This window comes from Xiphophorus couchianus, chromosome 20 (assembly GCF_001444195.1).
Source record: "Xiphophorus couchianus chromosome 20, X_couchianus-1.0, whole genome shotgun sequence".
NCBI classification, from domain to species: domain Eukaryota; kingdom Metazoa; phylum Chordata; class Actinopteri; order Cyprinodontiformes; family Poeciliidae; genus Xiphophorus; species Xiphophorus couchianus.
Window position 1 is genome coordinate 18,719,522 of NC_040247.1, and position 451,587 is coordinate 19,171,108.

Consider the following 451,587-nt stretch of genomic DNA (forward strand, 5'->3'; position numbering starts at 1 on the left):
AAACTAATTAATTTCTGTTCTGCAATTTTTTTAGAATTAAATAACTGCATTTTAGCTAACACCTTTTGTTTTTATATGTTTATATTTTATTTTTTCTTCTTTTTTTAGTGTTCATAAACTTGTTTTCTTCTAGTTTCCCATTCGTCCCATGGATTGTGGTGGGATGAAGTGGAAATAATAATGACAGTCATTTATTACTGTAACACCACAAATACTCATACTCAGATATTCATATTGCAGTTTTGGTTTATTTTCCATTTTGCTGTAATTAAAAATTAAATTACAGATACATAGAAAAACATTATTATTCCAACAGAAGACATCACACTCATTGTGGCTCAAACCAGAGTACACACAAGGTTACTACATAACAGGTGCTTCTCTTTCACTGCATCTTCTCACTTCTCATTGCTCTGTTGCCACCTTGTCCTCCTACTGACCTCATCTGTTCTCCAGAAGATCATAGCCCTACATTGTGCAGGGATTCTTTTTCTTCTGCTCAAAAACTATAGTGGCTACAGGATTGTGAATGAAGGTTTGATTACAATAATCCGAAATGTGACTAAGCAGAAATGTTTTCTGAAATCAGGTACTTCATTACTGACTGAAGGTGTGCTTTTGCTTGGATGTAAACACAACAGAGAACATCCATTACAGGCACAGATGTGCTCAAAATAGATTTAAACTCACATCTATCTAAATGCGTTATCTCCCTTGGTCACATGTCCTGTGCAGTCATGGTGAGTAGAAAGTAAACCGCCTTTAAATGGTTTAATGTGTTTTTAGATCCAGCTAAAAATAATGAAGTCTTACAAAGTATTTTATATGGGGGGCTCACCTTCCACAGCGGTTTTGTTGGGAACTGGGGTTTGGTCTTTGTGGGTTTTTTCTCTGTTCGCTTGCTGCTTCATCCTTCATCCACCAGATGGTGGTAGAGGCTGCACTCCTGGAGGGGCGTGCAGCTGACTGCCAGCGCACCTGTGACTCATCACCCAATCATCCTGGCGCTTAAGAGGAGCAGACTGCCAGCACCTCATCGCCTGAGTGTTTGCCAGTAATGGTACTCTGAGCCTCCCTGAGATAGCGCTCTGTGTTTTCTCGAGAAGTTACTCTTAGTAATCAACTCTTGTTGCCTCTCTCTCTCAGGTGTTTCCTCGTGACGCCGTGGAATATTCCCTGTGTAGCCCTACTTCTGGCTTTCTGGATTTTCTCCCTCCTGATGCCGTGGATCGTTACCCACTGGTTGCCCGAGTCTCATCTTCGCCTCTTCAGATTGACCATAAACCGTTCCTGGATTTCCCAGCTGGCAGTCAGACCGTTCCTCTGTTTTCCTCCACGCCTGAGCTTACCTGTCCGCCCTCCGCCGCAGCCTCCACATCATCACCCGGAACAAACTAGCCGAGCTCACTCTCTGGAACCTGAATCACCTCAAACACACCCACAAAGGAACCACGAACCCGCAGTTTCCCCTCTTCTTGGTGGAAGTAATCGTCAAGTAGGCTAAGATCAGTCTAATAACTCTCGAGGTACCCATTTCTGAAAACCACAAACTCACCATCTCCCTTTGCTGTTCTTTAGTGTGTACTCCGTGAACCTGCCCCAAGGATCAGATCCACTCAACCAATCTTTTCATTGTGTTTAAATAAACTTGATCTGATTCCTGTTCTGTATGTGGGTTAAGAAGCTGGAACCCAACATGAGGGGTTCCACAGTTGTGGCCAAATTTGATCGAAAACAGCCATCGCTTCCTTATTTAACAAATCAGCGTTTCCATGACAACTAGGTGCAACAAGGGCCAAGAACAACTGATTGTGTTGAGGTTATGCTGCTGGTTCTAAAAGCAAGTCTGCCCAGCCAATATACTCAGAGTGAGATAATTTTATTATTAATAGTTGCAGGACAAAAGGGTGAGAAATCAACACCTGTCTTTGTGTAAAGATTATGGTGTGATATTGTTTGATGAACTCAAAACAAAATGTTTTCTAAGTTTGCCCAATCAGTTGTAGCTCTTTTATGATTATACACTTGCTTTGGTTTTCTATTTTTTTCTTAAGTAAAGACTGAATCAGTTTTCTTTAGTTTTATGAAAGCTCAACGATCACGAATATCTTCAATACTGGTTATTTAAAAATATGTGTGTCAATTTCATCTTGATACAGCATGATAAAAAGTTATTCAGATGTAGAGAATTTCAAATAAATTGATAAACAGTCATTTCCTTTTTTTCTTTTTCGTTGAACTTAAATTTGCCATATTCAACCACCATACAGTCAATGTGTGGAATGTATACCACTAATGCCTGATGATGCACATTTAGCACATAACAAGCAACATACAGTATTTAGTCATGCATCATGCTGCCATCTAGTGTGCAAAGTTATCTGTAGTCATGTTAAATACCTGTATAGGGTATTTCTTCATGACCAATCTCTCAAAAACATAAATGTTTATTTTTTTAATAACTGTAAATAAATTCAGGCAATAAGAATAAAATGCTTACCCCAGTCAGAGACAATCCCCCAAAAACATTAAATTAGTTTTTAATTATGACTTGGTAACATAGCTTTCTAGCTGTGAACATTCTTGTTAGCTATGATATGTTGAATATGTTGTGTAAATTTTATTTCTCCAACTTTAGCAGAGGTCAATTTTGCTTGGCTCAGGATCTCTCAGGGTTTTTAAGACTTACTTCAATTCTCACAGTTTTTTTCCATTTCTGTGTTGTCTTTGTCTAATGAAGAGTGATCTGGAGGAATCTTTATGGTGTGTTTTAGGAAACTTGCATTTGGATTCAAAGAACTATACAACCCGTTAAAGGCCAGCTCATTTACACCTGAAAGCCCTAGAACTGACAGAGGGTGTACTTTCTTTCTACCATGACTGCATATATAGTTAACCAATAATATTCTAAAGGCAGTTTACTGTTTATTCACCTTACAACCACATAATAATGAAATAGGAGTCAAGTTTAAGACACATTGAAATTGCATTTTTCCTCATAATTCTACTATTGAAGCACATTTACATCCTTTAAACTCAAAATGTTTAACTGCGATTTCACACTATTGCACATCTCATGGTTTTAGCTTGGGTAACAACTCTATGGTTTTGTACATATATTTACACTTTGATGTTTCATTCATGCTTTTGATTAAGTTAGTTTTGGGTCATTGCTTGATAACCTTTCACATTCAGAAGTCTGACAGACTCAAAGCAGAGATGCATGAAAGCGCTGTACAAAATGCTCGTTAGTGCCTTTTTTGGAAGAGGTATTTTAATTAATTACTTGTGCACTTTGCTTTAATGAAAAAGGAAGAATCCAAGGCGTGGCTGCAAAATAATACACGGGATAATATTAATTCAATTATATTTTGCACATTATCAGCAGACATACATTGTATTTTAGAGATTTTATGGAATAGTTTTAATATTAATACAGCAGTTCTTTGATAATGTACCCTTTAATCTTTATATTAATCATTTTAATTTATCCTTAAGTGCAAACCTTGTGTTTTTTGTCTAGGTAATATGGATTGCTTTAAGTCTCTCTACATTGCCTTGCAAAAGTATTCATAGCCTCACATTTTATCACTCAACAGTCAGAAACTACAGTATATTTTATTGGACCTGTATGTGATATACCAACATAAATGATACACGGCTTTCAACATGTTTACAACTAAAAATCTGGGAAATGTTATATGAAAATGTGTTCATATAACACAAATTCATATTTGTGTTATAAATATTTGTTCTACAAAGAGTCAGTCTTTCCATCTTTCCATCTACAGTTTCCTGGCATCAGCTCAAGAAAAACACCCCCCACATTATGATGCTGCCACTACCATTGACTACACAGGGATTGGTGTTTTCAAGGTGGTGTGAAGTTTTAGTTAACCACCATAAACATAGTTTTGCATAAAGTCCCAAAAAGATTCGTTTAGGTCTCATCTGAGACAAACACATTATTCCACATATTTACTGTGTTCTCTATTATGTTGGGAGAAACACCAAACAGCATCCTTATCTAAGATCCCTGCTGGTCTAGTGGTCAGGATTCGGCGCTCTCACCGCCGCGGCCCGGGTTTGATTTCCAGTCAGGAAAAGTCCCTTTTCCTTTCACCTCCTACATTGTTTCGTGACAGACTGGCGACCTGTCCAGGATTTCACCCGAAACGTTCGCTACAGATAGGCACCAGCATCCCCCCCCCCCGATCCCACTAGGGACAAGGGTGTTAGAAAATGGGTGGATGGCATCCTTATCTATGGCATTTAGTTAGTTGACTCCTAAAGACAATTATGCACAGATTCTTTCAGAGGTAGTTCATAGAGAGGGCTGGATACAGTCACAAGTCCCACTTCTCAGCGGGGAATTGTAAAAGAAAACATTGCAACAATTGGTCTCTTTGTTCCACTATATAATTATGCATTACTTTGTGTTGCTGTGTCACCTAAGATGTACAGTAAGTTTGTGTTTTGCAAGGCACTGTAGAGAAAAGTAAAGCTTCCATTTTTCTCAGCTGTTATTTTTGATATCCATTAGACAGATACGCGCTTTCCTCAGCCTCTCTCTCCTCTTCCTTGTTACAGAATATACATAAAATATAAAGAATAACATATCATTTCACATCTAAAAATAAAGAGCTGTATTTTTTGTAAAATAATCTGCTCAGAATATTATAAGAGAATAAATATATCGTCTATCTACAGAAAGTGCACATAAATAAGTATTACTGTAGATTATTGTTTCCACCAATAATCTATCTGCGTCTCTTAAGGTGCCAATAATATAGGCTAAATTGGGGGAACATAGCTTAAATAAAGTTAATTAATAAATTTCAAATATAAATGTACTAATAATAAAAAAAACAGACATTTAGGTCAAATTGTATTATCTAAGTTTTAAATGTTTCAGGACATCCTGAAACAAATGCAACAGAAGCAGAAAGGCCTCTTTTATCTCCGTGCAGCTGGTGTTTTATCCTCTTTCAACTAAAAAACGTTGGTTTTTTTTTTTTATCTAACTTCTTACAGGAAAAAAGATGAGAACACCAAAAATGGGAAAACCAAGACAGCACTCATAAAATAAATCAAAAACTGAGTTTTGGCCAATTGAGGTCAAAACTAAGACTAAATTATTGCTCAAAATATCCTGAAGCGCATTAAAAAAAAAAAAAAATCACACACCTTTAAAAACAACAGGGGACCTGACTCCATCTAAAGTCCCTTTTTGATGCATTCATAATCTTGTCTGAGTTCAAATGAAAATAAAATAAAATACATGACAAGACATTGTGCAGAACATCCTCCAACCTACATAGTCACTATTAAAAAGGCAATAAAAGGGAAAATGAGAATTAAAAAATAAGCTGAATTGGTAGCACTGAGGTGGCTTTTTAACTTTGGCACCTTTCAGTTTCAACATTTAAAAACATTTTAAAATCTACCAATTAAATGACAACAATAAAGAAGAAAAGGACAGTGATCATAGCAGATTGAATGATCTGGCTTTGAATTGTTTTGACTGAAAACAAAGAGCAAAGTTTGTTTTAGTAGCATATTTCTACAAACGGAAGTTGGATTGAGTTATTATTGTGATTTGTTGAATGAGTTCCCAAATTTGGGAAGAATGTTTCCAATGTGGTCACATAGTGAATGAAAGCCGTGTACACTTTGAGCAGATCAATTTCAAGGTCAACCAGAGATCATCCAGTTATTTTTCTAGGGCTTAAATATGTTTCTGGCTAAGCTGTGTTTATGTAGGAGATTACCCAAATTTCTTTTCACTCATATCTGATATACATCATTTTTATAGCAACTGAAGTTATCATAGATACTTGATTTTCTGTAAAATGTGCCTGGAAAATACATGGCACTGCCCCTTTAAAAGCTGTACTGAAAGTTTCCCTTTTTAAAACGTTGATAATATAGGGATAATTTAGGTAATACTGAAGTGTATCTCTTCACGCTCTTACCTATCTTTGTTGTCTCTTAAAGCTTCAAACCAGAAAAATAGATTGATCAATCACTCAGTCAATCAATCTCTAGATATAATTTCTTAACTAATAATGTTTTATGGTCAGTTTTTTGGGGATTTTTGGCTCTTGTGTTGTAGGTTCTGGTGACATCACAAAAGGCACAAGGCAACTGACCCCAGTCTGTTTGTACTTTCCTAATTTTTTCTATTTTACTGAACGTTTCCCACCAAAATGATAGCTCATTTGGCCCTTCTGCCAGTCTTGTACCTCTTGTGATGTCATCAACCCAAGGCAAAATTATCACTTTATTTCCAAAGGGTGCTTCATAAAACATTGCATTTTGTAAAATGCAATGTTTTATGAAGTCTAAAATTTGCAGTGGAAATCTATAATTCAGCACTTTTTGCGTTTTTTATTGTTGATTTACATTTGTTGGTGCAAATAATACACTACTGTGTAGTGCCTTTAACTGTATGTATCATTCTGTCATTGCCTTGTATATCTTTTCTTTCCTGGCCTTGTCTTTTTATGTTTGTCTCACCATCATCCTCTCAGATGTATCAGGAAAATTACATTATTGGGCTGTAATGTGCTGGACGGATACAGTAATAGAATATTATGTTTTGCTACGAGTTTAAGTGTGAAAATATCAGCTTTGTGATTCTTTGTGTATATCAGTTAAATTTAGAGTATGGGGAAAAGGCTTGAATCTCTATTATATCTACAAACCTCAAACAGACACAAGTACACTTGTGTATAGCTCAGTTGACTTTCTCTGTATGTTTGTGGCTGATGCAGTTTTTTTCTGTAAGCTCTGAAGAGGCTGTTTTGGTTTGGTCAACCTGTGGCCTCCGGTGGTCCAGAACTACAGCAAGGTGACTCAGCTGAATGTCTTCACTCATCAATGAACGTGATCCCTTCAATCCTGCAGGATGAAGCACACAAACACAGAGTCAAAGCAGCACACCGGACAAGCAAGCTGACTACAATGAAACAGATCAAACAGCAAATCATCAAAAAAGCAGAAGATGACAGCGTGCAGCAAGATTATTTCCTCCAGGTAGGGATGAGGGATGAAGGAGGGCATGGTCTTGCCTTTTTAGCAGCCAAAGGACGAATGTCCTTTTGATTGGAGTTGAGGGATTTCCACACAGTGGTTTTAGACATTTCATCAGATATGTTAATATCAGAGGGATCACACCTGAGGAGCAGGAGGAGGAAAAAGGGTCAAATTGAGGAGAGGAATTAGAGGAATATACAGGATTCACCGGGGAACATGAAGACAGAGCCCCACACACCAGATAATAAAAAACACAGGCATGCAAGAAGACGGATGGGAAAGTGACAAATCTCTAATAATCCTATTAATCAAGTCCATATTCATCGTGTGTGTGCGTGTGTGTGTCTCACTTGGGATCATGTGCTTTTTGAACAATTCTGCTTCCCTCCATAGTAATCTGAACAGTAGCTGATTCATCTCTTTTCAAGCTCAGCATTTCTTGCGATTCCTGCATGATACAAAGACAGGTGCAGCCATGCATAAGAAGAATTAACTTTAGATGGTTTAAGGTGAACAAGACCCTTGAAGATTTTTTTCCCCACTTAGATTACCTCTTCCAATTTTTTGGAAGCGTCATCCAGGTTTTTCTTCTTCCACTCAGGCATTAAGTCATCGAGGTAGCTCAGCTCTCGTTTCGAGAAGCACAAGTCCAGCAGCTTCCGGATAAAAACCAGAGCCAGGACCTGCAGGAACAGGAGTAAAACAGATCCTGACTAGAGAGAAAGTGGAAGAACAAATTAAGTGTTTTTGTTCAGTGAAGATAATTACCATCATGGGGAAGATGATCGCAGCAGGGGAGGTCTTAATGACCCAGAGTAGAACCAGACAGGTGAGCTGAGTCACAGTGAACAGATGCACCTTTCTCAAAGGGACGTGTCTCAGGTAGATGAAATCTGGCTGGTGCTTTGCTGGCATACCAAAAAGTTGTAGGCGGTCAAAGAACTGAGACGAAAACAGTCAAAACACAGGTGGAGAAGGTTAAAAGTAAAAATAATCAGCAAGTGCAGGGGAAGAACACTACAGAATGATTAACAATGGTGAAATGCAGACTATATGAGAGATGTGAATCCCAACATCTGCAAGATTACACGCTGGTAATTTCCTTTTTAAAACAACTAAAACACACAAATCCTAAATTGAAAATTCAGTCACGAAAGACCCATGACATACAAAAACTGCCAAACGCCATGTATACGCAGTGCCATTCACACATCTTATTTTGTTTTATTATCACAAAAAACTTAAATCTTTTTTAAATTTAACGTGACAGACCAACACAAAGTAGCACATAATTATGAAGCGCCAGGAAAATTAAACAAGGTTTTCTACATTTTTCTGAAACGGGAGAGGCAGCATTATGCTATGGGTTGATTTTCTTCAACAGAGACCGGGAAGTTGTCAGAGTTTATGAGAAGATGGATGGAGCTAAAGATGGGATAATCTTAAGCTTGGAAGACCTGAGACTTGTTTTCAAGGTTTATCTTGCAGAAAAATAAGGACCCTAAGCACTCAACCAGAGCTACAATGTGATGGTTAAAAAAGAAACTTTTAATGAGCTAGAATAATCCAATTAAAGTCTAGATGTCGGTACAGTTGACAGTCTTTGTGAATACAGTGAAACTGAGATGACAAAATAAGAAAGAGCTAATGTGGAATGAAAAATTTAGCAAAGAATCCAGAAAGCTTTGGTTTTGGAATAATGGGATGTTTCTAACCATGGAAAATACACGACCAAAGAAAGACTGGCAGAGGAACATTTACAGGACTAATCAAGACAAACAGAGCCAGCCTCCTAAAATCCCAATGCAAGCAGTGTGCTACTTGCATAAATTAAAAGGAAATTCACAAGTGCCTCAGGCTTGGCATGAGGTTTATCAGTGGGAATCACAGTGTCTGTGACACCTCAAAGTGAGAAACAGACTGCATAATGTCAGTGGATGATGTCCAAGGGAAGAAAAACCTTCCTCAATCTGAAAATAATCATCTGACATTAAGAGATGAAACAGAGACATGTTTAAGCACAGACCATAGATATTCATAATGAAAACATTAATGTTATGCAAAAACAGTTTGGATGTGTTTATTGTATTATTATTGTATTATTTGCAAGTCCGTTTGTACCCAAATATCATTAATCTAACCCAGATTTTATTCCTTAAGTGCCTTTGAATCAAATATTGAAGAGAACTCCCAACCTAAATTTTACTGAAAATGTGCAAACTGTGCTAAAAACCGAAACCAAACCCATTCAACCTTTAATAAAAACTATTGTAATGCATCATTAAAAGCCCTTAACTGAAATGCAGATAATGATTGTGCATAAACATTTCACTTGCTGTTGTTCTTGAGAAAGCAGCAAAATAATCTGGAGTGATTGTCTTTTTAATGAATTTTCACAGCCTCCCTGACTTAAATGGCAAAACATATTAATGTGATGGCAGGGTGCAGTAGAAAAGTCAAATTAGTTGAACTGGGCAGAAAAACAACTGAACACACTTTTAGGTATGACATGTTTATAGGAAAATTGAGATGGAAATCTTCGAGTTACTTTTTGTAAGTAAGTATCATTAAACAAACTTTACTACTCTGAAGAGCAAAAAAAAGCTCTCATAGATGTGATACTCATAAAGAAATATAGTTTTACCTGAATGCCTTTTAAGGAAGATGCTCCCATGTAAAGAAAAACTCCGTACAATACAGGCATAGGAATAAACTGAAACAGGAAAAACGTTAGAGTTACACTTTATTAGACCTGTGACTTTATTAGCGCAGCAAGAAATGCCATTAAATATTTTCAGAACATAAATTGTTGATATAATAAATAACTTTGGCACATAACAGGCAAGTTTTCTAGTCAATCACAGTCAAGTCAAGTGTTGCCGCTTTTCCATCCTTCCATTTCTTTACTCATCAAACCTGAAGTGTGATTGTGACCCACCTGCAGGGCTCCAGTCATGAACACGGAGCATCCCATGAGCAGGAAGATCATCAGGCCTGTGAGCCGCTGCTCTCTGATGCCCAGGAAGCGCGGCTGCTCTCCTGGAGCTGCGCTCTCTGACTCCAGTTTCAGGCTGTTGACATGAGAGATGGACAGCACAGTGGCTGCCACGAACCAAGGCAATCCCATGATGGAGCACACAGCCAGCATCACCCCCACCATCAGCAGGTCTAAATGGTACCCACAGCCTTTCTGCAAAACAAAAAGCAGGTCAGATATGGGTTGAGAATCCAAACCTGAAGCAGTATTTTTATATTCCTCAATTTTCCTCTTGCCAGTAGTTTGTGCTCCTTGCGGTTGATGATGACAGCAGTTATCTGTTGGTCCATGAAGATGAGGATGGTGCAGAGAAGAGCGGGAATAGATGCGACCAGGGCTGTCCACCAGGGGTTGCGCCCGATTGGATTGATCAACCAACCTCGATCATCTCTGGTAGGCTGCAGAAAAAGAGCAGAGGTGCGCACGTTGATATTTGTATCGCTATTTCCCTGCAACAAGCTGTCCTTATTTAGCTCACAAATATGCGTTGAAAACTGGGAACAATGTTGGAGGTAAGGTGAATTTTGCTTACTTCTAACTTTTCTTTACTTTAACAACTTTTCATCTGCACTTACATATTGTTTAGATGAAAAGCAAAGTTTGCCTTTTGCAAATATAAAACATACATTTCTTGTGTATTTCTCTGGAATTACCTGGAATTTGCTTGGCACCTTCAGCTTTTGGGATGGCACTCCAATGGCAAAGTCGAGCAGGACCATGACAACAATCGTAAGAAACACTGCAAAGTCACTGATCATAGACCGCACCTAGGAGCGACAGATTGCTGCATTTAGACTTCTGTTACTATGAACTCAATTAAGGTTGAACGTAAACAATCTCAAACTACTTTGCCGTCCTAAAGTATTCATATCCCTTCAATCACTACACATTTTGTCGACCACAAAATGTTTTTCAGAATTTCATGTGACTGACAACATGGAGTATAATGAAAAGAAAATATGAAAAGAAAGCACAACTATTCATGATTTTCCACATTTTGTACAAATACAAATTGCAAAAACATTACATGTGTTTGTATTTGGCCCTCTTTTCTCTAATACTCCAAAATAAAATTCAGTACAACCAACTGCTTGATTTTCTACTCCGGTGTTGATTTGGTACAATTACACCTATAAATCTGTTGAGGTATACCTCTGTCGGATTCAAACATCTAGAGAACAATATTTCCATTCTACTTTGAAAAATGGCGATAAATAGTAATTTTCCAAGTCTGGGACTTGGTCTAGACTTTGACTAGGTCATTCTAACTCAGGAGTATGCTTTGATCGAAACGCTTTCATTGCATCTCTGGCTGTATGTTTAGGGTCGTTCGCCTGCTGGAAGTTAAACCTCCAGCCTAATCTCAGATATTTCTTCCGTTTATTTGCTCTATTTGCTTCCATTCATCTTCCTATCAACTTTGACGGGTCCCTGCTAAGAATAAAAAAAAAACATTCTCACACCATGATCCTGCCAACCAACATACATCAACAAGTTGGTGGGGTACCTTGGTGGGGAAATAACGACTTGTCTTAAATTGCTTGAGGAAGGCCGACATGAAGAATGTTGAAAAAAACAAGATGATGGACCAGAAGAGAACATCTGGGGTGAAGGGACCGTGGTGTCCACATGCTGTCCCAACAAAGTGTCCTTGCAGGCTCATACACTCCTGTGGGGACATAGACAGATTTCAGCCCAGACTCAAGTAAAAATCAACACGGAGAACCCTTTATCTGAGCTGATTGGGTAAAAGAATACAAAAACAAAGTAATTAAATGTTGCTGAAAATAACAAACACCTTTGTGTTGTCAAGATGAAATGCTAGAAATGTCAGCCTTACAGATGTCCTTCAGAGAAATTAACTACTAACGTGAAGGTGAGGCTTTGTTGAACGTTAGCCAAAAAAAACCAACCAAAAAACAAAAAAAAACATTCTGAAGCAAAGAAATATAAACAACAAAGGGTTTTGCTTCAGGCTCTGAACAGTGAAATCCTGGAAGGAAAGGTCTTTAAGGAAAAAACCCAGGCACCTTGTAGGCGAGCTACATATTGACTGAAAAGTTAATAACATGCCTTGGTGACAACGCGACTGTATCTTTTTCTAGGTACTTTTTAGAGGACGCACTAAGTTACTTATCTTCCCTCATTTTCTCTTCTTTGGTCACAGATTGCTGTTGGTCATCAAAGCTAATATTTATAGTTGTTCTTTGTTATTTAAAACCCAAAGCACTGGATGGAGCTCAATAGTATTGAACTAGAGTTCAACAGGACAAAGCATAGCTTATTTCTCTCTTTAAAACGCCAAACAAAATAAAGTTAAAATGTTATTTGGTCATTTCTTAACAAACAGCATATAGCTTCAAATGATAATGAACAAAAACAAATAGGTTTTCCTGTCAAGGATGCGCAATGAATGCAAAATGATTTGAAGGTAAAGTTAAGTATCTGATAAAAGACTTTGAGACTGTAAACTTGTAAAACTAACATACTTTCCTCTTTAAATGTGAATTGTTTATTAAAAACACAAACAAATAAAATAGTGGCAGGATTATGTGTGGTTTTTGTTTTATTTTGGACAATCAAAATCACAGCATGCAGGGATGAATGAATGGAAAGCATATAGATGTAATGAAATAACCTTGACAGTCAGGTTTTCCCAGGGTACAACCGAGACTGTGACGTTTCTCTCGCTCCACAGCTCTAAGGTTTTATTACTGGGATTATCAGGCTGTGAACACCTGCAGCTACACAGAGAGATGGACACAAAACAGGGAAATTAACATTTGCTGGCTGACTAAACAAATATGTTTGGGTTCCATTTAGTTTTCTTTTTGTTCCTACAAGGGTTTAGAAAAAAGATGCAAATAAGTTACAAATACACAGAGGGAAAAAATAAGAAGCCGTTTACTCACTATGCTAGTGTGAGTTTGTCCAGCTCACTCTTTGCATTGAAGGGGTACAGTTCCCCCAAGTGAAACAGTTTCTCCAAGGCCTCATAAATGAAGATGAGACAGATGAGGGCAGCGAATGCCTCCTCAGTGAACCGAGTGATGTAGCAAACCAGGGAGCTAGCATCTGTGGCCACTAATATAAAACACAGCAGTGCTGTCCACAGGCCAATGCAAGCCCGGAGAGACAAATATGACAGGTCGTAGTCCCTGAGAAGGAAAAGAGAGATAGGGGTCAGAGGAGAATGAGGAAGGCCCGATTAGTCAGCAAAGGAGTTGTTTAATTTCTGAACATACTTGCAGAATTTGAAGAGTATCTTCTCAAAAACCAGTACAGGACCTGTGCTGCCCAGAATGGTGAGAGGCTGCCCAGCGAACAGAGAGTAGGCTACTCCAGTCATCGATGCACCAAATAACGACTCTATGGCGCTCTGAAACAGGTGGTGGTATTGCATTGTGTTTGATTCGTCTTCACTCACACATAATAAGAACAAACGGCACTGTATAGTGTATAGTGTATGTATAGTGATGTAAATATGGTTTTACTCTTACAATACGTCCTTCAGTCGCTTCCCCCAGCAGTCCTCCAAAAGTGATGACAGGAGACATGCAGGCGCAGTAGAGGAAGAGGAAGGAGGCCACACACTGGAGGCTTATGCCGTCCTTGAAGTCACTCACATAGAAAGGAGCTTTCCTCTTAATGTCCAGTATGAGGCCGCCGAACAACCTGATGACAGGTTGTTCATTTAGAGAGAAAACAAGTATGTATGAGGATGGGAAATGTATTGCCACTTTTTAAAAACAAACCAAAGAAAGCAAGGTAAATAATCACCAGTGTTTTTCAAAAAGTACAGAATAGGGCACCATATGGCTCAGTAGTTGAGCAGATGCTGCATATTTATAGGTTGTAGGTTATAAGCTGTGGTCCTTGACACAGCTGCTCTGGGTTCATTTCCTGACCCCCGGTCATTTACTGCATGTCTCTGCCCTTCTCCATGTCAAACTACTGATGAATAAAGGTCACTAGTGCCACAAAATCTTTAAGAAACATTTTTTGAGGAGCTAATAGGTGACATACACGGCCCTGCGAATGTTTTACAGATTGTGGCCACACACTTCAATGTATTTCATTGGGTTTCTGTGTGATTGATCTATATGAAGTGGTGCATAATTATCAAGCAGAAGGAAAATACAAAACCTTTTAAAAAGTATCTGAAAAGTGCTTTAATCCTCTTTATGCCCTCAATATTGTCCCATCTCATTTCCTCAGAAATTTTGTTTTTGCCCATAGCAGCAACTTAAAACAAGAAGCAAAATGCTAAAAAAAAAAATACAACAAGCATTCTGTATAAAAGGTTTACACATTCAGTCAGAATCATGCAAATTGATCATAATTTGAACAGAGCAACAAGTCTCTGTAACAAACCTGACTGGTCAGCTGCTTACCTTCCTGTCCTCTGCAGCTCCGGCCCGTGGTGTTCAGCATGTTGTGGTTCTTCTTCCTGCAAGGCTGTGCCGTTGGGGACTCCGGGCATTTTCCGCTTCTCCTGCAGGTCAGAAGCAAGCAAAAAACAAGTTGCACATATTACATAAATAACATTAAGTGAATCTGATGTGGTTAAAATCCAGGGCTGAAAAGTAAGATGAGTAACTGGATTACCTGAGAGGGGACGTTCTTTGGGGGCTCTATTCGGATGGAAGGGTCCCACTCTCCTGGTGGCAGGACAGTCACCTGGTCTAGAAACTCGTCTATCCCTGCTAGCAAGTCGCTTCTGTCCTTTGCCTTGTACGCTACGTTGTGGAAGATCTGAACCAATGAGAAATTAAATAATTAAAGAAAAACGTTGCAGGAAAGATGTTCAGTTTTTCTATCATTGCTGGTTCAGAAGCTGCAATATTTTTGCAAAGGTTTTTCACACCTCTAACTTTTTCATTTTCCTTTGTAATGTACCAACACAAAGTAGTGCATTACAATGATGATGGAAGGAAAATAATAGTAATTAAAAAAAACTGGCGAAAATAATAGTAATAAAAAAAAAACTGGCATGCATTTATACGTATTTACTCGGTTTTGCTATGATACTCAAAAATATAATCTGGTGCAAAACATTTCCCTAAAAAACAAAAAGAAAAGAGAACACAAATTGTGATTACATTGCAAAAAATGCTAAAAAGTTCAATAGAGTGAATAGTTCTTCAGATCTGAAAGGTCTCTTACCTCATCCGTCATAATGGTCGCCATCGAACGTCCAATTTCGTGGTACTGCTGAGCTTTTCCATCAGGGCCCAGAAGGATAAAGAGGAATCTGATTTGGACCAGCAGATAAACCATACTTCATAAACTCTCCCTTGAAAGCTGAATTAACATAAATTTCCAGCAGGGCCTGTGGCTGTCTACCTGGTGGGGATGGGAACCTCAGTGAGTCCAGTGAGAAGAACAGCGGGGGAAAGGCGTACAAACGCAACAATGGGCCTCTCCAGGAAGTCCAGAACACCAACCAGCACATTTGAGGCCTCGGCGCCCTCTGGAATCTTCTTCATAAAGTGCAGGTCAACCTGTAGGAGGAAAAAGAGAAAACTACCAAAATGAAGCATAGATTTAAAATATCCACCTTCATGACTAGAGGTAAAAGGTGCAAACATATTTTGCAGCTAATCGCAATACTGTAATCTGTATTGAGATGAGCATGTGAATATTTTTAAATAACAAATCATATATTTTCCATTACTCATCCATATTAATGAAGTGAATGAGAAATCCTCAGCCGGTCTGTTTACCTTACTGAGGTCGACTTGACTGCTGTCCTGTCCAGCACCGTTCTTGGCTGGTTCCATCGGCAGAGGAGGCTGGGGAGACGTGGCGGACCCTAATGGATGGTAAGGTGTGGGTGTGCATGTATATGATTCACAGAAAACACAGCTGAATCAGAGAAAATATCATTCCAAGAACAAAATGTGAAAAAAATCTCTAAAAGTTAGATTTCTCTGACAGAACGTTGCCAATTTCTTCAATCCTGGAAGCAATGAAGTACTGGAGGGTTACTGCTTGAAGAGGATTCTGTGGTGCCTTTCAAAAAGTATTCATTATTGTAGACTAACACAAAGTAATCAACAACTACAACAATGAAGGGAAATTATAATTTTCAATATCAGTTACAAATAAAAGGTGAAAAGTGTTGCGTTCATTTGCATTTAGCCCCTTTTAATTCGATAGATGAAATCTAGTGTATCCATTTGGCTTCAGAAGTGACATTAGTGGTAATTACAGTCCACCAGTGTGTAAGGAAGCCATAAAACGTACCATCCAAAGGTCGCCACAAGCTGGGCAAAAAACTGCACACCTCCCTGTACTCACTTCCATCAGCACCATGCTGTGGCAACGCCTTTCTTCAGTAGGGATAATGAAACTGGCAGGATTTAATGGGATGGAGCTAAACACACAACAATCCTAGATGAAAACCTTTTAGAGAATGAAATGTAACAGTCAAAGTCCAACCCTAAACCAAGCTGAGAGTCGTGGCAAGACTTAAAAATTGTTGTCCACAAACACTCCATGCAGTGTGTGGTTGTAATGTGACGAAACGTGAAAACATTCAAGGGGTGTGAACACTTTTTCAAAATAATGTAACTTGTGTGTCTGTTGCTTTAGTCCTGCAAAATTAAAACCGCTCCCCACTGATGAGTGTGTGATGAGCCGTACCTACTACTTGAGGCTCAGACTGTTTGCGTGCTCCCTCGGTGATGGAGCGTACCATGGGAATCAGGTTTTTCTTCTTCTCGTTTTGGTGATGGTGTCTCTTCAGCAGAGCCTCACGCACCCTAACTCTGACGGTGTCATCCAGTTCGTGTGAGGCCTCCTGGTGATCCAGAACCATGTCTGCAACACAAATTTGAGACTCACACTGGGCTTGTAAGCAAAAGCAGTTAGGACTTGATTAAATAATATTTATCTAGTTTGCTAAACATGACTGCTTTAGTGTCCTTGGGCAAGGTCTGACATCATATTTTAGAGTCTGAAATCTTCACAATTAGCCCTTTAATTGTTTTCAAATCAAAAAGTTACTTTTAAAATGTCAATTTCTGACACAAAATTAGTTTTTTTAGTTGCACCCCAAGGATGAAATACACAATTTCATATGGCTGACTATCTAGAATCTGTTATGGCACTCTCTAAACAACTGCATTGGATTATGACTGTAAACAGATAATAGACTTATAATAATAAGTTTTTTTTAATAGCAGTTTGTCGAATGGATGTGTTGTCACATGGAAAAGGATGCAAAGGAGCATTTCTTCTAAAATGATCATCTATGCAGATGAAATTCTAACAAACAACTTGCAATGCTGTTACTTAACTTTAAGTAACTGTGTCAGAGGAACAGAGTTTGACAGATGATGCTCTTGGATTAACATTTTGACAGAAACATTGTCAAAACCGTATGTGGACTTATTTTGTGCTTTTAAATCTCTGTGTGCAGTTCCAGTTGGTTAGTTCTCCAATTTACAGTCCCCACAACATTTCTCCTGTCCTTTTTCTCCTTTCTTTACATCACCATAAGAAGACTGTTCCAAAAGTAAGACCACACTTCTTCCACTTTCACTGCATTTAGATATTTTTATATCTTTACACATTCCTTGATTCCAGAAATTAACATGAATTACAGTATAACCAATTATGAACGTTTAGCTCATAAACAACTGAAATGTAAAAGTTGAAAAAATATTAAATTGTACAAGAAATGTTGCAATAGTATAACTTCACCAATCTTTTTCCAATTTCTGTGTTACACCAGTGTTCTCATACATCTGGCTATCTGTCTGTGCTAAGAGCAGCCTATGTGCTGCTGAACCTGAATCAATGCTGCTGACATATGAGACAATATGGACCTGAAGAAGAACAGCTTCTGTCTGTGTCTTACTTGTCCTTTCAAGCTGACTTGTTTAGTCAGCACAAGGCTGTGCATTAGTCTGCTTCCTTTCTTTACCCACAGCCACTAAGAGATTCTCTCACACAAATTTTGTGTGCAGTAAGTGAATTTATTCTGAGCACACTTTAAGATCAGCAATAATGAGCTGACCTCAGTGATACTTTATCAGCCTCTTTAATAAGGACAATGACAATAGAGCAACACAATAACGCCTGCATGCAGTAAGGCCAGGAAGCTTTAAATGCTGCAGGGTTATGTGTATTGACTAAAACTAAAGCTAAAATTGCCTTGCCTTATGTTATGAAGAAGTCTGTTGTTTTCTTGCTCTTTGTTTCTCCATTTCAATGTGTAACTTCAAGAATTATGATGAAAAGTTAATAAAATCAACTCTTATTATCTGTTTAGAAATTAGATTAGAAAGCAAAATAAAGATAAATGCATGAATATAAAAAAAATAGTTAAAGCTTTACTTTTACCTAAGGCAAGACTATGTTTAGCATGGTGTAAAAATGCATTTAACATTTAACAAAGGTGGCTATGCAGTGTATGCAACGCATAGGGGCGCTGGACTAGAGGGGGCGCAAAAACGATGTGGGGATTTTTTTTATATATATAGTCAGCATTTTATGTACTTAACAGCTGTTTGTGTATGAAATGATCAATAACAGAGGAACAGCACTGATTAGGCGCCCCCCTCCCATACAGGCAGCTTGGGCAGCGGCTGAGGCGCGTTTTGTTTTCTTTTAAATTTGTAGTAATGCCTCGACAACAGGGAGCTAAAGATGGGGCGCAGAAAAAACTCCGGGGCCCAAAACAGAAAACGGAAGAGGGAGAAGGATAAAGATGTTGGAGAGACGAAGAAAAGCTTTTCAAAGTGGTTGAAAGACAGAAGGTAAGAAATGTCAGTGTATCAACAAGAGAGTTGTAAATATTCAGGTTAGCTTAAGCTCGCCTACAATGACAGGTGGTTGTTGTTGTCCAATACGGGACGCGATTTATTCCGTATTGCTATAATGTGTGATAGACACACACATCTCAACAATAAGTGTAATAATAATGTCCAAAACAAAACACGGGATATGTTCGCATCCAAAAATATGTAGTTGCGCCCCTGTGAGTGACAATAACATTCTTGAAGAACTCCAACTTGAAAATGCTTTTCTTAACATGACAAACTTTAAGTCACTGCCTGTGTTGGAGTGAATAAAATCTAACATGAGAAACTTTAAGGAAAAACTTATTTAAGCAAGAAAAAGTTGTGGAAAAAAATGTTACACATATACGAGCCTCTGTAGGGACCCATAACTGATAGAGTATGCCTCCTTCCTGTGCCTTAAACTCAAGGCTTATGACCTAACTGTGAAAATGATTGATTATACTCATTTGTCTCTGCAGTTCATTTCTGCTTGTACTCTGCAAGAGCCTTCTGCAGGCAGGGGGTGAGTACAGGTTGTGGGTTTGCAGGCACAGCAGAGAGAAACCAGCTAGCACTTCCAGCAGCTAGCACTGCTGAAGTGCTAGCTGGTCATTGTACAAATTAAGTTAAGCCAAAATAACAACACAAATGTCATTTGTCTTTGACAGTATTTGGACAAATAGGAACGCTAACTTTATAGTGGAATGAAAATGTTTTTCTGTCCAAATTATTTCTGATTTTGGTGTCTGGCATCTAAAGCAAGAGATTATGTAAATAGAAGAAAAAAAAATTATGTGAGAAAGACAAACCTGGAGAGAAAAAAACAAAAGGAATTGAACTTTCAAATGTTCAAAATGTAAATGTTACATGACACCCTTATTGATGTGCTAATTATGACATCGTAACATTTTTTTTTTCACCAATTAGTGTATATGCAACAAACATTACAAACTAACAAAAAGCAAAAAGAGTTATTGATCTTAGCCTCTTTTTTTTACTGTATTTGTAAAAAAACATTAATGAATGGCAAGTAGTTCATGTTTTATATGAATTCAGTTAAAATATTTAGGTACAGAGCCATTAATGTGGATCAGCTCAATTATAACCTCTATGAAGAAAAGTTAGAATATTTCCTATGGTTATGCCCAGTTTATGCAAAACTTTAATGTTAGCTATAATTTTTTTCAATCTTGAACTAAAGAGCTTGTTGAATGTATTGGTGTCCCGGTTTATATCAATAAGTCTCATTTCTACAAAAGGAAAGTTCCAGCAAAGCACATATAAATGCATGTTGTCCATTATTATAATGAAAACTGACTTTTTGCAACATCCATGATCATTTTTTATGTGTCTTCTTTTAGCATTCTGAAGTTGAGATGCTGGTTTACATGTGAAGAGGAAATTTCTCACCTGCTATCTCCTCAATGGAGTCGGCTCGCATGTCTAGCAGCACGCTGCCATTGATGATGCAGCTGCGCAGCTCAAATAAGCTGTGAAGGGAAAGTGTAGCAACGTAAGGTTTGCTCCACCGCTCTCCACCGTCCTCCACATCCTCCTCAAACTTCAGCCACCTGCAACATGAAAACAAACAGCAGATCAAGAGCTTTACCTCAATAGAGACCAGTTTAAATATTTCCATTTTAACCCTTGAATGGTGTTAATATTTTATTTAAAGTAGCACTATATAAACAAACTGGACTGAATACTGAATTGAATCTGGATTCAAGGAAGATGATGTACGAGAGAAGCTTTTGGCTGCTTTAGTTTTACTGCTACCATCAACTCCACTTTTGTTTAACAATGAAAGTACTTCTAGATCACTGCTTCTGTGTTTCTTTTTATTTGTCTGTTTGTTCTGTTAAACCCCCAGTTGGTCGTGACAGATGGCCGCTCAGAGTTAACCTGGTTCTGCCGGAGGTTTCTACCTCGTAACGATACATGCTCAGGGATTGCTGCAGAGCTGCTCATGTTCATTCAGGAGACGTAAATGCTCAGTGACTTGTAAGCCTGTCACAATAAGCAAAGAATCAATTAATCACATGATAAAGTGAATCATTTCCATTCTGATGATTAATATTTTGAAGGGAAATTTTGCTTACACACCATACTTCATTTTATTTATGTTTTTGGTTGCTTGTGGCTTTTATTTCTGGTTTATTTGTAGTTTTTTGTTGAAATATCTTCCATTTGCAGTGTTAAGTTTGTTACTAAATTAAAGTTTATAGGTGTTTGAGAGAGTGAACTTGCATTACTGAAAACAAAACAAAAATATAATCACTTATCACAATAATTACTGGGACAAGTTGTGATTTTATTTTGATGCAGTCAGCTGTGTTTCCTTAGATAATACATGTTTTACCAATTTGAATAATAAACTTTCATTGTTTTATAACGAGGCCTAAACTGTATGTAACTAACTTTGAATCTGTCTCTATTATTTTATTGATGTGTGTGACATGGATTTGTTGAATTGGTGCTATATAAGAGAAATGAAGTGATTTCAACTAATTAGTCATTTAGGGTTTTGCATCAGACCTGATTTTCTTAAACGAAAAACCAGACAACAAAACCAAAAACTCCAAAAGTAATATCTCGATGTGTAGGTGTTTGAACCTGGTTTATCATTTGTTTTGATAATTTCTTAACACTTGCCATTTTAGTTTATTCAGTTGTTTTAGTTATTTTATTCATCTGTCTTGCCCCTTTGTGCTCCAGATTGTAGTTTCTCACATTATTCTTTCCTCCCTTGTTTCTTCTCCGTTGATCTTTCTCCTTTCCTCTTGTCAGCCTGCTTCTCAGCACACCTGCTGTCCATCTCCTCTTCCCCACGTCTCTCTGATTAGCTCCTCTGGTTCCCCTGTCATTTGCCACTCATCAGTGTTTATGTAACATTTCAGTGTTGTTGTTCTCCACTGGGCCTTTCTGTTATTCTTTGTGATACCTCCATTATTTCACCGTCTTTGCTCCATGTCTTGTCTCTTCCTGCTTTTTCCTGCTGTAAATTATCCATTGTTTATGATCTATTTAAGCATTCTGCTTGAAAAATTTCTCTGCACTTGGATTCTCCTTAAAACACATAATGACTAGTAGAGCATCGAACATTTTGTCCACATTGCTAAAATTATTTGACTGGATTGTGACACATTTAGATTCAGGAGGCTTTTTCCTACGTTCAAAGTTGGCTTGTTTTTATTTTATTCTTGAAAGTTTGATCAGTGCAGACCAGATTATTACCAGCAGCAAACTGTAAGGAGAGGTTACTTTCCCTCTCCCATTTTCAATATCGTATCAGAAGATTTACACAATTATTTTAGAGGGGCTTAAAGGCTTGACATTAGCATGTAAATCTGAGATTCTGCTCCCTTTGAAAGTATAGCAGTTTTTGTGCAATTCATCTTCTCACCTTGAGCAATAAATGATTCCCTGAGCTGTATATGTAATAACCAGCTGTACATGTATAGATCTCGTTCTGCCAGCCCTGCAGTGAGACGCTTTATTACAGGCTCTGTTTTCAGCTTCTCCCAGCGGAGACTTCCTGACCTGGCTGTTTCCTTCCACTCGGCATCTTTGCCTTCCTTCACACAGATCTCATCCAGCTCGGTGAACAGCTCATGGGACACGTGCTCGGCATCCTCCTCTGTGCCCAGGATGAACTGGACCCGCTGGGACGGTGTGTCTAATGGAGTGAAAGAATATGAGTGAGGGAGGAAAGAGGGATGTAAAGGTGAAGTTTTGTTCTCAAAGAGAACACAGTCTCTTACGTATTTCATGCCTTTAGATGGCAGCACATTCACTTTCACAAAAGACTCAACATAGAAATCCAATCCTGTTCCTAATTGGGTCATTAGTGGCCTGTCAATTGTTGCCTGAAGTGTAGTGGTCATACAACCATGTGACGAAAATCAGCAGCATTGATCTCAGTGGGAGGAGCCTGTGCATACATGCATACGTGTAACTGTACGAGTCATACAAAACAGTAAAAAGGTTCGCAGATCTTTATATTGATGGAGTGTGTATGGTGGTGTGTGTTACCATGACTGCTGCCAGCTGCCTCACTGTCCTCGCTCTGTTGTGTCGTGATGCTTCCTGCCCTTTTATCTTTCTTGCGGTGGCGGGATCCGTGGGGTTTGTGGTGCCGATGGCTCTGCCTCGGCATCCGAACCCCCACAAACAGAGTCCTGTGTCCTAAAGGGAGAGGTGAAGATTTTATTAACGTTTACTAAAAGATTTTTACCTGCTAGTGTTAGGAATTCGACACGGCTTCTATAAATTGACAGGCTTGGCAAGGAGACCATCGGTCAGAGAACCAGCATACAGGCCAAAGTTAACTCTGGCTGAGGTTTAGAGGTGGGAGAAGTTGTTGACAGATGTGTGAAGCTCTCCATACATCTCACCTTTATGGGCAAATGACAAGAAGAAAGCTAATGCTAACAGAAAGCCACATGACGTTTCTTCAGTGTGGACAGGAAGTCCGGTCAGTTTTTGGGCCGTCAAACAAACGAGTTAAATACAGGGCACCTCTTAAAAAAAGAGAGATATAGGCTGCAAAAAGTTTGAGACTGACTCCATAGTTTTACCTTTGCCTATCAGATATCTCAACAGAATTAGAAAATGAAGAATACCCCTTTGGTTTTTATATTCCCTTTTATTCACATTATTGGCGTTAGTAGATGGTGTAGCTGATAATATCTGACAGTATTTCACAACTGGTGTCAAAGGAAGAGTCTTGAGATGAAGTCTTTCCCTAATGCAGCTCAAACTACAAAGTTTGTCTTTATAAGTGTGACTTTTTGGCCATTTTTACAAGTGCATGTAACATTCTATTTCCCACTGTGTTTAAATTCAACAATTCATATGCTTGTAAAAATTAAGGTGCAGATATTAGAAGATATTGGAAAACTATCTATTTCTATTTTTTCACCTTTCAAAATTCCAACAAAATAGTTTGTGGTTGCACTGTGATGACTAAAACGGCTGAATTGGACAGCATGTAATTGGATCTACAATAGACCCTTTTTATACAAGGCTAGTTATTGTGAATGAGCATCACATAAATAAAGCTAAACAGAGCTGAATGGAGCTGAACAAGAGAGAAAACGGGAAACTAAACAAGGCAAGAGGAGGATGAGTGGAATCAAGAGCTGCATGTGTGAGTCAGCTTCATTTGGACTCGCTAGATTAGAGATGTGGCTGAGTCAACAAATTAATTTATTAAGATGCAGCCAAACTGCAGCCTGTTTGTGAAATATATCTCTGCTTTTAGTTTTACATTAAGGAGTTTAGCTTAAGCACACTTGTTTAAACGAGCTCTTCACAGTTGATTTCTCCAAATGGGTGTTCAAAAACACCAAACAAAACTAAACAAAAAACCCAGCAGACCAGGTCAGGACTGGATAAAGAGAGAGAACAGATTAGAAGAACAATGTAAAACACAGTCACTCCCACATCTATGCTTTGACCTGAAGCTCCACAGAGAAAGGAGATCCATAGTCCATAATAATTTAGTCTAATATTGCTGTTCTTCTCATTTTGATATTTATGTGATATAAAACAATTTTGTGGTTATGTGCAAACATAAGCATTACTAATAAACAAATTGGGCCTGATTGGGTCGCAGGCTGAGGTGGCAGACAGTTCTGGCTCGAGTGTTTTCAGCTGAGTCCTGAGGAAACAAGGACCGGAAATCCTCCCTTCTGTTCTAAATTATGTAAAATGACACATTATCTCTGTGTTCCAGTAACACAAAGAATGAAGTGGTACTGTATTCCTCTAGAAAGTGTGGGAGGAAAAAAATGCAGTTTATAAGTTGAAATCAGAGCCACTATGCTTTTTTTTGCTTCTCTGAACAAATTAATTTGTTTTCCCAGACATGAAAATGCCTGTGTATGGTATCTTTATTTATAGAACAATCTGCCAGATGAACCACAAAGAAAAACCAATGCATACCCCCAGGAAGAGATGACCACCAGACATTTCAATGCAATTTTCCAAATGTAAATAGTTCTCACCTTCCAGCTCCTCTTTCTCATAGTGAATGTTCATCACTGAGCTGGTTCCTCCCTGGTCCACCACCACTTCCTCATCAGGCCTCTGACAGACGCACACAGAACAGAACGCATACAGCATGAAGTCAAAGTTCATATTTGTTCTTTCTGGAGCAGACAACACATTGTTTTACTGCAGAATAACATCAAATGGACATTATTATAACTTCGAAAGAGTTAAAAAGCTTTGAAAGGTGCCCTAACAGGTTGAGACTCGATGTTTTGATCCAAACTGTTCCCTTGCAGCCTGTTTAGGTTTGTTGTTCTGCTGGAAGGCGAATGTCTACTTTAGTTTAAAATTTTTGCTGGCTCTAACGTGATTTTTTCAAGAATTTCTCTGTATTTAGCTCCATACATCTTTCCATCAAGTATGACCAGCTTCATTGTCTCTACAATGCTTTGAAGAGAAGCATTGTATTAGTTTTCCACTTCACATGTTTTGCATGCAGACCAAAATGCTGAAAATGTCATTTTGCCTTCTTCCAGATGTTTGATGTCCCCGCTTGTTAAAAAAAAAAAAAAAAAAACTTTGTATGGCTTCGTTTCAATAATATCTTTCCTGTTGCGACTCGTTCAACAGGGCCATATTTGGCAGTGCATGACATGTAGTCGTCCTGTTAGCAGATCATCCCCCCCTGGACTATATGCACAGCTTGTATGCTATGTGAAACACTTTACATTTTCAAATGATGGGTCAAAAGGTGCATTTGTGAAATGTTGAAGGCATGGGATAAAGTTTCATTACCTAACTGCTTTAATCTTCTCCATAACATTATTCCTGTGTGTTTGGTCTTTACTAATGTTCTCTAACAAACCTCTGAGGCCTTTGCAGAACAGCTTCACTTATTCTGAGATTCAAACTACACTGCTCAAAAAAATAAACGGAAAACTCAAATAACACATCCTAGATCTGAATGAAAGAAATATTCTCATTGAATACTTTGTTCTGTACGAAGTTGAATGTGCTGACAACAAAATCACACAAAAATCATCAATGGAAATCAAATTTATTAACCAATGGAAGCCTGGATTTGGAGCCACACACAAAATTAAAGTGAAATAACACTACACGCTGATCCAACTTTAATGTAATGTCCTTAAAACAAGTCAAAATGAGGCTCAGTATTGTGTGTGGCCTCCACGTGCCTGTATGACCTCCCTACAATGCCTGGGCATGCTCCTGATGAGGTGGTGGATGGTCTCCTGAGGGATCTCCTCCCAGACCTGGACTAAAGCATCCGCCAACTCCTGGACAGTCTGTGGTGCAACGTGATGTTGGTGGATGGAGCGAGACATGATGTCCCAGATGTGCTCAATCGGATTCAGGTCTGGGGAACGGGCTGGCCAGTCCATAGCTTCAATGCCTTCATCTTGTAGGAACTGCTGACACACTCCAGCCACATGAGGTCTAGCATTGTCCTGCATTAGGAGGAACCCAGGGCCAACCGCACCAGCATATGGTCTCACAAGGGGTCTGAGGATCTCATCTCGGTACCTAATGGCAGTCAGGCTACCTCTGGTTAGCACATGGAGGGCTGTGCGGCCCTCCAAAGAAATGCCACCCCACACCATTACTGACCCACTGCCAAACCGGTCATGCTGAAGGATGTTGCAGACAGCAGACCGCTCTCCACGGCGTCTCCAGACTCTGTCACGTCTGTCACATGTGCTCAGTGTGAACCTGCTTTCATCTGTGAAGAGCACAAGGCGCCAGTGGCGAATTTGCCAATCCTGGTGTTCTCTGGCAAATGCCAAGCATCCTGCACGGTGTTGGGCTGTGAGCACAACCCCCATCTGTGGACGTCGGGCCCTCATACCATCCTCATGGAGTTGGTTTCTAACCGTTTGTGCAGACACATGCACATTTGTGGCCTGCTGGAGGTCATTTTGCAGGGCTCTGGCAGTGCTCCTCCTGTTCCTTCTTGCACAAAGGCGGAGGTAGCGGTCCTGCTGCTGGGTTGTTGCCCTCCTACGGCCTCCTCCACGTCTCCTGGTGTACTGGCCTGTCTCCTGGTAGCGCCTCCAGCCTCTGGACACTACGCTGACAGACACAGCAAACCTTCTTGCCACAGCTCGCATTGATGTGCCATCCTGGATGAGCTGCACTACCTGAGCCACTTGTGTGGGTTGTGGAGTCCGTCTCATGCTACCACGAGTGTGAAAGCACCACCAACATTCAAAACTGACCAAAACATCAGCCAGACAGCATAGGTACTGAGAAGTGGTCTGTGGTCCCAACTGCAGAACCACTCCTTTATTGAGTGTGTCTTGCTAATTGCCAATAATTTCCACCTGTTGTCTATTCCATTTGCACAACAGCAGGTGAAATTGATTGTCAATCAGTGTTGCTTCCTAAGTGGACAGTTTGATTTCACAGAAGTTTGATTTACTTGGAGTTATATTGTGTTGTTTAAGTGTTTCCTTTATTTTTTTGAGCAGTGTATATTTAATGTCCATCAAGTGGACATTATTATAACTTCGAAAGAGTTAAAAAGCTTTGAAAGATGCCCCGAAAGTTTGAAACTTGATGCTTTGATCCGAACTGTTCCCTTGCAGCCTGTTTAGGTTTGTTGTTCTGCTGGAAGGTCCACTTTAGTTTAAAATATTTGCTGGCTCTAATGTGATTTTTTTCACTTAATTAGATAATCTCTGAAGTCGATTTTCACAGAATTTTATTCAGAATAAAGGGGACTGAATACAAATGTTGACCGCACTTTTTAAAACAATGCATCACTTACCTTCCACTTATCAATCATGTGTTTGTGATTGTGGACGTCACTGTCCAGATGTTTCCTGACACTATTTTTTACACAAGCCTTTGAAGTAGAAGAATCATTTCCAGACAGTCTACGCTCTGTGTGTCTTGTGGATACATTTTAAAGGCCTTGCAGTAATTAATAACAAACTACAGACAAATAGATGTCATTTGTAACAACAGGACGAGTCATTTGGAAAATGGACAGGGCTCTGCTATCCAGGGTCAAACAAATCAAATTAGCAGAGCGCCACATCAGTCAGCTGGACTGCTGCAGAATGCTACTGCAGATGGTTTAACTATCTGGTGACAAGGATTTCTCAGAAACGCTGCAGTCTGTACAGGTCTTATGACAGTCATAGTAGGATGATGTTAAAACTTCATAGTGCCTGTGGAGTTGCTGTGTGATTGTGGTGACTCTGCACTGCCTTCATGTATAATGTTCAAAAGAGTTCATATTTAAAAAGCCAAATGTTTAAAATGGTTAGAGGTGTTACTAGTAGAGTTAATAGGCACAAAGAAAAACAGGAGAAAGTAGACCTACATGTTAGAAAATGTAAATACAGGCAATGTCTTTAACTGCAGCCAATAATTCAATTAATGCTTAAAAGTGTAAGCTGCTCAGTTCACTGAGAGCAAATCTTGCACTGCAGCTTCACACTCTTAAATCTCCAGAGAGGCGCTTTGCAGCTGGTCTGAGGTTTATCTTTTAAAGTAGATTCCTGTGGTCTTTGCTTTCTCCATTTTTCACACATCATGCCCTGAAATCTCACCTTTGACAACACATTTATGATGACATTTGTTCTGATGTCTCCTTAGGAAGCAAACCATTCTCACAGTTTTTCGTCTTTAACTTATCTGAATACTCATGCTCCTTGTATGAGGTTTTACTTTACAAATCAAGAAATGTGACATCCATACACATGCACTGAAATATACTGGTTGTTTACATACTTCTTTTTCTATCTCTTCTCCTTTGTTGTAACATACAGTTTTATAACCAAGGGACAAGTCAGTAATCTACATCATTCTGCACAATAATTGCTACACTGGTAAAGATACAAACTCCTTCAGATCCACATATTAATCATGCAAAGATGCCACCATGTGCTGCAGTTATTAGACACAGCTTCAGATATTTGCTCTGAATGTAAAAATGGTCAGGTTTAAGTGAAAAGTTAGTAATGCTTTTTTTTTCATTTTGAGACTGCTGGAGGACCAAAACTGATATAATAAAAAATAAAAGCATAAATATATATTTAGTTTTTCCTTGACCTTACACATGTGCTGTAAAGAAATTTATATATTTTGTTATTCCTTTCCTTTGTACATGTGCTGTCATCAAAAGATTTATATACATTTTTCTTTTCCTTACAGCTCTCAGCTCAGCAACTTTATTAGAAAATAATTTAGTATTTTTCCTCTGCAGAATGTATGTTTCAGTTAGCGGCTCTCAAACTCAGAGGTTCACTCTCAGGGTTTTCATAGTTTGGACGAAGTGGCCGCTAAGCAACACCACAACCTACACAAGTATTGTCGCTGACTGAACAAACTCAAATCCACCAAAACCTTTTTGCTCACCATTAAGATGTGATAGCTGTAAGTCAATGATTTCAATATGTTAGATTGAAATAATCAGACTTCAATCTAACAGAGCACCTCTGAGATGTGGTGGAAAAGAAAATGTATGTCATAGGTGTGCATGCATTTTTCCCATACCTGTGCTTTGCTGAATGCCCCTAGACAAGGCACTAAACTTTATGTTGCCTAGTGATTAGTGCAGGGGTGGGCAACTCCAGGCCTCGAGGGCCGGACTCCTGCAACTTTTAGATGCATCTCCACTTCAACACACCTGAGTCAAATAATGAGGTCATTAGCAGGACTCTGGAGAACCTGACTGCACTTGGGAGGTGATTCAGCTGCTGGATTCAAGTGTGTTGGACCAGGGAGACTTGCAAGAGTTGCAGGACACCGGCCCTCGAGGACCAGGATTGCCCACCCCTGGATTAGTGTATGAATATATGAATCTGTGTTTGTGATTGTGTGAGTCTAGCTGTAGGGTAAAGTGTAGAAAAATATAAAGCTTTGTCTTTTTAAAAAAAAAATATAATCAACATGAAAACATGAAAGTGATAAAGAATTTGCTTAGAAGTATATATGAATTCCCAGAAGGAACAAACAGACTTTTTAGGGTCAAGACTTTGTTTTAAGATTTTGGAAAAGTGCTGGGTAGCATCTCTATATATTACATTTTTTGTTTTTGTTTTTGAACACCACCTTCTATCACGAGGACATAATGTTTGTCAAATTTTCAAATCTAGCTTCATGGTCCCCATAGCTCCACCTAATTCGCAGGCTTGTTCCATCTGGAGCTGCTTTCGTGCTTTCTTTCTCATCCACAAAGCACCATATAAGTGCATTGGGATTTCATTTTCTTTCCATGACTGAGCACTTCATTATCCCAAGAGGTTCTGCCGTTTAAAGAATAAAGCTTCTTAATTAGAAAGGCATACTTTGGCCACAGTCTGAATTTGATTTGTGGTTTTATACAGAAGAGGAAAGTGTGGCAGCAGAAAAAGTATGTATTTCCAACTCAGCACAATGTAATAAATTTGAACAAACTCTACTTCCACGTGATATTCATGCATCAGAATAACAGGCAGCAGTTAATGCTTAGGGGAAATGGCACCACACAAACACAAACACGATTTCCCAATACATTTAAAGTCTTTTTGAAACGAGTGCACTAAAGTCTTAGTTATTTGAGTTTTCATGTCCTTGTCAAGATCTGCATTTTCTGTAATGTTTTGAATTTAGGTTTTGTCTGTTTTTAGTTATTATTGGATATTCCTCCTATAGTTTTTGGTTCATGTTTCCTTAGGCCCGGACTGCAAGGCAGGATTAGTGATTCATTGAGGTAAAACAGTGTTTGCAATAACTGCCAATGAGTCATTTGCATCATGGCGGAGGAATTTTGGTCCAGTCTAATCAGGAAAACGTCTTTATTTCAGCTCAATTTGAGGGTGTTTGAGCATGGACAACTTTCTCCTTCAATGTTTCCTGCAAGAGAGCAGGATTCATGGTTCCATCATTTATGGCATGTTGTCCAGGTTTTGAAGCAGAAAAGTAGTCCCAGACAATCACCATGTTTCACTGTCTGGATGATGCTCTTATTTTGAAATGCTGTTAGGTCTATGTATGATGAACCAGGATGCATCTTCCTGAAGTTTGTGTTGCCAGGACACAGAACATCTCCCTCAATCTGTATCCTCAACATTATACTGCAGAGACGTTTTTATGCAAATTTGAGTCTTGGAGTAATTTGGTAGGCCATCGCTTCTGGGAAGGTTTTTCATTCTTCAATGTCTTCTTCATTTGTGAATAATAAAAGTGAAAAAATAAGTTTGCTTCAAACCTCCTAATTGTGATTGGTTCTTTTAATGAGCTTTCACACTCCAGGGTCAGTAACCTCCGGAGCCCTTTAGGGGATATGGGGATTTTTTTTTTCTTTTGCGTTCCCTCGCAAAACTTTTGCCATTTTCATGTGAAGTTCCCTCCCAAACTTACACAAACAGACATAAACATGCAGTGAATAAATCATTTAAAAAAAATTTTTTTTTGCACCAAAGAGTTAATAATAAACACGTTTTTACTGAGGTTATTTAAATGTGTAAATTTTAAATCAACATTTGTGACTGTCTACAAAATAGACCAGCAAATATTGCAGTAAGCATATTGCGAGGGAATGCAAAAGAAAATTTTTCCCCATATCCCTTAAAGCTCAGCAGTAACCAGACGATGAAACCCAGCTTTGTTTTAAAAGTTAAACAGGATTTTCAACATTGAGCAGCTGTCCAACGGTTATCTATCTTGCCATATCCACTTATAGAAAAGTGCACATATTTCTTCATACTTTTCTGCTGAATCAAGTAATTTACTTTAGTCATAATGTCACTGTCTCTTTTTCTATAGTGAAGGACAAGCTGACCACCTGGGAATTAAACTTACCTTATCTAGGAGTAATCTTAAATGGCTAAGTTGTAAATTTATAAGACAAATTAAAGTAAATCGTAGCTTCATTTTCACTATTGAGCATTCAGCATCTCGGGTTCAGTGAACCATCTGCAAAGCATAGCCAGAGAGTAGGCAATGTATTTATTAGCTCACTGCATTGATTCAGAAACCACATGTTGGTAAGTCTGCCTCATGGTGTTTTATGTTGCTTTTAGATGAGTTTATGCCTTTAACCGCCATTTTACCTTGAGGTCACTTTCTTCATAGCTCAACCTTACTGAACTCACCATAATTCATTTAGAAAGGAACACATCTATCACTCAAGTGTCACAGTGTAAGAAATCTTTCATAACTGAATTGTGACCAGTCTTGCAATAATTATTTTTTGCTTACATTTTACCTACATAAACAGCAAGTTATCTTTAATTCTAGATCAGTAAAAGCATCACATTCTGATTTCGAGCAGTTTTACCAACCAGTCAAATCTGTCTGTATCTCTGAAATTGTAGTCCAGATTCTCCTTCAAAACACAATGGTGTTATCAGTATCTGGTGAACCTTGGCTCCTGCGTATTGTTTTCCAAATTAAGCTTGAGGCATCAGAATTAGAGCTTTACCAAGTTACACTGATGCTCTGCAGGAGGGAGCAGATAAAAAAGCAACTCTAAAAGCTTTCCGTCCCAGAATGGGTGGCAGCGTATCACATCTGATCAATTTGGATCAATTTGGTCTAAATAAAGGGAAGAAAGAAATGGAGGAAGAAGAAGGCTAAAACTCTGTGTAACTATTAGGTAATGGAAAAGCAAACAAGACAGTAACAAATGTAATTCCTTATGCCATTATCTAATTGTGTGGTCCATATATCCATTCATCCGTCATTGTCAAGTTGGTTTTGTACTGGCAAACTAAAAATAGTTAATAAAGGAGAGGACTTTGGTCACTTTAAAGTAAATAAGTGTGGAATTTTAAAACGATAAATAGGAGCGCTGCTGGATGTTGCATTTTTCTTTACATATTAGTTATGAGGCCCGCAGTTATACGGGTCACAGTTCAGCAACACCTTCTTAACCACATGTTCATGTAAGTGAGCGGTTTTTTTTAGCAGGTTAATGGTTCCCTGTCATTCACATCTTACTTTCCCTTGTGCCACATTAAGTATTTTAGCTAAGCTCATAATGCACTTCTAAGGTTTTGTTTGTCTCTGCTGCTGAACACATCTGTGACCCTCAAAGCATGAACACTCGCAGGGAAAATAATCTGTGTGTCGCCACCAGATTCTATCACCTGGCAACCGTCCTTTTTGTCTTCCCTCTTGTCCTTAGCTGGATATCAGCAGCAGCCTTTGGATGTGGTTTATGACTCATGCAGATTAGTGCCTCCGTGCCACAGAACTCACACAGAGCTGGATCCAAAATGGCTGCATGCCCTTGAGGTTCTGCCCTTTATGGGCATACTGGAGCCAACAGGGGCGCATACACACAGGAGACGCCTTGTTACCAGAGAAAATCATGTGATACAGGGAGGAATTGAAGACAAACTGTGATGTGGATTCAAAGAGATTAAACTTAGGAAAACTGTATTCTCAATAAAGGCATCCTGCTCCGTCTATTTTTACCAGAACATCACACGCTGATTTTAATACTTAATTATTATTTGAAGATTATGTAACTTTCATTGGTCTGAATTTAGCTAAATTAAAGGTTGCTCAACACAAACATTTGAACAATTGTAAGAAAGTCATGAAAGAAATTTGTTTTTAAAAATGCTTAAAGGTGATTGATGCTTTTCCATTTGAAGCTTTCATTCATGTTTTTCACACTTGCTGTAATTTGGAGGGTTAATCATAAACATTTCAGTATTCATACAAACATACATAACCTTTAACTTTTACCGTCTTCAGTTGCATATTCACATTTGAGTTGATTGTTTGTGGTCTAATTTACTATGCCTTGCAAAATGGTTGTTGGAAACAAAAGCTTTAATGTATTTGATTGGGATTTTTATGCAACAGTCCAACATAAAGTAGCACATAGTTTTAACGTGAAAGGAAAATGCTACATGATTTCCATGTTACTATAGAATATCTTAAATGTGTGGTGTGCAACAAAACAAAGGCCTAGTGGCTTTCAGAAGGCACCCCCGCTTCAGCGTTCTGATTAAAACAACAAAATAAAACCATGTTTTCCTTCAACTCCACAGTTATGCACTGCTTTCTGTTAAAGTGTCAATAGAAACATGGTAGCTTGTGGTTGCAACATAATTAAATGTGAGAAGGATACAGCTAACTTTTCTGTTAACCATCTTTCTTTTTGTATGATGCATCTTTGGGCCCACAACACTGACTCCTAGGATGGCTTTAGACTGTCTCATCTCAAGTCTCAGCATGTGAGAGCCAAAAATAGAGCAATGCCATCAATCACCAAGAGATTCAAGATGTACAGTGTTTTCCAGAAAAGCACAACCCCCTAAAAATATGTTGGATTCCCAGAATGGTAATGAAAAGTAAAGTTACACAAGTGTCCTATTTTTGATACTGAAAAATCTCCCATTCATGCATAAAAAACATGCATAACATTCACACAGGGATTTTGACAGAAGAACTAAAGAACTGATACACAGTAAGAAAATGAGGAGCATTTGTTACATAATTCACAAAAATTCTCCCTTGTGAGTTTATGTTTTATTGTAAAAAATATTTTCTTGTCAATTTCCTTCCTTCAGCCTCACTTCCTGGAATTTTATATTTGTTGAAAAACAATATTGCCAACAATGCAAACGGAGAGTCCGGCCGCATTAAAGTAAAACACATTCAACTGGTTGAGCAACAACAATTTGCATCCCTGTGTCCCGACTAAGTGGGGCAATCGATGTGTTGCATCAAAACGTCCTCACACTCTATACGCACCATGAGAGGAACCAAGCTGCAGACAACACTTTTACACTGAATAATTATTTATGCTATATCTATGTGCAATGTCAAACAGCAGGTAAGAAGCACTGAAATTAATATTTGCTATCCAGGTGTTGGGACATTACCTGTCTTCCCTCACATTGCAGGAATACTGATGCATGTTACCCCAACCACGTTCTCTAATAAAGAAAAAACAAAAACTTTAAAGTTCCAATTATTTTGCTATTTGAATCAAAGTCATTTTTATCTGTTATTCCACACACTTTTTCTGATACACAAGATAAGTCATGATGCAACCGCCACCGTGCTTTACAGTTTGATCAGAGATCCCTCAACAATGACAAAGTTTTTGTCATTGCTTTGCAAATCTTGACATATGCTAGAATATTTATTTCCCCTCCAAACTCAGCTACTTCACTTACTAGCATGTCTTTTTCTGTTAAGTCCAAAATTATTCATACCTACTCATACATTACTCTTACATATCAAAGTACTAAAGAAAAAAATTAATGAACTGGTCAGAACTTAATACATACCACTATTTCTAATTCACTATTGGCTCTGCTCGTTTAGTGCCTCACTAAATTATATTTTCACAATAAATATTATAAAAAATAGTACATTACATTCTTATCTACTGGTAACATAGCAAATAAAATTTGTGGCAAACCTTAAAAGAAAGCTGCATTATTAGAAATAATAAATATATGAATAATTATGTGTCACTGTTTGAACTAAGATATTCTTTAAAATGTATGTGAAAGGAATAAAATAGACAATAATCAAGAAATAGAGAGGAATTTAAAAAGTCTTGCTTCCTTTGCAGAATTAATAAGCCCTCAGATGGGCATATCTTCAAAATAATAATTCTTCTTTGGTCAAGCTGTTAAAATATTCAAATGTTCATATTTTTCAAAAAAAAAAAACAAAACAACAAATCTGTGTAATATTCCTTGAAAGGAAATCCAGTTTCTAATAAACTTTGGTTCCCTAACAAGAAGCTGCTTCATTCTGGAAAAACACAAGAATTACACGGCGGTGATCTACTTAAAGGGTAGCTGACGTAGAGATGATCCTGCAATATTTTATACTACGACCAAAGACTTTAATTTTAGTTTCATTAGAGCACAAGGCATTAATGTCTTTTGTCCCTAAGAGTATTTTCAGATGTGGATTTGTCTTTGTTTTCTTTTTGGGTAATGGATTCTTTCAGCCAATGTTGGCACAGGACTTGTTTTTACTGTAAATAATGACCCTCTCTAATCAGCTCCAGCCAGCATCTTCAAAACATCTTTTCCTTTTATTCTGGGGTTGATGCACTCACCTTTCACCAAATCACATTTATCTCTTGGACACAGAGTCTGTCTCTTTAATAAACTGCATTGTACCTGGAGATTTCTATACAGTTTACTCTTGATAATTATTGATTGAACAGATCAAGGCGTCACATTTGGGTGTCTAGAAATGTTACTCAAGGATGAATCAGACCTGTGAAGGTCTACAATTCTCTTCCTCATCTCATACAGAGTTTGATTTCTTTAAATTTTTTCATGACGTCACATTGAAGCAGTGTATGTTGCGCTTAAATGCAAGGTTTTTACCTGCACTCTATGAGGAGATTCAACCTTTTTTCTCAAACTAAACCTGTTTTAGTTCATTCAGGAAGCAGAAAGCAACATATTTGAAATGTTGCCTTAAATACAACCACAGGCTCTAATTAATTTAAATGCTGTGAACTAATTTATCAGAAGCTGAATCCAGTCCCAGGTTTTGCTATCATTGTTTGAAGATGTTACCACCTCATCTATGAATGGGGCAGAGATCATTTTTAAGGCAACAATGCAACCACCACTTCATATTGTGCCACTCTACAGTACCCAGGTTTCATCAGCTAATCTCCACCAAACGCCTCCCTATTTCCCTACTCAAAGCCAAACCAGTTACTTGCTCCATGTCTGAAGCTTTCTAAGCTGACAGCAGGAACACAGATCCTGACTCTAACAACTGGGCCTGTCACTTCCTGAATAGAGTTTGGCGTCTGAGATCCAAGACTGACACTTCGTAACATGTCCTCAGGCAGCTGCTGCCCCCTCACAGCGCTGCAGTGTTTCCAACTCACTGCTAGAGACACAAGAGACATATCTTCACTCAGAGGAGGGCTGAACGTGAATGGATGAAAATAAGAGGTAATGGTATAAGCGAAGACAGGAGAGAAGAAGGCTGGAGAAGATGGAAAGAGAAGGGTGGCTGTTTTGACTGCTTCAGCCCACGGGTAGCATGAGTCACCTCATTCTGCTCCACACATACAAGTCTGCCTCTAATTGTTTTCTTTCTACAAATATTAGCAGGATCTATGGGTGGAAAACAGCAACATTCTTCACAATTAAAACTGCTGAGTTGTTAATCAAATTATGAAAATTAAGTGTCAAAGGTGGTCAATGGTGTTTCTTAAAGGTTGTTTTTGTTCACTCAGATTCTCAGCAGATTTTTTACACAGACTGTTTGATCATCACAGCACCAAGAAGGTCAGGAAAACAAGGGAAAAAAGGAAAACTGAACTTCAGAAAAGAGTCATTGATGCTTGTCAGGACAGAAATAGTTACAAAACCATCTTTCTTATTTATAGAGCGATTCTGTACAAATGGAGGAAATTCGAGGTCATTGTTACCCTGAGTATGTGAGCTCCTATAACAAAGACTACTTCAAGATCAAGGCTTTTATTGTGGGAAGTCTGAAAGAACTCAATGTAACTTTTACATAACTGCGTCACATTGCCTAATGTTAATATTTGCAAGTTCACCAGTGGAAAGCGGAAACAATGGTGTGCATGACAAAGCCAGGGAATTTTTTTTATCATGCTCCCCAGACACATTTCTGCAGTATTTTAAGTTTGCAATGGATCACATGGACAAGGCAGGATGCTGCTTTATTAAACACTTTGTGATAAGACCAAAATAGAAAATTCTTTGGTTGAAATTTGATTTATTTTTTTTTTCATTAATTCTTAAGGGAGGGAAAACACCACATTCCAACTCAGGAACCGCATGCCATCTATTAACATCAGGCTGATGGCTTGGTCATGTTATGCTCCATCTGCTCAAGGACATATTATTATCATGGATGTATAACAGGTGGATCTGGCCTAACATGATGCCAGGCAACATTATTGGTGCTGCTGTGCATGTTAATATGTCAGATTTGTTTTTTTATCTACAGGGTAATATGTAGATAAAAGTCAGTGTCACTTCTAATTTGCCAAACTGGACTAATTTGACAAAAATTTAAAAAAATAAAAACATTATTTCATTTAAGTGACATCTCCAAAATATAAGAGACATGTGATCTTCTTGAGATTTTTAAAAACATGTCAAAGTTTCTCTGAATGAGTGTGAAATTATCCTTTCTAAAACCAAACTCCAGTCATGAGATAATATGTGCAGAGCAACAAATTGTTTCTAAAAGGCAGAATAGGGGGAATGCTGTGGTGGCGTAGGGGATAGCATGACCCACGTTTGGAGGCCTCGAGTCCTCGTCGCGGGTTCGATTCCCGGACCCGGCAATATTTGCCGCATGTCTTCCCCCTTTCCTGTCAGCCTACTTTCACTAGAGCCCACAAAAGACCCCCTGGAGGGCAGAAAAAAAGCTAAATATATATTTTTATGAACAGTATATTTTTAATATAACACTATAATGTTACCAAAATTCTAACTTTGATTGGCTGACCTGTCCCTTCTGATGTCTCCAATCTGGCAAATGAAATGATCCTATTGAACTGGGCTCTGCTCTGGACAGAAAGAACCAAAAAGCTTGAGAAGAGACTTTTCCCAAGTGAGTTATACTCAGACCTAATCGCCTTGTAAGTTTGCATCGTAGCTTTGCTACACTTGCCTAATTTTGTGTAAATGTCCTGCAGGATTTCTGCTTTGTATTTCCTTTACGTCTTGAACATGAATTCTGTTTGACTTTGTTACTTAATTGAAGAATAATCCCTTCATATTAAGCCCAGTTCTTAACCCACAAAGTTGTGCCTGTTTTGACATTTTCCCCTCGATATAAAACCTCCCTTTAATCTGTCGTTGTAGAGTAGAAAAAGTGGAAGGGAAAACCTTTTATTTTAAAGAAAACTGTTCAGGAATTGCAAGAAGCATTTAGTTTAGCCTCAATTGAATGAATGAAGTCACAACAGATGAAGTTAGTGAAGGTTTATAAAGTAGCTGTAAACTCGTATGTAATGTTAAGTCATTTTTCCTCTTTTGTTAAGCGACCAAATATTTTATTTTCTACTTTTAATGGTAAACCTTAAGCTAATTGTTTACATAAGTGTAACAAATAGCAATCATCAAATTTAAAACAATATAAAGTTGTAAATTTTCAATGCTGTAAAGCCTTATTTTTGCCTTCAGGTATGCCACATAACTACATTCTTTTAATATACGCAGGGATATACTGAATACTAATGTGTACAGCTGTACTCTCCAGAGTTCACATTCAGTCAGACTCGCTTATGGATCGCTCTAGCTAAATGGGAACTATGCCAATAAACTGATTAAAACCCAAAGTGCAGGACACATGCCAAACAACAACTGTAAATGCAGTAGAACAGAGAAATGTAACAGCAAACACACATGGTATGTTAACGGTGCACAAGATATTTACACAAGACTATTAAAAAGTCAATATTTTTGGTCTCTGATATTAAATCACTCAGCTTTTCTTGGTTTAAGTCAATTAGGATCAACAAAAACAATTATCTCAAAATTCCTCCTCACAGAACCGCTGCAACAGAGTCAAGTTTGTAAGGAGCCTTCCTCGCACACACCTTTTCAGCGCAGCCCACAAAATTCTAGTTTTGTGACCTAAGACATTTATTTTCTTGTGCTTAGTCAAATTTTCAACTAATTTAGTGGTTTGCGTCAAGTCATTGCCTGGTTAGAAGACTCGGTTTTGCTCAAGATGTCTTCAAATGTTCCTTCAATATCGCTGCATAATGCTCTTTCTTTGAAAACCTCAGCTACAGTTACACATAAATATTCCAGTATGTCAACACTTTTTAAAACATTCACCACCAACAACTGTGCCACATTTAAATTAACTTAGATTGCCATTCTTTTCATTTTGGTGCACACTTTGAACTTCAGGAAATAATCTTTTGCCACAGACAGGAAAATGCTCAGTGAAGCAGTTAAAGTGTCAACAAAACATTTTAATCTCTGTCCTCTGGCTACAATTTCTAGATGTCTGAGGGAAATTCAGAATAATAATATGCAAATAGCAATGCACATTATTGTTTGAATTTTTTTCAAATAATAATATGCAGATTGAAGTGCCACGGGAATGTCTTGCCAACATGCCGTTCAGGAAGGAGATGAGCTCTGAGTCCCAGAAACCAACAAACTCTGATGCAAATTGTCCGTATCAAACCCAGACAAAAGGAAAAAGACCTTGTGGAGATGCAAAAGTTAAATCCAGTACCAAATTGGAGACTTGAGGAAATATATCTAAAACATTTCACTTTGATGCAAGTCATAGAGTTAAAAAAGGCAACTATTTAAAATAAAGGAAACATACTGTATGTAAACGTCTGGATTATAAATGTTTTTTAAAAAATCTTTGAATTTTTTTAAAAGTTATTTCTCTGGTTATACTGGCATTTAGCAAATATAAATCATTTTGTCCTATAGCAGAAAAAGTTTAGTTTTAATTCATGTCTCATGTTTACAACCACTGTGCAATGGAGTTCACTAATGCATCTATTATTTTTTCTTTTGCCTTAACATCTTTTTTTGTGATATCCTCTGACAAAAATTGGTTTATCTGACATCTTTTTCAGGACCAGTTTGTCACCTGGGTATCTCATTGGTTATGGCTGTAATAAGTGGACATTACACCATGTTTCAGGTGAAGAGAGTTGCCGGAAATGCAGACTGCACAGTCCAGGTGTTTCAAATAGGCAGCCTTACACACATAACAATAAGGTTACATAACTTGCTTCCAGGGTGACGCTCAGAGGCTATTTCTCCCCCTGGTCTGAAAGCGGTCTATTGATATCTGAGATTCTCCAGCTCAGTTCTGGTTCTTCTCCATCTGTTTCCTGCACACAGACAGGATGTTAGTCTAACACACCATGATAACATGACTGTTGAGGTATAGCCTGCAACAAGTCCATTAAACTATTATGCAGCAGAGTGAAGTGGAAGGGGACCTAACAGGGTACTGGATGTCCCTGCTTCCCCAGTTTAAGTCTGTCTAGCTATCACTGAAAGTAGAGAGAGCTCCTTATGAAACACGGTGAAGGAATGGCGTCAAGGTCGTTTGGGGGTAAACACATCTCCCAAAAAAACAAAACAAAAAAAAACATAATAAATAAATAAAAAGCCCAAATCCTATTCTCCTTCCTCACAACACGTGACCCCAAGGGACGAGCAGTTGACTTTTATTAATGCACAGAGTGTGTGCTCAGCGGACAGCCTTCTGCTCATAATCAATAACTCTCTGCGCTCTCCCAGTAATGTGGCCATGACGTCTCCATCCAGAGGATACGCGTTAATTTATGCCTGAGCGGTGGTCTCAGCAGCTGAGGTCCGCCTGTGCAATGCAACGTGATGCGATCTCAGAACTGATACACGTGCTGGCACCTCGCAAAAACAACATCAACAATCCCCATTCTGTCATGAGCGAGACACAGTTCAACACATCGCAGTCCTCAGTAACGTGAGGAGCGTCTGTAAGTTAATGCAGAGGGGAAATAGTTAAGACAATGTGAGAACTCTCCATTTCTGAGTTTGTTTCCGCTCAGATCAGTTTCAGGTGTTGGACGATGCACCTGCTCGCTGCGCTGCACTTTATGAATCAAAATCCACTTTACCTGGTAGCACAGTAAACTCTGCGGGTCGTTCCCGGACACGCTCATGGCTCCTGAGTTCACACTGCCGGCGTTCACTGAGTGGAAAGGTGACACTTTCACTGAGTCAGACTGCCGTCCGCCGCCGTCTCACAGGACGACCAGAAGGAGCGGTCACGGGCTTTATGCGGCCGCCGCTTTTGCCACCCCGCACATGTTGACAAATGACATCTCTTTCACATGACGAGGGAAATTATTATTTTGTCTCCCTCTGTTAAGTGATGATCTCCGAGCCGCGCCTCCAGTTCCCCTCCCCTCCTGTCCTGCCTGACAGAGCAGGATGCAGACAGCATCACTGCGCCCTGAGCCAATCAGAGCGCTGAGACACTGCTGCTAACCAGTAAAGCCAATAAGTCCATACAGCAGCTTCATCGTACACAGTGTTCACTTTAAAAGCTTCAGCGTGTCCGCTGCTGGATTGCCTCCTAAACCTAATAACTTAGAAACAAAGGCATTTATGTCCATGAATCTGGAATCGGTTGTCACAAAGCCATGAGGCTTTGACCAGGTGAACTGCAGTGAGAGTTATCCAGATAAGGAGAAAACATTGAACACCATTAAGCCTTCCTAAGAGCTGCCCATTTACCAAGTCCAGAACTACATTGATGACTCATCACAGTTAAGCTCTGTGTTCATAATTTCAGGAATCTGGGATAAAAGGTTATCTATGGTAAGATCCCAAGGTCAAAACCACTTCAGATCAAAAAGAGCACGAAGGCCCTGCATACAGCCAAAAAGTCTCGGTGGTCCCAAAGACTTTTGGAAAAATATTCTGTGGACGAGGGAAAAAAACGTGACATTTTTTTGTAAGGTTTGTGTCCTGATAATATATGGAGAAATACACAACACATCACACAAAAACATTACAAAATTCAAACATGTTGGTGGTAGTGGGTTGTTCTGAGGCTGCTTTGCTGAGTCACAACCCTGATATGACCTGACACATTTGATAGAACCATGCATTTCAGAGTTATGTAGCAGAACAATGGTCCAAAGTCAACTAACAAGTTCATGTTTAAATAACAAAAAGTAAAGAGTGAAAATTTAAGTTCCAGTTGAAGTCCAAACCTGATGCAGGCTGAGATATTAGTCCAGAAATCCCTCCAATATGGCTAAATTTGTCATTATCTCCAGGTGTTTGGGTTTTGGTTTTCTTCTATGGTTGTTTTTTTTATCCTTGATTATTCATGTCAGTTTCAGCCTTGCTATTTCAGTTCATTCTTTTGTATTTGGTTTCTCAGTTTTATTCTTACATTTTTTTGTGGATCTGAATTTAATTTTCTTTAATTACTGTCAGACTTCTTTGGTTTTGTTGTTCATTTATGTTCTCTTCAGTTTCCCTCAGCCTGCATGGTTTGCCCTCTTTCACAGCTGCAACCTGTTTCCAATCAGCCACCTGCCTCTTGCTAGTAATCAAGCTCTCCACTTTCTGCAAGGTCATCCGGTTTTCCCTACTTCTCTGATCATTGTAGGGCTATAGGTTTGTAATCATGGCTGTAAAATATCAAAGTTCATGATGCACTCAAAGCTACTATAATTTGACTTAAAACCTCATACCATTTTAGAGTTAGCAGCTAACCTAGCATGTTTGTTTTTGAACGGTGGAGAGCAGCAGCTAATTGGGAAAATGAATATTAAGTCTAAAACATAACATGATATCAGCCAAAATATAATCTTGAAAAGATGCTAAACTGCTCCTTTTTATATGAATTAAAGCACTACACAGTTTTGTAGACATGTGGCACCCAGTAAAACAAACGCCTTGCTGTAGCATCATCTCATCTTGAACAGGACAATAGTCAAACATGACAACATTCCTTCAAATATATTCAAAAGCACGGCAGCTGGTGTTATTTCATTAAATTTACAGCTAAGACATATTCAATACAAGACATTTAAAGAATGTACCAACTTTACTCTAGATATGTTGTCCTTTATTTTTATTAAAGCCTTCACTGTAAATAAAGTCTTACAGAAGATACTGATTAAGGATTTACACTGACAACAAAATGGAAAGCAGTCAGCAAGATGTGAGACATAGGTAAAAGAGAATCTGATTTATCTTATTTCTTGAAGGGAAATAATCATAACTCATAAATGTATTTCAATATTTTCAAATTCCATGGAGATAAATTTATATTTAGCAGCCCAAACTGTGTTAAATCCTACCTCACAATTTCATGGGACAGATGATTTCGCCTGTCTGAACTGCTTGTTGCTCTGTGGGGGGAAATGAAGTCACAATATTCTGGCTAATTGCTCTACATGAAATGCTGTATATTTGGAAAAGGTAAAGCAATGTTAAGATGTGTGCAAGGCTAATTTCTTATGTTTCATAAATCTGCAATATATCATTTTAACCCATAAACTTAATTTTAGAAATCCTGATAAAAAAAGCTGTGTTACTATGAAAAATATTTTAATGACATCAGTTATTAAGGCGATTAGCAGTACAGCTCAAAGTAATTTTTATGTGCTATGATGTAATGAATAAAAATATTTGATAAAACCTTGATTGTAGAAGTCAACTCCAGAATTAAAATGTCTATAAAAAGAAAAAAGGGAAACAAACAAAACCCCAACAATAATACTTTTCTGCGATACCTAACTAAATATAGACGTATAGAAATTCCGAGTTCATGCAGCAAAAATATTTGCCAAACAAGTTCTTTGATCCACAACAGGAAACCAGACAGAACTCATTCTAAAGCCTCGATCGCCCCCTTGTGGCGAGACGCAACTTAGTTCAAAACAGATTTATGTGTTAAAGAAAGTGAGTATTTTGCTAATATCGACAATGACGTCACGTTTTTTGACAGAAAAAAAGATGAAATAATAACAAAACATATTTAAAACAGGAATGCCAGTCTACTGTATCCATGTATTATTTTGTATTTGAACTCAATACTTGGGTATGCTTTGCATGAATTACTGCATCAGTGCTTTGTGAAATGGAGGTGATCAGCCTCTGATTTTGCTGAGAGGTTTCTTTATTTGCGACCTTCAGGTGTTTCTCTTGGGGTTCAGGTCAGACCAGTTCTCTGGTCAATAAAGAATAGTAACACCGAGGTCAATGAACCAGCATCTGGTACCTTTGGCAGTGAGGACAGGAGCCAAGTCCTGCTCTGGAAAACAAAGTCAACATCTCCATAAAGCTTATCAGCAAAAGGAAGCTTGAAGTGCTCTAAAATTTCCTGGTAGATGGTTCTGCTGAATTTCTACATCAGAAAACATCAGGTGGACCATAATCATCCCCATAATGTTAATAAGCCATAATCATCAAACATAAATGTAATATTTAAAATATTTCATTCTGTGTGTTATGAATCACCTTTTGACCTGTATTACTGATATAAATAAACCTTTGATTATATTCTTATTAGTGGGATTCCTAAATTGATCTGGGCAGATTCCCTTTCTCTTTTTGCCTCAGTGTAATGGAAGGAAGTGTGCAATATTTCACAGGAGCCATTTACTGGTCCTTTGTTCTAAGTATTTGGATGTTGATGGTACTTTATTGACAGCTGATCAGATGCTGCTGATGATGTTTTTATAAGAATGACTTTGACATATTCTATTCTATTCTATTTTATTCTGGACATTGTAATGCCTTTAAATGCCCAGCAGATGGTAATAAAGGAAAAATAACACATTAAGGTCAATCACCAGCTACTACAGGAAGTAAATAAAATATGAAAGTTCTAATAGGTTACACCAGCATCTTTATCACTCACTGATCTGCAATAGATTTAGCACTTTTAAAATCAAAGAGTAAATGAGAACAGGCATCTTAGCCACCTTTATAAGGAATACAGACATGGAAAAAATGCACAGATCCAAGTTATGCATTGCTGGAGGTATTCAGTGTTTAAGTGGACAGGTCGACAGAAACAGGTACAACTAGGGAGGATTTCAGTCTTACAACAGGTGGATATCTTGATCATGACCCCTTAACTTTATTAAGTACTTTATTCCACCCATATTAAAAGCAACTCTTTGTAGCAGTTAAAGGTCACAGTGATCATCAAACGGATAAATATCAGTCGAAGGAAAACTAATTCGAAGGTAATGATATTTCAAGTTGCTGGGATGACCTTTGACTTCAGATGACTTAACACTTTGAGAGTTCCTACTAAATGACAGTAGAAAAAAAACACCTGGAGATGATATGTTATAAGAAGTGGATACTTTCTATCATTGTCAAATGCTTACAAGGACAAGGACTTGCTGCAAAGTCAACAACTTGATGCATTCATCTGGGCCTGTGATTATGACAAATTATAGTGTTTAATCATTTTGATTTAACTTGAGCATCTTTAATTAGATCTGAAGCCAAGTACAAAAACTAAATTGTATTGGAGCAAATGTAAAATTGCTTGTTTTGCAAAGTGGCTTAAGTTAACACTAATTTGGTTTTCCAAGTAATTAGCACCTTAGCCAAAAGTCAAGTTTTTCCAGGTGTGGCTTGTTGGGATGTATCTAATTGTTTTATTGTTATCACCCACATCTTTAATTAGTAAAAGATACACACAATAAAAACAAATATCCATGGAAAAAATACTTTATTAATACACTTATGATTTATATCAACATTTATAGACAAAATATGTACATCAAACATCTCTCTTTAGGTCCCAAAATATAAAACCTTAAGTACCTCACTTTCTATAGAAAACTAGTCTTCTGGTAAAACTTACATTCACTTCACCCCTTCCTCAGATCTTTGACTCCAGGTTTAATACATTGTACAGAGAATAAACATCTGCAGTTTATCAGCTTCTCACAAGTAAAAGGCAACAGCAAGAACAAACACCGGGTTTGACTTGAGCAGAAAACACGTTGAGTACGCAGACCAGGTCCAGCACGGTGCTACAGAATGTACACTTTCTGAGTACACAACATTGTGCACACGCTGCAATCCCTCCGGCTGCCTGAGAGAGCAGAGTGCAAGCACAGGTATCAAAAATAGAAATATACAAGAAGTCTATGAACAATAATTACAGAAATCCCTCTCAGTTCATCAACACAAAAACAAGACATGTCACTAATTTTGGCCATGTAGTGGCCTATCCCTTCATCCACTAAGGCCATCTCATTACTCATTCTATACACACTTCAGAACTTCTGGGTGTTTAAAGTCATCAATATCAAGTTGAGAAAGGGCATTTTAGTGAACAAAATGGTGAACAAAAGACATAGGCAACAAACTTTGGGTGATTAATTACCACTATTTTGGTGCAAAACGTCTTTAAAGTAAAGTACAACATGGCAATTCTTTGTCACAACAGCTACATAGAGAGATGGATAGTTGTAGGCTTTTACATTTCCACAGCAGCATCTTAAAGACTTCTTTCTTTACATTCAACCAATATGTATGTATGTGCAGGGCAGTTCGGGTTCAAACAGTACATCTGTAAATGAGGAAAACCACTGAGCTTTAAACATTCAGCCAGAGTTTTGCATTCCTCCCAGTGTGAATGGGTACTATCTGACCTCCGGATGAGGAAAGGAGAAGATGAATGATTATAGATTAGATTACAAACAGCTCAGTCATGTCGTCCACTTGTTGACAGTGGCCATTAGAAAAGGCATTGTCCCTTCGCCTGTTCCTTCATTCCTCATTCTTTGGTTTCCAGGTTGAGGGGTGGTACCTGCTTTAGTGCCTGAAGGAGAGCAGGGGAGTCCATGGGGGTCTGAGATAGGACTGGGGCAGGAGAGCCTCCTCTGGGAGACAACACAAGCGGAGGTGGTGGTCTGTCGCCAGACATGGTGGGTGAGGAGCCTCCCATGCCGGGGTAGAGCATAGGCACTGCTCCAGGATACCAGCATTTCTCCAGCATTGGTAGGTAGGCCGCAGCTAAAGGGGGGATGAGGTAGAATGGCATGCAGAGAGGATGAGGAGGGGGAGGTGGGTGGGTGGGGGACGTGCTCATGTAACTACCATAACCACTGGAGGATGATGAAATCGATGACTCTCCACTTGAGAGCACCTCATCCTCAGAAGACTCCACACGGGGTCGCTTGTGGCGCGGCTCATCGTCCTCCTGCTTGATGGCAGAGCTCTGCCTGTCTCCCAGCGGTCGCTTCTGCTGGCTGTCATGACCATAATAATCAGAGTGTCCCTGCAGTGCCCCCACTTCAGTCTTCTCCAGCTCCCCCCCATAGCCACTGTCTGTGTCTGTGTCACTTCCACTCTGCTCGCCACTCGCTGGTGCGTATGCCCGCTGGATAACTGGCACGCAGTTCCTCCCATAGCCCTCAGTGGGCTTAGGGGGCAAGGTGGTGGCCATCTCCTTGTGAGGCTGGCGCTGGTGGTAGGCCGGAACCTCTTCGGGTTGGGGGCTGTGAGGGGTGCAAGGTCTAGCCGGATTCTGCAGCACTTCAGCAGCCAGTTTGTGAAGATGGCCGATGAGATGAGTTGGAGTCAGGTCTCCATCAGCCTCATGATTGGCTAGATACTGGAGAATCTCCTTGGCACACATGTGGAAACCAGAGCGAAACATCTCCTCTGACTTCTCCTGGCTAACAGTGGGTTGCTCTGTAAAAAAATATAATTCAAGAAAACCCATGTGAGCAAATCTGCAAGAAACTGTAATTTTCGTTTAGTTGGGAATGATAAATTGTCCTAATGTCTGCACAATGCCACCTTTATACATTTGTTTGACGTATTATCTTCCGCATGTATGCAAATGTCTGTCGCTCACCGATTTGCATGCCACTCTGCAGAGAAAGGATCTTCTGCTGCTGCTGCTCCAGAAGAGAGGTGAGGGCTTTCACATGTTTGAGCGTGAGCTCTAAAACCACAGCCTTCTCCAGATGGCCCAGAGTCTGTGGAAGACACGCAAAGTCAGCACATCTTAACCGCTTATTCGAAACAGAGGCTAAGCTGCACAACTCCTGGGCATAAGGCTTCTTCTACTCTCCCACTTTCACAGCAATTCAGCCATAAGGCTGAGGAGATTCTCACGTCATTTATTGAATTTTGTTTTATAGCACATTGGCAACATGTTATAATAGGACACAGCATAATTGGGCAGCAGCCAAGTTTTGCGCGCTGCTGACGCACAGCTGTAATACCGCTGAACAACCACTAGATGGTGCATTCTACTCAACATTTGTGCATCCCATTCCCATTCTCAGTTGAAGCCACTTCAGTATGAACTTACTGTGAGTTTCAGATGTTCGGGTAATAAATCTTTCAGCTGAGCGATGCATTCGTTTATCCGATCGCGCCTTTTCTTCTCGATGAGTCTGTGGGGCAGCTTGTAGGTGTCCTACGAGAAATAAACACAGGCGTTGCGTAAATCCTTTGTGTTTGCAGGGAGTTACACCCATAGGGAGGAATCCAGGAGTTATGTCACAGCAGAAATTGGGTCAACCATTTATGGGAACTGCTGCTACTCTAATTTCTTCCTTGTAGATTACGTGCAACAAGCTCTGCGGTCGGGTCGTAACAAGTTTGCAACAAGTAATAAAGTGAATAGATATAACAGAAAAAAAAACACAAACCTTGCTCTCTTCTCCCCTTTTTATCCCTCTTCTAGGCTTATAAACATACATTTGGAAATCCATCCTAAAGAAACAAATAGAGCGTACCCGTGAGGAATCTGGGAACAATTTAAGGGTAAAGGTGTCACCGTTTAGGAAGAAGTGTAACTTACCCCTGCACGTCTGACAGATCAGGCTGGTGTTTGGAGAGAGGAGGCGGTTGCTCGCTTGGGACTCGCTCCATTCTTTGTTCGGGTCCAAATATACGTATATAAATGTATCACCAATTCAGCCACAAACAAACACGCATTTATTTACGAGCAGAGTGAAGTACGCTAAAGCGCATCAAAAATGTTTCCGAAAATGTTTTAAGAATGTGTCATATTTAGAGCAGCTCTTATTGTAAGCGCTATCTGAGGTGCGTTCAGGTTAAGTCCATGTAAATTCCACGCTGTGGTCCCGCCGCAGGAGGAAGTCCACCCTCTCCTAGTGGCGCGTCGGGAAAGTGGGGGAGTACGGAGCGACGAGTTAAATAAACTCTCTGACTCTCCACTCGGTCTGACCTACCTCTGTCACATGAGGCTCACGTGTTAAGCGGCGCTGTATCCTCGGCGGGGAGGACGGCCCACCTTTCCAGGGCGAGGCGCCTGAGTGGCCCGGGCGCTGCGGACGTCAGAGTGGGAGGCGGCGCGCCGCGGATCCCGTGTACCACCATGCTGAAGTGTATGGAAACAAGGCTGCGCAGCAAAGAGGGAAGGGCGGTGATGGCGGAGTATTCAGCGGGAGTTTTTGCGAATAGGTTACCTACCGCCAAGAAACACGTACAGCAAATAAAAGACTCTCGGCGGGGATGTTCTCTAGGATTGTTGCACAATGCATGATTGGGAAAGGTAATCAGTGGGAAAGAATCAACTGTTTGACTATTGTAGCACAATCAATGCAATAATTGCAATAACAACAATAATAAATTCTTGAAACTGCACAGCTCAAATAAGGGCGGGAGGATTCACGTGGACCAGTGCATGGACTGCTGCGTGTAATCCGTGTGGATTGTCATGAGGCGGTGCAGACTGTCACGTTGAGCTCCTCATGGCCCCAGGAGCCCGCTGACCCTGCCCATCCAGCTTATCCTGCACACGGTGGCTGCACCTGCCTGCTGCTATCCCAGGATAATAACATCCCCCCACCCAATCCGTTCCTCTAGTCGTTTATTTTTTATGTTTGAAGACCTTAGGTTTCTTACTTCAAAAATGCCTCACTTGTGTTTCCCTTCTAGGAAATATTGTGTCACATAGACCCACAAAGATCAAAATTATTCTAAATCTTTGAGGCTCCAATCATATTTAAAAAGGGCTAATTTGAATTTTCATATTGTTGTAGGTGGCAGCCACCCAAGCTGCCTCGTCTACATCTGACAATAGAATTGTTAAAAAAAATATCACAAGTCCTTGTCTGCTAATTTAGGTGTTTTTGCATCAAGGCAGCCAGATGATAGCTTTCCATGTGCAATCAATAAATTGCAATGCATAACTTTTTTTTTTAAATGCAGGAACCTGCATTTGCATACATTTTTCACATTTGTGTCAAGTTAAGATGGAAGTGGTTTCTAAAAGGCTTTACAAATCCTTGTTATGTGAGGATTTCGAGTCTCAAGGTGTTTAAAAAAATTTGCAATCAGCAGAGAATAATCCAGTTTGACCAGTCTAGAGATGGCTAAAGATCGTCATTTTTGGAAACCTGTGAAAGAGCCCTTGAGATTAGGCTTGAACTTAAATGTCATAAATTTCTGCGAATCTATCAGGTGGAAAAGACAGCAATCGAAAACTTGGTTTGGATGCAACTGACTTATCACTTATGACAAATGCAACTCATTACACTCTTAATGGTGCACAGAGCCATGAGCCAAACTAAAGTCTAATTTTCCATCAAGTTACAAGAGGTGACCATAAAATCCATGTTTTCAATCTGACACAACCAAAAGTGAAACTCCCCTCCCCACAACTTTCAAATTGCACAACTCCAAACTTTTGTTTTCTATGACACTCTCTTCTATGATTCTTGTGATCAAACATATGTATCCCCGTTTTAATGAAAATATTTATTTCCCTGTAAGACTTTCAAAAAACCCACCCCACTGTAAGAACTCACCGGACGTCCGACTGATGGTGTTGCTGGAAAAGCACCAGAGACTGAAATAGCAACAAGGCAGCCTGGGGGCTGGGGGATTTGTTCTACAAAGTTTTTTTAATAATATATAATCAAATCACATCAGTGACAACGTTCCTTAGGCTAAAACAGTAACCTGGTGAAATACCTTTAACTGTTGTAATAAGACTGAAATTGTGAATTTGAACAACTTTAATCTGATGTAAAATATCTAGTAAAAACATCTGCAGGCAATAATGTGTATACCTTCTCCTACAGTGGAATAATTTAGTCTTTAGAGAAAAAAAAATTCTATTATTATGATGTTTGGATTGATACAAATTAGATATGAACTTATCTTTCAAAACAAATAATCACTGTCGCAATCATTCAATAAGCAGAGTTAATATATGCATTAGTCCCATCTGTCTCAATGATTAAGAAACAAATTCCAAGATATCTGAACAAATTATATGTATTAAGGCACACACCATCAAGCCTGGCACTTTAATCTGGAGATTAAAATGAATGTCTTGATTTTAATTGTGCTAAACATTCAGTCTTAGATATACTATAACCTTTCTTAGAGTATATGATGCCCAACCCTCTAACAAGGTCCCCCAGAGTTTTTAGCAGTGATCCTGCTAAAAACGGTGGATTTGATTTTTCTCTTTATTCAATTAAATCATTTACTCATTTTCTTGAATGAAACGGCCACCAGTTAAGAATAAAGATGATTTTCTATAATATATTTTATATATTTAGTATAATATAGTTTATATTATACTAAACCAAAAGAAATCCATATAAAAAGCAATTAATCAACTTAAGTATATTCTTTAAATTTACATCTTCTAAAGTCTTAAAATTTCATATACTCAAAAAGTACACATCAATAAATAAGCACGCCTTCTTTACACACAAGAGTGCACTTCCTCATTTGTAGAGCAAAGCACATATAATTTACAAACTGTACTTTTCTGCAGACTTCTTGAGTCATTCCTGCCTTTAGCGGCTTGGAGAGAACCGTGGCACCTACACTGTCTACTGGTCAGCGGCTAAAATTTAACGATGCACTCAGAAGTATTAAAATAAACTGCGATGAAGCAACTTGTGGGGGAAATACCAAACCAAGCCTTAGTTTCCTTTTAGCATGACATTTAGTTTGGCATCCTCTTAATTTGTCAGGCTGATTCAGACATAGTTTTTCACAGAGTATTTTACACACTTTCTTTATTTAAATAAACTCCAAGAATGGAATGTACAATTCAGACACAAACCGTCAATTAGTAGAAAAGCTTAGTTTGGTCAAGCAGCACGCCAAGTGACCTCATATACACTCAAACACTCAAGAAGGCATTTTCATGAGGATGTTTTACAAAGTAGTTGTGTGCTACAAAAATATCAGTGCTTTTTACTAAATAGTAAAAAAAAAAAGATACATAATTCAGTGTAGACACACTAAGGTTTGTGTTTTACTATAAAGCCCCCATTAATAATCACAACATAGAGATATTTGTAAGGATTTTCACTGTCCCTCCCGGGATGTTCGTACTAGACATAATTTAAAGTAAAAGCTATGGACAGGTTTTTAAGAAGTCGAAGTAATTTTTCTTTACAAAACGTCTGAACTGCCCTACAACAAGCAAGGCCTCAGTTAGAGATAATAGGGAGTTCAAAAAGTGATAAATAATTACCTTGAAATTAAAAAGGGAAAGAAAAGACACTTAAGTTTTTATAATAAAAAAAAGCCACAGTATGGGTAAGCTATTGTGATTGTCTTGTATTCATGTTTTAAATACAAAATAAGCTCTCAATTAACTCAAGTAACTCCAAAATAATTAATCTTTGTTTACACATTGCATATTATTTAATCCTATTGCCGTCAGATGAAACCAATTATTAAATAACGTGGAGAAGCAAATCTTCAAATCAACGTATGGCCTGAGTTTGCTGGTGCAACACCAAGGATTTGATCCTCGAGAAAAGGACACTTGACGAGAAAATCTCCTTCAGCCACAATGTGACTGAACTTTGGTTTTCAGGAGGGACAAAAGGCACAAAACATTCAGGGTCCTCAAGCTCAAGTCAACATGTTCATTTCCTTGACTTACTGGTTTGACTTTGCAGATCTCCAGGCGCTTTGTGCAAACTTAACCCACACAGACACGCAGACGCCGCTGAGGGTAACAACTTTCACCTTACATAGATACAAACGTGTCTGCTGAAGAGCAATATTTTATGAGGGCCAGGTGAACCATAAAGTCAGATATCCACCTGAAACAGTTGGACACATTGCTCTGACAGGGATTGCTGAGGCACTGGTGAAAGGTGGACTCCCCTCCAGGGAAATCAGGCAGGCTGCTGGGGATTAATGTTCAGATGTGGGGGATGACCCAGAAGTCCCAGTCGTTGTTTTTGCTTCCTCTGCTCTGTCATCTGAATGGGGAAAAAAAGAAGAACAGCACAAAGGTGACATTTCAATTACAGAGACTTCTGTATTCTAGTATTATGACCTTAGCCACCTCGCATTGCTGCTGTCATACTGAGCTGTTTACACTGAGAAGGCAGCTGGTGGAAAAATTTTGTTAAACTAATAGACAGCAAAAAATTAAATGCTGGCTATTATAAAAGAGTGGTGCCTTCTTAAGATTTTGCCAGTGCACCAGTAAACGTAAATAAATGTAAATATCCCTGAGCAGGAAGTAGAAATGCATCAAAGATGGGCTTGTAACCAGAATAAAACTATTTTCATCTTATAAAAATCAAACTCAAAAATCAAATGTTTTCTGATCAGAAAAAGCACCAAGCTAAATCTGATTTGGTTGACTGACTAGTTTCATCTCTTTAAAATGAAGCTCAGTGACACAAAGATAAAGAAAAAAAGTTTTTACTGTTTACCTACAGAGATTCTCAGAAGGGAAAGACAGAAAATCCTTTAACAAGTAATGCTTTAACTATGTTCAAAATCTTCTACTGATTTTTGATATAGTTCACATCAATGTCATCAACAACCAATGGGGAGGAACAGATGTTTGTGTTTTTATATTGTAAACTGAATGTGTAGACGCAGACATTTTCTAAAAATGAAGAAAAGTGCTCATTTAAAAACAGCTAACCAGTGTAGTGGAGCTGAGAACTTGGAGTAACTATCTACAGTGTAGAATATACAAAGAGAATACTGGTTTAGTGTCAATAGTTGTGCTAACTCCGCTACACGTTAATGCTAAAGCCCATTAAGAATTTCAATTCCATGTTTGTATTTGAAAGTAATAGTAAAAGCCCATTTTACAGTGACTGCTATATTACTGGTCTTTTGCTCACTTTAAGAGTTGTTTGTTGTTTATTGGTGTGGTATTTTGGCACGTACTGCTTCCCTACAATGGTGACAGCTCTACCAAAAAGGAACCAAAAGACGGAAGACGTTTAAATCCAGGGAGGGTGAGTTACATTACGAGCGAATCTGTAGCTCGGTAGTGCAGATACCTGCTCCTTGAGCTCTGTCAGCTGTCCAGACAGGTTGATTACTAGTCTCATGGTTGACTCCAGCTTCTCCTGCAGGTTCCTGATTTCATTCTGCTCCCCCTCTGAGTCACTGCTCACCAGGGACATGGCGCGCATCCGAGGAAACCAGTCCAGGTTGTGTTCCTATGAATACCCAAGAATATGACCATTGTGTATTCATAACACCTGAACAGTAACTTCAATCATGACGTTTCCCTTGACTTTATGTAGTTTAGGGAAAAGGTTGAAATGTTAAGATCATAGTACAACCAATAAATCCTTGTAACATTTTGCTTAGATTTAATGTTAAACCACAGGCTCGTGTTTTCTTGATTTCCCAACTTCCTCTTTGGCTGCACCGGTTGGCTGGTACTGTTAAATGGTTATAACCAGCATGTTAAGATTAGAAAAGAGGAAGAGATTAGCACACTGGTGTAAACGTGCTTTTGTGTCATGAGCCAGGACATGTTCGAAAGTGTGAATCAGTAACACTAACGGATGAAAAAATGTTTTGCCTAACTGCCGTTGCCAAAAACGTGACAGAACCTGGTTATCTTTTGATTCACAACTGACAACATATGTGACTTAAGAAACTCCCTAGTTCCACAGAAAAACTTTGAAATAACTTAAAAAAAAATCCTTACAAAGTTAACCAAGCATATGTTTCTTAAGAAAAGATATGACACAATCAACCGTTCCCTTGCATCCTTTCAAGTAATTCAACCAGCAAATAATTTCCCAAAGTGCCTATGTAAGACAGTAAGTGCAGCACGTTTCCAACAAATGAGCTTCCACCGTCTGCCAACGAGGCACGGGTATTTCTGGGTGATTTCTTTTACCTTGATCATTTCTGCCACGTAGCTCTCGGGCCCTGTGTATTCTGTGGAATCTTTCACTTTTACCAACACTATGAAGTACAGGTAGTGCCACATGTTGTGCTCCTCTTTGATGTGCTCTTCAAACGTCACTGTCTTGTTGTCAAACTTGTCACGCTCCAAACCTGCAGCGCAGAAGGTGCAGTGTTGGCAGTTGTGTGTGGTTTAGAAATACAAAAAGAGAAACAAACAAAATTAACTGCTGCTGATGGCTTCTTATTCATTACTTTTCATTTTACAGAGTCAAAATTAACTTTGTGCCTCACATTTAATGAGGCACAAAGAAATATTTACTGAAAATGAAATACAGATGTTTGAATTTATCAGGCCTGAACAGTGGTGGTATTGGTAACACTGCTGGCTTGCAGAAAGAAGATCCTGGGGTCTTTCAGCATGGAGTTTGCATGTTCTTTCTGTGCCTGTTTAGGTTTTATGTAGGTACTTTGGCTCTCTCCGATGGGTTAATTGATCTCTCTGAATTGCCTTTGCTGTGAGTGTGTACAAGCTTGTTTGTTTATCCTGTGTGTCTCTGTGTTTCCTTGCAATGGACCGGCGACCTCTCCAAGGTGAACCTGCCTCTCTCCCCATGATAGCTGGAGATAGGCACCAGCTTCACCATGACCCTTCAAGGATAAACAGGTATAAATGACGGATGGCTGACTTATCAGTGAAAATTATGCAATTTGTAGTAAACTGTGGCCAAGTCTGTACGGTTTGGGTGCGAACAAGCTCGATTGTTTTAAGCATGTTTTTAGTGTTAGCATCTACGACCCCAGAGTGTTTCTCCATTGAGACTAGGACAGTCTGGGAGCAAGGCCATCTGGTGCAGAGCTTGTTGTTCTTTTCATGATTACAATTGTTGTTTATGACCCAAATCATATCACATTTAGTGTGAAATGACAAGCCTGGGACTGTATAGTGTGTATTTAGTGTGTGTTTGAGTAATGAATTGCTATTCAGAGACGCAACAAGAAATCAACAAAAATAAAATAAGTTTTAGATAATTCTACATTAACCATTGACTACAAAAAATTAAATCCTTTTCCAGCTTTTGCCAGGTTTTCAGAAACAATGACAACAAAATAGTTATTGTGTGGCAAAAGGCACAAAACCTGTACATTTTAATAAAATGCTATGTCCTTGCACTCAGTAGTTTTTTAAAAAATATCTAGAATGTGACATCATTAATAATTATTATCAATTGGTTAATGTAGTGTTACTATGCAGGAGTGTTGTAAAAGACTAATCCCAGTGCAACTTCATTTAAACACAGAGCGCCACAAAAAAACCCAAGAAAAAACCCCCCACAAGTTAGACTTAGTCAAGAGTTAAGTCCTTTTCAGTCCCAATGGAATCTGGTTCTGGTCGGAATAAAATAAAGGACAACCAGATTCATTGTGACTTGAGGATTACAATGTATATCACTTGTCACATATCTATAAATGCAATCAATAACCTATAGGACAACTACTGTATCTATCCATCTTATCAATCAATCAATCAATCAATCAATCAATCTATCTATCTATCTATCTATCTATCTATCTATCTATCTATCTATCTATCTATCTATCTATCTATCTATCTATCTATCTATCTATCTATCTATCTATCTAAAGACTATACCTTGCACTATTAACATGAGTTCAATAGAGGCTGTTTTTTTGAAGTTGGATGGGTTTTACATTGTGTTTGAGCTGGAAATTGTCAGTCAGATATGGCAAGCCTGCTTGCAACCAATGGTCTATCAATGGTTTTTTTAGTAGTAGAGCAAGTTTATTATCTTGGAGCGTTAGCTTCTCTATAGGGAATACCAGTGTAATTTGATAGAAAATAATAGTGACTTGTTTTTTTTTAAGCTGTCCAGGTGTGTTGCCTTTCAGCTTTCCTTAAAATATTGGCAATATCTCATTTCATCTTTTTCTCATGAACCCAATACTGTCTACCGTCTTGTCTTATGAGCGACACATGTCGTTATACTCCCATTAAAGTATGAAGAAGTACGTCCTCTGGCTGATTACACTTTTTGTTTAGCCAAGTCATGCCTGGATACGTTTACAGCAAGTAATTAAGTAATCAGGTCTTCTTCCAGGGTGAGGGAACATCACAAATTCCTCTCTCAAGGAGAAGACAGAAGGAGGACAAGTCAGGCTTTTCACTTCTGTGCTTCATTCCTTTTGCCTTGAAACTCAAACCTTGGAATGATATAAGACTTTTATAACCTTGCTCCAGTTGCATGTTGGCAAACCAGTTAGATTAGCTAATTGTTGTACACAGGGATCAAGCTAGCCTCCACTTGTAAGACAAGACAATCACGATATATTTTGCTAGATATTACATGTTTGGTAATATATATCGGTCAGAGATTTGTGTGGGACTGATACAAGTTGGAAAAGTCAGTGCATGGAATTTAATTAAAATTGCAGCTAAAACCATGTTTTACATGCTGAACTGCTATGTTGAGTTGTCAAAATCATTTTTATTGTGGGCCACATCAAGATCATGAATGTTCTCAAAGGGCCAGCTGGCAGAATGTATTGATAAAACTACTGATTAACAAACTGTTAAAATATTATAGCGTTCTTTGCATTTAATGAGTACTTCTTAAAAGGGCAGAATTCAAACACATTGTGCCCTTTTACAGCAAAATCAAGCAACTATGTTACCGTCAGTTGTTATAAAATGTTGTCACTCAAAAGAAATTTGACTTCATAATTTGCCCCTGTCTCTTTAAGAGGCTCTTTCAGATACCCCACTTCCATGATGTCATCACAAATATTCATCTCAAATAATAATAATATATATATTTTAACACTGATTTAACTCTAGAGTCTAGTAGGCACATTATGTGCTATACAAATAAAATTAGATTTTGATTTGACTTGAGTTTTATACACGTCGTTTAGAGAATGTGTTCAGTATCTTGTTTAAAAAAAGCAGGGATAACTTTTCATGAAACTAAACAATGAAACAGTGTTAAAAAAACACCAATCCTCAAATTGCAATGTTTAAAAAACCTCAAAAGAAAGTGAAAATTGGTATGAGCAAGGATTGGTGAATCTCTAATCATGAGGAAAACAACAACATATAAAGGTAAATAAGACATGTCTTAATTGAAAGCTGAGATACCAACATTATAATAATTAAGCCAACAAAGTAATTCTCATAATTAGGAGAATTGTAGGATGGTGTGACACTTAGCAATTCATAACTTGGATCTCCTGCATCAAGAAACTAGTCCTGTTTCCTAACTGTTTCCATGGAAGATGGAAGTGAGCTAGATCTGTTGCACGAAGACAAGACAAATTCATCTACAGGTAAAAATCTGATCTGTGTGTGCAGGATGTACATGGAGTAATTCAATCATTCGCCACAAACCCCATGAGATCTACAAACTGAATAGAACACACTGAGAGACAGAATGGCTTATAAAACCAAGCCGGAGGACGTCAGGCGACTTAATTCCTGCGGAGATCAGCTCCTAATCTCTGCATCTCCTGTTCTCTTGTGGTCCTTCTGGAAACCATAGAGACAGCAGCTCCCCCCGTGGCCTGGCCTTATTTAACGTGACTGACTCACAGCCGATGGCTGGCTGGCTGACATAATACTGTTCTCCTTCCATATGCTTACCACTTGTTCTGACTGCCATATGCATGCTCACACAAACGCTCCCATACTGCATGTACTCCTGTGCTCACACTTGCTAGGGTTTGGATGCACACGCTGTTTGACATGTACTCCTTGGAAACATGTTTTGATCATATCAGGACATGCAGATGAAAACTGTTTAAAGCAGAAAGGCAGTTTGGCTAATCAGTGGAGATGTGCAAAAACATATGGTAGGGGAATCAAGAGTGTGCATGTGATTGAATGTGTAGGAGAGAATGTGTGTGCGTGTGAGACAGACATGAATTATGGAGGCGAGCAGAGTGGTGGCAGGAAGCTCTCATGACTCAGCCTTCGTTGGAACGACAGCATAGTGAAAAAGAGGGAGGAGGAGATGAGGGGGACTTCAGCAAGCTACATAGACCTCTACAGACCTACTTACCAGAAACCACCAATACAACCTGGAATCTGGTGCTCTAGCTTGGAAATTTGGGAATGAAAGGAGTAAAGTAGAAAGCCCTTCAAACAACAGAGAGTAGCCGTATCACTCAGACATGAGTCTGCACTTGAAAGTTACCGATGATGCTACATGTGCACAAGTGTATTTCAAAGCCTGAAATATAATGGAAATTTCAATCTACTGCAGTAAATATATTTAAAGTGGTTTTAACTTGTAGGTAATAAAGCCTAATTGCAGTTTCTCTAAAAATTAGAAGGCATAAGATGAATGAAATATTTTTTTTACTTCTAAAATGTTATGTGATGATGACTCTTGACATATTGGCTGCCCAATAGGAAGTTATTGATGACTTCTATAAGAAGGTAAAGGCACAAAAAATCATTGTTTCAGAGCTGCATCCAAATATTTAACTGGAAAGCTGAGAGAGAGGAAAAACGGGGGTAGAAGAAAAGAGCACACAAATGTTCATGAGCTACAACTGTAGCATTCCTTTTGAAGTTGCAATATTGTTAGAAGCTCCTTATCTTGGTCAAGGAAAAAAAAACTGAACTATTGTTCAGTAGTCCAAAAGCCAAAATAGAAATATAATTTCAAAATTAGAGTCAGAGTCTCTCCAGAGTCTGGCACAAAACCCAGATTTCAGGTTTGCTGTGAGGTTTCCACAGTTAGTGATGGTTTGGGGGAACTAGGTCAACTCCTGGTGTTTTCTGAAGTTCAAAGTCAGCAGATCCATCTAAAGCACATAGTACTTCATGTTTTCTTTTGCTAACCAACTATTAAGATGTTGGTTTTATTTTTAGCAGGACTTGGCATCTTCTCACACAGGCAAAAGTGCCAGAAGCTGGTCTATTAACCATGGTGTTACTGTGCTTGATTGGCCAATAAATTAAGCTATTTCTCTGAGGACCCAAACTCCTGAGAGAAACTGTGGAACATTGTCATAAAAACAATTTGAGACTCAGCATTTGGCCCTGTGTCTTAGCCCTTTAAATATATGAGCTATGATGAGAATGCACCCAAAAGAAAAAATCCTAAATAATTATTTTCAAACAGCAGCAATGAAGATGTAATTTAAAAAACTGCTTGTGTCATACTTTTAAATTAGTTTCCTAAAAGCTAATTCTGTATCCGGCTATTTCACTACTAATGGTAAACAGTACATGGTAGTTCATAATCGGTAACCGAGGATAAAGTGTGCTTACATGAAGCCAATCCCGAAATACAAGTTGTGAAAGACAAGGGGAGTGAGTGTTGCTATAAGCTATCTGCAGACAATTTTTTTTTAAATATAACATTTTATTAGGAAATCACACCAGTTTGTGAAAAAAGGCACAATACTGCAAATTTCCTCTAAAGCCAGTAAATGCCAAGATATAGAAGAACTCCTCCAGACTTCGACACACCTGGTAAAGATGTGCGAAGCATAAGCTACCTTTAAAAAGTGGAAAAATCCAACCAATAGATTTATTCAATTGGGATTTTGCCAATAATTTAGTCCATTCTGACCCACTACAAAAATCCGAACACACTCACCACAGATGAAGCAGGTAGTCTTCAAAACTTCTTCTTTCTTCTGTTTTTCACTTCTCAAGTCGGCAAAGGTGTCGATGATGACACCAAAGATGAGGTTGAGGACGATGATGATGACCATGAAGAAGAAGAGCAGGTCGTAAATCACTCTGGCTGCAAACAGTGGCTCCTAAGTGGAATAAAGAAAATAAGGGTGCAGTGTGTATATCGGTACAACATAAAACAGATATAAAAAGAAAATGAACTGACGTGGTTTCAGTGAAGAAAGTAGACCTGTTTTACAGATTCACATGTGGAGATGATTATTTGAGTTAAAAACGAGTTTAAGCTTGGTTGTCATGGATAGAAATGGGGCAACAGGTGGTAACAGAGGCTAACGTAATAGAAACACCAGAGAGTTAACATGATGCAGCCCCTCTTATGTGAACCTTATGTGTTCAGTCTTGGATACATAGGTCAAATTCAGACACTCATTTTAAATGGAGATGTGGAAACGTTTTTTTTTCTTTTTTTTTTTGACACCTGTGGTACAGACTTCTAAAGAAAAATCCTAAATTTGACATAAAGTATTTTTTTTATTTCTGTAGCATGAAAAGTTACCTCTTTACTTTTAGTGCATTTAATTTTTGGGGAAATATCCTATAAATACGTAAAATATTAACCAAATTACCAGTGGCAGGCTAATTGGTACACCTGCTCTTAATACATTGTACAACAGAGCATCACTTGGCTTTCTTTTGTAACATTTAAAAAGATTAAAGTACACAGACAGAGGGATCTTTCACCACTCCCCTTTGTACAGAATCTACATCATTGAGTCCTCTTATGATTTATTTTCTTCAGCTCACCACACCGGGTTTTCATAAGGTTTACATCTGAGGACTGAGACGGCTTATTTTTTGTCTGATGGACCTTTTCTGTATTGATTTGATCCTATGTTTTGGATCATTACTCATTACCAATTCCCAAACCCACATGAGCACAAATTCAGTACCTGTGATAACATCTCCAGAACATCTTTGGAACCCAGCGAATAAAGTTTCTTAATAGCGACCCATTTTTGTGTGGTGAGCTTTTCTTTTTCTACCAAAGAAAAGATTGTAGTTATAGTCCCAGAAGCATTTAGCAAACAATCCTCACTAACAAAAATATTAGCAAGGGAGGAACAGAAAATGTTTTTTTTTCTTGACATGGTGGCGGAAAATAGCTTTAATGGGGACATGCTAATCCCCCAGATGCCACTCTGATGCATTGAAGAGACATTTAGTTTTTTTGAGTCTTCATCACATTATCCGGTGAGTTGGCAAGATAAATATGGGTCCTCATTCAGGTCAGTAGCTAAAACAAATGGCCTTTTTTGTCATGTTGTGCTTATAGTCCAATGTACCAAAAAGTTATGACTAATTAGAAACTCTGATAAACTTAAAATAAGAGAAAAAAGTCCTTCAGAAGAATATTTCTAAGCAACTAAAAGGGACACCAACATGTTTTCCCCCACTGAAAATGTAGTTAAAAGGTGATTTTTCCCACATTTTCAGTAAGAATTGCTGCTGTAGTGCAAGATTATTTTATTTTACTTCTTCAACACATCTTTACCAGAGTGCCAACAAATTTGCATCCGCTTTTATTAAATGCTCACCAATAAATTTCCCTACCGTCCAGAACAAGAGTACTGACCAACTGTGCCTTTCTTCAAAAGTCTCAGCCGACATTTCACATTTCTGATGTGAGTAACAGTGTGTTGCAAAAAGGGTGAGGGAGCAAGTCACATCCTCTTTTTGACGTCATTTGTGGTTCAAGTTGAATTCAGTGGAAATCTATTTTAAAGTTTCATTCCCTAACACAAGCCAGAGGCAGCGCAGCTGTTGGGAAACATTGCGAAAGCTCCACGCTTTTGAAATAAAAACAAGCTCGGTTCACAATGAGCTCAGAGCCAACTCACATGACTTGCGCTGCAGCAGCAGCAGCAGAAACAACACCCTCCCAGGACACACACACACGCACACACGCATGTCTGGAACCAATTCAGATTGGAATTTACCTCCTTAGAAGGTTTGCGGAGAACATCTCCCACACCCCCTCCGCTCCTCAAGCCATGACTCAGCACCGTAACTATACACATGAGCAGAGAATCGCACGTCCGCTCCATGTCGTTTTCATCCTCACCGTCGATCCCAAACTCTGAGGAAGAAAAAAGAGCCGAGATATTTTAGTCAATTGGAAAAAGTTTTACAAGAACTGCAAAAACAAAGCAATCGCAGCATAGGTACAACATTGCTCTAGATTTTTATTTTATGAACTGGTGTAACTGGACAATCAGGAAGTTAAGGACTTTGTGTAACATAAAAAAGCCATGCACAAAAGACTGCATATAATCCTCACTAATTTCACTTAATCAACACATTATTATTTTTTACATGCACCAAACATGCACTCCTGTTGTTTTTATGACCAAATGTAGCTTTAATGGTGATATTTTAAGGAAAACAAGATCAAGCAAATATTATCTTTATTCAAAAACAGTCCATAAATCATCACCTTGGTTGTGATAATAGGGCATAGTCTGGGCATGAGTCAGTAGCACAAGACTAATGGTAGGATCACTTGTGATTAAAAAGCCATAAACATAGGTACAGCATGTTTGCTATTATTGCAACCATATTGATTACTACAGTTACAATAAGATATTTTTATTTTGATTTAAGTCAAAATTAGTACGTCAAAATGATTTTTAAATGAACCATGTCTTTGATAGAAACTGTTCTCGGCTCAATTTTCATGACTCGATACATGTATAAAAGAAAACTGTTCCTTGTTGTTTTGCAACTGAAGTATTGCATAAACATCTAGTCAGTCCTGAAAACTGCAGTGGTCAAACGTCTTTTAAAGATGCCTCAATAACAAGTAGTCACAGATCAATACATAGCCTAACATAATTCCCAAAAGTATTTGAAAAGATAGTTTTTCACCACATCTACTTACATTTTTGATTTAAAGAATATTTTCAATGTAGCATGCTGAATTACTGAGACTCCATTTGCAAAGGTTTTAGATGGAATACAGCTTAACTATGATCCATCAAAAACTTTTACCTGGGATTTAGTGGATCTCAGGGTTGAATCTGACACAGTTTCGTTTGGCATAATGATTCATAAACAGGAAAAGGTCTGGTGTTGTCCTAAGCAGCTCCAGATCTTATTTCAAAGTCTTGGAATAATTTGTGTTATTTGGAAAGATAATATCAGGATTACCTCAAGACTCTGTGCTCGGGACACTTTTATTCAACATCTACATAATCAACATACAACTTTATATTTTTGTGTCACAACTTGAAAATAGTCCATTACAATTGGTTAGTGTGTCCATAATGTTAATGAGATGATGGGTCAGAATTTCCAGCAGCTTAGCATCAGACAGAAATGTTTTTGTTACCAAGAATGCAAAGTTAGAAACAAAAAAATCCCCTAAACTGTATGACGGTTAAAAGAGCACATTATGCAAACAGTACTATGTGTCATTATAGAGTGAGACCTCAAATTTAAACTTTATTTTAAGGCTGTGAAGTGCTTTATGGACCAATAAAAATCTAACATAAGCAGTGAGTTGAGGACTGGTAAAATGTGATCCATTTTTCTGGTGTTGGCCAGAACTTTGACAGCAGCATTTGGGACGAGTTGTAGCTGGTAGATTTTTTAAGGGACCTGTACGGACACCCTTACCTCATCCATAGTATTTCTGTGACCTGTTTTAATGGAAGTGCTTTACTCTGGCTATATTTAGGGTGGTAGTCAGATGATTTTTAAACAGACTTTATATACATTTTTAAGTTTCTGGTCAGGTTTGAATCATGTAACTCCACAAGTCTTTAGAGACTCTGTGTCCCCAGGACCAAAACTAAACACAAGGAGGTTGACTTTAGTTTCTATGCTATTCAGCTTAGGAACAAACTCCTTCAAAAACAGCTTTGCAGAAACTGTGGGCTCCTTTAAATCAAGTCTGAACACATCATCGCTTACAACAGTTTTCTTATAGTCAGCAAAGGCTACTTAGTAATTTTTTTTCTATCATATCTAAGCTATTTATTTGTCAAATTTGCATTTTAATGTCTCTTTTTTATGGAGCATCAATTTTCAATCTTGTTCTTTTGATAAATTTTGTATTATAATGTAATTGTGTTTTTTCTGTCCCATATCTCCCCCAAGAAAAGCATATTGAATTAACTTGTGTATAAATGGTGCTAACAAATAAGTTAATCTTTTTACACACAACCATAACATAGAATAGACACACCAACTAACATTAGCACTACTTTTCAATTGAGCTAAATGTAATTACTTCCTACGGGTTATGAGAATACGTTCACAGTATCTATGAATATGTGATGCACCAATTAAAACTGCACTTCATAGAAAGCCTTTAGATGGGTTGGTTCCTCACAACTCTTGTTTTTTCACAACCAGAACAATTTCCAAGCTGCATAACTTGTCTTTTTTGTGAGTGAAAAGTGGAGTAGCCTTTCTTCAGCCAGCGTACAGGCAGTGTGCAGCAACACAATGTATGTACGGCATCACAACGATTTATATGGAAATGGAAATCTTTCCATGTAAATTTATATTCAAATGGAAAGAAGTTTCTCTGATGTCTTATTAAAGGCACTTTAAATAGCAATGGTTAACTTTTTAAGGTAGACCTTGATAGCAGGAAGTGGCCTACACCTAAAATAGAAATGAATTCCCACTTTAAGTTGAAGGTGTAATCTACTGATTTACAAGATTCCCTGACTTTGTTGCATAACCCCACATTCCTCATCAGTCGTGTTTACATGCTTTGGCTCCAAGTGTGACGCCTGTTAGTCAAAGCAACAATGTTTTTGTTTTGGTGGAATGTGAAATCTGAATCAAAACAGTATATCGGCCATCTTAACATTAGAAAAGGAGGGCAGTTTAATGCTCCTAAAACAAGACTCGTTGAAATTACATGTTTCTATGCCCAGTTTCAAGGATGTGGGTTCAAAACTTTTTCTTGGCTTTAGGGAACATTTTCTGTCTTCTATGTAGGTAAAATATAGAAACATTACAGCTGTGGGCTAGTTCGTAGATAGTAGTTGTCACAATTTTTTTTGCAATAATTTTAGACCTCATAAACTTTGCTGCAAGTCTTCTTTTCAGTCTTAAGGTCACCGAACAGCCAGACTGATGGAAGGTTTTAGGGAATTTACTGTTTTTCTCTGGGATGCAACAGTTAATTAATGTCACATGCAGGTCGACGAGGTCGCATGTGAACTCTTTGGATCAAATTCCAGTTATGCGACACTCATGAGTCACAGGCAGGTAGGTGTGCCTTGGTGCCAAAATGAAAAACATAGGAAAACCAAACACATAAAAAAAATATCTCACAATATTATTTTTCTTTCTGTGGTCTGATAAGTCACTTCTCTGGTATCTTCCTCTTAACACATGCCGATTTTACAAGCAACTACCCCTTTCTTTATAAAATTATTCAACAGCCCATTTAGAAAACACGGAACATGAAACCAAACCCGAACCAAACCCTTGTAAGTGCTCAAATGAAAACCAACTTTTCACCCTGAAAATTTCAACTCAGGGAATAGAGGTAGTTTACTTCAAAAACTGACATGAAAACCATAATTTATAGGCTTCTTGACTACCCTCAAACATTCAGAATTAGGTCTAATTTAGAACAGTATATCCTTAAACCAGCACTGACTAATAAAAACTCTTCAAACAGACAGAATATGATGCATCACATTATTAAATACCTTCCTGCTGAGCACTGTTGCTGCAGTTCTCATTAAGGCCTCCTTGACACAGTCCTGTGTTCAGGAACTCCCCAGTGAGACTGGCTCCACTTTCTATAAAATAAAAGCATAACAACGCACAGATTATACTGACATCTAAAACAACAAGGGCAACTGTGACAAATGGACTGCATTGTCTCCTTACTTTGGGTTGCATTGGCAATACGGTCCACCTCTAAGATGAAGTCATCTTTGAAGAAGATGTAGCCGACGATGGAGAACAGGTAGACCAGGATGAGAGCAAGCACAGCCGTCAAAACAATGGAGCGTCCGTTTCGGGTCACGCTCTTGATCACATTCAGCAGGGTCTCTTCTCTGTATACCAGGTCAAACAGCTGCAGAAAAATAGCATGGATTACAAAGCAACAGAATTAAGAATCTGTAAAATGAAGAAAATTATAAGTTCTGAGAAAAAAATGCTTTGGTTTTTCTTCGTAAATTTAGCTTCCCTTCTTAGGACACACAAAACGCTCTGGTCAGTATGAATCTTATGGCTTGACAAAATTTTTTATGATATATGTTCTTCTTGATGTTTGGCAATTTATGGTAACAATGGAAATTTTACAGGCAGGTTGAGTGGTGAACCTGCAGTCAGCTAATTGTCCAATTATCTAATTGAATGATGTAAAATCAACTTTTTTTTTTTTTAGCTTTATAGCATGTCATAATGTTATTCCCTCATCAAAAGCATATCTAAAGTGTTGCTTTGATGTTTTCATACATTTGAGAAATCCTTGAATCACCCTAACCCTAATCACCTGTGGTAGTGGGTGCCTTAGCACTTTCTCTGACAAAGCACCACCTATTTCCACAAAGCTCCTCCTTGGAGCTGCAGGCTCCAAGCTCAGCTTCCGCCTTACAGAGCAACTCCCTCACTCAGCTCCTCTAGAGTAGCAGCAGCGGTGATTAGCAAACACCTGGTGAAACTGCACATCTGCTGACCCTGCCATATGAACTACTTATCAGCTCAACGCTTCTAAGAACGGTTGTAAACGGCATCATGGAGTACCATTGTTGTGATGGCATACTTAAGGCAAGCCTCTTAACGAGACAGAAGCCAATTTTAAGGTGACAAATTGCAAAGTAAAAATTCTTTCAAGTTATGTTTGATATATACAGCATTTTTAAACAACAGAATGTAACAACGTTACTTTACTGCGCTATAAAATGCCACTATGTGCCTGAAAAATACATAATCCCGCCTTTTTAGCAGAAATGCTGATTGTAGTTTTCAAACAATCGTAGTTTATAGAAGTGATGAGTCTGGCTCCATTAGTTTCCAGATAACTGTCCTCGTTTTTCGTAAAATGTTTCCAAAATGTAGCAGACCAAATTCAACCAGCTTAGCAGCAGTGCACAAGATTAGGTTGGGTAGGCGCTATTTTCTACTCTAGGCTCCAAACAGATAAAACTCTCAATCCATCTTATACTTCCTCTGGCATCTCATTACTTGAGGTTTTTAAAGCATAACTTTTAGAAAACCTGTGTATACATCGGTACTGATAACTAGCCCTTGCCTGCTGTGAATTTTAAAAACACTGGCATTATCAATCTGAAAGGTTATATAACCAATTTAGAGCTCTTACACCTTGAAAACTACAGCAGTAACATTAAAAAACTTCCAAATAAAACATCCCTCCATTCCAGAGCAACTGTGCCTATTTTTAGAGACAATAGGTGAGAGGCACATTATACTCTGTACTGTTGAGGATAAATAATCTGTGTTTTCCTCTCTGTCTTTTAGTTATTTGCATGTTCGTATATGCATAGGTGCATTCACATAGATCACATGCACGCAAAGCTAAAGCTAAAGGGAATGACATGTTAGGAAACACTCTCAAAGCTAAGGTTAAAGGAAATGACACACTAGGGAAAGCCCTCTTTAGGGCGTAGCTTAGACAGAGGCTAAAGAAGGGAATAACAAACTGTTGTTTGATGCCATTTTGCTCTGCTAACCCATAAGGATAGCATGAACAATGGACCAGTTATATTTTGCTATTCATAAATAAAATTAATGAATTCCAACTCACTGACTCTTCTTCAACCTCATACATTATGAACCTATCATGGAGAAAGGATAATTCTCCACAGTACAGATTGTTGGCATATCAAAAAGACACACAGGACAAACATGCATGCACTCACATCCAACAGCAATTTATAATGACAAATTATTCTAACCTGCATGTCTTTGAAGTATGTATGAAGAGAATGTGCAAACTCAGCAGAAAAGCCATTAAAAAGTTCATATTTTGAGGCAAAAATGCAAACAATGGCACAGATAAACTAACTTTTTGGTTTGGACCAAATTAGCCAAAACTAAAAGGCTTTAATTTCCATTTCAAAATTAATTTTACCAATCGATTTAACCCAAAGTCATTTGCTTTTAAAAAGGAGAATGTGTACATGCCTATGAAAGTTGATGGATTTATATCCTGCAACAAACATCCTACGATATACTGATCTGTCTTACCAGCAGGCTGTAGAAAAAGACATGACCAAACACTCCCAGGCAGCAGATGATGAGGTAGAGGAGATGATAGAGGAACTCGAAGTCCATCACCATGGCTTTGTATCCTCGTGTGAAAGTCCCTCGGTTTCCAACAAAGCTTACCAGGAAGATAATTTTATTACAAACCTACAACAAAAAAGATAATGTTTTGTTATTGTTAATGCCAATGAGGGATGATAAATCATTAGTACGTACTTCTAATTGGCATCCTATTACTGGGTGCTCTACCGTAGGAAAAACGTGCTGACATCAGTGATGGTGAATTTTGAGCCTAATGAGGGCACACTATTAGATTTATTACATTTAAGAAGCTCAGTTATCTGTGTAGATTAAGGGATTGACAAAAACCCGGTTAATACATCTTGAAAGGGTCCTGCTTGAGAAACCTCACTTCTTAGTTATATATCTTTATATAATTTAACCCACTTTCTTTCTAGGTGATGTGGTGGTGTGTGTGGGAGGGTTGGGTTTTTACATACTGGAAAATTAGGATTTTGATCAAAAATAAAAGGAAGATCTTAACAAATATGTAAATGCTTAAGTTTGGGTATAAATCTTTGGGTCTAATACAAGAGTTTTGAATTTGTAAGAGAGAAAATTATAAACAAACAGCAAAATAAGGGAGAAATCTGACCACCTGCATATAAACTAGATTTCAGAGTTACCAGGTTACTGCAGCACATGGCAACATCTCTGGTTTCTTGTTTGACCCGCTTTTTTTGATCTCATAACCTGCATTTGTTTGTACTGTACATGTCAACAAAGGGACGCAAAAGAAAGTCAATTATTATTATTATTTTTTTATTTTAGAGTATTAGGTGCTTTTAGGAGCATTTAAAAAAACAAGTACTAGCAAAGCTGTAATGTAATTTCTGAGGTCCAGCTTTGCATCTTACACCAGGCGACACAGCACTGGCAGGAGGAGCTGGAAGGGCAGGAGGGGCAATGAGAGGGGCATGTGTGGTTCTGGCCTGCCAAAAGACCGTTAGCATGGGAGGTGAAAGAAGAAGTGGAACTAGCTGGGAGGAGGTTTCTCAGTACTTGAAAGTGCATACACTGGTGACTTCAATTCCATTTCTCTGGGGAAAATTAATTTTAAACCACACAGACATTTTCTCACAGAAAGCATAAAGATGAAGAATTTTAAATAGTTTCGATCAACAGTATTCAGTCATGCACAGAGTTCTGTGAAACCAGCCAAGAAAATGGCCGTGCACAAAAACTGACAGATGGGACATAGAGAGTGTTAACCAAAGAATCAGCTAAGAACCAGAATCAGCTCTGGCCACTTTGGATGAGCTGCAGAGAACCACAGCTGAATCTGTCAGTAGAACCAATATTGGTTGTCTACTGTATACATCTTCTTTGGTGGAAGAACAGCAAGAAGAAAGCCATTACTGAACAACTTCAGTTTCCCCAAGCCATGTAGGGAACAAAGCAATCATGTGCAAGAATGATCTTTGAACAAACAGAACCTTTTAAGATGCATTTAAGACTATGTATTGAGGAAAGAAAACTTTCCATATTACTCTGAAAACTCCATCTCATGATGAAACACAGCATCATGTTTTAGGGATGTTTTTCTTCATAAGGGTCAAGGAAGATGGTCAAGGTTAATTGGAAGATTGGTCAACTAAATATAGAAGGTTCACCTCTCAATAGAAAAATGACTGTAGGTATGCAGTCAGTGTCACTATGGACTGGGTGTGTTTGAATGGCCCAGTCAAACTGCAGAGCAAAATCCCACTGAGAATCTGTGGTGAGACTGGGAAGCTGCTGTTTATGGATGCAAGTCATCCAGTGAGCCCGAGCTTTTTCAAAAAGAAGGATGGGGAAAACATATCTACGTGAAAATAGCAGGCAAAGCAAAGACATACTCAAAAAGTGATTCCACAAGGTATTTACTCAGCACTCCAAACTTTTAAGATAATCTTTGTAAAAAGTCTGAAAACCATGTATAGCGTCACACTTACCCACTAATTTTGGTTGCTCTATCACATGAAATCTCAATAAATTATGTTGATGTTTGTGGTCCTTGCATGACAACATTATGAAACAACAAAGGATATGACTACTTTTGCATAGCTTATTGCTTATCCCACTAAGCAATTTTCCTCAAATGGAGTAATCAGTTACAGAAAAAATTGCTTAAGAACTAAAATGTATTTTTTCCCTTTTTGTGTCTAAATAGCAACACAAATCTACAAAAGATTACAATTAAAAAGCATCCAAATATAAACAGAAGTCAGTAGACTAAACACCACCACCAGGTTTTAAGTCCACTCACATTGAAAGCACCCAACAGGAAGAGCGTAGGCTCCAGGCCCACAGAGAAGATGAGACGGAGGATTGTGACAGCAACCAGGGCTAAGATACCCAGTGGCTTCGGCATGAGCAAAACAAGGACCAGTGCTGCAAAGAATCCCATCCACAGCAGAGCAGACAGATGAGGCTCCAGGATTCCTGCAGAACACACACACACACGCACCCCCCCACACCGACACACACACACACACACACGTAAGGCAATTAACTGGGAAATGGCCAGACAGAACTCAATCATATCTACCACAGCCTCCACAATAAAATGTGATTTTAAAGAATCTAGCAAACAACCCCTATATTTTACCTGCACTCATCATCAGGCTGAACGTTGATAATAATTATTTTCATTGTAGAGTGAGCGTTCAACAACTTTTTCGGGTTACAAGTTATGAGATTATGGCTTTATAAATGTTCACACACTCTCAAATATATACAAATATCACTAATATTTAGTTAAATTCCCATCAACAGGTTGCATAGTTCTTTATTTATTTTATTCATTTGCAGTTTAAAATGAACATGTCATAAGCGAAAGTCTTGAATAAAAAGTAATAGTTTGAAGAGAAAAAAATCGTATATTTTATAGTTGATGCCTCTTCCTGGCAAAATCTGTGAACCTCCTTTAAATCTCATTTCCAGCTATAAACCAAGGTTGCAGGCAAAGTGTATAAAGTTTTAAAAGGGTTGAGGTCGAGGCCTTTCCAGAGTATTAATGCTGGTCTATTTTATCCATTTCAAAGTCAGCTTAGATACATCTGGGTTTATTTTATTGTTTGAACACCCAGTTGAGTCCAAGTTTAAACCTTCTAGCAACCAGAATCTGGAGGTTGTCCTCTTTTTTTCTCCATCTACTAGGTGGAACATAGCAGTACTAGCAGCAGCCACACTCAACACGATACTGCTACCACTATGTTTATAAGTTGGTATAAGAAAGCCTTATTTTGAAATCTCCAAGCATTCATGTCTTTGGGAGTCAAACATCTTCAGCTTTTAATGAGTCGCTTTTGAAGCAAGGGTTTCGTTCTTGGTAGGTCGCCTGGAAGTCCAGGTTGTGGACAGTGAAGTCTGTTTTCCACCATCTTTCAGTTCTGACAGTCTTGAACTTTGGTGGTTTCTGGATTGTTTCTATATCCAAGCCATTTTTCTTTCATCTGGGCCTTATTGTCTTGGTAACAAATGATTTCATGTTTGACACAATTCAAGCCAAGACAAAGGGCTAATTAATTAATTAGGTGTTCCAAAACCATATCAGAACTTCATGCACTATCCCTGGAAGTTGTGTCCATACCTGGACACCAACAAATTTAAATGAGCTGCTATAACAAAGTGGTGTGAAATATCCAGGGAGAATTATAGCAGAAGCTTGTTGAAAGCCACAAAATATGCCAAATATTACTGTGTTTAGTGAGTGTGCATGTACAATATATTTTTGAGTCTACATGTATAATTTTGATTATTTCCAATGTGTGCACCAAAATCTTGATTGTTTTTTTTTAAATTGCTTAAGTTCTTCACTGTTTTAGTCCAATTAAGGCCTAGAAGTAATTTGACATTATTACCCAGAAACTGAGTTTTAGTTCAGTACCTTAAACCTCTCCTGCATTAGAAAGTATTTGATTTCAAAATGCGCAAGTTACATAACACCAAAAGGTGTATGACACAGTTTTGTTGGGACTGAGTGTGTACGTGTTCACACAAATCTTTAGAGGGTGCCAAAACGATCCTCCCTCTGATCCTGAACTAAATCCAGGATTAGAGCTTGAAACATGGCTTTCATTTGGCAATGTGCCCATCAAGCTAAAATTTTCTACCAGGTTTAATTTGCGTAAAAGCCGAGGCAACACTTTAGCATATCCTAAAAGATTACTCTACTGCATGCTTGGTCACAATCGAGATTAAAACCAGAAACAAGCAAAGAAGGAGAAAACTTCAAGGAGAATGAGACAGACAGGGAGCGAGAGACTGCTGCGGTTATTTATTTTTTTCCTTCTCTTGCCCCCTCTGTTTCATTCCGTCCTTCCCCGTCTCTGGTTTTCTCTCCTTTCCAATCCCAGTGGAGATCACATGACAGGTGCCACTTACATAACAGCCTCTAAAAATACCTCAGCTGAAAGATTCATGAGGAATGAGCGGGGAGCAGCACGCAGCTCCTGTGATGTCGGAGACAGAAAGAGGCACGCTTACGTGCGCTCTCAAACTCCCTTACGACTGCGTGCAAATATCTGCAGGACAACTGCAGAGCTGCACAGTTCGAAAGCTCGCGTGTGCTAAGAGTGTGGCATGCTAAGCAAACTTGCTCATCAAAAGCTGGTTAGTCATGCGTGCAGGCTGAACACATTGACCTAGATCTCTTGCTCTTATAACCTCCATTCTAAAGCCCTAAGTAATGGGGGAATGCGAGACCACAGAGTGCATGTTTTTTCCAAGTCTGTGAGAGCAAAAGAGTAGACCCGGGTCAGAAGCCATAATAAGTGCCTGTTTCAGCAGGTCAAAGGTATGCAGGAGTCTCACGTGATGTCACGCACACAGACCAAGCTCCAGAGGGCATAGAGACACAGTCGGGCATGATTCGTGTTGCATAACAATTATTTTTGTGTGTGGAAACAGACAAGACCTCATGGCTGCCTAGTTTTTATTTCAGAATGTAGCACTTTTTGTTTTCAACCATGTTATTCACAAATACAAAAACAGTTGTACTCCATGCATTTTTTTCAACTTAGTTGTTGTAACATAGTTACAACAACCAAGTTATTCATTTATTGTACTGGAGTTTTTATGATAGAGGTCTCTAATGTTTCAGCTACAATGATATCAACCTAAAGGTTCTTCTGAGTCGCTGCTTAGACCAACTTTTGTGGTTTTCTAGATTAAAAACATAAAACCTTTTCTTCAGGTTTGTCCTACTAAAAGGTAGGTATGCATTCGTTTCATGCTTTTTGATCTGAATGTTATCTTTTCATATGATCAAAATAACTTTTAGACTATTCTCAACAATGACAATAGTGGGTTACTCTTTTTGTTTTCGAAAATGAATTCGGCCACGTTTAATGAAGGGGTTTCTGGATTTTCCTGTTTATGGCACTATTTATGATGAAATTAAAATGAAAACAAATGGATAAGTTAACAAAAGATGATAACATTGTGTTCGACCTTAAATTGAACTCTTTTTCCTTTTTTATTTTTTTAAATTTTGAAACCATGATTCATTTCCTTTCTGGTTAAAAATTACCCATTACTTTGAGTTTGTCTTAGAGATAAATTTCCAGTTAACGTTTGAAGATCAGAGTTGAAAGGTGACAAAATAGGAAAACAAATTTCAAACAGTACAGATAATTTTGCAGGACATTAGTCATTTACCAATTTAATTTTTGTCCCAACTGACAATTTAAAAAGGTTTACACACTACAGAAATTTTACTTGGAGATATTAATGTGGTCAAAGATATATACATGATGAATAACTTTTAAGATCATCATATATCTGACCTGTATGAAAACCTTGAGCTGCTTTAGATTCTGTTTATAGTAAACACAGCAGCGGTGCCATGTTTATTGTTGTTTCCATAGCACTGGAGGGCAAATATGACAGGAAGCAATGAAAGCTGCGGGTGTGTCTTAAAACAGGATAGTCTCACTCCTAATCCTGATCAGGTGATTAGATGTCAGTAGATCTGAATGTGGTGAAGAAAAGAGATCAGTAGGTCACTGCTGAAAAACAGCCCTTTAAAAGCCGGTTTTTGTGGGTGGAAACAATGCATGGTTTAAAAAGGTATTGACGTAAGAAAACTTTGTTGCAGTTTCTGATTGAATTAGTTGACTTTACTGCTGGTGCTGATTTCTTAAAAAAGGGTATGAAGCAGCAATGCTACAATCACTAACTTTAATGTCTTTTATTAGGATTTTATGTGAAAGTCCATCTGTAAAGTGTGCACTGCATACAGAGGGGCAATTGTTTTAAGATACATCTTGATCAGCTTTGCACATCCACTGTCAGACTGAAAATAATCCACATTCTTTTTTTGGAAAGGAGGCATCATGAACATCAACTTTCAAGTTTTGTCACATTCTGAAACAGACTGAGGCCTTGACTTTAACTAGGACACTTTGACAAATGTTTATTTTCCTTTGAGATTGTTGTATTTAGCTTCCAATTAGCCCCAACTAACCTTTCTAACAATTGTGAAGAGAAACATCGCAACAGCACGAATCTATTATTTGGTGTTCAGAATGCTATGCAGAATGTGTTTTCTGCCTCTAATAGTGTTGTAAATGTAGTGCAAAACGTTCTGTTCTGGTATCACCTGATCAGTGAACCTTCCTCCGCATGCTTGCTCGGTCCCCTAAGTGGCTTGAGGCGAAGCACAAACAGAACTTATAACGGCTTTCTTTCAACAATGGCGTTCATTTTGCAACTCTTCTATAAAGGTTAGAGTTCAGTTAGTCTAGGTCTCATTTAGACAAAACACCCTCTCCCACATCTTTGACGTGTCCTCTTTGTGTGCTCTGTATGGCTGTTTCATCACAGTATTAGCCTTTTTCTGAACCTGGTTACTACAGAAGTCTGATTGCAATATCAAAAACAAAGAAAAAAGGAACTCAAGACTGAAAGTATGACCTCATCAAGACCTAGGTGTCTCCACTTCTCTTTTCGCTGCTTCTTAATTTATGTAAATATATTTGAAATTAAATATTTCACAGTTACACCTGCTTAAAAACCTCCTGATGGTTAGATGAGATTGACTGACCTCCATGTACCCCCTCCAGGGGGTAGAAGAAGCAGACCAGCAGATTCATGAGCAAGGCCAGTTTAAAGGAGATGTTGCTCCACACTGACATGTTTCTGGAGCACCAGTATAGCACTGGCTCAGCTGGGGAGGAGAGGAAATACAGTCAGTCAAATTGAATTTAATTTTTAGTTTATTTAGATGCCAAAAAAAATCCATATGTACTGCTTTTCATAATTAATAATATACTTTAATGATTTAGAGATGGAATATAAGTGAATTAAGTTTGGACATCTGAACAGGAGAAAACTAAGAAAATGTGAGAAAATAAACAAGAAATTTAAGCAACTTTGAACTCAGGTATAAAGGTCAAGTTAAGGAGCAGGTTCTTGGAATCCTGTCTTTCTTGACCTTTCTCCTCCAACCTACAGCCTGACTTTTCAGACTTTGTGAACTTGGCTTTTATAGGAAAAGAGAAACAGATGCAGGGACTTTTCAACATCTATCCCCTTCTCTGAGTGAAAGACTAAATAAAGTTTGTGCGTGGGCACGGGAGTCTTGTATGTGGATTAGACTTGTCACAGGGAGTGGGTGTGGGTCGGGGTGTGTGTGTGTGTGCACACGATCACGCACACTCTCACTTGTGATTCATAAGGTTACTGTACAAAACGCTTCACGGCTCAAATGAGTTTGGAAAGCCCCTGTCTGCTTTTACATAGCGGAAACATGCACTTGTACCACGACGATATAAAGGAGGGCAACAGTTGTCCCTGCACATTGGTGCCTCTGCACAGCTGTCCACTTATCCTGCCCAGACTTGCATTCTGTCATCTATTAGTTCAGAAATAATGCACACATGCAGCAATTCACCAGTATATAGTCACCTGACAAAATTAGGACACTCCAATAAACCCTTAGTAAATGTTCACATATGGATGTCTAATCCAAAATTTTGGAAATCTGTAAAAAAATATATTTTAATTGCACTTAAAAACCAAGAATTAAATACTGTATCAGTCAGTAAACTAAAGATAAAATGTATTTCCTGGGATTTGACTATATTTCAGTGCTTTGTCAGCCAGTGTTTGGTGGATTTTCTGGTAGGTTATTGGTCACAGTCATGTTGCAAAGGCAATTCCTTCCTTAGGTTTTTTTTGTTGTTTTTTTTTCACATTTTCTTCAAGCACCCTCTGATCCATGCTAGAGTTCATGGTGGATTATATGATAATGAGCTGACCTGGTCCCGTTGCAGCCAAGCATCCACCAACCATGACCCTTCTACTTTTTTGTACAATTCACATAAAATTATTTTACTTGAGTGATGTAATTAGGAAATACCAAACATTTAATTTTAGACTCATCTGTACCAAGAACATTGCTCCAGAACTCCTGGTCTTTGTCTACTAGATCTACAGCGAACCTTAGTTTGGCCTTCATGCTTTCTTAGACAGGAAAGCTGTTCTACTTTGACTTTCCATAAAAGTTAGATGTGTTTTGTGATTGAAAAAGCGCTTCCTGTTATAACTCTTTAGGGTTTTTGATCTTGTGGGTTTCTTTCAGGAAAGAAAAAAGTTAAAATGTGTTCAAAAAAAGTTTGATCCCATTAGTACTACTGCGAGATACTTCTTTTATACTCCTACTTTTACATTATTTTCTTCAAGATTTTCGAAATATATTGTTGGATATTCTTCACCCTACCTCTCAGCTTCTTCTGCCAGTTCATCTCATTAAAAAGGTCTTCTGCTCGCAAGAAGAAGTCATTAATCTTGCTGCCTTGCTCGTCTCTCTCAGTTGTGTAGTAGACCCGCAGCTTCGACTCTGAGGTCAGGAACTCACAGATGTTGGGTACGGGGAACACTATCTCCTCCATGGTGCGATCCTGACGCACAATCTAAAACATAGAGGCTCAAACAGTCACTCAGAGGGACTCCAATCCCTGTGCAATATTTAGCTTTAGGGTTGAGTGTGTCTGACCTCTATCTGAGCAGTATGCTTGGCGTAAAACTCTAAGGCCTCGTCTCCATCTCCGCTGCCACCTCCCGGTTTTAACATCATGGAAAGTTCTTTATTATGGCGTGCCAACTGCAAAGTAGCCAACAAGAGCAATTTTTTTCACGAAAGCAGCAGAAAGAAGCATCTATGTTTTCTCATATGTCATATGAAAGCCAAAAACATCATGATTTAATTAAGATTTTGCAAATATAAACATCCAACCTGGTGAGCCAGAATATAAATGTTATGTCCAACGTTTCGAGGTGAAGCAGCATCATGTTCCTCTTCATCTCTAACATCCTCTTCCTCCTTAATGTCCACAAACTCTACCTCACCCTGAAGATAGGCCTTCTTTATCACCTCCACCTGCGAAGACACATATTAATGTAGTTGGAAAACGATTCACAACCTTTACATGTTTTGGCAAATTATAACCCCAAATTTAATATTTTCCTTCCAATTTACATCTAGGCACTAGTTTGTGTCGGTCCATCACACAAAAACCCAACAAATCATTGAAGTTTGAGGCTGTAACATGAACAAATACGCAGTTAAAGCAGAAGAAACAAGTTGAGTTTCTCACCAGCTCTTTCGGCTTCATGTTGTACAGGATCCTTTCTGCGTTCTCACTGTCATGTCGGCTCTCCATGATGGCGAGCAGCAACTTGGAGGCGTTGTTCTGGGAGGAGAGTTAAAGAGATGCTTAGTGAGAAAATGCACAAAGGTATAGAAGCACTCTCACAAGAGTAGAAATAATCAATAATAGCAATAACAAAGCAACAAAACTTTAGATTTGGGTTTTTAGTAAACTTCCAGCCTCACCTTGAGCTCTAACACTAGATCCATCCGTTTCTTTCCAAGCGGGTTGATGTCATTCAGAATCAGTGCAATAATGATGTCAATACCATTGGATTCATGAGTTGCAATACAATTCTGGAGGAATTAAAGACATAACATAAATAAATGTGGTATAGTGGGCTAGTGCAGTGAGTGGTTTTTTTGCATTTCCTGTACCTGGTTTTCATGACAGGGGCCTTGGCAGTACTCCGTCAGGCTCTCCAGCGTTTGGTTGATGAGGGCAACGTTGTCCTCGTTGATGTACAGTCCCAACAGGCCGAGGCCTCCGGTGGTGCTTCCACAGATGCAGTCCAAGAACTGCAAGGTCTCACAGACCAGGTTGTAGTTGTTCTTTTTGTTTTGATTACGAAGGAAGTTCTAGCAGAACACAGAAATTATGTAGGGATAATGATTAAAGTCAGAAAGTTGGAGTGGGAAATCCGGACTAATAACTATTTAGATTAAAAGCTAGTTTAAGAATAAGACAATGAATGAACTGTTCAGATTAATAATTATCTTACTAACAACATAACTTTAAATGTAAAAGGTATGGGTCTGATACAGGTACGTAGGAACACCAAGGTATTTAGACTTATGCTATTATGATACTTTCTGGTATAGAGCATAATAGTCTGACTCTTTCTGTTGCTGTACACAAATAAATGCTGAATTTGTGGTAATACACTGATACAAATTGATTTTTTACTCATTGTTGTCATATCAACTCATGCTGGAATGTCAATACAAAAACAATTACATCTGCAAAAACATGAATGAAGATAGTATGAGGTCAAATGTGCTTCTTTAACATAATCTTGCACCGATCATCAGGTATGTTATTAATAGATTTACTGTCATAAACAGAAGTAACTTTAGTTTATCATAAGGCTTGAGATAAATAAATAAAAGTTAAACCCACAAAGACAAGGAGAGAATCTGTTTTTTCAACACATGCATGAATTACTGCTGGGTTTTATTTATGCTCCAAATGCCTTACTTTATTTTTTCAGAACATATTGAAAGACGAAAGATAAGAAATTAAATAAAGATTTTCAGTGTTTAGATCTATACAAATACAGTAGAAGAGTATACCTGACATTTAACTGAAGCAATTGTTGTGATAAAACCCATAAAACCCATAAATGATATATCGTCAGACATTAAAACCATATACTGAAACCTATCTGATACGCTGTGTGTCCCACCTGCAGGTCACGGTTGTGGTTCTCACAAAGTAGCTGCAGGAAGCGAAGAATCGGCTGCATGATAACGACCACAAAGCTCATCTTTTCCTCCTGGTTCTTGGCCCCAGCGCTGGGCAGCCCGTCTGTTGAGGAACAGTGGTCCTCTGGGTCAGCTTCCCGCCGGTAAGAGTTGAACGCCTTCTTGGTGGCAGATGAGGCCTCTATCAACTGCTCTTTCACATCTTCTGTCATCGACACAGTTGAATCTCGGGCTGCAGCAAAGTTGTGAAACAAAAAGTCATCATTTAGGTAACTATCAATTTACAAGGTATGATATCTGACCTGAAAAATGAATTACTGTTTTCTGCTTTTAATTTTATATCAGACCTTTTTTGCGAACTGGGGCATCTCTGTCCTGGTTGTCTTCATCTCTTCTCTTGTTTCCTAAATCGCTCGTGTTTACCGTCACAGTCGCTTTGATTTCCTGCTGAGCCGACTTCATACGGTCGTAGAAAACCCGAAAGAACTTCTCTGAGTTCTTGTCATCAGTCAGACGGCAAAAGAAAGAGCGCTGGATACAAGGAAAAATATTGGAAAATTTTATGAAATAGGAAAATGTCATCATGTTTTAAAACCAGAAACCCCAGAAATTCTCCTGACATGAAACAAAGTTGAATCACAACAGAAAATCGGAACTGAGCACCAAGACCTGCTGTTTGAACATAGCTTACTTTGCTGTACTGTAGTTCTGATCTCAACATGACAGAACACCTTTTGAAAGTTTTAAAGCTGAGTAGGGCTTCCCATCCAACATCAGTGTCTAACCTCACAAATGCACTGGAAAAATGGCCAAAACCCCCATCAACATAAACACACTCCTAAAGCTTGTGGCAGCTACAGCTGCAAAAGGATGAGCCAACAACACACGCTAAAGTTCATTTGTGGGGGGAATTTAAATGAATGTATACTTTTGACAATATACTGTGTGCGCCAACTTTGGACTTAGAAATTAGCATCCCATCAAGATTGATAAGTTTGAACACATCTTAACAGGACCAACCTAATATATTTGTGGGTTTCAAACATGTTATCATGTAAAAGCTCTACAAAATGCATCAGCTACTGTATTGCCACAGTAAGTCGGCACAAACGGTTTCACTTTCTGTCTAAGAAATCTTAGAAATAAAAGTTTTAAAGCACCTACAGCATTGTCCTAGTAGAGATAAGGCAAGAAATTTAATTAACACAAATATTGCACTTTCGATATCAGTGAGAGCATGTTTTTATAATCAACACTTCTGGTCTGACCATTCAAGAGTCAAAACCAGTATCACTTGATATGAGAAAATAGGTCTTATCAGGGCCTTCGGAAAATGTTATACAACGGCCATGAAGGAGGTCCAAGATATGAGCGGGTTTAACGCCATGGTTACGGCTGTAGAATGGGGTCACAGAGAATTAGAGCACTTTCAAGCTTGCCAGGGACGATGTATACAGCGTGTCCCAGTCCACAAGGCTGTTGTTTTGATTATGTAAGAGCTGTTACTGCTGCAGTATATGGAAAGGTTTTTTACCAGCCAAAGCAGCCTTGCCACACTTACAGGGTGAAAAAAATTACATAGGACAAGCGGGAGGGAGAAATCTGGCCTACTTACACAGATCGAATGGCAGAGATGGTGTGTGGGGAAAGCGAACGAGGAAGAAAAACTGACTATAAATGAAAAAAAAGGGATGATTAAGTGAGGGGAAATGAGAGCAAGAGATAGGGAGGGACAGAATGTTATCAGGCAGTATTTAGGCCACTTCTCAAATTTTGTTACATAACCTTCTGTCTTTCCAGGTTAGACGTAAGGCTGGACAACAAAAGAAAGACACAAATTATAGTCATCAGGTTTCCATTTCTCCTTCTCCAACAAAATACTTCCCGTGCCTTTGAAATTAAAAAGGGCTGTATCGCTACAAGGCTACAAAAAAACAAGCGAGTCTAATCAGCTTTTTGACCAAAGTACCTTGAGGAAGAAAAATGATAATCAGAACTCGCACTTCAAAAGGAGACCTGCAGCTCTGTGCCCCACCCTGGCCATCCACCACTGAGCTGCAGACCTCCTGCACGTACACACTCTGCCAAGTCTCACAGACAAGGAGATGGGCAGCGTGGGGAGAGCGAGAGAAACTGAAAGCCAAGACAAGGCCATCGAGCAATAAACATGATAGACGGGAATGCAGAGACGGGATTAGCTGCACCACTGACAGTCCAGCCAGAGTTTACAAGTCCAAGCACGCCTGTGGAGGGTATGAACATGAAGGAGGTGGGGGCTAGTTATTGTCATGCATGCTCATATAACTCTGTAGCAGGGGCTGAACAACGAGGCACGGCGCGATTAACATACATAGACCCGACCACAGGAAACACAGAGAACCACTCATCCTTAAGCATTACATAACTAACACAAACAAAAATCCTTGTACAGTTCAAGCACAAACAGGCTGGAGATTGCACACACCAGTACGCCCACTGACTTTTGCACTTGCAAAAAAAATTAAAAAAATGGGTCAGCTGTCTCTGGCAATCAGCGCATGTCAGTTTTGAAAAGGACACACCCACAATCGCACACATGCCCTAAAGTTCAGTCTTCTCTATCGGCCATTTTTATTCTTATGTAATCAAACTGGTTTTCCACACTATGTTTAATCAAAGCAGAATGGCTCCTCTGTAGGAAATGCCAGATATCACAGATATCCAAAACAGTGTGAGAATACAGCAGCATGCCAGAAGGGCCTTCTCAGCTCTGTTAGACGATCATGTTCCACTTTGGTAAAGGCTTGTTAGTTTCATTCCCCTTTAAAGAAGCGAAATGTGCTGGTCATAATAACATTTTCATATTCACCTGCAGCCCAGAAGCCCCAAATGCAGTGCTTTGTCAAAACTCAGTTTCTAAGAACTACACTGTAGTGCGTCACCGAAACAAAGACAATGCCACAGCAAAGGCTAACAAAAAAAAAACAAAGCGACCTAACTTTCATTTTTTGATTTCTTCAGAAATGCTTTTGACAATGAATCAGAAGTGAGAACCTTAAACTTTCATATCAAACCACGCTGCTGCCTCTGTAGTTTTGACGTTTGCCCTGAGAAGCTCATCAACAAAATCCGTGCCACTGCTTTCAGAACGGCCTTCTGTGTGTTTTGGTAGGACGGAAAAAAAAGGAGAGGACGAAAGCGTAGAGAGATGAGGTGGACAGAGAAGAGGGCTATGCATCTCAGGGGCCCCCTTGTAGTGTTGGGTAAACACAGAGCCTGTCTGTAACTATGAGACGGAGAGGAGCGGGGCCAGGAGGGGGCGGACAGTGCTGAAAAACAAGGTCATAGCGCTTTCCCTTCTCTCCTTCCGTTCCGCCACTTGGCATCAACAAAAGGATGTTATGTAACTGCTATTTATACTTGCGCTCCTCTTTTCCTCTCACCCTCCCTCTCACGTCAGCCAGCGCCACATGTAGACCAAACGGAGCTGCTGCTTAGCTCTGCTTTACCCCCCGGACGACTTTTTCCTCCTTTTTTCTCTCATCTCGTTATTCCTCCCACAAACTATCCGAGTCTGTTAGGATTTTCAATTTTAAATCAACAGGGTTCTTTCCCCCCTCCATTCACAACACCTCAGCAGGGAAAGAGAGCAGCGTGGCGTGTAGTTAGACAGCAGATGGCGGATGAGTGGAATGTCACAAGTCACCATGTCACAACAGAATTTACACTTGCGTTTGATTTGTCATAGCTCTTTGCAGCAAAGCTGACTGGAGACAGAGATGGAGAGGAGAAGAAGCTTTGTGTATGAGGAGTAGGATAGGGACTTTGGAAAAAAGCTACCACTTAAAAGTAAATAAATTAGAATTCAATAGAATTTTTTAGCATCAGATTTTTTTTTGTTTTGAACCTAAAACACCACAGAGACTTTATGTAGAGCAAAATGTTTTTGGTCTGTTACTTTTGAATAAATGCCCACTGTAAATTTCATACCAGCAAAAAAAAATCCAAAATGTTCTTTCATGACTAACTTCACTACTCTGACTGTATATTCTGGTATTTTAGCTTTTCCAGTTTTGCCATGTTAAAAAATATGTTTTTATTTGTTTTTCCACATGTAATTAAAAAAACTATGTATTTGGCCATTGAGATGCAATAATTGTGCAAAATCTGGAAAGTATGGTTTGCATTTTATTTATCCCCCTTGCTCCAATCAATACTTTGTAGAACCCGTTTATGTTTTGACATATGTCTCTACTACTGTTGTACATTTAGACTATCGGTGCCCAAGACCAGTACCTTCATCTTTTATATGCATCCCTGATTCAGCACATCTGAATCAAATGGGTAAATTCCCTCATTAGCAATCAATCAGCTCTGCAGAGGTCTGGTAATGACACATTTATGAGATTTAGATGTGTTGAGAAGTGAGCACGTTTGAGCAGCTCTCCAGGACTGGACTTGGACACCACGGTCTAGACATTAAATTTTTTTACCTATTATGTAGTTATGCTACAGATTCTCTGTAATATTTACGCTGAATTTTGACTGGACCATTCTAACATACAAATATGCTTTGATCTAAGCCATGCTAATGTTTCTCTGGCTTGTGTTCAAGATCATTGTCCAGCTGAGAGGTGAACCTCCAATCTGTTCACAGGTGTTTGCAGCCTCTAACAGATTTTCTTGCAGGATTTCCTGGTTGTTAGCTTCTTGCATCTTTAGCATCAACTCGAACCAGCTTCCTTTTCTTTGGTGAAGCAAAGCATCCCCAACCATGTGTTTGTGTGGGAATAGAGTTCATGGGGTGTTGTATAGTGTTATTTACAACATGTAATGTTTTGCTTGTTATAAGACACGTGATAAAGTTCCTTCTTCCACATGTTTGCAGTGTCCCTTACATAACTGGAAACAAGCTGCAAATTGGATCTTTTCTCTTGCCATCTTGTAAAATGCTCAGACTTGTGGAGCGTATAGCTTATGGCTGACCTGTCAGCTGTGGATCTCAGCACCTCCTTTAACAATAGCTTAGGTCTCTTGGGCTGCTTTTCCAATTAATGCTCCCCCCCCCCCAACCAGCCAGTCAGCTGACAAGTGCAGCCATATTTTATAACTTAATCCTGTTTCAAAAACCTCCACAAATGTATTGCTGACATGTCTATTGGTGCTTCGTGATGCTGTCTATTCACTAATGTTCTTCAACAAACCTCTGAGGCATTCAAAGAACAGATACATTTGTACAGAAATGTAATTACATAAAGGCAGTCTTTATTCGCTCTATTAGGTTGGCTGGATTTCAGTAAAAGGAGAATAAATATAAATGCATGCCACACTTTCCAGATTTAAAACTTTCCAAATTTTTGAAAACTTTGCATAATTTTCCAAACACTCATTATGGATTACTTTGTATATTGCAATGAAACAATATTGAATTTTATACTTGTAATATGGAAAATGTGAAAAGGTTCATAAAGACTAAACCTATTTCAAGGCCTTCAAACTTACACTGTTGGCAGCATAAAATGTGCATATTATTCTTCCTCAGGAAGAGTAGTCATTTTCTTCTGCATCTTTTATTGCAACAAACATTTAAAATTTTACAGTATTCCCATTTCTTCATCTGGAATTTACTGGATGTCTTTGTTCTTCCAAATCCTACCGCTGATTGTTTGGAAATTGATAATATTTTCAAACTAATATTTTTGTCAGAAATGCACATCTTTTATTTCTGTTTTGCACGAAAGTTCTATTATAATGTTAAAAATCATATTAATATCAGACGTTGTATTCTTGAACACTCTCAAGACATTCTGGTTCAGTCCTAAAGTTACTAAAATAATCCATTAAGTTTCTTACTGACACACTGAAGCGTAGCTTGAAATATGCAATATTTTCCATCCAGTGTTCCTCGTTTGCTTTGTGCTTGGAAGTATCTATTATTTATTGCAAGTGGGCATTTATGCATTAGTCTTGCAGGTCTGATACAGCATGAGAGACATATAAGTTTGAAGAACTGAATGCTGGAGATTTACAGTACATAGTTTGGCTATTTGTGTTCACTAAGTAGGGCAAGAGTAAATAGTTAACATTGTTATGTGAAATCGAGATATGCGACACCCAGCAGGTGTTCGGGAAGTAACAATGGATGATGACAGTGTAAAAGAAAAATCTAAGCTTGAGGTGATCTATGACTTATCATGGACTTAGCTTCCAGTCACTGCTGGAAACATTTAGGATATTATTCAGTAACTTAAAGCAGACAAATGTTTCCACATTGTAGTATATTTCTATCTCAGCAGGATACATTTTCACATTTTTTCCCGGGAAAACACGAGTTGGGAAGATCTCCAGTTTTTCCTCAATCTCCTCTATGTGTTTCCTCACCTCTCCGCCCTCTCTCCCCACTGCCCCAGTTCCGGAGGCCCGGCATGACCCAGTTTGGGCGGCAGGAGAACCTAAGGGAGCGAGGCAGGAATGTTTTGAAGGCTGAGACATTCCTCATTGTTCATTCACACTGCCTTATGTAACACAGACTGATCACGTGATGCTGCTCTGCAGCAGTCGTGGGAAGCCGATGCATTATCTCCGCCTTAGTGGCTTCCTCGCTCTAATCTGATTATGCAAGCCCCAGCTTACACAACAGCACGCGGACTGACCGACAAAAATGAACAGAAAAAGAGATAAACTGATTAAAAAAAAGGAGAAAAACAGAGACAACAAAGACCTGCAAAGAGAAGGTCTGAAGGGCTCCGGTTAAATCCAAGAGGGGGAAATGTTTAACGTAGTTTCACAGCCTGATTTTTGTGATTATCGACAGACTGGGAAAATTATTAACAGATGACCCGGTTTTTTGTCAACATAAAGTAGAGGAGTGGAGGGTGGGAATGTATATATGCACGACTGCAATGGCATACTGACACACATGTAGTGCATTCTTTCCATTTTAGGCAAATAAAAAATTACAAAACTCTTCACTACTGACTGATGTTAAATACTCAGGCATTATTTAATAGTAAACACCATCCACAAAAAATGTAAACTCAAATGATGGAGTCTGGACTTGTGTGTCTGACCTGGATAGTTGTGTTTCCTCCTTCCAGCAATGCAATGGCCAAGAGAATGCTTTCTTGGAAGACTCTATCACTGGTAGTGTTCATGATTAGATCAATAACAAGATCAGAAGCTCCTTCTTTGTCCAGATGACACTGAACCTCTGACAGAGTCATCTCCCCCCGACTGAGGCCGCCTGGACCCCCTAAAGCTGCAAGACCAAGACAAAGCAACACGTAAATCCTAGGCTGTCATTGGATGCTCCTTTTAATAATATAATTGTTATAATTTAATGAATTATAACATATATATATATATATAAAGTTATCTTTTATTACAGCAACATAATCATACACGGAACATTTTATATCAGAACCCTTTCCTCTAGATTTCCTAAGAAAGTGGTTAAAATACCACAAGCATTTGGAAAAAAAAAAACAACAACAACAACATTGGGTGGACTTGACCAGAAAACTGAAATTGGTTAATTATTAAGTCTTTTAAAAGGATAATGATTCAGAACATGTGTTCAAATAAACAAAATGGTTTTGCCTCCAAGAACGAGAACACATAAAAATATTGCATTAATTCATCACAAAGAATCAAATGTAGTAAATCCAAGTTAGTCTATTAAGTTTATTAAGTTGTCAAGTTAACTAATGTAAATTAAGTTTATCAAACTTCATTCACTTGTGACAGATTAATATTTTTTTAAGTTTGGGCTCCATTCACTTTTTTCAGTGTATACTCCAACACTGTTGGATGAAAGAACTAAGCACTGTCATATTGTGAGAGATTATGCATAAAGAAAATTAACTTATTTCTAATATCGACCTGTGTGTTTGAACATAACTGCGCTTGCACAGTAAATGGACATGAAATCTTTCAGTATACCTAGAGGAACAATTATACCATTGTCTTGAATCTAATTCATGAATGTAGATTTTTAAGAAAAAAAAAAAGGTATTTTATTTTAAATAAATAAAAATGTACAATTTAGGATCTCGCCCCAAACAGCTCCAATTTACAGCTGTGTAAGTCACTGCACATTTCTCCCCCCGCGTGGGGCCCCAACTTCAGGCTGCATATTGAATTCCTTTCCTGGCTCTTGTTTCTGCAACAGGTGCACAGACTGTTTCCACAAGAAGCACCAGCCTGTCTCTTAGCAACAAAAAGAAGTTAATCATGGATGGGAGAGGGCATGCTTTCTGTGGTCTGTTTGGTGTGCATGGGCAAGATGGGAAACTAGGATCCAGTATGATTGTGTTTCTAAACTCAGTCAAATGCTGCTCATTATAACTGCTTCATTAGAGCAAGTTAGACAATGTGAATTAATTATATGCCAGTCACAAATCATTCATTAATTTAATTCTAAATTCATGAAAATCACAGGCTCAGAGCAACTGTAGGTTGATAAAAACCTTATATAATTACAAATATTAAAAATCAACCAATGACTCAAACAGCCATTGTGCATTGCTTCAGTATTTTGACTCCAGATAGTAACACATTGACCTCTTTATCATGTATTGATAAGAATGTTGTGCTCTGTGTGCTCAAAGGGCAGCTCGTAGCACAACCACAGGTCTGATAACCACCTCAGGGCCAGACAGATACAGCCACATTCTTGTGTTTCATCTCTTGTAAGAAAAAAAAAAAAGCAAATGGTTCACAGAGGCTCTGCCATCTGATATCATCATTTTGGGCAGCAAGATGCCCTTTATTTTTTTCCAAAGGCGTATTGCTTCACATCAGTGTTGGGTCAGTTAGAAATGTTGCTACCAGTGTTCTCACGACCTTTTTGTTGCAAGCCGGGGGAAAAAAAAGGCACAGCAAAAAGATTTTACAATAAATGTTTACGTTCAAGGCTGAAAATGATCAAAACAGTCACCTGATTGACTCCTTCCCGGTCCTACCGGACTGAGGGGGCCATTGCCAAATGACGTCAGGCTGTCCCTCCGCCCACTGCTCCGATGAAAGTTTCCATAGTAACGGCTCACCAGAATCTGTCTGAGCGCCTCGCCCTAAAAGTGGGAAAGAAAGGGCAGGATGTAATGGTGTGACGTCAGCGACTGGGGAGAGAAGGGAGATTATATAACACGAGTAAGATATTCTGAAAAAAAAAATCTTGGAGAAAATCTCAGACTGCCAACACGTTGGTAGCTTCCGAGACAGACAGGTCAAGGTTGTCCTTGGTGTTTGCACACAAGTGCCCCTGGACATACTTTTGGGTTTTACCAATATAACAACACAAGAATCAACAAGTCCAACTCTTTTTAATTCAAGCACCAAGGAGCCTTTTCACCTTCCAACAATCATAACCAAACCCTGTAACAGAGTTTCCTCCAAGAGTGATTGTAAATACTTAAAACTGCCCCCCCCCAAAAATCTGTCATAATTCAACATGAAGTTTACGTAATGTGTCTCCCATGCAACTGTTGTTTGTTACTGCAACAGTGACCCCATGCAATGACAATGGGAGGTCCTGGTTTTCACTCAGGCAGACCCGAGGGCAGCCCTCCTACACCGTGACTCATCCGCTGTCGAGCAGTCGGCGGCACGACTCTGCCGTTGCCATAGCAACCGCAGCCCATCGTTACCTGAAAGACCTCCCATGGGATAAAGTGAAGGAAATGAAAGAGTCTGTGATTTGTGTGTTTGTGTGCGATTATGTGCATATTATTGTGAGCTGTGGGTGGTCCTTGAAAGACGGCAGCGAAATTATATAAACTCTGCTGCCGGCGTCATGCTCTGGGGGTCACGATTACTTTTGTAGGTGGTGTGAAGAACTCATCTTTTATTGGCAGTAGGCTATTCAGAAGCATGTACGTGCAAAATATTTATTTCCTGATAAGGTTTTAAATGATTTTCTACACTCTAAAGTCCTCAAGTGTGACTTTCCAACACGGACGTAAAGTTAATCTCAAAAGTGTACACACCCCTACAAAAAGGCCAGAATTATATGATGTAAATGGAGAGATTATGATGTACCATTTATAGACTATTCCCATCTTTAATTCAAAATTTGTCTTGTGTGACTTCACTGATTAAGAGGCATTTTGTTAAGAATATAAAACAAATATAAAAAGCTACAGTAACCTGGTTACATAATTGTGCAGGCTGTTTAACTAATAACATATTGAAGACCCCAGTCTTGAGATCACACCTGTTGTTAATTTCAGTGAAAATTAACAAACAAGACATAAAGTAGCACTTTGTCAGTAGAATTTTCCTAACATTTGCATTCTTTAGCTAAAGGCATAAGTGTATTTCAGAAAACATTTCCTTCATAAACCAGCAACAATAGGCGTTTCTTAGCTTCCTCTTGTATCTTATCACTCACAAGTAGAGATGCTGTGCAGCTGTGAGTCTTCAAAAATAAAGCCAGTTGTGTGGGATGACAGGAGCTTTGGTGACTCATCATTGACGCAGTCCATGTTGGACGACTCTCCATACCACAAACAATATTTATGGACGATTCAAGGTAGTGATTGATTTGAAATGCTTCAAAATTCAACTATGCACCTCCTTCTCTTTGGTAATTATTTCTGAGTCTTGTTTTTGCTTCCAAATTGTACGCCAGCTGGCAGCACAATCCATACGACATCCTTACATCACTGCCTTCCAGCAGGGGGCTGAAGTCAGCCCCCCTCTGTTACAGCCCTGACATCACAAGCAAGGGTAGTTACAGACTCGCATAAAATGTCTTGTATTGGCTTCACTGGTTGAGGGAGTGATGCAATGTTTTACCGTTTGTGTATGGATGTAAAAGTGTAAACAATTCTCAAAACAATGTGTGACAAACTCTGCATATTGACATTAAGTAAAAAGTGCTTTTTACAGAGTATTAGTTTAGATGTTTTCAAAATCATGGACATCATAACACCCTTTTAATCCTTTTTATTATTAACCTAACATATTTGGGGGGTTTTTTCATTAATGGTGAACTAAGTTTGTAAATAATTTGTCACTCACTTGTTTTTTTACATCACAGAAACCTGGCCATAAACACAGATGTGTAAACTTTTGAGATCCAAAACCTCAAATTGATGAACCAAACGCACAATGACTCAAGGATTATCACCAACTGAACAAGAGGATGTTGGTACTTCGGTACAGTGTCATTTCTGAAAATTTTAAAGGCCAAACAACTGTGTCATAAAACTGGAGTGAAAGAGGCACCAACTTGTCAATGTGCTTCACTTTCAAAAGTGGGAACAAAACAATTTTAAATGATGAAGACAATTTTAGTCAGTAAATAATCTTGACATCAAAATCATGAAATTTTATTTGCAATGTCCCTGTCTAAGAGTGTAGTAAACTGATAATATAGATTTCACAGCTAATTTACTGTTTCACATGAATGTAATTAAAGTGATACTACTAAGATAAATGTAATACTTTTAAACTTTCATGTGTTTACCAAGAAGGGCAAATATGAGTCTCTATTCGTCTCTATTAAAGATGTTAGTTAAGCTGCCATGCTGGTGTAAGTACCTACCCTTCTCTGGTCTGCCAACAGTTTCGGAGACACGTTCTGATCCAGCTTCTGTATGCATTGAGTGGTTCAAGCATTGTAACACAAATACAGAGTTAATATTCATGCAGCACAGACACAACATTTCTCAGATTAATTACTACACAGTGCATCTACCAGCTGTCACAAGTGGCCATGCAAAGATCTGTACGCACTGCCATGCTTTTACAGCTAGGCCAGAAACCAGGGAACAGCAAACATTCACAACTATGAAAGGTGAGGTATTTATTGGATGCCATATGCCCAATTAAATTATTTAATAAGGAAATAGTTAACCATATGTGTAGCTTGTTGAAATTAAGCCTCAGCTTTGACCTAACATGGCAGTACGCACAGAATTAAATATATAAATGTAGGATCACAGGTTAACATGCTGAAAACAAAATATGAAGATGAAATGTGGAATATGTGAAGATGAAAATAGGATAGGGTGAACTGTCAATGGGAAAAAGTTAGTCCCAACTCCAAAACAAATACTAACAGAGACAGTTGACACAGAATCATGCACACTTGGACAAACTCCTCATTTCCACCATTTGACCTCACATGCATGCTTGTAGATTCTTCGAAGAGAACAATAATGAAAGCATTCAAAGAACATACAGACTCCACACAGAAGGTTAACCAGGAAAAACAAGTCCTTAGATCTTGGCTTTCATAAATTTTTGTGCTGTCCTGTAAAGTATGTTCCCTAAAGGGAAAAGCAGTTTACCGCCATTTTGTCTTCCTCTCTGGTTTCACATTCAAGGAACCTGCGTTCTTCTTCTTAAAAAATTAACTCTTGTCATTAGCAAACATTTATCTGCCTGTCAGATTTTTGGATATATCTATTTTCTTTATTACACACCCAATATCCCACTTATCAGCTAAGTATAATAATTCATTTTAAACTCATGAAAGAAATAGTATGGATGTTTAGTTGGTAATTTTCATCACAAAGCTCCTAAGTTATAGTACCAATCAATGGAAAACAAGAATATGTCATTATCATTAAAAGATAATTCAATGACAAAATTTACTATTGTACAAATGCATTTTTTGGAGAGTATTTTGTTTTTAACTTAATTAATTTTGTCTTATATTAGCTAATTTAGCTTTTCTTATATTAATTAGTTACCTTAGTCTATATTTGCCACATTCGCTTATTTTTTACACTTTATCTTATCTTTTAAAATGCAACTTTTTTAGATTTATATGATTAATCCTCCCATTTAGGAGCATCTCATCTATTTTTTAAGTATCTTATTTTGCTTGAGGTAATCTATCTTAATTTACATTAGTTTACGTTTTGCTTATTTTTGCTCATTAAGCTCACAAAATTTGATCTAATTGATATTATCTAATTTATATAATGACAGCATTAAGACTAAATGCTTAATTAAGGCTTAGTGAAAAATTCACATCTTAAAAGTTTAAAAACTATAACTTCATAATTTAATTGTTCATCACAAATAAAACAACATTATTGTTTTCAACTTTGAGTTTGCTTGTACCGACATACTGAAGCTACACAATTTAGCTAATCCAAGAGACCTACTATATTTAAGGCTATAGAATTTATAATTAATGACAACAAAACAGATTATCAAAGCATCCAGCAGCTCAATTATTTTTTGAAGACATTCAGAGTAATCATTTTAATTTACAGATTATGTCCTGGGTGAAACTGCTACTTTGTCAAAGTTAGCATTGTTTTCTTGTCTTTTCTGTCTTCAGTGTTTTTACCACTCATTACAAAGGCAGGAAAGGAAATCAGTCATTTTACCAAAATGCCAAATTCATTTTTTACAATTCAAGAACAAAGCATTGACTGAGCAGAAACTGAAATCACACAGCAACTGTTAGTTAAGGTCATACATGAGTAATCAGAAAGTTGAGAAGTTTTGGTATGAGCCACGTTCCAGGGAGCGTGCACAAACATCACATTTCAGAAGCATCAAATTTAGAGAATTTAGAGTTTTCCCATTTTCATTTTCCTCACTGGCTCACCTGAAGACCGGTAACTTAGATTAAATATCATTTTAGCATATCCATATACGTGTAAATTTATTGTACACCCACATGAAACTTGTAAAAGATGCTGCTTCTCATGCATTGTTATGTAAAAGGCCGCATTAGGGGAGGCTACAAAGTTGAGGGCAGAGGCAATGGGTGATGGGGTTAGAGTTACATAATCACGTCAAAAGAAACCAGGCCACAAAACCAATGACACAGAGCTGCTTACAGGGACCATCTGTCACCAAAACACAGGATTATCACTGATGAAATGCAAAAAAAGGGAGCAGAAGAGTCACAGAAGCCCAGTGTCCATGCTCTGACTAGATGGTGTCAGGGCCGCAATGTTTTGTAGGTTTTAGTGTTTATACCAAAGAGTCTTTGCACTGATAATTTCACTACACTCAGAACAGAAATGCAACCAAAAAGAAAGTGCAAGTATAAAAAACACAACTGCAGTCAATATGTTAAGATGTGATAAGAGAGTCAAACTCAGCTGCTAAGTTGATCCAAAATCTCAAGTAATTCTAGCTACTCTTTCATTGGACATGTCCTAGCTTGACATTTGGTTACATTAATAAATATTATCCTCTAAAATGTCTCAGAATCTTAAAGCATAGTGTCAGGACCGGTAATTTCGTTCTGTATACACCCTGTGCATGCAAAATGACAATAAAGTCAGTCTAAGTCTAAGTCTAAGTCTAAGGACTGCCTTCACAATCCTTTCAACATTGCAGTTTGCATGTAGTACAGTGGTGAACTGCAAAAGCCGCCGTAAACATAAAACCACAAAGTTAGAAACTCTTCGAATTAATTAGTTTATAAACATTTGAAATGATAATCTGAACAGCTATAATGCGGTATCTACTCTAGTCATGTATGTTTCTACGCTACAAGTGTTGTTAAAACATTTGGCTGAACTGTTTTTGGCTATGTGAGAAGCCCAGAGAAAAAGAAGATATATAGATATACATATGTTTTTATTCACAATAATTAGGCTTTTGGTTTTAAATAAAGTATTGTTTTGTGGTACTACAATTATTCAAGTAAGATCCTCAAAAATGGAACTTGCCATTACGCTGGTGAATTAGATGAAATTACAACCAGAAGAAAACTCAGACAGCACAGTAATTGAACACTAGACAAAAGACAGACAATTGTGCTTGCAAAAACATTTGTTCACAAAGCCAACTAACATTTATTCACTTCCACTAAAGTTCAAAATAATAAAACTTAAACCTCAAAAACATCCTGTTTTTTAGAGTTTATGTAACCATAACTGTTTTCAGAGTTGGTGCAATGTGATGTGATGCTTTTTAAAAATAGGTAGTAGTTACAAGGTGGATTTTGTTGGCTTGTCTGTGTGGGTGGGGGAGCTAACGCAGACAGAGACAGAGCAAGAAAATGACAGTGAAGCAGGTGTAGAAGACATTGAGGGAAAACACAGATCATGCTCACATTAGGGCTTTTGAAGATATAAAATGCAAATGACGGCAATTTAGTGCATTTGAATTATACACTATTATATTAATTTTGCTGACCATCAGTGTTTCATACAGTCTGACAATAAAATCAAACAAAGATTTCTGTATTTTAGGTCAGTTAGGATTTCCAAAAATATTTTACTTGTTAAATGGAAGAATAACTACGGCAATATCTTTTAATTTTTTTTAATTTGTAAATGTTCACAAATTGCAGTAATACCTGTAAAAGTTGCCTTTAAACTGAATGACTTGGGTAAAACATTTTGGGTTTTCTTCCATAAGCTTCCAACAATAGTTTGCTAGAATATTGGCGAATTCCAACTGGAGTAACTGAGTCAGGGCTCCTACAGGACTGACATCAGGGTTTTTGTAATGGACACCCCCAAACACACTTTTGTAAAAAATTTGGTTGTATGGTTATGGTCATTGTCCATTTGGAAGACCCATCTGTGACCACTCTTTAACTTCCTGACTGATTTCTTTAGATGTTGCTTCAATATCTTCTTGCTATTTTATGCAGTGCACCACTCCCTCCAGTAGCAAAGCACCCACAAAACATGATGCTATCACACTTGTACTTTGCAGTTGGGATGGTGTTCTCAGACCTGCAAGCTTTCCCCTCTTTCCTACAAATGTAACAATGGTCTTTATGGCAAAATGCAACAATTTTAGTTTAATCTGACCGAAAGAAGAATAATTTTGTCCTTTAGTTCATCTGCGAGCTGAATCAGGCTTTTTATGTTGCTTTTTGAGAAATGGCTGAGTGGTCTTTTAGCCCATCATCATTATCATTATCATCTGGTGTTTGCTAGATCTTTCCCAAATTGTTTGAAGTTGCAGTAATCTTTTTATAAACCCCTGAATTTACAGAAAGTAACAAAAACTCCTGTTATTTTAGCATTTAGCAAATAAAAACATTTGGTAATCCTGTGAATTTCTAAGTATCTGGTTTCAATTATAGTTCACAACCTACTAGAGTTTTCTATCTATAAACTAACCCACAGTATTTGACAAAAGCTTATCTAAAAAAATACAGGCTTGTATTAAATTAATCAAATTAAGACTCTACACATGTCCCATGTGAACAATGGCTAAATGAGACGTTGTACTGATGAAGAAAGTCAAACTTACACACAAATAACTGAAGCCCACAGGTCAGCTTTCAGCTATTATTGCTCAAATAACACAAAGTTCGCACAAAAAAGTTTAAAAACTAATCAGTGAGCACCAGCTCTTTTTGAATCCATAAGTTTATTATTACGTCCTAAAGGAACAAGTTCAACATAACCAGAGCTTTAACACGAAGACACAGAGGCCCATAGTTCAGCAGCAAGATAAGGAGCTGATGCACCATAATTTCTTACCAATCTATGGACACTATCTCAGTGTGACCACATCAAACTATAGAGCAACATGTGGATCAGGGTCGATATAAGCAGCTAATCAACCCCGGGCTTGACCACAAACACCACAGAGCAACCTCTCACAGCTCCCACATCCGCTGCAGGTAGTGAATTTTACTGAACTGGAATCTCCCCACGGCAAACCCCTGAGCAGTCTCACACCTCTCAGTTCCACTCTAGAGGAAACAAATGCGCGCACGTACACAAAAGCACGAAGAGGCCCTTCCACTTTGTTTCTTCTGAAAGTGCAAAAATAAACATATCTCTGCATCTCTGCAGCGTGAGACTGAGTCATCTTTAAAGCGGAGATCAATGACGCAAAGAACTGGGGTTTACCACTCTTTTGCTTGTTTCATGCACATAAAAACAACGGCTAAATTAAAAGACTGCGGTCTCTCATTTTCATTTCAGTTGACCTACTTTGTCAAACCAGAGTTGTAAAATTTTTTTTGTCCTGACCAGAGAGGCTGTGGCCCAGCTGCAAGCGTGCACGAGGGTAAATTTACTGGCTGGAAGAATATAAAAAAATACAAATAAAGCCAATACTGAACAACGCAATGCATGAAATGGATCAGAAATAGTTGCTGTTAACATAAAAGGCTTGCACAATTATTTTGGGAGCAACGAAGCCATGTGAGGAGGACATCTTGAGAGGAAGAATGAGTCCTCCATGTATCCTGAGTCCTTCTGGTTCTTGCGTAACTCAGAGAACAGCAAGTTTAACTGCTAATCGCTTCCCTGACATTTAACAAAGGTGTGGGACACAGAAAAACAAGGTCAAAAATACATGTACAGTATGAGGTAGAAAACAATGACTGGATCATTTGTCTCCATGCAGGGCCTAAATACAGTGCCTCCCAGAAGTATTTACACCCCTTCTTTTCCACATTGTTATGTTACAAAGACAGATGGGATGTTACAACTATAACGTTTAATCTGTTTTTTGGATTTTATATGATCAAACAACACAAAGTAATGTGTAATTGTGAAGTGCCAAAAATGACAGAAGTGTGGTATGCATTTGTAATCAACTCCATATTAGTCTGATACCCAAAAATAAAATACATTACAACCAACTGAACTCCACTTGAACTGCTCTGTGATGGTATTAGAGGTTTGTTAGAGAGCATTCAGGCAAGGATAAAGTTGTGGAAGCAGTTATGGTTTAACACAATATCCCAATGTTTGAACCTCTCAGCGGACACTGTTCAATCAGTCCCCCAAAGAGGGAAACGCAACCCTGCTGCTGTTTACTGAAGCCGACAGGCCTGGTAACTCAGTATTAATCAAACACGTAAAAGTACTCTGAAGCATCTGTAGAGATCGACAGTTCAGGTCGAACTTTGAGTCATGCACTCCTCAAATCTAACTTTTACAAAGAGGATCATGAAAAACAGTTGTTGAAAGGAAAGCCAAATGAAAAATCATGCCGTAGGGCATGATGCTGCCACTACCCTTAGAGTTTTCCACATGATCTCAGAGAAGCCAGTCAGAGTTGATAAAAAGGTGTATGACGAATTTGAGATGAACAACATATTTTGCAGTTCAAGACAAAAGAAAAGCATGCAAACACTCCACACACCTAAAAGATCAGCAGGGGAGACAAAAGCTAAGTATGCATTTTCATGTCACACCCACAGAAACATTCACAGCCAACTTAATTAGGTTTACACAAAGTAGGTGTTGTTGAAACGGCATGAAGAAGGGTGTGAATGGAAGCGGAGTAGTATTTCAGGTAGTTCGAAAACTGTGTCAGAGAGATGTATTGGGGGCAAAAGGGCAAAACAGAATAAGGGGGGGTTTAGCTTATTGAGAGGAGAAGTGTTATCTTACCCCACATTAAGTTTTTATCTAAGGACAATGAGTGCAACGCTTGACAGGAAAGACTCCTGCAAACACTTCTCTATCCCACCCCTAACTCTGCCTTTATACACACAGGTGTGCACACACTTGCATACATACAACAAGTGGGTAAACAGCTCCTCCACACTTTTATTGTCAATTACTGTTGAAGGTCGCACATCAGCGGCGGGGCTGAGTTCCAGGAAAAAAAAAAAGCCTGGTTCTTATGTAACCTCAGCCCAGAGTTGGCAGACACCCAGGAATCGTGCAGCTTGCAGGAAAGGGAAACTAGGACACAGCCTCAATGACTGCAACAGTCCCTCACATTCATTAGTTTCAGGCATACATATGTGCACATTCACAGTGCCCCCTGCTGGCCTCGTAAGTGGATGAAGAGGAAACGCCACACACACAGATGGGATGTTGGAAAACCGCCTTTTCAGAGGATAAAAATGGGATATGGTTTCTGTGGCTTTACTTTTTTTCCTGTTGTTTCTGCAGGAACAGGCATCAGGTTATGTGATGACATTCAAATGCAAATTGTAAAAAATGCAAAAGTATTCACAATCCTTGGATTTTTCCACATTTAAGTAGGATTTTATCATGTGTGCAAAATTGTGCATAGATAGAAAGCGGAAGAAAGCTGAAGAAAAAAGAAAACGTTTTCTATGAATAAAATCTCAGTGTGCAAAGGGCTTTTGTATTCGACCCAGGAGGGATAGTGTCAGAGAACAACGTGAATAAAAAGCTCCTTCTGTTCTGAAGAAAAGAAAAAGGAGAAGTGTCGCAGGGCGGAAGACAGTTTTTTCAGAAGATAAGTTAAAACCCGTCAATGTGAAAACAGTGAACAGACACAAATGCACCTCTGCCACCTGGCCCAGCTAAACAGAGCTCCACCTGAATGTTTGTAATAACCCAGCTTTACTGAGCAACACACATATCAGCCACAACACACACCTACCACCTCCTCAGTTAGTCAGCACACAGTTTTTTTTTGGTAAAGGCTGCAGCAGGTGTCAATACCAGAGCTGCTCTGCCCCATATTTGCTACCATCTGTGCCCAGAGAACCCCCACTAACAACAGTGCAGCTACAGAACAGCTGAAGATGTTGCACAGACACAACAGACAGAGGCTCAGGGAAACGGGGGCAGGAATTAAAGAAAGAGTGACAACCTTAGGCATTTCCATCTCATCATCAAAGGCCCTGAGCTGAAAGAGAGCAGAAGGTTTAAAGAGTTATATAACAATGCAGGAAGGAGGAAGTTTGCACTGAGGGCAATAATACAGCATGGAGTGCTTGTTAGATGAGCTAAGGGTTGCTGTAAAGATCCAGAAGCTCGCAGAGATTTGGGGGTTTTCTAGGTGGATATTAACAAAAAGAAGTCACTTCTTTTCATAATATTAACTGCTTAAGAGAAATGTGATGCAATATGTTTGTGTTTCTTAATCCTAAGCATTCATAATTCAATTGTATGTAGGTATCACGCCATATTTTGCTGCTTCTGTGCAAAGCCCCGTGGGAAGAAATTATCTCTTTTATGTGAGTCTGCAGCATTAAGAGACCTTGAGCCTAAGAAATAAACTTAAAGTTGGAAGAAAAACAAATCATCATTTATTATCACCATAAAGTGTGAAAACTTAAAAAATTATTTCAACAATAAAAACTGACATTGTCTTCCAATATTAAAGCCTCAAACAGGATGACCACACCTTGAAAAATACACAACACTTAAAGCTGTATAATATTATATTTATGATTATGCCTGATCAGTGTATTAAGTCGTTTGCTTTGACTGTCTGTCAAAGCAAACAAGCCTTCAGTTATCTCATTCAGCATCCTGTCAGTTCCTTCTCCTGACATGATGAGGGGGGAAAGCAGACATTGAGAATTAAAACAATTTATGGGCCATTTAGTGTAATATGAACACAAAATAATCAAACTGATGTGTTTTGTTAGCTTTATGGCAGCAAATAATTTGCATTGCAAAAAACTGATCATGTTACCAACTTCTGATATGAAGTTTGTCAAACCCGTTCAGCTAAGTTTCTGTCATGATAATCACACCTTGACAGTAACTGTGTTGAAGCACAAGCAATGAAATATGCAGGATATCGGCTCTTGATATCCTGGAGCTGGACAACCTTGACTCATGATCTGCACCCGTGAGAGTCATGCCACAGTAAACCTGCAGAGATATTTGTGGATCCAGTGCTTGTCAGACACAGTTGTTGTGATGGAAAATAGGGAAGCAAATAAATGCAAGGTGAGTGGTCATAATTTGGAGAGGCCCATCAGTGTATAAATAATCTAAAGCAGATGGTGAGTAATAAGGTTTATGATTGCAAACCATTTTACTTCAGAGAAGAGCGTGTTACCTTCTCTCCATAACCTCGGTCCTTTGTCATCATCTCTCTTAGCGTTTGCAGAACTTTGATGCACAGTTTCTCTTCATTTTCTTCCAACAGTTGTTTGGTATGCTTGATCAGCCTGCTCACGCACACATGCGCGCACACACACACATCAGATATAAAGTCTCAGTAGCACTTTACAACTTAAGCTATAAATCACATAACTCACTGCATTGCTTACTTGCATATAAACCCTCCGCTCTCACACTTCTTGCGTGAGTCGGTGTTCTCAGGGAAGAGCAGCTCGGGCCGATGCAGCACATCCACCAGGACGGACAGCTCAGCCTGGACCAGTGGACGCAGGCGGTCCTCAAGAGCTGATACAATGTCCTACAAAAGAGACAAGCACATGTGCTTAATGTCTGTCCTTAACTGGTATGAGTTAAATTCAAACATCCCCAGATGTTACCTGCAGCCTCTCAATAATGTTCCTGTAGTCCCTCGACACGGTCACCACCGATTCTCTGCGAGCTGACAGGTGCGAGTTGCGAACAGAGAGCCTCCAGCTAATGGCGGTTCTCTGCACGATGTTGTTGGATCTCACAAACAGGTTGTTCACCTGGTTGTCCAGGTCCACTGGGATGGCTATGGCTCTGCTTTTGGCTGGTCGGTACAGAGAGAAATGCATTTTATATTTGCTACCAGCTGTGTATTCAAATAATTTAAAGTAAGTCTCGAAAAAGAGAGAAAATCTCACCAACATCAGAGAGCACCTTAATACAGGCTTCAACAGAGCCCTTCTGGCCTGAGCCCAACCAGTAGCAATGGTAGACCCTGAAGATTGCCTGCAGCAGCTGCACAAAGACAGGCTGTCTGGTCTGAAAGGAAAACACCAGAGAATACAAAAAGACCTCAGTGTCTTCATGTCATTTTCAATGAGCTTGTCTGGAACAAATAGATCCCCATCAACATAAAAGTCTCCCACGTTTCCTCGCATACAGTGGTTCCCAAACGCTTCAACTTCTGGAGTAATTGCAACACAAACAGCCAAGAGATGTGCCAATACACTGCTTTTTAACCAGAGTCAGTGATTTTATAAAGATAATTACATGAACACAATAACATTTTTAAAACAGAAACGTAGATTTGAAAGGTGTTTATTACCTGTCTAAGTGTTATTTTCAAAAGATACATTTAATCTGATAAAAAAACACATTCTAATTTAGTGAATATGACTAGTATTTGTATTTTTTTATCAGGAAAAAAGACATTTATGCATAAGACAGTTCAAACAAATCGAACCCTAAAGTAGAGCTTTATTGTGCTTAATAAAGAAAGCTGTAGCAGGTGGGCAGAGCTTTACAAAACTGGTGATTGGAAATTATCTACAAAATCTCTGATTGGTGCTGCTATTACTTTTTTCAAAAGAAATCTGAGTTAATTTTCAAATAATTTCTTGAGATCCTCTCCAAGTTTGGGAACCACTGCTTCCTTTCACCAACAGTGTTTTAATATCCAACTCCCCTTTTCAAAAGTCAATAAGCAAGAGTGAGAGACGCTATGGTTAGATCAGCATGCTGAAACAGTTTGAAGTACATTTATTTTCCTGGACACACATGAATCCCACAGCAGACACTTACTCATATTTCACCCAGTGACAATAAAGCTGTATTGTACTTCACAAAACCAATTATTAACAAGGAAAATATATATATATATTTTTGCATCCCACAAAAAAGTTTTGCACCTTTTGTTATTTCCCTGCTAAAGAAATTTACTATACCTGCAAATTTTTCCTCAGACGTTTATCCTGTAGCAAAGGTAAACAATTCATGAAAAAAATCAAACAAAAAAATAAACTAAGGCAAAAAAAAAAAAGATTAAGGTTCTGTGGACACAAAAGGCATCCCACAGACTGGAGGGCCAATTTATTAAAATATGATATGAAAGTAAAAAAACGACAACAATGACAGCAGAAAAAGTTTTCAAACAATTTAATCAGTGAAAGACCTTGGAACCGGGTGCAACTTGCCACCATTCACTCTGAGTCTAAAGTGTAAGTTAGGCAGTCATGAGCAAATCAAAAAGGTGCTTTGGCCTGACTTTTTTCAATAGCAATATCAAGATTACTCAACCAGATTTCTTATTGAGTTTGGAACACACTGCATTTGGAGAACTAAATGAACATATATTTGTAAAGCAGAGTATTGCAGCATAATTTTTTTAATCAATAATCAATTACAATGTTTTAGTGATAGTTTCATAAACTAAAATACAAATTTGATTAGCCTTCCTCTGATCCATGTATGGTAACCCGAGGTTACGACTCTAAATGGCTTGCTAAGAAATTAAATCTAAAGCAAAGTATATGGTACCTTAATCATCTTGAATTTATGCTCTTAAATACTTAATTTATTTTAATATTTTCTCTGCAATGTGACTGAAGCATTTTCTGAACAAATGTGGTGTTGGAGAAGCCAATGCAACATGATTACCTGCAGGCTTGTACTCTGGTCAGAGAAAGGAGAACTGAAGAAAGTAGTTACGATGCTCATAACCGTCTCAGTCACGTAGCGCTCCAGAACGTTGTCTGCATGCTTACGATCGCTTGTGTTGTTGCACACCTGAACAACCATTTCAATGTTTAAGTGACGCATAATTTCATTCTTATTTTCCACAAAAAGAAGGCATAATGCTCCTTACGCTGCAAATGTCAACCAGAAAGTTGTCAAAGAGCTTCCACATGTGGTTGGAGGTGTAGATCTCCTTCATTTCCACCTCAGTGTCCACATAGCAGTGGTTCAGAAAGTTGATGTATGCAATCTTGATCTGAGGGATTACAGCAAGGAAACAAAATTAGTGACAAAACATGTTTCTAAATACATAACAAATGCAACTTGCTTCTCCTGTCACCTCAGGGATGCAGTCGTCATGGGTTACGACCCGCACTATGTCGTCCAGCGGTAACAGGGAGTTGCACTTTATCTCAGTGTAGACGTTCTTGCCCTCAGTGCAGACGGCCAACAGCTCCACCAGGTGTATGTGGTACCTGAGCGGGCTGTTCTCATCCATCCGATCTCGCTCCGACCGCATCATGTTGACCAAAGTCTGGAAGGAGGCCCGATCGTTGTAGAAGACCAGAACATCTTCTCCTGCATTCACTAGCTGTATGAGAAACATAGCATAATGCCAAAGAAGAACAGTGATATAGAGAACTTTGCAAATGTATTCCTGTCTGTTTATTTCCACATTTTCTCATGTTACTTAATGTGACAGGCCAACACAGATTAGTGAATCACTCAAGTGTTAAAATAATTTGTAGTTTTCAAAATGGGGTTTGCATTTCTATTGATATTCCCCGTTGGGTCAATATTACTTTGCAGAAACAATAGCTGCAAGTCGTTTAGGGCATATGACTACAACCCTTGCCCATTTAGAAACTTTTTTGCTAGAAATAAATATTGCCCATTCTGCTTTGCAAAATTGTGCAAACTCAATCAGACTGAATGGAGAGCATCAGTCTTAGAGTGTTTGTATATTTAAGTTTGACTTAACAGAGTCATTGTAACAAATGTTTAGGGTTGTTGCAATGCTGGAAAATGTACTCTGGAGTTTTGGGCAGTTCCTAACAAGTTTTGTCTTGGCATTGTCCTGATTGCAGCTTCATTAACCCTCTGAACAGCTTCACTATTTCTGGTGAAAACAATGCATCGTTTTTACCATGGAGATGATTTGTAAGCAGCTCTATACTGACATTAAATTTCATAAAGATGGACCCAATATGCATGGTGTTAGTCTCTCACAAAAACATTAAAATAAATACATAAACACAGGTTGTGTTTGTCACATGACAAAATGGGAACAAATTCAGAGAGCGAGTATTTTATAAGTTACATTTGGAAACAGGCACAACCTCTGCCATGACGATATCCTGACACTTTTTGATGAACTTGTTCTCCGCCTTGACGATCGTCTGTAAGAATTTGAGGTATTGCACGTTGCGGCCGTGCGTTTCAATACAGTGGACGAAGTGCTGGACCACGCGATCGTTGATCTCGCTACACAGCTGGAAGTTGTTCATGAAGATATGCTGCATAGTGATGGCTTCTAAGATCTGAATGACAGGAAGCACAAAGGACCAGTGAGTCATAATCTAAGGTTTATATCACTGCTGTGGGTTTGAGGCCAGGTGAGAAAGGACAGCTGACCCCTGGATTGAGGAAAAGATTGATGTGTTTATGGAGCAGGGCCTGGTTCTGCTGGTTTCCTGCACAGAAGTTCTGCAGAAACTGATGGGCTAGTTTCATGTTGTCCTGCATGCGTACATCTTCTCCCTGAAAGATAAAATAACCAAGTTATGATCACTTTTAGTCACACATACAATCAATAAATATGTAATTTGAAACCGTTTTTACCTTTTCATAAGGAATCTGCAGCAGCTCCAGAACCACAGCATGAGCCCCCATGTTTCTTAGCAGCCTCTGCTGCTGTTTTCGGCTCTTTCTACCCGACAGACCTTCTTGGATGCACAATCTGCTGAGACGAAGCAGGACCTGTGGGGGAAGCATGATGTAGAAGGAAAACACCAACAATATTAAACATGTGGAAAAAAAATATTTCATTTATTATGCAAAATCTTTCATTTTGGCAATAATTTTTATCACCTCTTTTATCACTCTGTAGTTTTTGCTGCTGGCACTTTCTGCCTTCCTTGGTTTGTCTGTGGCCGCTGCGTCCTGCAGAAGCCAGCATTGGGTGTTAAGGAACATGACCTTACAGTGGCTGTGTTTACCCTCAGTTTGCATGATGTAAAACAAAGCACACCTTTTGAGGTTCTGGTTCAGCTGGCATCCCCTCTCCTCCATCCAAGCCCTCATCTGGTCCCTGCCTCTTGTACACCCACAGCTCAGATTTCTCAACTATAGATCGCAGCTTGTCCAGATCTTCCTTTATCTGCTTATAATTGTCCACATCTTGGCTGGTGACTAGTAACTGCACCTGTTATCAAAGTTATGGGGATATAGAGATCATTGCAGAATCCACTAGAGGGAAATAATTATATAGAATCCAACAAGTAGTTGCTGTAGAAGTAATGTGTGTTTACTGGAGGTATAAAGGCTTTATTTTTCCAGGAAGTAAATTATCTTTATTTTATATATTCTAATGTTTTCAAAATGTGATAGTAGCTGATTCGCTTACTTTAAGAGTCCTAAAAATAAGTATTAAACTTAAAGTGTTTTTCATTTTTTCATGTTACAAATAGAAATCTAAATATCTTTTAAGGGGTTTCAATTGACTAACACAAAGTAGTGCAGTAGTGTGCAGTGGAAATAATACGTGGCTGTTATTTATTTTTAAAAAAATTTTATATAAAAAGAAATTGAATAAATATGGCGTGGGTTTGTTTTCCCTCCGTAAGTCAATTATCTGTAGGATCACCTTTGGTTTTGCTCTTTTGCGATATGTCTCTGTGCATGTTCTCTGTAGAATGGGCCAAGATCGGTCAGAATGGATCAGCCCGCCATATGAACATGACCCCTATTCCAAATTGAATCCATGACCAGTCTTGATCTAAATCATTTGATTGTAGCTGTGACTCTATATTTAGGATTGTTGTCCAGCTGGAAGGTAAACCTCCACCCCAGTATCAAGTCTTCTTAAGCTTCTAAAAGGTTTTATCCCAGGATGTTCCTGTTTTTAGCTCCATTCATCTTTAATATCAAATCTCCAAAATGTCTTTTTCCTTGCAGGAGAAAAGCATTTCACCAGCAACACCCTACTATTGTTTTTGTCAAATATAAATAAATTTGACATTGATATGTTTAGCAGCACGGGTTACCTGTTTGAATGCCTGTAGAACCTCCTGCCTCTGGCTGAAATGCCTGAAGAGCAGGTGCAGGGCTCTGGACACCAGCGGAGGATACTCATGCATGGTTAAGTGGAGCAAGACCCTTAAGAAGGTTCGACCGCCGTGATCGTCCAAGTCGAGAGGTGTATTCTCCTCACTGAACACACAGAAAAACCATGCTTTCATAGAAATACATCTCATTTAACTTTATGTTCTGAGTATAGTCTAACTTTACCTTCCACCAAAGATCGCCTCCGCCTGCTCCTCTATGTTTTCAAAATCCAAAGCGCCTGGATTTTAGGAAAATGCTCAAAATCAGTTTCTAGTGGACCCAACTTTGGTGTATAATGCATCTAAGGATAAACCTAACCTGGGATATTATTTGGCCCTTCTACTGATCCACTTATAGATAACTCGTTCTGGGAAGTACTCTCATCAAACTCCCTTTTAAAGATCGACAGAAGACAGGAGATCCTGTAGTCCAGGCGGACATTCAGGATAAACTGCAGGAGTAAAGATGAAATACAATCCAGAAATACTGACCATGAGACATTCAGATTTCATTTCCTAAACAATGTGTATTTCACCTGCAGGATCTCTATAATCTTGAGCTTAGTGTCCATGACCAATATGTCCTGTTTCTCAGGCTCAATCTGTGTCTTCACCGTGTCTCCATTCGAGTCGCTGTTTGTATTGATAGGAAGGAACCCGCCTCCTCTCAGGACTACCTGGGACATCAGTTCTCCTACGCCATGAATGGACCTCATCACATTACTGCCTGAAAGCATATAAACACACAAACACAAATCAACCTCATGGCCACCAGATTCACGTCCTCAACTCGCCACTCTGGGTTGGTTTACCTCTGCCTCCATCTCCTTTTTCCAGCTTGGTGAACGGGAAAACAGTGCTCACATGGACACAATCCAGAATAGCCAGTAGGATCTTGGTTAGTCTGAGCAGGTCACTGAAGTTGTAGAAGCCAAAATAAATGAGATTTCTGGCCAGATTCACCACCTGAAATAAGAAAAACAGATGCAAGTTTGAAAACTACAAGTTCAAAGTATTTTATCATAAATTTATGTAACAGATTAACACAATGTATTGCATAATTGTGAAGTAGAAAAAATAAGCTGCATATTATTTGAGATTTTGTACATTTACAATTCTGAAAGGTTTGACATGAAAATGTATTCTGCACCCTTCACTTTCATACCAATTGCTTTCACAAGTCAACAATGCAAATCTAGATGTTGTGAAGGCCTGAGATGTTTGTTAAACATTATTACAGCAAACAGCATCATAAAAACTGACAACAGACAAGCATCATTTTCTTTGCACTTCACAATTATGGACTGCCAGGTGTTGGTCAACCACATAAAATATACAGAAGTATGTAGCTTAAAGGGACAAAATGTGAAAAAAGTTCAAATGAAGTGAATCCTTTTACAAGGAGCTGTATTGGCCATACTGACCTCAGAGGTGAGCTTGTTCTTTTCCTTGTCTGCAAACGGGAAGTTCTGACACACCACATCCCTGAGGTAGTTTTCAACAAACTCCATAGTCTGCCAGAATCGCTCCTTAATATTATCTTTGGTCGTTCCATCATTGTCGTAGCTTCAAGTTAAAGGATAAACACAGTTTTAAAAAGACAACTAAATACAAGCAGATTTTACAATGAACACAAAGGAAGCCTGAAGTAACAAAGGGTTTTGTTTGCGGCCCATTTCTCACTCATTAATGGAGATTTTTGACGGGATCTCAGACCAAAGCCGTGCATATTTGACTGGCGTGACTTGCTCCTGTGGATCCCGATCCACGTGCATGTGCAGCATCAGCCGACAGAAAGAGGCTCGAAGGTCAAAGGGCAAGTCTTCATCCGACATGCATCGTAAGATCAGGTCGACATCCAGCTGAATGGAAATTTTGTTGATTGCTAGATACTGCCGATCCAAGCACATCCTGGCAAACAGGTTGAGCTGATACCTGTCCCAAATGAATCAGACTAATCAACGATCCAAATTATAAGGGTTGCTCAGCCCAGCTAAAATGAGATCCAGAAATGTACCTGTAGTAACTGATCACTTCTTTATCCTCCTTCTGGCCCTCTTTGGCATCCTGGGCCATCTCCCTGACGCTTTTGCTGCGCATCTCTTTGTCGCTGTTGTTCCAGAACAACCAGACTTCCTCCTCATCCTCTTCTACCTCCACAGAGTTCTCCCCCAGCTGTGATCCCTCAATCTCAAACCTTGAGAGGACCAGTCTGAAAAAAAGTTAATCAAAAGAAAAAAAAATAACCGGTTTATTTTTTGTATTTAATTTAATTTATGTTTAGGCTTGTTGATTTTTTAAAAAAAGAAATAATCTTTGCCTGTTCACTAGTGCTCTCTCTATAAAATGGTAATGCATGTAAGTTTCAGTCACTCAACATAAGCACAGACAATGATGTTTACAAATATGAATTTAATACAAAAGGTCAACTTTATATGCAGGGTGGAAACTATGCTAATAAACTCAAATACGTATGGTACTTTGAAAAAATAAAGAATTCTGTTTTTTTTTTCCACTACACTTAAGTGCTTTGGAACTATTTTTATATCAGGAATCAGATATTTTATATCAAATATAATCTGAATTAATAAAAAAAGAGAGTTGTCATATGCTTATTTTATTTTAATTTTTACTTTTTTAAAAAAGCTTTCCAAAACAGCCAGCCCATTTGTGAAAAATTCATCTCTGTGGCCAATTTTTGACTTCTGGAAAGACTCCGTTTTTTAACCCTATGGAAAATTTGAGGACTGAGCTTAATGGAAATTTACTTGCCTGGAAACTGACAATCAATTTCTAGTAAGACTTGATGAAGAATCTGCCACATAATTCTTCAAAAGTCTTGATCGAACTGTCATTTATAACTGCATCTGTATTTACTTATTAGTATTAACCAATGGTCCAAGTTTTTTTTCTAATTACTGCTCTGTTTGGATAGGAAATAGGACCAATAAAGTTGTTATAGTATATTTAGTGGCAACCTGAGGTGCAACAGAAAAACGTGTTACTTTGTTTCTATGAGGATGTCTGCATTGGCTGGATCCAACACTGCAGTACAGATGAGCTCCTGTGTCACAGGGATGGACTTGTTCATCGACACACACAGGTCTGACAAATAATCCAAGAACCTGGACACAAACACAGGGAACACAAACCTAAATTGCACACCACCCGGAGGGTCAAAGAACATCTATAACTTATGAGTTGTTCAACCATTAAAACAAAAAAACATAAAAAAAAAAAAAAAAAAAACTAAACAAAAAAAACAGATCAGATAATCAAACAAACACCTGGGCTCCCGGTTTTTGCGGACCAAGCTCACAAACGTGTCGATCTCTGCAGCAGTAATGTGCTTCTCCAGCAACTTGCGATTGTTATGGAGCAAAGCTGTGATGGTGTCCTCGGCCAGCACATCGTAGCCGATCTGTTTCTGCATGAAGCGAAACTGTTTGGCGATATATTCCTGCAAGAAACAAAAAATAAAAATAAAACACTGGTTATGTGCAGATGTAAAAAGGTATGCACATAGGTTTTCATGACATGGAACATTTAAATGAGCATGGTACATTAGCAGCTCAAACTGCAGACTGGACTGGATGTTCAGCTGCATTATACATTTTTTTATTGCTTTAATGTTACTACATAAGAATGACTCTTTTCCTCAGGAAAACAAGCCCCTATGGCCCTCTCATATTGCAGTGGTGAGTATTAAATAATGTTCATGGTGGACCAATTGTACCTGATTCTTGCGATAATCCTGTTGAGAGTGACGCAGGACCCTGTAACACAAGCGGCAGATGTGTCTGAAGGGGGCATGACGCTGGTCAGCCAGCTCCTCCAGTCGCAGCATGGGCCCATCCCCGCTGTCTGTAAAGGGTGCCTGCAGCAGCTTGAAGATCTGCAAGCAGGAAGGAGATTGTGATAACTACAACCATGTAAAAAGTCCACTTTTTATACCACTTTCACACAAAACTACAAAAATCAGAGGAGGAGGAAGAGGTCAGGGGAGTTTTACAAGAAGTGCCCATTCTTCCTTTATTGCATTACCTGTTTGAGAATATTCTGTTCTCTCATGAGTTTCTGTCGCTCCCTATTGGGTTTGTTCACCATAATTTCTAGAACATCCTGTCCGTTGTTGGGAATGTCCACCACAAAGAACACCAAATCCTCCAGGAGCTTTGTAACCGCCCTGAATTTATTCGTTACAAAAAAAAGACAACAAAAAAATTTACAACAAAACTATTCTCTTCAAGGAAACAACTCCACAGTGCTGCTGTGTTTTCTACCTCCTCTCGTTTTGTGTGATGGTGCCTTTTTCCAGCTTTCCTGCAATAGAGGCCAGGACTTTACTGGCATCATTGGCAAAATCAAGGTCCCTCACTTCAGCCGGGGAGACGGGCACGATGGCGAAAGCCTCTTTATCCTCTTTATATGCAGATGTGCCAATCTTGAATCAGAAAGAAAATCCAATTTATTTTTTTACTTATCAGAGGAAATCTGATTCATTTTGGGGCCTTATTAAGGGTTAAAATATAAATGCAAATTCACTATTAAATATTCCATAAACATTTCTTCAACAAAAATAAATCTTTGGGCAAAAAGCTAAATACAAGTTAGAAAAGAGATTAGTCACTTACTCGCAGCATGACAGGCTTTTCTTCTTCCTTGTCTATCGGCTGGTTAGTGCTGTGAACCCACGTGTTGGTGCAGAGGTGTCGGAGGCGCACATACGAGTTTCTGAAAGGATATTTGTTTTAAATAGTTCTTTTCAATTTAAAGTACACATGGTTGATTCTTTTTAAGGCTGTCAGTGTAACCAGTAACACAAACGTTTCCCCTGACTGGCGCTCATAAACATGGAGAAACAGGCAAGAGTTTCTGTCATAAGGTCTCAGCCATACTTTCATTTGTGGTGGTAGAGCAGGTTAAAAATTGTGTCAAAAACTTAAATTTCAGTTTAATTTGACCAGAGCCTTCTTATAATTGTTTGTTTTCAAACAATGGCTTTTAAAGCCGTACCTCAAAAGTCAGATTTGTGCACGGCTAATAGTTATGTCGATAAATTCTACCACCAGAGCAGTGGAGCTCTGCAACTCCTCCAGAGTTACCATGCCCCTGATTAACGCTCTCCTTGCCTGACCTGGTAGTTAAGGTGGAAAACCATATTGTGACATTGTCTGCAGTTGGGCCACATCCTTACCACTTTCAGGTGAGGGATTAAATGTTTTAATTGAAGGATTTTAGAGTAAATAGAACAAACGAACACAACACTTTGCAGATTATTTGTAAAATTTGTAAAATTCATCTCTACTTTCTTTCCACTTCACCGTTATGCTTGTCCGGCATAACGGTTTGTGTTTATCTATTATATACGATCAACATTTTTCCATTTCTCTGTTCTAGTCAATACCGGGAGTTTGTGCTGCATTTGTTTCATAATCTTTGAACACATAAGGACTACTGCCATTAATAGCACCAGTATGAAAGACAGACCAATATCTTTCACATTCAGCAGCCAAAATTACAATTATCTGTAGGACGAGCAGATAATCTTTATCAGTCGTTGTCAGTACCTGAATCTCTTAGCCTGGAAAGTACCACCACACACTAAATCCAGGCTCTATTTCAGAAACACATCGCAGTGATGTAATATACTTTGGAAGTCCCCAAACTACAACATGTTGTTTGATTTCCAAAATTAAATGTGGCAGATAGTTACTCAGATGAATTTTCCAATTGGGTAAGTGATTCTCAGACCACAAAAGTTAAGTAGAGTCCAACTCACAATATTTCGTGACAATATACGTCTTTCCTACCTGGGTACCAGAGAGTCCCCCCCTCTTAAGGTGGTCGGGTCCAGCTCAAATATGGAGGAGATGTCGTTTCCATCAGGAACCGATATGAGTGTGTACAAAACTTTATCTTGGACAATTTTCAAGCGGGCTCTCAAGGGGTCTTGCTCTGAATCCAGCTATAAAAGAAATTAAAAATCCCATTAGAAACTGAATGAAAAATTAGAAACCTCTTCAAGGGCAAATTATTGTGTTTTAGAAACTGACTGGTGAAACGCATGCCAATAATCGCCAAGATAACATGGATTCTAGGAACTAAATCCATGTACTGCTAGTAAAACTAGGTCTTAAAATCACAACAAATGTATAAAGAGCTCAATCAAGGTTGTATACACTTATGTAAGTTGAGATTTGTCTTTACAATGCTGCAATCCTGAAATGATGGATGAATGTATAGCTGTATGGATGAAATTTTACTTTTCTTTTATACATTTTTTTAAAGCAGAGAAAAAGTGAACTGCAGCAGAACAGTTCATTCATCTTCTTCTGCATTGGCCAGAAAATGTTTGAAACTCCATAATAACAACAATAACGTGAACCATCCAATCATTCATTAACAAGAGACCAACACTAATGGACAAAGACTGCCATCTGCTGTACAACAAAGCATAACGCATTCACTTTGCAACCAGAACAACCAGAGACTGTTTACCTGTGTCAATAACAAAGTATAAAACATATTTTCCATATCCCTGTTAATTATAGCAGCTCCAAAATAGGTTTGAGATGTTCATAAATACAACAGTGTGAGATTTGAAGCAGGTTATTTTTGTGTTAATGGACAAGCCAATTAAAAATGGTGTTTTTATTTCAGTGGCAACTCTACACTAGTGATGAAAAGTCAGGCCTTCAGCAAGACTTTCTCACCGGAGAGCGGAAATCGAGGCCCTCCTCTTCATACTCTGGGTTTACCTGCACAAATTCAAGAGTGGTTGACTTTCTATTGCTCACAAGCAAACATGTGAGGAGGGGAGACGGACAGACTGACCTCTGCAGCCAAGTAGTGTCCTGTGGCCAGGTGTTTGAACCTGAACAGGCTGTTCCAGTAGCCAGCGCCACCTCGACATGGATCATGCTGTACGACCTGGAACAAAGAAAATCATTTTCAGCTCAAAGCACATCCAGCAAAAACTGGTTTGAATTGATTGCTGCTCACTTCGATCTCCCAGAGGGCTTTGCTGCTAGTAGCTGAGGTAGCCGACTGCCGCCCAGTAGTGCGAAGGAAAACATATTGCTTTTTTCTGTGATCGTCGCATGTGAGGAACTTCTCCTGCTCTGCATGGAACAACCGTACAACATCACCCTGCAGAGATACGTTACAGCAAAGTATGGCTGAAAAAGTCTCATTTTAAAATAGGAAACCTTGTTAGTGATGTCTGATGGTCAACATTTGATCAATGTGAATGGAAAGCATTCTCACTTAATCAGTTTTGGGAAAGTAACCAAATGCTATTAAATAATTTTGGGAATTTTGGGGCCAGTACTTTATTCTAGAAAGGTTAACCAGCAGACTGAATAGTCCACTTGATTTTTCTCAGTAATAACAGAAAGTTAGTAACATTGAGTTTTTAAAGTGATTTAAAGTCTCATTTACAGCCATGTACTGCTGACTGATGATACTGTTTGTTTGTCAGAAACAAAGCAACCCCCTCAGATTAGACGAGCAACATTATGCAACATTTTTAAAGAAAAAAATAAACCTTAGAAACCCTTCAACATTATTTAACTGAGACTGTTTTAAGCGTTTACACAAAGTAAATACCATGTTGAAAAATGAATTATCTATCCCAGTCTTTTCACTTTAAATACTGCAATTAACTTATTGTACAAGTATATTTTCTAAGAATGAGAAAAGATTCTGTGCCAAAAAGAGCCGTTTGAAATAAATAATCAGAGAAAAGAGTTATCTGGCATTCGCTGAGAAACGCACTCCTTTCAGGACACGCTCCTGGTTGTCGCTCCATTTCATAAACAGGACAATCTTCCAGCTGGTGCTGCAATTTACAGAGTTCACCTGAAATACAAAGAGAGATGATGTGACTGAAGCTTTGGTTCACAGAACTGCAACAACTCATAAAGTAGAACTATTTGCTAAATTCTTTGTAGAGTATTTAAGTGTATGGTATATATGTTGGATGACATGAAAAGTAAAATGGGATAAATCTAAGTGGAGCAATTGTTTTCCTCAATCCTATGTACAATCACCCAACTAAAGAAAACAATTTCCATTTCCAAATGGCAACTTGAAAGCAACGTTTTAACTGCCTTCAAAATTGAATTTTAACATCAGAGCAACTTAAAAATCAATTGTATGGGTTCTCTACAAAGTAAATCATACCATTTTAAATCTTACAGAAGTTTGTGTGTCAAACCATAGAACATGAAATTTCTTTATACATTACAAGATCTAACCAGATCACACAATAAACAGTAGTGTTAGCTAACAAAAATTTAAGATCTTGTCAAAAAAAACATATCAGCTCTTAACTTTCGATAAAGGAAAGAGTACAGAATTCATTAAACTTATGCCGAACATAAATTCCTTCCCAAAAAAACCCTGTTATGCCACTATGTAGTTTTTAATGGTTAGAAGACAACTATCCTTTAATTTACCACAATCAGTGACAAAAGAAGGCACAAAGGAATTCAGTGTTGTAGAAGAAAAATGGATGACCTATTTGCCAAAAATGTGAGAAGAAGGAAAAAGATTAATAATAAACAGAATGAGACCCGATACAGCGCTCTGTATCGGGTCTCATTCTGTTTATTACTACCGGTACACAAGCTGATTTTGATCTAATAAAGATAATTTAAACAAGACTTTGAGGAGCCATTTCCACCAACTTTAATGTTCATAGGAGAACATCATGAAAGATTATCTAAAAGGCAAAAAGAAATAAACACAACTATGTCTGAAAGCTCAGAGCGAGACACAATGTGTGGCTCACATGAGATTTTAACCAGAGCTGTTTCTGTCCTGAGAAGAGGCTGGAAACCAGGGTGGCTCTGTTCAGGCAGATTAAGAGGTAAACTAAAGCAAACCTCGTTGCATCCTGGGTTATCCACAAGTTGATGTGTGCTAGCATGCAGCGGCTGACCAGCGTTGACTGGGTTCAAGACCACTTTATCCCCAATCACTACCTGGAGTCACACAGAACACACATGCAACAAATGTAAAAGCCTGACAAAGAAAGTTTCTTTATTGAATATCTGACACAAACACTGCTGCAAGGTAAAGCAAGTTAAAGAGCGGCTTTGTTTTCAAATACAGAAAACTGAGGAATTAATTATATTTACACAGAATGTAACAGTCAAAAACAGGAGTGTTTGGAAGTCAAGATGGGCACAAACTTTGGTCTAAAATGTTCTAAGCATGTAAATCAACTTCTTGCCATAATATTTCTGCAAAATATAAAGTTTTTATAGTTAAAGAACAAATTGTGTGTCTAAAAATCTTTAGATTTAGATTCTGATACAATTTAGTTTTAAATGTGACCACAGACAAAACACTGCTACAGCTTTACCAACCTTTGTCAAGCTTTTTATCAAACAATGTTAAGTTTAATTTACACATGCAGACTACTTTTAGCCCAGACTCATGGGATGGTCAGTTTGCACCAAATTGATTCTTAAAGAAGACCAAACATGACCAGGACCTAGCTGCTGCAACTATCTATAACCACAACTGGTGAATAATTAACAATATTAATAATTTTTATATTAATTATTTGCTAATAAAGCTATATTTTATTTATTTGGTATACAAAACAGATAAAAATAACTTTTGAAACATCTTTGCAGCTGTATTTAAGGGTTTTTAGTTGAATAGCTCTTCATTTGTCATGGCGCAGACCTCAATCCAGTTGAGAATTTGTTGCAAGTCTCAAAAATGGATATCAAAGATGTTCTCTATCCAATTTGACATCAAGAACATGTGTAACTCTGGTATGAGATACCAAAACGGAACTGCAGCTGGAATTTCAATGGAAAATGATTCTGCAGAGTCGAATGTGACAATTGAATAATAAGCATCGCATCTCTGGTATTGATTAGACTTTTTTGTTTTACTGCAGGTTGTTTATTTACATGGAGCACAGCGCTCCCGCACAGAACTCGTCCCACGGCCTGAAATTACTCACGCTGTCCCCAATAGAGCGGAGTTTGTAGAAAGGCTGAATGTAGAACCAGGAGCCTTCATTTCCTGCAGTGTCCAACATCACCCTCATGGCGTTTTTCTCCAGCAGCGCTGGCAGCCGTTTGTTCACCGTCAGGTATTTGTTGCTCTTCAGGTGAAGCAGCTGTGCAGGAACAAAGAGCAGTGAAAGTTTGCACACACTCATCACATGACTGGCATTATTTTGGGGCTTCTAATGATTCATCTGAACTGATCTTTTTTTTAAATAAAAAAAAAAACTGGATGCAAAACTTTCAATTTATTGCAGAATAAGGGTTTAAATTATATATATATAGGGTCAAATGTATACAGCTCTAGAAATTGCCTGATTGGGGCATTTGAAGAAATTAAACTGGTATGTTTTTACCATATTAGCACAAGATTTAATTTTTATTTCAGAACACACATTGTGCTCAGAGTCACTCAAGCTCAGGAATGTTTTAGATTTAGGCATATGGCATTTTGGAATAAATGTCAAAAAGGTTTCACTCCCACAAAACAGACAGAAACAAACCTGAATGACATGTCCATACTGTATCACAGTTCCCAGGAGTTTTTTGTTTTCAGAGTCATTTTGTTTCTTCTCCAAGTCAGCTGCATGCTGGGGTTCAAAGAGAGAGGAGGACAAAATTAATTTCACCAACATGTTCATAGCTCATTACATCCTGTCCTGCAGAAATGCTCTAAGAAGCGGTTGTATTTGTTCCAAAGAAAAAGTCCTGGAAAAAAAGCTGTAACTAAAATTTGGATCTTCAGCAGAAACAACTTCAGTAAATCCCGGCCTCACCTATCCACAGGGAAGGTTGCCAGCCTCCATTTTATGACTGTTTGGTCAAAAAGATTTGCTTTAAATGGTATTAGACTTCAGAGGAGAGAAAAAAACAGAGCCTCTTGGGCAGATAGGTAAGACAGTAGTTCCTAAAATGTCTATAAAAGGGCTTATAAGCATTCTACCACATAATAATTGATGCTTTGCAGTCCTATAAGTGAGACTTTTGTAAATTCAGTTCATAAACAATCAAAAAATATTTCACTGAGATCAAAACCTGTGAAGAAATTTATATTCAAGACCTATTAAAATCTGCCTGGATATGTTTATTGCCATGGGGACAGAGCTGTGTGTTGTGGTAACTGTGAGATAACTGTGTTGTTTTCATAGCTTACATGGAGCTTGTTGAGCAGCACTGTGTCTGTGTTCCCCCCAGGCTTCGCTGCTTTCCAGAACTGCTTCTGGGCTGAGTAGCGGTTCATGGGGCAAAGTTTAAACAGACAGTCTGCACAGAAAAAAAAAAAGGCACAAAGCAATCAGTTCCGCTTCATTAACATCATATAAAAAAACAGACAGGACAAAGGGGAATACATGAAAATACACATAGCCTCCTCTCCACAATAACCAGCAATCCTGGTAAAGATGTGCAAAAAGAATTACTGCAGCATCATCGTTCCACAGTGGAAGAACAATGATCATTGGAGTTGTATTCAAACCTCATTTAAAATCCTCCTCACACTGTGTGGTGGCAAAGTAGACTTGGGTTCAGCCTTATTTATCACAGTCATGTTGTTACAAAAATGATTACGCGTACATTTAAACCTCAGTTTAAACCCAGCTGTTCTGTGAAGGCTTCAGAGATTTGATAGCGAATGAGCAGCAACATAAAGGAGCACAGCAAACGGGTCAGGAAAAAAGTTCAGGAGGAGTTTAAGGCAAGGTCGGGTTGAAGTGACAGTCCAGGAATGGAAGCCATTTCCACCAAAGATTACCATGTTAACACTGGAGGCGCTGCAGGGATCGACAGCTCAGGTGGAACAATGGTTTCATAGGAGAAATATTAGCTGTACATCCAGTTAACTATGCTCTAATGTAGCTTAATCCTGGCAGTGGAGACTGGTGCATGTTCCCAACAGCCTATGGGAAAAAGGCAGGGCGCACCATATAACCAATACCCAAAAGAAAACCAAAGATCATTGATTATTCATAAACCATTCTTTGACACTAAAAGACATAAAATAAAGGTGTCCCACTAAAAAGGCTCCCATTAGATTATGGCATATCGTTAAACTGAACAAAATGTAAAAACTAAAAGCTGTATTTAAAAAAATGTCAGTGTGAGAATATGTCACTGAAATTAAAATCACAATCTTTTTAAAAACTTTTCACAAATCTTCAGAGATGGCTATAAATGTGACGGGAGTTTGAATGTATGCAAACTATAAAGGCCTTCCCAAAACAACATAGCATAAAACATCAGCATTATAAGTCAGAAATGAAACTAGTAAACTATCTTTGTTCTCTGTGCATACTGATGTGGCCATGCGTGTGCCTGCACTTCAAACACGTATTAATAATTCTCCTGAAAGGAGATCAAAGGCCTTTCTCTGCTCTGGGGAGGAGCAACGGATGCAGAGACGGCCTGCATCTGTGTGTGCGATCAACCTGCACCACCTCCTCAAAATGTGGTCACAGCCTATGGTTAGACGGCGACAATAACGCCACATAAAACATCAGCGCTTCTGTTTGCATTACGACAGGGCATGTTAAGGAGGCGTGGTCAGCCGGCATGAGTAACCACGGGCAACGAGGAGATGCTGCCGTTATCAGTAGCGCCAAATTGTAGAGTTAATTTTCATATGCTGCGCAGAAACCCACCAAAAGGGAAACCAGGCCTTTTATTTGCATGTGGACTGAGTATGAGAGAAGTTCCTCTTCTGTCCCAGGAGAGTTCCTCTTCTGCAGCTCGCCAGGACTGAGGAAGACTTTAACAGTGGATTCAAGTTTTGTTTAGCAGGAACAGATGAACTACTTTCTCCTGCAGAGCTGGGTTTGTCTCCTCCCTCTGAGTTCTGGCTTTCCTCTCATTTTTATCTCCTATCAGATCTTTGCTCCTTCTTTACCGAGTGGGCGAAAAGAGGAGGAAAAGAACAATCTGTCCATCCTTCCCCCTATTCTATGTCTCTGAACTTCATTTGGAGTCGCAGTAACATGACCAAATAAGGCCAGCCAAGAGAAGGGGAGTTAGATGACTTTAAGAGAGGGGGAGAGGGTGGGGACTCCCTGTTTTCCCCCTTCACATATTCTGTCATCCCTCCTTCTCTTTCTCTCTGAATTCCTCTAACTATTTCACACACACCATTTGTTCCCTCATGACTAAAAAGATCCCAATATCCTAAATCTTCTCCAGCCATCCACTGCCCCAGTGGTCTTTCTCATCAGTCATGTTTGAGTTCAGATTGATGCATAATTCAGAGAGGAAAACAATTAAAGGGAAGTGAAAGACAAATGAGGAAGACGAGGAGAGAGTGAAAGAATGTAAAACACAGCGAAGAAGGTTAGACAGTGGAGAAAATGAGAAACTGACATCTGAATGTTGGATGCTTCATTTACAGTTGAAACCACATATTTACATGCATCGCATTAAAAACACATATAGCCTGTTTTTTTACAGTCTTGAAATAAATTAGACGAAACTTTTCCTCCTTTAAATCAGTTAGAATTACAGAATAATTTCTGTTAACTTAATGCCAGAATACTTCCTTCAAAATCAGAGGTTTACATACTAACAATATGTGTTAACAATATAATGAATTTGAACAGCCTAGATGATGATAACATGGTTCTGTCATTTTAAGATAAGTTATTTCACAACACTTAAGTTTATTGGAAGTAAACGAGTGAACATATTTTCAACCAACACCTCAAACATACCGATTTCTTGTGTGAAATTATGGAAAAATCTCCACAAAAAAGTCAGCCAATATGATAGGAAGTGGATCATTTCATCTTTGTGAAAACCTCAAGATGCTTAAAGGTACCACGCACATCTATTCAAACATTTATACACAAGCATGAACACCCCGGGAACACCAAAATCATCTTCAGCCATCACAACATTCAGGAAGGAGACAGTTTCTGTGTCTCAGATGTGGACGAATAATAGTGTGAAATGTGTGAAAAGTGCAAATGACCTTGTCATTTGTCAAAGAAAAACTACGTAGATTGAGACGTCAGTCAGACAGGAAGAGGCCATTAGTACAAAAGCAACATAAAAGGTAGACTATAGCTTGCAAATGTATGCAGAGAGAAAATCCTGGGTTTTTGGCCACATTCTGCTGCAGGATGCACTGCTGCAATTAACCAGAAATATGACATCATAAGAAAAAACATTATGTGGAAATAATAAAACAAAATCTCAAGACATTAGTCAGGAAATTAAAGTTTAGGCCCAAATGGATCTTCCATATAAATAAAGACCCTGAGCATTGTAACAAATCAGTTTCAGACTAGCTTGCGGACAACAAAGTCAATATTTTGGATCAGCTATCACAAAGCTCAGATCTTTGTCTCAAAGACACTTTGTTGGGCAAAGTTGAAAAAGTGCATGTGAGCAAGTAGGTCTGAAAACAAAACTCAGTCATAAGAGTTCTGCCAGGAGGAATGGGTCAAAAAGTATTTTTCTAAGTTTGAGGTAAGATGCACAAAACACAAGACAGAGAGTTTATAAGGCAGTTCTTGACAATACTAAGGAAATGTATGTAGACTTCTGACTTTAAAGAAAATGAAAATAAAAATACAAACATCCCCTTCTCTCAATATTATGGAATTTAGAAAATAAAACAATCTTAGTTTAGTAAGTGACCCAAAAGTGGAAATCTTTACTCTGATTTAATGTCAGACAGTGTATGTGTATGTTTTATAAAGAGTAATTAAACACATTTAAAACTTCTGTTTTAAAATGTGTAGCAGCTCATGATGTGATTAATAGAAGAGTAAAATTATTGTTGCTCTCATTTTTTCTTTAAATCTTTTCATCAAATTGCAGATATTTAAGCACAGAATACATAATAGCAACAGTAATGGATTGTAAAACCAACAGAGTTTGGTTAAGGAGGGACAAGGAGGGAAAACTGAACATAACTAGGCTAATATTAGAATAACAACATTAAACCTCTTTCAATAGCATAGAAAATTCACACTTCCATCCAAATGACAATCGCAGCTTTAATGACCTTTTAAATTTTAATTTAAAGTATGATTCATGATCAATTGAAATTAGTGTAATTATTTTTAAAAAGTAGAACCAGCAAAGCAAAGCAGAACTAAAAACAAAACTGTGATTTATTTTTTCTGACTACATCGTTAGGCTCCAATTGCTCACAATTGAGATTTCTTCAGACATTTTTTTTATTGTTACACTTGCATGTTTCAGATTATAGGACGTTTTATTATTTGACAATTATGACCTGAGTAAATAAAAGACGCTGTTTTAAAAAGATATTTATAGAAGGGAACAAAGATATGCAAGCCATCCCGGGACTGTGTGAAAAAGCACCAATTCACTAAACCTGATGGTTGTACCAGCCTCTGTAATCACTGCCATCAAGTGTTAGACAAAATAGATTAGAAAGTCGTCTCTGTGGAGGAATGTAGGAATGCTCTTCCTTGCAGAATGGTTCAAATTCAGCTAAATTAGGTGGTTTTCAAGTATAACTTCCTGTTTGAGATTATGCCACAGCAGTTCAACAGGATTGAAGTCCAGACTTTGGCTACACCACTCTAATACTTTACTGTACAGTTTTATTTTGTGCCAAGATGTTGAATTACTGGTGGACTTTGGATCACTGATCTACAGCACTTGACCTATTGGCTGGACATTTTCCATCACTATTTCCACCACCTTGTTTGACTAAAAGTATAATGTTCTTTCCCTGGAATGCTGTGTCAGCTGCTCTCCTGATTTAACAGGATGAGTGACTTCCAAAAAGTTCAAATGTGAGACCGGACTTTGTCTTCTGCTTGGTCAACAGCAAATTTGAATTTGGAAATCTGAGGCAAATGAGGCCTGCAGTGGTTCTTCTAGATTCTTCTGTGATTTCTTCAATGAGTCATTCTCAGGTTTCTCAGGTTTGTTATGTTTTCTCCATTTGTAGTTAATTCTATGCTTTGCTACACTCCCTACTACTTAGAAATGGCTTTGCATTTTCTTATTGTTCACGTAACACTTTATTTCATGGCATTATGTGTTGCTTTTAGACATCTAGCCTACTTCACAGTGTCAGTCAGGTTCAGTTAAACTGATTTCTTGATTCTGCATCTCTGGCATTAATCTTACATGCATGTGCATAGTGAATTAAATGAAATATTACCGGTGGCAAACATACATTAATGAAACTGTACATTTTGCAGCAAATTACCACAAGTTCAAGGTTCCTTTATGTTATTATGTAAGAATAACAACTCATTATATAAAAGTATCAACTTAAAATCGTAGCAAAACAACATGACCACAAAGAAAACCCTCCTTCATACAAGTAATGTGACATTTAAAACAGTGGGAATCACAACAATTAGATAATACAAAGCAGCGCTGAAGAATTTTCTCTGCATTTCACCATCTTTGCATTTGAGCACCGCTAATTAGTTTGTTTGTTAATAATTTTTATACACTTGTCTATTAATATATAAATATATACAGTGTATATATATATATATATATATATATATATATATATATATATATATATATATATACTGTATATATATATACTTTTTTTATTTATTTATTTTTTACCTAAAAGTCTAATGAAGTCAAACATTTAACTAATTACTTACTAGTGAAGCTGAAGTTACTGATAGTTAATGATAGATTAAGGGCTAAAATAAAATTTTACTCTGTTTTACTCTGTATCTAATATTCAAATAAGTATGAATGAAAATGTAATCAATATTTTTGCATTGATATTTAATTTTAAATAGAAGTGTTTTTTTGATACCTAGCTTTTTGGCAGGACATAACTTTAGGACATGTCACAATAGGGTTCAGCACAGCTCCACCCATGAGCTGGTAATGATTTGTGTCCCATAATATTTTAGCACAATGTTACCAAAGCAGATGTTTCAGAGTGCAGATACAGGTTTCATGTGAGAGATTATAGTGGTGAGGCGAGAGCTGTGTTTACATTAGAAGGAAATGTTAAGCATACCTCAGCAGTGACAGTAACGCCAAGAGGACCAAGCAAAGGATTCATTTTGAGGGGATTAATGTATCATTTTTACCGTAGCTTCATAGAAGCACCTGCTTCAAATCAGTTATCAGTTCTTAAAAATGACTATTTTTAGTTGAATCCTTGCTGACTACAGTTAATCGCTCTGGAAATTGCCTAATTGGAGTAATTCCAGTGTCATGTGCAAACACTTTTCTGTTTCCCTACAAGACTCTCATCTAAAATGAGCTAATCAGGTCAGGACTAGCCAATACCGTAAAGGAGCTTTTCAACTCCAACAAACAGCATGTACAGCATGTTTGCTGCAGATTTGAATGTTACAAATATGCAATGTCTATGAACTATACAGGGTTGAAGAACAAGTGTGACATAATGATGGGAAACAAAGAAAAGACAACAGCAGAGAAAGCGAAGGCACTGGATCTGAAAAACACGACGAGCGACAGAATCTGATGCATGTATTATGTTGACATGCTGCAAAAAAACAAACAAAACCACTGCTTATATTTAAAGCACAGAAAGAATTTGGACAGTTTGAGGATTGTGACTCACTGAACCTCAGTTAACTCAATGAAGTATTATAGTACTGCATCTCTCAGTTAAACTCAAATAAAAATAGAGTAGAAGCCTTCACACAGCATAGCAATATTTATCCCTAGATGTACTGGTTTGCAGTAGAGTCATGCCAACACATGCAGGTCCCATGCAGCTTGTGCCTGAATGCATGAACATTTGGTATTGCAGACATTCTTTTATGAAATGTTGGTTAGAGGTTTTCATTTGAGGAACACATGCACATATTTAAATGTATTTTCTTCTTTTTAAGAATCATGGTTGTCATACATTTGTTATAGCTTGCTTCTTCATTTAATGACATCACTCTGGAAATTTTGCTTAGTTGTCATCTTATTTGTTTGTATTTTTAAAACACATTTTATCTTCACACATGAAGATATAACCAAAAGATCAAAGTAGTCTACGAACTTTAAAAAACCTTCAAACTTATTATTGTAAAAGCTACGATCTTTGGGAATGTTGTGTGTTTCTGCCAAACCTTTTAAAATGAATCATGATTAAGAGAATATGCACATCCTAATTAGTGAAATAATTTCTACATCTAACTAAGCTGCCACTAGACTTACAAACAATTATAGTTTCTCTACTAGAGTGGAAGTCTGACTGCAGTCTGGTTTGCATGCTTCTCTATCAGCAAGATCACATAAACCTCTGGTTGAACTTCATAACATCTGGTAGAGAAGAGTGTGGATAAAAGAAAACACAATACATTTTTGTGAAGATTCTCATCATATTTTCAGTGCGATGAGATGACAGCCTGATATCCTCCTTCAGGATTTTCTTTCGGTGTGAGGCTCTTTTTCTGATATGTTGTGCAGTCAAGTCAAAGTTTATTTGTACAACACAGTTACAACAGCCACAGCCTCAGCTGACCAAAGTCCTTCACAACAAACACAACATCACAAGTAGATAGATGACAAAATAGAAAATAAAATTAAATTCAGTAAAAATGTATGTTCAACAATAGATGTAGCAGAATGCACACCTTCCTAAGCATTTCCCTTTTGTCTCCCAAGTTCACAAATAATAATCTTTGGGACCATCGAGCTGTTTTCTGTCAAATGTGAGATTGGCATTTGTGTTCCTATTGTTCAGCAAGTGTTGCCTCATTGAACTGTCCCATAGAGGCAATTTTTTTTACCCTGTGTCTTTCTTATTGTTGAATCATGAACTCTAACCTTAACCAAGGTAAATGAGCTCTGCATGACCTCCTTGATAACTCATCAATGTGAGACTGTAGGGAAGATTTTCTCTGCTCAATGTTTTCTCCGTTTGTCTCTCATGAAGTCCCAAAATGTCTTAGAGATAGTTGTGTGACCTTTCTGGACAAAGAATATCACTAAATATGTTTCAGATGTGTATATACTGTAACTCTATGTTTTGAGATCTTCTAGCCTATTTCATGTTGTGAGTGGTTCTATTTAAGCTATTTCTTTATTTTAAACAAAATAATTGATTACTATTATGTTGTCAGGTTTCTTTGGTTACATTAACATTTATTTAACAATCTGAAAAATTCTGGTGTGACAAAAATACACACAAACAGTAAAAACCTGTAGGTGGCAAAAGACTTTTTCACAAGACTGTACAAATACACGACTGAACTACTTTGTAATACACTTATCTGAGGGGCTGAGATGGTTCGGTAGGATCTCTGTTGAAGTTTGGTCCACAAAGTAAACTTGACAGCTCCACTCAGAGCTGAAAGGTGCCAGTCTGGATTTACTGTGATGGCAGTGATTGTCTCCAAGGGACAGATAGCATCTCCTTGAACATCATAGAGAAGATGAAGACCTTTCAGTTCGCAGCTCTTTTTTTAAGTGACACACTTTGCAAATAGTAGATATGACTCTAAATACAAAGTGTTAGTATACCCACATGGACATACTTTAAACTCAAGATAAAGGACTGAAAGCAAGTCAAGTATTATTTAGAACCTTTACCCAAATTAGAAGACTGAATGTTTGTGTGGCATTTAATGGCTGTTTTCACCTGCGGCGCCATCAGCTTTCTAAATAAGAAGCTGAAGCCCATAAATGTGGCAAAAAAACATGCGACTTTTTTATGATAGGGTGACTTTAGCAAACTCACAAAGCCGGGTTTATTTAATAAATGTATTATTTATTTATCACTTATTTAATAAATTTTAATGTTTTGATGAGGCTCGTGTCATCAAAACGAGTCTCATCAAAACAACATGACTGCTGTTTTTATTAGCTGTCATGTTTTTATTAGCTGCATGCAGAAAATCCCCATAACTAAGAAATAAAGGCTTCAAAACAGTCTGTGTTTCACTTAGTGATGGAATATTTTGAGCCAATTTGTACCCATTTGTTCAATTTAGTCTACTCATATTCAGAACAATAGGAAATTAAGTTTTACATAAGAATTTAGAGACCCTTGATATCAGGTCAAGGGTCTCTTGACTTTTTGCTAGCTATATTTTAATTTCAAAGTTAATTTCAAAGTTAAATACCAATAACAAAGCTGAAATGCTCTCATGTTAAATTTATTTTATGCAGCTACTCGAAAAGGGGAAAAATGAAAATTAGATTGTGTTCTTTGTAAAATTAAAATAAGAACTTTTATGTATTAATGAAATTTGAATTTTATGTTCTAACAAGTCTTGGAAGACATGAGCAGCTTCATAAAATATCTTCAGTAACCAGGCATCTCACTGCAGCTGAAGATCTTTGCATAGAGGGAAGTTTTCTGAAGCGCCAGGCTAAAGCTAGCTCACTTCCTCTGTGTTTGATATGCTTCTATATGCCCAGGTCACTCTCACCAGACTGTCTGAAGGATTGATGAGCCTGAGTGGGTCACGTCTAACTGGCCACACACGAGCTGCAGCTGCTAATATAGTCTTTCTACTACAGCTGAAGCAAACAATTATGTGCTAACAGCCAAACCCTGTTAATAAAGTGACACCTGTTAACAACTTAATATTTCACATTGGCTGGAAGCGTAACTACTGTGGCAGTGACACATCTTCAGATCCAGAGCATTAAAATCCCAATTTAAAATAATTTTCTTCTGTTTTATTTTTTTTCTTATTTGGTCTTCATATGCTGTGTGCAGACCAAACACGCTTCAAAATGCATCCAACACCTCTGCTCTGATGTTTGTGCACTGTGATTTTGAGCATCAGAATTGCTCTAGACATGCGTGGGGAGGAGCCTCTTGCCTTTTTCCCCCCTCTCCTGATCTCTTTGTACAATGGTTGATGAAATATTGAGAGAGTGTCTTGGCTTTATTTACTGAAAGAAAGAGAATGTCTGTGTTTGAATTCACCAGATAATTCAGAGGTGTTGTGCATTTGGTGAGTTTAACAATCTAGATGTGTGTGTCGGATGCACGTCGAACTCTCAAAACACTTCAAACACGCAGCACTAGATCTGGGAGACTTCTCACGTCCACATTGACTTTGCATGTAAACCAGACGCCCCTGACCCCCCCTGACGCTCTACCCGCGTTTGGTCTGAACACAGCATTGCTCACGGTGGCTGTAGGCTGTGTTGCAGTCAAGACCACCTAACCCGAGACCAAGACAAGACCAAGACCAGAGTGTATTGAGACCAGACCAAGACTTTTAGAGTCCAAGACCAAGTCAAGACCAAGACCAGCGCCCCGCGCTACATGACACAATAAAATGTGAAATATGATCAAAATTGCTAATCAAATTGATCTGAAAGATTCACATTCCCATAAAAACACCTAGATATTAAATACTTAGAGCTGAAATAAATTTAACCAATATTAAAAGCAGAACAAACTCTTTGTTCTGCTTATCTAAAAAGATAATGCCCTGGGCATTTGCCCATATCATTCATGTCAGAAATCACCACTGTCTGCACCATTAAACATAGCAATTGAGGCAATGCCCTGATGGTAAACAACACTCAACTATAAACACTGACCAAAGAGCAACAAGTAACCAAGCACAAGGCGCTCACCATGACTGTTCTAAATTCAGATAAATGTCAATTACCTTTCTCATCTGTTCTTGAATTTCTTTAGATTAGAGCATGATGCGTAGCTTTTTTTTTAATTGAGTTTGCTTCTTGTCAAACCAGTTATATTTAATTATTCTCAATTCTACAGCTCTGTTAGTAATCAGGTCTGGGTGTGGCCAGTGAAACTAAATCAAAACATTGTGGTTAAGCATATCATGACAACAGGTTGGTTTGGAAACCTTTTTTATGCTTATTGAAAAAAATCTTTATTAAACGTTTTGCATTTACTCAGGTTATTGTTGTTTCTAAAAAACGTAGAATGCCATTTCCAAGACAAAAAAAATTCTCAATGATCTGTAAGAATGTATTAATAAAAATTTATATATATAGCTATTATAGTTACCACTTTAAACTAGCAATTAAAAGGTTGTTTCTCAGCCAATAAATGTTGTTTACACAGAAACAGGATGGATTCTCATAATAAATATTTAAATGGATGCCCACATGTACAGTTTCCTTTCAAGGTTAGCACCATTTTGACTATTTTAGGATTTCTCACAGGACGTGACACCCACGTGTAATCTGCTCTTTAATTAGTCAACAGCCCACGTTACTGTGCTGGCAACTTGCAGCCTGTTGTATGAATCAAGAGAGAAATTGGTTTTGTTTGGTGGGAATAAACATGTTTCAACTCACTTTATTTCAGCTACTTTAAACTGAATACGCATTTGTTAGAAGACACTGGTACAACAGTAGCTATGCAACGTATGTAAAATGTATAAGTAACTAATTCTTAATGCCACAGCTTTAAAAATAACAAGTGCAGTAATGGAAATGAAATATCTATGGCAACTAATGTAGATGTGTGACAAAGTCTGTAGCAGCAACAGATGTTCTGGTTTATAAAAGAAAAGCATTACAAAGATTGTAAGTATGCAAACACTGTAGGTAAATAATTCCCTTTAAACATGGAGTGTTATGTACAGTGCATACATTTTGTATAATCATTTCCTCATGCAAATTATATCTATTTAGGAGTTTCCTCATACATTTCCTTTTTGATGCATCAAAACCCAACTTATTTGGAAAACGTTTGACTGTATTCTACCTCTTGTTATTTAAAGTTTTACTTTCAACAAGTCAATGTTATTTTAAACTTGTAAAATAATCTTGATAAAATGTTATCCTTGTTTTCAATTGATTTTTTCCTTTGAATCTGTGCTGCTTTTTATTCCTTATGTTGTTCATAAGCTAATCATTTTTAGTTAGAAGTTTTTTTTCTTCCTTAAAATGCTCTGCAATTCAAGTCAGAAACACATTTAAAATGTGGTCCTTGGCTCTTTATTGGACATACCACTTTTTCCCACAGCTTTAGCTGAATTTATAAATGACACAAAACTTTTGATATACAGTACAGAGAAATTAGCTGTTGACAGAAAATTAAAGATTTTCAGTTTGACTGGACCTAAAAAGCCTCTTGAGATTCAACAAATCAGTAAACCTGCAACGCTCCTATTAACTCCTATTAAACACCTTTTGCTATCCAATTGGTTATTCCAAACAATAGTCAACAGATTAGTCTTACACTGTATCAATGCTAACTCAAGCAGATTGGGATTTCCAATATTTAAAGTTTTTAGCTGCAGATGCATCCTCTGCTACAAATGATGAGGTGCAGACTTACAGTATGTAATGCATTTTGTTGCATTTTAAGCAATCAAATATTTATTTTCTTGTTTCAAAAAGGAAATTATTTGTTTAATATGCATCATCTTAATCTGCAGAATGTTAAATTTTTTAATCTGATTAATCAATTATTCATCACAATAAATTGATTAGTAAAATAATTGTTAGTTGCTGCCCTAGACTAGAAATACATTTTCTATGGCATTGGTTCTCAAGTAAGGAATTAGTATTAGGAGTACATAGATGCTTTTCAAAGAGTCCTTTCAAAAGTTGTTTTCAGACTGTTGAAAAAAGCTTCTATGAATAAAAACAACCAGAAAACTGTTATATTTTACATATTTAAATGAAATAAGACTAAACCAAATTACTTTTATAGTCAGCAGGCACCAATCAGGCAAAATCTGATTAGTCTGTATATTAAGTTGCTTTGACCCAATGTTGCTTGTGCCAAAAGAAGACATTTCAAGGGTGTGTGTAAAGTAACATGCTGACCTGAGAGAGAAAACTTTAAAGCATATTCTTCAGTTTTCTTCTACATATTTGTATGAGACTTACTCTTCTGCAAGAACTGTTCACAACAAAACCAAAGCAGCCTGAACCTAAAAAGGGACTTGATTACATCATCTGTCTCCAACAGTGACAAAAATCAAGAGTATCAAAACCTAGTTCGATGCAGCAATATAAGTTGTGCAAAATTACTCTTAATTTTTTATTTGTAGGATATTAGTAAAACCCCATTTCCGGTGATTCCTCTGTTATGCGCACACACTCCAAATAAGTAACGACTGCTCATGGGAACAAGAGAAGAAAAACATTTTCTGAATGGTGTTCTTGTATTTTATCTGTCTCTAAGCGAAACCAGAATTGGTCAAAATCAGAAGCGGGTCAAAACTTCACAAAGACCAGAGATCAGAAATTAGCCACAAAATTTTAATCTAATAAATAAAGTGCAACTTTAGAGTCCTTGATAGAAAATGTGTGAGAAATAAGATTGAGAAAAAAGGTCTACTGACGACAACCATTTTCTAGAGCTTATGACACTGGGTCCTTGGAAGCAAATTAAAAATAAAGAAGGAGATTGTGGTCTAAAGCTTTTGCACAGTAAAGTATTTATGGAAAAAGCTGCTCTGCTGCAGTTCTCCTGTGTTGTCGTAACTCCATACGCTCATAGTAGGACACTGTGCCATGCCTCTATTGAGTGACGTTTCCAGTCTGAGAAATGTGGGTCACAAGCTTTACTTCCTGTATATTAATAGGAAGTTCAGGAAAAGTATCAACTCAAGGCTTTTACAAATATAGCAGCTTTGTTGTTTCAACTAATCACCATCAGTGCTGATTCTACCTATCTGGCCTTACTTGGACAGAAATGTGTAAGCAAGTACACATGCAGGGAATGAACACATGCACAAATATGTTGGCACATATACGTGCACACACACACGCCCACCCCACTCCGCACACCAACACACACACACGTGCAGTCACATCATTAACACTGACAAAGGCAGGTCTGTTTGAAGTCCAGTGGGCAGAGACATTGTGGCCATCACCAAAGAGACACAGCACAACACATTCAGCATTGTCTCCAACACACTCTGCAGTCTTAACAGACTGCAGTCAGGGTTATAACACCAGAGAATAAAAAGGCAGTCGACTGCTTCTTACCTCTGAACTTCTTTGGGGGATTACTGAGGTCCCCGGCATCAGGCTGGACAACGCAGCGGTCATCCACCAAGCTGTAAAAGTAAAACAAATAATACAGTGTAATACACAGCTGACCCACAAAAAAGAGAAAATCTGTGTTTTGGGGCTTTAGGAGATACAAAGAGCTATTGACTAAGTTGGACAATTTTTATCTTAATTGGCCCATACCAATGTCGGTCTGGATCATAGTGAACGAAGTATATGCTAGTTTTACCAGGTTGCACCGACAGCAACCCTGTTCAGGACAGATGCGGTTACTGTGTGAAGACTCAATGCTAGCTCTAATTATTAATCAAGAGAGATTTTCACAATTTTAATCAGGCAGAGTTATGAGAATGTATATTAAACAATCTGTATTTTCCAAAAGCAGACAAAAGACATGTCTTTGATTGATTCAGGCTGCAAGAAAGTGAGAGAGAGCATACATTTTAGCAGGTAAAAATAAAGCTGAGCAGGGCAAAATTGCTCTTTTTTTTAAAATCATTTTCAGGTTTTAATCTCTATCTATCATGAAACATGCCGTGTTTGGAAATGTAGAGGCTTTCGGAAGTCTCAGCGATAAGGTTGGGAATACACCCAGGAACTGCTATTTTTGAAATGCTCTTTGTGTTAACTGAATAAATACTTAATGAATACGTTAAAGACAGAATAAAACGGGCAGTCTGTTACCATTTTTTCCTTTGCCTTAGCTTAGAACAATAGAAAAACCACATTTTACAGCAGCTGTTCACTCAAACAAGGCTGGACTGTCACTCATAATATAAATTCTTAATTAGTACTCAGCATGGAGGAACAAAACAAAACACATGATGTTCTTAATTATAGATCTTAAGGAAAGAGCCAATTCAAAAACTTTAGAAAAGAGATCAGAATATCAGGCACAAAATTCTGACTGGTGCAACTCTTCCTGACATTTTTAGCTACAGTGTGAGGATCGGCATGTGACTGCTCTGGAGGAATGGAAGGCTGCACCGATGATCTTAGTGTTCACATGCAGTCAACATTGATGGTCTCTGTGCTTACAGGAGGTTTTTGGACTGCTGCCCATGTTATTTTCACCAGAATTTTCTGAAATGGTTGCTGCTTACATTCCATAATGTGCAAATTCAATAAACACAGAGAAGAAACTGTCTGGCATCTTCAGTGGACAAAAAACAGCCAAATGTCATTTAGATCCTACTAAACGTAATGGAATTACCATTTAGAGGTATTTGAGGATATCGGTTACGAAAGATGTACATTTATACTACAATAACACCATTTTGTATGCTGTGGTCCATCCCTAGAAACAGTCTTTCAGTCTCTAAACCAAAGCTTATTGGATTTTCAAAACACCTTTGCGAATTTGTGTGAACAGCATGAAAGTTATGTCATAGGTATGCAGCAGTTGTGTGATGTGATCATGTCAATATATCTATTGTTCTGGAGCATTGTTGAATCTACGTTATCAAAAATGAAGGCATTTCTGAAGACCCTGCACTAGAGGTGTGTACATAATAAAGAGGATGGTGAGTGTAGTTTACAATGACAATTTCAATTTGAGATTTTGTCCAGCTGCAAAACCGGTTAATGTTAACAGAGAGCATCCAAACATCTGTAAGTCGAAGCCAGATTTAACTATACACACTTATACAGAGCATTTACAGTCATATTCAATTAGGTTGATTTGTCAGATTAAAAGTACCTTTTGACCACTTTTAAGCAGGTATAAAACCTACTTTTTAGTAAGACTATATTTCTGTATAATTTTTTGAGTTTATTGCTTTGATGTAATATTCTAATTTTAAATGTCGTGTTTTCTTAACAGTACGAGGAAAGTCATAATCATTAACAGAAATAAAGGCCTTCAAACATCCGTCTTTGTGTAATTAATATATATAATGTGTTTTACTAAGTGTAAAAATTTCCTGAAATGAACTAACTTTTCAAGAATATTCTAAGTTTATTCAATGGGTCTCTATGTTTTATACCTGCCATCTGCAAATGCAATAACAGGCAGTTGCTGAGTTTAGTATCTGCTACATCTGACCGTTTAAATCATATATTTGTTTCCAATCTTTCCTTTCAAAAAATAAACAAACCAATAAGCAGACTTGAATGTTCTGTGACAGATTTATCTTCGGCCTATTACAACACAAGCTGGGACAGAGGCCAAATCCCACATCCCATTTAGCAGAACGTGTACAACAGAAGGAAAAAACTCCTCCTTAGTATTTTGAAGGAAAAGGAACGAGCAGAAGAGGCCTGGATATAAAGTGAGGACGATTTGCTGACACGTAAAACTTGACAATTCACCTCAGAGGTTTGTGGTTGGTAACAGATTAGTATGACCTCTAAACATCTCAAACCTTTCCAGCTGGTGGGTCAACATGAAATATTTCTAACTTGTCTCACAGGACCCAGTCTGCAGTTTGATGCTGAAAACATCTCAGAAGGAAACACTGTGATATTAAGAGCTTTCTCTCCTCTATGCATAACTTATTCCTGGAGGGCAGATGACCTAAAGAATCCAGTGAAGTTGGATTTGTTTGTGGAGTGGGTGGCTTCTGGCCAAAGCTCTCATGACAGTTTTTTCAGATAAGTGGGTTTTACTGCGTGAGAGTGTGTATAACTCTACGTGGGAAGTGCCTGCATGTAAGAATGGCCACGATGTCTTTATCATGACTCAGTCTTTGTAGTGGGTCGTTCCATTTTTCATGAGCCGGCAGAGGGGGCGTGGGTAGGACCAGGACTCTGAGCTGTTAGTCCTGATTCCATTACAAATGGTAGATACCTTTCAACTTCTGAGGATGAATTATATCCACTAGTGCATAGAGTATATATCACGTATATTTTATTTACTATATTTTCTGTTCAAAAAATTGTTAAATATTATTTATTAAATAGTTAGAGCAATACAATGAGATGCCAGGGAGACTGCTGGATTGATTAGAGCTTTGTCTGGTAGTATTTGCCCTAAACACCTGCCATCCTGCTGCTACATTCTCAAACACAAACTTTATTATTTGCCTCTAATGCCCATACATTCCCTTCCTCCTCACACTTTCAGAGATGAGAAAGGTGGAAGCTTATTCAGCCTACAGTCCTTATTCTTGCACCTACACAACTAATTAAAAAGGTGTGCTTTTCATCGTTATTAATAATATCAAACCTCTGGTGCAAAAGAACAGAGAAAAGTGTAGAAAGCAGACTGATACACATTATATATAATATGTGGTCAGTTAGAGAAAACATACCCCAGAGTACTGATGAAGCCATTGGTGGATCCCTCTGCATACAGGGAGCAAATATCCCCAATATGCAAAAAGCTGGACATCTTATCCGACATGATTGACACCAATTACAGAGCACCTAGAAAAGATGACAAGAAGATAAACAATTGAAAAAATAAATAATAAAATCTGCTACTTTTTATGCATAGCTTTTACAAAGTTCGACCAACATCAGGCTCATCTACAGTGTATTGTGAAAGTAGTTACACCCCTGTCATATTTTCTCACGTTAAAACCAAAACTTCAATGTTTTTAATGGGATTCTATGTGGTTCTCAAACCCAAAACGGTGCATAAGCATAAAAACAAAGGGAAAAAAAATGCAAATAAAATGTTTTATTTGTTGGGCTTTAAACTAATACGCCTGAATAAAATCACATGCATGAAATTCACTTCAGAAGTCATCTCATAAACAGCAAAAAACATGTTGACATATATATATTACTGGGGTTTTTAGTCTAGATAATTATTGAACAAATATTCATTTGTCCTTCCAATTCACAATTATATATTATTTTGTGTTAACCTACCAAATAAAATATGGTAAGCTAACCAGTTCGTGGTTATAACACTCAGTACTCATAGCTTTTCCAGGAAGCTGACACAACCCTGCCTGTCTGATTGGATTTGCATAGAACCGGCTGGAAATGGAAATGTTACAGTAACCTGTTGATGTTGCTTTGCGGCTTTAGGGGACTGCAGCCACCTACCAGGAAGGTTTCTGCACCTGCACCAGGTCATCCCCACCGAGGCTCCCTGCAGGAAGCTTTAGTTTCACCATGTCAGAGACACTGAGCAGTGTTGGAAATAAAATTTCACCAAACAATTTACAGCGAACAATAGGGGCGGAACAGTCGCGCATCAGGCTGATGTGATTGTTTATCCAAGCACCAAAATGAACAATTCACTTTAAAACTTTTAGAATCGCTGCCCGTGACTCATAATGGTTCCTATCGTCAAAGTTGGTCTCTGCGGATTACTTGTGAGCGTATAAAGCAATCTGCTTTCAGCTGTGAGTCTTAATAACCATGTAAGGAAGAAACAAATGTGTTTTTTTTCTCCGCTGAGAGAGAGAGAGAGCGAGAGAAGGGGAGAGGATCGGAGGTAGGAAGAGAGGATGGCAGAACTGTGAGAGTTGTGCGCTCAACTTTACCTCGGTAGTGCTGCACTCAGCTCAGGCGATCAGCTTTCTCCGAACCAGAAGAGCCAGCATGACTGTGTCCGTCCTCTCCGCCGGACCAAGTGCTGAGATCCAGCCGTCAGCGGCTCCGATAGTCCTGTTTCTGACAGCTTTCCGTGTCTGCGTTCGCTGAGGCAGCAGGCGGGCAGCAGGCGCTGACTGAGCTGAGCTGCCTGGCTTGCTGCCACTTCTTTCTCTTCTTCTTCTTTTAGGCGCCTGCTGTGTTGATAGCTGGGAAATGTGGTTTCATTTTACCCCGTGGAAATCGGAGCCGCAGCAGCGTCAAAAAACACTAAAAAACAAATAAATCAGTGTTTATGATCACCAACACATAAGATTGGTGTATTGTTATTTTATCATAAGGCAAACAGTGTCTATTTGCTCTAAATTGTTTGTCTAAACAGGGGCGGTTGCAGAGAGTTTTTATACGGGATGCCAGATAGGGGATCCCTAATAACATTGGGTGGCAAAGCAAAACAACTATTTTGTAATCCTGTTTCATTGGTGGGACTACTAATAGGTGTTTAAAAGTAACACACTATAAAGAACAGAAAAAATATAGAACGGGGAAAAAAAGCTTCAACTCCTTAAAACTTACAGGTCTTTGAGAAATGCATAGTTCATATTAGTGAAGGAAATGAATCAATATATTGCTTGTGTAAGAACTTTGACCTAAAGCAACTTAAGAGTGAACTGGAAAAGTTCTTGTAGATCACAGTAGCATATTTGGTTCAGTAGCTGTAACAAAACATCTGTACAGCAGTTAAAACATTAAAATGTTCTATGTTTTCAGCTAATACACTGGACATATGGAGAGGAAAAGAATCAATGACTAAAAAAACTTTATTTAAACTACTAGTCAACAGCAGGAGCTTATATCATCGAGACCCGGCTTTTTATGTCAGCATGCTAATTTGCATATTATCTAAAAATTTATAAAGCAATCTAAATATTTAGTTAGCAAGCAAAATATTTATTTACCAACTTAAATATTTTGTTATTAGTTTGGTGTGCTAACCAACAAGCTACAATGTTAGCTTGTTAGCTATGCTTAGCAAACAAGCTAAATCTAGCTTGTTAAAATTTTGTTATCAAGCTCGATATTTTTAGCAAGCAAGCTAAATAGTTTATTATTTTCATGCTTGGAAAATAATAAATAGTTTGGAAAACAATTATTTTGGAAAATAAATATTTACTTTGAAACTATATATTTAGTTTTAAAATAAGAAATATTTAATTTGGAGTTAAATATTTGCTTTGGACACTATGTAGCTTCCTCACTAAATAATTATTTTTGTAAGCTACATTTAGTTTGTAAAGTAAATATTTAGCTTGTGAATTAAATATTTATTTTGGAACTACGACATTTATAAATGTATGAATAGCACGGTGAAAATAAGACTTTGAAAAATGAGCACTCCTTTCTTTCCCTCTAATGACAGGCTAACAAATAAAAATATTGCTGCTTATTTTGTGTGACTTTACAAACGGCACCCGATACGTACATGTACTGCTTTGTAGCGGTGTGTGAAACTTTGCTGACCTTCTTAGCTCCCTTCACTATCATCTCCGGGGCCTTCTACAGTCCTTTAGTCATTAAAAGAAACAAAACATGCAACATCTAACTAGGTTTTGATCTAAGAGAGAAACATAGAAACCCCCTTCAGTAAAGAGTTAAAATTTTCTTCCAGTCAGATCAGCTGACTTCCCACGTGACTTTGCGGAAGTAAGAGTATCAACATGAGCACATCCCGACTGGAGGGGACTTGCCAGAATGGTACGCTATTTTCTCTTGCTTTTAGTGGTAGTGCTCGTCAGTGTAGGAGTTTGTCTTCAGAGTTCATGCGGAGGAGAGCAAGAGGCCGCCTCCACGGAGGGAGCAGCGGGCTGCGGCTGCAATAGGCTGAGGAGAGCCGCCTCCGGTGCTGCGGACTCGAAGGAGGAGCGACCATCGAGCGAGCCTGCTGTAAAATACACAGCAGCTGCTAATGAGAAAATCTCTCAGGTTAGAAGGGTTGACACGAATAACCTGGATTTGTATGTATGAATAAAAATCTGAAAAGTGTGTTATGCAGTTGTATTCAGCCCATTTTACAAAGATTTAATAAATGCCTTCAAAGGCGCCTTATCAGCAAATAGAGTTCACTTTGGTGTAATTCAGTCAAAATACAGCTTTGTTAAATAACAGCATAATACACAGCAGACGTGATAAAGTTGTTGAGAAATGCAGTTTAAAACTTTTGAAGGCTGAGACCATTTGCAAGTCATATTTGCTTTATTGCTTTGCCAGTGGACTGCTTAATATTTCAATGTGACTTTTATTGTTTCTCCATAATAAAATAGAAGTTTCAGCTTGTGGTGGACTACAAACTGGTATTAGTCACTTTTGAGACTTTCTTTACAGTCAGCTCTGGATGTTGCAGTTGAAACTGCTGCTTACCTCTGTTGTGTGTGTGTTTGACACTTCTGATAAATTTATGGTTTGGTTTTAGCACAGCTGAAGTTTTTCCTCTCCATTCAGATGATGTTCATACCTGGAGGAGAGTTTCTCATGGGAACGGATGACCCAGGTATCCCCCAGGATGGCGAGGCGCCACAGAGACCAGTGTACGTTGACTCTTTCTACATGGATGTACTGGAAGTAACTAACCAACAGTTCCAGAGCTTCATCAAAGCCACGGGTTATGTTACTGAGGTATCAAATAATTCTGTTTTAAGATATTTAAATGTAGTACATTTTAGATGCTATTGTAATTCTGCAGTGTTCTCTGGGTATAAACTTGTTTTTCCTCCTGATTTTAGGCAGAGAAATTTGGAGACTCGTTTGTGTTTGAGGGAATCTTGAGTGAATCTGTCAAAAGCCAAATCACACAAGCAGTGAGTATAATCATGCAGATATGAGTAAGGTCACTCTAAGTTTCTTATGTCGATGGAGACAACAAAATGAGGGACACATGGTACATGTGAAGTTGGACCTTAGTAGTGGTGGGAAATGATTATTTATTCAGAACTGTTATTGTTGAAATACCACCAGCTGAAGAAGTTCACACACACTTTATTGAAGTTAGACACAACTTCAGCCTCTTGCTTTTTGGGCCTGTTTGAACATTAAGGGTACAGGATATATAGATATTACGATGCTCACAACTTCCTGAGACGACTCCTTCCAATTAACAATGTATGTCCCCTTACAGATTTCTAATGTTTTTGCTTTTTTTGTCACAGGTAAATGTTTCAGATTATCACAAAAAATTTTGAAGAAAAAGATAACGTGGGATAAAAGTAACCCTAATTAGCATTATCTTCATTTACAATAGCTTGTAATTAGTTTTGTTGTTTTTTTAAGTGTGGAAGAGTTTTGGGCTCATCTTTGCAGATTTTTTTTAAACGAGCCACACAGTCCGATTTATGTCCAGGCTTTGACAAGCCAAAACTTTCATTTTCCATTTTGCTAGTGTTCTTTTATTGAAACATTGTGTTGGTTTTACTCCATGTATAAAAGAAAGCACCCCTTCCACAAGTTTCACTCTGAACTCCTCATTCCTTTGAATATTTTCCAGGATTGTTTTAGACATTTTTTTTTGGTAAATGTGAGATGGGCTTCATGTTCAGCAGTAGTTCTGGGCATCAAACTCTTTCATAGATATCATTTTATCTCAGTTTTTTTTCTTATTATTATATCATGAACGCTGAACTTAATCAGGGTAGGTGAAGCCCACAATCTTCACCTGGTCTCCTGGGTGGGTCATCAGTGCCGTCTTGGAGTTGTGTTGGTTCCTGGGAAGGTTTGTCTCTGTTACATATTTTCTTAATTTGTGAATAATGGCTTTCACGGTGGTTCATTGGGGTCTCTAACCATTACAAATGACTGTATAATTTTTCCCAGGCCAATTAATGTCTGGGGAAAATGTTTTCATTTGTTCTTGAAATCCTTCAGATATTTCATTTTCAGATCATTTAGTCTGCATCATGTTGCTGCAGCATCACCATTTCAATAAACCATGGGCATGAAAAATAAAAAAGCAAGGTGGGGAAGAACTAGAATAATATACTTTAAAACCAAAAGCGAAATAAAATCTCAAATCTACATCTGTTCGTTCATAAGGGCAATGTAAAAAGGTTGTATTAGAAACCAGAAACAGTTGCACCTTTATGACAGTGAAAAACTAGAACCTCAGATAAAATGTCCTGTCTTTTAAACATCTTTCATTGTTGTGTAGCTTTGTTCACAAAATTCTAATTTTGGAAGGTGTTTTCCCGACTGTAACTCATCCACAGTTCAAGTTCCTACTGCTAGACATTCAGGTCATAGTTTTTATGACTTTAAGTAGGCAGGAAGACATACTACATGTTCCTGCTCTCAAAGACGAAAGCCAGACAGCCGCGTATTTACTGCTTCGTCGTGTGCAGCCTGATCATAAGGCTGAGACGATACTGGGGGCACACCAGCGGAGCAGCACTGGAAACCAGTAGAGACATTTGTACTCTGCCAAGGCAGTTCCTGACAAACTTTGACAGGAATTTATGAACAAAAAAATAAAGTTGAAGAGATAATGGATGAAAGAAGTTTAACCAGTTACAACTATTATTATCTCTTTGCTATCAGGTGGCGGCGGCCCCCTGGTGGCTCCCAGTCAAAGGGGCCAACTGGAATCACCCTGAGGGCCAAGACTCGAACATCACAGACAGGTAGCCAAAACATTACTACGTGCCTGGTAAAATAACATTTTAATGCACAGACCCTCAGTCTGAAAATGCATTATTTTAATGTTTTATTTTATTTAATGAGGTCTGAGTAACAATCACTGAAAATATACTTGGAAAACACACCTGTTTTCTCCAGACTGGATCATCCAGTTGTACACGTCTCTTGGGCTGACGCTGTCGCCTTCTGCTCTTGGGCCAACAAGAGACTCCCTACTGAGGCTGAGTGGGAGTACGCCTGCAGGGGGGGCTTGCGAGACAGGTGGGCCGTGAGTTATGACTGTGCAGTGTGAGTGTGCCTGAAATTAACCTACTGGGGCACTTTATCTCCTCTCAGACTTTACCCCTGGGGGAATAAACTGAACCCAAAGGGACGACACTACGCCAACTTGTGGCAAGGGGATTTTCCCGTGCACAACTCTGGAGAGGACGGATACGTCAAAACATCTCCTGTAAGTGGGACAAGAGGTGAAGGGGAAAGTTTTGTAGTTGTGGGCGTGACAAAGATTTCATATTCCAGACTGGGTAGGAGAAGACTCTGTCTCAGGAATGTACTCCAGTTACAAACTTACTCCAACACCTCAAAGTTCTCAGAACAAAGGCAAATTCCTTTACGATGTAAAACTGATTTATATCTTCTCTGGTAGGGGAGAAGACAAATCTTATACAGATTGTTTCTTTCAAGCTTATTTGTCAAGACCTTCAAAATTCAGCATATTAGAACAATTATTGATTAGTTGTCTGGCAAGGGCAAATGTGAGTTAGATAGACATATCAAACAAACATCTACATAAAATTTAGATATATAAACTTTTTAATTGGTGCTGGACGAATACCCAAAATAACTTTGAATGAGTTTGCTCTGTACTTCAATAATATGATTCAGGCATTGTTTTAAAATTAGACCACTCATTTCTCAAAAGAAAAGAAAATTATCTGCAAACTTATGCTCTGGATAGTTTAAGGAGGAACTTCAAAGTTGCATCATTGCTACTTTCAAGCTCTCACATGCAAGTTCTGCATGTGAGATTTATTATAAGATAACCAAATATGGTAATATAGAGTGGTGAACAATATTTCTTAAGCCTCGCTACGTGAGCTTGAACACAGAAGTTAAAAATGCATGCTTTTAGGAGCACATTTAATTCTTTTCTGATTATTTGAGTAGCATCAATACCAACAAAATAACTAAATTCTGCAAAGAAGCTGTTGCTATGTACAGAAAATTGTTCTTAAAAATAGCCTAGAATTACATTGTAATTTATTAGTCTGAGATTTTGACAGGAGGAAGCAGGAAATAAGCTCACCAGCAGAAAACCTATATGGAAAAAGTTACAAGATGCTTTTCCATACTTGTGCCTTGCTTCAGATTAAATGGTATTTCTATTTTTTTCAACAATCGCATATTTTCAAAACTTGCACATCCATATTTTGCAGGTTATGTCTTTTCCTGCCAACTTGTTCGGTCTACATGATATGGTGGGGAATGTTTGGGAGTGGACTTCAGACTGGTGGACCGTTCACCACACCACAGACCACCAACAAAATCCGGTGAAAGCAAAAATGTGGATTTTCTCTATTTTACTGTCGTGAGTTTAGTTTTGGACAATATTAGTGACAATACCTTCACTTGTCTTTCAGACTGGCCCCCCTTCAGGCAAAGACAAGGTGAAAAAAGGAGGGTCATACATGTGCCACAAGGTAAAGATGGCAAACTATATATGTAATTATTATTGTTCTGTCTTATACTTTCTTAACTTGGACATTATAAATTCTGTCCCTTACAGATTTATTCTGTTTGTACATTTTTGTCGTTTTTTAAATGTCATAGATTATGCAAATTTCATCAGTTTGCTGTGTCCATCCGCATATTTTGGAAAGATTAATTCAATTTCAGCATCTACACCAGGCCTGGTTACTGACTGAGCAGCAAAGTGAAAACTTAGACTTGTGTAGAGATACTGTGCAGTCCTGCTTTGCAGCTATTATCTCTTCCTTGTTGTTAACAATGGGGGAAAATCCAGCTTGGTCTTTCTTCCCGGTGTGTAAGGTTTGATGCTGCTAGCTGCTGTGTAACCTGTTCTCCTGCGAATTCATACAACCTTTTCATTTTGAGTTTAAAGTATATTGATGTATGAGTTTAGTGAAATTACCGTATATAAAAATACTAAAAGCTAAAAAGAGACTATTTGAACACTACTGAAACACAGTGTAGCCTGAAAGCTAATCAGATTTTGTAAAGCTTACCATTTATTTCATGGAGATAAGAGATAGACAGGACAGATGTTAAATTAGATGAATGGTTATGCAAACGATTGTCCTCATGTCTATGATCAACCTAGCAGGACGTTGCCGGAATTTAAATGAGCGTTAACTTAAAACAAATACATGATGAATTATGTATTGTCAAAGTTATGTCTTTGACACTTGTAACAGGGTAGCCTTTCGCGGTTGGATTTTACAGTGAGGACGAAGCGTTGAGGCAGAGTCAGGTGGAAGACAGCAGTGGTTTATTCTTCACACAAAAATCAACAACCCTTCACAGGTGAAACTGCCGTCTTAAATAGTGCCAGCTGTGACGGATCAAACCACCTATAATTCACAGGGGAATCTCAATTCATCAATATCCACTTATTTAATTAAAATACCTTTTACTAAATACAAACATTTCCATTTACTTTTTATAAATATTTTATGTTTTATCATTACACCATATGAAACACCACAAAACCCATAAACAATTCCCCCCCCACACTTTTCAATGGCCTCTCCCGGAGACTATAACTATGTTTAGATTCGGCAGCACTGGATGCAGTGGGACTGTAGTTAGCTGTATAATAAAAGTTCACAGCACACATTTCTGTTTGTCTTCTGCATGACATGAGTGAAAGAAAACAGTTTGTGCTCTAGAGTTGTGCAAAAAAGTTGTGGAGAAGAAAAACACAGCAGCAAGCCTAATTTAAAATCACTCCCACTGCAGTCTTAGGATTATAGTTTGACTGAGAGTAATCTTCTCTCCTCTCTGTCAGTCTTATTGCTACAGATACCGATGTGCGGCTCGGAGCCAGAACACCCCTGACAGCTCAGCCTCCAACCTGGGGTTTCGCTGTGTTTCTCAGGAGAAACAATAACCTGAGCTGCTTGTTTAATAAAGACTTCCTTATTATCTGTAATCCAAGTGTTTACTAGGATTTGAACTGGATGGCACAGTTTTTTTTTTGCTATGGCAGTTTTTTTTTGCTGCCATATTATTCCACAGTCAAAAGAAGGAAACATAGGAAATGTTGCTGTAAATATCCTATTTCACACTATGAAAGTGTTTTTCATTTTTTCTAATAAAATATAAAAAGATGAGATTTATAGTCTTTATTATATCAGCTTCTTTTTTATTATTATAGCTGTGTCATTTTTAAGTTTAGGACCATTTACAACAAAGACTACAACTTTGGTTTTGTTATTCTGCCATATGGTTGGTGTAAAGTTACTATAAGAACATATTTTTTGTCTCTTTCTAAGGTTAGCGAAGAGTTCATAATAATAAAAATTCTCATCAGAAAAATTACATTTTGTCTTGATTTGGGGTTTTGTAAGATTTTCCCTTTTTATGCATTACAAATATAAACCTCTAGGGGGCAGTAGCTCCGCATATACAGTATATCTACTGTTCCAATCTACAGGCCACTTGCAAGTTTTGCACTTCCAACCACAAACTCAGCTGTCCAAATCTCCTTCTGGACTGAGTTGTTAAAGCATTTCTAGCATGCAGGTGCTTGATAATAAGTTGAAATCAATGTTTTTATTATTATTATTTTGGCAAATCAGTTTAAATAAAACTGTACACACTGTGATATGTGTGTATATTCTTTATTTCTGTTTTTTTTCCTGATGACTATTGCTTACAGCCAATGCAAACAAAAAAGAAATCAGTTGCCCAGATAGTTAGACTACTACATAAAACATGTTTTTCTTTTTTATTAAGACTCAGTTCAACATCAGAGCAGCATTGTACCAAGACATTTTGGAGAACTTCATGCTGAGAAGCTGTTCTGAAATTTTCTTTTCCAACAGAGCATGGGGCATGCCCACACATCCAAAAGTACCAATACCTGACCAAAGTTGTTGATAATGCATTTGTTGAATCTATGTTATATGGTCAAGAAGAAGCTGAGAGACACAAAATAAAGTTGGTACTATAAACAAAGTTTTCGGTGCATATAATGTATGGTACATGGATAGGTTTCTCTGCATAACATTTCATTTCAGTTTATCTTGTGGAGAGGAAACCCTCCAGCAGAACCAGGCTAAGTATGAATGGTCATCTGTCTCAACCAAGTGAGTCTTTCTATGTTAAAATATATATTTTTAGTTGTCTTTTGTAAGGCCTTTATTTTTTTTATTAGCTGTAAGCTGTCAAAATTAACAGAAATAAAAATTTTAAATATATCACTGCAATAAATCAAAGTAATTAATGAGTTTGGCTTTTTGAATTTAATCACTAAAATGAGTGATCATTTTAATTTATTCAAATATTTGCTTCAAGTGCTTAATAACTGGTGAATAGTCAATCGGTTTTCTGAAAATACATGTCACCATGACAAATATTTATTAAGGTAATATCTTACACCTATAATTCTAATTAAATTGTAAAGCAGTGCTAAATACTGGATTAAGATATTTTTTGACATAAATAATTTAGAGTCTTTGGGTCAAATTAGACTTTGACCCAAATTTCCATGTCAAAAAAAGAGACAACAGCAGTGGATCTAAGGGTAAGTTAGAGTGATCTTATTTTTGGAGTTAGGACCCACACATGCAGAATAGTTCTGTAAAGGATTTGAACACAGGACCTTCTTGCTTCGTCCACCGTCAGCCATGTTGTGAGAAAGGCAACAGCCCCTCTGATAGGTTTTTCCATCCTCTTATTTTCTTTTTTCCAAAGTTACCCAGGTATGGAAAACACTTTCGAAGATACTACAGAAACCCTGACTCTGTCTGTGAGGCTGATTTATGTACCGAACTGGTATAGTTTGAGCTTTGGCTATTAATGGATCAGTGTAGCAAGTAAAGTGTTTTTTCCTTCAGAGCAATAAAGAATCCTCCATAAAACCAATAGCTATATTACAATGGGGAAACTTGGTGTTAAACCTTATGATCGGGTTGGGACAGAAAACTGGCAAATTGACAAGCAAAGAACTCCCAAACGTCTGCAAAAGAACAAAATCTTTATTTATCAGTAAGTTTACATATTACATGTGGGGCTTATAAACTAAGCAATTAGTAAACAAAAACACTAGCCTAATGCATAAGTAAATGGAGAATAATGTCAAAAAAAATTCTAGTGCACCTTTGGAGAAAATTTCAAAAGAAACATTTATTTCTAGAATAATTAGTGTTACACTTTTAGCAAACTAAAGTCCTACTTTGTCACAGCGAAAGTCAAACGGTTCAAATTTATAGTTGATACAACATTACTGCACAACCGCTAACATCCATTAGACAGTTTAACGAGTCTAAACCCTGCAGTCAGCTTTGAATTGAAGTTCTCACAAACCTCTTTATCTATCAGTGCACAAGAGATTAACTGTTTAACAAAACAAGAAAAACACAACTTATTCCTACAAATAGTTCAACCCCCTGCTGTTGTATGATTAACTCAAAAACAATGCGAGTCCAAAATGCACCACAGAAACAGAGCAGAGCAACTAAGACAACCTGGAGGCTAAATACAGCTGCCGTCTTGGAGAGTAAAGAACAAACAGTGATATAGATTAAACAAAGGCGATACGCTATACTAATATAAATCCTTCACTTGATCACTCTGCCTCTTAACAGCAAAGCTAAAAATACAAAAAACACTTGCAACCTTATTTTACTTCTGCACCAAAATGGCAAAAGAGTGTCTTATTGTGCTGCTAGAGAGGTGTTAAGCCTCATTAAGAATACCCTCACCACATATAATAACTGCGTGTGGTGTCGACAGGGGACGGTTTCCCCTCTGTGCTGTCTTTGTCCTTCTCTCCGTCAGCCTCCCACAGGTTAATGAGCGGAGGGTAGAGCTCGTTGAGAGGGATGGAAGAGGTCTTCAGCATGTACTTCTTCAGTGAGTGGTGATAGTTTTTCCTCTTCCACCTGCGGGCCATGTAGACACCCACAGTGGCAAGGCTGAGGAAGGCCAAGGCTGTTGACATGACCGCCAGCACAGCCACGCTTGGGTGCTGGTCCGACAGGTCCAGAGCGAAGGTGGTACCCTGTGTTGTGACGTTGACGCAGGACTTGTGTGTCTGCAAGTGGACGTTGGAAACCGTGAGGCATACTTCATACTCTGTGGCAGGTTGAAGGTGTGTGAGGTTGTACTCGTGGACGTCTACGGGCACGCGAGCTGTGTATGTGATGTGGGGGTTATCGATTTTCATGGTAGCAGAGGCCCATTTCAGGTTGGAGGACAGGACATTTGAGTTGACTTTCCAGGAGATCAGAATTGAATGGGATTCTGTCTGCTTGACGTAGATCTTCATCACCTGAGTGTTGTCGAGCAGGGTCCCGTTTACACGGATTGTGGAGACCCATGTGTCGGCACCTTCTGGGTTCTGTGCCACGCAAGTGTACCGGCCAGAGTCTTCCACCTGCACATGAGACAGCCGAAGAGTCCCCTCGCTGCTTAGGTGGTACCGCTCTGACACAGTGTCGGTTGTGATTTTGGCACCAAGAGGGGTCACCCAATAAATTTCAGGTTCTGGTTCAGCCATTGCCCGACAGTCTAGGCTGACACTCATTCCTAACTCAAGGTTCAAGTGGCTGGGGAAAGTGTCATGGGAAATGAGGGGAAGGCACTGCTCTGTGGAGTCCAGCAGCCTTAACTCTCGGACTCGTTGGCCTCTGAGTTCTGTTGGGGTTGTGCAGAGCATTGCCAGAGGCTCCATGAACCGCACTGTGGACCTGTTCAAACTCATCCACTGAATCACACAGTCGCAGCGTAGTGGATTGCTGTGAATACTGATCTCCCGCAGGTTTGGCAGCACCGCCACAATGTGCTGGTAAAGGGCAGTCAGGGCATTATTGTTGAGCATCAGACTCTCCAAAGAGGACATGTCCCTAAATGCTAATCTGTGGATATAAGAAAGCTTTGGGTTGTTGGTAGCCTCTAGTTTTGTCAGTTCTGGTAGGTTGTCCAGAGCATAGCGATCAATGGACACTAACTCCATCATGTTGTTGATGCCCAGCTCCTTAAGATTTAGCATGTTTCTGAAATCTCCTTCCTGAATTTTTTTTACTGGATTTTTGTTCAAATCCAGGAATTTCAAGTTGGGAACTTTTTGTAGGGCCAATTGGGGGATTCTGACCAGTTTGTTGTCATAGAATGATATGCTCTCCAAATTGTCCAAGCCCACAAATGCATTTGGTGGAACATCAGTGAGATCCATCCCAGCCAGAACCAGACTTCTCAACCTTCCCAGTGGTGTAAAGTTCATATCCAGAAGGCCAATAACTGGGTTTTCCCCAATCATGAGGATCTCAAGGTTAGGAGTTTCCTCAAACCAGCGGCTGTCTATCACATGGAGTCTGTTTGAGTTGAGGTGGAGCCGCAACAGACTGCGTAGACCTGAAAATGCATAGGGGGAGATGGAGCTTATCTGGTTGTGGTTAATGTAGAGCTCCTGGAGGCTGGAGAGGTTTCCCAAGCAGTGATCTGGCAACTCTTTGATCTGGTTCTCCTCCAGATGCAGAGTAGTCAGATGATTCATGTTTCTCAGACCCACAGCTTCAACATTGGTAAAGTTGTTCTGGGAAAGATCCAGCTCCGTCAGGTTCACCAGAACCTGCAGCTCTCCACTGGTGCGAGAGATGACATTGCTTTGCAGCAGCAACACCTGCGTGTCTGCTGACAGGTTTGTGGGGATGTGTGTCAGTCTCAAGTCATTGCAGTCCACTGTCGTTGCCTCCTTGTATGTTGACTGGGGGGTAAACCAGGGGCGGATCTCGCACACACATAAACGTGGGCATTCTTTGCTGCACACTGGTGACAGACAAGCAAGAAGAAATCCCACGCACAGCAAGACCGGAGGTGGCCAAAGCTGAGAGCCGATTGCCATGTTGGCTACTCTCTCTAAGAGGGTTTAATGGAGAAGCAGTGTTTGCAAGAAGGATATGAAGGAACACCTCACAAACATCAGTGTACTTTGCTGCTATTATAGTTGCTGTAGGTTCAGAATGGTGATTCCTAAGCCAGATGGACAAGTTGGTAAAGAAAGGTCACTCCTAACCTAAAAAAGAGAAGAAAGCAAAAATAATTAAGTGACAGCAATAAAATAGAGATTATATAAAGTAAAAATCTAAGAAAGCATGAGTTAAATATTCATTATGTCTTACCACAGTTTTGGTTTGACCATATTCTATTTACCTAATGTAATGAGGCAGCATGTATCTAACATTGGTTGTGTTTGAGGGTATCCAAGATAATCTGTTTAATTTTAGCTTCCTTGATGAGTTTGCCTCCTTGGAGATTCAGAACAAGTTTTTTTTCTCTCTCTCTTGTTTGATTTGATTGTATTCATACCAGCTTAGTATCGGTTATCAGCTTGAACAAGTGTGTGTGTATGGAGGGGATGGAGAGTTGGGGGAGGGGGGTATAGCCCAGGCTGTGTCCCCATTATGCAACAAGCTTAAAAAGCAGGGAGTTTGGGGACTTTTAATCAACCACAGTCACATAGATGTGGTTGTGGTTGATTAAGAGAAAGGCAGAGATTTATGAAAGAAATATCTCTTTACCAGTTTATGACATTACCTATTGCCCCTTGGGTACATGTTCAGGTTCTAAAATAATGAGAAATGACACTGATGCAGCATTGCAATCATTATTCTTCGGAGATATTTTTCTAATCCTTCATTTTTGTGTTTGTCAGTACTACACTACCTAGATCTGCCTACTACCTGACGGGGTAGGATAGGGTACCTTCAGCTGAAGAAATGTTTGCTTAAAGCACACAAAATATTGTAGTTTAACTTGACCTATCTGTAACGCTTATTTCCACAACTAATTGTTCATTTAGTATGTTGCAAAAGTATATATACCTCTTGAAGTTTCTCACATTTTGTGATGCTACAACCAAAATCTTATGACTGACACAAGGCCACTATTGCATAATAAAGTGGAAGAAAAAGACAAAAAAATTTTTAGAAATACGTACATCTGAAAAGCTTTTAGGCATTTATATTCAGATCCCTTTAGTCTGAGGCCTCCAAGTAAAAAATCCAGTCCAGTGCAATGAACGGCCTTGGAATTTAATCTGAATTGTAAATTTTATCAATGCATGTGTAATTTTATATTAGTATAAATCTAGGTGTTCTGTAGGGGTATCAGAAGGCCAAGGAGTTGCAGAGAACTTTCTAATGTTGCATAAAACAACATCACAACTTTTACAAATTTCTCTTTTATAAAACTATAATCCTAACCTGACTGTCATGCTTTGGCAGGTGTACCCAATGTGTACTCAAGTCCAGTGTTTGAGAGCTGCTGTACTGCAGCTTTAAATGTATCCCTTCTCTAACTTGCCTGAATCAAATAAAGGCACATCATGAGGTCTTTGCAGAGCTGAATGACATACTGATGAGGGAATTCAGCAACATGATGCAGCTGTGTTGTGGCACCCCTGTGCTATAGAGATGCTTTTCTTCAGCAGAGATGAGGAAGCAAAACTCTGTTGCAAGACTTGTGTTCTGATGCTTTTAGATGTTCTACATCAAGGCTGGCTGTCCAAAAGAAAAATGTTCAAATGTTCCAGTGTAAGTGTGCATGGTTAGATCAGATGCACCCCCAAAAATGTGCAACTGTAACTATCCAAAAACCTTTCTTTAAGGTATATTGACTTTTTTAATATTCCCTTTTCCTCCCACTTGACAAGTATCAACGCTATGTTGGTCTATCACATAAAATCCCAAAGAATACAGTGAAGTTTTTGGCTGTAATGTGACAAAAATTGGGTGTGAATACTTTGATAAGGCATGATATTGGGTTATTTTTGTGTTTGCATGTCTTCACAATGCACCACCCCTCCAAAATGTAATAGATCTCCCCAGAGATCTCCTGAAAACACAGAAAACTTTCAGAGTAACAAAGATTTTTCCAGAAAATGCTGTGAAAAACAGACGCTTGGCTCAGCTTGTAGCACCTTGGGATGGAGTGGGTGAAGACTAAAAATAATTTGGTGACTGCTTCTCTTTAGAGGATGGAGAAACGGGACTGAGCGCAGCAAGTCATCATCTCTTTCTGTCAGAAAAGCAGTCAATTATGGAGAGATCAACGAGATTCTGACATCTCCATTTGTCAAGAAACAAGATACTAACATCCATTACCAACATGACAATAAGAAGGGTTTGGGTGCAGTACATGTCCTAAACCTCAGATAGCAGCTTTTTTTTTACACAATGGTAAGTCAAAATCGCTGCTGAGCAGTCTGACACCAAAGTTATGGCTTGATCTGGCTGGGTCACATTATTGAGGGTGTTGGATCTTAAAAGCACAGAAAACACCTGAAGTCCTACAATCATAACTGAAGACATGATTGTCTTCAGTTAACTCAGACTCTTATCATTACGGCCGGTTACTATCTCTAACCCTCTGCCACTGGATGTTTTGTAGCCTACTGGCCATCTGTCAGTTTCTACCAGCCATTCGATGTTTCATTACCACTTTGACAGCTGGTGGTTTAAAGTAATTTTCTATAATCTAATCATAGTCTACCATAGAGAAATTTAATTATGCCACCTGAATGACTATTTTCCAGCAGCAGCAGGTTATTTTGCTTGAAACAAGAGTTATATTTTAACACACCTACAGGCGGATTAGAACCAAAACACATACAAACACTGTGAAATACAAAGTTTCAAAAATAATAATATACAATTAGATTAAATCATACGAGTGCTTAAATGACTATGCATCTCCATAATTTATGAAAAATACATAGCTACAAAAAAAAATCAACTAAAAAAATAACTAGATGGATATGCAACAGTGCAGAATAAGGCAACAAATTAGCTTCATCGTTAACATAAACAGCAGGTTGTGTTCTTCCTCCAATGCTATGATCAACAACAAAGCTATTTTTTGAGCTCTTGAGTTGCCATTCCTGTCGTAAACTTTTTTTTATTTCAAGCTTAATTTCTCAATCTGACCACTGAGCTTCAGTTTCTTGAAGAGCCAAAATGTTTGCATGTGGAAAAATTTATTTTATCACTAATAATTAACAAAGCAAAAATAATACATCAATTGCACATTCTTCTTGCACATTTGCAGAAGAATGTGCAAAAAAAAAAATCTGAGCACATTTAATTTCAAACATTGATGATGGACCATGCTCTGTTCCAAATAGTCGCAGGAGAATGTCAATTATAGCTTCCCATCAACAGCTCCACTGATATTCTGATGAGGAAAACACAGACTGTTTTCCTCATCCATGTGCTGTGGAGTGATTTATTGGCTACTCTTCACAAACAGTTCTTCTGCACATTTGCATGAACAGATGTCCAAAAGCCCAAGAGTTACACAAAGGAACAACACTTACTTTACAGAAAAACGTTACCATGGTAAAACAACCAGCACAAATGTTCAGATCTTATTTTAGCTGTGCTGCCGTTTGTCTGAGTGAGACTGATGCCTGCTGTCAGTGGCTGGACTCTGCAGAGACTCCGTCACAAACAAACTGAGCTAATTCCCTCAATAGGACTTAAACTCACCAATAGAGACCTTCAGCTCTTCTTTCTTTTCCCTGTTGGTTTTGATTAAGAATTATTTCTTCTGATGTACCATCCACCTCTGTTTTAATTACCCATCATCCAGTTTTCCAGATGATCCAGCCATGTTTTATTTATCTTAATTACCCATAAATATAGCGCTTTCATAGGCAATTTTTCCGTTCAGATGTCTTTATCTCGTCCTCTCTTTCTGCATGTGTTGCGCTGCTCAGATATTAAATCCGAAGAGGCAGGCGGATTAATCCCCGCTTTCAATCGGAAGCAATAAAACTCAGACACCTGGCAGCAGGTTCTTTTGGCAGGCTGGTATAACTGTGGGGGTCTGCATCTGCTCCCAGGGATCCCTCACTGCACTATGTTTTGACCTCATTGACTGTAGGAAGGTTTGCTTAGCACATATGGTTGTTTTCACTGAGGGGCTGTTTGATAATCACTGCAGTGCACAAATTCTCTCTTAGACGCCCCCCTGTGCACACTTAGATACCACAGATAGCTCCGCTGAGAGTGGCTCCCTGCCTCTACATTACCTTTGGCTTACAAAATTACAAAAGACTCCCTACATCTTTACAACATCAGTGAACATGGACGGTACATTTATAAACTCAAAGGAAGGATACTGAGTAAACTAGCAGGAATACTGGACTCACACCAGATATGTTCAGGCACAGCAATCAAGGAAATCTGTATTAATCTTTCATCTCATGCACATTATGTTGGCATCAACACGACACCATTATCTACACTTCTCAAGAAGTACACTGTCTTCTCTGAGTCACTTTGGCATGCAACTGCACACAGAATCCTTTAAAAAAAAAAAGAAAAAGGCAGAAAAATCCTCCAACAGTTCCTGTTGGCATTATCCAGTTGACAGTGCGAGCAGAAAGCTCAGCAGCGAGATCTATCTCCTTTTCTCACCAAATCCCTGAGACGTTTAACTATACAAATACATTATCCATGGTAGAGTTTGCATACATCTGTCTACAGCTACTTCTACACAGTGTCAAGCAAAAGTATTAATGCATTTTTCTATTCTGTCACACTACAGTCACAAATGTCTATTTATGTCATAAAAATCAGAAAATATTTTATGTGCATTTGTGTTCAAATGTTCAGAATCAGAATTTCAGTGTTGCAAGAACAGTTTCAAATATTCATGAGTATGTCTGCATTTTTCTATTCTTAAAAAAAATAGTTAATGTTTAGTCTATCTGAATGGAAATTGTCTGTGATAATCAATTTTCAATTCCGGCCACAGATTTTGATTTTGATTTAGGTCTGGACTTTGACTGGGCTGTTCTAACCAATGAATATGCATCGATCTAAATCACTGAGCTCCATCCATTTTGCTTTGATCAGATTTTCTTTTGCTACTGAAAAACCCCATCTATGACGGAGCCGGCTCAGTGTTTCAACATGGAAATGATGTGTTCAGTAATATGAGCAGTTTTAGCTTCATGCTGAGTGTTTTGGCCTTTAGTCTCATGTGAACAGATAAACCTTCTTTTACATGTTTTTTTTTTGTGAAAACGCAAACTTTTCAAGAGTTTCTTCTTACTTGCTGTTTCATAAAAAGCCAGATATGTGGAGTGCACAACTAACACCTCCATCAACACCTCCACTGGATGCTTGGCTGGTTCTCAGTAGGTAGAATAGTTGTATGGAAATCCAAAAGTTGAGGAATAAATTTCAGTTTCCACTTGCACCATGTTAGTGTAGCCCTGGGCAGGACGCTGTACCCCATGTTGCCTACTGATCTTTGTATTAGTGTATAAATGTGTGAGTTGTGACTGTGAATGAGTGAATTACTTTATAAAGTCGAACTAATGACTTAAGTGGTTGGTATGAAAAGAAAAGCAATTCAGTTTGTTTACCATTAATGTTAACTTTCCCAAGCCTGTCAGTTCAGGTTTTGGTAGGTTTGGAGATGTGCTACATTTATTTAGATGAGATTTTATAGCCTTACTTTAAACTTCTCCACAACATTGATCTGTTTGATGTGTCTCTTTGTCTTTGTGATGCTGGTTGATTACAAATGTTCTCAAATAAACCGCTGAGAGACACTTGTTCACTAATTAGCTAAATTATGACTTTTATAAATTGCACTCAATTTCATTTAGGGGCCTCAGCGTAGCGTAGGGAACTACAAATGAGCTCCATAACTTTCATATTTATATTTGTAAAAATATAAAAACCTTCCAGCTTAAAAAAATAATCACAGTTTGTCTTTGCAATATGACAAATAGTGGACAAGTCCAAAGGGTGTGAATAATTTTCAGACGTTCTTTGCAGGTAATATGTGTGCTCAGTTCAAGCCTGCTGCCATGCTTTTGCAACGAGGTTCATAACAAGGACAGCAGAATGAGAATGTGGGACGCTAATGAGGCCTGTCTGCTTCATAACATGCTACATCTAATAAACACAGTTATCAGGCAACGGGGCGACTCAGAGGTCTGCTTAACAATACAGAGAGCAGGACAATCAGTGAGACTAGAGAAGTTCTAGACCTGCTGTCAGATCCAGTAGCACTTCTATTCAGACTGAAGGATCAGAGTACACAACCTTCTATGTGGAGCCTATAGCAACAATAAAACTACACCAACACAGGCAGGAGAGCCCTGGGATGATGGCACTTAATATTCCTCACAGGAGGAGGAGTTTTCTCCCATCTGTTTCTGGGGTTTGTTGTCATACTGGGTGCTAAGTGAAAGTGAATCAGCAGCTCCCAGGCATGACATTGTCATGGTAACAGCTATGCCACAGGCTTTAATGTTTGGTAACCAAATAAGAAGCAGACATGAGGAGCTCATATGGTACCATCACTTCTGCAAGAAGGTGACTGCAGCAGTACTCATACAAAACATAACAGGAAATATGGCCCGTGCATCAAGACCCTGCATAAACCCAACCAGTAAATGTCGCAGGATATTTCAGAAGATGCTGTATTTTTCAGCTGTAATTATATGACAATAAATTAAGGCGAAGAAGTAAAAACATTCCATGATGTTCCTTGCTGCCCTGCCTGGGCAGTAGTCTGCTTCTGCTCCTTTAGTGTGCAGGCGTCTCACTTCACATCACAGACGGCTTTGCTGCAGCTGCTGATAGCGGAGGCATAAAGCCGAGGAGGAGGAGACGGACGCGTGTCCACTCTGTCAGAAAAAAGAAGGATGGAGAGCTCTATTTCAGCCGGAAGGTCGCGAGAACGAAAGTGATTAACTGAAGGAAGAACGACAAAGAAAGTCCTCTAGCTATATTTGTAGTGAAAGGGAACAAATTATCCCGCAAACTTGAACAAAGCCTCTCAAGACTCCACTGAGGTTTAAAAGTTGCAGGGCAGCAAATTGTCTCTGGATTTTCTATTTACTGCAAATCCATATGGTCACCTTATTTCCCTGCGGATCCAAGATGGATCTTGACACAATTTTTCTTCTCTGGCTTTAATCTTTTTTTCTCCACACTTTCTGCCCTCGTCCTCTCCATCCACTTTAAAGGTCCATTTTCAGTCACAATGTCTGTGAATACTCAATATGTTGTCATAGTTGCACTGATCAATCATGCTTCAGTGCCAGTTTCCAGTCTCTGGAGGATCCAGGCAGAGTTAGTATGCATGGAGGTAATCAGCCAGTGTACAACAGATCATCCAAGAGCAATAACGAATTTGGTGAAAAAAGAAGATTTTGAAACAGTGAAATCTATCTTTATTAAATAATTGTATAAAAAAACTAGACAAACAGAAAAATGTGACAAACTATATATAAAGTTAGCTTGATTGACTTAACAGGATCAGTATTAGCCTTGACATCAACACATAACTGATCATCCATCTTTAAAACTTCATCAAAAATACGCATTAGTCATGCCTGAGATAAATTATGCAATTCAGAAGAATTGCACAAAATCAGGAAATCATGTAAGTGCAATAATATTGTTACATATTGGACTGAGGATTTTCGCTATGCTTAAGCCACATTTTAATAATCCCTGGTTGTCTTTTTTATCACATTATTGTCCTCACCACTTCTGCAAACAGACTTCGAGTGAGTTTTATCATCTTAGCTACTATGAAATATACAGCTCATGTGGGCAAAGATGGCATTTAAGGTCTACCCAAGAAGCCAAACATATTAAAGCAAGCAGAACTTGCATGCATGTCACTTAGATTAAAAAGTTACATTCAAAATGGCTTATGATATTGCACCTATTGATAGTGTGATGTCAACTGCAATTCCTACAATGCTTTTCAGCTCTATTATTCTCTGGAGCAACTTTATAAAGGAAAATTTACAATGGCAAAACAAACACAGCCCAGAAGTATGGATTTGCACAGCAGTAGATGCCAACATAGCAAGTTTTCTAAAGCACAGCGAAGAAATCTGTGCAAGTTCTGCTTTGCGTGTGTTCATGCCGATGACATCACAAGAGGATCAAAAATCAAACCGTTAACTCACATTAGAAAAAAATATGGTCAAAATACAAGTAAATGCGTTTGATTGGGAAATTTAAGTTAAAACATGCAAACAAAGGGTAAAAAAACCCAAGAACAATATAAGTGCACATAGTCTGTTGCCTTTTGTGATGTCACCACAGGCATATGTGCCTGTATGATTGTTTATGCAGAGGTAGATTTTATAAACAATATTTCTTAACAAACAGAAAAAGAAGAATGTGCCATTTGGTTTCATAGGTGCTAAAATATAGCCAGAGTGATTTTGGTAGATTTTACTGAAGAGGTTCGATATTGGCTTTAACTAATCCTCAACTTGTGGAAGTCAGTCAAAAAAAACAAACAAAACAGAAACGTCTCATTTATTGTTACAGAAACCCAAACTCTACATCAGTGACGTCAATCTCAAAAAACATCCAAGATCTCACTCTCAGCTGGGGGGAGGTCAGCCTGTTGCAGCCTTGCCTCTCCTCTCCACTGCTGTGGGAACCCAGACAGGAGAACATGCTGCAGAGTTTGGCCTATTGCGCACAATGGCTCCGATCCAAAACACACTCAGACACACCAGGTTGTGTCTTTGTTTGGGAATTTTCTCACACTCCTCCCCACGGCCGGAGGAGCTACGTCACAGAACTGTGAGCTCTCAGCCTGGGGGAAGGTGGCAAAACCTTGTGAACTATTGTGAGTCTGGGCCACCGGGTGACATCTGCATCAGCTGTGTCCCTTTTACACACAAGGCAAAAAAGCAGGATGCAAAGTTGAACTCTTAGATGTGCTGGTCTGACACACCTACTTGTGACAATGTGGAAAAATAAACAGCTACAGTATAGTAACAGGTGCCTCTCAGTGAATTAGAATCAATCAAAGCCCTTTATAATGAAAAGTGTGAGCCAAAATATACAAATGTCTACATTTCTGTAAGACTTCTGCAGAATAAACAACATTTATATTAAGTTCCCTCCCCAGCCGCCTTTGCCTCAGAATTTGACATCTGCTGACTTCTTTACTAAGAGGCAGGCAAACAGATAAGCTGCTGCACAGCTGTTCCAGCAGAGCTCTGCACCAGGAACTGATGCTGTGGTTTATCTGCCCGGACCTACTGGTAATAATAGTGAACTATGAGGAAACGCATTCTCACACTCACAGTCTATCATTTGTACTTTTTTTTTATGGAAAGCTCAACATTTTACACCCCAACGTAGCGCACAGATTTGCTCCACGTTTTTCTTTGTTTCCTCTTCTCATCTCGGCACAATGAGAAATAAGAATCCACTACAGGGCGCAGCATGATTGCAAACTGTGTGTTCAAATTTACAAGAACAAGCAGACGCACATGTTGCTGAGAAATTATGCGCAATTATACATGCGTAAAAATGTGGGTTTAAAAAAAATATATACATATATAGAGAGACATTCGCTTTAAAACACAATGACTTATTGTTTGATTTCATCTTTGCTGATCAGTGCACTTATCCAAAAGCATAAATCAAGTATCTATCTTTTAAAAAGCCTCAGTATAGCAAGAGGAAATTCACAAACGCCGAAAATGTTCCAAACAAAAACATTTGAGCACATGCACAGAGCGAACAGATGGCACTCACCTGTGAAGCGCCGTATCCTCTGTAAATACGCAGGAATGCTGCAGGCTACTGTATGTGACACCAGTCAGCCTCCACGGCGTACGGAGGATGCGCGAAATGTGCAGTTGCTAGTTCGGAGTGTAAATAGTCGGGATGGTTAAAAAAAACCCACACACACACACACAACCCAAAAAATAACAACGAAAAAGAAAAAAACTGTAAAAGTGGATACAGCAAAATCCGTCCCACTTCAGGCACGATGTTGCAAACACAACGATGCCCCAGCAGTTTCCAGAAAACGCACAGATGCCCCCTCGTCCCTCCCTCCTCCCTGCGCGCTCACCCTGCGCAGGTCAGCTGGACTAAAAACCGCCTGACACTCACTGCTAAGTCCGAACCTCACCATCTGTTGTGACACCGCTGCCATGGGAACAAAAGTCCCATCCTGTGGCGTTGCAATGAAGGAGTCGTTGACTTTCTGAACGCTCTGACAGGCTGACCTGGGTTCCGAGCTGCTCACTTTTAGGCCGGGTTCGCGCAGCGGGTCAACATCACTGACATGTTTTTCCTTCGTTTTCCTTTAAGCTTGAAAGAGGATGCTGCGGAGGATATCAACAGACATTTGGCGCCAAGACGCCAAACATGATCTAAATTTAATGACCTGCTATGTAATGATTCGTAATTATTATGGGATGGAATGGACTTCAAAGTGGATCTCATGCATATTTCTCCCTCTAAGAAGAACAGACACACGCACTCATTAGGACCTGGATTTAGATGGACTGCTTTCCCTCAGTGGCAACTTATCTCATTCCACAAGAATCTTTCTCTGAAGTCAATACATGTTTACCTTTAAAAAAACCCACATACACCTTTAAATGCAGCACATAACGACTTTATTATAAAATTTGCACAGGAAATTAAGAGTTGTCTCTTGTCTGTGTATATTTATATCTAAATTTACCATGCAGTACTTTGAACATCACACAGCTAATTACGGTGTGATCTACTTCTCAATCTACTTCTCGTCAAAGCAATCAGGAAGTCAGCTGCTCTGTTAATGTTTCAGCTACTTCCTGAACTCCTTGCATGATGTATTCAGATTTTTACACATTCGACCTTGATATCTGACAGACAAGGTGGAAAATGAAAAGAAACCGATGCAGTTGTAAAAAGGGTAAAACTGCCCAGCTTTATGTCTGTCAGCAAGCAAACATCGATGATCTGAAACACTCTGAACATTTAAGAGTGACAAAATTTAAAACAAATCCAGAAGAAATCTGGAGTGGGACAAAGACATTTTCTTAGCACTCTATGTTTTGCGGCAAATATTTATGCGTAAAAATCACATTTTAGTAAAACTGCAGGGTGGGCCTGCTATAATTTGACCACAGCAAATATACAGTTGATTCAGCATTCACGGCGTGTGTGTATGCGTTTGTGTGTTCCAGCTGGCAAAATCATAATTTCCCATCATTAACCTGCAGCTCTTGTGGTGTGGTTGCCGTGGCAACTCCTCCCTCTCAGGGAGAGGCGATGCAGCACATCCGCACCGGTTTATTAGATTTCTGATCACACCGCTCCTTCCACATGGCCATCTGGGAAAAACAAGTGAACGAAGAAACGTGTGCCCTCCGCTTTACCTTCTGCAAGTCTTTGCGTTTTGGCGCTGCGTCGCCTCTGCTGACGAGACAAGGAGATTTGTATTGTTTTTTTTATTATTATTTATTATTTTTTGGCAGCGTTTGTTTTCAGACACGCTGGCGTGGAATGTAAAGTACGAAGCGAGAAGATAAATGGTGGGATGAAAATACACTACACAGTGAAAAGTAGATAAAGACGCACTGAGACTCTCTCCTCTCTGCAGCAGCTGAGCTGATGAACGCCTCCTCCGCCTTTTAGCAGAAAGTCTCCGTCTGAGTTCACCCACAGTTTATTCGCAGCACATGCTCAACATGAAGGAGTTTGACTTGCTGCTATTAAAGTAGATCCAGAAGATGCTAATTAAATGTTCCTGATCAAATTGGCAGCTTGATGCAACTGGAACAGATGACTGCGGGCAAACATGTAGCACATTTGCAGCCTTGTTGTACATCACAATTACACCATTATAACCAGCACCACCTTCTGCCAGGCTGCCGACAACACTGTTGACTGAGTGCACATGGTGCTACATTCCGCACAACAACCGCACACGCATTCCCGCGCACTCATCCAAGTCCATGTTTGGCATGGTTCATGCTGTCTAATCTGCAGAACTGATGAAATGTAGACAGGCGTTAGACACAGACAATCTGATACACTCTGATACAAATGAAAGCTGTCTGAGAAGCTCAGCACTCAGCTGGCTCAGCACCTTTCAGCATTATCATAAATTTAGCATAATACGCTCCAGTAAATTTTATGGAAGGAGCTTTATATTTAATTGCTTACATTGGGTGTTTAGGAGAAGGCTTTGCTGTGCTGTAGAGTTTTTTGGTGAAAGGCTAAGAATATTACTCCTCAGACTTATAACGTATAACAATCTGAGATGATTGGCATGCATTTGTATTTTGATAATCTTCTTCTGATAGACCCATGAGCAAAGGTCAGGGATGAAGTTGTGAAGAGCTTTAAAGCATCGATAGCTTAGAAAACAATATCGCATGTTCTCAGTGTGGCTCATCGTTAAATCTCTATCCACAACTGGAAATCTACAAAGACCTGATTGTCTACTTGATCTAACAGGATGTGTGCAGCAATAATCTGAGAAGCAACAAAGGGCTCCATGGTCACTGTGAAAGAGCGGTAGAGATTATTTACTTCTTATTTAAGGAAAGGGTGGTATGATCGTTGAAAAAAAGGAAAGAAAAAAAAAAAAAAAACAAGAGAAAGTCCAGCTTGAAGTTTGCTAGAAGTAATTTTTGGGACTCAAAATGGTGAAAAACTAACCCTGAACACACAGTTCCTTTTGTGGAACATGGCGGTTGCAGCATCATCCTGTGGGAATGTGTTTCTTTAGCAGCACAGGAAAGCTGGTTAAAGTTAATGAGATAATGGGTGGATCTGAATACACTGTAATTCTGGAAGGCTGCAAAAGGCTGAAGACCAGTCAGAGCTGCAGTAGAATAGGCTAATAACCTTTTTGTTTTCTGGCTCCACATATCAATACAAAAATGGCCATGTCATTTCTGCTGCTCTGTGTGCAGAGCAGAGCGTGTCTGTGCTTGTTTTCTGCTCATCAGCAGGTACAGCTGGCAGGCTTGATTATCCTCAGCTGTAGCTCATCTGAGGAACTGCTGAAAAGAGTAGAGAGAGTTTGCTCTCTGGGTTTACTCCATAGCTGTTGAGAATGGGCGTCTTCTCACTAGTTACTAACCTGTTGCTCTTGCTCCTTGTTTTCCAAACATCTTTTGGAGGTTTGCTCGAATCAAGCCCTCACTGGCTTCTGAGAAAATGACTGAAGAAAAAACTATGATCTTCTACTCTCTAAGCTACTGATACCTGCTTTGGTTGAACTAACTTCAGTGAAATGTTTCTTGCCACCATCTACAAGTCTCTTTCTGTAGATACATGCGCTTTCATATTAACAGTAGCAGGAGACTACTGTCGGTTCAGCTGCGAGTGATTCTGTTAGTATCTTACCCGATGCTCCAGAGGCAGAGCTTTGAGCAAATGGCACAATGCATAGCAGGGGAGCGGTTGCCACGGGAGATTTAAGGGTTTTTTTAATAAACATACATGAATGAATGTAAACAACGCTCTACGTATGATATATGTCTATGACTATAATTATGACCCGTAAACATAATTTAGTGGCAGGTCATGGATTAAAGAACATAACAGAACCCCTGACAGTGAGAGGGTCAGTGCTTCTGTAGTGCTGAGGCGAGCGTCTTACTGCTCCGTAAAGATGCTTTACTCCACTTGTCTCCTTGGAGATGATGGTCACTGCAGTTTAATACAAAGATTTTTATAGGCTGTTGCTGATGTAGCTGTTCTGTTCAGATGGCTTGCAGATTGGCAATGGTTAAAGATAAAGAGTTTTTGGCTTTGAAGAGTATAACAAATTATCCATAAACCTGCACAGCTACCACATCTGAGCTTCATTAAGATCTTAAATGGACACAGATTAGGTGACATTCTCGTATATTTAAAGGAAAACCTGTTTTATTCTTGTACGACAGTCAAAACGAAGGATATTTATCGGTGATTGAAGAATAAGTTGCACTTCCATGGGTTCTTAAATTCTTTGTTTTTGGTTTACTGTTTCCATCGGTCAGTCAATAAATCCATCAGAGTCTTGTCTGGGTTGAAAACATGCTCGACTTTGTCTGACATTACAGAGAGAACTGAGAATGTGACTTTCACCGTGTGATCACTGCAGGGAAAAAATGATCTCTTTAGCTTCACATGTTCACTCTGGAAAAGGAAAATCTCCCCATCCTCCATCCTTCTGCCTCCCTGCTCGCTCCCCCCTCTCTCCTGCACCAGCTGAACAAAGACAACTGCTCTTTGTTGGCTTCATGCTCTGTGTGAGACTGAGGGCCAGCAGCTTTTCACTGATACAAGAAGCAAAGATAGGAGCATTCAGCAGAAAAAAAATGTAATACTCCAAAACATTTTTGGCCTTGAGTCCCTATTTAGATCCCTGGTGCCTTTTTCAGATGTTTTCAAAAGAAATAAGAGTTAAGAGAGCGGAAGCAGCTGTCTGAATGAAAGCACTTCAACCAGCACCTTTTCTTGTTTAAATCACTTCTTTTTCTTTTACATATTCTGCCACTTTCAGTCCTTCAGCTTAAAAACATCACAGATTTTCAAAGAAATGCTGCTTCTTTTCTAGTCAGAAAGCTGAGAACTTGTCAGAATCAAACCTCAAAGCACTTCATCCTTACATCCTAACATTTTTTTATTATTACTATTGGACTCTTCAAATTGACTTTTTATAAATCTTGTTTTCTCTCTCTCTCTCTGTCTTTCTTTTTGTTGTTGTTTTTTCTTTCCCTCCTTTTTTTGTTGTTCAAAAATAAGTAAACATTAATTCATTCAAAGAACCAAACTGCTGCCTGTGTAACTGGGGGGGAAATCACTGAAGGTAAACACGTATAACAAGAAGGGAATGGGTTTTGCTTAGGAGGAAAAATGAAGTGATGGAATTTTTTCCCCCTCTGTTGCCACACCCAGTTGGGAACCAGTTTGCTCTGGGCTGGTGGGCTGCTTTACCAGGCTGGTTAATTGAGGAGGGGGCTGTGCAATATTTTTTTGTCTACATTTGCAAGAAAAAAAAGACACATTTTGTCTTTTCTTGTTGGGTTATCCTACCAGTTACCCTATATATATACTACCTTGTTTGTTTGGAAGAATAAAAGGGGGCTTTTATAATTAATCATTTCCATTACACATGGAGAATGCATTATTAATTGCAGAAGTCAGATTTGGTTCTCTGCATAAATGTTGCACAGTACAACAGAGGCTGCCTGACAGAGGATAAATCCTGCAGTGTTTCAAGTCTTGTGGTAAATGGGATAATTTAGCTCCATTTCCAGGCTGACTTAATGCTAATAGATGAAGAGTGAAAGAGCAAGAGGAGAGAGGGCGGACATTAGCACTTATAAATCAAGATGATTTCGGAGGAGGACAAGGAAGATGATGTCAAGAACGGGGAAACTTATACATGAAAGTGCTTCGCCGAATGGCCAATCTTCACATGTTCAGTTGTTCTGTTATAAAACAGAGATGCATTCAGATGTCCTCTGAGTCAACACTGATGTCGTTTTTAGGGATCAATCAGCAGGTGACTCCTTTAAAGTCCGCAACGCAGCATCACGTTTGGAGCTAATTGCAAACTCAGGATCCCTCAGACTAATTGGCACACATTTGGGATTTTCTTAAAAGAAAAAAAAAAAGCTTCATAAGGTTAGATCACTACAGGCATGTCTTCAAAGAGACACAGTCCAGCAGCATTTCAACCCTTCTGAGCCTCATTATGTTTGAATAATTAACAGATTTAAAGTAAACAAACAGCGTGGCCCTGCTTCTGTCCTCGATGTGTGGAGACACATTGTTCTGCCTTTGTAAGAGTGGCTCTAATGCACAAAAAGCAACCAAGCACAGCCTAAGCTTACTGTCACGTCTCCACTCATATAAAAAATTAGGACATCCATTAAATATTTAGTTTTTATCAAGGAATGTTCGCATACAAGTGTATATTCTTGATTTGTTTTATTCACATCTGAAAAAGAAAGTGATTTAAAAATATATACCTCCCTTTAAAGATTAAAGATTACCAATAAACCAATAATCAACAAAGGTTAAACCTTTGGCTCATTTCACTTGCTCGTGTCAATAACAAATCAAACGTCAATTAATTTGAGCTTAAAAACTGAACAAAAGATGTTTTGGATCCTTGTTATGTGTATATGTATTCAGATCTGCTCCAATTAGATTAGCTTTTTTATATTTTTTTTTATTTACAGATCTCTAATTCTAAGCAAGCAGCCCCCATGCTCTGATATATACTCTATGATGAAAAGAATGAATCATTCTAGGTTTCCATAGCTGTACATCTGCAGTATTTCTGGGGTTTTCAGTTGTTTATTTAAGCTACAATAAAATCAGTTGCCTTTAAAGCTCACATAAGGAACCAGATTCTGCCTCCACCACCAGGTGGGTAATTGAAATCTGCTGTATCTGAAGCTGACACCAACACTGATAGCAGTGCAGGGAACTTTTGGGGTCAGTCGGTGTCACCAAGCTTGTTCAGGTTCTGTTCGACATGCAAATACACGACCTTTTCACTGGTGACCCTGAGACTGAGTCAGTTTTTCTGCTGAGATACAGACAGAAAAGGCAAATTCACTCATATCGGTGTCGGCGTACTGTGATCCTCTGCCTCATCTCCCCTCAGCTGAAATACCCACATCCCACCCTCTTTATCTCCCAATGCTGCTGTTCTTGTCACTCATCACATCTAGGCAAACATGAATTTAAGATATTAATGAGCTCATCTGACAAGAACAGACACACACAGTGGGACAATGTGGAACAGTTGGAAACAAGCCATAATGTTCAATTTACAATCTTCTTATGAGCAACATGAACTGCTATGCGACCTAAATCCCCTGGACAGAAATTAAAATGTTTTTTTACCTTATGCTCTCTCCTTTGGAGGAAGACAAAATGAGTGGTGATAACCTATATTTTATTTGAAATCCTATTTAGCTTACATCACAGGTAATGTCCCAACTGCCCAGCTGATACACTGTTGTTTTCACTTTAGCCACGGATCTAATGAAGGAAGAAATCCACAAATAGCTATTTGAAACTTAATTCAACCCATAAAATACTATTACATTTTTATTTTTAAAAATAAACTTTTCCTGTTTCCTACAATCAGTTTCAACTTCTAAAGACATGATATTATTGACTCTGTGACAAAAAGAGGTCATTTTGCATGCATGCCGCTCTTCAGCAGTGCAACTATATATGCACACACACATATATCCTTGTACTTATATGGGAAGTGAGGACTTTTGTATTGACTTTCATTTATTTTAGTTACTGCATTTATGTCTAACCCACACCTTTTCCCAAACCATAACCATTACTAGTCTATTCCTAACCCTAACCAAAACTTAATTTACACAATAGCTCTAAATCTAACCAGCAGATCATAGATAAAAGCAACTCAGAATAAGACAATTTAAAAATATGTATTTTCAAATACTGTTATTGTCTAATTGAACAATTTGCTTTTCTATCCGTATCAAACCCGTATTCACATTAACATGTATTAAAGTCTATAGATCTGGTACCAAATATCCAATATTATTGCACCATTAAATGACTTATTATTCAACTGCAGGTTGAAAACTATTTCAGCAATGTTTTAAGATCCAACAACTACTCAGATTAATGTTAAAGTTATGTTAAGGGACAAAGGAAATAAATGGACAGAAACCTCCATTAGCAGATATGAGTAACTCCAAAATGAATACAATATGGAGGAGAAAAGTTATAGATACCGAGCCACGGTGAAACAGTAAAAGACAACAAATGGAGGATATCCATTCAATCACATCAGATGAGATAATCTAAGATATCGTATGGCATAGTCAGCAGAACTATGGTGTTATTAAGTATTATCACACACTCCACTGCCTTCCACATCAGAATGTAACTGGGGACACATTTCTGCTATTTGACTCGGAGCCAAAAACTCTGCACTCATGCCAGACAACATACATGAGTCTGTCAACCAATGGAAATGAGTCAGTTTGTTCATGCATCCCTCTAGTTCCCTGGTGGAGAATATGGTTCAATTTGGTATTTAAATGGGTCAAACTGTGGTGATTTATTCATGTTCTGAGTCTTTAGTGCACTCCTCTTGACAGGCAAGCTCCGGGCTCACCCGCCTCTGAGCAGAAAAGCTTCTTGATTTTCAGCCTTTCATTACCCAAATGCAAATATTCTTACAAACAATTTAAAATATATCACCAGCAATTCTTAGGGGTCTTTGAAAAATAGGAATATTTCAGAATTATTTTTTACAGTGTCACATTATAACTGTAATAGAGTACATTATTGTGTTTAACTGTGACGCACCAATGCTGTGTTTTGAGTTACTGTAAGCTGGAAGGAAAAAGATATGATGTTTTTAAATAGTTTTAAAACAAAAATCTGAATAGTGTGGCATGACTTTGCAGTCAGCCGTGGGAGTCAAAACTTTATTAAACCATCTTTTGCTAAACTTTAGTAGCAACAACCCTAAACAACATTTAGGGTTGTTGTTCTCTCTAGAAACAAGTTTTTTCAGATACTAGCAAGATTTCTTTTAGGACTGCCCTGTATTTAACTCCACTCATCCTTTCCATTAAGTTCCTCTGTCTGCTGAACAAAAGCATAATACTTCCACCACCATGTTACCATTAAATTGTTGTGTTACAGATGTATTTTTCCCCACTCTATGTAGCGAATAAAACTATGTGTAGTTTATGTTTTTTTGCAAGTTGCACTTGAATGCACCCTGCTGCACAGTCATAGAAAGAAAGCCCTGTGGGGAGCAAAATATGATGAATCAGCCCAAATACATAAGTGATTCTAAAGGATTAAACTGAATACAAGACGAAAAGCAATTTTTTAGAGCGTAATCCTTCTCTGAGCATTTTCCCCAAGCAATTATTTTATTATCAATAGAGAACAACTGTCATTATCCCAAGATAGAGATTCAAATTATATATAGCAGACCGCTGATGGCTTTGGTACAATGTAAAACACTGGACAGAAATACATTTTGGAAAAGAATAGCTGATTCTTGGAGAGCTAAGAGCACTTAGCAATGAAGAACAAAAGAATAAAAAAATTATGCAAACATAACCATTGAACACCTGCTCTGACGCTGCCAAAGCTCTGTTGTTCTCCCTCTATCAGCAAGCTTTCCTGGCAGTGCAGTTGGATGTGACAGGTGTCCAAACCGTCACAGTATCTCTGTAATCTTTAGGCAGATATTTCTGCTTTCATGGACTCCAAGTCACCTGTGGCAGTGAGAGAAACAAGAGAGAGCTGCATTTCTCACTGTCCTCAACCATGCAGCTGTTAAACTGCACAGCACTATAGGCCATCATTTTGGTAAATAGTTCTCCAACATTTCACCTGGTAAAATAAAGGTTATAAAAATGTTCAATACTTACTTTCCCTGTCGCAGACAATCCTTAGAAAATCGAATCCCTGAAAGAGTAAGCCTGATTCAAAGAGATAAACAAAATCACCAGAACTACACAAAGTGTTCACAAAAGGCAAAAGAACAAATTACAAATAATGAGATTCAGTTTGACCCAGAAGAACACAAATCATTTTCTCAGTGATTAATTTATGGAAGCCTTGTCTAGTTTTTTTCTGTTTCACTTTGGTTTAATCCACATTCTGCATAAGTATGCAAAAAAAAAAAAAAAGAAAACCAGTAAGTCCTGCCAGAGGCATGTTTAAGGCCTGGGAAGTCCACAGTAATTACACTAATATGCCCCCTCTCAGCAGGATCATTTGTTTGGTTTCCAAAAGGGCCGACCAGATGGTCCCCTGAGCCCAGTGTTTCTCCATATTCATGAGCTAAAGTTTGACCCTGACACCCCTGAAGGGCTGACCTCTAACCTGGACTCTTTAGGGCATCAATAGGACATAGAAGACAGCTGAGGGAGCAGCATTGCACCAGGCATAACAAAACCCCACCTCCAGCATGGATGAGTGCCAGACCCCTCTGAGTGAAGACACTTGGAAATGTGTGAGCACCAGAGTGAGCCAAAGCCTGGTGATGTTTCTCAGGGACCGATGGGTCGTTGTCTCTGGAAGTGGACATCTGTCCCAACCACATAAAGTCCCACACAGAGACGGTTTGATGGGCGGAGTTCACAGGGAAAATACGAATGACGTTGCAACATGTCATCAATGTTCAGGATAGTGTTTGTGAACTGAATGATTATGCTTTTTTAAGAAAGAGTCCATCTGAATCACCACATGAGACAAACATAAACAGTTTTTCAATCAAGCTAAAACAGATTTACACTTAAGCTGCTGAAGCTGGAAGAACTAAATAGCCAATTATGTTCACCAAAGTAATTTCTCAATGCCAGAATAAGAGATGAGGGTTGTTTTTTTTTTCAAATCCAGAAGTTACTTTATTATTTACTTCATTACTTTAAGCAATCTGGGAAAGCTCCCTAGGCACACCTGTGGATGTATTTTATTGAGAAAAAGTACTGCCTGCATCTGTGATATCAGAAAATTTTTAAAAACCAAGTGAGATGTTAGGAGAGGGAGTTCTGAACCTCCATCTTCCAGAACCTCTGAGCTTTATGATTCTTTGGTTATAAGCTGAGCCACAGTCTTAGATACAATACATTTTTATATTTTAAAAAAATCATTCATCAGATACCGTTTCCTCTGAGGTAAACTGGGAAACTGGTCTGTAAGTTCTATATCACCAAATACCATTTCATTTGCAGCCACCATTCTGTTTTTTCATGATATAATTTTAATAGCCATTTGTTCTAAAGTGTTTTCATTCCCTTGCAATTTCTGATTTAATTTATATTCAGTTGTTTTGCCAAAAAATGCCAGGGCTTGTATCTAAAAGGACTCACAACAAGCTTAGCAGATACATTTTAAAGGTGCGTTTCAAACTTCCTGCAGTACACTCATAAGAAATTGTGTCCAAGTGCCTCTTAACCATGTCCATTTGATAAAAATAGCTGAAAATAGCTTGTTATCTCTATTCTACAGTAAGTGTAACATGAAAAAAATGATTGTGTTTTTGCTGCAGGCCAGAACAGTGTAAACAGTGGAGGCTCAGAATGAATTTAAGTGACTTTATGAAGTGATGACAAATATGTTACTGTGTGACAGCATCATTTCTCCTTTAAATGTGACCATAGCAAAATAAGCCATCTGGTGCTTTTTTATTATGATATTTTCTGGCAGTGTTTGCCCATAAGAGCTTATGGGCAAACATAAGCTCTTATGGCTGTGTGACTGGTAACAGAAGATCCATGTGTACATTCATCTGACTAACTGGTTCTACTCTGGAGGCAGAAGAAGAGATATGCGTTTGTCTTTAAAATATATTTTATCAGTGTAAACTCAGTTAGAGACCATTTACCAATTAAAAAGGTTAATTTATGCCATTTCGGATATTATGTTCTAGTAACCTTTTGGGGCATACGTTGTATTGTGGGTGAATCCAAAAGATGAACAGAAATGTGCGGCCTCAGGGAGATGGCACCTTCGACTGGCTAAAAGCCCTCTGGATGGGTTTGTGTAAGCCGATTATCCCCCACTCAGAGATAATCATGTAACATTTTACTTTAGATGACCACAAATTAATGGCTAATTATGTCCACAAAGGCTTGTAGATTCAGGATTTTTTTTCCACAATATGCACTCTGTTTTTTTAGCGACAGCTGGGATTTGCAAGTGTCTTTTGCTCAGGCTGTGCCCCAGGGGTAATGTCATGCACATTGCTGACATATTATATTTATGAAACAGGTTAGACAGTCTTGTATGGGTCATTTAGACTGCGCTGCTCTGCTGCTTTGGAAATGTTTCACAAATTCCTCACCACAGCTGTCATCCCTTGCCCTGATCTGACCCTGATAGCAGATTAAATACGTGGCTGAAATGGATGTCTGATATTGACAGCAGCTAATGTAGGCATGAATATTTCTTTGCAAAATTTCAATTCAAAGCAAATGAAAGGTCACTGAATTCACTCAGTCTTATCTCATATGCATTGGTGATGTGCTGGGGAGGCCTGCAGGGACAAATACCTGTGCATGGTTATTGAACAGCTTCATCAGCTGCAGGTACAGCTGGCAGAAAAAAGGGACACGGTGCATCCAGAAAGTATTCAAATGGCGCTTCACTCTTTTCACATTTTTATGTTACAACCTTATTCTAAATTGTATTAAATTAATCGTTTTTCCAAAAATTCTTCACATAAATACACCGTCATGACAATGTGGCACATTTCTTTTGAGTGTTTTGAAAACGTATTAAAAATATAAAACCAAGAAATCACATTTACCTAAGTATTGACAGCTCTTAGGTGGATCAGCAAAGTATTAGTCAAAATCCTAATACTTACATAAATAGGATTTCTGGGTTATGTGTGCCCAGGATCCCCTTAACCAAGAACTCATTCATTACCTTTGTCTCTACAATAAAGCTTTAAAAATCTTATAGTTCTCCTGGGAGCTTTTGTGTGAGTCTAACATCTCAACAAAACCATGACTCCTCCATCTTTAACCCTGATTTTAAACCAGTGATTTAGCCATGTTTGTGTTCTCTGGGGATGTGAATACTACTAATATACAAATATATCTAAAAGTAGCTTTTAAAAGCTTTTTTGTCCTCCATCAAGCACATTTTCTGTTGTTTAAAAATAACCGTGATCAGATGTACACCTTAGATCAGCGTACATGAAACATTTTCTCAGCAACTATTGTCCACGCAGACATTTAAATTCTGACTAAATCTTATCAGGAATTATAGGCAACACACTTGTAGCCACAGATACTAGTTAAAGGCTGCCATTGAGTGCTCTTCATTCCCTGGAAGAGGAACCCTGGGCATAATGAGGAGAACAAGGTCAGGAAACGACAAATGATGCCTCAGGTGTCGGTACAAGTGATGCTGCATTAGCCTGGAAATGAACCACTCAGAGCTTAAACATGTGTTGGACATTTAATTTAAATATTTTAGATTCCTGAGTGACGTTGAAAGCTCCAGGTAAAATGATCCAGAATAGTAACAATAGCTTTTGTCTTATTCTTGCTTTAATGAAAGTAACAATAGAAAAACTCTATTGTTTTTCACTCCCAAGGTGTCATTAGTGTAACTCATTAAGCTCTTAGGGAGTTTTATTCAGTATAACAAGGATAAAAATGAAAGCGCTTGTTTTGTATGTAATCCCTCATTCAAAAAGCCTCTCTGCTGTTCAGCTTCTAACATCTTTTTAAATGAAACTCCTCAGGTACAGGTGCTTAATAAAATCTATGGGAAGTTACAGCATCTTTTCATAAATGCATCTTTGTAGCCCTACTGCTGCAACACAAAGTCTCAAGCCTCACTGCAAAAGTGGTCACACTTGAATAGACTGACAGGCCATCCTGCCAATCATGAGTCCTCTCTCTCTGTGGCGATGAATTGGTTCCACTCCATGTTCCCACATCATCAGTTGGAGGGAGGAGAAACTGTCTTCATCAATATTCATTTGCTTTTTTCCTCATCTGCTGTCATATGTTCATTCATATTCATCACTGGTTGCACAAAGCAGATCAGCGAGCTTTGTGTCCATTTCTGCAGATCATCATCTGAGATAATGAGCTGACTGTCACACTGTTTATGCGCTGTGTTATGTTAGAGTGAGCTCTAAAGAGAAACCGAGCAGAATAAGAGGCAATTACCACATCCTGATACTGTACTGCTGGTAATGATCTCCAGATGACTGCAGTACACTATTAGATACAGACACAGATTAGTCTTAAGAAACCTGATAACAAAAATACACCAGGAGGCCATATGGTTTATTTTCAGTAAATCCAGAAACAAAAAAAGCTGAGATGAACTTTGGAGCAAGTCCAAAGATGACAGTTTGATGAAACAGCCAGAAATTATAGATGATAGAATGAAATACACAAGATCAGAGAGCAGAGAAGGAGCCAGGCCATTTACAATCCTATAAGCATGACATAAACTACAAAATAATCTAAAATGTTCAAAGCTCAATGACTTGTATTTCTCTAGTATCCTACAGTGATGGTAGTGCTCTGGCTTTTTGTCCAGAGCTTGTTTGTATATAGATGGGTAATAGATTATTACTATCACCTGTCTGAACCCAACAGGTGACACAGCAGGACATGGGACAAAACAATGGCATGCAAAAAAATCTTAGCTGAATTAAATGAGAGACAATGACTAATAGGTTTAAAATTAATGAGGCTTAATTTAATAACTTTCGTCATAATCTTAGCATGCTTCTTAAAATTCAAATTTGGATTCAGGGTCATCTGGATTATTCTTCACTGAACATCTCAAACTTAATGAGATTAGATTGAGATTATATGTGAATAGTGATTTTTAAACCTTGCCACATATTATTAGTTGGATTTAAGTCTGGACTTTGACTAGATCCTTATATGTTTGGATCTAAGCTGTTCCACTGTAGGTCTGAATGTTAGTTTTCTACTGATTATAGTTTTCTGTATCTAGGCTAACAATATCGGTTTCAGTCAAGAAATGCATCAAAGTTTGTGCTTGTAACATGACAAAGGTGTGAATATTTCCCCAAGGCATTGCAGCAGCAAGATTTGTGCAAGGAGAAAGATAAACCAAGAAACAGATAGCTCAAACTAATGAAGCAGTTCTTCAGCCGAGGATAGATGACCTGCTGTGACACAGCCAGAGTGTGATAGAAAGGTGTTGCAGGATGGTTAGTCCTCGAAGCATTTAACATCCATTGCAGGACAGCAAATAGATAGTTAGAAAACTCTACAGCAAGAACAAGGACAGATATGGATTGTTCAACCCCTCTGCACCCCACTGAGCCGGCAGTGGCACATAAACAGCTTTTGGAAAGTGGAAGGACTCATTATCCAACCTGTCCACATCAGAGAAGATAAAAGGCAATTTAAGGAGACTTGACTTTGGGTCGATTCCTTTCCGTTGCTGTTGTTAGCTCTGTTTTTGAAGCTCTTAACCCATTCTTTGATATGAATAATTAAGTAAATGTAAGCACAGAAAATTTGTATAGAAACCACAAAGTGCTTCAACAAACACAATAACAAATACAGACAATACATTTAAGCAAAAGCAGATTTGAAAAAGATAAGGTCAATTCAAATTAAGCTGAAATTAACTCGTGGTGTTTGTGTTGGAGGGCTGATCGATGACAGACTGCTGCTGTGAAGCAAACCAAAATCTCTCTTGCCTCGGCTGGAGGATGGGCTTTTAAGTTGAAAGACCCAGCAGCCCTCATAAACTTGAGACAGACCTCTAACGCAGCATCCAATCACCTGAGCATACATCAATAAAGTAAACACATCATAAGTTATCTTGTGGGTGTAGTGATGATGGCTCCCATCAGTAATTTAGGACTGACTCATCCAGATGCTCTATTTCTCTATTCCTCAGAGTGGACACGCTCTACAGCACCATTCATCATTTCTCTAAGACAATGATTCACTTCTGAGTTTTTATTAACATCTTCACACAAAGAACATTTTTAGCTTTTTTTTCTCTCAAAGAAAGTCTGTATTTTTTTGCTTCTCTTTTGTATAATTTCCACTGACCTCTCTGATAATTTCTTCTCCTATTCTTCCACTCAGGAAGTGAGTGGTTACTTAATGCAAACATGACAGAGACATAACGGCATCATAACGTTTTATGGCAGAGGGAAAAATGAAAGAGGCTGGGATTGAGCAGTAAAACCCAGTAGGTAATTATAGCGGTGTGTGTGTGTGTATCAATTTGGACTCACAGAAATCAGACTTTTTGCAGATATTTGACACTCTAACCAAAACTTTTGCAGAAGGCCTTCCTCATGACACTAGACTAGGCTACAATAATCTTTACCCCACAGCTGTTCCTGGGATTTTCAAATCATTTGATACAATTTTTATGATCCTGAGAACATTTTTAATTTCAGATTTGGATTCTTCTCACTATGGTATTTCATTAAAATGAATGATTCAGTATGTTTATGAGATAGTCTATAAATAAGTAATATACCTGTATTTATTTTGAATATAGAATTATACTCTTTGAATGAATTCAAGTTTTTGTTTCTCTCCTTAGAATATCGCAGTCCATGTTGGTAACTATGACAACAAATCGACCGCAGGCAGAAATATATATTATTAGTATACAATTTTTAAGTGTGCTGGAGCAGCTTCTCCCGTAGAGTTTGAAAAAAATGATCTGCTACTCTTAACAAATTTCTTAAAGTGACATGAGAAACTTTTCCTGCTCTGAAGCAGTTCTTTGACAATATTCTACAAAGGACTGAAGATTCAGTTAGCTTTGTTTTTGTTTTATCTCCACACACGTGCAGCAGGACTGTGCAGTGGTAGAACTGCTGAGATCTTCTGCTTGAAGTCTTCAGGTTCTCCATATGCCTGCATGGCTTCTTTATGGGTGTCCTGGCTTTCTTCCACGGTCCAAAAACATTACTGTGAGGTTAATTGGTGTCTCTAAATTGTCCTTAGGTGTGAGTGTGTGTCTCTGTGTCGGTCTGTGATAGACTGGGGTTTTGTGTACTATACCTCTTACCCAGGCAGGCACCTGTTCTCCTGCAACCCCACTCTGACAACCCAGAATACATGATGGATATGGGACACCTGCAGTAGAAGAAAGCCCTCATTTCATCAAGTTTACTTTATATACTGTTATGAAATTGTTTGGAACTGATACATCTAAACATAGTGCAACTATTTTGCCCACTTACTTCAAGCTGAGTGGGAGGGAGCTGATGGTTCTGGAAAAAAAACAAACAACCTAAAGGTGTAGTTTCTTTTGAGTCCCTTTTTTCCCTCCTCCAAACTTTAGTCAGGCATTAAATAACCAAAATACGCATGAAATGTTTGCACTGACATTTCTGGTTCAGGTTAGTTAGTTAATGTTTTGTTTTTGTCTCTTGCTCAATTAAGCTTTAGAATATATGTGTGTGTAATTCTCAGCGGCCTCAGCACCTGCCTGATAAACCACAAAGGATGCAACTTGATCTGCTGAGAAGTGTTTTTATTATGTTCGTCTTTGAATTTATCATTCTTGTAAAAGCACATACTTTGCCTCAAGGAGAGTGTGTTTACATCAGTGGGGGTTTCCTGTGGAAAGAGTGGATGTATTGTTCCTATTGTTTCTCTAAGATAACACAGACATTTCAAGCTCTCTCCTCAGCGCCTCCCTTTCCCGTAGATGGCCCGCAACTGCTGTAATCAGCAGAAAATCAGTTTTTAATGCGCGCAGCCCCAGAGCCTTATGTCTTTCTGACGTTTAGTGGAAACAGATATAGAACTGTGCAGAGACATTAGGGGAAAGATGACTCATTGTATTTTAGTGCAGCTTTCTTTGTCTAAACACACTGCAAAGTTTATGAAAAAAAAAAACACTTTTTTTCAAAGAGCAAGATAAATTCTAATGACTCATAAACTTGACCATATCCCTTCAGCTTAAGTCTTTACATAATAAACTTTATAATCCGGCAGCCAGGCCTTGATATTTCAGAGAATTAAGAAAATCCTCAGGAGAAAAAGCTCTTTCCTTACTTCACCCCATTTCGTAACTTACATCCTTTCTTGAGGAAACTGCCAACTTGTGTTTTTCAAACTTACAGACTTAAAACTTTTAATTTATGGGGAGTTTTACAGTGTAAAACTTTGTGTGAGTCTTTAAATTTAGGAGAATTCAAGTGTTTATAATTCAGCTCATGCCTTGCTTACACATGCAGCTTTATGAAGACTCTTAGCATGCTGCAGAGCAAACATTTCTCAGTTTTTAGAAAAGTTGCTAAGACAAGTAAAAAAAATGCATTCTCTTTCCTATCAATATTTATTGGCATCATTTAGAAAGACGTAAACTTCCTGCAACTACATAAAATAAACTGGTTACACAGAAGGGAGTTCAGTATCATGCTAGTATTTGTATTTACACCCTTGCATGTTTTTCATATTTCTGCTTTTTGTCAGGCTTCATATGATCAAACAAAGACTGTCCTGGCTAAATACAGATAGCAGTTTTCAAAGGATGGTTTCATTTATTGAAATACTATTGAAAACTACCAGGCCTTGTGTTTTAGGGCTGGTTGTTCACCCACAATGAGTCTTTTATTTCACTGCGGATGAAAATTGTCCCAAACGTTTTTTGCGGAATTGTTTTTGATTTTGGTTATATTCAACTTTAAGCATGAAGGGTCTTTTTTCAACATCAGGTCAAAGATTGAAGACCTGACTTTGGATAGGCCACTGCTTTTGAACTGTTCAGAGGTGGACTTGCTAGTGTCATGATCAATGGCTGTTTGGGTTTTGGTTTTCATTCGTGTTTATTTCAGCTCTCTTCATGTTTTCTATGTGAGTTAGTCCTCCTTCCTTGTTCTCCCTTCATTCTCTGCCACAACAGTTCCACATTCTCTCTTATTTAGCTCACCTGGTTTCAATGTCATTCTCCATACACATTTCCACAAATCACCCTTATATGACTACAGTATGCTTCCCAGTGTGTGTTTACAGTAAAAGACCCTTTTTAAAGGGTCTTTTAGCAATAAAAGTGGACGGCGATGTAAATGTAAACATTCCCTTTTCTCGACTTTACTTGAAAATCTATTCTCATCAAGTGATGACCGGTGTGAAGCGGGTTTTTACAAACTGAAAGAGGAAAAATAAAAAGGCGTGCACACCAAGCCTGATCGGTTTTTGTGGACTTGTAACTTCCAAGATAAAATGGTTGTTTGTGGAAACGGTGTGACTGTTTTTAATTCAAGGGCATACCAGCGGGGTGTTGTGTGCTGCCTGGGAGGCTTCTTCAGTAGCTCAAGGACAGCCTCTCTGCTCACTTTTCCACCTTCATGTTCCAAGCATTCAAGGACAAACAGAGCAGACCGGATAGTCGTCCAACAGCAAGCAGACTTTGAACATCTGCTGCAGGGAGGCTTCCATGTATCACTGGGTTCACCTTCCCTTCCCTCTTGTTGTTTCCTGACTGATTTACTGGCAACAGGACGAGAGACCCAGTCACGACTGCTCCTCTATTCCTGCTATTACATTTAGCATTGAGATAATGCATTCTAAATCCCATTCTGATTTCATTTGAAGACATGTGAGCTTTGAATCCATTCTGATGACTGTTTGGCAAACAAACAATAAAGACAGAAAAACACGAAGACAATCACAACTTCATCTTCCTCTCTGTTGACTTGGCAAGAAGAGTGCTAGACAGATGTTTGGATTCTTTTGACTTCTGTTAGAAAATGTTATATTTTCTTCAGCTGTTCTCCAATGTGAGTTTCTCTGTAGATGTTTGTTGTAAGATCATAAATATATAGTGTGTTAAGTTATAAAATAAACTGCATGTTCAAGTGACACTGCGGTGTTCTATATAGAAGTTCACATAAAGTTCTTATAGGCGTGGCTACAGTGTTAAGTTTAGGCTTGAAGAAGTTTTAAATCTGCTATTGTTTCTAAAGGTGGAATATTTATCTAATAATCTATTTGAATTAATTATAAAGAGTGGAATCAGTGGCATCAGTTTATCCTGAATTTTCTTTAATCCACACCTCTACATCCTTACCTACTAATTCCCAGGTCACATTCTTTTAACACAACCCTCGGTTGAATCTCTCTTCTTCTTTATCCCCTCACCCTCATCCGTTCCGCTGTTCTTTAGTCTGCTTCATCGTCTCTATCCACTCTTCTTTGTTCCAGGTTCGACCAGCGGGGCAAACTAAGTTGCCTCAGGAAAATCCGTTTCCGTAACACTGCACCCCCACACCGAGTCACCTCCTCCCAAACCTTCATCAGCAAGTCTCCCCAGTCGACTTGCTGAGTTTAATGCGCAACGTTTGAACAGGGTTGAAGCCAGGTCATTTTAGAAGCTTAATGCTTATGCTTTCTTAACTCAAACTAAGGTTCCCAAACAAGATAACATCTTCTGTGAAAATATGCTAGCAGATAATGAACACCACAAACAGAATCGGTGACGAGTTCTGCTTGGTTTTATTTGCAAGGCAGATAAGTTTGATTTTGAAGCTGGTGTCAGTGGGGCACCTCCAATTTTCCCAGTTGGAATTCTGACTTCAGTGGATCTTTTTATGATTCTTTTGTAGCTTTTCAGACAGTTTATATGCATGAAACAACAAAGCTGAGTCCCATGAAAGCAAAAAAAAAAAAAAAAAAGTGCTTTAGCAAAATCTCACATAAAAGTTTCCAACTTGCAACAGCATCAAGAGGCAGAACGTTGGGAGAATCTCCAATAGTAAGACATGACTTCAATTGATGATCTTCATCACCAAACACTTTTGAACTGCCTGGGTTTACTTCAGTTATTTGTTTCCAGTTTTTTTGAAATACATACAGCTGAGGTCTAAACAAAAAAGAACATGCAAAAAAATTAAATATTATATCATCTGCGGCTAGGAAATCTTGCAAAAGTTCATAAAATAGTAATTATATCTTTCTTTTCCTTCTATGTTGGACTCAAAAGCATAGGGCAATAGAGCAAGACAAAGAGCACAACTGTATTAGTGCTTTTCTACTCAGAGCAACACAGTAGCAGAAAGAAAACAATGCACAATTGATTTTACTCTAATTGCTGCACTTGTCTGTGTTTGTTTAGTTTTGCTCTCATTAATGATCTCTGCACCTTTGCACAGCAAAAGATTATTGCAGTTTTGCAAAAATCCTCTGACGAGTTTCCGTTTTTAAATATTTAATTGAACAGTGAATAAATCATGATGTAAATCCAGAAGATGGACAGCCCCACCCTGCTCCTCTGTCTCCTGGGAGACAACGCTCAGCGTCGGAGCGCGTTCGACGAATATCCGGAAAGTCATCACCTCGGTGTGTCACCTCCTCTGTAGGTTCGCTGCTAACATTATTCCTGCAAAACTAATTAACAATATAATACCATCACCCATAATCCCTTGAATGCATGACAAGCTGCCAGGAGGGAGGTGTGAATATATTAATATTTATAGATCCATTCAGAGCTGAACACGAAAATGGACTAGATTAGCAAGTCTAATGCTTTGCAGTGGAAGGGGAATTGATACTACATCCAAAACATCAGTCGAGTGCTGCCATCAGAGGTAAGTCATAGACAGGGAGGTTCTATTTTATTGAAACTCATACATACTGCCAACACAATAAATGAGATCTGAAGAATGAAGCTGCTGTTTAGAAATCATGTTCACAGCAACATGATTCAGCTCTAAAAGGCTCCAGCAACTTTGGATTTATTTACCTCCACCTAAGATGTATGAAAAAAGTGCCTCTCAGATAAATATAGGATTAAAGCTCTTGGTTTCCATTTGCTTGTTTTGATGTCGGAGCTTGCGTAATTGGAATGAATGTCAAGTCTCATCTGCAAAGTTGAAAGCAACAAACTTTAGATCTTCAAACTTTGTTCTTTTAACTTCCCTCTGGTGGAGTATACTCAGAGATATCAAAGACTGCTGGGGAGATGGAGCAATGGAGGGGCTGCTGGAAAATAGGACAACCAGCTCTGGATATACTCTTGGATGTTATTTTGTTTTTGTTTTTTTCTGCTGGTTATCTGTCATTTTAATACGTAATGAAGCAAAAGGCCAATGAATTCTCAGAGCAGAGCATGACAAAATAAAACAAAATTAACTTGTGTTTCAGAGTCATCAATGATATGGCTAAGCTAAACTAAAGAAGGCACTGATATTCCTTCATCTGTTCCTCTACAGCTCAGGTCAGAAGTTTAGAAAGTCAGATTCAGATTAGAAAATCACACCAGACACCTTTTATTGTTTCTAAAAACAATAAGTGGCTGCACAAGAATTTTTGTGAACAATCTCCAAGGTCACAATTTTTCATACAAGCTTGAATACATGCATACATTGAAATGTCTTGCTGCTGAAATGTGCTATACAAATAAATAAAATTTGATTGATTGATTGATTGATTGATTGATTGATACATACCATATTTTATTTGGAATGAAGTATTAAAAAAAAGTATGTTTATAGACGACTGTACTGGAAGAACACACAAATGTTTCAGCCATCTAGATGCTGATTTAAAGTATGGTTGAAAAGTAGACTTGTATTTGTCCTAGATTGTCTTATCAATGAGATGGGTTTGTTTGACCAAATGGACCCTCAGCATGATGCTGCCACCACCATGTTTGACATGTGACATGGTGCGGTGTGTTTTGAAAGCCTCACTTTAATTCCTCCAAGCTTATCTCTTGTTTTCTGTCACCAAACATCTCATTCTCTGCCTTGTCTGACCTTTGAACCTTTTTCCAGAAGGGATTGGGTCTGTCCATGTGTAGGTGCAGGTTCTTCTTTGTTGGTACTGAGAGAGCACTTCACTGTTGACACTGGTGTTCCAGCAACGATTGTTTTATCTGTGCTGGTTTCTGGATTGTTTTTAATACCCTAGGTGATTTTCTTTCCTTTAGGTCAGATGACTAAAATCTGGGCACAATTAGGTGTTCTTAGAGAACCAAACACACAAAAATTGGTTTCGTAAGGGTAGACCTTCATAGCGTCCCTTTGGAATGGCACTGACTTCAAACCTACCGAAAATGTATGGACTTTGCATAATACAGGGGCAATGACTGGAAAGTGACTAATCTAAACACCACAGAAAGTCACAATCTAGAAATTTGTTAAATATCCAACTAGAATTATACCAGAAGTTTGTTGTTGGCCAACCAAGGAATGTTGTTTCTCTGACTTTGACTTGATAAGGGTCATTTATCCAGAGATTGTATATATTGGAGCCTATATGTATGATGTGGACCTTATAGCAAAAAAATGCACCATAAATTCACATTTGTGTGAAATAATATTAACAGTTCAGATGCATGATCCATCCATTCATGATTTAAACATGTTTATTTTTATTGGTTCTGGTTCTAGTCTGCTCTGCATCCCCAGAACCAGAACCAAACGAGGAGAAGCAGCTTTCAGCATCTATGCACCACAAATTTGGAACAAACTTCCAGAAAACTGTAAAACAGCTGAAACACTGACGTCTTTTAAATCTCAACTAAAAACCCACCTGTTTAGAATTGTATTTGAAATGTAATCAATTACAAATTTATTGATGGAACTTGACTTAATGATTGATTCTATATTGCATTGTGTTTCTGTGTTTGTAATGATGTAAAGCACTTTGAAATGCCTTGCTGCTGAAATGTGCTATACAAATAAAATTTGATTGATTGATTGATTGATTGATTTATCCTTGCGATCATCTCCAGAGGTCAGAGTGAGAGGTGGGCTACACCATGGACACGTCGCCAGTCCATTACAATTAAAAGATTAATATTAATTACACAATTTATATATCAGAGAAAAATGTTCCTTTCTCGTCTGAACTGATTTTCAGACTAACAGTGGAATTTTTGGGGGGGGATTAGAGATGAAGCATAATTAATTAATATACTTTGCTCATTAGATCTTACTCAGAAATTGAGAGCTCCACTCACATTTTATTGTCACACTAACTCACTCGTTCAGATGGTTAAACTGTGGCTGAGAATGCCTTGTCACAGACTGCATTCAGACTAGCTTCTGCCTTCACTTTTCACTGGATAAGCCAGGCGGGTCACACGATGATATGCTGTGTGCTGCTGTTTCACCAGTAATGAGCCACTTTGGCAAATCAGTTTTAAGTGCCTGTTTTTAATGAGGTTCACACACACATGCATGAACAGAGCGTTGCTACGAACCCCCTCCGTCCTTGATCTGGGTCATGCTCCCAGTAGCTGAGAAGGGCTCTCATGACTGAGTCTGCACCCACCATGTGCACTAGTTAGCTACTGCATCAGCAAGATTAAAGCAGCAGAAATGAGGCTCCCCTGTTGTGAATTTTGTCTCTTTTAATGTTTCTGTAAACTGCAGGGACTAGCATCACTGAAAGGAACTGAGAACAATGCTGCAATGTGACGAATCCTGCAGAAATATACATCATCTTTTCTCTTTGTAATGCTCACAGTGAGAGCTGCTGCAGAGGGGGGAAGGTTTTTTTTTTCCCTATGGGAGACAAAAGTAAAACCATTAAAATTAAAATGAGCTCAACAACTTTGAAAGCATTGATGTGCCTCTTGCAAGGAGTAAGGCACAACCAGGAAGGAGGAAGCATTAGGAATGAGGAAAATACCTGATTACTTCCTCATAATTACAGAGCTGAGTGGCACAGGATAAAGTTGAGCTGCCATCGCTCCTCTCCTCTCTCGTCTCACATGTCTCATTACAGTGGTCAAATGTTAGCACACCCTTTCCCCTCTAAATCGCTTTCCATGTAACTATTTTGACAAAGGAGTGGATCTCAGTCTAACCAGCAACTGAGGACGAATAATCTGGATCATCAAATCATAAACTCGGAGGTGTCTGGACAGCATACAATATTCTTATTTACAAAAGGATGTCTAAGCTTATTAATGCAGAACTTCCTTCTCTTAGCTGAAATACTTAATGTTTCCTCCTCCATTCAGTGTGAAGGGAACATTCTCTGCATTAAGTAGAACTGTACTCCCTTCATGTGTCCACGATAGAAGACTCTGTTTGAATCACAAAACTGCTTATTCGACTACAGCCTTGCAGTAGCAAGATAGCTGACAGATTATTCTGTTTGCAGTTTTCCTGATAAATACACATTTACCTCCTGATACTTTTTATTGTTTGCATTAATATTCTTTGCAAGGGTGTTTAAATCATCTGGTTTTAACAGGTTGGAACTTACGATGTATGCTAGTGCAACGGCAGTTGCACTATCAACCTACTGTTTAAAACACTGGTGTTATGAACTAAAAAAAGTTAACTTAACTCTGGGATATGGCATGAAATGCTTGATGGGGCCCCATGCTAACTTAATCAACAACTCTTATGCATTATTTTTACCATGGCAAGATAACAAATTTTATCATAGTTTATCTCTGTATTTCTACATTAATCATGTTTTCTAATTCATTCATTGAATGAATTAATTATTATGTGATATACTGTAAGTTTATTCAACATGAACAGTCTTTATGAGGCATTGCAGCTTACCAAATGCACCAACTGTAGGATTATAAACTGATTTTGCGTCATTTACGCCGTAAAATGTTGGTAGGTCGTCCATTATTAATGTTGCCATTTTTAAGGACAGTTAAATTCAGTTTTACAATGGACATTATGACGGTGACATCTTCACAATGTTGATTTCAAGATGCTAAATATGTCTTGCTGGATCCCTGGTAATAGGCTAAAATATGAATTTATTTCTACCACCAGGGTTTTGACATCTCAATATCAGATTATTGATGCTGATGAATTTATGATAGTAATTAGACTATGTTTTCAAAATAAAATGTGAATGTACAACTAAGAGACAACTTGTCCTGATATTAGCTGTTATGCTACTATCTGTTATGCTCCAAACAAGAAATTGTTTTGTCCTTCTCATGTTTATTTTTTATTTTTCTTCTTCGGTAGTCTGATTTTCTTTCTTGTGGAAAGATATTACGTTTTCCTGCCACCTGCTCCTCAACCTGCCTGGGGCAGATCACTCTACACGTAACTCAGTTAAACCAGCAGGAGGCGGGTGTGTGGACTGGATCATTTACACCTTTTTAAAGGGGAGCTGAGGCGTTGAGGAGAACCCAACAATACTGCTGAAGCAAAACCAAGAACCATTTCCTTCAGCCAGGATGAATTTCATTGTGACGTTATTTGAGAACGTTGCTGGGAGCTCCCATCCCTGGACTGGGACTGAATTGTAGCCAAGGGATACATTTACATTTTCAATCAAAACGGCATTTCTGTGAGCTCAGAGTTTCATTTCAATCAGAATGTAATTTGACACTTTGTTTGTTGTTATATAAATAATAAATATGCTGAATGGAGAAATGATGGGAATAGTGATTAAAAAAAGACCAAAACTGACTTCAAGGTGCAGAATCAGGAGGGAAGCGTGGAAAGAACCAATAAAGTTGTTTTTCAGTGGGTGCAGCCATGAAGTTTAGCATTTCTTTATGTCTGCCCTGAGCCAGACACACTTTACATCCCTCCTTGAACTTCCAGCCTGTTTGTGACATCCTGAAAGTGCTGCTCTCACCTCAGTCGCAGAACTGAACAGCATTTAAGTGAATTAAATAACATTGCCAACAGCTGCTAAAATAATCCTGTCAGAGGATAAAATGGACAAAGACTTACAGCTGACGGTCAGAGTCTAAGGTATAGAAAGGCTCCTTCACAGCAACAGAATATGATTTTATATCCAGGTAGAAATATTAAACAACATTCCTCATATTTCTTGTGTTATTGGCAGCACTTCTGGATCCCGCACTCAATTTCTCACATGCAAGCAACTTCTCTTTACCTTTTTAGGGTTTTGAAATATTATTCTTAGAATTATTTATAAAACTCAATTTCAAACAACTTTACAGATATATTACAAGCACAGATGTACATTAAAAAAGCAAAGACAAACAAAAATAAGTATTGTTTTTCTTCCATTTTTAAATAATAAAATACTTTTCATTGTCAGCCTCTGGTTGTAGCTTGTTGGGTATGAATATTTGGTAACACTTTATTTGACGGGTTGTGAATAACTTTAAAAATTATGCAGCTTTATGTTATTAAAGCTAAAGTTTAATCAGTAATATTTTTATAATAAATTTATGTCAGATCATGATTTCTTGGTTAATGACAAGTTGTCATAACAAAGACATTTTTGAATGTCAACTTTGTACTAAAAGTGTCACGATTTACCGAATGACACTTTAAGACAACAGTCATAAATATTCATGAAGACTTACTCATGTTCATGAGTTCAGGTGTTATGTCATGTTCATGACGGTTTCATGACAGTCTTATTCACAACCCGTCAAATAAAGTGTCACCGAATATTTTTACAATGCACTGTTATTTATAACACCAAGTTTTTCAAGGCTTTAATCTAATATGTTAGGGATTATTTGGGCTTAAGAAACTCAAATAGCGTTCCCGACTTGCAGATAATATTACAAGTTCATTACAGGCACAGCGGTTTATATTAAAAAGTAATAAAACTATAAATCACTAAGCCAAACAACAACAAAAAAACAGCACCCAATAGCGGAATCATGGCATACCCACACTTATTTTCGTGAATTTTTCACAGCATATTATAACAATACAAAACAATGACATTAGAATATCCCGAAGTAGGCTTTAAATCTTGTCCCCGAACTGTGAAGCAACGCTTATTGTTTTTGCATGTCAATGCTGTTCATGTTGCATTCTAAAAGTAGGATTTTAAAAAACTTCATAAAGATTCATGTTGAGTAAATATAGAATCATATCAATCTGCATATCGTAGTAAATAATTGCTACTAATGAATGTTACGAACAAAACCTGAGGTCACGTTTCACAAACTCTTACTGCTACAGCATAAGCCATTAAATTACATCTATCTGTAATTTGAATACAATATCCACCTGTTTCCCTGCTCACAGCCTTCAGTGTTCTTTCTTTGGACTTTCGTCAAACATCCCCTCTACTATCGCTACATATGAGAGCAGTCATCAATCTCTCTCTGACTCATTCAATTAAATGCTAGCTACTTCTTTTTTCACTCACTGGTTGGAGGAGATTAGATGAAGCACAAAGCGACGCTCTGACTTGAATGTTTGGTCTAGAGCAGGTAGCACTCTCTTACGAGGTACTGTGCTGAAACTTCAGCAAAGTACATTTTAATTTTGACCAAGATGTAAAAAAGAAAGGGCCTTTACTAATATCAATAGCAGTGGAATAGAAGGCAGGGACGAAGCGACCTTTCAGCCATGTCCTTGCAGGAGTGGTCAAATAAACTGATTTATTACCCAGGAGTGGAGAGGAAAGCAGGTGCTTTAGGAATCAATTCATCACACTTTATTTTATGTTACCCTCCAACCCCAGCTGATGTAGCAGCTAGAAAGCAGCACAATACAATCTCAGCACATTCGAGCAGTGTTGTATAAAGCACATGTACAATCACAGCTCTGCAGATAATCAGTCTCAGAGCAGTCATTTTCATTCGAGTTTTATAGAAGTTAGTGCGATTACATGTGGGATTTCAGTGCTAATTTGTAGAGTCTATTTACACAACCCCATGATGGGGACTTGGGGTAAAGTTAGATAGAGACGATAGATGATCTTTAGGCAGTAGTAGTGCAGGTTCAGTGTATAACACATGTCCAGTACTGCTTCAAATAAGTACGAGACATTAAATGACACACTGGTTATAACTCATAGTGGGTTTGAAGGCAGTCATGGCACCAGCAAGGTCAATTAGGCCATTGCTTTGAAGGCTTGCAGGTGCTGGTTGAAAACGTCAGCACCTTCTTTGGCTGTTTGAAGCTGCTGCTCACACCACTGAGTCAGACTTTTCTGCACCATTCCCTTCCGGTCCTGACTCAGATGGACAATCTACAAAACATAAAGGGTAAAAATATATTTCCTGACTGCTTAAATATCTGAATAATGTTTGTTATTAGCAAACTGTTCACAGTTTTACAGCAGTATGGGTTCTGGTTGCTTGTTTACTATTTTACCTCTTGCTTTGCAACTTTACAGATCTGCTCAAACTCTTCCTCTGCTGCTTTCTTCACCTCCTCCATCTGAAACACATCACTGTCAACATCACTCCATGCCTCATTGGAGGGTCTTTCCTCTTGTCTTTTAAGGCTGGATTACACAGCCAGAATGTTGCTGCCATCTGCTGTTCACCTTAAGGATGTGCATCCACTGTCATAATAATCCTTTCACATATAAAAGTTAAAGGCACTCACAGCATTCTTCTTCACAGGTTTGGCCTTCTCTGCATTCTTGCGGGCATTTTCCAGCTCCACCAGTTTGCAGGTTCTTCTGAAGAGCATCTCCTTCAGGTAGAATATTTTATTTCACACACATCAATACGATTCCGTGAGAGTCGACTCTACCACCAGAGAGCTCACCTTTTCTGCCTCTTGGTATCGCGAGTCCAGGTCCAGACCCAGTCCAAGAGTGTTCATGTCATTCACAGCAATGCTCATCATATTTTTCTGTTCACACAGAAACACATTGATTAGCATGGTACTAATGCATTGAGCATGCTTCTACCATATGAGATGACTAAATAGCTACCTTTATAGAGTCGAATACTTCTGATAGTTTCACACAAACCCTGCAAGCAGAAAGTGTGTTTAATGAACTTGCCAGACTGTTTAAAAGGATAATGCCTCACATCGTATTGACGTGTTATAACAATTGTACTTTACTGGGAGGTTTTGTGTTAGATCAACACATTTCATAATTCTGAGGTGGTGGAAAGGCATACAAGAAATAAACGTATGTCTTTGCATGTATGCAGTTGTGTTATACTCTTTTTTTCAGATGACTGATTAAAGTTTGTGATACTGTTTTATAACCTAACTCTGCTTTAAACTTTTCCATAACCTCCCTGACCTGTGTTTTGTTCCTCAGTCTGTCTTATGCTGTTTGTTCGATAATATTTAACATTTACCTCCCAATTATGGACTACTTATTGTTGGTCCATCTCATAAAATCCAAGTCAAATTCAAGAAATGTGTTGCTACAAGATAACAAATTATAAACTTGCTCCTTTGTGAAAGTAGAAGCTTTTATAGAGTGAGCAAAACAATGTGGGAAGCAGCTGAAACTGATCCAGGCATCGTCAGTGGACAATGGTTGGTTTATTTTAAAACCACAAACCCCAGAAGTGGTTTTAGACAGTAATGTATGCAGCAGTTCTACACTTTTGTAGAAATCTCCATAAAGCACATGCAGCAGAGCGCACCAGCTGCAGTCCTGTGTTTTATGAAGGATTTGAAGCAGGATGTGAGCATCTAGCTCCAAAGCCCAGCATTTACAAGCCTGTGACTTTACTATCTTTCATGGGAATGGGACAATATATAAGCTTTTAAAGATATGATGTGGTTAGGAGTTCAAACATGTTGCTTACTGATAAACCGGCCTGCCCTCGGTTCTGCTCTATAACTGTTTGGAAGCAGTTGAAATAAAAGCAAAAACTAAAACAAAGGAACTGCTGAGGAGAGATCTGAACATCAAGAAAGAACATAAGCATATTCGACTTAAAGTCACACTACAATTCATGTATTTTATACAGCTTTTCACTAACTGTAACTATATGAAAACATTTGTTTTCTCACCTAGAAAAAGCCCTTTTTTCTGAATCCTCTTCGTTTTCAACACAGAGGTGCAGAGCAGCAGCAAAGTGCCCACAGGCCACAGCTATTTCTGCAAAGAAGTACAATGGATCCTAGTTGTTTACATCATTTCCCTTTTTTGTACCTTTGCCATTTCAGACAATGTAAGGACATCCTTTTGGTACTAAAGCAGCACTCTGTTCTGAGTGTTTCATAGCGCCCTTGCAGCGATTGCTTAGTTGTTGGAGATTTGTTGCCACTGTTTTAACAACTGATTTAAAGTGAATTTCTTTTACAAACTCATTGTGTTGGATTTGAGTATTCCAAATGGTCTAATTGGGAATCAGAACCTCACTAAGTGGAAATAGGATGTATCAGTTGTGTTCAGAAAAGTAATTTTATTAAATAAATTTCTACTTGAGCTTTGAGCATTTTTATGATTAGCATCTCTATAACTCATCAATATATTCAACTGTATGGGGTGATGTGGTGGCGCAGTAATAAAGCACAACCCAACCCTCTCTTATGACCTAGTTTGCTGTCTAACTACTCTCAAATAAAGGCCTTCTGAGCCAAAAAAAACCCATTTTACTAAATAAACTGATGTACAATAGTTACAGAAACGATATAGTATCGAGAAAAGGTGGAAAGAAGTTGTTTGTTTATATCACAAGACAGTAGGAAGGGACAAAATGCAGGCTGGAGATGTTTTAGGTAAATGTGTGGCTGGCTGCATTAACTGGTGTTGAACATGTTGCCGCTGCGCATCCAAACAAGTCTCTTACTTTGCTCAGTTAGCACCACATCGAGGAATTTCTGCAAAAAAGGTCAAGTTAAAAGGAATAATGTTAGTAAGTGAGAGAAGGTAGAGAGGAGGTCAAAGAGATAAATAGGTGACTCACTTCCCCCACCATCCTGGTATGTCCAGTTAGAACAAGGTTATGATCACGTTCCGTCTGAAAAAACTCATCTACATCCTGCAGACAGATTTTTAAAGCGTTTACACTTTCTACCACCTGTGCATACCTTCTATCAGTATAAGTTAATGTTGCACACCTTATGTCCTTCTTTCCTCATTTCTTCCACAGCTTGACTCAGACGGTTGAAAATGTTTCTCCTGACTTTCTGTCTGCCTGGAGGCTGGACACATATAAGAGAGCAAGGTATGTTCAAACAGACACTATATGCACCATTCCACATCCAAATCTCGTCCTTCACCTGTACATCTAACCCCCTAAAGCTAATCTTTCCCCTTTGGTTGAGTGAGATGCTCCTTATAGCCATCTACCAGTCTCTGAAGAAAGTCTGCCCCTCTCCTCATTTTCAGCTGTGAGATACTTCATGAGCTTCTTGCATGCAGAGTTTGTTTCATCTGGGCTTTGACTCAGCTCAGGACCTTTCTTTTTTTTTTAACCAGCTCTTGATGGATTTGCTGGTATGCTTTGGGTATTTGCCTTTTTCAAATTATGCTCATGAGACTCGTAACTGCTTAGATATTCTTAGTGAAACTCTCAGACATCTTTTAAGATCAGCACACCACACCAAATACTCCAGCTTTAAAGACAGAAAACCTCCTTCCAAATCTGTGATTTAAATAATGAGTGAAGGTGTCATATTTCTTTCCCAGACCATTTTCAAACTTGTTTTCTCACATTTTTGTTATTTCACTGTAATAGTTGAGTTTCTCAACTCAACTAATACAATGAGTTGATTCTAGCATTTGTCCAAAAATGCTAGAAAAACACAAGTGCTTTGTTGTGCATGACTGTATTTAACTTAATGGAAGGGAACAAGTAATATAAGACAATCTGTTGCTGCAGAGCACAAAGGGAACGCCTCTGAAAAAAGACTAAATAAAGAATCTTTCTTCATCAGAAATGCTTATAACCACACAAGCAAAAGGTTACAAAGCAAAAGCTTAGCATTTTCTGAGTGTGTCACTTTGGTCACATGAGATTTTCCCCTTTGAAACAACCTTGGTGAAAGTTTAACCATTTAATGTGAGTTTGTCTCATATAAAGCTTCTTCAGTGCACTCTATTAAAACCAGTATTGCTTGTTGGAGATAAGTTTGACAGTCAAAAATACAGACAGGTGTTGATGTGCCTGTGGCCACTTACTTCAGTACTTGTCAAGAAGACCTCCACAGCTTTATTTTTGCTGAGTATGCTGTGAGCAGCAACCTGCCGCAGGAAAGTTTCCAGAGCTTTGCAGTACGGCTGCCACTCTCCTAAACCAAGAAAACCTGCAGGAAAAACAACTGTTTTTTACTTCACACAGAAAACACTGCAGAAAAAAAAACACATTTAACTGGAAACTCATTAAATGTATGACATTGCTCTTTTGTGCTCAGAGATGTTCGAGTGCACTTACCAAGCTGTTTCATGACCTTCGCAGATGCATTCACCTGAGGCCTCGCTGGAAGAGGGGGGAACTTAAAAACAAGAAAGCAATATCTCACTTATTTATGTTCACAGTTTCTTCAAAAAAAAAAAAAAAAGCTGAGTGTAAGCACATTTAACACACAAACCTGACATTATTTTTGCTGGAAAGCATGAAGGTATATATATCAAAATAAGACCAGTAGCATAACCTTTGATAATCACAAGCAGTACCATGTTGAAAAATATATTCTGAATTTTTTTCTAAGTTAACACAATTTTGTGAAGGTCTCCAGATAATCCTTATAGCATGCATTGGGGAAAAATATGATATAGCAAGACAACAGTTCAGACAAGTATGACTGCTCATTTCTAATTTGTTTACAATCATGACTTACAGAAAACCTTTCAAGCACCTCAACATATTATGATAAAAACTTATGTTTTTAAAGACTAACTAATTGTATAATTAGCATGTTACAGATGTTTGCAGATTTGTCCTCATAACAAAGTTCCTTGATGCTCCATTCAGTGACAAAAAGTAACTCGCAAAGTCTGACTTTTGCAACTATAGACATAGAATGAGTAAAAATAAAAAAGCATTTACTATAACTCCTTGTATCCCAGGTACTTCTTCCTGAGCGAACAAATGCTGCTGAAGCCATTCAAAGTCATCATAGGTCCGGTCCACATGGTACTCTCCTGTCCCAGACAGCTTGAACCGACACCAGAGACCACAAGTCATTTCAGCAGTTAGTTCTTTTAACTTCACTTATCAAACCAATCAGCAGGTGCAGTTCATGCACAATAACAAAGAGTTGTTCAGCAATCTTCTGACTTTGCAATCTGAAATTATTTATCCGTTCCCACCTTTTGAGAAACAATTATAAAGGTAAGTGTGTCCCCATCCTGCGAGACTTCTGTAACTTTGATGGTATGTCCATAGACACTCAGAACAGAAGTCGCCTCGTTCATCTCTTCCTGCTTAAAAAAAAAATAAAAGGATAAACTGCAGTCAATATCAACCAAAACAAACCTACATTCAAGGTTTTTATTAAAATATTAAAAATCTACATTGCAGTCGTTGTTTGCATCAAGTAAAATGCTGTCACATGATACTCACAAGTTTCCAAAAACAAACGAATCCATTACTTACCATCATCTTCAAACCTATAATTTATTCTTTAAGGCTTAATTTCTCTCTGCTTTTGTAAAAAAAAAAAAAAAAGCAAAAAAAAACTATTTTAGTCTTCTTTCCTTGCTCTACAAAAAGCACAAAAACTAAGATGATCCTTTGTCTGCTTGTGCTTCAGTCCTCTGCTGCTGAGAAGGCACAGGATATCCTCTGGGTCAAAGTGCACTCTGTCCCAGAGAGACATGAAAAAAGTAAAACTGTTGCAAATATAAAAGTGCTGTTGCAGGGAAACAGATGAGTAAACGATGTGTTAGTCTTTAACTCTGGACCGTTGGCACACCCACACAGGAAAACTGCCCCAACGGTTCATTCACTTATCTAGCCATCAGCTTTACAACCTTGTAGCCACTTAATTTACAATTTATCTCACAAAGAAGAACAAAAGACGAGTGCTTCCAAAGGACAACATTACAACCACAAGCTTCAATTAATTTTAGCGGAATATTACCAACACATGTGGTTTATTATTGTAAAGAGGATAGTAGAGTGGGGTTTTTTCTTGCCACTCTACCATGAAGGCCAGATTTGTTGATCTTATCGCAATAGAGAGGAGTCAACATCCTCTCTATTGCACAGAAGAAAATGTGCACCTCCTCCAGAGTTACCATGGCAGTTATCTTGGCAGCTTCTCAAAGTAAAACTACTCTTCTTTCCACTTCACAACTGTGTGCCATTTTGTGCTGGTTTACCTGATAAATCCCCACAAACTGAACTGAAGCTTGAGTTTTAAACATGACTTTAGTAAAGCGCCGTCTCAGCATAATGAATACAGAATACAATTTCCTTGAAAAACTTTATTATAAATAAAAGAGGGTATATTAAAACTATAAATCAATAGTAATGCTCCTCCTCATTTCCATCATCAAAATAAAAGCTGAAGGCAGTCTCTTCAGAACTGTAATGTCTGTCGTGAATGTACTCCTCATCCTCTTCCTCTTCCTGGAAGAAGCTCCAGTGAACGTGTGGTTCATCCATAAAGGCACTGTCATGGAAATCCTGGAATAAGTCTGAGAAACTGAAGTGGAAGCTGGTCTCATCCTCATCCTCATCCTCATCCTCAAATGAGGCCTGGTTTTCCAAGAAGGCCTCATGACCCACGCTGTCATAGAGACGCCTTTTCTTCTTATCTGACAGCACTGCATAGGCTGGAGGAGAACAAAACACGGAAAATAAACATGTCTTTAACTTCAATGATACATTCAAATTTTTATTTTTAAGATAACGAAACATTAGTCCAAGGCATAATTCAATTGGACCACTGCTTAGCTTTCTCATGCCAGCAGGGGGAGCTCAAGAACAACCCCTATGAAACAAAACACAGATATCAAAATTACTTATTTCTAGTTACGTTTATAAAAACAGTGAATTTTTAGATTTGCTTCAAATGTTTAGCAATAGCATATTTTAAAAAATTGAAAATGAAAATGCATTTGGGGGATTTAAAAGAACTGAAAAAATATATAGTTGTACAAGTGAAAGTATTTATAGTTTGATACTAAAAATCATAATTAGAGATGCTCTGATCAAAATTTGAGGCAGTTTTGTGACCTTGAGTTTTTGTAAAGCTTTGAATTGTTGATACAGAGTCTTCGACATGTCTGTTTTCTGATTCAACTAATATAATATGAGGAGAATATATTATCATTAACATATATTCCCACCTTCTTGCCATGAATCATTAACTATTTATATCATGGGCTGAGGTGGCCTTACCCTCTGTGTGTAAGAGCAGAATTGCTGTAAAGCAGGGTTTTGCTAATGTTTTTAATCAAAGAAAAGATTTTTGACTTGACAATTTAAACTAATCTTAAACTTGTATTTTGAATTTCAAACTGAAAGCTCAGTTTTTATGTTAACCATCTAGAAAATCTAGACTGTTCCTTTAGCTCTGAGGTTTTCTAAAGGCTGCCAACAGTTCACGATAAACAGAGGCTGAAACCATAAAAGGACAAAAGAGAGTGACTTTGCTGTGCTACATTTAGCCTTCCTGATATGAACTCAATCTCTCTTATTCCTTCACAGCATCATGCAGTTGAAAGCACATTTCACCTATGACAGCTTTTACATTTCACTCATATTGAAAAGGCTAAATTTTACATTACTTCACACAGCAACAACATCCATCCTGAAGAGTTTTTTTTGGCAGTGTGACCAATAGGGCTTGCAGCATCTCTGGTGCTTCAAGTGTCATTTTGCCTGTTCACCACTGTAGTTCCAACCATGTATCAGTTCATACCCTAGTACTTACTTTTCCATATTTTATGTTTAGACAACTTTAAGGAAGTGTCATTTTTTGACTCCAATAAGACTAATAAGCAACAACTGGCTTAAACTTAATTTGGTTAAATCAGGGGTCATAAAAACAGGTATAGAGTTACATTCAATACCTGAATTTGTAGCACATCTATGACCATAATTCATAAAAAAAATACTTCACTGGAAGCAGAAATAAACTGATGTAATGGTTTCAGCATGGGTGTTAAATTGTTTACTAACAGCATAAAGTGGATTTAGGCCTAAATGGCGTCATGTAGGTTTGAAATAGCTCTATATGTCAAGCAGGGAATGGATCCAAAAGTTGTATTCATTGAACCAAAATAGGTCAGCAGCAATTTCTTATGCCTTGTTGCTGATATAATCATATCTGCTGTTTGTTTCAGTTGGAGTCACATATCATGGACGATGTAACTCTTAAGTGAATTGTTAGATAAAGGACAGAATGTCTTTTGTTCCCAAACTGTCCTCTAGATAAGACTGGCAAAGGCAGACTGAATGAGCAAGTCAGAGAAATGACGTTGTTGCCACAATTCACTGCTATCTAAGCAATAAATTATACCAAGTAGAATTTGTGCCCCAAATTAAATTCTCACACACAATCGTTCTGCTCTGACACTTCGCTGTAAAGGAGAAAACCATTCCATATAATGACATTTAGATGCAGCATCGTTTACCTTCTGCAATCTCCCTGAAAGTGGTTTCAGCTTGGGCGCTCTTGTTCTTATCAGGGTGGTACCTCACTGCCAGGCTGCGAAAAGACTTTTTTATCTGGGTGTCCGAGGCTGTCCGCTCAACATTCAGGGTGTCATAGAAACTTCTCACTGTCTCCGAGGCTGAGGCTTGCTGGTCTTCAGTCAAGCACAGGAGCAACAAGACCAAACAGGCTCGCATCCTGAGGATAGCAACTTGTCCTGCCATGTTGAACACCTGAAAGACAATGGAGAAGCTCGAAACAAAGTTTATCTAGGAGATTAGAGAGGGGGCTGTCTGGCTTTTTGACAGCTTCATTTCCATATGCATACAACGCTATCTAGATTACGTATGAACAGCAGAAGCGGAGGATAACGAACGTTTTGACTTACCAGAAATGGCGTTTAAAAAGAGCTAAATCCAAGTAAAGTGGCGTACAGCCGCTTCTAAACTCTATAAATGCATCTTGATATCAAACGAGCGCTATTTCCTTGTTAAAAGCGAGCACACCAAAGCACAATTGTGTGACAGTTCACTAACCCACCGCTAGAGGCCAGTGAAAAACAACAAACGTCTTCTTCGTTGGTAGTTAAGGATGCATCAAGAAAGGAGGTAAACAGCACTCTTTGGTCAGGTCCTGAGGTATTTCTAAATACTTCTTGTTAATAGCTATATTATTGTTAAACTGATCGCAGAGCTATTGAACACCCTTTCTGACTGTAAACCACTCAACTGCTCTTTCCGTCTGGTAAGGAGCTGTTAGCATTTAGCCAGGTAGCAAAGTTTGCTAGCGGTTAGCTCTGCAGCGAAGTCGCCCCAATCTTTTAAACCGATTTGGTCCAGGAGCTGATGGAATATAGTGATGATTATTTACCGATAAAGACTACAGCAATTAAACCCACTTGCCATTTTCTGTTGTTTCCCAGTATATTAACTTTTGACCATTAGCAAGTAACAATAGTGGTACGAACCATTTTCCGTGGTTTGTCACGTGTATTTAATCTATTGTCTTATTTATTTGTATCGGTCTCTCGTCAGGCCAGCTGTTTAAATGTATGGATTAGCATAAAGACACTTGCCCCAAGATTTCTAGAAGTTCTGAGAAATACCTTGTATCTTTTAGGTTCTGGCTAATTGTTTAAGATTTGGGTTTTTTAAAAGCATGTTTAATTTACCTGAAGTCATAAGGTAAATTATGACTAACTTACTAAATAGGTTAAGTTTACTCCAAAAATCATATTATTTGATTCTTGAGCAGATTATTTATTTGTTTTAATTCCAGGTTCAATAAAAAATTTAAACAAACGTTAAGTTATTTAAAGATTACGTACAATGTTTGCATTTTACAACATGCACATTTAAAAAAAATAAGACAGGATATTTCTCTTTCACTCTTTTAATAGTGAATATACACTATTTTGATCATCTGCCTTCCATACATTAACTTAAGCGATCCCCTGTTCTTAATCCGATTAAGGTGGTGACAACTATTCAAGTTGCAATAAAAAATCATTAACATAATTGATTACATACATGCTATTTATATCACTTGAATGTTATTTTAAATCACCTTTGGATGAAATAGGTTTTTACACAACTACTTTGATACTTTGCAAACCTATTATAACCACTTCTTATCTATACACTGGACAAATTGAAAATCAAAAACATTCATTTAAACATGATGTTTGGACCTGTAAAATCTTCTTTGGCATCTGTAACATCAACGTTTATTGCGTTTGACTTCCAAATCTGTTTATTTAAATTATTTCAATAATCTTGTTTTGCAGATGAATGAGTACTGGATTGCATTACTCCAAAGGAGAAAAACAGAAGGCAGTACATAATCTGTTGACTTGTGTATGTGCACATTTGGCAGGTCACTTCAGTCAACCCCTCCCACACACATGAGTCCAATTTTCTCTTGGAGCAGGGCCAAGTGCCATGCCTGACCGGGACAGTTCCTACCTGTCAGGTGGTGGTGGGAGTGGCGGTACTCTGGGTGAGGAAGGAGGACCTGGGTCTGGTTTGGTGGGAGGCTCGGCGGACTGCAGAGGCGGTTCTGGGGGAGGTGTTGGTGGGAACATCTCTGGCTCAGGGGGCATGGGTGGAGGGACGGCGCCCGGAAACAGCAATGGTTTTGGGAATGGTGGAGGAGGGGGACCAGGTGCAGGACTGGCTCTAGACGGTGTTTGCAGGGACTTCATACGCAATGTCTGCAAGAGAGGGAAGCGTTGCCGCTTCAAACACCCAGACTTTAATGAAGTGCCAGACCTGGGAGTGCAAAAGAATGAGTTCATCTTCTGTCATGACTACCAGAACAAGGACTGCATGCGCTCCAACTGCCGCTTTGTGCACGGGTCTAAAGAGGATGAGGACTATTACAAGAAAACAGGAGAGCTGCCCCCCAGACTACGAGGGAAGGTTGCGGCGCGACTTGGCCTCTCCCTGATGGATCTCCCTCTCAGCCGAGGTGAGGTTCCAATCTGCAGAGACTTCCTTAAGGGGGAATGCCAGCGAGGAAACAAATGTAAATTTCGCCATGTCAAAAAAGACTACGAATATGAACCTTCAAGAGCTGGGGTGGGTGGGGTCGTGGGGCAAGGAACCATCGGAATGGTGAACACGGGTGGAGGGATGGGTGGAGGAGGAGGCGGCGTTTGTGGAGGAATGCAAGGACTTGTTGGAGGTGGGGGTAACATGATGGGGACGGGCTGCCCCAGCCTGGGCAGCTGCAGAGATGCAGGTCTGTCTGGGGTAGGGGGCATGGGCGGAGGTGGAATGAGCGGTTGTCTGTCCATCAGTTCTTCAGGACAGCGGCGGTATGACAGAAGCTCCGTGTATGACCCGCTGATCGAAAGTGGGCTGTTTGATGCCGGTTCTTTGGAGGCATCTATTGATTACACTGGTCTGCAGCTGAAGAGGCGGCGGTTGGAGGGGCTTCGACTGACCGATTCGAGCGGAGGGCACTACGAGTTGGGGGTTCAAGCTGCTCTGCCACCCCGTCCTCTGGAGTACAGATTCCTGGAGGAAGAAAATTCCCTGCTGAGGAAGAGAGTGGAAGAGTTGAAAAAACAGGTTAGATCAGAAAACTCCAGTCTTCAAGGGTTGGTGTCCTGCAACTTTTAGATGTGCCTCTGCTGCACCACACCTGAATAGAATAATTAGATCATTAGCAAGGCCCTGGAGAACTGATCTACACAAAGAGGAGGTAATTAAGCCATTTCATTCCAGTGTTTTGTACCTGTGGCCCAAATAAAAACTGCAGGACAGCGGCCCTTGAGGACTGGAGTTTGACACCTGTGGGTTAGATGAACTGATTTATATCATTTGAATGTTGTATAGCTTGAAAAACTGGTGGGCACAGATCAGTATGTAATGTGGGATTTAGATTTTTTTTTTTTTTACTATTTAGAATTTAAAACATTTAGAAATGCCCAGACGCCTAAAATAATGACCTTTTATTGAATATCAAATCTTCATGCAACTTTGATGTTGCACAACTCGTGCAGAGCAATTTCAACTAGGTGAATGTTTTTAGTGTGTCATGAAAACAAAATCTAGAAAATAAGTCTGGAATGTTTTAAAATGAGAACATCATAAGCAAATCTGTAAAAGGGGACATGAAAGTTTCTCCTGAAGTGATTGGTAACATGAAAATAAATATTTTGATTATTGAGATTATAGAGCAGAGCATTCAGAGTTGCATAGGAATATATTTGTCATTGGTATATTTGCTGTTGAGGAGAACTGTCAGAAAAAGTCAAAACATTTGCAAACCTCAGGGATAAATTCCTTAAATGGTCTAAAGAATGAACTTATTTGATCTTATGTTTGTACTGCTTTTTACTCACAGTATTTTCTAAGTCATGTTTTGTGTGTTCCTCAGGTTTCCAATCTCATTGCCACCAATGAGGTCCTCCTGGAGCAGAACGCCCAATTTCGGAGCCAAGCCAAGGTGATGACTCTGTCCTCCACTCCTGCTCCCACTGAGCAGAATCTGGCGCCCCCTGTGGGTGCAGTGAGCTCTTACAACCACAGCATTGCTCAGACCCACACCACCCTCAGCAGTGCTGGGCTGCAGTCTCGGCCCGTCACTCAGCAAGACCTGGTGGCTCCCACTGGCGCCCCTGCTGCTCCGCCCACTAATGCGGCCCCACCCACTGCTCCTCCACCGCACCTCAACCCGGAGATCACGCCTCTCTCGGCTGCCCTCGCACAGACCATCGCTCAGGGAATGGCGCCACCCGTTTCCATGGCCCAGGTGGCGGTATCCGTGGCACCGGTGGCCGTGTCCATGACCCAGCCTTTACCTGGCATCACTATGAGCCACGCTACCACCCCGATGGTATCGTATCCCATCGCAAGTCAAAGCATGAGGATCACGACCCTGCCTCACTGAATACATGTTGAACCCTTCAGTCAGACTCTAGCGTCCTAAAGGGGAATTTTTAACATGAATGATCTTTTTTTGTGTGTGTTTGGGACTAAAGTTGTGAAAAAACAGAGAAATGTGAGATGTGGACACATTTATTTCCCAACAGGAAGACAATATGAAGAGTTATTTCTGTGTTGCATGGCAACATTATAAGTATCAGTTTCCTGCAGACTGGCAGATCTGTGAGCTGTCACAAAGCTCTGTGTACCACGGGCGAGATTTTCTCCCAGAGATGTCAACAAACTCAAAGTGTGAACTTTCCCTCAGTCTAAGAAGATTCCTGTTCCTTCATGTTTCCACACAGAAGAAAACAGTCTGTGTTTATATTTTTGTGGCTTGAACTGTTGTAAATTAATTTTGGTACTTAAAAAAAATCTTTAACAACCACTTAATGAGGAGTGCTGTTTTATTTCTCTGTGTTGATCATTTTTGATGCTTATAGAAACTTTAATTTCTTTTAACTGGTAGGTGCAGACAGCTAAGTCAACTGTTGGCAGACATGGTTTCAAATACCAAATGCTTCCAACATCCTGTTGCCTCAGTTGTTTGGGTGGAGTCATGTGTGTAAACTTAAAAATAATCCCTTTTTCTTCAGGAGCTTCAGATCTGTCTCTCCTTCAAAAAGCTGTTACATTTATCCGTGTCCTCTGAGTGTCTTCATAAACATGGGAAATTGTGAGATCCATCAGATTCTGCAGACTTTGTAGGTTTGACTTTGCTGTTTTTGAATGAACTTTTATGTATAAATGTGTTTTTAATCATTCCTCTAAAAGGGTATAAGCAGTTTTTTAGGACACCTAAAAAGCTTGAGTTCAAAGAGAACAAGTTTTTAAAAGCAGTCATGCACACTGAAAACACATTTTACTACTTTAAATGTCACATTCACAGTTAAGTTAAAAACTAATCTTAATAGTTGACCTGGGAAATTTGTCATGCACATTATTGATGGGGGCAGAAAAATTAGCAAGTAACTGTTTTTTTCTGACCATGATTGCTTGTAAACACACTAAACTTGGCTGTTCCTGCCTGAATCGTCTCGTGTTTAGTGCCTGCTCACCAGATGTCACTGCCAAAGAGCAAATGAGTAAGTATGAGTTGTCATCTCCCTGTTTGTTTTTCTTACATTGGGAAAACTACTCAACTGAAAAGACATGTTTTTCTAATGTTGATGGTGTATATTCATTCACCCAGCTTTACCGTTATGTGCAGCAAGTTGTGCTTCTGTGTAATTTAATCTTAGTGTAAATATATCTGTGCATTTGTTAAAAGGACATCTATGTAAATGCAATTAATTTGGTCTTTATGCAAGAGTGGCCGCAAGAAAACTATTGCAGAGAGAAAGTCAAATCAAGTCCCTTCAGCTTGCCACAATTGTATTGGCCACAGAAAACACAGAAGAAAGTCAGATGAGACAAAACGTAAAACATTTACCTAGATGCAAAATGTAGTGTGTGGTGGAAACCTAAAACTGTAAACCACCCTGATATGACAGTGGCAGCATCATGCTGTGAGGTTTGTTTTACTCTAATAGGGACAGAAACGCTGATCAGAGTTGATAAGATGGATGAAGAGTAATTCATGGTTATCTGGAAAGTAATCCTAGAAACTGCAAAAGACCTGAGAATGACGTGTAGGTTAGCCTTCCTAAAGCAAATGACACCAAATACATACAACATATCTCCCTACATAAAACATACACATTCATGTATTACAATTCATAGGTTAATGACCTAACTTAAATTTAACTGAGATTCTGTGGGAAGTCCTAAACTGCTACATGAAAAGAGACTAACTGTACTGGTAACAATGTACAGTTGCTACAAAACATAGTTCTAAAGTATTGCTAAATGGGGGCTGAATACATGAAAAGTACAAATCTTTTACTTTTAATCTTTTAAGATTTTACTTTCATCATGAGTCACAATTTTTCTTGATCTGACACAAAAAAAGCCCAATGAAATTTATATTTCTTATACACTATGCCAAAACATTAATGGGCTATGAACAGTTTTGCAGGGCTCTACAGTGGCTCTTGAGCTGAACTGCAGGTGGGGCCCCGAGCCCTCAGATGACTCTCTACTTTGTGCCCCTGAAGTGGGCAGAGTGATGCAGCATCGAAAAAGCCAATAATGCATTTTTTTTTTTTTTTTTGGTTGCCGTGGGCGTGTTTTCATGCAGCTAACGGGACGTGGGTGGGGCACGGAGCTTGGTACTTTCTCTGGTCCCGTGTTCATCCAGAACAACTGCGTTATACAACCGATAATAAGCATGTTTTAATGCTAATGTTCTGATGTACTGACGATCATGCCTGCATTGATTTAGCCAGCTGCGGAATCCGAAGTTCACGTCCAGCCGTCAGTTTGTTCCAACGGTGTGTGACGGTGGAGATGAAACTTTAGCCGTCAGGCTCGTTCCGACACCGTCCCGACCCAGTACTTCTCATTCAGCTCGTTAAATAGGAATACACCAGAAAAAAAAAAATGCAGGACGACAAGCCGGAGTCGACCGAAGCCAAGGGCGCCGAGGATCCGGGCGCAAGCGGCGCCGGGGAGAAAGCGTTAAGTAACGTGAGAGGAGCAGAAACCACCAAACCCAAAGGGATCAGCGCCGTGGCTGTGCTGTGGACCTTCGGGAAATGTCTGAGCGCCTTGCTCCCCGTCTATCTGGCCGGGTACTATCGAGTCAGCACCAGCCTGCTGGTGTGCGGCATGATGGTATACACGGGATGGAAACATGCTCGAGAGGCGAAGGAAGAGCGTCTGAGGTCGGCTATCCAGTTGTTGGACAACGAGGAGGAGTACACGTCCATGAAATCATCCAAAATCAGGAGAGACCTCCCTGCGTGGGTAAGAAACAACATCAAAACCTCTCAAGATAACAAAAGCTGTCAACAGTAATAAATCCCCCCATCAGTTCACTTTGACCTGGAGTAACCTCTGCTTGAAGGCATGCGACCTAGAACGAGACTCTAAAATCAAATTATTGAGAATATGATTATTACAGGATGATTTCCTAGATAAATGACCAAATCAGGAGCCTTTTGTATACCGTGTCACACTATAAATCACTTATTATTCTTATAACATCTTCCATCAATTATCTTTTTTAAATAAATAAATGCATGCAATACAATGTGCAAAAATAATTGTTTCCACATTTTTAATCAATTTCCTTCTTTGCATAACATTTGTATGTTAGAACAACAACAACGCAACACGTGGAAGCTTTAATGACCAGATTTCATTATTAAAGATCTTTATGGAAAATATGGAACTCTTCAACTGAAAACCTTTGCAACTCATATGTGACTTGGGCAATTCTGAATAAATGTTAAAATCGCTCTAAATTCACCCATCTGCCATAGTGTTTTCTAATGTTAACCAATCAGAATGATTCTTAGTTAATTACATCCTCACACAGAGCAGGATTATCAGTTTATTCTTTAATATGTTTTTTATGTTTTGTGTTTCGTAAAATCCTATGGTGGAACTTCATATTTAATTACCTAGCTGAGCTGTTCTTGTCAGTGTACATTTTCAGAGGAAAAACAAACAGCACTCGATAGTATCTTTAAACACTTTAATCGTTCCGCGGCTGTATTTTGAACTTGTCTTGGAGATTTCTGCTGCAGGCGATGCAGATTTATACTTGCTGCTTCTCAGTGCTTGGAGGCAAAGCTATAATGCAGAACCCACATGTGCCTGACTAGACTCAAAGCATGGTGCTACACCCAGATGAGGTTGCTGTGGGTTCCTTTCGTGATTTCCGTGATTGCTTGCACAACTAGGCACCATGCCACGTTCCATTAAAGTATTAAATAAGTTCTTCTCTAGATTGATTTCTACTCAACTAACATCATAAATTCAGATTCACCTAAAAACAAAAACACAATGAAATATTAATAGCAAAAGCATTACATACACTTAAAATGGCCACACAGTTCTCCTGTCTCTTGTCAGAGATACTGCATATCTTTCAGTGTAAGATTTGTGCTGGGAGCTGTTGCATCAACAACCTTCATGTTGTTTTGAAGCAATTTGCTTTCAGGCATGTCTGAGGGTACCTGATGAGGTTTCCTGACATTCTCTCTTACTGAATCATTTCCCTATCCTGGCATGTGTTTTTTTATGCTCCAGAAAATTAAAGTAGGTTTCTGTATTGTTTTTGTTTTCAGGTCAACTTTCCAGACGTGGAGAAGGTTGAATGGCTGAACAAGGTGAGATAATGCATGATCTGCTTTACTTCATATTTTTAATGTGTGACCTTAGGTCCTTTTTTCAAGTTCAACAAGCACGTTTGTCTATCCAGTATAACAGCTGCCCTGCTGATTGAAAGTTGACAGCATGTGGTAGGTTATTAGATAGTGCTAGCTGACAGACAGTAGCAGAGGTCCTGCTGCTGCTGCCATGTCCCTGTGAAGGCCACACCCCTAGTATAGGTACTGTACTGCAGAGAGCAGGCCCTGCTTCAGGCAGCCCTCTCAACTTTTCCATTTCATTGCAGCCAACCAGGCTGACAGGAAGGGGGAGGAGTTTTTTATTCCCTTGAAACTAAAAAAAGAAAAGCTGCAGCCCCTTTGTGCTTTCGGCCCAGAGAAACTAAGGCTACTTGTATGCACATTGGAAAAATAACATTTTTTCCAGCTAAATGAACCATGGGATCTGAGTGTCTCACAACAGACAAAGCTCTGGTTTGAGACTGCTTATTTGAGGACCGGTCAGCAGATTCTTTTTGTCCTCCACAGGAGTGGGCTGCTGATGACTCACTCCCTACTTATGCCAGACTATAACTATCTGCATTTTTTTTCCAGAGCCACAGAGGCATAAAGCCAAACACTGCCTCTGCCTTTTGATTCTTTCCTTGGGGGAACTGAACAAAACTAACAAAACGTTTAACAACTTTGTAAATCTGCCACCTGCAGGGCATTTACTGTTAATATGAAAATGAGTTCCTACATCCATGTAGGAACTGCATATCATTAGTGGGTTAACAGTTGGGAAGGCTCTACGCTTGTCAGTTGCCGCCGTCATTCTTCTATTATTGCTTGTGGCCACTGAAGCATTTTACAAATAGTTTTGTTATTAGATAGCCAAACCCCAAAGCTCACTTATCACAACAGAGGCAGAAGTCTGAGGATATGTATGGCTGATTTTCACATGTAAATCACATTTCTACCATGTGCTCAATTTCCTGTCCAGGTACTGCAGCAGGTATGGCCGTTTGTGGGCCAATACCTCGAGAAGCTGCTGATGGAAACAATCGCTCCGTCTATCCGAGCTTCAAGCGCTCACCTCCAGACGCTCAGCTTCACCAAAGTGGACATGGGAGACAAGGTGATGGCATCAAGAGTATAGAGCGTCCTGCAAAAGTATTCATAGGACTTTGAAGGGTTTGATATTATCAGCAGTAAAGAAGCCCACGGTAGCTCGTGAGCTATCCAACAGCTCAGGTTGGATAATTTGTTGACAGTCAACTATGAGCTGTTGGGGGAAAAAAACTCAAATGGGGTTCTGTTTGACACAAACCATGTAGAGGACAGAGCAAGCACTGAAGCAAGTGATCTGTTCAGATGAGACGAGTAACTAACACTTCACAAAACCCTGAATACACTAATCACACAGTGAAATATGATAATTGGCAGCATCATGCTGTGGGGGTGCTGTTCTTCATCAGAGACCGGAAAACTACATGGAATAGATAGGAAAATGAATTGAGCTAGAGTGAACTATGACCCTAAAGAAGCACACATTTATGTAATCCATTTGTGCCAAAGCTTGAAAATCAATGTTCACAGATGCTCTCCTTCTTACGTGACTGAGTTTGAGCTACTTTGGATGTGAAGAATGGGCAATGGATCCAGTCTCTACATAATCAATGCTGGTATAGACTAACACCAAATCCTTGCATCCGTAATTCAAGCAGAAGGTTTTGGTACAATACAAGGCATTGGCTGAATAAAGATGCAAGCAACAATTTTTATATTTTTGCTTGTGAAACACCATGTGTCAGTCTTCTGCATTAAGTCCCAGTAAAAAAATGGCTTTGTGGTTGCAATGTGACAAAATGTGAAAAAGTTGAAGGCATATATATGATTTTGCAAGTCACCATAAAAATTCTATGACATGACTTTATTAACTAATGAAACATTTGATTAAAAAACATCTGCACTCCCTGTTTGCTGCAGGCCATGAAGGTGGTGGGCATCAAGGCACACACAGAGAACGACAAAGGACAAGTCCTGCTAGACCTCTACATCAGGTAACTGCTTCTCCTTTCTTCTTGTGTCTGGCAGCTTGTTGTAACTAACGCCAATGTTCCCCTTTTCTCAGTTACGTTGGAAATGTGGAGATCAATGTCGAAGTGAAAAGATACTTTTGCAAGGCGGGAGTCAAAGGAATTCAGGTTTGTCGTTTAGTCCAGCTTTAAAATAAATTCATGCGTATTAAACAACATGGAATAGAAGGTTTCCAATTAAACCTTTGTGTTTTTCTGCAACTAGCTACATGGGATGATGCGAGTGATTCTGGAGCCTCTGATTGGAGATGTGCCCATAGTGGGAGCCGTCACCATGTTTTTCATCCGTCGGCCTGTAGGTCTATTTAAAGTCACCTCTATTTGTCCTTTTCATGCTGCTCAATAACCTCACTTTGATGCGACTATCATGTGTCCCTGTGTAGTCTGAAAGCTTTATCTTGCTATTGATTCTCTGTCAGATCTGATTGACTTACTTTTTGCTCAGCGTTCTCATTTCTTCCCAGAAACTGGACATCAATTGGACTGGATTGACCAATTTATTGGACATTCCTGGACTGAAGTAAGTCATGCTGAGAAAGACTTTTTTGGATTTTACTCAGGAATAGGGAATTTATTTTTTATTAAGAAACATTTTAACATTTGAAACGTTTCTTCTTTTTCTTCTGCTAATGAAATATCAAACTGTTTTCTGTTACAGTGTTATGTCAGACAGCATGATTATGGACGCCATTGCTTCGTTCTTGGTGCTGCCCAATCGTCTTGTTGTCCCACTGGTCCCTGGTTTACATGTGGCTCAACTACGCTGTCCGCTACCCAGGGTAAAGCCTCACTTCCTGCATGTTTTACATTAGTTCACATCCCAGGACAAAAATATTATTTTGCTCTTGTTTTCATTCTCAGGGTGTGGTGCGCATCCACCTGCTGGAGGCACAGAATCTTGTTGCCAAAGATAACTATGTGAAAGGGGTCATGGCAGGCTTATCTGACCCATATGCCATATTAAGGATGGGGCCTCAGACCTTCACCTCCAAACACATCGATAACACAGATTGCCCCAAATGGGGAGAGATGTATGAGGTGAGAAAAAGGACACGTTTTTGAGACATTTAAGATTTATGCACTACCCCTTCAGCATACAACAGGGTCGTGTTTGGGATCATTCTGGAGGTTAATTCCTGCTTTATTCCAAAATCTGTTCTGACTTGATTGAGATCATATAGCTATTGATTTGAGATGAAATTGAAGAATTTGGAAGTGGCTTTCCTCTCTGGAGAGAGAGAGCAGGATTTTATGGCTCGGCTCATTGAAGAGATACAGCTCTTTCGACAAATAACTATGAAACAGACCCGCAACATGATGCTACCACCACCATGCTTTACAGCTAGTATGGTTTAGCTTTTAAAACCCTCTGCTTAATTTTCCTGTCATTCTTTGGGTCATTGTGGCCAAATTGTCCAAAGAATGGTCTAATCTGGCCATCAAATCTGTCTCTAAGGGGATTTTGGTTTGTTCATGTGGGCCGCTTTAAATTTTAGTCAAGCAAAGCAGGCACTTCCTTTCTTCTTCTGCAACCTGAATTGCTTTCACAAAGCTGTTCAAATCTTATGGACTACACTCAAAAGTCAGTCATTTGATATCCATGCCTGTAAGGAATGTATGGTAAACTTCTGACCACAACTATTTTCAATACTTCATCAGTTTATAGAACTTCATTTCACTTGGACTCGTTCTGTGTTGAAAATGTTCATCATTTTTCATTCATATGTCACACCGACAGCTCCCAAGCAAATCCCTCTGTCAGTCCTCATGCCATTATGTGTGTGTTGTATGTAAGGTTATTGTCCATGAAGTGCCGGGTCAAGAGCTGGAGGTGGAGGTTTATGACAAAGACACAGACAAGGATGATTTCTTGGGAAGGTACACGCAGATAATTCATGTCTTTGTTTTGCATTGTTAAATCTGTCACACTTGCTTTTCACCATTCATTTGTCACCAATTGCAAACAGTAGGGAAAAAAGCCCTAAATATAAGCTTGGCTGTATTATTATTAGCTGTAATGAATTGTTAGCGGTATTATGTTACGTCTTATTTTTCTGCAGGACCAAATTAGATCTGGGTATTGTGAAAAAGTCCATAGCGGTTGATGATGTAAGTGATAAGCCTTCATAACTTTGACTAAATTGTCTATAAACACAATTTATAGACAATCATCAGAATGCAAACATGTGAGTACACTCCTGTTTCTAGTGGTTCACTTTGAAAGACACTCCATCCGGACGCGTTCATTTCAAGCTAGAGTGGTTGGCCTTGCAGTCTAACACTGAACAACTTGAGCAGGTTGGAGCCTTTCTATTTAAACAAAAATGCAAAAATGAATCATCTGTTCCAGCCTGTATTTTTCTTCTCGAAGTCTTAACAATTCAAACAATGTTTGTGAAATTCGCCCAGGTCCTAAAAAGGAATGAAAGCGTCACCAGCAAGAACTCCAACCCTCCCTCTTCAGCTATCTTGGTTGTGTATCTCGACAAAGCTGAGGCACTTCCCGTGAGTCAAATATCTCTGCCCTCTCTGCCCACATACGTGCGTCGCTGAGAGCTGCTTCCTGTGTGGTTAAACTGGGGCAGAACTGGAGCTGCCATCTGTCTTACATTCCACATCGTTGTTGTGTTGGTCTCCAGCTGCTGTATCACTCTGTTTTGCTGTAGAAGAATGCACCTTACATAGGTCAACACTGCTGCACACACTATTTGAGTACATGTTAATATGTGGTGGCATATCTAACAGCAAAGGGAACAGCTATGAGAGTCACACTTAATCATTGTGTGTGTGTGTGGGGGGGGGTGTTGCTGTTAAGCACACTTCCTTTTTTTACCATGGAGAATAACTCATTTCTGTTGCTATGGTAGCCTCAAAAACACACAAAACCATAGACATGCCCACATTTTCAGACTTATGTGATCTAGACGCATCTTAATAAAGTAGGATATCATTGAGAAAAATGTTTTTCAACAATGCTATTAAAACACATAAATTGATTATTTTAATTTGTTTGTCAGTGAAAATGAAAACACAAAAATCTGTTTCTCAGCAACAGATAGACAAATAAAAAGGGTTTTTAGTGCAAAAATCTGGGTCTGCTGAAAGATATGTTCATATTCTGCACAAAATATGAACTCATACTTTTTGTGTACAAGAAGCCCAAGTTGCTCTGTCCTTCAACTCCTCTTTATTGTTGGGTATTGTGTCACTCATCTTCCTCTTGACAAGTGATAGTGACGATCTATCTACTGGATAGATGTCAAGCCAACCCTCTTCCCCCATGATTGATGGGGGCATAATATCACATTTCTGCTCTGAAAATATCAATGTAATATTCTAATTTACTGATAAACTAAATTAGTGTTTTTATTAGATGCTTTCTATATCAAAATGACCAGAAATCAAAATTCTATTTGTAATGTTTCCACATCACTTTTTGATTTCAGTTTATGAAATATATCAACTTGTTGAAGATATTTTAATTTAGTGAGATTTGTTTCCTTTTTGTTTCTTTGTTGCTGTGCTCTTGCTCAAAAATGTCTTTATGTATCTTACTGTGTTCTTATTTTGCTAAAACTTTAGATGAAGAAGGGAAATAAGGAGCCCAATCCCATGGTGCAGATATCTGTGCAGGAAAAAACCAGAGACAGCAAGGTGAAATTGCTCCAATAACTTACTGAACTACTATAGATGGGATCTTTTTTCTGCATTGTAAATATAGTTTTTTTTTTTGTTTTTTTTTGCTCTTTTAGATTTGCTACACCACCGTCAACCCAGAGTGGGAGGAAGCTTTTACTTTCTTTATCCAAGATCCTCGCGCTAAGGACATAAACGTTCAGGTAAGAGACATTTTATTTTGTTGTTAATGTTTTGTAAAATCTGTGTGCTGCTGCCATTCTTGGTCAGGATTCTCTTGTAAAAGAACATTTTAGTCTCAATAGGAATTTCCAGGCAAAATTGAGGTTGTTAAATAAATTTTTTAAAAATGGATATGAAGCAAATGTAATCTGATATCAGTGAATTGGTCATTATTGTAATTTGGTCTTCTTTTATCAGGTGAAGGATGCTGACCGTGTGCAGACGTTGGGCAATTTGACCATCCCTCTGTCCCGTGTACTGGAAACTTCCCATCTTTCTCTAGACCAGTGGTTCCAGTTGGAAAACGCTGGATCTGCGAGTCGCATCTACATCAACGCAGTTCTCAGGGTGAATAGTTGGGCTGATTGTTGTTTATCCTGCCCTATATTCTACAAAATGTCAAACTCACTGTTGACATTTTGTGCTATCTCTCTGTTTTCCATGATTTTTCCTGCACAACACAGGTCTTGTGGTTAGATGAGGATCGTATTTCAGCTGAGGTCTCTTCTAATGTGGCAGCTGGACTTTCGAAGCAATTGGCCCAGCAGTCCTCCCCTCATCCCAGCTTTGCTACTGAGGTAATAAAATACAATGCAATTGAATATCATTTCCCAAGCAAACAAAATAGCTTATGTCGTGTTTGTATTCAGGGACTGCTTCGAATTCACCTACTGGCAGGTCAGAATCTTGTTCCCAAAGATAACCTGATGGGTGGAATGGTGAAAGGCAAGAGTGACCCTTATGTCAAGCTCAACATTGGAGGCGAAACATTCACAAGTCAAGTTATAAAAGGCAATCTGAACCCAACCTGGAATGAGATGTATGAGGTAAATATCTGTTAACTAAAGTTGTACTGATTAGGATTTTTTGTTCCATGTGTCTCAATCCAGTACTTGAAAATGATAGACATATATACAGAAGAACAACATGTAATGTTTCATTAGCTTTACAGGTTCCAGGCTAAGTATTGTGGAATGTGCTCCACCTAACTCACTTAACAGTTATGTTCAGTCACAGGAGACTGATTGTCAATTATTGTTCATTTAAAAATGAACATGAAGCAATCATTTTCATGTTGAAAGCATTGTAACCTTTTTCTGTGTAGGTTGTTCTGACCCAGCTCCCTGGTCAGGAGCTGCATGTGGAGGTGTTTGACAAAGACATGGATGTGAAAGATGACTTCATGGGAAGGTAGCTTTGCATCTTTCAGTGATATTGTTTTCTAATTAGATTTTAAATGATCCCTTTTTAATAATTAATTTTATGATTTGCAGGCTGAAGATATGTCTAAAAGATATCATTGACTCTCAGTACATGGACCAGGTGGGAGTTTTGTTAGAAATTAAAAAGCTGAAATTAAACGATATTTCATCAGTATTCTTATCTCCAGATTTATTATGTACTTTAGTGAAAAATGAAGCATGTAATTTCTTACATGTCCACATGAAGGAGTTTGTTCCAAACAGACCCATTTGTTCCCATATTGAAGTGTTTTGTCTCTATTCATCAGTGGTACACTCTCAGTGATGTGAAGACTGGTCGAGTTCACCTGGTCTTGGAATGGGTTCCAACGTCTTCGGAACCAGATGGGTTGGATCAGGTTAGTATGTTAGAACGAGTCCAAAAAATCACCTCATTGCAAGCTTTTCTTTAAAAATAATAATAATAATAATACTTATACTAATATTTTCTGTGGTTTCAGGTCCTTCAGTTCTACTCCAGACAATCCTACCAGAACAAGACAGTACCTTCAGCCGGTCTCCTGTTTGTGTATGTCGAACAAGCAGATAGCTTACCAGTGAGTCACTTAGCAATGTTTTGGTGAATAATTGGTTAAATGGGCAGCTAGATTAGGAACTATCATAGAAAATCATTATTTTTCTCTGTCTTTAGGTGAAGAAAAGTGGAAAGGATCCAAAAGTAGGAGTGGAGTTAAGACTTGGAGAAATGTCACGTAAAACTACAGTAAGATCAAAAACTCCAATCATATATCCCTATTTTGGCTTGGTTGGTTGGTTTGGCTCTTTGCTTTATTTGTTGGTCATTTCTTGCTGATTCTTCCATTTCTGAAGGTGTGTGATCGTACAATCTCACCTAAATGGAATGAGGCGTTCTGCTTCCCTGTTCGTGATCCAAGACAGGAAATTTTTATTCTTAAGGTGAGAAGTGAGACACACAGCTTGACAGAGAGTTTTCTTATGGATTAATACTTCTAAGCTTACATGGGACATTATGAATTGTCTTCTTTTAGCTCTCTCACAGCTGGACCCTGCCTATTGGCTCTCTGATTGTCCCTGTCAGAGAGTTGTTAGCTGAACCAGACCTGGTCTTGGATCAGTGGTTCCATTTGGATGGAGCCTCACCTGAGAGTCAAATCCTCTTAAGAACTGAACTCAAGGTAGGATGGGCTGAATTTGTTTTGTCTAAATCTTTTGTTTTTTTCACTTCCAATAGGTCCACCTCTCTGTCTTTAATTAATCTTCCATTTTGCGGTGGTAGCTAATGCTCCTATCATACTGTTGCCTACCTATAGTAGCTTACATTTGTGTAGCGTGGTCCAATGCTCAAGCATTAAGTAAAATGGCTCTACATGAATAGAAAATACATAATACTGCCCCTTTAAATATGAAATGAGTAAAAAAAAACAAGAAGTAAAGTTACAGCAAAAGTATCTTACCCAATCATGACATACTGCACAACACAGACAACATGGTGAATGCTATCTTAATCCATTGGTTTCATTAATAGCAACATGCATGCATACTTCAAATAGGTGATATAGCAGGGTTGAGAAAATAATTTGTCAGGTTTCTAAAGGACTTTTTTGAGCTCTAGCTTCCTCGGTTTGTTTTTCTTTTGGGGCTCCAGTAAATCTAATTAGCAAATTATTTTTACTTAACCTAATTACAGATGTTGGTTCCTACCAAGTGTCCTGTTGCTACGGAAAAGACTAAAGTCTCTGTAGTGTCAGACCCCACTCCAGCAAAATGCAGGCCAGAGACAGACACAATCCTCAGGTAAAATAATTGAGAAAAGTTTATTCTCACTTATTTCATTTAAGTACCTCTTGAAGTTGATTCAATTTTACTGCTTCTTTGTTATTTAGGTCAGCTTCAGTAGACGCTCCTCCTGTGGAAACTATTGTTCCCTCAGTGCTTTTGGATGAGGAGGTTCATAAAGTAAAGGAAACTGCAGCTGATGTGAAGAAAGATAAAGTGGAAGAATCACCGAGCCCGGCAGTAACACAACCCCCTCACACATCCCCAGACCTCACCTTTGCCAGTGAGGTAACATACATAAATAGAGCTTAATAGTATTGCATTATTGCATTTAAGACAAACGACACAACAAGCTTTAATTGAATATAAATCAATATGTCATTCATACAGGGACTCCTGAGACTCATCCTGTTGGAGGCTCAGAGTCTGGTTGCTAAAGATAACATTATGGGTGGTCTGAAGAAGGGCAAAAGTGATCCCTACGCAAAGATCAGCGTTGGTGAGGTCATGTTTAAAAGCGCTGTGGTGAAGGAGAATCTCAACCCAGTCTGGAATGAGCTCTATGAGGTTGGTCTTAAACAGCAGTGCATGTTTTGACTTTATAATGACTCTCACACACTCATTCAAACTGCTGTGTGTGTCCTCAGGTGGTGCTGAGGCCTCAGTCAGGGCAGGAGGTGCAGGTGGAAATGTTTGATAAAGATATGGACAAAGATGACTTCTTGGGCAGGTGAGGCTGACAGTCTTATCTGCATTTTTATGAAGCTCAGTAAACATATCTTTACTGAAAGTTACTTCTCCACAGAAAATAATATTAAAACCATAAAACATGTAGAAGATGAGAATCTAAAATCAAATAACAGAACTTAGAGGGTGATATTTTATAGAATATAGCATTTTTTTCTTCTATTTATAGACTAACATTTCCTGGTTTGCTTGGAAGAAGTTAATTTGAAATAGAATTGCACAACATATCAATTAGTAATCATCATCGCAGTATCCCAAATGCAAAGGACTGATTTGATGCATTCATTGATAATATTTTCTGCTAATCTGATGACCTCTGAGTGTAGTCATTCAGTGTAGTCACTCATTGACTACACTGAATGTGTATTTTTAGTGGTTGAGATGATAAAGCTAACAGACAATGGAATAAATGGCATATAATCATAATTAATATCAATCAGTATGACTGGATTAATTGTAATCCAATCATTTGGTTAGATTTTCTCAGCAAGCATATCAGAATTACATATTTTATCTGACATTGTGCAGTCCTAGTGTGAATAACCTCTCTTATTTCATGCTATTAAAAAGATAGCTTTATTTTGGTTTTATATTATATGTGTTTATTTATATTATCATATACATTATGTTCTTCATTCTCAACAGGTTCAAAATAAGTGTTTCGGACATCATCCGCTCTCAGTTCATAGATCAGGTTTGTGTTTTTCTTCTCTGCACAGTGTTAATAAATCCTCCTGGATGCATTTATGGATGCAAATAAATGATGCCTGTAAATAAATAATTCTGTTTCAGTGGTACACCCTGAATGATGTGAAATCCGGCCATGTTCGTCTCATTCTGGAGTGGGTCCCAACAGTGTCCTGTAATGACAGTCTTGAACAGGTTAATATAATATTTATTTATTAAATATCTTTTACTCTTATTATAATTCTATTTAATTATATTTTTTAATTCATTTGAATACAGCGCCACTAGTCAGTGGGCTAGAAATCAGAATAGCCTAATTTTCTCTTGATTAGCTCTGATTAATATTTCACAAGTTAAATACTGAAAATGTTGCTTTCCTCTTCATTTAATCTGTCAAATAAAAATGTTTGCTATTTTTGCAAACATTAACTGACAGCACATGCCTTGATGCATAATTTGGGGTTTCAGTAAAACATTGAAAAAAGGAGAGGGACGTACGCTTTCATGCCTAAATGAGGATAACATTGTAATTCCTTCATATTCTGATGGATTAAAAACTGCTCCGTCTGCCAAGGAGCCTGCTTCACACTCTTCTCTTTTATGCTTTGGTCAAGACACGGCTGGTCAGACTTCAAAGAAAAGCTTAAAATGATTTTGTTATTGTATTTCGTCCTGAGTGCTGAGTCACTGTGACGCATTTCTATTTGATTTCAGGTGATGCAGCTGCAGTCTCTCCAGTCTTACCAGAACAAGGCTGTTCCCACTGCAGCACTGCTTTTTGTTTACATGGACAGAGCACACTCGTTGCCTGTGAGTCATAAAAAACGTAATAGTAGGAACTACTGATTAAGGAACAGTTTTGAGGTTTTTGTGTTCAATCTGAAACCATAATTACTGAGAGGGAATATAAGCTCTTCTCATATTGGGATGTGTGTTGCAGCTTAAGAAGAGCGGTCAGGAGCCCAAAGCTGGAGCTGAGCTTAAATTTGGGAACACAACTCACAGAACCAAGGTATGAAACAACAAACTCATGGAATAATCCACAATGTTCTATGACATAAATTTCTGTACTGTGGGTATTATATACTTTGTCACTACTTTAGTCAAACTTAATCAGTTTTAGCAACCGAAGTACTACATTTCATCAATGTCTTTATCAAAATTCCTTAACAATAATGGTAAGCAATAGCTAAATAAAACCCTATATTTTTCAACATATAAAAGTAAGTTGCTTTACAAAAATAATACCAGAATTGATAGGAGTTAGGTAATTTTATATTTGAATAAAATTTCAAATATATTTTGAGAACAATGAGTTTATGGGGTATTTTATTCAACTCTGCTTTCATCTATACTTTTCTGTCTGAAGGTCTGTGAACGCTCCAGATCACCGCAGTGGAGTGAGGCGTTCCACTTCTCCGTTCATGACCCCCACCAAGAGATGCTCATAGTGAAGGTGGATGTCTTAAATGTTTCAAAACACTAATAAGGTTTCTCCCACTATCAAGTGAATGGTCAAAGTTCTAAGTTGTGTTGCTAATGTGTCCTGTTATCTAAAGTTATCCAGTGCATGGGACCAGCCAATGGGATCGCTGGTGCTCCCTGTGAGGCAGCTGCTCTCTGAACCTCAGCTGGTCCTGGACCAGTGGATGCCTCTGGACGGAGCTTTACCTGAAAGTGAAATCCTCCTCAGGGCTGAGCTGAAGGTATGACAACATTTACACGCCTAGATTTGCTCCATTCAACTCGCATAGTAGCGACCAAGTGGATATTTGTTGTTGGCAGATCCTTGACACACGGTTGACAGACGTTCCTCAGACATCTGCCGCTGCTTCAAAAGAAGAGGATGCCCCTGTTCCCACTGAAAAGATACGCAAACCAGCTGAAGAGGAGAAAAAAAGCCCAAACTTGGCAATAAATGAGTGAGTTATTCATAATTGCTTTGAAGAATAAGTAAGTTTAAACTTTTACTGCTGAACTTTATAATGTAGTGAAAGTCAGGAATTTTATAGTTCAGCATTCATGTAGTTTTCCTGCAGATTGGCTTTTATATTTTCCAATGGTTCAATGTGTTTTCAGTTCTCCTGTTGTAGTCCAACCTACACACCCTGAATCCACACATGACACATCCCATTCTCCTGCAGTAAGGCACATCACAGAAAAGGCAACAGTAACTATGTCCTAAATGTTTCCGCTGTTGTAACTGAAATCTTTTTCTGCCAGCCGGTGGAGGAACCAGCATATGCAGAAGAGCCTCAGATTGAGTCACACTCTCAGGTTGACACAGATGTGAAGCCACAGCCAGTTCAAACAGAGGAGTGAGTTGAATTTGACTCACAAATATTTTGGGAAATATGAACTACAAGCAAAACAGACTGAAATAACTAATGTGTTTTTCTGTTTATCTGTGAGTGTAGGACAGGTTTAGGAGGTCTGGCTCAGGCCACAGTTACAGGTCTACCCACTGACCCAGCACCACCAGCAAAGGTCACAGAAATCCCCAAAGTGGCTCCAAGTCTTCCACCACATACAGTGCCGGGGCAGGACTTTGGTAAACAGGTGGGTTTGCTGATTATCTGAAGTTTGGAGTGACAGAATTAGCTTTCCACAGCTAATACTTAATGCATGTTAATGCTTTTAAACAAAAACATAAACTTCCATAAACTGCCAGAAATTTTGATGAATTCATGTCTAGTGAATATAAACAAAGTTGAAAAAAGGTCTTGATGCATCTTTAACTGTCTATTTATAAATATAATCTTTAGTACGATGAAAAGGCCCACCACCCAATTTCCTAATGAATTTACAGCAGGATTTTTCTAAAATACTTTAGGTTGCAGTGTGTTGTGAATTGGTGCTCTATAAGGAAACTGAATTAAAGTGATAATTGTATAATTGTGAAACCTTCACACAGTAACAAATGAGGAACATTTTAGAAAGAATGTTTCAATCAAATGTTTGTCCAATTATTTTTCTTAATAAACAGTGATGTCAATTAAGATGCTTGATGAACTGGATGGGGAATAGTAAAAGGGACAGACGCTGCTGAGTTTCCGCCTGTTGAAAGCGGTCCTTAAATAACTCCAGGCTCATTTGTCCTTTCAAATATCCTGCTGTAGCATCTGTTGGAGCTGGTTTTCAGTCTTCTTATCGTGTGCAGGTATTATTGTGTCATGTTAGCTTGTAAAAACTCCAGAAACTTAAAATAAGCACGAGCATTTAACAAAGGATGAAACACTCATTTGTTTGCAACAGTCGAGTAACCATTCTGTCAGTGACGTGTAATGCACTCTTAAATGAAGATGAATTTCAGATTTTTTGTTGCTAATAAGGAGCAACATTGTGCCTGTTTTAATAATTTATATCTTCCTCCTGTAGGGGGTGCTGAGGATCCACCTGCTGGAAGCCCACCATCTCGTGGCAAAAGACAACCTAATGGGGGGCATGGTGAAGGGCAAAAGTGACCCTTATGTCAAAATCCATATCGGTGACATCGCTTTTAAAAGTCATGTCATCAAAGAGAATCTAAACCCAACATGGAACGAAATGTTTGAGGTGGGCAGTTTTGTGATTCAAATATTGCAACTTTTGTTTCCTCTTTTGTCGTTTTTTTTGAAGATGTGCATCTCTGCTTATTTAAACAGGTAGTTTTGAGTGGCCGCAGCGATCAGGACATCAAGTTCGAAGCATTTGATAAGGATATAGATTCAGATGACTTCTTAGGAAGGTGTGTGGCATGTAAAGTTTTTATAAATTACTGAAGGAGAAAAAAAGCCAGAGCTTTTTACAATATAGAGAGAAATGATCAAAAGTATGCATATCTTTTGCACCTCTCCATATTATGCACTGATATTGTTACAACATCAAACTTCTATTTTGGCAGAATTTCTATGTGATAGACCAATATGAAGTAGTACTTAACTGAACTTTAACTTACATCATAACTTACAACATCCCAGGTTGAGCACTGTTCAATCCATCATTAGAAAAATTGAAAGGGTGGCACAACTGCAGCGCTACCAAGACATGACTGTCCTCCTAACCTGATGAGATAAACAGCCAAGAGGCCCATTATAACAGAGTGTCAAGTATTGAGTCAAGTATTTTGCAGCAACCTTTCTTCCAGAATTGCCCTGTGGTTCCATCTCTCCTATGGATTCAGGAGAGATGAATGCAAATACCGTACACACCACAAGTTTTAGATTTTTATTTGTAAAATAGAAAAAGATGTATCATTTTCTTTTTTACTTCATAGTTACGAATCACTTTGTGTTCTATCACATAAAATATAAATAAAATACATTGAAGTTAATGGTTGTAGCATTGCTAAATATGTGAGAAAGTTATGTTACGGCAGTGTAAAATCTTGTTAATCATATGTTTACAGATTCACTGTGAAGCTGAATGATGTCATCAGATCACAGTACACAGATCAGGTTAGTCAGTAACTCATGATCCCGAGTCTCATCTTAAGCCTTCTGAACTTTGTGTTGTTACATTGTTTAATGAAGGGTGTTGGTTTGCCTGTTTATCTCTGAATCTCTCTGCTGCAGTGGTTCACTCTGAAAGATGTGAAATCTGGACGAGTTCACCTGATTCTGGAATGGGTTCCTACTGTGTCAAACCCAGCAAGACTAGAACAGGTCGGCCCTCACGAATGGCTTTTTAGAGACTAGTGTTGAAGAACCATGCCAGCAACATAGATTTATCTCTGTGGTTTATGTTTACAGGTGCTGCAGCTTCAAACCCTGCAGTCATATCAGAACAAAGCTGTTCCCTCTGCGGCTCTACTCTTTGTCTACATAGAGGCGGCACACTCACTTCCAGTGAGTCAGCGGTTGTTGTTTTTCATCATCACTGCTAGATAGACATGATTTAATGTAAAACATAACAACGATCTATCTTTCTGATGCAGTTTAAGAAGAGTGGAAAAGAACCCAAAGCAGGAGTGGAGCTTGTTCTGGGTGAAACAACCTCCAAAACTAAAGTGAGACTCCTAATACCTTCTACTCTCTCTGCTTGGAATGATACATATTTATCCAGTAATGTGTTTGTCATCATTCCTCAGCTGTGTGACCGGAGCGCCAGTCCTAAGTGGAACGAATCTTTCTACTTCATCATCCATGACCCTAAGCGTCAGATGCTTGTGGCTAAGGCAAGACGGTTTTTGTATGGTGTTGTGTAGTAAATAGGCCTACAGTCAGCTGAAACTAATTATCCCTCTCACTACATTGTAGTTGTCCAGTGGCTGGGACCAGCCAATGGGATCGCTGGTGATCACAGTCAAAGAGCTCCTCGCAGCACCACAGCTGGTCCTGGATCAGTGGTTTCATTTAGATGGAGCCTTACCTGACAGTCAGATCCTGCTGAGGGCTGAACTCAAGGTGAGGACATATATAAAATTATATGGGCATACTTCATCTTAATGCTTTTAGATATGATGACTACTACTGATAGTCTCATTCTGTTTCTAAAAGATTCTGAGCTCCAAGATGGTGGAAATGATTGGCTCAGGGACTCTGCCCTGTGCTGCTCCTGCACCTGGAAATGGCCAGGTGAAGTTGTCTCTGTTATACACCTCAAAGGAGAAAAAGCTCGTTGTGATCGTCCATGCCTGCAGGTGTGTGCTGAAACACTTGCAGTTATAATGTTTTTTATAATTTCTTTATGCACAGGCCAGTTTTTTTAGAGGGTACAAGAGTTAAGCAACATGTTTTATACTAAAAAATTACAGATCTTAATGATTTCAGTTGGTCAGCCTCAGTTTGTAAATGAGAATGTGGACAAAAGAAATTAATTACATAATGAAAGACACATTTTTTTCTTACTATATAAAACAGACACTCAAAAACATCCAGTGACATTCTTTCCAGAAATTAATAGCATCTTCATTTAAAAACGAAAAATATAAAAAATTAAGATCTAAAATAAATCCTTAATATACATTTATTAAAACTGGGTGTTTGGCTAGGTTATCAGTAAACTTGCCTCAATAGTGAGGTTTGGATAGATAAAGTTTCTGTTTGTTGTTTCTTTGTACACAGAGGTCTGTTGTCCCAAAGTAAGGATGCTGTTGATAGCTACGTCTCCCTCATGCTGCTGCCTGACAAAAGTAAAGCCACTAAGAAAAAGACAGCAGTGAAGAAAAGAGACCTCAACCCAGAATACAATGAAAGGTAAAAGCATTTTCTTTATTTGTGTTTGAATCTGTTATTATTTCTTAACATTTTTTTCACATTTTTAAATATTTTTTAAGGTTTGAGTATGATCTGCCTGAAGACGAGGCCAGATTCAGGCGCCTCAGTGTGTCAGTAAAGAACAACTCTGCCTCCTTCAGGAGCCGGGATGTTATTGGACAGGTCAGTGTGAAACTGCACCCACACACAGTTTTATCACTCTTGTCACCCTGACTGCAGGCAACCTAAGATCAAGAGTTTACATACAATGCTATGTGGATTTTCCACAAAGCATGAAAAACACTACAAATAAAAACAGGAAGAATGTTCAGCCTGCAGCTTGACTCGTGACTTATTCTACATTTGACATGCATGTCACACTGACAATAATTAAACATATGAAGAATCACCCCTTACAGTTGCTGATTTTTTCCATTAGGTGCAGATTGAGTTGGCCCAGATTGACCTGAAGTCTGGAATCACTGACTGGTGAGCAGAACATGTTGAATGAAACCCAAACTCTGATGTGTTCTGTATAAAATCATATACAAGCTACATCTCTTTCTTTTATTTTCATGAAAATATTAACATCTTACTTTATGTTGTAGCCTAGATGTTTTGTTCATAAAGAATTGAGACTAGACTTGGTGGTAGATGATAGTAGATAGTACTTTGTCTAATCCTTTGGAATCTGTAAGATATTTGGTCTTTTTTCCTTTTCATTAAATGTCTATTTTTATTGCAGGTTCACTTTGACTGATGATGCTGAATAGCTGCCTTGCTCACCCACTTGGAGAGTTTAAAAACTGAACTCTGCTGTTACTCTCACTGATGCCTTCTCTTTCCCACCACTGCTGCAGTTTTAACTGCATCCACCAAGCTTATTGTGTATTAACATGAAGTATAAAATGGACTGCACTGCATATAGGTTCCTGCACCACAGATAAGGTGACAAATCAGTTAAGTAGAAGGAAAGTAATTAAGTTTAAAGATGGAGCTGAGAAAGTGGATGATGAAGAACCCTTTGAAGAACTTTGTTTATTTTCCTGGTTAATAATGGTAAAATAGGAAAGTTTTATGCTTGAAGGGCAAATATGTTTTATATGTATTCTTTAATCAATGTTTTGATGCCATTTCAGTATTCAAAGCTTTATCTTAAAAGGGCAGTATTATGTAAAATCATCTTTTTTGAGCTTTACATCATGTTATAATGTTATACTCTCATCAAAAACATACCTGGAGTGTTGCCTTGATTCTTTCATGCATGTTTGAGTAATCCTTTAATCTACTGTGGCAAGAATTATGAGGCGCCTAAATGCTTGGTCTCACGGAGCGCTGCCTTGTCCACAAAGGTCCTCCTCAGAGCTGCAGTCTCCAAGCTGAGCCTCCACCCCCACCCCGACTCACCCACTCAGTTCCTTCAAACTAGCAGTAGCAGCAGCAATTAGTGAACATCTGATGGAACTGCACGTTATCTGACCTCATTAGACGAGCTGCTGCTTCTCAGTGCAACTCTGGTAAAAATTATAACGTCTTAACGGAGAAACATTATGATGACATGCTGAAGACTGTGTCTTTTAAGTCATATTTGATATATATATATATATATATATATATATATATATATATATATATATATATATATATGTGTGTGTATAGGATTTTCATAACAACTCAAGGTAACAGTTATTTGGTTTTGCTATGAAATGGCACATTGTGCTTGGAAAATCCATAATACTGCCCCTTTGAAGACAAACATAAACTAGGAATTATAATCATTTTACTGCACTTTGCCATCTAGCTTGATTATTTTTCTACATTTGTTTTTTTACAGTTTAGCTTGTTTGCTTCACATGCTTTTTTTTTATAAGTTTGTATATTTGTAGCAACTTGAGATCATATTGAATCCTGTTTGCTGAAATACGGTAAAAAAAAATAATAATAAATTTGTTTTGCAGCTTTACATGTGCTTTTGAATTCAGATGGATGTATTATTGATTGATGGAAAATATGTTTCTATGCATTTATGAAAGGAAATAAGAACTTGCCTGCAAACTGAAGATGATGTGAGGGAACATTAGAATAAAAACAGTTTATCCACCTTATTTCTAGCCCCCATGATTTATGGGCGCGACTTCCGCCGCTGACCGGAACCGCCATTTGTTTACATATTAGCAACTCGCTAATCGGCTTTCCACAGAGATTTTAGGCTATCAAATATGTAGGAACTCCAGCTATTACAGCTTACATGTGGCAATATTGTTTTACCGCTACCTACAGCTAAGATTCTCCATATTGCGGCCTGGAGCGCAGCAGCTGCGGAACCTCGAGATTCTGGTTGTGATGGACTAAATGAACCCAGATATTTTATTTTGTCTTATAAAAAAAATTCCTGGCCCAAACATAATGATACCGACTCAGATCGTGAACTTTTATTATTTTTTTTAAATACAAACGAAAAATAAAATTCACATCACACCAAGCTAATATTATGTAGTTCTGGTGTTTTACACTGTCGGCGCAGACACAAAACTGTCAGATGATTTATTACCCGCGATAATAACTCAGAAATAGTCCAAATTAGGATGTATTTTTATTTCTTTCCTACTTACGGAAGGTTTCTGTTTATATCGTAGGTTTGTGGTGCCTTTCTATCCTAAAGAAAGATATAAAACTTCAGATATTTCACAAAAGATTCTAACATTCATGGAAAAACCTCACATAACCTTATATTAAAGCAGAAAGTACGGCGCCCACCGTAAGAAAGGCTGGCAGTATTCAATTATGCTGCATAACTGACCAGTACAGTATTGCGAGGGAACGCAAAAGAAAAAAAATTCCCCATGTCCCCTAGAGGGCTCCGTAGCGCAGAACTCTGACCAGCGTCTCTGCTTTTCTCTTCTTTATTACCGTCAGTTCTTCAGAGAAACGAGCTCATTCTGTTACAAAACGTGTTCCTGTCGCTCCCGGTGATTAAACTCACAATTACGATCCTCTGTACTGAGCAGCTCTGATAGCAGACGGTGTGTCCGTGAACAAGTTCAACTAAATATGGTAAAAACCCATTAATCGTTTCCACAGTGAGCCTCCCAGGAATAAGGTGGATAGTCCAGCAAAGAGGAAATTAAATATTAAAAATAAAAAAAACTGAATCTTTGGATAATTTTGATTTTGATCAAATTTCAAAATAAATAAACAAAATAATACATCATAAAAAAATATTTTAATTTCATTTTCATCCAGTTTAATTGATATTTAGCAAGCTGAACAGATAACCCACATGTGCCATCACACATCAAACAGATGAAGCATTTTCTCCACAGTGACAAAAACCACTGACTGTGATAACTAAATATGAACACTGAAATTAAACCTTTGCTCTGAAATTACGAACATGGATATGCGACCCGGTTGTGCAACATGCGGTCTCTCACTCAGGGTTCTGGGGGCCGAGTCCGCACTCTGCAGCCATGCAGGAGACTGGCACTGCAGCCAGAGATTTTAGGGAACATCTCTCAAATTGAAGCGGTAAGAAGCCGACAAGACACCAAAACTTTTGAAGGCGCTGTCAGCAAGACAGGTGTAGGACTCGCAGTTACCCTTACTCTTTGCATGCAATATGTGAACTTTGCCAACTGAGTCACGCAGCGCCTCGTCCAGATTTTAGTTTCTGTATCTGACAAACCTTCCGCTGCTTTCAGTTTCATTTACAAGGTGTCAACGTTAAAGGTAAGCGCTCTGAAAGTTAATTAGTGTTTATTTGCTCAAACTGAGAATCTTCAGGAAATATCGTGTAAAGGTTAATACGGAAGAGGATTAGGGCCACCGAAAAAAAAAAAGAATTCTGAGAATAAAGTCAGAATTTTTTTTTTTTTTTTTTCAGTGGCCCTAATCCTCTTCCGTAGGTTAAAGCAGAAACATAAAGACATGAGATACTGTTTGTCTTTTGGGATTGTCAAGTTCTCCAGCTTTATTGGCAGGAGCTGACTATGATTCACCTATTGGTCAGGATATAGTTTTTACTCAATATAACTGAGTATATATATATATTAATCTAATTATTAATTAGATTAGATTAATTAATTAATTAGATTAATTAATTAATCTAATTAATTAAAATTAATTAGATTAATTAATTTTAATTAATCCAAAATTAATTTGGAAGACAAATATTTGACAAAACTAATGTTCACAGCTGGTTTTGTTTTGTTTTGAAGAAAGGAAGTAGACCATCACAATGTCTACTTCCTTGGAAGAAGAAGAGCCCATGGACTTTAAGGCTCAGGTGTATCACTGACATTTGATATGTCTAATTTAAATTTCTATGTTTATACTACAAAGGTAGTTTTCTTTACAACATCATGAAATGGTAGCACCGCTTTTATTTCATAACATATTTATTTTTAAACATTCTCTGAAAGTACTTCACGATTTCAGGAACATATTTAACTGTGATACTTTTTCTAAAAATTGCAATACAGGAGCTGGCTGTGTTGCAGCCTCCTCCCCATACTGTAGAAAAGCATATTATAATCCACATTTTTATTGACACCTTTTTTCACTTTACAATCACACAATGTCCCCACCACACTATGTGAACTTTAGCATCGTAGACACTAAAGATTATCACCAGACCAACTACAGTAAGAGTCCATCCAACTTGCCATATGATTAGAATTCAAAGCTAGAATGTCTGACTCTCAAAATATTATATCCTACCAAACATCACATCCAATCAGTTCTTGGAGATCACAGAGTTGCCGACACTGATATTGTAAGGATGACTGTGAATCGATATATTGAGAAAACACAGCTGCAATGTTATTTGCAAGAAAGCTCAGAGAAGGATATAAGTATGGAGTGAAAATAGTCTCAAAAATACCTGTGCGTGTGTAAAAGTATCTGTGCTTGTGTAATACTAGATTTGTAACTTGTGTAAGCATCTTTGTGTGTGTAACTTTGGATAGTTGTATCTGTGAAACATGATTTGTAAACTGTAAAAAGAAAATTTGTGCATAACTCTGGGTACTTGTAAATATATGGTCAAATGCATACACAAATATGACGAAATTACGAATACAAAATAAAAGTACACACACTTACAATTTCTACAAACGTTAAATTGCTACACACAAAATTTGTAATCACAACCTCACAAATCTGATAATTACGAATTCAAACCTTCTCCTATGCCTACAGATGTTAAATAAGTACACATGAGTCGCCAGATACACACACACAAAACTACATTTACACACAGATCCGCTCAAAAATGCACAATATGTCTATAAACAATTTTGGAATATTATAAAGAAGTGCTGAGATGTTCCGTTTTCCACCGAAATAACGTATTTGCCACTTCAGCACAAGCACAGTGACAAACGCTGAGAGGATAAAAACACTAGACTCTGAGCAAAAATCGGATGACCCAAATTTTCACCAGCATTTAAAAGCACCACTTACGCACAAATCTGAAGCTGTCCGGAAGCTTGAAATGAGTCTCAAAAATACTCAGGCACTCGTAACCGGATCTGTGCGTAAATGTAGTTTTATGTGTGTATCTGGCAACTCGTGTGTACTTATTTAACATTTGTGTCTTTAAGATGATGATAATTATGTTGTGACCCAACCAGGTTCCTGATCTAAATCGATTAGACAATCTGTGACGAGAGCTAGAGATCAGAATGATGGCAAAGAAGTCTTTGCCATCATTCCAAGTCATATCCAAGTCATATCCGAGGTAATGACTTGGAGCTCATTACCTCGGATAAATTAACTAAATGCTCATGATAACATGTAAAAAGATGGTCAGCAATTTTAATAAGGGTTTGATTGGTAAAATACCGATAAAGATTTTGCTACTAATTTATTAGGAAGGGTGCAAATCAATTTTGATATGACATAAAAATATATAAATAAAATGAAATTACTCAGATTTATCTTTTGATATATTTTTTATCCCATGTTTGCAGGGTGAGATGGCTCTTCCGCAGGATCAAAATAAAGTTCTGCTGACTCTCTCGTTGAGGTGGTCTGTGGAAAAGAAAAAGAAGGTAGATTTACAAAAAGCCCTCCAGACTTGGTTCAGCAGAACTAAAGCGGACTGCTCTGTTCAAGAGATCTTACCAGATGGAGGGGCTGTGATTATGATTGAACCTCCTTCAGGTACTGTAGAAAAGCATTTAACTGTACATGTTACAGACTCACACCATTCTCTGTTAATCTAATTTTATTCTACAATAACTATAAGAATATTGAAGAATATGTTCATCTTGAACACACTGACAATAACAGGTTTATAAACACGTTATTGTGATATATGAGCTAAATTTATTTTGTGTTCTTTTTTTTCTGTATTTTTAAGGTCTCATAGAGATTCATACGCTGAACGGTGAAACACTTTATACAAAAGACAAAAAAGAATTGGTCACCATCTTGTCTGTGATGCTGGGAACACGAAAGCAGGACCCACAAACAGCAGACGATGCTTCGGTGAATCCGACTCTTCCAGCTCCTTCTGTAAACACCAAAACTGCTGATTTGGAGCCATCAGCTCTACGCACTCTAACACAGGTAAAGTGCTGTGGAAAAGTGTTTACTTATCTACCAAATTTTTAGTGTTTTCTTTTTGACACACTTAAATAAATGTTTTAGACCATCAACCTAATTTAAATACTGGATAGAAGTAACTTGAGTAAATGCAAAAACCTATTTCCAAATTAGGATTTCATTTATTTCAGAAAAAACCTAAACAAACCAACCTGGCCCTCTGGAAAAAAATAATTGAACTTCATTATTAACTCATAAATTAACTGTGATTACACTATCTTTTTAGAAAGTTGTGCTCAGTTTCATAAGCCTATATAATAAATTATTTAGATTGGACCTCCCTGATGGCTGAAGGATCTCTAAAAGCGACACATCACCTGAAAATAATTCAAAGCATGTTGAAGATTTGAGATTGGTCAGTCTGGAAAAGATTACAAAACCATTTCTAAGACTTTGGGATGCCAGCAAACCAAACAAGTTATTATTCACAGCAGTAGAAAATATGGATCAGGGGGCAGCCTTGAGAAGCTGGTCAACCAAAATTACTTAAAGAGCCCAACGTCAATTCAACCAGGATGTAAATAAACAACATATCCTTTGGAGACCTTACTTCCCTCTGCTGACGTCAGAGCTCAAAATTCAACAATAAGAAAAAGAGTGTGACCAGAGTTCCAAGGTGAAAACTACTAAAGTTTTGGTAGTTTCACATTCATTTCACTAAAGCAATGAATGTAAAAGCATTCATTGCTTTTACTACTAAAAGCAGTGAAAGCTTTTAGTAGTAAAAGCAATGAACATGTTCAAGATGAACTACATATATATATAAGTACACACACAATTACAATTTCTACAAACACAGATATACAGTATATAAGAATATTAGTATGCTCATGTTGAATCAACACTGTTAACCAGTATCATCAATGTTGGTATGACAGGTCTGATGTCTGGGTCTCCCTTCTGGACCTGTTATCCTCCTGTTATCCTGAAGAGATAAATGTTTACCTTGTTATATCCATCTCAATTCTCTAGACAGAATTGAGATCAAATTCAACTAACTTCACAACAACAGTTATCATAATGATTGAACCTCTTCCAGGTGACATAAACACTGATAGTATTGGCTTTACAAGTCTTCGGTGAATAAATTCATTTGTGTACTTTTATTTATTTATTTTAAAGGTTGTATTGGCCCTAGCGGTCTTCATTTGATAGTAAATTAACAGAAAAATGGGTAAAAAGAGAAAGGGGAAGACATTCGGCAAAAGTCGCCAGGCAGGGAATCAAACCTGCGACAGCCACGTCGCCAAATGGCGGCCATATAAGGCCTCCATATGTGGGTTGTGCTTAAACCCTGCACCACCACAGAACCCCAGTACTTTTATGTTTTAAAGCTTTTTCTGAGTGATCAACAGAAACTGAATTATTAAACACAGATGATGGAGAAGAAACTAGTGAGCATTCTGTCAGTCACCCTGAGAATATGAAATAAAACACTAAAATCCTTCACTCATGTAGCTTAAGAACAAAATCTCTATGCAAGAACTTTCAGCTGTATTGCCAAATAATTCATTTGATTATGACTGAATATATTAATTTAATAGTTTTTTGTTTTCATTTTAGGATATGCCTGGTAATCCATTTACCTTGATAGCAGAAACCCTTCCTCCTAGAAAACTTAAAGGAAAAGCTCAAAAAAGTTGTTTTCTGCCGCTGAACCACTTCTGGTACATGAGTCACATCTACAAGGAAGGAATTAAACAGATTGAGAGGAAGAATAAAATTAAGATGGTGGCACAGGTCCATGTGACATTTGAAGCTGAACAGGAAGATGGAAACCCCCATGAAGCTCTCAATGAGTTCATTGATCTCTCACAGAGCTGCTCTGCTGATTCAGGCCAGGCAGTGATTCCTCTCAAGTTTGTAGATCCAGATCAGTGGAGTGATGCATTAAAAGTCATCAAGAGAAACAAGGACAAACTTTTGCTCACCATGTCATCTGAAGAGGTTATTGTTAGTGGTCCAAAGCAAAGCCAAGATGAATTCAGTGCAGTCCTGAATGCGATGCAGAAGACAAACACACCTGCTGAACAGCACAAACCTACATCAGATGGTACATCACTGAGGAGGACAAACATGACTGACAAATATCAAGGGCTACCAATACGCAACTTCAGTGGTGATCTCTCGATGAAAATCATGACAATCAAAGATGATCTTGCTGGTTTAACCATAGATAAGAACCAGTGGAAAAACCTGAAGTCTTCTTATAATAACTACCTTACAGTGATCAAAGCTAAGTTCAATGTGGATTTTAAAGAATCCAGCATCACTGAAGGCAAAGTTAATGTCAAACCATCATACAAAGGACATGGAGGAAACCCAGCAATGGAGAACCATGCTGTTAGAGCTCTGCTGCGTCTGTACCAGAAGATGATGACGTCACCCACGTTATTGCATTCGCCTAATCGTACCACTAGGTTCAGTGGTTCTGAAGAGGTGTCCAATAAAACTGTAATTAAAAGTCATTCGACACAAAACAGAGAAAAATCAGCAGGAGAGGGCACGACAGGGGACAACAAAGATGACAAGTGTTCAATGTGTTTGTCCAATTTTACTAAAAAGAAGCAGCTGAAGTGTAAACATGAATTTTGTGAGCAGTGCCTGCAAAATGCAGTGAAACACGGTGGACCCTTCTGTCCGATATGCAAGAATGTTTTTGGTGTGATGAAGGGAAACCAACCTGATGGAAAAATGACTTGGAATAAGTGTCCATTATCCCTCCCTGGATTCCCAGGTTGTGGCCATATATTCATCACCTACAACATTCCAAGTGGAAAACAGACGGTAATGTCTAAGCACCAATATCTATATCAGTAATTTAGCATGTAGTTTAAGACTGCTGTCTTATTTTTCCTTTCTACCTGGCAGGAAAATCATCCAAAGCCTGGCCAGCACTATGGAGGAACCGTCAGACATGCATATCTTCCAGACAACAAAGAGGGCAATGAAGTTCTGCTACTCCTGAAAAAAGCTTTTGACCAGAAGCTCATTTTCACTGTTGGAGCTTCTAGGACAACCGGGGCGGATAACATGGTGACCTGGAATGACATCCACCACAAAACGTCCATGTCAGGAGGACCAGAGTGGTACGGTTCCCTAATTTAACGCCTCTGTATTCACTGTGCGTCAGCATTTGGTTTCATGTATTAAACCTTCTATATTTTCTGCTTTCACAGTTATGGATATCCAGATGAGAACTACCTGAGCAGAGTCAAGGAGGAGCTGAAGGCTAAAGGCATCCAGTGAAGTTTTTGTTTTACATTAAGTGAATTTGAAATTCCAGAATCTGACTAATTGAATCTAACTTTACACATTTCGTTCTATAAAAATGTTTTATAATAAATCAGACTTAATGGTTACTTTGAAGTTCACTGAAAGCTGAAGACTTTCTCTCATCTATCAAAATGTAACTAAAATATAACTAAACAAATCACATTCTTTTGAGAGATTTGCTGACTTGTTTATTTTTTCTTTGCATTTATCATGTGAACCACAATTGCAGTGTAATTTATAACTGTAATCAAATGTAATATGATTATTGGGTTGGGTCTTTCATATAAATTAATAAATTTACATTCAACAGAATTTGCTTTATTTATTTAAAGCGGACACTTAACATGGTTCAATCTGAAAACCTTGGTAGTAAATGGGGCCCTCAGTGACTGGTGCATAAATGTTGATGGTTTTGTTGCATTTTTTCAATTACAAATGTTTTACTATGGAAGCCAAAAAAGAGACATAGAAGAATATGGAAGTTGAGCACATCAAAACAGTAGTGCAATAATAATGTGGTTTATCTGAAGCTGACCTATCAGCAAGAAAACCAGTTTGGTTCCCCAGTTTGTTCCCTTTGTATTCACTGCCAGCCTTCAGTGTCATGTATTAATCCTTTTACATTTTCTGATTTCTCAGTTTTGGCTATCCTGATGAGAACTACCTGAGCAGAGTCAAAGAGGAGCTAAAAGCTTAAGGCATTGAGTGAAGTCTGTACATTAACAACATTTTTAAAAAGCAATTAAACAAAGATTTTCTTACAATCTGATTAATTGGAAGAATTGTTTTATAATAAGAATCTGAGGACAACTAGAAGTTGATTAGTTGCTCTTATTTATCAACATCTACAATATCAAAGCAAATCACATAATTCTAGATTTTACCCCTTGTTTATTTTTCTTCACTTATATACAATATGAATCACAGGTAAAATGTACATATAAAACTGTAATCAAAGGTCAGTTAAGATGATTGGATTAGGTATAAACCAAATAAATGATTAATTAAGATATAATTTACTTTATTTATTTTAAAGGGACAAAGCCCTTTAATGAACATCAGAAGTATTTTTTTTATGTTGGTGATCTTAATAGGTTGATAGAATTTGTTTTAATGTAAATGAATTACAAATTAAATATTTCGGGGAAAATTTAAAACTTAGTCAAAATGTAATAGTCCTTAAACAGAATTGATTAGCTCTGAATTGTTGTTTAATAGATTCAAGTATTGTATGAAGTGTTGTTTCTCAGATCTGTGGGAACAAGGTTCTGTTAGAGGCTGGAGTTTTAGTGCTCGTAGGGAACTGTTTTGTCCACCAGGGGGAGCCATGAGGAAGCTTCTGGAGGAGGATGGTCCCAGCGCACCTGTGCGTAATCAGCCTCATCAACACCAGCATAAGAGGAGCGGGTGGCCAGTTCTCCGGCGCCGGAGTGATATACCTGTTTTGGTACCCTGAGCCCCTCTGAGTTTAGTTCTCCGAGAATTTACTTGTGTACTCAGCTAATTTGAGCTTTCTTTCTCTGACCTTCTCGCAGGATGCCTCTCTTGGAGCCCACCCCTTGGTCGACTAACTGTCCGCTCTCCGACGTGCCACCCTTTGGACCTTTGAACTGCACCTCTCTCTTGCGCAAGAACCCAGACTCCAGCGTCCCAACCATCTACCTCCCTGGCGGATCCACTTCATCTCTCCCAGTAAGCCCGCTCCATTACTCCTTCCCCATAATTCCTACAACCCACTTGCCTGTCATCTCCCCAGTCCTCAGATCGCTGACGCCCCGGATCCAGTGGGTCTTGAAGTTGCTCACATTTCACTAACTGTTGATCTGTTCATCAATAAATTTAATTTATCTGATTCCTCCATCTCCTGTCTGTGTTCTGCATGTGGGTTAAGCAAGTAACGTCCAACATGACGGGTTCCAATTTGTGACTATGATGTTTTTATTACATTATTGCGTTTTTATGATGTAAAGCACTTTGAAATGCCTTGTTGCTAAAATGTGCTACACAAATTTGATTGATGGATTGATCATCCATCTACCTATGGATTACACCTGTTTTTGTTCAATCATCTTCACTGGACTGCTGTTACAAATATTCTAAAAGACAGTTTGTGATTTGTGGCACCCTTGATTTAAATTGTAAAAAGCCAAAAAATTCAGAACAGTTTATAGTGATTAGTTCATCTTTTCCATGTGTAAAATTGTACTATATTTCCAAAGGTATTTGCGTATCTCCTGTCACAAGTACCAACGGTGCGGTATAATTCTTAATCCACAGGGTTTAACATAATATCTGCCCACCCATTGCAGATAAAACTTTACATTTTTCCAACGTTTAGAAGTGTGCTTCTGGGAATATTTGACCAATTTTCCAAGAACGCATTTATGAGATCAGACACTGATGTTGGGTGGGGCCTGTTTCACAGTTTCTGCCTCATTTTATTAGGCTGAAGTGAGGACTGCGCAACTAACCAAGTCTACTGAAATTAAATTCACTCATACATATCTTTATGTACCCTGCATTGTGCTCTGCAGGGTGATGTTGGAATAGGAAAGAACTGCTCCCAATTGGAAGCAATTAATTGTCCAGTTTGTCTTGTATCTTGAAGCATTCAGAGTTTTATTTCCTGGAATAAGAACTGAAGAACAACCTCTTACTGATTACCAGAAAGAGAGGCATACTTATTCACTTTACACTACTACATCCAAAACTTTGCCTTGCATTTAATAATGTGGGACTTGGATGGAACTGCTTGGTGATGGAAAACCATGAAGCTCTTTATGAATTGTTTACCTAACTTGAGTGACATGCAGTTTGGAGGACATAGCTAATGAAAGTTGGTGAGCCGTATGTGCGTTAGGATTCATTATCTGTTGGTAATCCATAGCCACTTTTCTATTCTGGTGGACGTTAAAAATCTGTTCTATTCATTATAAAGAGAGAAATACATGCACTGGGTGATTTGCATGATACAAATAGCATTGTTGCCCCTTAATACTTTAAGACTGTAACAAAAAATATTCCGAAAGCACTCAGCCATTTGGGTGGACGCAAAATATATTTAACAAGGTTTAAAATAATTTTAAAAAACACCTTATTTTAGACCCTTTTTAAAAGCATAGAAAAATATCTCAAGCCAAACAAAAGCTCAATCCTTTCAATATATTACAATAAAAGGTTATACCAACCATTAAAACTAAAATTCTCAGATTTCTTATTTTCTTTCAAATAAAGTGTGAGGACTTACACTAATCCTTTACTAGGATTGTTGTTGGTACAAATACAGTCCAACTCTTCTGTTGCTGTGTTTATATTCTGGACCTTGTTCTGCCAGATTGCTAGAATACCAACGCCTCATGACTGGAAGTGTTTTCAGCTTTTACGGGCATGGTGCATAGTTTTCTGTAATAACTCTTTCTGAAATCTGCTTCTACAGAATTTATTTGGTTTCAGTTCAGGGTGAATCTTGCTTGATCTTATTACGGTCTGCCTCTGACAGAACACTTTCAATAGTGTCTTGTAGAACCTCCGGTTTATTCTTTCAGCCTTTGCTTCTCTAGTGTTTTTTCTTTTTTTTGAGCTGACTATCCAAAGTTGGGAGGCATTGCTTGGCAGTCTGGTATCCTCCGGTATGGACAGGTATTGTGTTGGATTTTCTTATTTGATGGCACTTTTTTTGTTGCTGTCAGTTGGCTAATTTCTCTACGTTTAACCTTGATCGTAACACCCAGCTTCCATCTCAATTGACAACATTGTTTTTTATCATTTCCATTGTGCATTTTGTAAAAACGCATCTCAAGGAGCAATGTAATAACATTAACATGTCTGCATAACCTCTAACACAGATAATGTTTTTCACTCTACAATTAATATTTCCTGTTTTTTGAAGGACAAATACATCCAGAATTTCAGCAAAGTTTCAGGAAAACGAACAGGCCATGGAGGTTGAAACCAATGTATGTTTTGTCTTATTTGCCATTGATAATTGTAGACCAAGAAAGTAGTATATTCACATCTTTGTTAATGAATCAATGACTTTAATTGTGTTTTAAAGTTTCTTTTCCCGTAGTTTAGTGATTCCATTCGATTTATTTATTAAATAGTTAAGAGTTCAACTGAACTAGATAATTCATAATTTACCAACCATAAGACTTAATTGCTGTCCGACTTGTATAACTGAAAAAACACTGAAGTACACCCCATTGGACAACATGAAGTAGGCTAAAAGATCTCAAAAAGGAACACCTAATGATCTCAAGAAAGTCAAGAACAGAAGAGAAATAATGTTAAAGCCATTTCTAAGGTGCTGGGACTGCATTGAAGCACAGTGAGAGCCATTAGCCACAGATGGAGAAAACATGGGGCAGTGGTGAAGCGACTATAACAAGGAAAGCAATGTAAATAATCTTTTCTTTAAAAAAAAATAACAACTTTGAGTTAAAGGGAAAACCCTGAAGGCTCTAAATGGGGTAAAAGAGGGTGAATTGATTTATAACTTAAATAGAATATACATTCCCCACTCTCATCCAGTCGCCAGCCACTTTAAACACTTTAACCATATTCCCAATGTCCTACAATTAAAACCCTTTCACTCTAGAACAGACCTCACTTTAGTTAACGTCTCACAGCACAAGGTAAACCAAATAAATTTACCAATTTATTCTCTGCTAATCAAGGGTGCCGTGGAACCAGCAATAATCTTGGCAGCAGACAGTCAATAGCAGCAAAATAAACTAAGGGAGAGAAGAAATCACCTGTGTAGACACTGCTGCATATTTTTACTGGGTTTTTCTTTTTTGTCTTTTATTATCATTTTAGAATATGGTCCTCCCTGTCAAACAGAGTAATCCCTGCACCTTGACAGCAGAAACCTTTCCTCCTAGAAAACTTAAAGGAGAAGCTCAAGAAAGTTGCCTTCTGCCGCTGAACCACTTCTGGTACATGAGTCGCATCTACAAGGAAGGAGTTAAACAGATTGAGAGGAAGAATAAAATTAAAATGGTGGCACAGGTCCATGTGACATTTGAAGCTGAACAGGAAGATGGAAACCCCCATGAAGCTCTCAATGAGTTCATTGATCTCTCACAGAGCTGCTCTGCTGATTCAGGTGAGGCAGTGATTCCTCTCAAGTTTGTAGATCCAGATCAGTGGAGTGATGCATTAAAAGTCATCAAGAGAAACAAGGACAAACTTTTGCTCACCATGTCATCTGAAGAAGTTATTGTTAGTGGTCCAAAGCAAAGCCAAGATGAATTCAGTGCAGTCCTGAATGCGATGCAGAAAACAAACACACCTGCTGAACAGCACAAACCTACATCAGATGGTACATCACTGAGGATAAACTTGACAACCAACCAACAGACAAAATCACTAAAAGTGGAAGACAATAAGCAACTGGAAAACAGCGAAGGAAAACAGCAGGGAACAACCAACCAACAGACAAAATCACCAACAGTGGAAAACAGCAGCGAACCGGTTATTACTTCTGTTGAAGATGCTAATGTCAAAGCTAAATCTGATCTGAATGTTGAACCCAGCAACAGTAAAAACAAACAATCCCTCCAAACATGTAGGGCCAAACCTTCCCTCAAAAACTTTTTGCTGAAAAAGAAGCCTATCGCACGTCCCCTGCGCCTAACCCGACGTAGTGATACCACTGGGTTGGGTGACTTGCCAATGAAATCCAGCTGTGAGAATGAGAGGAAAGAGGACTCCAGTCAACCTTCACTGATCCCACCAACAGCACAGCAAAATGCTGAAGCATCAACTAAGACAGGAGCATCAGGGGACAGTAAAGATGATCTCTGCCCAATATGCTTGGATTGGTTGATCAAAAAGAAACAACTAATGTGTAAACACACATTTTGTGATGAGTGCCTCCAAGCGTCAGTACAACACACTGGACCCATGTGTCCTGTATGCAAAGATGTTTTTGGTGTGATGGAGGGAGACCAGCCTGACGGAGTAATGACATGGATCAATAGCTCTTCATTCCTCCCTGGATTCTCAGGCTGTGGCAGCATAATGATCACATACACTTTTCCTAATGGAAAACAGACGGTAAAAACCTTGATGAATACATTACTAGTCATAAAACAATTGCTTTGTTTATTATTTCTGGCTCAGAGTTAACGCTTTCATTCTACCGCACAGAAAAAGCATCCTAATCCTGGACAACCATATCAGGGAACGACCAGAACTGCATATCTTCCAGACAACGAAGAAGGCCAAGAAGTTCTGAAACTGCTGAAAAAAGCTTTCGACCAGAAAATGACTTTCACTGTTGGGACGTCCAGAACAAGCGGGTTGGACAACCAGGTGATCTGGAATGATATTTCTCACAAGACATCAAAGACAGGAGGACCGCAGAGGTACAGTCACTCAGTTTGTGTTACGTTAATATCTATTTCTTGTTATGGTTGCCTTTGGTTTAATACTTTATGTCCGTCTTTCATGTGCTTTCAGTTTTGGATATCCTGACCCCAGTTACCTGAGCAAAGTAAAGGAGGACCTGAAAGCTAAAGGCATAGAGTGACTCTGAGAGAGTGATGATTTATTTTACAACTGAAATTAACAATAAAAAAAATACTGGAATATTTGCATGTTTTGTTTTCATTTGATCAGTAAAGGTTATTTTATTATTATTATTTATTAATTAATAAGAATTGCTTTAAAGAATATTTCACAAATTTACACATGTGTTAAAAAACAGCCATTGTACTAGGCTTTGCTTCATTCAGAGGTTGTAGCATCTAGACCCTCTGTTATTGAAAAACAATGGCTGGTTGGGAACATGGACTCTACTGAAGTTTTAAATGATTGGATCTTATTTTACCCAATTGCTTGTAAATGTAAATATGACTTGGTGTCACTTGAAAAATAATCTTATTGATTGATTTGATAATATAAGAATGCAGAAGGATTTATTTATCACTTGACATAGAATGGACAAACATTGCTGTTTCCTAAAAGCAATTAGTAAATTATGTACTATGTTGATAAACTAATCTGAAATTTTTTTCATGAATTCTGTATCCTTTAATAAATTCAAATCCAACACTGGATCATAACATAGAGTGTTATTTGTTTTAGAGTTGAAGGTATCAAGACTATGCTGCCTTTAAGAGTCATAAGGAAAATGGGTCACTAGATCCAGTTTATAACATTTCTTTATTTACATACATGATAAAGAAGTTCACTATTTTCAGTCACTGTCAAACAAACATGTTTGAATTTCTTGAGCAAAGTGTGGACACAGTCGGGTAACTCCAAAAGTTGCTATAGTCAGTTTTAAAAAAGAAGCTGTAACACAGAATCACTGCAAGCAAATACAGCACTAGACATAATGTATCCTATCACCTAATCAATTACCACCACATAGTGCTAAGAACAAACAAAAAGAAAAACAACAGATCAAAACAGTAAATTATGTATTATGTGAAGATGTGTGTGAAGATTGAAATAATGTGATTAGAGTAAACAAACCCACTCAAATAAAAACAAACAAACTCAAATAAATGTTTTAAGTTCTCAACATATATCAATACTATCCAGATCATATTCTCTTGTGGGGTAGGCTTAACATGTTTTTGTATCCCATTTATTTTGTATGAATTCTGAATCGGCCCCATCTACTGGTTTACTGGTTGTTTCAAACTGCGGTTCTCGCGAGAATTCCCACGAGAATTTGATGTTCCGCTCCGAGTTGATTTTAATTCTGAAAAAACGTTTCTATTCTCTCAACAGGCGAAGTTGTTGTTATGTGTTAAGTCGTGAAACAAAACCCATTTTGTGAAAGGGTCGGTTAATGTCCTATTAATAGTTGAGACAAGGTATTTCTACGACAATATTGTTGCACTATAAAATCACCTCATGACTACAGCCTAATGAGATTGTTGTCATGAGATGAATGTTGATTAAATTAGTTAATTAAGTTAATCAAGTTAATTAAATGTCTTTTCTTACGGAACGGAATATTTGCGCAGACTTTGGAGTGACGCTGTTTCTGACACGCAGCTGCTTTCACTTTCATTTACGAGGAAGTGTGGTGGTGGCGAACAGGCCAAGGTAAGCGCGTCACAAGATTTAATTGGTGTTTTATTTGTTGTTTTAACGCTTAAACTGTGAAAGTCCTCAGAAAATAACATCGAGATAAAGCCTGTGTTGACAAAATGTTAACAAAAACGTAGAGAAATGTTTCAGTTTAGGTTTGTTTTTATAATCGAAAGTGAAGCAGAACAAAAAAACCCGTCAGCCTTTTTTTCCCCCTCATGTTGATTAACAAAACAAGTTTGTGATCTGAGCTAAATTTCTGTCGTTTATAGGCTCGTTTTGTGTTCAAGAAAGAAAGAAGATAATCAAAATGGCGAGTAACCAGGCAGACGACGAAGGCATGGATTTTGTAAACCAGGATAACACGAATGAATTATCTCAGGTGGGTTACAGACATTTAATATGCCGGTTTGAAATTATGTCTTCTGAACATCTCTCGTTTATTTTGTGCGTATTTTATTTAATATAATTTAATTAATTCGTTATATAGTCTAAGATGTATTCGCAAGTTTGTTTGCTTTCGTTTTAGGAGATAGCTGCTGAGTTTTCATAAAATAAAACTCAGCACTGTCCACCATTTTGACTTATTGATATATTTCGAGAAAATACCAAGCAATGTCTTGTGATTATACATTGTTTTGATATAATCTGTGTAACAGCTAAAGTTACTGGGAAGTGTGAGAGCAAGTGTCGAGGTTTTGTTTTCAGGCTGGAGGTTTGCATTAGAACAACAAACACTGAGGCAAAGTCCATAAAGTTTATAAGCTGTAAATAGGTGGATACAGATACACTCACTTGTTAAAACAGAGATCAAAGTTTAGGAGCCATAGAAGCAATGAAATATATAGTGATATACACACCAGAGATCCAGAAATTAGTTGATTACAGTTTATTTATAGAGGACTTTTCATACCGATAATTATGACACAAAGTGCTCTATTGAGGATAAAAAACAATTGGATCAGATTCAGTAAAATAATAATCACTCAGACAGGGTTGCATTCTGTAAGAAAAAATACCTTATTGTGATACTATTGTTAAAATTGCAACATCAATTATAATCTTTATTTTCCTGACATTTTCTGTCTTTACAATCACACAATGTCCCGACCATTCTGTGTGAACTTTAGCAACTCAGCCACTCCAGATAAACATCGAGTGAAAGCATTAAAGGCTACTGGAATCCATCCAGCAGGCCAAAGATATGATCAGTATTGAAAGCCTAAATGTCTGCTTCTTCAAATGTGATAAAAAATGTAAAATTAAGGAAATGTAGTTGTAATTTGCAGTAAGAAAACTCCAAAGATGTAAATAAACAATAAAACATTAGAATTCAGAACTAACAGAATATTATGGCATTTAAAAAGGTACAAATAAAAATAAAATAGAATTTTATTGCTGATGAAATGAAAAAAATTAAAAGCTATCAAGATTAAATGAAGACAAGTTGAAAAATCAGATTCATTGAAATTTAATTTCTGAAAAATATACATTTTCTGTCTGCTTTTTAGAAAACATGGAAATATTATTAGCAGTTCTTGTGTTCATGCAGTATCCATACAATGTCCACATTATGACTGCAACAGTAAAATGTTAAAAGTTACAGCTGGGCAGGGAGTTTATAGTGTTTATTTAGATTTTCTGAAGAGAAATGCAGCATAATTAAAACTCACCAATAGATTTAGGTTTGAAGAAATCTTCTGAAAGTAATATTTATGTTTTGGAGCGACCCAACTAGATTCCTAATCTGAATCTGATGGAGAATCTGTGAAGGGAGGTAAAGATTAGGGTTATGGCTAAGAGACCTTTCATTTGGAGCTCGTTAACACAGATAAACAATATAGGGAATCAGGGGAAACATGGAAGAAGGTGGTCAGAAATGATAAACATTTCTCATTGATTATTAGGAAGAGTATAAACCATTCTGAGTAAAAAATACAGAAGTGAATAGCTCTAAATAATCGTGTGGTCTACTTTTAAAATTATTACAGGCTGCAAAGGAGCCTCTAAAAGAAGAAGTCCTACTGACTCTGTCGTTGAAGTGGTTGGATAAAAACAAAAAGAAGACAGATCTACAAAAAGCCTTTCAGACTTGGTTCAGCAAAAACGCACCTAAAATAGACTGCACACTTCAAGAGCTTCTACCAGATGAGCGGGCTGTGATTGTGGTTTCACCTCCACCAGGTACTGTACAACTGTGTTTTCACATACAGCATGTTACAAACTCGCCAACTTCCTCTTAATCTAATTCCATAAAAAGAAAACTTTATTTTGAATACATTGATATACCACAATGATGGCTTTGCAAACTATTGACAACTATATTTATTTTTCATTCAATTTTCTGTTTATTTTGAAGGCCTCAAGGAGCTTCAGAAGTTGAGTGGTGAAAAACTTTATACAAAAGACAAAAAATCAGAAAAGAAATTAGAGAAGGAATTAGTCACCATTCTGTCTGTAATGGTGGGAACACCAAAGCAAAATCCACAAGCAGCAGACGATGCTTCAGTGAAGCCGACTCCTCCAGGGAATCCGACTCCTCCAGTGAATCCGACTCCTCCAGTGAATCCGACTCCTCCAGCTGCTTCTGTAAACACCAGTGATGTCGATTCCGAGCCACCAGCTGTACGCACTCTAAACACATGCATACATTATAAAATAGATATTGTTTGTTCTTTAATGGTGGAATTTTGCTTTTTATCCAGGACAAAGCACACGGTGAAGAACAGAAGAAACCAATTTCTACAGCAGGAGACATTCCTGTGGAGAATCAAACAATGGATGAAAGTTGTGTTCTGTCAGTGAATCAATTCTTGTATGTGAGCCGCATCTACAAGGACAAACTACAGCGCATACTGGATGAGAATGAAGTTGAAATCAAATCAGAGGTCGTTGTGAAATTTGAATCCAAGCGTAAAGACGGAAAACCAAATGAAGCAAAGACAAAGTTTACAGATCTTGTCCAGGAATGCTTAGCTGATTCCAATGGTTCAGTTTTTTCTCCCATCTCTGCAGATCCAGATCAGTTGAACAGAGCATTGAAAGTCATCATGAACAAGGAAAGCAAACTTTTAGCCAACATATCCTCTGAAGAAATAACAGTTTTTGGACCAAGTTGCCAGCAAAAGCTTCTTGATCCAATGTTAAAACCATCACATAAAACCAGCACTGGTTATGAAGAGTCTGAACGTTGGTCTTCGTCTTCAAACTTCAGTGGTGATCTCCTGGTGAAAATCAACATGACAATCAAAGATGATCTTGCTGATGAAGGTCTGACCATAGACAAGGACCAGTGGAAAAACCTGAAGTCTTCTTATGATAACCACCTTACAGTGATCAAAGCTAAGTTCAATGTCGATTTTAAGGAATCCAGCATCAGTGAGGGCAAAGTTAATGTCAAACCATCATATAAAGGACATGGAGGAAACCCAGCAATGGAGAACCATGCTGTCAGAGCTCTGCTGCGTCTGTACCAGAAGATGATGACGTCATTCATGCCACTTCCTCCACCTTATCGTGCCACTAGGTTCAGTGGTTCTGAAGATAGTTCCACTGGTGCTGGAGTTAATGGTCATTCAACAAAAAACAATAAAGAATTAGCAGGAGAGGGCGCAACAGGGGACAGCAAAGATGACAAATGTTCAATTTGTATGTCCGATTTTACTGATAAAAAGCAGCTGAAGTGTAAACATGAATTTTGTGAGCAGTGCCTGAAAAATGCAGTGAAACACGGTGGACCCATCTGTCCAATATGCAAGGATGTTTTTGGTGTGATGAAGGGAAACCAACCTGATGGAAAAATGACTTGGAATAAGTGTCAATTATCCCTCCCTGGATTTCCAGGTTGTGGCTATATATTCATCACCTACGACATTCCAAGTGGAAAACAGATGGTAATGTCTAAGCACATATTATCTATATCAGTAACTTAGCATGTAGTTTAAGACGGCTACCATTAACCTGAATTTTTCCTTTCTACCTTGCAGGAAAATCATCCAAATCCTGGTCAATACCATTCAGGAGCTGTCAGAACAGCATATCTTCCAGACAACAAAGAGGGCAATGAAGTTCTGCTGCTCCTGAAAAAAGCTTTTGAGCAGAAGCTCATTTTCACTGTTGGAGCTTCTAGGACAACCGGGGCGGATAACATGGTGACCTGGAATGACATCCACCACAAAACGTCCATGTCAGGAGGACCAGAGTGGTACGGTTCCCTAATTTAACGCCTCTGCATTCACTCTGTGTCAGCATTTGGTTTCATGTATTAAACCTTCTATATTTTCTGCTTTCACAGTTATGGATATCCAGATGAGAACTACCTGAGCAGAGTCAAGGAGGAGCTGAAGGCTAAAGGCATCCAGTGAAGTTTTTGTTTTGCATTAAGTGAATTTTAAATCCAAAATTCTGACAAATTGAATCTGAATTTCCACATTTTGTTCTATCATGTTAGATGTTTTATAATAAATAAGACTTAATGGTTACTTTGAAGTTCACTGAAAGACTTTCTCTCATCGATCAAAACATAACTAAACAAATCACATCCTTTTGAAAGATTTACCAAATTGTTTATTTTTTTCTTTACATGTCTCATGTGAATCACAGTGTATTTTTTATATAACTGTAATCAAATGTAAGATGATTATTGGTTTGGGTTTTTCTCAAATAAATTAATAAATTTACATTCAACAGAATTTGTTATATGTATTTAAAGTGGACAATTGACATGGTTCAATCTGAGAATCTTGGTAGTAAGTTGATGGTTATGTTGCATTTTTGTGTGATTACAAATGTTTTACTGTGCACGCCAACAAAAATGGACATGGAAGAAAACTGAAACCCAGTTTCAGTGGATCAAAGAGTAGCCAAAATGGCAAAAACAGAAGTGTAATAATAATATAATTTAAGTGAAGCTGACCTATCAGCAAGAAAAGCAGTCAATGTCTAAAACAAAGCAAATAACTGGCCTGAAGGTAAAAGATGCAACATTTTATGATGTGATGAAAGCAGATGTTGGGAGTCAAGAGGTTGCAGACAGTTTGTCAGAAGACCCTGAGGCCTTGAACAGAATTTGACTGAAGGGCCCCTCTTGCTGCTAAAAACATCAGCACCTCTAACAGCTTTGTAGATTTCGTGAAATCTAGGAGAGGGGGCAGTAGTTTAATTGGCCAACCTAAGAAACAATCAGTTAAAATTGCAGTTCACTAATTTGTATTTGTGAACACACAGGGCTCAAATTCACAGCACCAGATTGTTGCTATGGTAACAAAACTGTTTAACTATGAATATTGTTCTTTGATCTTTTACAAAGTAAACTTGCCAGCTCTTTAAAATCTTACATATAAATGTTAAAACACTTTAAAATCTTTTAATTTATGTATGCTGAAGCCATTAAATCAAATTAGACAGCATTGATAATCTCAATAAACAAATGTTACATTTATATATCTGTGCTTTGTGTTAAAATATTAGCATTTATTGGGCCCCTGAAGCCCCGGGGGGCCTTATGAAGCCTCTGACTTAATTTGGATTAAACGGAAGTGCAAATAATTGATATTCATTTTAATTGTATTGTTTGATTAGTTGTTTTTAAAGACTAGTTGTGGGTTTAAATATTTCACTGGCGATGTTTTTCCCATAACATATAATTACCTAGGTATAGTTTTACATTTCCTGTCTACTTAACATTTTTTAATACAAAAACACAGTGGACTGCTGGTGGACCGCCTCGGCGCGCCGACCATCAGGCTAAGCAAGTTTTCTGGAGGAAACCCTGCTTTTAATAATGTACTACAGCCCCTATGTACAGACTGAAAAGTGTTTTATCATCATTGCTATGCTAACAGAAATAAATAACCAGCCAGGAATCATTTTACCTGTTTGCTCCATTGACCTTCTTCACGTTTTAACAGGATGTAAACAAACACTCACGCTCGCTGGTTGTCTGTACAATTTTAAAAATTTTATTTATGACAATATCTCGTTGTTTAGTTTGGAAAGTACTCCAGCAAAAATGAAACATTGCTCTCTTTTCAAAAGAACGTCAGAGCTTCCATGCATGGCGTACTATATAAAAGCTATGAGTCATTTCTGATTGAAAAGTAACAAAAATGACCAATCCAAAAGAAAAGTCTTGGAAACGCACGCACGATTCTGCAAAAGTGTTCTTTAGGTAAAATGATTGTACTTCTCTGGATTTCAAGACAAAAACAGACACTAAACAGCGCAAAATAACACTGGACAGGTAAGCAAAGCACAACTCGTCGTCACATTGAAGACTTGTGTCAACTCATCCGAGAGTTAAGATATGGCTGACGCGTTTCTGACAGAAGCAGCATTTTGGGGACAGAGGCCGAGCGTAAGGACCAGACCGGCAGCGTTAGCAGCAGCAGGGCACAGAGGAGAGAATAAAGAGAGAACTGCTAAGGACAGGATGAACATAATGCACTTCAGACGTCAGAGCTGCGAACGTACAGACTTTGATGTGCGAAAGGCAAACAGATACGTTTATTCATAGAGCCAGATGGGCATTTTCTGGTCTTTACAAAGAAATACACAGAGAAATGAAAAGACAAGCAAAAAAGCTCCACCCCTTCCTGTTCACCCAGAGGAAGACCGTTGTAACATAGAGCTAAATAGTGCAGATATGACACCTACTGTACATCAGACTTTTCGTATCTGCAAATCAGCCACCATAACATCTGTAACATCTGTAATCTCCCTGTACGGACACATGCAACATCATCATCCTGCAGTGCCACAAACACGCCTCCAGAAACTCCACTAACTTTACAGCTTACGGTAAAAAAAAAAAAGCCTGCAGTACCTTAAAGCGTGCGGTTCTGTGCAAGGAAGACAACACAATCATTTTATGAACATTGTTCTCTGAAGGAAAAAAAGAAACAAAATGAATGAGGAAAATACTGTAGCTGACGTCTGGTTAGGACATTTTACATGTGCTATACACAAACTCTCACGCTGTCCTGCAGGACGACGTTACGTAACGATTCAGAGAAAAGTCGAAGTTTTACCCTTTTCTCGCTCAAAGTCAACACAAACAAGCAGTTGGCACTGGTTGAAATGGAACGTTATGTTTTCTCACCTATACAATTCATACAAAAATAAAAAAATTAAAATTGCCCCAATGGTAGCATCTTTTCTTCTGATTTTCCTCTTTCCATTTCACGGTTTTTCTGTATTTTCTTTTGTTACTCACAGAGGTAGTGGCTATTTAGGTAAAGGGTGAGGGACAAAGTGTAAATTAAAAATCTCTCATAGAAAATGCTATTTTGTTGTCTTACTTTTGACCAGAGGAATCTCTAAAGAACAAAATATAATACTGCAATCACATACAAAAGTAGTCCTTCATTTTGTACATTTTATACAGTGTTCACACTTAAGCGATTTTCTCTCACACTTCTTATTGATTTCTTTTTTTTTTTTGTGGTTTAGTTTTTTTTCTTTAAAAGGCAAGAAGAATGGTGTGTTTTGGAGTAGTATAATGAAGGTGATGGACAGTCTATGCCAGGGGGTCCACCAGGGGCTCCTCGTCTCCACGCGATAGCAGCTCCTTCTTCTCGTCTGTACTGGCCAGGGAGTTGCGGCTGTTGTGAGCGCCCATGTACAGGGTGGCGTACACAGGGTTTGTGAAGTTGGTGGGCTGAGAAGAAGAAATGAGACAAAATAATCCCAGTTAGCAAATACAGTCACCATCTACTGCCTTGCAGGATTATCTATACACTTGGAATTTTTTCCCATTTCATTATGTTTCAGCCCCAAACCTCAATTATTTGACGTGGCAGACCAAACAGTTTTCTATTTCTATAAAAGTGTGGCATGCATTTGTATTACTTTACTTTGCTGCCCCTAAATAAAAACAAATGCACGGGGCAAGGAGAGCATTAATTGAACAAGCAGAGTGGCCAGATGTAACGCTGGAGGAGCTGCAGAGATTCACAGCTCAGGTAGCTTTGGTACAAATTGAAAATGCTGTTGGATGGAAAATTCAGACTAAAAATCAGCCCCTGGTGAAACATGGTGGAGGCAGAATCATGCTGAGGGGAAGCTGTTTTCAAGCTAGGATTTGGAAGCTGGTCAGGGTTGACAGGAGAATGCTAAATGAAAAAACCTTCAAGCATTTCAACAACCCTTTAGAAACTGTCTGGAATAGATTGGTTTACAGCAAAATATAATCCATATTCATGTGTTAAAATGGCCCAGTCAAAGCCCAGACTTCAGTTCAAATCAGAATCTGCTGCAAAACTTGATAATTTATCCTTTGGTGGACCCTAGGAGAAATGGGAATTTATTTTTTCTTTTGCGTTCCCTCGCAGTAACGTACCGATCAGTTCCTGCAGCATAATTGAATACTGAAAGTCTTTCTTACAGTGGCCACGGTAGTTTCTGCTTTAATATAAGATTTTTGTAACGTTTTTCTATGCATGTTAATATCTTGTTTGTGAGATAACAGAAGTTTTATATGTTTTTCTTTAGGATAGAAATGCACCACAAACCTATGTGCAAAATACAAAAGCAAAACAGGCCAAACATGGGCTTTCCATCCTTTCTAAGATATAAACCAAAACTTTATGTAAAAAGGAAAGAAAGAAAAAATACATCCAAACTATTTGGACTATTTCTGAGTTATTATCACGGGGTAATAAAGTCATCTGACTGTTTTGATTGTGTCTCTTTTGTGTTGGCAGTCTGAATAGTTAATAAAGAGCCGTTTTCATGTGCGGTTCCATCTCAACCTTACACAGACATAAACATGCAGTGAATAAATTGGCTTTTGCACCAAATATTTAAGAACATATAGACATGTTTTCACTGAGGCTCTTTAGATGTGTATATATTTGAAATCTGAAATTGACATTTGTGATTGTATACAAAATAGTTTTGTGAGGGAACACAAAACTTATTGCGAGGGAACGCAAAATACATATTTTTTTCTCATGTCGCCTAGGGGGCTCCGTACTTTCCATCTCATCTGATTGAGCTTGACCTTTTTTTTTTTTTTTGAGAGAGCAATGGACTTAAAAGTCCATCTGTAAATGTCCAAAGCTGGAGGAGAAATACCCAAGACCTTCAGCGAAAGGATGCTCTAAAGTCTTCAAAGTAGCTTCGTGTCACACTTTAAAGATTTTTAGCAGCAAAAAAAATCTTAATATGCATTATTTTTTTTACACATCATACGTGACTCTTTGTGTTGGTCTGTCATAAAATTCCCACAAAATAAAATTATGTTTATGGCTGAAATGTAACCCTTTAAACAAATTCAAGGGCTATGAATACTTTGGAAAGACAACGTAATCGGGACCGATAGTTTTAATCTACCTTGTCTGGGTCCAGAGTGAAATCTGCATCCAGGAGCTCCCCGGCATCATCGTCCGGCTCTCCCTCGTAGATCTTGTAAGCGGGGTTTCCGATCTCGACATTCATGGCCCCGTTGGTCATCCTTTGGTGCTGGAAGCCCTTCGCCCTAAACATCAAATTCACAGTCAGACTTTAGGCTTCCTGATCCGATTTCATTTGAGTCTGATCACTGCAAGCAGGGAAATGTCCACCACAACAAAGACACAAACACAAATCAGCAGCACTGATGTAGCGAAGGTCCAGACCATGTGGGCCTGGATATTAAGCTCTATATTTTACTGCAAATTCATCTCAAGTTAGTCTATCTTCACAGAATCTCCTAGCTCTTTGGGGACTGTTATTATGAAAAAACAATGCCACAATACAAACAACACCACAGTACAATACAGCACAATGATGGACAAGAACATCAAAGCTCTAGATCCATGATACAGGCAGATCTATTTAATGTTTTCTTTTTTCAATAGATCTGCTCAGAGGAAACTGATCCTGTAGGCTCAGAAACACCAGTAAAAATGGCACAAACATCGACTACAGGACCCAACACTGCGCAGCAACCAAAACGTATGATTAGGGAGAGGAGAGAGAATCAGAGTGCAGAACGGAGAAATGCAAAGTACGGAGGAACGCCTGGCAACCATTACCGCAAGCGCTTGGAGCCGGTTTTTCCGGGCCGGCTAGACCTGAGGAGCAAAAGAGATTAGAGAGAGGAGAGTAAAAGTGAAATCAACTAAAAAAATATAAATAAAGAAGAACAGAAAGGTAGAAAGAGAGAACAAAAGTATAGAGAGGTTGGGTTGTCAGAGTCTTACGGACCCTCTCATTCTTTTCCTGTACCACAACAAGGCCCCTGCGGCGAGGAGAACCAGCAGCAGCAGGATCAACACCGTGACCACGATAGAGGCTGTGCCTGCAAACACACACACACACACACACACACGCACACACACACACACGCACACACAGGAATGTAAAAAAACAGCCAGTCTAATCATGATATCAACTTTCATGCTGATTTCAAGCAACAACTTACGTCCACCTGAACCGGTGCTTTCTGTGGTGTTGGCCACAGACTCACAGCGATGCCCTGACCAGCCAGCAGAGCATCTGCACAAGAGCAAAGGTTGTCATTATTCCAGTGCGATGGCACAGTGAAGACAACAAAACCAACACACTATCCTCCTTACCTGCACTCTGGAAGGAGGGTGATGGGATTTATAGAGCACTGGCCGTTCGCGCAGTACTCATTGGGGTCACATGTGTAACAGCTGGGCTGGTTTCTGCCATTTGGGCAGCTGTGGCCGACAGAAAAGAACCAGAGGAGAGAGGTTAATGTTATCCACGATACGAGGAACACTATGGCCGCTTTTGTAGGGGTTAAAAAAATCACAGATTAAAAAAATATATATTTACTGGTGCAGAAAGAAAATCTATATTTGTAAATATATTTTTTAGACAGAATCATGTAACATTGAACTTCTGGTTGTTCTGGTGAACCTGGTTATCATGATCTTGGTGGAAAACCCAATGAAATTATTTTAGAAGTAGGCTTCAATGTTTCTGATGGCAAGTAGTTTTGTGGTTGTAATGGAGTCTTGGTGCCACTGTTTGCTAAAGCTCTCTAACATTTAGCTTCAGAGATTTTTCCCCTTCTCCAGTCTTCTCTGTCACAGTATCAGTCATTTAAACTTCTTAATATTTGTTTTGACTGTAGATGCGGACACGTCTGAGCAAGTAACTATTTTGCTGTAGGCATTTCCTGACTCACCATGATCATGACCACATTCCTGATCATGATGTTCTTAAGCTAAACAATGCTGAGCAACTTTATAATTCTCTTTACCCCACATATCTAGTAGCTATTTTACTGTGCCATTATGTTACTAAAATAAAAGATAAATTTATTTAAGAAAGTTGTTTTTTTTTCACCAAGAGTGATTCTAAATATGAAAGCTGCGATATGTGACTGTATCTTACCGACAAGTGAAATCCCCCGTAGTAACGAAGCGATCCTTGGGGATGCACTCGCCGTCCCGACAGTAGTGACACTTGTCGATCTCGCAGGCGTCGCCGATGTACTGCGGCAGACAGCGGCACGACTTAGCGCCGGTCTCGCTCTGCAGGCAGGTACCGCCATTAAGACAGTGGCCTTCACAGCTTCCTGCTCAAACACAGGGACACATGTAACACTTAATGAATGCGCTTGAGAAATGCACGGCACAAATGGCACCAAAAATAAGATCCAATGATGTCTTTATTAGATTTTGTACTGTAGCTAAAAATGAGGTCTCTGCTATTTTATAGTCCGTCTCTGGTGCTAAAAGCCACCTGTTTTCATGATAATTTGCTTGGTAATGAATAATAACTCAAGGTATTGCCTTCTGCCACAACAGTAAACGATGGGAACACTCACTATATTGGCACTGGTCGCCTAGGAAGTCAGCAGGGCAGCGACAGGTGGGCTGATTTCCAGCACTGACGGTGCAGTTGCCTCCATTCTTGCAGTAATTCTTGCATGTGTGCAGGTTGCAGGTGGGTCCTGTGAATCCTGTCGGGCACCTGCAGGTAGGGGAGCCTGTGGGAGGACAGGCATGTTAGATGATGAGCAAGAAAGGATCTTAAGAAGCCATGTCTTAAACTCATATGTTATCTGCACGCCCTCTTATACCTGTATAAGAGGGCGTGCATGTGCCTCCGTTCCTGCAGTAGTCCTTGCACTGATCAATCTCGCATCGATCGCCTCTGTAGTTAGGCTGGCAGCGACACTTTGGCTGCTTGTGGGCGTTCAGGATGCAGCTCCCGCCGTTCATGCACTGGATGTTGCAGGGACCACTGGGGGGAGCTGCAGACGACAAAAGCTCAAAGTCATGCGGAAGCACTCACAGCATCTTCTCCTCATGTTCCTCTCACCGCCTACGTACAGAGAGGAGACAGCGTGGGAGTGGGCAGCTCCACGCAGGTGCCGTTGTCCAAGGTGCGCCCGTTGGGACACGTGCAGACCGGACCGCTGGGGCTGAGCAGACAGAGCCACTCACACTTCTTCCTGTCACAGGGATTGTTCACTGGAAGAAAGAGAAGCGGAGAGGGAGTGCTGAAATGCTATCAACAGAGATTACAATTCCTCTGAGAACCACTAGAGGGAGTCATTGTGACCCTCAGGTTTAGAGAGGATGACTGCTGGTCTTTTCAACTGTTTCAGAAACTAGAGTGAAATTTGATTTATGAAAGATATAGCATTTCATTTAATGCAAAATCACTGCATGGTGATATTTCATTTTGTATGAGGAAGAAATAACAAACAACAATTTAGATGGTTCACTAAACACATTTGAAATGCTGTATTAGGACAACTAGAAGAAAGTTATTAATGATTATTTAATGTCCAAGGCTCTCAGAGACAGAAAGACAAAGGTGTTTTGTCATAACATCAAGTATTCTGATGGTTTTATAGCTGAACATCAAAAGTGTGTGGCGTGTCATCCCATTGCAAGTTTTAGTAAAATGATTCAGTTTGTGGTCTTTTTCAAACTAACACGTTTTATTTTGGGAGGCAAATGCTGCCACCAACACCAAGTTATTTGTCCCAAACTGTGAAGTAGACTTTTTCATGCATTAGATGAGCAAATCTGGTCAACTGTTTTTTTTTCTTCTTTTTTTAAATATGAGAACCATTTTAGGGACAGTCATAATTGAGACCTTGGTGGTTCTAGTGTTCAGTAAACATAAGTTGTTGCTGACTTTAAGCTTGTTGTTCTGGCTTGTTCTATTTCTTGCCCTCACTCACCATCAGGCTGCTTGTATCTGTGGTGCAGCACCAGATCCGTGGCGTGGTTCACGCCATTCGCCAGGTTCTCTAGGGGTCCTCTCCCGAACTTGTTCACTCTGAACACAGAATTGTTCATGTAGGTGACGCCGTAGATGTGGTCCTCAAAGACGTCGATGCTGAACGGATGTCGGAGCTCTGCGGGAGAAACAAAGACGCAGCAAAGACAGGAGCTGAGTCCTGGACTAATAAAACATGTGTAAGGTGTCAAACTCAAGGCCTGAGGGTCAAATGTGGCCCACCGTAGCTTTTCATGTGGCCCTACAGACTACAGAGGGGCACATAAATAGACCCTTCAAGATAAAAGTTGTGTTTCAAGATTATTTCATCTAGCAAATCAAACGGTTTTAATCCGTTCACTGCTAAATTACAATCAGTCCCTCCTGTTTTTCTGCTTCTACTACAGTTCTGTCTCAGCCTTACTTGGTGCCAGGTTATATATACAGTCTGTGATCGACGTGGAGAGTTACCGTCATACGAAAGCATAGATATCGCAAAATTCCTTGGAAATATTTCTAAAGTACTAATTTTCATTGCAAAAGAAAATAAGGGATTGATCAGTGTGCAAAGATGATGAATGCAGACAGCTATTGTTTTTTTTTAATTGATATCTGATCAGTTTATTCATGGTTCTTATCAACACATTCTGCCACAAACCAACCCATGAAGAGCATTCATGATCTTGATGCAGCATCTCTGAAAGCCACTCAACTGTTTTGTGCGTTTATAGCCACCACCACGTCGCTGCCGTCCAGCCTCACGCTGCAGATCAGGGAAAGTTTGGCGTCGGCCCAGTACAGACGCTCATTGAAGTAGTCGACCGCCAAACCTGGAAAACAGCATCAGGAAAGTTTAAAGGTGACCTCGTTATGTTTACCAGAAGATCAGGGAGAACTGTGTGACGGTGTTTCACCAGTTGGCCACTGGATGTTTTCTTCAACCAGTGTCTCTCTCATGGTTCCATCCATAGCTGCTGTTTCTATCTTGGGATGGTTGCCCCAATCAGCCCAGTACATTTTCCTAAAGAGTAAGATGTAAAACATTCATCTATCATATTAATCTTTCCCCAGATAACTGTTTACATGTCTGCCACTGACCCTCTCTGGGGGTCAACCACAATAGCATGAGGCTCGTCGATCATGCCAGAGATCAGGGTCTTGTGGTGGCGTCCACCGCTCATCTGTGCCACCTCGATGACGTCTCTGCCAGAGTCGGTCCAGTACAAGTTCCCTGCCACCCAGTCCACAGCAATGCCTCGGGGCATCTTCAGCTCTGGAATCTAATCAGAATCAGCACGGATACATATTTTATATTAGCTTATCCGATTCTCTGGCAGGACTGCGTGCAACACAAGCGAAAACGAAACCACCAGCACCTCGAAGTTGATGACCCGGGAATCGGTCTGCCGTCTGTTTCGGTTGCTGTTTTGAGAGGAGGATGAGGACGGCAGGTCGAAGTAAGAAATGCGCCCTATGTGCCAGTTGGTCCAGTAAAGGCGATTAGTCTTCACATGCAGGTCCATGGCGTCGATGCGCACATTGGCGTCGCCCTGGAAGGTCAGCTCGTAGCGCCAGTTTGGCACAGAGGCGTCCAGGCTGCGGATCTCATTGTCGTCCCCGAGATAAAGCACATGTCCTTGAGCTGGAAGGGGACGAAAGGACGAAAACGAGCTTTAGAGAGCTGTGAGGAAAAGCCTGTTACAGGGTTAGTAGGAGAGTGATAAAAAGTATTCAGCAGGTGGAGTTATTTATTTTTAAGAGCCACAACACACAGATGTGGCTCTTAAGATCGTTTTAATGTAAATCAATGGGAAAACGACTACATTCAACAGGTTTGGTCTTTTAAAATTTGGAAGAATGTAAGAAATTATCATACACATAATTTCTCCAATATTATCAAGACCTGGTAAAAGCTAAAAGTAAACTTTTAAGACTGTAATGAAACCTTGAATACATCACTTTCCCTATTAAAGTTACGTATATAACTGAGTTCACTCAGCACCGCCCTCTGGCGATCAGTAGGGATAAAGTAGAGCTAATATTTTTATGATATTCTGATTTATTGAAATGCACTTGCATGTCTTACCATCAGCTTTGCAGGTGTTATTTATTTTGCTGAAATACTTGTGGCAGCTGCACTTGTGGGAGCCTTTCGTGTTGTTGCAGATGTGGGAACAAACTCCAAACTGCTTGCACTCGTTCTTATCTGTGAAACATCCGAAGGCCATCACGCCTGCGTTAGCCAAAGCCTAAAGAGTCAAGGGAAACACCAAAGCAATTCACAGACATCCTTACCTTGGCATCTGTTTTGTCCACTGGACTGGAAGCCGGGTTTGCAGGAGCAGAAGGAGACGGTGCCGTTGATCACACAGTGCGCTTCGTCTCCGTCTCCGCACATGGTCACGTTGCTGCGGCATTCGTTCAGCGTCGTATCTGCTGCAAATTAAAGAGGCCACATACAGTCAGCGCTGATGATGTCTAACAGTAGCCATCAAACAGTGAGGCTGCAGCGCACCTTTCTTTTCACAGCTCATTTCATCAGAGCCATAATCCTCACAGTCGTTGAAGTGGTTGCAGAGCAGGTCGGTGCTGATGCAGCGACCATTGGAGCACTGGAACTGGTTCTTCTGGCATACTGGCTTCAACGGATGTGTTGCTAGAAAAGAAAATGGGCCCAAATAAGTTTTCTCCAGCTCACAGGAATAAAAACCAAAATCAAAATAATTGATGAAGCTTCTGGGTTAAATTATTCTTTATTTATTTTGGTTTTATTTCAAGGATCCAATCTCTCTGATAATCTTTGAAAGTGGTTCCTGATCAGCAGATTTTCAGATTTTCCTTAGCTTGTTTTTCCCCCAGCTGCTTTATTGACCCATTTGCTTCTGTGTACTTAAACTTGATCATGAGAGCATACTCTGTAGGGTGTGTGCAAAAGAAGTGGATAATTGGAGGGACAAGGCACAGACCTAAAATACTATGTACTGCAGACCACAGTATATTCCATGTTTATTCCTTTTTCTGAAAGAAGGAGACGATGCCTGTGTGATCACTGTGTGATCACTGTGTGGTTTTTTATTCCTTTTTGTGAAAGAAAAATGAATAAAAACGAAGCATAAACTTGCATTATCATTCACTTATCAGTCAAGGGGTATTTGGAAATTATCTTCTTGGTATTAAAAGTACATATTCTGTCTTCTTTTTCATAGATTCAGCTAAATTACTGAGGATAAATTGTGTCTTTGTGATAGTTTTCTAAGAAAGTGCCAGAAGATCCCCAAGGTGTCTGTTATGGTTTAGCCTTTTTACGCCTGAATAATGATGAAAATGGTCCAATATTGAAAAGAAACACTGATCAAGGGACATTATAAAGACAGGCTGGTTCGTTGGAAGCACAACGATTTAAATTAGGCATGAATCAAAACTCTTGCGCAGTAAAATACATCTGAGTAGAGCAAACCTGAAGTTGACACTTTTATTATTGATGCAGCAGTACAGCAAGAAAAAAAAACAACAGAATAAACTCACGGCAGTTGAGTTCGTCACTGTTGTCCCCACAGTTGTTCACACCGTCGCAGCGCTTCGACACCGGCACACACACCCGGTCGTTAAGGCAACGGAACTGCCTCGTGGGTGGGCACAGGAATTTAACTGATGGACCAACAGAGAGGAGGATTAGGAGAAGGAAAATCATAAACCAATCCCAAAACTGGAGGAAGACAAAAAGCCCGAAAGGTGAAACACGGCAAATCTCACCGCACTCTGCTGGGTTCTCATCTGAGTTGTCTCCACAGTCGTCCTCACCATCACACATCCAGTTAAGAGGCTTACACAGCGTGTTGTTGCACTGGAATTCATCATGGAAGCAGTGTTTGTCCACTGAGACGCCGCAGCAAGAGAGAGGACATACAGTATTCATACCACTGGCGTTACAAACCAATACTCTATTGTACCTTAATGGGATTTTAATTGAAGGCACACAAAAAGCAGCACATCAAAACAAAAACTGCATGTTTGAGCATGAAGATATTTCCACAGATTCTCAATTGGATTTGAGTCTGGACTTTGACTTGGCCATTCTAACACATGAATGTGCTTTGGTCTAATCCGTTCCGTTGTAGCTCTGGCTAGATGTTTAGGGTTATTGTACTGCTGGGAGTTGGACCTTCACTTCAGTCTACCAGTTTTATCAGCTCTTCTATCATTGTGGGAAAAAAAGCACAGCCTCTCTGATTAAAGCTGTCCTTGTGCTGCCTGACAATGTTGGTGAGCAGCCAGCTGCAGTTGACAGAAACTCTTTCAATATTCAGACCACAGATTGAACAGAGCTCTATGAGGATATTATTTTACTATGTATAACCTAACTATGCTTTAAGCATCTCCCCAACTTCTTCTCTGAACAGTTTCCAGGGTTCCTTGGTCTTCAGCAAGCTGAATGTTCGCTAATCTTCTCCAACAAATCTCTGAGGCCTTTACAGGACAGCTGAATTTACACAGAGTTTAAATCTGAGTTTAATTACAAAATAAGTAACTTCTCAAGGGAATTAGTTGCAATGGATATTTTTGGGAGTGTCAAACTGGAGGGGGTAAAAAAATTAAATACTTGCAACATCTTTTTTAGATTTTCAATTGCAAAAATTTGATTTTGTTTCCTTATCTTCACAATTATGCACAGTTTTAAGATGAGATGAGTTAAGATACATTCCAAATAAACTGAAGAAGAAGGTTTGTGGTTGTTATGTGACAGATCAGGGGAAAGTTAAGGCAACATGAATAATTCTGCATGGTGCTTCCTGTTGTCCAGTTGAATGCGTGGACATGTCTTAGTCTCCTTCAGGAGGAAACCAGCGACGCGCTCACCAGGACTGTCGCAGTTCTCCTCATCACTGCCTTCTATGCAGTCGACATCAGAATCACAGCGCCAGCGGATGGGAATGCAGTGACCACTCTGGCACTGGAACTGATCACTGTCGCACCACACCTCACAGCCATCCTGAAGCACAACCAGAGTGTTGTCATTTTTAGTTCTCCTCTATTGTGACAGATTTTAAAAAGTTGAAAGAGGAAGAAAAATAAATCAATAAAAATCGAGCAATACCTCATCTGACCCGTCGGCACAGTCATGATCCCCGTCGCACTTCCAGCGGCCAGCAATGCAGCGGCCATTCGTGCAGGCAAACTCGCTCTCTGAACACTTTCGAGGCACTGAGGGCGGAGAGAAAAGAGGCTTTGAAGAGTATGTAAGGATAATTAGGAGAGCATAAAGAGCAGAGGGAGTCAGTCAGGAAAGGCTTAAGGAGAGGATAACTAGAGACGCTCAGAACAGAATAGGAGCAGGGCCTAGTTACATAAAATAAGGTATTTTAATTGCATTATAGGGATCAGTGGGTGAAGAAAGGAGAAGGATTGCAGAAGAGATCACAAAAGCTGGAGGAGAAAAAAAAAGCAAGACTGGGAGTTTGAAGGTTGCGGTTGATCTGAAACAGTGACAGCACCTACCTCTGGCTCACAGCAATAGGCCAGTGTGAAATGCAAAACAAGACATGAGATGATGTGAGATGTGCACAGAACCGACCAACTGACCAGAAATCAGTTGAGGAGCTACAGCAGACAGAAAGTGAAGAGCGACACATTCCTTACCGCCTCTGTTTTCTTCCAACAGCAAAGCTCATGCAGAGTTACAAACAAGCTGGTTTTCATTCACACAATGAGCTGTGCATCTTCAAAGGGTAATAAAAAGAACACAGAGAACCTACCGCACTTCTCCTCATCCGAATTGTCCCCACAGTCGTTGTCGTAGTCGCACTGCCAGCGGCCGGGCACGCAGCGGTTGTTCTTGCAGCGGAACTGGTAAGGTTCGCACGTTCTCTCGTCTGTGCACAAACAGGAAGGGTCAGGCTCTGCAGAGCGACATCAAACACTTCCTGCCTCCGGGGCAGAGCCTTTCCTCACCGCACTCGTCCTTGGGTTCGTCGGAGGCGTCGCTGCAGTCCGCCTCAGCGTCGCACTTCCAGAGCGCCGGGATGCAGCGGCCCGAGTCCTTGCAGCGGAACTCGTCCACGCCGCACGTCATCTGAGCTGCGATGCGGAGGAGGACGCAAGCACTTCAATAGACTCACATCGAAAAGCACGTATTTTACCACTGTTTTATTTTAAAGGCTCATCTTACTGCAGTTGGCGGGCTCATCAGATCCATCCACGCAGTCGTTGTCCCGGTCACAGACCCAGACCCTTGGGATGCAGCGCTTACTCATGGCACACTGGAACTGGTTGGGAGCACATGTGACCTCCGCTACAACAGCAAGGCACACATTTGAATTATTATAGCAACACTACATTAAAACAAACTGTTATGGAGTATATTTACAAAAACACGGTTTTCTTTCATTTTGAGACAAAATAACTGAGGATTTAATCTAATCCTGTAAATAGTAACTGTATCTATGATCAGTAGAGATGCGCAATACTGCATATTTGAGCAAAAATTGTCATTTGAGAGAAAATGGAAACAACATTTAGAAACTACCAAACACCAAAACAAAACAAGAGGAAATCAAAAACTAAAATATTGATCTTACCACGCTATTATCAATTCAATTTTGATAACTTGGTATTGATATTATCTATATTTTATCACAGATCTATATTTAATGGTTGTCAGGAAGACTATAACATATTGTGGGACGATGCTGCAACAGTAACAGAAACAGTGAAAACTGTAAAACCCCTGACCGCCGTTACGAAGCGCTGAAACTAATAAACATCAGAGGTGACTTACGGCAGTCCTTTTCATCCTCTCCATCCCCGCAGTTGTCCTGGCCGTTGCAGCGGAAGATTCCTGGGATGCAGCGGTTGGGGTGGGTACACTTGAACTGACTCGGCAGGCACACATGAATGTCTGAGAAAGGGAAGCCCATGAGCAACGAGTGGTGTACGGAAAAAGAGTAAATCAGTAATTATGCATGTGCGAGTGTTTCTACCGCAGTTGGCTTCGTCAGAGCTATCCTGACAGTCGTTGTCTCCGTCACAAATGTAGGCAGGGTTGATGCAGATGCCGGTGCCGCACTGGAACTGACCGGGTTTGCACTTAAACTCAGCTGTAGGGAGGGCCAGGCACAGCACATCGTTACAACACAATATTCTTAAAACATCAACAAGAAAATCAACAGAAATCGACTGATCTGGCTAATCACTTACGGCAGTCTGCGGGCTCATCTGAGCGATCCCCACAGTCATCCTCTGTGTCGCACTTCCACCAAAATGGAATGCACTTGTCATTTTTGCAGACAAACTAAAAGAATAGATGATAAACATGATTTTTTATTATTTTTTTAAAGGGGAAAACAAGTTGTTTAGTGACACCTCTGCACAAGCTCACCTGGCTCGCCGTGCAGTTGGACAGACAGCGTTTGCCGTCTGCGGCCAAGTAAAAGTTGGTGGGGCATGCACACTTGTAGCCCCCGCCAGGGGAGAGCAAACACAGGTTACTGCAGCCGCCGTTGTTTATCTGACACGGATGGCCAGCCACTGGTGAGAACAGAAGGGAACGTAAACGGCGAGGATGAAATCAGACAGAGACATCAAAGATTGGAGCAGCGTGTACCATCAGGCTGGCGGTATGCGTGGAAAATGTGGATGTCCATCGGTCTGTGCAGGGTACTGATCAGCATCGTCTTGTTGGTCCCCTGTGTCTTATGAGCTCTGTTGATAGATTTTGTTTCCCAGTCTGTCCAGTAGATGTACTCCTCAAACAGAGTCATGGCAAAGATATGAGGAATATCCTGAGAGAGAACTACAGGAGTTCACGCACACACACACACACACACACACACACACACACACACACGCGCGCGCGCACCAACACGCAGGACAAATGAAACAAAGTAAAAAGCAATAAAAATTAAGTTAAATATGTTTTTAATTATCTGTGATTTACCAGTGTGTCTGCTGGTTCCATCCATGCTGGCGAACGCGATATAATCCTCTCGAGCGTCCGCCCAGTAGATGCGGTCGTTGATGAAGTCCAGGGCTAAGCCGTTAGGCCAGGTGATTTTATCTTTAATGATGACACTCCGGTTGGTGCTGTCCATCCCGATCCTCCCAATGTGAGGGTTGTCACCCCAGTCAGACCAGTACAAATACCTGTCAGGGATGACCATGAGTAATATTACTGTTATTGTTCACGCTAAAGTATTCATGCCATTAAAACATATCACTTTTTGTCACAAACAATCACTTTAATGTGTTTTATGAGAACAAAAAAGTAGTGCGGGTGATTTATTTAATGTTTCACGCAACAATTCAGCTTTGAATTGCCAATTCTAACATAATACATTCTTTATTCTGAATCATTTCTGTGGGACTGGTTGAATTTTTAGGCTCATTGTCCTCTAACTGTTTATTTATTACAGTATTTTCCAGCATTTATATGTACAGCTCTGGAAAAAATTAAGAGACCATTTAAAATGATCAGTTTCTCTAATTTTACTTTTTCTAGACATATGTTTGAGTAAAATGAACATTGTTTTTTTATTCTATGAACTACTGACAACATGTCTCTGAAATTCCAAGCAACAATTTAGTATTTATTTGCAGAAAATGAGAAATTGGCAAAATGGCGAAAAAGATGCAGTGCTTTCAGACCTCAAATAATGCGAAGAAAACAGATTCATATTCATTTAGAAACAACAAAACTAAAGTTTCAACTGAGGAAGAGCTCAGAAATCAATATTTGGTGGAGAACTGTTTTGATATGACAAAATGTACTTTTGTGAATAAGAAATTGTTTTTAACATTTTGCCTGGTGAAACAAAGGTTTTACTATCTAACTTTTGCACTGTATGACCATGTATCCACTTTAAATAATATCGACATCACAGTGGAGATGCAGGACTCGTTTGGTTCTTGATCGCTCTCACCCGTAGCGAACGTCCACAGCGATGGCACGTGGCTCCCTCAGGCCACTATTGACCAGAACCGTCCGGTACGCTCCATTCAGCTTTGACACCTCTATAGTGTCCCGTCCCTTATCACACCAGTACAGGTTTCCTCCGACCCAGTCCACAGCCAGACCGTCAGGATTGTTGAGCAACGTGCGGTGAAGAACCTGACAGAAGAACAAGAAGTTATCTGTATGTAACATGGATGGGTCTAATTATTTCTAACATCGTCATCCTCATGCTTGAGGATGAGGATGTTAAGAAGGCTGGCAGCTTTAATTATCCTCTTATCGTTCAAAGACAGGACGCTGCAACACCAACCTGAACGTTGCTGCCGTTGATATGCATCCGTCGGATCATGCTGCCCTGCGTGTTGACATCTGTCCAATAAATCATCTGCTGCCGATAGTCGAAGTCCAGAGCCACGGCGTTGTTTAAGCCCTGACAGCAGCAGAGAAGTCGGATTAGTTTAATGACACGACAAACGTCTGCAGCACAATCACCAAAATGACGCATAGGGCTCACCTGTTTGAGCAGGGTGTAGTTGGAGCCGTTCAAGTTGAGCTTCCTCAGGTAATAGCGGTTGGCAAAGATGAGGAACGGCTCCTCGTCTGCAAGGTGAGAGCACAGATGAGGGGATTTGTCTGAAACACGGGACTGTTATTAAACTGTCGCTTTCTTACCAGAAACAGATTTGCATATCGTTGGGTTCTCCGGACTGAGCTGGAAGCCCTCCACACACAGACAGTGGTAGCTGCCATGGGTGTTGATGCAGCGCTGGGTGCAGGGGTAAGAGGTTGTGCATTCGTCTATGTCAACGCAGGTCTTCCTGTCGTCTTTGAGACGGAAACCTGGGTGGCAGCGGCACTGTGAGGGAGCAAAGGAAGGAGCTGGTAAAGCAACAGCCAACATGGATACAAATGTTTCCTGTCAAACATTTAGAAGAGTAAATACAATTTATAAACATATTTGCTATGAATTTAGAGCAGCTATTTATTTAAGGAAGAGAGGAAGGAAGGGGGTATGGAAAGAAGAAAGGAGGGAAGGAAGGAAAGAAGAAAAAAGGAATGGAAGAAGGTAGGAAAGAAAGAAGAAAGGAGGGAATGAAGGAAGTAAGGCAGGAAGGAAGGAGTGAAAGAACAAAAGAAGGAGGGAATGGAGAAAAGCAGGAAGGATACAAGGAAGGGAGGAAAGAAGGAACCAAAGAAAGTACAGAAGAAAGGAAGCAAGAAAAGAAGAAACCTTTAGAAAATCGGGTAGATAGAGAAAACAGGACATCACACACAGTTGTCCAAACTCTTTCCAGCATACTGTAAATATAAATCCAGTTTCAGGCTTTCTGGTCCACTCTGAACACGTTTCGTTTCCTGCTCACCTTGAAGCCTTTTTTCAGGTCCTCACAGAGCTGCGAGCAGCCGCTCAATTTCCTGTTCAGACACTCATTGATGAAGCAGTTCAGCTCATCAGAGCCGTCGCCGCAGTCGTCCTTATGGTCACAGAGCAGAGCCTCAGCGATGCACTTTCCATTACTGCAGGCGTACGCGGTGTCATTGCATTTCTTTTCTGTTCAGTGGAACAAAGAAATTAAATGAGAAACAAGCGGAGAGAAAACTTCACTCAAGCTGATGACATTTTAAAGATTGCTTCTGAGGTTAGTTCTAGTCTATTGAGAAATCAGACTTTTTCCTTTCACATAAGCATTTTTTGTTCAATGTTCAATGAGACATTTATTGTGGTTGTTTGCAGCTTATTTGTTGCTTTCTCTGCTTTAGTGTTGTTTCTATTTTGCATTCAAATCATTTCCTGCTTTTTTCTGGTTTAATTAACCTTCCTAACTCAGGGAAATCAAATTTTATGAATAATCATTTTTACTACATTGTCCTGCCCAAGGCTGACAACAACTGTTGTAAATAAATGTATGCATAAATCTGAATAAACAACTAAAATAATAATAATAAAAAATGTTGATATTCCAGTTAATGGTTCTCATTTTCATGCATTAATCTCAAGTCTAATGTTACAAAAAAACACTAAAATGTTGAAGCAAGTTTAAATTTCCTAAAGGAAAAAATCTAAGAAATGCAACAAATACAACTCTGGAAAAACTGAAGAGCCCACTGCACTGAACCCCATTGAAAACCTCCTGGTTATTCCACCAAATATTGATTTCTGAACTCTTCCTGAGTTCAAACTTTAGTTTTGTTGTTTCTAAATGAATATAAACTTGTTTTCTTTGCATTATTTGAGGTCTGAAAGCACTTTATCTTGTTCGTTATTTTGACAATTTCTTATTTTCTGCAAATAAATAATAAATTGTTGCTAGGAATTTCTGAGACATGTTGTCAGTAGTTCATAGAAAAAAAAAACAATGTTACTTTTACTCAAACTTATTCCTACAAAGAGTAAAATCAGAGAAACTGATAATTTTGCAGTGGTCTCTTATTTTTCCCAGAGCAGTATGGTGTGTTTGTGGTGATCTGACCTGGACTTGAGCAGTGAGGGTTTTTCGGTGCTTCGTCTGAATGGTCATGGCAGTCAAACTCTCCATCGCACTCCCAGGACTTGTGGAGCAGACAGCTTCCGTTGGCGCAGCGGAAACTGTCAGGACCACACGGCGGGTAGTCTGCGGTGACAAACAGCGAGTGTACTCAAATAAAAATGGCAAGAGAAGGAGAAAGTGTTTGAATGACTGGCCCATTAGGTGGAAGAGGACCGCTTACGGCACTCGGGGGACTCATCGGAGCCGTCTCTGCAGTCTTTGTCATGGTCACACACGAAGTGCTTGGGGATACACTCTCGGCTCTGGCACATGAACTCGTCCCCGGTGCATGTGTCGTTGAAGACTGAGACAGAAATCATTTGGTGAGAAAACAAGTGATTTATTTCTCCCTCAAACAGAGCAGAGGGCTTCAGCTCACCACATCCAACTGTGACACTCTCGTCGAACCCATCGGGGCAATCTTTGTCGCCGTCACATTTCCAGCGTTGAGGAATGCACACATTTGACCCAGGACATCGAAATGTCCCCGGACTGCAGCTTTTATTCTCTATAAAAAAATGTTACAGCTCAGTCACATGAATTTTTTAGAGTATCATAAAAAAAAAACATAAAGCCACACTCAGGTCAGCTATCCTTCCATTTATTTACAGCACAGATGTAATTCTACGTTCACTGCGCTTACTGCAGTGAACGTCCTCGTCGCTGTTGTCACCGCAGTCGTCAGCCCCGTCACACACCCAGCGGCTGAAAATGCAGCGGTGGTTCTTACACTCAAACTGCGACGGTGAGCAGACCTTATCTACAAAAACAAAGATAGGGGTATGAAAGAGGCATCACTTCTCCAGGAAAATAAGAATACATCAGGATTTCAGCTCGTCTCAGGTCGTACCGCAGTGATTTTCATCGGCACCGTTCTCACAGTCATTTTCACCGTCGCACGTCCAGCTCATGGGGATGCAGCGGTTGCTCGGACACGCAAAGAAGGGCAGGGGACACTTCGTCCTGCCGGCCCCTGACAGAGCAAAGTTAACGATAAGCACAAGAAAAATATCCTGTATTATAATTAAGTTCAAACTGTTCTCTTTTTATTTTTCTGTTTCTTCTGGTGTAATCTAAGATGAATACTCGACGTATCAGTCGATGAAGATTCAAAGCACCTGGGCAGTTCCTTTCATCTGAGAAGTCTCCACAGTCGTTGGCTCCGTCACATTGCCATGAGGGGACGTAGCAGAGCGTGGTGAACTCACACTTCTGAAACATCACACTCTTCACTCCCAGATGGAAGTAAGAGGAACAGTCCGTGGGAGCTTCGTGAAGAAAAACAAACAAAAACTGAAGCCTCCGAGTGACATGCTGAGTTTAGCAGAAAATTATTACTGTTCTGTCCAAGAGACTGGATCAACTTACGACAGTTCATCTCATCACTCGCGTCCTCACAGTCCACTTTCTGGTTACACTTGCTGGAGTTGGAGATGCAGCTTCCATCTCTGCACTGGAACTGATCGGCTGAGCACAACGTGGCTGGAGAAAGTGTTCAGGTAAATAAGCATTTAGAACTTTAAAACTCAGCAGTTTTTAGCCATTCCCAATTATTTAGTACTTTAGTTTTTAACCCTTTCGCAATCTTTTATAGTAATTTTACTCCACTGTTCTCCCCGTTTTCTCAAAGTAGACTCACTATTGCAGAAGACTTCATCCGAATTGTCTCCACAGTCATCCTGCCCGTTGCACCAAGAGCTGTGCCCCACACAGCGGCCATTTGTACACCGCCTGTAGCCCTTCTTGCACACGCGATTGGCTGAGAACCAGAGAGAAATGGGGTGAAATTTCCAATGTCAGAAAGAAAAATACATTATTGTACAGAGGACAGATTGTCCTCACCACAGTAGGACTGTTTCTCATCAGACTTGTCCTTGCAGTGAGCCATGCCATCACAAGTTAGAGTGTAGTTCACGCAGTCTCCGTTTCCGCACTCAAACTCATCAACGCCTGTACAGGTGGAGTTGACGCCTGAGGCACAAACAGAGGAGGGCAAAAGTGAAGGTTTTCAATTTAAACCTCATTAAAAACCAAAATGAACTCCAAAATATCTTTTTTTTTTGTCAAAACGTATATTTCTTAAATTATTAATTGCAGGCTATTCCCTCAGGTGTGTGATCAGAGCGGAAGCAATAGCTAGATTGGTGAAAACATCCTCATAAAATAGAATCTAGTTAAGAGATTTAGAGCGCATTAATGTTTGATTATGGATCCACACATGTTAATCCAGACTGTTTTTAGTTAATCTGACTCTCGTCGTACCAGTGCAGGTGTTGTCGTCCAAAAGCTTTCGTTCGCCACGGCAGCCGCAGGTGACTCTTCCTTCAGAGCTCAGCAGACACAGGTCCTGACATCCTCCGTTATGGACTCGGCACAGAGAGAACTCACCTGTGCAAACATGAGGATTGTGAGAAGTAAACAAAGCTGCACACGGTACCTAGAAATTAGACCTTGCAACTGTGGGAAGACCATTTATCATATAGCAATCGTGCCGGATCCCAAGTAGAGAAGTCCAGAATTTTCTCATGCTTGAATATCAAGCCCTCAGATACAAATATCTACACTATTTTAAGGCTTGCGTGTTTATCTGCAAGCAACGGTGTTGTCTTAAAAATGTAGGCAACACCATATAACTTGCAAAGAGAATCTGAATTCATGCGCATAAATATTAACAAAAACTTAGATCAGCTTTGACTTTGACTTACGTCAGGTTATTTGTGGAGAGCTGCAATAATGACAAAGTAATCACTCCACACATCGTGCTGAGCCCTGACTTACAGCTGTTTGTGTCGTTGGCCACGGCAACAATGCCCATGGGCTGCTGGGGGATGTCGGCACGCAACACCTTCATTTCAGCCCCGGTGTATTTGTCGGCACGAAGGACAGCCCTCCTGACCCAATCCGTCCAGAAGATGTAGTCTCCGTAAACAGCCAGGCCAAACGGATGGACCGGTTCGTTCTTCAGCACCACCTGAGGTAGAAATAACAGTTTATGACATCAGTTGATCAGGAAATCACATCCACACATATTCTATTGCTACTATTAGCACAGCCTTACAAAGGTCGGATATGTGATTACGTACGTATCTCCGACTGCCATCATACTCGCAGCGCTCAATCTTGTCAAGGGTGGCATCTGAGAAATAAAGCTTTTCAGCTCGGTGGTCGATGGCCAGCCCGTTGGGGGTTCTGATATCTGTGCCGATGATCACCAGGACGTTAGAACCACCCAGCGTAGCACGCATGATGCTGGGAGATTGCTCATTCCAGTTGGTCCAAAACATCAGGCTGTCGGTAGAAATACCGCAACACAGACATGGTCAGTGTTAAGAACAAATGTGTGAAAGTTAAGAAAGAAAAAACCAGCTCTGACCTCTGACACTCGTCAAGCACGAACGCCCTCGGGTGGTCGTCTCCAGACATCGTGACCACGGTGTTCCGGTCAACGGCGCCCCAGCGGCTTTGGTCCACATTGTGGCGGGTGATGGTTGACGTAGTGTAGCTGGTCCAGTATAACATATCCCAGCCTCTATGGTACGCCAAGCCCTCCACAGAGCCCACATCTGACACAGGAAGGAAAGCGAAGAAGCATGTCAGTCACAGGTTGTGTTCAAATGCCAAACGCAGTCCTCTGCTTGCAGGTAAGTGCTGCCTGGTATCACAAAGTCACAACTCTGGAGTTGGGAGTAATATGTCCTTCAGGTCTTTTATCCAACAACCACGATGCCAAAAGGACACAAGCTAACTTTTTATTACACTACATCAACAGATGAGAGGGGGTCATTTTCTGTTGCACAACCTTGAAATGAGCTAAACGTTGTGATTTTTTCTGCCTGTAGGGAGGTGGAGTACACCAGAGGATAGAGGAACACAAAGTTCAGACTGAGAACAGCTGTGCTGCTAATGAGAAACAGCCACACATGCACGCTTACAAGGTTTCATTAAGAGCAGGATTGCTTAAAAATAAAAATAAACTTCTGTAATAGTTCCTTTTATTACACGGTTCTTAAACAGATGGATGGACAGATATTGTGCCGTACACATATTTTACTATGCTTTCATCCGTAGAAAATCCTCACATTTAAATTCCATATTTTCCAAGATCTCGTGGGAACATTGTTAATAGTGATAAAAGAGGTCTTTTCTCAGGACTGGATACGACCTCACTAAGTCTTTCCCACTTCTGGCCAAATACCCAGTGAGGCTCCTTGCCAGATGAGGCACATCTTCAGTCTAACACCAGACATGATTCACTGTTTCTGTTATGAATGTTTCTAAGTGAAGCAACGCTGCTCCGAAGTTGAGCAACTTTCCAAACAACACTTCTTTTGCATTCATAAATCACTGCGCAGTAAAAATCGATGTACATGTAATACATTGTTCCTTGTTCCCTCTCTCTTTAGAGCTGCTAATGAGCTGTAAATCTCCAAATCTTCCTTTTTACACAAACTCCTTGATCTTTTTGTTGACCTAAATTATCTCGGCATGTATACATTTGCTGTTGCCAATCATACAGATGAGTTCCAGTTTTATAACTCCTAATAGTGGCTTTCCTGACACAGATTTCATGGCAGCTGCCTGCAGTAGGTGTGATAGCTGCTCAGTGTTTGCTATCAGGCTGGAAGTCAATAATTACCCAGATTTTGCAGGCGAACGCCATTCCACTGACTCCTCTTGTTTATTTATAGTTTCTATGCATATTTTGTACATCCATGCACAAGGACTTCTAAACAAATCTTATCCTTTCTGATAAGAACCTAAAATGATGAAGCATGGGAAAAAAAAAAACTTTGCTAGGCCTCATTAGGTCCTCCCACAGAGAGGCGACCAACCCATCTCTGCTGTGCTGTCTCATAATCGGTCCAGAGTTCACCTACCGCTTACAGTTAAGCTTTTCACCTTCTCCGTTCACATCATGCTCCCAATATGCTTTGCAGAATATCCCTCTCTGCGGAGAAAAGAGGGCTGTGGATTGATTTGTCCGACTGAGAAGTGATGTGGAGCGGTGGGCTGCTGTGAGGTGCCAGACCTGAACTCACAGCTTTCATTCAAGATCACAGGGATCACAAAGAGGAGCAAAGAGCTGATTGGACGGCACATGGAAAATAGATACATCACTAAACAAGTCTGTTATGTTGACGGTCATGTCCCGATAGGAGTATGTCAAGAAGAAGCAGGTGTTTATATTTAACTATCACCTTCTCCTCTAAAAACTGCCTGGTAATTGTCAGCACCCTCACAGTTACGTGTCTGGAAATCCGTATGATGTTATTTCTTGGAATACTGTTATTGACTGTGACTAATCCTTTCTACAGGTATTATCAGCTGTTTTATGACTGGCTGAGTGTAATGACCAAACAAGCTGTTGGGGAGTATTAAGAGCGTCTGAATGACCTGGACTGTGGACAGGATGCTGAACTCTTCTGGTCCAGAGGGTCCAGTGGGGAACAGCAGCAGCGTGGAGCAGATCCTCGTCCCCATAATGGATTCACTCATTTTGATCCTGGGAGTTACTGGACACAGCTTAGTGATGGTGATCTTGTGTGGACGACAGAGGAGGGGGGTGGGACACACTGGACAAACTCCCCAGGTGTCCACGATGGGCACGGGAACGGACATCCTGCTGCTGGCTCTGAGCGCTGCAGATCTGCTTCTGCTCTCCACGATTCCCTTCTACACGGTCTCCATAGCCATGCAGAAGTGGCCGTTTGGGAACGTCATGTGCCGTCTGGTGGGCTTCCTGGGATCTGCCTGCTCGTCCGCCAGCGTCTTCACCCTGGCGGCGCTGGCCGTCTCTCGTTATCTGACTGTGGTGAAACCCACCAGAGCATACAGCCTGCTCATCCCTCGCAGGGTCTCCATGATCGCCGTCCTCATCTGGGTCCCAGCCTGCTCCCTCGGAGCCCCTCAGTTGGCTTTCCGCTCCGTGGGACCCCCTCGAGAAATCACTGACGGCCTCACTTGCTTTGCCTTCCTATCTCACGAGCAGCAGATGATTTATGGACTGTTTCACTTCCTCGTAGCCTTCATGCTTCCACTGGTCACCATCGCAGTGGCATACGGCAGCATCTACGTGTTCCTATGGCGGGGCCAGCAAGCTGGCAGGGCCCCCCAAGTCGAGCGCTATCAAAGCAAAGTGACTCAGACAACAGCCATGCTGGTGCTGGCCTTTACTGTGTGCTGGCTGCCCTCGTATGGACTGACGCTGGCCTTACTGGCCAATCCAAACTCGGGGGCCACTGGGGCCACGCCGCGTTATGGCGCCTTTAGTGTGTTTGCTCGCCTAATGGCAACCTCTTCTACGGTGATGAACCCTATCCTCTACGTCCTGATGTCCCAAAAGTTCAGACAGGATCTGCTGAGAATTTTCAAACGGGAACGGCAAAAAGTAAAGAACGATGTGGTGTTGTCTGTTGTCTGACAGTATTAATGTAACCAACTCACTGACCGGAAAACAAACTTTATGCTGTAAGACCTGTGAAGAAAATGGTTGCCACTTGGCATCGGTGACAGACTGAAACTGGAAAGCTATGCCACTCGTTGTAAACCGGTATTCACCCTTGAGTCGCATTAAGAGATCATTGTGCAAAACGGTCTTAAAATTTGCTTTGTGTCCAGATGGTTTACAAGAACAGTAGGAATTGTCTATTCCGGGGAAGAGTGGCAAGAAATAAAGAGATAAGAAGGCTCGACTGTTTACAAGCCATGTAGCAGATACAGCAAACCCGCTAAAGAAAACTGACTGCATGTTTAGGGTCGTTGTCTGTACAGCAACACATTGCAGCTAGAGCTAAAAGGCATTTATGGTCTGCATTCAGTGGTACTTAGATGAAATTTTAGCATTAATAATTTGCAAGAAAAATATTAATGTAATAATTGTGTAGCAACTGATGAGAGTGGGCCAGGAACAAATGCTGGGATCAACTTACGCTGTGATTTATTCCTTTGTAAAGTTCAATCTCAGATCAGCAAATAGCATCAAATCTAAATGTATTTCTGTTTCAAGTTAGAAAATCAATAAAATTTGCTAACTAATTCATGTTATTTGTTGATCAGGAGACCTGTTAGTAGCAACACAATGTAATAAATATTTTTTCTGAGATTTGTACTGTCAAACAGCACAGCAACTAGTTTAATAAAGCACAGTATGTGATTTGTATAAAAAGTACAAATAAAAAGTCATTCCTGTTCATATTCAGCCACGACTAAAGTGCAAAGTAGCCATTTTGGATTTTGACGTTGGGGTTGGTAAGAATCCTCTGACTTGGACTCAGAATCTGTTAATTTCTCCAACTTTAAATCTTGTAAATGTACATGTCAGAGTAACAATAGAACATTAAACATAACATTAAACTCCCTCTTCTGACCAATTATCCCAAACAAACAAATAAGTGTTGAGCAACAAATTATGAAGCTTATTTTCCTTTTGCCCCATTGTTTTAAATGAAATGAGTTTGTTCAAACTGTCAAACTTTGTGTGTACTTGGGTGTTACCTACTGTAAAATGTTTGAGAGCCAGCAATATAGATCAAAGCATAATCATGTGTAAATGACCTGGTTAAAGTCCAGACTTCAACCTAGTTAACAGCCTGTGGTAAAACTTGAAAACCGATGTTTGTAGACAGCATTTGTTCAATCTGAACGCATTATTTGGTAAAGAAATAAAAACAAACATTTATTTTTTTTTATCTGTAGTGTAGATTACAGATAGGAGAACTGAATTGCATAAGACGATCACAAGATTTGCTGTGGGTGTGGATGGCTTACGGGCGCAGTAGGAGAACCAATTCTGAATCACATTCCATGTTAAACAGATTAAAGCGAAGCTACTTTGGTAAAACATTAACATTGCACCTGTGTTTTGTTGTGCTCAGATAAAGTAAATGAAGGTCTATTTGTTTCTGGACCTCCTGTCCATTTTGTTCTCAAAGCATAAATAAAAAAATAATTCCCCTTTCTTTTGGGTTTGGCAACAACTTGAGAAGAAAGATTTCCTGGTTCTGTTTACATAAGTGGGAGTTTCTGTGGAAAATCTTGCAGCTTTGTTCTCCAGGTGGATTTCTCATCAGGGGGTTGACGGTTACACACAAGCCCTTTTCTAAAATCGAAAGAAAAAGGTTGGAAAAAAAACACAGTTTGGCAAATGACAGGGTTTGTATATTGGAGGAGAATGTGGGAATAAAAAAGAAAGAAGATAAATAGAGAAAATATCTGTAGAAATATTCTTACCCTTTGAACTTCTTCGTTTTGTACAAGGGGCATTTGAACAGACAATTTCTACAAAGTATTTTGATTCAGAGAGACTAAATACAAAGACATCTATGCCGTACTTTTCAAATTCGTATGAGTACAATTTATAGTACCGTGTATCAGTTTCTTTCTGCTTTTCAGCTATGAACTACTTTGTGGTGGTTTATCATAGAGGCACCCCCCAAAAGTTTGTTTGTAATGTTACAAAATGCAACTTGAAAAGTATGAATGTTTTTATGAGGAGATAAAAGTTGACCGAGTTGCAAAACTAAAACTGAAAAGTAGGGAAACTCACTCTCTACGACAGTTTTGCGGTCCGATCCATCGTCGCTGATCTGCTGGATGTTACCGAAGTGAATGTCGCTGAAGAAGATGCGGTTGGCTCCTTTGCCCCCTCCTCCTCTGTAGTCAAAGGTGAGAGCGATGATGTTCTTCATGTGCTCCGGATCTTCAAACGGCTTTATAGGCGCGTTCAGGTTGTTCTCATCTGACAGGTGGACACTCTTGAGTATGGTACGCTCCGAGTAGAGAAGGTAGCCGTCGTAGTCACGGCAGCCGCGGCCGTCCTCAGCCAGCATGCCATGGGCGCAGGCACAAGTGCGCTGGCCATTGCCGCGGTAAAGGCACAGCTGCTCACAGCCACCATTGTTCACTTTGCACACATTTGTTCCTGCGAACAGACACAAGCATAAGGACCTGTATTGATTTTTAAATCAAATTATGGATATTTTTTTCCCCTTCTTTGGTTTTGCTTACCTTGCTGCCTGGCCCTGTTGAAAACCTTGATATCTTTAAGCTGAACACCAATACCAGTTCTCAGAGAGACGGAGTCTGATGCATTGTCCTTATTGCCTCTTTTGATGGAACCATTCGCATGTGTCCTGCACAAAATACAAAGCGTTCATCAGATGCTAATGCTTGGAAACGTAAAGAAAATCATAATGAGCAGCTGGGGAATATCTGACCTATCACTCCAGTAGATGTAGCCCTCAAACACAGACACAGAGAACATGTCCATGTTGTTGCTGGCCAGCACCACCTCCCTGTTTTCTCCAGTCTCCAGGTTAATACGCTCAATCTTGTCTGTCCTGGCATCACACCAGTACAGCAGACCGTCCTACACACCAACATGAAGTAATCACGATGCTGCACACTCCCTGCACTTTCATCTTAACAGCATAAAGAAATGCTCCATTGTGGCTTACCTCATAGTCAATGGAGATCCCGTTGGGCCAGCTGATACTAGCGTTGACCAGGATCGCCCTCTGTGAACCATCCAGGCGGGACCGCTCGATGCGGGGGTACTGACCCCACTCTGTCCAGAACAGGTAGCTGCCAGTAAAAGCATGTAGGAGCACAGAAACACTTAAATAGTGTAATCAATAGTGAACTGAAACTACAAATTTGGTGGTTAAGCTGCACAGCGTATTTCATTTTGTAATTCTCACCCTTTCTCAGGATGCACGGTGATGGCGCGTGGCTTGTCCAGGCCCTGGGAGATCACCACGTACCGGAAGGAGCCATTCAGGCGAGCCACCTCGATCACATCGAAACCTTGATCAGTCCAATAAATGTTTCCTGTGTAGGACAGAGGAGAAATGTTGAAACAGACAGATCTGTAGGCAAGATGTACGTCCACTGTATATATAGTCTAAAAATGACATGTTTTGCTCATCTGTCCCTTTTTTAGTTCAAGTTTTTAAAATATTTTTGCAGGGTATCCCCGAGTGTATTATAAGTCTGGCAGGCCACCAGGCTTTACTTGTGCCCCCACAAGGCTAAGTATTGCTTATTTATTTAAGTCTTTTTAAAATGTTTACAGTTTTTAAGACTTTATAACTATAAAGTTGGCAACACCAAGACTATAAAGTCTTTATAGTCTTTTTATAGTTTTAAAAGCACTAAAAAGTCTTTTTAAAATGTTTACATTTTTTAAGACTTTATAGTTGGTGTTCAGGTGTTAATCTTCCAATCTTTCAATAAAACATGACTATCAAGTGATATTTTCACATTTCTTGTCAATTTTAAACATTTTTCAACTCAAGAACAGCACCTCTAGCTGGATGAATGACTGCCCTAGCGCCCAACCACTGGGCTTAGCAAATTTTCTGGGGGAAACTTTGTTTTGTATTCACAGAGTTCAGTGAACTTCAAATAAAAACATAATTACATGATTTTAAATAAAGGAGTATATAAATTTAATTGCAGACAGTTGAGTTTATTACCCACTCATACAGTGCACCTCCGAGCTATCTTTAAAAATGCATTAGTTTTTCCATGAGCGATTTACAAAAAGAAGCTTTTTCTGCAGCCATATTTCTAAGATTTGTGGCGTTTTTTGTGAGCAGCACTTGTAAAACTGTACAAGTAAAGCACATATTTTTTGTTGATTTAAAGAATGTCCGTTTTCTTTTAAACTGTGTTATTCACATTTAACAACATCGCCATTGAAATACACATCTTGTTTTAAATGTCAAATTAAAAAAAACAACTAAAATGATCTATCTATATAACTAGCAAATGACTGTATTGCTTTTTTTGTTGCCATTCTTAAGTTTTACATTGTTCAGTCTCTTTGGTGATGCTTCTCACCAGCTATCCAGTCAACAGCGATCCCCTCCACTCTCCCGATGCCGTTGGTAATCACGTCTTCTCTCCAGGTCTGATCTCTCTTGGCCCTGCTGATGGTACTCAGGCCCATATCCACCCAATAGATTGTATCATTCTCTACAGCAAACAAAAGAAAACAGGCTTCCTGATCAATAAAGGGAAATTATAACAAGAAAGTCAGAGAGGGGGGGAAAAAAGAAAACTTTACCCGCGTGGAAATCTATGCCAACAGCTAGTGAGGTGCCAGAGACAGGTACTAGAGCATCAGACTTGTCTGAAGGGTCCAGAGGAATACCCCGAATGCCTTCATGAACAGAATACAGAAGGAAGGAGCCCACTCCTGCAATAAACACAAAAGTAGATCTCCTAAATCTCTGAGCCACTCCCTGACCATTTATGTTAGCTTGTGAAGCAGAATTTGTTTGAAATTAGGATCTTTGTATGCATGCAAACACATCCTACCCTCACAGGACTGCTGCCCGGTTCGCAGGCTGTATCCTGCAGTGCACATGCAGGCTCTGGTGTTGTGGGAGGTGGGGAGGCACAGCTGGGAACAGTCTCCATTGTTTTTGCTGCAGAAATTGGTGCCTGTGAGCCGAAACGCACAAAGACAAACACACAAAATAAATCAAAGATGAGTAACCGGGTATAAACAGCAGTGCCTGTGATAAACATTCAGAGGCTTTAAATTAGACCCTCGGTCAGACAGATGCACGTTGCCTTTCAAAGGACTTTAACAAACAAATGTTGCACCTTTTTGCACGGTTTCGTTGTAGATCTTCATGTACATCATGGGCGAAGTGCTGTTCCTCAGGACTTTCCAGTTGCCACCGTCTTTTTTATCACACGTTCCGATCTGGTCAGTTCCCTGGTCCGCCCACCACAGCTTATCCCCTTTGGCGAACATCACACAACATAGACATTACACATTTCTGCTGAAACTGCAGCTAAAATAAGGAGTTTATGATAATGGGCACATTAAGGCCTACCCATAATAGCAAGCGCTGTAGCCTTGACGAGCTTGCCCTTGGTGCCTTCCAGCACCTCTAGTCCAGAACCGTCCAGGTTGCAGCGGTTGATGGTGCTGTTTCCTGAGCTGATCCAGTAGAGCTGAGCCGTATCAAAGTCGATGGAAAGACCTAGGAAACAAAAGAGCATGTAAGAGCAATGTCTGACCTCATCACTAGGGGGAGCTGTCTCTTAGTCACAAACACAGGGGGGGACAATGGTTCTCTCACCAATAGGGCCTTTTTGGTTGATGAAGAGGACACTGCGGTTGCTGCCATCTGTGTTGGCCATGCTGATGTTGTCGCCGTCTGTCCAGTACAGTTTCCTGGTGTAGACACACAGATAAACATGGATTTTAAAGGTTTTTTTATCAGCAGAACATATAAAAAATACTTAGTGTAGCCTATATAGCCTTGCAAATTTCTCAAACTTTTATGTATCTTATTGCATTTTTTTCTGATAGACCAACACAAAGTAGTGTATGTGACACAAATGATGCATGGTTCTGATACTCTTTTACAAATAAAAATCAGAGAACTGTAACTCAGGATGTGTTCCAGCCAGTTTTTCATACCAAATATTGACAAGTTTGTCAAAGTTTCTTGCAAAAGAAGTCAAACTAGAACATCTGTGAACAGCAATAAGACTTGCCTACGATTATCAAATTGACTCATGTCTGTCACATTGGGAGTCATTCTTTGGTCTTATGACCTCATCCTCCTTTAAATCTCTCTAAAACTTTCTCTCTGACCCATTTGCTGCATGTCTTGGTCTTTGTGATGCTGTTTGTCCACAATTGTTTTTTAGCATACCTTTGAGGCTTTCATACAACATCTGGATTGACACTGACTGCAATTGGTCACACTTGGGATATCAGATTAAAGTAAAAAACAACAATTTTTCGATTTTGGGTTGCTAGAAAGAAAAAAGAAGGAAAATGAAGTATTCTTTACATTCCACTTCCCAATTATGTTTTCCAGGGAAGGGGACACTTTCGAAATCTACTGTATGTCACTCTAAAACTAGAGCTCCAGATTTCACAAACTCTTTTACCTCTGAAAACTTATAAACTAACATAAAAGTTTAATTTTTTATTTTTTTTAACCTTTTTAACTTAGTTAATTGTTTAATGTCACGTCGTAACCAGATAGAATTGTCAGCCCTTTGTTATATGTCATTGCGTATATGAGTTTTATTTAATATGTATCACTTCCTTTTAATTCTAACTACATCCAGCCACAGCCTTTATTATATTTAACATGTCTGGGAAAAAAAAAACACACTAGGGGATTCACGTTTCCTCTTTCAAGCTTTTCCCTTTTTTTAGTGCAAACACACAGATTATCCTGCCCCAACCTTTCTTGACCCCACCCACTCCAGTTGGGGTCAAGAGTGTTTGTGTGGCAGAGAAAGCAGGCAGCTCCAGCATATGGTTCCAACATCTGCTTCTCATTTTCAAACACACCAACAAAGCTCTGATCGGAAACAGTCCTCTTCTTCACTGAGTCCTTCAAAGAGACAACGGAGTAAACAAACAACAGACACACTTTCTAAATGGAAATCAAACACACAAAGGCACACATATTTCTGCAGAACCACAGTATTTGAGGTACAGATGGTTTGTCTGTGCGCTGTTTGACCGAGGGGGAGGCTGGAGCCAAGTTCTGTTTGGAGATTTGGGGGGGGAGAGTCTCAGGAGGGGAAAAATGAATGTTTTAAGTAACGCAGGAGGGGACAGGATGTAGATTAAACAAAGAGAACTTAAATGGAAAAAGTGAGAGAAAGACAGAGACACTGGCTGTGAATCAGACACAGAGTCTGTCTGAGCTCAGAAAGTGACAAAATAAAAGACAGAAGCAGCAGAGGATTACAATTAAATGAGAGAACAAACTTTAAAGCCATTTTTATAGTAAGAAAATGCTTAAGGGTTAGCTGTTGGTAATCTATTTATTAACAGTGACTACATAAGGGGAAAACTGAGAAGATGCACAGTAATGTGTTTTACATTATCAGTAAAACCAGTGGTAGTTTTTGGACAATATGGCTCTTCACTCAGAGCAGCAAAGTCTTTACCTCAGCACTATTCTGTATTTCTGTTATTTCCTCTCTATATGACGTTTCTATATGTCTTTTATTTATCTATTTGCTTTAGGAGTGCTATGAATTTACACAAACATAAAAAGTATAGTATATAGAGTAATCTATAAGATTACTTTTTGTAATGAATAAGGCTGGCATTGAAAATATCAGTTTTAAAGTCAAAGTTAGTTAGGTGTTTGTCATAGGAGTGGGTGTTTGTTTATATGTAGAGACCACATGTGCTGGGGGTTCAGTACGGACCCATATATGGAAGAAAAGGTCACTGGGTAAAAGAAAAAATATGTCTCACAGCAGTTTCCGAGAATGAAAGTGTTTCTACATCTGACAACTTTATGAGCAGCCTCTTTCTATTTCCGTGTGTGTGAGTGTGTGGTACTGACCCCAGCATTGGATGCATCACTAGACAGTGTGGTTTGTCCAAACCCTGGATGACAGCATTTTTAAAGGAGCCATCCAGTCTGGCGACATTAATCTGTTTCTTATTGGCATCATAGCTAGTCCAGAACAGGTTCCTGGACACCCAGTCCACCGCCAGGCCGTGTGTATTGGGTAGATCTGATGAAACACAACAAACATAAATTGCAGATCAAGTCTTTGGTTTAGACAGAAATTCAACAAGCCTTTTAAAAATAATAGACAGTAGACAGTAGAGAGGACAAAGGTAAAACTATAGTGTGACTCCTTATCACTGGAGCAATTTTAGTTTAAACAGTTTTTCATTGATTTTTCAGTTGAACAATGTCTGCACACTTGTATGCTGGTTGTCTGCTAGCTGTATTTTGACTATTAACCCTCTATCCAACAAACGTTTATTTTTTTTATCTGAATTTCAATGGTAAAATATTATAATCTTTTCAGTCCGTGCCTAATATACTTTCCAGTTTCTCATTTTAAAAAAAAATATTATACCAAAGTAATCTGCCCAAACAGACATTTCCTTTACAAGTCTAAGTAATGACCCTTTGAAAGAGGCTCTGCCTCATCGTCCTTACCAGCAGAGACCACGGTCTCAACTCCGGTTCCGTTAATAAAAGCTCGCTTGATCGTTTGTGTCCGCACATCTGACCAGTAGATGCGGTGCTCTAGAGCGTCATAGTCCACCACCGTCACGTTGTCGATGTCCGGCACAGTGAAGGAGATGATGTAATTGTAGTATGGGTTATCTATGTCCACTCCCCTGATCTCTATTTGTCGAGCGTAAAGCAGAAACTGGCGAGATTCTGCGGGGGAGACGAGATGTTGACATGCGTCCATTAATGCTCAATGAAATTAGTCAAGCGGTAAGTGCAGCAGCAAGTCAAAAGGGTAATCTCTGGAAAGGAAGTAATGCCTAATCTGTGGAAGGATAGTTGCTGCAAGGATGAGTGCTTCTTTGTATTTTTCCTGCTGCTTGAACAAACACTTAATTCAATTGTATTTTTGACTGACGTGATTATATCTAGCAGGGTAATAGCACAGCAACCGCGGTGAGAGTAAATTCAATCAGTGAAAACTCAGAACAAATAGGATAAACTCAGCAGTCACTGTTTGTTTAAATCTGCGCGGCTTCAGAGATAGAAATAAGAAATGGAAAGGGGGGATTGAGATAGGAGACTAATGACTCCGTCAGACTGTATCAGTCAGGCAAGAGTATGTTGTGGATGTGGGGGACAGAAATAATGGCTCCTCGGATCCAATATCACGCAACATAATTGAGAGCCTTGGCCTGAATATTAAACTCAAGCAAAAAAAATAAACAGACTGCCACTATAAAAAAGAAAACATTATATTAAGATTAGACGTTCCCTGTTCAGAGACTCACATTTCTACACACAAACAGCAACAACCCCTCCACTCTCTACTGTAAGAAAAAAAACAAACGTGTTTAGACTTACCAAAGCACGTCCGTTTGTCGGTGCCCAGCTTCATGAGGTGGGGACATGCACAGGAGAACGTCTGATTGTAGTTGATCAAGCAGAGGTGGGAGCAGGGCTCTTTGCCATCTTTAGCTGCACAGGGATTTGGAGCTGCACAAACGACAGTGTAGATTAGAAGAAGGACTGAGAAGGTGCACATGCAGACGGTCGGTAATTTTATTAGGTGCACAAATAGTAAATTAGTTGGGCATCAGTGTATTTTAGACACTGATGTGTCTATTTTAGACACTGATGGTGCCGACCCCAGGCCATTTTCTGCATTGCTTCCTCTCCTCTCTCTGCCATTCTTCTTGTGAAGCTACTAATAGAAAAGGACACTAGCACCACACAATCTTAAAAAAAAAGTCACAGTGATGATCCACAGTTCCTACAATTGTTAACTTTATAATTGCATTTCTGAAAATAAATGTAAAATATCCCAACCATTTTTTTTCTACAAAATGACTGATGAGTGTTTTCTTTCTTTTATTGTTTTATTGCATCCACGGTGCTTTATTAAATTGATCTAAATATGTCCACTAACATTGATTTATTACAAATAAACATTGCAAAAGAGTGTGTAATTTATTATGATTGTCCAAACTTATTCACACTGCTTTTGTTATATATTTTAAAGTTAATAGTACCTATGAACTGAAAACTAAAACCAGGAGATGACTGAAGCAAAATGTGGGGAATGTTCAACCAGTACAAGATGCTTAGGTATGAAAAGTACAACTTCCCGACTATTTTCTGTAACAGATATCTACCCAAGGTAGCCTGGTTCCTCAAATAGGTGAAAAATTGCCAAAGGAAACTATCCACATAATTGAAAAACAGAGACTAAACCAGCTAAATTTCACTTTCCCTCAGCTCATAGCAAACCAAAATCAAAATTGGTCCAAATTGGGATGGGTAGGTTGAAGCTAGGTTTATTGGTGGCATATAGAACAGGATGCGTGGCGGTGCATCGACCCGAACACTGCAGGTTTGCCTCGCCGCTGTCGCAGTGTCTGGTTGTGCACCTCTGAATTTTTGTAACTCAGTGTGAATTGTGCATGCCACCATTCACACAAATTGGATGATTTGGAAGATTTTCTTACAGAGCAGCTCCCCTTATGCTGGCATTTATATAAACCTTCTAGGAGAATATGGATCCAAAGTACATGTCAACTATAAATGCCATACCGCTGTCTTTGCTCACGCGAGCTCAACTCCAACTCTCAAAAGTGCAACTATAACTCAGTCTTAAGAGTGCAAGAAATCAGAAATCAGTACATGCCAAGACAAGCCTGATTGGTGCATCTCTGCAGTCAAAACAACTAAACACAAAACAATGGCAAGATAAAAACTGGAGGAACTGTGCAACCAAAAGAAAAGCACTTATAGCTGAATGTAATGCTTTGTCAGGTACATTTACAACAAATAATTATAATAATAATAATAACTATTGACTTTTAGTTGGCAAATAATGATTGTATACACTGATACCTTGTGGTTGTCTGGATGGATGGTAGACCTGCAGGTCAAAGGGCTGTGTATTAGTTCTCTGGACCACAGTCACGTTGTTCCCAGTCCACTTGTTTGCCTTGGCCAGCGTGTTGGTCCTCCAGTCCGTCCAGTAAACCTCTCCACCATACATGGTGACAGCAAAAGGATGCGAGAGGTACTCATGGCCTCTCAGGACCTCAATCAGTCCAGAACCATCATACTTAGCAGAATAAATGGCATCGGATCTGTGAAAGTAACAATTTTAGCTACATGTTTCTGTAAAGATCTATAAAATGTGAAAGCTAAAAGGTATTTTTTTTATTTGTTTGACCTGGCATCAATCCACAGGATGCGCCGCTCCAGATAATCCACAGTGAGTCCGTTAGGCCATCCTCCACTGCCCGTCTCCTTATGGATCGTCTTCCTGCCTTCTCCGCTCATGGATGCAGCCTCAATCCTCGGCAAACTAGCGTCCCAGTCTGTCCAGAAGAGGATTCTGCAGAAATATGTTTTAACATAGTGACTTGTTGTGACTATGCTCTGTTTTATTTGCAGGAGGTAAAAGCAAGCAGTGCAGCTGTTACCCATCGCGGGGGTCAAGAGCAATAGCTCTAGGGTGCTCCACTTCCCCAGCCAGCAGAGTAGTCCTCATAGTGCCGTCCAACTTGGCCACCTCGATCTGATCAAGGTTGCTTTCCACCCAGTAAATGTTTCCTGCTATCCAGTCCACTGCCAGACCCTCGGGTGTAGCCAACCCATACTGGATCACTACATCAAAGCTGGTTAAAGCTGAAGGAGGAGGAAAAGAGACAAGAAAAACATTCAAACATCCTGATTTTTATCAGGTCCTTCATCTCCAGCCACTTATAAAGTTGTATTGGTGGAACTCTTCAAAGCTTTATTATGTGATGCCCAATTAAATCCTGTTTCATCAGGCTATTTAGGAAAACAAATAATTATCTGTGTGCTGAAGGTACTTGTTGAATTTGCACTCTATTTAATTTCACATGGTTAAAGGCTCTGCTGGCAAGAATCTGCTGATGACAGCTTTTTCAGGCTACTGTAGCCCACAGCACTGATCTGCAGGGGTTTAGTACTTAGAAATTTTGTAATTGTAATAAGACTCCAAGTATCACAAATTGTCCCCTAATGAAGTGTTTAGATGCCATGTAGAGAAAACAAAACGGCACAATAAAAACAAAAGACAAAGTGACTGTACAATTACAGAGCAGCTCCTAGAAGCTAAATATGTGGTGTCAGGGCTAAAGAGAGATCACAGCCTCTCTCTAACCCTTTAATTTCCCACTGCCTCCCTAATGAGAGTGATGAGTAATTATTTGGGATGAGTCAGTATTGTGTTCTGAACAATGTTGACATGCTCAAAAACCCAAACAACTTCAATACAGACCTCTGTAACTGACAGGCCTTTAAAGAGACAATTGGGATTTTCTGAAATGGGTTCATTCCAATGAATGAACCCATTTCTTCAACCCATTTGAAGTTTGAAGAAGATGTTTTTTATAGTGAACTGTACCCACAAGTTACAGTGGGTGGTAGCCTACCAAGTTACTGTAGAAACTTCCAAGAAGTTTCTTGGAAGTAACCAAAAAAACTGGAAGTTTTTTGTAACCACGTTTCTTGTAACTCCTCTTTTCAGAGGAGATTGAAGCAACAGCTAGTCAGTTAGCAGCACTAGGCAGCCAAACGCAGATGAAAGGAAAATAATGGACCTTACCAAGCTCCGCCCACAACCGACCCACGTGACCGTAAGTCTCACAAACAAAGCCTGCAGTGTTTCTATGTAAACATGACTCCATTAGTGCATCATTTCTACCGGATTTTCACAATATATCAGCTACTTCAATGGACAGAGGAACTAACAAGTTCATGTCATCATCTGGGAGGAGGTTACTGGTTTCTCAGTCACAAGCTGGTTGCAAACCTGAGGCCAGCAGGTGTCAGTCAGTTATGGTCGATCTGAAATTTGGTTTGATGACGTCAATATGAGAAGCTACAGACTGATAGGAGGAACCAAAGAGCTCTGTAAAGGTAAAGGCAAATCTTCTGAAGTTGGGATATAATTAATTTAATTTCACATAATTATCGCGGTAGAAGCCATTTGTTTGTTAAAATTTTATGAAATATATTTGTTCTATTTGATGTTTGTTGTGAATGACGTAAACTCACAAACGAACGAGGTAATTAGTCCAACGTTTAGAAACTACAGCGGCTGTATTGCGGCACAGCGAAGGTAAACAAAGGTAAAATAACCCAAACAGGTGATCATCTCAAAACCACTCCTACCTTTTTACTCTCTCTCTTTGTAGTTTAAGCACACCTGTTACCGTGGCAACCGCCTGCTCCCCGCAAGACGAGCAAAGATTACGTTAAAAACATAACATTCAGTCCGTTACGATATCAAGTTTCCAGGCTTGATATTTATGTCTCGATTATTAATCAGCGCTTCCCTGAACACAGCGATGGTTGATTGACTAGCTGTACTTGGTGCTAACGTGGCTAACACGAGTAACAATTTAGTCCAAAGCCTTTTCTGCTAAAATAAAATCTTTAGTGTATGTCAGATACAGACACATTGCATATTGATCTGTTTAGCTAACGTAAGACTGTGTAGCAGACAGGCTTCAAGGTGTAGAAGTTGTATCAGTGCTGCCATTATGCTGTACTTAGCTAACGGGAAGCTAACGGTGTGTTTGTGAGACGGCCACACACGTGACCACGTAGAATGGGCGTCAGCCAATGAAAAGCGGCCCCTGTGGTAAGGTCCATATTAACCTAGCAGTTAACAAGCCAATATCCAATTAAACAAAGAGATAGTCACCTAACAGGTCCTTAAGCTAGCGACTAGTAAAGCTAATAGCTAGCTAATCATTGTAATAGCTGGACAAACTAACAACTAGTTAAGGAAGTTGTGAGTTTGCTGTTCAAGCTAACAGCTAGCAGCCTAATGGTAAAGTCATTTTCAAAGTGGATAGGCCACCAAGCTAGAATCAAAGATGTGAGATTTTGAAGCAATGGTTCATCAACCTTATTATGACTTTTACATTAAACAATTAATTCCATAGTCTAAAGTAATACTGCAATATTTGCAGAAAAAAAAACATGTTTGTCCAATGTTCGTTACAATAATGTAAAAAACAGATTGCAAAGTGTAAAAAAAATACTTACCAGTTAAACTGTAATTGTTTTAACTTCTACAGCAAATAGATAATGTATAGCTAATGTTTTGGTTTGGCCATCTTTGTCTGATCCAAGCATTTTTCTATTAAGTTTCAATCAATAAAGCTGGGTAGCACATTTTCAACTCATCCATCTTTCTACATTAAAAACAGACTGAAAACAAAACATGAATAGTGGTATTGAAAGTACAAGTTTTAGAAAACATCTCATCAATTTATGTATATGATTTCAAGCCACTTAGACTGCAAGTGCCATAAGAAAAGAAATAGTAGCTTATCTGTAAAAACGATATATATCAAGCTATATTTAGTCTTTATATATAAAAAAACACTTACCTCCATTCTCAGACAACTTCCCACGATAGATCTTATCCTCCACTACGTCAGTCCAGTACAGGGAACTCTGGTTAAGATGGAAATCCAGGGCGATGGTGTTTCTGAGGCCAGGCACCAGGACACTGAACTCCCCCTTGTTCAGATCAATGCGCCGGATTTCATGGCGGTTTGAGAAGATAATAAATGGTTTGAATGGATCTGTGAAAACACAGAAAGAAAAGATCTCAAGAAATCATTGATTACAGCTGAGTTTATTCTCCCAAGACGATTGACACTCTTTTAGGCAATGACTCTCCTGTTCTTATACTAAAAACTAACCAAATCAAAAAATGTCCTCTAGGCCTTATTTATGCCACTCTTGGACTTTGGCCCAATCCTTTTTATTGCAGAACTGTTAAATAATTCAGTCACACTGGACGGTTTTCAAGCATGACTCTCCTGTTCAAGATGTTGTCAAATAATCTCAACATAATGCAAGTTTGCAATCTGACTGGGACACTCCAAATCCTTCAATTTTGTTTTGAGCCATACACTGAATTTACTGGTGTACTTCAGATCATTGTCCTGATGCATAGTAAAAGAATGTTTGAGCTTTTCTACAATTTTATTTTAGAACAAGATTTCAGTCTAGAGAGTAAAATTTATGGTTTCATCAACTGCAGTAACTCTGAGGTTCCAAAGAGGCAAAGCAGCCTCACACCATTTAGTCAGTTTACAGAATATTTTCCCAAAGGAACATGTTTGTTTATTTTTAGGTAAGCAATGATTTTTGGTCAAGTCTCTTTTTTATTGTTGAATTGTGAACTGACTTTAAGTGATCTAAGTGAGATGTTGGACATTGATGACAGAACTAGACACAAAATCTGCCTCATTTTATTCAGACAGTCTCAGTGTAGTGATTCTGATGTTGGTCGAGAAAATGCTTCACATTTAAATTATAGGGAATCTATCCCTTTTACTACTCCAGTTGGAAAATTTTCTGAAGCTTATTTCCATCACAACATCAGTTGTGGGATTGTGACTCCCTCACTTGGAGATTAGGGGTAAAATAAGAAAAAAGACTGACTTCAACTCCCCTTGTCTTATTGTTGCTTTCTCAAAAAACATGGAGACGACAAAAAAGGATTCTTAATCGCTTATTGAAGTTTTGTGTGGTGTATGTTTCTGACCTGTTCTTAAATTTATTTGGATTGTGTGTGCTGTGTTGCTTCATTAAGATATTTTAGCTTACATCATGTTGCCAAACAGGTTCTAGCCAAGTGATTTCTTCATACTTCAGGTCAGGTAGTCTTCAGTGACAAGTGAAACTTAACTTAAATTATGACTTAACAAGCGAGGGAAATTATTCTGTACGTACTGAGGTCATCTTTGCCTAAAATTAAACATTTTTCAGGAACTGAAACCTTTGTGTGACAAAAAAGCACAAAGTGAAGTAATCCGTGAAGCAGACGTTTGTGCTCAGAATGTCTTGCCCATCTGAGAGGCAGTCTGTTTTGGCCAGGCCACTATTGTAAAAGGGATTTTAAATCTTAAGGTCTCTACTTAAATAAATTTGCTCCAAGCAAAGAAGAAGAGCTCTGCTGTGCAGTGTATTGGAGGTGGCAGCCATGTAACGCTGCTCTGGGTGACTCTCCCTGTAAAGAGGGGCTATTCTGAAAGCTGCTTTAATCCCGTGTAATGAAAATGGTGAGTAAATTAGACAGCAGTTATCTGGAGCAAACAGGCAGCTAGACAGGCTGCAGGATGAACAGCAGCATGCAGCTGGCTCGCCTCTAAAACCGGCAGGTGAGGAGCAGCAGGATAAAGTTTCATTCTTGGGTGGTTGCTGCAGGGAGATAAATACAGTATGTTCTTTTTATGTGGCTGATAAAACTCGAAGCTGTTTTAGGGGACTCTGTTCCTCAACTTGACCTTCCGATGACTTCGATAAAATCCGCCGCAGCTTTTGATTCTTTACGACCATTTGCAGAAAATAATTTTCATTAAAATATTTTTTTAAATAATAGAATGTTTATGGTCTCTCAGGGAACCTTCTGATCCATCATAAATTTGTGCTGAGAGCGGATAACCTCTATGTCTCTTTCTTTTTATTACTCCGTGTTTCACTCCAATAGAGTACAACATTTTGAGCCAAATGGATCTCCAACAACTACACATGTTCTTGCTGCAGTTGTGTGTCCTGTAACTTCATCAAATTTTATTAATAACCTCACTCTCAAACATCAAGTCTTTAAATATGGCACATTCAAAATTATTACCACTCATGCAGTTAAGACTTCATGCAAGTACATTTAAGTATTAGTACAACACTTATAGTTCTTCTAATATTTGTAAGGCTGAAGCATGCCATTTCTCTTTGAAGACCCATTCTTTGTTTTCTGACTTGGCATACAAGATTTCTTTTGGGTGTTTATAATATTCACATGCACTTTAAAAAAAAATGCTTCCAGAGCTGTTGAAAGAGAAACAAGCCCACAGCAACACAGATCCTCCACCATACTGAGCAGTGAGTATGGTAAATGTTAATCTCTTGTTTCACATCAAAGACAACAATATTACGTAATCTAAAAAAACCAATCAGACAGCTGCATCTGATCCAGAACGCTGCTGCTCATGTTTTTGCTAAAACCAGGAAGATAGATCCATAATCTCACAGAGTCTATTCTCTGTAGCTCAGAGGATAGACTTTAGAGTATTTTTGCTAGTTTATAAATCACTGAATGCCTTAGCACCAAAACACATGAACTCTTGTTGTTGTATCAACCCTTCAGAGCACTCAGATCTTCTGTTTTCAGTCTGCAACTCCAGAACCAGAACCAAGCAGTTTCAATGCTCCACTAATCTGGAACAAACTTCCAGGAAACTGAAAAAATGCCTAAACACTGAATTCCTTTAAATCAAGGCTAAAAACCTACTTGTGTAAAGCTGACTTTAATACTTAATAACTGAAACTGAAACCATATTTGATGTGTATTTGCTTGATGGTTTTAATGGTGGCATCTTACGAAACTTAATGTTTATTGCTGGTTTAATTAGTTAAGGTATTATGTTTTTATGGTGCAAACCACTTTGAACTGCCTGGTTGCTGAAATGTGCTATAAATAATCTTCACTTGACTAGTCCTATTTCATCAAATCCCACAGTTAAATTTAGAGTTTTGCTAGCTTTTAATTTAGAGTTGACGACATACAGATGGTAGGACAGAAAAGCCTGAATACCCAACCAACAAGTGGCATATAAATGGCTTGTAATGGTTACCAGGGAGACTTTTTATATACAGCATATCCGGAAACCTTAAATATTCCTTGGTGTTCCAAGAGCTAAATTAAAAAGTAGAGGTGATTGTGCATTTATAGTAGCTCCTCCTATTCTCTGGAACAACCTACCTCTCCTAATAATAAGTATCCTGAGTATCGATCACATCAAGAAACTCTAAAATACTCATTGCTTGCTATTTAAATCGATAACATCAATTTGTTTTCAACTTTTCTTATGCTTTTAGTGAACTTTATAGTCTTAATACTTTCTTGTTTACCATCTATATTGCTTGCTGTAAATGTTTCTGCAGCTCTTGTTGGTATAAAGTGCTGTAAACTGTAGATAAAATTGTCACTGGCATTGACTTCTCACCAGTATTCAACTCCTATCTGCAGTTCTCAAACAGTAAACTTTGGAGATTTTATTCACTTTCTATTCCATCGTCTTCATGTGCGACTGCACCATAAATATGGTTGTTGCTCAGATGTGTTTGAAAAGCGTTACACCTCGATGAAACAGATAGGCACTCATTACCTTTTAGAGGTTCTAGGCATTCCTAGACTTAAAAATTGGATAATAAATTTAAAAAGCTGCTTTTGTTAGGGAAACACTTGCCTTACCAATAGCAATACACTTTTTTTCTCTAAAGACATAGATACACTCAAATTAAGGGTTGATTTCTTTATGACGTTTTCAATGTGAGATTATGGAACTGCAGTAAAAGTTGAATTTATTTTAGGGCTTTCACATACTTTTACCAGAAAGGCCAATAAAGGTAAACTGGTTGGATGTTATGTGTTTTCCTGATATAAATCATTTATACCCAACCCACTGTCATGTTGTTCTGTTTGATTGGCTCTTTCACCTTTGCTCTTGCAGTTCTCCATATCAGGCTCCAGTTCCCAGCCATCGTAACAGGAGCATTTCACGCTGAACTTGTCCTGTTCGCAGCGCTGACTGCACTTCAGGTGCTTGGCGCAGAAGCTCTGGATCTGACACGTCTTGTTGTCAGAGCCCAGCTCCATGCCCAGCGGACAGGAGCAGATCACGCCCTCGCCGGGAGCCACCGTGCAGTTATGGCTGCAGTCGCCATTGTTCATAGAGCACAGATCTGCACAGCGAAGGAGTGAGGCCATTAGGGTCTGAAAACGAAGAGGAGTAGTACTTGATGTTCTGTTCTCAGTCCGAACGCTGTTCTTTTCTTACCGCAGAGTTTCTCATCAGAGCCATCTGGGCAGTCGTCGTGGCCATCACAGATTTTCTCTGCAGGCAGACAGATGGTGGAGTTGCTGGCACACACGTGGTGGGAGAGCTTACACACCAGCGCTTCACAGTTTTCCTCATCTGAGTTGTCCTCGCAGTCGCTGTCGCCGTCACAAACCCAGGCTTTGCTGATGCAGCGAGCTGCGGATACAAGGTCGGGTTGAAACTAAAAACTAAAACTTTACATAGCCCTACTTGACATCTTTGTTCCGAGTCTGCCCCACCAGAGTCTCTGCAACCAAACTTGACAGCTGGATCACACATGGGTGTGACGCCCTCGCAGTTCTTCTCATCGCTCATGTCCATGCAGTCGGTGTCTCCGTCACAGCGCCAACGCAGCGGGATGCACAGGCCGTCCATCCGACACTGAAACTCATCGGTGTGACAACCACCGGGTGGACGTGTGGCTGTGGGGGAACAAAAAGTTTGTTTTCACTGATGAGCGCAAAACAAAGTCCAAAATCATGAGGCAGAAAAGCAGCAAGAAGACTGACTAAAACAGAACATGTTTAAGTCCGTCTGTTCCTTCTCCTGTTGCTTTGGAAAGAAACTAAATGATGACCATGCAGTTCAATTATGAGCTTCTATATGCATGAGTTAGTCAAGCAAAATAAATTACTGAAAGTGTTTTTGTTGTTTAGCCATGACAAAATGGAAGATGAAAGCTGAGCAAAAAGAGGTGGAAAAAAAGGCTGCAAGCTTTTTCAAAAAGTCAAAATGACAAATATACAGATGTCAAAATAAAATGTAAAAAAAAAAAGTTTAAACGTCATGAAAACCCAAAATGACATTGAGTACTGTTGAAATATTAAGAAAAACTTATATATAAAAAAAACACAATATCAAGAAAAAAATGCAAAATGTTTAAAATAATGTCAATTGCAGGGAAGAAAAACTCACATTACTTTAACAAAAACAAAAATCTATTGACAAGAAAAAAAAGCAAAGACAAGACTGATACCACTGAACAAAACCTTGAGTCTAATTGGATTAGACTGTTGACTAGCTTGTCTGATACTGAAAAATCCAATTTGTCCTGTTCATTGAACAGAGCATACCTTACCACATCAGTAACAAAACAACTCTTTGGTGCGAAGTTAAGCTATGTGAAGAAGACGTGAAGTTAGCAACTTTCAGTATCAGATGTTTAAAATTAAATCAAAGGCAACACAAATATGAAAAATTAAAAAACTATTTTTTACAAAACAATTTTTTCTGACATGGAAACGTGTGCAGTTCCTTCAGGTGAGAAGAGAACGAGAGAGTGAAACTTCAGCTGATAACAGGAAGGCTGAGTGTTTTAAAGCAAAGTTGCTTTATTTTCCCCATTGAGCTTTTAATTTCTGTCTTTTATGAAACATGATAAATATAAAAGCGTCAACTTTTTGGACATCTCGGGGTAATTGTTTAGAGTTTATATTTTCAAACAAATACACAGAGAAAAATGTTGTAGTAATGATATCCTTGATAACTGTGACAACTGCTAATATAACATGACAATAGGTGTCAATAAGTGTTAAGTCCATTATCCCTTAGTCATTTTTCAAATAATAAACCCTTATTTTATAGCAATTGCTTTAACACAAAGCTGTTGTTTCTGAGGTTTTTAATACTTGTCTAACATTTATTGCTCTCTACTGTAAAGGACGCTCTGATCATCTGATCATGTATCAGACCATACGAGCCAGAATGTTACATTACATAGACAATTGACTTATATGTTACAGAGTAGGACATCAGAGTGCTGCAAGAACAGGCTCATCCTTTGTAACTCTCTCTAAAGCAAGTGAACTGAGAGCAAATGAAATGGACCGTGAGCAGATCAGCAGATAGAGACACTGACCCGTGTTAGTGCAGTTGGCATGGGTCTCGTCGCTGTAGTCCCCACAGTCGTTATCGCCGTCGCACGTCCAGTAATCTGGGATGCAGCGACCGCTGTTACACTTGAACTGAGTGCTGGAGCAGGAGTGCCGGCACCCAGCCTCATCGCTGTTGTCCCCACAGTCGTTATCTGGAAAACAAACGCAGCAAGTCGCTTCTGAATCAAATGAGGCAACAAAAACAACAGATCATTTAACACGTGGAAGTGAAAACAAACAATGCAGAATAGGAAAGATGAGACTTTAAATGATGACAGAAACTGCATAGATCAGAATAGGCACCATTAAGAAAATGTACACAGCGATGACAGATTGAGCTCTGCAGCATAAAAACAGCTTTTTAAACCACTGAGTTTTAAAGTCTTATGGGAAAAACAACTATTTACAACTGATGCGCACAAATTTGATAGTGTCATTGATCAAATTTGTGTGTAGCACATCAGCAACCACAAAAATCAATAAAAAGAGGCAGCAGTTTAAGTTTCTGTTGGGCTCACAAACACCTCAGCTTGAGGATGAACCTCAGTTAGAAAAGCGTCCCTGACTCTCTCAAAGCCTTTACTGGTCAGTCTGATAGCTTTGGCTAGCATCATCACCGTTTTGGTGCATTCTGATCTATGCACTAACCGGTCAGCTTTGGACAATTCAACTCATCAGAGCCGTCGTCACAATCCTTTTCTGAAAGACAGAACCAACGGCACAGCACAGTGGGCGAACAGCACGACACAGGACGACACATACCAAAATACACAAATGTATGGAATGCACAACATGACATAAAGCACAAGAAATAAAGGCCTGGTGATGAAACATGCATGGCAAACTGTGACAAAGGGAACTAGGGAGCTGCTACAGTGCAAACACAAAGAATAGACACTAACCATTATCGCAGCGCCAGTTGATGTTGATGCAACGCCCGTTGTTGCAGGTGAACTGTGTGAGGGGGAAGCATGTGGGGTAGGCTGCAGAAATAAAAAACCATTAGACTTTATACTGTTAAAGATCTATTCAAATGTTAAAACACTCTTTAGAGTCATCGAAAACAACGTCATATAGTATTCATGCCCTTTGACCCATTTTGTTAAGTCACAGCCACAAACTTTATTGGATTTTATGTAATATACAGTAAATAAAACAATATAAGCATCTCCAAAGCATGATTCCGCCACCGCCAAAGCACCATGTAACAATACAATACTTCAACCAACCACATGATGCAGGTTCATCTGACCGATCGCCACAGTCATCATCCAGGTCACACATCCAAGAAGAGGGGATGCAGCGCCCGCTGTGACAGGAGTACTGGTTGGGCGGGCAAGTCCGAGCTGAAACACAAAGAGGCAGAAGTTGTGTCCAGTGTGGCGAAAATTGAAGAAGGAAATGTTTAGAATAGCTCTACGAAGCGTGTTGGTGCACCTGAGCAGGTGGTGTTGGATTCGTCCTCGCCGTTGCCACAGTCGTTATCCCCGTCGCACAGCCAGCGCAGAGGGATGCAGCGGTTGTTCTTGCACTTAAACCTGTCAGCAGGGCAGGTGTGCTGGTCTGGAAAGACAAAATGAAAAGAAATAGGCTTCTTTTTAGAGCACTGCTGTAGTCTGTGAAGAAAACACGTCTGGACTTTGACCACACAGAAACAAAGCTTTTCCAGATCTGCAGACATTGCTTTATTCCTCCTTGCACAGCAGCACACACCATGCACCCCTTACTTGCTAGGACCTGGTGTGTGTTGACTCACGGCATAACTCTAGTGTCTCATCGCTGTTGTCCAGACAATCGTTGTCCCCGTCGCATTTCCAGCGCTCCTGGATGCAGCGATTGTTCTTGCAGGCAAACTCCCCTGGCTGGCATTGAGGTGGGGGGACATAAGACGGGTTGACTGGGAAAAAGGAGAGACTATAAGTTAAACATTGCCAGGATACAATTTTGCATTCTAAGAATAGTGGAAGTAAAAAACCTCATCCGTATCCATTTGTCAAACTTGCCACAAACCAGTAGCTGTACTGTAATTGCAAATAAATCATCGTACAGACAGGGAACACTTGGACTATCACAGTTACTGTGTTGGATACCTTCACAAAGAGCATCATATTTTATTCTTTTACAATACGCAGCTGTCATTGCTGTTGTATATTGTACATTCAACTCTGAGCAAACAGTCCTAATCATTGTCTAGTAATGTTTACCCTGCAGCTAAGCAAAGCACTCTTCAAGCCCTCACACAATCATAGATGTTTGTGCCAATACTGGACATACAACATCTACCCACCAATAAATTAAAATATCAAGTCATTGTGTTGCAAAGAAAATGGGACCATAATAAATCACTTCAGAATATTTTGTGTTGCATAACCTGTATGTTTCATTCATAAAGCACACTAAAAGTCTTTTAAGGAGAATTTTAAAATGTGTGCAGACCTCATCGCATTGGATGTGGTTGTATTCAGAAATAACCACCATTTTAAGAATCCTGTTCAATGTTATAGGAGTCAGTACATACCTACCTTAAGAATCCTTTTTTAACCTCAAATAAAGTTCAGCTGTTTCCATAGGTTTTTTTGCCTCATATTTTCTTAGTTGCATCTTTAAGCCAAAGTCATGGACTGCATCAGCCTTCTGAAGCATTAAGGGGAGCGGAGGTGTTACATATGGGCCATGCGGTCAGCATCAGAATGGGGGTTGCAAAAGAGCAAGCTAAAATATATTACTTTTTTTTGTCCCAATTGAATTTGAAGAAGTTTTCTATGGCTTTGATGCATGCACAGTTTGTAGAGAGCTGGTGCCACCTCTCTATTAGCATCTTTCAGCATGACCACAACAAACAAAAGCATATATCCAGATCAAGCAAAGAGCTGCTTCACCAGAAGAAGATCAGAATTTTTATCCATACACAACCCAGACCTGGACTTGATGGTCTGCAAAAGGCTGAGCACAGGAGAGGCCCTCGCAGTCTGATAGATTTGAGACATTTTTTTTAAAGCAGGGTGGGTCATCGTTGCCACATCAAGATGTGCCTTACTCATCCATTTTGACGCAAAAAGAATAAATGCTGTAATAAAATCAAGGCGTGCTTTAACAAAGCTTTTTTTTTAATTAGCATGTGCACACACTTATGCACAAATATTTAGTTTTGCTTAATATGTTTTATTTCAATTGAGTTGCAGAGATACAAGTAGCATTCAAGGGGGTATTAAGCACTGGACTAATTTATCACATTAATTTACCTGGCAAAACCTTCCTTTTTGTAACTTTTGTACCTTTACAACTGGTGTTGTCAGCCGGGTCCAGGATTTGGTCTTCTGCACAGGCACATTGTCTGCCTCCTGGAATGGCCAGACACAGACTGCTGCAACCACCGTTGTACACACGACATGCATTAGAGCCTGCAGACCAAAGGATATAAATAAGCAGCGATTCAACAGCATAAAGTTAACGTTACATGTCACATCTAATGTCCAGCACCTTGCTGCTGTTGAGCATCGTACATCCGGATCTCAAAGATGGGCGGGCGCTCGTTACGAAGCAGCGTGGTGGTGCCAGTGGTTGTGTCCAGTTTGTAAATGCTGCCGCTTCGGTACTCGTTCCAGAACAAGAAGTGGCTATAATGGCACAGACCGAAGGCGTGGTTCAGTTCTTGACCTTCATACACCGTCTGATGGCAGACAAGAAACCAGAGGGAAATTCATGTTTAATGGTGCCAAAAGCTTCATACAATAATCTCTTTCACAGAAAGAACATATCAAAGTTTATCAAGAAAAAGCAGTAATTTACACTTACACTGGTTCTTATCTTGCCACTTACTATTAGTGCATCAAGCTAATTCAAGTTTGACTTAAACATGAAGAAATTAAATGTTTTTATGTCAACATAAAAACATTTTATGTTTTCATCAATACTTCATCAATAATGATGATGAAGTGTGTAAAATTTAATGTGTTGTACTGCACCAGTAGAAAGCCCTTTTTTTCTCCACTTTTTCACCATAGCAACACACTTTTTTTGTTTGTTTTGTAAACACAAAGATCGCCCGACCATCTTGTGATGAAACTTCAAAGCTCTGCTTTCGTTCTATTAATATTCTCGAGTGTTTAAATAGCTGAATCAGTCAAATTAATCAGAAATGAAGTCATGTTCAGACAGTTTGAACTACTTCAAACATACTGTGTAGCAAGTTGAGTGGATCTTCATCAGTGCAGACTAAGTGTCTGCATTGCATAGCATGAGATTAAGAAATGACATAAGAGAATGACTGTGACATTTCAGTGTTGTTTATGTGAGCTACAGCAGTGGTACATGTGTTATACTCTAATTCCACAATCATTTTCAGTGTATACAAAGTAAACCACCTGTCTTAGTTAGAGATTAAATTACATGTACTTCAATATTACCGCAGTAGAAAGACCAGAACTTTTCTGAGCAAGTTTTTTTTGTTTCAAATGTAGTTCTATATTCACTAATGACCATGTTAACAAACGGGTCAGTCTGTACCTGGTACTGAAGTAGCATTTTAAAAGATTTTAAGTAAATGTTACCTAATTTTTTTTATTTATTTATAAAATATTAATCATCTGCTTCTAGGTTATTTATTTTAAATGTATTAAAATTTGCCCAACAAAGCTACAAACACCTTATACCACTGGGTTTGCAGAACAATTCAGATTATTTCAACTTCCATGTTTGTTGGTTTTTCGGAAAATAATCCTGGTTTTGATCTGACTGAGCGTCTCTGTTAGAACACTCTGACGATGTAGAGGTCAGACCTTTCGCCCGGAGTTGTTGAGGTACACCATCTCGATCCGGTCGTAATAGGCGTCCACCCAGTAGAGCATGCCCTGCGGGATGTCCAGACTGAGCCCGTTGGGCCACAGCACCGTTTTGCTAGTCAGGAAGACGTTTCTGTTGGAGCCATCCATCCAGGCCCGCTCAATTTTGCCTCTTTTGCTCTCTTTGGGGTCCTCCTCCCAGTCTGTCCAATACATCCACCTGATGAACCACAACAGCAACTGTCATTGACTGATTGAGTGAAATACAATATTTGTCTGATCTTTTTAAAGAGCTTCAAACATAAGTAGAGCTTTACAAAATCTCCAGACCAACCAAAGGGGATGATTACACAGCGCAAACTGACAAAAATAATAAATCAATATTTATCACCAATTAATTAATTAATCCAGGACTTGTCAATCAAGTAACTGATGTACCCAAAAATCAGGCTGCAAGCAAGTAACTGGGTCTGAAAACACCTCAGCTCCTGGGAATATGGCAGGTATAACCATTAAAATTTCATTTTTCTTTCTTCAGTTTCTCCTTCTCATCCTTTCCTTTCAACAAACCTCCCCCCCACCTTTTTCCTCTTTCTGAGCCTGATGGATTATGTGCATTAGTGGAAGCGAGGGCCTTTCTCCTGGGAGGTGTGCGGACACACATCACGCTGTCACTACCAATCTAAACAATGTGTTTGCAAATGTATGATTTTAAAAAGAAAGCCGGTAACTTTTTAGCGACAAGACACAAAGATTGAGTGCTGCTTGATCCGGAAAGCGATAGAAATGCCTGCATGTGGATCATCTGGTGGAGGAAATCCATGAGCAATAATCAAGGGGGGCATCAAAATTCATCGTAATGACAGCCAGAAACACAGATTGAAAGCAAGATAAATGCCTCTCCGTGGGATATAAAGATGAGATAAACAACAAGATGAATAATAGAAATCTTTTTTTGTAAATGGAGCGCGAGTTAGCTCACTTGATCCACACAGATGAAACAACTGCAGCTCTGGATTGAAGTTCTTTTAGTCGAACAAAAACATCAAACTCCCTCCCGCCCACCTCATCTCTTTCTCTCTCTCTCTGTGTATCCACCCTTACCCGTGAAGAGGATCCACCACAATGGCACGAGGATGAGTCATTTTCCCCTCGATGAGGGTTTTGCGGGTCTGCGAAGCCTTTTCTAGCCGAGCTACGCTAATGGTCTTCTTGGGCCCATCATCTGTCCAATACAAATTGTCGGCCATCCAGTCCACAGCAATACCCTCGACTGTGTGGATCCCTGAAACAAACGTGAACAAACTTGAAGGTGGGTAGATATCAATGCTGCATCCCTGAATTATATAATATGCCATTTCCAAAATCAGTAAAAAAATTTTTTTTGCTTGTTTTCCTGTGTTTGCAAAAAGACTGAAGACAATGTCTTTCTCCAACTCCAATTACTATGTAATGTAAATTTAATTTCTCTGTGAAATGCAATATTCTGAAATCTAAATTATGCATTCAGAAAAAGTAAAAGAACATTAATTTTTTTTGTGCGTCTTTGTAACTTACAGCCTCAGCAAAAATTTTGCAATCCTAAAAGACTAACACAATGTTTTCAAGACACAGTAAACCTAAAGCTGATGAAAATGTCATTGCACTGAAATAAGTCTCCCCATTAAATTGAAATATTTTTCTTCTACATGGATTGAAACAAATATTTTGGTCTTAACTTTATTATACCTTCTTTTAGGATAGTATCCCTCTCTGTTCCATCAATCTTCTGTCGCCCAATGATGTAGCTTGTGGCGTCGGCAAAGTAAATGAACTCGCTCTCTGCATGAAAGTCGAGAGCTCTGGGGTTCATCAGGTTCTCAATCGGGATCATGTACTCGTCTGGTACCTTAGCCTTTATATCCATCCCCCTGATGACACCCGGACGGCCTTTACCATAGACCAGGAAGAGTTCGTGTTCAGGCTCTGCAGCAAAACAAGACAAGCACAGCTTAAAACTGACACTGTTATCTGACACCAAATTAAAAAAAATGTAAAAAAGCAGTAGTTTCCCCAGAATCTTCATAACATAAATTAACTAAAAGAGTTCAGATTTGCAAAGATTTGCAAGCTGTGCCAAATTGGAAAGATAATGGGTTGCCCTTGGTTAAATCAGTGCTGTGGATTTAGGAGTAGGCAGATTAATAAAGCTGCTAATGCTGCATAAAAAACTAAAACATCTTTCTGAACACAGCCAACAGCTCCAAGCGGAAATTAGAGCTAATTCTATTCTCTCAACAGAGAACCTGTAAACAACCTTCATCCAAGCTCAGCGTTGCTTTGTGTTAACAAAGCTGATTTTCAACGGATCCATAGTTTGTATTTCATTCTGAGTTGAAAGCCTACATATTTGTGCATGCTAAAATGTCAGAAATCCTTCGAGCCCCCAAAGATCTGCAGAACAGCATTAGTTTTATAATACTTGGAAAACAAATAAATACATTACAGCCTTGTTGGTGTGAGAAATAAATGCTGATATATTTTAAACTTGAGGACATGTGGGTATTTATTTGTTCCCCACTATTATTAGCAATCATACTACAGACTTTAAAAGAAAAAATAATTTTGTCTAAAGATGTTATGTGTCTTTTGAACTATTTCTGTATTCATTTGACCATATAGTTTTTATCATTATCTTGCTGAATGACTACATGAGGACATATTTTCAGATTTCTTGCAGAACCAACACGATTTTGATTCAACATTTTTTGGTGTATCTAAGAATTCAACAAGGATTAAAGTGCCTTCAGAAGAGAAACAAGCCCACAGCATTATGTTTCAATTATTTCTTAATGAGGGATTTTCCCCACTAAACAAATGTTCTCAGATTAAAGAATAGGTTTTTGGGCTTTTCAGTGTGAGATCATGCAGCTGCAATAAAACCCAATTTATTTTTATGGAGGGATTTTTTCTACATCTTTACCAGGTGGGCCAATTAGAGTGAAGAGGACTGTACAAAGGGAGTCTACACATTTTTAAGTATTTCCATTTTTTTCTCAGTTCAGTGTTGCATAGTTGTCAGTCTTTTAAATTTCTTTATAGTATAGAATTATTCAGCATAAAATACTAGCAACAGGGAGGAAAGAAATGAGGAAGTAAGTAAGTAGGTTGAAATGAGAGACAAGAAGGGTAAGACAAAGTGACAAAAGGAGGAAAGAAAACTAATTAGGTTGGGTAGGATGTCACTAGGAAGGAAAACAAAAAGGTATAAGAAACAAAGAAATTACACAAGGATAGAAAGACAAGTTGAAAAGAGGGAAACAGGAAAGAAAACAACAAATAATAAAGTGGAAAAAGGAAGGACAAAGGAAGAATGAAGGAATGAAGGACATAAGGAAGAATGAAGGAAGAGAAGGAAGGAAGGAGACAATTTTTAGACATTGGAAGATTGAGTAAAGTCTAATACTTGGGAGGAAAAAAAAATGCAATTACCTAAAATGATTTAGTTATAATCCAAAATATATAAAGATATTAGATTACTTTAACTTTTCACAACATCAGAATGAGGGCATTCTGGGTAAAAGTTTGAGTCAGCGGACAGTTAAGTGATTGTTGACTTCAACTCGACCTCTGACTTACTCAAACTGGAGTCTCACTTACTCTTGCAGGACTTCCCATCACTGCCTAGACTAAATCCAGAGCGACAGCGGCACGTCCGGGTCTTGTGTCCGTTTCCAAGGAGACAGAGGTCGGAGCAGCCTCCGGCCTTACCAACCTGATCCACCTCACATGCGTGGCTGCGCACTGGAAACCAGGGGAGGGTAAAATCAAACATCAGGGGCTGTTGTAGTGGATAACAACAGATAAAATATGTGGCAGCGTGAGCGTTCATGAGCACCTGGAGGCTGACGTCTCTGGTGGTACACATGCAGAGCGCCCCCTTTGTCCACTCTGGTCACTACTTGGTAGTCCGTGCTGTTAAAGCGGTTGATCCTGATCACACTGGTCTTAGGCTGCATGTTAGCATTGTCTGAGTTGGTGGCGTACAGATAGTTTTCGAACACAGTCAACCCGTACAGATGCTCAATCTAAGAAGATATAAGAAAAAACAGAGCATGATGTGATGGCACTTAATGGAAATCACTAAATAAAGCTTTATTTATGCCCTATTTTTATAGATTAATAACAGTAGAAGTCCAATCTATTTAGCAGTCGAATGACCTCGATCTGAAGGGTTGATTAGATTTAAAATACAAGATTAACAAATGTTTCTCTCATACAATAATTGTAAGCCTGTCAAAGGAGTTAATTAAAGTTATTCTGTAGGTCAAATAAAAAAAGAAAAAATCTCTGAAGTGACGTCCCCTGCCTTGGTTTGAAGCAAAGTTGGTTCACAGTGACATAATGCTAAATATTGAAAAGACACATTTCTCTTTTACACAGATCCATAGTTCTCTGATTAACTAAAAGAAGAATGCTTTCATTGTACAGGTAAAATTCTCCTAAAAAACCTTCCAGGTATTCATTTTGAGATCACATTTACACATGTGTCTGTTTATTTACTTGGTGACTTCTGAAGGCAATTGGTTGCGCTGGATCTCATATGGGGGAACTAGGTGTACACTTTTCACATTCTTACTTGCAGAAGTGTTGAAAACCATGCATCATTTTCCCTCCACTTCATAATTATGTGCCACTTTGTGTTGGTCCATCACACAAAAGCACAACACAGCACTTTGAAGTTTGTGTTTGGAATGTGACAAAATGCGAAAAGCCTCAGTGATTATTTTTGCAAGTCGCTGTATGTTCTGCCAAAATGAGTACTACGAAAGCAACGACAGACAAAAGCGCCTAGTGTTTGTCTGTTTGTGTCGGTCAGAACAGGAAAGCTGTTACATCCTCGCAAGCTTTAAGAGCCACTGTGCATCAGCAGTGCAACTGCATTAGCAGCGTCAGCGCTGGACACCATTTTTCAGCCTGTTTAATGAAAAGGCAAATGACCCAGATCTTCTCTCTGCTCATAATTCACTTGCCAAGAGCCCATTACGGGAGTACGCAGGGGTAATATTTGAAGTATTAAAGACATATGGGAAACTCTAAGCGATGCTAGATTTTTTTCTTTTACAGCTCATAATGAATTGCAAATGCAAATATTTAAGCGTGATAATCTCCTCTCACCAGCAGCCCCTGGATGATGGTGTGCCTGTTCTTGCCCTCATAGTCCACCACCTCAATGTAGTCCAGGTAGGCGTCGGCCCAGTACACCAGCCTGCTGACCAGGTCCAGCGTGATGCCGTGGGGGAACACGATCTTGCTGTCGACGAGCTTGGTGCGGTTCTGGCCATCCATGTCGCAGCGCTCCACTTTGGGGATCTGACCGTAATCTGTGAAGAACACCTTCCTGCAAAACAAACCGTCACAACTGAGTGAGGACAGAAAGACTTATAGAGAGATGGACACTGAAAATATAATATTAACGTAGCTGTACTGCACGTACAAAGAGAAACATTCAAAAGGAAACAGACAGCGATACCTTTTGGACATTGTGGCATGTTTTTGTTTTAGATCATCTTCTATGCAAAGTAGTAACACATACTGTAAGTATAATTGGTACTCTGGTAATCATATTTGATTATGCACTTTTAAAAAGTGACTTGTCCAACTTCTATAAATCTACAACTTAAATCTAAACTTGGATGTCACCATTATTTTGTCACATTTATTGAAGATGTATGATGCTTTAAGTTACAAATTAAATATGACATTCATAGTCCTTAAGAGTGTATAAAAATATCTCTTTGCAGTAAAATCTTTGACTTGATCTACATGTTCCTGCTCACAGATGCTGAAAATGTGCTAATAAGCAAAATTTCTGTGTTGCATAACTAAAAAAAAAAAAAAAACTCACCAAAAAAGCAATAATAAATAATTGCCAGCTTTTACGCAACTTCCCAAAATTCTCTTTTGCACATTCACAAACACCGACTCATAGGAACTCATCTTTCCTGGAAAATCCAAAATCTCAACTTAACCTGACAGTCTTACATAAATACGCAGAAATTTGCTGATAAAGCAGATGGAGCATTTTGTTACAAACAACATACTTTTACACTCAAAACCTACGCAGTCAGGGATTCATAGCTCAAACAAAACATCTGTACTCAATTACCCAAGTTTCAAGTATTCAGTTACTCCTTCTAGTTCATTTTTAATAAGATGTTTCAGAGCTAATCATGACAGATGGCGTTAGTCCAGTCACCTCTAACAGACTTGAGTTTTCATCAAACTTTTCTCACATGTACAACAATTAGGATGAGGTTCACAGAGTTGGAGAAATCTAGATCTGTACTGACCCCATGTTGGGGTCCAGAGCAATGCCCTTAGGGTTGTACAGCTCCTGGTCCAGGAGGGTTACGCATGTCTGCCCGTCCTTGTCACACACAAAGATCCTGTCGTCCACATCGTCCACAAAGTAGAAGTTTCCAGTGAGCCAGTCAATGGCCATTTGCTCCACATCTGGAATAAAAAACAGAAGAGATGAGTGGATATGAGGGGGCACAGGAGGTGCAAGGCAACGTAGAGTCATTATTTCTAAAAACAACAGATAAGAAAGAAAGAGCCTGACATCTGTCTGGAAAAATAAAGGGCATCTCTAAGGAACTGGGACTCCAGCAAACCACAGTGAGAGTTGTTATCCTCCGATGGAGAAAACATGACAGAGTTGAATCTGCACAGGAGTCACTGGCCAACCAAAATGACTCCAAAAGCACATTGTGAATTCATCCATTAAGTCATGAAAGAGCACAGTAGTGGTAGAGTGATGGTCTGTGACTCCTTTCCTTCAGGGTTTAGCACAAATGATGGGACTATGAATTCTGCTTTCTGAAAAAGTCTTGCAGGAGAACCGTGAAGCCTGAGTTTGTAAACACAGTTGGGTCATGCTTTGCAGCACTGCAACAACTTCCCTTCTGAATTACTCAAAATGAGTTAAGTGAAAGATTTGGAGTTCCCTGTCAGAGCCCATGTTAACTCTGATGTACTGCCAGTTTGTTTTAGATAGTTATTTTATTTACTTAATTAAATGAACTCATCATCCACATTTGCTCATGTTGTCTTCGTCAGAAACAAGTATGACAAAAAGCAAAAGCAATCCATAAATTAAAAACTTGTTTGCAGCACTGCATATGTCTTCTGAAAAGTGAGACTAAATTTAAGACAGTAAGAAGTTTGATGTATATGTTGTTATTATACTAACTGAAGAACAAAACCAAAAAAACTGTGTTTTGTCCTATTACCTTCTTGCCTGTAAGCTCATTGATGTACAAGTATGTCTTCATCATTGAAACCATTTGTTAATACAAAACAACAGACAGACTAAAACCAGACAGGAGGAGTGGTGGAAAACAAATGAAGCCGTTTGCTTAAAAGGTCACAGAACTGAGTCATAAAGCTGCTGCTTCCTCTCCTGCAGCCCTTGTGCTCCAGGGCATCATCTCTGGGTCCGACTTCGCATTCGGCCCGATCTCACTCATGTTCCATAGAGGAGAGATCAGGAGACCTCTACATAGCGCTGGCCATTCATGAACTCAAGTGTCATGTGCAAACAGGAGTGGATGAAAGAGATGGAGAACATCAACAACAAAGTGCTGCTTCTACAAAGTTCTCTGAATCACCATCCCGAGACCTGAAGTCACTTTGTACGACTTCCTAAACAATAATATAAAGAGTAACACCAGCATACTTCTCTTCTCAGTGCCTCCATTCACACATACAACCATCATCGGTGGTAAAACCTGAGACTAATAGATCAACATTGTATAATGCTTCATCAATCCATGGCTCCTGATTGAAACATCACTTAAAAATAAGTTATCTCTGCTTCGTTGTTAACAGCAGAGTTGGACAGGGAGTTCACTAACTGGTTGCCAGTTATCCAAGGCCAGTACTTACATCAGTAATAATCCTACACCTATTACTGAATGGAAGGTAAAGGCACCATTTTATAACACTTTGTGCACAACATCAATCCTTCTCTTGAGCTTTGGAAGAGTCTTTCTTGGGCAATCAGAGGCTTCATGATGCATGTGGCTGCCATCATTCATTCCAACATCAGTCACATCTACACCAGTCAGACCAAACATTATATGTATGGATAATAGCTCAGTGGTCCCCCTTGTGGGATTTCCATGGACTGGACTTGTTTATTTAGTTATTTAGATACAAGATTGGATTAAGATCAACAATCTCCCCACTAACCCCTGAGTGGTTATTCAACACCTCAGTTTCTTGCTAACAGGATCATTTGCATTCCCTTCACTGCAATGAATACCAAAGTATTTTCAAATTTCACCAATACTTTTTATTGCAAAATTCAGTTTAAAACATAATGAAACATTTACATTTCAGCTTCTCGGTTTGTCACTTTTATTTGGAGAACAACTACGCAAGGATGAAGGTTGATAACACACAGGGATACCAACTCCCCACTGACTTCCAGTACATAAATAAAACTTGCAAATAAATAAATATATTTTTATCTGGTACTCAAGCCTTTCTTTCTAGTGCCTTGCTGGGCAACTGCCCACATGGCCCATATGAAAAATCCCCACTGGGCAAAACCTATACTTTTGCATACAGTAAAGAATTTAGATGAGGTGCAAGAAAAATGTTGGGAGGAGGGCTTCACAAGCCACAAGGACTTGTATTTTCACAGCTGCTGCCAGCTCAGCTCTCCACAGAGCTTTTCTGACACACTAATGCCAGAGTCGCATTCATAGTTTTCAGACTCTCATGTTTGTGCAAAGCTCAGTGCTGAGGATGGTGATCCAACGCGGTGGTTTGTTTTCCAGGGTGATCCAGTCCTGTGGTGTTTTAGTGGAGACCAGAGAATCCATTCCTCCGACCAGTGAAGAAACACATTATGGCAGGAAATGATGGAGCACATTTCTCAGTGCAACAGTCTGAATATAAGTGGACATTAAAGTCCAATAAAACTGAGAACATCCGGTCGAGAATTCTGAGCTTTACAAACCCTCATACAATTTTTTATTTTTTTTCTGTGCAGCTAGGGAAACATGAATATCTTCCAATATTCTGGGTTAAATTAAAGTTACCTTAAGACAAAAAGTAGCAAGATAAAAAAAACACTGGAGAAAAGGTAAAAAAAAAAACAGAAAACAGTGGGGAGTTGGGGGGAATCATATCTCAACATGGAAACTTGGCTATGGAACAACAAAATTTCTAAGGTTTATGGGAATCTGGGAACTGATTGCAAAGCAGCTCTGAGTTTTTGACACATATTTCAGTTTAAATCATTCCAGGTGCTCAGCAGATTACTTTCACTGATTAAGTAACAAAAACTAATGTAAGAGAGAGCAAAAGAGTGAATGTGAAATATTCGAAAATTGTATTCGAAATATATGGCTCCTTAGCACACAGATCGCCTTTTCTGCTCTGTTTGTGAACAAAAATGGCAGCGAATCAGGAAACTTTTCTGTTGCCTCTCGTCCTCACTCCGTCATTCCTCCCCTTCGTCGTCTCCCCAGAGGCGGAAATAGAGTCTGGATTCATTAAGTGCAGCTCTGTCTGTCTGAAACTATGCTATAAAGAAAGCATGGCGTAATTAAAAAAACAGGACCAGCTGCTTTCTTCACCTAGTCGTCTTCTCGGAAAACAAATCCTTTTCTGTCTTTCCGTCCTCTCTGTTCTGTCTCGTTTAAAAAGAAAAGAAAAAGCAAACTCTGCCCCTTTTTCTAAAGGCAAAAGTAGTGGAGCTAGTCAAATCATTTTTATTGAAGCTAATGTATCTGTGATACTGATTATAAAATGAAACCCCCACTAAACTGAAAGGGGGATTTGATGGTGTAGAGCAAACTGTTGAGTAAAAAAAAAAAAGATAAAAATGGAGAAAGTAGGAAAGGAAAGAACGCTTAAAGCTGACCGAAGAGGGAAAAGATGATTTAGAAATTGTGCTGACTGGCTGGCCTTTTGAGTTCCCATAACCTCATAAGGAGATTTTAGACCAGTGTCAGTCCTAAGCAAGAGCAGCAGCTGTACTGTAGCTCTGCAGTACAAGCAGGGAGAGAGGACTTAGTGACAGCTCGGAGATCAGCCTCCATGTACTCAAAACTACTTACATTTTAGTGACTATGAACCTTAGATGGTGCACCTTTGTTTCTGGAGAGGAAGAAAGGCTGAGTGCAACAGACTGAAGCATTAATTTATTAACTATGAAACAGACAAAATAGTGTAGGAAGGATTATCAAACTGTGCGAACTGATTTGTTCTGGAGCCCAAATTAATGGACAATGAAGACAGATTGTACTATTAAATGCTTTACATTTACATATTTTTACGTGGCATAAAGTTTGCCGACTGCTGCTATAACAGTCTTCATTGTGGAAGATCTTACATTATATTTCTATTAACTCTGACCTTCTGGGAAAAAAAAAATTTCCTCAGCATGATTCTGCTGCCAGTTTTTAAAATAATAGTTGTCCTCCACACATTATTTTTGCAGACAGGCTAATAAGTTGTTTGTTCTCATCCTCAATGAACAACTAGATTTACACTGAAACTAAACTTCACACATGTGAGCTCTATTACCAATTCTGTGACATCTGAAGGGAATAGACTGTACTGAATTTAATTTAGGGGTATTAGAGAAAAGGAGGCTAAACAAAAGCCCACAATGCATCTTCTCTTATTCTAAGCAATCATGCATCTGATTTGGTTGTTTGTCACAATAAATCCCAATTAAACACATTAATGTTTACTATTTCAATGTGCAAAATTTAATATTTTTACAACCAATTGTAAGATTAGTCATGGCCATGTTGTATGGATGGTGCCAAGGGCCACAGTCCCCATGTTTGGTCCCATTTTGTATTAAGCACTCAAAAACCACTACATGAGTTATCTTGTTCATGTCTCATAGCTAATTTTCTGGCATGAGAATTTCAAAATCTAAATGAAAACAGATTCAAACTTTTGATTGGTTGGTTGTTGTGGCTCAAAGTTTAATCAGTAATTGTATACATGGACGTTGGAACCCCCCAGAGGCGTGCTGCAAATATTTGCCTTCGGGGCCACAAGATAGCAAAGATAACACAAGATTTCATTTTTTGTGTACCAATGCAGAAATGTGTCTAGGATTTGACACAGTCACAAATGCAGCATAGTTTAAAATGTTCCTTGAAGGCCTCAAAGGTTTGTTAGTTAACATTAGTGAACAAAAAGCATCACAAAGGCCAAAGAATACAGCCAATAGGTCAGGGATAAAGTTGTAGAGAAATTTGAAGCAGCCAAGTGGCCTGAGGTCACTCTGGAGGAGCTGCATTGGTCCACAAGTCAGGAGAATTTGTTGTAAGGACAACTATTACTGGTACACACCACAAATCTGGACTTCATAGAAGAGCAGCCAGAAGGAATGCATTGCTGAAGAAGGCTGAAAATTTGCTGATGTAACTGCACTGAAAGGTGGTTTGGAGTGTGAATATTTTTACAATGCACAGAATCACACACACACACACACAAAAAAAACACACCAGCTGAAAAGAGGAACTCAGAGTAGAAGCTTATGCTGATATTTTTGAATGTTTCAGTGTTTCAGACTGATGTGTACAAAAAAGTCAGAAATGGCAGAAAACACTTAAATATGGCCCACGAGTTTGTGTTTGCTTTCTGTATAACAGTCTAAAAATGATGAAGGGTCTGACAAAATACCGTAAAAGTAATTGCTATGAAAGACAAGGGCACAAAGAGGGGGAGGGTAAACATCTGGACTGCTCATCTGTGGCATACTGAGGTCTTGACTCACTCCAACCACATGTGCATAACTTCCTGTAATGTTCACCCCTGCCATTGGTTGCTGCTGGATGCTTCCATGCTGACTGTGAGCATAAACCTGCTCCTCCTCCTCGCTAACACTCTGCCTGAGCAGGAAAGATTAACTCTTCACCCTGGGGATTCATTTCACATTATTGAAGAAGATGAGAAAATTCATATTGCATATTTTTCACAGTTTTTTTTTTTTTTTACAGAGCATCTGGTTGCACATCACTCGTCTCAGCAATCCTAAATATAAAAGTTCAAACATCAACTACAGTATCTTACCCTTATGTAACACTTGCTCTAATTAGATTGATGTCTTATTTTTCAATACATTCAAACAGGAATATTAAATATAGATCCTTTTATTAAGCTGCAATATTCTCTCTTAGATGCAGCAGTTTCGATGTCTATCTATTACTTCCATCATCGTCTGTTCAAAACATGCTACTCAACGCAGTGGCTTCTGGATTTTGTCCGCGTGGGCTCGCAAACATACGTCTATAAGTCTGTCAGTGGGTCTGCATGCGAGAGCCGCAGTGTGCCAGTTTGGGCGTCCGTGTGTTTGGAGGACAGGCGAGGAGAATCCAGATGTAGCTGAAGAAATTTCCCGCAAATTTTACTCCCTCTTAATTTGAATCATCACTTGTAAGCAGTCAAATCTTGAGCAAGAGCAGCTGGATCACAGCAGCAACTACTGAATTTTAATTATAATTACAATACAATAATTAAACTCGGCAAAATCTGGTGCTATATCTTTGAGACAGCCCAGGATGATTAGGGGGATTTATTTATGAATGCCAAATGTGCTTTAACCTCCTTGTGTAACACAGTTTTCTCCAGTCTGCGCTTGTCTGATATTATTTACAATGAAAGAAACAAACTGTGCTTCCAAATGACAAGGTGCAAGCAAGTGGAAAACAAATCTGCCATCATTTGGACTTTTCATTTCACCACTGACCTACAGAGTAAGTAAAACCTGTCATGTTGAATCTGTAGCCACACGGAGAGGGCATATGAACAGAGACAAGTCTCTGCAGGTCTGCTTGGTTTGCAATTATTGTCTCAAAGAAATAGGAAGACCATGGACAAGACTAGAAAACATGCAATCAGTTCCAATACATTTTTAATAAGCTGAAATATATTTGTGAGCTTTTATCATTCAGGATTTTCTCTCCCAGTCAAATTTTCAGCAGCAAGCGGGAAACTATTTGGGATTCAGCCTTGAGCACAGACAGAATTGATTAGCAAGCCAAAGCGAGGGAGTGTGTTGAATTAAAACAAAACTCGTAACAACAATAGCAGTTTTGTTGTTTTAATTTTGAACGATTAGGTTTGGATCAGTGTAATCTCTTGACATTGATTTTATTCTCCGGTCTCTGATGTTGTTAGAGGGATTTGATAAATAAAATAAAAAACGATTACACAATTAAAGCAAAAAATATTATTCAACCAAAGTAAATCATCAAAGCTCAGCACGGAAACACTTCTCATGAATAAATAATACCCAGTTCCATTTGCCTTGGACATCAGGAGTCCAGTTAAGCTATGTTCCAGTAGGAAACACCAGTAGAGTTAGCTTGGTGTTGGCTAATGAGGCTACCTGTTAGTCACAGGAAGCTGCAAAAAACAAATACAGATATATCTTAAGGGAGGACAGAAGGAGGAGAGGAGGATGGACAAAAGGAAAGAAAGTAGTGAAAATCACAGAAAAGTAGGGAATAACAAAAATGGGAGGAGGGAAAACTGGCATTGGCCAAAACAGAAGAAAAGAAAGAAAGACAAAATGAAGTAAAGAAGGAAGAAGGGGAGGAGATAAATGATAAAAAGTCACAAAGAAGGATGAAAATAAGCACATATGGAAAGACAGAAATAAAATGGAAACAAGAACTGACAGAAATAAGAACACAAATGAAAACAGAAAAAAGGAAGGAAACGACTGGCCTGAAGAAAAGAAAAACAGGCAAAAAAGGATGGAGAGAAGGCAGTGACACAAAGCCATGTTTATAGTTCAGTATTTTCTAATTCTTAGTGTTAATAGAGTTGCAGCTGCAATAAAAGTATTTGATATTTTCCTTGCAGCTGCAACAAAATGTATTCCCCAGATGTACCATTAGGAAAAAAGAAAATCCTATTTCAGTAGCTCCCAAATTAGCATTATGAACCTGCAATTGCTCTTGAAATGAGGTGTAAAAATCAGAAATGGAGCATACTCAAAGTTCAGCCAGGTGTATTCCAAGACTTTTCTTCTTTTTTTTTTCTGCAAACCAGCTCAGAGCTTTTAGCTTCTAGCACATGCTAACAGTTTCATTCATTAGTGCTGTTTCCACACAAACCAACATCAGACATCCTCTTCCTCTGCTCCTTCATCCATTCATCCAGATTAAACCCGTGCTCTGTGTCTGACAATGGGGTCTCACCGGGAATCGCTTTTATTAAACTTCTTTAACCTTCTCTCTTATGCAGACTATATTCAGAGGATTAGGGGATTACAGGGAAAAGCAGGAACAGACAGTAGAGTTGAGAATAATGTTCAATGTTCATTATTTCGGATTTGTGTTTGCCGATGAGCGGGACTGATAACTTTCTGCAAACAAACTTCTTACAGCATCAAACACTTAAAGGCTTTTCATGATAAGCTCACTCTATTCACAGTTTCTTCGTCGACTTGCTGAAGACAAGCTGGCCGCAGCAGCCGAGCGTCAACATGACAAAGAGCACCTGGCTGGAGCAGCAGAGGCACGATAAAGGCTTGGAAGGGGACTGGGATGTGGGCGTATGTGTTTTCTGACCTGCACGCAGCTACAAACGTGTGAGAGCACACGTCTGCATTCAGTCTGGCCTCTTAGATCTCTTTGTCTTTCTAGAAGTTTCTTTTGTGCAAATGGGAGAAAAGACTCGCCCGTGTTTTTGTGAAGCGAAACTTAAGCTGTGGAAAAGAACAGCTGCTTTTAATGCGCTGTCATAATATTTATGATTCACAGGTTGCAGACGGGGCAGCAGAAAGTCTCAGGGTATCTATCCACTGAGAGGTTTATGCTCAGTTCTACTTTAGTGACATTTTGGTACACATTTTTTTCAAACTTATTTAACTCTTGAACAGAATAAAGGTGTGGTTTAATTTCACTTTAAGCCACAGTGAAAGCAGACTTTCTGTATGTGGAAAGTCCAGGCATTACCCTGCCATGAATATTTAAACTTACTAAAAATTGGCTGGTTTCCTTCCACTGACCTGACATTCAAGCAGCCTATTTTTTAGGTGTGTTCAGGATAATTGTCGAATTGTACCCAAATCTCAACCATCTGACCAAATCTGACCCTCTCGGATAAAATATGATCATGTTTTTCAGGAAAAAACAAGGCTAGACTGGAAGCTGCTGGAACACCAGAGTCCACAGTCAGGTAGGTTTCATGTTGTCATGCACATTTGAAGGTGATGACCAGAACAAAGTAGCCACTACAAAACCTTCACCTACGAGCTCAGCTGAAAGCAGCAACTGTGCAATTAGTGGAGAATAAGACAGTTTACTAGTCGTATGAGACAAGAACAGAGATCTTCAGCCAAAGCGAAAAAAAAAAGAGTTTAGAGTCGGGTTGAGGCTTCGAATCGAAGGCACACTCCAGTTAATGTCAAGCACGATGGTGGCAGAGTTATGCCCTAAGGTTGCAGTGTTGCCTGATTAAACTAAATGACTATACAAGTGTTTGTTTCAACAGGACAAAGATCCCCCAAAAAACAGGTCAAAGCTGGATAAAACCTCTGGAAAGGCCCTAATGTCAGCTCTGCTGAAAACGAACGGACTATGCTCAAAGTTGGGTCGGAGCCAGAAGCAAACCAAATTAAATACAACTATCCCTCCTGAAATAAACCAGAATTTTACTGATGAAGCATCACTTCCTGAGGAACATTTGACCTGATATTAGTGGGAGTGTATGTAAATATCTGAACCTGTGTGGATTAGAAATCCTTTTTTTTTAAACCCACTAAAGTTGTATATTGTATAATCGATCAACATGGAGAAAAAAATGGTTAAAGGCCTTACATGTAGATGTACTCTTTGATAACTATATCATGTTTCTGCTGATCGGTGTCTACAGCTGTGAAGGTTTGCTTTGCTCGTATGAAGAAAAGGGTTGGATCGTAGCTGGTTTAGAGAACCCTGACAATTATTTTTGCTTTTGTTCGCTTGGTCGTATACAAGATAATTTTCAAGTTATTTGAAGTGATAAACAGGGCTTACGGTGAAGGCTGAAGGAAATGTTGATGACTCTTTCCTCGGTGAAGCTCTTCAGGTTCGGGATTGAGGCGCATTTGAGGTGTGTGGATGACGGCGAGTCTCCCACGTGGATCCAGCAGACTGTCTCCTTAGCATAAACAAAGTCCATAGCTGTGGTTTGTTTGGTGCTGGTGGACAGCAGGCTGTGGACCGTGGAGCCGCTCAGGGAGGTGGCCTGGATGTTCTGGGAGTTGGCTATCAGGAGGACGGGCAGCCGTTCCACTGGAACTGAAAACAGAGCAAAGGGATATTACCGACAGCTGACAGGAGGAACATGAAATGATCCAGTTTATTCCATGGGTTTCTCTTTTGTTCACTCCTCATTCAGATTTGTATAATTTATATTCGCACTGTTTCTCTCAGTCAAAAACACAAATTGGGGCAACAGGGAAGCTCCAACCTGTTTTCCAATTCAAAACTCCAAACATTTCACAATCACTTTCTAGATTTTTATGGGATTTTTTTTTTCTAGAATTGTGAATATTTGAGTATAAGACACCTCCCCAATAAAGATGATCATGTTTCAAAAATTGAGATAATAAAAAAAAATTGGAAATCAAATTTAGCAGAGGGGTAAAGGGCTAGTCCACCCTTTATTCTGACATCTATACAAACTTAGATCACTTCTATACCATTTGCATGTCAATTAGGACTGAAGACAGGCTCTTTAACCCTGCAGCGGTTTTATACTGCAGGGTTATAATATAACAAGTCTTTTACTCCGGCAAGTCGCACTTACTTGCATCTACACCAGACCTGGTTTAACAAATAAAGGTTCGGTTATCAAGATCCTAAAAAAACAACAACTTATAAATGGCTGCCATCAATACTCAGTTTCTGACTAGATTCTCAGTTGGTATCTCAAAAACCTAACTATTTATAAATAAAATGGCAAACTCCATTTTCAATGTGGCAAATCTATGACAAATTAGGTCCCTGAAGTATTCATTTTCAGAGATTTATTTTTTATAAATTAGAATAAAGTCTGGAAACTCAAACATTTTTTTCATATAATGCTTTCTATTTCTATCAAGAAAAGGATAAGAAAATCTCACACTTATTAAAACTTTCCAAGACGGTTCTGGAACTCTGTTTGCTATAAACCAGAACTAAAAGTCCAGCTTTAAAAGCCTGATCTAAGGGGGGGACCAGAGGCCAAAAATATGAATTCACATTACTTGACTGTCTGAATGCTTGGATCAACTCAAAAAACAAAAAAACTAGATAAGAACATTGAGTCTGATGCTACAAATCAAAGATAAAGAAAGTTATTTACGAATAAATTAATGTGTAATTCATTTTATTCTAGCATTAATTCAGATTTTTGTCTTTCAGATAGTAAAAAAGGGAATACACTCCTGAAACTCAACCAGTTTTCCACACATCCTTGCCCAGACTAGGAAACTATTATAAACCATATTTGATATTCATTAAGACTAACTAGAAACCCTGCTGACTGTACTAAAAAAGGGCAGACCTCCAGACCTGAACAAAGACAGACACTGTTTCCTGTTGATTCTCACCATTCTTGGCTTTGCAGGAGCGGTTGTCTGGCTGCGGCAGATAGCCCTCCACACAGGAACAGGTGTAGGAGCCTTCGGTGTTTGTACAGGTCTGGCTGCAGGTCCCATACACACTGCACTCATCGAAGTCTGAGCCAAAAAAAAGCACAGATGGCCACAGTGTTCATTAAAGCATGTGCTTCAGGTAGGAACGAGCGAAAAAGAGATCCAAACTCTATGAAAAAGAGGTGAAAATGCAAAACTAACATGCCTTAAAAACCTTAAGACTATTTGTTTTCTGTGATGCAGTTTTTTTATGTGGTCCACAATTATGTCTAGAATTAAAAACATAAATAATGTTTTAATTCTAGATAAAATGGGGTTCTGTAACCCCATTTGCTAATAGGACACCACTCAAGGGTAACACACATTCTCAGTTTCTTGGAGGGAGGTCTTAGCACTGTAAATCATGCTCGTGCATGTGCTACAGCTGACTTAATGGCAGAAAAGCTAATTAAAATTACAGGAAAACCGTTCCTCTGCCATCATCAGTAGCTATGCTAACTAGCCTTAGCATTATTGTTGCGTTGTGGGAAAGGAGTATAGTGTATCAGAAAGCAAGGAGGAGGGTGTGAGCGGCGCGTGCATGAGGATGACCGACAGCGGTAAGAGCCTCTTCCTAACTCTGGTTGTTTCTGACTCGGAGTGGTGCATTTCTGCACATGTCAGAAAAGCCACAGAGAGGAGGCAGAGGAGTTTGACTTTTTTACAGATTATCAGTCTCATACTCTCTGGACATAGTGGCAGTTTTAATAAATACAGTGAACCCTCGTTTTGCGCAGGGGTTAGGTTCCGAAAAGAACCCGTGATAGGCGAAATCCGTGAAGTAGTTACCTTTATTTTTTACAATTATTATACAGCATAATTAAATACTCTACATTGAAACCAAATAACAAAAACTGTTTCAGGCCTAAGCATTTTTTTAACAAATAGAATGCTTTGTTACAAATAACTACAGTAAAATAATCATTTTAGTCATCAATACTAAGTACAGTAGGACAAATTGTGACTCAGGTATTTCACTGTTCCTCTGACTGTGACGCTACGGCCTCACTCAGCTCTCTAGTGGCTTTTTCTTCTGAAGCCTGTGGTGCAATTGTAGTTTTTCAAAAGAAGGACATAGTTATCGGTAGTTGTTGTCGCTCTTTTTCTTCTGGGCAAAAACATTTGCCAAAATTTGCTGTATTACGTATATTTAAATACCGTAACATTATTGGCACACAGGTAGAGAAGAAGCGCGGAGACTTTTTAGCCAATCAGGATGCAGAACACAATGCACTGTGAAAAAAAAACTGCACAAAAAACTCCGCGAAACAGCGAGGCCGTGAAAGGTGAACCGCGTTATAGCGAGGGTTCACCGTATGTAAAAAAAAACAACATATTTGTTGTTACCTACTGTAACTTTAGCTATCAAGTACACAAATGAAAGATAATGGATTCTTCGAAGAGTTGCAGCGGATGCTTATGCAAATACAAAAAAACGTTCAATTCATTGTAAGCATTTCATGCATAGGTACCAAATGATTATTACTTCCTAAATCCACAGGCATTAGGAGGTTCTGTAAAGATAAACAGCTCACCTTTGCATGTCCTTCCATCAGAGCTGATCTCATAGCCGCTCTTACAGTAGCAAGCCGAACCCTGTGGGGTGACCGCACACTTTTCCTGACAGCCAGAAATCGAGCAGTTCGATATGTACACTGCAGGGAGACAGAGGAGGACAGTAGTGAATGAATGAGCCACATAAAACAACAAGCAGGACTTTATTAATGCATTTCGTGTCACTAAAATATTTACAGAATGTCTCTAGCAGATAAATGGATGTGTTGCTTTATGACCCCATCAGAAAAGCAAAAGGTCACAGCGACATGAGCTCTTTGTCCCCGTTGATATAAAATCTCATCACTGTCCTATGATAGGAGTGAAAAGCTATTTCTCTGAGGCCACACTAACCCTGCGGATTGAATCATTAAAACATTGTTTTCTCTGAGTAATTGTTTCTCCTGAGAATTCCCAAGGCTGTGAGGATGATATTAAAGGATAACATAATATGTCGGTCCATGGCTGTCGCCAGCAAAGAGGCACGATAAATTAGAGTCAGCTCAGTTTATCGTAAACTGTCAGGAGATATGATCTGCGTTTCTTCTTCAAATGAAGAATATCTCAAAAAGAAGACCAAAATATTTTTAAGGTACAGAAAAAAATATGTTATTCACAAAAAAAGGAGAAAAAATGAAGGACATGGCAAAGAATGCACAGAAGAAAGTGATATGAAAGGAAAGAAGGAGAAATGTGTTGAGGAAGAAAGAAAAAAGGAAGGAAGTGAAAAAGTTCATGAGGGATGAGGAGTGGGGTAATGAGGAAGGAAGGAACAAAGGAAACAAGAAAGTGCAGATAAGACTAAAGGAAGAAAGGAGGGAAAAAAGGAAAGATGGGAAAATAAGTGAACATGGAAGGTCATAAGTAAATAAGACTGGACACAACATGTCGACAATGAAAACTGAATAAAGTCTACCATATCCATTTTTTACTTTTCTATACCTGAAAAATACTGAAATCGATTTATCTATTGTTAGAATATTAAAAAGGTCATGTGTGTTTCAGAGAATAACATCAGATCTCCGGCTTGTCTAGTTCAAAAAGTTCCTGTTTACTAAATTTCCTTCAATTTGACCAATATATTATTCCAATGCAAAGTTTTAAGGACATTGACCTGGAATATCCTAGACTCCCAAATACTGCATCCAAGCAATTATTTGTAATTCATGCACTTTGACAATGTTTGCAATTTTATATATGGTGAAGTTCTGCCCTAAATTAATTGTACAGGAGAGAAAGAGTGAATGAAGCACTGTAGATATTAGATGTAAAAAGAGAAATCACTGACTTTATGCTAAGGCTGACAGTATCCAAAGCACACATCAGGCTCATAAAGGTTTCGGTATGAGGAACAACCTCATATAGAAACCTAAGGCGGTTTTTAACAGTGAAATGCACATCCTGTGATGTGTAAAGAGGACACACTGACTCATAGTCAAACAACCAGAGTTATGTCAAACCCACTTGAGATCCACCAGTCACAAGTGAATCACTTTGCCCAGGAATACTGGCCGACTGCTATTCAGATAAAAACAACACCCAATCTCGAGGTCGAGATGGGATCAAAAGCCTCCTCTTCACACCGCCCAGCTACCAACTTAGGAATTCCACACTTTCGCTGCCGACTTGAACCTTTAATGCTCAGCAAAACGCTCAATTAACCCACAAAAACCGCCTGATTTCTTCTTCTGGTGCATTTTCATATTATATCCGCAGCTCTTCATCCACTCGATGTGGGAATGTGTAGCACCTGACTTGCACCTCACAACCACTGAAATGCAAATTTACTAAATACAAGAGGAATACGCAGGTCTTCCCACTGCACTCCTGAGGCCTACTGGGAAAACCACAGTTCAAATTACAGACAGGCCCGGGATTTTCCAAAACAAGTCTGAGCAACAGAGACGGTTTTAGAAAACCACGAAGGGAAACAATGTAAACAGCCCTCTATGACACATTATGCAGAGTGTTTATTTTGGAGCAACTGAAGCTACATGCTATTTTGGTTTAAAATCCTTCTTATCAAGCAAATGACCAGCAACAAAATACTGGTATTATCATTCCCTCAAAATCTTCTAATCTGTTTTGTGTTCATAGAAACCCTAGAGCTCCACCTCTTCTGCTTCTCGTGTCTCCATGAATGTTAGCATATCAAGAAAGCCTTTGTAAACTGTAGAAATTAACTCCATTCTTTAAACATCAAGTCACAGAAATGAACTGAGTGCCACTTATGATGATTCAATCATTTGTATACAGTGCAGGTATTGGGGTAAAGGGTGTGGCAGTGGGTAAAATATAGAGCTTGAAAGCAGATGTTTCTGAGTTAAAAAAAGTTTAAAGTTGACATGAAATGTGAAAATATCACTTGATAGTCATGTTTTATTGAAAGATTGGAAGATTAACACCTGAACACCAACTACAAAGTCTTAAAAAATGCAAACATTTTAAAAAGACTTAAATAAATAAGCAATAATACACTGGGGAAACCCTGAAAATGGATAGATAGGTAAACTATTTTCTTTTCAATATTAGCAATTTCCTGGTCTTGTATCTATTGAAATAGTATTTGTTCATCAATTAAAATAATTACACATAAACAAGAAATATATTTATTAATAATCACTTTAAAATCTATTTTCTCATATTTGCTTAACTTTAAAAAAACAAAACTTGGGGCAGGATTAGATAAGTGTTTACTTATAACCACTCCTTTTCGGACAAGGAACTGATAAAAAACGAACGGAGGGAATGTTTTGAGAATTTATTTACTTAAGCTTTTTGTTTGGCTGATTCTGCTTGTTGTCTTGCCATTTGGTTGATTCATTATTTCTGAAGGGCCCAAAATAATAAAAGAAAAATTCAAAAAAATCTCAAAGCAAAATAAAATAAAAACCAAACTAGAGAAAAAGATAAGAAAAAAAATCATATTATACAAGCTGATGTTTGGTTTAATTTTAGTAAAGTTTTTGGTCTTTCCCTAAAGTTGAAGGAAAAAGTTTTCGCTATATGAATTTGGGGTTAGCCAAACATTGTTTCTGAAGTTGAAAGTGTGAGAGAAGAAGAGAAGACAAGGAGGGATTCAAAGAAGTAAAAGCTGTGGTCTGTCAGCATCTCAGCCCAGAACAGTGGATTAGAGTAGAATCACATTTTGAGGACCAGATCTTATTGTTTGACCTCTCAGTGACCCGCAGAGGGGCTCTGTGGTTCTCACTGTTCTTTTTCCCAGTTCAGCTGGTGGACTTTCAGCACACAGCTGTTATCCAGTCTGAAGATATTTCTGTATCGGAGGTATTTTTTCCTCATTCTGGATGAGTCCAGGGCTGAATTGTACACAAGGGAAAACCCTCTTCAAGAAAGTCACTGAGTGATGTTGAGCCCAGAGGCCTGAAGGGAAAGGAACAGCAATCTTTGCAGGAATTCGCGAAGAATTTGATGAATATATCAAAGCATAGAGTACGAGTACATACACTTTCTGCAGAAAAATTAGATAGGGTAGGCCAGGCCTTGTCCCAAATGGTTGGGCAGAACTATTTGATTGATTCTTTTTAATGAATAAGAAAAAAGTCATGTTTTTCATATTGTTCCTGCATCTTCTTTAACCCGTAAAAAGACCAAGGAATGTAAAACAAACCATCTTAGCTGATAACGATTATTTTCAGACTTGAAGCAGCCTGCCCCACTCAACGTTTTCCACATGTAATCGCTCAGTGGAAGACATGTTTGCATTTTAGAGTGGCACACATGAATAGATAAACTTATGACAAATCATGAATTCATTATGGATTTTCTCAAATGCTTTCCTTACTTCTAAATAAGCCAAATACAATTGTTCACTTTAAAAGACATTTTGAAGTGTATTAAGCTAAGCAGACATCTTTTGTTCATAATAACAAAGCTGTTAATAATTAGCAAAGCTAAAAATAATATTTTCTTTTTCAAAAAAAAAAAACATTTCCTGAAGATTCAGGAAGTAATTTACCCAAATCTAAAAGAATGGCAGGCAAAAAAAAAAAAAAACTTTAAACAAACCTTAGTAGAAATAACTGAATGGAAATGTTTCTGATGTGTTCTATTGAATTACATAATTATTATCACTACACAACTAGAAAATATGGCCATGTCTGCTGCATGATAGTCACTTGAAGAATCCTCCATGTTGAAGTGAGCAAATCTTCATTGGTGCAGATGGAGCATCTGCATGAAGTAGCAACAGTCTTAGCTGTAGTTCAAATCAAAGCTTGTTATAGTATCAAAAGCAGGCTGAAGAATCATTTACTTAAACCCACATGATTACGTTACTAAAGGGCAAGACAGACATTGCATAATGGTGGGCTACGCAATTAATTAACTTTTTTAAATAGTTTGTTTTAGTGTGGACAGGCCCTACTGTAGCTCAGAAATACTGCCAAAGATGTTCAAAAATTAACAACAACTAATGCAAGACTGGTGCAGATTTCTGAAAGCATTTTCTACATCCGGTGATTTGTTGTGTAATCCGAGATTATTTCTGGTTGTTGAAAGTTTTACTCCTGCTCCCTTAGATTTCATGCATAATGCGTTTATATCAGCTCTTTTTCATATTTTGTTTCTCATTTGTTTTCACTTCGGTCAGCAATTTTTAAAAAAAGACATGACATTGTTTGGAGTCATCATAAACAAGTTCCCAATTTCAAGTTTCAGAACAGCGACTTCCCCAATTTGTGCAGAACGGATAAAATGGCACGACTTTGTTCCACGCTGAGAACGTCCAACATTCACAGCAGCCTTAATATGTTACATTATGCAGTCTTTAACACAGACCTTGTAATGTTAATCCAGTTGTTCAAATGCATATTTCATATTTGAAAATGCTTACAGCTTGGTGATCAACATGGAATTACCTCTGCAGTGAGGTCCCTCATCCCAGCCATCAGTGCAGTCTGAGACTCCGTTGCACAGTTTGCTCATGTGGATGCACAGCTCTGTCCCCCCACACTGGAACTCGTTGGGTGGGCAGCGTGAAACTGTGCTGTGTGGACCTGAGAGAACATGGCAACAAAAGCAGTTAGCAAACAGGAACGAAGGGAGCTGCTGAGTTGTATTATGTGAAATACAACTGAACAAAATCTGGCAAGTTAAGTATTCATTTCTTGGCAATAGAGTGAAGTTTCTATATATATATATATATATATATATATATAAACACAACAGTTTTTAATCTTTTTTGTTATTATTGAGCCAAAACTACGTGATGTATGTTTTTGCTGTGAAATCAATGTGTCTTGCCAATAAAATGCTGTGAATCCCTTAAAGTATCTACATAAAGCCCTTTTTACTCCTTCAGTCTTTCTTTATGCTGGAGCTGGGGCTCTGCGAATCAGGCGGCACATTTGTCAGAATGAATGAACAGAAAACATTTCTTTGATCTCAAATCAACATATCAGTGTACCTTTCATCTAAAATTATGTTTTGTGTTTTTCTACGCTTCCATTTACTTTTTCTTTTCAGAGATAAAACCAAACAACATGCTCCAAAACAGCACAGGAAGACACAAAACATATCAGCACACAGCTCTATTTTCCATGAAAACCTACATGAATTACAATTTAAGAAATTATCAGTTGCATTATGTTATTTTCTATAACATTTGTATTTATCCATTTGGATGTGTGTGTGTGTTTTGCATTTGTGTGTCGGCGTGCCTGTGTGCACCGCTCTGCATAGTCATTCAAGGCCAGATTGTTATTGGTGAAGAAGATGATTGCATAAGGGAAAAAAGCAAAATGACACAATCCTGTTTTTTTAAAAAAACACACAGAGAAGAAATAAAACGAGTGCATCCTGGTGCCTTTTGTTCCTTACGTAGATGATTCACACACGCACACACACCCCTACACACGCACACGCTCCCATCCACTTATCGTAAGCCCAAACAGGAATAATCAGACCATGCTCCTCTTTTCGTTCTGATAGTAACAAACTTGGACCAGCCTTCGCTCCCCACAAACATCAGGGATTGGTCACTCATGATGCTGCCAATAAACTTCCTCCAACCGTCTTCTACTGTATCTACCACAAAACACGAAAAAAGGCCAAGAGGAACCTGGGTTTAAAAAAGAACGTGGAACAGATTTCCAAGTAGCAGTTTCTTGGTCAGCGGTTTTGATGTGCATTCAATTCTTCAACATTCCTTTCAGAATAGACTTTTTTATACTCTTTATGAAGTTGATCTCTATGTTTATTTACAGATTTAGTTTTTTTTTCAATGGCAAATATCAACCAGTCTTTTGGTTGCTCCTTGGTCATACTGACTCATAGTTGGCTCACTATGTAATGTGTAGGGGTAACAATGACCAAAGAGGCAAACTGACCTTGGCCCATAATACATTTAGACTATAAATAAAGAAAATAAAGAACTTATTTCTCCAAATTATATATTGTATTTAATTGGTTAATCAAATCACACTGCTCCACATAGCAACCAATAAAGCAAGAGATCTTCAGCAGAATACTGATCCCTTATTTGATCCCTTTCTGATAGCTATTTACCACCAAACATAAAGCAGCAGCACAGGTGAAAGGAATTTGATTCATGACTGAGACTCTGGGCGGTATTGATTATGAGATCCTGTGTATCATGATCCATCTAACTGAGAATCTGATCAATAGCGTTCTCCATTTGCCTTCTGGTGTTGCATCTGACTTCAGGCCGCATCACATGCATCATTTCAACACTGCTTTGTCTACGACCTACAAGGAATTATTGAAGTCAGACTTAAATTAAATATTCTGTTCCATTTTTAAATTCTCTTTTTTGACTTAATTTATGAAACGTGCAAATTGTTCCTGCTGAGTGACAACTCAGCCTTTTGGCAAAATAGGTGAAGGAAAACTTTTGATTGAGAAAGTCACACCAAGAACCGGAGAGTACGCTTATTTATTCACGCAGACTGCCTAAAAGCCTCCCATTAGATTAGACTAATTTCCCTCAGGCAGAGTGAAATAAAGTGGCTGTCTGATGCTGCCCTGCCTGGCCCACCTGGGCCTCCCTACAGGCAGCAAGCAGGATTGATGAAGCAGACTTCTGCACAATGCTCTGAACAGCAGCACTGAAAGGAAAGGTCTCTGTATATTGCCCTTGTCCCTGCATAAACCCTCAGTGTATGGTAGAGAAGTCTTCACAGCCACTTTTACTCCTGTGATGTTAATTTTTCTATTTTAAGTAAGAATATATCTATTTTTTCATGTTTGTTTAATTGTAGATATAGTTACCTGAAAAAAATGCTCTTTCTGAGATGATTTCTTAAAGCTACTAGACCTGCAGGCTGTGTAAATTTAAATTTGATACAGATATGGTTTGTTGCTAATATAATAACTTTAATTATTCTGCAGCTGCAAAACAATTATTTAAGATAAAATCTACCCACCCACCCACCCACCCATAAACACAAGGTTCGATATGCAGATGATCTCTAGTGGCATCACAAAACACCAGAGTCCTTTTAGGCCTCTTTGCAAGTTTGCCTGGGTGTCCTCAGTTTAATTTTTAGATTCTATAAACTGCAGAAAGACCTTTGGGATATTTAAGAAAAAATGTGGAAAACTTGGATCAAATGTCCGAACTCAAAAATCAAAACAAATGGAAGATTTATTTATTTATTTTTTTGTAATGAGGATCTGTGCAGACTATGTCAACATCCCTCAAAAGCTGCAAATCTAGTGTAGCGTAAAACTAGTTGGAAGCTCAAATAATATGCCTGCTGTGATGTCATTGCAATATGCACACAAAAAAAAATGGGAGAGGAATTATCTTCTATAAATCTTTTTTAAACATTATTTTTTGTGAACTCCTACAATGAAAATCCACATTTTATTACTGGGTTGTGTTTTTATGGTTAACGGAAATTTGTTAGTAAAAAAAAAATTAAATGCACCACTGTAAAACATCTTTAATGAACAGAGACCATAGGTCATCTTTTAAAAAGGTTTATTTGTCATTGTGATATTCACCACAGGTAAAATAATATGACATCTTATTTATGACATTATGCAGCTGCAATTTAAATTGCAGATATGTTTACACAATGCTTATAATTTCATGATCTCCATCTTTGCTGTTGGCCTGCTGAACAGGCAGATGCACACGGCAGACATCCCCAGAGACATTGTAGCAGTAAAATAGAGCTGCTGGAAGAAAACAAGCAGGAGCAACCTATTGCTCATCTAGCCAAATGACCACCTTCACTGTGTCTGCTGTGTACAAACACGTCACCCAGAAGCAAAATATGAACAATAAGCACATCAATGCACTGACATGCAGACCTGGTGCAGTACAATGTTGTCAGATGGGACTTTATGGCTCTGTAAGTGAATTAAAATAAAGGGAAAATCGTTCCTACAGAGACAATGAATATGACTACTTCAAGTAGAAACAGACTGATCGTCTCTTCCTGACCATATTCCAGAACTCTTTTTTTCCTGGATGAAATTTCCAGTCTTGTGACTTTTTGATGCACAGCCCAGTGACTCATAGCACCCTTCTTCCAATAGGTCTGCAGTATGCTTGGTCCATAACTCTCTCTGGTAATTGCCTTCTCCAAACACTGACACAACGATTTAAAACATTATAAACATCAGATCTGTATTAGCACACTGACAATGCTATCAAGAAGAGTTATGAATCATATGTTGTTTCTTCAGAACAAGATGACACCATCATCTCTGTACTTGTAAGGTGCAAAATATATTGTCTGATCACTGTTCTTGTAAAATGTAAAACCCCATACATACAGTATGAACATTTTCACAAGAAAACAAATGACAAAAAACAGAAACAGTATTTGCCCTTGAGTAACAATATTTAAAGTCTGATCTCTGTTTAGATCTCATATACATGTAACATTTTGACAAGGTGGACTAAAACATAGGGCACTACTGTAGCACATCACTGCTTTAAGACTTTTGTTTTGAAAACACTTTGTAATCTACCATTTTTTGGACACAGTGGAGGCGCAGGGGCGAAGCATGTGATCCATGTGCGGAGGCCCCAGTCCAGTTCCCTGTCACAGGTTGGAATCTCAACCTAAACCTTTGCTGCATGTCTCTTGTCTTGCCATTTTCCTGTCACTATCAAATAAAAGTCACTAGGATTTAAAAAAAATAAATCTATTGTTTGTTTTTTTCCATCTTTACAATTCTACAGTACTTTGTGTCGATCTATCACAACAAGAGCTATATTTTTAAGCTTTGCTAACGTTAAGTGACAAATTGTGAAAAAGTTGAAGGGAGATTAATAATTTTACTTTGCACTGTAAAACCTGTCAAAATAAAGCAAAGTTTTCTTCTTAGGCTGATATTTTAAACCAATCAAATGGCTCTATGACTAAAATTTTTCTTTCCTCTGCGTGGACACAGTCCATGTAGCTCCCTCCAATAACCTCCTTTTTTCTACATCTCCTCCCGTAATTTTTTTGTCAACATCTGCTGACCCATTTACAGTAAATGTTTAAATGGGAAGCCAACGTGTGGAAAAGGAACGCTGTTTCTCAAGAAGCAGAATGTATAAGTGACCAAAACTAGAGAGCCGAGCCAGAAGACCATGTGGGACACCACGTCCAAATAAGGTGGACAAAAGGGTTCATTCTGGTGGGGTCCTGGCAGCCGGGGTGGGAGTCACAGTGGAAAAAGGCATTGCTAATTTAAAATAAACATTTCATTCAACTTCCCTCCATTGAGAGTGAGCCAAATTAGCAAGCTCAAAGCTTTGTTCTTCGAAGAGTTTCTTTCCTACCTCATTCTCTACGCATTTTGTTGACGGTGTACCTTTAAGTAGACTGGAACCTGATTATGATGTCACTATTGCATAAACAAAAAAAGTGCGGAAACAAAACTGCAAGTGGTTTAAGGGTGGAGATTTAACTTTAAGAAGAACAAAATACTGTCTCATTACTAGAGATATTCTCAAATATTGTCAGAGATTCCCCTCTTTCATTATCTAATACCTTGTGTTAGATAATGAACACAACTAAAGACACCCCACTCCATCGAGTGGGGTGCCTTTAGTTGTGTTGACACCCCACTCCATCGAGTGGGGTGTCTTTAGTTGTAGTTCCATAAGACAATGGCAAAGTACGGATAGGGTGGAGCCACCGGTGTCACAACACCGTCCTTTAATTGGAGGACAGAAAATCGTCACTGCTTGCGACAAGCATGAGGTCACTAATGTATAATGTTTGTCGTCACACAAGTATGATGCCATGTTAAGCCTTTGGGTTTAACCCCACCTGCCCAGTGAGTGTCCAGTTGGTGATAGAAACTCTCTCCTGATTACACCAGCCCATAAAATACCGTAACTGAACTGCTTAAAGTGAATATTCTTGTACTTTTCATCTTGAAGCATGTAGTGGTTGTTTCATCCCCTGGCTCCATCCATCCATTTTCTTACACCCTTGTCTCTGTGGGAATGAGAGGGGTGCTGGTGCCCATCTCCAGCAAGACCCAATTTAGATCCATTTATATTTAAGCAGTCTGTCATCCATTGTTCATGTTGTTGGTTTGTGGTTTGGTGTACACTGCTGCTCTTAAATTAAAGAAGCTTCCACTGATGTCAATCTGAGCATGTTTATTTCTACTTTTTGGGTCTCGTCTCCATGACCGGCAGACCAGCAAATTGACCTATATATTGATTTAACCAGCATCTTTGTAACTGCTGTGTTTACCTGGAGAAGCACTTTCAGTAAGTAATGCTGAAAACTCCAAACAATGCCATTCTTCAAGCGTCAAGACCAGATTGAGGTAATGCAGGATTTTTGAAGCCTTGTACGAATTGAGTCTTTAAGCCGCAGCACACAGTGATGAATCACATGCTATTTTCCAGGCTGAGGGACTGAGGTGGTTTGGGGGTAGTTTGTCGTAGGTCCAAAGAACTAAGGCCATTGTTCGGATCATGCAAATCGGCTGCGACTCCCTGCAAAATAGGCTGAGCCATGTAAGCGGCCTCACATGTGAAGTCCGACCTGAACCCACAGCCATGTGGGGTGAGACTGGGGCTGGCAAGCAGAGGGTGGGAGCACACAGGTCACCAGCAGGGGAAAAGTGATGAAAAGGCACCAGCTTCAATATGTAACTTCAATCTGTCAGTCTGCCTCAGGGCAGCTGTGGCTACAACGTAACTTATCGCCATCAACGTGTGTTTGAATAGGTGAATGACTGACTGCAGTGTAACCGCTTTGGAGTCCCAGACTTGATAAAGTGCAGTACAAATGTACCATTTTTTCCATAAGATAATTCTGTTAAAAGGATATCTTAAGATAGAAACACAGGATCATGGTGAGAAAATGTTCCCCATATGTTTTAGTTTTGTTTGAAATTCTGCAGCTTTGAAGGTGATAGAACTGAAATTAATAAATTAAAATATTGATGATTTAATCAATGTAGTCATTCTAGCTGTGTCCACGTGTAAACCAGATCACTATCAGTTAGCACCTCTTTGCTGTCTCCAGGGATTCTTGGCAGATTATTGGATGATGCAACCTCCTGTTTTTGACTGGATTTCAAAATATAAGTGCAAAAATGGGACTTCTTGATGGTCGCACCACATGATATTCAGTTAAAAGGACATTTACAGACAAACTTTGTTTAAATGTTATAATGGAATTATAACTAAAAATGCCTTGAAAATTTGTACAGGATGAAGAAAAGACTCTGAAAATCATGCCAAACAGGAAAGAAAACACATTTGAACAGATTTAATGTAAATTTAAGACATTTTTGGAACAGTAATTGGGTTCGGTCAGTCGCATGACATTTTGACCCTTTAAAAACCACAAAAAAGGCCAAGAAAAACAGCTCTGTAAGGTTAAAGAAGTTGTTTATGTGGGAGGTATATTACATATCTGTGGTTTCTTTTGATGAGTTTTAACCTTATTGGATTCACTCCTCCCATTCCGCTACGGGCCTCTGTAGATGTTTTGCATTGGTGGAGGTGAAACGAGAGAAGAAACTTACGGCAGGCCAGTAATGCACCGAGACTGCCGTTAGCTGAAGCTAACAAGCTGAATCTGCAATAAAATCATATTCTAATGGCGTCCATGAGTGTTGCCCAACGTGGTGAGTTATATTAATGATGTAAGCTGTGGGGAGATGAGTTTTGTTATCTGTTATAAGCGTGAGCTTGGTGGATTTGCTAGAGCTAATTAGTCGAATGCTAGCTGTGTTTGCTGCACTCTGATATTTGAATAGCGATGTTTATTATATGAAGAAGTGTTCAAAGAGGACCGGCCACTGAGCAAACAGTTTGATCAGCAAAGTACATTGCAACACATACAGGACAAAACTGCCCCGACATAATGAAAAAAAAATATTTTAACTGTGCCTTATAACCGGTTAGTCAAGCCTAGCTAGTATTGATGTTTTGTTTTTTTTACTTTATTTACAGTTTAACCGGACGGCACACCCGTGTAAAAGCACTCGGCAATAAAATTGACAACGACTATCTTATGTTCTTTGTAACAAACCTTTTTTTAACTGTAAAAAGTAGAGCCGGACAAATAAATTGGGCATCATGTCATTGAGCCATACAGTAAATGAAAACTGTGTTAATCTTTGGCTGTCTTGTCATTCTTTTCTTATCAATAAGGGAGTAAAAGGTTTTCTGACCCCTTATGACCTTAATTTCACTGACTATTGCCTTGGCATTATGCTCTTGAAGCACATGGCCCATTCTCAGTTGCAGCCCTAAGGCACCCGATGACCTTCCTCTCTCGCCTGTCCTGCCAGCAGAACAAAACTCCCAACAACCAGGACATGGCATCAGAATCAAGAGCCAACAAATGCTTTGCCGAGTCTGAGAGTGGACAGATGGGATCCCTGGGAGTTGGTAGTTTAATGTCTGCCCTCCACAAAGCCTTGTCAAAACGTTTATGGACAGCAGAGCAAGCACCACAAAGCAGGGAAGGAACAATATCCACTCACCAGCACTGAATATTTCTGATAGAAACCCTTTAAACACTTCAGTCCACATGTGGAAAACAACACACTGAGCTACCACTGAAACAGCACCTGTAGCATCTTATTTACAGCGAGACGTCTAAATATAAATTTTTCTGACAGCCGCGGATCACTGTGCTTGTTTTCACCCAGACATGTGCAGCACAAATGTTGTTTATTCCAACGATCCGTGGCTTTAACGCCGGTGGCAGACTGTGTGATGCCTTCACTGCACTCTGTGTTTGGTAGTTGGATCCTTGGCTCTACTTGCCTTCCAAGATATCAACAGCACATTTTATTCCTTCATGGGGGGTGGAGGGGCTTTTGGGCCAGCTGGCAGGATTACAAGCAAAGCAGGAAGGCTAAATCCATCCCCCCCTGACAAGCACAACAAACCGAGTCTTCTCAAAACACACAAGCAGCAGTGCTCCTTGGGGGCAGAGCGGCCACTGAGCAAACAGTTTGATCAGCAAAGTACATTGCAACACATACAGGACAAAACTGCCCCGACATAATGAAAAAAAAATATTTTAACTGTTGGTTACAAAATAACAAAAGTAAACACAGTAAAATAATAGTATACACAAAAGAAATAAGTAGGACATTTTGAAGAAGTTGACTTTGAGTTTTGAGTAATTTAATTTCATGTGTTTAGTGTATATTTAAGGGCAACACACGTCAGCAGCATAGAAAACCCCAATAAAAAAACGTCCCTATTATTAAACAATCTACACTGGCTCTGTCAGTCAGGAAGGATGACATTTCTATCCAAGGCTGGAGTCCAGCGTTATGTTCTGTTCAACACATGTTTAATGAATGTCAAAAGTGCTAGTTAGTTGACCGACGCGCCACGGCGCCCCTGATGATGCACCAACCAGAATTTTGTGGACCCTTTTATATCTCCAAATTTTAAATAAAACTTTAACCTGCTGATTCAGATTTTAATTTAGAACTACAATATCAAAAGATACAAAATTACATTTTAAGTACTTTGTTTAAGTTTTCCTGTCATAAGACTAAACGCAAATGATTAGTTTACATTTTAAGTGTTTTGCTGCCACAAAGTGGTTCAGCTTATGTATGATGTGTCACTGATTACAACAAGAACGCACTGCCGAGTTTAAGACTGGACAGTAGCTGGTCAGGGTGCGGAAGAGGAAACTGGCCAATACAAAGACCAGTCGAATTTACTATGCATCTCTAGCCATAGGTTAAATTATCTACTAAATAAAAACGGTTGGTTGGAATTAGCCACGAAGTCCCACTGCAGACAGTGATTTATTTTATTTTTTTACATGGAGCAATAGAAAATAAATGCAAGAGACAGGTGACTAATTGTAACAGAGAGGAAAAGCTTAGCAAAGGTCTGAGGGGGATAGGAGAGAAGGATGAGACTAATTGTCATCTTAACAGAAAACAAACCAGCGGAGACTTGGGTTAAACAACGTCAGCCAGAGGAAAGCTGGATGTTAAATTATTTAGCTTAGACACAGGATGCAGTACTTTATTTCAGCTCCTAATGAAATGCAGGTGCTGTAGTGGGAAAGATGTAGCCCAAGGCAGAGCCAGGTGTTCTGCATTTGTTTTCTCCAGCTTTAGAAATGCAAATGATCACATTATTATTGTTCATGTCCTTCTTTGTGTTTCCTCAAATTGTTCTTGCTTCCCCTTAAGCGGTGCCCTTGGTCTGACCTGCTGCCGTTAAGAAGAGCCTGCTGAAATTACAGATTGTTCTGTTTTTTTAAACCCCTTACATGCTTTTCTTGGCTGAACACACACCAGATTGTCCTTTGCTAAGCTCCACTCTGCCTTCTCCCCTGTCCATCTAAAAAAAAAAAAACCTTTCACTGGGGATTCAGACTCATCTGACCACACACTTAAACAGAATAGATATATAAAGAGATAATATATTCATTCAGGTCACAGAGCTTAGGTATGCATGAAAAACAGAAGAACCACTATTATGAAAATTGCAGCAGATGCTCCAGACCCATGAGTCAAAACTTTAACAGATGCAGTCACAACTAAAGTAGGTCCTTGTGGGAAAATGGCAGTCTCTACTGTGGAGCAGCATTTCATGTTGATGGGAATCTGAGCTAGTAGTGGTTTGCCTTGTAAAGAAGCCAATGTATGTCTCATATTTGTCCCAAATATGCGCTAGCTGTTGGTCAACCATGCAGGTATTACTTTTCAAAAATGATAGCTCCCATTTGCTTCTTGTATAATTTACATCGCTTGAATATGTCTGCCACAATAAAGCCAGATTAAACAAGATGCTTAGAGAAATATATCTCATATTCATGCCAGATTTATAGTTATATTTTAAAGCTCATGCCAGTACAAGTGAAATACTACTAAGCAAACATAACTCATTGGAAAGGGATGCCAAATAAAGCTCTCAATTTTCTAAAAGGACAGTACAAAATCTAATTGGAGAGCAGCAATGTATTACAAGTACATCCTCTTCTAACTGTTAGCATGGTGGTGGAGGGGTGATGACCTGGGTTTGATTTGTAGTGACATGACGTTGGCACCTTGCAGTCTCTTATTGCAGCGGTTCATCAGGAACCACTGTCTGGCATGTTTTAGGTGTCTCCTTGCTGCCACACACCAGACTTATTTAACTTGGTGACTTACAGGCTTCCACAGCACTAGATGACATCTGGAGGAGGTCATAAAATAATTTAAATCAGGTGTGCAGGAATAGAGACTCATCTAAAACATGCAGGCCAGGGGGCCTGAGCACCATGTTTGGGAACAGTTGGTCTCTACAGTGTAATAAAATATTCTGCTTGGTTGACTAAGTAAGAATCACTCAATAACACTTATACAAGCTGACCTATTATGCATAGTGTAACCCAGCGGTCCCCAACCTTTTGAGTCGCGTGGACCGGTCAGCCCTTTGCAATTTTGCTGCGGACCGGGGGGTTGAGGGGCTGCGCGTCGTAAGTATCGAGTCCGATGCTGTTGTTTTGTTACTCATGCTGCTGCAAGTTGGCTCAATTTTGACGCGCAAGATGTCTTAGGATTTTCAAAATAAAAGATCCGGAAGTAGTTCATAATTTCTTGCGCGGACCGGTACCGGTCCACAGCCCGGTGGTTGGGGACCACTGGTGTAACCGATACAGGAGATATCATAGACCAAACAAAGCAACCGACAAATTTACTTCTTAATACAAAAGGCACTTCTGGACTTTCATACCAATCAGAGACGGGCCACAAGATTTCTGCCCAGTGGACACTGAGGGATTAGTCTTGTAATAGAAAAAGAAAAATAATTCAAGAATAAAAGGTAACAGAAAACAAATTCATAAAAAGTAAAAATTGATTCCAAGAAAAATCATTACTGGGCACTTTTTTAAAAAAAAGAAGGACATTGTAAAACAAGATGTTAGTTGTTTTCTCTGTAAAGTTAGTGATTGTGCAACATGTTTTGCTGAAACAAAGTGGAGCACATTTTGACCAATGTCACCGCAGCCTACTTGTAAATATCATTTACCAAAAGCCTAACATATCACTTATTTTTCGTTTGAAGAAACCCTGTGAGCCTCTGATTCTTCATCTTCTAATGATGAGCTGAAGCTGAGACAGAAGCTGTCCTCACCATGGGACGGAGTTTCAATGGACACTTCAGTCCTACACCCCAAACTCCGGTAGGTGACCAATCAGGCAGGTGAACATCTCTTAATATTTCTGCTGATGCTTATTAATCCAAAATGACACACAATGCTGCACAAAATGCACATGCACACATTTTTTTGGCTCTTGCTTTGTTCCTAGCATTTGCCCACCATGTCCATCTGACCCAGTAACCCAGTTTATAAAGACATGGTGAGGGTGGGAAAGGAAATGGACAGGAGCTCACTTCACAGGAACCATAAAGCCCCAGGCAGATGTTGAGGCCTGTTGAGCTATGAAACATTGATCACATCAATGCAATGAAATGACATTAAATATGTTGTTGGCATTAGGTTGGAAACTCAATAAAAATGTTTTTACATGAAACCAATACATGTCTGGAAATCGGCCGCTTTTGAACTGAGCAACATGTAAGAGCTATTAAGGTTAAAGTTGAAGGCTTCATTTACAGCTGAAATGCTGTCTTAATTGCATTAGGAAGTAATGTCACAGCTTGACTTGTTGTTTGTCTTGTGAACCAGGATTCTACCAGGGTTTAGAAAATAATCAGAATTGGCTGAAAGTCATTGTCAAGTCAAGAAAAATATGCAGTGACATCAGACTTAACTTAGAGCTTTACGAGCACAGAGAGAACACAAAATTCTAAGCAAAGTTATTTAAACCAAATGCAGAAGCCACCTCTGTGGGAAAACACAAAGACTCATCCTCCAGTCAATCGGAAATAGTCTAAACAGTTGCACCTTTGACAAAAGTCCATAAACCTTTTCTTAAAGCAAATGGAAACAACATCCCCCTCCAAAGACTGGATAACCGAGGACATGTGCTGTTTCTTTAAGTCCTCCAGATAGAAAAGAAACAAAACAGGAGGGTTTTAGCCCACCAGATACATCCAGATATAGCCTAAACAGGGAGGTTAGTTTATTTGATCAAACAAGACACCTTCAAACCACAACAAGCCACCAATAGAGATTATTATATGGGTCTTCTTTTTTTTTTTTACACCACAGTTCCTTCTTGTTTGGACAGAAGGGAATTTTGTTCTTTCTAGGTTTTTTGTTTTTTTGTTTTCCTTTGAACACTATAAAAGTTGTCTCATTTCAGAAACAATATTTTGGTGTTCCTGCTTTTGTAAACTTGCCATAAGCTAGCTAAGAAGCTTGTGACAGATTGCGTTCATGTTGTTTTTGTCCCAGATAGGGCCAGTTTGGATAAGAGAAGACAGGTTTAGAAATGGGTATATTTGGAGAAACAATCCAGAATTAGAATGGATTTACTTGATTCTGCTTCTGACTAAGATGTTCCACTCCTGTGGAATGTCACAAAAACGTTGAGGATATAATGCAAATAATGGACAAGATGACCACCATTTGTCATCAGTAATTGTGACAGCAATTAAAATGTCTTGTTCAATAGATGCTGAATTATAACATCTGAAGTCACATGAAACAATTGGGAGACCCTATGAATGCCAATGCTGTGGTGTTCAGTCTGTGAACAACGGTAGCAAATACGCTGGAGAAAATTCAAGTTTTTCTCTTTGCCCAGCTGAGACTGGTACCAAGTAAATAATGTAGCGTTTCTTGCAGCAGCTTCTAACGACAGGACCAGCAATTTCATGGTACCTGCTTTTTTCAGCCTAAATGTGTGGAGCAGCTTCTAGATAAGGTGCCTGGCACAGTGTCAGGAAGAGAAAAAGGTCGTGCAAAACTGCAAGGAAGGTTGGCCCAGCTGAGAGAGGGTGAGGAGGGCAGGTAGTGAGAAACAGCAGGTTTCTACATTCCTCAAGGCGAGTTCTTAATGACTTCCAGACATCTGCTTTCAGAGTCTCAAATGTCTAGACCGCAGCTACACTTTCTATGCAAGTCAACATACCGATTTGGTCAAAAACATACACACACACACACACATATTTTTGGTGCCTTTCAAAAGTATTTATACCTCTCAGACCTTTCTGAACTTTCAAAATGTTTTACTGAGATTTCATGTGACAGAACATTACAAAAGAAGCTCATGATTGAAAAGAAAACTGATGAATGTCTTTTTTGTCTTATCATTTTTACATTAAAAATCAGTTGTATTCACAGCGCCTTTTCCATGACACTCTTAATAAACCAGCGAACCTCACTACCTTCTGAAGTCACTTAATTAGTAAATTTCAGATGTTGTGTGAAGACCACTCTGCTTGTAAGGGAACATCAGTGAACAAACAGCAACATAAAGACCAAGGAACACAGCAAGCAGGTCAGTGATAAAGTTGTGGATAAGTTAAAAGTAGGGTTAACTTATAAAACAATATCAAAAACTTTTGACTTTTCACAAAGAAATGTAGGATGGAAAGTAGACAGGAAGCCCAAGGTAACTCTGAAGGAGCTGCAGCTCAATAATCTGTTGGCAAGACAACGATTAATAATGCTAACTCCGGTAAGAAGCCATGCAGAGGTCATGACAAACATGGATGGATGAGTGGATGGATGCGAGTGGCTTTAACAGGCCAGAGTCATCTCCTTGTCAATTTGATTGACGGCAGACTCCGTTCGCTGATTTGCCTGTGATTTGCGTCACTGCATGAGCAAAGGCCAGACCTTGCAAACTTCGAACAACAACATCCAAACCACCGCATTGGACCAGTGGACATGTTGTCTGCTATCAGACAGCTGCTCAGAGTGGAGGAGCGTAATCATGAGCTACACCTGGAGCACATGTGTCAACTTTTAGGGCAGAATGACTGTGATTTCACAGCCCTGCAAGCAGAGACAAATGGGCATGCAGTGAAGAAACAAGAAACAGTTTAGCTGTGATTAATGTTCTGTCAGAGCTACAGTTGTATACTAACGTCCGTTTGGTGTGATGTTTTTTATTCTTTAGGTTTTTCTTTTCAATAAATTTAATGCGTGGAAATATGCATAAACCTTTTGGCTGTTACCTAAATCTAAAGTTTGCCCACATTTAAAAAAAATGTCAAAATACAGCTAAGATTTGTAGATATAGCAAGCTCAACTGAATTATTTTCTTCATGTCTGGGGTAGCATTGAATTTCTTTAAGGCAAAAGTAAATTTCTGGGTTTATTTGAGTCCATCATGCTCAGGGTCCCTCCATGCTCAAGGCCTGCCAACGTTCCTGCCTATCTTCACACCCAGTGAGGAACACACTGCACTGGCTAGAACCGAACCAGACACTAACCGGCTAGAGTGAGACTTAGCAATTGTCAAAGTGGCTTTTCATTGCCCCAGACTGTCTCATACAGTATGTTGGGTCTATGGCTGCATAATCTGTGGATCAGAGGTCAACTCTAAAATCTTAACACGGAAAAGCAAACCTTGTAAATGTCCTAATTTATTTGGCACAATAGATCCAAAGAAAAACAAGAGGTCATCGATTTTAGTGTTGCCACACAAATATTTTTATCTAAAGAAGAAATCAGACACAATAACAGCACTGACCAACTTATTTGATGTGTATTGATAATTTTATGTCATAATTACATCATTTTGATGTAAAACCTTGCGTCATCAAAATGTAATGAAATGTTGTTACTGGTTTTCTCAATAATTGACTGTATGTGGTTTTTATAACTTTGTATTTTTGTGTTTTTATGATGTGAGACACTTTAAACTGCCATGTTGCTGAAATGTGCTATACAAATAGATTTATTAATTATGCCCATATGTAAACATTGATTGTGGAAGGCTCAGTCACTCAAAATGTTTGCATTCCTTGCAAAAAATAAAATTTAATAATTTTACTATTAAATTTTATTCAGTTGAAAAATGTGGCTATTTGCTGCAACTCTATTCATGATAAGAAAAATGTACAGACTTTCCAGAGGCCAGGAACACAAGCACTTTGCTGTGTCTTGAAAATGGAATCTGACCCACCTTCATAGTGCTGGCAATAACAGATAATTAGAATTTCTCCTTTATATTTTACCAAAAATTAAACTAAAAAACTAAGTTAGTGTGTAGAACATTGTGTGATTATAAATTGCAGTGATTAATCTCTGTTTTCAGAGACACGTCGTTGAGGACTTACAAACATCAGGATCCTCATCTGATCCATCTGGGCAGTCCTTCTCGCGATCACAGCGCCAACCTTTGGAGATGCACGTCACTCCATCCTTACACACAAACTGCTTTGGGCTGCAACTCCTGGGGGCTGAAAAGACAAAAAGATGTGATGAAATTAATCAATTATACAAAAATCGTTGATCTTTAGTCCTGAGATCTTGTTAGGAGTCAATAGTCATTTGCCCTGATAAGGTTTAGGAAGGGTGCTTACTGTTGGACAGAGTAGTAGGAAAAGGATAAATGTGGAAACATTTTTCTTTTTTTGTAAAATTGTTGCATATACATATTCAGGTCCAGTTTCCCGGGGAGCTAGTTGCAATGCGCCATGGCTGGAGGGCATCAAAAATGTCCAGTTCAGGTTTCTGTGATGAGAAATCCTACCCACTCTGCCCACAGTCAGATGGCACACAAAACAAATCAATTCAAGGCCTTCTCAGAAAAGCACAAGAGCGTTTAAACAAAACACACTGACCAAGCCAAGCACCGACTTCCACTGAGTGATAACTTTGTTACCCAACACTGTGTTAAGAAAAGAAAAGTTGGTTTAGCTCACAGTAGTCTACAGTATATGCTTATTTAAACCTGGCTATTGATAGCAAGTCCAACATTTGCTCTGATGACCACAGGCACCAACATTTCATAACCCTCCTTACAAGTTCTGAACCACATGAGGTTTTTGGATGTCCCAACAAACCGCTGCTTTTTTTTTCAGTGAAAAAGTATCAAGAGGGAAGGCAGAGTGTGGGCTGGAGCTTCCCTGGGTCTTTTAGTGGAGAAAACCCCAGAACCTGTGAGGGTAGAACAAACCCTGAAGGCTTAATCGTTTTGCTCTCCACATATAAATTTCTCATTCATGTGTTTTCAAGCAGAAACATTGCTATTTGGTCAGTATGAACAAATAAATTTAAAAAATTGAGTTAGATTTTAAGTTAAACTGCCTACTAAACAAATGTATTTTATCTAACGATAAGACAATAACGCAACTCAGATAACACAGAGAAGAAAGCCCAGTCCAACCACTTCTTCAGTGCATTAAATATGGAACCTGCTAAAACCAGTTGGCCATGAACCTAAATTTTAGACAGTGAGATAGGTAATGAAGTCCAACTATTCATATTTCTCCATACTCTTTTTTTTTCTCATTTTCCATACCTATGTGCTCCTGAAAAACCACTAAAATCCCAACATTTTTTCAACCCTTGTGTATATGTCAACAAAATCTTAGAATTGTGTTTTTTGAAAACTTCCAGGTGTGAATTCAGAGATGCTGTCTGGAAACGACAGCATTACCTGAGCATAGATGTGAACTGCCGGCTTAGACAGGACAGTTTGGGGTAGTAGAGGTTTAGATGATGGGATGAAGTGGGATACACAGGATAACAGCATTTACATGTACAGCTACAGCCTCCAACTCCAGCACTAAGAGGGATCATTAAATGGGCTCAACCCAAATACCATAAATTCAATATGGCATATTACTGCTCCGATCCTCCATCTATCCTCATCTCCTCACCACTTTGAACAGAGTACTTGCACGAGAGACTAGAGGGGTGTCTTTTTTTTCTCTCTCGCAAGTCAGAAGGTTCTGAATTATTCATGATATGTAACCAGGCCCTGTTGAAGCCCTTCCACTTTGCTCATCTTCTTTGCTCTTTGGTGCATGCTTGTTTGTTTGTTTACGAGGTATCATCACCAGCTGTGGCAGGCGGCAATATGTGAAGTGAGCTGTTTATTCAGATGCTGACATGAGTCGACTCGACGTGTGGTTAACTTTACATTCGGTAATGGCTGTGGGAGGAGCTGGCTCAGTTCACAGGTTGCTGCTGACAGAAACATGGCAGGGAGAAGAAGTAGGTCAAGAGGTTAGTTAGTTGGACGTGAAGTCTCACAGGGAAAGTCAAGGAAATGCAGAAAGAGGCCGTGGTCTGACTCGCTGCGGTTCACGTCCAAGTTATCTAAGTATGCCTTTGTTTCTAACTAGTAAAACTATACTAAATACCAAAAAGGCCTGCCCCTTTTCAGGCTTTTCAAACTGATTAATCTGATTTTTTAAACTGATTCTGTTGATAGCATTAAACATGCTATCAACAGAAAATAAAAATGCCAAAAAATATTTCTAAAATCAAAGTCAAACTTTGCAATTAAAAGAAAGTTTATCTCGGTTTCAATAAACAAGCTTTCTGCAACTTTCACAAAGTTAAATTTATATATTTTTGGGACCAATGTTATTTAATTTTAAATGAATAGATGGATTTAAGCACCATAGTACTTGGGTCTTGAGAAACAGCCACACCCACTTTTGGAGTGAAGTCAAACTGGGAGTCAATGCAACAGTAGACATAAAGTGTGTTTTATGAGTTTAAGGTGTTTGGATGTCATTGGAGTCAAGGAAAAACAATAATATGAAGCTGCTTCTGTCGGCTAATTTTAAACATCATAAAGAGAATCACTGACACCGGAAGACAAAAAGCAAGAGATTTAACAGTGGCTGGCGCTGTTGTTCCCTTCCTCTAAACTGTTTTTATATAACTGTGCAAATAAGTAACTAGCAGCTACATCAGCTGTGATATTCAAGCATATAAAACTCAGTGAACACTTTTGGTTGAGGTTTTATTACATTGATGAGTGAAGAAGTTGCACAGACACCCCCATCAAACCACAGTGTCGATTTTCCCCCCAAGGAGGCGCAGCAGTTTGCAAGAGAAGGAAGTGACACAAAGCTGAATCAATTGTGCTAAAAAAACCTAACTTAAATGATATAAGTGCATAACTTTATAGCCGTGTCAATTTAAGCGGACTTTTTGGTATTCGATCCCAGTGACTTTTACACCTTCCTACAGCATACAGGTAGCTCAAGGGTCGACTACAAGATGTATTCTACATCTGTAGAAACCTACTACGTAGTAGTTTACCACTGTCAGTGTGTGAATGTAGTGTGAAGCACAATGGACTAGAAAACGGCAACTATCTATTCCGGCCATTTACCATTTTGCCACTTAATAAACCACGTTAGTGGAAACTGGCTTATTTTATTTAAGAGCAAAAAAAAATGTATGAAAATGTAAGCACTGACTTTAGACAGCTAGAAGGAAATTTAATACTTAGTGTGGGGAAATTTGAGCTCATTCAAAACTTTTTAAGGCCCAGCAGAAACCCTGAGTAAATTAAAACTGTGTTGTTTCTAGTGGCACACAATCATTACATTTTTTTTCCTCTCAGTATTGCAATGTTGTAGTTTATGCATACACACAAAAAAATGGCCGACCAGTCCTTCCAGGACTTGAAAAAGTTGTATAGAAACAGAAAGATACTGACTGCTGATAACCAATCAACAGAACTCATCTCTCATAGTTATAAAAAATCAAACTTTTCTCTTGCAAAACATGATCAGGAAAGAAGGATTGTAAATAACGTATGTAAATAGGACATAAGTTAAAAACACTCGGTGAACAAAAGAAAAGAGATCACAGAAAATGATTTATGTTGTATAAGTCAAATAGTCTCATAGCCACAATTGGCCTGAATTTCTGTGAATCCTCTGAGTGAGGCTAGAATATTGAGGAGGGATGGTGGAATGTCACACATGCTATCAATAAGCCGCCTGTGTGTGTGTGTGTGTGTTTTTTTTTTAACCAAAGTGGAGTCTGTGTGAAATCTGGACCAGATTTCAAATCCAGCGTCCCTTTGCACCCTTCTGCTCAGGCTCCAGGATGAGCTCGGTCTGTTTGTGAGGAAGAGTCCTCTCCTAAGGCAAACACAGGCCTCACCCGCAGCCCATGCACCATTTCCTCCAACACCCACAGAGGAGCTATAAATAAGTTGTAGGTCTGCCTTGAGAGATCAACCGGGCCACTACAAAGCTGCCTGCAGACACTGAAACCATTGCTTCATTACACACCAGTCAGCAGAGTGTGAGACGATACCAAACATAAAGCACACCACTGAACTTCAAGTCAGAAGGTGCATCAGATCCCATGTCTTTGCACTAAGATCCGTCTGGGTTTTGACAGAACAGTGTTAAAACAGCGTATTGTAAAAACATGAATTTCCCTTAAGCTTTTGCAAATTTTGTCCCGTCATAACCACAAACTTCCATGGGTTTTACAGGGATTTTTTGTGACAGACCAACACAAAGTAGTGCAGAACTTTGACATGAGAGAAATAGAATATTTGGTTTTCTAAGTGCTTAACAATTAAAAATCTGAAAAGAGCGACGTCATTTGTTTTTATCCCTCATGAGTTGTTAAACTATCTTTCTGCAGTAAATCATTTAGTGTACAGCTCTACCAGCTCCAGACATTTGGAGATTTGCCCCTTGTTCTTTGCAAAATGCAGCTCTGGAAAAAACTAAGATCCCACTGCACTGAACCCCATTGAAATCCTCCTGGTTGTTCCACCAAATATGGATTTCTGAACTCTTCCTGAGTTCAAACATTAGTATTGTTGTTTCTAAATGAACATGAACTTGTTTTCTTTGCATTATTTGAAGTCTGAAAGCACTGCATCTTTTTCATTATTTTGACCATTTCTCATTTTGTGCAAATAAATACTACATTTTTGCTTGGAGGTTCAGAGACATGTTTCCAGTAGTTCATAGAATAATAGAACAATTTTCATTTTACTCGAACACATACCTATAATAAATATAACTGATCATTTTAAGTGCTTTCTTATTTTTTTCCAGAGCTGTATTTCAAGTTTTGCCACAGGTTCCAAATCAAAGTAAGGTCTGGGCTTTGACTGGACCATTGTGACATTTTGTTGTAGCTCTGGTTGTATGCTTAGGCTATCTTAGATTAGAATGTGAACCTTTGCCTCATAATATAATGTCTTTTGCAGCGTCTAACAAATCTGCCAGGATTTCCATGCATCCATCTTTCCATCAACTGACCAGCTTCCTCTCTCTCTGCTCAAGAGAGAATCCCCACAGCATTATGCTGCCACTGCCATGTTCTGTTGTGAATGGTATGTTCAAGGTGATTTTAAGTGATAGAGTTCCTCCATACATAGTGTTTTTTAAGTAGACCAAAACACTATTTTGGCGTCATCTGACCTTCCATGTTTGCAGTTTTCCTACCATGGCTTATGACAAACACCAAACAGGAATTTTCTTTCTACAATCGGTTTATTCTTACCACTAAAAAAAATAAATAAATAAAAAATAGGTATGCAGGGAATGAGTATCTCGGATGCTTTACTGATGAATGCTCTCCTTATGCTCTCTTTGCATTGATGAAGGATTGAACAGCATTCAGTGAGATGTTCAAAAGAAGGGACATTGATTTATAACATCACTCTGCTTTAAAGTTCTTAAAACTATTTTTGTGTTCCTTTCTGTGATGCTGCTTCTTCACTAATATTCTCTTACCAACCTCTATGGCCTTCACATATGCATTTATATGAGACTTTTAACACACATACTAGAGTGATAAGTGGTACCATAGTAAAGGAGGCCGAATACAAAAGCATGCCACACCTTTCAGAGTGATTTGGAAAAATATGTTTGTGCCACACATTAAATCTCATTCAAATATGTTTGAGTTTGTGGCTATAGTGTTTGAAAATGTCCAGGGGATGTGAATACTTCGACAAATCGCCATATGTGTTACAGAGAAGAATAAAATAGGTCTAGCTTTGCTCAAATAGCTAAGTGCTTGCACAATCCTTACAAAAAAAAAACACATTCTTTGCATCCAAACTGACTGAGCATGCTCAGACTACATCTGCTCTGATTTAACATGGTTGATTGTTTTTTTTACAAGCTGAATATAGAGAGTATTACAAAGCTGAACACGGGCATAAAGCACAAGGTCTCGGCTGAAGTAAATGCATTGTGAAGTTTTTTAAAAAAAATTTTAAGGGCTACAAAGAATGTTGAAGAGCGTAATGGAAAAAAACAGTTTAGTCTACAGAAGATAGCGTGTACTCCTTCAAATAAAACATTTCAGCTGTTTCTCAGCGGAGAGGGAGAGGGCAGGGCCGTAATCCCAAAATGTTCTTATTCTAGTAGGCAGCATAATGTGTGTCCACACATATACAAAGGAAGAATGTTTACATGACAGTAAAATATGAGGTTGAAAATATGAAGCTTAAAAAAAAACAAAAAAACTTGTAAATGTTGCAAAAGATCCAAATGGAGTCATGTAAGATAAACTGAGGTGGAAACCAAACCGAGCGGTACGCTGGTTTACTGTTTGACCTATGGGCTGAGCTGAAGGGATTCTTCAAAAACACCAAAAATGTGGGAAGAAGGAATTGGTATGTTTTGCTGTGGCCTGCCACCTCTTCATCCGCCTCCGGAGGCGAGGCGCTTCAGGGTTTAGAAAGAAAGAAGGAAAAAGAAGGAAAGAGGAGGAGGAGGAAAAGAGGGAGGGAAAAACAGTTTTCCAACTTCTCGCAACTGCTCAAGTTACCAAGGAGAGAAAAAGATGACCCAGCTGTGCCTCCTGAACCAAACTTTACAGCAGAGTCTGTGAAAATCTGTCTTTAATGAGCAGATAGGGATAAAAGAAGAAAAATTCAGACTGCCAATTAAATACGGATTAACATCGAGAGTGAGACGTGGTAACTATTGCTGGTTAAACAGATGTTGGCTACATTACCATTAAAACAGCGACACAACGTTAAACTTTAGCCTCGCCTTTTTTGCTGAAGCTGAAGTTCTTACATGTTTAGTTTGAGCTGAAGGCTGTTTCAATGTGTGTTTTCCATGAATCAATTTAAGACCCATTAAAGCGCCATTTCAGAGTGTTAATCGAGCATGTCAGCAATCTCGACTTGGCTGAGAGTCAGAGCACAGAGGGGAGGAGCCGTGACCTCTTTCACTTCCACGTTAAATCTATAAGTCGGTGACGGGAAGGCGGGGGCGTAAGCAGGAACCTGTAAGGTGTGATGCACAATTATAAACTTAGTAAATTTGGAAAAATCCCCCTGCTGTACCACCATCAGAGCACATGCTGAAAGCTGCAGCAGCAGCAGAAGTGACAATTAAGCCTTCTTAGTTCGCTACCAAGGGAAACATATTAAAGGAGATTATTTGAAATTCTTTAGCACTTTTCTTTTTTAGAAGACTGGGACAAATTACAAGTCTCAATGCGACTTTGACCTCTATATAAGGAGGTTGAAATTTCTCTGATTCCATGTTTAGAGAGAAGTTTATTTGCATGCATTACAGGAAGTCGACTAATAACGGATATTATGATGAAACTACAAATATAACAGATTCTAAACATGATACTGAAAATTTAAGTTTACTTTCATAACGAACTTTAGGGGAGGCGTCACCATTTCAGATGTGAGTGAAAAGTTGATCTTGCTAGCACACGTTGCATCTCTGGAGTAGATGATTAAATTTTCCCAAAGGGCAGCAAAATTAACCATGACTGTTATTAAGCGTCGGCTCACTGCACTATAAACATGATATTTAGTGGCGGTTGGCAGTCGGCAGTCATTAAATATGTCATTTCTGCTGCTGAACAGTAAATTGCAACATGCAGCATTGAGTGGAGATGTTATATCATCTTCTCATAAGTTATTGTTTTAGAACAATTGCCAAACAATAAAAAGTAACCTTGCATTATTTAACTGTATGCTTAGTCTGATGATGTTAACTCAAGCTGTAATCACTGGGAGCGGCAGTCTGCTCGCTACGTGCAAAACCACTTTTCACTTGAGCAGTTATACGCCTACTGAAAAGAATAAGAATGGACAACAATAGAAGAAGAATGGACAGAATGTGTTTTGCTTTATTAAACTTGTTAGTGTTTTTCAGAAAAGTAATTTCACCCTTTTGACATTTCATACCACGTCAGCTTTTTCTCTTTATTTCCAGCTTCAAAATAGAGCTGTCTGCTTCAGGACATCTCATGCTGACCACGGGTCAGTTCTTACGCACCAGGAGGATGTTTCACTTTGACAACTGAACATTTAAAGTAATTATTTTTACATTTTCCTCCTGGTGTACTGTGAGGAAATGAGATTATGTTGCTTTAATAAACAATATCCAGCAGGAGGAAGCTAATCAGAGGTGTTTGTAAGTGGCTTCTTATAAATAATTCCAAAAAATATCAGGCTTCCCCTTTAAGATACTTGACAGACTCTCAGCAAGATGCGTGCAAATAAAACTCCCCTACATTTTAAATAAACAAGCCTGCTCGGTTTTGTTGTGGTGTGTGTAGGCTAATAACAGTGGCGCAAACAGCCGCCTATTCTGTTCCCAGAAGCACAAAATTTACACGTAATAGGGGAGACCACACTGCCTACACACAGATATTTGTGTGTAGGAAAGCCTCCACATGAAGCAGGGACATAACAGTGCAGATTTCAGTATTGACTTTAATGTTTTGTATGTAGTATCCTCTTACCATCTTTAATAAGCATTTAGCTTTGGCCATGTCTCAACAGAATTGAGTATATTTCAACCACACAATATTAAAGTGAGGCTCAGGTTTGGCTTAAGGCGAAGTTAAACATTAGAGATCTAGAGTCCAGCTGAAAGAAAACAACATTTATGAGTGGTGAGGGGGGAGATGGAACAGATTTCTGTTCAGGTTGTGAAACGATACTTCACAATTTTGTAATTGACTGCATGTTTTGGCTCAACCAATAATCTAATTTAATTAGGTAACAAACACACAATAAACTTACAGTGTGTTACTGTTATGCTATTTGAGTGTCTGATTTCATTAGCATTTAGACAAATCGTCATTTTCATTCAAATAGATTTAACCGTGTCTCCTTGTTTGCAGAGTATGTGCGCCGACATCAGAGAGCAGAAGTTTCAGTGGAGGACTTAGTGGAAATGAGTTCTGGCTTATCGGTGGCTCCTCACGGCACACATATGTGGAACAAGGGGGCGTACTTATTATGAAATGCAAATGAGCTCTGATACATGAATCAACCTTGTTAAACACAGAAATGAGGAGAAAGATGAACATTAATCTTAAGTGTGACTTTTTTTGTTGTTGTTCCACCCCTGATAAAGTTTCAGTTTCTGCATGGATGATTTTGAAAACATTACTAACTCAAACTATACACCTCCTTCAACAACTGTTGCACAAAAAATAGGAAAGAAAATGTTTTTCTGATTATTTGTCTTATGTATTTTAGATAAGGACTAGTTGTGTCAAGGCATGCAAGGTTTTTAATGTTAGTAAAATGCCACAGAACATACTGAAGACTCAAAGAGCCAAAACACTACAGCTTTCCCCCTACCTGGTGCTGTGCACTGGTAGTCAGCTGGCTGAAACAACCCTACTAAGCAATGTGAGAAAAAGAAAATTTGGGCATCTAAGATTAGCTCAATACTCTCAGTTCTATTGTATTAATAACAGAATGTCAATAAGATGCAGTACAATTACTTGAAAACTGCAACCAAATTTTGTGGTTTTCTTTTTTCTATGTATGTATCTATCAAAATAACAAACACTATAACAGGTGAGATCATATGTAATTATCAATTTTTGGGGTTTCAGCTCTACTAAGATGCTTAAAATGATGACTTGAATGTTTTGATGCATGCATTTGTTCAAAACAATCATGCACATGAAAAATATTTGCAACCGTGAAGTTATGTAATTTATGAAATGCAAAATTTGCTAGTGAAGGAGTGAGGAATGATTCATTAGAATTGGAGTTACCGAGGATTCATTGTAAAGCACCACAGAGAAGTCCTGTTTGTTTTTTCAGTGGATGAAGTCTCTCTAGATGGGATTACAATCTCATGATTTTTTACTAAAAAAGCTTGAGCTTAAGAAAAACTAATAAATGGGGTAACCAGGAGATTTCTCTTGAAACATGCATTGGGCCTTTATTACAAAACAAGAGTACAATACCATTACTTGACCTCTAATTGTGTTTCAGCAAAACACAATTAGACAGTAAAGCCCATTGAGGACTGACAGGTCAAGATTATACAGTGATCAACATGAACAGTTCTTTCATTCTTAAAATGAGAAGGAAACCAAGCTCACTTTTGCTTTTGCTGTGGAAGGGTCACACCTCATCCTCCCTGACCATTACATAACTTTGTTTCATATGATAGCCATATTTTAGATGGCTAAATCCGCTACATGTGTGGCAGCTGGAACATTTTAAGAAGATTCAACCCTAGAAGCTGTCAGATATTTGGGTTTTAGCAGCTTTAATGAGCAGACGATGAGTCTTTGATCATGGGAACTCAGCTGATATGAATAGTGACGTTTGGTCCTGCTTCATGCAGCAATCATGAGGACGAAAATTTATTGTGACACATTCTATTCTGCTGCAATGATTCACTAATCAATCCAGATCTTTGAAATCAGGTGCATAATGTCCGGCAGCTATGCAGGCAGATGGTTTCTACAGACATTTGTAAAAGGAAGGCTGTGCAATAAATCCAGTAATGATTTCCCTTGTACTAAATACTGTCCTGTGAACTGTTAATGGAATCACACCAAAGAGAAAATTATTGGATGTCAAAACTTAGCCACCAACTTTCATTAGCTATAGACCTCCGTACTTCATGCGTCATGCAGATTAGCTTGAGAAGAGTCCATGCAGAACTTCATGGAAGAGGTTTCCATGACCAAGCAGATGCAGCCAAGCCTTATATCACCAAGTGTAGTGCAAAGCACTGGATGCAGTGCTGTAAAGCATAACACCATGGGACTCAGTTGAGACAACTTCTCTGGAGGGATAAAAACATGGCTCTGTCTGCTTATCCAAAGCATGAGCCAGAACTTAGTGGTTGCCAGGGGAACATCACTTTTTCTGAACTGTATAAGTCTACAATTTGGTGCGGATAGTATTATAGAGTGTGGATGTTTTTCAGGAGGTTGGCTCAGCCCCTTAGCTCAAGTGAAAGACGCTCTTAATCCATTAGCATATCAAAACATTTTGGGGATGAGTCCTTCGTGTCCCAATATGACCGTGCATCAGTGCATACAGCAGGGTCCATTAAAACCTGGATCAGTGGGTTTGGTGTGGAAGAACTTGATTGGCCTGCTTAGAGTTCTGACTTCAACCTGAGGCCAGGCTTTCTGATCCAACATCAGTGTCTCACTTCTCAAGTCCGCTTTAAGAAAATTTGCAGAATAATCACAAAAACTCGCTTCCCAAGGCCTTCCCAGACGTTGATACTGTCATGGATGCAAAAGGTGGGCCGATATTACATTAAATCGTACAGATCAAAAATGGGACGTCGCTCAAGTTTATATGTTTTCATTATGGTAGATTTCTGTTCAGGTTGTGAAATATTACTTCACAAACTGAAGTGTGAAGTAATGTTTCACAACCTGAACATTACTTCACTACTTCATTTGGTAAGTAAATTATTTTAGCAATAACATGTATGATTTCACCTGCACTTATATCAGAAACACATTTCAGGATTTAAATATCTTACTAGTTCACTATAGATTCCTGTTTGGGCTTCATATCTATCAAAGACGTGTGGATTTTCATCCAGAGGCAAGCTGATTGACATGTAAAGCTATGTTTTTTGATTGCTTCAGCTTCTAGCATCATTAGACATTTAGCTACACAGCAAGACAAAACTTTCATTTTAACTGCATGTAGCAGATTTTGTAGGTCTGGGAATAATCCAGATATTATCACCTGACTCTGCTGATCTCCTCACGTAACAGGAGCTTTAGCTACTCAGTTCATTGTTTTGGTTTTCTTTACAGCAGCAGAAAGTGGGTCACTCTCACTGTGCTTGCTCTGCCATTTTTCTAAACCTACAAGAATCTGCAGTCTATAACTCCCACTTTAAAGAAAAATGATCAACTTTTTCCTTAGCACAAAAGAGAGTCGTAGCTTTAATCAAAGTTTTTGTTGTTTATTATTTGGAAAAGCGTTGAACAGAAGCCATAAAAAAAGGGAACATAGACTACACCTGCTTGCTACTTGTCTGATTCCAAGTAGAAAAACAGAAACATTTGTCCACATCCCCAATGATTTGTGTGACAAGAGATCCAGTAAAAACCCTTAAACAGATTCGTTTGTCCTCCTTTACTAAGTTAACTATGCATAATATCCATAACTTCATAACTATATTATTTCACAGCAAACTCTGAACAATCACAATCAGGCCTTGGCCAGTTTTGCAGGTGTCAAGGACTACCAAGCCCTTAAAGAGGTCCTATCAAGTTGCTATTATTATGAGTCCTAATGGGATGCCAGAGAAAGTGTCAGAGTGCCAAGAGTTTTAATTCAGCTGTATGGAGAATGGTGTAACGTAGACTGCCTATGTCCCTCTGTAGATGCTCCCTGCTAGTTCACTGACTAGCAGAATGGTACAGGAAAAAAATGTGTGTGTTTGGATACATTTCTAGTCACAAATAAACAGAGTCATGCATGGAAAACTGAGTCATCTAAAGAAACTGACTGCAGGCTAGCACGACCAACTGTTCAGCTAGTAGCTTGATAAAAAAAAAAAATAACTGATCCATCACTTGAACAAAAACTCAAGTTATGACGTGCCAAACCAAAAACAGATCTCAGCATCTAAATCCCACTGGATGTAGGGAGTTGGCTGGGTGAACAAACTCCTGCCTAAGGTCAGTAGCTGTTAGCGATTAGTAGCACTCCTGGCAGATGTTTAGTGTACTATGGAGCAGGAAGATGACGTCATTGTTTCTCCCTACATCCAGTGGGTGGTGCAAGTTGCCACAATCAATAGTAGCCACACAGGCACACCCGCTAGAAGGAAACAAATGCATCCAGTACAGCACTTTCATTCTATTAGCTGAGAGGTTGCCAGGCGACTGTGCCAAAAGGTGTTTACAAAAGTAAGCAGAGAGTCCAAGCAGAGACTAAGTGTGAGCGCGAGGAGAAGTTTTGAGTACAAGCGTTACAAGTTTTGAGAAGAAAGACGTGAAATCCTGTTTTCAGACTGAAAATGTATGCTCTTGGATTATGGCAGAAAATTTCCCACATACGTATATATTAAAAACAACTTAACAGAAATCTGACATCATCACAGCAATGCTTCTCCACTGATGCCCTTTACAATCATTCTTCTTCCATTGTAGTTTGCATGATAAGCTCAGCAAATAAGCGGTTCCACCAGGAGTTTGCTAAATGCTGCTACCGCTAGTCTAGAGGAGCTATGTGGCCAAAGCACAAAGAAAATCCAAGGAGGAGCTTTGGGTAAATAGGCGGCGCTTGGCGAGAAGGTTTTTTAGATATTCCTGAATGGCTGCCACAGGAGACTCCAGGATTTCTCAAACAAGTGTAAGTGATGAGGGAATAATATAACATGACATAAAGCTCAAAAAAGTCCATTTTGTATAATACCCTACCTTGCTATAAAATTACTTAAGGTTTTGTCCAAATCCAGAGAGAGTGTCAAAACCATGATATCTTTCTTAAATGTCACGCTTGGAGAATCTTATGCCATCCCCATAATCATTCAAGCATCATGTGGAGAAATTATTGAGGAGTTAAATAAATTATAAATGTGATTCATTAATATAAAATTATAACATTAGATAGGAACTGGGATAATCAACATAAAAGGTGATGGAAATGCAATTAGACCAACACCAATTTCTTCATTAAATCCAGACTTAGCTATGCCAATTGTCTGTTTTCATGAAGCAAGATAAAGTAGAAGCCTTGAGTGATAAAACAAGACCCTGAGTTTCAATATCTACATGCAGTGAGGCTTTAAAAACAGGTCTAGAAGGAGGGAACACTGAATCAGTGTGCATCCTGGAGCATATTGTGGGGTCATGTGTTGTTGAAACGCATTGTCCTGTTAAATCTAGTTGGGTGGTCTGAGACAAATCTATATTTGTTTTGCTCCACTACTCTTCTTGGTGCTTTAGCCATTCAGTCCCAGTCTTTGCCTTGGCTCCTATCAGACCTAATTATGACTGTTTGGTGGCTGCAAACACAGCAGCTAACTCTCAGTCCGACATTTAGCCAGGACCCCAACCTCTGCCAGGTAAACGGCTAAACAAACTAATTTCTCTGTTCCATTTTCTCCGTCCAAGTCTCATTATGAAACTTTTGTTGGTCTCTATTTAGAAAACTATATCTGTAATCTCTAAAATGCAGAATTAGGCCTTGCTCTAGATTCGACATGATTCCAGGGTGTTACATGATTATTATTAAACCTTTTGGTCGTCATGCAGGAAGGATTTCTGTCAGTTTATCCCAGGAATGCAAATAACAAAGGAATGAAGCAGATTTTCCAGATTTTCCAATGTTTTAGGCCTGCACAAGAACTGAAAGACTTCTTGCAGAGATAGCTTTAAACTGTATTCACTGCTAAGCCTTACCGCCTTGCACAGCAGCTGTCAACAATAAACATCTAAAAGTTGTTGGTGTTTTCCGGTGCACCAACCAAATCCAATTATTAAGAATTAAACTCAGCAGCTTTCCCAGGTGCATCACTATTAGAATATAATCAAAAAGTTAATTTATTTGAGTAATTTATTTTTAAAAAGGGGGGGAATATTGTTGCACTCAGAGAAAAATGTAATATCTCCAAAAATTTAACTCTTTGGGAAATTTTAAAAAAAAACATAATTTTTCTTCCAAATTTGAATTCATATTGTTTGATTAAAATTGCAAACTTACTCAATCAAGTATTAAGTGCAAATACTGTGACGTAGTTATGGGCGATATGAGCTTCAAGACTTAATCGGGATCATTTCTGTGGTATTTATTGTGATAGATTTTAGCTAAAAATTCACAACAATTAACAGCAGATGCAGCTCAGCTAAACGGCTCATACCAGTTGCATCCAATCAAAACAATATAAACCGATTTAAAAAACGCTCTTACTGAACGAGTGCTGAAGGAAAGATATATTTCAGACAGCAAAAGCAACATTGCAGTTACAATGTCAGTTTGGGAGGATTTGTGAACTTCCATAAACTAACAATAAATATTAATTTTTCTTAACATCTTCACTTTTTTCCCTGATAATAATAAAAAAATACAATGACTGCCCGTCCCTACCTTAAAGCACATGGATATACTGTTTTTATTGGTCTTATGTTTTAATTTTGACCTGGGTTTTCAGTTTTTAATAGCTGTAAGCCTGAATCATTTCTATTTAGAGAATTAAGTGCTTGATCTTCATTCCAATCGGGATTGAATCCATATAAGCTGTAGGTAGAAGGTCATATTTATATGACCTTTTTTATATGACCTCTCTATCTTTATCTGTGCTGCTAACACACCTGAAAGGGATCAATAAAGAAATATCTAATCTCATCTTACACCTGCTTTTCAATAACATTCTCCCTTATTGAGATGCACTTGCTTCATTAATTCAACTCTTCTTCACCTGTTGCTCTTTTAAAGGCTGTATGAGTAGCAAAGCAACCACAAAAGTCAGACAGATTAACTCCCTGCTTTCCTCCTGAATCTAGATGCCAGTAAACATTAACGTTATAAACATTTGTCCTCTTGGATGTCACTGTGTCAATATCACACCACAGACGGCCAAATGTTTTCAACAAATGCTGCAGCGGAGATGTCTGCAGGGGGTAGAAGAGAGCCGCTGCAGCACGAGAAGGAAGGACTCTGTGCCACTTGAAATGAAGAGGGTTTATTGCTTAAATGACCCCAATTTAGATAGATATCTCAAACAAACCTCTGCATTTTGGTCTCATAAGGAAGGAATTTACCACAATGGCTTTGAGAAGGGCAGAACTGTAACATTTGTAAGGGGCCACTGGTCTCTTTTTTGTCATGACAGCACTTCCATAGAGTGAAGTGATGTGAATTATCTCATTAGGGATTTTTTCTCTTTTTTTTTGCACTGGATGCCCAATTAGCAGTGAGCTCGCTGAACAAGTTCAGAGTGTTCACAGAGGTCTCTTCTGGGGGACAAAGAGTGTTTTAGACCCAATTAAACTTTAGGGATATGTAGAACCCCCTTCTCTTTTATAATGCCTGCAACAGAGGAACATAGAAACTAAAGGGAAAACCTTCAGAGCCAGTTTGAAGTATGCCTGAAGTCTAAAGGAAACTGTGCAAAAAGAAGCCAACTAGAAAGTCCTAGAAACAAGTGTCTTTCATTCAGGCTAACAGTGACGTACTGTCATTGTGACTGATAGGAAGTAAGGTAGCTTTTCTAATTAAGTTTTTCCTGGCCGATCCCACTGCAACAGCTTCTTTGATAACAGTAGCAGTTTTGAATCCAGTAGAAAATACGAATTACACTAATTACAAACGTAGGTTTGTAAAAGTAACATTTTAATTTTGCCAATTTATTTTCCTCTGACTGGAGGTAATGTCGATGTTTCAGAGTGGCCCAGTCAAAGGCCTAACTTAAATCTGATAAAGAATCAGCGGCAGGAGCTAAAGATTAGGGTGAAGGCAATGAGGGCTACAAAACACAGGAACCTGTTTTGAAGCAAAACACATGTTCAGCTTTCTAGCAAAAACCGATACTTTTGTCCGGTCCTGTCTATGAATAATTTTGAGCTTAAATGAACGTGTTGACCCTGATAGGTCAGAAAATGTCTCTTTAATAACAGCTCTTCCTCTAAATATACTGTCAGAGCAAGAATTTAAACAAAGAATTTAAGGTTTTTCACAGAAGTGTGCAAAGAATTACATTGCACAAGCGTCATCAGTGTTCACAATAAATTAGCTCACTACGCCCCTCTACATCCCAATGGGGCTTTAATCACTTCAGCTGCACAGCTCAAGGCTGCCTCATCACCTAAACCCAAAGCAAACCAACTCAGAGGGAGGAACGCTTCACTGAGACAGTAACTGTGAATCGAGGCGGGAGACATTTTTTGTAAGACAGGGTTCCTACGCTGCATGTGGCTGCAGGCTCGATCATCAAGGTGGTATTTTATTTGGATTTTGACCCTTAAGAGCCTCGAAGGACAGGACCGCTACCTGAACCAAAAGGCCAAAGAGCGTTTTCAGCTCAATGATCCAGGTTGGAGTGCTGCAGCATGGCCTTTAACAGACCAATCCATGCTGGATATCCCTTCAGTCTGGACAATTAAAACAAGGAAGAGTAAGCTGAAATTCCTCCACAGTAAAGAACAAAAAAACATTTCCAGTTGATGACAGATGTTGCCACCAAGGCTGCAATAAAAAGTTATTAGATTTAGGGGGCAGTAACTTTTCTTCATACAACCAGGTTGGTTTGGATACCCGTTTCCCTTTAATAAATTAAACTATCATTAGAAAACTGTTTCTATTTTTGTTCCACTAAATTCAAATTGTTATTTCAACAATTCAAAGCATCTACGCGTCACAAAGAAGCAAAAATAAGACATTTTGCAAGGCAGAAAATACTTCTTCATATTTCTGCTTTTGCCTAAACTGGGAAGCTGTAAGTTTGCCAAATGTTTCTACTTTGGATGTAGGAATAGCTGCTGTACTGAAGAAGACTTGAACCCTGTGATTTAAATCCTAAATGGATTTCTAACACCCCAATGATGAAGCCAGATTGATAAGAGTAGAAGTTTGTATCTAAAATGTCATTAAAAGTATACATGCCAATAAGTGAAGGTGGAAATCTGGGACTGGTCTTTACAGTACAGACAGAACCCTGATATAGACACAATCAGGCACCTATAGGCATTGATATGCATGCCTGTTGCTTGTTGAGCTCCAATGTTTATGAAAGAGGAACTGACTGGAATGTTAACTTAGAATGACAATAGACGGGGCAGTAGCTGTGACGGGTCATGATTCAGTCAGTTTGTGACTGAAGACAACCCAGTGATGTTTTAGTGATGAGGCTGGTGGTGCATCAGCACAGACATAGAGCCGATGCTGAACTCAGTGAAGCCCCACAAACTTAACATGCATTTCAGACCTCACTGCAGTTCAAATTCTACTTGTAAACATCCTTCTCACCAGGTCTGACGGCCTATGGTTCCGTTTTCATCTCGGAATATCAGAGTAAACATCTGATTATGCCTCTTGTTTTAGCCAACGAAGCAAATGACTGAGGTGGAAACATGAAGTCGCTGCAATATTCCCAAACAAAAGGCGGCTTTAATTGTCTCCTCCACCGACTTCCCTGCCTTCCAGGGTACCGTCTACTCTCACTGCATGCAGACAACATAAAAGAATCAGCAGCGTGCGCACACTTCGTTGTTCTCTCCCAGCATCTCAATCGGGACCCCAGGTTATGTCTGGATCAGTTCCGCTTACCATCGACAGCCCTGGACGGAGCGACCATCTCCAGACCGTGCAGGAATCCCAGGAAAAGCAGCCCTGCCGCCAACACGTTGGCCGCGATGCGCAACATTGTATCCTATCTGCGGTGGAGCCTGCACATCAATCGCCCCTCGGTTCCTGTCAGGCTGTGGAGGCTGCACACTAAGGCGACGACGTGTAGAACCGAGCCCGGGGGGCAGAAGATGCTCCTCAGCCGGAGGTGTGCGCAGTCTCTGCTGTTGTGTCTGCCCACTCAGAGGCTGATCTTTTTTTTTTTTTCTTCTTGTTTTTTCTTTTTTGGAGAATCTCAATGCGAGGAGCTGAGGCTTCTCCCAGCCCGCTTCTGAGGGGTAAAGATTAGGGGGTGCGTGGGTGCATGGAGAGTCCCTGCCACAAAGGCTAGCAAGCTGAGCTGAGCATCAGGCTAATAGCCCCCGGTCTGCAGTCTCGATGATGATGAAGAAGAAGAAGAAGAAGAAGAAGAAGAAGAAGAAGAAGAGAAAGCAGCAGCAGGGCTGGCGCCTGTGATCAGGCAGTTTGTCCGTCTTTTGTTCTCCCTGCGCCGGCGAAGGAGCCACAGGGGGCGGGGGCGCATAAAGACGCGGATCAAATGCTCCTCTCCTCCCCACCACCTCTGCTGCCGCTGGCCGCAGATTGAGCCTCTACCCCGGAGCTCAGTCAGTCTGAGTGTGACGTCGGAACATCAGCTGGCCTTCCTTCTCCTCCTCCTCCTCCTACTTTTTCCTCCTCTTCCTCCGCTTTCTTCCAAGTCTCTAATTCACCTCCTCTAAAATCACACTCGCATAGAAATTTACTGGCTTCAGTCAGACCAATGAATTTCAACCCCCATCTGACCCACATATACTTCATTTCTTAAAACAAAACAAACATATATTTTTAATGTTTTTTACAACCTAAAAAAATCAGACAACTTCAGCCCCTTTAATTGTTAAATCACAAAATAAAATCCAGTGCAAACAATTGGTTTCAGAGGTCATTTAATCAACCAAACAGAGCGGCCTCAGAGTGTTGGAGAACATTAGTGAGCAAACAGCATCATGAAGACCAAGAAACACAACAGACATGATGGGGATGAACTTGCGGAAATGTTTAAAGCAGGATTGTAAATCCCCAGCATTGTTCGGTCCATCATTCCAAAATAAAGAGAAACCAACAGAGACGTAGCTGTCTACCCAAGCTGATATTTTGGGCAAGGGGAGCATTGACCAGAGCTCTAGAGGAACTGCAGAAATCCACGGCTCAGGTGGGAGAATCTGGCCTTTTTGGAAAATATAAGCACTGCAAGAAAATCATTTGCAGTTTGTCACAAGACCTGCAAGAGACAATGAAAACATGTGAGAGATAGTCAAGCTAATGCTGCATATCACCCTGAACCCTGAATTTTGTCATTGACCTTACTGATACCTCACAAACACATGAAAACAGCGATTACTGCTATGTTTTTCTTTGGGTTTTTTTTATTGCAACATGCTTTCAAATTAGCAGCGTATAAGCATCAAAGATGGCAAAGAATAATTGTGCTACTTGTATTAAACTAAACCAGAGCATCTTCACCAAGAAGGTGTTCTTGGTGAACATTTCAGTAAATCTAAATTATAACTATAACTTTAAAATAAATATTTTTAAAAAGGAGAGACAGCATTCCACTTATTATACATTCTCTCAGATCTCAGATCCTGAATTACAGAGAAGACTTCTGGTCTGCAGATCCTTTTGCCCTGAAGGTGTTTGCCTATAGGTGCTTCAGTTTCAGGTTGTGTTGCTGCTAACTAGCTGGCCTCAGGCCATCCCCTCTGCTGCTCCCCACACTTGGAGCTGGGCCAAGCCACTGTTGTGGTTGTCCTTGATGCCATTAGATTTAGCTGCTTCCCCGGTTCTTAGAAAGAGTACACCATCGAGGAATGCAGCTGGCAGGGATAGTCGCTGTGCAGCCAGTTTGATGTATAAGGTGAAGCATGGTGTTCCTCTGCTGCAGGTTCAGGTTGGAGAAGGTATTGAATCATCAGGTGAAAGTCTTTGCATTTGGCTGACAAGGATTTAGTTTTCCTCATGTGTGAGTATGATATTTATACAAGACTCACACAGACTAGACATCAAATATTTATCTTAAATTGGTGCCAGTGTGCCGACAGCCTTTTGCACTTCATGGTGCTTTCTTGTGGAGTTTTCTTTTACAAAAAAGAGAAAACCTTTATTGTTCATATACAGATTTAGTTATAAAATAGCTCTCCAAGGACGACCTTTCCGGTTGGCTGGTTACCAGCATGTGAACTTTCAAAGGAAGCCTCTTAATTATCTTAGCCGTTAATAAGAAACGTTGAAAGAAATGGTAGAGAGAACAGTCATGCTTACACATCCAGGGTCTGCAAGCGTTGTATTGAATTTGTTACTTTTCACATAGAAGGCGATCTGTGGAAGATGTTCTGTCTGTGGAAGATGTTCTGTCTGTGGAAGATGTTCTGTCTGTGGAAGATGTTCTGTCTGTGGAAGATGTTCAGTCTGTAGAAGATGTTCAGTCTGTGGAAGATGTTCAGTCTGTAGAAGATGTTCAGTCTGTGGAAGATATTCTGTCTGTGGAAGATATTCTGTCTGTGGAAGATGTTCTGTCTGTAGAAGATGTTCTGTCTGTGGAAGATGTTCTGTCTGTGGAAGATGTTCTGCATTGGAAGGGGAAATGTATCTCCAAAATGAAATGTTTGGGCATGAAGGGTTTCATCTTCTAACCCTTTGATGCCCCAGAAAATGTCTCTCCTCTCCTGGCTCCAGTTAACACTGAGGCTGTTGTGAACTGTCAGGACTTCCTGCAGAACAATGGCTGTATTTTTGGATCCACCAGGTTTTTTTCTTTCAATCATCTTGTCAAAGCACCCAGGTACTGCAATACATATGAAGATAGAAATCCTCTCCATCCCAGTACAGCAGAAGCCAGAGTGGATTTGATTTTTAACTAGGTGGTAAAACAGAAAGCATGTCATCTGATACATATGGCTTGGTTTAAGAAAAGTTGGTCACATGTCAACATTTTAATGACTGAAAAGATTATTTTCTGTACTTTGAACTAGAACCACACAGGTTTAATTAATTAGCCTTAATCAGAGCTTATTTGTGGAGCACTTTTCATACAATCAAGCATAATGCAAAGGAAGCGTTATCCTAATTGTGAAGGATATCAATAACTGTCTTCCTAACATCTAGTCAGCGGTCTTCACCTTGATTGTGTCCTACTAGACATTTTCAGGCTCATGCAACCTTTGCAGGTATTTTAAAATAAATTTAAGTTAATTAGCTGATTAGTGAGTGACACCTCACGCTTCCAATACTAAACTTTTTCACGATATTTAAAATTTCTAAGACACTAATATTTATGGTTTTCATTATCTGTAAACCATAATAATAAGAACATCATGAAATAAAAGTTTTAAATATTTAACAATTAGTGCAATTAGTATAGATTATAAATTTGTGAGAAGAATATTTATATTTTTTACAATATTCTAATTTCTTAAAAATAAAGAATTGTGTCATAAAAACGAGTGAATGAGGAAAAGCATTATGCTCTTAAAATAAATGAATAAATAAGGTAGGTAATTAAGCTAATTTAAAAAGATGAGTATGTTAAAAGCATTTAAATTGTTAAAGGTGCCAAATAAAACAAAAAAGATTACGTGATTAAACTTTACAAATGTGACAAAGTAAATAAATTGAGATTTAATAGAATCAAATAAAAACTGAAGTTCGATTAAAAGCCCAGCTAAAAAGAAAAATAGATGTGAAAGCTTTTATGAGAGAAACTTTTTTTTTGTAATATATGGTTTGGTTTCAACAAAACAAAACCATTAATCGTTTTAAGAAAATTATTTTGATCACATGCAGCAGTGGCACAAGACATGCTAACTTCACAATGATAGCCTACTCAAACAACTGGCACAGAAATACTAACCAAGGACAAGGACTAATATTTAAGGCATGGTGCTTCAGAGGCTGCGGCTTATATATATATATTTCTTTCTCTTCTCCGCTGTTGCATGAATGTTTTTTCTTTCTGATTTCTTTTGGTGCTTCTGTTCAGTAGCTCATATGATGAAGCTAACGTGTCAGCTACAGAATCGTATCTTTTGTTTTGTCTTTTTGCAGATCAGCTCAAAGTTTTTTGGGGGTTTTCGAGACAACAGATCGAACCATGATTCTTAATTCTTATAGGGTAGCAGCTGATGGATTTCTTCATTATAAATGGATTTTTGTGGCCATCCAAAAACGCAGCTAACTGAGCGTCTGGAGTCCATGATGCCTAAAACAGAGCCCTGATTGCCAGCTAAAGACGATACAGTAGCATCAGAAGGCAAGCCAAAGGGCAGGAGAAAGAAGAATGGTGTTTAAATTATTTTTCTCATTTTTCCATATGAAATGTGAGAGCTGCACTGGACGGGATGAATACCTTTGATGCTTTGAAGGGAATACAGTGGGAATATTTGGAAAGATGTGGCTCTTGGAAAATATGGCCAGCTCCAGTGTGTCTCCTTCAAACTCTGTGGCCAGACAGGCAAGCTTTAGAGATTCTCTAATGTCCCTTCAAAGGCCCTCTCTCAAAAGAAAACATATCAAGTGATGTGATCAAAAGCCAGGAAAGCTCAAAGGAATTTATTTAGGAATGTTAAGGTTCTGTGTAAATGCTTAGATTTTTAAATTATAAAAATGTGTTAAATTTGTGTGTGAGTGAGTCAGGAGGTGGACCCATTCACACATTCCTGCTTTTTTGACTAGAAAACACAGTTATGCAACCCTACTTCTACAAAGCTCTCCTCCTTATCGCCCTGATTTCTTGAAGGTTCTTCAAAGAGTTGCTCTGGATGCTGGTAGCTGTGGGCAGGAAGGATTTCCTGTGGCAGTCTGCATTACAACGGTTCTGCAGAAGCCTCTGACTGAAAACACTCTGTTGTTGTGAAGCAGACTCATGAAGAGGATGATCAGGGTTGTCAGTACATGTCTTGATCTCATGAGGAATCCTTTTTTTGCACCATCATCTCCACAGGTTCCTCAGTCGTCTCCTGAACAGAACCAACCGTTTATATCAGGTTGTTGAGCCTCTCTAAGTCCCTGATGGAAGGCGTTTAAGATTGTTTCCTCCAACCTTAAAATACTTTTAACATTTCTTAAAGCTTGACATTATAAATGGATTTTTGTGGCCAAAGAACCCTTTGTTCCTGGAGCAGAGTTATTTGAAGTCAGATTCCGTTCTCAGACTTTCATTTTCCTGTTTTGAGGTCTGTGTTTCATTCATTTGGATGTACGCTTGGTTTCAGTGTGATCCTAAAAGAATAAAATGTCACTTTATCTTCATCTTTCTGGCAGACTCTGTTTTGGACCAAAGCATGATGTTACCACCACCATGTTTCACTGTGGTATTTTTTTTTTTTACATTGAGTGACATTCATTGTTGCTTTTATAACAAAATATTTAGCAAAGGTCTTCAAAGGTACATTTTGTGTAAAATGTACCTGTCGGAATGGATTCCCAAACTTTTGCTTTGGTTTCATCAGAAATGTGTTCTGCTGCTACAAGGTTTTTGGGCGATCTTAGCCATTTGTGGATGTTTTATATTTTATTTTAGAAACATTGCTTCTCCTTTGTCGAGGAGAAAACAGGAGGTAATTGTCTACGTACTACACAAATGAAACAGAAATTCCTGCTGTTCTGCTTCAGTATTGCTTTCGACGTCTCGGCAGTTTGTCTGACAAATTTCTGTCTTTTTTTTCATTTATTTTAAAGAAATGTCCAGTTTTTCTAATGTCACAGTTGGTCTGTATTTTCTTAGATTACTATTGGCTATTTTTTTTTTTTACATATTAATGACTGAGGGGCTTTCTTACATTCTTCTACATATTTGTACAGATGATTGCTTTGGATTTATTGCAAATTTGTTGTTTTTATTTAATTAAATTAATTAAAACTGATGTTAGGTGTAGCCGCTGTGGCTGAAGCTGTCTGGGTTATTTCTGTTCAGGACTGCCACCTAGTGGGTCTACACTGGAAGTGCCACCTTGAGCTCCAGGAACAAAGGGTTCTTTGTGCCGCAAAGGAGAAAAAAAAAATGTTTTCAAAGACTACACTCTTGGCATAAAATTAGAATTTTGTTCATTAACCTTTCAGAGAGTTTTGATGAAACCATTTGAAGAAGAAACAATGAGAAGGACAGAGTCAGAGTTTGTCATAACCTTCAGGGCAGAGTGTTCACAGACCTGATCTGAGTAAGAAAAGGTTATTAGTACTTGTCAGGGAGGGTAATCTCAATCTCTGCCTGATTTGTCGCCACTTGGGAGGAAACTGCAGTCCTGATTAAAACCACTTCATTTAAGCATAATGAGACCGTCACACTTGTAGAGGCAGACACTTGATATGGTACTTTAAACAAAAAACCTGTTTGATGTTAACTCAGTCGGGACTGTTAATTATCCCCTCTCTCTTTAAACTTTGTCCATTCGAGGCTGAAGCTTTCGTAAGCGGCTCAGAGTTAACTCGAAACAGACGCAGAAGAGCACAGAGCCACACAACATCTTTCAAAATGAGTACTCAAAAGTAAACACGTAAACTGCTCAGACGTCACCAGACACTAAAACCCAAACCACAGGCATGTGGCACACATGCTGTTTACATAATCCTGGAAGCTCGCTGCCTAAAGATGGCACTGTGTGCTCTCAGCTTCAGCTGCTTTTTGTAACAGAAGAAACTCTCTCTGTAACTTCCTGTGCTGCTTTTTAGCTGTACAATAAATTATTTACCTATGTGGAAAGATGAAGAAAGTTGTTTATTTAAAAAAAGTAAGCTTTTTGAACACATGACCATTACCAGTCTTCATGTTCCTGCTGTTTCACTTATATTTTGTTTTGTTTTTTTTCTGGTTCCTGCCTTCTTGCTCTGTTGCATTTAATAATTCTCCAATCTCAAAGACATATTAAAACAGACTTACAAGCAGAAAACCCCAGTTGACTTCAGTTCTTAAAGTTTTACTTTTGCCTTTAACTAACAAATGTACATTCACCATACAATTCCAGCTGAGACATCTTGCAAGCTTCTTTTTTTAAAAGCACTCTGAATAAAAACAAACTTGAATTATTCTTGGTGTTCGTTTGGCCTAATGACATCACAAGAGGCATCAAAACCAAACTACTCGGCTGGCATTAATTAACACATTTTCTGGCTGATTATCCAGGCATGAAGGATTTCAACAGGGATTCTGATAGTGAGACCAAGACAAAAGCAATAAAAGCATTTAGAAGACCATCGCAGTAATCACAATATAGTCATTGCTGTGGCCGCTCATTACCAAGCTAACCTCTAACTCCGCTCCACAGTGACTGCTTGTGCTGGTGAGCCTTAATTTTTTTTTTTTTTAGTTAGGTGGTCTTCCACAACATTTAAGTAAACTTGTATGCGTGCAGATATTTAACTACACGCTGTCTGTCCAATACAGCGGACCAGCTGGCAACAGGTTAAGGTGGAGAAACATTAAGCATTCATCCATCTAAACGTTGGCATTAGCTGCAGGCAGAGTGAGTTGCAATAACTTAGAAACACAGGTGACATTTTCAAAGAAAAAAACATTTTTGCTTTCATTTGAAAACAGCCGGAAGTTTCACATTTAGTTTAAATTTATAAAAACAGATGTTACTGCTGTGTGCCTTGGTTGAAAGAAAACACGTCCAGCAGGTTTGAGACCAAGATGAGACTTTTTAACATGTAGGCTTTTAATGGATTTTGACATTGAAGTTTTAGCAAGCTGCAGTCTTCAGTGAGTTCCAAAATTTATTTATTTATTTATACATCAGTGATCATTTCAACAGAAGTAGCACGGACCTCTAGGACCTCTTCAGAAATTACTTCATTGTGTGTGTATTGTTCTTGGTTTTGTTGTTCATACGATCTAGACACACAGAATACAAGCAAATGTGTTTAAAGAAAGTATTTAATTAAGAACAAAAGAGCGAAGAAGAGAGAAACTGAAAAAAATGTATACAAATAAATTCTGAATAGTTGTTTCATGGCTTCTGTGATTTCGTGTGCTTGTGGAAGACTGTATCTTAACTGAATAGTTTTATTTACAACAGCATAATGAGACTCAGAAACATTGACGGTGACATTTTGTTTAATTTCTTGGTAAACTGTGTCTAAGCTGAGTCTGGTGAGTCTACACAAATGTCTGGCTCGTAGCTTTAATCTGTGTGAATTGTGTGAACGTCTGCAGAGGACGTGCCTCTAACTCTTTAAACACCTCCGCTTTTCCAGCCTTTGCAAGACGGTCATTTACATGTACGTCAGTCAGGCTGGGCGTGTGTTTATAACAAATTACCAGCAGATGGAAGTATAACACAGACGGGGGAAACCCAAACAAGAAAGGCATTACTTGTGACATCTTTGCGTATTTAACCTGGATTAATATGCATTTACAAAACAACTGCTAAACTAAATCATTCTTTCGGTTTAAGAAAATCTTTAATCTTGCGTTAGTTCAGCTAGTTCAGCTTCCCAGAATGAAAACTGAAGACGTTAAACATTGTGCCGATCTCATGCATGACCTGTTTGACTTGGATCCACCTCAGTGGATCATGTTCAGGTCATTTGTATATGTTGGCTGCAAAAGAGAGCGATACAGACAGAGATCATAGAGATCGACTCCAGCAGGCTTATGTAAATACTCGCCTGTGTGGCTGCCTGATATGTCTACAGTGCAAAGTAGAAGAATCCATACCTCTTGAAACATTTAAAAATCACAAATTGGAAAACAGAAGGTATGGTTTTATACATATTTATAAATAAAGACAGAGAAAGTTTTCCATTAATTTCTATTTAGCCATCTTGAGTCAGACGAACAATCTAACATTACAGCTGCAAGTCTATTTTTATATTTCTCTTCCAGTTTTGCACATCTAGAGAGTGAATTTTTTATTTATTTTCTTGCCAAATATTTTTTTGCCATAGATTATCATTTTATTTTTTTCTGGACTTTGACTGGGCCACTCTAATCCATGAATATACTTTGATCGAAACTGCTGCATAGTCGTTCTAGTTATGTCGCTCTTTCAGTCTTGCCATCAAAACCTGCCAGATTCCATTTTCAAGCTGGTAAACAAGATTCTCATGGTGTGATGCTGCCATCCCAACTTTCCATAGTGGGGGTGAAGTGAAAGGCGGAGTACGTTCAGCATAATAAGGTAAGTAAATCTCCAACAATTAGGTAGCGTCTGGAGGAAAAATGCACTGAACGTTTCCCTTTTTGTTTGTAAAAAAACATCTAAACATATCTATTATTTTCCGTAAGAAAACTTTGCGATGATCCACCATATGAAATCTAAGTCAAATACATTAATAAAGTGATAAGATGTGTAAAAGTTCAAGGGATGTGAATACTTTAGCCTGGCACTGTAAAGATGGAGCTCTCCAGCATTTTACTGGTGCAACCATGTGGCATATAGAGACAGATTTTTATGACTGAAGTGTACTTTCCAGCTTGCTGTCTCAATTAACTATTAAACGACCAGATTACTCTGACTTCTTCAGTAAAATTTATGGTGTTATTCAACATCGCACCATTTTATTTTAAGAGAAACCTTAGAGAAAATCTCGCAACATGGCACATAAAAACGACGGTGTCCTCTATTAGGAAACGTTTCTTCTCTTAAGTCATCAGCAACTCTGCCTCGGATTTTTCACAGAACCGCTTGGTTTGTCTCCTGACAAAAAAATAAGAAAAATAATAGCATTTTTTTTGTTTTTTTTTATTGTTGGAGTAAGTGAAAACACCATTCATCTGGTCTGTGTCATGACTGGAGCGAGCGTTTCATGCGTCATCCTTTCATCCACAAGTGGAGAACCATCATGGGCCTCCGCCCAGTTTGGAGCAGCTGTGATGGGAGCCGGGTCAAAGTCCGGAGACTGGAGCCTGTGTGTGCTGAAGTGCTTGATTAAACACCGGCTAATAAAACACAAACTAATCAAAGATGCATTAATGATGTCTGGTGCTTTCAACAAAACCCATGATTAAACTTTTTCTTCAAATATGTGCAGCAGGCTTCCATCCCTGACCTGCAACATGATTTGGACGTACATCATTACTCATCTTCTGCTCTCTTCTTCGCTGGTGCGCTCTCTCTTTCCCCTCCCTTTGCTTCGGAGCCAGATGGATTACCTCATCAATCAAAGTTCCCACAATCCCGTCCTCTGTTCGTGTGTGCGTGCATCCCACCAGTGCTGTGTCTCTCATCAAAAAAGGGAAGATGGTATGAAGCACTCACTGTAGCCATTTCAGAAGTGGAATAAATGATATCCACAGCAATTATTTTATCACTCACATCTGCAAAATGTGGCTAATCTTTCCAGTGCACGAAAGCATTTAAGCGGTGGTTGAAAAGAATGCACAAGAAAAATGTGTTGGGTGGAGTGTTACCATGGGCTTGTTTTTTAAACTGAGAGAATACAAATAAGGTCACTATAACTCAAACAACTAAAGAGTGTTTGAGCACAGATTCCATTTTTGCCATAGATTCCAGGCAAATAGTACTTGAAAATTAAGCGTTGCGCGCTAAAACAATAAAACACATGAGAAATTAAGATTGTGTACCTCCAGAAAAAAAAATGTGGATCTCTAGAAAAGTTTTACATTTATGATTCAGTTATAAGCTGAAGTTCATCCTGAGTCCTTTTCTAGAAATTGATTGGACCGTGTCCAGCTGAACTGGCCAATCAGAAGAGAGAGCACTGTGTTCTCCATAGCTTCCATCTGAAGCAGTCCACACCACACTAATGACGAACGACTATTAAATGTAGAGACGCAAGAGACTGAGAACCTGCACAGCAGCAGAGTTGGGCGTTTTTGAAGATATGGTAAGCCCTGTTGTCATAAAATGAATAGCAAGACATTTATGTATCTTCTCCATATGTTTGACATCAGGGGTCTTTTTTGCCTACTGCTCAGGTTTTGTTGAAATTAAAATAGAGTTTAATGAACCAACAACATTTACTAAATCTTAAAAAAAAGGAATCTATTACAGCTCTGAATATCTGTTTTGCACATAAATGTTTTTTTTTTTCGTTTATTGACAGAGGAAACTCAAAGAAGAAATTGCATTCAAAGCATATTATTTAGAAACCTGTGCTGGACATTGAAATGCTCTGGATTTCTACTTTAAGTCCAATCTTTATTAAAATGTCAAAATCAAATGGAGAAAAACAAAACAAGGGCATTCAATCAATATTGAGTCAATGTTATATGGACAATAAAATCCAGAATAAACATGCTTTTTTGGAGGACTGAATGTGCAAAATATCTGCAGTTGAAACTCAGCAGGCAGCTGAGTTTTTAGCATTATGTTTTTACTATTTGGAAAAATAAGTTCACAAGCAACACAAAACTGAATAACAATAAAATAAAAAGTATTTCCTGCATTTTCCTGTACCTTAAATTCTAAGACACGTTATTTGAGCCAAGCTAGTTTTACAACTACAACTGGGTTTTTATACATTTTTTTTTCTTTTTCATTAAATTTATTTTTATTACATGTTATTGTGTTTGCTGCACATACTCTCTAATTTTGCTTTCCAGCAATCTCAGAATAGCTCAGTCAACAATGTCACCACTGAATTTGAAGATCTATGACCTCTTGCCTTTAAAGTGCTGTACACTCTCTGCAAGTTTTTCTTTTTTTCTTCTTCTTCTCCTTTTCTCACTCCTCGAAAGGAACAATTATGGAGCAGGCAACGCTGATAACACCTAAGGAATTTGAAGCATGCACAGCCCTTCCCCCATCTGCTTAGCTTCCCTCACTCCTTCCACCCCTGCCCACATCCCCTCTCCATCCCCCCTTTCCTCCCCTCCATCATCAGTCTCTAAGTCTGCCTCTTCAAACTCATATCTGTTGCTCAGAATACTTCCAGCTGGGAAACGTAAACCGAGAATTCATTATAGGAGTGAAAAAAGTAAACAAATGAAAGTGAAATGGGATGTTTTTTTTGTTTTTTTTTAATAATCTGTAGTGATTCATTGAAGTTATTTATTTTGTAAGAAAAAAGTGAAAATATTTTTGGACACATTTTTCATTGACAATCTGTTAAAAACCTGATAAGATAAAAATTAATTTTGAAAAAACATGTTGATTTGATAAATATGTGATTTGAAAATATATTTTAAAAATTCCTGCCTTCTCTCCTTTCTTTCTTTCAGTTTTTCTTTTGCTTCTTTCTTTCTTTGTATGCAACAAATTAATCACAAAACAACATAGTTTTGGCTTCATAGCTCACCCCCAACATAAAAACCTGGTTGAAAGTTAGATCATAAAAAAAAAATCATAAAAATTGAAGATCTTATCCCCAGTCTTTTTTCTTGATCTATTATATAATGGATCAATAAAGTTGGAAGCTTGCAGTTAAATTTAAGGGGTTTGAAAACTTTAAATATACAATTGAAACCAGATATTTACATACACCACATAAAAACAATAACATATTTTTTCTCATTGTTTATAGTTAAATCTGACCAAACCTCTCTTGTTTAGGGTCCATGAGAATCACTCAAACTATTTCTATTTCCTAAATGCCAGAAAACTTAACATAGAATCTTTTTTTGTTGTTGAGATTTTTTTTTTTTTACTTCCCTTGATTTCAAAAGTTTACATTCAGATGGTCAGTGTCAGTCATAACTATTAATCTATATGACTTGGATTAAACCTTTTTGTTTTACATATATAAAAGTATACATATATATATATATTTAAACGTTTGTAAAAAAAAAAAAACACCCTGAAAAACCCCAAGCCATCCACCAGGAATACTTGACTGACTGTCTGATGACTGAGCATGTGCGTGTTTGTATGTGTCTGTGTGTGGTCTGTTGGGTCTGTTCTGCAGACATGTTAAGTAACTGTTCTCACGTAAAGCATGCATGTACATCCATTTGTTTGCTTGTGCTTCTCTCTGACCACATTTTGTCATCTTGTAAAGCAGGAATGTAGCTCATGCCAAAAGATTTCCCCACTTGCACATGAGAGGAGACAGGATTCCAACCTTACATATCTAACAACAACTTTAAAAAAAAACAACAAAAAAAAACACATGGAATACATTTTGAAAGTCTTGAGTTGCACTTTACACAACCATTACTCTGAAATGTAACTGAATGTTGCGAAACGAACGACAAGAGTAATCATCTCCAAATGCAGCTCATGGCTTACTGTTTTTGACTGCGAACTGCGGGAAAAGAAGCCGAATGCTTAAATGTCATTCTTTTAATTGATGTTTCCTTTCCTGCGTTGCACCCTCCTCCTCCGCTGTTCTCCGGCTCTCGACCTTGAACCCTTCAGCCATGGTGACAATGACCAAGACCCTCAGGCAAACATGAACTCCTTGAACCCATCCACACCATTCATAACCATTCTCCTCCACACACAAGGCCCCCTTCCTCTGCTTTAATGATGGCGGTACACCCCCACTGCATTGACTCTGTTGCATAAGCATGTGTGTGCAAGTGTGTGGGAAATTGGGTGTGTTGGTTGTTAATGCAGGCAAAGGGTGGAACTTCCTTAACATGTGCTGCTGTCTTTAAATAGCTGTACGAATGAGGGCTTTGGCAAATTTGTTTTGTATTTTTGCACAAAAATAGCTAGATTACACCCTATGTAGTATCAACGTTTCTGTACTTATCAAGAAAGGAAGGATCCTTTTCAGTTTTTTTTAGATAAACCTTTGATTTACTTTAAAAAACATATATTTTCCTTCCCTGTGTTAAGTAAAAAAAAGGAAGCAACACACAATATACTCACTAAACAATATCAGGAAATCCTCCACAAATGCAAAATCACACATAAAAGCATGTGCATGTATAAAGTGAACCACAAAGACAACTTCATTACCCAGGAGGTAATAGGTATAAGGCCACAGGCCGGAACGCTCTTTGTGGATGGGTGGGGGCTGGGTTCCCTAGCAACAGGCGTGTTGATATCCAAACAATGTTCATGTCGTCAGAGTGTAGCTGGTTGGGCCAGACCGAGGTTCTGCTGAGTGAGACAATGTCACTGTGTGTTCCCGAATGCCAGCGAGTGAAAAGACGCAGATCGGCCTCTTGACTGGAAGACAGCGGGGCAGATGCAAAGTTCAAAGTGTCTATATGACGCTTTCAACATTGGCAGAGCAAGCGTTTCATTTTTTAACTCCGCAAAGTTTCCATACACTTATGGCGTTCGTTTAGATCACACAAAACGTTTCTATTAAATAACATCTTTGGATCTTTTTGACGAAAAATTTGGATACATAATCCCAGTCAGCAATTTACATGCAGTCATCATTCTAGTTCTACCTGTAAATTCTCCCTGTAAACATGCTTACAAACAATGTTCATAATAACAATAATAATAGCAGCAATTATTAGTTTTTATTATTATTATTATAATGGGAATATAATAAAGCTATAATTAAGCTTCCAACTGATTACCCGCAGCAATTTGTACCTCAATCCTAATCCGACTGTTGCCATCAACAGCAGCGTGAAAATATCTGAGTTCAAAAACAGGAATGGCATTCCAAACAATGGAAAATCAGTACATTTGTAATTATTTGATTATTATTGCGATTATTATCATTCAGAATTCACTCTATGCACCATCAATTATATCAAGAGGTCTTTGCTGTGAAAAGAGCCCCAAAACATGATACTGCTGTTAGCATGATTTGCGGATTGGGCAAGTGGATTATTCTGGAGTTGTAAAGAAACCATGAGCTTTTTGTAGCCATCAACACGCATCATGTATAATTCAGGATGGGTCTTTGATACCTCTGTATCAGAACTGGAAGGTTTAATTTAAATTAACTGGTTTCTTAAAGTGGGCCTCACTTTTTAAACATAGACCAAACGTTTTTATGTAATAGGGAGAGGGCCTGGGCCATTTCCCAGGCTCAATGTCAGTCGGATTTATCCTTTCCAAAATCAGTTCTGATGTTTGTTTTGGATCATTGTTCTGTTGCAACACCTGTCGATCTGAAAGCTGTTGAACTGAGGTGAAGCTGAAGTATTTGGAGGCAGCCTTACATCCACTTTGTGCAATGAACCAGTAGGAGTGAAACAAGCCCTCAACTGGATGCTTCCTCTGTGTTGTCCATTTCTCCAGAGGGAATTATGGCATTACTTCCTCAATGGAAAAGTACAAATTTGAGCTTCCTTTCAATATATGTAACACATAATACAACACAATTTTTGTAATTTATTATTATTTATTTTTTAGAAATGTAGATACACTGTAGAAACACAGAAATTATCAGTTTTTAAGTAGTAGGAGTGTATGTGAATGCACCAGGAGATATGCTATAAAAATACTAAATAATCTGTTTTCTCAGTAAATTTGACGCAAGAAATTCTTAAACAAAGGAAAAAGTCAATTTTAGAGTTGATGGAAACGTTCATACTGTCAATGGAAAGTGTCCTGATAATTTTCTGTCAGGAAAGAATGTTTTTAAATAATTTTATCTTATAGTGAATTGGTTCTTGTCGGGCACCTTCTCAGTCTTTGTTGGCTTCACTGTGGGAAGTGTAGCCAACATCTTCCAGTTCATGACCCTGGTGTTTGTCAATTATTAATATTTATTCAAAGTATTTTCTTTCCTCGGTGTGCAACAGTTTGATTCACTTTTCCAATTTTATTTATAAGAATGGTTAAATGTCCAGTCAGACAACAGGAAGAACCTGGTCTATTTACTGAGAGATGTTTAGCCAACATTAGTATAAGTGTACGCAGACACTTAGTCTGTTTCCATACTGTATATGTGGTTTAATAAGTGGAATAAATTTACACTTCCAAACCTGAGTGCCAAATTTTTTTTAACTTGTTTTACAATCATCACCCCTGAAAAAAAAAAAAAAAAAAAAGAAATCTCGCCTATAATGACTGCTTGTAAATTTCTGACTGGCACTGTAAGCAGCTCGCACTTTATAGGAATTCAGTGTTGCCAAGCAGCTGGAGAGATATCACAAAATAGTCTGAGACTGTGTTTATCTATCCAACAGATGCCTCTTTTCTTAAAAAAAAAAAAAAAAGGTGCCTTTTTACCACTTCTTTACTTATGGCAGCTCCATGTGCTGTCAAAAAAAATATTTTCACCTGCAGCTTCTTTAGCCTGAAGTAAAATCCACAGAACAACCTGAACCAAAGGCAGAATTGCTGTTTTTGCTTGTAATTGAATTTATAAGAAGGAAGAGTCCAAGTTATTTCACAAGTGGTTCGTATTGATTAGTTTAAATGCCTCTGTTTCTTTCTGTTGCATTTTCATGTCAATTGCTGCCAGCAATAGAAATCCAGGAGATGTTTGGATACAAAAACGAAGCCAGAAGTGGAAAATGAAGCAGTCGTGGGCACAAAGTGGGAGGCAGAATGTTTTGGTTTAGTACCTTCTCTGTGTGTCTCTGTGATTTAACAGGTTTCGTCTGTGACCTTCAGAAGAAACTACAGGACATTAATGGTGGTACAGCTACCGCTGCCAGTGATTGGATCAGGCTGTTCACTTCAGACCATTTATTAGAAATGTCTTCATTGTGAGCTGTGTTTAACTCAAACTGTTAAAGTACTCTGTTTTTCAGATTTATTGTGCTTTTTTTTTTTAATGCCTTAAATGTTTGTCATAATCTAATTTGGTTATTGTTTTCAAGCCATTAAAAACAAGAAAAGTCGAGAGGACAACAACAAGCACAGAACTAAGCACAGAATAAAGAAAAAGATTACATGTCTACAACATTAACCCTACAAACCAAATACTGTAACTGAAAGATAAATAGGATGTTTGTCTCTAGGAACTGGACACATTTCTGGGTGGAATGACCTCTAGATTTTGGTCACTAAGGAGTTTTTTTGTGTTTCACATTTCAAATTTAAAGCAGAGATGGTGGCACTTCAAACTGTTCCTGCAAAAGATTTTTTTTTTAAATTAATCCTTTACTTTTTAATTAGTAATTAGTACATTATGCTTCCTTGGGGTATAAATATGGCGCAACACAACGACCCATTTCTCTTTGCAACTCTTCAAATTTTGAAATTCATGAGAACATGGCAAGGTGCATGTGTGCTGATCTTCACAACTTTGGAAGCTCCCATTGGAAACACATTCGGAGTTGATCTTTCCAACAGGCAAAGCTTAGAGGGAGGAGACAAAAATCCCCCAAGCTTTAGAGAACTGCTGCTGCAAAACATGACTGTTAGGCTAATTGGTTTTTTTCTAAATTGCCCTTAGGTATGAATGTTTGTGTGCATACTTGTTCGTTCTGTGCTTCTCTGTGTTGCCCTGTGATGGATGTTCCCGCCTCTCCGACACGGGTTTATGCTTTAGGATGTAAATTAAATATACCTACTTGTCTTAGAAGGGTCATGAGGGCTGATGCCTTTTGCTGATCATTGGCAAAAGATAAATTAAGTACTCCCTTAACAACAGCTTTTACATTTGCTCAAGTTACCTTTGTGTATCAAAACAAATAAAAGAAAAAATATGTGTTAGGTTTCCCTACTTTATATAGACTTTTCTTTAGCAGTTTTTTAATTTTATTTATTGTTTAATAATTTATTTTAAATGGTCAACCTGCCAGGAATCACAGGATATGATTGACTCAAGTACTCATGTTCATTTATATGAATCGCTTTAAGTTTGTTAAAATAAGAGCCAAAGCTTTTTTAAAGAAATCATGATGAAAGGTCAGATTTACGGTCACAAAACACCAGGAAGATCACCTGAAATAATGTTTTATGTGGTGAGATGCTGCATTCTCTTGTTGAAGTTAATCTAGCTGCTCATGTTGTCTTCTAAAAGTGGGAAATAGTTTTTTTCAGAGATGAAAAAGCACTATTATATATATATATTTAAAGTAAAAAGATGTTTGAAAAAGAGAATTTACCATTACCTTCATGCAATTCTACTCGATTCTCATCTCCTCTGAGTGGTCGCTCTGGAATTTCTCCCATTCAGCTTGATTTCTTTGGCTTAATTTTAACCGGGACAATCAACAAACATTTTCTGTGCTGTTTTTAGAATTGCAGTCTGCCCATATAGTGTTGTAGTTTGGTAATGGCAGTGGAGGAAGTGATCGAAGCCATTCAGCTTCGATCACTTCCTCCACTGCCATATATGCTTCCAAATATGGAGCAATTAAAGTCCGAGTGAGAAGAATGTAACATTTTATTGCTGGCAAAGATGAAAGATGGCCCTCTGGTTGTTTACACTGCACACAATTTCTGATAAGCTTCATTGAGCTGTCACAGACAAATGTTGGAGATTGGTTAAAATTGAAAACGTCAGCATAGTCCAAGCCTCCAGCAGGCAATCGTTTCTCAGTAGGTGGGGGTCCAGACCCTATGTTTGGTTTTTACCAGGTTAGAATAAGAGTGCTATGTGGTAAAACTTGGAAGTTGCATAAAGACAATATTGGCAGGGTTTTGTCAGATGAGTTTGTGTTTTGGGGTGAGTGGGGGCCGGTTGCAGGAGGGGCTCCGCCAGGACGCCACTATTGCTAATTGCTGTACAAGGTATTATTGTAATTCTTTTAATGAAGCAACATGGGTCCAGGAGTGGATTTAAAATGTTGGCAATTGAATTTACAAACCCCTTTTTGTCCAGTTTATCCCTGCCAAAGTCCCCTGGTGAGTGAAATAACACTGGACGGTGAATGAATCTGATCTAAAGGCCTCCTATGTAAGACCCCTAATGGAGCAGGAGAGCTGGAGCTCTGCAGGGGCCTCGGGGCCAGCAGCGGGGCCCCGTCCTGCAGCAGCAGCAGCAGCTTCAGCAGCTTCAGCAGCAGCAGCAGCAGCAGCAGCAGCACCACTCGCAGTCTAGCAGCGGGACTCCAGGCTCTCACTTCCCCAGCTGCTGACGTCAGCTGGCAGCCTGGGCTGAGCTCGCCGCTCCGGACATAGCGCCGAGAAAAATGCTGCTCTCCGTACCGCCAAGGGCAGGAATCAACCCCTACAACGGCTACAACAGCAGAAACAGCAAAAAGGTAAAACGCTTTCGGGCTTTTCACCCCCTTCGCTTTCGGCTTGTTCTCTACCCCCGCTCCTCCTCCTCCTCCTCCTGCGGGGCAACAAACCCGCGTCCGTCGCGACAAAATAGGGAGCTTGTGACAGTGAGCTGCAGTGTCCTTGAGAAGCTAAACGCTCCGAATTCAACTTAAAGACTTGGTGGAGTAAATCCGCAGCCCGGAGGACGACCCCAGGTCCGCCGAGTGTCAAGCTGGGTTAGAGGGTGTTGGGAGAAGGGGGCTGGTGTGGGGAGGGGGGTCTCTGTCGCTCGCTCCTGTCACGCTGGACGCCCGCTGTTGCTATTTTGTAGTGTTTATATGTGTGGGTGCCACTGTGGGAATGTCGATATCGCTCTGCTCACTCGTTTGAGAAAGTCAATGGTGGAGCGCAACTTTTGCGGGGGTGACTGTACAGTGCTGGGATAGCGCGTCCGTGCCAGGATGTGTTTATGGAAGTGGGAGTAGGGAGGCAGAGGGGGCCCGGCTGTGGGAGAACTTATTACAAAATCACGTCTGCCGCTACCTCCGTGGGCATTGGGACAGACATCTGTATATCTGCTGGTAAAATCAGCTCGTCGTTGTCTCCGCTGCCGCGTAAGTTAGCGAAGTTTTTTTTTTTTTTTTTCTTTTTCTTTTTCCTCGTTTCCCATCTGAAAGCGGAATATGCCCCACCCCTTGAAAAATCCCACTAGACCATGATGACTACATTCCCAGGATTATGAATCGCGCTTTCGTGGTTATGTTCACTTTTGACAATGTGACTTTTTTTTTTATGTATCATCGGGAAATATAAAGTGTTACTTATAATTATGTTGCAAATGCAAAACAGAATCTGAGATATAAAATGTGTCTGTCAGTCATATAGACCGATGTTTGTGTGTTTATTTTTTGCTTTCAAGAACCTTATGCTCCTGTAAACATGGCTGGTCCTTGGATGCATATGTTCCTAAACATAATCCGACTTTGGGGGGCTTTCAATAAAACCAGGCACCATTGCTGATAAAATAACGTGTTGTACAATTACATTTTTGTAATTTACAGCTGAAAAGCAATATCAGCCATATAAAATTTTTATTATTTTAATACTGTGGAGTTCTGCCTATTCCTGGTTCAATATTTGCAAATTCACGTATTCTCAGATTTTTCTGTGGAACATAATTCCAAATTATTCAGAAAAAAATTGCCTATATGTGGATTTTGTAATAGAACATATCTAAAATAATTGGGAAATCAAAATACACCTTTGAAATACAAAGGCGTAATGTAGCCAGCTAACAGCATACAAAAGCCTGCTGTTAGCTGGCTTTTGCAGAGCAAGCAGCCAATACAGGTGCCCCATTCGTTTTCATTGCCGCTAATTGGCTGAACCTCCAAGAGCAGAGATAAGAAAGACCATAGATATTAGCTTCTGCAGGAGTGCCAGGATGGTTTTCACTGATGCTTATTAAGGTATATTTGCTGTTTGAACTGTTACAACAGGTATTGCCGGATATCAGCTGTTTGTAATGAAGCTGGCCTCTTTATGTATTAGAAAATAAACTAATTTGTTCCTTTTTTAAAAGGGGGAAAAACATTGATTTTAGTAAACTGTCTTTAGGATCCTGCGATTGCTTCTGATGCGGACCAAATGTTGGATGAAATCACTGAATATGACTGTAAAATGCAGTGTAATGCATGATGTAATAAAATTTATTACATTTGGTCAAATGATTGGGATTTTTCTAGAAATACAAGTGGTTCCACCTTGTTCACTGATATTTAATAAGACAGTTAATCTCAATCACACACTTTTAGTTTAATGTTTATCTTTTCTGCTCTATCTATCTGTCCATCCACCAAATAATCGCATGCTGCAGATTTGTACCTATTTTATAGTGTAGTGATGTCTGCCATTTGCATTTTTAACACTTTATGTTCGACATGGTAATTAACTATTTTAGGTACAATAAATTACAGCTGCTACTGGTTTAGTTTCAGCTTCTGAAGGGGCAGTGATGCACGCAGTAAATTATCAGACAGTAATGTTTCTGATCATGATGATGCAGATTGTGAGAGCTTTGAGACCAACTCTAGAAAATTGGACAATTAATGTACTTCTGATTCCAGTGTCTCTTTTCACTAAAGCTATATGGTAACTTTCTGCAGTTTGAGCTGTAATCTAATATATTCCCTGCTAAAAAGAGTGATTTTAGGTCACACTTGTTTCTTTTGTAAGTGTTGCTACAATGATCTGTTGGAATAATTTAAAAAAAACAAAAAAACATATCAATGTAATTTTTAGCAAAAGGCAAAACATTTTTGGGAAGTCACTCTCCTTGGAAAAATTTAATTAAGTGACAGAATTGATCAGAAATGGTCTGAAATTAAATTTACTTTGCATTTGAACTTGCCAAATAGCATTTTTAACGCCTTGCTTTCAGTCTGGTAATTAACACCATGGAAACACTTAATAATAAGTAATATTTTTCTGCTTTCTCTTGACTTCTCAAACTAATTTGATACCGTAAATAACACATTATTGAGGCAGAGACTAACCAGCTTACTGATCACACTGTTGTCTCATTTCATAATTACCTTTCACAAAGAACACTGTGTCCACTTTCAGTTTCACTTCCAGTTCAATTTCTTTAACTAAAGATGTCTGTCAAGGTTTTGTCTTAGGACTATTCCTTTCATTTTTCTTTTCAAAAAATATTGACAGTAAAGTTACTTCAGCATTTTTTCATTTTTACGGTAGTGTTGCCGTATTATTTAAAAAGAGTATTGAAATACACTGCATCTCACACCAGTTGCTTGGAAAATGACCTTAAGGTCATTGAGGATTTTAAAAGGGCTTCATAATGAAATTGAGGCAGTACAAATAGATTCTATGACTAACTGATTTCAATGCAAATGCCGGTACATGTTTTGTGCTAACTTTGTCTGTCATGCCCAGAACACTCTTTGAAAAATATTTTTAAAGTCAGTCATTTCTTTCCTGTTTAAATTGTGTGGACATTTATAATCACATAAATAAGTAATAATAATAATAAAAAAGATTTCACGTCACAGCTAAACATTTTTAGCTTGAATCACATTCATGTTACATAAAATAGATTAACAGCCTGTATAAATTATCCACGTTTAAACAACATTAAAATATATAAATATATAAAATATATTTATATGCACCTTGAACTCGGACTTGCTCTTTCACAAGTATAGCCTAGATATTAAAATAGTTTCAGTTAGTTCAAAATTAAGATTCCTTTATTGATTGCTCTTACTTTCACAGTTTAGATACTGTGTAGAAATAAAAAAAGTGAGACTATTAAAACCTTTACGTATTAGTAACAAAATATTGAACTACACAGATTTACAGAAAACATTATAAATATCAGTGACCCAAGTTTTTCCCTTTTCTCTCAGCTTTGAATCTAATGCAAAAATGTATAAACCAGGTTTTTGTGACAGTGTTGGTTCTCATGAGGGTCTTTGTTGGTTTGCAGCTGCTCAGTTTTCTTATGTCTTGGGTTGGCTCTGGCGTGTTTTCGTGTGGTCATACACATAGCGCATCATCCCTGTGGACAATAATTTAATTAAACATGGCGTATGGTGACCTTCCATTCAGTGGATCATAGCAAGTCAGCTTCCCCCGGTGCTTTCTGCTCTCTGTCTGCTCCTGCGATCTCCTGGACTTTGAGAGACATTTTAAAAATGAATATTGTCATATTGTCTTTCTTTGATCCTGGGCGTCACCTGGCTCCTCATCCTCACAAATCTGATGTCAACATTTGTGCCAGTCTGTGGAAAACCAAGTCTTTGTTTTTTGCACAATTTAAGTTTTTAATTTATTTTATATATCACATGTTAGACTATAACTAAATTTGGATATTTGATACTTTAGTATTCACTTGAGCTTGTATCACAACAGACAATGATGCTGCTTATAAAGGAAGTCAGATTTATGGATGCAGGCACTTTCAGTTTTATCACTTGATTTTTTCCATATTCTACTCAACAAACATACAAAAATAAATGTCGCATTTTTGTTGACAATGAATATGAATGTGCAGAAACCTTTTGAGAAATTAAGCCTTTTAATCCAGTTCCTATTCTATTGTGTTTTTGTGTAGCAGGAACTGAGTTTGTTTATGTCTTATCACTGCTTTTACACAGACACGCTTTAAAGTCATAGTTTTCCTATCACAACATGAACAACTATCTAAGGTAGGTTAATTCATCCAGATGTGAACCTTTATTGATTAGTTGAACAAGTTGACTGCTCACAAATCAAAATCAATGTTAACCAACTGCTTCTTGTGCCAATGAAAGAGAGTTTTTCACATTTACCAAAGTGGAACAGAATAAATTGTAGAGCGGTGAAATCATGTTTATCTTTCTTCTTTTTTTTGACCTTTGTGGAATTGAAGAAATGCTTGATTTTTAAATACAGTATGTAAAACAATAAAAATGAACCACCTGTAGCTGAGATATAAAAAACATAAACTATCAATGGATTGGGGAGACAAAAGACTAAGTGATAATATTTGGTAAACTCAGGCCTGAAGTGACACCCACTTCTTTTTTAATTCAATTCAGAAATTAATGATTCCCAGTTGTGTTTGTTGATATGGACAGTATGGCTCACTGCCCAAGGCAACGCTCAGTCAGGGGCAAACCAAAAATGTTATCTGTCAATTACTCTGCATGATATTGGTTAATCCACATAGCCATAGAAATAGATTACTCTTTGTGGGTAAGGTTGTTATATATGCAGGTGAAACTGGAACAACCTGTTAGACTTTTTGCTGTTTCCGTTTATCCTGTGCTTGAGTAACGGTACACAGTCCTCTAACAAAGTCTGGTGTCTTTTTGCAATGTCTCAAAGGTTCATCATTACACATTAGAAACAAGTTTTTTTCATTGTTAATATACAGGTTGAGTCAATAGGGTGTTTTACACTCCAATGTTCCGAATAGTGTAAGAACAACATGAGAACATTAGCAGTGCACCACGGCTGACTAATGAGGATGGTGCTTTCTGAATTGCAACTTCAAATTTGGGTTTTCAATCAAAGGGTAATAGTTTTGTCTTTAAGAAATCTGTTCTTTGATCATGTCTTGTTCAAAATGTGAGACACACTGATCACACACTGATTGAATTGTTCTACAACAATCAGAAATCATATGAAATACAGTTTGAGTTGATATAAAACATTTATTCTATTAGTGCAAAAGAATATCTGAATTTTCAATTTCTATTTTAGACTCGGATCTATTTAGATTGAGATAAAACAAAATATGTTTGGATTTTTTTGTGTTACAAAAATGATTGTTAAAATCTCCAGTTGGCACATGTAATATATCGATAAAATGACACATCCTTGCAATATTGATGGTACTGATTAATTTTATTAATGAACAATTCAGAACCTGTTAGTCTACATATTCTGCAGTTGTCTATCTGCATTTTAGAAAGACAAGCTCTGTGGATTTAAATGTGAGGGAATAAAGTTTTGTATTTGTGGAACATTAAGGCCTGTCACTTAGTTTTGATGTGCTTTGATTCTGAATAGCTTGTGCATACTGGGATCAATTGTGGGGAACTTACTGTGTTGCTGCATCGTGAGCAGGTTTGTTACTTGTTCTTGGTACCACTTTATTATTTATTTATGGCAGTCAGATAATTATTAGTTGAATTTTTCAGAAAGTTCTTTCACTTTTACTTTCAAGCAACCATCATCCTGAGGTGAGCAAAACGTATCCAAAGTACTGTGGGAAATTAAGATATGTTCTTATTGAGTCATTGCTTTGGTGCCCATGTGCAGCATGAATTGTGATGCTACTACTGTGGAATATTTTGTCATTTCCCAAATCGTTTCATACTCATATTTGTACCACTGTGTCCCCCACTTATTTCCACTGATAAATTTTGATTTTGATGAAATACAGAGATAAAAAAAAAATAAAATGCCAATTTCTCACGGTTTAATTGAGGATGACTTTACATACTGCCATATTTCCAGTGATTGTGGTTTTGATCCCTGCATTGACCAATCAGCTGACCTGCTAGTAGATAATAACCACATTTCCTTAAAGTGGACTATAAGAAAATTTAAAAATACTTTAATTCATCACTCAACAGAGCAGGTGCGAAACGTTTTGCTTATAGGTATTAAGTGGCACGTGGTTGGTACGAAGCATCCTGCAGCAGACCGTTCCTGAAAGGTTTAGGTGTGAAACAATCAAACCTGCAACACGAAGAAATGGCCAAGGGACAAAATGACCAGCCACCTGTCACTAACCTGTCCCCATCTAAATGAAAGGTGAACTACAATGTGTACTGACAGCAATCACTGGACATAAACACTAAATTTCTGTGTCAATTTTGATTTATATTTATGTTTGTGCAGTTATGCAGGAACTTAACAGCAAAGTAGAAATTATCACCTATTTAAAAGAAAACTAGATGCTAAGGTCAAGTTACTCATACTGCAGTGTTTACTGCTTCCATGTGTTTTTTTCTTAGCTTCCATAAAATGCAATCTTTCTCCAGTGTTTACCCTCATAAAGCTTGTTGTTCGTTGAAGTCCACATATAAAAAACAAACAAACCTTTGCAGTTCTGTTTCAATCATGACATCCAGAACATACACCCACACCCTTGGCAAAGCCTACACTATTGGCAATTGGCAGGCTATTAGATAGTTGGATTGTTCTTCTGGTGGACAAAAAAGAAACTTGTTTGGGTCACATGACTTAGTTACATGACCCAAACATATAGGAAACTGCATCTGCCAATACAGTATCACATACACTGTTAAATAAGCCTCACACTGTTAAGGAAAACATGGATTGGTTAGGTTCCATATCTCAGTATCATATTTAAAGATTTGCCCAATGACAAGCACAGGCTCATTTCAAAGTTTCACTTTCATTTGTTGTTTACTTTGGGTGTAGTTTGCTGGTTTGCTATGGTAAGGCTCTATATTACTAGGCTGTTGTGCCTTAAATGAACATTTTGTACTCTCGCGAGGTCTGTGTGACTTGGATATCATCAGCAGATTGTTTAGTTTGTTCATAGTACGTATGTACTTTGTTTATTATTACAGGTTCTCCTTTTTATTGACTAAATATGTGTCTTTTTATGCAACTGTTTTAAGTCACTTTTTTAATTAAATAAAATGGATGGATGGATGGTCTTGAAATCATACTGTATAATAATATTAGGAGAAAGAAAAAGTCTTACCCAATTCACTGAAATTTCAGCATTTCATTCTTGAAACTTTAGTTCTGTATTATGGTTTCCTTCTTATTGAATCCATGCTTAATCTATACGCTATGTAATACACAGCGTAAAGGTCTGAATGCAAAATAAACCCATACATGGTGAGAAAAAAGTCCTTTATTCTTTCTTAGACTGAGGGAAAAGGTGTAACGTTTCTGTTGTGCCCAAACTATGTTTGGGCACAAAACTCATTTCCTGACTCAAATAAATACAATGAATGCTCTCAAATCAAATTTGGTTGGTTTCTGCATAAAACTCACTGGCTGGAGAGAAATAACAATGGCAGCTTTCCACTTCTTAAGGTATCATGAGTCTCACTCAGGGCCTCATCCAATGGCATGTTTTTGTACTTTTCATTCAGAGTTTTTGTTCTCTTCCTGGCGGGAGATCTTTTCAACTGATGTCTACTTACTGCTGTGATTTAAAGCTCTGAAAGCCTCAACATAGATTCAACAGAGCCAAAAGAATTGAAGGAATCACATAGACTGGAGCATTAAATGTGACCCAAACATAAGAAGGTTGCCGTTTAAAGGCCATTTGTTTGAAGTCTTCTAAGACTTTAAAGATCAGGAGTTTTAACCTTTCACTTGAAACTCTTAAGTATTGAGACATAACCAAGTTAGACTGTTATTAGTCATGCTCCCTTTCACTCTGTTATTAGCCTGATGTTTTAACTTTTTATATATATTTGCATTAAAAACCTAAGGCTTGATTGCTGCATCTGGCTGTAGTTGAAAATTAAAGCTTTACATTATGACATAAATACAAAATTATAAGATTAGAAATGTACCAATCTCTGGTGGTTTACATAAAGCTATAATCTGCCACTGTAGACTTTTGCCAATTCCATTTTTTTGTTAATAACTTTAAAATCAGGGCCTATGTGAACAAACGGCACTGAAAAGCTGTGGTTATATTATTGTATATGTGACGAGCCATGGTTAACATGGTTAGCATGTTTAGCAGCGTTAGTGTTGCGAAACAGTAATCTGTGTGTATATTCTAGAGAATGAAACTCTTTTGTTAACTTTAAGGTTTCCAAAAGGCTGCCAACATTTATAAATCCAGCATGTTTGCTGATAGACTGAGGCTCAAGAGAATAAAAAAGCAAATTTTCTGTACTGAGTTCAGCCTTCCTTTTATCAGCTGAAAATCTTGCTCTCTCTTGCTCCCATGCAGCCTGAATAAACCACAGACAGGTCTCGACATGTCAGAAATAATTTTCTTTTCTGTAGCTTCTCACACCTCAGAGATTTCTCAGATTTCATTTTGTTGCTATTGTGACCCACTGAGTGTCCAATTGGCTCATCACTGGTCAGTGCTGATCGAGCTGAAAGTTTGTTTTTTCTGGTTGCAAGCCAGTTTGTTAGTGAATATCTACAGAATATATGACGTAGGATGAAATGTTGTAGTCTTCCCAGGAACTACGTGATTATACTATTCACTAGGTTTTTAAATGGTTTTATTCAGGATAGCTTGTGGACCATGCAGTGACATGAGCAAAGCTACTGCACCAGATATTTAGATTGGTATAGATTAATTTAGTATCTACTGTATGTCAAACATGTTTTTGCTACAGCACTAACATGAAGTGAAACCAGTTGATACTTGGGAACGAAAGAGTCTAAATTTAAAGATGTCTTTTTCTGCTTATTCTGTCAACAATATATCTATATGTTACAGATCTGCACAACTCTAAAATGTAATCTAAAGTAAATGGACAACAGAATATGAGGTCGTTTGTATTTTCTAAAAATTGAAAGCACAGCAATGAAACCGAGAACCGCTGGAAGTAAATTCCCCTTGTAAAACGCTTTGTATCTAGACCTCGATCTTATCAGATTTATATGCAAATATACAAACTTACCCTTGTACTACTGTGATATTTGTCTCTTGAGCAAGATGTACCAGTACCTACATGGAGGTAAAGAGAACAACTTGACCAGTGGTTGTTTAAACAGTTCTTGTGCCGATTGACTGCTGGCGATCGCCATTACCCCCACTGCAATCTGAACAGGATGAGATGGGCACAGAACACAGATGAATCGATAAAAGCAGCTGATGTTGTTTTTCTATGTTGGATGTACATGTACTGATAGCTAATGTGATGAAAAACGTTCTTGGGAAATAAATTTTGAGAGTTTTAATGCTCTTTCGGGAACACTGCTATTTGCTGTCAATTCTGTTGCCTCAGCTGTCTATAAGGTCATATTCACACCATTTAATCCAGTAAACCCGGAACGATTGGGAATTGAGTTCGATTGGGGTTGACGCTGTTTGCAGGTTTGATTTTGCTATGACAATACAATTTTTCAAATGAACCAGGCCTTTTGATTCACTTACATGTGTTTACTCACAGTGCCCTTTGTTGAAGTCTGCTCCAGCATAAGGTTCACTTAAAGTCAAACTCTACCTATATTTTTAGGCCCTTCAGAGTTTGTGTCTTTGAGCTGCACCGGTCGGACTGCACTTTCACAACTCCTCAAACAAATCGGACTCTTTGAGCAAACGAGCTAGACTTGTATTTAGGGCTGCTGTAAATGCACGCTAAGTGTGTTTTATATAGGGCAGAGAGGCTGTGGCACAACCAGGAGTTAGACTAAAAAGCTTTAGGGAGCTTTTAACAGAGCTTTTATGTTCCTTTATCGCTGGGTCTTTATGAAAGCATTTTGTTGCTTCACCTGATAATGACTGAGAAAACCATAAAGTGGAAAAAAATATTGTCTATTTAGTACTTATATAATTATGCTTACCTTGATCACTGGCATTTCACTTCTCATTGACGTAATTACGGCAATTACAAATTTACTCCTCTCCAATGCTGTCCAGTTAGGGCTTCACCACAACACAACACTATAACTGCAGTGGTAAAGGTGTCAAATTATATATTTCTTAGTAGAAATCAATCTAAAACTTTTTTGTTGATATTGCTGTATCGACAGTTGATCATAACATATTGATCCACCCATTCACCTTCCAAACTGGATGAGTGGACATACTCCGCTAACCCTGTTCAGGCCTTATGTTGCAGACTGGGAATAGTTGTGTTCTTCAGCAATCAAATCTGGACTGAATTCCTCAAGGCTTCATCCTCGCTTCACTTGTAGGGTGTTTTCACACCTGATATTGCGATAGACTGGGTTAGATTGGGGACAAAAATTGCAACATTAGTTACATTTTCTGCTAGTGAGGTACGTTCTCACGCTGCACTGTGTCAAACGGAGTAAACCATTTTAAAAACCTGTTCTCCCCCTCTCCTGTGGTGGTGCTGCACCAAGAACTACTGAAGGAAACAACATGAAAACATCTGAAGAAGACACTGAGTGCAACTTCTTTTTTCAAACAAATGCAAACAAAAATGGAGTGGCGTCAAATTTTAGGATGGGTTGTAGGATTTCACTTTTATCTGTGGCAAAAAACCACGAGCCATTTCTCCCGCTAGTGCCAAACTTGTGCATTTGTTTTTGTTGTGATTAGCCAGAATGCCCAGCGCTGTTGTCCATTTCCTGCTTTTGGAGCACTCTCTGGTCTGCTTGGCATTCACATATGTAGTAGAAGTACAAGCAAATGAACCAGACTTTCTAGGCAAATGGATTAAAGTGGACCAAAATGGGCTGGTATGAATGCACTCCTAATCTTTCTGTTTGCTGCCCGTAGCTCTGGTCATGCAGCACTACTATAAGTCTTACTGTACGTAGCCTGACAACACACAAATGTAATGTAAGTCCAGACGCCACATTACCACAGCTTACAGACACAGATTCATTGTGTCCATCAAATCAGTAAGTGAAGAGAACTGAATTTAGGCATAATTGGTTTTAGTTTCAAAAATGCTAGATTCATTGAGGGTAAAGACTAAAAGGCACACAAGAAGCTTGGGTGTTGCTATGGGCCTCAGCTATAAAATCCACATCTGTTACTAAATCCTACAACCATCTCAACAGCATTCACAGAATAAACAGTTTGCTGTCAAATCATAGCACAGAAAAACTAGTGCAGTCTTTTACTTTCTGTAGGTTAGATCATTGTGATGGTGCATTTGACCCCCTGTTTGTAAAAGGATAGATTATATAATCTTGTTATTGGTGTAAGAGGCACTGAATTGTCTTGGACCTTAATATCTTTAAGACTTGCAGATCTGATATGAAACTGAAATATGTTTGCTCTTTACTTCCAGGACCAGAATTAAACAAATTGAGGAAACATTTAGTTTCTGTGTTCCTCAACTCTGAAAATAACTTTGTAAAAACTTGAGATTGGAAGAAACTAGTTTAAATTAAGACTGAATGTAGAACTGCTCGTTGTAGCTTTCTTTTTGAGATTACTCTATAAGTCAATTTTAATGATGTCTTTACTATTTGTTTTAAATTTTTAAAGCACTTTGGATTATCTATTTATTGTCTATATGGCAGTACTGTTCAAACATACACTGCCTTATCAGTCTAGTTTGTTATATAAATGGGTATTAGTTTTTTAAAATGTCAACGTAAGCAGAAAACGCTTTTTAATTCCTTTTAAATGGCATCCATGTGCTTCTAAAAACAAAATCACAACCTTTCATTGGCAGCAGCCAATTATGTTTTTTTTCTAACCAGATTCTCTAAGGTCAGCAGGAACTTCTGAGTCTGTTTCTTCCATTACAGTTTTATTTGGAAACCATTACAAAGTGGAAAATACAGCAAAAGGTGAGCAACAAATACTACTACACCTCTGCTTTAATCTTTAAGACTGTTGAAACATAAAGAAATTAGTTTAGGCAAGTGTGTAGGAGATTACTATACCCAGCCCAAATATGGAGGATTTTCAGAAGTCGAGGTAAAGAGGCTACCTGAACAAGCAGATTCTTAAACAACAATATACATACTTTTAAAAAAAAGAGTAATAAAATCACCTTTTTAATCCAAAAAACAATTTTTTTGCTGGAAATGCCAGTAGGTGTGTCCAAATTGTTTACTAGGAAATATATTTTTTTCAAATTCTGATCATAAAGGGAAATAATAAGTTCTTATTCAGGCTTAAAGATATTTAAAAAAATCAGTTGGCATCAAATTATTGCTAATGAGTTGAACACAAAATGCAAATCAGCCAATCACATGGTAGCAACTTGACGCTACAACATAAACGTATGGACCCAACATGCCTTGTAGCAATGTTGCAGGTTGCTGGTGGTGAAATGGCATGGACAATAAGACTGAAAAACATATCATGATATAAGCTTTTTATATCAGTCAATATCGATAATTATTGATTAATTTTTTGTTTTAAATATCTAAAATACTGCCAAATTAGTTACGTGACCTTTGATGCTTTGTCGACGGTTTTCACTCCACCTTGTTTTTATTTTCAAGCAGTTGTGAGGCACAGCGAAACCTTAAACTTCTGTTGCGTAAGTTACTCAACATGTGGTTGCTAGGTAACCACAAGTTACTCAACAGGCTGTTGTAAGGTAACCAAAGAGTGAGTTAGTTGATGCCACCAACCTTGCTGAGAAGTAAAGCATTTCCTCTGCCTACATCTAATAAAGGAGCCTCTGAGCGTATATCGGTTACCCTCTGTGGGCAGAGATGGGTTTCATTGTGTCATTCACAGATACAGTGGGTTTTTTTATGTTCATGCACCTGTCTGCTTCTCGCATCATCCATAACAATGACGACAGGAAACAAAGTAGGCGAATGAGATTTACTGTTTAGACGGTTTTCCTTCAGAAAATACTAGCAAATTTCCTCTCATAAAATGCTCCATTCAGCATTTCTTTAGCAGATGTGCTAAGCTGAGTTATGTCATAGCTCTGTCTTTGCAACTGTTGGGGAAAAAATACAAGGAGGCATGCCATTTTTTTTTGTCCTTTCCAAACATTTAAAATCTATTTTGTAAATGTCCTGTTCAACTAGCAGCTTAGGTCTATTTTGGAGTCTCAAAAAATGTACTTCAATCTGGCTAAATTCACTTTAATATGACAGAAATAATGTTCTTCATATAAATAGATGCTTAATACTAATAAATTAGTGTTTGCAATTCTTCTAAAGCGGTGATACACACTTTGTTATCTCGGTTGCTTTAGTGTTTGTGTACGAACCCAGCTGTTCTGCTGTGGTGAGTCTACCCTGGCTGAACCCTGCTGTGCCGCCACCTTTGTCCCTCTGGTGCTTTGCCATCTATATGTTTATCTCTCTTTGTTTACTGTGTCAGATGTTTCGAATCGGTCCTCAGCGTGAGTGCCAATAACATCAAGCAGGCAAGGTTAACAGGTAGAAAGGCAGCCAGAGTCCTTGGAGAAAGCACAGCTCTTAGAAATTTGATGCCAAGTACAGCGGTTGATGCCAGACGCTCAGTGTGTCTCACATTTTGTTAGATCTCGGGCCGAGCTGCGGGGCCAGTGTTTTCACATATCTGATTTCGGGCTCTCCAGCTCAACCTGACCTGACTTGAAAGCTTTGCATGCATGTGGATTTGCACACAGCATGTGTGTCAAGGTGTGACCGGCAAAAGGTAGACAATCCGAGGGTTAATAGGCGACTATAAAAGCACAAAAAGAAAAAAGGGGAGGATTCCAGACAGACAAGGAGGAGGATTTAGGAACGTGTTTGGACGTGAACTCGGTGTCCCTGTCACCTGGTTGGAATGCAGATCTTCTTATTCATGATAAGATCACGAGCAGACAGAGCGGATTTCCTGCCTGCCGCCAGTGACACAGCATACGTCTTTACGAGACACACAGTACTGACCTAACGATGAGCTAACACTCAAATATTGCTTTACTGTTTTACAAATAACATGCCTGCGTTTCTATTAGTAATCGGGCTGCAGGTTTCATCAGATAAAAGGATGAATGGCTTTTTAACACTTTTTTTAAAAAAAAAAAATAAAAGTCTGAAAAGTGTGGTGTAGATTTGCATTTAATCCTAATGAGTCAATACTTTGTATAGCCATCTTACACTGCAGCCTCAGCTGCAGAGGCATTTCTTTCTTGCAGTCTACACCAAAATCATAGATTGGACAGAGACAGTCTGTGAATATTATTTTTCAAATTTTGCCTCAGATTCTCAAAAGGTTATAAGTCTGGACTTTGACTGGACCATTCAGGCACTGGCATACGTTGGGATTGCAGCTCTGGCTGTACAGTAAATTTCGCATTGTTATTCTGCCTGTGTGTCATAGTAAAGAAAAGAGGTAAACTGTAAATACATGCCACACTTTTCAGATTTTTTGTTTAAAAGAGTTTGAAATCATTGTAATTTCACTTCACATTTAAGTGACACAAACTAAGATGGTCAAGACCTTGTTTGCTTTTGCAAGCAGTTCTTGCTCAGATATAAGTAATGAAATTAAATTGTCAAACAGTAAAATAACTAGGCCTGTCACGATAGCAAATTTTGCTGAACGATTAATTGCCTCAAAAATTATTGCGATAAACAATAATATTGTTTGAAGATCTTTTTACACTGATTTAATGGAAATGATGTAATAATGCATGCAATTTCCTGCCAAAGATAGATACACTTTATTTTCAAAAGAACACTAAACACTGGAACTGATAAACAAAATAAACAAAACAACCAAAAACAAAAATAAAATGGATTCTCGGTCTCCATTAACAAAAAACTCACTTGGAAAAAAAAACTAAACAACATAAAGCCAAAGTGGAAATAAATACTGCATTCAACCAAAAGAGGGCAGATTATGAAGTGTGTATATTATGTTGCCCTTCAGTAATAATTAGAGTTAAATAGAGAAGATGGGCACATCGACTACCTGATGCAATAGTTCATACTACAGATTTTTTGCTCCTATTTTTCCCCTTACGACAATCTTAGAAAGTTGGTCTCTTTCTAAGGTTGTGTGGTGTGTTACGGTAGATCCTCGTTGCCGCTCCGATCCAAATCAGGGGTTTTCCCCGACTGGAAGCGTTAACGCAGCCTGTTGAATGTGACAGGCAGCCAATCAGAAAGCGCGGATTCCCTCAGTGTTTTCTGAGGGGAAATTACGGAGGGGAATCCCAAACAACTGACACGACGCAACCCGAAGTTGCCGACATTGGAGATGATGTGTGGAAACAACATTAATGTTTATTCAACATGCAAAGAATATAGAAATGACAAGAGGAGGAGTTGGAGCGAAATTGCTACTGCAGTTGATAAACCCGGTAACTTTTCAGCTGTTCTTTGTTAACGTGACATAAATAGGTTATAATGATTTTCATTCAGTCAGGACTTTACGCTGACACTAGCCACAGGTAGATTGTAGTAAAGCATTGATTAATGCCTGGTTTTAAAATTAGTTCACTGGACTTGTAGCCATTATTTTGTGCCCATTGTTGGACACCACACAGCAGGAACGAACCCGATGGAACCGTTATACCTAGGATTTCTGTCGGCTAATGTGTGGTCTGTCAGGTTTTGAAAATGAGCCGACAATCAGCCGACAGCTCTAAGATCGTGCAGTGTGCGCTGGGCTTTACACTAAGGAAATGAGGAAGGGTGGAGTCGGAGTTGAGACTTTTTTCATTCAGTTTCATTAGCTGAAAGAGTAAAAGGTCGGAAGAGACGATAGTGCCGATAATTAAAATGACGTCGATATCTTTAATTTATCGTACGATTAATCGATTTATCGTTTATCGCGACAGGCCTAAAAATAACTAGCAATTTACCAACTCATTAATGAAATTCGCACATTGGAATTGTTGTTAGCCCTAAAGAGAGCTCAGTACAAATTAATCAGCAGCGCAATGCCAAATGCTTGCCTCAAGCTTGGTCCTCAGTCAGGCCCGTCATAAATCTGCACATAAGCATGTAGTGTAAGGGAGTCAGCTGGTTGGACATTCATGTCTCCTCTAAGTGCCTGAGGAAAAAGGCAGGAGCTTCAGTCACTGAGCAGGACAGGAAAGGAAAACAGACCTCCCAGCAGCCAGGAAATCCATGGAATCCCGTGGGTCAATTCAGGGTCAGCTGGAGAAGTCCCACAGGGAGAGGAGGAGATAAAACAGTGTTGTGGCACTAAAAGGTGAGATTCACCAGCAAGTGGCTCTCTGCGGACATGTACCAATTATCAGACATGCAATTGAGTGCAGAGAAAACCACACTTTATGTCTTTTTTTGCACAAATCACATGCATTTTGTTTCAGTCAAGAATAAAGAAGATCTTTGATTTAAACACCAAAAGCCAATCTTAAGTAAAACCAACAAAAGCCAGCTTTTAAAAGATGTACAATTTGGAAACGTGATGGGAGTTCATGAAAAGGTGCCAGAGAATCTTCTATTTATAGAGATGTTTTTTTGTTTCTTTATCTTTAGTGCTAAAAATAATCTAGTGCTATTTTCATACCGCCATGGAGAGGAAGATAAATGAAAACTAAGCTACAAAGTGAAATGACAAATATTAGCTCAACCCTCAAAAGCCAAACAGTTGGTAGAAAATTCAGTTTTTGAAAAAGAAGTTATGTCGTTTTTATAACTAGAGGCACATTTTGTAGAAAATTTGTAAAGTAAATCTAGTATCATATTTTAGTATTTTAGTATCATATTTACTAAATGTAGTAGGTTATTGAGAAAAATACTAACTTCTTTATTATTATTTAGTTGTACTTGTATCATCCTCTTGGGTTAATGTAATTATGACCTAGAAGATTGATTTTGTGTGCAATAAAATAACATATTGCACACTAAAAAAGAATTTATGACTTTTACCCGTCTTTAAACTGTATTACAATTCTTTCTTCTTCTTGCATTTTTACATTTTATCTATTAAATATGAGCATTTTTGCTGCCGCAGCATTTTAAAACCTTGGATGTACAAGCCGAATCACAAAGCATTGGGTTATCTAACTGGATGATGAGTCACCACAGCATTACTAACATTTCAAAAACCTTACACTGATTTCCACATGTCAGCTGTTTTCAACATAGACTGATCATTTATAACAAATGTAATTTCTAATTGACGATAAACAGTCATCTACAGCCTTCATATGACTTTTAAAACTAGTTTAGATTGAATGAATGAGTGCTATGTGTCTGTTGTTGAAGCCGGATGATTTAAGAGTGTTGCTGCAATGACACGCTCTTGGTTTTGTCTGGACTATCACTGGGACTTGGCACGGTGGTAGAGACTCTATGAATGAGATTAAAGGTCTCTGCTTTCCTGTTCTTTCATTCACAAATTAGCCGCCTCCAGACCATATTCATCGAGAATTACTCTGTGACACGATAAACTCCTCCAGGCAGACTGTGTTTACTCCGCAGTTTATAACTTGCACACAGAAACGATTTGCAGACAGATTAAAATCGAGCTTATAATTTGAACAAATTAGTCATCGTTTACCATTTAATTTGAAAAAGCTAAAATCCTCACAGCATTTTTAGTTAAATTAGTTCAATTGTGCTATTAAAAATGTTCTATTCTATGTTCTATCATAATGTTCTATCCAGTTTTTACTGCAGCTTTTGGTCATTTTTAGGATTTTTTAAATAATACATACAGTTTACTCTAGATATTTACATAAACTGTATAAAATATATATGTTTTTGCTTCCTGTTTGAAATTAGCTCAAAATTATTTTTTCTGTTTAAGTCATTAGGATGGCCTAAAATATTAGGTCATTAGGACATACAGAAACACAATCTGTATGTTTCTGTTTTTATTTAGAGAAATACAAATTATGTTGCTTTCTTAACATTCATTTATTATATACCCATCAATGCATGAATTGTGAAGTATGACATAAGATAATACAACAAATCGCTGTCATTTCTCTCTGAGAAAAAAAATTTGGTTTACATGTCACCTGTTTGTCATGATGGTAGTAGAGGTTAAGGGTCTTTCTCTGTTTTATTGTCATTTTTTTACTCGCTGTCAACAAAGCAGAGGTGAGGAGAGCTGTCTTTGCCTCATGAATGGTTTCCAATTAGCAGAGTTGGTTGACGTTGTAGGTGGTCCTTGTTTAAGCATGTTGTCCCACTGGGCTTTTCCTAAACACCAGCAGGTTGATCAGTGACCCTTTCCTTCATTGCTATGCTAACCCATTGTCCTCTTGTTGGCTCTGTCTAATGAGCTACTCTGTACACCTTAAATAAAAGATGTTTTGTTTTTATTTTTTCATGCGTCTATCCTAATTGAACAAATGCAAACGAATGAAAGTATTTTTGTAACTAATAGAACATTAGGCCAGATAAACCTTAGGCTCTAAAACTCCCTTTAGACTTGATGGGTTGAAGTCTGAAATGGAGAGTTCTTGTTTGTGACTGGCAAAATGAAAAGAATAAAACCAGCTTTGTTTATTTCATGAAAATACACACATATGAATGGTTACACAACACTTTGTTTGATATCTCTAAAGACAGCCACAGTCCCCATGGTGAGATGAGATTAGAAGATGCATGAGTCGTTGTGCAACATCCCATCATGTTGCACGTGGTGAGTCACGGACTAGTCCACCATTGGAGTTTACGACTTAAATTCACAATCAGAATCAGCTTTATTGGCCAAGATGCTGTGCACAAACAATCTGATTCTGGTTTCAATTGCTCACAGTGTACAGACATTAGGTGCAAGAACAAAAACAAAAAGTGCCATCAGCGTAATACTGAGGTGGCCATCCACACCGTCATCTTGAATTAAATCTGGCACAGGTATTTGTAAACAGATAAATGTAGCAGAAGTGAGAAACTTTCTTTTTATATAATGTACATGCTGCTGGCATAGTCATTTTTATCTTTACATTACCTTTGTTTCGCTTTTGTTTTGTAATTTGAACTTAACCCTCCTTATCAGCCTCTTGCCAGTTTCGATCTTTTTCTTCGTACATCTTCAACACAGTTTTAGATTAAATGGCGTGAGACATTCAGGTCCAAGCAGGATACAAGTTTGAACAAACGTTAATGTTTATCTTTTTGATTTTTATCTGTAGAAGTAAATGAAGGAGCTGGATTAATAATAATTGGCTTATAGTATTTTAATTATTTCTGATTAACGGGACTAAATATTTTCTGGGTTCCTTAAATCAGTGGGCAAATACCTCGACAAGTAAGAAAGAAGTTACCCAACATTGAGAAAGCATGAGAGGCCCCATTTTCCCTGCATGGAGCAGTTAGCCAAGAGGCCCCACATTCCCCTTCAATGTACTGTATTAAAGAGTGTTGACATGCGGGCTGTATGATATCAATTTTCACAGCTCCCACATAATCAACTGTTTGATGCAGGATTATTTTTCATCTCTCCACATGTGAATATCACGGCTCTATGTTTCTCACATTGATTTCCAGTGAATTACATTAATCTTGGCAATTTTCTTTTTACTAGTCTTGTTTCTCACAGTGAATAAATTACATCTGTCTTCTCTTTCCCCAATGCAGCAGTCCTATGTGTCCTCCGGCCACCAGATGGCACCTCCCAGTCCCAACACCAACAGTAGTGGCAACAGCAGCGGCGGAGGTGGGGAACAGCTCAGTAAAACGAACCTATATATCCGCGGCCTCCATCCAGGAACTACAGATCAGGACCTCGTGAAGCTCTGCCAACCGTGAGTGATTTTAGACCTGCTAACCTGTAACTTCTAGATGCATCCCAGTACCTATCATATTCTCTAGCCTGTGTACTTTAAAATAAATTACCTGAATGAACAGACCTTTTAGTTTCCATTCCATGACCTTCCAAAGGGTCGACTTTCTCTCTTGTAAACAAGAGCCATGTGTACAAGCAACTGTTAGTGTACCGAAACAGGTGAAGGAGGGGAAAATGCAGAGCGGCTCTATTGCAAACACCCAGAACAAACTCTGCCCACTGCAGAACTTTATCTAGCATCTTATTAACCATTTTACATCTAAATTTCAAATATCCGCCTGGATATTTTTGCTAATTTTAATTGTACGTAGTTCTTTAAATGTCCTGTGAGTAAATATATTTACCCATTTGTCCATAACAACTGGAACTTTTAATATCTAGAAAGTTATTTTTGCAATTTACCGTCTAGTAAAAGATTGCCCCTCAGATTAATTTTACTCTCTGCTAAGGCAGGGGTGAAATTACCATAATAACCCTATATTGGCAGGAGAGCGCAACGTCTCCCCTCTTTCGGAAACCGTTGGAATTTTTACAGATAGCGCAAAGTGTGGCGGAATTACGGTACTGCAACTTTGGCTGGATCATTGCAGATCAGGTTGGCCTGGAAGGGTTAAAAGCACATATACTGTGTAAATCAATGATGACTTCTGTTTAGAGCTATGTAATTTTATTGATTCTACAATATTTATAAAAAATCTTTCCTCAGAAAGTATCGATTTTTCATCCGCGAGTGTCGATACATTAAATCCTACTTTGAGTTTTATGTCAAATCCACATGAATTAAATGACAGCTATCACACATGACATTTTTTACATGTAGATTAAAAATGACATGTAACAAAACAACCAGTTACAATTAATTTAATAATGAAATTAAATGGAAAAGTTACAATTTATAATTAAAGTCAATAATACAAAAAAAGGATTCTTTTCTGCATAGCCAAATACACAAAGCCACACAATTAACATTTAAACAAAGCAAATGTATAACAAAAACATTTATTACACCATCAGTTCAATTAATTCAATCAAAGTCTATGGAACAGTCACAAAATGTCACCAAAATCACTCTGTCCCTCTAAAATCTTTCATAAAATCTTAAAAATGCATACACTCGTATCATTTGCTGAAAATATATCATATCGTGAGCAGAATATTGTACTGTATCGTGAGATGAGTGTATCACTACAGCCCTACTTCTACTTCTGTTGTGATCTGGCGCTTTATGGAAACCAAGTAAACCTTTAAAGGTGTACCGCGTGACGAAGGACATTCAGCGTTTTTATATCAAAGACGCTCTCTCACTGCAACCTTTTTTTTCATCTCTTTATGATAAATGACATTATTGTGTGACCAAACCTAATTGTACATTCCAGTCCACATTAAGTGGAACAAGTTTTGACTTTGATACTGAATGAGAGAAAGAGTCCCACAGAAACCCAATGCGAGGAAACACATCTGTGCCGTCCAGAACTGAGCCCTTCATCTGTTGGACACATGATTTCATTTCTAGAGCTCTTTAGGCAGGAATGGAACAAAACACAGAAACAGTATCATTCTGAATTATTCATAACACTGGGAGTTATTAATAATTCGCCACATTACAACCACAATTTTCTATGTATTATATTGGGATCCTCCATACAACACAATGTATGGAGGATTTGTTTTTAACAATTAGAAAAAATAACTTTTTTGAGCCCTGCTTTTAACAGTGGCCTAATTTGTAAATAACATGCACCTCTATGTCTTTAGTCTGATCCAGCTGAAAACCTCAGTGGTTTATTAGATAACAGTGAACAAAAAAGCATCGTGAAGAGCAGTGAACACAGCAGACAGGTCAGAGATGAGGCTTGGAGAAGTGTAAAGTTTAGAGGCCTCTAATATGACTCTGGCAGAGCTACGGAGAACCACAGCTCAGGTGGAAGAATATCCTAACAGGACAACATGCCCTCAGCAAAAAATCTGCCCTTTTTGGATAAGTGGACAGAAGGAAACAACTGATGATGTTGAGTCATAAGAAGCCCGGTTTGCAAATTGCAACCAGCTGTTTGAGTGACACAGCAAATATTATGTGAAGAAGATGTTCGGGTCAGATAAGCTCAAACAGTAAAGTTTTTGTTTGACATACACAATAACGTGTATCACCCAAACATACCACGCCAATGCTAGCAGCATCATGCAGTGGGAATATTTTCATCACTAAAGTCAGGATGTCTGTCTAGAGTTAATGGTAAAACTGATGAAGTTAACTGTAGAGCAGACCTGGAGGGAAGTCATTTTGATGTTCCTTCAGGTCTGGAAGATCTAAAATATCTGATAGTTTTAAGCTGTGTGGGAACAGCAAGGTATAAAAAATAAACAGCAAAGCTATGGACACATAGCTTAGTCCTGTCTATGTGTTATGCTAGCGGCAGCAATTGTTGCCATGCTTACATTCACTCTTCTTATGATCAAAAGACGAATGAAGGGATACAATTTTCTTTATACATCAGTAGAAGACACTTGAAAGAACATATGTTCAAAATATTTTATTTTATTTTACTGACTTCCTCTTGTACAGGTTTGTGACTAACATTTACCTCCAGCGTCACAGGCAGAAAGTAAAGAGATCTGGTCATGTGACCTTTCACACTAGATACATGAAATTGATATTGCTTAGAGTAGACCCATTATTATTTTATTTTAAAACTTCAATTAGCTGGCAAAAGTCAAAACGATTGTTCTAGAGCTCCCAGAAGTTAGGAAAAATGTCTAGCAACAATTGTTACCGGTGGGGTTAAACGGGTTAAGATCTCAAACGCCTGGCTAAATATTCTCCTTCATAAATTTCTGTTCCTGTGGTATCTGTCAGATTTCATGGCTCAAAGTTACAGCAAGTAGTCCTGGTCCTGAAGGCCATGCTTGACTATTGGTACAATGTTCTTTGTTTTTAATGGTGTTAGTTTTATGTCAGATGTAATGGGGCACAAACCCTCCAAAAATGTTGATGTTGTCTAATTATTCCAATGAATCTTTTTTCCTAAATGTTTGGATAGTATCAAGATTTTGTTTTGTCAAATTCAACACTAGTCTTTGTTCACTCTGCTGTCCCTGTGTTTTTTGATCTTTGAAGCTCATGGAGGCCATTTTTACCCGATCTCTTTCTGATTGTTGAATCATAGACACTGACCTTATCTTAGGCGAGTGAGACCTGCAGTGCTTCAGATGTTTGGTAGGCTTGACACTCCTACGTAGGGTCACCACTGTTCCCTGTTTTGCTTTTTGGATAATAGGTTCTCATTGGTGTTCCTGGAGCTTTGGAAATGGGGCTTTAATCAGACTAGAACATGTTATTTGCTGTGTTTCACATGTGTTTTTGATTCCTTTTCATTGGGGCATGAAGTTATGCTGATAAAGATCTGTTAGCCTACTTCATGTTGTCAGACAGGTTTTGTATAAGTGATTTTTTTATTGCAGAGGTCCAGCAGGATTTAGGGTCTGGTGTGGCTACTGAAATTGAATGGCAGTTTCCATTTGTAGGTAATTCAGTTTATTCAGTATTTAACAAATGGCGTAATTAATTTGTTTGGAGACCTTTTCGCCTTTAACATTAAATCATCTTTGGAAACTTTTTTTAATTATTTACTCAGATTACTTTCTCAGGTTACCTTTGTATGACATTGAAATTTGTTGGGTCTGTGAAATATCTAAACATGACAAAAAAGCAAAAACAGAAGAAATCTGGAACAGACGTACTTTTACAGCATTATATTCATACTGTAAGTATTCATGGCATATTTTCATTGAAATTGCAGAATTTTCACACTCCTAACTCAGTTACTAAATTAAGGCCTTATGTTGCATATGGTTTGATTTGTTTGAAATAGACTAGTTTTATCAAACTACATTTAAGTAAAGAACATTGGACGAAAAGAGAAGTAACATGCATAAAACTGTACAAAGACTTCTGTATGCTTAAAATATTTTATTATCTTAATATGTGGGAATGAAACTGAGTGTTATTCATTTTGTTTCATAAGTTCACATTTATTTGCTGTGAAAAAAATGTGAATAAGATTTTTGACATTTGATTTTCATCTTAGATCCTCCATGAAGTGTCATGATGTGATGTGGTGGTGCGTTTCAGAGGATTTTTGTTGAGGAAGTCTGGTCATCTGATTTAAAGATTTTGCTGATCTTTGGTTAAACTATTTTTAGTTTGTGTAAATATTCATGTGTAATAACCATTGTTTAGTAGCTAGATGATTATGGAAAGCTATAAAGCAGTGAAGCAGTGTGTCTATTACAGTTGTGGGATTTCTTTCTAAAAACGTCAATGCATAAATTCACAAATCTACAGCCTCCACTTTATGACAGAAGGCGACACAATACAGGTTGCAGTTGCAGTAGCAAACTTTTTAAGCATTTTCTAAAGCAACTCTAAGATGTAAGACTCTTAGTTTTCAGTATCTGTTAAATTGCCACATGGAAAATAAAAACCGAAAATAGAAGTAGACTTAATTGAAGAATGAACTTTAATAGAAACTTGAAAATGAGCCCTGGAGAAATTTATAACAGTCAGCTGATTAACAGGCATGTAATTTGATTTAGTGATAGTTGTTGCTGCTTTAGTTTTTTGTGACCAGAATTTATTTGGGGCAACCTGATTTGTCTTATTTTTGTACGAGAAGTAAACACGTGGATGGCTTCGTTTAAGCAGCTAATTGGCTGTGTGTAGCAACAGGTGGGAGAGGGGCTGTGCTGCTCCATCCAGGTAGAAACAGTGGCACCTTCTCTGGCAAATCATTATGATGGCTGAAGAAACAGGGCGATGTGAACTTCTAATGTAACTTTTTAAAACCTTGATATACCTTAACAATGCAAACTTAACCACTACTCAAAATGTGACTGGCTGATCAAAATGTTTGTCTAAACCTGAAGTATTATTCAGTTTAAAGCTGGGGGTAAATTCCAACAAGGAGTCCGGGTGTTATGAAGGATTAAACATGGTAGTACTGTAGCAATAAGATGAGGTCTGCCTGAAACCAATCTTTGCGGTTCAATCATCCTGGACTGAAATACCTGCTCACAGGTGCCAGAAGATGATCAGCTCCATGCAGCACCAATGTGAAGCAGCTCTCAAAAACAGCAGCCGAACTTAGCAGGAACGCTGAATCTTCAAGCATTTTTTCCGTTTACACAGAAAATGTTTTCATTTGTACTTGAGAATAGGAAGGGGAATGTTGCCAGTGCATGGGCATGTATGGAAATAAAAGCTGTTTTACAGGATTTTGAGCTCCACTTTTCCCAGAAATCTAGAGGGGAAAAAAAGTACCTGCAGTTTAAATTTAAAGCTAGGTGTCATCTTGTGTGACCAAGGTTTTAGCTGTCTAGCCCGGTCTGAGTCATCCGGTTAAATGTCCGCTGCAACGAGGCGGGAGCGTAGGACCCAGCAGTTTGCTGTAACGTGAGGGTGGAAAAACAGCATGAGGGAGGGAGGGAAGGAAAGCAAACTGGAGGGGTGAAGCATCAGGTTTCAGTGTACATTCCACCCAGATGCCATGTCGCCCAAACAGAGGAACACTGGCCTCCCGCACAAGCTAAAGGCGAAGGCAGGTCTAATAGGCTGTAGAGCTGGCGGACACTCCTATAACACTGCATTCCATCAGGCTGCACTTAAAGCCTTTAGATTACTGCTTTTAAGCTAATTTTCAGGCCATGAATATTTATGAGACAGCAGTAACTGATTCCACTGCTTTAAGGATTGGCCTTTGGTTTTTGTTTCTGTTGACAGCCACAGCAGACGAACAGAAACCAGGATATTTAATATGCTATCTGTCTTTTTATCTTCATAGGTAAATCAAAAATAGAGAAATATGTTTTTTTAAAGCAGCATTTCTAAGCATTATTTGGGCCAAAAATACCCTAAAGGCAGAGCTGGATTTCCAAGCCAGGTGTTCATGTTTTATCCTACGTGAGTCTGATGAAGACGGTGTTGGAACAAATAGTTTTTGTCCCTGAGGTGCTGTCTCCTGTCTTTGAAGAGAAAGATCTAGGAATAGAGGTACTGTACAGTCCCCAAGAGCGTAGACAGAAGGGCGGAGGCGCAGAAAGTTTTCTGTAAGCCCTGAAGATCATGGCATTTATGAGACAGAGTCGCTCACAGGAAGGACAGAGTACGCATTCATGTGAACACCTGTAGTCTGGCACCCTGAGGAAATGTGGAAATGTTGGTATGCATGTTGTAGGAGAAGATTCCTGTCTGTGTGTCTCAGTCGCCTCAGCTGTCACTGATTCTGTTTTCTGTTTTTCCCTGAAGGTACGGCAAAATCGTTTCCACCAAAGCCATTTTGGACAAAACTACCAACAAATGTAAAGGTGAACCATGTCTTTCATTTATTATAAGGCCTCTTAAAATTACTACTTCATATAATTTTTTTCATTGGTTGTATCTATTAGTTACAGAATAGTATACAGAAAAGTATTCCGCCATCCCTTTTCATATTTTGCTCCCAATGAGTCTGATTGCCTTAATCTGCCTCAAAATCCCAAAGAACAAATTTAAAAGATATTTGGAAATCTTGACAAATTATTGATAAAGATCATTTTTCACAGATGGAAGAAAAAATGAATTAGGAGTGGTTTGTATAGTACTGAAATTTTTTAACTGGTAATCTAAGATATTAATTCTGTCATTGTGTTTTTTGTCTTTGATCTGGCAGGATTAAAGGTGGTTTGACTTGTCTTAATGACCGTAGACTTAACCCCAGCTGCTCTTTTTTGTAGGATATGGCTTTGTGGATTTTGACAGTCCAGCTGCTGCACAAAAAGCCGTCACAGCTCTGAAATCCAGCGGAGTCCAGGCTCAGATGGCCAAAGTAAGAATCATTCTGGTGTTCCTCTGCTCTGTATAGCAACTCCTCTTATAAAGTATAAAATCTAAGTCACATAAAAGTCTCAGTTGACCTTAACATCCAACTTGTTTGTCTCTTGAGAGCTCTTTCCAACTTCGGAAGATTTTACAGAAGCCAGATTATTTTCCAGGACCAATATTCACCCTCTTTCTGTTTCCATGGCAATTTTGCTGGTTAGATATTAGTCCCTGAAAAAGACCCAGGTAGGGTGACAATGTATTTTATGTCACCCTAAACCTTCAGTACAGGGAGTCTGTAAAATACTTTTTATTTGTTGGATAATCTCAGCAATATGTCTCAGTTAAGTAAGTTTAAACTCTTTATTTTCTGTGAAATTTAACTGGAATATATTTTAAATCAGAAAGTTCTGCCTTTGACAATCCACAAATACAAAACACTAAATCTTCCAAACAGAGTAATATTTTAAGTTTTTAGACTAAATGTTAGAATTTTTTTTTACAACTTTTAAAATCTGATGCACAAATAAAAATCACAAAACCTATAAAGTTTCAAACTGAGTTTATAATTATGGTTTTAATTCTAAAAGATTTTCATCACCAACATCACAAACCCCAAATTGAGGGTTTGGAGTAATGGTGCTATTGGGTGTAAGGTTCAGGGTAACATAATGAAAACAGGCCTTTGTTGATCCCCAAACAGGTAGATGATCAGTGTTCACTTACAGACTTATTTCTGTTCATCTGCAGTACACGCCTCTTAACCCTGCTGTATAAAAGTGACACTGCTACATGAAGCTATCATCCTGGTGGCGAGTGCACAACTTGAAATCTTGCGTTTAGTGAAGTGTTTTCTCCTAAAAGTGGTTTTGGCAGCAACGGTTTTGTTGATTTCACCAGTTGATTTTGTTCGTATTCCCGACGTCCAGCCCAATTTTTTTTGTCTTTTCACCTTCCTCCTCCCTCGTCTTTCTCTCTCCCCCTCTTGCTTCCCCTCACACCCTGTGTATGCCACTAACCTGCTCCAGTTGTAACGCTTGTTCTGAACTCTTTGTCAAAGTGTCTGCAGTCAAAGCAACTCTTGTCGGCCCATTAAGCTGATCCCTCTGGCTCTCATGCTCCCCTTTGAGGAAACCCTGGGGAGGGCGCCACTACACCCACTGTCAATGGGACAAGCACAAAGAACCGGCATTGTCCATCGTCCAGGCCCAGGTCTGGGGCCGACACCACCACTTAATACACTCCATCCCAGTGTCCCAGCTCCTCCCCATTTCCTAAACCCAAACATAACCCACTGCAATGTAACACCAGGGTCTCCCTCACCCCAGCTCTTTAAAACCATCAGAGATCAATGTGACCAGTTGAGCTGAACCAGTACACCGCAACCAGATCCAGTGTCTAAGTTTGCTGCAGTTCCCCTGTAAGAGTGCCACACTATCCACTATATCTTAGCACTCGACAAGTGCAACTGGACACCAAAACTTGACTCACCCAGTCAGCCTGTGGCCTCTGTCAGACGTGTTGATAACTACTCTATAAACCTAAATATACATAGCTGCTTGGTGTCACTGGGTTACTGCAGTTCAAAGAAAAAACAATATGAATATCAAGTAGGGACGTACTGGTCTGATGTACTGGCATTTTTGCGTGATTGGTGAAATACCACTCAGAGCTTTTCACGTTGCCAGCTTTTAAAACAGAATAAACATAATAAGTGTAATGGGTGGTACTCCCACACCGTGGATGCCCATGTTTTTGGAAATTGAGCTGTTTCCAAACTGCTAAATTTATTATTTCTGCACATATTATAGTCTTGTGAGACCAATATTGCATATTGTCTCATCTGATGAGCTGGATGTGGTGTTGGGAAAATGAAAAGTGCCAATGGAACAAATCAAAACCAAGTAATCGTAAACTTTGGGAATTGTCTAGAAGATCCTTCTTGCAGTTTATCAGACAAGCCCTAAACAAGTGAAGCCACAGCACATTGTAAAGCCTGGAGACACATGCATCATGCTATGGGGATATTGTGGTGCCTCCAGGCATATTGGATCAGTTTTTAGTATGCCAGACATTGAGAAGGACATGTTCATTTTTTTCCAAGATGAACGGCTTTTGGATTGGCGTATTTAGATACAAGCAGTGCAAAGTGAGGGTAAGTTAGCAGCATTTTTGCTTATACCCACAAGATTAACATCTCTTAGAAAAGGTTATTATACAATTAATTATTAATTCAGTGAAGCTAAATCTTCATTCATTTCTAAATTTGTGCTCTAAATGTTTGAGTTTATAAAGAGAAAAGGAAAAACTGCTATTCATATAAATTTTTCCTCAGATGGACAACACACTTTATAGATCTTATTTTGTGTTTTGATTTTTAAACACTACTTAATAAAAAATTGGACTGGACCGCTACTAGCAAATGCTTATCCTTAAATGACTCTCCTTGGTATCAGAGACAAAAAAACAATCCTGATCAGGACATCCTTGATATCAAGTTCGGCTTCACTTGCACAGACCTTCACCATAGTTGCTGAGCTGTGCAGTTCACAAATATGGCGAGCCACACCTTACAGTTGCTAACCTCAGAGGACGCTCAGTCCCTGAACGAGAGATCCGGGACTCGCGGCGGCAAGCCCGGCGGAGCTGCATGCTTCGGAGCAGCAGAACAATGGTAAAGTTATAAATAGACCCATTCTTACCTCTCTGCACCTCCCATTTCAAACTGAGACGTCACACATACTGCTCTAAACGCAAGCCGGCAAATCTGTCAGCTCAGAGGCACACCTTAACAGATGCGGCTGAGAGATGGCCTGGAACAACAGCGACGACGGGGATGAGTTTGTGTGTGAACGTGAAACGAGTCTTCGCTTTCACTTTAGGCTGGGGAACAGTAAACAAAAGTTTCATCTGAGCTCAGACCTGTTATGTAACAAGCATCCTGAGGGACTCAAGTAACAGAAAAAACACTTCTGTTTAGCTGCCAAGACACTTCCATGCTATGAATATTCTTCAGAATTTTGCGGCGTCATGTCAGCACCTCTGTCAACTTCTGCCGTGCAGACCTGCGTTAGTGAGGGATGCTGCATGTCCTCTCCTGTTTGCTGCTTTCACCGTTCTGGTTCATATGGTTTCCAACTGCATCTCCTGACAATTTGCTCATTCCACAAAGAAGCCTTTATTATTTGTGGTTGCGGGGTAATCATATATCATTTAGCAGCAGGGAGAGGAGGCTTGATGGTGAATGGTGGAAATATATTAGATTTAGATGAAAGGCAGGAGCCTGCTGATCGGTAGAGGCTCATCTGTCTTCCCTTCCTGTTTTGCTCTTGTCTGTCATTCCCAGTTTTAATTACCTAAATCACTCCAGACATCGACTACATCCCATCCTGTTTGTCGTCTCTTTCTGTACAAAATATCAGTCCTTTGAGCTGCTCATTTCCCCCACCCACTCTCTGCCCTATCCTCTTCTTTCACTCTCTGTTTTCCCTTCCTGTCTTTTTAGTCCAGCCTCTTTTCTCCTGGTTGCCAGGCTCCTGTTGCTCTGTGAACTCTTAAACTTCATGCCTGGCTTCCTGTGGGCTTCTGCACAGTCACACAAGGTTTCACTTTCAAGCTATTGCCTTCAAAATGCATCTGAATAGTCTCCATGCTTGATTTATTTACTGCTTTCAAGATCTCCCCATTTAAACAAAATTGTACCAAGAAGTGTGCCTTTTTTTCTTTCACATTCATAGCTGTGAATGTTAAGTTATTCAGTGTGCAGCAGGATGAGGCAGTGACTAATGGGAAGTCTCGGGTGTCAAATTATGCAGTTTTCAGTTTTATCGATCAGGTAAAACTTGCTTAAAACAGTTCATCCATATCGGATCCTGGAACAAAATTGACAAGGAGCAGAGATACGATGAAACTTTAATGGACCAGGAGAAGCAGCAGACATTGATGAGACGACAGGTCTCATGGCTGCCAGGACAAAAATCTTTGTAGCGACATGACAGGAATCTTGCATTTGGGAATCCAAATGCATTCTGAAAGATTTTTGAAAGTACTCAAAAGTTATTGCTACATCAAAAATGAAGCACTTTAAAATATCCATACGCTTCAGTGTATAATATTGGAAGCTCACGTGATACGTCGACACAAAGAGGGAGGAAAACGGTGCATGGTTTTCAAAATATGTGTCTATTTTATTCCACCCACTTTACTCTGGGCTGCACAGTGGCGCAGTTGGTAGCACTGTTGCCTTGCAGCAAGAAGGTCCTGGGTTCGATTCCCGGCCGGGGTCTTTCTGCATGGAGTTTGCATGTTCTCCCTGTGCATGCGTGGGTTCTCTCCGGGTACTCCGGCTTCCTCCCACAGTCCAAAAACATGACTGTCAGGTTAACTGGTCTCTCTAAATTCTCCCTAGGTGTGAGTGTGTGTGTGCATGGTTGTTTGTCCTGTATGTCTCTGTGTTGCCCTGCGACAGACTGGCGACCTGTCCAGGGTGTACCCCGCCTCTCGCCCGGAACGTAGCTGGAGATGGGCACCAGCAACCCTCCCGACCCCATTAGGGACAAGGGTGAACAGAAAATGGATGGATGGATGGCACTTTACTCTGATACGCTTAAAAAGATTAGGAAATATTAGGAAAACATGTGATATAATAGCTAAACTAAATATATGCATCAGTTATTGGCATGCAGAATTTGCATGCTTGTAGATGGAAATGTAAAACCCAACCGAGAACGGCATCCAAGCTGTCTTTTGCGTGGAGCTACTTCATACATTGACATGTAGTCACAACTGTGGTTTGAATTATTGTGCAGCTCTGCCTATAAATACAACGTAGTATCCGCTTAGTAAACAGATGTCAAATATAACACTGCACATCATCCTGAGTTCACCATCCCCACTATGAGACGCGGTAGAGGCAACATCACTGGGATGGGGGTAAATACTGGACAGTCCTGAGGAAAAACCTGTCAGATGCTCTAAGAAACAAGACTGGATAGGAGGTTCAACTTGCAGCAGGACGATATCCCTAAATTTACAAGAGATTGGCTTAGTTGAGAGCATTAATGTGTGTTAAAGTGGCCCTGTCAAAGCCCAGCCATAAATGAAACTGAGAATGATCTGAGAATCTTTGGCATTACCTGAAAATGTATCTTGTCAGCTCTCTGTCCAGTGTGTCTGCAGTTAAGTTCACTTTATAGCTACAAGACTTGCTGTAACTGAAGTACTAATGTATAAAGGCTAGTAGTGCCAAAAAAACGTTAAATATTTAAAAAAAATCTTTAAATAATGTACTGAAGTTTGTGTCAAAAGTGAACAAGTTGGAGCTTTTCTCCTTCTGCCCCAAATTACATTGAAGCCAAATGAAAGGTTTTTAATGATCATGCCTTAAACATCAAGTCCTGAGGCTTTCAAATGGTTCATAAAAACCGATCTTGCTGTGCAGCAACAAGAGCAGGACCCCACCAACCTCTACATCTCCAACCTGCCGGTGTCCATGGACGAGCAAGAGCTGGAAAACATGCTGAAGTCCTTCGGCCAGGTCATTTCCACACGGATCCTCCGGGACGCCAACGGGACCAGCCGTGGCGTGGGATTTGCAAGGTGAGGCTTTTCTGTCTGAATTTAAATGTCCTGGTTGAGCAAGGTAATTTCCGCATGTAATGCGAACAGATTTCTGCAGTGGGAGTTCAGTCGGACCTTTTTTGTTTCAGAATGGAGTCCACAGAGAAGTGTGAGGCCATAATTCAGCATTTCAATGGCAAATTCATCAAGACTCCTCCAGGAGTGCTCGGTGTGTGGAGTGTTTGCTTTGTACTATACAAACATGATGTTTTGTTTTTGTTCCCTGCTGTGATTACTGAATTCACTTACTTGTTTGATCTGTTGCTTTCTCAGCACCCACAGAGCCCTTATTATGCAAGTTTGCAGACGGGGGCCAGAAGAAGAGGCAGAGCCAGGGGAAGTATCTCCATAATGGAAGGCCCTGGGGTCGAGACGGAGATACGGTAACTCAGCCAAAGAGTTAATCGTCTGCCTCCTTAGGAACTTAAAGCCAGATTTTTATTTTTTTTTTCTAAAGTTTTGTTTTAAATTACACTTTCCGTGCTAGCTGGCTGTTCTTTGAGTACATGCTGTTTCGCACCAGTGTTTGCATGACCTCACTGGTTCTGAATCCTGTGTGTTGTTTTCCCAGGGTGGAATGACGCTAGCGTATGACCCAACAGCCTTACAGAATGGGTGAGTGAGTGGTATGCACAGACTGACAGAAAACAGCCCCAGCCCTACAGTAAAATAAACACGGCTGACGAGCTGCAGGGAAAGGTCGCCCTCTGCTGGCCGGTGCAGAAACCTTCAAATATTGCTGATTTACTTGCAAAACGTGCATTGTTCTCACCATCTTCTGTCTGTTCGACAGCTTCTACTCCTCACCCTACAGTCTGGCTCCAAACCGAATGATTGCCCAGACCTCTCTCTCACCCTACATGCATTCTCCTGTCTCCTCCTACCAGGTGAGACACATCAAGATAATTATTGTTTTTAGCTTTATAGTCTTGTTTTTGTCACGTCTGATCTGAATCCCCTGTTAAATTCACATTATATAAGGCAATAGAGCTGCATTTCTTCAAGTTCTTCCTCTCCCTCTGCTTTTTTTATAGCACACCTCAAAGGGTGACTGTAACAGACGAAAAGCACAAATGAGTTTTGTTATCGTTTCTCATAATTACAGGTACACAGCCCGTCCTGGATGCACCACCAGTCATACCTCATGCAGCCAGCTGTGAGTATCTCACAGAAGACAATCTTTTGCTCCATTCATTTGTTGCACAGTTTAACACAGAGGAACTCTGAAGGGTCAAGAGAAAGATCTGAATGACGACAGGGAGAGACAGGAGCAGTGTAAAGTTGAATATAAAGGCAAAAGCAAAATAAGCAAGTTTGAAAAATACATTTTCTCTGAACTGTCTGATCTAATCTCAGAATGTCCACTGTTTAGTGTTGTTTTTGTATTTGCTCCCAGTTATGAACAGTTATCAGCTGTTCACTGTGTACAGGAGCCCTGCTTTGTCCTTTCTGACTATTTAAAGTCAGAAAGGACAGGCTGCTCATTTCAGCCTGTCTCCAGGTTAATGGAGACAGGCTGATTGAGTGTTGGTGCATCTGTTCATTCGCAGGGTACAGTGCTAACCCCGACAATGGAGCATGCCATGTCCATCCAGCCCACGTCCATGATGGGGCCTCTCACTCAGCAATTAAGCCACCTGTCTCTGGGCAGCACGGGCACAGTCAGTATCACTTTCACATCCTCATGGCATAGAACCAGTGGCTTCCTGTCCTGACATCCTGACATCATTTATTCCTGTCTTTTCTTCATGTTTTCCTGTCGTCCTTACAGTATATTCCAGCCAACACTACTATGCAGGGGACTTATATCCCCCAGTACACCCCAGTGCCTCCTTCCAATGTCCCAGTAGAGGTATGACACACTTTCCACTGATTGCTCATGTATGAACTTGTTACGCTCATGGACAATATTTAAAGATTTTTGCTGTGTGACCTATACTGGATTTACCAATAGATTAGAGTCCCATTAGAAATCTGTAATAAAAGGTTTTCTGTTTGGCATTATTTTTTCTCTCAAATAATTTACAAAGTTTTGAATAAACGATTAATTTTAACATAATTTTTCACCTAATTTTTATTTGAAAAATTTATTTATTTTTCAAATAAATAATATCAAAAGTAATATTATGTGTTTTTGACTTGATAAAATTGGGTGTTTTGTGTGAATTTAAAAATATAATGCAAGCAAACTTTAAAGTACAACATCTAAATATTAAGTTGCAAACCAATATGAAAAATAAATGTAAAAAATGGATTGAAATGTGAGATTGAAAAATAAATATTTTTTTTTCTATTGTTTTATATGGAATGCTTTGACACACTGAGCTCTCTTTTTAGGCAAAGTTTTATAACATCCTTTTTATTTTCTGATAAACAATAATAATAATAATAAAATAAAGCCCTTATTTATAAATTTTAATATCTGAATATTCAGCTTTTTGGCAACGTCAGCTATGACTTTCACACAAACGGTGCTCTGCGATGTCTCTAATTCATAGCTGATCTAAAATGTAATATGGAGACAAATAATAATCCTCCACTCAACAGAATTCAGCACATTTAATTTATGAACAAATGCTGCTCATTTCAGTATTTTTAAAATAGTTTTTTTTTTATTGCAACACATCTTGTCTTACTTTTTTCTGTCAGGAGAACGGTGGTCAGCAGCAGCAGGTCGCCATGGAGAATCCGGCAGAACATACAAACTACTCCTACCAACACACCAAGTGAAGCTGAGGTGGGAAAATGTCCAGGGCCCGGCGTTGTGCATCGCACTGGCTGCTCTGGATGTTGTTTACTTATTAGAATAAAAAACTGAGTATTTTTTAGATTTTTATTGCTATAAAAAAGTGACAAAGAAAAAAAGAGTGATTGCAATTGAGGCTATTTATTTAAAGTAGTATTTAGAGATTATTATATCTTATGCATGTTGTTTACTGAGCACCTTCAAAGTATCAACACTGTGTTGTGAACTTTCCAGCTCCCACCAATGAGAAGCCGCAGGGCAAGAAACAAATCCAAACCAAAACAGGATTAAGCTGGAAGAGATCTCAACCATAACCAATCACCGGGACTTGAACACGGATAACAAAAGGAACACGTGTGTGCCAGTGAGTGTGCTTGTTTGTACTTGTGGGCGTGAATGTGTGTGTGTCTGTATTGTTATTTGTTTTGTTTTGTTTTTGCTCTTCTTTCTTTTTTTTTTGTTTAAGAAAAAGGACAACAATTAACTTCATCAGACTCTTCAGCTCACGTCCTGAAGAGTTGACCAACCAAAGGTGGGAACCTTCTTCAAAGAAGATTGGGTCTATTTTGATAACTGAAAAAGAAAAAAAAAAATAACAACGTTGTTGAAAAATGTCAAAAGAAATAGGAGAGGAAGAAATGACACAGAGCATTATTTTTGTGCAAGTGGTATAGCGAATTCTTATTTTAAAAAAAAAAAAAAGCATTCTGGATGTTTCAGAGTGATTCAAGGAAGAGTTGAAACACAATGTGTCTTTTATTTTTTTGTGTAAAATATGCAAACTTTTATTTTTATTTTTTTGTTATCTGTTTGACATTCTATTTGCAGCAGCAGTTTGTACAGATTTCAAAACTTTTTGCTGGTCTGATGTGTGGAGTCATTCTAACTGTGGGGGGTAAACCGTTTAAAGCTACTTCTTCTTGTTACTGCTGCAGAGATTTCTATTCACACATGCCTGAAAATAACGTTGACTGTTCATAGTTTTTGTTTATTTAGACCATAACAGAACAAAAGACAATCGATTATTTATATTTATATTCAAATCATAGTTCTATTTTTTTGGAGTTTTTAATCATTGAAGCGTACATTTATGAAAAAGAAGTTATTTAATGTTGTAGTCTTTAAAGACAAGTTAAAATGGACTTACAAATTTTGACCTTACACACTAATGGATTCTCTAAAGTGACTCTTTTGGTTTTTGAAAACGTAGTGGCTTCCAGTCGTGTATTTATCAGCTAAAAGAAACATCAAAGTGACTTGTGTTCATTTTGACAGTCATCCTGGTATATTAGATTGCAATCTCATCACATATTTTTGTCAATGAGTAGGCATGGGCTATCATCATGTTTGTTGTTATTCGATTTTACAAAGTCACGGTTTCACAATCAAACATCGAATCTTGATGCTAAAGAAAGGACAGTTTTTCAGCATATAGTGATCGCTGCAATAAGTGTGTCATAACCATAAGTAGGAACACATTTTTAGACTTTTTTGAAAAAAGGTGTTTAAAGTAGCTATTGTTTTAAAATGAAATATAGCAACAAACATCCCGGTACAGTCAAGCTAACACAGCAACTAACATCACTAATTAACTGGCTAACAATTGCTTGTCAGGCTCCCAATACATCTTGCTGCAAATTGAGCATATTAGCCAAAAATCAATTTAATTGAAGGTATTACATTGAAACAAAACTCCACATATACCAAGATCTTAGTGTCTATTGGTGAATAAACGGCTATGTACAGTTTTGCTAACATGACAGCTAACCTGGCTCATTAGCTAAAAATATTAGCTTGCCAGCCTCTCAACTTTTATTTATAAAGAGCCAAATGGCAGAAATGACATAGTTAGCATAGCAATCTCCCATGTTAGCCTTTCCACATGTAATTAACCAGCTAGCAGTAGTTTTGTCAGTTTGTAGTTTTTTTGTGTGGCCGGTTATTGTTTATTTATAATATTTACAGACCCAACATCATATTGCATAATAAAGGAGCCTCTGTAGAGCAGGGTTTTACGGTTATATACATTAAAAAAATCTAAATTACTGAAGGTAGAACATTTTAAGCTGCGTTTAGCATCTTAAATTAGTTATTCGTCTTGCCAGTGTCAGGAACAAAAAGGTGCTGTTCCGCATTAAGATTTACTTAAAGATTGCAGGCTGTTACCTTAACTCTGAGGCTTCCAAAGGGATCGCAACATTTCTAAGTACAGGATGCTTCATGTTAAATTCAGGTTAATAAAACAGAGCAACATTGCTATGATGCATTTAGTCCTCCTGCTGTCTCTCACAGCCTGTTTAAAAGCAGCTTCCAGAATGAACAGAAGACAGGACTCAATAGCTAAAATAGAAATAATAGCTTCTGAAACCTTTTGCACTTCCCAAGATTTAATTTATAAATGCTTTACTGATACTAAAGATTGCTACGTTTGAGTCTTCTTCCCTCTGTAACAAATTCCACTCTGAAGAGTGTTGCTGTTAGCCAATTTCTCTATGCTTTTTAATTTAATTTAAATTTTTCTTACATGTATTAATTTTGTCTTTCAATACCTATGAAACCGTGTAATTTTTGCTCAGCTTTATATTTTCACAGGGCCCATGCCTATCTCTGCGAAGTGGTTTTAAGCGGTTTTGTTGCAGCTGCCATCAGGTATCTTTTAATTTAACCTCTGTCCCAGGGGTTAGGTGAACATGCTTTAGAAAGAAGCAGTTAGATATTATGTGTAAAAAGAGCAATGCAGTTACTAAATTAAAGAGTAGTTTAGTAAAAGTGATGAGGGAAAATTAATGAAAGACTTAGAAAATCCCACCGAATGGTTTAGTCTGATAGGAAAGGGAGTGATAAGTCTTTTTTTTTTCAATGCTGCTGTCATCTGAGTTTGATTCTGTCAGTGAGTTTTTAGTTTGTAGAAAGATATTTTTTCTGTTTTTGTTTTTTTTGTTGTTGTTTCTCTTGTTTGTTGCTGAAAAGATTTGCCTTTTTTTTGATTAAATATTCTTTGGTTAGATTTTAGCTGTAGAGTTTATCTCTTCACAGAGACTAGATGTTAGTTTCCTCTTCGAATGGTTTGAGGCTGTTCTCTTGTTCACATCAAGATTTCTCTTGTTTTACTTTCATGAAAAATTTCCGTTCCAAGCCTTGTGTCGCCTGTCTGTCCTCATATTGTATCCGAACTGTTTGTAGAGAGCTTTTCAGAGCCGAGAGCTCAACCAAACTGACTTAAATGTTGTGCTGATCCAAGCGATTCGTCCTGCTCAGTGTAGCGGTGTTCAAATACCGGTCAGCACATCGAGTGAAGTGAAGCTTACGTCACCATGTCTGTTCAAATATGTTGACCTGTAAATTTGTAGACACCAGAACTGTAGATATGTAGATAGTAAGTAGTGGTTTTTACAAAGGACTGCTCTCCAGACCATGGAAGTGCCATTACAGACGATTCTTACAGCCTTAGTCAGACTGCAAGTCTGAATGAATTTGTGAGAGATCCAAAATTCTGCAAAAAAAAAAAACTAAACATTTTTAGCAAAGCCTTAATGATCCTTTTCTGGATTTACTGCCTGATTTCTCACTGAATTGACTTTTATTTGTATATACTATGAAAATGGCAACAGGCTACTTTGCATCCCGTCTAGTTAGTTATCACATCAGTCGCTGCTGGTTTATGCTCCTGTTTAATCATTCATCTTTCGAGGTAGATGACGTCTGCCTCAAGGCTTCACAGTTTCATTATCCTGATTCTGTCCTGGTCTTTCTTATGATATTAACTTTTAGCTGTTTTCCTGCTTTATGTTTCTGCAACCAAAGACGTAGCCATCTCCATTTTATTTTTAAAATACATTTTAAAAAATTGGATTAACTCAGACATTAGAAATAGGACAAGTGTGCAGTCATGCTCCAAATTATGACCACAGGTCAGTTTTATTATTTCCTTTGCAGACCTATGAAGACGATGCATCTAAGAAATGTCCTCTTGATTAATTTTTTTAAAGCATTTGTAGGGTGGACTTTCCCCGTACTGTAAATAGGAGAGCTTTTGAGTGCATGCAGACACACTGGTGAATCTATGGGGGGTTCAACACACATCCAGGAGGAAAACAGCTTTGCTCTTCATGGTGTTAAACAGACAGTTTTCAGACACAAAAGTTAGTTTTGTAAATAGCCTTTTTTTTCTCTTTCTACTTGCTCTCTCTTTACCATTCTATTTTGTTTCATCTTGTGTGATTCATTGATTTTTTTTTTTGTTGTTGTATGATTTATGGCCTGTCCAGATAACATCGTGACTATCAAGTTTTCAGATTCAGTGCACCATGAAGGAAATATCCAAATAAATGCTATTCCATGTTTTAGCCACCACTTTTAATACATAAACCGTGATATTTGAAACTATGAAATGACCATGTGTTAGTTGCAAAGCAGTGTTTATTTATTTTTTTATTTTTTTTACAAGAGAAAATGTTACAAGAAGAAGTTGTAATATTTGTAAATGAATGTGTCTTTTGATTGCATTATAAGAAAAAATAAATACTCAAACTAATTTTGTAGATAGTACACACAATTTAAGATTTAAAAAGAATTTGTTGCACTTACTAATATTTCAAATGCTCTTTTAAAGAAAAAAAAAATCCATCCTAAAGTTAATTTGGTGGCTTATTTCATAGTTTCAAATTGTTTCGCTGCTAAGACAGGATTTCCAAGCGGGTGGTTTTAGGTTGTCCAGTCTGGATTTCACAATGCTACACATCTGTTTTCTCAGATACGGTTATTTTCCTAGTGGATCAGCCATCGCTTAGGATGTAGTGAGATCTTATGGCTCAATTCTCAACTTGCTCCACCTCTCTTTATGAGAGGGCAGGAGAAACCGCAGTGGCTATAAAGAACAAAACATCCGCTGTAAAGCACATGTTTATGTCTTGTTGCAGCTGCTATGGTAACATGATGATGAAGCCCGGCATTTTGTGTGACTTGCTTGTTTTGAGGGATTTACAACAAACAATACTGATTTTTATTCTCCCCGAGTAAAAGAATGTCTAGGCTCGCGTCCCAGCAGATCGTCTGAAATTTTACTCTCTGCACCCTTTATTGATTAAAGTCTAGCTCAAGGTAGTATTGTTGAACTTTCCACATTGAACATTTTTGTGAAGCATTCTGAAAATCCATTGGGCTCGTAAAACTCCCTGTTTGTGAACATTTTATTATTTATACAATAACTCATTTTGTACAGTTTGTTAGTGGAAAGAGGTTTTCTATTTGGTTTATTTTGCAAATGCCACTTGGCTACTTTTGTCTTCCTGTGCCAGAGTTGCTAAATTGTCTTTAACTTGTGTTTTTTTTTTAATGATTGAGACAAGATTTTACTTTCTCTTTGATTTATCTTTGAATTTGTCAGTTTTCTTTTTATAATAAAACAACTTTTAATGTTTAAGAGTCCTGTTTTTATTTGTATGTGTAACTGTGCAGAGGTGAGTAGATTAGTTCCAAAGAGAGTATTTTCTCTTCAAAAAAGTAATTGCTCAAGTAGTAGTAAAAAGTTGCTGGAGTAAAGACTACTAAAGTACTTTTTTTATTGTCTAATTATTATTACTATTTTTTTAGTAGCATAAGTCAGACACAAATCTGCAATAATGAGCAAAATCTGGTATTTTTTGAACAGTAAAATGTAAAAATCCTTAAATGTTTTACAACATAAGGCTTCAGTGAGGCTGATAGTCTGTGGACGCTTTGCACGTCAGCTTTCCTGTTCGGGAAAAAGCGGCTCGGTCGCTTCCGGTCTATTGAAAATGGCATTTTACGCTGGGTGCTTTCAGGGCTATAGCCCAAGGTAACAATTAATGAAGTTCCGAAGCTCCAACAAGTAAGCTGGAGAAATGCATTATACATTCACGGACACGAAGGTGAGTTTTACTTGCTTTAAACTTTGTGGCTAACATTAGCTTTAGCTTGTGCTGGTAGACAATATTCTCTGACATTTTTCTTGTAAAAATGTGCTACACAAGTATCTAAGGATTTTAATCCATTATAACGGACAATGTTTTTACCTTATTTTGCACTTGTTCTCAAGTATATTATATGCGTTTATTGTCGTTAGTGTCTAACAGACCAAGTAATGGGGGAGATTACGGTTTGGGCTTTTTGCTTTTGAACCAAGAGGAAGCACAAGAAGCCCCATAGCTTAACAGTAGAGTAGCTCTTGTGTCGGAGTTCTAGTTCAGCTGACTGTCCAGGTTCGAAGTTATTGCTTTTAGAAAAATATGGCCGTGTTCTTTAAGGTCTTCGTGTTTTTTAGTTTTATTACTTTTGCAATAAAGGACTTGTGAAGAGCTCAAATAGGATGGTGTTTAGAGCAGTGTGTACAGGCGGATCAGGTAATGCTTTTTATACTTTTTACAGAAACATTTAGCTCAGTCTCATTGTTTTTTAATTAGTTGAATTTCCTACTGTTGTTAAAATTGGTATTAAATATCCACATGTGGATGAGCAGGATCTATTTTTTTATATCATATTGTTTTCAATAGTTTTATTTTGATACATTTTAAGGTGCAAATTAGATAAATGAGAATGCAAGACATTTTTTTTTATCTGTGGTGGCAATAAGATATGTTTTATATAGAATTGTAATCATTTTTGTGACTTCTTTTTTAATGTCTTAAACATGTTTAATTTCAGTCTCGTTTTTTGTTGTTGTTTTTTAGCGTTCTCTGACTTCAGCTATTACTTAAACCCTCTTTTAGCATTTGCTTGGATTAAATTAATAACCCAAAGCAAAAAAGAAAAGAGAGAAAACCTTTCAAAATAAAATAATGTGTAGAGTTTACACTCTGACATCATGTTAACTGGATATGTGATCAGAAAACTTCACTGCTTTGGTTTTCACTTTTTTATTGTTCACACAAACCATACAGTGTATGTGATGAGTCAGGTTTTAGTAGAGTTGGAGCATGTACACATAGCTTTAAGTTTGGAAAAAATAAAATAAAATAGTTGCATTATTCACAACACTAAACCATCCTCATTCTTACACAAGTCATTAATCTGAGAAAGAAAAAAATATTTCTATTACACCTAAAAGGCCACATTTAACATCAATTCATGATTTATATTTAAACAGATCTTACCAGTTAAAAGCCCTGTAACATGCTACACACACGTTTTCCCGTGTGGTTGATGTTCGCTCACTTTTCAGGTAAAATACACAAGTTTCTCCGATCAAATTTCAAATTTCATCCATAAATTGACAGTGTACAGAGCACGGCATCTAAAAAGATTTGTAATGCTAATACAGGTACAAAAGGTCATCTACATGCTCCTTTCAAAATAAGTTGTTAAATAACATCAGATGAATCCAAAAGAGCAGCACATCAGAGCAGATGTGCTGAATCTCAGCCACTGACTTAGTGGTATTTAAACGGAAATGGAGCCAGTGAGTCAGCGCTGATCGCTCTGATTGTGAGAACTCACACATTTACTGTAGGACTGCAGTCAATACAGAAAACCCACACAACGATTCCCGGACATTTAAACATGAAGGGTCAGAGAGCACTGAACAAATATAAACCACTTCCCTCAGGTGATGTGTGTCTTACAGTATGAACCAGCAGCAGGGTGGTAACACTGGGGCTACATGAAGAAGCAATAGACTGATCGGGAATCTGATCAGAGGATTCAGATATCCCTGATTTCTTATTCTACTGCTGGGAATGGACTCTGAGCTGGTTTTGGAGGTTTTCAACGCCACACGCTTCAATCCCGGCCGGTTCCTGTGAGCTGCAGCAGGAAGCTGAACAGGTAGATGATGTCCAGGTAGAGGCTGAGTGTCGCAAAAATATATTCCTCTGGACTGATGGCGTAGCGCTTGTTTCCTAGGAGCAGCTGTGTGTCAAAAGCTAAAAACTGCAGCAGGAAAAGACAGGGAGAGGAAATAAGAGTTAAGATCAATTAAAAAAAAACTTTTCCTGCTTTGTATAGAAGTTCCAGAAGTCTTCATATTACGACCACAAACTTCAGTGTATTTCAATATGTGATAGACATTAATAATCTAGTCGGAAAAAAATGATCCACGGTTTTCAAAAGTAGAATCTGTACTTAGGTCCATTTAAAGAGATCCCACTAATTAAAAGGGAAGTTATGGAGGAAATGGTGTCCACCAGTGTGTAATTTAATCTCAGTAAATGTTCTGTGAAAACCTCAGAAGTTTATTGGAGAACATTAGAGAACAAGCAGTGTCACGAAGCCCAAGGAACACAGCAGACAGGTCAGGCAGAGGTTTATGGAGGCGTTATAGAGTGAGGTTATGAAACAACATCCTCAGCTTTGCACAGCTCATATTTTAACAATTTTTTTCAGAATCCAAAAAATGGATTATGGCATAACTCCAGATTAGGCCAAAATTTAAACGGTAACACTTTATTTGAAGGGGTGTGCATAAGACTGACATGACACTGTCATAAATATGACATAACACCAGTTATGAACATGAAGGAGTCTTTATGAACGTCTGACTGTTGTCACAAAGTGTCATTCAGTAAATAATGACACTTTTAATGTATAGTTGCTTTACAAGTCGCATTAACCTGTTTAATCCCAAATTTTTTCCTGCAAAATAAATGCAGGCATTTCAATCCTCGGACCTCCCTAACACATGATATTTATGAATTATTACATTTTATGTTGGTTATGTTAGTAAAAATGTAGGTTTTATACTTGGCAACAATTGTTGCCGGTGGGAAACTGCATAGTCTAAATTACACAAATCTGGCCTATTTAAACATATAAAAACATTTAAATAATCATGACATGCATAACCTGTTATAACAAACAATGGTTACAAGAGTCTTCAGAAATATTTTAGATACATAGAGATTCAATGTCAATGCAGATGTCATTGTCTCAATGTGCCGAGTGACCTTTGACCTCATTTGGTCATTTCATCAATGAGGCAGTCAGGTGAAAATATTAGTATGAACAAATCTGCATCTGGGAGGAAATTCTCCCTGTTTCACCAGACCAAGCATTACACCTTGGCTCCGTCCTAAACTAGTTTCAGGCGTGGCGTCATCTTATAACAGTCATTCAGTGCATGGGCCACACTTTGTCTTTTGGTGGGGTGAAGGTAGGGAGGGGTTCAACTGTGGGAATGACAGTGATGTAGATGACATCATTTTGATGTTCCTTCAGGTCTGGAAGATCTAAAATATCTGATAGTTTTAAGCTGTGTGGGAACAGCAAGGTATAAAAAATAAACAGCAAAGCTATGGACACATAGCTTAGTCCTGTCTATGTATTATACTAGCGGCAGCAATTGTTGCCATGCTTACATTCACTCTTCTTATGATCAAAAGATGAATGAAGGGATACAATTTTCTTTATACATCAGTAGAAGACACTTGAAAGAACATATGTTCAAAATATTTTATTTTATTTTACTGACTTCCTCTTGTACAGGTTTGTGACTAACATTTACCTCCAGCGTCACAGGCAGAAAGTAAAGAGATCTGGTCATGTGACCTTTCACACTAGATACATGAAATTGATATTGCATAGAGTAGACACATTATTATTTTATTTTAAAACTTCAATTATCTGCCAAAAGTCAAAATGATTGTTCTAGAGCTCCCAGAAGTTAGAAAAAATGTCTGGCAACAATTGTTACTGGTGGGATTAAATGGGTTAAAAGTCTATTAAAAGTGCCAACTTTGCATTAAAATGTCATGATTTACCAAATAATGCAAAGTTGGCACTTTTATTGGACTTTTAAAGCAACTTTGCATGAAAAGTGTCATTATTTACCAAATGACTCTTCATGACAACAGTCGCAAACATTCATAAAGACTCCTTCCTAGTCACAACAGGTGTTTTGTCATATTTATGACAGTGTCATGTACACCTCTTTAAATAAAGTGTAAACTGTATCACAGTAAACACACCAATCCCACTCATCAAATATAAGAATAATTCCAATAATAAACTTTATTTTTGTAGCCACAGCTATGATGACACATTAATGTTTGTGGTTGTAATATAACAGCATTCTGACTGACTTACCAGAGTGAAGAGGATGGCTCCTATCACTGCATAGATGGCGTGTAACCAGGGAACCTGTGATGAAAGACAACCACCATTACCAAACACAGTCGGCGTGCTAATTTAAGCAGAAGACAGTAGAGTCCAGGATTATCTGCTGGGTCAATCCCCTCTCACTGATGCATAAGTGGACACAGCCAGCGGCACCTGAAGCATTAACCTGCAACTGTTGTTTAACTCATCATTATCCTCGGCTAAATTAGCCTTCTTCTAGAAGGCTCCGGATAAAAAAAGGAAAGAAAAGAGGGGTGACATACATATCCAAAGGGGACGACGATGGAGATGGTAATAGCACAGAGAAGCATGGCCATACACAGAGAGAACAGCACGCCCTGGCAGGACGTTACATCAATCTGTAGCAAACAAATAAGGAAATTATTCAGTTTTTCCATCAAATTACTGCTGTTTTGCTGTTTGGATAGACGATGATGAAGCATTTTCTTCTCTGCTCACCTTGCTCTGGAAGCTGAACACAGTGACAGACAGACACACCAGAGCTGTGATTCCCAGACACAGCATCACTGACTTGGTGTTGTAAAAGCTGCAAACATTTCAAAATTAGTTTGTCTACAAACACAACATCTTACTCTGAAATATATAACACTGCTTCTGCCTGGTAGGTAATGTTTACCTTGAAACAAACCCCATCATGAAGGCCATGCTCAAAGTCTTTGAAGGAAAAGCAAAAGAGGCAGAGTTACGGGGAAGTGAATGTAAAGGACAGAGAACAACATTTAGAGTTTTATTAACTCTGGGAGAAAAATACTTACAAAAAGAACTAAAAGAGTAATGTTCCAGGGGAACTGCCTCCTGTTAGGAGAAAAGAAAAATACATCGTCATCCTCACCATAACATCAAATGTAGCTTTATTCATGCAAAGTTTCCTCAGCTTCTATAACAAAGTCACAACATATCAATGTTTATGCTTTTGTGTGCTGATATAAACATGAATCTACTTTTATGGATTTAAATCATAGTTGCATTCCAGTTGCATTGTATCTAAAAATATATAGATTTGCCTAACTTAGCCCTTTAATGCCTAATGTATCATTTTTGGTACAATTTTACCTCTTTAACAAAGAGTTTGCTCAAAACCCTGCTGCACTGGGTAAATATGTTGCTAAATGCACAAAATCCTAATTTAAAGGTGAACCGTTATTTAAGTGTGACCACAAAAGTGTCATGTATCAAATATGATTAACAATATGAGAAGGAGCAAGCTAAACATTTTAGTATGGCATACAAACTGAATCACTAATATAAACCATTAAAGTGTCAAATTAAAAAGATAAAAATCACAACACTCTAATATGTCAGGACTAGGCAATCATCATTTGGACTGTAAACAGAATTTACCTCAGATCTCCGCAGCAGGACAGAGCAATGTAGGTTGCAAAAAACATAATGCTGTAAAAGCCAGAAAAAAAGTTAATCAATCATGTAAACAGGCAGTGTGAACAATGATATAATAAAGTATTTTTACTCACTAAGATGCCATGTACAAGCTGGGGTTGGTCTGAATATAAAACCTCACGGGTGCGCTGAAAAGAAAACATCGGTTGTCTAGATTCGGTTGGATGTGCATCAATAAATAACAGTTCAGATCAGCAGAACAGGAGGAGGAAAAATGAGACCAAATTACCAAAACGTGAAGAGACAAACAATCCCGACAGTCACAGACAGCTGGAGCATGAGGATGGCGTAAACCTACAGAGAGACGAGCACTTTGTCAGATTTAGGGTTCTTTTTATTTATTTATTTATTTTCAGTTTATTACGTTGCTTCGTTTGATTCAGTCTGCATTCAGTCACCTTTCTGATGAAAGTCCTCCTGATGGTCTTATCATCCCAGGCAAACTGGGCCTCCATCTCAGGATAACCTGAGGGAAAAAAAGGACATATATTATCATAACCATCTTCCAGCTGCACCATTGCATCGTCTGCAGAGACGGTGTTAGTTCTTCACCTGCAGTTGCTTCCTGATAGCTGGGAGGCTCGTTCTCATTCCCCACCTGCTGGGATACAGCAAGAGACAAGCGGGACCATTAAATCCTGGCATCATCCCACCTGCTCTCAACTCACCGGGGGTTGTAACTCTCGAATCTGTCTGGGAAAAGTTTCTATGAGTAATTTATGCAAAATGGATCTGGCCTCACTTGCTAGATTAGTTCGAAGGATCATAATAACCTTCATAGGCAAAGGGAGGCCAAAAAACAAAAGTGAGGTGACTTTACAATTATGGCTGATATCCTTACAGGTGTAACGTCACCTTGATGCTTGATCTGACGTGCCACTTGTGTTTGCAATAATGATATAATAACAGCAAAACGTTTTAACACTATGATGTTATTTTTGACATGTTTATTACATATAACTGCAGAACAAACAAATGAATTTCCTTAAAAAGATGCTGTACTGAGTAAATATGTGGGTTAATATAGTTCAGACTTTTTTAATCCATTTTCCTTTTAGAACGTTATAACATCTCTTTCAACGTTATAACGAAAGTGACAATTTGAATCTGTATTGATACAGAATCTAAAGCATTACAAGATATTTTGACTCTACCAGTTTGTTTATTCGAACTGGTGAAAAAAAAAAATTTTTAAGGAAATAAGACGAAAGTAATAAAGGAAAACTGAAAATATAGAAACTCAAAATGCACATAAATATTCGCGGTGCGAAAAGTGCAGCAGCGTGATTACGCTTACCACTGATTACACACCTTGTTTCCCTCATAACAAAAAGGATTTTTTTTTTTTTTAAAAAAAGGACTTTTCAAAGCAAAAAGGACTTCAGCAAAAAGATTCTGCATTAATCAGCTCAGATTTTGTAGTTTATCAAAACATTTCTTTATCCACATGCATACCCCATTCATGACGACATTTTAAAAAATATATATATATATATCTAGTTCGATGTGAAACAAAAAGACCTTTGATACCTTTGACTTTTTCATGATTCTCCCTTCGTGCTCCTTTCAGCTGCAGATGCTGAGGAAGGTTTCAGCCTCCTGTGGTGTTTCTTTTTCCTGTTCTACACCAAGTCGGTTTGCCACTCGACCCTCGTCGTTTTGTGGCTCCCTGTGGCTCCGAAACACGCTGAGAGTGTGAGCACAGACGCTGTCTGTGGAGGAGTTGACGCTCTGAATTTGAGCGGATTACACAGCTTTATAGGCCTACGTTAATCTCTCTCTAACCCTGATCCCTCTCCAACCCCTCCACCCCCGTTTGCCCGGGCCTGATCACCTCGCTCTAACACTCTCCAGGTAGACCCAGAGCGCTGGGATCCAGCACGGTTGGACCAGTGCGTTTCGCCAAATACGAGTGGTTATTTATGTCCCTGACCCTCTTAGCTGAGTATAAATCTCTAATTGTTTTACTGCTCACCAGATAGTCTTAAATGACTTAAAATACTGAACTACACGAGCATGACGTAACTGTTCTACTCCACAAAATGTAAGCAAATACCGATTTGGATACCACTTTACAATAAGGCTCCTCTTATAGATGGCTAATAAATAGTTTATAGATATGTTATTAATTAATCTATAAACGCTTTATGAATTATTAATAGCTCTTTATTATGCATTAATTAAGGGTGAGAAACGGACAAAATCTTCCGGTTTCTTGCCAAGCAGTGAGCCGAGTCTGTTCACCTCTATATTTTATCCAGAGTTGTTCTACTAAACATTTCAGACTACCTTGTAAGCACAATAAGCATTTGTAAACATATTATTTTAGCATATAATCTCCTTCTCACACTTAATTATTGCATAATAAACAGTAATTATTTACTGTTTATAAATTAATGGATAACATAGCTATAAACTATTTATTAGCCATCGATAAGGGCAGCTTTATTGCAAAGTGGTACCCAGATTTGATATTCATATCACCTTTCACATTAATGTTTAATACTCTGGCATTGAGATAAAAGAAATAATCAATGCATGATGGGTTTTTTTTTTGACTTACCAGTGCACATTTTGCTCCTCATTTCACAGTTACTGTCAAACACAAAACAAATATCTGCAGTAATATTTATTGGCAAAGCTTCACCCTATTCCTGTCAGTGTTATTGTTGTCGATGTTTTGCAATAAAACCTTTAAAAAAAAAAGCCAGTGTGGCAAAGCGGGAAAGGAGTCCAGCTTGAGATAGATTCTGGAAAGTTTAATTTTAGCATCTTGTAAACAAATGACATCATGTTTTGTGTAACAGACAGCTTTGGTAACAGGCACGACAAAGTAACGGGTGTGAAGTTAAGATCATTATGAAGTTCACATTAGGAGATTTACCTAAAAGGATTCTGCTTTTGTCTGCTTGTAATCCTTTGCACTGTGCTTAAACAATCATACAACAAAAGAAAAAGAAGAAAATATTTGATATTATTTTACATGGCAGTACACTTATAATAGTATAAGTTACAAATATAAGAACAATGATCAATACTATTATAGGACCTAATGTGATCTAACATGATTTGGAATGGGGCTGCACAGTGGCGCAGTTGGTAGCACTGTTGCCTTGAAGCAAGAAGGTCCTTTCTGCGTGGCCGGGGTCTTTCTGCATGGAGTTCGCATGTTCTCCAGGTTCTCCGGCTTCCTCCCACCATCCAAAAACATGACTGTCAAGTTAAATGGTCTCTCTAAATTCTCCCAAGGTGTGAGTGTGCATGGTTGTGTGTCCTGTCTGTCTCTGTGTTGCCCTGCGACAGACTGGCAACCTGTCCAGGGTGACCCCGCCTCTCGCCCGAAACATTAGCTGGAGATAGGCACCAGCACCCCTCCCAACCCCACTAGAGACAAGGGTGTTAGAAAATGGATGGATGGGTCTGGAATGAAACTCGTCATAAAAGCTCAATCTTCTGCTGTCCTCTAGTTTGTCCACCAGAGGACAGCAGAAGAAAAAACAACCCAATCCTGATCAAGGAAGCTTGTGTGTTTTTTCCCCATTAATGACCATCAGATGGCAGCAGAGGATAATCAAGGCATCTCGAGGTTTATTCTCTTGTAAACCGGCAGTTGGGATCAAATGAAGGCATTTAAATTAATATGAATTGAATTAATTTAAGCGGAAGGAAAAATTATTCGAATTAGTTTAAGTTGAAATGGCATCAATTGAAATAATGAACTGAAATGTCAAGAATTAAACAGAGCTGGATGCAACTGAAACCAAATGGATGTAATAAAGCTGAAGTTAGACACGTCCTCTAAATATGACTAATATAAAATATTACTTGAGTCAAACTTTATTTATTCACACACATAGCCACAAAATGTGCGGTACATTAGAAAATAAAGCGCTGCTGTTGTTATAAATTTTGTTATTGTTGTATGAATCCACTGCACCAGAATTAAAATGACTGTATCTAAATCTGAAACGTGTCTTTTCTATTCCGGTCCTGTCCAGCAGGTGGCAGATGAAGACCTAAAAATGCCCTCATGGATCAGCTTATCACTGCTGAAGATCACCAGTAATGTGCTCTAATGCAGAAATCTGAATTTAAAATAATTATTGTAATGGCACCTGTCTGTTTTCTGTTACATTAATGAATGTTCATCATTCAGATTAAGAACTGTATTACTTCTAAAACTATTTTTTTAGTTTTTCTTCTCCAATCCATGTCTGTATGAGGAATCACTGACTGATTCTGGTACTTAGATTACTTAAATGCTAAAATTTGGTGCAGTCAGGTGACATTTCCCTGATGAGACTGCCAATCTCCTTTCTGTAGAAACGCGTACATGTATCTGATGGTATACTACTTAATGTTTTCGTCATTTCCTACCCATGCATTTTAAAAGAAGTTAATGCCAGTGAGTCATTAATAGAGCTTCTGGAGGGCAGAGTTGCTGTTTATGGAAACTGTCCCTAAACATTTCCAGTGAGAGGACATTCTGTTCTGAAGCAACACAAGCTTCTCTTCTCGCCGTTTCACGGTCAGTCTATTCTCAACATGAACACCATGAAGACATTGGCGTCCCTACTTAACCTACAGCGCAACTGGCATTTCACTGGCATATTTGAGTTTTCCATTAAACCGTTTATTTATGGTCCTTTCCTCTTCTCACCTCCTCTCTACAAAATGTTCCTGTGCGTCACATTCTGACTTGTAATTAAAGAAATATGACATCTTTGAGTTGACCTGGTCTCGCTAACGCAGTGAAAGATCAGGTGATGTTTCACTTTTAGAGGTGAAAAAAAAAGAAAAAGGAAAGCCTAATGACTGTCAGATCTGAAGCACGATTGGCTGATTGGCTCAGTTGCTAGGCTACAGATCTATGGGTATGTCTCTGCATCAGAGGGAAAAGACGACAAGCACAAAGAGAAATGGTATATAATATTTTTTTAATAGTGGTTCTCTATGCTGCGATTATAGACATTTACAAAATATACATAAGCTGATGATGTCAGTGACAATACATTTATTTCAGGTGCATCTCTCCAAATAAAAGCTATAACCTCAAAGCACATGATGGGAATCCTCTATAAAGCAATCTGGCAGCTTTCAATAGTTCAGTTTAACATATACATCTATCTGCATCTAGCAAGGAAGCAACTACTGCATGTTCTGTACAAAATGTACAACAGAACACCTTAACATATACATATATCCATTCAAACATGGTCTAAAATGACCAATATTTGTAGCGTGTATAAATACAATTCATTCCTTAAAAATATCAAACATATCTCAATCACAAATGGATGATTTCAGTAAAGATTTCCCACATAACATGTTGTGAAAATAGCTTATTTCATTTCGACAGGGCAAGCACAAACAGCGCTTCTAACTGGATGTTAGAAATGATCTTTGCTAGGACAAACTTTATATTCAGATTTTTTTTTTTTTTATACATGGGAAGAGCATAAGAAGAAGTTTGTATTGGCAAATGTTTTGTTTTTTTATCTCAAAAGTGTGTGCTTTCTTGTTAGCTTTATGAGCTGGGACAGGAGAACATAGACAGATGAGCAACAACAAGCTCTGTCCTTTTTTTTCCCTTTCCTTTTGGTCTTCGGTAGAAAAAGTTTGCTTCTGATAAAAACCAGAAGCCGAGCGAGGGGAAAGGTGACGGTTTGACACTGACTCGAAGAAACTCATGGAAGAATACAGTCTGTTTCTTCTTGGCAGTCCAGCTGGAAGCTCTAAAGTTGAGGAGCCTTCACCTCCTGTTGTGCTGATGTTCTCCGGTGTTTTTCCACTCCTTCCACTCCTCGCCCTCAGAGTTAAACTTGGCATGGCTTCTGAAACAGCTGTCTGTCATGCAGAGGCCACGGTGCTCAATCTAGCAACCCAGGCTCACACGGAGAGCAAAGAGGACCCCGGAAGTGGATACCTCATGACTCTGCCATGAAACGTCAACTTATGGATCTATGCGGAAAGCTAATAGCTTCTCCGAGTGCTGATTGTTCAGAGTGCAGAGGTCCGGCAGGCGCAGCAGCAACTTCGGGAAGAGTGTGCCGTCATCCGGCCGGCGAATGGTGATGAGCGAACGCAGAGCCTTTATGAGGTTCTCCTGTAGCTGCTCCACTGCTCCCACCTCTACAATACCGGAGCGGTCTGGAAAAAAAAGGGGAAGAAAGAAACATTAAGTCTGTGGAAATGTGTTTTTATAAGAGATGTCCCGATCAGGTCTCAAGTATCTGTAGAGGTGCTGATCACCAAGCTCAATTCCATATATCTGTTTGTGTTGCACTGTCTGCAAAAGTTTATGTCGGCTCCATCAAACCTGAACTTTATGCCTCATTTAAAAAAAATCTTTTTCTGAATAGTTTGCAAAAATGTTTATAAATAGAAAACCTGCGTGTTTTCCACCTTTTGCAGTGATTTATGTCTGTATCAACTTTCAGAGTAAGGAGAGTAGAAAGCAGCTGAAACATCGCTTGTTAAAACATATGATGTTCAAATCAGAGCAGTACGTTTCCGAAACACAAGAACAACTTTTTTTGTATGTTTTGTGCACGCGATCAGCAACAAAATATGTTAGAAGCTAAATGATCAAAGTCATATCAAATTAATGAGTTTACATGCTAGTATTAGACTAGGACCTCAGCAAACTGCTCTGCACAAAAACATTGTTACCAGGAACAAAGTGTTGGTTTATTGAAGATGTTGATATTGGAAATGTTAACCTATTTGAGTAAATTAGTTCAAAACGCTAACTCATATTTTAAGTTTAATATAGTTACTGATGATTATTAAAACTCACAATTTAGAGCTCAGTGCAATACTGGGTACTGTGAAGCAACTCACATGTTGAGCTTTTCCTTTACATTGACTGTAAGGATGTATTGGACATCAACAAAGGACTGGCATCATAGAAACTAAAGAAAAACCTGACTGAGACATCCCATTTTAGAATTTACAAAGCGCTTGTGGTCATGCAAACTTCTCCAACGTACCAGCAGACACCAGAACAACAGCCATAAAAAGAGCCATCTCGTCTTGTTCCAGTCCCAGAGAGCCCAGCTTCTCGCTGAAGTCAAACATGGCATCCAGCAGGGAGCTCATACCCAGAGCCCTCAGCGAAGCAAGCGAGTACGTTTGTCCGTTAAGGAAGGTCACCGTCCTCTCTTTGGGTTCAAACAAGGAGCAGAACCTCACCATAAGAACCTGTGGGCAGAAGACGACCTGGTCAGCACCGGAATGCACAGTGAAAGGGAATGGAGGACAGACTCGGGGCGTTAGGCAGATGGACGCACCTGGAAAGTGCCAGATTTGAGCAGCATGACCTGGTCGTGCTGGCTCAGCATTTGGAAGCCTGGGATGCTCTTTGCAAACTCCACCACTTCTTTAACAGCCGGGGTGAAGCACTGGGAGAACGACTCCCACACCTCCTGGCTGGAGCGACTGGCCGGAGCCACGGGACACGAATTGAGAGGGCATGCCTGCAGAAAGCAGAAAATAGACGAGTATTAGGAATAATAATATTAGACTGACCCTAAACTAATTTTCATTGATTTAAACGGCACAAAACAAAAAGAGAGACTCACAAGCACTTTGGCGCCTCCATTCAGCTTCCAGGGGCAGGATGTTGGGTTCTGGTTATCTCTGTCTGGCATGACACCATGACTGGCTGTGAAGGTCTGAGACGATAAACTGCCACTAACTGGACACTGGTTCTGATTGGAGGAGAAGGAGTAGTTGGCGTTGCTGACATTTGTGCTTGTGGAGCTTGCATTACTGCAGGGAGGAGCTGGGAAGTTCGCAGTCAGGTGGTAGCCAGTTGAGACATTTTGCTGCTCCACCTGAACCCTGTACTGCGCTGGGTTCTGGTTCTGGGCGGACGGGACGGCTTCCTGCACTGTTCTGCTCTGGAAAGACGGAGTTCCCAGGCTGCTGCCGCCTGCTGCCGTTTTGAGCGGCTTCTCTTCGCTGGGGTAAGACTGCGGTGGAAAACAGGATCCAGTGTTGGTCTGGTTGAGCGGACTGCAGGGGCCGTCGGAGGGAGGCGGCACCTCCATCTCCACGGAAGCCGGTCCGTTGAGACTGTTCATGTAGCTCTGCATCTCATCCATTAGTCTCTGCTTCTCCCGCTTGGGAATACGCCCAAAACGCACCGCTGAGGAGAAAAAGAAAACAAGACAAAGCAGTCTTCTGTTAGCACAAACTGATATATTACAGCGGTAGCCTCTATGACTAATGAATTTACCCTCTGAAAGCTATTAGCCTTTTTTTTTTTATAAAACATCATCCGGCTTTGTCTTCCGTCTTCCCCCATTGTATCACAATTGATACCAGAGAGAAGTAAACATCTAAATTCTTTTAGGGGGGCAGAGGTCTCAGAAATATTCACACCCAACTGAAACAAGGTGGGAAATGTCCACATAATGCTGCTTAGCGATAAATGAATGTATTAGAGCTTCCAGCTGGAATGAAACTCGAGCACTAGACTGTGCATGTTACTGATCGGCGGTCCTTTACTCCATCACAGCTGTTACACCACAGATTGAGAAACCTTCACGTCTGCCCGTCTCGTTCGCCTCTTTGCCTTTTGCAGCACTCCCTTCCCCCTCTTTCAGTGGTGCACCTTCACTGGCTGTCCTATTTATAGTCTCCACCCTCACCCCCTCTGCACGTTTTCTCCCTGTTTTCGCCTTTTAGAAGAGCTTCTCTGTGGAAATAGGTCACTGGGTCAAAAACATTGAACCTGGTGTCATTAGTGAGGTGACAACGTGAATGAGGGTTGGAAACGTTGAAGACAAGGGGGCAGGTATGATGGGCTGAAAGGACAAAAGTGGGCTAAGGCTGGCTAAAAATGTGACTAAAAGCAGCTTTTCCTCATTAAAGTGAGCATATTTAAAATAAAAATATGGATACATAGAGCTTTGTCAGGTTGCAGTTTGATAAATTAGCAGATTTTCATGCTTTGGCTCCTTTTTGGGTCAACTAAAAATATTTGCTCCAGAAAAAAACCCATGATTTATTATCACCTAGTTTAGCTATTCCCTGAAGGGCTGAAGTGTTGCAGTGGAAAAAATGCAGAAGGGCAGTTTCAAAGAAGTTATACATTATTCTATAGGTAAGCTATGGACGGTTTAATGATTAACAAGACAGGATAACAATATGTCGCAGATGATTGCCTGCAAAGATTGTAAATCATACTGAACATGAGGGCGGTAATCAGCTGCTTTGTGTCCCAGTTTTAAAAAGTAAACTCTCTTTTTTTTGCTGTTTGAGCAAAACTGAAGACGACAGGGACACTAAAGCTCCTCTCGCCATAAATCAGAGAGGAGGGAGAGGACAAAAGGAGGACAACGGAAGAAAAAGGGAAGACAGAATCTGGCTTGTGTTTTCATTAAAACATGGGAGATCAACAACAGTGCAACACTAACTATGGTATCTAACTTTATAGTTTCCACATTTGTACTTATTACCTCATAAATTTTATAAGATTTTGTCACATTACAAGCCCAAACTTTAATCAACTATATTGGCCTTTTATGTGATAGGCTATTACAAAGTGCTGCACATTTTTGTGAAGTGAAAGGAAAACAATTTGTGATATTAAGAATCCTTTGCAAATAAAAACCTGCAAGGTTATGTGGAAGAAGACGGTCTGGTCAGATGAGACCAAAGCAGAAACTTTTTGAATTTGCATTTTTTTTCCCCATTTCTACACGTGAGCTCATGAAATGGCAACAAATATACATAAAAGTTTATGGTAGTGGGATATAATTTAAAAATAGACCATGTCCCTCACCATCTCGGGACATGCCCACAGAGAGACACTTCTTGAAGCGACAGTGCTGGCACCGGTTACGGTTCATGCGCATGATGAGACAGTTCTCGTTCTTCACACACATCTTGTAGTGGATGTTCTGCTGAATGCTGCGTCTGAAGAACCCCTGGAGACAGAATACAAAAAGAATGAGAAAAAATGCTTTGAATGACATCTTTTTTATTCTTGTGGCTCAAAAGGGGAGTGGGATGTCTTGTTTCTCGTCCTACCTTGCAGCCCTCACAGGCGTGGACACCATAGTGGAATCCGGACGCGATGTCCCCACACACCTTACATAACAGCACCATTCCACCAGTCTCTGCAAATAAAACAAATTCAACATCAAACAGAGGAAAGACGAACAATAATGAACTGCAGGCAGTGATGAGGTGAGCAAAGAGAACCGGAGGTGTGGAAATGTGAGAACTTACTGGTGAATGTTCCGGTGAAACTGCAGGACCTTTTGGCAGGTGTGGCATGGCCGTAGGTCGCTGATGGCGCCGTGGTAATGTGAGCAACTGGAGCATTGCTCACTTCCGGGAACTGAAAGACCCTTTTGGGGGAAACACTTCCTCTGCCATGGTCGCCTCTCTGCTTCAGCACCCCGATCTCCTGGAAGGAGACCCCCTCCGGGGACGAGGGCTGAGAGTGGGAGGACGGCGACTGGGTCTGGTATCCGCTGGATGGGCTTCCAGGACTCGGACTGGCACTGCCAGATGAGCCGGCATACAGGATGACACCACCTGGAGAAGGGGAGCACACAGCGTTGGAAACTTAGTTTGACCCCCTCAGTGTTTATCTGGGTCATGGCTCACATGCACCATGTAGGTGCGAGAAGTTTAGCAATGCTCTCCTTTGAAGCATAGAGCTCTCTTGGCAGACGTTCAGAGAGTGCAAACAACACTGTGGCCATGTTGGGACAGCTTGAAATTTGATCCAATTAATATTTCAGAATAATAATTAAAAAAAAAAAAACTGTCACACTACAGCAACAACTAGTCTGATCTGGATATTTGCGTCAAGGAGTCCCAAGGTGTCAAACCAGAATGACAAGACCGTTAAAGCATGAAAAACAATCAGTGTCGTGTGAACTAGAAGAACCTCTCAAACAATGATCTTTAGAGAGCGATCTCGTGCAATGAAATATGATGATGCTAAGAAATCTTTATCTGATAGCTGACACACACACACACTCAACAGTGCATCTCTCTTGGTTAAAGAGCTTCATGGTCTTTTTATACTGTTGATAAAGTAGCCTTCAGGATGTCGCATCGCATTGAAAAACAGAGGCTTGTGGCGTAAATATAGTGTCATATCACACAATGACAGAAAGTCACAACACGTTAGTGACTGCAGCCTCCGATGCTCATAAACGGAGCCTTTGTTTATGGATGTCACATCGGATCGGAAATGCCCCATTACGCCCCTACACCCTCGCCCTCCGCCCCCTTCCGCCCCGCCCTCACGCCTGCTTTGTTTCGCAGACAGGATTCTTCCCCCGCAGGATGAAAGACGGCCTCTCACGTGCAGCCCGCTCCCTGCCAGCTTGCTTTCAGAGACGAGTCCTTTCTGCACTCCCTCTTTTTTTCTCCCTCCTGCACCCTCCCATCCTCGCTGCCCTCCTCCCTCCCTCCCTCCCTCTCTTTAGCTCTGGGCATGCAAACCCATCTATCCGCCAGCCACCTGACCAGGAGCTCACATGGACTCTTGACACAGTTCCCGCCTGGCTCACAAGGCTCTTTGCGCAGTCCCGTGTAGACAACAACAGCAGCAGCAGCAGCAGCATGACAAGCGCCAGGGCAGATCACGTTTGAAATAGAGGAGGCTTATAATGCTGTGATTACAGAGAGCGAGGGAGGAAAGCTAGCGAGGACACGGCCACCTTATACGCTCATAAAATAGCCATGGGAAAATGTGCAGAAGCAACACGGCTGTTTTTGTCCCCTTATGTCCACCTGGAAGCATAAAAATCTACCTGGGAATTAATAAAACGAATGGCAAATTAAATATATAGAGACATTTGTTCCTGTTTTGGTTTGTGCTCTTTTATTTTTACAGCTGGATTAGAAGGATAGGTTTTGAAAAAACAAACAAACACTTGTCCTGTGTCACCAAGAGTTTGTTTTTGATGCAAGTAAAATAAACTTTGTCACGCTTTTAGTAATTTCCTTAAAAACCTGCTGGATAGATTAAATAATATGATGCTTTGCGGTTAAGATTATTATATAACCACAAACAGTTAAAGTAGCAAATGTGATACAAACATTTTTTTTTATAAAATTAATGTGTTTGAAAAGGTGCTCACTTTATCCTTGAAATTTTGCGGTACACATTTTAAGGCTCCATAAAACTGCACAGTATCATTTAATTGTGCCAAATATTTTCCTAATGCACAGAAAATCTGTTTGGTTTTGATTATTACATTACTGGAAAAGCCTAACCATCAATTTTGATACGTCCAGTCATGAGCGAGAACAAGACCTAAAGTGAACTTGGCGTAGACCTACTTTTACTTTTAACCTACTTTTCATTTTAAACTGTATTATAAATGAAATAAGAAAAAAAACTAAATGCAAATATTTCTGTTTACGCTCTGTTTTAATTGCTGGATTACTCAGCAGTAAAACAGGTGGATGAATATGTAAAGAGACTTTTCACATTATTCCTCCAAGTGGTCCTTCTTAAGGTTGCCTGGCGGCCATGACTCATGCTTACCTGTTGGACAGGTTTGAAGCATAGCTCAAAACAGAAATCTGCACTGTGCTGCTAAACGGGTTACTGAAACCCAGACTAGGAAACAGAAGATGTCTGGTGTAACTTATCTGAAGAGGCAACACCCTGATCAGCAATGCAATTCTCTGCACGTCTCCTATTTGGACCTTGAATAATCTGAGAAAAGGATTTCTTGCCTCTTGTGTTTTCTTTCCCTTAGGGATCACGTGCAACATTTCTTGTTTAGCTTCAAGTGCCTCTGGAGTTCCCACGTGAGGTGCTTTGGGCTTGCCGTCTCATGTGTGGCAGCGGCTTTGGCATCAGACACAGATGTTTGCCTGCACACCTCATTGTTTTTGTTGTGTGTGGAGATAATAAGGTTATATGGACGTTAGCAGATCTCAGGGTCATGTCCTGTTTGCACACAAGCGCCACTCCCACATTTTAAATTCCCGTCTCCTCCCACCCAGAGTAAAAACATTCCACGTTCTGACTGCTTCCTTGAATGCGATGTAACTGGGTGACAGAGTAAACTGCAGGAATTGAACGGCTGCCAGGTGCAGACACAGGTAAGAACATGTGAGCTGTTTTTTAGGAAACACGGCATAAACAGTTTCCTTTAATGCCCCACCTTCATAACTTCACTCCATGACGAGGACCCACCCCCGAGTGCGAGAGCCAAACTGTACAAACATCCGCCCACAAGTCATGTTGGGGTGGGAGATGCCCCTTTTAACTTCTTTAGCCAGGCCCTTTTTTGCATGGTTGCTAAGCTTCGCTCCACGTGAAACAGCTGGCCCCGCGTCACGTGAGGGAGGCGATCCAGGCGATAGCCCTCAGCGGACATTAGCCTGTTTTTTTCCCTTCAGCATCACAATAACATTTCAAAGATCATCTTCTACTGACTGTTTTTAAAAAAAATCTTGCTTTAAAGTGAGTTGGCTGCACATTTATTTGTGAAGAACTAAATCTGGTTCTTCTGCTTGTTATTGTAGGAACTCGTCACAAGAACATTTTTTATGAAGAGGTGATCTAAGTTTTTCAGGAGTCAAGGTGTTCCCAGTGGTTCAGTCAGGTCAAAGAGTCACCCTTGGTTCAGATAGAACAACAAAACTTTCAGATTACAGTCATACTTCTCATTCCTTTTCTACAGAAATGCAACCAAACTCAGAGTTTAGTCAGCCATGCCACCCACATGCTTTGGAGTTATTCAGTCTAATCATCAACCAGCATAGCTGTAAAAAACAAAAACAACAAAAAAAACACCTATGGCTTGTACACAGAGCAGGAATCATTCACGGAAACACTCATTGATAAATATAGTTTGACAACAGAGTTCAGAAAACCCTGTTAATCTCTGAATACAAGTTAAATAGTAAAAAAAAAGTTGACAAAATAACATGTTGATGATCGCTGTGCATAAGGTGATGGGAAAATTTAATTGCTCTACAGGACTAAAACTCCATGGCTGTCGAAAAAGAGGATGAACTTTCCTCCTGCCAGCTACTTGTTATTAAAGATCCCTTGATAATCGACATGTGCTGTAAATTTGTGATTTATAAAATACACTGACCTGAGTTGAATTGAACTTGGAAAACAAATGGCATTTTGTGATATGGGTAAAATGGCTCACTGGCAACCATCGAAGCTAATGTTTTAGTAAAGGATAATTTCACTAATTTTTAGAAAATGAGCACTACTTAGTCAACCTGAATAACTGTCAAATCATAAAATACCTGTACTCAACCACATTTGTGTATTTATTTTAATTTCACTACCCATATCCAGGTCTAATTACTGCCAGACCCGTTGGAAAAAAAAGAGCTACCACTGTCTGACGGTGGGAAGTAGGTCTAAATACCTGAAAAGACAACATATTACGGTCCAATCTAAAGAAATCCAATCCTGCTTTCTGTCAGAAAGTCCTGAAGCAGAACGTCAGCCTGTCAGTTCATGACCTTCAGCTCAAGTGTACTTGGGTTAATTACTACAAAATGCTTGACAGAAGCAGCAGCTGCCAGCAGTGGCACAAATAGCTTTTAGGTTAAGGAGGTAATTATTTCTTCACATGGGGCCAGGCTGATTTGAATAGTTTTGTTCCCTTAATAAGTGGTATCACTTTTAAAAAGTACATTTTCTTTACAGAAACTATCATTAAAGGCTAAATAATTTGATCAGCAAACCAATATCTGGCACTGTATACCTTACGTATATTCTAACAAGAATATGACAACTACATCTGTGTTATCAGATATAGTTGTGCAGGGTTTTTTTTTCTATAGCCTACTTTGGTTGCGGTTTCATTTTTGCAATGAATGTGTTGTATTGAAACATAAATCGCGGTTGTCTGTCGAGCTGCATCTGGGTTAATGTGTCCCTTTCACGCTCTTCGTTCAGTGTGTCAGACTGAAACCCAACTCTTCTTACTTCCACGATGAGCGGCCATCAAACTGGTAGCGGCCCAGTAACACGCGGCAGACTGGGAAGGCTGCAGTACCCCTCTGACCCACTGACCAATCTATCTGCAAAACACGCAGGAATTCCCTGCGCACGAGCTGAGAGCGCGAGCGGCCCACGCGCGCGCGCGCGGCAGAGGAAAGGGAGGCGGAGGCGGGTGGTAGCGGGGGACCATGTGCGGCACGTGTCTGCCGAGGCTGGCTCCACGTGAAGTCAACTCGAGGCGAGGCGGGGAGGCTGCGTGTTAAAAGTAAGGCGTGTGGCTCGCAGCTCCGCGACGGTTCAAGGACTTTGTGATATTTGCGTGGAGAGACATTAGCGAGGAATATTGCGTTTCTAGGTTCCAGTTTGTTAGCGCGCAGGAGGCTTTATACAGGCAGCCGGATTCAATTCTGAGCAGCTGTCTAATAAATGATGCTGCAGCCGAATCGATGTCAGCCCACTTTCTAATGCACGCTAATGTTGCATTTAACAGCTGTAACAGTATCCCCAGTTTATCCCAGTAAGCTGACTGATATCGACTGGTACGGTCCGCTTATGGGCAACGCGTGATCTGCTCATTCATCATCATCATCACCATCATCATCATCATCTCAGTACATTTAGGCTGCCTGTTTACTGCTCAGCTCATGTAGAAATGGAACATTTTTGCGCATGTAAAACTGTTTTGACCCAGTGGCCCTGAATGCTCCCACACACTCTTCATTTCTTACGTGTGTGAAAGGGGGAGAGAGGAAAAGAGGAATAAAGGGATTAAATCGGCTAAAAATGAATGTTCCTATTTAAAATGTAAAGCCCTACATACCAGCTTTAAATTATTTCAGAACAGGGGCGCACCAAGAAAGATTTGTAATGGGTGGCCAGGTGGGGGCTGCTAATAATCTCAAAGTCAAATGCTATGAAAAATATTTTTGTTTCAGTATACTGATGTGATGAAAGCTAAAAATTGAGACTGATTAGTATATATAAAGTACATATTGTCCCAAATTCAGCTAATTCAATATATTTGTGTCCATTATTTCAAAATATGGTGTTAAAATAAGAAAACATATTGATGTAAATTAGTAAATAAATAAGGATATGAGCATAAATTTAGATAGAAATCCAATGAAATTTTTAAAAAACAACTGTAGAAATAAAGGATATTGACATAACTAGTGAAGGTTTGCCTAAAAATATAATTAATGATAGAAGAAAACGTACTCTGTAAATCAATTATTTTAAATTACTTTATTTTTTAGCTAAATGTGGGATCCTATATCGAAAGAGAAAGCATATTGAAATAAATCGAAAATGTATTTAATCAAAAGTAAGAATATCAACATAGATATAAATAAAATTATGCAGTATTGATTAATTGTCTTTAATTGAATAAAAATAATGAACGTTTCTAAAAACTAAAAATATATTATTCCATAAAAAAACATTCAGTTATGTATTTTTTCATTCTGAAAAAAGACATTCTAGAAGTCTTACTCTGGTCTCACACAACGCAAGTTCTCTAATAATAATAAAAAAAATTATTGTGCACACAATACTCTCTTCAAAATCATGAATCACCTCCCATCCCCCCCTTTTTTTTTAGTTACGCCCCTGCTAGTACAGGGAGTCAAATCACCTTTTAAAATAAACACCTATCTGCTCACCGAGCACGTGCTTTCCTTTTATTAATATACGACAGTAAATAAACTACTCAGATAAGTGGGATAGTGTGGAAGGAGAGCGTTCTCGGTCAGAGTGGGTGGGCTTTTTGGGTCACGCTTCACGTGAGTTTGTTTACGTGGAGAGAAATCGGATGTCCAAGAAAAAAAAATGGGCAGGAGGACTTCCCTCTGTCACTGAACCCCCTGCGCTGTCTCTATGGCTTTGCAACAATGTCACTCAAAATGCAAAGAAATTATGAAGCGTGCAAGTGCAAACGTATTTGGGTTGCTTCTCCTGCTGAAGCATACAGTTAAAATATACATTTTTTAAAAATAAATTTAAACAAGAAAGAATAAACATAAAATCATTCATAAATTAAATGGAAGGGTAACTTAAACATAGTAAAAACAAACATTTGCTGCGATGCTCTCACTCAAAATCCATGACAACGTTCACGAAACAGATGTTCCGTCAAAAACAAAAGATTTTAAATCCCACTTACCACCAGGACTGTTCTCCATGTTCTCTCGTCGATTCTCGCTTCCGAGTGGAATAATTGTAGACTTTTACCGCTGCCCCGCTTTCCGCTGCTTGTCACTCAGGAGTTTCGTGAACACAAGTGAGAGAGACTCAGGAGCTGCAGAACCATATGTACACAGTGTACTATCCCGGAGCTCAGACCCACATGGGCAGAGAAAAGCCCAGCCGACGATTAAACTTTAAAAATAAAGATTTCTGTTAAATATATATATATGTATATATCTAATGAGAATGAGCTCAGTTGAGATGCCTCATTGGTCCAGGATGATGAGATGCTGGTCCGTCTGTATTGGTGTCAGGATGTGACTGTGTGAGGGGTGTTCTCTACATAACAGAGATCCCAGCTGCTTGCCATGTACAGTCACCATTCACACACCATCAGAGTGGAAGTAGATTAAACACTCCCCCTCTCATCAATAAGCAACACGTGTCCTAAAATAAGCCGCACGTTTTCAGGTGCCTGAGAAATGTGACCAGCTTTCTTCGTCATCTCTCTCTCTCTCTCTCTCTCTCTTTCAGCCCCTGCTTGTTTGTTGATGGGAATCAAGAATGCTCTCTTTCTCTCTCTCTCTTTCTCTCCCTCACCGTCACGCTCTGTGAAAACATCCCCCCCTTACCACCCTACCCCGCAACTCATTTTACTGTTTCCCACTGTTTCATTGGCCCACGGCCCCGCGTGGACACGGTGCGTTGGGCTCGTTCGACATTGGAATGCTGCTTAAAAGCTCTACAGCATGTGCGCATGGCATGTGAGCTCGCGCTGCCCTACTGACACACATTTTATGTTAATGAGCTGCCGGGGCTCGGAGATAAGCGCGAGGAAGCCAGCAGAGATGCGAAAACAGAGTGAGATGTCTCACTCGGAGGGGTTTTATCATCGGGATTGGTGAGTGGTGCTGGCCAATATGTTCAGATTTAGGAAGGTTGTTTTATTAAAGAAAATCTAAATTAAATTGGGTGAATTGGTCATTTTTAATCAGACCCAGAAGAATATAAGTATTTTAAATTCAAATTATATTTTTATTAAAATTATATTGAAGACTGAGTAAATATAATTTTGTAAATTTCTCAAGAAGTAAATCTAGATCTAGATAGGGGCCAACAGGGGACAGTACATGTCCTGACTCCTGTTATGACCTCTGTACTAAAGAAAAAAAATACAAAATCAATTTCTTTTGGTGATATGTGCTGGCAAAGAGACTGTAACTAATTGGTCCCTTGGATCAATTTCATTTTTACGTTCATAGTTTTACTTTAATGATGAAATAAAAATCAAGCCATTGCATTTTAGCGTCAGTCATATTTAAATATAATTACTGTTTTCATCTGCTAGGTCAGAGATGTGCAACCTGCATCTCCGGAACCAAAAGAGGCTCTGTGGATAACTATTCCCCTGTTTTTTTGTTTTGTTTCAATGTTTTCCTAATGGAAAAACGCTGCACTTTGGCCCCCCAGGTACATTTGGTCTAGCACTGTGACATTTGAGCTTCTTTTCATTTTGCCGTGTTAAAACCACAAACCTGAAAGTGTTTGTGAGGTGTTGCGCCATTTTATGTGGCACAACACAAAAGCTCAATATTATTGTGTAGTAGAAAGAAAATGATAGATGATTTCCAATTATTTTTACTATTAGAAATATGAAAAGAGTGATATGCATCTAGCCCTGCTCTGCTGTCCATTGGAACCACTTAATAGATATAGAGCTAATTAATATGAAAACTCAAAAACTTTCAATAATTTTCAGTGTAAATCTTTGTGTGTAGACAGTTCTTGTCTCTTATGGTCATTGGGCGAGAGGTGGGGTTCATCATTGACTACTTCCCAGTCCATCACAGGTCAAGAGTCAAGAGACACACAGGACAAACAACCATGCACACACATTCACAATTAAAGGCAATTTAGTGTAATCAATTAACCCAGCAGTCAGGTTTTTGGACTGTGGTAAGAAGAGTAGCAATTTAATTTAAACTCAGCAATACACAGAATATTTCAAAAACAAACAAAAGAAAAAAACACAGAATGAAACTACAAAGCAATGCAGACGGTTTGAAAATGCATAATTGAAATGCTATCTTAAACGCAATGCATAGTGTGTGTGTGTGTGTGACTGAGCTAGTTTTCATATATAAAAAAGAGTAAATCTAACTGAAATAATAAAAAAGAGAAAGGAGAAAGTAAAAGACAAAGCAATAACAAAGGATAAAAAGCAAACAACAACAATAATAATGATTTAATACAATAAAATCATCCTTAAACATATAAAAGGTATGCCAGAGGCAGGTATTTAAGTAATTTGGGCTTCTGAGCTGAATTTATATTATACAGGCTACATTATGTAGGAAGTGTATGTATTTCAGTATGAGGCATTCTTGTATTTATTTATTTATATATATTTTTTAATTATGGCTTTTGAAGATTATCCTTTTGGTGATGGGCTAAGATGGGTTTTTGGACAGCAGAATGAATGTCTTCCTTTGTTACTGCGATGGGATTTGTCAGCCAAATAGAGAGGAAATTACTGTTGTATTTGGTTTCCATAAGTCAGGAATGGGAGAGAAAAAGCCAAAAACAAAATAGTTAAGAGTAAATTAAATTGTTCAGGAGTCATTAGTGTGTTCAAGTGTTTTAAGCAAGTAAGACAAAAACTGTGAAAATCAACATCTTTTAATTTGGTGATAAGCCTCTTAAAGATGACAAAATTAAAGAAATACGTCCAAAAGCTAACCAGAAATTGATCAAGTTGTTTTTTTAAAGGGAGAAGCGGCGTATGAACATCGCTTGGATAGACGATCTCTGCTTGAGAAAGCCGACACGTGCGGAGAGGGCGGACCTCAGCGTGACTCCCTTTTCTCTGCCCGCACCCTTCCCCCGCTCCGTCACGTTTGCTCTCTCCCGCACATTGTGATAGCTGGGAGTTTCACCGGAGAACGGCTGGGACACAGCAAATGTAGGTCAGGAGCAGCATGTGCAAACAAGAGCGTCGTAAAACAACCCAAATGTGCTAAAAAGCTCCACGTCCGCACAGAAAGAACAAAAAAGACAAACTCCTGTTGCGGGCAGACACACAAAAGAATAAAATTTAGGTCACATAGCTAAACCTTGGGGGGATTGGAGGGGATGTATTTATTCACTTCTTTCTTCTTCTCCTTGGTAGGTGAGCTGAATTACAATCTCCTCGCCGCCGGCGGAGGCTGGTGCAGAATGAGGCTATGGGGGCAAGGGCTGTTTGGGATGAAACCTGCACCTGTTTAGGTGGTATCAAGACTCCATCAGTTATACAATAAACCACAAATAAACTGATTTTACTGTCTGCTACAGCCAGTTTTATCCGACCCTTTTCTAGTTCTGAGTTTGCATTTTAGCGTAGTTTTTGTCATCCACAGCAACAAAACCTGATAATACCATTGCAGCTCCAAGTCAAATAAAAAAAAAAAAAGTATATTAATCTGTTTTCAGCAGTAAAATTATTTTAATTAAGAACGTAACAGGGCTGTTTTATGAAGAATTTTACAGTCATTGTCTTTCATGGTGCAATGCTTCACTTTCACAATACTGTTCACACAACTGAAACCAAAGAAACTTAAATAATTTCTACAGTGAAATTATTTAAATTGTAGAACAGCTACAAGTCATTTTGAGTAAGTCTTCACTAACTTTGCACATCTACAACCAGAAATATTGAGCCCTTTTTTTAAACAACAGGCTGAAAATCAGTCCGACTTCTCTGGCTGTCGAGCAAATGTCAAGTATTGCCACCCATTCTCAGTTGCTTTAAAAGTGTGAACTTTGACTGAACCATTCTAACCCATGTATGTGCTTTCAGCTAAACCATTTTATTGTGGCTTTAACCTTATGTGTAGAGTTGCTGTCCTGTTAGAAAGTAAATGGTTATGTGAAGTGTTGATTTTCTGTCTAACAAATGATTTTGAATGATGGGCTTCCTCTGTCCCCTTCAAGGCCTATTTGAAACTTTAAATTGAACTTCTATGTTTTCTTTTAAGAGTGGCATATCACTCTTTTCTCTGTAGATAAGCTTAATTCTTTCACATAAAAACAAAGATATTTTAGAGAAAATACACTCTCTTCAAGTTGTAGTGTTTCCTCTATAGACGTTAACACTGATGTTGCTTTTTAGTGAAGTGGTAAAACATCTGATGCCTACACGCCACAACCATAATGTGGTGTATCCGGTCATAAAATTAGCAAATTAAGTCCGGCTGTAAATGATATCAAGCACCTGCTTGTCCCAGCTTGTAGATTTCCAAGGCATGAGGTTCTCAGTAAACATGGAGGAAAATTGATCAGCTGCAATACAGCTTACACATGGAGTCCCGCAGAGCTCCATCTTAGGCCATGCACTGTTTGGATTTCTACTTCTGGAGATGGATATTCCTTTCTACTGATGATATTAAAGCGTATTTAACCAAAAACAGAAAAATAGAAATAACTAACTGACTCTTTGAAACATTAATTTATTTGTCATAATGCTATAAAATCACAGTTCAATGCAAATATATTTCATCTTGTTGAAAAAGGAAACTGAAGTTGTTTTGTTTGGGAGGTCAGGAGTTTCAGAAAAACCCTTACAGACCTGGTCTACAAAATCGTTAAGGTTGGAGGTGTGTAAAGAAAATAAAAGCATGTGCCTAAAAATGATCAGAAAGTAAGAAAAAAAAAGGAAAATAAATAAATGAACAACATAAATAAATACATGTAGCTTAGAAAAATTAAAGGTGTGATGAAAAATGATAATTTATGAATAGAGGTGATGTTTAGAGCAAAGACTGACTGAAGCAACTCACTGCCTAATGTTCTTAACCATGTCTGTATTTTTCTGCCTGATCTGTTTTAATCAACATATATTTGACCGTATTAACATGTTTCTTTGGTTTCAGTTGTGGAAATAAGTAATTAAACAGCGCCACCTTGTGGCGTATTATAGTAACCACCCTGAGGTGGACTGGCAGATGGTTCTGTTGTCACTGACTGCGGAATTAGGTCAAATGAACAATGTCTGCTTTTTAACCCTATACTGTGTATTTCTTCACATTTTTCTATGCTGCTTAGGGAGAGAACAACAGCCCTTCCTTTAAGAATGTTAAAAAAGTATGTAATCCTTGATGGATTGGAAGAGATCCCATCACTTATATATAAAATGGTGCAGTGCTTGCTAATGTGGATGCTAGAAATAAACCACCTCCCAGTTACTGTTTCAGATTTGTGGTGCTGAACAGATGTACCTCGATGCTTTTTCTTGTCACAAGGTGGCACTGCGAGCATGGAAATGTGAGGTAATTTCAGCTCTTCTTTGTGGGGTTTTTTGAGCCTTCACATGCTTCAGTACAAATGGTGTTCAGACTGTCAAACCTCTTCTGTCTCCACTGTAAACCCAGAGTGGGTGTGGATGTTTGAGCATGTGTCTGCAGAGGTCCAGGAAGGACTATATTTGCCACAGAAGCCATTAGCATTGCTTCTCTAATTGGAGTTATATTAAGCACTGCAGTCTCTTGACACTCTTTGCGTTGCATGCATATACTTTGTGTCACATTGAGTCAATACCTGGTTACTCACCATGTTTACTTGATTTTAGAGTTGCATGGCAACATGTTTACTTCAACAAGTGACTCTTCACACTTGCCCATTCTTCTGGAAAGCAGGCAGCATCTTTGTCTTTAAACTGTTTTCTTACTATTTTGACCCTGTAAATGTGATATGAATGTGTAAATGTGTTACTGGAATTAAATTAGAAAGCTAAAGGAGGATTTTATCTGAGGTTTAATAGCTTTACACATCAGATAATATTGTAAGAGAGAAAGTAAGGCTTACTGTAATGACATGTAGATATAATTAGTCAACAGAGCAACTATTTGGGCATGCAGTGTCTTGCAAAAGTATGTGGACCCCTTGAACGTTTCTGCATTTTATCACAACCACAAACTTTGATTAATTTTTTAATGTGTTTTATTTGGTATACTGACATAGGGAATGCTATAATTGAAATGGAATGTGTCCCTTTTAATTTGATCCCCTTCAATGAAATTTACTGCAATCAACTGCCTTTAGAAATGACCTATGTAGTAATTCGAGTCCACCTGCATGTAATTTTTCAGGTATAAAAACAAATGTTCTATCAGAGATTTGACAGAAAACATGGATGAGCAGACAGCTTCATTAAGTCAAGGAACACAGCAGACAGGTCAGATGAGACCATATTTCAACAATTTGGTCAAAATGTAAGACACTATGTGTGATGCACATTATTGGATGGAGCTAAATGCTAGAAGAAAACCTTTTTGAGGCTGCAAAAGACTTTAAATTGGGGCTGGAGGTTCAGCTACAACAGAACAATGACCCTAAAGATGCAGCCAGAACCGCAGCAGAATAATGTGGATAAAAATTAAAGATCTAAATCCATTTGAGAATCTGTTACAGAACTTGAATACCTATAATCGGATACACAGTCCATCATATCGGACTGAGGTTGAGCTATTTTGCAAAATAGGGGCAAAAAGTTCACAGTGTAGTGTATACATACACAACTAATCTGTACTTTATGTGTCTCCCAAGGTAGTCTATTTGCAACATGAAAAAAAGGGGTAAAAGTTCAAGATACACACATACTTTTGTAAAGCACTTTAACAAAATCTGTAAGGCTTTAATACCAGCTTAAAGCAGGTATTAAATTGTGTTTTTTAAAGTGCATTAAGTAGTCTGGATTTTGCTCAAGATACTGTGAAGCTAGTTGCTCAAGTTCTTTAAAACTAAATGTATTGCAGCCAAAGAAGAAATTTAAGAGGAATCCAGGGAACAGCTGCTTTTACTAAACTAATGACAGCTATACCAACAAACAGCTCTGATATTCTGGAAATAATGTTGGCCCCAATTAAGGGTGTTGGACATATTAAACATTTACAAACTGTGTTAGTCACATAATAAACAGGACAGAAAGAGTGAACTTGAGCAGTCTTAATGCACTAAATGTCTCCTGGACTCCCTCCAGAGGACTAATACGTTTTCGAACGGACTTCATGGCAGCAGCCAGCAGAGATCTGCTGACATCTGCGGACAAGTGCCCTCTTGTGAAGAGGTGCCAAACAATCCTGCAGGGAGAACAGCTCCAGTCTCACCATATCGAAACGGTTTAAAGTGTTTTTCCGACTTCTGCCATCATCGCCATTTGTCTTCCAATCATTATCGAAAAGGAAAAAGGCCTGAGGTCTGCAGCACTGATCAAAATAAAAAATAAAGATTAAGTACATGTACGGCTGTGCCTATGATTGTTCAGATTAGACTTTTTGGCAACGTATGTAAACCAGCAACTGGTGGAATTAGCAGGGCTTTGTTTGTTCAGATTTGGCTTAACTTGTTGGTCAAGCCTTCCAACAGTACATAAAAATAATCTCTCTAATGACAAAATTGCAGCCTTAAATAGTCTCAGCTGTTTATGGACTAAACCATTCTTAACTCACAGGTGAGCCATCTATACACATAAAACATATTTTAATAGATATAAATATGTACATTCTACTATTTAGTTTATATAAAGATTTCATATTTTAATGTTACACCTCAGCACCGTAACAAACACACCAAAAACATCAAGTGCAGAAATTCCCCACACTCTTGTGACATGGTCTCTCCTGGAACCTCTGTATGGTGTCTGGAGTTCCTGGGGAAGTATTTGTTCAAACACCTTGGAGAGGAAACAAAAAAGACAGGTGAGTAATCATATTTTAGCAACATCAGGTCACATCTTTACACTCATTCTTCTATCTTTAGATGTTACACAAACATTTGCAAAGTTTTGCAAAACAATAGCCTTTATTTGCGCCAAGTAACAGTTCTGTTCTCCTCACAGGGAACCACCACACTCCTTAAAGAGGAGCAGCTGTGCAGGGCCTGGAACAAAAGGGTACATGCTAATTATTAAAAACTCAACAAATATTCAATAAATAGTTAAAACTTATTGATGTGCAAATAAATGCAGTGCTAAGGTAAGTACTTTTAATAAATTACTTTTAAAATGCTACATAAGTTACTTAAGTAAAATATGGTATCCATAATGAAGACCTCTTCATCACACAGAGCTTTAATCACAAACAGCATGAGAGATTTACTTGATACTCAGTTTAGTCGATCTTATCATCATCACGCTACCGGCTTCAGAGCCAAAGTGTGTTTGCTTCATCCTTCGACCTACAGCGATGCAGCTCAGCCTTTGGTCTGAAAAGTTCCAGTTTGTTTTTTTGCTTTTTCTCTACAGAACAAAGTCCCAAAGCCTCTTTGACTTATTTATACATACATTGAAGCTGATTTTTTTTTGTGCGTCGCTGTCAGAATTGGTGTACATCTTGGAGTCGTACACTGTTTCTCATGTGCTTTACTTACAAAACTAAGACCTCATCAGTTGCTACTTTAATCTTTGCTTCCGGGTGCTGTAGTGGCGTGGGGGTTGAGCACGGCCCACATATGGAGGCCTTAGCCCTCGATGCGGTTGCCACAGGTTCGATTCCCGGCCTGGTGAACTTTGCTGCAAGTCTTCCCCCTTCTCTTATTACCCACTTTAATGGCAATTCACTGTCAAATAAAAGCCACTAGAACCAATAAAACCTTTAAAAAAACAACTTTGCTTTTTTCACATTCAGTGATTGGTCTTTTTCATTGGTTGAAGAACATTTAGGTTAATTTTCTTGGCTCTACCATATTTACAGGTGTTCCTAACTGTATGAAAAATTCTGTTGAGCAGGTTGAATCATTTTTAACTGTATTAATTGCTTTATGGGCAGTTAGGATGCAGTCCTTGTAATTCAGTTTTATTGATCAATTCAAATAGTTCCTTTGTTTTATTGGAAGCACCTGAACATGTTTTCATGCAGCATCATTACTAGAGAGATCTGATCAGAATTTAGCAACACATTTAGTGACCGATACTTTGATTTAAATTCCCCTTGTGCGTTTAGTACAAGGGGATGATTTTTTTTTACCAGGCTACAGAACTTTTCTCCTTCCTGATTTTTGTTTTTTCCCAAATGTCAAACAAGGAAGTAGTATGCTAATGGCGTATAAAATTACACATTGCCCTAGAATACAGTTGAAACCAAATATTTGCATATACCGTATGTCTTTTTTTTTTTTCTCACACTCTGAAAGTAAGTTAGACTAAAGTTTTCCTGTTTCATATCATCTAGGAAGCAGGTAGTTTTGCCTTAAAATACATGACCAGGTGTGTCTCCACATGAGTTTCATCAGAAGATTACATTACAGCATCATCTGGGCTTTCCCAAACTGTTGAAAGGCATAGTAATCAAAGTGTAGGTAAACTTAGAAAATTGAAGTGATTCAAATTATTTAAAAAAAACGGGTTATATGTTTCTTTCTGTTATTCGGCTATCAGAAATAAATCCAAACTGAACATAAACAGGAAAACTTTAGTCTGAATTATTGTCACTAATATTCCAGGTGTATCTAAAGCTTTACTTAACTAATTTTGTGATCTGTTAAGGACAAGGTGGCTCCTTCATGGCCAGGTGCATTCAGGCTCGATAATAATCCTGTAAATAAAATTTAATTCCCAAGGAACCATCTGAAGCTGTGAGGATTCTTTAGTCTCCAAGATGGCGATGCATGACTAAATGCAAAAGCTTGTGACTTAGATAACAAAGCTGGGATGATTGAGGAGCCACCAAGGCTCATCTCTCTGACTTCTCCTCATCTTCTAATTATCCCTCTCATTTCCCTCCGGTCCTGTCATCTCTTTTTAATGATGTGCACCCTCCAATCACCTTCTGTCCTGCAGGCAGTAACACATACGTATCAGCTGTAATTAGGCAATCGCTTCCACATGTGGATCAAACTCCTGCAAACCACTCAACCCCTACCTTACCCTCCCATCCGCCCACTGTCTCCTTTTTCTCCCTCTGTTTTTCTTATTTCTCAGCTACCCCCTGTGTGCCCCTTTTCTTTCTTTCCTTTTTTTTCTCTCCCCCTCTTTCCCCTTTCTTTCTGATTGAATTACCATAAGTGCAGGTTTTGGCCAAAATATGCCAGCTTGTTCTGATTAAAACTCTCGCTGTTATACTAGAGACTTTCCAAATGTCTGTGAGCAGTTTGTGTTGTATATTTGGGGCGGTGTTGGGGTTCCTGAGGGGAGGTGAAGGGGTGAGCGCACAGGCAATTTGAAGAGGGGAAAAATGTAACCAGACAACTCCGAATGGCGAAAGATGACGAGTGTAAGTCCAAGAACAGGATGGGAATAGAGTGGAAAGAGATGGAGAGGTACGGCGGCTGAGTGGAAACAGAGAGCGGATGAGACGGTAATGGTAGTTGACAGAGTTGGGTTCACGACAAGTTCACAGTGACATCATGGTTGAATTTTGGGGAACATTTATATCGGAAAAACTATTTGCTTTTCATTGGATGCACATGTACCCCTTTAACCACTTTTTCCACGTTTCTTTCCTCCTAAGACAAACCACACGCACAAACTGCTGCAAATATCCTCAAACATTCAGATTTGCGTCAGAAGACAATACAGGACTGGAAAAAGTACTTTTCCCCCTTTAAGATTTCTTCTGCTTTTACCTTTTGGTTACAATTATCCATTTTGAAATCATCAAATAAATTCCTATTTCACCTTCACTAAACATGCTGCCTGATTAGTACCAAATGTGTTGAATAGAACCTGTTTGACAACATAAAGTAGGCTAAACAATCTTGAAGAGTAGTACATTGTGCCCCAATATAAAAAAATTAAATAAGATAAAAAACAGACGCAAAACAGTAACCAACATCCGTCAGTATGGAAAAGTTGACAAGGTCTACTGAAGAATTTGAGGCTCCACTGAACAAAAATGACGTCAATGTTAGAGTTGCAAGATAAAAACCAATGTTGAACAAAATTGCCTGTATCAGATTTCCCCAAAAAGTAGCTTTGAAGATCCCCAAGATTTTTGTAGAATCCAAAAGACAAAAATAGAAACTATGCACCATGACAATGACTTAAAGCGTAAGAACGACCAACTTAAATGACAAAAAATATTTTAAAGTGACAGATTAAAAGTTTGATTGAGATGTTTTGTCGTGACCTGAAACAGGGCGTTCAAGCTGTGTGGCTGACTTAAATCAATTCTGTAAAGAAGAGTGGTCCAAAATTCCTCCATAGTGATGTAAAACAGTCACTGCCAGTTATAATAAAAGCTAGATGGCAGTTTGTGTCGCCAAATGTTTAGTGGAAAATTACTTTTTTGCATACAGCCAGTTTGGTTTGGAAAGCTTTTTTGCGTCGCTGGATGAAATCATCGTTTGAAAGTTGCATTTTTTATGCACTCAGATTCCATTTGTTTGACTTTAAAATGAGTTTATCTGAAGCATTAGTGTGGGGGGGGGGAAAAAACAAAAACAGAGAAAATCTGCAACAAACTTTTCTCTAAATACTTTTTACATCGTCGTGCAACATTGTAGCTTGTTTTTCTGTAACAAAGCATCTTAACCAGCTGTTTACTAAACTCTCCAAACCGAAGCTGGCAATTTTACCCAGTTTTTCTACTCTTTTCCATTTTCCTCGCTTCTTTTCTTCCTCACAGCTCGTTTTCTTTCTTGCTTTTGCTCCCCCCTTTTTTTTATGCCTGCAAGTCTAGCCAGCCCTCACCACTGGTACAGTATGTTCTTTGTGTGTAGGCATGTTTAGCAGTATGAGAGACAGCAAATACATAAAGGAGCCTTGGGACCAGAAATGTGTTTCGAGTGTATGTGTGGGTGTGATTATATTTGTGTCAGCTCTTTTTCTTGCTCGGGGAAAATTAATAACAGGGTGTCGTGTCGCATTAAGCGCTCTCTGTGTGTTGTGCAAGTGTCGTTTCTGTATGAGCCATGGTGCCAGTGTTAATTGGTTTGCGGGCTGTGTGAGTCTGGTTCTGTTTTTGCAATTCTGCTTACATGTTTGTAGGTTTGTTTGCTGAGAGAAAGACAGCAAGCATGTCATGCATGCCTGTCATCCTCTGCATGCTCGTCCATGCACCAAAGAGACTCACATGACATCAATCTGAGAGCGGCGGGATAGTGATCTCATTACCAACAGCCTGCTGCTGATTAAAACCTGCACCCTCTGCCTTACCAGCACTCCCCCCTCCACCCTCCTTCACCATTTTCTTCTTCCTCTGCCTTTACCTCGGCACCCTTCCTCCTCTCTCCACCCCTCGACTCCAGAGTCGCACCACTCTGCGGTTTCTCCGCTGCCTGCTGCCAAAAAGGGCCCCATTTTAAATTCAGCAGAAGGTTATAAACTCCCAATCTATTTTTCGTTCTCAGTTCTTCTCAATTTTATTGTCCTGTGTTTTACATCTTTAAATTTTTAATAAAAGTATAACGCTTCTAAAAAAACAAATGTACAATCTTTCGGAGTATAAAAGGGAGAGTTCGTTTTCAGGTCTGTTTGCAAGAAAGGATGTTCATTTGAATTCAGAAATACACGAATTACTCGTTTTCACTCAGCAGACGTACACACTCTGTGACTGTTCACCTTCTTCTGGCACAGAAACAGAAACAATAGTAACCTCTGGCTCTGTTAAGGAGTAGTGTGGCACTGGGCCAGATGGTTACACCAGTAAACCCAACACAGTTAAATGCAGTGCCTCGTAAAATTATTCAGCCTAGTTTTTTCACATTTTGTTTTTAAAGGAACAAATATCTCTGGATTTTATTGCAGCTACAGCTGTAAGTCTTTGCGGGGATGTTCATACCAGTTTTGCACACCTGGACATTAACATGTTTGGCCATTCGTCTTTGCAAACAGCAGAGGCTCAGTCAAGTTGGTTGGAGAGCATGTGTAAAGTTTCAAGTCTTGCCACAGATTTTAAATTGTCTCCCGGTTTGGGCTTTGACTGGGCTCCATTGGACTTTCAGGGACATTGTACGGATGAAAGGGGACCATCATGTCCAGTGTCGAGTCTTTTTCTTTCAGGTTTTCTTTCAGGATTGTCTTGAATTTTGTTTCATTCATGCCCCCACTAACTCTGACCAGCTTCTCTGTCCCTATTGATACAAATCATCACATGATACTGCCACCACCATGTTTCAGGATGAGGACGTTACATTCAGGGTGATGTGCAGTGTTTGTTTCTCTCCACACATAACTTTTTATGCAGTTGAAAACTTCCACTTTGGCCTTTGCTGAACAACAAAGAGGAAAGGAGTCTCAAAAATAATTAAGATAAATAAAAATATCTCATCAACTAAGTTGTCTCTCCAGAAATCGTCATCTATAATTTATCCTATCTTATTAGCACTTAGCTAATAAGATAGACCCCACTAGGGACAAGGGTGTTAGAAAATGGATGGATGGATATATATTTAAAAAACTTATATACTGCAGCTTTAAGTGCCAAGTCTTTGAGTGTAAAGTCCAGTCATGTCTCAATTCTTTTGCCCCAATTTTAAGTTTCAAGTCTAAATTGTAGTGATGTAGTAGCTTAAAAATGAAAAAAATGGTGGTTAAATGTGTGTTAGCAGACAGTCATATAATACAGCATTCATACAGCGGAGGGTCTATGAATGTTGGCGGCTAATTACCATGCGGATCACTTCAGAGTAAAACAATACATGCAGCAACTATAAGAGCTGCATCTGAAGCTTATCTACTGACTTAGTTTGTCCTAATTACATAAGCTAAAGATTGCTAATAAGACTCGAGACTCAGACCACAAGTCTAAGTCATGTCACTGTTATTTACAGCACTAGTTTAAGTCAGTGAGCTGAATCTGTTTTACCAACTTGGGTCCGACTCAAGTTCAAGTCTCAAACGTGACCTTAGCGCTTCATTTTTGCTGCAATGATTAAACTCAGCAATAAAGTAGCTGCTTTATCTAATGTTCATAGTGTGCAGTTGATAGCTACAGTAGCTTCCACCATTATTCTTGTCTGTCGTTGGGTGTCTGTTGTCTATAACATTCACTTGAGAATTCACACTTTGGGCATCATCTTTATGATGAACTATTTGGACAAAGCTAATACCACAGTGGGTTATTTGATATTGGCAAGATGTACTTATTAAAGTCCATCTTTAATAAGTAAAGATGCACTTATTAAAGTATTAAGGTATTTTATAGGACGACCTTTAATGAGTATATCTTATTACAGAGTTATTACCACATAGCTCTGTGGGTCTTTCCACAAAGCTATGCTATTCAAGACCATTTATACTTTCTGTAGATGATTAGTTGTGGCTGACCTCCCTGTAACATTTTTATATTTGCTATTAAGTGGAAACTAAAGTACTTGTAGCTGTCCAGAACGTCTGAAAGGTTGACGTCTACTAGTTCGGCCTTTTCAGATGGGATAACCTTCCCTCTCTTGGATAACATTTGACTGCATCTATCCAGTCTGAATGACATTCCAATGTCGTTACTATTTATCTTGCTGGCATGCCAAGTTTTTTGCTAATATCTTTTTGGGAATCACCTTCTTGCTGCCAAAATGCTATTTCATGCCTGTCAAACCAAACTATCTTTGGTATTTCTTCAGTACAGTCAACAAACTGAATGGAAACAACTTGATTTTTACTGGCTGCCAAATCCAAAGGGCTTACAGATAAGATTTAAAACTGGTTCTTATTTACCTATTATATGTAGATACAATACTGGCTCATCCTTTGAATTTACCTGACCAGTCAAACTGAAAGGTAAGGAAAAATGTAAATGCTTTATCTCATCTCTTGTTTCCAGTAGGCCGCCTGCACCTCTACAGTAATTTGCTGGATGGCTGTGCAGTTTGTTTCCTCGTTGCTGAGGCTGGTCAGATAGACGGCAGACAGATTTATCTCTGACATGAAGAGGCAGCGAGCTTTACCCTCCAAGGGCCGACTGGCCAGGTTTGATCTCATCACGGATCAAATGGTGCTCCATTAAATGTTTCCTCACCAGAAAAGCACAGGGTTGATTTGCTTAGGAAAATCCTGTAGGAGGAAAAAGAGTCCTCCGAATAATTGTGAAGCTGTTGAAACTGAAAGGAGAAAATCCCTTTGTGCTTTTCAAGCCAGGCACGATGGAAAGTAACATTTAGTCATTTGCATTTCAGT

General features: G+C 38.8%; 16 protein-coding genes and 2 long non-coding RNA genes across 53 annotated transcripts; 8 read left to right on the forward strand and 10 right to left on the reverse strand.

Annotated features, from left to right (window-relative positions):
* Positions 1-228: 228 nt before the first annotated feature.
* slc4a8 (solute carrier family 4 member 8) lies at positions 229-41,749 on the reverse strand. 3 transcript variants are annotated; one of them, XR_003593624.1, is made up of 26 exons: positions 41,456-41,749; positions 24,876-24,957; positions 22,900-23,052; positions 22,408-22,543; positions 20,278-20,438; positions 16,724-16,900; positions 15,802-15,890; positions 15,422-15,579; positions 15,242-15,329; positions 14,684-14,830; positions 14,470-14,570; positions 13,576-13,750; positions 13,321-13,454; positions 12,988-13,233; positions 12,714-12,819; positions 11,583-11,744; positions 10,729-10,842; positions 10,312-10,473; positions 9,977-10,228; positions 9,683-9,751; positions 7,807-7,980; positions 7,590-7,721; positions 7,389-7,486; positions 7,074-7,179; positions 6,153-6,903; positions 229-6,118 (listed from the first exon to the last, which is right to left on the reverse strand). XR_003593624.1 is itself a non-coding variant. In XM_028003095.1 (25 exons), the coding sequence occupies exons 1-25, from the start codon at positions 41,498-41,500 to the stop codon at positions 6,898-6,900; spliced, it is 3,273 nt and encodes a 1,090-aa protein (XP_027858896.1). In that variant the 5' UTR covers positions 41,501-41,749; the 3' UTR covers positions 229-6,897. The 3 variants fall into 3 exon arrangements, 2 of the variants coding, with proteins under 2 accessions (XP_027858896.1, XP_027858897.1); XM_028003095.1 differs by having other exon boundaries at positions 229-6,903; XM_028003096.1 differs by lacking the exon at positions 7,074-7,179 and having other exon boundaries at positions 229-6,903.
* A 4,287-nt stretch (positions 41,750-46,036) lies between these two features.
* Positions 46,037-49,560, reverse strand: LOC114135480 (class E basic helix-loop-helix protein 40-like). Its single transcript, XM_028002800.1, has 5 exons — positions 49,153-49,560; positions 49,001-49,064; positions 48,658-48,765; positions 48,196-48,319; positions 46,037-48,029 (listed from the first exon to the last, which is right to left on the reverse strand). Exons 1-5 carry the CDS (start codon positions 49,221-49,223, stop codon positions 47,110-47,112), a joined length of 1,287 nt encoding a protein of 428 aa, XP_027858601.1. The 5' UTR covers positions 49,224-49,560; the 3' UTR covers positions 46,037-47,109.
* A 2,780-nt stretch (positions 49,561-52,340) lies between these two features.
* On the reverse strand, positions 52,341-136,636 carry LOC114135479 (inositol 1,4,5-trisphosphate receptor type 1-like). 11 transcript variants are annotated; one of them, XM_028002788.1, is made up of 61 exons: positions 136,432-136,631; positions 135,244-135,358; positions 131,969-132,039; positions 118,254-118,363; positions 117,604-117,690; positions 117,055-117,213; positions 115,958-116,056; positions 114,846-114,929; positions 114,072-114,218; positions 113,904-113,999; positions 113,783-113,827; positions 112,880-113,034; positions 111,701-111,800; positions 111,350-111,510; positions 111,111-111,252; positions 110,803-110,961; positions 110,354-110,526; positions 110,072-110,191; positions 109,084-109,278; positions 108,750-109,001; positions 108,491-108,632; positions 107,879-108,032; positions 107,603-107,793; positions 107,386-107,518; positions 107,251-107,305; positions 107,007-107,172; positions 105,992-106,165; positions 105,832-105,903; positions 105,583-105,720; positions 105,376-105,501; positions 105,081-105,281; positions 104,081-104,332; positions 103,871-103,996; positions 103,663-103,791; positions 102,951-102,977; positions 101,925-102,045; positions 101,637-101,830; positions 101,409-101,557; positions 101,195-101,306; positions 99,992-100,027; positions 92,058-92,105; positions 89,448-89,580; positions 87,580-87,767; positions 80,878-81,061; positions 80,512-80,762; positions 79,484-79,684; positions 79,292-79,402; positions 79,053-79,148; positions 78,692-78,835; positions 78,452-78,559; positions 78,176-78,368; positions 76,499-76,621; positions 71,717-71,892; positions 69,391-69,555; positions 67,063-67,252; positions 66,879-66,971; positions 63,141-63,280; positions 61,103-61,268; positions 55,468-55,628; positions 54,611-54,772; positions 53,409-53,563 (listed from the first exon to the last, which is right to left on the reverse strand). In XM_028002788.1, the coding sequence occupies exons 2-61, from the start codon at positions 135,333-135,335 to the stop codon at positions 53,477-53,479; spliced, it is 8,265 nt and encodes a 2,754-aa protein (XP_027858589.1). In that variant the 5' UTR covers positions 135,336-135,358; positions 136,432-136,631; the 3' UTR covers positions 53,409-53,476. The 11 variants fall into 11 exon arrangements, with proteins under 11 accessions (XP_027858590.1, XP_027858589.1, XP_027858593.1 ...); XM_028002789.1 differs by lacking the exon at positions 136,432-136,631 and having other exon boundaries at positions 52,341-53,563; positions 135,244-135,335; XM_028002792.1 differs by lacking the exon at positions 113,783-113,827.
* A 1,525-nt stretch (positions 136,637-138,161) lies between these two features.
* On the forward strand, positions 138,162-144,724 carry sumf1 (sulfatase modifying factor 1). Its single transcript, XM_028003316.1, has 9 exons — positions 138,162-138,463; positions 138,980-139,153; positions 139,261-139,335; positions 141,065-141,147; positions 141,302-141,424; positions 141,500-141,614; positions 142,600-142,713; positions 142,804-142,863; positions 144,192-144,724. The coding sequence occupies exons 1-9, from the start codon at positions 138,233-138,235 to the stop codon at positions 144,291-144,293; spliced, it is 1,077 nt and encodes a 358-aa protein (XP_027859117.1). The 5' UTR covers positions 138,162-138,232; the 3' UTR covers positions 144,294-144,724.
* Positions 144,725-146,365: 1,641 nt separating this feature from the next.
* Positions 146,366-159,500, reverse strand: LOC114135762 (leucine-rich repeat neuronal protein 1-like). Its single transcript, XM_028003314.1, has 2 exons — positions 158,956-159,500; positions 146,366-149,423 (listed from the first exon to the last, which is right to left on the reverse strand). The coding sequence occupies exon 2, from the start codon at positions 149,250-149,252 to the stop codon at positions 147,108-147,110; it is 2,145 nt and encodes a 714-aa protein (XP_027859115.1). The 5' UTR covers positions 149,253-149,423; positions 158,956-159,500; the 3' UTR covers positions 146,366-147,107.
* A 16,061-nt stretch (positions 159,501-175,561) lies between these two features.
* LOC114135182 (uncharacterized) lies at positions 175,562-192,794 on the forward strand. The gene is made up of 3 exons (XR_003593553.1): positions 175,562-175,679; positions 192,494-192,498; positions 192,784-192,794. It is a non-coding gene; the product is annotated as an uncharacterized LOC114135182 (long non-coding RNA).
* On the reverse strand, positions 187,024-193,450 carry LOC114135180 (sorting nexin-6). Of its 2 annotated transcripts, none has more exons than XM_028002201.1 (14): positions 192,859-193,450; positions 192,573-192,683; positions 192,310-192,417; positions 191,695-191,755; positions 191,442-191,566; positions 190,379-190,462; positions 190,225-190,299; positions 190,108-190,138; positions 189,326-189,413; positions 188,280-188,319; positions 188,111-188,197; positions 187,946-188,035; positions 187,709-187,774; positions 187,024-187,583 (listed from the first exon to the last, which is right to left on the reverse strand). In XM_028002201.1, the coding sequence occupies exons 1-14, from the start codon at positions 192,862-192,864 to the stop codon at positions 187,446-187,448; spliced, it is 1,110 nt and encodes a 369-aa protein (XP_027858002.1). In that variant the 5' UTR covers positions 192,865-193,450; the 3' UTR covers positions 187,024-187,445. The 2 variants fall into 2 exon arrangements, with proteins under 2 accessions (XP_027858002.1, XP_027858000.1); XM_028002199.1 differs by having other exon boundaries at positions 192,573-192,686; positions 192,859-193,446.
* A 223-nt stretch (positions 193,451-193,673) lies between these two features.
* On the reverse strand, positions 193,674-196,393 carry LOC114135181 (dnaJ homolog subfamily B member 9-like). 2 transcript variants are annotated; one of them, XM_028002202.1, is made up of 3 exons: positions 196,257-196,393; positions 195,849-196,101; positions 193,674-194,042 (listed from the first exon to the last, which is right to left on the reverse strand). In XM_028002202.1, the coding sequence occupies exons 2-3, from the start codon at positions 196,090-196,092 to the stop codon at positions 193,729-193,731; spliced, it is 558 nt and encodes a 185-aa protein (XP_027858003.1). In that variant the 5' UTR covers positions 196,093-196,101; positions 196,257-196,393; the 3' UTR covers positions 193,674-193,728. The 2 variants fall into 2 exon arrangements, with proteins under 2 accessions (XP_027858003.1, XP_027858004.1); XM_028002203.1 differs by lacking the exon at positions 196,257-196,393 and having other exon boundaries at positions 195,849-196,114.
* On the forward strand, positions 196,359-201,333 carry zc3h10 (zinc finger CCCH-type containing 10). 6 transcript variants are annotated; one of them, XM_028002195.1, is made up of 3 exons: positions 196,359-196,476; positions 197,655-198,942; positions 199,754-201,333. In XM_028002195.1, the coding sequence occupies exons 2-3, from the start codon at positions 197,809-197,811 to the stop codon at positions 200,264-200,266; spliced, it is 1,647 nt and encodes a 548-aa protein (XP_027857996.1). In that variant the 5' UTR covers positions 196,359-196,476; positions 197,655-197,808; the 3' UTR covers positions 200,267-201,333. The 6 variants fall into 6 exon arrangements, with proteins under 6 accessions (XP_027857996.1, XP_027857999.1, XP_027857995.1 ...); XM_028002198.1 differs by having other exon boundaries at positions 196,385-196,476; positions 197,744-198,942; XM_028002194.1 differs by having other exon boundaries at positions 196,395-196,506.
* Positions 201,334-202,548: 1,215 nt separating this feature from the next.
* On the forward strand, positions 202,549-222,372 carry esyt1b (extended synaptotagmin-like protein 1b). The gene is made up of 52 exons (XM_028002192.1): positions 202,549-203,148; positions 204,477-204,518; positions 205,501-205,635; positions 206,487-206,560; positions 206,632-206,704; positions 206,802-206,891; positions 207,061-207,116; positions 207,255-207,375; positions 207,458-207,634; positions 208,392-208,474; positions 208,657-208,705; positions 208,805-208,894; positions 209,006-209,101; positions 210,179-210,250; positions 210,349-210,435; positions 210,653-210,802; positions 210,919-211,032; positions 211,105-211,281; positions 211,560-211,645; positions 211,729-211,777; positions 211,965-212,054; positions 212,157-212,252; positions 212,348-212,419; positions 212,527-212,613; positions 212,706-212,852; positions 213,365-213,471; positions 213,561-213,741; positions 213,844-214,020; positions 214,101-214,183; positions 214,846-214,894; positions 214,993-215,082; positions 215,602-215,697; positions 215,828-215,899; positions 216,257-216,343; positions 216,447-216,593; positions 216,673-216,809; positions 216,967-217,030; positions 217,111-217,205; positions 217,305-217,446; positions 218,266-218,442; positions 218,532-218,614; positions 219,275-219,323; positions 219,441-219,530; positions 219,618-219,713; positions 219,803-219,874; positions 219,956-220,042; positions 220,125-220,271; positions 220,365-220,507; positions 220,932-221,063; positions 221,144-221,246; positions 221,503-221,552; positions 221,809-222,372. Exons 1-52 carry the CDS (start codon positions 202,783-202,785, stop codon positions 221,834-221,836), a joined length of 5,463 nt encoding a protein of 1,820 aa, XP_027857993.1. The 5' UTR covers positions 202,549-202,782; the 3' UTR covers positions 221,837-222,372.
* A 4,683-nt stretch (positions 222,373-227,055) lies between these two features.
* On the forward strand, positions 227,056-243,691 carry LOC114135322 (uncharacterized). 8 transcript variants are annotated; one of them, XM_028002521.1, is made up of 8 exons: positions 227,086-227,228; positions 227,428-227,559; positions 240,981-241,184; positions 241,360-241,527; positions 241,564-241,625; positions 241,706-242,893; positions 242,987-243,204; positions 243,295-243,691. In XM_028002521.1, exons 1-8 carry the CDS (start codon positions 227,210-227,212, stop codon positions 243,362-243,364), a joined length of 2,061 nt encoding a protein of 686 aa, XP_027858322.1. In that variant the 5' UTR covers positions 227,086-227,209; the 3' UTR covers positions 243,365-243,691. The 8 variants fall into 8 exon arrangements, 7 of the variants coding, with proteins under 7 accessions (XP_027858327.1, XP_027858320.1, XP_027858322.1 ...); XM_028002525.1 differs by lacking the exons at positions 227,086-227,228; positions 227,428-227,559 and adding exons at positions 238,147-238,780; positions 238,934-239,015; positions 239,295-239,382 and having other exon boundaries at positions 240,992-241,184; positions 241,360-241,625; XM_028002524.1 differs by lacking the exons at positions 227,086-227,228; positions 227,428-227,559 and adding exons at positions 238,148-238,780; positions 238,934-239,015; positions 239,273-239,382 and having other exon boundaries at positions 240,992-241,184; positions 241,360-241,625.
* LOC114135325 (E3 ubiquitin-protein ligase DTX3L-like) lies at positions 229,835-230,957 on the forward strand. Its single transcript, XM_028002530.1, has 3 exons — positions 229,835-230,459; positions 230,544-230,761; positions 230,852-230,957. Exons 1-3 carry the CDS (start codon positions 230,001-230,003, stop codon positions 230,919-230,921), a joined length of 747 nt encoding a protein of 248 aa, XP_027858331.1. The 5' UTR covers positions 229,835-230,000; the 3' UTR covers positions 230,922-230,957.
* A 1,246-nt stretch (positions 243,692-244,937) lies between the features above and the next one.
* On the reverse strand, positions 244,938-354,237 carry LOC114135321 (low-density lipoprotein receptor-related protein 1-like). 7 transcript variants are annotated; one of them, XM_028002512.1, is made up of 91 exons: positions 353,763-354,237; positions 335,599-335,721; positions 319,844-319,981; positions 314,945-315,064; positions 313,326-313,454; positions 311,767-312,030; positions 302,050-302,212; positions 300,875-301,097; positions 299,595-299,784; positions 299,357-299,500; positions 297,446-297,682; positions 296,822-297,002; positions 295,715-295,937; positions 294,417-294,606; positions 294,212-294,337; positions 292,693-292,833; positions 292,374-292,499; positions 292,166-292,282; positions 291,839-291,919; positions 291,585-291,635; positions 290,921-291,088; positions 289,302-289,484; positions 289,021-289,218; positions 288,680-288,925; positions 284,557-284,754; positions 281,608-281,812; positions 281,355-281,519; positions 281,024-281,268; positions 279,512-279,643; positions 278,630-278,857; positions 278,018-278,192; positions 275,768-275,862; positions 275,519-275,668; positions 275,283-275,423; positions 274,992-275,117; positions 274,738-274,869; positions 274,512-274,646; positions 273,368-273,497; positions 273,125-273,251; positions 272,885-273,036; positions 272,676-272,800; positions 272,215-272,589; positions 267,043-267,232; positions 266,753-266,957; positions 266,448-266,640; positions 265,932-266,057; positions 265,512-265,640; positions 265,309-265,428; positions 265,038-265,151; positions 264,788-264,937; positions 264,520-264,642; positions 264,313-264,429; positions 264,049-264,177; positions 263,851-263,973; positions 263,613-263,753; positions 262,506-262,693; positions 261,814-261,997; positions 261,656-261,741; positions 261,452-261,571; positions 261,110-261,297; positions 260,128-260,333; positions 259,795-259,983; positions 259,570-259,718; positions 259,389-259,482; positions 259,172-259,288; positions 258,970-259,089; positions 258,361-258,483; positions 258,144-258,269; positions 257,948-258,064; positions 257,290-257,396; positions 257,052-257,184; positions 255,948-256,070; positions 255,720-255,842; positions 254,710-254,850; positions 254,490-254,627; positions 254,281-254,400; positions 253,571-253,836; positions 253,293-253,474; positions 253,109-253,215; positions 252,908-253,024; positions 252,157-252,333; positions 251,294-251,434; positions 251,041-251,214; positions 250,786-250,947; positions 250,350-250,533; positions 249,560-249,667; positions 249,406-249,479; positions 249,189-249,282; positions 249,017-249,055; positions 248,334-248,478; positions 244,938-246,657 (listed from the first exon to the last, which is right to left on the reverse strand). In XM_028002512.1, exons 1-91 carry the CDS (start codon positions 353,857-353,859, stop codon positions 246,517-246,519), a joined length of 13,758 nt encoding a protein of 4,585 aa, XP_027858313.1. In that variant the 5' UTR covers positions 353,860-354,237; the 3' UTR covers positions 244,938-246,516. The 7 variants fall into 7 exon arrangements, with proteins under 7 accessions (XP_027858313.1, XP_027858312.1, XP_027858317.1 ...); XM_028002511.1 differs by having other exon boundaries at positions 254,490-254,630; XM_028002516.1 differs by lacking the exon at positions 291,585-291,635.
* On the forward strand, positions 268,502-271,770 carry LOC114135324 (delta-type opioid receptor-like). Of its 2 annotated transcripts, none has more exons than XM_028002528.1 (2): positions 268,502-268,846; positions 268,985-271,770. In XM_028002528.1, the coding sequence occupies exon 2, from the start codon at positions 269,059-269,061 to the stop codon at positions 270,088-270,090; it is 1,032 nt and encodes a 343-aa protein (XP_027858329.1). In that variant the 5' UTR covers positions 268,502-268,846; positions 268,985-269,058; the 3' UTR covers positions 270,091-271,770. The 2 variants fall into 2 exon arrangements, with proteins under 2 accessions (XP_027858329.1, XP_027858328.1); XM_028002527.1 differs by having other exon boundaries at positions 268,502-268,889; positions 268,985-271,769.
* A 9,304-nt stretch (positions 354,238-363,541) lies between the features above and the next one.
* On the reverse strand, positions 363,542-364,156 carry LOC114134869 (uncharacterized). Its single transcript, XR_003593486.1, has 2 exons — positions 363,889-364,156; positions 363,542-363,723 (listed from the first exon to the last, which is right to left on the reverse strand). It is a non-coding gene; the product is annotated as an uncharacterized LOC114134869 (long non-coding RNA).
* An 8,468-nt stretch (positions 364,157-372,624) lies between these two features.
* LOC114135404 (RNA-binding motif, single-stranded-interacting protein 2-like) lies at positions 372,625-413,282 on the forward strand. 2 transcript variants are annotated; one of them, XM_028002680.1, is made up of 14 exons: positions 372,625-372,801; positions 392,438-392,604; positions 398,947-399,005; positions 399,414-399,505; positions 404,939-405,096; positions 405,207-405,286; positions 405,391-405,500; positions 405,689-405,732; positions 405,911-406,004; positions 406,223-406,273; positions 406,668-406,778; positions 406,889-406,969; positions 407,767-407,854; positions 408,098-413,282. In XM_028002680.1, exons 1-13 carry the CDS (start codon positions 372,730-372,732, stop codon positions 407,845-407,847), a joined length of 1,200 nt encoding a protein of 399 aa, XP_027858481.1. In that variant the 5' UTR covers positions 372,625-372,729; the 3' UTR covers positions 407,848-407,854; positions 408,098-413,282. The 2 variants fall into 2 exon arrangements, with proteins under 2 accessions (XP_027858481.1, XP_027858482.1); XM_028002681.1 differs by lacking the exon at positions 372,625-372,801 and adding an exon at positions 373,110-373,416.
* A 1,446-nt stretch (positions 413,283-414,728) lies between these two features.
* Positions 414,729-421,070, reverse strand: faim2b (Fas apoptotic inhibitory molecule 2b). 2 transcript variants are annotated; one of them, XM_028001906.1, is made up of 12 exons: positions 420,884-421,070; positions 419,906-419,951; positions 419,752-419,819; positions 419,583-419,647; positions 419,428-419,481; positions 419,297-419,347; positions 418,711-418,750; positions 418,572-418,609; positions 418,394-418,481; positions 418,198-418,293; positions 417,902-417,955; positions 414,729-415,750 (listed from the first exon to the last, which is right to left on the reverse strand). In XM_028001906.1, the coding sequence occupies exons 1-12, from the start codon at positions 420,896-420,898 to the stop codon at positions 415,601-415,603; spliced, it is 765 nt and encodes a 254-aa protein (XP_027857707.1). In that variant the 5' UTR covers positions 420,899-421,070; the 3' UTR covers positions 414,729-415,600. The 2 variants fall into 2 exon arrangements, with proteins under 2 accessions (XP_027857707.1, XP_027857706.1); XM_028001905.1 differs by having other exon boundaries at positions 419,906-419,954.
* Positions 421,071-424,273: 3,203 nt separating this feature from the next.
* On the reverse strand, positions 424,274-436,944 carry LOC114135764 (nuclear receptor subfamily 1 group D member 1-like). The gene is made up of 8 exons (XM_028003317.1): positions 436,480-436,944; positions 429,596-429,907; positions 429,395-429,483; positions 429,147-429,291; positions 426,937-427,505; positions 426,646-426,831; positions 426,346-426,556; positions 424,274-425,503 (listed from the first exon to the last, which is right to left on the reverse strand). The coding sequence occupies exons 1-8, from the start codon at positions 436,496-436,498 to the stop codon at positions 425,307-425,309; spliced, it is 1,728 nt and encodes a 575-aa protein (XP_027859118.1). The 5' UTR covers positions 436,499-436,944; the 3' UTR covers positions 424,274-425,306.
* Positions 436,945-451,587: the final 14,643 nt, after the last annotated feature.

Coding starts and splice junctions, on each gene's coding strand:
- LOC114135181 (XM_028002202.1), bottom strand. CDS start 196,092: ATGGCAGGACAAGTTGCTATCCTCAGGATGCGAGCCTGTTTGGTCTTG. Junction 194,043..195,848: donor TTTCAGGGAGATTGCAGAAG/GTAAACGATGCT, acceptor GTTCTCCTCCAG/CCTATGCAGTGCTGTCAGAT.
- LOC114135180 (XM_028002199.1), bottom strand. Junction 191,567..191,694: donor GAAGGTCATGAAACAGCTTG/GTAAGTGCACTC, acceptor TTTTTCCTGCAG/GTTTTCTTGGTTTAGGAGAG. Junction 189,414..190,107: donor TGTGGTGCTAACTGAGCAAA/GTAAGAGACTTG, acceptor ACTTCTTTGCAG/AAATAGCTGTGGCCTGTGGG.
- LOC114135324 (XM_028002528.1), top strand. CDS start 269,059: ATGACCTGGACTGTGGACAGGATGCTGAACTCTTCTGGTCCAGAGGGT.
- slc4a8 (XM_028003095.1), bottom strand. CDS start 41,500: ATGAGCGTGTCCGGGAACGACCCGCAGAGTTTACTGTGCTACCAG. Junction 12,820..12,987: donor GACAAACTCACACTAGCATA/GTGAGTAAACGG, acceptor CTCTCTGTGTAG/CTGCAGGTGTTCACAGCCTG. Junction 7,487..7,589: donor CTTCCAAAAAATTGGAAGAG/GTAATCTAAGTG, acceptor TGTATCATGCAG/GAATCGCAAGAAATGCTGAG.
- zc3h10 (XM_028002195.1), top strand. CDS start 197,809: ATGCCTGACCGGGACAGTTCCTACCTGTCAGGTGGTGGTGGGAGTGGC. Junction 198,943..199,753: donor TGGAAGAGTTGAAAAAACAG/GTTAGATCAGAA, acceptor TGTGTTCCTCAG/GTTTCCAATCTCATTGCCAC.
- sumf1 (XM_028003316.1), top strand. CDS start 138,233: ATGGTACGCTATTTTCTCTTGCTTTTAGTGGTAGTGCTCGTCAGTGTA. Junction 141,148..141,301: donor GACTCGAACATCACAGACAG/GTAGCCAAAACA, acceptor TGTTTTCTCCAG/ACTGGATCATCCAGTTGTAC. Junction 141,425..141,499: donor AGGGGGGGCTTGCGAGACAG/GTGGGCCGTGAG, acceptor ATCTCCTCTCAG/ACTTTACCCCTGGGGGAATA.
- LOC114135764 (XM_028003317.1), bottom strand. Junction 429,484..429,595: donor TTTCACCGGAACATTCACCA/GTAAGTTCTCAC, acceptor TTTTATTTGCAG/AGACTGGTGGAATGGTGCTG. Junction 429,292..429,394: donor ACGCCTGTGAGGGCTGCAAG/GTAGGACGAGAA, acceptor TTCTGTCTCCAG/GGGTTCTTCAGACGCAGCAT.
- LOC114135321 (XM_028002511.1), bottom strand. CDS start 353,859: ATGTTGCGCATCGCGGCCAACGTGTTGGCGGCAGGGCTGCTTTTCCTG. Junction 335,722..353,762: donor TCCGTCCAGGGCTGTCGATG/GTAAGCGGAACT, acceptor TTGTCTTTTCAG/CCCCCAGGAGTTGCAGCCCA. Junction 319,982..335,598: donor AGATGAGGATCCTGATGTTT/GTAAGTCCTCAA, acceptor ATGTTCTCTCAG/GTCCACACAGCACAGTTTCA.
- LOC114135404 (XM_028002680.1), top strand. CDS start 372,730: ATGCTGCTCTCCGTACCGCCAAGGGCAGGAATCAACCCCTACAACGGC. Junction 405,097..405,206: donor CGTGGCGTGGGATTTGCAAG/GTGAGGCTTTTC, acceptor TTTTTGTTTCAG/AATGGAGTCCACAGAGAAGT. Junction 406,779..406,888: donor CTCTGGGCAGCACGGGCACA/GTCAGTATCACT, acceptor TCGTCCTTACAG/TATATTCCAGCCAACACTAC.
- LOC114135322 (XM_028002522.1), top strand. CDS start 238,900: ATGTCTTTTCTTACGGAACGGAATATTTGCGCAGACTTTGGAGTGACG. Junction 239,016..239,294: donor GTGGTGGCGAACAGGCCAAG/GTAAGCGCGTCA, acceptor TGTTCAAGAAAG/AAAGAAGATAATCAAAATGG. Junction 241,185..241,359: donor TGTGGTTTCACCTCCACCAG/GTACTGTACAAC, acceptor TTTATTTTGAAG/GCCTCAAGGAGCTTCAGAAG.
- LOC114135325 (XM_028002530.1), top strand. CDS start 230,001: ATGGAGAACCATGCTGTTAGAGCTCTGCTGCGTCTGTACCAGAAGATG. Junction 230,460..230,543: donor TTCCAAGTGGAAAACAGACG/GTAATGTCTAAG, acceptor TCTACCTGGCAG/GAAAATCATCCAAAGCCTGG. Junction 230,762..230,851: donor ATGTCAGGAGGACCAGAGTG/GTACGGTTCCCT, acceptor CTGCTTTCACAG/TTATGGATATCCAGATGAGA.
- LOC114135762 (XM_028003314.1), bottom strand. CDS start 149,252: ATGGCAATCGGCTCTCAGCTTTGGCCACCTCCGGTCTTGCTGTGCGTG.
- LOC114135479 (XM_028002789.1), bottom strand. CDS start 135,335: ATGTCGGATAAGATGTCCAGCTTTTTGCATATTGGGGATATTTGCTCC. Junction 102,046..102,950: donor GTCTGAGGAAAAATTTGCAG/GTATAGTAAATT, acceptor TTTTCCTTTCAG/ACCAGACAGCCTGTCTTTGT. Junction 101,831..101,924: donor TAAGGTGCTCTCTGATGTTG/GTGAGATTTTCT, acceptor TGTACCGACCAG/CCAAAAGCAGAGCCATAGCC.
- LOC114135480 (XM_028002800.1), bottom strand. CDS start 49,223: ATGGAGCGAGTCCCAAGCGAGCAACCGCCTCCTCTCTCCAAACACCAG. Junction 48,320..48,657: donor CCGAACATCTGAAACTCACA/GTAAGTTCATAC, acceptor TGTCTTCCACAG/ACTCTGGGCCATCTGGAGAA. Junction 48,030..48,195: donor GCAGAGTGGCATGCAAATCG/GTGAGCGACAGA, acceptor ATTTTTTTACAG/AGCAACCCACTGTTAGCCAG.
- faim2b (XM_028001905.1), bottom strand. Junction 418,482..418,571: donor ATGATGGGGTTTGTTTCAAG/GTAAACATTACC, acceptor AAATGTTTGCAG/CTTTTACAACACCAAGTCAG. Junction 417,956..418,197: donor TCGTCGTCCCCTTTGGATAT/GTATGTCACCCC, acceptor CTTTCATCACAG/GTTCCCTGGTTACACGCCAT.
- esyt1b (XM_028002192.1), top strand. CDS start 202,783: ATGCAGGACGACAAGCCGGAGTCGACCGAAGCCAAGGGCGCCGAGGAT. Junction 207,117..207,254: donor TTGGACATTCCTGGACTGAA/GTAAGTCATGCT, acceptor TTTCTGTTACAG/TGTTATGTCAGACAGCATGA. Junction 219,531..219,617: donor ACCCAGCAAGACTAGAACAG/GTCGGCCCTCAC, acceptor TTATGTTTACAG/GTGCTGCAGCTTCAAACCCT.